This window comes from Prunus mume, linkage group LG8 (genome assembly GCF_029339155.1).
Source record: "Prunus mume cultivar Tortuosa linkage group LG8, ASM2933915v1, whole genome shotgun sequence".
NCBI lineage: Eukaryota > Viridiplantae > Streptophyta > Magnoliopsida > Rosales > Rosaceae > Prunus > Prunus mume.
In genome coordinates, this window is record NC_142705.1 from 11,657,936 (window position 1) to 12,217,810 (window position 559,875).

The following is a 559,875-nucleotide window of genomic DNA, read 5'->3' on the forward strand; positions in this document are numbered from 1 at the left end:
CAGAAGACATACCTAAAATACGGGGTCGAGGGAAAGGTTCGAGATTCAAAGAGAGAGAGAGAGAGAGAGAGAGAGAGAGAGAGAGAGAGAGAGAGAGAGAAAGAACAAGAGAGGTGAGAGAGACCAAAATTTCTGAAAAAAGTGATATGTGTGCAATCAATGAATAATAAAAATGTATTTATAGGTGATAGTTTTAAAATTTTAGGGGAGGGGTGGTATTTTCACAAAAAATTATAAAATGGGTGGTATTTTGAGCTATTTCCTTTTTTTTATAACATATGTTATTCTTATTATTAATGTGAGAATTATTTGTATAATACGTGAATTTTATGTGTCTTATTGAAATTTTTGTAAAAAATATGTGCATTAAACATTACAAATACGTACGTGCATGTATAATATGACTATTGTACGTTTGTTTTTAAAAAAAAATGTGAGACGTGTATAACACGAATGTATTATTGAAAAATATATATGTAAAAGCCTATATCCGCTTGTCTATACTATTTGTTAAAGACAATTTAAAAATAATAATAATCCGTAAAACCGGCCGGCTATACTATTTTTAAAAAAATTAGAAAAAAACTGGAGTATTACCGCACGGCTATACTTGCAATCGTCGTATAGCCAAATGGCTATACTATTTAAATACATTATTTTTAAAAGGTAAAGCCACCCGGCTACACTATTTAATAAATAATTTTTTTTTAAAAAGGACCCTCCTATTTGCATTAGTTTGCACTTTATGTGTGTGTGTGTGTGTGTGTGTGTGTGTATGTAAAAGCCTATAGCCGCTCCTCTATACTATTTAATAAAGACCATTTAAAAAAAATTAAATTTATTTTAAAATAGTAGAGCCGCCCGGCTATACTGTTTTAAACAAATTTTAAAAATAAGTATAGCCGGTCGTCTGTACTATTTTTTAATATATAAAAAAGTGGAACCCCAATGATAGGCACCACGTGTCAACAGAAGTCTATGTTTTTAAAACAAATTAAAAACACGAGAGTACACCAAGTGTCATTGTACTATTTTTTTATTATTATTTAAAGAATACCCTCTATCTACTAGGTCCCACATGTCAAAAAAAAAAGGTAGAGCCGAACGGCTATACTATTTTGAAAAAATTATAATAAAAAATCAAGTATTACTGAAGAGCGCAAATGCGCCACGTGTAAAATAGTATAGCCATATCATGATACTATTTTTTTTAAAAAAATTAATGAGTATAGCCCTATGCACTGAATTTCTATTTTTTTAATATTAAAAAGGACCCATCAATGATAGGCGCCACGTGTCAATAGAAGTATTTTTATAAAAATTAAAAAAAAAAAAAAGAATACCCTCTATCAATTAGGCTCCACGTGTCAATAATAAGTATAGCTGCCCTGCTATACGATTTAAATACATTATTTTTTAAAAAGTAAAGCCAACTGGCTATACTATTTACTAAAATTTAAAATTTTAAAAAAAGTACCCTCCTATTTGCATTAGTTTGTACTTTATAGATCTTAATTTGCTAGTTTCAACATATCCATAGTAGATATTAATCTTCCACTATATAATATCTCAATATATTTTTTATAACATATGTTATTCTTATTCAATAATATGTGAGAATTATTTGTATAATACGCGAATTTTATGTGTCTTACTGAAACTTTGTAAAAAATATGTGTATTAAATGTTAAAAATATGTATGTACATGTACAATACGACTATTCTATGTTTGCTTATTAAAAAAAGTGAGACGTGTATAGAACACTAGAACACTAATGTATTATTGAAAAATATAGGTGTGTATATATATATATATATGTGTGTGTGTGTGTGTGTGTGTGTAAAAGCCTATAGCCACTCGTCTATACTATTTAATAAAGATAATTTTTTAAAAAGAAATTAAAAAAAAGTAACGCCTCACGGCTATACGATTTTTGAAAAAAAAAAATAGAAAAAATCGAGTATAGTAGCATGGCTATACTATTTAAAATGTTTTTAAAAATGCGTATAGCAGGAGCAGACTATTTTTAATATAAAAAGTGGACCCCAGCAGTAGGCGCCACGTGTCAACAAAAGTCCTTTTTTTTTTTTATAAATTTGAAACACAAACTATAGCCATTAGCCGTTCAGCTGTACCATTTTAAAAAATATATATATACCCTCTATCGATTAGGCACCACATGTCAAAAATACGTATAGCCACCCGACTATACTATTTTTTTTAATAAAAAATCGTCGTATAGCCTCGCAGCTAAACTATTTAAATACATTATTTTTTTAAAGGCAAAGCCGCCTGGCTATACGATTTAATTATTTAAATTTTATTTTATTTTTAAAAAGGACCCTCCTATTTGCATTAGTTTGTACTTTATAAATCTTAATTTGCTAGTTTTAACAAATCCAAAGTAGATATTAATCTTCCACTATATAATATTTCAATATATTTTTTATAACATATGTTATTCTTATTCAATAATATGTGAGAATTATTTGTATAATACGCGAATTTTGTAAAAAACACGTGTATTAAATGTTAGAAATACGTGCGTACATGTACAATACGACTATTTTATGTTTGCTTATTAAAAAAACGTGAGATGTGCATAGAACACTAATGTATTATTGAAAAATATATGTGCGCATATATATATAGCCGCTCATCTATACTATTTAATAAGGACAATATTTTTTAAAAAAAACAGTAACATCACACAACGATACTATTTTTTTAAAAAATCTCTGCTGTACTTTAAGGGTGCAAAGGCGTCTACGTGTAAATAGTATAGCCTTACGGCTACACTGTTTATTTTTTTTTAAATAAAAAATGTGTATAGCCGGCCGGCTGTACTATTTTTTAATATAAAAAGGGACCCCAACGATAGGTGCCACGTGTCAACAGAAATCTATTTTTAAAATAAAAATAAAAACACGAAGTATAGCCGTGCGTCTGTACCATTTTTAAAAAAAGAATACCCTTTATCAATTAGGTGCCATGTGTAAAAATAAGTATATCCGCGCGGCTATACTATGTTTTTTCCCAAGTGTAGAATAGTATAGCCGATACGGCTATACTGGTTTTAAAACAATTAAAAATGGAGTACAGCCGGACGGCTATACTATTTTTTTTAATACCTAAAACCTATTAAATGGGAATGGATTCGGAGACGGGGGCAAGGATAGAGAGCGGGGACAGAGATGATATTATCATATTCGGCCCCTACCTGACCCATTGCCATTCCTGCGTGGAAGGATGATCCATGATTTGGCACTATACGGAAAGCAAAAGGAAGAAGTTCTCTGCAGCCATTTCAAGAAGCTTTCTAAGAGCATCTCAGCGGCACACTAGACCCAAACTGGGGAAAAGCAACCGGCGAGCCCAAGAGACCTCCACAGAAAATCCAATTGCAAGGCGTGGACCCACCAGCCGGGCAAGCCCACTGGCTAATCTTGCCTAGGCACCAAACCCTGATCACGACGCTGATTTTCAAAAAATTACTTTTGGACCCACCAGTCCACATTGCCTACTTGTTACAAGCCATGTGGCTTCTCCTGGAGCCTCCGATCAAAAAATCTTGCACAATCCAACGGTTGTCCAATTTTTGGCTTTAAAAAATTGAAAAAATTAGGAAATTTTTTCTATACATACCTACCAATATTGTTCACTTTCCACACCAATTTAATTTCAAAATTTTATCCAAAAATGTTATCTTGATTTTTAGGTGAGGATTTTACGATAAATATTAACACTTGGGAATTGAAAATCTTATCCGAAAAACTTATCAAAATCAATGTTTTAAGTATAAAAATTAAAAAATAAATTTAAGTGAATAGTAATTGCCTTACACTTGCCCTAGACTTAGCCCTTAGAGCATTTCAAAGAAATGGCCCAAGGAGGTTGGGGGCAAACCAAAATGGGGTTTTCAAAGAACAAAGATCTGCCAGTAGGAGTGGGGCCCAGCTACTTGGGCTGGCTGAGGAGGTGGCCTCGAGGCACTGACGTCAACAAGCACTCTGATGCTCCTTTGCCTAATAAAAAATATAAAAATCGAAAAAATGTAAAAATACCCAAAAAATACTGAAATTTTTTTCTATAAATACCAACCAATACTCTTCACTTTTAACACCAGCAGCCAATATTTTTGTAATAAAAAATTGAAAAAAATTACTTTTTTTTTTTCTCTCTCTATACCTTATTTCCATTTTCAACATTTAAGTAAATGTCTTTGTCCTTTTACTTTTATTTATTTTTATATTACTCCATTTACTTAAATTTATAATGTAAATAAGGAAGTACCCCCCATTTGGATTCAAATAAAAATACTAGAAAATCAAATTCCCACCAAATCAAAATATGAAAAATCGGTTTTAGTGCAAAATACGATTTAGGCTAAAAATGATGGCTCATTAAGTGAATATATACTTCATATTAAAATCCCATAAAATCAAGTTTTCTTATTTGATGTGTAAGGAATAAAAGCCGCCAAAAATTATCTTGAGAAAATGATTATTCTGAAAAACCATTTTTCATACTTAGTTAATATTGCACATCCGCTAAAAATCTTGAGAAAATGATTTTTCATATGTAGGAACCCAAAAATCTTATCCGAAAATATTATCCAAATTAATTGTTTAAGTAAACAAAGTTGTGAAAAAAAAAAAAGAATAGTATTTGTCATGGCAAGTCTAAAGCTCACTGAAACACACTTTCACTTAAGGGTAAGGAGTGCACCACTATTCACATGAATAAGAATGCCCTAGGGCTCCTCTTGCCATGGCAAGGGCTAACTGGTGGAAGTCTTTCTTATGGGTGAACCACAACGATGCGCTAATAAGATCACATGAATAATAGTGCTTAGATTTAACCTTGTGGGTAAAAGTGCTCTAAGGCAATTTATAAAATGAATGAGGATATTATTGTCCAACTACTAAAAAATACGTCGGTATAATACGACTCTTGTACGGGCTGAATCCAAAATGCCCCAAATCTTAATGGCTTATTGACGTCGGTCTCTGAATCCCCCACATCAATTGACAATTGTAGTTCGTCCATGATCGCTTGCTACATGATCACTCCCTCAACTCGGTTCGAGCCCCTCCTGATATCGACAGAAGAGGATCCACAGAGACTTGCTCTTCCCCTAAACCAAAAAATTCAGGCTTCAGCTGCAAACCCAACTGAAAACTCAAACCCACCCGCCCAACCAACCCAAACCCGTTTGATCTGAGATCCACCCAAGTCCAGAGGACCCAGAAGGCTTCCTCAGAGAAACAACCGCCTACCCATCAGCTGCTTCTGTATCAACGCCTCCTTCAGCTGTCTCAACTGGTAAATCTCCTCTTTGTTTTTTCTTGTTCTTTCTTTTTCAAATTGCCCACTACTCTTTTAGTTGCACTATCTGTTTGTGCAAGTATTGTTCAATGTTTCAGTAACTTTTGGGATTGTTTGGGTTCTGAGGATGGCTAGGTTTAGATAAATGTTGATTCTTGAGCCAGACTTGAGGCTATAATCCAAAACAGAAGTTTTATTTCGCTTAAGTTTTCTTCCATCCAAACAAGACAGTAGGCATAAACAATTCAGTTTTGTACAAATTACCAACAAATTAAGATCCTGTTGTTTTGGTGTTTGGGTCATATTTGGTTTCTTGGGAAATCTAAAGAATCAAGATTGATATTTTCATCCGATGCTCTCTGATGTGTTAGGGGAAGGAGAGAATTGATAGTTGAGTAGTTCAGTTCATCTGAAAACAAGGCTGGGCACACACAAAATTTGAATTTTGTTCCTTTGTTGTTACACCCATTTTTCAATACTAGCTCAATAATCAGAAATGATGCACTGCTTGCTGCTTATAATAGTATTGTCGAAATTTTTTCTCGACTTTATTTCTGAATTCTGATATGAACAAATTGTAGCCCTGAGAATCTTTTACAAGGGAAAACTTTTACATGCTAAGAGATTATGTACCCAGTAGTCTTCTGTAGGGATTCATAGGAGTTGCGTAGAGTTCATAGTTATTTTTGTTACTTGTTTTAATTATATTGCAGTTGTGTCTTAAATGCTAAAGATAAGGAGGGGAATTTTAAACCCAGTTTCCAGTTCAGATAATATGTGAAGTCCTGCTATTTGTTTGTTACATTTTTGGTAAAAGCAGCTTTTTTCTTTTCATTTTTGTTTTGTGTAAGATAATTATTGTTTGGTCGTCAGCTGCTAGAGTTTGAGCTGTATATGTTCAATTGTCTGGTCGTATTTGCCTTTAACAATGATCTCATTGTTTTTTATCCAATCAACGTTTAATTTCACAAGCAGGTTCTCTGCTGATGGCAAAGAAAAGGCAAAGACAGCTGGTGGTTGCCCTGCACAAGAATAATACTCCCAGTGGTCTAATTGAGTCTTCAAACTCCGATAATGATCTTGATCTGCAAGATAGTTGGGTGATAGTTAAAAAGCAGAGAGTCAAAATTCTGATACCTCCGCTGCCTGTTGCTAATAAATCTCCACCGCCAAACCCAGGACCAATTCAGCTGCAACCTGTGGCCACAGAAGTGGCAGGCGATGGATCACAATTACCTGTTGAGACGTGTCCCAAAACGGCTTCAATTCATGAGCGAAAGAAGATTGAATATCTTGCTCCTAAAAGGGGTATTCAACTTACTAGAAAACGTCCTCCTGCTAAACACAATTTGACATTTTCCAAGTCATTTGGGCGAGATTTAAGAATGGAATTACGAAATCAAGATCAAATAGTTTCTTCTCAGTGTCATAGAACTCTGGGAGTATCCAAAACCTCAAAAGCTATCTTGCAGCCAAGGCGATCACATGGACCGTGTATTTTCCTTGATCAGGGAATGTTGCTGAACCAAAGGCTAAGAGCTCTGAATCTTGAGAGGAAGCTTCAGAAAGCTGGCGGGTTAAGCCGGTGGCTAGCATCACTAGGACTGGGGCAGTTTGTTAGGATTTTCCAGAGGAAGGGTCTCACTAAATTTCAGTTAGTTAATCTGACCATGAAGAAGCTCAAAGATATGGGTGCAAATGCAGTAGGGCCTAGGAGGAAGCTCATGCATGCAATCGACTGCTTCTGCCAGCCATGCTTTTATTAAAGCAAATACAAGCAGAGAAACAAACAAACCCAAGTCGGGCATCCTTAACCAGTATATGTATCATGGAAATTAATTGTGTGAGAGAGAAGAAGAAAGTGGCTCTAAATGCAGTGAGGTATGTGGTTTCATTTTGGATGTGTACAGAATTTGGATTGGTATAGTTTATGGAAAGAAAATGTCTACAAATGCATCAGGCTACTGGGTACATATGCTTTGTGCAAATTTGCTAATTTCAAACGAGTATTCAGAATGCTGCATGAAGTTGGTTGTTTAAGAAAACTTGGGTGTAATTAATTGTGCCCATTAGATTATAGAAAATTAGGGGATGATCATCAAATTGTGGTTCTTTATCATCCCAAATGAAATCACTGAAGAATTTATGGTAAGCAAATCTGTTCTCTTTGTGGGTAGGTAAATCATACTTGGAAATACTTTGATAGAAGGATTAGATTTTATTGTAAACCATATGCTCTTCACAAATAAGTCCCACAAAATTCAATTTCATTGCCTGAAGAAACACTTAATCATCATTTTGAAAAATAAAATAAAAATCTCTTGATTTAACTGTTATTGGACCCAATATTTTTTCCTTCTTCCTCCAAACTCAAAATCCCAACAAATCATAAACTCCAAATCTCAACCAACAAAATGAAGATTAATATCCAAACTAAGTGGATTAAAGACCATATAAAAGTAGAAAAGCTTGTGTGAAACAACTGAGTTTGGATCAAGTGTGGAGAGGTTCATGGTATCTTTAAGATGAATGGTCATTCATCCATATATATGCATTCCTACCTACCCATCTAAAAGTCCAGATCCAATCAAAAGTCTTCGATGTGATCAAATGTCCAGATCTGATCTAGAATTAGGTCAATAGTTCAGATGAAATGAGCTCACGGAATAGTACCATAGAAACTAGTCAAAATTTGAGTCAAAAGTCAAACTCAATGATTGAGTTGGACCAGCCAATCACATGATGCCATGTGGCGGTGATGTGTCAACTCTATTTAATTTTTCCTATATTCCAACTTCAAAATTCACTAAAAATACTTCCGAGTTCCGAAAATTCTCCCATAAATACCACATGCTAGTATGGACATCTACTATTTTTCAATGACATCAAAAATACCAAAATTTCAACTTCATATATTCAGGAAATAAATTCTCCCTTGAATATACCAATATTTAATTTCATGAAAATACAAGTTGCCACAAATTGGACTGTGCAATTTTTATAGTGATCTTAATAAAAATATTTGGAAATTTTTCTGAGGCTCACGGTAGGTGTTGGAGTGGCAAGGGATCTGCTGACTCCAAGACATATGCGGGTAATGGTAAAGAAGGATGAGAATACTGCAATAGATGACGTAATGGCTCTAACCTTCCAATGTGCAACATCTGATTCAGAAAAATCAGAATAATAAAAGCTCAACATTATTCATAGACAAATCAAAACATTCTATCACATACAATCCTGATTCTTTGATCCAATGATTCCCATGAATTCAAATATGTGCAATCATGATTTTAGATCTACATAATCGAAGACTATGTCGTAAGGAGACTATAGCAATTTTTGGTATATTTTTCTGAGTTTTATTTAATTTCTTATGAATTATTTAAGATAGAACACAATAAATAAAAGAAAAATGACACATGTTGCCCTCTTATAGCCACGACAAATAAAATCAGAAAAATTCACATTATGACCCTCGCAAATAGACATCCTTTTGCGAGAATTAATGATTGCCCTCAAAAGTACATAATCACTTCGGACAACAACTAATTACCCTCGCAAATAGAAAAATCAATTACAATAATAACCACTTATTGCCCTAAAAAATAGGCTATAATTTTCGACAACGTGAAGATACCCTCCCAAATAGAAAAATTAATTCCAACGACCACTTAATGCCCTCGAAAATAAGCTAAGTTATATTGTGTTTAGTGTTCCGTCAAATGACAACATATCAAACTATTTATTTAAAATTCTTCGATAATTTATGGGATCATTCCCTTAATTCAATTTCCCATTTTTCTTGGCAGAATTCCCTCATTCAGTCATATCCCCCACTAGTCCTTGGACAGCCTCAAATCCCACAACTTTAACACCCATGCCTTCCTTTAACACTCATTTTGGAAAGCTAAATTATTACTTAAAATCAAATTATAATTTTTTTTTGTACTTACATTTTCTATAGTAAAATGCTTCTCTTTTGGAGACAAATTAATATACATGGTCCACCAAGGACTACTATCCTTAAAACACTTCTACCCATGGTGTCATGGTAAGGATAAGGGCAGATACTATTCACATGAATAGTGATTACCTTACCCCTTTTTTATTTTGTTTTTCCATCCATTGTGCCATGGCAATCCAAGAGCAATTATTATTCATATGGGATTAATTTTATTTATATGTATGAGATTAATAATAATAATAATAAATTGCTAGGTATGTATAGAAAAATATTCTAAATATTTTCCCATTTTTAATATAATTTTTAATTTTTAATTTTTTTACGTTGATGACGTCAGGTTGAAAAATTTGTGGTGGTGTTGGTGTTGGTGTTGTGGCTGAAAAATTGGATTTGAAAAAGATGATTGAAGAGCTTGAGGCCATTGAGATGGGTTAACCCTCATCAATGATGCAGCGCATGGGGCGCTCTTAAAGCTCGTGGCTCACACTCGCCTGGAGGAGGAGGTTGGCGAGCTTCTTCATCTTGGATCGAGCTTGGCGTAATCTTTCTTGAATGAATGTACCTTGTCTGCTGGAAAGGGAGAAAGAGAAGAAGAGGAAGTGAGGGACTATAAGGGAAGGGCTAGGGTTAGGTTGGTGGGCGAGAGTTAGGATGGGGAAACGGCTAAGGTTGGGTTGGTGCTGCTCAGGAAGGTTGGGAAATTGATTTTGTAATTAGTATTTTTTTTGTCCATGCTGGATGTGGGATCCACTTTGCCTGATCAAATTAGTGGGTAAATATCCCATGTGTTGAAAATAACTAAAATACCCCTATACGCCATAAATTTTAACATACTTTTGGATGGAGTTTATGGTAGGGAGTAAAGTTGAACATAAAACCATGGTCAATGGGGTTAAGTAGGTCACATTAACTTTCAAGGGGAAGTGAGATTTAACCAAAGTTTTAGGGGGTACTATAGTAAATAAGAGCATCCACAATGGGATCTCTAAACCACTTCCTTACATAAATTTTAGGGAGGAATTAGAAAAATAAAACTCCAACCATTTTCCTATTCACCTCCTAAAATAGAAAGACCTCTATGAGCTGAGGAGAGAGAAAAGACTTACTAGCTCCTTACAATTTAATGTTGCTTTGTTTTATGCATAGTTTAAACTTTTAATTAATATTAATTATATATATTCTTTTTATAGAGATAGACCAATTATATTGAATTAAAAAATAACTATAGTATTTATGACTCTCTAAACTAGGGAGTATGACTGGAGTTAAAATTTTATAGAGAGTTTATAAAATAACTTTTTTGTGTTTTTAGCTAAATTTTAACTAAAAAATAGGTAGTATGATTGTAGATGCTTTAAGCCTATTTTATATCAAGAGGGAGCATTTATGCTAAACTAAAACAATAAATAAATCATTTATGAAAAATAAATGAAATTTTTTGAGAAATGGCGATTTTGCCAACAAGGGGGGATTTGAACCCCTCTCTTTCCCATCCATCTATTGGGCCTTATCCAACACGCTGCAAATGAGTTTGTTAATAAAGTTATGATGTGTAATATTTATATGGTCTTTAAAATTTCTGCAAGCTAATATTATCTAGAATAAATTTCCATTATAAAAAAAATACCTAATGATAAAGTTAGGCATATGTTTAATGTTATTTATTATTTTATTATGGAGATTTTTTTTGTTATATATTATGGAGTTGTATTATTATTCACTATTAAGTTTTAATATTGTTCATTATATGCGATTTTAACTTTAATAGTAATTCTTTCTATATGGTACTAAGTTACTTAAATATTTTTTTGTTTTTTTGTCAAGCTCATATATCTTATCATATGAAATATATTGTAGTAAATTATTATAACTAAAAAATTATGGTGTGTTAAATTTTCTTTCACTAATTACTACATATTTTCTAAAGACACAATGCTTGTCAGGTCGATACATAATCAACTTAAATCACTCAAACCCACCATGCCATGCATTTTATTCCAATTTATTATGATAAAATAATAGATAATTGATTAAATAAACATCCTCTATAGTTTCAATAAAAAAATTTACAAGTTTTTCTCACAATTTCCGTGATTTTTATCAAATTTTTATCGATATCGACATTTCCTTGATATTTCCATCGATATATCTGTGTTTTTGGACCACCCATATTTCCGAAACTCTCGATATTTTAGACATTTGTTGAAATTTTATAAGGAGCTTCTAAAATAGTTTATAGTGTTTTTAGCTAAGTTTTAACTAAAAAATAAGAAGCATGATTTGTGAGTGCTCCTTTATGAATACAATAAGGCCATCTCCAATGGGACTGGGCCAAACCCAAAATTTCGGTGCCCAAAAAGCTTCTCCAACCATTACACGAATGGGCTAAAAAGCAGCAGTTTGCCCATGAAAAAAAGCTTCTCCAACCATGAAATAGAACATATACACGAATGTTTATTTATACTAATGTTATTTATGCTTCTTCTTATAATAAAATGTACTACACTATGTTTGTTTTATTTGTAAAAAATTGGTGCTCAAACAACACAACGAGTTCTCAAATCCACTCACCACCAACACACTTTAGTTTGTAACATTGGTATTGCATTTTCCTTTAGTTTGTAACTTTAATTAACTTTGAATTGTCAAAAATTGGTTGGAATAACTTGAAGTTTAACTTTAATTGGAATGCTTGAAATTGTAACTCTTATTTTCTTAATATGCAGGAGCTATTCCGCCTTGTTTCTATTGCCTGGATTGAAAATTGGTGGAGCCTACATGCAAAAGGTGGAACCCAAAGCAAGCCTCAAAACAGCCCATGTGCTGGTGCAAATCGAGTGGGGCTCGTTTGCAGGAGAAGTCTGCCTCTTCCTTTAAATGTTGGCCGCATGTTGTGTTTAATTCATGTAGCCATTGAGACCCAACGACTACATTTAATATGCTTTTGTAATTTTATTTTTTAAAAATGTAAGCTTAATCTGACGGCCCCAGATTGTCTAAGACTGATTTTAACATAAAAGAAAATTATAGGGAGATTCACTATTATACCTAATATAGAAGCCTAAATTATAAAATAAAATAAAAACCTTATATAAAATGGACTTTAGAAACACACCCAAAGCTCATTCACAACATAATAATCTTTTAAATTACAAAACTATGAATTGATTTCTTAAACAAACTCAACCCCAAAATCTCATATAAAAAAAGCCCAAAACATTCAATAGGGCATTGTTGATGCCCAAAAATCTAGGGTTGATCCCAAATAAATTCCTGGCCCAATGCAATGCCTTATTAAGAAAAGACCCGATTTGGAGCACGTGAAAGTTCGTCATTCACGCTCGCACGAGTCATGATTCACGTGCCATACCAAATAAATATGCAATTTATCATGCTACGAGTTTAAATAAGCACTAGCTTTATAAGCCCAAACTAATTATCAAGCGTCATATCCCTATTCAAAGTGACAAAATTCAAGCACACCAAGCGACATGCAATGCCAAACGGAAAATCATTATTATTATACACCCTAGCCACGCTACAAGCTTAAGTGAGCCAAAGCCACGCAAAATGCGCAGGGCTTACTTGAGTGGGTTGTGGTATGGATGGTAACGAGAGCTTTCATGAGGCTCATTGATGAGCTGAGAAATTGTTACATTGTCATTAATGCTATAGTTGGTTGTAAATATCATATTTGAATTGTAAAAGGACATTGCATAGCCTACTGAGTCATAGCCCGTTATTCATGGTGTCAATAGTTAAACTGGAGTATAGATTTTATCTTGTGAGACGTCTTTTTGATAGCAACCACCTAGGTTTTAGGTTTGTTTTAACCCTAAAATTGAGGCGTTGGTGGTTCATACTATATGCTAAGGACCCTAAACCTATGAATAGCAACGCATGAATTTCACAACGAGGGGGTCCACCTAGAAGGAGACCAGTACCAAATTCCAACTAAACATCATCAATACAAATCGTATGAAAATGCAAACCAGTACCAAATTCCAACTAAACATCATCAATACAAATCGTATGAAAATGCAAACCAATTAAACAGATCTACTATGACTGACGTGAATAACATGGGGAGGAGGCATCCGTGAACACGAGGAGCGAAGGTCTGTGGTAGAGAGGTGGCGATAAGAGACAACAATAGACGAAGAACTTCCATAAATGAGCATAAAGCCCAAGCAAAATCACCACAAAGGGTGAGGAGGATGCGGTAAAAGAAAGAGGGGTAAAACCAAAAACAAGGAGAGATTAACAGAGAGAAAGGAAGAGGAGGGAAGAGGGGGGAAGGAGAATGAAAAAGGAGGAAGAGGAGGGGAGGAGGGGCAGACCACCTCCCCCAAAAGATGCGGCGTTGAAGAGTTGGGTAGTGTTTTTTCTCTGCTAGGGTTTTTTAGAGGAGAGACACATCACTATAAATTGCAGCCCAATGTCCTACGTAAAATATCACCATCAAACTCATTACAATATATAGAGGTTTTTTTTATCACTTTAACTAAAAGGTGTATGGGTTCAAAAAAAATTTTATCCGAAAGTCAATATATGAAAGCTCACCAAAAACAAAAAATTCAAACAAAGAGACCCATAAAAATAAAACAATAAAGTAACTGTATTAACCAATCCCCCAAAACACAAAACTTATATTAACCAATCCACAAGGATTCATCACTTAAATAGGAAACTTTAAAGCTATCAACCTACTAAGAAATATTATAAATGTTGCAGGATAGTCAACTATGCAATTCATCTTGAGGGTACAACTATATTGATGTTTTGTTGAACCTTATTTATATATGTTTCTAGTATTGGAAAAAATAAATAGCAAGACAATAACTTTTTTTTAAACTCGAAATATAATTATTTGAAACAAGTAAGAAAAGATAAGATAAAAGCAAAATAACAACAATTTATAAAATTGAATGAGCTAAAATTATGTAATAAAGAAAAACATATGAAAAGGAAAATGCAAAATAAAAAATAAACACAAAGTAAAGAGAAAAAGGAACAAAGAAAAATATATATATACATAAAGCAAAAACTGAAATGAAAAAGGAGAGAAAAAGCAAGGTTGGGTTCGGCAAACAAAAAAAAAAAAGAATAGTATATTTTGTTTGAAATGTTCGGGATTAGGGGTGGGCACGGAACGGTATTGAACTCGTACCACTATCGATATCTGGAAATTAAAACCGATATGTACGGTATGAGATTATCGCTGCAAAGTTAGTACCGCACCATACCGTACCAAATCGGTATCGGTACCATTTCAGTACCAACTTGACACAACTAAAGAATGAACCAATTCAATATTCAACATATTCATTCACCAAAATAAGTGATGCCTAAGTTACAGATTCAAAGATTCAACAAACTCAATATCCAAATCCTAATCAATATATTCAATATCCATCAACATATTCAACATCCAAATCAACCAAATCAATATCCATCAACAGATTCAACAGATTCATCAAATACAAATGGTTAAAACTCATACCTTATGTCTTACAAACCAAAATAGTTAAAATTATGCATTATGCCTTATGGCTTACATACCCAATAACAAAGCTCAGTCAATTTTTAACAAAAGATTCTTTATATTATTATTGTTTTAACAGTGATGATGCCAAAACTGTCACGTCTGACTAGTCAATGAAAGAAACCATATAGATAATGCATACATGGAAATTTAAGAACAAAATAATGAAGATACTGATCTTCAAACTAACAGAACCGAGAGGCCACTCTGAAAACTATTCTAGGGTAGAATAATACTGTTTTTAAATTTAATACAGGAGGTTCTTGTTTGTATCTCACAGAAAAAAGTTAATGGAATTCAAGTGATGGTTACAGAAAGGCTTTTATATGTTTCTATTTGAAACAGCTTTTAATTATCAAACAGCTTTTAATTATCAAATGAATCAAAGAAAAAGGCTCTATAAACATACACACAAAGGCTATCAAAAATATAGAAAAAGCAAGAAATCAACAACACAGCACAAATGGCATAATCCAGAATCAACAACACAACACAAATACTTATATTTCAGTATTAAAAAAAATTATATTTCAAGATTCGATCACGGTAAGATTGATCGGTACCTAAATACTTGATATCGCTACCATACCATACTCTATTGGTACGGTATAGTACCGAATATCTCCTCATCCTAATGAAATTGGTATGAAATTGGATATTGTACGGTATGTTTAGTGTACGGTTTCGATATTTCGGTTTTAGATGCCCACCCTATCCGGGATTGTGGGGTTTCACGAGTAGCAGCTTTATTGCTCATGCCCCTGTTTACTTTAATATGTTTTTAAAACAACAAAAAACTTAAACAAACGACATCATTTTGAAGCAAAAGATGAAAACATAACAGAAGCGCGGTGCGCGCAACGTTGCTTGCTGCGCTCAAGATGATGCGTCCCTTTGAGGCATTTCCTCGAACAGATAGCGGGCATGACTTGCCCAGCCATCCAGCCATTGCAGGGTCAATTTCTTTCCTCATGTGGCGGATTCTTGGGTTGCGGGGTCAATTGACCACCCTTGCTCCTCTGTGGACTGCCCTTGTTCTCACCATCACTCTTAAAGAGTGACATATGTCCTGAAATTGATATACACCAGTCCTGCTTGTGAAATTAAATTGCAAGAAATAAGAGAAAAATGTTTTGTGCTGAGGTTTACTTAGAGCCACTTCTATTAGTTTCTATCTGTGATTATGCTTCTGAACTTATTTATTTTTGTCTACATTAGATTGTCTCATGAATCAAATTATCAGGCATGGTGTTTAGAACTAGACTGAACTTGATGATGAACTGGATGACGAGCGTGGGCAGTGACACAACGGATATTCTAGTGAGTAAAAGATAAGGCATATGGTTAACAAGATCCAGAAGCTGGTCAGTGCTGGAATTGTCTAGCTTAGTTTGACTTAGGGGAAAGACACAATCACCTAGACAAGTAGCTTTTGCTCCTTCAATTTGTAACTTTCCAATGTCTATCTCAACCATGTATTGTTTTGAAATTAGTGTGGATGTGTTATGTATCTATCTCAACCATATTATACATTGCAATTTTTTCAAGTCTGTTAGAATGTAATTATAGTGGGAGTGTGGAGTTTTGTATTGCCATTGAATTGCCTTCCTATTGCCCTGATATTGCTGCTGTATTTCCCATGTATTGCCGTTGTATTTCCCCTGTATTGTCGCTGTATTGCCATCATATCACCTTCTGTTTCAAGTATTTTCAATTGATTTGTTGCACAACTAGAGCTTCATATCTGCGTGTAGAAGACGGTATGTTATCATTGTTTTTCACTAATCTCATTGGAGCATACTTAGTATGTTTAATTGCTTTTCTATGAAGCAGGCCAGTGCTTTTGAACGGACAGTGTTTGCTAACTCAGATATCAAGCCTGCCTTTTGGTGAAAGGTAAAATCATAGCTGTTGACAGCTTTGGTGCCGTAGTGCAATATCCTGGTGGTGTGAAGGCACTTTGTCCTCTTAATCATATGTCTGAATTTGAAATTGCAAGTCCGAGAGAATAACCGTTACACACAAGAAAACACTTGTATGTAACATATTTCAAACTTTTCATTATCTTATATACTTTATTGGTTGGCATAGCATTCCTTAGATGCATACCTTGTCGATTTCCTGACAAACCTTTCCTACAGATAACTTACTGGAGTAACCTCATTAACTTCTTGTGTATATTTCAAAATCTCAATGTCGTCTCTTAGCATATAAAATGATGGTGTTATATGTAAATACTACGGTAGAAGAATTTATATTCTGGCTCTAACTCTGGATTTAGGTCGAAGAAAAACAGACTTGCAAGTAGGTAAATTACCTTTATGTTGAAAATTATATTTGTGGCTGGTTAAGCAAAGGGTTGGGCAGATCAAGTGGAAGATGCAGCATTATTGACAGTTTTGGAGAATTTTCAGTTCACAACACAGGTCAAATAGGAGGAAGTGGGAACTGGGTTCATCAAGGGTTTTCTCTTTTAAGACGTTTTATTTTTATTTTGTGTGATATGAAATTTCTTGTTCCAGAGTGAATGATTTGGAAATCTAGTGTTCCTACTAAGGTTTGTGGTTTTGCTTGGCTCTTAGCTCATAGAAGAGCAACGAAGTGACAAAGTCTTCACATGGTCTGGTTGTTTGAAGGCAAAATCTTCACATGTAGGCCTGGTCTCTTCACATGCTGATGGTGGAGGAAAGAGCTCTGGACTTGCATGTCTTTGATGCTAAAGATAATGGACTTTTTCGTCATTTTGAAAAGATTTTGGGTGTTTTTGAGAGCTGGCTGCTTCTTTGGGGTTTTCACTAAATTCCTAAAACAGAAATAGCCTATTGGCTATACCCTTACTATTTTTCATATTATTGAGTGTTATCAAATTTGTTGTCACAAGGTGTACGCATGCCAAATTTGACGAAGAGATAGAAGGAATATTGAGAAATATGATGGTGGGGGTGAACATTGGCTAAAAAAATTAATTCATATCCTTAATTGACTAAAAAAAAGATCGGGGGAAAATTGAAAAATTAAGTGATAGTTCAAGAGGCAATTCAGCTGTTTACTCTTTTCTCAATTTGCCTTCATTATTTTCTAAATTTCTTCCATTGTTTTCTAGATTTCTTTCGTTTTCTAGATTTCTTTTCTTTTCCTTTTTTGTTTTGGTTTTTTGGCTAGATGTGCATTTTATACGCGCATGGACTGTTGTTGTAGAGTTGACAATCACTTTGGAAAAAAATCTACTCTCTGATTACCATTAGGGTTTAGGGAAAATCCTATATGGACTAGACGAGTCTCCCATGGATTCTCCTCGCGCTTATCATATAATGCCGCGTCTTAACTTTTCGCAATCGACAAAGTAACGAAAATTTGCATAAGACAAGAGAATAAATTTGCACGAAACGGAAGTTACTATCTCACTCATCACATGATGTGCATAAATATTGTTTTACTATTCCGAGCTAATCACAGATGAAAATACATGACATGCCGTATAATGTGTGGCATGCTGTAATAAACCGGAATAGCAAAACAGTGCTATCACGTTTCACATAAAACAGAATCCACATATCGCTCAAAGAAGCAAACAAAATTTTGTGTTCCGTGACAGATTGGAAGGTCGCCGTAGAATTCGACATCTGTTGATAAAATCAGAATCTCCCATCGACTGTAGCTCACATGGAGCTCTGAGCGCGACTCATACCAAACCCTCCCCATCTAATTAAACCTTTCCAAGTTTAGAGAGCAAAGAAAAAGAAGATTCCATCGAAAAACCCAATTATCATCATCACTTGGACAGGTTTGGTGCAATGAACCAATATCCAGAAAAAATACCCGTATGAGATCTCATCTTATCAAAGATTTTCACTCTCAACCAAACCCCCATATTATTTTTAATATTCAACCATGGAATTTGCTAGCTACCCATGAAGTCTTCCATAGTTATAGTTCTCAAGCTCTCAGTTTCACAGACAGAAAACAATGGAGTACGGTGGAGGACAGAGCAAGGCGGTTCCTTTGCTTGACAAGCCAGCTGGGGCTTCTGCGGCTCAGACTCTCGGAAATATAATCGTTTCCGTTGTTGGGACCGGCGTTTTGGGTCTCCCTTTCGCTTTGAGAATCGCTGGCTGGCTTGCGGGTTCGCTTGGTGTGATTATTGCTGGCCTCGGCACCTACTACTGCATGCTCCTCCTTGTTAGTTTCTTCGGCTCCTTCTCTTTTTCTTCAGTTTTTCATTCTTGTTTTAATTTGTTCTTTTTGGTTTAACGTCCTTTTCGAGATGTTATGTTGTTAGACTATGTGGCATATTATTGCTAGACTGTTCGACTCTACATTTTCAAACTACCTTACATGTTATTAACTTGTTCATTTGGGCATTTAGATTATTTTGACATGTTAAGTTGTGACTTTTGTTATGTTGCTAGAGTATATGAACATGCTATGCTAATGTCTAGAGCGTTTTAGGTGTTTTATTTATTTGGAGATGTATTTGAACAAACATCACTTAGATCAATCATTCAGATTACAATATGACCCGCTTAGATCAATCTTCGTGAACACAGTAATCTTCTTTTTTCCCCTTCTTAATTCACATTTCTGTTTGGTATAGTCGGACCTTTTTTTTTCCTTGGGGATGGGGAAAAGTTTAAAATTGATCTTTATGTTTTGATTCCGTGATAATGAATAGGTGGAATGCAGGGAGAAGTTGGCATCAGTAGAAGACTCAGCAAATAGAAAAACTTATGGTGATTTGGGTTATGGATGCATGGGAAGGACAGGTCGTTATATAACCGAATCTGTGATTCTGGTTGCCCAATGTGGAGGCTCTGTGGCGTATCTTGTATTTGTTGGGCAAAACCTTTCATCGATATTGAATGGCTACGGTTTCTCAGTTGCTTCCTGTATATTTTTATTAGTTCCAATTGAAATTGGGCTGTCTTGGATAGGCAGTCTATCTGCTTTAGCACCCTTTAGTGTCTTTGCATCAGTCTGCAATTTGTTGGCTATGCTATTTGTGGTGAAAGAAGACATACAGCAGGCATTCGAGGGTGAGTTTTCTTTTAGTGATAGGACCGCGGTCACATCAAGTATAGGAGGGTTGCCATTTGCAGGAGGCGTGGCAGTGTTTTGTTTTGAGGGGTTTGGGATGACATTAGCTCTGGAAGGTTCTATGCGAGACAAAACCTCATTCCCAAGGTTGCTTGGTCAGGCTTTGACAGGTATAACCCTTGTCTATGTTTTATTCGGATTCGCCGGTTACATGGCTTACGGTGATCAAACCAGAGACACTGTCACTCTCAATCTCCCTCGAAATTGGTCTGCCATAGTGATTCAGGTAATGCACTCTAACCTTCCCTGTCATACTTGTCAACACTCATCTTGCTTTCAAATTTTCATTGCACATGCTTACTTTTATTGTCTTTGTCTTTTCTGTTTTTAGGGTATGCTTTGAAATTTAGATTTACCATTCAGATAAGACGTTCTTGGTGGCTGTGGGTTGTGGGTATATCTAAAGAAGTTGTAAGAAATACATTTTGGACAGAAAAATGAAAAGGAATGTACATTTCTTAGTTGGAACAGTCTCTTGAGCTTAGGCTTAGTTGGCAAGATAGATCAAATTACCATCATCCACCTTCTTAGAAGCTTAATTAATAGTTCCCCTCCCAAACTATATATAGTAATATTTGTCTCATGATTGGTATGCACTATTTCAGTTTTCATCAGTCTTCCTGTTTCCTTATAATTGCTTTGCCCAAAAAGGATATGGTATTGGCATAATAATAAGTTAATACAATTATGATATATCTTTAAGTATAAGGGAAGTACTTGTTATGTTTATACATATACTGATATGCATGCATATATTGTTACAACGAACTGAAGTTTTCTCAATTTGTCTTTCTCTAATTTCAAGTATCAAATAAATTCTATTAAGGTAAACTATCTTTTAGTGTGCTTCCCTGATCCCATAGCAAAGATATCATGATTTAATAGCTGAACTGATGACTTGGTAACCATGCACATTGACTGGCATGTGAAATCCAGGTGGAAAATATGGTTTCAAGGTTGCTTGATGGGTTTTTACTTTTCAATATATAGTTTTCTTGATAAGTTCTGTAGGTAGTAATCATAACATCTGACTAGGTTGATGCAGAATGTCTTTCTTTTCAATTATACCTTATGTAACTGTAGGAGATTTTGGCTGATCTTTTGGCTGACTGCATGGTAACAGATTGGTTTGTGCTTGGGGCTAATATTTACGTTCCCAATCATGCTACACCCAATTAACGAGATCATAGAGGGAAAGCTAGCGAAAGTAAAATGGTTTCAGAAGGCTCATGACAATAACGATGAGTATTCAACAACACGAATTGGAAATTTGCAATATACATGACTCGAGCAATGGTGGTGATCCAATTGGCAGTCTTGGCCTCATGTGTTCCAGGGTTTGCAGTATTTGCCTCGCTTGTGGGGAGTACTGTATGTGCACTGATCTCATTTGTTTTGCCAGCTACATTTCACTTAGCATTATTGGGTTCTTCTCTAAAACTCTGGCGGAGAACCGTGGATTTTTCCATTTTATTGTGTGGAATGCTTTTCGCTGCTTACGGTACTTACAATGCCATAGTTGGTGTTTGAAGAGCTTCTTCACTCAAAACATTAAATTTTACATAAGATACATAAATAGCAACTGTACAAGGGAACTACCCTCAAAAGATACTGTATATTGTATCTGGGTTTCGAGATTAGATGTACCAGCAGAATGTATAATATTGTTTTCATGTTGTACCTAAATTGTTTGTCAGTTGCTTCAGAAATGTGATCCTTTGAATTCTTCTTGTCTCCAGAAAGCACATTTTTCCTTACTTTCTATTGCATTGTTTCCTTGGTGATCAAACTTTTGCATTTGTCTTCTCAGTATTGTTTTGATTGTTTATTTTTTGGTTCAGATTTTTGTAGAGATGCAAAATAGTCACATGTCACAAGCACAACCAAGGTTGCCATTGTTGATGCTAATTTGATAAACGAAAATAGAGCAGGCAACTCCACACAAGTTCCTCTTTAGAGAGTCACTCTCATTTGAACCAAAAAGAACACAAGTTGGATCCAAGTCCAGCCCAACTCTAAAGCCCAACCTGATAAGAATAATAATGTTTAAAACTACGAAAATCATGGTCATTGGACAACATAGCATACCATCAGCAATTCAGACCCCCAAAAAACACCTATATGGGCAAGAGACTTTGGTTAAGAGCAATTATCCCAACTTGATCCAATGTTTAAGAAATAGGACTTCACCTAAGGGCCATTTATAAAACCTTCATTATAGAATTCTTGTTCACCCGAGATCCTGTGTTCGATTCCCTCCTTCCCCAATATAACTTGTATCATAAAAACATATTAGATTGTGCCAATGAAGAATGAACGAATGATCTCTAATTCTAAACATGAACTTTCACAATGAACAGTTTAGATTATGCCACCGCAATATATAGTAAACCCAGAAGAATAATTTGTTCCACAGATTTCCATATTAAGTTACATACCGCTATGCATTATAAAATCTCTCTATATTTAAATTACATAAAGATATTCGATTCTCAATTGCGGACTTCGCATACACCTTTTTCTACTATTGAAAATATCGAATTTCCCATTTGTTTGGTTCTGATAATTCTAAGAAGAAATATTATAAAATTTTGATTCGATTTTCGTAAATCCAAAAAAGGAACCAAATCGACCGAAAATAGGCCTGGCTTTATCTACAAAGCTGAATAATTTATCAAATGATTGCATTCATTGGTGGCATATCAGATTTGGGTGCATCAATCAAAGCTAATGCTCTTGCCACTCACCTTGGCATGAACACCCCACTCTGCTTTTTGGCATAGATTACAAAGTGGGAAATGAAAGTGAAAGGGAAAAATAGACACTGATTCTCATTCTTGACATTGTAAAAATCTAGGTAGAAGGCAAAATTTCAAAAATTCCGAAGGACCTTCTATTTGTACATACATGTAATAAATTATATAATGTTGTTGTTTGATGATCGAAACTGTCATTATGGTTCAATTTTGTTAAATATCATTCGTGTATATCAATTTTGTCAAATATCATTCATTCAACATAAATGATATTTGGAGTCTGACTTAGAAGATAGACGATTTCAGTGAAAAGTCGTCTTCGTTTAGCAAGGGTTTGTTTCATGACATGACACCTACAAATTTGATTATTATTAGTATCTACTAAAGATTTGCCACTAAGGAACAAAAATATTCGTGTGGGAGAGGGCAATAGACAACACTTGATTGTTAGGGTGGAAATGAAAGGGCTTTTTCCTTGGGGACTTGTAGCTAATGTGAAACTGACTCTATATGACTCAATCCACCCCCGAACATGAAAGAGAAATAAAGTGGTCCCGTTTCTCATGTCTTGTCTTCACTTTAACCCAATTATTAGAAGATGCAGTCTAGCTGTCTTGGTGCAACTCCCTTTTCGTTTAGGTGGAAAAGGTAGGGAATTGTTGGTTTTGCCAGAACTTTTTGAGAAGTTTAATATTTTTGCCCATTCTCATATCAACCACGACCCTGAAAAAGTAGGCTACAAATATCAGTGATTGTGACTATTCGTAATCCAATACCAAGGGTGAATGGAACATGGATCATGGTGTTATGACAACATAATTCCATCCACTCCATCTTAGTAATGGAAATACTATATATGTGTTTGATGTAGACCTCGAACTCCATACTCAAACCCAAAACCTACTTCATATATGAACCTCAGAACTCAAGCCTATAGCGTCGACTCTCGAGCTGAGTTAGGCCATAAGTTTGAATCCTTGGATCCAAAGTTGTGCTTTAGCTCAACACCTTAGAACATGGATTCGAAACCCTAGACCTCAAAACCCGAAATTGGGTATAAAAAATTGTACTCTAAGTCTGCCTCAAATTCAAACTTTAAATTTTAGAGGTCGAATCCAAAAATCTGAACATGAACTTCGAATCCTAAACACAAACCATGTGCTTGTTCTTAATTTGATTGGGATAAGTTATCCCAGCTTTCTAGTTAGTGACAACTTTCCCACATAATTAGGGCAATTAGCCAAACATGAGTTTGAATTAGTATGTTTTAATCACTCTTTAATCTCACATATGAAAATTTCAACTAAATAAGGAAATTCTTAATCCATAATAAAATGATCACCATATGGGTTCCAACGATGATCCGATTAGGTACAATGATCTCAATGCATCCAACGATCACCAAGACAAGTCCCGTCCTTGACCCCAAAAAAAAAAAAAAAAAGGGTTAACTACACTTTAATCCCTAGGTTTAGGGTGAGTATTGAAATGGACCCCGAGATTTCAATTTCATCAATTTCATACCCAATGTATCCAAATATGCACCAATTCATCCCGTCCGTTAGATTGACACTGTTTGGTCAAACGTTAAATGTTGTTGTGTCAACTGTGGGACCCGTCACAGGCCCTGACAACCCATTCCAACTTGACAACCTATTCCAACTAGTCCACGTGAAGGGCATTTCAGAAATAAAATGAAAGAATATTTTTTTATATATAAATATATATTTTTTCCAAAACCGAAAAAAAACTAAAAACAAAAAATCCTAGCATGTCTCCCTCCACTAGCCACTCTTCGTCGACCTCCACAGGCCCTCCCTAAGTCGACCTCCACCAAAAAGTTTCAGAAAAAGTCGAACAAAATTACCAGTATTCTCAGCAATTTTAGATCCAAACAGTAAATTTTTCCAGTAAATCAGAGAGAAAAAAGAAAAGAAAAAAACATCAAATAAATCACACTGACCACCACTTCGCTCACTACAAATCCCAAACCCACCTCCAAAAAACTTAGAATTACCCACACACAAAAAAAAAAAAATTAAACCAAACGAAAAAAACAAACAAGCAATCAAAAACAATAACCCTTACCTATAAATTTCAGGTAAATTTCAGAGGGACTGTGAGGAGATTAGGATTTTTCTTTTCTCCCTGTAGAGCAAAACAAGAAGAAGAGGAAAGAAGCAGAAGCAACAATGGAAGGTGTCACAAAGGGAGTGAACATCACGGACTCATCATACAACAACAAGAAGAATCGCATCCAAGTCTCAAATACCAAAAAGCCCCTCTTCTTCTATGTCAATCTTGCCAAGAGGTACATGCAGTAGAACAATGAGGTGGAGCTCTCTGCCCTTGGAATGGCCATTGCTACTGTTGTTACCATTGCTGATATTCTGAAGAACAATGGATTGGCATTTGAGGAAGAGGATCACGACTTCTACAATTGACATGAAGGAGGATGCAGGGGGGGCAGCCAATTCAAAAGGCAAAGATTGAAATACTGCTCAGAAAGTCTGAGAAGTTTGATGAGATAATGGATGTTGTTGCTGTAGAGGAAGCCCTTGAGTATGAGCATAGTTGAAGTTTGTTGTTTCTGATATCTAGCTTGGTGCACGCGCTGTTAGGTCTTCAAAAACTGGTGGATGTCTGACTTTTGCTCTTAGGTTTGCCTCTCTAGTGGTGTTTGTTTAGCTGTGATAAAATTCCTTTTTAGGATTTGTTGTAAAATACAGTCTCTTCCTCCCTCTCCCCCTCTCTTCGTCATCCCTATCCTCCTCCCTCTATTTCTCTCTTTTTGTGGCTCAGTTTGATTGGATTGAACAAATTAGGTTTTTTTTAGGTTTGGGTAATTATGAATTTGGGGCAACAACTTATAGGGCTAGTGAGATATTTGGTTCTGATTGTGAGGTTGATCTTGTTTTGGATGTTTGATCGTGTTTTAGGTTGGGGAAGGCCTGGGATTGATTGGGGGAGGGGGGTTTGTGGAGGGCCGACGAAGGGTGGATGGGAGATGGAGATAGCGGGTTGCTACAGCTGGGGATTTTTTTGTTTTTTTTGTTTTAAAATTTTTTTTCTTCCAAAAATGCCATTCACATGGACTAGTTGGAATGGGTTGTGAGGGTCCCGCAATTGACACATCAACATTTATTACATTTGACTAAACGGTCAATCTAACGAATCGGGGTGAATTGGTCATATTTAGAGGTGAAAAGTTTATGAAATTGATAAAATTGAAATCTCAGGGCCCATTTCGATACTGACCGTAAACCTCTAAGGACTAAAGTGTAGTTAATCCAAAAAAAAAAAAGACAAGTCCCGTCTAAGCATTTTATATGAGACATGTAGGGAAGGGAACTAAGAGAAAGAAAATACCAATCCAATTCGGTTTACTTGAACCGGTCTAAACCGGACCAGTTTGACCCGGATTCGATGACAAAGATTACTATGTTTAACGAGATGGGTGGACATGATTCCTCCTCATAGTAACGAGATGGAGCCTCTACTTTTAAATTCTAGTGGGGCCCAATTCCGAAACACGGACATCATGCACTGCCGCTGATACCTACACATTCCCTCCCTTATTTTAATCTAATATTTTTGCTTTCGCTTTTTCTGGGAGAAATCTGGTGGGCCACCAAACTAAAAATATTAAAAGTTCTGGGTGGGCCCAAACATCACAGCTCAATCGCCTTGAAAGCGTCTCTTTTGCTTGCGTCAACTTGTCGTTTACTTTCCATAATAATACTTTTGCTTTATATCAAAATTGTTTTCTTTAAATGGACCATTGATTTTTTATTTTTTTATTATAAAGTTTTTTTCGTTTTGTCTTTATTTATTGACTTTTTTTTTTGCAATTTGGAGCATAAAATTGAAACTCTAGCGAACCATTTTATTGTAAAATAATCAATTTGGTCAATAAATGTCATTAAAGAAAAAATTAAGTCGTGTTTCAACAAATCGTTCTTTAAGAGAGATTCATTCTCTTAGTGTAATAGAATTAGAGTAATTGCTCTCGATAAGATCTTAAATGAGCCTAACTGTATTATCACCCCTCTCACTAGGAAAGGTCCTCAAAAGATAGATTCTCTTTTATATCATATATATATATATATATATATATAATGGATTGGTATTTTGTAATATATTCTATTGAGTTTTCTGTTAATTAATGGCCTGCAATTGGATTATAATATGTAATATCAAAATTAAACTAGCGGCCGGAAAAAAATTTCTTAAAACGGACTAGACTATAAAAAAATCTTAAAATGTCATAGTGAAAGAAACATGATTGTGTTCACTCATCGTTGAACATTAATCTAATGGTTGTTTCTTAAAAATGCAAGAGTGAATGAACTGTTAATTTACATCCAAGATATCGTGATTGTATAAAATAAAAGGCAAAGAATGGTGAAAACATTCAAAATATCAGAAAATGCCTTTAATTAATGTAAACAATTAAAAATTGAAATGATTAATTAAATGAGGACAATATTGTCAATTTATATTTATCATATTAAAACAAATAAGATAATGTGTCCTATTTTTATGGAACATAACTACCCATTTTATCTTTTCTTAGTTTAAAAATAAAAATAAACAAAACAAAACAAAAAACCAATTGACAAGGGGCTAGTTTAAATATATAAAAAATTGGTATGCCTCAACGAAGGTTTGAAATAATTCAGGCTTGTATTAAAAAACATATTAAAATAGTTTGGAATATATTCTCTACTTTTATTTATAAGACAAAACTCCCCATTGAATCAAAAATTGTTGATGATAAATGATAGTAATCCACCCTTTTATTTTTTTTGTAAAAAGATTCTTAAAATCGTGTAAGAGGAAAGAAATTCCGGAATTTCAATCTTGAGTGCCAAACAAGGGGAAAGGGGAAGGCTATAACCACTGTGATAACCACACTCGACCTTATAAACTTTTATTTTTTAATGTTTATGTCAACCCCACAACATTAACATGTTCATGGAAAGGCACTAAGTATGCATAATCAAGAAGCTTATAGGTCAAAATACTAATTATTAGCTCACAAACTCGAAGTTATGGTATAATAGTTTTGATTTAAGTAAATTCTATAAAATAAAAATAAAAACTCGCAAAAGACATGTAGTTGATATTTCTGCACCCGAGTTTCTATTTCATTTTCGAATTCTCTTTTTTAATATCGTTTGTAATTATTTAAAAAAAAACAATTAAAAAGAAAAGAAAAAAAGTAATTCCCACCGAAACGCTCGAACTTTTATAGTGTTTTTGTCAATAGCAGCACAGACTCAGAGCAAGTTCCTCAAAAACCACCACCACCCTCCCCTCTGTTTCTCTTCCCCTCCTCTTCTCTCACTCATAACTCTCTGAACTAAAAAAATTTCTCTCTCTTGGAGTAAAAGTCAAAATGGGTCAACGTCTGCCCAATCCCACCACCCTCTTCACTTCAAAGCCCTCCGCAGCATGCACCTTCCTCTCTCTCCTCGTCATCTGCATTCTGGGCTTTTATACTCTGCATTACGTCCACCCTGCACCCTCCTCCTCAAATCCCCAAACTGCCCTCCGATTCCGCCGGATTTTCCTCTCCCACGCCACCAACGCCACCGTCGCCTCCTACCTCCGCGCCCTCACCCTGCACCCTCACCTCGCAGGAACCCGGCCCTCCCTCGACACCGCCCACTTCGTCAGGGCCCACTTCATGGGCCTGGGCCTCGACACCCGCTCGGCCCACTACAACTCCCTCCTCTCCTACCCACTCCGCTCCTCACTGTCCGCGCATTTTAGCAACGGCTCCCACGTGGACATCCCGTTGACCGAACAGGGTCTCTCCGCTGAAAACGGCGTCGTCGGAGCCTACCACGCCTACTCTCCCTCCGGGTCGGCGCACGCTAAGGTGGTGTTCGCCAACCACGGCACGGACGAGGACTATCGTGCGCTGGCGGAGCTGGGGGTGAACGTTAGCGGGTGTGTAGTGCTGGTGAAGAGAGGCGGTGACTTGCCCAGAGGCGAAGCGATTGGAAAGGCTGAGCAGAACGGTGCGCTGGCTGTGCTATTGTATACCGAGGGGGGTGATGGGTTTAAAAAGGGTTTTGAGAGGGGGCTTGTGAGAAGCGGCGCGGGGGACCCACTGACCCCTGGGTGGGCCGGGGTTGACGGAGCCGAGAGACTGGACCCGGAGGACCCTGAGGTTTTGAAGAGGTTCCCAAAAATTCCATCTATGCCGCTGTCGGCGACGGCCGCCGAGCTCCTTCTGGCGACGCTGGGCCGCTCTCCGGTGCCCAATCAATGGCGAGCGTCGCTGCCCGCCGGAGTCAGGGGTGTCGGGCCTGGCCCAACAGTGGTGAACTTCACTTACCAGGTTGGTGCCAAATTTTTTTCTGTTGCATGGTTTTTAGTCAAATGTGGGGGAAAAAGTTGTTTTGGAAATTTTCTGATATAAAGCCTTGATTAGAATGTGTGTTCTTTGACTTTTGTGTGTTCTGTTATTTCTGTTTTGTTATCCAGACTGGCAGTTGTGTAAAAGTTTTAGTCAAAATTGGATGTGGGCACTGGGGAGGTCTAGCTTCAGCTGTAAATTTGGGATTTTGCTGGAAACAGTGTTGTGGAAAAGCTAGTAGAATTTGGGACCAATCTTGGAAGAATTATTGACTTGACTGAAATTTTAGTCAAATGTGGAAATATTTGCTTGGTTTGTCTGTATCTCAATTTGCAAACTTTTAGCTAAGAATTAGATAACTGGAAAGTTTCAAAATTTTGACCTTATAAATTGCAGTAAATATTTTTAGAATCATGGCTTTTGTATACTAGTTGTGGGAATATCATTTTATGGGTGTTGCCACAGGAGAATTGCTTGACTGAGTCCATTGCCTGCATTTTTTCGGGTGTGGATCAGACAGAGTAGCCAATGGTTGTAATGTTTTTGGGCAGTATATTATACATGTGTTTTATTCATTTCCCCAATATTTTGCGCATATGAACTTGTGTTACACCCAAACTCTCAATTCATAGTAAGCTCACCTATTTAAGGAAGCGTAGCCAAATGCTATTTTTTTCCTTCTGTCAACAGCATAAGAGAAGAATGCAGAGTAAGAAATGGCAAATAATTTGGTTGAATTAAATAAACGTTTAAATAAGATTGATGACATTTCCATAACTGTACAATATTGAGAATTTTGAGTGCCACAATGTTCATATTTATGTGGAAATTCTATACTCGTTTGCTGAGGAGTACACATGTTTCTTTCATTGTGCTTATGAGAGCTTATTTTTTAGTCTCTGTTAGAAAGCCTTTTGTTCTGTCGCTTTGTGTTGCATCATCTACCATGTCATCGATATCTCCTTTCGATAAATGTCTTTCTGCATTCTTTTATATTCTCCTCTTTTGCTTTTAAATAATTTGTTTATCTACCTATTAGAGTTTCTGAAACAAACAACCCTAAAGAAATAAGGAGAAATTATTACAATTTATCCCCTGATAACATTCTTCCCCACTCCCTCTCTCCTTGTATATTTTTTTTAATCTTGTGCTTTATGTGTCTTAATTTTAGGGGGAGAAAAAGTTGGTGGCAATTCATAATGTTTTTGCTGTCATAAGGGGAGCAGAGGAGCCTGACCGCTATGTGCTGCTTGGCAACCATAGAGATGCATGGACATATGGGGCTGTTGATCCCAATAGTGGAACTGCAGCCTTACTTGACATTGCTCGTAGATACGCTCTTTTGATGCGTTCGGGTTGGATTCCTAGGAGGACGATTATTCTCTGTAGTTGGGACGCGGAAGAGTTTGGAATGGTAGGTGATTCTTAATCATAATTGCCAGTTGATGTTAACCAGTGTTTTTGTGTGTTTGTGTTTTGGAAGAGAGGTGGCTGAATCCGGGCACCCATCCTTATTTTAAAAGAGACCCGTGGGTTGGTGACAGAGCTGCAGTTGCAATTATTTTAGAGACTCCACTATGGATGATCCAAGTAGTGCACTTGTTTTGTTTGTATATGCATGGAATAGATTAGTGTCTCTCTTCGTTTGTATTTACATAATACTAAATAATAGTTGTTCTATCTGAAAACTTCAATGTGTTGATCTCTCAAGTTTAAATTCATTATGTTCTATCCTTTCAGGTAGGATCTACTGAGTGGGTTGAACAAAACCTTGCTAATTTGGGCTCCAAAGCTGTTGCCTACCTTAATGTAGACTGTGCAGTTCAAGGGCCAGGATTATTTGTTCGTGCGACTCCTCAGCTGGACAATCTTATTGTTGAGGTTACAAAGAAGGTAAACTAAATAATCATAGACAATGCCTACAATTATAAACAAATTATGGTCAGTTTCCATGGATGTGAGTCGGTGTTGACGCCTGTATTTGAGTAAATGTGCTTAACTTGTATTCAATCTGACTTCAGGTTAAAGATCCTGATTCAGAGGGTGCCACTGTATATGAAACGTGGATGTCTGCAAATAGAAGCATTGACGTAAGTGAACATCCACAACTCCCTTTCTTGCTCCATACTTTCAAGTATTATCTGCTATGACTGTTTTGGTGAGCATGTTCTGTCATGGATTTGCAGATCCAAAGACTTAGTGCACTGGATTCTGATTTTGCCCCATTTGTGCAACATGCAGGAGTTCCTTCCATTGATATGTACTATGGGAGAGGTACACCCTCTTATTTTCCATATTTCTGGATTGACAAATTTTTGGGCCAAAATTTAAGGGCTTACCAAATTGTATGAACATGTAGGTTTGCTTGTAAGTCGAGTAGCAAAGTTAAGTTTTCATGTTAATATTGCAGTAGTGATGAATCTTCATTCTTGTTCAGATTTTCCCGTCTATCACACTGCTTTTGATGCCTATGACTGGATGGTAAACTTTGGAGATCCTTTGTTTCAGCGTCATGTGGCTGGTCAGCATACTATTGCATTTGTCCACAAAAGTATTTGTTATCGGGTTTTTTATAATAGATTTGAAGACTTTTACTTTATTGTTGAAAGTTCAATGTTACTTCTCCTGTGGTTTTCTCAGTTGCTGGAATATGGGGACTTCTAGCCCTTCACCTGGCTGACGATTCAATTCTACCTTTCAATTTCCTCTCTTATGTGGATCAATTAAAGGTGTTAATCTTCTCCGAGTAGTGTTAAGAACTTTTTTTTCCCTTAAATTTCTTCTTTATGTGAAATATGGATTGTTAACATTTTTCCCTACTGATTTTGTTTGGTGGAATTGGGAATTGCTAAACTATATAATTTTAAGTTGAGTTTGGGCAGCCGAAATAAAAAATGTCTTTCAGATACAGCACAGTTTCTCCAAAGTAATTTATTGGATTTGAGTGTCAGATGAATCACTTATGACAAAGGCTTTCTCTTCTTAAAAATCGAAGTTTTGTTTTTGGTTCAAAAAAAGCAAAGTCAAATATTTGAAATAGGCACAAATTTAAGGTCCCATGAATGCAAGGTAGAATGAATAAAATTAAGATAGAAATGACAAAAGCATTTTTTTAATTTTAAATAAGTGCTTGTGGTTGAATGATGGGCAGCCTAAGGTTCCTTTATGCATCTGGTTGGCCCTTTTGAACTTAATACTAACCCTATATCTTTTCGAATTGTGGGCAGCATTATAAAGATGTTTTGAGCAGCTTGTTGGATGGGAGTGTATCTCTACATCCCCTCACAACAGCAATTCAGGAATTTGCCTACGCCGCCAAAGAAGTTGAACATGAAGCACAGGTGAAATCAGAAATTTACGCAAAACTCTTTGTTTTTTTATACTAGCCTTTCTTTGCTGTCAATTAGTCAAAATTAATGGTCAAAGATTGATTAAAAAATAATTGAAAATTTTATTCATGTCAACTCAAAACATTCGAATTAGTTCTTTTTTTGGTTTTTTTGTTTTTTCTGGTCGAGCATTCCAATTAGGTCATGCCAAGAGAAGCATTGAAAAGCTTTAAACACTTCCACAATATGGTCTGGAACAACTAAGACAACCACAGCAATCGAATCAATCCCGTGGGTATATTATTCCTCGTCCGGATAAACGGGGAGTTAATGCAGTTCAATGACAATCAAATAGTACCACTGGTCCATGCATATGGGCAATTGAGTCTTAGATTTGTTTTATTTAACTGCATATCTTCATGCAATTTTTGTTCACATTTTCTGGGAAAGAAATTCAATTTTTACGCAGATGCATCTCTGCATTGAATTTTTTTCCCTTCTTGGAAAACTCAGTGAAACTTATCCTTCTTGTTTTGAAATGCAGAGGCTGAGAGATGTACAAAGTACAAGTGAGTTGGTATTGTTGAAGAAGCGGGCCCTGAATGATCGGCTGATGCTTGCCGAAAGAGGCTTCCTTGATTCAGATGGACTTGAAGGAAGACACTGGTTCAAGCATCTTGTAAGTACTTCTGTTTTCCTTGGTTCGCTAAAGTTGATGGCCAATGATTACATATTGAATTGTAGTAGTAGTCTTGTCTCGTACGCGTCAGTAGGCCTTTGACATACAGAGGAGAGGTCATACAAGCACATTGCATAATTTTTCCCTCTTCTTCTTGTAGGTTTATGCGCCTTCTAGTGACCATGAAAGTGAACTATTCTTCTTTCCGGGAGTAGCAGATGCACTATTTCAAGCAAAGAGAATGAGTGGGAGAGAAGGGCAGGCCAAAATTCAGCATGAGATTTGGAGAGTGGCCAGAGCCATTCAGAGGGCAGCCAGTTCTCTAAGAGAAATTTTCTGATAAATGTATACAAAAAGAAAAGAAAACCTCAGAAACATCTCCGCCCTGACTTGTATGTATGAGAGCAATGAGTAGAAGAATAGATCTTTTTGCCCTGTAATGTAAACCTACAGTTTTTGTACACAGTAATAAAGTTATCTGAATGAAATTATGAAGCTTTTAAGCTTTTACATATAGAGATTAGAAGCTTTTTTTTCTTATAAATAGCAAGGGGGTTGTATAACTCAAGTGGTACTTGTACTCAAAGTCCCGTATTCGAATCCTCCTCTCTAACTATCGCATTAATACAAAGAAAAGAAAGTGAGTCAAATGGGCACGAGAGAAAAAGTGTTATTATTGATTCATAAATTGAACTAAAACCAAAAAGGCAAAATGTATATTTTTTTTTGAAAAAATTGAAACAATATGTAAAAAGGTTCGCGCCAGGTAGGGGTCGAACCTACGACCTTCTGCTTAGGAAACAGACGCTCTATCCACTGAGCTACAGGCGCTTGTTGTTCTACCTTCTTCCGTTAATTGCATATGTACACATTTGATAAGCTTCCCGCCTATTTAATTCGAAATTAACAAGCAGAAATTAGCAGATTCTTCAGAACTTCAGAATTTGAGAGAGAGAGAGAGAGAGAGATGGAGGAATCTATACGGAGCTTGTGCAAGGGCGTAGCGTCCTTCTGCAACCACCTCCAGAGCAGCTGCAACGCCCTAAAAACCTCAGTCGACCGCCGGGCAATCCCTCTCGATACGGCGTCGTCCACCTTCCTCCAATCCCTCAACCGCCGCGTCTCCGCCGCCAGCACCCAGCTCAACCTCCTCGAAACGATGTCGTTCGGAACCGTCTCCTTCGAGGAGCTCCTGGGCCACTGCACCGAGGTCTACAAGGACAACCAAACCCGCCTCCTCCACCTCCAACGTCGTCTCTCTCCTTCGTCCGCTTACGACCCCGGTAATCATTTTCTCGCCGGCAAAACACGCCCTTATATTTAATCGTAATTGTTGACTAATTCTGATTTTGACGTAGAAATTGAGATTGACGATCACGAAACGACGCCGGTTGATCCAGAGGACGGATTCGATCCACGTATCAGTGATGAAGAAGACGACTCTTTGTATCCTTATTAAAGAAATGAAAATTGGAATTGAAATTGAATTTGCATTTGTGTTTTCTTAGTGAGCTTTTGCTTAGATTGGACGAGTCTTTGAGTTTAAAGAAGCTTGGACTTTCGGATGCTTCCCTTGCCACTTTAGCATTTCAAGGTGAGAAATTGAAATGAAACCCTAAGTCTTTGTTTGTCTGTAATTTCTTGTTCACAAAAATGCTGGGAATTTTCTTACTTGTTTTCTAGCTGCTATGCAATTCACTTCTATCGCTTACTATCTTGCAGCTAATGCTAGAAATGAGGATCCAGATATATCTTTGCATGAGTTTAAGTCCTTGTCATATGATCATTGTACGGATACCTCGGGAGCATCTGGAGATGGATTGCTCTCTGATTTTGGTATGTAACGTCGTCTTTATAGGTCCATTTTGTTAGAGACTCATCACTTTAGTTGTGAACAAAATCAAATGATTGCCCATATTGGTATTGGCATTCTGTGTGAAATAAATGCAGGGGAAGGTGAGGATAAACCAAAGCTAGCTCAAGTTCCTTTGCCTCTTGTAAATGTATCTAGGGGTGATTATGAGAGTCTTCCTTCCTACATGAAAAGCCTAGCACCTTGGGAGGTATGGAATTTCTACCTCATGTTCCTTGTAGTTGAATTTATGTCTGCAAGTTTTGCGTACTTTAGTGCAATGTAATGCTTTGATCACCTGCATCATGAAAAAGGGAACTGCTCCTGTACCTGTATTTTGGAATCATATGGTGAAATTATAGCCAGTATTATCTAACAATTGAGAATGGATTAAATTAAGTTAATAACGAAAAGACAAAAGGAGAGCAGGGATAGTTGCTTAATGAATTTATACCATTCTGATAGCTCTAAGATGAACAATTTTGCTTAATTGAGAATTGATATTGAATTGTACAATTTTGGCTTATGATACTGACTAAGGTAATGATGAACATTCCAAGTTAGTTGTGCTAGACCTTTGAGAATGATAACCCCAAAATTTTACATTATGACAAGCCCAAAGGTAAAAGACCAGAAAAGAAAGTGCAGTTTCGTCATTGTTCATCTTCTGGTGTAGAAACATAATATGAGGATGTTGCATAGCAGATTTAACCATGGTTCATGGATTTCTAGTCTAAATCTCAATTTCCTTGCACATGGATATGCTGTATCTTTAAAGCTAATTGATAGAGTTAAAATGGCTTTTCCCTATCAAATGAACCAAGATGCGAAGTTTATGAATATGCATAATGCACTGTGTAGCCTAAATGATTTTGATATATTGGCATTATATGTAACATAAAAATAATGCTGACAAATTGTCTCTGGTTTCATAGAAACCAAAAACAAAAAATGGTGCATTAGAAACTTACAAAGTTCAGTTTTTTACTCTATACTCATCAAAATATCACAGTTTGCTTTATAGTTTATCACCCAAACGAACAAATGAACTGATTGCTATATGATATCCGAGCATAATTTTGATTTTGTGGTGTCGATTTAGTTGCTCATGTCGATTTCGATTTCTAAAGTTTTTGTGTGTTGTACTTGTACTGAACTCGACTTTAAGGACCTGCTTGCTGCTGTTGAGAAAATTAATTCAGGCCTGAAAGGAAAAGCAAAGGGAAGTAGCTTCTTCCACCAAGATGAAATTTCATCCTTGGGTTTGGGTAAGTGATTCTTTATGCTCTGCCTGAACTTTTGTTTGATTCAATATAGGCTGCTGACAGCTATGCTTGCTTCTTGGCATATGCAAAACTCTCACTCGAAATCTCTTAACCGTCAAAATTTTCGACATATAGCTTGTGATGGGTAAAATTATTTATTTATTTATAGACTTCAATTTCCAAGACCTGATTTTGGTGATATTTTTGTTATAATAGGGCCTAAAGCGAGATCTTACTTGCTGCTGCTTGTACGCATGAATCGATTAGTTGTTGAGACTGTAGATGGTTTAATATCATACAGAGTTTTGTAAGGAATTGGCGCATTGATATGTACTCTTTATTATTATTATTATTATTATTATTATTATTATTATTATTAATTGCAATGTTTATATTTGTTTTCTTTTTCATGTACTCAATAGTTAAAATGATTATTATTTTTTTTAAAAAAGGAAAGAAAAAAAAAACCAGAGAGCAAAATCAAAGCAAATGGAAGAAAACGAAACCCTGCACCTGGGCCTTTTACTCATTCGATATGGAGGCCAAAATACATACATTTGAAGGGGTAAAAACTAAAATTGTTCTAGAAAACCATGTACTTATAATCATTTCGTGGTTCAAAAACGATGTACTTACATCTGATATCAATTAAAGAATAAACTAGACAATAAGAAACGTGTTCTCCGAGAAATCAGAAGGCTCGGCACTTCCTGGAGCTGGTCAGGAACTTGTTCTTTGTCAAAACCCGACCTCGTCCCGGCTTAGAAGGCAAAGGCAAGTTCTTGACGTCGATAACTTGAATTTTCTTTCGCTTGTTTTGGAACTCTTGATAGCCTTGGTGAAGCTTTCGAACACTAGTCTCCAACTTCTCTTCATCATCCCAATCTTGCCGATGATGAAGATCATGATCAGTGGATTTTGAGAGCCCCTTAGGGTTTTGTTGTCTCTCCGAAAAATCAGAAGGCTCTGGGCACTTCCTCGAACTGATCGACGGCTTGTTCTCGCTCAAAACCCGGCCTGGCTGTGGCTTAGACGGCAAAGGCAAGTTTTTGACGTCAAGAAGTCGAATTCTCTTTCTCTTGTTTTGAAACTCTTGATAGCCTTGGTGAAGCTTTCGCTTGCTATTCTCCAACTTCTCTTCATCATCCCAGTCTTGCCGTTGAGGATGAGCATCAGATTTTGTTGGCCCCGTAGGGTTTTGTTGACAAGAAGGTGGAGGTGGTGCGCTTAGCATCAAGCGGAGGGTCTCCAAATCCTTGCCCTTGCCGAAATTGCCGTAACATGGCGGTTTCTTGGGCTTCTGGAGAATTGGCAAGTTGCGCTCATCAAGTTTGATGTCGTCGAACAAGTTGGAGGGATCGAAAGTCGTGGTTTCACTTTCAAGGCAGTAGAGGGGAAGGCAAGCGAGTCCACCAAAGTCGTCATCGTCGACAACGTCAACGTCAACAGGAGCCTCTCGCTCGCATTGCTCTTCCTTCGAAGACTTCATCTTGTCTGAAAGAGAAAGTAGCTAGTGAAGTGAAGGGTCTCTCGATCGTTCGAAAGAGAAAAGATTATAGCGAATTTTGGAAACCCTAAATCACAGTAGCTAGTGTTTACAAAAGGCTGAGGCTACATCTGTATTTATAGTTTTCCGTTTCCCAATCTCGTTGGGAAAACTAATATTTTATTTAAATTAATTCTAGTGCACTTTCTAACCCTAACTTGCCACACCCTCGCCAAACGCAGATTTGCTTTATAACTACGCAAGCGAAGTTGGACTTTTTTTTTTTTTTTTTTTTTTTTTGCGGAAGTTGGGAGTTATTTAGAAACTCTCTTTCATTACCCCAAACAACATACAATTATTTTCCTCTGATCAATTTAATTTAATTTTATTTTGCCAGGTTTCTTTTTTGTCAACCCAACCCAAATGAAAAATCAAATGCACGTGCACGTCTAATTTCACTCTAGTGTTACTACTAAAACAGGTATTACTATTTCTAATAATTACATGTCCTATGAAAATTCATTTTCATATGTATATAGGAAAATATTATCTCACTAGAGAGTTCACAATAGAAAGAAAAAATATATAAATATATTTATATAATCAGGGGAGGCTCTGAGCACAAGTAAGCAAAGGCGGCAACCTAGAGCCTCCAAACTCATAGGGCTTTCTGTTTTATATATATATAGTATGATACTACATATAAAATTTTAAATTTTAAAAATAAAAATTATGTTAGGCCAAATTATTCGATCAAAATTAAGAAAAGTTCAGCTTGAAAAAAGGCCCACTTATTCATTAAATTCGTAGTCTAAGCCAATTAACCCTTCACACCTTCCCCTAATTTCTGTCAAACACAAATTATACAATTATTTTCCTCTTATCAAGTTTTTTTTTTTTTTTTTTTTTTTTTTTGTTGAGCCAACCCAAATGAAAAATCAATGCACGTTTAATTTCACTTGAGTGTTACTACTTTCATTTGTTACTGCTAAACCAAGTATTAATATTTATAATCATTGCATGTCCTATGAAAATGAATTTTCATATATATGCCAAGTTATGTTCGCAAGCTGATCAAAATATTGGAAACTATCCAGAGGCGGCACTTTAGCAATTAAGAAGTTAAGATAAAATTTCTTTATTAATTTTCGACAAATTAGTAATTACAACCAAATTAATATGAATTTGTACTATAATAATCCTAATCCAAATATGATATGCATTCCTAAATAGGAAACTAATAAAACTGAACAAACCTTAAAGTACCAGAATATGAGGCCCCTTAATTACTTCGTGATGGAATGCAGATCTGCCACTGCATGCAATATATTACAATTTTATATAATAATGAAAAGACTGACTAGTTTTGAGCCAATCAATAACAACCATTTGGTTTTTTCTTTTTCTTTTTATTTTCTTTAATAAAAAATTAATCATGCATATCCATAACTAGTCTCCATTGCCATTTTCTGTCAACATAAAAGCCCACAGTATATTCAGTTCCGTTAAAGTTTAGGAGAAAAACAGAGATGTCTTGATGATCAGTTCAAGCGTAAGAATGATGTCTATGGCGGTCCTCATCCCGTGAAGAATAGGAGAATTGTGATAGTCACGATCTATGTGATGTCTTGATTTCTCCAAATGCCCCCTAATCTTTTGCTGCTCAATCCTTGGAACGATAACTTCGGTTATGCTTCTGTATCTGTCTATGTCTCTCTCCTTCTCCCTCTCCTTGCTTTTATCGTCAATAGCTGATGGGCTATTTTCCTTTGGAATTGGTTGAGAGATTGAATTCCTTGACTTGTTAGTAAAAGAAGAATCTCCTCCATCCTTACAGACTGGTATGTAGTTTGCTTTAGGAAGGCTGTACAGATGAGCCATCACCCTACAAACTTGGTCAATCCCTGATTTCTCCGCATCAAATGCCTTCCACCATGGAGGATTCTCAGGAAGGGGAACTCGAAACCTCCGAGCAGCAGCGTAAACTACACCACAAGCAACAACCTCACTCTTGAATCGCACACACAATGTCGTACGCAAACTGTCATTTGCTAGATTCCAGGCTTCTTGTGTTAATTCCCGTGGTGTGGGTGTCTCCAGAGTGGCAAGATAATTTGATATAAACTTATGAGGATGCTCAACATGACAAACGAAACCCATCTCCTTTAAAATATGTCTTTCTGCTCTACTCAACTCCGTCTTCAAGTCCGAATATTTCTTTGAATTCAAGTCCAAAGGCTCAATGGCTAGCTTGTTCTCCCTCCTACATTCCATCCTGTGGAAAACAATGATAACCTGCCTGGCTTTTTTAGGGCATTCCTCCTCCAGTTTTGATGCAAGCCACAAACAGCTAGCAGCAACTTTCTTGACGTCGAAGCCTGCAAACGACTTCTTACAATAGAATCGGTGAAACAGAACCTGACCAGTGGCCATAACTGCTTGAGGTAATTTGAGCAAAATTCCGCTTTCTTGGATTAACTCACAGCCATAGATTCTGAGCATGGTCTCCGTGGCCTCATCTATGCCGTCCTTTCTCGACGGTGAGTTGTGCAATTGCTCATCGGTCAGATAGAAGGTGTCTAAAATCGCCCTGTATATCATTGTATAGCTTCTGCCTTCTTTCTTGGCTCTTTTCTTTTTATAGTTTTGCCTCGCTTTCATTCATAGTATAATTTAAAATAATTATTAGTCCGGATAGGATTAGGATTGCTAGCTACTAACTAGTCTTAGTAGGAATATGATTTAATTATTAATTAAATTAAACTAGTCCTACTCTCCTACTCCTGGTAGGATTAGGTTTTCTAAATGAAAAACCTAGTACTGCTGACAACTCAGGAGGAGGAGGAGCAAAAGAACCTTGTATTAATTAAATTAAACCGCCGCCGCCACCACTGCCGACGACTCAGCAGGAGGAGGAGGAGGACTCTTCTTCTACTTGTAGCAAGCAGAACTAGTACTGCTGGGCTGGAGATGGGCTCTGATTGTTCAGTTTTAGTAGTTTCCTATTTAGGAATGCAGATCCTTCATATTTGTGTTTGGATTAGGAGGATTAGTTGTACAAGTCTTCATATTTGGTTGTAATTCCATACTAATTTGTTGTTGAAACTTGAAACTAATAAAGAAATTTTACCTAAACTTGTTCATTACTAGAATAGTGCCTCTAGACAGTTTCCATTATTTGATCAGCGTGCGAACATAACTTGGCAGAGTGCTGACTTTGCTGGTGGAACTAGTAATGGGATAGAAGAGGAGTGGGGTGTAAACTACAATAGCCATCTAATAAAAAATGGATAGCTTAAAACTTCTCAAGTGATGAGGAGTTGGGGAGGATGGTTTAATTGTTTGCCTCTCAATGATTTCTACCTTGATTCCCATGACCATTTTGCTCCTCGTGAATTGGTCATAGAGCCGAGCCGGCTTTATAAGGGAAAAAAATAAATAGAAAAACAGCTTCTAAGAAAATCCCACTTGAGGTTTGTAATTGTTCGTCTAAAATAATCTAATGTGCATAACTTTTGGCAACATATATTATTCAATTATTGCATGGTGGTCTGTTTTGGTGGTAACATAAGTTATTGTATGGTGTGGCTTTTCTGTTTTATGAAAAGTTAATTAAAGGCTCAACTTCATTTCGACCAAAAAAAAGAAAAGGCTCAACTTCACAGCTAGATCAACAAGGATCAATTTGGCCCATCCCTCAATCCATTATATTATTATATACACACAAGTTCTTATATTACCTTCTAAGGTTAGAGAATCTCTCCTTGGGATTTTATACCGCTTTGTGAAGGGAAAACAAAAAAACAATTCCAAGAATTATTAGGATTTTATCATTTCTCATTGTATTTCAAGTCAAGGGGCCACATGACTCAACCGCTAAGATTTTTTTAATTTTCATTCCAATTGTCGCCTCTTTCTTTCTCTATCTCTCAAATACACAAAAGGAGAGGAAAAAGGAAAGAAGAAAATAAGAAAATTTACAACTCATAGCATATACAACAACGAGCACATAACAAAGAGAAAACCAGCAGCAGCAGAAGGAATTTCAAAAAAAATATATATATATATATATAAGAGAGAGGAAAAAAAAAAGGAACAAAAAAAAAAGTGGAAAGCCTTCTATTCAGCAGCAGATTGTGGACCACGTTCTCTTCTAGTATGATAATCTTGTTCCATCTGGGACTGGTTGTGGTTAGAATCTTCATCATGAACATGATGAGCCTGAGCTTGAGCCTTTGGAATATTATGAGCACTACTGGAAAATAAATCCCATGCTTGTATGCAACCCTCACATTGTTGGAAACCACAACCATTTCCGAAGGAGTTTTGACAGGAATTAGAGGTCGTCGGAAATGATTATTTGTTGCCGAGGGCAATCAGTAGCTCTCGCAAAAGGATGTCTATTTGTGATGGCATCTAGTGGTCGTTCGAAAAGACAATTTTGTACCCAGTTTATACTTTTCCACCATTATTTTAGTTGTACATGCTAGTTTAACAATATTTATAGTCACTATATATATATATATGTGTGTGTGTGTGTATATATCAATAGTTTTTTTTTTTTTTTTTGTCTTACAAATAAATTTTGACACGTGCTTTATGTTGTGGAACTGTGAATATGGATCATGACATTCCTTAAATAAATTAATACGTGGACAAAGAGAACATTAAAGTTTATTTTATATGACATCCTCTTAACAAAACGTAACTTATTACTCCTAAAAAACTCTCCTAGAGACGTTTTCACTTTGAGGGGGGAGGAAAGCCACTGTTCTTCTTCCCCTCTCCCCTCTTCTCTTCCTCCTCCTCTTCTTCCCTCATTTTCAGAGGCAAAAGGTTTTCCCTATTTGTCTTCATTTTGTTATGATTTTCTTCCAACCATCACAGGCGGATGCATCTTAGCGTCGGATCTCCACCTGCATTTCGGCATCGAATATCCACATGCGTTTCGGTATCGAATCTCCACCACTATCCTTTTGGCTGCTTCTTTATGTTCAAAATAAGTCACATAGATTCCTTGGGTTCTCTATGCAGTTTTCACCTCTCCTTTTGTGAGAGTTTTATTTGTATTGTTATGGTTGGTTTATTCAAGCTTTATCCTTTTTTCTTTTTTTTAAAAAAAAAATTCTGAGTTTGCAATCTTAGTTGGGATGCCTATACTAAAGTTTCTTCGATCCTGCGTAATAATTAGTGGAGACGAACCAGATTGTCTTAATTTTGATTATAGATTGCTTTGTTATTGTAATGACCATTTTGTGGCTAGTTTGTATTGGCCCTTTGGCTAATGACTTTTTTGACTGAATTATAAATGTAATCCTAGAATTTCTATAATAATAATAAAATAAAAAACAACAACAACCACCTAACTTATTGGAATATCCAATTGAGGATTTGATTACACAATGTAATTATATAATAGTCACTTCTCATTGAATAAAAGATGGTCCCCTCTAAAATTTGTTTTATTATGGGTACCACAACATAAACTTGTTCTTTAATTGAGAACTAGATTATATTCTACTACTAATCTCTTGTCAGAAGCTCAATGGGTACCAATAGGCTTTCTTTTTGTTTTTTATTTTGTATTTTTATTATATCCTTCTTTGTTGAGAATATTTGTTGGACATTAACTCTTAATTTTTTTAATTACTTATAAATTTATATACTCTTTTTTTTTATGTATTCGACCCTCTAAAAAAATTTGATTAAAAAAAAAAAGACCCTCTAAAAATTTGTTGCCGCCTATTTTTTCCCTAAAAATTAAGAAAGTAATTAATGATATTTATCAATGAGAAAATTATGACTGATTTGAAGGTCAATTGATGACCTACCAAATTGATATGGTCATACCATGTCAATTAATATTGCCATGTGAAATCTATTTTTATTTATTTCTCTTTTTCAATAATCCTTCAAACCTGAAAAAATGAAAAATATAAAGGAACCTAGCAGCGTCGCTGGTCTGCAGCCTCACGTTGGTTCTCTACTCTTCCTAATGTTTCTAGATCTCTCTTCCTCCATCAAATGTATCCATCCCCATCCTCCATTGTTGGAGACGAAAAGAAAAAACAAGAGAGCACCAAAACCCAAAATCCATGTCTCAAATTAAAAACTCTAGCTTCTAAACTTGTTCCAACACCATTCTCAAGTCTCGAACCCTAACCAAAAGCCTACTCTGGGGCACTTGTGACTCGATTACATTTGGATACTTACGTAACTTGACCTAATAACCGGACCTAATCCAAGTTAATTGAGTACACCTTTATGTAGACAATTATATTAAACTTATATTTTTAATTTAAACTGTATAGCCATTTTTTAATTGAGTACACCTCTTGGAATGTAGATGATTTGTGGGTTAAATCACAAATATAGTCAACACTTTATTTTTGAAATTGTAGTTTTTACTCTTCTTATGATACTTATGAGTCTTAGTGAGTTATAAATATGTTTTGCGCGACGAAAAATTACAATTTCATCGTTCAAAGATGTGTTGCGTGATGCCGAGAGTACTATCATCGCGCAAGGATATATTTCACTAGAAAATTATCGCAACTTGCGCGAAGTACAGGGTTACATTCGTTGCGCGAAAAGGTGTTACGCAATGACATTAGTCATTCGTCGCCTATGTTTTGAAACATAAATTTAATATTATTTTTTCTAGTATATCCGGACAACTTGCGCGACGTGGATGATCTCTTTGCGTCGTGCAAACCTCTCGAAATATTATTTTTTTAAATTTTTTTTTTAAATTTTTTTAATTTTCTTTTCTTTATTTGAAATAATTGTAATAAAAATTACACATGTTACCTTAATGAACTTAAGTTTCATATGAATTACGAAAAAAAATTCGAAGATTTGAAGGCCTGATTCTTGAACATGGAGTAGAAGAGAAAAGCGACATTGCACACATGCAAGGAACTCGTCAAAAAGCTAAGCACATATAAACCAGCGAACAGACTAAGTTGGAGACGATCTCGTTAATTCAAGAATAATCATATTGAGCTGCTATAATTGACACGGCATGACCACGTCAGCTGCCACAAAAGGTGGCCAGCTAATGTGGTCAGTCTTATTTGTCTAAATAGCATTATTGAATTGAAAACAACATATGATAAACAACGAAACAATAAGGGGAAATGCGATGAAGCACAAATATGGTGCAAACATCTAAACGATTATGAGAGATATCATCAATGATCCACAACAGCATATCCCTCTAAGAAGCATAAGAGGGTACTAATTAAACGACACTCGGATTCATAGAAGCATATGCAAGCAGGTACTCATTGCGTTCAAATATGGCCATGTGTTCTTCTTCCAAACTGAAAAACGCTTCTATGCCAACGCCATCACTCATGTCCGTCAGTATCATTGTATTCTTGGATTCATTGCGACAGAAATTCATCCATGATGGCTTTCCCCAACCAAAATCGGCTTGGTTGAACGAAAACCTGCACCAACTGGTGCAACCATAGGTCTCAATGCTATCCTTCATCATGAGATTCTTAAGCCCTTCGATGATTTGAAATGCATCCTCACCACTAACTCCATTAGCATACTTTTCTTTATATTCGTCAATGCCCTTCCTCAACTTATGAACCAAGCTTTCAAGTTCCACTGCATCACTTTCCATAGTCATTGCTGTAAAATACGAAACAAAGTTCCCCAATATGTTTTCTGCCATGGCAAGCCCTGATCTTTTCCTCAAGTTCACCACTTGAACCCACGCGGATGGCTTTGTAAAACCCAAGTTTGATCTCGATGCTTGCAACGCGCATTTCCAAATGAGTGCAGACACTACTTCAACACGCGTAGGATTTGGCACTGCGGCACTGGCAGCTTTGGACTTGAGAGCAGCAATTTTCGAGGCATCAAACACTAACCTCTTGGTTATACAGTTGTCTCTAATCAACTCCACGATCGGTTGGGGTGAATTGAAGACATCTTGTGGTGGGAATAGAGTAGCTGCAACACCAAATTCAGCAGGAAGCAGAACTTGATCACTAGCAGTACTGGCTGAGCCAAGGGCAATTGTAGCCCAGGTTTTGATGAATGTGTTGAGTGTAGAGGCATCGGCGACCTTATGTGAAATGCTGACCCCAATTGTCAATCCACCGCATTCAAACAAGTTGACCTGGACTAGTAGAAGATGCCCTGCTTCAACGCTTTTGGATTTTATTGCAACTGGAATCAACTGTTCTAGGATCCCGAAATCGGGTTTGTCCAAAACCTTCCGTATGGGACAGTTGACTTTGGATTCAATAAATCCAGCCCCATGGTCATTGCAGCTGATTGAAACATTATATTCGAACTCCCCCGCAAAGGGGTAGAATTGGGTGAGAGCTTCAGATAATGATGTTTTGAGAAGCTTAGATCTTTCAGCAAACAAGGAATTGTGATCAATGTTGTTGACCACATCATCACTAATATTGTTGGGGTAGAAGAGAAGTAACGAGATATACACATCAGGCTGTAACTGATCAAAAACAGAGAGACTGGAAGTTCTAAGGTGGTGAGGAGTTGGAGAGGATGGCTTAATTGTTTCTTTGCGAATGACTTCAACTTTGACTTCTGAACCCATCTTTTGTTTCACACTTGCTTGAGAGTTTCATTACAAAGACCTCTATTTAAAGACGCAGAGTCACCACGCAACTTCTTCTGTGAGTGATTAGTTTAGTTAGGTGGGATTTTATGAAGACGAGACTTATATAGTTTTGATTGGTGGCTCTGGCTCTGGCTCTAGCTCAAAAAAAAAGCTGTCAGATCAGGGGTGGTCCTACCCTAAGGGCCGGGAAGGCAGCCGCCAACTTCATTTTTTGCCAAACTTAAAATTACCTAATACCCAATACAGTCAAATTTCTTCTGCTTACTGAAACCCAACCCACCAAGGGCGGTCCTATCCTAAGAGTAGGGTAGGCAACGGATCCATTTTTTGCCAAACCAAAAATTACCCAATACCCAATGCAATTAAATTTCTTCAGTCTACTCAAACTCAACCCCTCAAATTTTTTCCTTTAACAAAAACAATAGCCCATCACACTCAAACTTTCTCCTTTAGCAAAAACAATAAAAGCAATATAAGCATGTGAAAGTTGTATGGAGAATTTTTTTTTTTTTAATTTACAAAAAAGGTGGCAGGAGTGTCACCTCTTCGAGCCGAGCAAAGGTTAAGGGAAAGCTCTCCCCAAGAGGTTCGTTACACATGCGGATGATCGAACTCGGGACCTCATTGAGGAGCCCGATCACATTTGCCCAACATGTGTGGCCTAGCCCGTTCAATTTTTCACTAGACCAAACTCATTTAGGTATGGAGATTTTTTTCAACGTTGACTACTATTGTGAATTTTGTTAGTGCTTCTGCTAAGTGCCGTAATGAGTTAAATTTAATTAGAAAAACTGAACTCAAAAAGTAGTTGGATTCTGGGGAACTTGAGACAGGTAGAAAACTTAATCAAAGTCATAGTTTGAAACGAGATAGAGCCACTCGTTGAGGATCTCACTTTGCCTCTATTACAAGTTTGATGAGTTTGTTTAAAGAGACTAAAATACTTCTCCAGGACATCAGTGATTATGGACCTAATCAACAATTTCGTGGTGATGCAGAGAGTAACTATATTGCTATGATGTCTTTTGAGTTTATATTTTCACTGCTTTTGATGGATAAAATTATGGGATTGACCAACTTTCTTTGTCAAGTGTTTCAGACAAAAACTCAAGATATTGTAAGTGCTTTAAACTTTGTTGAAAACACAAAATCACTGTTCCAAGATATGAGGGCACATGACTGGGATGATTTATTCATGAGTGTATAATTTTGTGAACAACATGGTATTAATGTTCCTTATATGAGTTCTCGTTATATGATGGGCACGCGTCGTTTTTGTCAACAAAAGAATTTTATTATAGTTGAACATTACTATCGCATTGATGTATTTAATGATGTGATAGATTGCATGTTGAGGGAGTTAAATGACAGATTTCCATAGCAAACAGTTGAACTTTTTATTCTTAACTCAGCATTGAATCCTCGTAATTCATTCAAATCATTCAATATTGGGCATCTATGTAAACTTGCTAAGAAATTCTATCATGTTGATTTTAGTCCAAGTGACTTGAAAGCTTTAGAAATTGAGTTGAGGTATTTTCAAAATAATATGCATCGCCTTCCCTGCTTTAAGGACCTCACCACTCTTCCTCAGTTATGCCAACAATTGGTGGAAACAACTTTGGCTGAAAACTACCATTTGCTTTAAAAGTTGATTCAGTTGATGTTGACTCTTCTGTTTCTACAGTAACAACAGAACGAGCTTTTTCATGTATGAGAATTATTAAGAATAGACTTCGGAGCACCATAGCTGATGAATTCCTTGCTGATTGCATAATTCTCCACATTGAAAGAGAGTTTGCTAATAATATCGATAATGAAGAGATAATAAGATTTCTAAGCCTTGTAGGGTAAAGTTTTAGATTTAAATAGTTTAATTTTGTGTTGCATTGCATTTACTTTTTTTTTTTTTTTTTGTTAAGCTTTTATTTATATATAGACATGCATATTTGAGGCTCATTACATCGCCCCTAACTAGGTGTATCTTTTTATTTTTATGAATAAAATTCACTCGTACCATCGAATTTTTAAGGTAAGTTTCGCCTACTTGATTTTTGAATCCTGGATCCGCCATTGCTTGGCATTAAAAAAAACAAAAACAAAAAAACAAAAAAAACAACCAGGAAGACACAGGTTTCTTTCTCCACAAATTACTATGGTTGTAGAGAGAGAACCAATTTCAGGTTCCAATATATGGATAGAGCATGCTTACTACAAGTACAACTATTTTCCTATTCCTCATTTCTCTCCTCTTTAAACAACAAAAGAAAACATCCAATACACTTAAAAAGGTAAAATGAACCTTGGTCTGGCATAAAACAAGGTAACCGAGTTTTATTAGTAAAAAGGAAAGACGACAATAAACAAAGCTGTGAAATGCCAAACCTTTCTTCTTCTTTTTACCTTTTCTTTTTTTTTTCTTTTTGGGGAAAGGTATTTCATTAACTGCCATAAGGTAAGGGAGGACAAGTCAAGCCGTCACGAGATAAAATGAAGACGAGGGAGGAAGGGGAACGGTCAAACCAATTGTTAAGAAGGTAACAAATTTAAGTCGAGTTTTCAATTACATTGCTTATTAATATTTTTACTTAAATTCGATACACCATTTCTTTACATTTATTTGAGAATGAAATGCTAAATCATAAAATCTCCCACAGATGAACCGGAAAATAGCCCGATAAACACAAACATACTTCAGACCCAAAAAAAGACATACTGATCCAATCATATATCTTATAAAATCCGAAAGCCATAATTGTGGGCCAGCCAAACCTTGCTAATAGAGACTCATTTCCATAGGTTTTGTTAATTCTCTCACTCATCTTGCACCAAATTACGATAAAATTAATTGAACATGAAGAAAAATAATATTACGGAACAATCCTAAATGCAGCCGACTGTACCCGATATACATGCCCTCAAAATCTCCTTATGTACTGCTAAATTACAGTGGAGCTGTATAAGGAAAGCAACCAACCTCTCAAAGCAAGGAGGTGCCCTCAATACAGAGTAAAAAAACAAACAAAAAGAACAGAGCAGAACTCAAGCAGGGAGTAATAATCTTACTACACATCCAGGAGATGATCCCCCCATTCCCCCACCCACATGAATGAATAATTGGGCTCACAATACAATAACTGAATCCTACCCGAAGCACCTACATGTGAGCTTCGTTCTTTGGATGTGCCACTCGTTCGCATCGTGCCTGTTTCTGGACTGCCTCTGTGGCAGGGAAGGATGCTTAGTACAAGCTGATGCACCACTCGAGGATCATCGGTCTTATTAGTTGTATATTTTAACTGGCTTCTCATATGTGTGACGGTTCTGCAAAAACATTTTGAGGTGAATCAATAGTAAGAAATGGGAGGTATCCATTTTTTATACACCCTATTCTAGCATGAGCATGTGAAGTTTGTATGATGTGAGTGGCTTTGTCTTCCCCTCCCTTTTCTTTTTGCAAACTTCATAATTTGGAAAACCCTAATAATATGGTTCTATTCAGTGCATTGGATGCCATTAAGGATTTAAACTCACTTGATTCGTGGCATAAGCTCTCTTAGGAGCATTATCAGAGTGCTCCAACCCAAGGTACTGCTCCCAAGCACCATAAACATCTCTTCTCTATAGAAAACAAAGCCAAAATATTGGAATTAAAGAACCCGCACACGCAATACACAAAACCACAGTTCAGATTTAACCTCATTAGACCAAAGACATACCTGAAATCGGCTGGAAACAATATCAGAATCCTGCAAGTACTCTGGACGACCAAGTGACAAGAATGCAAACTTCCACTGCACAAACAAAAGGGAATCAGATGAGGAAGAAGAGTAAAAAAAACCATTAATTATAGCCAGAGAACACTCTTTCCATCTAGTGACCTTCGAATAGATACAAGGTGTGTGTCAAGTACCTTTGAAAACTCATCATCGGGGACCTGTAATTTCTTTTGTACACGTACTTTAACTTCAGCTAGAGTTTCACCTTCATGGATGACCAAGAAGAAAGGTTCCCCAAAATTTTGTACTTGCTGTTGAAGAAAAGATCATTACCAAGAAATAAGAATCACAAGTATTTGGATGAAATCATCCAACATCATTAATTGAAACAGTAATGAAATAGTTTATTTTTAAAAAGCAAAATTCTATTAAAATTTGTCAAATTCTCATCTACATTCATAAAAGATTCCAATACCATCTGGTTCTGTGCAGTGTCCTTTGTAAAGTGGTAAACATGAATCAAGCGATCATGGACAGCCAAGTTTTTCTCTTCTTCTGGAATCTGATAAACAGAAATAAAAGCCAGTCAGCTTAAAAAATAACAGTGACATGATACCAATCCAGTCCAGTCCTATACAATATAAGCAAAGCTAATTCAAAAGGGGAAAGTAGATTACAAATCTTGCCAATAAACTAGATTCTTACAGTCCGAAAATGTTCAACTGCATAAAAGAAGAATCTCTTCAAATAAAACTAAATAAAGAAAAAGGGGGGAAAGGAACTTGCCTCCTCGGCACGCAAAGTCCAGTACTGGTCATTTATGTTCTCAATCTTTTCAGTGTGTGGGAAGATCTGAAAAAATAAGGAATTATTAGCGCTCACTACTCCTTTGATTAAAACAAATAAATTATAAAGGAGAAAGAAAAAACCCCCCAACACAATTGGAGATCCATATGGAAAACATGCAAGAACATCATCGTTCGTAATCAACAGTACAAATGGTGCTAGGTCCAAGCATATCACTTCTGAGGAAAATATGACCCAGAAAAAGAGCTAACATCCTGATACATCTGGCATACAAGTAGTTACCTTGTAGATCTTGTGATAGAAAACCTCAAGCAGTCTGAGTTCTGCATTTGGATGAGACAGCTCTACCTGTTACAGGTACACCATACATAGAGTGAAATCCATTATAGCTTTATCAGCAACTTCAAAAGGAGGGGATAATCTTATCAAGCATTCAGGGACATCTCACATGGTTGGCGAAAATTTCAATATGGACATTCATGGATAGTAAATAAATGAAAAACCACAATAGAGAGAAACCTCACCTTTGTTTTAAGTACATTAATCACATCGCCGACAGTGCTCTGTTTTGGCAATCTAATATTGTGAATCACCACCTGTAAACAAATTACACAAGATTAGGATACACAGAATATGGTAAGCATGCTCCATAAACAGGAAATACTGGCCAAATATTTCACACGGACCTCATCTTTTGTAGCATGATGAAAAGCAACTTTCAGGTTTTTCAGGCCTTGCAATTCTGGAAGGGGGATGTCCAAGACCTCATAATACAAAATATCAGAGCTCTGTGAAAGGGAATGACAAACACAATTAGCAGCCACAATACATGATGTTTATGAGAGTGAGAAATAAATAACAGAATCTGTTCAATGCAATACCACGTACTTGATTGTAATGGACTAGCATATCTGTTAAATGCTCTACTCCCCGATATTTGATTGGTTGGGGCTTAGGTTGTTGAGAATAGCAGTTATGCGCGGTGAGTCTGATTTTAGTAGGATCTTCCAAACCAATTTGGCGAGCCACCTTCTCCACCACATCATCATAAGTGTGTAGCTTTGACCTAGAAAACAAGAAGAATAAAACAGTTTTAGCACTGAATAACACAACAATGATGGACAGTCCAACTATGAGGGGCAATGGTTCCAGACAGAAGTACTTACAATTCTAAACTAAAATCCTCCTCCTTCGGTTTCTCCAAAGAACGGAAATGAACAATCTGCAAAGCATCAAATCATTCCATATAGTTAGAATTAACATTCAACACAATAAAGCTATAAGAAAATACTGCAAAGGTAAAAGTAGCTGCAAAAGCCGCGCTGACTGTTACGATGCAATAATTGAATAATGCCATCTAAACTAATAAACCAAACAAAAGTTTCAGCAGCCTGTACCTGGCGATTGTGTACATATTCCAAAAATGAAGGAACATCAGGATATTTACATTCTTCTTCACTTTCAAGTGGAGTAGATTTCTGAAAGCAAATGATGTCTCCATCTTCAATCTGGAAAAGGAAAGCATCCGACAGTTAACTAGCAATGTACTTATAAAAGCATCAAAATGTTAATGATGTCCTCTTGCAAGCATGCAATATAGCAATGTTTACCTGACTTGATCGAAATGAGGTCCTCTTGTCAAGGTGTTCGCACATGATACAAGGCTCAAACTTTATTTCCTGAATGTAGCACAAAAACACATATCAACTGTGGCTTAAGATATATTAAATCTTGCTTAAGAATGCTATACCAAAGCATGCATCATGTATATATGTAGGGTATGAAACAGCTGATGCCCAAAAAATGAATGTGAAACAAACCTCATAAAGTTCAATTTCTTCATCGGGGCCAAAACCAGCCAGTTGAATTAATTTTGCCAAAATATCTACTGGCTTACTAGAACTCTTCACAAATAGCCTACCGACAAAACTGGTAACACACAAGAAACTTAGGTGAGCAAACATGAATAAAGTTAAAAGAAAATATTCAGCTCAGCAAATAGAGCCTTAGGTACCGTAGTTCTCGTTTCTCAGGTTCATAAAGCTTAAAGAACAGCAGGATATCTTCCTTGGTTTTGTCAGGCAGAGGAATAGGGCGTAGATCCTGAAGCAATTACAGGAGCAATAAATTGTAAAATAAGATCCCTTTCATGCAGCAATTGGAACAGCAATAAGCATCAAACCACAGGTTATAACAACCATAGAGTAAGAATGGATTACCGGCCCAAACTCTACTTCCAAAAACAGCTTCAGCTCTGCATTGTGTGTTTTATTTGATACCTCTCTCAAGTGTCCGACCTGAAAAACGCAACCAGTCGTCGTTAGCTTACATAAGGTACATAGACCAAGCTCTTCTTGGCACAGCTGTGCAATTCGAAACATTATTAATCATTTCAAAATCTGAGATCAAAGGGTTACCACTGGCCAACACAATTTTTTCTCTATAGTGGAATAATTTCATTTTAAAATGCCACAGAGGTGTTTCCCATGAACGCATGTACAGAGAGAGAGAGAGAGAGATGTATAGCAGAAGAACTCCCCTTGTCCCCAAACAATATTGAATGCAGAATGACTATCTGAATTCTATAAAATTCATTCATTAAGCACTTCTTCTAAAAGAAATTGGCAGTTACAATCATCAATCTTACAACGATATACTCGAACATTCCAGTGTCACAGGAAACATTCTCCATCAAAACCAGGTGGGCAAATAGCAAAAGTGCAGAGATAAAGCAGAAAGGCTAGGACCAGGGCCTCCAGGATTATGCTTGTAAATTTGAAAATCCTTTAAAAAGTAACAAGGGTGAAGTACATACTGATTGTAGTTCTTCTTGAGGTGTCAATGGTCGATTGGGGCGATATGTGTGGTTTTGTCTCTTAGCCCAAATCCAAAAGCGCTGAAATTGCACTGGTATACCAAACTCTTTTGCAACCTCCTCCTGTGAGAATCATTTGAAATTTGAAATTCTCATAATAATAAAACTGAATTCAGAATCTGTTGCACTAAAAATCACCGATCTTCTTCCATAACCCCAAAAGTAGGGAAAAGAAAAAGGAAGACATAAATGCATAAAAGTCAGCTTGTAGAGATGTACCTTGAAAAGATTAAATGGTGTCTGTTTCTGAATACGGAAACTACGAACTTTGTCATGGTCCACAAGATCAAAATATATATCCCTTCCAATTTGTTCTGCCAGGTCCTCATCTCGAGCAACCTAAACATACCAATAAATTGCCTCTAACATAATTTTTTGATGTACACCAAATACCTGTACAAGCACTTTTGAACATGCAATGGTGATAACGGGGACGGACAAGAGTCTTCACCTTTATAATCGTATAGAGGTGTGCTTGTGCCTTATATCTCCTTTTGTCTTCTTTTTCTTCTTGTTCTTTCTTCAACCTTATCTGAAATGAAACAAAGAATGTCAGTCCCATCTCTTACTTGGACACTTTAATGCAGAACTTACACTTGATATAAACATTAACTAGATTTAAAAACAAGTATTTACCCTTAAGTGTTCAGCTATGTCTTTCTCATCAACATTACATATTATTTTGTCCTTATCACTGTCCCGTATATACACAAGCATGTATGCATTTGAGTATTTTGTAAATTTGAAAGGAGTGTTATTGAAGCCAGGATTGGTCTGTGGCAACTGTAAGAAATAGAAGACAACAAAAGGTCAGTTCACAATTAACCCACGTTTAAAACGTTAAGGATGATTGAACAGTTGGGATAAAGCCAAAAAACAAAGAATTTACCTCTTCCTCACCACCGTACTGCTCTTCTAATGCCCTCTTCACATCCTCTTTTGTCACACGTTCATCATCAAACTTGTACCTAAAACAAGGGAGGGCAAATTAAATCGAAATTACATCGACCGACAGATAATCAACGTATATGAAAATGCATGTGCAAAAACACTCGAAGCCATGCATAACACTCCAAATAAACACCAAAGTAAAACTCGAAAACACATTACTTAAAATTACTAAAAAAAATTCAAACCAACATTTCTGCTCAAAAATTGAAAAACCATACCCCAGAAATCATGTAACCTTTGAGATAGAAAGATGAAAATCCTTTCCAATTTCTCATAATCAAATGCAGATAACAAAATTGGTGCTTTCTTTACAGTTTACAATCAGGCAACCAAAAAACCAGAGGCTGTGGTGAGAAACATAGATCCCAGTAAACCTAACTCATAGGAGAAGGCAAGGAAAAACATAGCATTATGAGTGGTCAGAGTGTGTGCACACTCGTGTCTTTCTGTGGGCAAGAGACTGTACAAACAATCATAAAAAGAATTGATTAAGCAGGTACATACCACTGGTCAGAGAGGGTTGGCCTGATAAAAGCATAGTAATGTCCGCCATGCACCCCACCACTATGAACCAAGACACTGCAACAGTAAATAAACATTATAGTAACTAAGTAATTCCAAAGGAAAGATAATGAATCGACACACCACATGAAAAAAGAGACTTGAGAAACCGTCTTACGTATCTTTCATTAGGAATTTTCATACTATTATTAGAGTTGAGCACAACCAAATGATATATAAAACCTGAACCTTTTTTCAGGATCCAACCCAATCAACTAGGGTAGACAGACACCATCCCTCAATAGTCACAGGCATGAAGAAACTTTGATAAAGAAGGGGATTCCAAAATATCATCAATGGTCATACATAAGACAGAAAGTTATATAACACAACTCAACGTCAAGGAAAAAAAGTGATCCATCCACTGTGTACATCATATGCAAAGCAGAGGCAAATTTCTATGATTATGTTAAACTCAGCAAGCGAACGCCTTCCACATGGAGCATGCAAGGTCTAGAAAGTATATTTCATTGAAATAAATTGCCAAATTTAGGAAACAGATTCACTATATGATATCATAGACAATGGATACCTATGAAGAGTGTAGAGGTTGCGGACACTCTTATCTGAGTCAGGTGATAGATATTTGCCATTCTCCCTATCAAGGTCAAGTTGAAGAGGAAATTCATAGCGATCATTTATCTGCCACAAACAACAAATACAACATTTTTACCATGATAATGAATTCACTTTCCATTTAAGAAATACCATTATCACACACAGCAAACGAATAAAAAGGTAAAAACAAATTTGATTAGTTATATAATTTCAAATAAAAATAATTCACTAGATTGAGAAGGTTCAACTAAAAGGGGGAGAAAATAGAGTACACACTGCAGATTTTAATAATAAAGAAAAAAAGATTTCCTATAAGTCAATATAATAACATAGAAAGGTTTTTGTCCTTCTTCCTAAAACAAAAATTTTAATTGAAGCAATTAGGTAAACACAAGTCCTTGACCTGGAGTTATAAGAATTTGAAGAAACGTACTTTACATGCTACAGTTTTAAGTTCGACTCAGAAGCTTTACTTTAGTAGTAAAACATTACAGTACATCTTACAGGTCAATTTGAGTAAATGCTGAGCACATGATGGAACCAAGTGATAAAGCATAGTAGAAACTGAAGCAGGAAAATTGAATTCCAATACAAACCTTAACCATTGTATCTCGCATAAAATCATATTCAAATCGCTTTAACTGAAGTTGAAGAACGGGAGGGAAGTCAATAAACAGGACACCCTTCTTAGCATCCTGGAATAAACATCAGTTCCAAAAATGCCTTGAGAAAATTACTCGAAAATTTTCATAATCAAAGAAATATACATAAGAACACTGGCTTCAGCAAGTGATTTAATGGAAGTATGAAACTAAGGACAGAATCCATGAAAAATTACACAACATAACATGCCCAAAGCCACGCACAAATGCCTTGAGAACCACATATTCAAAATCTCACTGACAAAGGAAATAAATCCAAAAACACTAGGTTTGGCAAGTGATATATCGACACAGCTTCAGATCAGAATTTACAGTGCAAATGCAAAGTTGCCAATAGAAGTTCAGTAATTAACCTGCAAACCATGTTCTTCAGCATGGTATTTGTTGTCACCCTCAAGACGCTCAACTTCCACATACTTGTCAAAAGAAGCATAAACATCCCGACAGCCTTTGACATCGAGCTGGAGGTCTGCAAGGAAATAAGTAGGAACCAGTGGCATGCACTGACATTCACAAAATATTTCCAACTCTTAACAACTGAAATTTGTGCAAGAAATACATACCATAAAATGATTCTTTTCTTGTAGATTTGTAATCCACATTTATGCATTCAATGTAATTCATGTGATGTCCTTCAAACAATTGTTGTATTGTACCCTCCACAACAGTTCCCTGAGCCCACAGAACAATGATAAAAATGATAATGAAACAACAAATATACTCAGACCCAAAATTGATAACTTCATTCATCCGAAAAAAAAAAATTGAAAACTTCCTATACCTTCATTTTATCTTCAAGCTTTTCACAAAGAACTCTATTAAGTTCCTGCACATCATGTTGCATAAAGGAATCATATGTATCCCATCCAAAAGACTTGGTCAATTCTTTCGTGGCAACACTGCTGTCATTGTATTGAAGCTTATAGAATAAACTTTGTAGTGCCAAAGGGATGCTTCCTGAAGGCATGTCATTCTCAGTTGTTGGCATATGATACACAGCCTGATAAGTAAGTCCACAATTGAGATAACTCTTTTCATATAAAACCCACAAGACAATTCATTTTGAGCTCATGATGAAAACAAAAGATCATGTAAACGACCTTTCTGAAGTAAGGTATATGGTACAAAGTCTGGAGTAGAGAATTCATATAGCACGTTGCTCCCTGATTCTTGAGCCCAACATAACCAGTTTCCTTTTTTGAGTCATACGACCAGTAATCAAGAACCTTACGGACAGCAACCTCAGCTTCAACGACGACTGTATCATTCACCAAATACCCCCTACTAGGATCATAAAGATCACCGAGTGGCATGAATGACGTGAATCCCCAGTCACTTTCTCTTGCATTGAACTGGTGTTGTGTATCTGCAACATGATACAAGAATCAAGAATAATGGAATATATGCACACACACACAATAGTAATGGCAAAACAAATGTCTATGATATAATTAAAGTTTATTAGGTTCTCGAACACATCAACAAAATACAATTTATTACCATATATGTACTTCACATCTCCAATTTTAACAAGGTCACTAGACCCAATTCACGCTGATCTATTAATAAATAAATATCCTTGATTTAGTGTGTTCGGCCCCTTTATTAATTAGAATTCAATCTGCCCATAATCTTTCAATTGCACACAGTTTCGGAAAAAATTCTACCTTTTTTCCAGTTTTAGTGTTGATCTCCAATTGACCTCTAGATCCTTGTAAAAGGACTAATATATTATTTTTCAATCAATTCCTTGACCACATACATTTCAAATGCATGCAGGCTGTGGTGACATTTAATGGCCAGTGAGATGAGATAACCGTTAAGATCTGTCATCTTATTTCTTTCTTTAACTGATTGCCCCTGTTCTGGATGGAAACTAATGTTGTGTGTTTTTTACTTTGCCCCATGGCTTAATGTTTTCCTCTCAAGCACAAGCAAAACAATAACATATCACATTAACGGATGAAAAATATAGGTGACGATAATTTCCAAATATTAATCTAGTACATGCTAGGTAAGAACAGATAATGAAGGAGTAATTAAAGTGTTGTATGAATCTTTAACAGAACTTGGGTTATTCTATTTGAACCGAAGAATTTGCACAGTTTGCCCCTTTCAATTATTTGTTGGTGAACAACGTTTATGTCCCTAATTGTTCTTTTCTCTTTTCAAACTTGAGAAATTCAAACTAAGATAAAAGCTACCAAGGGCAGATGGTCAGGCCATGGTGCTGCCGGCGTCAGCCAAGGTGTTAGAGAGAAAGGGGGTAGAAGAGTTTGTTTTTATTTTTTGTTTTAAATTTTAACGAGTAAAAGTTGGAATTAAAAGCTTACAAAAAAAACACTGAGGTTATTACTTAGCAATTCATTGTGTACAAAATGAAATCACCCAAGAACTGTGAAGTTGAAAGCCAGTACGTCCACTCCACGAAAAAGAAGTTCTAATTGTAACCCTTAACTACAAATTACTACTGAATGACAGTGAAGCAAAAGCTCTCGAAAGGGGGGAAAAAAAAAAGGAAAAGGAAAACGACAACCAAGCAAATGCACAAGGGAAATAAGACTAATAACGAAATATACCCTTTCTTATTGAGTACTTGGTATGGATCTGATTAACTACAGCCAAGCTGAAGTGCGCATATCTACTCCACCCATATGGCAATGTCCCGGAATCCGCCACATCCAAATACATTGACAAGTAGTCCACATTGTTTCCCTTGGGAAATATTAGTATCCGCCTGACGAAACAAACCAAAGCAATTAATCGAATCACCAAGATACCAAATAAGCCAACTTGCGGGGCGTAAATCAGTTTTTGACAATTGATTGACAAAGGAAAAATACCATTTATAGCCGCCAACAATAAACATGTCAGAGTAGTGCTTCTTGGTGTTCAACCTAGCAAAGTTCTCAATAGTCCAAGTGAATTTCATGGTTGGAGGATCCTCCACTGGCTGACTTTCAACTGTACTAGCAGCCGGCTCCACTTGGGCTACTACCAACACACCAAATACCGTAAATTTCAAAACAACAAAACGAAAACCCCAAAGAAAATGCAATCACTTGAACTCTAATCACATATCATGATACCAAACTCACACAAAAATCAATTCTTTCAGATCAATTATGCAACATTTAAAGCTCTAAAACCACGCTGTAAATACAAACTTATGAATTTCAAACAGTGAATCATCGAAAAATTGATAAAAATGAAACCTTCCATAGGCTGAGGGCCTTCGACCAAATCCGAGTGCGGCACAAGCATCTCTTCGTCCTCTTGCTGCTGGAAAAGGAAACAAAATCAGAGCTCTGATCGAGCAAAACCTAACCCTATCCTACTGAATCATAACCCTAGCAAATCAATCACTATGAGTAGGTGAATTTTCAAAAATTCAAGTCAATTCGAAAACACCGGATGCCACTAGGAACCCTAGTCGATCAGAAACAAAGAACCGAGCCGAAATTCAATGGAAAACGACAGTGGAAACGTTGATGAGAAGTTGGTACGTACATCTAACGGTGCAGGAGTCATCATAGTCATTGATGGCGAACAATGAGCCGTCCGATCGACGAATCTGAGAGACGAATGGATACAGTGAAAGATAGAGAGGCGGAGAGAGAGAGAGAGAGAGAGAGAGAGAGAAGCGGGGCTTCGTTTTGCAAAGGAGGGGACACTCCCGAAAGAAACTGGCTCCGAGACAAGCCGCTGAGTGCAACTTCAGGGAGGGGCATATTGGGGATTTCACGAAAACGAGAGGGTAATATGGGAAATGGAGGATGGCGTGCGGTGGGTTTTTCTGAGTCGTGAGATCTTGAGCGTGTGAGAGGACCAGTGGGAGGTCGACAGCTATGGTGGATGGGTTGGGTTGGGTGGGGCCACACCAAAATAGCAGACGTGGCGGCCTCAGGAGGTCACGTGCGTGTGCACAGACCATGACGGTATGTGATCCTTCCTCGTACACTGGTACTGCTTTTTTTTTTTTTATAAAGTGATTTGTTTATCAAAAATTAGAGTTCGAGCAGTATTCTTGTTGAGTGGTGATTTCCCCACTCATTTTTTTTTCTATTTTATCTACTTACACTTTTTTTATAACTAAAAAAGGAGTGGAAGTGGATAAAATAGGAGTGAGGAAATCATTGCCCTTCTCATTATTTGATTGAAAATAAGTAAATAAAATAATAAATAAACAATTGTTTGAACATTGCTAATAAAATGATGTGTAATAGATTAATTGTGTTTACGTTGGATATAAACTGTTTAGTATGTACTTGTTGTGTTTGTATTGTAATTGTGTTAACTTGCCTAATTCGAAAATGACATAAACTTACATGCTAAATCATTGTGTTTTCATGACATGTTTACCAATCGTTTTTAACATACTTTAGTTTTTTAAAAGTCTTTATGTTATATATGCTTTCAAGTTTAGTTTTAGTGAGAATTAGGTAAGATTGTAATTATTTTAGGTAATAAAACGAGTTATGCATGTAATCTCGTATTATGCTTGTAAGATCGTGTTACGTTTGTTTTTTGAGACTCTCAAGTAAAAGTGACATGCTTGTGATGGCCTTAATCGTGTTCACTTATGCCATGGGCACAATTCACTAACACGATATCCATTTTAATACTCAATATGATACTCGACATTCCAAGCATATCCTTCGATCCACAAATTCAATTTATTTCTTGAAAACAGTTGCACAACAATTTTTACTTTAAACACCCAAAAACGTTTGGAGTTGGGGACCTAAAATGGAAGACCAAGTCTCACAATGTCACTCATGGCGAGTGGTCACCAAATTAGGACAAACCAATTTGTGGTGTGGAGTATGGGAGAAGGAAAATGTCATCGAAAGAATCAGGATGGAGAAAGAAATTCACAATCAGAGACAGATTTCTAATGAGATTATCAGAATTGTTGATTTGTTTGGCACATGTAGATTTTATTAAACAAATACAAACGATAGTCTAAACCAAGGGGAATAGAGGTACCATGAGGGTTCGAATTTAAGACCACTGATTTACGATCTCTAATTTAGTTAATTTTTTGTCGAGATGATCTTTAAATTGTGATTCAGAAAATGAATTATTTCGATAATAACATGTGTATGGTGAAGACCTCGCTCGATAAGTTGAGAGCAACTAACTATGTATTGTTCCAAACAAATACATCAAGAAACTATGTATTGTTCCAAACAAATACATCAAGATGTAATGATCGACCCTTGTTGATTAGGTTAGGTTTTGCATCTGCTTTCATTCTTTTGACTTGGTCTTTGTTCGACCTTTGTTGTTCTTTTTGCTTTTTGAGAAATTTCAATTCAGAATCAAAGAAAGATACTTCTACTTGCTTCTTTTTCTCCTCCTATAGTTTTCAAACAACAACTAGCTTTACGTTTCCCATCTACAAGACTACAAACATTAGATCCAAATTGCCAAAACCTCTATAGTTCTCATGCACTCTTCCCTCGTACAACAATCAAAGTTTTATGACAATCAAAGTTTTCTGAATCAATTACCCGAAGACCACACAGTAAAAGGAAAACTAAACTTACACAAATAGGATGATCATGTTGCCCATTTTAATGATCCAATGTGGTAATGATAGTTAGTTCATGTCAGTTTCCATATGCATTACTACCCATTTTACCTCGGTGTGCAAAGAGGTATAAATGAGACACATTAGGGTGGGTAAGTTATGCCTAGGGCAAAACTTAGGAGACAAAATTGTGATGACCAAAGTCAACAAAAGATGATAACCAAAATCTGGACATTGGACCTTGTGTATCTCATTCTTGTCACTCCCTCTTTTTTCTTTCAGGTGCTTAAAATTTGAGTCCAGATCTAGTGTCCTTATTTTCGGCGTCCCTTGCTGTTTCTTGACACATGTCTAACCTTTTAACCCCAGAGCCACCAACCCTAACCACACAACCCCACTGGCAGCAACTGCACTCCACCTTCCCTCCTCTTTCTCAATCTCTCTTTCTACACTCGACTGGTCTATGGTTTAGTTCGATACCAAATCATTCCTAGTATATATAGACTCAAGAGGGTAAAGAGGTAGTGATGCAATAAACTCTCAACACAACAATGTCAGTGACAGTGTAACGGGATTGAAACAAAATTCATGTGAAACAAAATAGTAATACATATAAAGTTGCACTTGCAGGATCCGAACTAAACAGAAACATCCACCATGTTCAACTATTAACCAGACATACACTGGAAATTCCATCAGCTAATAACACACACACACTCAGAGTCATGATAAATAAACAAACAAAATGAGAGCATAAAATGGCAACACAACTGCACTGCACTGCACCAACACAAATAACAGTCTTATGCGAGTAACCAAAACATCAAACAGGGAGAGGTAGGAGCTTCACCAAAGACCCATCTCCAATCAACGCAACCTTCTTGCTTCCCTCTCAGACTCGAGCAAGGTCAGGATATCCCCTCCCTCACTGGCCCCTTGACATTCCTCATAATGAACCGATTCTGGTCATCCAGAAACTTGACTCGCACTTGAGTCACCTGCCCTCGAGACCCAGTCCGACCCATAACTTTCACCACCACAGCATGCTTTATAGTGGAATCCATTCTTCACCACAAAATAATACAACAAAAGGAAAATCAGAAAAAATAAATAAACAAATTTTTGATTCCGTTCAAACCCTACAACTAATTCCCTTGCTTCCAAACGAAAAACAAATGCATCCATTAAGTCTCCTCCAAATCTTTGTATTGTAGGAGGAGGACAGACCATTTCCATTAAAAAAATGACAATTAGAAATAGAACAAAAGTTATTTCAAACTCAATAGAAATTCAACCCAGGAAAGCAGCGCAAAGAATTGAACAGGGTATTTTCCAAGAAAACTAAATCATCACAAAAGTATCAGAATCCATTAGAATTGCATAGCAGCACCTGAGTAACATACAGATTAGTTTCACACCACAATAGTTAATCAAAAGCCAAAGCTACTTATTATAAGCCAAATACAACTTACCCATGTGTCGCTTTTTCTCTCTTAGAAAAAAAGCACCACTAGCCATAACACACAAAACATTCCCAAGCTACCATTTTTACAGGTCTCAACAAAATTTTCACAAATATGACATATGGTAATATAGAGTCTATAGCTTCAATTTTGTATACGATTGTTGCACACCAAAAAAAAAGCAAGAGAGAAGAAGCTGACGCCTAAAAACCACAAAAGGAAAATTGAACTTGAAATTCAGGTGGGTACCAATTACCCACGATAAAAAATGAAAGAAAAAAAAATCATAAACCTAAGTCGAACTTTTGGGATTTAAGAAGCACCAGTTTCATCAATTCACTTTGACAATTTATAAACTTAAATATCGTGCTTACTACTGTCCATAAAATAAAAATTAAAAGAAAAAAAACAAAGAGAGGAGATTACAGGTAAGCTGTAGGTACCTCTGATTGTCCAAAGGTTGAGACTGCAACACTGGCCGCCGGGAATATAGAGATAGAGAGAGACGCACAGAGAGAAGAGAGAGAGAGAGAGAGGGAGAGGAAGTTATAGGAGGTTTAGAATTAGGATTTATTTGATAGTGGAATTACAGAAACACCCTTAGCCCATTGACTCAATGGTTTACTTATGGATTAGGGCCATAAACTCAATGGGTTGCTTCTGGATTTGCCGTTAAGAATCTCACATTTTATTCCTTGCTTAGTGTGAGTCTATTCACGCTAATAATGTTCTTACAAAATCGAATTTTGTGTTTCTTGCATTATTCATTTTTTGTTTTATTCACAATTTTATTTACCTTAATAATTAATGGATAATATTTTGATAAGATTTACTTTCCTACGTGTCAAGACTATTCATAATCGATAAAATTTAGGATAAGATTTTTGGTTCAAATTTGGATGAATTTCAAAATTCAAAATTCAGATAATTTTTTGTTCAAATTCGAATGAATTTCAAAATTCAAATTTAATGAATTTTCAAATTTCGATACATTTGGGTTCAATTTTTGGATGAATTTCAAAATTCAAATTTCAGATAAAATCGGTTCAAATTTTGATGAATTTCAAATTTTAAGATTTTCATCCAATCAACTGCCACGTGACATCTTTATCTTGCCAAATTTTTCTATAAAACCAAAGGCTCACCTCATACCTCTCACACCACATCTTTCAATATTTTCATTTCTTAGAGTTTAGCATTCATACTCCATTCATTCTCAATGGAAGAATATAGGAGATGCTTGGAGAGGCATGAGAGAGAAAGAAAGAGAGAAAGAAACCAGAGCCGATGAAATCAATGAGTTGCAGAGGCAAGTTGATGAACAAGTTCTCATAATGGCAATGGAAGAGGAAGAGAACCAAGGTCTCCGTGTGGTTCACAAGTCTGTCGCCGTGAATGTATAGGCATTCTCAGGTAAGAATCTTTTGAAAGATTATTTTATCCCAATTTGTACAATGATGTTGATTTTCAAGGCGATTTAGAATGCAACCCCATTTGTTCAATAAAATCATGCATGATATTTGCAATTATGATGCATATTTTGTTCAAAAGCGTGATGCTACTGGGGTTTTGGGCCTTCACGAGCAAAACTTATATTATTACGTGTTGGCGTATGGAGCATCCACATCAGTGGATGAGGTTGCCAGAATGGGAAGTCCACTACGTTGGAGGCTTTGGTCGATTTTGTGATGCAAATGAAAACTGACACTAGGGACTACTGAGACCTACTCCCCTCCAACGGCTTCTACAAAAAGCAAGCTCGAGGATTTCAAGAATGATTGGTAGCATCGATGCATGCATTGGCAATGGAAGAATTGCCCAACCGCTGCAAGGTGATTACGGAAATAGGAAAGGCACAAAGTATCATCCCGAAGCCGCACTTCGGCACATGGGTTTGGCATGCTTTCTTTGGAGTTCGGAGCCCAAAATGACTCAACGTCTGGGTCAATCTCGGTCTTCAACGATGTTTTGAGCGCCAAGACCCCAATATTACCTATGAAGTCAACAATACAGTCTACTGACGGTATTATCTAGTCGACATATCTACCCAAGGTGGACCACATTTGTCAAATTCATTCAATCCCGATCCCATAAGCAAAAATTATTTGCTACTTATCAAGAAGGATACAGAAAGATGTCGAAAGGTGTTTTGACATCCTTCAAGCTCGATGGTTGATTGTTCGATGCGGCTCGTATGTTTGATGAGGAGATCCTCCGAGCATTATGATGATTTGCGCCATCCTCCATAATATGATTGTGGAGGATGAGTACGATTATGATGCTGGAGAGGTCTATGAACCGGATCCAATAAACACGGCCTTGACCGGATTTATGAAAGGCCCATGGGGCCAAATGGAGAACCGTTTGAGCCGAAACCGTTGGTGAGGGACGATCGTATGATGACCGGATGATAGATCGATATACAAGAGATGCAATCTTCCTATATTCATGAAAGCCGTCAACTTGACTTGATAGAGCATTTATAGACGGTGAAAGGGAATGAAGATGAATGATGGAGCATAGATGCTTTGGTTATGTTTTAGGCCTTATGTTTTGGTTGTGTTGTTTAGTATTGCTTATGGTTTGGTTGTGTTGTTTTTTTATTTATTATTGTGCCTTGTTTGTAGTTTTTGTTTTGATTTGAATTATGTTGTGTTTGATGTATGGAATATGTTGAATAAAATTGTCTTTTATTGAAGGCTTTGTTTATTAAATAAAGAAATCCAATACAAGTCATTAAAATTACTACTACTAAAATAAAAAACATGAAGTACACCAACTTTAATAGAAAACAAGAAAATTAAAAATACATAAAAGGTATGCCAACTAATTTAATGGTTTTGATCATTTAACCAATCTGTGTTGCTAGGCCCATCATCCCTGGAAAAGTCTTCTTCTCATAACATCCCTTCGTTCTAGCTTCCAATATTGTTTTGTATCAGGGGACATATGGCTTGTATCCATCGCCATAGTTTCCCGATCCGTCTTCTCCATATCTTTTTTGCGCAAATACTCCTTTTCTCGTGCACACTCGGCTTGAATTGCCACCTCCATATCTTGGCGTTTTTGCTCCAATTCAATTCTTATGCCGTTTTGCCTTGCAATTTCCTCCAAAAATTTTGAATTATGATTGCTTGAATTATCCGTTTCTTTGTTCGCAGCCTTTCGGCCAATGGGCCTCGGTTCCTTTGGATGGGTGAGTCTTCACTCATAGGGGAATCGAGAGGTGAATCCGATGTCGTTGCATCACGGAGAGGCGTCTCGCTTAACACAACGCCGGAACTCGTTGGAATAATATTGAAGCGTTTACATGATTTCACCACCTCCCAACATTCATGATGGGTGAATTTTGCCACCCCGCGAACCACATCTGTGCTTGAATGAGCTATTTAACAAAAAAATGAAAATGCAATAACTATTTAAAATATATGGATATGCAAGTAACAAAATAAAAATAATGGAAATGCAATTAACCTTACAAATAAATTGGAAGTGCAAGAAATATGAAGAAACAATTGGAAATGCAATAAATATTAACAACATATTGAAAATGCAAGAAATATTAACAAAATATTTGAAATGCAATAAATATTAACAACATATTGAAAATGCAAGAAATATTAACAAAATATTTGAAATGCAAGAAATATTAACAAAATATTGACAATGCAATAAATATTAACAACATATATATATTAGGACATTAAACTTAATGATTACGAAAATTACAAAATACTTACTTCGTTAGTACGATTTTCCCACTTCTATACAAGTTCATCGCTTTTGCCAAAGCATCTCTCCATTTTGCCATCTCTTTGTTGAGAAGTTTCCACCTACTCGACAATGCCATTTCGAGTGGAGTCCAATTTTTCGAAAATTCGGCATGAATTTTTCCACATATGGAAAAATTTCATCTCATTGCCTGACAATGGACAATGACAAACTCGGAGCCAAGCCTCACACAAAGAAACATCTTCCATGGTGCTCCACGCCCTCCGGTTTCAATAGAAGAAGCCATAAAAATAAAAACTAAAATTACAAGGTGAAAGAGATGAAAATGTTGAGTGAAGAGTGAAGAAAATGTTGAGTGAAGAGTGAAAAATATGTTGAGTAATTGTAGAAGTAGAATAAAATGTATGAGAATTGGTGTTGAAAGTGAAGGGTATTTATAGGTATTTATAGGAAAAAAAATCAGAATTTTTTAGGATTTTTTAGTATTTTTTTAAAAAATTTCGATTTTTTTTCATAATTTTATTGTCCAAAAATCGCCAGCCGTTGGATTAACATTTGGAATCAAATCGGACATTGAGTGCCACGTGGTAGGGCGTCGCGACGCGGTTCAAATTTTTTAACGCCAAAAAAAATTTGAATAACGCGCGACGACGCCGCCATGACGTCACCTCCACCGAGTTTTGGACACAGGCGCAAAGTTGCCTGGGGCCAGGGTCCCACACTTCTGGGGCCCCCGAATTTTGGCTTTTTCCTCCAATGGGTTGCTGCATGGCTGATTTGCGTCGCTCTTAGTATCTCTTACATTTTAGAGAGCCCATTAGTATCTAAGAGTATCTACAATGTCGAATTAAATGTATACGATAAAACGCAAGTGGTTAAGAGGATTTATTCTTGCATTCGAGATTTTAAGTTTGATTTCCTCCTTTTTCTAATATCGTATGTATTTAAAAAATGCACAAAAAATAATAATTTGAAGAATTAATTACCAATGCTCACTATTTATAAAATATCAAAGATATAGTCGATGCAATTTGGTGTGCTTGGTCAGAAGATTAAAATTAATTTGGCATAAAAAAAAACTCCAAATAAGCTTGTACACATATATGACTGTTTTTACTTTAGTTTTTAAGAACAAATGCATTGCCGTACACCATCACTTTACTAAATGCTTTTTCAAAGGAACAAAGACAAAGGAATAATTGTGTTGCAGGATCCCTCAAATAAGCTTATTTGATGAACACTTTTGTGGGGCCCACTTCATAATGTATTTCACTAATCCAACGTCTATTTTGTAGATACTCATTCAAAGATCATCTTTACCGAAAATCACTTGAATCCGATATCATTTTGATCACTCAATTGAATTATTGAAATTTTAGTACTTTATTGAAACACCGTGTTTATTGATTTTGTATGACACCATTGGATATCGAAACGGTTTCCAATTTTTCTAATTTTTTGTAAGGATTATCTATGAATGAAAACCTAAAAAATAGATAGTTTGGATCGTTGAAAAAAAAAATCATAGAGTACCCTAAAGAGTATCCCTCAAATAATTTTATTTGAGGGATCCCTCAATAGAATGAGACATATATATATATATATAATATACATAGAGTTTTTATTGAGGGATACCCTTGTAGGGCATACTCCGCATTGTATTTCCCTAATCCAAACCGTCTATTTTGTAGATATTCATTCAAAGATCATCTATATAAAAAAAGGAAATATTTTTGCTTACCACTTTAACTCAATGTGTATGTTCACCACCATTCTTAATACTTTACACATGTCCGTAGGTATAATTATGGTTAACTTTTTACTTTGATTTATGTAACCGTGATTATAGTACTTATGGACGTGTCAAGTGTTAAGAAGAGTGGTGAACATATATCTTGGGTTAAGGTGGTGAGCATACACCTTGGGTTAAAGTAGTGAGCAAAAATGCTTCATATAAAAAATCACTTGAATATGATATCATTTGACCACTCAATTAAATCATTGAAATTTTAGTACTTTCTTGAAGCAACATGTTCATTGATTTTATAGGACACAATTAGATGTCTAAACGGTTTCCGATTTGTCTAGCGCAAAGTGTAAGGGTGTCTTGATGTAGCAATAAGTGAACTTATAAATCACGGCTATTATGACATGAAAGGTGATCGTACTCTTTTATGGGAGTTGCTACATTAGATTTGAATTTTACCAACATTACTAGGCATTGTTTGCTTTGGATGAATTCTTTGAAAATGTCAGTAGTAATGCTCATTTTAGGATTGGTAATAAACTATTCTAGTTATAGTGTTTATAAATGTTGATTATGGTATTGAAAAAAAAATATTTATATTCTCCTTTTTATGATTAATTTGTGCAATAATAGAAATTAAAGTAAATTCATTTTTTCAGTAAATATCCATCCTTAATACATAAAAAAATATATGCTTGCTAGGAATTTAGAATATGTAGATTTAAATTAACACCATGAATTATTTGGTCATTTGGTTCTTTTGCCTTTTATTTTTCAGTTTTATAATTTTTCCTTATATGATAAATTTCAATCCCCTCCAATGTTACCAAAATTATTGTCCAAGACGGGGTATATATATAGTATGGGAGCGGATCCGCTATCCCCAAACCCATATCCCCTCTGTGTCCGTTGCTTAATTGAGCGACATCTGTACTTCCAACCTAACTAAAATATTAACGGAATAGAGTTAACGCTGTTAATACTTGGTTAAGTGGAAATACAGATGTCACTCAACTATGCAAGGGACAGGCTCAATCGCTAACGGCTCCTGTGGGCATCCATAACCAGTATGATGACACGACGACACAAACAAACACCATACAACGCAAAAAGTTGCATGTGGAATTGGAATGTTCTATTTGCATGGTTGCCACGTACATAAACGTGTCCCAGCACCTCCAAACGGAAACTCACCAAAAAAAAAAAGTAGAAAAAGAGACCGACAAAAATTTATATATAATTCAAAAGCACCAACAAAAACAACACAAGATATCTCAGCCGAGAGTGATGGAGACAAAAGTTGCAGAGCAGGCAATGGAGGAGCAAGGCAGCAAGGACGAGCAACAGAGGGAGAAGAAGATGAGGGTGATGGTGGCCATAGACGAGAGTGAGTGGAGCTTCTACGCGCTCAAGTGGGCGCTTGACCATCTTTTTGTGGGGCCCAATGACAAGGCCGGTGTGGCGACGACCCTGGAAGCACCTGCGGGGAGCCAAGAGAATGTGAGCATGGCGACTTTGGTCCACGTTATGCCGCCGTTCTATAACTACGTCCTCCCGGCTGGGCCCGGTGGAGCAGCATATTATGTGACGCCGGCTCTGTTGGAATCTGTGCGCAAGGCTCAAGAAGACGGTGCTGCCGATGTACTCTCCCGCGCTTTGGAGATATGCAAGGATAAGATGGTAATTAATTAGTTTATGATACTCTCCCGTCCGGTGTTGTGTTATATAATTGGATGAACTTAATTAACATGATGTGCAGATCAAAGCAGAAACCGTAATTCTACGTGGAGATCCGAAGGACATGATTTGCGAAGCCACTGAGCAGAGGCATGTGGATCTTCTGGTTGTAGGTAGCCGTGGCCTTGGCATGGTCCAGAGGTGATTTCTCCATCTACACACAGCTTATTACATGTTTACTGAACTCAGATTATTTTCTCTGTCAAATTCAGGATGTTCATTTGGAATTCACTCAAAATCCCAAAAATACATATAAATATTTATTTTCATCAGCATTATTGTATTTAATTTGTATTATTAATTATTATTATTTTAAAAAAAAATTGGTTGGGTGGTGGTGCAGAGCATTCTTAGGAAGCGTGAGTGACTACTGCGCGCATCATGCAAAATGCCCAGTTGTAATTGTGAAGCCACCAAAGGAGTCTGGAAAGCCACCAAAGGAGACTGGAAAGAAGTAGCTTTTTATTAGAGTTTTTATTTATTTATTATGAAATGTATCAAGAGCAGAAGGTGTAAACTGTAAAAGTTCCTTTTCATGTAATTATTATTATAAATGGTTTATTCTGGTAAGTTTTTTGTTCATCTAATTACAAAACTCCAGCAGCTACGTACATAATACATTGACCAATTTCAGATTGTGAATAGATATAATTAGGGGCATGTTTTGTCTTATCGTCATCAATATAAAGACGAAATGTAGAAGTGTTAGATAGTGATCAGAAAACTCATGCACCTTCAGTAGGAAGGGCAAGTCGAAGTTAAGAGTACCTGTTTGAGAATGCTTATTCAGGAAGCGTTTGAGAATCCTTACATAGGAATGCTTATGTAGGAAGCACTACGGGAGCGCTTATCTAAAAACCGATTCTAATAATTCTTCTCCACTTCCTTCTTTCTCAGATCTACCATGGCCTCCTCTTTCAAAAATACTCATACCCCTTCCCCTCTTCCTCGTTTGACCTTTACCAATCTCATATGTCTTATTGGTCCTCATCCAAACAAATGTTGAAGCAAACGGCATCTCATATATACCTCCTAAGTATGTAAGCCAACAATTTATTCTGATTCAAAGACTGGATTCATACGAATAAGCAAACCAACAATTTACTTTGATCCAAAAATTGTGTCACAAAGAAAAAAAAAATTGTTTAAATAGCTTCCATTGATTTTTTTGCGTGGAAGGCAACAACTCGAAGTTATACAAACAAAAGCAAAATGATCACAGCATGCCCAAACCCAACAGTCCCAATGAAACCAAACATTAATTTCAGCCCTCACGGCTCTCCCTGCAACGAGGTTTGTATACTGTTCTATGCCTTCACGTATGCAGACTAATGTATGCAAAAAAATTATCATACATGACCACGACACTGATACATAAATGAGAAGAGAATTCCTTGGTAAGTATCAATATTGCGAAACAGTTGCAGCATTGAAGGGTTGTGTGATGTATTGCTTGATGTGGACAGAACCTATATAGTCTGTTAACTGAAACCATGACAAGATTTGGGAAGCGAGGCCATGGCAGATGACATCGGTTGACATGTCATGTTTCAAATAAGTTGGTATCACTAAGTTGGTATTTAAGTTGGTGTCTGTAGCATTACTCTATCTAAAAAGCGATTCTGCTTTAGAAACGTGTTTATTATAAACGCAATAGAACTTTCATTTAAAGAACTTAATAGGTGTTTCGAGAAAGCACTACTAAACAGCCCCAAGTCGAAGCACATCATAGAAGATAATGGGTAAAAAACAATGCAAAGCTAAAGGTGTGGATCTAACTAAGACGAACTAGGGGTAATTGGGACTTAGTAACAGACCACCTCTCTAAGCTCACCAACTCGGACAGGTGTCACTATATGATTGGAGAGAGAATTTAATGCATTCCTAATCCCTTCCAAGTGTCCCCACTTGCTGGTCTCCTTTGTAATCAGCACAACAACCCATGCATAAGCACTCCCTCTAAACTTTTTATTATAGTTATAAAAAGCTATATTTTCTAATATTCTACACACATGTAAATAAAATCAAATAATATTTTTTATGTGAAGGTATATATGCAGGATTTATTTTCGACTTCGTCATGGCCTTAAAAATCTCATGTCCGACCTGCACTTTGGTAAGAAGAAGAAGATCATCCATTACGTTCTGACCGAATAAATCTCATGTCAACAGATAAAACCACCCGATCTTCCAAGTGTCAACAGATAAAACAGGACACGAAAATAGTAAAACACAGAGTTGCGTCGAGGTCCATCTCATCTCATATACCGATAATACAATTAGCTCTCAACCCACAGAAATGCCAAAATTGCATGAGGAATTGGAATTTTCTATTTGCATGGTTGCCACGTACAGAAACGTGTCCTTGTACCTCCACCTTTAAGAAAAAGAGACCGACATATATACATATATATACCATTCAAAAGCACCAACAAAACCACACAAGAAGAAGAAGAAGATATATATCTCAGCCAAGCAAGTGTTGCAGACACCAATAGTTACAGAGCAGGCAGTGGTGCAAAGCAGGGACGACGAGCAACAGAGGAAGAAGAAGAAGATGAAGGTGATAGTGGCCATAGACGGAAGTGAGGAGAGCTTCTATGCGCTCAAGTGGGCCCTTGACTTTCTTCTTGTCGGGCCCAAGGACAACGCCGATGATGTGGCTACAAGCACAGGCACGGCGACCCTGGAAGCACCTCAAGCAGGGAGCCATGAGAATGTGAGCTTGGTGACTCTGGTTTATGTTATGCAGCCGTTCCAGAACTACGTCCTCCCTGCTGCTGGGTCTGCTGAATTGCGCAAGGAACAAGAAGAAAAGGCTGCTGCTATACTCGCCCGTGCTTTGGAGATTTGCAAGGATAAGATGGTAATTAATGAGAGATTCCTTACATATAAGTTTTAAGATTCCTCAATAGAATAGCACTAACACACACGATGTTTAATGTTTATGCCGAATTGGTTAGAGCAGATGTACTTATTATTTTGCACCCGAGTTTGAATCCCCCTTTCTCGTAGTTTAGATTAGATGATTAGATTAAAGTAGAATATCGTTTTTATAAAAATAAAAAAATATGTTATGGTATTAAAAAAAATTGTTGATGTTATGTTGTGAATTAATCATTTATCAGGTTGGTTGGTTTCTTAATTATATTTTTTTTATTAAGGATTTCAATTATGGGTTTGTAGCGATGAATTTTGGATGAACTTAATTAACATGATGTGCAGATCAAAGCAGAAACCCTAATTCTACGTGGAGATCCGAAGGACATGATTTGCGAAGCCACAGAGCAGAGGCATGTGGATCTTCTGGTTGTAGGTAGCCGTGGCCTTGGCATGGTTAAGAGGTGATTTTCGTCATCCACACAGACACAGCTTATTACATGTTTACTGAACTCAGATTATTTTCCCTGTCAAATTCAGGATGTTCATTTGGAATTCACTCAAAATGCAATATATATATATATATATATATATAATTTTCATCAGTTAGTGATTTGTATTATTATTTTACTTTTTAATTCGTTTTGTTGGGTGGTGCAGAGCATTCTTAGGAAGCGTGAGTAGCTACTGTGCACATCATGCAAAATGCCCAGTTGTAATTGTGAAGCCACCCAAGGAGTCTGGAAAGCAGTAGGTTTTTATATATGAAAATGAAATGTATCAATAAATAACAGATGGCATGAATTGAAAAAGTTCCTTTTCATGCAATCATTACAAATGCTTGTGTAGAAAACGCTTTTGACGCTTTTGCTCCCGTTTGGGATTGCTTATCTAGAAGCACTTATGCTCTAGAACCACTTTTATTATAAGCACAAAATTTTTTTTACTCAATATTGAAGTCCTATTTGAGAAAACAAATTAGATAAAGCACTACTACTAAACAGGCCTAAATCAAAGTACTACCAAATAGACTCTAAGTCAGGCCCTAAGTCAAAGCACCATCAAACTACTAAATAGACTCTAAGTCAGGCCCTAAGTCAAAGAACTATCAAACAGACTCTAAGTCTAAGTCAGGTCCTAAGTCAAAGAACTATCAAACAGACCCTAAGTCAAAGCACGATACAAAAAGATAACGGGTAACAAACAATGCAAAGCTAAAGGCTTGGATGTTATATCACAACTCTAGTTTTTCCATTGCTGTCAAACATATAACAACTTCGGTGCTTTCATTTAAACAGAAGTTAGTGTGTGTAGTGATATCCCAATGTGTTACTTTCAAGTGTCGACAGATAAACCACCCGGCCTTCCGAGTGTCGACAGATAAAAAGGAACACAATGTGTTACTTTCACAAATAAGCTTTGAGTTTACATATTACGAATTAATTTTAAATTGAGAAGAATTTCACAGGTCACGAGGATGACACGACACCAAAATAGTAAAACACAAAGAGTTGCGTCGAGGTCTATCTCATCTCATATACCCCGCGCTAATGCCAAATTTGCATGAGGAATTGGAATTTTCTATTTGCAAGGCTGCCACGTACATAAAGGCGTCCTTGTACCTCCACTCCAAACAAACAAATGGAAATTCACCTTTAAGAAAAAGAGACCGACATATATACTTATATATGCCATTCAAAAGCACCAATAAAACCACACAAGAAGAAGAAGAAGATATCTCAGCCAAGCAAGTGTTGCAGACAACAATAATTGCAGAGCAGGCAGTGGTTCAAAGCGGGGACGACGAGCAACAGAGGAAGAAGGAGAAGATGAGAGTGGTGGTGGCCATAGACGGAAGTGAGGGGAGCTTCTATGCGCTCAAGTGGGCCCTTGACCTTCTTCTTGTGGGGCCCAAGGACAACGCCGATGATGTGGCTACAAGCACAGGCACGGCGACCCTGGAAGCACCTCATGCAGGGAGCCATGAGAACGTGAGCATGGTGACTCTGGTTTATGTTATGCAGCCGTTCCAGAACTACGTCCTCTCTGCTGCTGTGTCTGGTGAATTGCGCAAGGAACAAGAAGAAAGGGCTGCCGCTATACTCACCCACGCTTTGGAGATTTGCAAGGATAAGAAGGTAATTAATTTAGTTTAGTAGGATGAAATATTAAAGGAATTTAGAAGTTCCACCTCAAAATCAATTGGCAATGGGGAGTAATCTAACTCCTTATAAGCCCTTATTAGGTTTCTCAACTTTTCGATGTGAGACTTTTGACCTTCACATTCTCACACGTCTTCTCTGATACTATGAAGGAAGTTAAAGTTCTACCCAAAACCAATTGGCTATGAGGAGAGAAACTCAACTCCTTATAAATTTTTGCTAGGTTTTTTTAACTTTCTAATGTGGGACTCTTTATCTTCACATTCTGACACTCGCTTAAACACAGTGTTTATCAAATTTGTGGATGACAAATCCTTTTAACTCTATGAATGAAACTTAAAAAATAGACAGTTTTGATAGTGAAAATACAATGCGAGTCAACATTGCATAAGTTTAAGATCCCTCAATAGATTAGCACTCTAACACACACACACACACAATGTTTTAATGTTTATGTTGTTATTTTGTGAATTAATCATTTATCAGGTTGGTTAATGTATCTAAGGATTTCTCTTGCGTTATTAGTTTCTTCATTAATGATTCTAATTATGGGTTCAGATAATTAGATGAGAGGTTTTGTGATGCATTTGGGTGAACTTAACTAACATGATTCTTGTAATTGTGCAGATCAAAGCCCAAACCCTAATTCTAAGTGGAGATCCGAATGACATGATTTGTCAAGCCACAGAGCAGATGCATGTGGATCTTTTGGTTGTAGGCAGCCGTGGCCTTGGCATGGTCAAGAGGTGATTTTCTTATTAATGTTCATTTGGAATTCCTGCTTACAATTGTAACTCAAAATCCAAACAACATTTATTCTATTTTATTTGCATAATTAATTTAATTTAATTTAATTTTGTTTTTTGTTGGGTGGTGCAGAACATTCATAGGAAGCGTGAGCGACTACTGCGCACATCATGCAAAATGCCCAGTTGTAATTGTGAAGCCACCCAAGGAGTCTGGAAAGCAGTAGGTTTTTATATATGAGAAATAAAATGTATCAATAAATAACAGATGGTGTGAATTGAAAATGTTCCTTTTCATGTAATCATTACAAATGCTTATGTAGAAAACGCTTTTGCTCCCGTTTGGGAGTGCTTATCTAGAAGCAGTTCTGCTCTAGAACCACTTTTATTATAAGCACAACAAAAATTTTACTTAAAATTGAAGTCCTATTTGAGAAAACAAATTAGATAGGCGTTTCGAGAAAAGCACTACCAAACAAGCCCTAAATGAAGGGCTATAGAAGAAGATAATGGGCAACAAACAATGCAAAGCTAAAGGTGCGGATGTTATGTTACAACTCTAGTTTTTCCATTGCTGTCAAACATGTTATAAGATACTTTGTGCTTTCATTTAAACAGATGTTAGTGTGCGTGTGGTGTGATATCCCATTCAGAATCTTCTTTCCCCCCGACCAAATAATCTCAGCCTGCCCTCAAACAATACACAGTATACAGACATGGAACTTTACATAAACGAGAAAATGAACATGGAACTATACATAAACGTGAAGATGAACCGGGCCCATCAAACCAGGTCGACCGAGGACCATTTTGAGAAGTCAAATAGTTAGCTCGCTTGCCTTGATTAGCCCTGTAGATAATTCCCAATCCCCATTATTAAACCAAGAAATCTCAACAGTCAACAATTTGGGAAATAAATGAGTTTGAAAGACAGACCTGTTGGCTCAGAATTTCCACTGCCACATTAAGATCCCCATCTGCAGCTGCAAGAGCAACTTCTACCTGTGTCTGTAACCCATACCAAGACATTTATTGACATTCAAAGATCTTCTTCATTAAAGCAAGCATCAGCTATAATGCTGAACGTAAAACTATGCTCCTCGATCCTAAAACATTTTTCAAAACTAGCCTTGCAATCTTCAACTCTATGAATATGAATCAAGCTAGATAAGGAAAATGTATCCTATATAGGATGGTTAGCTCATTTGATCAAGGGAAAGGAATTTTCAAGTGTTTTACCCTTTCAAAGCCCATTGATACAAGCTTCTGGATTTCTTCTTCAGAAACAACATAATCCTGCACCCAAATGACAAGTAAACCAAGATATATGTGTGAATCAGATGAGCTGGAAGATGTTGAAAGGAAAACTCAACTTATTGATTAAAAGAACAAACCTGATGGTGCACAGGAACTTCTGCTGCAGCGACTGCTGTATTATTTAGGGTTGACCGCCTGAAAATATCAAGGAAATAGATAGTACCTATTTCTAGTCAGATGCATGGTTGGGAACTCTTCAAATAACAAACTAATGTAAAAATTCTGTTTTTGCACTATTTAAACATGACTCAGACCCGAGGTTAGGAGTGATGGGTTTACTGTCCAAGTCACAAAAGTAAAGACATTCCTTTGTATTTGATAGCACAGAAAAGTTCTCTCTCTATCTCTAAAACATGCCATCTGTGGCGATTAATCATAGGCAAGATAACTTTCTATCTTTACAACAAGCCATTAGTAGTGATTAATCATTAACAATGTTACTGCCAGAATCACCTTTACCACCACAACCGCTAACATTATAACCTTTTCCACATCTGGAAAAAAATTACTCATGCATCAACGTGAAAGACTGTTGCAATAGTGTAACCTCAGTTTACATATCTTTTCTCACCAACGAGAAAAACTCTTCTGAATCCATTCAATATAAAAATGCATGAGTAAAAGAACAAGAAAGCCTCTACAAGTGATGGACTAACTACCAAATTTCTTGTAAACTGAAAAACACAATCCATGAACAGAAATAGCTCGTTAACCTAGAAGCAGGAAGTTTTCCTAGTACCTTCCATCAGATAACTGCTGTCCTGTACCAATAACTGCCATGTCTGATGGATGTTCTGAGTTGCTATTATCCAAAAGTCTAACCTGTAAGTTTGATTCTGAATTAGCATCAGAAGCAGTATTTCGACCAGATCCAAGTGTTCTTCCCCTCCCAGGAAACATGTGACCGTCTTGTGCTGACTGCATTATTACAATAGGAAGTCATCAAATTCAATAACTTAATCTACATTCACCAAACACCGAGGGTTAAAGTTTACAACGAAGTGTGCAATTTTAAAGATTGAATTGAAGGCTAAAACACCCTTAACACAAGTGGAAGAAAAAAAAAACACAAAACCTGTGCAGATGTTTCCCTCTGTGGAATCCATGAAGACAAGTTTCTCCAGATACTTCCGGCAGAGAATCCACTGGTTAAGAAAATATATCATTTTATGACTCTTAATAGTACATATAATTGTAGTCTGTTAAGAAACAGAAGGTGCTTAATTTATCGACAAGTAAACATTAAAAAACAAAAGAAATATTACTTACCTAGATGCTGTACCTTGGCTTGAATATGTAGGGATGAAGGCTGAAGGATTCCCACCAGTGCACAAAATAAATTTAGGCCGCCTCACACAAGTTGACTGAAAACATAATATTTTCAAAGAACAACAATTAGACATCCATGCAAATTATGAATGCACAGGTTGGAAAAGATAAAAGAATAATAGTAAGTTTCCAAATTGATTGATCATCAAAAGCAGTTTACTTACAAACAACGAGGAGGCCTCAATTGTAGAATAGAAGGATGGTCCGGGAATGAGGAAATTGAATAATCCGTAAGTATCTGTATTGTAAAGACAAGACATAGAATTGTCACCAACTCCCTTGTGTAACATGGCACAGCAAAATAGAAGAGGGGAATAATATTAGAATGTGAGAAAACTTACATGCAAAGCCAGACAAAATGCCACATAGGTGCCCCAGTAAAGAAACATTTGACATAACAACTTGGAACACTACCAGCAAGATCCATACATACCTGAAATAGATATTTAAGTAAATATGTCAAAATATTACCAAAAAGGGCGATGTAAAATGAACAGAATTAGAATCACATAAGCATGTTACTGTAATTACCATTTAGCAGGTACGTTAAAGAGTCCAAAGACACTGCAGAGAGAAAAGTTTGTGAGTTAGTAGAACCCAATACATTTGTCAAGAATGAAAGAAAACAGGGAAAAGAATTCTAATAATGTGCAGCTGTGTATGCGATGAATGTCTTAGCACCCATTTGTATGATCAAATAAATGAAAGCTTCGGAATATCTAATTATTCTAGGTTAGGGAAACGATAGCATTTGCAAAATTCTCACTCAGTGAAAGAAAAAAAAACCATGGTATGTAATACATTTGAAATTAAACATTAGAAAAGCCAACCTTCTAGACTGGTGTCCACTCAGACTTGTCTCTATCACAATCATAGAAAACAAGATTCCCGAGAAGCCTATTGCACATTCATTCATGAGATACGGATCAGAGTGAATGGGATTATAGGCCACCAAAAGCGCAATCGTAAGATGAAACAGTGCATTGCTTATGGCCAATAGAAAGATTATGTACAACATGCGGACAGATCCCATGATTCTCTCCAACTCAGAACCCAAAGGAACCAATGCCATCATGTTGAACAATACATGAAGCACTGAACCATGAAAGATAATGGAGGTGAAAATCCTGTACACTGAAAAGGAGAACAGAAAGTGACCATGAGATGTGTCAGATTGCATGCAATAAAGGGATATTATTTTTATCTATTAACAGAACAAATCACCCAAATAACTTTTGTTGATTATTAAACATAAGCTAAATTGAGCTTTTGACTGACGAAAAAAAGATAGATCAAAACAAGCAGCTGTTCAATTCTCTATTCGAGGCTTCAAATTGGGCCAAGCAGGTGACACAAAGATTGTGTTGTAGCTGGATAATAGAGGGACTAAAATACAGGTTGTAGCTTGATCATAAAAGATCATGATCTAGGGCAATACTAAATCGAAGAAACTACTGGCAGGTTTCTAGGCCAGTGTGCTGGACTTATACACAAAAGAATCCAAGGGAGCAACCAAAACAGCTAAGCAGTACTAATGGTGTTAAAGTCACTTAATTAATCTTATAACTTCAAGCCTCCACATTCATGCAACAAATTATCTCCAATATTGGCGAAATAGTGACAACACCAGAATAATATAAAACATAATACAATAATCTTAATTTGTTTATTAGTATAAAGGACTACAAATCATAAGGTCTATTACCAAAATCATGTGAACTTGAACATAACTTGAAATGATGTTTAACCAAAAAAAAAATGATGGACCTCTGCTTTGTGGCAAAGTAAAATTTTAGCAGCATCATCAAAATTATTGAAATCAGAACAGAAGAATAACAAAGATGTTAAGTTGCACGATCCTCAAAAGTATCCAGAAGTGAAACATCAAGAAAAATAGTGTGAGAATGAGGGGCAGGGAAGGGCATGTTTAACCCCAGCAAAGAGGCTGGAAAAATTGGACTTCTTTCCAATAACTAATAAATTCAAAACTGACCAATGAATGTAGCAATCATGTCAGATTTCAGTTTCAAACAATTTACCTTGAAATCTTGATAGAACTGCAGAGGGCAAAAAGCATATTTCGTAAAAGGAGTCATATCCAACCAGGAGACAGATCAAGTAAATAGTTCCACACACGCCAACAACCGCAGAAGTAAGAAAAGGAATGCTCTCCCACCATTGCCCCAACCTAGTTTGCAGTCCTGCCTATACACCCAAACATAGAATCAATATGAAATTTACTAGAACACAAAATTAATTAGATATAAAAACAAACACACAAGCCATGAATGTCCAAGTAAATACTAATTTCAACATAAATAAATAAATAAAGCAACCAATGGTCTATATAAGTTCCATGATGTTGCAGCTAAACACAACCAGGACAAGCTCAAACATGAAAGTATATATGTGCAATAAAGAACAAAGAAGAAGAAGAAGAAGAAGCAAGAAACTCCTAACAGTTCACTCATGAGAGCAGAGTACAAATGTAAATCAAATATCTGCCCATTTTTATCCAAAAAAAAAAAAGTATCAGCATATTTTTAGCAACAAAAATTGAGAAGCTCAAAGCAACTAAATTCCATTGTTATAATATTGCCAGTTTTCCAAGAAAAAAATTACCTCGTGCTGTACTTAACTAGATTCAAAAATTTCCGCATTTTCTCAGCAACCAAACATAACATTAAGAGAAAACTATAACTCTCTGAGGAATATGCGAAGTTGAAGGTAAAAACGAATGGGAAAGAGAGCTAGATCGGAGAGTTGTGAGATTTACCTCGGAAACGATGTTTGGCCTCATTTCTTCTTGCTGCTGCTGCTGCAGTTATGTGACTTGGTTTTGAAAAAACTTTAGTTAGAATAGTCTTGGAGAGTACCAAGTCGCTTTTTTGGCGTTTGCGTTGTGCGGGGATCTCGAACTCTCTATCTTTTCGAACTCGGATCGTGAAATACGGGCGGGTCGAGTCCATGAAACAAATCATGGGTTGGGTTGAGAAGGCCCGCATTTATATTGGAACCCGGGTTAAATCCAAGAAGAAGTGTTCTCTTGTCTTAATGCTAATGGAATTTCCCTAATTTTGTTTTGATAATTAAGGAATTTCTCATTTGGAACACGTTGTTTGAGTTGTATCTAAAATATCTATGTGAAGAGAGTAACTTCTTTGAATCTTTTCGAACAAGGAGTGCGAAGTTTCGAAAGTTCCCAAAATTTGCACTGAGTTAGATCTCGTTCTAACCCGAGCATAGTTCAGGGTTGTATTCTTCAACTGAAAACGAAATTACCATGCAGAAGCTCTGCACCAAAATTCACGTTTAAGGTCTTCTCTAATGCAGAAAGAATATTTTGGCTTGGCTAGAGGAAAACTACTATAGAAGATCCAAATTGGTTAGAAAAATGTAGTATTTTGTAACATAGATTTTTCATTTGATAGAATGCAGGAAATGTATGCATCCGACAGTTACGATGAATTACACTTTACATCCAACGATTGGTGCGAGGTCATGAGCAATGTCTCATAAAGTAAAGACCTTCAGATTTGCTACTCGAACTATCAATTTGGTTATGAGCCCCTTAACTTTTAAAACGTGCCAATTTGCCTTTAACGTCAAATTTGTCAATTTTTTCGTTAAATTTAAGGTTATTTTGTCCATTCAAATGAAACAAATTAACATGGAAGCATAGCACTTTTCTGTCCCTCCCATCTACTTGTGTGTTGTTATTCTGTTGAGTGAGTGAGAGGAAGGAAACTCGAAGACTCTAAGCAAATAAAGAGAGAATTGATATTTGTCATGATGCAAGTACTGATCAGAGGATCTCGATTTATCTTCCAATAAAAAAAGAAGATACATTTCTATCCTGTGAAATTTTGGGCGATGCAAATACACATAACAAATCAAATTTGGCTTACAAAAGTTGGGTGGGGAGTTGAAGAAACTGAAAAACAACTACAGATGATAAAACAGACTGGAGTAGCAATGTATACTGATCTGCTTTAGCCTGAATTGATGCCACATGACAGATTCAGACATCATCTTTCTAGCATCCAGAATATGCCTAGCAGGCGACACAGTTTGATTCTCCAGCAGTTGAATCTGCAGACAAAAGTTCACCCATATAGCCACAGTAACATTCCACCACCTAGAGCTTTAGGCATTATTATAACTTAGTAAAACAGAAAGAAAATGCCAGTACAATGATTACCGCATGCTCAGAAGTCTGAACAGTTCAGAGTTCACAAAATACTCGGTCCTAATTAAGTATGAATATTATAACTGTGCTCATAGCATGTGGAGATGACATTGAGAACAACAAAATTTATCACACATAAAATGTAAGATTCCACTACATAATATTGAGTAGGAAGAAAGAAATTTCCCCCGACCAATCTATGCTTACCAGTTTAGGGTCACAAGAGAATAAAGAGTTCCTACTTCTCAACATCCCACCCTTCTAATCTCATTGCAGGATCATAGTTTGTGAATAGCCGAAACTCGTTTCCTAGTTTGCTAGAGTGTTGGGGCCTAAAACCACATGGATGTAATCCCATGAGTTCAGCTGCTCTCTCTTTCTGCACCGCTCCTGCAAGTCATCATATAACAGTTAGTTGCAACAAACTGAAAGGTGCTAGCAATAACACTTGTTCAATTTCTGATTCCAATAACAAAAATCTCACTGGTGAAATGTTTTAATCCTGTCTTGTAACGCAGTAATTACAATGTAGCCTGTGCAGGAATGGCAATATTCTTATTATGTTTTGCCAATTATATAGGAGGGAAATGTCTACCTGTGAGGAGAAGCAGGTAAGATTTTTCTGATCGTGCAAGAAATGAAACAGTTTGAGCAACTTTCTCCAAGCACTCCCGACTCTGTAAACACCAGTTATACTATATCAGCAATTTGTTCATAACCACAACTTCACAGTCCTACCTATGAATACAGATTCGACCCCTATACGAGAGATGTAGAAAAAGCAATGCAGTCACCAAGCATGGTACAAACACAGTCATGAAAATGTATTTCGATGCTAGATCTTAATTCATACAGAGTGCATGAAGACTCAGATTCAACTTATTTTGCTACATAACACACATACCCATGAGTTATAACACTGAACCAAATGACATAAAGAAGCATAATTTTGCTCACCAGGTAAGGGGGATCAGCAACTACAATTTCAAAAGCATGCTTGAGCTCCAATGGCAAGTCTTCAGGTCGGTTGTAATCATAAAACGTGAAATCACTCCCGTACTGCTCAAACCGCTTGTCATACTCAAGCAGTTGCACAGGCACGTCAGAATCATTGTTCTGAAAATAGAAATAAATAAATAAAAATCAGTAAAAACATTAAATTTAAAAACAAACAAACATTAAATTAAAACCCAGAGAGCGAAAAGATGAAAGGGACCTTGAGATAGGCGTAGAGTGAGGGGCAAGCGACGCAAGCAACCCTAGCGGCCGAGTCGGGGAGAGAGTTGCAGAGAGTGAGGACCTCTTGGGCTAGGGTTTCGGCGGTGTGGGGGTCGTACCAGAACTGGCTCAGTCTCCAGTCTTCGGAGATGAGAGCTGGAGCTGCCGAGTCTGCGGCTCGGCTCTCGGCGGCGGCGTCAGGTAAGGGCTGGCTTTGCTCCGCTAGGAATTCCTTGAGAGCTTCTAGGGCTTGAAGGCTTAGGGACGGTGAGTCGTCGTCGTCGGCGGCGGCCACGACGTCGTCTTGGTGGTTGGAGAGTGAGTTGGGGAGGGTTTGGGCCGAGAGGTTTTGTTCCATTTTGGCAGGGTTTTCGAAAGGAGGTTGGTTTATTTTGTCACTTAATAAAATCCAGAATCAGATAAATAAATAAAACGCAAAATGCCAATATTACCCTCCACTAAACACTGTTATTTTTAGTAGGAGCTTTAATTACTTCGCTGCATTTTCTTTTTTAGTACAAGCAATTGGGAAGGGAGATTCGAGCCTCTGTCCACAGAGTTTGAGGCTAAAGAGCTCAATCAATTGAGCTATTCCCCACTCGCTACTTCACTACATCTCAATTGCTGGAATTATTGATTAATTTTCAATGAGTTGGGTTTGTGTTATTTTACTGCTCATTATTAATTTCCCCTTGTTGGGTATGAAGACGACAGCTTATTTATACACAGAAATCTTCAGGAACCTCAAAGTTGCAGTTCAAGAGTGGTTTTTAGTAGAAACAAGCATGCCAATAGTACCAGAAAATTGTTCAGGGAATTTCTGCATCTTCATGAATAGGAAAAATAAATTCTCAGGAAGGAAAAGTACAAAATAAAATTCATTCAAGTCCTCTATATATGCAGCAAACTCCAAGATCAGATTAGAGAAACAAAAGCGACATCTTCATTGACAGAAAAATGATATCTTGAATACACGTCAGCTTCATCCTCAAGCACATCTTTACAAGTCCCTGCAGTTGACTTGCCTTTACCTAAATTTTCAGGAGTCTCTAATCCTAACTACTACTAGTCCCCTAGGCTTCTAAAGGGCCACTTGTTTCTTTATCTCCATTCAGATCATCCCATTCCACTTCACCTGGTTCTAGAGACTGAATCATCTTTATTAATATAATCCAACAATCTCTCCTGAAGACTTACGGTGATAACACACTTATCCCCGAGCTGTCTTATAAACTCCTCAGCTCCCTCCAGATCTGCTCTCTTTTTCATGTGTCGCAAACAGACAGCCAAAACACCCTAAACCAATCTTGCCAAAGTAAACCATGACCATGTATCCGGTTTCCCACCCTTAAGTATTACCCTGTTAAGAAAGGCTTCAGCCTTGTCAAAAAGGCCCCTTCTGGCATAAGCACCACCAAGTAAGTGACTCAGTATACGAATATCAAAAGTTAATTTCCCGGATTCCCACTCTTCATAGATCTTCTCAGCACTTTCAACATCACCAAACTTCAAGAATGAGGTTATTATGGCTATATAACCCTTATTGTATATTTTCATGTGCTTGCTGTAAAGTTCCCAGAGTCTCACAACATCATCTTTCTTCCCTAGTACTGCATATTGAGTAATGAGGTGCTCATATGTTGCCCTCTGTCTTTCAGAGCTTGATATCAGTTTTTCAGACTTCTCTAGCATTTCCAAAGCCTTTTCCACATTTCCTACTTTCACATAACCATTTGCCGCAACGGAATAATTAGTCCAATTCACCTGGAACCCAGGACTGGATTCCCATTCTGCCAGAACCTTGTCAATTCCCTCATGATCAGAAGCAGCAGCATATGCACTGAGACGGATCCCATATGTGAATCTGTCACAACCGATGCCACTCTCTTCCATTTCATTCAGCAGAACGTCAAATTTATCAGTGTTTCCAGTCTTATAATACAAATTGAGCAAAACGTTATAGACCAAAGATGTCCTGGCAAACCCCAGATCCCTCATCTTCTGCATGGTGGCCTCGGCTTTTTCCACAAGTTTTACATGGGCATAGCAGTTGAGGAGAGTACTGTAAACCTCGTGAGCTTTCAATTGTTTTGCAATGTTTTCAAAATAATTCTCAGCTTGTTCAATTCCGTGAACTTTTGAAATCAAGTCCAGCTGGATGGCAACATCAGCCTTGATAAGGCTGAAGTACCTTTTGTCAGTCAACCACATAGATAGCTGAGAATCAATAAACCAAAAACAATTTTCAGAATCTGGGGTTGCCAACATACCATACAATCTCTCTTCAGAAATCCAAATATGAAGAAGATGAAAAAGATGAAAACTTTGCTACTTGGGCTGACTTATTTTGAAGTCTATATAGCATTGCTCTCACCATTAGCAGTTTAAATCCTCCAAATTACAATGAAAGCACTCCCATTTAGCAGTTAAGCTAACAGAATTTAAGCTACTCTATAGCATAATTTGAATTTCCATCCATTCACAATTCAATTTTACCGAGTTGAACATAATATTTGATAAATTATAGATAAAAAACCAAATAAAGACCCTAAATGAATTCCATTTCCACACTTTCTGAGCAATCAAACAGAAATTAGTACCTACCTCAAGAGCGTGCTTATATTTCTTGAATTCCCTGAGCTCCTTGATTATGGTGACGAGGTCATCTCATCTTTCTCTGCGTTTCCGCCTTCTTCGATCCATTCGTCGAGAATCGGCAAAATGGATGCATTGCGATCTCCGACTCGAGAAATCCGACCGTAGAGGTTGTTCAGGACACCATTCCAGTACTTTCTATAATGATATGTGGGATCTGTAGCCGTCGAGTACAGCGAAGCGCCCGGTAAGTTTCGGAAACCGAAACGAGAATACAAATTGAACAGCGAACTGAAGCGAGAATGCTTCATTGAGAGAGAGATGGGTTTAATGCTGGACCAAGGCAGGGTTAGAGCAAGAGCGAGAGAGAGACGAGAAGATGATGCAGTGGAAATGATAAACGACGTCGTATTTTTGGCTTTCAATAAGCAATCCATAAAATAAATAAAATATTACATTTTTAAGAAAAAACAAATTCACTATAAAAGAAAAACCTTGAGAACCCTAGTGCCCTAAACGCAGACGCACTCTTTTTTTTTTCTCCCCTTGACGCAGCCGCGCACACTCCTTCTCGTCACTTTTCCATTGAAGACTCTCTCTCTACCAAAGGTGAATTTCTCACTCTTCTGTAAATGCTTAATCTTCAATATTGTTATTTCCAATCTCTGTTTGCATTTTTATTTAATTTTATTGAGCGATTTATTCCCTGAAACTTTCAATCTCTGTTTGCGTTTTTGGCTGGATTATTTACTCAACCCAAAACTCATAAATTCAGATTACTGTATGCCTGTTATTATGTTGTTTTTAGATCTTAAAAATAAGATAAGAAAAGTGTTAATGGAATTAGGGAATCATATCAAACTTTCATGACTGTATAAATCAAGATTTCTGCTCATTATTTGATTAGGGAATTAGATCTGGTTGATTGCAGCTTTCCTTATGGCATCAATCAAAGTGGAGATTTATGGTGTAAAAAGAACTTATGACTTATGTTCTGTCTGTGTTCATGTACATTGAAAATTGTAATTAGCTTGTAGTTGGCTTTTGTTTGCTGTTTCGGTTTGATTTACTAGTGTGCTATGGAATTGAAGTGTGTTTTGTAGGACAATTTCTGATAGTTTTCGAGGATTCAGTTATCGGAAAATAAGATGAAATTATGATACCCCATTTAGTTCTTTGCTCTGTTTTTGTAGTTTATAACTCGTGTTCTATTTCCAATCGTAATGCTTAATAGAATAGTCTGGCCTCTTGACTTTGTTGCTTTCCAATTTACCACCATCGTGGCGGCAGAGTGCTACAAGAGCGTTCTCTTGCTAATTTTCCTTTTGTATCTGCGTGTAGAATGGACTCCACTGTGAAGCATGCTGTGGTGGTGAAAGTTATGGGTCGGACTGGATCTCGTGGGCAGGTGACTCAAGTTAGAGTCAAGTTTCTGGATGACCAGAACCGGTTCATCATGAGGAACGTCAAGGGACCAGTGAGGGAGGGGGATATCCTTACCTTGCTCGAGTCTGAGAGGGAAGCTAGGAGGTTGCGTTGATCGGAGATGGCTCTTGTTTGTTGATGCTTGAACTTCAAAGTTTTGGTTACTTGCAAGCAACTGGTGTTTATGTTGGTGAATGGCAGTTGTGTTGCCAATCTCTGTTCCTATTTTTTTAGTTTATGTGTCTTGGTATTTACTAGCAACGTAGACTTGATTGTTCTGATGAGAGTTCTTTATGGAATCTTGCTAAACTTCTATGTCGGGAAAAAGCCCTAGGTTTTGTTTGAACAAGTAACAAATATTCCTGGTTTCTGTGTCAAATCTTTGATTTCCTTCTACCCTGAGCTCTTGGGTGTTGAGTAACAAATCTGATCGGGACTGTTGTCTCAATAGTTTGATGCTACTTAAAAGTTGAAATTTTTAATAAATCGTTGCGAAATCATGTAGATGCTCCTATATTCCCGACTTTCTCTGCTGGATGCTAGGAGTGAAAATCATGATATCTTTAGGCTTTAATATTTTTTGAAAGAGGTAAAACATCTTATGGTTCAAGGATATGGCAGAAGCCATGACTCAGAAGCAAGTGAAAAGCAATTATATGAACAAAGAAGATGTCGAAATTTTAAAAAACTCGTACAAAAGCAATTCTAGAAACTTTTATACTGCCTCGTTTGGGATTGTTTTTTTTTTGGGCCAAAAATCTGCTTCATTTTTAAGTTTTGCAGTTTAAGGTGTTTGGTAAAAATAAAATATTCTGATTATTTTAAAAGAATTTTGACAAAGTTTTTAAAATGACTCTGATTTCTTTTCAAACTGTTTTCAAAAGAAGCATACATGAACATTTAATGAATTTTTTAATTCCCAAAATACCATCATTCATTTTAAAAAATGACACTACCTCCATTTTCACATCCAACTCCATCACTTGCAGCACCACATTCACTACCTCAACCACCGCCACCACCACCTCCTCCAAAACCTCCACATCCACCACCACCTCCACAACCAACACCATCACCACCATCGCCACCTCCACTCCACCTCCTCCACCTCCACATCCACCACCACCACCAACACCACCACCACCATGGTGCCACTACCACCACCACCACCACCTGCACAAGTGCCATCCCTACCACCACCACTACCACAACCACCAACTCCACCTTCATCACCACCACCACCTTCACTCCATCACAACACTACTACCACATAATTAGTACATAACACTTTTAACATCATGTCTATTTTAATCATTATTCACAGTTACAATAATTTTATATTAAAATTTACCAAACGGTTTTGACACTGTTTTTTGTACAAATAGCACTTTAAAAAAATTGTTTATCAAACATGGAACTGCTTTACTTGATAGCTAATTATTTTCAAAACACAGCAGAAACAACTTTTTTTTAAAAGTGACAGCAATCCCAAACTGGGCCTAAGAAGATTTATGCGATCACTACAAACATAAACGTTCTTAAACTTAATTGTTGAGAGATAAACCACGTTGTTGTACAATTAATTTTAGGGCAATGTTCGAGATATAAAGATATCATACAAGCGATGATTATTGTCCTCTGGTGTAGTAAGTATGGCCGCCGAAAAGCCACATGTGCTCGTCCCTCCACATGAAAATAATCTGGGAGCCTTACATGCTTACCATCCAACTTGTGCATATAGTCAACAAGTAAAGCAAAAATAAGTCGTAACACCACGTGATGGCTTGACTAATCCACTCATATTGTAATGCACATATTTATTTATCTATGTTATACTCTCCATAACATATGAACTTAGTGTTACACATGTCACTATATTATATCATATAAGTTCCTATAACATGCTATTAACTAACAAAATTGCATATTAGACTCATATATTTTAATGAATGAAACATTGTTTGGTGAACAAAGTTTGATACTATATATTGCTCACAATTAATAATCCCGCTAAACATATATAAATTATAAAGCTTTGATTTTGATCTTTTTACATGAAACTCAGACTTTAGGAACTTAAAGTATAACTCATGCGATAATCCCTCTTATTCCACCTTCATCAATACTAAGAATAGTTATGAGACTTCCGTTAGTAAGAAAATGAAGGGATGATCGTGTTTTCTATTATGGGTGAGAGATTGAAGAGACGGCAATGCTTAATCTAGCAATAAAAACCAGAGAGAGAGAGAGATTAATTTGAAGTTTGATGAATCTCAAACATTGTAATCTATTAAAATAAAAAAAAACGAAAAGACCCTACTACCCTTAAAGGACCTTAAGGTAATTTCAAGGTCAGTCATACTTATAAACATGAACTAGGGTTTTCCTGTGTTCAGCACCACTCTGTACAAGCTCTCTCGCATTCTCGTCTGAAGGTCCAGCCTCCGACAAAGAGGTAAGCTTTATCATCCGTCGTTGTTACTTACAATGAAATTCCTTTTACATTTTATACTTGAATTTTCAGCGGGTATATTAATTGAACCAAGAAATTAAAAATCACAACCAACCTTTTTTTCAATTGAACACTCTAATCTTAGATCTTCGATTGCGTTATGCAGAGCCATGTCTGTTGCAGTGGAACCAACGGCACCAACGGCACCAACGGTACCAATTGAGCCTCACCTTGACGTGAAGCTGTTCAACCGCTGGAGCTTCGACGATGTTCAGGTTTGTAACCATTACTTACAATTTTGTGCATTTCAATATCATCAATGGAATTTTATGGGGTTTTAAATGTATATATTGATTATAGATTTGCTATTTGTTCAATATCGATTAAGTTAGCTGGAAGTAGATAAAATTTATTTTTAAAAAAGATCCCATAAATTTCTTTCCCAGTGCTTTAATTTATGGGTTTTATTCTTTAATTGATTTAGTTTTAGTTTTTTCTCATAAGATGTAATGAATCAGATGAGCTGGGGTTGAGTTTGATAAAATTAATTTATCTCGAATCTAATTCTTCGCTGTATGTTTTAGTGATTCATTTGTTTTAATGTAGCTGTACTTTGAGCTCTTAATACTGTGTCTAGATGCATGTTTCCCTCGTTGGGTAGTCGGAAGAAAACATAGCGTATATGTTACTAAATGTTGGTAATTTGGACTGGCTTTTGTTAGGTTTTAGATTTGTAATAAGTGCATCCTGTGTGTCCTTGTGTTGATTTGATTCACAGTAGGTGTAACTTAGTAGGCTAATGCTAACAGTTGATTTTCTTATTGTCTGGTGCCCTTGGCTTCATCTCTACACTGATTTTAAGTTTTTCCGTGTTTTTTTAAAATAATTTATTTTGGTAAAGTTTTATGGACGTTTAGATAATTTTCATATGTGTTATACAAATACTCAAATCTATTTCCCTTATATATTTAAAATGATAATCATGTTATTTGTAACATATAGGTCAGTGACATTTCACTGGCGGACTACGTTGGAGTTGTCCCAGCCAAGCATGCAACTTATGTACCTCACACTGCCGGGAGGTACTCAGTCAAACGATTCAGGAAAGCCCAGTGCCCTATAGTGGAGAGGCTTACAAACTCACTCATGATGCACGGCAGGAACAATGGGAAGAAACTTATGGCTGTAAGGATCATTAGGCATGCAATGGAAATTATCCATTTGCTGACTGATCAGAATCCTATTCAAATTATTGTTGACGCTGTTGTTAATAGGTAAGTGGATGCAAATTTGTTATTATATTCCTCATAGTAATTGCATACTTGCCTTGTGCTTAGGGTCTGTAGAAGGTATTGATGTTGGAGGTGAACCTCAAGTGGTCTTCTAATAAAATTGATCCTGATTACTTTCTGATTTTGGAAGTCTTCTGGGTACCATAACCACAATGGATGGTGACCCTTATGGAAATACTGATTCTAATTGTATGTCTTCTTTGTGACCATCAGTGGTCCACGAGAAGATGCAACTCGTATTGGATCTGCTGGAGTTGTTAGGCGTCAGGCTGTGGATATTTCACCTTTGAGACGCGTGAATCAGGCTATCTATCTCCTTACAACTGGTGCTCGTGAATCTGCTTTTAGAAACATCAAAACTATTGCAGAATGTTTGGCCGACGAACTGATTAATGCTGCAAAAGGTTCATCTAACAGGTACTGATACATTGCTTTCTTTATGTTTATTTTGTATAATTGTGATTTTCTCCAAAATCTCATCTATCTCATTGTTTATTTTGTTTTGTTATGTTTAGTTTAGTCTGATTTCATTTTACTCAACTTGATACTTTTCTGACAATTGGTTGGTCTGTTTGTGCTCAGTTACGCTATAAAGAAGAAGGATGAGATTGAAAGAGTTGCCAAGGCCAACCGTTGAGGGGCTGCCGAAACCTACGAGTATCTTGTCATTTGCTGTTCAAAGGAAGCTCCAAATGATCTACTGTGCGAGTTCCTATTTTTCAATATTTTTAGCTAGTTCTGTTTTGTTTCATGAAAAATGGCCGATGCTTGTTTTTCTCATATTTTTTGTTTAATTTCTAGGATGTGACCAAGACAATATCGAGATTTAGAACAAATATGAACGGAAGAACAGGAGCTACAAATATTTCTAAAATTTTGTTGTTCCTTTTGCTCTCCTCTAATTGACATTTGACCTTCTGAAAGTGCACAAAATTTTCCTTGCACAATGTGAAACTCTCAAGTATCACGATCATATTCACATTTTAGGAAACCCATATCATCTCAAGTGAACTCACTAATGGGGTGTGTGTTGGATTGATTAACTAATGTCTTTGGTGTGCTCTTAAGTGTTTTGCATTTAAACCCCTATGTGTGTGAGTTTTTCCCACTCCCCCTTCCTAACTTTTGCAACATAAAAAAGAAAAGAAAAGAGAATTGAGCAACCTATTGACCAAATCCATCTAGGAATATTCGAGAAAGAAAAAACTTCTGTCAATGTGACACTTGCCATGGAGTGCAATTTTCTTGTTTCCATTTCTCCTGTTCCCACCTGTTTCCTTTTTATTTTATTGACATGTGTCCTCACTTAACATGCCACAAAACACTGTTAACTTTGAATCAGAAAAAAATTGAAGTAAAAGCCACCCACCGGACCTCACCACAACCACCTCACCCCAGTGTCGACAATCCCTTTTTATTCTTATAGATGCAATCATGGAGGCGTTGTTGTTTTTGGATTGCATTGATTTGGGAATAGCCAGGCCATGAAGAATATTTGTGGGACATGCCAATTATGTTTGTTGAAATCGATGAATGAAGGCATAGATGTGGAATAACTTGAATGAATAAATTTATTTTAACATTTAATATTTTGTTAATAAAAATGCCAGTTAACAGAGTTAACCTTCTGTTAAGTTTGAGGACATATGTCAACAAAGTAAGAAGGAAATAGGTGGGAACAGGAGAAATGGAAATAGGTAAATTGAACTCCTTGCCATGGCCTTCAAAGGGGTTCAAAGGGGTGGGCATCAATCGGCCGAATTGATGAAACTGACCGATTTAAACCGTAATTATCGATTTGGTTTGATTTTGATTAAGAAAAAGTCAAATAGTTTAAAAAAGTCAAGTGATATTAATATTAAGAAAAAGTCAAACGGTTTGATTTTGATCTAAATCGAATTGATAAAACCAACTTGACCGATCTAAACCTAGATGCATTAGTTTATACTTTATTGATATTAATTAGTTTTTCCAAAGCAGATATTGAAGAGGGATAAATTTCACAATAAATCAATCTGATATTTCAATTTTTTCTGCTTATTTTTGTGTAGGAATGTTTGCCTTTGATCTAACTCGTTCTCTCGAGTGAAACTTGTAGGAGGAACAACAATCAATGTTATTATAATAATTTAATTAAACAACAAATAGAATTATGAAATTAAATATGGCAGTAGATTAAAAATCTAACTGTTCTTGCAGATAAAGAGGCTTGCATAATTACAATGTCCTTGAAACATAATTTCACCCATACTTAGTGCTTGTAGTTCTGCGTTTGCTCCAGCAGGATACAACTATCTAAATCAAAATCCTAGCACTAGGGCTTTGATTTATGGCAAAATTGTGTTTATCTATGAGGCTATACAAGAATTATGATATGAATGTTCTCTAAGAATTTGATGTAATTGTACAGATGCAAGGCTTGTGTTTAAATAGAGTGGTTGATACCTATTCCAATAGGTATGGATAAGGACAAACTCAATCAAACAAAAAGCATTATATGATATTTGAATTTTAAACATAATTCAAAAAAATAATTTGTTAATTACCTAAAATTTAAATATAGAATTAATTAATTAACCATTGACCTAACTAGTTAGGCATTTAACCACATGCCATACCCACAAGTTACTCAATTGGGCCATTTGTAAGTCTTATAAAGACCTACAAAGAACTCTAATGTTCCAATGTGGGAACTCAAACATATTTGCAATGCTTTGCAAAACCAACAAAAATTAATTATGTTACTGCACACATTATTTGTCATAAGGAATTGCATGCTTAGTAGGAGTGTTCTTGGTAATTACATCACTTTTCAAACAACACTTTACATGAAGAATACTACAACCATCTCTTACTACTATACCCATAAATATTTCTTTGAAATTGTTGTTCTGCTTGGCATACAGATTGCAAAATTACCATCTTGCATTTTTGTTACAACAAGTAAAAACTAATCTTTGCCACTCACATTCTTTCATAGTTAGTAAAATACGGATTGAGAAAATGAATAAAATATTCAGAAAAATACTATTTATTAAAAAAAAGGACCCCACTAGAAAACAAGTATAGCCGAAGGCTATACAATTTTTTATTTTAAAAAAACTGTATTACAGCCGCGCGGCTATACTAACTTTCTTAATAAAAAACTGTCACTAATGAAAAAACCAGAGCCTGAGCGGCTAGTACCGTTTTTAAAAAAATATATATAAAAGAGCCGAATAAAGCCGATCGGCTATACTTTTTTCTTTAAAAAAACCTGTATAGCCGCACGGCTATATGATTTATAGGAAAAAAGACCCGCCGAGTGAGTGTACATCCTGCGGCTATACGATTTTTTTATAAAAATTACCGTAGTAAGACCGCATGGCTAGACTATTTATAAAAAAGGGGCACACGTGTCAAAAACGTATAGCCGCTCGGCTAGACTAGTTGTAAAACAAGGACCCACATGAAAACACGTATAGCCTCTCAGCTATACTATTTTTCTTATAAATAAAAACGGGTATGTGATTTAAAAAAAAGGGGTTAAATATTATAGAAATTATAAAAAAACCCGCATTATTTAAACATATAAACACACCTAAAACCCATCATTACACACACTCAAAACCCATTTATAAACACACCCAAAAAGTTGCGGCTATACGAAATGTTACTACTCTGTCAAACTACCGTTAAAATAATTAATAAGTTCGGTTTACAAATAAAATAACGAAAATATAAATAAAAAATTCAACAATCTGTGTGTCATTTTGAACTCCAAAAGACGAACCCGCCTATAGGTAGGCGTCCACGTGTCAACACCAATATAGCCGCTCGGCTATACGATTGTTTTAAAAAAAGTTGCCGTAGTAAAGCCGGACAGCTGTCCTATTTTTTAAAACAAAAAAACCCGAGTATAGCCGCACGGCGGTACGATTTGAAAATACCCGACAGCATAGCCGCATGGCTACACTATTTAGTACAAAAAAAGGGACTCACGTGTCAAAAAACGTATAGCCGCGCAGCTTCTATGATCATATTTGAAAAAAATGAAATAAAAGTGAAAAACAGAGGATATGATTTTTTAACAAAACAAAAATAAAAACAAAATGAGGAAGGGTAAAATAGTAAACGTAACCTAAAACCCAAACCCTAGCTGATTAAAGACTTTTTCAACCTCTGCCCTGCGCCGTTCTCTTGTCTTGAGCGTTTCGGAACCCACTCCAGGCGCCATTTGCTCTGTCATCTCCAAGCTTCTGAAACTCCAACCTCTAGGTCAGTGGTTACCTCTCTCATCCTTCTCTGCTACTTCCTCGGGTAGATAAGATTGTGCTAGGGTTTTGGGGTGGGTTTATTGTTTTGAATGGAAGAGAGCGATACAGTTCTTTGCATTTTGTTATTGATGGCTTTTTTATTTTTTATGCTTCATACATACTGATTTTGCTGCACCTAGATAAAGCTAAAAGTATTAAAAGAAACAAGAATTCGGCTTGAAATTTTTTGTTGGGTTTGTGAATTGCTATGAAACTAAGAATCACAAAATTTTGAGGTTTCCCTTTTGCTTCTTCCTTTTTATTTTATTATATATATATATATATATATATATATATATATAAAAAGCTTGATTCGATGTTTTACCCTAATCGCATTTTTTAATTATACATTTACTCTATTCACTTTGATATGGAATTCTCGTGATTGAAAAATTAATTTGCAGCATTGATTCTATTCCCCGCTGTTGTTAACAAATGTTAACAGGTTTTGTTGCTTTAATTGTGTTTATACAGAACCATGGCTGCTCCTGCCGTAGATGCTCCTATCCCAGCTGCTCCTGTCGTAGCTGCTTCTGTTGTGGAACCAACAGAGCCTCACTTTGACGTGAAGCTGTTCAACCGCTGGAGCTTTGATGATGTTCAGGTATCTGGATTTTGTTTTGCTTTACTTGATTTAATTCTACTTTTGATATCTGTTATGAATTAGACGAACTAAGGTTGAGTTTGGTAAACATACGTTTAGCTGGTTGGTTAGCACCTAAGGATAGGCGTCCTTGCATTTCCTTGTTGGGTTGTAGGTATCATAATGTATATGTTGCTCAACCTCAAGTTGTGTAATTGGGACTTGCTTTTGTAATTTATACATCTCTGTGGCCTCTTTGTGAGGACATCTTGTGTTTCTTAGATTCACTGTAGGTGTAACTTAGTAGGCTAAAGTTTATTGTTATTATTATTGTTTATTGCACTTGTTTTGGTCACATGTATTTGGTGCCCTTCCTGAATATGCTGATTTTATTAACGCCTTATTTATAATTTATATCAATAAAATGAAAGTTTATGTCTGCTTCAGTTAAATTCATATGTGGGTCAAATCGTTTCCTGTCTATTAAGTATATTGATTAATTGGTATTTATGTGTCAAATTGTTTTTAGTTTTTTTAGATGCTGACTAAATCTTTTATTATCAATTATTTGGTAATATTATCGTTTCACATTTTCAATCATATAGATTAGTTTGTTGTATTAATTTGTTCATCATATCTACTAATGGTAATATGTAATTTGCAATGTATAGGTCAGTGACATTTCATTGGCAGACTACGTTGGAGTGGTACCTGCCAAGCATGCAACCTATGTACCTCACACTGCTGGGAGATACTCAGTCAAACGATTCAGGAAGGCTCAGTGCCCTATTGTGGAGAGGCTTACTAACTCACTCATGATGCACGGCAGAAACAATGGAAAGAAACTCATGGCTGTCAGGATTATTAGGCATGCTATGGAAATTATCCATTTGCTGACTGATCAGAACCCCATTCAAGTTATTGTTGATGCTGTTGTTAATAGGTAAGTGGATGCAGATTTGTTATTATGTTTATCATAGTAATTGCATACTTGCCTTGTGGTTAGTCCTTTTTTTAATATTTGAGGGGAAGCTCAAGTGGCCTTTAATATAATTTCTCCCGATTATATGTTGATTTTTTATATCTCCTTAAATTGATCAAACATTTTTTCTTGTCTTTTGTATGTCTGCTTTGTGCTGATCAGTGGTCCACGTGAAGATGCAACTCGTATTGGATCTGCTGGAGTTGTTAGGCGTCAGGCTGTGGATATCTCACCTTTGAGACGTGTGAATCAAGCTATCTATCTCCTCACAACTGGTGCTCGTGAGTCTGCTTTTAGAAACATCAAAACTATTGCAGAATGTTTGGCCTGATGAACTTATTAATGCTGCCAAAGGTTCCTCAAACAGGTACTGATTGATGGCTTGCTTTCTAAGCGCTTATTTTCTTATTACTTATTATTCTCGGCCAAAGCTCTTTTATCCCCTAGTTTATTTCCGTTTTTGTTATGTAGTCGGATTTAATTTCCTTCCCTTGATTCTTTGTTTCTTTTGTGTGCAGTTATGCGATCAAGAAGAAGGATGAGATTGAAAGAGTTGCCAAGGCCAATCGTTAAGGGGATGCAGAAAACTATGTTGGCAACAAGGAGAATTTTGTCTGCGTTTGTTTGTTTACTCATTATTTAGTGATTGTCGGATTTACCCTTTGAATATGAGAGTTGTCTCTGCCCTTTTATGTTGATGATCCTCTAGTTTTATGTGGTTGGATGTTGTGGTTCACTCGAATTTTATTTAGATTAATGTTACTTTGACATTCATGCGTTTGCTTTTTAGAGTTATTTTACCTTTATGGTTTCCTCTAAGGTGACCCTGAAGATTTCCTTAGTTGTCCGCAAATAATAAAATGGATCCTAAGCAGTGACCCTTTTTCTTTTGGAATTCCTACCATGTTAATAGTGCTGTTGCCTCTTATCTTATGGAAGCTACCATGGCACAATTGTCTTACCACCACACCATCTTTCGGAGGGTCGTCGTAATGTGAAGGGTGTCGAACGGAGGGAGGAGGGTGTGGTTTTCCTATTTCCTCTCTTGTTAAAAAGGTACTACAAAATGAGAGGGATGCTGCTTCAATTTTGAACTATTGAGCAAAATGGTTGGGGTGTGAACTGTCTTTGCAATATAGAAGACATCAAAACTCTCTATCATTTCCTTGAGTGACCTACAATTTACCAATGTTGCTCTATAAAAAAAATAAAAAATAAAAAAAACTAGTTTGTAGTGTAGCGATACTTATGTTCTAATGTTGGAAAAAGTTTACAATTTCAAATCTGCCATTTATTAGATTAAAAAAAATGTGAGCAATTTGGCACAGTTGTAGTTCCTTTAAACATTGTATAAATTAAATAGTATGAAACTTATCAGCAACTTGGGGATGTAGCTCACATGGTAGAGCGCTCGCTTTGCATGCGAGAGGTACGGGGTTCGATACCCCGCATCTCCATTTTTTCCTTTAACTTCCTTTTTTTTGGGTCCGTACTTTCCTTTTTCTTTTTGGAGTATCTACGACATGTCGTTTTACCTCCGTCTTTTCGTGTGTCTGTGTTTCGAAGTGCTATCCTCTCTACTTTCTCGGAGGCAGACTCTTGTCTCTCGCTCTCTGTCTGTGTTTAGCATGGAGCTCTCATTTGCTCCCTCATCTTCTCCACGCTTTCCAGCTCTAACCCCTCATTGCAAGACCTCCTCTTCTTTTCCTTCAACTTTCGTTAAGCCAACTTCCAAACCCCCCTTTGCTTCTCTCTCAAAATGCACACAAAACTTGTACTCAATTGGGCTCTACAGAAGCTCAAAGGCCTTACCCAACTGTCAGAAGAGGAGAAATTCCATCTGGGTATGCTGCATTTCTTCCTCAATGATATAAATTACATTCAACTTTTAGTTGGTCCAATTGGGTTCTGCTCTAAGCACTGTCATTAGGAAATGCCACTATGAAACTTTGGTTAGAAGATTGTTTTTTTTTTTTTTCTCTTTTCCAGTTCGGTATGTTTGATTTTGCTCCAATTAGTGAATTTTGGTCCGTGTAATTTTTTCCTTTAGCTGTTATTGTTAGCTTGTGGAACTGGAAGTTTCTACTTGATTATTATTCTGAAGTGATACTGCAATTATGACATTATGTCAAGGTTTGAAGGACTAATATAGGGTAAGCGGTTGATAGTTGGCAATCCTACTTATGAACATGTCAAAGCAGCAAAAAACTAGTTAGAAGCTTGATATAGTTGTACCTATTTGCTTTACTGTGGAACATACAAATAGAAAGAAGAAGAAGAAGAAGAAGAAGGCAATTTGGTGTCTGTTTATAGATTATACTCCCTGTCCCTTGTTGCTGATTTTTATTTTGATTTTACATGTGTTAGTACTTGATTCGGTTCCATATACATGGTTGCATATAGATTTTGGAGACTGTAGTCTATGAGACTCAAGCCCTTTCTTTTTATGGTATTAAAGTGAAAGTGAATGCTGCCAGGCCTGCAGTCAAGTTGAAGCTGCTGGATCTGATCCAGTATTGACCAGAATTTCAGATTTTAAAGATGCTTGTTGGAGATTCCTGAGGCCCCATACCATACGTGGAACAGTTCTGGGTTCTACGTAAGTAATTACCACACAGAACACTAATTTGTACTAGTAAACTGGTTTCATTTCCAACAGGCCAGGTGTAGTTGACCAAATTTCTTTGTTGTTTTGTCCACAGTGCTTTGGTGACTAGAGCGTTGATTGAGAACTCCAATTTGATAAAGTGGTCTCTGCTGTTTAAGGCATTCTCTGGTCTTTTTGCTCTACTATGTGGGAATGGTTACATAGTTGGCATCAACCAGATTTACGATATCAAAATTGACAAGTAATATGGGCGTATATTTTTACTTATTTCTATTTCTTAAGCATGCTATTAGACAAGGATTTGCGCAACAGTCTTAAACTCAAAATATTGGTTTCCAACAACCACAATAGGGTTTGTAAACATTTTTTGTTGTTTAAGATCCATCACAAGTTGGCCCTTGTCAGAATGTAATTGATGCCTTAACATAGTTGATGAATATCAATCACCTGTTCCTTAGTCATTGGTAAAAGGAAAAATATAGAACCAGACGATCTTGACCTTTGGTAAATCATCTTTTCTGTTTTTTCTTTGTTTCTGTTGTGTGACAGACTGTCCATGGACATTATTGCATATTAGTTTCTTTGAACTTATTCTGTATCTCTCTGTTGTGTTTGCAGGGTAAACAAACCTTATTTACCTATTGCTGCAGGGGACCTTTCAGTTAAATCAGCATGGCTTCTGGTGGTATTTTTTGTAGTGACTGGTCTGTTGATTGTCGGAATGAACTTTGGGCCATTCATTACTTCTCTATACAGTCTTGGTCTTTTCCTTGGTACCATATATTCTGTTCCTCCGTTTAGAATGAAGAGATTTCCTGTTGCAGCATTTCTTATAATTGCTACGGTATCACTTTTTTCTCCTGTTATCTAATTCTCACAATAGAAGTATGTGCTCATTTTTTGTAATATATTTTTTTTTCTCCATTATAAAGTTAGTAACTACTCAAATTGCTTGATATTTTTTATTCATGGGATTTGAAATTCATGCACCCACCTTAAAATGTCCAAATAAAAAGTAAAGTAGATAATAGTTAATACATTTATAATCATCACAATCTAAGCAAGTTCTGGTAAAAAAAGCCTGAAAGTCATAGAGAAATAAAGTTAAACATTCACAAATTATACCCATGAAAAAAGGAGAGTAGAAAAGTGTTGGCGGAAGCAGACCTGTGAGTCACAGGAAAGTGAGTAGTTTATTTTTGAAGCAATGTGAAACAAAAACCAAAAAATTCCAAATATGAATATTACCCTCAAAACAGCAGTTAGACATTATTATGGCTGAAATACCAAATGCTATTGTAGCATAACACTCTTTATAGTTGAATTGCTGCAATAGTATAGTTCTACTAATCTAATATAGTTGTCTAAATATTTCTGTGCATGAATTCAAACAACTTTTGAGCAAGGAGCCTGGAAAGTAAATATATTATTAAGAGGATTGGATCTGTTCAATGACTATTATGTTGATTCACAAATATATTTTGAAAATTATTTTGCCTTATTTTTCTCCAATGGTAGTTATGTCACAAGAGATTAACAAAATAACTACTGCAGGTACGGGGTTTCCTTCTTAATTTTGGTGTATATTATGCCACTAGAGCTGCCCTTGGGCTTCAATTTGAGTGGAGGTGTGTTACCATTTGTCGTATTTTAACTGGTATGACTATACAATTGGATGGACTAATACAGGATTGATAAGGAACTGCTGTAGTTTACACACCAATATGGATTTTGAAAGTTAACAAAAAGGGACCTTTTCTAAATCCAACACATGAGCATTACTAATTTTCAATTTTATTATGCAAACAAATGTGTATTGATTGATCTAATTGTCCAACTTTCTCTTGTGAATGTCACTCTATCCTTCTGATATTTTAGCTGTGTAATGTTCATAATTTAAATTTTTAAAGAGACTGATGCTGAAATTCAAATTTTACCTGCAGCTCGCCCGTGGCTTTTATCACTACCTTTGTAACATTATTTGCTTTGGTTATTGCCATAACAAAAGATCTTCCTGATGTAGAGGGAGACCGCAAGTAAGTTGCAGGGCCTAGTTACTTTCTGGCAGCTGATTTCTCATTTGATTCTTACCCCATATAATACTTTCTGAGTCGTTAAAAACAATCCCAAAGTTTGGTTATTAATTTTAATGTCACCCTTTTTCCTTTTTGTTTTGGTTAATTTACATATGAATCAGTGTACATTAAATTTCCGCACCCTCTACCCCATACTTGCATAGAAAGAGTGGGTATCATTTTGCCATGTAATTAGCATATTTGATGTCACTCACTGTAATTGTTAATGTCTTATATTATGCTTAACCAATATTGGTACTCTTTTCTCTACATTTTCAAATCAGAATGCAGCATTGTTTTTGTTTAAAGCTTAATATTCCAGTTGCCCACCAATATTTATTTCAAATATATGCTTACAGGTTTCAGATATCAACATTTGCAACAAAACTTGGAGTTAGAAAGATTGCGTTCCTGGGTTCTGGGCTTTTGCTGCTAAACTATGTTGGTTCTATATTCGCAGCTAGTTTCATGCCTCAGGTGGGCATGTATTCCTTTGAACTTTGAAGTGTATCTCTAGATGCTTGCATGGTTCATGCATTTAGACAAAAGCTAATGGGTGTGAAATTCTTCGTGTTTTCCTTTGACTCAAAAAATTAAAGCCCTTATGTTGCTTGTGTACAGGCATTCAGGCGTAGCTTAATGATACCGACCCATACAATTTTGGCACTGATTTTAATTTTCCAGGTTTGTATCTTGCTGTTCTGAACTCTTCACCACTATATCCATTCTAAACAGCTTCTTTTTCTTTTTTTGTTTGTTCCTTGTTTTTATGAATGTGTTACATCCCCCCTCGCTTTCTCTCAATGCTCCAAGAGGACCCTAGCATCATTTCATTTATGCTTATGATATCAGACAAATTTACTGTTGAAAATGGCATCCCACCTCTCTGTAGTTTCTTCTCACTGAATGATTTTTTCAGTTAGGCATTTATGATACTGATTCTTTTCAATATTAGGACTTCTGGTATATTTTGTGTGTGTGCGTGTGGTGAGGACTTGGGAGAATAAACTGACAATGGCAACTTGTGCTGCTTCGAGCTTTCTAATCCGCATTTAATTGGATGTGAATGGTTTATGTTAGAGCTCTTTCGCACACACAAACAAACAACACTTAATGAAAAATTGTGTTTTATTGTTAAACTCTTTATGTAAATTTTGTTCTCATGTACTTTCAGACTTGGGTGCTCGAGCAAGCAAATTACACCAAGGTATAAAATTCCATTTTTTGTAAATAGCATTTTACTGGTCAAGCAGTACAGTTTGGAATAGGATAATTTGGCACAACTATTTCGAATGATCTATTCAGATTCCAAGAAAATGACAGAGTATTTGATTCATCATCTGATCATAAGTTTGAATGTGTTCTGCAGGAAGCAATTGCCGCGTACTACAGATTTATTTGGAATCTCTTCTATGCTGAGTATATCATTTTTCCTTTCATCTAGCGACTCCCTCAGCATTTGCTGAATCTTGGATGAGAGAGAGAGAGAGAGAGAGAGAGAGAGAGAGTTAGTATCTTGTCAGCTTGTAAATATTGGCACAAGTAACTAGCATATGTTTTATGAATCCATATGTAACAAGTTTTTCTTGCATCAAATTCTTATCCTATGTAAGGAACGTGGTAGATATGTAGAATGATACCTGGCCGATTCTTTTAAAGCCTGACCTTGATATATATATAGTTGGACACATGAAGTTTTTCTATGTCAAGTCCTTATAAGAAAAGTGCACACATCATTTCTACGGTTGCCTATAATATATTTCAACGATCGAAATCGTCTATATTTAGGTCATCTTTCAAGGAGAATAAGGACATCTCTACTTTAGAAAGCCTCCATTTTAACATGACATTGTACACAAATTGTTAGTCAATGTAACAAAACGATCATTATAATTTTGAAAAGTCATGTGAGATTTTATCATAGCCTCATTTATGTATCATACACTCAGATGCTGACTGGTTGACCAATGTACAAGTTTTCTCTTTCAATTTTCTCACACGCCAAACACCTAATTTACCTAAACCAGTAATCTCCGAAGTCCAAAATCTAATCCATGCCTTGAAACTTTCCAAAAGTCCTTTTTCTTCTTCTCTTCATCTGGTCATCAACTACAATAAATAAAATAGGAGCGAGTGAATTGACTGTTTAGTTGTGAGTGTGTCGGTGCTTTACAAAACAAAACAAACGCGTTGGACTTGGACCAAAAAAATACATGTCGGGCTCTGTAATTAGAATGAGTCAGAATTAAAAGCACTTTTGCGGAAAGCTACATGTTCTCCAGCTGCTCATAGAATCTAATCCATACAAATCCTACTCTAACAGGCCGTACTGTGACAGTACATGAGCTGTACTCGTTCTTGAATCACAATGAAGTCTACTTCTTGTCAGAACTGGTTCGTCCAAATATTACATCACTCAAAAATTATTAGACCTGATAAAATCATATACGATGTAATTCTCGTCCGAATTTTATTGTGTTGAGTTCACAAGTATTAATACGATAATGACATGTTTTTTTTCGTTCAATGAGAGGACAATGTTCATTCGCGGAACATATTTAACATGCTATGGTTATGAAATGTTATTTAAAAAAATCATTTATGCAAATAAATTCATCTTTTGAATTTGCATATTCAAACATAAGAAATTATTTATTTAATTTGCTCATAGGTAATACAACATGCTCATATATAAATTAATGATCGAATGTAAGTGTTAAAATTCTTTTGCATAATATGAACATGACATTTGAGCACGTAGCTGCAATAAACCTAATTTGAGAAGAAGAAGAAGAAGAAGAAAAAGACAAAAAAGTGGTACGGCAAAAGAGAAGGGAAAATAATAATAGTTTAAGGACGGCACTTACAATTATGCCGTGGCGGTGACCCACTTGCATTTAAGAAGGTGGTGGGCAAAAGGGTAATATTAATTTCTTGAAACTTAAATTTTGGGTGGAAAGTTAATTCCTTTACACTTGAAAGTGCTCTGCATCAGTCTCGTACGTCTTCCACAGGGCCCGGCAGGCAGTGTGAGGAATGTAACAAATTTAACATGTTGGATCAACCTCAACCACAACCAAATGTCGAATCAAATAATCGTCTATATTAAGCTGCATCTTACACGGGTGAATGTGGATTTTTCTTTTTTTTCAAATGTGAGTTAGATTAGTTGGTTAAGGTAGTGTACTCACCGTTACATCTGAGTTCAAACTCTCATTTACATACATTAGAATAATTTAAACTACCGCTCTTGTAAAAAAAAAAATCTTTTTGTCATTTGCTAATTTAATCAGCGTAATTAGTTAATGTAATTAAAATCATGTATGAATGTGTGGTCTTTTTTTATATATATATGACATTTTCGACTATTTGATAACAGAATATTTTTTCATAAAAAAGGGGAAACCGTATACTTTTCATAAGTTTTTTCGCATGATGCAAATAACACTCATTTAAGAGAATATTGGGTAGGAGAAATGTAATTTTTTCTAACCAAAGAAGTTTCCATGCATCTGTGGCCATACAATACTAAATAGGGTTATTAGAAACCATCCCATTCCCACCCAAATTTTGTGAGAATAGAAAAAGAAAAGATTCCTTGACCCCAAAAAAAAAAAAAAAAAGAAAAGAAAAGAAAAGAAAAAATTGGAAAAAGGTTTGGATGGCTAATGTCAAGTTAAAACTTAAAAAGGGGATAAACTAACATGAATTAGTTAGATGAAGAAACAAAAAAAATATATATATTATAAGTTGGTGAACTTTCTCTTGTGGTCAATAACATGTGGGGAGACTATGATCCAACTGTTACTCTTTTTCTTCCCCCCTCTTCTCTCTATATAGAAATTCTCTCTCTAACTTCTATATATAAATGTTGCAAGAATAGCATGTAGCCAACGTAGGTGCTGTGTAAGCCAGAGACAGAGAAAAAAAAGTAAAGCTGTCTGTGGAAGGAGAGAAGCAAGCCCATGAAAGCCACTCTGTAACCTTTGAAACCTCTACAAAATAAAACCCCTTCAACTTCCCACATTCTCCGCTCTCTCTCCCATCATTCGTCCATTTCTTTACTTCCTCTCCATCTTTCTCTCTCTACCCTTCTTTGGTTCTCTCTTTCCTCAGCCTTGTCTTAAACCAGTCTCCATCTCTGCTTCCGTTCTGTCTCTGATTAAGGTAAGACTTATTGTGCACCCTTCATTCATAAATGTATCAAAAGGCTTTCTTGTGAGTCATTCACTTAATTTGTTGGTTGAATGTTGCAATGGGAGTGGCATAATGGTCCCACTGGGAAATGATTGGTGATGTGTGTGTGTGTTAGTATTTGCATTTAATGCATTTGAGACTTTTAATATTTTCCAATTTAAATGTTGCAAAATTTTGTATCACCCAATTTAGAGCGTTGGATATAAACCCTCCTCTGCAATTTGCATGGGATTGTAAAATGGCTTTTGAGGAACCATGCTTTAGATTCTAGTAGAAAGGCAGGAAAGAGGAGGAAATGGATGTGTGCCTATATATTCAATGGTAGACCTCCATTCATGAATGTTGAAACAATGTTTGTTGGTACCAAGTTTGATTATATTGCCTTTCATGGATATCAAGTTTGGTGAACTTTTTTTTGTTTAATTCTGTACATTATGTTCAGTTTTTTACAGGTAAAGAGACCCGATAGATCTCGATCATCTCGTCGATTCAGATCTTGGTTATTTGTAGTATAATCTTGCTGATATCCCTTGTTGGCCAATGGGGTTTCCAGTGTCCTGCCCACTTTCTGATTTTGATGATTTGGATAGTCATTGTGGAGCTGTTCTTGTAAGTCCAGTTAGTCTTAGGAAAGAAGAAGAGAGGAAGCCCTTGCGGTCATTAAGCTCCAATAGCCCTGATTCAGAACCAACCACCACAAATGGTTCAGGAAAGATGAATATTGAAGGATCATTTAGCTTTGAAGGGAAGGCGTTAAACACCAATCCCTTAACAAAGACATGTTCGGCAGATATGGAAAACAATGCGTCTACCAGAGCAGAAAGCGATGCTGGAGACCCGTTGCAGACATCTGAAAACCAGTCCCAGGAGCCAGGAAAACACAGATACCAGGCTGCATTGAAGTTGCAGAAAGTGTATAAAAGTTTCCGCACGAGAAGACAGCTAGCAGATTGTGCAATTCTTGTTGAGCAAAGATGGTATGCTTTCATGTCTTCTTTCAATTTGAAGAGCTATGACATGAATTTTTGGTGTCAAACATGAAAAGGAAATGGAAAAGTTTTATGCCTACTAGTCCTGTCCACATATCCCCTATTTGTATCCTTCTGAAGTTAGATTTATGTTTTGGTGAACTCATTTTGTAGGTGGAAGGCACTAGATTTTGCTGAGCTCAAACGGAGCTCAATATCATTTTTTGACATTCAGAAACCCGAGACAGCTGTTTCTCGCTGGTCTAGGGCAAGAACCAGAGCTGCCAAGGTTAGTTAGTATTACACTACGTGATGTGCACTTCTACACTGCTATATTATGGCTCTAACTGCTGCTGCATCATCTCTTTTGAAGGTGGGAAAAGGTTTGTCTAAGGATAAAAAGGCCCGTAAACTTGCTTTGCAGCATTGGCTTGAGGCAGTAAGTTTTATACCTTATAGTGCAATATACCTTAGAATCAATGTACAAAATTTTCTTTATGATTTCTTACTCTTGTTCCTTCCTATTAACAGATTGATCCTCGACATCGCTATGGCCATAATCTTCACTTTTATTATGCGAAATGGCTCCATTGTGAGAGTACACAGCCCTTCTTCTATTGGTAAGTTTAATCTGGGACATCATGCAAAGCAATTAGAAATGCTCCTTGATCACAGCCAAGAATGTTGTAGCACCTATTCAATAATCATTTTTTTCCTCTTAAAAATGCAGGCTTGACATAGGAGATGGAAGAGAAGTCAACCATGAAGTATGTCCTCGGCCAAAGCTTCAAACACAATGCATCAAGTATCTTGGCCCAGTAAGTCTCATCTTCCATTATGATTTCTCTTTTTTTTATGTTTTCGTGAAGGAGTTTGAATATCTTCTCACCATGGTATTTCAATCTGAATATGTCCCATAAACCTATTCACCATGGTATTTCAATCTTCTACCCATAAGAATGAAACAAATTCCAAAGACATTTTAGATCAAACAAAACCGGTGTACCTACCGATAACTGTTGCTTCATTTCTGCAGATAGAAAGAGAGGCTTATGAAGTTGTAATGCAAGATGGGAAGTTCATTTACAAGCAGAGTGGAAATCTTCTTGATACAACAGAAGTCAGAGATGCTAAGTGGATATTTGTCCTTAGCACATCTAAGACCTTGTATATTGGACAGAAGAGCAAAGGTACGTTTCAACATTCAAGCTTCTTGGCAGGTGGAGCCACACTCTCTGCTGGAAGATTAGTGGTGGAACAGGGAATTCTTAAGGTAGGAAAGAGTAATCTATCAACGATTTTCGTTTACCTAGTAGATTGAATCCTGTATCTATCTTTGAGATTAGGCTTTAATATAATAGTTACTAACACACTTTTTTTCTTTTTTGGTTTTAACAGTCAGTTTGGCCTCATAGTGGCCATTATCTCCCAACAGAGGAAAATTTTCAGGAATTCATGTTGTTCCTTATTGATCACAACGTAGATCTCACAAATGTTAAGGTACATCGGGAAAAATTCGATTGTTTTAACTCAAGAAGTTACCATCTTCTACTGTCTCAGCAGATGATGTTTTGTGTAGCAGTATATGACATGATAGGATACTATTAACTGGACAGAGCTGATCGAAATCTATATTTCCCACGTATCGGGGTTTTTCCATAAATTAATGCTCTGAGATGAGATAATCAGACACAAATGCACCCTTGTAGCTAGCAAAAACTCTTCCCTATACTATATGAAACATAATGTTCCCATGATTCATAGCAGATACTGTTTCCATTAAAGAAATAGTAATGTACAATTGACCTAGTAATAATGTACCTTTCTTTCAATTTTCAGAGAAGTGCAGCTGATGATGAAGAAGGAGGCCTCAGCAAAAAGAGCAGCAACATTGGAATTCGAAACAGTCCCAAAAAACCAAATCCATCTAAAGATACTGGAACAACAAATGCTGAAGGCTCAGGGCAAGATAGCACTGATCCAAGCAATGAGGACTCTAACTCTGTAGAAAATGCTAATCCTATTCTGTCAAGATTGCCTGAAAGATTCTGCTCAAAGATAGCCAAACTTGAAATACCACAAAGAAATGATGCGTTTGACATTCTCAAGGAAGGAATACCAATAACTTGTCGCGAATATTTTCCAGATTCTGCTTCCGACGATGGTTATGAGACAGCTGAAGAATCGCTCTTAACAGAGGAAGATTTCATGATCCCCAAACTAAACTTGTTTGAAGACGATGAATTTGAAGAAGACGAAAAGCCAGTGCCAAAAGAGAAAATCATGCAAAGGATTGATTCACATAAAGGAATGAAGTCATATCAGTTGGCTCAGCAATTAACCAGTAGGTGGACAACAGGAGCTGGACCGCGGATTGGTTGCATGAGGGACTATCCTTCGGAGCTTCAGTTCCGAGTTTTAGAGCAAGCCAACTTGTCTCCAAGAAGAACTGGAAGAAGTCCCCGGCCCTTGCTTCCATCTCCTTTAAGTACAGAGAGAACTGCAGTGAAAAGTCCCCTTGGACCTCGGAAGAGCAAGAGACACAACACCATAGGCTGACTGCTACATATTAGATCAAAGGATCATCTGTAGCAATTATTTCATGTTTTGATAGAGAAGATGATATAGGAATTGTTTTTGCATTCTTTTAGAACTTTTTTTGTAGAGTTTGGACTCAACAGCTCTTCAGAAAGAGATCTTTTACAGCGCTTAAGTGCTTTTTCTTACGCTGGCCTGACCCATTGATTTAGATTCACGGGTTCCATACCGAAAGAAACGTAGTCATGTCACAGACAAAGAATATGCAGAAGCTTGGTAACATGGCTTTGCAGATGCAGACTTACAGAACCCTACATGTTTTTTCTTCTTTATTTACTAACTAGCTTCTTACAAATAAAACAAGAAATAGTTTTTGGAGGACAGCAAGTTATGTATTTCTCATATCCTTGTTTCTGCAAATCAGCCTCCTGGATCTTGCTTCCCTCCAAGCAAAGAATTAAACTGAAGCTTTCTTCTTAAAATTGATACATGCATTCAGCATTCTCTTTTTTTGCCTTTTGTTTCTTCGGTATTCAGAATGTGTTGTATGTATAGGCACAAGTATTCTAAAATGTGATATATTTCTTGGAACCCTCCTCTTTCTCTCTCCTCCATTTTCGTACAATCTTATCCATCCATGATCAATTATGTCATAAGAGTGACCGAAAAAAAAGGTGCTATTCATGATCAATCTTATTCAGAATTTGTTCTTTCTCTTTCCTATTCTATCCTTATCCTACATTAATTTCCTTTTTACTTCACTTTTATATTATTTCTTTTTCTTTATACTTAATTTTTCAACTTACACTCCATTTTCAATATTATAGGGGAAAAAAAAACTTAATTTCTTACTCGATTAAAGGAAAAAAAAATATTAAAAATAGAATGCAAGTTGGAAAATTAATTATAAAGAAAAAGAACTAATATAGGGTAAGGGTAAAATAGAAAAGAGAAAAAATAAAATTGATTAAAAAGTATTAAAAAGCAAAAGGTGTGTAAGTGGAGAAAAAAGAAGTGGGGAAATCATATCCCTTTATCAAATAGAAACTTCATTAGATAAACTTTAACGGTACAATTAAAGACATCAACAAGACATATAACATACCAATCCTAAGAAGGCAACAAACTAATATGCTAAAAACATAATTAACGCGGACAAAAGTTGCACTAAAACTACTAGCTCAGATCACCACAATTAACCGTAAGTCCAAACAAAACTCATAAACTCAACATAACCAAAACCCTAAAACAACTCATGAGCCTAGACGGACCCCTACCACCACCATCTGATAAAGTGTCTTCGTGGCCACACCCACCATCACATCTGTAATATATTTGGGAAAAATATGATTTCCAACGATCTACCTGCTCATAACAGTTTAATGGTGTTAAGTTCTTGTTAGTTCAATTAGGATTTTTTCTTCCCTTTTTTAATTTTGAGAAAATTGGGTTATATTTTAAAGATAACGTGTCAACTTAAAGTCCTTTAAATTAAATTTTAATGAGGTGACGCACTCAAAAGAAAAGTCAAGCAAATCGTGGTAGATAAAAAAGAAGCAAATGACCTAGATCCCTTGTCAATTTACTAGTAACTTTTATAAACTCAAAAAAAATATTTAAGAATTTGTCAACTTTATAAAAATCACTCGCTTAAAACAAATATTTTATTACACTTTTTAAAATCTTGATTGAATATCTCTAAATTTTTAAATTTTAAAAAATTGTGAAAATCCAATTGAATACAGCCTGAAAAAGCAGGAACCACCCAATTCAACACCAATGCAAAGTGGAGAATCTCAAACGTGGGGTCCACACTTTCTCATTTTCCAAATCACACTCGAATTCAGGACTTTTTTTTTTGTTACATATATATTCCACTTTTTGCTTGGAAAAAGAAAAGCCCTTATTCCCTTTGATTTCCAAGTGGAAATCATCAAACCTCTCTCTCTCCCTCCTCCTCTGTAAGACCAAAAACCAAAGAGAACATGCAGATTTTCGTGAAAACCCTAACTGGGAAGACCATCACTCTTGAGGTCGAGAGCAGCGACACCATCGACAATGTCAAAGCCAAGATCCAGGTACTGTATCTCTCTCTAATTTGAGTTTTCGTCTTATGTATTTATCTGATTCATTTAAAGGAACAACTTTATTTTATGGAAGCGTTTCTTCTCGATATAATTAGGGTTTCGGTTTCTAGTTAAGATTTGGTTGTTGTTGTATTATGATTTTGTTATTCGGTTTGGTTAATATTTGTATCAGAGTTTGTGACTGTGTGTGTATATATATGTTGGAACAATTCTATAGCGAGGGTTAGGGTTTCTAATTTGAGCTGTTGGTGCACTGGATTTTATTGAGTACAAAATTTATTGATTTTCTGAGTTTGTTTAGTTTTATTGTTCTTGGAAAGTAAAAATACAACTGAATATTTTGCAAACTAGGCCTTTGCTGTCATCCAGTGGGTTGAGTAGTTCTTGTTTATTTGTGTTCCGTCTTTCCCATAGAACTTTTCATTCCTAATTGTATGATTAAGCCTTTATGACATTAGTTTTGTAAAATGAGATTGTTTCTGTAAGGTTTTGCATAATTCTGTTGCTATCATTACTATTCTGCAGTACAAGAAATCCATAAGCAGACTTGTGTACAGAACTGGGGAACTGATTGATAAACACGATGTCAAACTGGGGAACTGATTGATAAACACGATGTCAAACAGTTTCAGAGTGTCCTCTGTCTTGAACTAATACTAATGTACTGTAGATTTATCTATTAAAGAACAACTTTTCATCACGAAGAGCTAATCAATTCTGTATTTTTACGGCATCATGGAAAAATACCTTAATCACCCAGACAGCTTAGTAGAAATTTGTAAGTGAATTGGATTTAAAATCCAGAAATCATATGATGTTTCGGTCTTTGATATGTACTTTTCTTTTTGCAATTTTTCTTTCCTTCCCTTTACATTTATATGCATCAAAGAGATTTATTATTCTTTTTTGTCACGGAATTGCATGGTAAATCATAGATATTTGTTTTCAGGATAAGGAAGGCATCCCTCCTGATCAGCAGAGATTGATTTTTGCTGGTAAGCAATTGGAGGATGGCCGAACTCTTGCAGATTATAACATCCAGAAGGAGTCAACGCTTCACCTGGTTTTGAGGCTGAGGGGAGGAACTATGATTAAGGTGAAGACTCTTACTGGGAAAGAAATTGAGATTGATATTGAACCAAATGATACCATTGACCGGATCAAGGAAAGGGTTGAGGAGAAAGAGGGAATTCCTCCAGTGCAACAAAGGTATATTTTCTTTTGTTATTATATTTTATTTCACTAAAATAATGTGTTGCTTGAACTCAAGTTATTTCTGAGTTTTTTTCGTCTTTTCATCAGTATATATTAGATGTTAATCATTTCACTTCACAGTGTATTTATATCTCATGCCATTTTTCATGTAAATATAATATTATTTGGGTTTTGCTGCATGTGGTAATGGAATTTCTTATGACTAGAGTAAATTTGATGAATTAAAAAATCGATGTACTGAGATTATTGCTTTTCCCTTGATCTAGCTATGTGTGTTTGCATTAAAATTGGGTGGTGAGTGTGCATGAACTTAGTGCCCTTTTTTTCCGGTTATACTGGAGGAAAGAAAACCCCACTGGGGTTTGATACTGGGTGCCATGGGTGGAGGGGGAATCCACCACCACTGTGGTGGGAACCCATTGGCCCATTTTGTCTTTTTAGTGTTGGATGTTTTACTGACACATTATTTCTTTACTTCTAAAAGGCTTTGATTCATGAATTATGCTCTCTATCTCATGGCACTGAGAATTTCTTTTCCAGTGGGTGAGATTGTTCAAAATAATAGGTTGTCAACATATAACTTTTGTTTGTACTCCTATTTGGGATATTTTAGTTGTTTCTAGTTTGAATTGGATATTGTCTTCTTGTGTGATTCAACATGTGTTTTGAATTTTTTGTGAGAGATGGTTCAAAATCTTGGGGATTTGAAATGGCACGGCCTTCTTGTTTTGAATCTTACATAGCTCTTATTGTTTGTCTTCATAGCTCATGTTATTAGAAATGGCACGGCCTTCTCATTATTGAATCTTACATGGCTCTTATTGTTTGTCTTCTTATTTCATGTTATTTGAAATGGCACAGCATCTGCAACATTGTTATTTTTATTAATTTTATACTTGACAGCTCCTATTAAGGTATCGTTTGGCCACATGTTTAATGGCCAACTAAACAAGTCAGGAGATGTTTTTGTTGTTTAACGATTTGTAATGTAATATTTGATTCAAAGATCTAATTTATTTTACAACTGTTTGCAGGCTTATCTACGCTGGGAAGCAGCTTGGAGACGACAAAACAGCTAAAGACTACAACATTGAGGGGGGCTCTGTCCTTCATCTGGTGCTTGCACTACGGGGTGGCAGTCTTTAAATCGTATTTCGGTGTAGGCAAACTCTTTTGTTTGGGCTTTTATTGAGTCTTGATACTTGAAAGCGTTTGGGTTGCTTTTGTTGATAAATTCGAATACATGGCAAAAAGCTTCTTGTTCTAAGTTGGTTATTGTGGACATAATTATTACTGTGTTACATACATAATTCTCTCTCTCTCGCTCTCTCTCTCCTCCTCCCTCCCTCCCTGTTTTATTTGTGATGCTTTCCCTTGAGATATGTATTAACCAAAGTAAATGAATCTGTGTGACACAGGAAAAGAGAGGCTATATCCATCTGAATAGTCCACCTTTGCTTATGAGGGCTAAACAACTGGGGGCAATCTACTCTGTAGAATTTCACCCCTGAAGAATTGGGCTCTTTGTTTCTGTTTGATGGGCAACTTTTTTGTCAAATACTTCTCTGATATTAGGAAGCGAAATGAAATGGTGGATTCTTCTAAGTAAAAGCAACACAGGAAAACCCATTTATCACCGTAATGGGAATTCCTAGGTTAACATTAGCATTAGTGCCATGGTTAGTTTTTAGAGAACAAAAAGAAAAACATTGGTGTTCTTCTTTTGTTCTTGAAAATACTCTCTTCTGTTTTAAATTGGTTATACGCCTGTATTAAGAATGTTAATGATTGCATTTACACAATATAACGTCCTAACCTCTAGATTTTTCTATGGTAATTGTATTAGGGCCAACCCTGAGCCTGGGCCTCGAATATATTATATGTAATTGGTCAGGCCCATATTACAATGAATTTCTTAAGAGTTTAAAAATTTAAGGCCCAAATAAAAATCACACATTAACATTAAAAATTATTAATTTGCTTTGGAACAACATTTATCTATCTAACGGGGAGTGCTAGCAACCTTCTCTCTAATGAAGTGTAGAAAAAGTTGCTAGCATTCCCCTTATCTAATTAATTCGACACTTTCTCCAAGAAAATGCTTAATTCTTCTAGTTTGATGGTTTTTTTTTAATGTTTCATAGCTAATATATTTTTGTTGTTTTAGTTTAATGGAACTACCATATTTAAATCAAACGAAAGAACAGCTTATTTTGATGAGTATTTTCAAAAGGCAAACCTCTACCTTTATTTAATGCTGCTTTAGGGTTTTGGCAATTGATGAGTATTTAACTGGAACAACAACAAAAAGAGAGAGAATTTATATAATGCTAATCTTCTCTATTTTTATTTTATTTTTTAATAGACTCTTTTTTTCTCGTAGTTTTTTTTTTTTTGGACACAATTTTTAAAATCAAGTTATAAAATAGGTAAAGTATGAAAGTACCACTAAATATTAGGGAGTATGATTGGAGTTGAATTTTTTTAGAGAGCTCTCGAATAAAACTTTCCAACTCTAGATTTCTCTCTCTTTCTTATTTGTGTTCTCAAAATCTAAAGATTGCCTCTATTTATAGGCAGATGATATATGCTTCACAATCAGAGCATTCACTCTACAACATTAACTCATCATTGCTTCTTACTATTTGGTAAATAGTGGCTAAGTCTATAAGTCATCAACTTTCCGTAAAACATAGTATTTCACTCAATGTTACTCCACATTTTCAACATGTGGGTCATCCATCATTTAAAACAGTGGTTGTATCAAATATGAATTTTGAAATATTTTTTTGGTTTCAAGGAATTATAAAGTTTGGGTCATTAAAGTTTTGAACAATTTATAAAAGATGAATTGAAAATTGAAAATGGCACAAAAAATGTATTTCTATTACTATGCAAAATAATTCAAGTTCCATACTCATAAACCACATAAATGTTATTGAAACACAGAGTTTCATAAATTTTATTAAAAAAATATATCTAAAATGCTTTACAGCTTTGGAGTTTTATAACTCTTTTATGGGCAAGTGCAAAATATGGTCTTTTTTATTTAATTTAATTTAGGGATTTATTCAATTCAACACATTGTGAATGTACTAATTTATCTTTATGTAATAAAATGTCTTCTCTTTTAACATTTTTATTATCTAAGTGGGATTTATGAGATTTTGAAAGTTTCACCCATCTGATCTGCTAAAGGAGTTTAGTCCAGTAAAAAATTGTCTTGACAGGTAGATAAATCTTAGGTTCAAACTTCCATGTCACTTTGATAGTGTGTGATAATAAATTTTTCAAGTTGGAAAAAAAATACATGAAACCAGATTTATCTTTTTAATAAGATGAGAAAAGTGTAAAATGTCGTATACTTTTAAATTGTAACCTTGGTGAAATTTCGTATAAAAAAAAACCTTGGTGAAAATAAAATAAATCTAAAAAATGCAAGGGTCAAAATTGGAAAATCAATAATTTTTGCTTTAGGAGCTGACCAGCTGGGGTCCGCTCGCGGGTTTTCCTTGCAGGACAAGGATTTTCGTGAAACAAAAATTTACAACTCTACTCCGGTCGATGCCTATTTAAATCCAAGTCTCAAGTTGAAACCCACTTTCATTCAGTTTCCTTCAATTTGCTTTAGCTTTGTTTTCACGCATTCAATTTGCCTCAGCTTCGTTTTCACGCACAGCGATACAAGGAAAATGAGTTCATCGAGCAACACCCCTCTTGGAGAACAAAACTTCCTTCTGAGAAAGCCTAATTGGGAAAATGTAAGTGAATCTTTTCTGTTTTTTTTTTTGAATTTTCGTTGTATTTTGATTATCTGTCCGTTTGGAATTCTAGGGTTTTTATTTGTTAAAGAATTGCGTTGAATCGTTATGTTTGATTACTTAGGAACACAAGCGCAAGCAAACACAATTCTGGGTTTTTGGTTTTTCAAACTCACAAAGTTAAGCTAGTTGTCCAATCCAATGTAGAAAACCAACATGTTCTGTTTAAGGGTAAACTAAGTCTGAGAGATTCTCACTTTTCTGGCATTTTCTTTGAAACCAAACAGAGCTTTATTAACGCGTCTGGTTTTTGGTTTTCTTCTGGCTAATAAAATCTGTTTGGCATTTACAGTTGGATAGGTTTATACCCAATCGGGCGGCACTGGACCTTGATTACGCGCATTACATGGTCAGAGGAGGGAGAAAGGGAATCGAGAACCCGGAGGCTGCAAGCACTCCATACCAGAAGCTACTGACTGAGACCTTCAACATGAACCGAGGACGAATCTTCACATTCAAGAACAAGCCCCCCACCCCAGTTGAAGCCATTCCGAGGAGATTGCTTTCACCCCCTCTTCATAAGGCCAAATCTACCAAGCCCTCTCGATGGGTTCCTCAGGTATAATAATTGCTTTAATATCATCATACTTGAATCTAATTGTGCTTAGGATTGTGTCTGTAATGATGATCATATTGATTTTGCTTTGTGGATTATGTTCTAATTCTTCCAAATTGATTTTGCAGGGTCCAGAGAGAACAATGGACGCTCCCGGTGTTGTAGACAATTTCTACTCGAATTTACTAGACTGGAGCAGCAGCAACATTCTTGCAATTGCTCTTGGAAACTCAGTGTACCTATGGAATCCTTCTGACCATTCCATCTTAGAACTCGTCACAATTGATGATGAAGATGGTCCCGTTACAAGCATCAGCTGGGCTTTTGATGGGCAACATATTGCCGTCGGCTTGGACAATTCCTGGGTCCAGTTATGGGATTCTGTTTCTGTTAGACTGGTAAGAACATTGTTGTTGCTTATTATTGTTGGTCGTTTTCCTTAGAAAATGAAACCTTGGTTCTAATACTAATCTACTGCTGATTTTGTTACTGCAGGTAAGAACATTAAGAGGTGGTCACCATGGAAGAGTAGGTTCACTGGCCTGGAACAAACGCCTTCTTACTACAGGAGGAATGGATGGTAGAATTATCAACAACGATGTAAGAGTGAGATCCCCCATTGTGGGAACCTACAAGGGTCACGAGGCCGAGATCTGTGGATTAAAATGGTCACCCTCAGGCCAGCATTTAGCTAGTGGAGGGAACGATAATGTTCTCTTCATATGGGACAGGTCAACAGCCTCTTCCAATTCACCAAGACAGTGGCTTCAAAGGCTTGAAGACCACACTGCAGCAGTCAAGGCCCTTGCTTGGTGTCCATTTCAAGAGAATTTGTTGGCCTCTGGTGGTGGTGAATGTGACCGGTGCATTAAGTTATGGAACACACAAACAGGCTTGTGCTTGAGCTCGGTTGACACTGGCTCGCAGGTGTGTGGTCTTTTGTGGAACAATTATGAGCGTGAATTGCTTAGTTGTCATGGTTTTAGCAAGAATGAGCTTATCCTTTGGAAGTACCCGTCAATGGTGAGGATGGCAGAGCTCACTGGCCATACCTCCAGAGTTCTCTTCATGACTCAGGTACAAATTTGGACTTTAATTTGCACTTTGTGAATTCAATTCTGTTTGTGTATTTGATTTCATGGATTGATTTTCATTTGGAATAATTTTTCATGGCAACTTCATATGGTAGTGACATATTCTAATTGTTTGTAACTTCTGTTGTTTATGTTTTCAGAGCCCAGATGGATGCACTGTGGCCACTGCAGCCGCGGATGAGACGGTTCGAACTTGGAATGTGTTTGGGATTCCTGGAGTTTCAAAACCTGCACGAAAAGAAAATCCATTGCCATTTGCTCCTTTATACACCATTCGTTGAAGATCATGTAAATGCTGGAGAGAATTCTATCTGTTTTGTCTGGGATGCCAAATGAAACAGATGGGTGTATATGGTGTACATTGTTTACAAGAAAAAAAGCAGATAAGTGTATATGGAGAGAATTCATACAATTTGTATGAATATATAATGTATATGGTTACACGAAGAGGGAAAAAACAGCAGTTTTGATATAAATTCTTCTTTCTAGTTGTTCATTCTGTTGTCTTTTGCTATCTAATTTCAGACCATGTTTTCAACATAAAGTTGGACCAAAAAACTTAACCTGGGGCTGGGAGAAGTCTGACCAATTGTGATAGGCTTAGTAGGATGATTAGTGATTAGTGAGTAAAGAATGTCACCCAATGACTAGCTAAGTCTTTGTAATAATTATTTTTTGATAATGGCTAATGTGAACATTTGTGGATGTACAGTAACTCAAAATTTTAGCCAATTTGAAGACACTGATTTTTTTAAAACTCAAGTACTTGCTACTTAAACTGAACAAAACATCATTCACTACCTCGAAATATCATCCATTACACTGATCACACATACAACTCAAAGCATCATTCATTACATCTAACCCAATTCAACAATTTAACCCCTAATGCATCTATCCCACTTCAACAACCCAACTACATAGGACCATTATTGCCATTTTCTTTGGCACAAGCCAACCAAATGATCAAGAAAAAAGCAAACGACACCCAAAACCATGAGTTTTTCCCCTTATGTTTCTCATAATTTTTTTTTTTCTTCTTCCAAGTGATTGATCTTCTGCAGCAAACCGGGTATTATTTGCTTTGATCGCTCGCACATCCAGCCCATTCCCAAAATTCACGTTCACCCCTTGCACACACTACTACAAAACTGGTCAACAAGCACGAACATAAGAACACAAATACAATAAGTCTTATATGTGCTCTTCTCATATAAAACACAAATAATTGTGCCAAATTTTTTTTTTGGTGAACTGGGGGGGAAAACCCCAAACAAACAAAACAAACTAACCAACATAAATCAATATAAGCGGGGCCTAGACACCCCTAACAAATCATCCACCAACGAGCACAGTTTTTAAACTGGACACAAAGACTTCCTCCTCTGTGGCTGGCATTTAGTTGAACTAGATCCCAAACAATTCGATCCATCTCCGTGCTATCTCAGTCAGTCATAGTAGATCTGTTTAATTGGTTTGCATTTTCATACAATTTGTATTGAAGATGTTTAGTTGGAATTTGGTACCGGTCTCCTTCTAGGTGGACTCCCCCTCTTTGGGATATTCATGGTGTATGCTATGAGGTTATTCCGCATCGTCCTCATGATGGTCTATCTATCCGAAAACATATTTCACGAGACTTTCATGCGTCGCTATTCATGAACTGGGACATCCCATTAGAGTCCTCCGATTCCTCATCCATGCCCCATGAAGAGGAATATTTAGGGTCCTTGTCGTATAGCATGAGCCACCAACGCCTAAATTTCAGGGTAAAAACAAACCTCCAACCTAGGTGGTTGCTGTCAAAAAGTCACCTCACTAGATAAAACTCATATTCCAGTTTAACTCTTGACACTATGAATAGCGGGCTATGACTCAGTAGGTCACACAATGCTGTTACAATTGAACTATGATATTATACAACCAACCTTAACATTAATGACAATGTAACAATATAAAAATATACTTACTTCTCCTCATACTCCAAAACACATAAAAAGAAGTCCCAACTCCTTTGGAAAGTTGTTCCCGTAACAGAGTTCTGCGTACATCTTATCATCTCCCAAAATGACACAAGCAAAGTGAGGTAGATCGGGACATACCAATAGAGTCCTCTCGTTTCTCATCCATACCCCATGAAGAGTAATATTTAGGTGATCTTTCTTTATAAAACCTCAAAATATAGAGCATGACACTAATAATATCGCTGCAACATTAAAAAATGAATACGAATAAATAAAAATGAAAAACAACATACTGCAGTAAAATAAATGAATACGAATAAAAAGAATTGTAAATTATTATACCTGTATATCGTACGCAGCTCTGTGACGATGTATTGGCTATTTGGATCCATCAACTCATATGTATTATCCACGCTATATCTGAGGCAGCAGTCTGCTGACTCGGAAAAGACAAGCGTGCTCCCATCGTGAAACTTTAATTAGGATGAGATTAACGGACAACACGTAAAGGGAGTCACATAGCAACGATAGCAAACACCATTCATCTACAACTGTTCATAATGCTGAAACACCATTCTGAAACAAATTCATATTCTTGCAATCAAACAGTAAAATAGTTGGGATAAAATAGTAATCCCCTTTCCAACAATAGAAAATCCCCAAGAAGCAACAATAAAACATGCTCACAAACAAGCTACAAATGGGACTTCTTGATTCATCTTCTTTATTCAAGATCCTCTAAGAAACCAAAAAAATTAGCAACACAGGTATAAGCATGCTATTGAATTGAGCTCCACCAAACACTCACTCAACCAATCTACTGTGCCCTCGTGTATTGTGAATTTCCATTAGCCATCATGTGACCTTCAAAAAATTCACCATCTTATATAAAGGTTATGATGTTGCATGTGAAAGTTGACTCCTTTTCCTCCTCCATGGTAATAAAGGAAAGGATATCAATGAGAATATGGTATACAAGAAAAAACAACTCAAGCCTTGTCCCACCCATGTATGAAACCTCGTCCTCCATTCCACCTCTATCCCTGGGAAATATTTCCATTAATGCTGCAATACTTTCCTAATTACCTCTATCCGTGTTATTTTTGTTTTCATCTTCCTCAAGCTCCACCTGCTCTCTTTAACTAATCACTCTAACTACTCTATTTATCTATTTTTATTTATTTTTTTATAATAAACAAATGTTTTTATTGAACAGAAATGAAATTACAACACAGGGTTCTCTCTCACTTAAGATACCGTGAACCTCTCCACACTTGATCCAAACTGAGTTTTTTACCTGAGCTATCCGTTTCACACAAGCTTTTCCGCTTTTATATATCGTCTTTAATCCACTAAGTTTGGATATTAATCTTCATTTTGTTGGTTGAGATTTGGAGTTTATGATTTATTGGGATTTTGAGTTTGGAAGAAGAAGAAAAAAATATTGGGTCCAATAATAGTTAAATCAAGAGATTTTTATTGCTGGATAGATTTCATCTAGTAGTCCCTATACAAATGGTTGCAGTATGCCATTGATAATTGATGTATTTTATTCCCACCAAAAAGTACTGGTATCCAGATCATGACCATTTGCTTTGGACCCTGGCTATGAAACAGTGCTTACTAACTAACTATTGACACCCATTTTGTGCAGATGGGTGTCTAAAATTTTGTTTAAATTTGCTGGATTTGATCCTAAATTGATTGTTTAAGGGTCAATCATGACCGTAGTTTAATTTTTTATTTCAACATGGAAAGTTCGTGGCTCAGTCTCCATTTTCTTGGTGGTGTTATCTTTTTTCTGCTGGGATGGGATGAAATTGCTGCTCATAATACCTGTTAGTTTGATGCATTTTTCATTGGATTCTGGCAGATCAAGCATCTGATAATCTTGTATTGGAACCATGCGTCGTTTCCTGCACTACTTTTGCTTGAAGAGTTCCAAAGTTGATAGACATAGACTTGGGCATGAAGATCCTACTAGTCTTGCTTCAGAAACTGCTTGTAAGTAGAAGACTCGAGAGTTGCGTTAATTACTTGGCACAGTTTTTCACTTGTTGTGGAGCTTTAACAAATTTATGTTGATTGAGTTGCCTGCATGTATTTATTTCTGGCATTGTACATGAAGCCATCGTGTTGATGCCGTGCAGTGCATATAGCTTTCTACTACTGATTGTCCTTCCTCCTCTAGCCTCTCTTTGTGAGTTGGGAGGAGGAAGTATATACTATGTATGCGCCTTTTTATTCACATGTCAAAGTTCTTCCAAGGCAGTGCCATCCTTTCTGGCACCTTGGTCATGCTAGGCAATGTTGAAGCTGCCAAAACACAAACTCTGGGACTGCGGTGCTATTGCCCGATGTTTGCTACTTTATTATTAATGTTGCTTGCTTCTTTTTATTGTGTTACCATAGAATTCCTCCCTCTTTCACCTGCTGTGATTGGTTTGCATAGATGCAAGGTTCACCACATATCACTGACTCATCATATACTTGCTGTTTGAAATTTCTTGTGTATTTGCTTTGCTAATTGCTAGTTTTTGTATGGATTATACGGGTGGCCATAATCTGTACAGCTCAAATTTCTAAATTTTGGTGCTTAAATTATTTAACAGTTACAGTAAATGAAGTTGAGGCCTTGTTTGTATGATCTGTTTAAGAAACTAAGCAGTTCTATAATTAAAGATGGTCTTCTACACAAGGTATTTCCAGCATTTTCAATCTTGAGATGACTGAGTGTTTGATCTGCAATCTGAAATTGTTGCAGAATCGAATAGAATCTTAACTGTTTCATTTTCTTAATATGGCTTGCACTAAATCTTTGACATGATATGAACAGGAAGAATTCCAACTTGCACTATTTTAAAACAACGGTAAACAGAATCTTTTTTGCGGACAGAGTGAGTGCAACCTATATTATTACTTAATTTTCTTCAAGTTTGTGTTTGTGAGTTTGTACTTTGGATCAAATGCTGCATGCTACAGTCAAGTGTGTGAGGACTTTATGGTGAAATTCTATAGTGCGGGTACCATATATGGACCTTCATATTAGCAACAAGATCATTTCGTTCAACTTAAGTGAAGTTATTATTCAGATGAAGCATGTGGTAAATATAAAGTCCACATCTATGGTCCATATATGACATCCTCACCATAGAATGACTCGGACTTCGTGACCTTTCATACAAAAAGAAAAAGGCCTTTAATAAGGGTTGGCAGCGCAAGAAGTCAATAAAGCCCTGGCTTTACTTTTAACCAATACAAATAACGCAAACCATGTAGCAGAGATATCTAATTGAGAATTTGTGATGTTTTTCTAACAATTTGCATATTCTCATTGCAGGTGTTTGACTTGTTTGACATCAAGCGTAAATTTGGAGAGTTTGTTCGGTCATTAAGTATTTTCCATACAAATGCTTCCAAAGCAGAAAAAATATAATGTATGATGTATTATGTGATGAATGAAGATCGTGATTTCCTTCTCTTTGTGCTATTGTGATTCTCCCATACTCATTATATGTAGGCCAATATCGAGAGATGTTCTCGCAGTCTTTTGTTAGCATCAATTGTAGCTTGTACAAAATATCATCAGTTTTATATTTCCACATCTTTTATTTATCTTTTAAAGAAAGAAACTTCTGCAATTCTGATGCTTTCTACCTCTCTATGCATGTCGTGGGTGATGTTTCCATGGCACGTGAAGGAGATGGTGTCAGCCCTACTGAGCGAATCAGATCTGGAACTTTCCGATGATGTTGAATCAATTGTCGAATAAAAACAGACGTATCTTAAAAGTATACAAGTGTTGTGTGGCAATTCCTACAAGTTCCTTGGGTCTAGGGCCCAGTCTTGAATGCAGATAACAGGAACACAGCCACACATATGCATAGACATCCAAATAAAAGTCAAACGTGCTTACTACAATTGTCCAATAAACAGTACATCTACATCATAAGGTAATCGATCCAAATTTTATACTACACAAGTCCAAACTATAATGTCAACAACAACATAATATAATTCATAAAAGTGCACCTTCCAACTTATTCCTTAGCCATTTCACGAAGAAGTCAAGCAACCTTGAAGAAAGGACCTTGCACTTTAGAAAACATCACTCTCTTCTTAGGCTGACATTTAAATAGCCCTCTTGAAAACCACCGCAAACAACTATCAGAACGTCCCCCAGGTAAAGATTCAACAGCCTGCATCACTTCATGAAGTGAAGGTGCAGTAATACTCTCAACTGCCTCAACAAGGCCACCCCTCTGTTCTAACAGTGTTGCAGCACCTCTCCTCTCACTTCCCACTCTCCACCCTCTTACAACTCCTCCATCATTCTCATCTTTCCTAGCTTGCATGACAAGTTGTTCAGCTCTCCTTTCCCCCATCCCAGATGAACCTATAGGTTTCATGGTTTCGACTGGGACGACATTCCTTTCAGTAGCAAGTACATGTACACATCAATAATAGAGTTAGTAACTATGATATAGAATTCATCTATATATCAGAAAGATAGAAATAAAAGAGTAACATATAGAGTGATCACATTCGGAGAAAACTTAACTGGGAACTGTCAAAAAACACCAATAGGCACCAATATACGACTGCCTTCAAAATATGCAAAAGCATGAAATGTAACGTAAGGAAGAAATGAATTACCTGTAGAGGTTTGCCCACATAATTTGCAATCCAAATAAACCAATCTTAGATACCATTTCACCATTTAGATAGCAATGGTGCTAAGTTTTGAGGTCTTTTATGTTCAACGCTTACCTTATTTTGAACAAAACTTAAAATAAAAAGTTTCATGCTTAGGTGCTAAGTTTGTTAGTTTATGTAAAATAGGCCCAATGTATGAAAGTAAAAGAAATAAAGCCGAAAAAGTATGAGTTACACACATAAAAGGCCTTTTTGCTACTATAACTCTTGGGCTAAAAGGTTTTGTAGGAGGCCCCATTTTTTTGAGGCGCTGTGCTGTCGCCCAACCCACATACCCTGTGAGCCGGGCCTGGTCCTAGGTCCGATTTTCCCCCACTATCACTTGTTAAAATAAAAAATGGATACGATTAATTTATGTCTTGCTTGGGGACCAAGTTGTGTAGTTTACGGTAATGGAATTTGTTAGCTGGAGAGGTCTAGTCTTGCTTGGGGGCTACGGAAAAAAAAACTTGTCCGAGAAAGAATCACTGCTTTGCATACAACTTTTTTCTTCAGATAAAACATTCCTTTTTTTATTTTTGGTGAGATTGGTTTTCCTATTTTCACTTGAAAAACAAAACGGTTTCATAAAAAGGCAGATTCCAAACGAATCCCTTTATATATTGAGTTTCTCAACCAACAATCAAACCCTCGGCACTCTTTTCTCTCTCTGATCAATTAAAATAACACAAACAAGCTCTGCCTTACAATCTGCTACCAAAGCTTGGAAGCTCTCTGCGTCCACTGTAAGCCTCCAATTCATTCTCTCTCTCTCTCTCTCTCTCTCTCTCTCTATATATATATATATATATATGGATGGATGAATGTGTTTGCTTCATCATATAGTGATTTTTCAGGGCCTAAGTAAAAGAACAAAAGAAATTGCAATCTAGTTATTGTTTTAATGAGTTTTGGTTAATATAATTTGTATGATAATTCATGTAACGTGTTTAAACATTCTGTAAATTTGAGAATTATGTCTGGTGTGTTGATTTTGTTTCCGAATCAGTTGTTTGCTATTTGGTTTTTTCAATTTTCATGAATTGGGTTTGGGTTGTAATGAACAGGAAGATAAACTTTGAGGCTGATTTTCAAAGCCGTTTCGCATAATCAACCAAACAGATTCTTGTGATTTTCTCTCGACCTGTTTCAGTTTGTTGTAGCCTTGTAGGACAGAATGGAATCGAAGTTCTGGAACCAGGTTTGTACTTCACCTCTGTAGTTGGATCAATTTTTCTTCTTAACTCCTGGATTCTACATTTTGATGAAATGTTAAGGAGCATGTTATGTGCTAGTTCCTTGTTTTCTTCATTTTTTAATAAAATTTTCATGTGTCATTTTAGACTGGTAGTGATTCGGAAGATGCTGATAGTGAGTATGATGAGGAGGCTGAAGCCACAAGCGTTGAGACTTCCAAACAGATTGACAACAAATACCGCACCAATGTGCTTCCTGACTATGTATCTGAGGATGAGAAGCGTGTTGTTAGATCGGTGAAGGACAAACGTTTCAATGAGATGAATACCACTGTTGACAAAATAAAGAATGCAAAGAACATAAATGACTGGGTGAGCATGCAGGACTGCTTTGACAAGATGAACAAGCAGCTTGAGAAGGTGATGCGTGTGACTGAGTCTGAAAAAGTACCGTCTCTGTACATCAAAGCGCTTGTTTTGTTGGAGGACTTTTTGGCTCAGGCTCTTGCAAATAAGGATGCTAAGAAGAAGATGAGTAGCAGCAATGCCAAGGCCTTGAACGCTATGAAACAGAAGCTGAAGAAGAACAATAAGCAGTATGAGGATTTGATTAGTAAGTACAGGAGAATCCGGAGCAAAGCGAGGAAGAAGGGGGGGCAGAAGATGAGGTAAGTGAGAATGAAGAGACAGATTCTGAAATTGAGGATCCGAAAGATATTGCGCTTTCGGTTAGTGGAGATGGTGATGAAGAGGAAGAAGGTGATGGGGACAATGAGGATGGTTGGGTGAAGAAAATGAGTAAGAAGGATAAGCTCATGGACAAGCAGTTCATGAGGGACCCTAGTGAGATCACATGGGATATGATCAACAAGAAATTCAAAGAGGTTGTGGCAGCTCGGGGCAGGAAGGGAACTGGAAGGTTTGAACAGGTTGAGCAGCTTACCTTCTTAACAAAGGTTGCTAAGACCCCAGCACAGAAGCTTGAGATTCTTTTCAGTCTTGTTTCTGCTCAGTTTGATGTGAACCCTGGTCTCAGTGGGCACATGCCTATAAATGTATGGAAAAAGTGTGTGCAGAATATGCTTGTTATACTTGATATTTTGGTGCAATATCCTAACATTACGGTGGATGACATGATTGAGCCTGATGAGAATGAATCCCAGAAGGGACCAGATTATAACGAGACAATCAGAGTTTGGGGAAACTTGGTGGCCTTTGTGGAAAGGATAGATACTGAGTTCTTCAAGAGCTTGCAGTGCATTGACCCTCACACCCGTGAGTACATTGAAAGACTCAGAGATGAACCTATGTTTTTGACTCTTGCTCAAAATGTTCAAGAGTATCTCGAGAAGGCTGGAAGCTTTAAAGCTGCTGCAAAGGTGGCCCTAAGGCGGGTTGAGCTCGTGTATTATAAACCGCAAGAAGTTTATGCTGCCATGAAGATATTGGCAGAGCAGACAGAAGATGGTGAAACTGGTGGTGAAGGCCAGGAGCCTAAAGCAGTTGAGGAAAGTCGAGGTCCACCTGCATTTGTTTTAACTCCTGAGCTCGTTCCTCGGAAACCTACTTTTACTGAGAGTAGTAGGGCCTTGATGGATATTCTAGTTTCCCTCATATATAAGTATGGAGATGACCGGACAAAAGCTCGAGCAATGCTTTGTGACATTTACCACCATGCTCTCCTGGACGAGTTCTCTATCGCCCGTGACTTGCTGCTAATGAGTCACCTGCAAGATAGTATCTCGCATATGGACATTTCCACCCAAATACTGTTTAATAGGGCAATGGCACAACTTGGTCTGTGTGCATTTCGGAGTGGACTGATCCCTGAAGGGCATAGCTGCCTTTCTGAGCTATATTCTGGTGGAAGAGTAAGGGAGTTGCTTGCACAAGGTGTCTCCCAAAGTAGATATCATGAGAAAACTCCTGAACAGGTACCAATTCTTTTGTTTTGTTTTTCTATATAGTTATTCTCTATGTTTTCCTCGTACTTTCTTTATGATCTGAATTCATTAGGCGCACTGATGGTATAGATTTATAATCAAAATTCCACAAAGAACATTAATGTTGGTAAATCTGTTCGACGACATATGACCTTCAGCTAGTTCTGGATTAATTAGTTATGTCCCATTTGAAGAATTCTTTTAAGCAGATGTGACCTAATATTTTTTGTAAGATGTGTTACTTTCGGTTTGGTCAGACTCGATCCCAAGGAAACTCCTGATGTGTTCTTACCTTAGGGGTGAATTGATTTCATTTTTGAGCTATGTGATGGGGAAATGGCTGTGTGTTCTTCTTGCAAAGGAGTATATATATTTCATTTCTCTGCTTCTGTGCCTTTTGTGTTTGTCTATAGTCATTGAAACACAAAACTTTGAATGTTCTTTGAGTTAACTGATTCCACAAGTTGTCAATTTGATTCCCTGCCACAAGATTAGCTTAGTTTCCGGTGTTACAATTATGAAACGATAAGGGTGCTGCTCTTTGTCAAATTGCAATTTAGCATAATCTTCAATATTCTTAAGAAACAAACCAAAGGATTTGATGAAGCAAATTGGTTAAACAAGCCATTCAAGGGAAACAACATATTCTGAAAAGCTGAAACCATAAACAGAGCATTTTGATTGGAGCCTAAGAAATCTTAAATTAGATTTTCTGCGCTGACTTATTTAGTTATAGTAGATAATAGTAATGTTCTATGTCTAATTTGCTATCAACTCTATTTTATAGAACTGATCCCCCCCTAATATTTTTGTTTCTTTGTTTCTGTTTTTATTTTTCAGGAAAGGCTGGAGAGAAGACGGCAGATGCCGTACCATATGCACATAAACCCTGAGCTCCTGGAGGCAGTTCATTTGATATGTGCCATGCTGCTAGAAGTGCCGAATACGGCAGCTAACATCCACGATACAAAACACAGAGTGATTAGCAAGACGTTCAGGCGGTTTCTTGAAATGAATGAGAAGCAAACATTCACAGGACCCCCTGAAAATGTCAGGGATCATGTAATGGCAGCTACCAGAGCCCTCAGCAAAGGTGACTTTGAAAAGGCCTTTAAGGTCATCAGTTCCCTTCATGTCTGGAAGCTCCTCAGGAAGCGCGAGAGTGTTCTTGAGATGCTCGAGGCTAAGATCAAGGAGGAGGCTCTGAGAACCTACCTCTTGACCTACTCCCCCGCATACAAGACTCTAAGTTTGGCACAGCTCTCCCAGATGTTCGAGATCTCAGAGGCGCAGGCTCATTGCATTGTGAGCAAGATGATGATCAACGATGAGCTGCGTGCTAGTTGGGATCAGCCGACACACTGCATTGTTTTCCATGATGTTGAGCACACTAGGCTGCAGGATCTAGCTTTCCAATTGACTGAGAAATTGTCAATCATTGCAGAAAGTAACGAAAGGGCAACCGAATTGAAGATAGGTGGTGGTGCTATAGAGCCTTCGAGGCGTAGGGACAGCCAGGACTATGGTGCTGGAACAACTGCAGTGAGTGGCAGGTGGCAAGATAACTTGTCATACACGCAAGGAAGGCAAGGTGGTGCCTCCGGGCGCACAGGATATAGATCAATGGCATATGGTCAAGCTGCAGGTGGGTATTCGAGGGATCGAACAGGCACAGGCCAGTACCGGGGAACAGGTCACAACACACGGTATCAAGATGCTGCATATGGAGGGTCAGGAAGGGCTGGATATCAAGCTGGTTCATCTGCAAGGGGGTCTCAGATGGATACTTCAACCCGTTTAGTTAGTCTAAACAGAGGAATTCGTGCTTAAGGAAACATAGCATAAAAGCAAGGCTGAAATTTTTTCCCCCTTGGAAACTATTGTTTTTATCGTTCGAGTTTATTTATAGAGGTTTAAGTTGGAGTTTTGTGTGTTTTCTTTTGAATTGCGGCCATGTTTTCTTTTGCTTGTTAAGAATAAGTTGCCTCTTTAGATTTGTGCCTGACCAGATTTTTATTTGATTTTTGTTTTGCCATCAGAAATACAATTTTTTTTTTCTTCTTTCTTTTACACCAGAAAACTACCAGCCCTTCCACCAAATGTAACAACATCCTCATCGTATCTAGTGCAGCAGCTTGAACTAAGTAGAAGAGGCATAGCATATTTTATGAGCTTTGCTTTTAGTAAGTTTTCACAAAGCCAATAAATGGTTTCCAAGGGTCACTAGCTGATCCACAATTCCACAATTCCCAAAGTAATTGCCATTCAACAAGTTATTATCCCACCCATACATACCCCACATTTCTTCTTCTTACGGCATCACATACACACAATAGGTCATTACGCGTTATAATTCGACACATACAATATCAAGATATACACAATAATTTAATTATCTAATTTATTAACGATTGCAAATTAAATCATTTTCGACAATTTTAGACCTAGTTGCAACTTGCAATGATTAATAAACTACAAGGTGCAATTGAAAACTTTCGTGGAAAACACATCAATTTTATATTTATTTAAATTTTATCTGAAAAACTAGATCAACAATATAATTTAGCAGTAAGTATGATGAATAGAATAAATATTAAAAAGCAAACCCCTCCCTCCTTTTCTATTTTTCTTCTCGTGTTGTCGTAGTCCTTGAAGAAAGCACGCGAGTCTCCCTCTCCACAACATGAGAAGAAATCACCTCTTGAGCCTCTGAACGAAAGGTGAGGTTTTAGCATCTTCCTCAGTGAGGCCAAGAGAGAACTTGGCGATGAGGGTTCCGGTTATGGCGAATCCAACCAGGAACGCCCAGTTCCAGTTCCATTCTCGCTCGAAAAAAATCGGCCACGGATTGAACTTACCTCATTTCTGATTTTCTCTTTCCTTCTCCAATTGCTCTCTCTCTCTCTCTCTCTCTCTCTTCTATAGCTTTATATTTGTTTTCTGAGTTAAGAGGTTTAATTTTCGAGTGATATAATTATCTTTTTTCTCTTTCAGTAAATCAATTGCTTCTGTGCATCAAATCCCAATTTCAGTTCAGCTGCCGGAGTTAGGTTCTTTGAGTTCAGGTAAGTTTGCTTTGTGTATAATTTTACATTTGTATTGTTATGAATTTCTGATTTTAGTTTGGGAATAGATTTATTTTATTTTATTACCATTTATTGTTTCTTATGACAAGGTCTTATGCTAATGTAAATAATTTATAACAATACGTTGCAAAGTTCACATTCTATCAGCAGCTAATACATATGGAGGTGTGGATTTAATTTATGGGATGGTTTCGGGTTCCCTGTAATCTTTTGAGATTGTTTTGTTTATGGCATTTTTAAATGGGCTTGATTTTTGGTTTGGTAGAATGCATTTGATTGTGGTTTGGGTGATAGAGTGGTGAAGATGCAGATGGAGGTGTGGGTACTTTGTCTCTGTTAAAAGGAAATTGCAGGTTTATGGTTTGGTTTAAACAATTGTGTGGCTGTGTGTTCGCTTTAGGTGTCAGTGTCGTGATGCAAAGGAGACTGTGTTTCTAGGTTTAAATTCTGTGTTTCTATGTACATAATTGGGTGATTTCTTAATATTTCTATAAGGTTATTTCAGTTTGTTTTCTGTTTGATTTGGAGAGCTGTGCTTGGCATGATTGTTTTCTTTAAACTTGGTTGGTTTAGGTTTGGCCAGAAGGTGCTGGCAATGGCGACAGCGACATATCCACCACCACCACCGTATTATAAGCTCTACAAAGATTACTTGCAAGATCCCAAATCAGCTCCGGAGCCACCCCCTCCGATTGAAGGGACATACATTTGCTATGGTGGCAATTACACTGTGAGCTTTTCTCATTCTTTGCATTCTTCCTGTCAAAATTTATATAAACTGTGTAATTTGATTTCCTGAAAATTGCTTTTGTCACTAATAACTGGATGCTAGAAGTTTTGGTGAAAAGTAAAATTTGTTGAATGTACTGTTTGAATAATGCCATCTCTCCTTTATAGCAGTTGCTTTAGCCAGGAATGTCATATATGTACCTTTAAAGTTGTTGGCTTTGAATGTTGAGTTTGGAAAATATGTGTAATTCTATTATTTACTGTGTTGATGTTATCAATGTATGATTTCTTTGCTTTCCTTGTAATCTCTTCTTAATTAGTTTTTTCTTATTTTATATAGACTGATGACATTCTTCCGAGCTTGGAAGATCAGGGAGTGCGTCAACTGTATCCAAAAGGCCCAAACATTGGTATGCCTCCCTCCGTTCTAGTTTTAATTATTTGTATTGTCATGTGAAATTACTGCTTTTGAAATTTAGGAATTAATGTGAACATTTTCTTGCTTCAACCATTGTTGCAATCATCATTTATTGCAGTTTCTTCTTAGCGTTGGTTGAATTATCTTTTTTTTTTTTTTTTTAAGAAGAAACGAAATTTATAAAGCAAAAGAACACGGAGGTGGATAAGACAACCACAACCAGAGAACAACACCAACACACAAAGAAACAAACAACACCAACCCCTCCCAAACTAACAGGGAGGAACAAAGCCAAAAAACCACTGAAACAACACACCCCCCAACCCTCACATAACCACTGCTGCAGAATAATCATCTTATCCCACAAAGCTGCCCAGTCTTAACTCTATCCCACAAATCACTCACTCCCACCCCCTTGTAGTCTTCACAAATTCTCCTATTACGCTCCATCCAAATGTTCCAGAAAGATGTTAGCAAAGAGAGGTTTTCTTTGCTAAGTCAGAACACAGTTACTAGACTGAGAAATGTTCTCTTGGTTACAGTTATCTACAACTTTCTTTTTTACAGTTACTCCACATTTCTGATTGATTGCCATAGTTTTCTAGGCTATGGTATATATCCAATCCATACTAGAAAATGTTGTCATGCATGATAGATCCGTCATTACAACTAAAATATGATCCCTTAATGAGCCTTCTTTAGTGCAATACAAAAGTCCTCTCTAGAAAGGAGAAGAATGTTAGGGGTTATGTATCATATGGTTTGCAGAGTATGATTTTATTGATAATAACTAACAAGAAACAAATAAGAACTGCATGTGCACATGCGTGTATGTCTGTGTTTATTCTAGTGTTTTCTTATATATATATATATATATATATATATATTTTATATATATATATATTTTTTTTGGGCATGCGTTTGTTTTTCGCCTCTAAAATGTTTTATGCTTCTCTTACAAAAATTGTGATCCTTCTTAGATTTTAAGAAGGAACTGAGGTCACTTAACAGAGAATTGCAGCTGCACATTTTGGAGCTGGCGGATATTCTTGTAGAGAGACCATCACAGTACGCAAGGAGAGTGGAAGATATATCTCTTATCTTCAAGAACTTGCATCATCTTCTCAACTCATTGCGTCCACATCAAGTAAGATAGTTTTGGGTCTCAGAATGCGCTGTATTGGTTTGTGTTTGAGGTACTTTATTTTGTAATGTATTTTATCATACAGGCTAGGGCAACGCTAATTCACATTCTAGAACTTCAGATACAACGTCGTAAACAAGCTGTGGAGGATATAAAGAGGTATGCTTTCAACAATTACCGAAAAGATTTGTGGTTTGAGGCTGAAATGTTTTGCTTTTTTTTCCAAAACAGTTGAAAGAAAATTTCTCTGTCCTTTGATCATTTAAATGGATAGCTTATTATCATTTTATTTAGAGTAAAATTACTTTAATCTACTAGGCTATTCTTTTGGTGTATTGTTTAAGTTGTTATAGAAAGACTCCCCTGTTCTTGTATGTGAGGCATCGAAATGTTGATTTTTAGTTTCTTTCAACTTTGAATTATGAGGTTAAAAGTAAACAGTGGTGTGTGCGTGGTCAGTGTAAGAGTTTGAAGATGCATATAAATTCCTTAAATCTACTGGTACTGTGACTCTGTAATCAAACTGCCATGTGGATTGGATGTTACATAATTGCTTGTGACTATTTGCTTCACTTTCTTGTTTAGGAGGAGAGAAGAAGCACAGAGACTTCTCAAGGAGTCTATTGGAACGTTGGAGGACACCGGCGCATCTTTTGTGCTAAAGTAAGGGAGTGTGCTCATGTTCGTTCTGCCTCCGATTGAAGCCTCTTGGACAGTTGCATCTTAATACCTTCATCATGCTTTATGTATTAGAAAAATTATAGGTTCAATTGTCATTGTAATCAGAGTAAAAGCAATTTGATAGCGTGCATGATAGTGTTCTCTCTTGCTCTGAAATTCTTATTTACCGATTGCCAAAGAAGAAAACATAGTTTCGACAAAGTCAATAGATCATGACAAGAACCCTAGAATACACTAGCGGAACTAGGACAAAGGCTACAGTGGGCTGTAGCCTGGGGAGGTTTTTGGGGATAAACAAAAATCAAACCTATATATTTGCCTTATTTTAAATATATGGGGTATGTCTTAACCTATTAAAATCCAAAACAAATCTAATTCCTTATGAATTTAGTTGCAGGGCAACAATAAAAGTACACATTAGAATAAGTATATTTTCAATTATGTTGTTGAACATATTTTCATTTTGACAATATGTGATTTTTGGTTGTATTTAATATATATTTATTTTTATGTTAAAGCTTATTGGAAATTGTTAGGGGCTAGCTCCAATAGTTGAGACCATTTACAATTGCACTTGAGGTCCGAGGTTCAATTCCCCACTCCAATATTGTTTATCACAAAAGAAACTTATTGAAAAATAGTGAATGAAACTATGAACAAACGTTGTTTATATAATTTAATGTAAACTTTTATTTTAAAAAATTATAGAAACTGTAAGTACATAAATTAATGATGATGAAATTTGTAGCTAATAACTTTAGCTAGCTCATGTACACTTTTATTTTTAAAAAAATTATAGAAACTGTAAGTACATAAATTAATGATGATGAAATTTGTAGCTAATAACTTTAACTAGCCCAATTCACCCGTTGAAAAATTCATACTTCCGTTATTGCTAGAATATGTTCAATAAATGGATCGGATGGAGGGGCGACAAACAGGAAGATGAAAATGATGCACTATGGGATGGGACAGGTCCGTTTTTGACAAGCTTTAATCGATTATTGACATTAAAATGGTGAAACAGGTGGAGTCGATGTCAATATGGTGTAAGGTCTTGTCCATTCACAATGCGGACAGCGGACAAAACATATAATTGCCCAATAGTAGAATAATAAACTAGCTATTAATTCGGTGATATTTTTCTTCACATTATAGGTTTATGTCAAACTTTAATTCGTGTATTGCAAATTACAAAAGATATGCGGTTTAAGTCTATTGATCAGGTAGGTAGTCTTTCGATCTTTTTGCACGTGAGTTCATGTACAACATTGTATAAAAATTGATTGATGTCCTTGTTGGCAGGCCATGCATTAGGCGTCATGTGTTAATGACTAGACCATGTTATACAACCTACTTTTCTTAATTTCCAAATTACATGGTGTAAGCATGCTTATATTGAATATTATGCATTGTTTGTTATAAACGTGTCGATGGGATGTGCTCCATCATATTTGCGTGTTAGTTGAGAAATAATAGTTAGGAAGACAGTTGGGTAGCGTTTGTTTTGTTGGAGCAAATGCTTGAAAGAAGAAAATAAATTTGGAATTTAGATAAAAGTCATAACTTTTGAATTGACATGCACCTACACTTTTGTTTGGATTCATTAAAATATATAAATTTAAAATATTTTTGTGAAAAAATTTAGAATTTCGAAGTTATAAATTATAAAATTAAATTTTATCTAAAGTAGTCATTATTTTTAAAAATTTAAGAGCTATACTTTAAAAAAAAAAAAAACATATACCACATATTTATACCACCACCACTTTATCATGAGTATCGCCATTGATTTGCAATTCTATATAAATAGTCATTATTTCTAAAATAACAAGAGTGAAAGATTTAAAGATAAATAAAACAAAATTAATTATGTATCACATCGCCTATCTCATTAGCATCGCCGCCGTTGCCGCCACCGCACTCCTACCACACCACCACCTACTACTAGTAGCACTAAAACCATCATTACACATGATGCCACCTCTACTGTCACTGTCATTAATCCCTCCAAAAAGATTAGTTTTAAATTTCATTAGAGTTTTAATTTGTAAAGCATTAAATTCTTGATAAAATCCTCATTGCTATAAATATCTAATTACTTAATTAGTATAACACATGATCAGTCTTAATTAATTTTCTAGACTCTCCGTCTGTCTCAGTGAGGACACCTGGAGCCTTGACGACAAACGCCTAAGAAATAGAGACCTTTTAGTTGTCGGAAAATCAAAGAGTCGTTTAAGTTTTCTCGAGAAACAAACAGAAAACCCTAGCTTTGAAATTCTCGGGGCCATCGTCAATGGCGGTCTCAGAGGAAGAGTGTTCGTCTGCAAAGTCCCGATCATCGTCATCAGCCTCCTCCAGCAGCTCTCACTACCTCGCCAAGTGCGTCCTCCGAGGGAGCGTTGTTCTTCAGGTTCTCTATGGTCACATCCGCTTTCCCACTTCCTACGACGTCGTCTTCGGGAAGGTCATCTATCTCTCTCACTTTTCATGTTGTTCACCCACTTGCCTGCAGCTATTGTGAGCAGGAGGGTAATTTTGTTGGATTTAGAAACAGAGTACTGCTTTTGTGATCAAGCTCTTCTTATTTAATTGTAATTTTGTTGGAATTAGAAAAGAAAAGAACTGCGTTTGCTTGATATTAATCTTGCCTAAGCTCAGAAGTAAATAGCTTAATCTAACTGTTAATGGTTCGTGGCAAATTTGAAATTCAGGAGACTTCCATAGAGTTGGTCATAATTGGTGAAGATGGGATTGTACAGTCTATATGTGAGCAGCCTGTGTTTGGTACCATTAAAGACATTGCCATCCTACCCTCGAATGACAAATTCCGCACCCAAAACCCACAGGTTTCTCGTTTACTTGGAGAACCTTACAAATTTCTTTCTTCCTTTTTGTATTTCAAAAATTAACAAAGTTGTATTCATCTTCTCGTGGTAGATGCTGGGTAAAGACCTTTTGGTTGTTATTTCTGATTCTGGGAACCTCTCATTTCTCTCTTTTTGCAATGAAATGCACAGGTAAATATACGTTTTCTTGCTTTCTTCAACTTTTCGTTTTTGGTGTTACTTCTTGATGAACAGTGCAATAAAATAAAAAACCAGCTATATGACAGTAAGCGTCTCCAATACCAAGCAAAAGGTTTGTTTAGGATATGCACCAAGTATAATAATGGAACGTAACCATGCCTCCCAATTATATATTCCAAATTGTCAACACTGACAATCCACCCTTCTCTGCTGCTTACTCTTATCATATTTGGAAATGTTTTACGTAGGTTTTTTCCTGTGACACAAGTTCAACTTTCTAATCCTGGAAATTCAAGGAATCAGCTTGGAAGAATGCTAGCCATTGATTCAAGGTAAGTCACCATTGTGGTTGAAACTTTTGGAAAAAAGGTTTTATAACTTAGTTTGGTTTAACACGTATTCCTTCTCCTCTCCTTTCAATTTCCATGATGAAATTACTTTGTACTTGCAATATAATCATTTGCTCTGTCGTGTCATGTCTTCTCATGTAATAGTTTATAATCTTTAGCTAGTTGCTATGCACCCTGAACTAGTTCAGCCAATAAAGATATGCAAATTATTTGTTTACTAGATTTCTTGTTGTTTTCCTGGAAAACTTTAGGACATTGCTATAGAATATTAAATGTAATTTTACTTCTCTTGCATTAGATTCTGCAAACAATGTATGTTCTTGTGTGATAGAAAAGTGTAACTTAAACATTGTCGAGTAAAAAAATTAAAAATAGTTTTTTTAGTAGTTAGGAGAGGGAGAAAATAAAAGTGGGTAAGAAAGAGGGAATATAAGGGGGAATTAGGTAAAGGACTGAAAGTTGAACTGAAAAGTGGAGCAGTGGGGTATAAGATAATATTTTTTGTTGTTAAATAAATGCTTTTTTTTTTTTTTTAATACCATTTTAATCCTGAATGTTCCTCTTTTTCCCCCCCTATCAAACAGCTGTGGGTATTTTGTGGAATAATTGTAAGCTTTGTCTTTTAGGAAGAAAGTTTAGTACATGGAGTAGAGCACAACTTCGCTTGTTCATGTGTTTGCTTATTATATGTTTGTTCTTTTCTTATGCTCTAGTGCATGTGGTAGAGATTTCAGTGAAACAGATATTCTCTGATAGGTATAGTCTATGCATAAACTCTTCCATACCACCTCAGCCGCATCAGGCCACTTCTTGGGATGGGAGTGACCCAGCCTACATGCATCATTTGATGAAAATAGTGACGTCCATAAACTAATGAATATGTAAATAGAAGCTCTTGGCAGTCCAATTATTTTTTTGTAGTCCTAATTTCTATGTTTATGCTTTTACAGTGGCTGTTTCATTGCTGCTAGTGCTTATGAAAACCAGTTGGCTATGTTCTCTGTTTCAGTGTCTGGAGGCAGTGACATTATTGATAAGGTTGAGCTGCTTTCCCTTCTTCTTATTATAGGTTTTACAGTATTGTATATTTTTGAGAAAATGACATGAATTTTGTTTGTATAGAAAAAGAACATATGAAGCTTCTTTATTTTCTTTTTGACCGCAAATTTTTCATGCGAAGTTTTTCAGATGTTCTGTTGTCCAAATTTCAGAAAATAGTCTTCCCCCCCGAAAAAGAAGCAGATGCTAGTGCTGCCAGAGTTCAAAAAGACAGTATATGTGGTACTATATGGAGCATGAGCTTTATTTCAAAGGATCCTAGTCAATCAAGTAAGGGGCATAATCCTGTACTTGCCGTTCTTCTAAATAGGTATGATTGTCATGTGTGTTAGGGGTAAAAAAAATGCGCTTTCAATTGTTTACATGGTTTGAAGATAGAAGTCATTTTCACATTCTGATGACTCTATATACAATGGGAAAATTTTGGCATTGCAGGAGGGGGGCAGTCCTTAATGAATTGCTGTTACTGGGATGGAATATTAGTGAACAGGAAATTTATGTGATTTCTACGTATACTGAAGATGGACCGTTAGCACATAGTATTGTTGAAGTTCCTCATTCTTATGGATTTGCTTTTATGTTTAGGGAGGGTGATGCTCTCCTAATGGATCTTAGAGATGCACAGATCCCCTATTGTGTCCACAAAACAAGCCCAAATTTCTTATCCAATGTGGTTGATGAGGCAAATTTTGTTCAAGAGTCATCTAGAGGATGTGATCTATCTAGAGTACTTCAGGTTGATGATGAAGGAGGTTTATTTAATGTAGCTGCATGTGCTTTACTAGAACTAAGCGATTTAGATCCAATGTGTATAGATGGTGACAAATACAATGTGAATGTGACTTACAAACATGTGTGTTCATGGAGTTGGGAACCGGGAAATGCTAAAAATCCCAGAATGATCATTTGTGCAGATACAGGAGAATATTTCATGATTGAAATTATCTTTGGTCCTGATGGACTTAAGGTTCAAGAATCTGAGTGTCTTTACAAAGGTTTACCCTGCAAGGCAGTTTTGTGGGTTGAAGGCGGGTTTCTGGCTGCAATAGTAGAGATGGGAGACGGGATGGTATTGAAAATGGAAAATGGGGCACTTCTTTATGCAAGTCCTATTCAAAATATTGCCCCAGTATTGGATATGTCAGTTGTGGATTACCATGATGAAAAACATGATCAAATGTTTGCCTGTTGTGGAGTGGCACCGGAGGGGTCACTAAGGATTATTAGAAATGGTATAAGTGTGGAAAAGCTACTGAGGACTGCACCTATATATCAAGGGATTACTGGTACTTGGACATTACGAATGAAAGTAATTGATTCTTACCATTCTTTTCTTGTGCTATCATTTGTTGAGGAGACCAGAGTATTATCAGTTGGTTTAAGCTTTACTGATGTGACGGATTCAGTTGGTTTTCAGCCTGACGTTTCTACTTTGGCCTCCGGTGTTGTAAATGATGGATTGCTGATTCAGATTCACAAAAGTGCAGTTAGGCTCTGTTTACCCACCAAGGCTGCCCACTCTGAAGGTATTCCACTGCCTTCTCCGGTTTGCACATCTTGGTTCCCAGAAAATATGAGTATCAGTTTGGGGGCTGTTGGACATAATCTAATTGTTGTTTCTTCGTCTAATCCATGCTTTTTATTCATTCTTGGGGTTAGATTGCTTTCGGCGCATCATTATGAAATATATGAAATGCAACATTTGAGATTGCAAAATGAATTATCGTGTGTTTCCATTCCTCAGAAATGTTTTGAGGGAACCAGTCTGGTGGAAAATAGCTGTGCTGCCACCCTTCCATTTGGAGTTGACATCAGTAATATCTTTGTTATTGGCACGCACAAGCCTTCAGTGGAAGTTTTGTCTCTTGTGCCTAATGAAGGACTGAGAGTTCTTGCTTCTGGGACGATCTCGTTAACAAATACTTTGGGAACTGCTATTAGTGGCTGCATTCCTCAAGATGTAAGGCTTGTATTAGTGGACCGATTGTATGTCCTTTCGGGATTGAGGAATGGAATGCTGCTTCGTTTTGAATGGCCTGCTTCACCAACAATGCCTGTTGGATCTCTTTCAGTTAATACAAATACTGTTTTTCCATCAGCAGGAAATTCGTTTGGCCCGAAAATATATGATGTTAAGTTCTCTGAGAAGACAAAAGACAAATTTCCTATTGAACTTCAGTTGATTGCTACACGTCGGATTGGCATCACCCCTGTTTTCTTGGTTCCTTTGAGTGACTCGCTAGATGGTGATATAGTTGTTCTCAGTGATAGGCCTTGGTTGTTGCATACTGCAAGGCACAGCCTCTCATATACTTCTATCTCATTTCAATCTTCGACGCATGTCACTCCTGTATGTTATGTGGAATGCCCTAAGGGAATTTTATTTGTTGCAGAAAACTGTCTACATTTGGTGAGAGTTCTACTCCATACTGTTATTTGCTCTTGTTGGTCTATATATTTCATTTTGTTGAATCTAGTTTATCAATATGTTTTTGTTTGATTTTAGTTCTACTCTTGTCAGCTTGTAATTATGCCTTCAATCTATGAAGTGTATGGAGCCTTGTGCAAAAAGGTTTATCTTGAGTATATTACCATATTAACTGCCACTAATTTTTCTATATAGTTTAGATTTAATTTTCACAGAACTGGGATTTCTAGATTTTCATGGAATTTCTATTTTCTTTTCATTTGGGAACTGTGGATGTTTGTGTCCATTTGATGGTATTTTTGAGGTTTTGAATAAATATACTTATTTTCATTCTTAATCACAGATGTCCTATGCTCTTGTCTTTCAGAACGTAGGACTATGGGAATTATGTTCCAGTTAAAAAATTTGTTCTATGCTATTATATGATTAGAATTAGACAGATGTTCATGCATTTCCACAGATGTCCTAGCAGGCTAGATGTTCCTATATGATTGTTGGAACAAAAGGTTGATGGTTTGTATATCCCATTGAATGTATTGTCAGTAAATGGAATTTCACTTGTGCTCAATGTCTTTGCCTTGTTAAATAAAAGAGATATTCCCTGACAATATTTGGAACAAGATTGATGAGTGGAACTGGCCGAATCTGTGAAGTTGATTAGCTTCTAATGTTTTGATACTGAATTTATTAAAGAATGATAAGGTGTAGTAAATAAACTAACACTTCCCTAGAAAATCTTATCATAGTTGCTGAGGTCATTTGGCATTGTCCAAGGACATTTGACTGAGTTATGCCTTAACCAAGGTTGGGTGGAGTTTGGGACCTCCCAATGCATAGGAATTGCAAGTCTTTGTATTTTCAAATTACGCTTGTGTGTACGCATATGTGAGTGAGTGCTTGCTTGTGAGCTTAAAAGCTTGTGAGTCTGTGGGGCTCATGTTTGTAATGTTTTTTTTTTCCCTTAATTTGTTTTACTAAATTATCTTGAAGTTGGATATATTGATTCTAGCAATGTTATATGATGATTCTAGGTAGAGATGGTGCATAGTAAGAGGCTTAATGTGCAGAAGTTTCATCTTGGAGGCACTCCGAGGGAGGTCCTTTATCATAGTGAAAGCAGGCTATTGCTTGTGATGAGGACTGATTTGAGTAATGATACATCTTCATCCGATATATGCTGTGTAGATCCTCTTAGTGGGTCAGTGCTGTCATCTTTCAAACTTGAACCCGGTGAAACAGGGAAATCCATGGAGTTAGTGAGGGTTGGAAATGAACAGGTTCTTGTGGTTGGGACGAGTTTATCTTCTGGTCCAGCCATAATGCCTAGTGGTGAGGCTGAGAGGTAAAGCATGTGTCCTTATTTCTCTCTCTTCCTCAGAGTTTAAAAGGTTCAGTTGTAAATGGAAGTTTTTCAGGGTCTTCAATGTTAACTAATTTCCAGGCATTGTGTCAATGTGTAAATGTTTGAGGGTCATTCTCAATTCCTTTTGTTTGATAGGCATGCATTCTGACTGGATTCTTGTTAACAGTACCAAGGGACGTCTTATTGTTCTCTGTCTTGAACATGTGCAAAATTCAGACAGTGGCTCAATGACATTATGCTCAAAGGCAGGGTCATCTTCTCAACGTGCATCTCCATTTCATGAAATTGTTGGGTATGCCACAGAACAGCTTTCAAGCAGTAGTCTTTGCAGTAGCCCAGATGATACGAGCTGTGATGGAATTAAACTTGAAGAAACTGAAGCATGGCAGTTTCGATTGGCTTATGTAACCAAATGGCCTGGGATGGTGCTTGCAATCTGTCCTTATCTTGATCGTTACTTCTTGGCGTCTTCTGGTAATGCTGTAAGTAGCAAACTTCTTTCTTTCTTATTCTTTCTTCTTTCTTTTCCCTATATATTGTTCTATATGCGTGTTTTAAAGTTTTGTAGTTGGAAGATAAGGTTAATCTGGTTTATTGTATGACAACTGTTGATGAATATATTGGTCTTCTTTTCTCAGTTTTATGTATGCGGGTTTCCAAATGACAATTCCCAAAGAGTGAGAAAGTTTGCTTGGGCAAGGACACGTTTTATGATTACGTCTTTGACTGCACATTTCACTACAATTGCTGTTGGTGATTGTCGTGATGGTGTCTTTTCTATGCTTATCATGAGGTAAGCTTCATCGATCTCTCCTCTCTCTACTTTTTTGTTTATTTTTCTTTGTCTAAGTAACTTTTACGTTAGAAGTTACGATATGGTCACACCTTGTACTTTGTATTATTTGTCCTGATATTGTTTGCTTTTCTTTCTGTGTGGAAGGATTCCAAAAAGCTGCAGCAACTGTACTTTGATCCATGTCAGAGATTAGTTGCTGATTGCATTCTTATGGATGTCAATACTGCTGTTGTTTCAGATCGTAAGGGAAGCATTGCTGTTCTTTCTTGTGCAGATTATTTAGAAGGTAAAAGATTAAATTTCCTGTGAAATTGTAAATCAATGTCTTCAAATCTTTTTGTCTTCCAGCTTAAGTCCTGTAAAACCCAGTTGAGGGTTGGAACAGAAGCAGCAGGATGTGCAACTCAGAAATTGCTTATAGAGATTAACGTTGGACTATCTGTGTATTTGCTTTAAATATGAAGAGAAATTGATTGTCTTTTGGAAGTATGATTTTTTAGCTGATACCAACTTGTATAGCATTCAAAATGATTGTCTTGTTTGACTACAATGTGCAAGTTGATTTGGTCAGAAATATAGAAATTTTGTGAATTATACATGGTTTGTAATTTTAGAAAACACAAAAGGAAGAAACTAATATCAGATATATTATTTCACAACTTATTTGTTATTGACACGAAGCTTGTAACATAGTAAAATGCATTTTCCTTATCACGATGTTGGGAAAACATTGCTAATGTGGTACTTGCTCGTCGGGAACAGATTCTATGATTTAAATCATTATAGAGAAATGCTCCACTGCAATTGGCATGATGGTGAAGTAGAAATTTATTTTGTGGGAAACTGAGTTTTTTGTTTTACAAATGGTTTTTTATATTTCAGACAGCCTTAAATTAAATGCTAATGAGCCTACACTACTTCATAAATTTCGTGATGTTTAATGTCAAGATAGTGTTATCAATGTATGGTGGTGGTGGATTCTTGACAGACAAATAATGGTGGTAGTCAAATTTATTAATACCTTCATATTGTTTGGTTTCTATCATTTTTTCTTCATACCTTGTTCATGCTCTATGCTTCGTCTGGAAGTGGTACCGTTTTAACCTTTTTTCTTCTTACAATTCTGTGTACCAGATACCGCAAGTCCAGAATGTAATTTAACAGTGAGCTGTGCTTATTATATGGGCGAGATAGCTATGAGCATCAGGAAGGTACAGCTTTACTCTGTCTTCTTAGCTACTGGATTATAGCCTTTAAACGTTCGAAGTTCAAATTGTTAATGCCTGAAGTAACTGAAGGAATTGAATTTAGGTATACCTATCTGGAGTTGACATGTAATGATGATGCGGAAAAATTAGGAAGAAAGCAAAAAGAGGGAAATATAGGGAGAGGAGAGAGAGAGAGAGAGAGAACAAGAGGAATGAAGATAGGATTTCAATCTTTAATATCAATCCTGGTATTAAAAAATCTGTAATTTCACTCCAGTATTCAAGTCTGCTTTTGTAGGTTGCAATCAGCCGTACTTGGAGCCCCAATGAGGAAATAAACCAACAAGAAACCTTTCTAGTAAATAGGAAAGCAAACCCTAATGGTTATTGACTCCTTTTTTTTTTCCTCAAAATAAGTGAAAGAGATCCTGATTAAAAAGCAGTCCTTGCAAGGTTAATTTGCTCCTGCTAGATATTAATTTTCATGACTCATGAGTATATAAAAGACTAACATAAATGGGCTGTAACTTATAAGCAACATTCACCAAGACCAACTTTTTTCTTTTGTTAATGAATGAGAGTAATAATATACATCATGAATTTAACAGTTTGGTACAAAAGTGTGTACGTAAGTGGATGCTTGCAATATAGAAATGATGAAATGTCCATGAGAGCGTGATAACTTGATATTATTAGATTAGAAAATATACTTTCAGAAACTATTTCTATTGCTCGTTGCTGAACTTCTGGTTCTTAAAGTATCTTATAAATTGTTGTGAAATGTCTTGATGCTTACCTTGTGGTTACATTAATAATTTTCTTTCTAGGGATCATTTTCATATAAACTCCCAGCTGATGATGTATTGAAGGGTAGTGATGGAAATATCGACTTCTCTCAAAACGCCATCATTGTGAGTACACTGCTTGGAAGCATAATAACCTTCGTGCCAATATCAAGGTGTGCAAAATAGCCTTAATTCCCTTTTACTAACCTTCCTTTTCAAAAAAGTTGCACCATCATGCTTTTAGACCTGGCATCAAATAAAAGGCGTCAGACATCCTAGAGATGCATCTAAAGTCTTTATGTGCTATTATTGCCTACACATGGTGGTAGATCATTTGAGCAAGTAAGCTTGGCTCACCACCAATTTCCGGGGATTTAGCCTGTGTTTTTATAACTCGTTTTACCATTAACATAGTGAAGCTGCCTCTGGAAAGACATAATTTTTTTGAAGAAAATGTCTGTTTGTTGAGCTAGGTGAGGCAATGAAAAATCTAAGAATCCTGACTTTTGTAGTTAAGGTACTAATTTTCTATACCCTCCTAAAGTGAAAGTCTCTAGTCACCATAAACCAATATGCATTATGCATCTTGTCTTTATTGGTTCCCCCAGCCACAGATGCACTGAAGTTTCTATGGTTACTTCTACAAATGTTCAATGTTCTTCTTAATAGTAGATGGTCAATGTGTTTGTCTTTTTATTGTAAATCTTGATTGGAATTTAACATCATGCTTAATAGATATCTATTTTATTTTACTAAAATATTTATTTATGCTTTCCAGGGAAGAATATGAACTCTTAGAAGCTGTCCAAGATAGACTAGTGGTGCATCCATTAACTGCTCCTATTCTTGGGAATGATCATAATGAGTATCGTAGTCGTGAAAATCCGGTAAGAACTGTAGGATCTCGTAAATCTTTTCCTATATGTACTGGCATGCTTACTTGTGCATGAACACTAGTACTATGCATAAAATATGTCATGTTATTTATCTTTTGGATATATTTTTCCTGTTATCTTTTTCCCTTTTGCCTTTGGAGTTTGTTACGGGGGTATACCATGAATGTGTTGCTATTTCTATTTGTGCTTAAAGTGATTGGGTTGACAAAGAAATTGGTCGATGCCAGCATCCAAATTTAATCAGATTAGTTTCATTTAGTATAATACACGGTTGACAGTTCGATTTAAAATCTGATTCTTAAAATTGATTACAACTGATTGAGAAAATTGTTTCCAACAGAAACCTTAATAAATTTGATGGTTTGGTTTTCAATTCTAATGTGCCTTTGATTAGCTGGAGAGATGAGTTTGAGAGTAAGAAATAAAAAAAGAATACTGCTACATCATACGTAGTTTCATTTTGAAATATGGGGTGCATCAGATGTTATTGTATGTAAAGATGAATATTTTATGTTGTTATCATGCCTCTCTGTGCATGAGTGATGCGGTGTGAGCATGTGTGTATTATTTGTTGATGCAGGTAGGAGTACCTAAGATACTTGATGGTGACATGCTCTCTCAATTCTTGGAGCTGACTGGTATGCAACAAGAGGCAGTATTATCATCACCTCTTGGGGCACAAGGCACTGTAAAGCCCGGTTTGAAATCGCGATATGCGCTAATCCCTGTTAATCAGGTTGTGCAACTCCTTGAGCGGGTTCACTATGCCCTAAACTAAATATTTATTTTCTTTCAATCATGATCTGGAGATGGGCTTTCAAGTCTCCACGGAGGAAGCATCTGATGCCAATTATCTTTAGTTGTACCTCCTTTTTGCCTGGACAAGTGAATGGCAACTGTGCACATTTGAGTGTGCACGACCTTGTTGCGAATCTCTACTCTCAACTGTTAATACCATGGAGCTAACCATCATACTGATGAAGCGTATCTTAGAGTCACATTCTTTCATCAAATTCAATGAGTGGGGCAAAAAGTGCGCAACATGGATGAATTTGCCTGTCATTTTATGTAACATATCGCATTGTTCCTTGTATTGTAGAATTGGTTATACGTATAATACGCCGAGAAACAGATGAGAGTTAATTCTGTATATTAGATAAATGTGCCTGTTCTTCTGTGGCTGCAGAAGCATAAAGCAATTAATGTAACATTTTGCTTACGGCTGGAGTCATTTTTTCAATGAAGTGCATTTTACATCTGTATGTCAAAGCTTTCCTGAAAAAAGTATTCATCTGGTGCCATTTACCTAAGTACGTTATAAAAAGTAATTTTAGTTACAAAGTACTCCCAAATAGATCCCAATTAAAAAAGACCCGAACGTATTCCTCCCAACTAGAAAGGAACAATATGTGTTGGCTGAAAGCAGCATCGAGCTACCACCTAAACCATTCCTATCCACCACAAGAGAAGAGAAGACGAAAAAAACAAAAAAGATCGTCCCATCAGGATGATCTTTAAGCCCTGCTGACTGTGGACGTTCACATTAGGATCCTTAACCCTAGTGACCCATTTTAGTGCTCGAACTGTTTAAGGCTTCACTTCAGTGCGTAGATCTCGGATGCAAAAGACGCTATTATGTCCAATTGATCTAACTCACGTATGCTCGTGCATGAAACATTATCCTTAGAATATCTTAACCTTACTGCGGAAATTATTGTCAGTTTTGGCTCAAAGAGCAATTTACTTGACTTGCTTGAAGATCTTTGATTATAAACTCCCTTTAGAAGAAAGTCCTCTCTCGCTGCCCCTACCTAATACCATATGCAAACGAAGTTATTTGTTGTTGTGTAATTACCATATGCAAACAATATTTTCTGTATAGTCAATCAGATGAGTTCGATAGCTGATTCCCAGAAGAAAAGGTTATCGAAAAGAGAAAAAGATTGGTACATCTTCAAGTGGATTAGTGATGATTACTTGTACAGTACAGGGCATGGGACAAGAAGTGAATTGTAGATTTATCATTTTCGATCGAAAAAACTGAAAAGCAAAGACACTTCAAAACCCTAATAAGCAGTAAAATTCCAAGCACTTCGAAGAAACATCCTTGCATATGAAGCGTGCATGCATACTCTAAAGTTGTTGGGAAATACATGTAATCAATGTATCTCAAGCTTACACCCTCGTCGCGCCACATGCGACTCCAAACAGCTACAGCCTACAGAGGTGGACATATGTGCAGGTCAAGGTCAACCATGCACATTGCAACCTAGCACACAAGTCTGGATTGTGATTTGAATGTTTCGAATACTTGGGGCATTTGCAAACCATAACTCTAATATCATATTAGACAATCATCATATCCAAAAAATCTTTGACTGTTAAAGAAATTCGAACAAGAATAATAACTAAGTACACTGTGGAAAGAAAGCGTTTTCATGCTTACTGAGGAAAGAAACATTGTTATTTAGTTTTACAGATTCTCCACTCTGTTTGGTTCAAGGTTTAGGAGTTTGGTAATGGGTTTCAAATTGCATTCCCATATTTGATAAGTACACTCTTAGGAATGTAATGATGGACTTATGAGAATAGACTTCCCATGTAGTGCGGAATTTCATATCCTTGGCTCACCTTGGGAAACTTTTTTCCCCCACTTGGAAAAGCATTTAATGCAGCTCTTTTTGCACTAGCTTACCCATATTATTATTTTTAAACACTGCTTTTGATCCTTAAAAAACTCTTCATATTAATAACTTTTAATAATAAAAAATCAAGGGTATTGTTGGAAAACTAAACAACTTTTCATTTCTAATACTGCACTAACCAAACATGAGAATGTGATAAAATGTCATTTCATAATCCTCATTTCTCAGTGTTTCCAAACATGGGAACGAACATCCTCCATTCCCATCTCTTAGAATTTTTAGACATGAAAAGTTTATTCTCAAGAAGTATTTTTCATTGTTAACCTTTTAAGAAGTATTTTTCGTTGTTAACCTTTTAAGAAGCTTGGGTTGGACTAAATTTGGTTTGACCTTGTAAGTTGAAACCAAAAAAGAATTTGGTCTAACGAAACGAAGACTCGATGTGAAAATAAAAGCTAGTAGAAGAGGAAGAGCCTTTTGTCCCTAAACCGACAGTATCAACATTCATCATTGAACTCAAAAAAGCACATGCATACAATACAACTACCACAAAAACAACAATAAATTCAAGGACGGCAAATTTGTTGAATTGCATTTACGCAGCTTTTATTTTGTCTATAAGAATTCAAATACCCAACTGCACTGATGTCGTGCATAGCAACAACTCAGAAAAGAGACCCTCCTTTACAATTTATCATACCGAATACAAGTATCCTCCTCATCAAATTGAAACACAAAAGGTCCACCTGCACCAGAAGGCAGTTGGGAAGGTGGATATGCATGGCTAAAACTTAAAAGCAAGGACTGTGTTGGTTGGGTTTGCTGCATCGTTTAGATAAGCAAAAAACCCCAAGACAAGAGAATGAAATAGAATTACGTTCAAATCTTAGCTGGGAAGTTTTAAAATTAATTTCAGCATAACTATTGACAACAGAACATATGGAAATTAAGAGACAACGTAACATCACATATTTAGACAGAGAATAATACTGATTGATTCGACATAACGTTTGAATGTCTCGTTTTAATTCGCAGTTTGAAAATATCATATCTACATGTATATTCATTGAAATTGAACATCAACATATGCTAATACCTAGTATTGTTTGAGTAGAATTACATTTTAATGTGGCATATATATTAGGGTTATTTATATTAATGCCCCGAAACTACAGTCAAATCTCACTTTACCCTCCAAACTTAAACTGGCTCATTTTTCCCACTTGACCAAGGTTTGGCGATCCACTTTGCCCTTATCGTCAATTCTATCCAAAACTCTGTTAAATCTAATGATGTGGCAGGGGTAAGTTTTGTAAGTTTGTACACATGGATCATTATCCACCAATTAGGTAGGTGATGTGGCAAGTAGAGCCTAGCTCCTAATATTTAAAAAGAACTACAAATTAAAATAAAAAATATAAATAAAATATATAAAAAAACTACTATATTTAAAAAGAACTTTTTGGGTGTGTTTATAAATGGGTTTTGAGTGTGTGTAATGATGGGTTTTGGGTGTGTTTATATCAAATTTAAAATGAAACTATCAGAAAAAAAAAATCAAATATTTAAAAATCCTCCATCATCAGCGTCATCTCTACAGCACCAAAAACACCATCCCTCCAGCTCATAAACCCACAAATTACCTTGCTGGAACGGAGGATCACAGAGATAGAAAATCCAGAAAGAAAGAAAAAAAAACTCAGTGGTTTCTAAATGATATCCTTGGAGCTCTAGTTTTTGTAGTCTTAATTATCCAATTCTCTCTTTATGTACAACAAGCTCGGCAGTTACTAGTTTCTTTAGAGGAATTTTAATCAGAGATGATCAAGTTAGCTATTTTTTCTCCACCCAAACGAATTTACAGTCTTCCGTCATGAGACTTTTGGTGTTTGCTTTTGTCTAAAATTGGAAAGGAGGTTCCAACTTCAAACCATGATGGAGGTTTTTTAATTATTTGAATTTTTTTTCTTTTAAAATTTTAATTATTTTTAAAAATTAGAATATTTTATTTTATTTTTATTTATGTGAAGTTGGGCTCCACTTGCCACATCACCCACCCAATTGGTGAATAGTGATCCATATGTATGAAATTACAAAAAACCCCCGACACGTCATCAAATTTAACAGACTTTTAGATGTAGTTGATAGTAGGTCACCAAACTTTGGTTAAGCGGAAAAAGTGGACCACTTTAAGTTTAGGGAGGCAAAGTGAAATTTGATCGTAATTTCAATGACTAATATATTACGTCCAATGGCGGTTCTACAGCAAGGGCAGGGTAGGCCTACCCAAATTTTTCACCCATAAAAAAAATATATATAAAAAAATAAAAATAAAAATAAAATAAAATAAAAAAACCTATATGTAAGCAAAAAACCTATATGGTGTGAACCCCATGCCTACCCAAACTTAAGAGCAACCCACATATTATATGACCCAATCAAACTTAAAAAAAGAAAAAGGGGGGGAAGCAATATAAGTAAGCAGCCAATTACCTTTCGGCTGTGCAATAGTCGACAATCCCAAATCATTATCTTTTGCAGCTTCTTCTTGAGTCTGGACATTCTCTCTTGGTGGAATTTTCTCATATCTAAGGCCAATAAGTATTCTTCTATTGAGTTTTTCCTAAAATAAATGTATGCATCTTAAGTTTTTTAATAGTTTGATTTAGTTTTAGATTTAAATAGTTTAGTTTTTTGTTGCATTGCATTAATTTGTTTTTTTAGTTTTTTTTTTTGTTAAGTTTTTATATATGAGGGTAAATCTCATTATGTTCTCCCCAACTAGGTGTATCTTTTTATTTTTATGAATGAAATTCATTCTTACTGTTGAGTTTTTAAGGTAAGTTTCGCCTACCTGACTTTTGAATCCTGGATCCGCCACTGATTACGTCTGTATACATATGCATAAGAAAAAGACGAACATTACCGGTGAACGAATGTAGCAATTGCATTCATGCAACCCAAAAAAATACAGCAAGCAACTTTTCTGCAGTTTTTTCATGGACAGTTGGAATGAACTTTCAATATTTATGTACATATTTATATATTTTTCCATAACGTGACTGATATGTTCAGTCCATGATCAATGTTCTCTCTATCTCTCTCGAGCCACCTAGTGATATAGAAAAGACCTATTTATACAAACCACATCCATCCACAATACAACCCAAATCCAGAAGTTGAGAAATCTAGTTTCTAATAAATGGAAGCCCTATGCCATGGAGGAGGCATTGTCCAAGCCCTAAACACTCATGTGTATGGAAATGGCAGCCAGACTTTGGTTCTGGCTCATGGGTTTGGTTCAGACCAAACAGTTTGGCACTTCCTCATTCCCTTTCTTGCATGCTATTTCAAGGTTGTGGTTTTCGACTTTGTTTTCTCACCAAATGTTGATCCAAAACTCTATGACCCCGAAAGGTACGACTCAAATTTTGGTGCCTACGCAGAGGACTTGCTGTGCCTTCTTGATCATCTCAATGTCAATAAGACTGTATATCTGGGCCACTCCATGTCTGCCATGGTTGGATGCATCGCTTCTATTCAAAGACCACACCTGTTTCAGCACCTTATCCTGCTAGGTGGCTCTCCCAGGTCATGATGCATCTCTCTCTCTCTCTCTCTCTCTCTCTCTCACACACACACACACAAAATTTGGCATAGAACCCTGCTTGCCCTATCTCTGATAAGTAGCAAATCACAGTAGGAGCCAAGTACTTCTTTGGAGTAACTGACAATATGCAATCTTTGCCATTGACTTTTGGACAGTCAATCCTGGTTTGGTATGCTGCTTTTCAAAAAAGTACTTTAGCATACTATATACTCTTTAAAAACTCATGTTTTGCTATGATATAATCCACTTTTATATTTGTTTTTCATTTAAATAATATGTGATTAGTAAATATGGTACATGTAGACAATATCAGAATTTGTCGTTCACTCAATTTTGTGTTGATTTTGTTTGTAGATACCTCAACACAACAAGATACAATGGGGGCTTTACCAGAGCACAACTCGATGCATTCTTCAACCAAATCGATCAGAATTTCTCAAATTGGGTTCTAAGTTTTGCTCCAATAGCAGTAGGTGTAAAAGACACAAGTGCCATAGCCGAGTTCGAAAACAGTTTGGGAAGAATGACACCCAAGATTGCAGTGAGTGTTGCTAGAACTGTGTTTCTAAGCGACCTCAGAAGAATTTTGCCACAAGTTGTGGTGCCAAGTAGCATAATCCAATCCAGGAAAGATTTTATTGTTCCAAAAACGGTTGCGTTTTACATGAAGGAAAGGCTTGGTGGTCCTGCCAGAGTTAAGATACTAAATACAGAAGGCCATTTTCCCCAGTTGACAGTTTACCCTTTGCTCTTAAAAGTTCTGAAAAGGTTTCTTCACATCAAATGGACACATGGTGGTGTTCTTAACTAATCACTGGGAGCATACCCTACAGAAAATTGAAATAAATAAATAAAAAAAAGATCCTCGCAAGTCACGTTTATTGCAAATTATTGCTTCCCTGAAATGTTATTTTCAAGAATAATTTTCATTTTACTACGAAAATTTATCGATTTTCAACCACTTAACAATAAGATCATATTATGGAGTTCAATTTATTTTTCTAATTAATTTATCGTTCTTAAGTTAATATTTCAGAGTAGATTAATTATTAGGATGGAAGCTGGTCGCACTCCAAGTAGGTTGAAAAAGAGATATTGTTCAATTAGATTGTTTAAAAAGAAATTGGTCTGATATCGAGAATTTTCATAATAGAGAGAATCTTACAATTCTCAAGGATACAAAATAGAGCAAGAAAGCATTGCAATTTCACTAGAATATCTGTACTGAGCTGAAGAATTCTATTAACTTACAATTCCCAAGAATACAAAAGAGAGCAAAACTCCACCCCCGGTGGAAAACCAATTTCACAGTTTCAGGGTAATAAATATAATAAGAACGGCGATCCTACGTAAATCTTACATCATCGTCTGTTATTTCTGACAACGATCAAGGGTACCTTCTCCATCTTTACAATGGTACCCTTCTACATCCTGCCATATAGCCTCCTCAAAAAGCTGAAACAGCATTGCAAGTGTGGTTGTGGAGATAGTGGTGTCATGATGGCGATAAACTGACAATAACCTCGTTTCTCTTGGACAAGGTTGACAAATAATTTGGGTAGCAATCTGAATCAGGAAACTTGTCTCCTTCATGTGAGAGGAACAATTGATATCAAGCCACAGAATTCACATAATCCATTGCCTTCTGTTTCACATATTCGATCTTCTCTTCATCACCATGAGACTTCTCATACTGCAGATACTTATTGAATAAGAACTGCAAAACCATACATGAAGCACCAATATAAGGTATAACAGAAAATACACCGGCAAAACATTCTCAGTTAAAGGAATATGATTGTACACACTTTCATCTTTTTTGCTGGGAGGCTCAAACTAGTTGCCCGCTCAAATAGTGCATGTATCAGATCACTATCTCCAAGTCGAATTTCCTGCCACAGTTGATACAAAAGAGTAGGTAACTACTGTCTTGAATTTGAGAAAGTATAAGAAATAATACTGAAATGCTGGTAAAAGGAGATTTACTTGATCAAGATAGACGCTCCACAAGTCTGTTCTCTTCGGATTATTCCGCAAAATATTTTCAAACATGGATCGCCCTCTCTCTGGATTTCCACATTTAAACTCAAGGATGGCTGTCTGTGAATTGAATTTGATATGTTTATGCTTGGGAAGGACTTTTTCAGCCTGACTGACAACATCCTGAATCCCATCCCGCTGTTGTGTCAAGAGCATCTGGACCCGCCTTAGCCAAACCTAAATTTCCATTAAATTTAGTGTTTATAAATTAACTGAGCATTTGAACATCTACACAACGCGCACAAGCAATAGGAGAGCACAAATATAGGAGATAATAATATACCTTGCAAGACTTCTTGAACTTCTTGATCATTTTATCAAATAGCTCATCAGCCAACCTGTGTTGCTCAGTCCTTTCATACACTCCTAAGAGTGCTAGATGAACCTTTTTGGGATCATTGTATTGCACTGCTCTTTGGAAGACTTTCATTACAGCCTCCTGAAAAATGAAAAACAGATTAAAGGACTTCATATCAACATTAGAAAGACAAGGAGACCTTTTACTAGTTTTATTACCTCTGGAGGACTTCCATATTTGTTTTCCAAATTAAAATAGGCCACCCAAATATTGAGCTTCTCATTCTCTTCTCGGAAGTTTATTGTTTGCAAAGCCCTTGACAGAAAAAGAGAGCTACATTTAGTCGAACTTATGTAAATAAGGGTTATCCTAGTATAACATGCATGCACGTCGACACACACATGAGAGAACAGGAAAAAGCTATAAGCACCATAAATCAACCAGGACTTCTCGGTTCAGCATAAGTGTCTATGGTACTCCATACAGAAACCTTATTCTTACAATAATTCAAATCACAACCTTTAAGTTCCTCAAAACTTTAGTCCAATTAAATCAGTTGTTCCTCTTAACCCTCTTGTTCCATACCCTAAAACAAGTTTTGAAACCCTATACCTCACTACCAAACATATATTACATGGAAATCTGTACAACATTTCTAGAGAGAGAGACTCAGGTCAAGTAGCATTATATGTTTAAACGATTATGCCAGCAGCACATCATTGTCATAGTAGCAAATTAGCAACAAGTACTTTTGCTAAGGAGTACCTTTCGGCAATAGAGCGTGCCTTCTCAACATTAGCTGTAGAGAGAACAAATTCCATATACTTTATCCAAACATAACTGCTATTTGGAGAGCTTCTAACTAGTTTCTCATACTCCTCATCAGTTCTTGGTATATCTTTCTCCAATAGTCTTTCCTCAGCAGCCCTTATCTCACGCTCCCTGCACAAAATTGTTTCCAAATTAAAAACAAAAGGGTAAGAAGGGAGTGAGTTGACAACCTTAGACAAAGAAACAAGAGCCAAAGACAAATGAGTACAAAACTAACCTTTCTTCCTTAGCTTTTTTCTTTGTAAGCCGCTTTTTCTTTTCATTTACAGTGTCCACATCAGGATGTTCTTGATCTTGACTAACAATATTATCACAGTTGAATTGGTCTATCTCATCAAGAGTGACTTCAAGAGGAGGAACAGAAGCTCTTGATTCTGCTTGTGCAAGAAACTGGGGCTCTGCATTTTCATATTCAACATCCATGTTCTGGGTACAAAACGAACTGCTTCCAGGAAACATTGCAGACAAACTACCATCCGTTCTGCCACTTTCTATAATGTCTTCATCGGGATCTTGTTCTGAAGACGTTTGAAGGTCATTATTTTCCATGATATATACATCCTTCATCCCAAGAGAAATTCGGTGCCTATCTTTGTCCACCTGATAAATAAAGTTGAATAATTAACATGACAATTGTCATGAATGCATAACACAGCCCTAAAATTACCACATTGAAATTATTAAAATGAAATATGATAACATGCATCTTTTTTATGGGAGACAGTACCTTTTTTATTTATTTAAGGAAATGTGTAAACAGCACAAACAGAGTGAACCAGATATTCTCATCAAGTTCAGTGTTATGCAGTTAAACAGATCCCACAAATTGCAAAAAAATAAAATGCCACAGTAATTGGGTTTTAGTGGCTAACTATTCATTTCCAACCTATTCTACTATTGAAACATCAAGAACCCCAAGAGGATGCAAGAGTGAGGAATGTGCTCCAACCATAACAGACAATAATTAATACCTTCAATACTTTTGCTGTCACCCTCTCTCCTGCTCTGTACTTGGTTTCAATATTCTCTACTTTATCTTCTGAAAGCTCTGACACATGGCATAGTCCAACCTAAGCACAAAAGCAAAATACTTGAAATCATTTCAGCGAAAACTGATTCATGAATTATTAAAGCATTCCCACGTGTATAACAAAACAGATGCATTTCTCAGTTGAAGATTAGAGAACTCTTTCTATAAAAAAAATTGCCCGTGTATGTTTGTTGTCAAAGGAATATTAAATGCTTAACCAGGAAATGGAATTATATCCAAAATTGCAAATTTATCAAGAAGGAAAAACTTTGGGCAAATGTTGTCAAACACACACACAAATATACATAGAAAGAAAACATTAATTTTGCTTGATATTACTCATCCTTTACCACATTTGTGTTGTCAATCGTGATGAATAAACCATATCGCTCCACTCGTTTTACCCTGCCAGAGATAATATCTCCAACATGCAAGCTATCCAAATTATTACTTCCAGATTGTGTCGCACTGGTTGCACCCAATGACTTCAATGTCACTTCAACTCGCTTCGATAGCGGCTCCACAGATGACACCCTGAACTTAAGCTTCTTAGTAATAGTACAGCATTACATCAATTTTCTACCAACAAGTAAAACTTTTTTAACACAGCCTGCAAATTTTTTATTAAAAAAAAAGTAAAATAGAAAAAACTCCTTACCTGCCAATTACAAGTTTTCCAACTGGGAATTCTTTTTCAAGATCTTGAACATATCCATCAGATAAATTGCAGACAAGAATTTTGGCATCAATCTTCCGGGAAAGAAAAATAAAACATCCTTTTGGAGTAATATTTTTCACATAACCCTATCAGATCCAGAAATAATCATGACCAACATAAGACACTGCATTATCCCAGATCAGAAAGTACATAGAATAAAAATAAAAAATCAAGTGAAGCTTTGGGAGAGAATAAATTCTACAACACCTGAACCATCATATTAGGATTAAGATCTTCGATCTTTTCCACGCGTTTGGTATGAGTATGCCTGAAGAGAAAAAATGTTAGTCTTTAGTAGCAAAACGAAGAAAACAAGAACCAAAGCAAGAAACAATTAGTGAATACCAAATAATAACAATTTAGATTGTAAGATTTTAGACAGCGACTATGCAAAAGTAAAAGCAAAATTGTTCAGCAAATGTTATTCACACCCCCAGTTTGTCATTCTACACTCTTTTTGTTCATGTTATAAAATAATAAAATATTGATTATGGGGTCCAGGATGACAAAGTGAAGTGTGAATATCAGCTGTCAATCAAAAACTAATAGAATAAGCCACCTTTTTAGTGACTCGTCATGTAATGACTGATACTTTATTCAAAGCAACAGAAGTCCAGCAGAATGCTAATATGTTTCAAACAACACCATCAGTGCACTTGTGTTTATATACACACGCACACCCTATACATAAGTGCATTACATCATTAACATGCATGTATCCCACATCAAGAGAACGTATGCAAACAAATTCTAGACTGAAAGCATACGAAAAAGAAGTTCAAAAATAAATATTTTGGACAATTGCATGAATTATATATGCAACTAATTAACAAGAGAGCAACAAAAGATGTAATAAAAGTTCTGCTTTGAGGTTTTTGTGGTGATTAAGACCATGACTTACGTGTCATCATGGGATCCCTTGGAATCTGGACCAAGCATGCCAACTAAAGAAGAGCGTAATGACAAATCTATGTGATAAGTACCCCTTACAGAGCGGATAAGTTCAAGGACCTTGCATTTGACAAATTGCCCTTCATGATATCCAGACAATGGGTTAGTCACCCATGAGTCAGAAAGTTCACTATAATGAACCCTGCCGTACATATGGGGTCCAATTTGCACGGTCAACCCACCGACACCTGGAAGTTTTTTTATTATTCTCCCACCTACAACACTGCCCTCGCGAATATGAGCAGTTACATTCTCATTCAAGATGTTATTGTGCGGATCTTCGATCTTTGAAGCTTCATGATCAACAGTTTTGCCAGAGACGGGAAATAAAGGATGCACAACTAGTCGCAATAGCTTTTTCTCCCTGTTAACACTTAATACATAACCAGATACAGCATTTCCCAGATGAAAGCGTTTCTGAAACTCTTGAAGTTCACTAGGCTCACAAGCACTATCAAGAATAAAAAGCTGAGCCCTAACATTTCGAGATATGGTCAACCAGACCCATTCACCATCCACTTTATAAACATAACCAGTGACACATTGCCCTGTTGAGAAATCTAGATCTTCAGTCATAATCTTCTCCCCTATTTCGCAGGATCCTGAAAGGAAAATGCATATTCCACACCAAGTAAGACTTCATCAATGATCGAGGAACAAGTAGGTAAAATAAATGAAACAATATTTCGCCAGAACACCATTAATAAAATAATTAAGAGCAGGCAACACAACTTAAATATCCAAATCAAATAATATCCATGAGAGAATGACTAATAAACTCAAACACAGCTAGAACGTCACATAATGAAGTTTTCCTGGGAATATGTGCAGCTAAAAATTGATGCTATAAAAATTGGATTAATTAGAATTAGAAAAAGGTAAATGAGGAATCATAAAGAAAAAAAGGTAAATGAGAAGTTTTTAAAAGAGAACCGCAAGGGAGAAGCTCAATGAATAGCATATTATTTCTAGAATGGAGAACTATAATTGACAGTGTCATACAAGTTGAGGAAATTTTTAAAAACAAAGTTGCTATGGCTATGATGACCCAAGATTTTGTAGTCCAAGACATTACTATACATCTAAGATAGACATTTTATTTGCTTTGAGAAGAAGATGGACATTTATTAAGGAGGAGGCTTGGATTAGGATTAGAAAATTTAAGCAACCATCAGTCTGTGCAAGACATTACAATCAAATGAAACATACTAATTCCAGAAAAAAATTAGATCAAAATTTACCTGTTAGCATGGTAGGTTTCAAGGAAAGATCCCACTGATAGCTCTTTTTGTTGCTATTTGAATAATTAGTCTTAGCAACAATCCTTGCAGTCACTGTTTGCCCAATTCTGAAGTTATTAAATGGTTCTTCCAGAAGCTCATCATTTACCTGCGTGAAGGGTTATTGCATAAAAAATTACTTTAAAAGGTACAAATTTAAACTTTCAAAAGTTCAAATCAAATTATTCATAAATTTTACCTCTGTTATATGAACTCGCCCATGAAAGCCGATTCCAAATTTCAATCTTAGTTCAAGAGGCTTTATTTCAGTAATCTGGATTGTGGCAACATGTGATAAGTGCAATACATGAGTACTTAGCCAGTCCAAAAGATGTGTATATATTTGTATTCATAAATATTGTTCCAAACAAATCAAAGCAGGAAAAAAAAAACAAGGGCCATATTAACTCAAACAGTTGATGACCAACAGTATGTTGTAAATAACCAGAAACAGAAATTACCTCGGCCTGAACCACAGATCCCACTTTATAACTGCACTTCTTTTTTTCCCTTTTTGAACTGGATGTCTCAGCGGACTCACTTAGAGAGTTAAGTAGCATAAGCAACCTTCCTGCTGTTGTAGGGCTTGGAAGGGCCATGACCGTGGCATTGACACTGCATTAAGATATATAATTTCATGTTGCTGGGCCATTTTCTTTAAAACAACAAGAACACAACCTCCGTTGCCATATGGAACAATAAACAGATTGAATAAAGAGCAGAAAAAATATCTATCACCACGACCAACACCATGATCACCTTTGTCCATTCAAAAACTGTCTCTGAGGAAATTTTTGAGTGTTGTAGTCAGAGATTGATGCATATCCTATAGTATAGTTATACTTCGGGATTGAAAGAACCTGCAATGCACATTATAAAAATCAGATAAAAAGAGGCCGAGGACATGAATAAATCAATTATAACTTATATTAACATCAAAACTTGCCAGGTAATTCTCCTTCACAATCTCAACAATTGCATTTACTGTCTGATGTTCCTCCAGGCCATCCAAAGCTTCTCTTTTTCGTTTCTGAAATCAATATGTAATAAAGTAGAGCAATACAACAAAGCTACAGGTTAGGAAAAAAATAAAACACGAATGCAGAAAGAGTGACACAAAATCTTCACTAGTGAGAAATATATTATATTTTTCAAAAATAATTACTGTCTGCCCTCATTACATATTCATTATGAAGTTCACACATCAAACTAAAAAAAATAGAGATAGACAAGGAATGCATTTAACCTTCTTATGACTTTGGCTGTTAGAACTTTCTTTTAATTTATTATTGAACTCTTGTTTCAGTGATAAATCAACAAGGTGCTCTGCATTGGCAATATCGAGGACAACTGCTTGAATGATGGAGCCTGTTTCTACACTGGTACCACCTACTACAGAGAGTATAGAAGGGGAAAAACAAAGGAAATTTATTACAGTTGAAAGAAAATAATAAATCAAATAATTAACCACACCTTGAGTGAAATAACTTACATTGATAGTGTGTGATGAAACCAAAGACATCATTATATTTCTCAAAGCCGACAACAACTCCAATGTCCTTTACCTCCTGTACTTTTCCCTCAACAACACTGCCAATTGTAAATCCTTCTGACCAATTTGACTTGGGTTCTTTTGAGTCCAACAATTGCAGCTTAGCAATCTGAATCAAAAGTAAGATTTGAAGATTTAGAACTATAAAATAAAATAAAAAATCTAGCAAAATATCTTAATAGAGGCTCCAGCAATGTGAAATAACAATTATGTGATATGAAATATGTATGAAACAACATATAAAATAATTTAGGAAGATGATTCATATTAGAACGGTGCCAATAATGTTTACCTTTTCCTCCAAAATAAAGTATTCCTGAATAAAGGACGCATCTGTTGAAGTGCAAGACGACTGCTTCAATGACAGAGTTATTCGACTTGTTTCACTACTAACCTGGGGAGAAAATAAGTAGTTAAAAAATATGATTACTACTTACTAGTCTCTTAATAACTCTAAATTTTAAAGTATCAGTCTCAAACAGTTCACCAACATCGAGTATATTACTGCGAACAGATTGTCCAATGTAATAGGCTTCTGAAAGATCAGCTTTATGGTCATCCATTGCCTATAAAATGATGAAGAGGATATAAAACATCATTGGATTCAGATGTAACAGAGGTGGAGTGAAGAATAAGGGAAATTTTAAGGGGAAGAAATGAACCTTGTGCCTGGGGGAGAAACCAGTCAAACGCCCAAGAAAGCGCACAAAGCACCCAGTTTCAATTAAGTTACAAATGTAGCCCTGGTTCAAATAAAAAATAGATAAAGTCACGTACAAGTACTAAGCAATCACCTCACACCAAAAAACAAAAACAAAGAGAACTTGCCTAAAGTGTTCCAGAAAAGAAATAACAATCCATACACATTGAAAACTCCAGTTGCTTACATGTACTACTGAGTTAGGATGAATTTGACTAAGTTCTGAGGGAAGCTGCTGAGCTGAATTAATCAGAGAATATTTTGCAGAGAGGATCAGATTGTTCCCTTCAATGTCTACATCAATTCAAGAAAAACTTCCAAAATTAATATTATTAATCTAATATTAGTATAAAGGATGATACTGATTTCATCTGACTGTAAGAAATTGAAAACTGCAACAATAAATACGAACTGTGAGAGCCAAAGAGAAATATCGAATAAGAACTATCGTGCAAAAAAATTCCACAACCATTGAGCGAGCTAAGAAATAATAAATGAATATAATTGCAAATTAGACACTCCAGGAGAAAAAAAATATTAGTCATTGGAGGTTAAGAACTCTGGTTGTTGAACAAAAAATTAGAAATTCATTTTATTTTCTTTTATCTTTTCTCTTCTGAGATTCTTTCCAAAATTTGTCCACATGATAAGTATAATCAAAACATAAATTAATCATTTATCTTATACAAAAATTAATTAATTAACTTACAGCAGATAGTTTCATACAGGGAAGAAATGCATCGAATAATCAAATTTGACTTAAATGTCAAGGCTAAGAGCCTACGATGAACAAGGATATCACAAACTAAAGGCTTTGCAATATCCAACTTCTTTTGCTTGCATTCGATTCCTCAAAATTTTGGTTATAGTTGAGGTAACTTCAAAAAATTTGCTCCGGATTTAGGAGTTGTTTATCATGATTTAACAACACAGGTCAACAAAACAGAGCTTATTCTTTTTCTAAAAGGGGTAGAGGAGAAAAGCAGAATAAAAACTTATGGAAGAAAATTCCAACTCTATGGAACTTTTTCCATAGATTCTTCTGTTCTAATTGTATATTTTCCTCTTAATCCGAGAATGGTGATCCACCCTTCTCTCTGTTCTCTTATTTTTGTTTTATTTCTCGAAGTAAAGATAAAAAAGAAAGGTTTTTTAGGTTTTAGACATAAAAAAAATTTCACTTTTGGAAAAAGCCAAAGCTTTTTCAAAAAAGACAAAAAAACCACTCAACTTTCAAATCAAAGACATGCAAATGTATTGGATTCCTTAGGAAATCTAAAAATAAATAAGGGCATTTTTGTCCATTTTTGCTTCTTTTAAAATTTTTCTCTCTCCTTTTGCTTTTTCCAAAATGTCCCATAAAAGAATGCATTTCGAAATACTCTGTAATTGTCAGTTCAAAAAACATCAAACAAAAACAGATGAGAGAGAGATAAATAAATAAAAAACCCAAAGTCAATATGGACAATAAATTTTCCATACCTAATACCAGCAACTGATCAAATTCATATCCAGGCTTCAAAACTGACTTCATCAAAGCAGCAAGCCCTGCATAGCAAGAGATACAATAAGAGAACACCATACAAGAGAGCAAAATATTTCAATATCGAAGGCAAAGAAATATATACCGTGGTGATCGGCCAAGTGTTCAGTAAAAATTGTACCCATCGAGTAACCTTTTCCATTAACATAAACAGCATTGGGGGTTACTCGATCAACAACTCCTGAAACAAGGCAACCCAACTTGGCCATATCATCCTCAGAAACCCTGTCAGTAAAACACTAATTAAATTAGTAGAAAAAACTATCATGCTTGTCTCCTTTTTCTTTGGTAATCAAAAATTCAAAATCTAAATAGATGTTCTGGTTTTGAAATTTTTAAAACGTAATCCACTGTACAAATCCAATCAAGCTACAGCCTACAGCTGACTGGAAATATTTTCAGCACCTTTCCAGGTATAGATACATTAGAACATTTGTGTTCTCTCCAAAATCTACTAAACAAACACTGATAAATGCATTTTATTTTATTTTATTTAATCATGGCATAAGAAATCAAACCTTGGGGGCCTTATTATGAAGCTAAGCTTGATCCGCCTTGATGTAGGATTCGAATTAATAACTCTACATTTGACAACTTGCCCAACATGATACATGGAACTTGGATCCGATCCTGGTTCTAATCCGAGTTCAGATCTGGTTTCAAATTAAGAAAGTAATCAATAACAAAAAGTGAGTCTTATGAAAGAAAAAACAAGGAAACAAACATAACAAAAGAGAGAAGTCTCTTCAGCTTAAGAATGGAGAAGTCTCATACAACTTTAGAATGCAGAAGTCTCTTCAGCTTTAATGGATCAGATGAAGGAAAACAAACAAACATTTTGCACAAACATCCAAATACAAACGAAGTACCAAAAAAAGATATAGAGCAACTCTTTACTTTCCAAATATATAGTTAAGCAAACATATACCATTAAACATCTACGATAAAGAAATCACCAACCAAGCAGGAAAAAGAAAAGCCACATGCAACTTGCAAGCACGTAAAATGCACTTTGTCACCATTCAAGTCCAAGAGACTAATTAAATTTGCAAGCTAAGTGGTCAGGGCCTTGCCTTGGTGCAAATCCTTGGACCCCATTGTAAAAATGGATAAAGCATCCATGTTCCTCAATCTTTCTTATCCAGCCATGGGTTATTAATCCATCAGCTGCGTCAGCATATGAACTTACAATCCCAAGATTAGATTTCACCTATAAATCAACAATAAATCTTTGCTTCAGAAAATGAACCAGGCTACTTTGAAACATGAAAAAACATATCAGATCACAAAGATAGCCAATGAATAGTTGATATTTGTGACTAAGACTGCATGAGGTCAAGATATGGTAATTAAAAATATATAAGAAAACAAATTTGCTCTTCCATGAGCTATGAGCCAAGCCAAACCACAAACCTTAGTAGGAGCACTAGATTTCCAAATCAACACAAAGGTAATTTCCCTACCCAACAATCTTCCCAAAATCTCAGAGTCCCCCATCCCACTAACTGACAGCAGCCAGAAAAATCTCCTAACCATGATAACTATATTTCCCTGGGTACTGGCTCGAACCCACTAACCTTGCATCCCAACCATTCTCCTGAAGCCCATATTTACTTCTAATCACAGCATGCGACAAAGATTTATCTTCCAAAGGAAAACCCCCATGACCACTTTCTTAAATGTGCCCTTGTTTCACTAGATCGCATTTCCAATTCCCAATCCACCCTTTTCCTTCGCATATGAGACCTCATCCAATCTTATTAAGTGGTCCTGGGTTATGTATTATTACACATTAACAGTCAAAATTGAGGGCATATGAGCAAACCCTTACCAGATCTGACAGTTGAACTGATAGTATAAAGGAAAAAAGGATCCTACTTGCAAGTCTATTTTTCTTCGACCTAAATCCATGGAGTTAGAGCCAGAAAATAAACTCTGCTACCATAGTATTTACATACAATACCATCATTTAATAAGTTAAGAAACAACATTGAGATTTTGAAATATACACAAGAAGTTAATGAGGATAACTCCATTAAGTTCTCCGTAGGAGTGGTTTGTCAGGAAATCGACAAGATGCATCTAAGGAATACTAAGCCAGCCAATAAAGAATAGAAGATAATTTAAAGAAGTACAAATATATTACATACAAGTGTTTTCTTGTGTGTAACGGTTATTCTCTTGGACTTGCAACCAAGCACACGGAACAGAAGTTCAGCTCCAATCTGCATAGTGACACGGAAATGGAATGAAAGGTTCCAAATTAATTTTTCAAAAGATGAATTATCACCTCAATGTCATCAACTGACAAAATAAAATAAAATCCACATGAGGTTCCAGTGATCATTTATTAGGTGTGTGTGTGTTTGTGGGTGGATATAAAAAATGAAAACGCACCCAAAAGAGTACAAATATGACATACCTTAAATTTTTTTCTAGGCTTTGCAATTTCAAATTCAGACATATGATTAAGAGGGCAAAGTGCCTTCACACCACCAGGAAATTGCACTATAGCACCAAAGCTGTCAACAGCTATGATTTTACCTTTCACCACCATCCCAGGCTTGACATCTGAGTGAGTGAACACTGTCCCTTCAAAAGCACTGGCCTGTTTCATAGAAAAGCAATGAAACATACTCGTATATATTAATAAAAAACAAACTAGTAAATAACTAAGGGCAACATCTGAAAGTGAAATAATCAACATCATGTTAGAAAGCACAATACACAACAACAATATACTTGGAAATCACCAATCAAAATCTCTGGTTATCAATAGACATTAACAATGCAGAGAGAGAGAGAGAGAGAGAGAGAGAGAGAGTAAATCTTGATTTTTCTAGATGTCGAAACATAAGCTTTACATATAGAATCAAGGTCTATGGTATGAAACGCTACAACAAGCGAGTTGTCGACATATTCAGTTACGAACAGATACCATTCAGTTGCTTCATAACAACATGCAAACAACTCTGAAACAACATATAACACAAAGAACCTTTACATAACACTAAAAGGCTCATCCAGTGAAAATATCAGGGAACACGGTTGCAACCACCAATGACATTTACAACGTAACATATACAAAAAATAAAAATAAAAAATTGCTAGCATCTAAGCAATTATGTATTAACTGTTGTGTAAATGGAAGAACACAAATTCTACTTTCATGCAAAGCTGCAAACAAAATGAGGTAAACTAGATATTCAGTTCTTCAAGTATGACTCAAAGAAACTCGATAAATTCTAATTGGACCACTGCTTGGTAAATACAAATATACGAAGAAAAAAAAATAAGAAATTACCAAGTGCAGTTGTTCTTTCTTGATTGGTCTACTTATACATGTCAAATTCAAAGTAATAAACGTTGGCAATAAGAATCAAATTCTTCACTTGCTGACAATTATGTCAGCAAATCCTCCCTGGGACCATATGCTTTACAATAGACAGTAAAGATTGCTCGTATTTGGTCTGTCAATGCAACAAGTCGTCCTTGGATCCTATAGTGGCCAGCTCATATTTGTATATTAAGTTTACCTAAGTTTAATTAAAAGGAAAATAATCCTGTCCTTTAACACAAATCCACATAGACGCCCATATAATTAAAGCATCCATCTTCAGATTGGGCTAATATGACCATATGCCTATATGAGTTCTAGTTTCAACATTTTAGCCCTAATATACCAACATTGCGAAAAATGAGACATGTTACATGCCACTCAGACGCAAGCTTTTTTTCAGCAGAAAAGCCTGAACATCGAAGTTCAAGTCAAAGTCGTTTAGTAAACGACCATTCCAAGACAAAGTAAAACAGCTCATTTATGGAAAAACTCTTTTGCAGCTCCCCATCTACTATACAGTATACAGCAAGGTGTAATATCAAATAAGTGTCTATCACCGGAAACAAGGTTAAATATAGAAGCATAACCTTCAAAATCCCTGTCGCAAGTCCTTCCAAGTGCCTAAAACCAAGAACTCTGACACGAACATGACTACCTTGCTTGAACTTCTTTTCAAGCTTCCGAACTTCCTCTTCAGCCACATCACATATCTATAATTAATGCAATAAATAATACATAAAACAGAAACATTATCCAAATGATAAGGACTGTGTAAGCAAAAGAAGTCTCTGAATCAAAGCCACAAAATGAACATACACTAACGTATGCCGGAGTTGAAACCGGGGTAGATGGTATTTCAAGCAGAAGACCCAACCCTCTATCTACCCTGACTACTTTTGAGCCATCGCATATGTCTCCAATTTTGACAGGCTGCACATTAAAGCAAACGATGTTAGTATCAAGCAAGTTATGCTACTTACCAACATTATTAACCAGCAGATTATTAAAACATGAGTTCAGCTTATTGACAAAGAGCCTCCATAAGCAGTTATAAGATTGCCACAAGAGAGAGGGGGGGTGGGTCGAAGCGGGTAGAAGAGTGTCCCACTTTTTAAAAAGCTTGCTAATTTAAATCTTAATATTCTCTCTATCACATGTACCAAACGAAAAAAACTATTAATATGTGAAAGGAAAAAGTTCCATGCAGTGTTGATAATTTTTTATTTATTTTGATAGGAATCCACAATGTTGGTAGTTACTCAACAAAAGCTTCAATAGCATGGGATGACCAAAGATTTCCATGCTAGTTCTTAGAAAAATAAGGCACGTTCTTTTTTAATAATCCTAACTTTGATAATAAACTCTGATTGATGTGGAAGAAACAAATCAATCCAAAAACAAGGTAACACATTAATGGAAACCCCTGCTCAGCATCTGCTTGCGACAAGACAAATAAAACCCAACATGTGCCCTCAGTCATCTGTTAGACATGGAATTATGGACCAGGAATGACTCAGTTACCCTATTTCTATGTGCCCAGAGTCAAATCCTGCTCACACAAAGGTTATACAACTACAGACTACAGCTACAAGACAAGTAAAATTAAAAATTTATACAGGAAAGACAAACTTCTGATTCCAAAATTTATCCCAGAGCATACAGTACATGACCTAAGAAACTTATGACTATGAAATAACTTACTGAAGGAGGAGCCTTGTTGCGGACAAGATGTGGATTCAGCGTCAAACCAACAGCTCTAGTTGAAGGGTCAATAAACAATATTCGAGCATTAACCTAAACCAAAATAGCATAAAACAGATTAAAAAAACCAATTAGAAACACGAAACTTAAAAATAACAAAGTTAACAAACAAGGACGACAGAGAACTCAATCAACCAAAATTAATTGGATAACAGACATAGTGCTTAAATAACTTAATAAAAGCATAAATCAAAAGTATTAGAAGATTAAGCATGCAAAAGAACAAAAGCACAACGCTGCAAATGAACCAATCAATTCAGATCTACATCCTTTTTTTTTTCTAAGACTTCACATCCAAACTCTATGATGCCATAACTGAATGAATAATGCACTTTTTATTTTTCAATATTTTAAAATAAAATAAAATAATTAAACAAGAGTCATACTTTTTGTAAATTACAACCATAATTTATAAGCAAAAAGTTATATCGCCAAAATAGTTTTAAGAGATTTACAACATACATACAATTATACAAACGTGTATGATAAAAGCCAATCATGTTATATTTTCTCAAACTGAATGCTTTGATTTCTCATGTTAGGTACTGCACTTGAACCAACACCAACATGGCAACCGAACTTTACAAGGGAAAACTTAATCAGGGAGGACAATTTGGAGAGGATAACTTATACAAACATCATAACATAAGATGGAAAACATAATAAAAGAGGAAGACAGTCTACTAGATGGCTAACCCACTAATCTGACAAGATTATGATCTGAAGCTTGACAACAGAACCTTATGCAATATTTAATTTTCTACTATAGCAAAACCAGATAAGAGCGATGCAGCAAACAAGAAGGCCAGCTCAGACATAGCAGTTGATTCCAAAAAAGAAAAAAGCATACATGTTTGAAAGGAGAACCATTTGTAACAATCTTCCATCAAACATATCAAATTATCAAAATTCAAAGCAAACCCAAATCAAGCATCCATGCTAAGGACTTATCACAGACCATACATCACATGCAATGGAAATATATCATTTTTTTATTTCCGATTTCTCCATAGTTATGCACCTTTAACTGGCTAAAAAGTACAACAACTCTCACATCAAGCATGTAGCACCTATATGTTAAATTCATGTTTCCAATTGCCACTAAATCATCAACAGCACTAAGAACTATAGAGATAAATTGATTACAGATTTTAACACTTGCCTTCTTGTGTTGATTATAATCCTCCTTCCAGTTTAGGGTAGGGTAACTATTTTGCAGATGAAATATGTCAACCTGAAAAATTGAAGTGGATAAATAAATAAATAAATATATATATATAAATATATAAAGCACCACAGAACTTGAAATTTATATGCATAGCCTATCAAGCTGTCATCTTAGGCTTGTATGATTCTTGTAAGCAACTCATATAAGAAGGAATAGAACTGACAACTTACAGTTCCAGTAAAGTAAGTAAGAAATGATAACATAACCCCATTTTCAAGGGTGGATAGCACACGAGCATTAACCAGCATGCCCGGAACAAGTAGATCAATTGAAATTCCCTTGAGATCCTTGGTCTGTATATCAGTTCAGGAAAAAAAAATCTTAAATGAGAATAGAAGCTGTGAAACTATGACAGTGAAACAAGCAGCATGGAACGCATATGAATTTCTGAAGAAAAGCAGGGGGCATACCACACATTTTGATACAGTTTCAAGGTCTGAACTCAAATACACAACCTTGCGGACTTTGTCAATACTTCTAACAGCGCCTTGAAGTAGTTGCCCAGTGTTCACTTGAATCTCCTTGCTATCTGAAAAGACAACAGAATTAACAGGAAATGAAAAGGAGAGGAAAAAGAGTATATATATCAATTAGCAAAATGAGAAATTACAGCTACAGTGTATGGCTACTCGCAATTGATTGAAAAACAAGTGAGAACGAAGAAATGGAATATAGTATAATAACAAAGTACACAGAACAAACCACATAAAAACATCAATTGTGAATTTCAGATCTGAAACAAATTCATATTCTTGCAATCAAACAGTAAAATAGTTGGGAGAAAATAGTAATCCCCTTTCCAACTATAGAAAATCCCCAACAAGCAACAATAAAACATGCCCACAAACAAGCTACAAATGGGACTTCTTACTGATTCATCTTCTTTACCCAAGAAAAAGACATGCAAACATATCAGGCCACCTGTCCACTGGTTTTGTGCAGAAGGAAATTGCATCTATATGCTGAGTACTACCCATAATTTTTATTCAAGATCCTCTTAGCAACCGAAAAATTAGGAACACAGGTATAAGCATACTATTCAATTGAGCTCCACCAAACAGTCACTCAACCAATCTACTGTGACCTCGTGTATTGTGAATTTCCATTAGCCATCATGTGACCTTCAAAAAATTTCACGATCTTATTATGAAGGTTAGTATGTTACACGTGAAAGTGGACTCCTTTTGCTCTTCAATGGTATAAAGGAAAGGATAGTAATGAAATAACTTTTTACCAGCATGAGATCATGGTATACAAGAAAAAACAAATCAAGCCTTGTCCCACCCATGTATGAAACTTCGTCCTCCATTCCACATACTCCCAGGAAATATATTTTTTGAAAAACACTTACTCCTGGGAAACATTTCCATTAATGCTGCAATACTTTTCCTAATTACCTCTATCCATGTTATTTTTGTTTTCATCTTCCTCAAGCTCCACCTGCTATGTTTATCTAATCACTCTAACTATTTTATTTATCTTCTTTTTCATAATAAACAAATGTTTTTATTGAACAGAAATGAAATTACAACACAGGGTTCTCTCTCACTTTATCTCCAATGAGTGATACTTTAACCTTCTCACAGATCAATTGGAATACTATCCTTCACTGGTCCGTTGGTTAATAGTAAAAGAATGAGAAGAATAAGCAGAGTAGCTCTTGTGGCTTCAACAATCCAACAAGAAAAATTGAAGGAAAAGAATGAGAAGACTAGCTCTGGACTGAGGAACATGGAAGAGAAGGCGTGAAGATAAACGATGGGAAGTAGAACAACGAGGAGAAAGAGACGTGAGCATGAAAACATATGAGGTTATTTTTGGAATTCTGAAATTTTCGTTAAACTCTAGTGCCTCTCCAAACTGATTGCCGCATAATCAGAAAATGAAAGCAAGTCTAAACTAGCTTTCCCTTATAGCTTTCTCTCACAGCAATTTTTAACAAGAAGTGATTTTCTCATGGTTTACCAAAAGGGTTGGGCTTCCCAAAATTTTAAAAAAATCACTGATCACCCCAAATAATCAATGTCAAACAGGCACGAACTGTTATCTAATTAATCAGCAGCAATAACCAGTGCCTTCTACAACACAATACTTATTTATGTTACTCTCACTAGAACGAAATTTTAACTTTTAGTCAACCACATAATACTTTGAGAGAGTAATTAATCACACAATATAAATGGAAACATGTTTGTATTTCGATAATTACAGTTCCTTAAATAAATTCATGTTTCTCAACCTTCATATCAAATATGGACAGCTCACGTGCACCGTGAGTAAGATGATCTCAAAAAATTTGAATCATCCTATCTAATATAACAGCTGTGAAATATGATCTCATTTAAGAATCTAACATAAGGACCTCATGAGAGAATATTGTGTGCACGTTTAGATTTATATTGGGCTAAAAAGAGGTAAAGGAGAAGGCACTTAAAAGTAACTGGTAAAACTAAACCTGTACGAGTCGACTTACCAGCTTGGCTATTTTTCGGCAAAAACCCCGTGAATGAAGATAAGCCAAAATGAAGAATGTAACCATGATCTTCAATGCTTTTAACATATGCAGTAAGGACCTGAAATAATAAACAATGGCAAAGCAAAATTTAGAAGGCCACCCCAAAAATGCAAAATGACCATAGCAGGCCAACAGCAAAGATGGACCTAACTATAGAAAACTAGGAAATACTCTGGAACATTTGCACCTAAATTCCATGAATATTTATTGGGGAAAAGAACTGTATCACTCTTTCAGCTTGAAGAATTAAATAATAATAATAATAATCTTTTGAATTAGTGCCCCAACAAACAATCAGGTGAACCAGACATAAATAACAACATTAGGGATCGTTATTTTCATTCATTATAAAGTGATAAACAGTGCAACTGTTGAGGTTCCTGGTTCAGAAAAAGCTAGTAAAAGCCAGCTAATGCAGAATGTGGGTAGCAAGCGCAACACAGTATTTAAAAAAAATAATAATAACTAAAAGTAGCAGGTCTGTTTATCGGCCAAATAGACAGATTAGCATCTTTCAACTTTAAAAGCAGTGCATTCCAAAGGCAGAGACAAATTCTCCTAATTAAAAATAGACAAATGGGAAAAACACTATAGTCGATTGCTTGTCTGGGTTCATATGTTGTTGCTGCATTTTTACGATGGTATGTGGTTGCTCCACTATTGTAGGATGCTTACTGTTGAAGATTGATAAAGAACCAATAATGTCTCTCCTTCTACTACAGATGTTGCATCAACTATTTTTTTTAATAATCTTATCAATTATAAAATTCATATTATGATACAGAAGCTTTCAAACTATTCATCAATCAAGGAAAGGCAATATATGAAGAAAACGAAAAATGAAAGTGAAAACCTATGTGATCAGATTATCTCTTTCTTAGTTCACATACCATGCCTTCTTGGACAGAATCCAAAGTGAAGCCCTTATGCAACAAAGATAGGCGCAAAGAAAGCCAGATCTTCCTTTTCCCTTTCTCTTTCTTGTCCTCATCCAACTGCAACACAATGCAAGATACCAGCTGTCCAACATGGAATACGCTAGCAAGGAGATTATCTGCTACAGCCTGGTAAAGATTAAAATGTAAAGATTGCTTACATGAAAATATATTACACATACTTCAATAAAGAACGGGATATAGTGACAATAACAATGGGTTACAGGGAAAGAAATGTTTATCATTACCTTCGTTTCATTATCCAAAATAGGATCCAAAGCTTCAGAAGCACGAACTAATCCACGCAATCCCCCTGGAAGGCTAATTACAAGGTCCTTCTCATTTACTTCAGCAACAACTCCCCAAACCTTCATTCCAGCAGATATGTTCTGACCAGACATACAGGTATAAGTACATCAACAAAAAAAGAGGGAAAATCCCACATGATGCATAGACTACGAAAAATCTACAACACTTTACATAATTTTTTAAGGGTATTAAGTATTGTAGGTGAACTACAAAAACTTCACTTGTCAGAGTGTAATAACGTCATTTATCTAAGCTGTCTTATACATACAAACATTTATATATGCACATAAGAAAATTTAAATTCTTTAAAAAGAAAGTTAGAAATCACAATGCTTTATGTTTTCAATGGATACCTTCATAGTGATCTTGTTTGCATATTTAGGTAGTTTTCCAGTAATACCATCACCGAAAAGCGAACCCAAATCGTCCTCCGATGAGAGACTCTTCTTCTGCATCCCTATCTTCTTTCTTTTCTTCATCTCCCGCTCCTCTGCCTCAAATTCTGCATCGACTTCAGCCCGAATTTCATCGCGCTCCTGTCTGTTCAAAGCACTTCCTCCACCTTCAATTCAAAAAAATAAAAATTCAAAAACTTAGACCCCGTTAATTGCCAATATAGTTCAACATAAAAACACATAATTGAGAGACAAAAACTAATGAAGTTCGAACCTCTGGGGAAATCAGGGACGTCATCTTCCAGCTGCAAAGCCACGGCTTCGGACCGGGCAGTGTCGTTTCGGTCCTTGTTTGGTTTGAATGGCTGTTTGGAGGACTTATTGAACTTTGGGGGGTCTCTGGCCTTCTTCTTGCCTTGGGGTTTCTGGGAAGACGCCGCCATTTTCACAAAACGATAGTGGTGGCTGTATGCAACGAGTGATATGTATATATATTGTGCGTGGATTGCTTCAGGGATTGGGGTTTTAGAGGTTTTAGAGGTTTTAGAAGACAAGCTTTGGGAGACTGAGAAGGTAGTCTATAGAGCAGCAGACTGCAAGGGTTTAGGGCGAGTGGGTGAGGAGGATCAAGTCAAACGGCGTCGTAAGTTTATAGTAGGGCTTGTTTTTTTTTTTTGGCCATATTGAGTAGGGGTGGTTGCGGTTCGGTTACCCAACTTTTCAATAAAAAAGTGAATTATCAATATAGGAAACAACATATTGCGGTATGGCAAAACGACAAACTATGAACCAACCGACAATTGTCAGTATACCACAATTACCACAATTGTCGGTATAGGAAACAACATAACATTACAAAACTTTCTATCAACCAAAAAAGAGTATGCTCATGCTTAAAAATAATGTTGAAATAAGCAGAACTTCCATCATTGGCAATTATTCTTTAACCCATATACGGAGAGGATGAACTTTATTATTAAAAATAAACCAATACAATCCACAATCATGCTAATGCACAATTAATCAACTAAATAGTTTATTGCAAGGTAGGGATTATCTCTGCTAACTCACTAGTAACAACTTAAAAAAATTACCAACACGACCGATGAGTTTGCGATACTAATTGAAACTCAAGTTCTTCCTAGATAAAAGTTTACTTATTTACTAATTAAGTTATATTAATTCACTAAATATTCCAATGATATTTCTTCAAGATTGAGATTATAAAAATAAATAAATAAATAAAAACAATAAGTGGAGAATACACTTCATTAGTAATACATTAAAAGCCTAGGTGAGTCCTATAAAGAGGAAGAAGATGAGAGAGAGAGAGAGAGAGAGATATATATATATATATATATATATAAAATAAAAAGAAAAGAGAAAAGAGAAACATTCATCTAAATGATGAAGTCCTAGCCTCAGTTAGTTAATATAAAATAATTATAAGTATTTATTTTAATAATTAATTAAATTATATTGTGATTTGCGGCATACCGCATTATTTGGATATACCGAACCGCAACTGCATATTGCAATTGGTTCTATAAACCACATGTTGCGGTCAATTTCCGTTATATTTCAATTTAGATGCAGTAAAACCTTCATTAGTATTTGCGGTTTTTCAATTTTTCAGTTTAAAATGCCAATCTTAATAGTGAGCATCTCTAAGGGAAGAGGCAAAAAAATAGGCAAACTTCATTTGCCTTGCCACATCAACATTTTCACACTCCAAGGGAATAGGCAAATGGGTAAGCAAAATATATCTACTCTCCCTAACAAGGCAATATTGCCTACTTCAAAATGACGAGGTATATCGAGTCCCACTTGCTTTTAATAATAAAATATCATCTCCACTATCTCACCTATTTGGGGTTTCTGCAGTTTCTTACTATTTAGGGTTTCTGCAATGCTCTCATGTGGGTCTACTGTATTGGTCTTTAGTTGTGGTTCTCGTCAGAGGTCTTTGTGTTATTTTTTATTTTTGACTTGTTCTTTTATTGTGATGGTCCAAAGTGACTTAAATTGGACTCTCTTGTTAGTCCATGACATGTGTGATACTCTTTCCTCCCCGGGGATTTGTCCCATGAGGTTGTCCTAGAAAGGTTTTAACGAGGCCACTGTATCATGTCGCTCTTTGTACGTCAGTGGTTTTCTGAATGAATTATCCTTCTAAAAAAAATAGTAAATATAAAACAGAAAACATAAAAATAAATAATATAATAATAATTTGTGAACTTGCATTACCTAGTCCCTTGGATTGACCAACTTTTTTCATGAGGCAAATGAGTAGGCAACATCCCACCTAAGTTGTTATAGTACAATTTTACCTATTTCATTCGCATACACCCTTGGAAATGCTCTTAAGGATAGCAATTTTCCCACAAATAAGGGTCTTTGCGGGGCTTCAATCAATTTTGGGTAGGTATTTGGGTTCGAACGCGCCCTATTTAGAATACATATAATTTATTTTTCATATAAATATATTATAAAGATGTGTGTGATGGTAGTGCTACCTCTATAATGATGATCAAGTCTTGGACATGGTTTTAACATGTAATAATTTTTTTAAATAATCTAGATTTTTAGTTAATAAAATTGAATTGATAGATATCTTGTGCTTGCTTTTTTTCTTGTTCAACAAAGTAGTTTCCTTTTTTTTCTTTTTTTGTCGTAATTAGAGAGGTCGGGGAACTCATTCCCCAACAAAGGTAGGGATGGGAAATACTCGATTTGAATATTGCGTGTATGAAGGCATGGATAGGGATGGGAATGACATACCCACCCTCGATTTGATCCATTGTCATCCCTAGTAAGGCTTTTTACTTATACAACAATGTCGTTTACGACCAAAATAAAATATACAACAATATTTTTTGGTGATGCACACTCAATGCACTAGAAAATTTTATTGGAGTAAATTACACGTATGATGTTACCAATGGATTGTTAGTTGGATTGGTATAGTGTAATTTGAGCACAGTCGAAGGTTGATCCATCCAACCCTAATTAATTCTTCATTATATGTGTTGGAGTTTGAATGTGGGTTTGGTTAGAGCATGTCTAATGAAACTAGTCTGGCCTAGGCTAGGTCCAGATTTGGCCTCAAATGAAAAAAAAATCACTTTCAAATGCATGTGTTGGTCTAAAGCAAGATAAGGGGCTAGTTTTTCCCACATGCTGACCCGCCCAAGATAAGGGGTCTACTGTCAATTTTTCAAAAGAAAAAAAGACTCCAACAGCCATTGAGGAGCTACCACGTGGCGCTCTAAAATGCAATAGCCCAATGACTAATTGTTGAACCCTTTTTTCTTTTTTTTTTTTCCAGTTCCTAACTAGTTCAATCTTTTTTTTTCTTTTTCCTTTTTCTCAGAACTCTATAAAAATCTAACCATTTGTTCATCACCTTCTCACCTAAAAAAATCTCTCAATTACTCCAAACATTTCTACTTGGTTGTCTTTTTCATTTTGCTCAAAATTGTTGTTTCAAAGTATGGCTCAAAATTATTTCCAAAAAGAAAATGTTGTGTTGCTTTTCTTATGCTTTGATTTTTATCACAAATAAAATAATAATAAACTAAAATAACAAGTTTTGAGTTTTAGCTCCTATCCCCTAGCCCCTCACCATCACTAGAACCACAAACAAATTGAGAGGCTATATTTTGTGAATAGTACCATTTTAAGGGGCTAAAACATCACTTAGCCCCTTGCCTTGCATTAGACATGCTCTTAGGTGGTCAAGACACTGAGTTCATACCTTTGGACCCAAGTTCAAATCCCCTTCATCATAAATTATATTCTTACGTACCAATACAAATATTTAAAATCTTTTGTTTAAGTTATTTAATATATAAGAGCATAATTGGTTTTTCTCACATAATCATGATATATTACATCCATTTAAAGGATAAATTGGTCTTGTAAGGGGTCACCTTAGTAGTTAAGAATGTTTACTTATGCACTCATCAATGTCATTTGTTCGATTTATCCATCTCCTAAATATCACTCGTATAAAAAAGGGACATATAAGGGTATTTTGGTCAACTCGAGCCAAATTCCTCCCAAATTCCTTCAAATTTTCTTTAATTTCAAATCATAGAGATATAAATTTCTTCGAAACCATGCGCCTCAAAATAACGCATAAAGTGAATGGGAAGAGTTCCAGTTTGTGTTTTATCGTTAGATGGCTCGACTGAACCTCCACGTGAGGTGCATGTGGTCAAAACTTGACGAAATTGGAGGAATTTGATAGAAATTGAAACGTATCCTTGAATTCCTCAAAATTGACACTACTATAATGATAAAATTGACAAAATTGAAACTATAGGTACTAAAGTGGTAAAAACGATAAACTATAATGACCAAAAGTAAGCTTTTGCCAATTGGTTTCTAACAACTTTTATGAGTCATTTTATAGTGAGGGCCTTAAAAAAATTAAATAAAAAATCTTAAAAATTACCAAAAAAATTCAGAATAATTTTTTTTTATACATACCTAGCAATTTTTATTATTATTAATCTTATATATGTAAATAAAATTTATCTCATGTGAATAGTAATTGCCCTTGATTTGCTATGATAATAGATGAAAAGGCACCAAAAATATTGATAGAGCAGATACTATTTATGTGAACAGCAAGTGCGCTTGCCTTCCCTAACTTGCACGAATGAGTGAAAATGCCTAAGGCCCTCGCTATAGAATTCTTGCAACTTTTAAAACTCAGGCATGTCCAAAGACTTTGACATGAGCCCACGAGCCTAAAAGCTATAGCCCAAATGCAGCCATAGGGCTATGAGCCTGAAAGTTATAGCCCAAATGCAGACATACTTACCCTGACATTACTATCCAATCACAGCCATCCAGTACATATCAACGGCTGGATTTCGCCACGTCTCATCAAAACACATATCCGGAGGAAGTAGACAAAAATAGCCCTCCTCAGCCGAGCCTTCTCGAATGTAATTATTTAAAGCCAATCTGAGATTCACAGCCACAACCATAACAATTGATCAGAAAACACCAGATCCCGTAGTTTCGATCGCGTTCCCAAATCTCGATACCGTACGTCTTCTTCTTTTTCTTTAGGTTCGTCTTCAATTTCGGTTTTTAATATGTTAGGATGAAATTAGGGTTTGTATTCGATTTTGGTTTGTAATTTGCCATGATGACTGTTGTAGGTGAAAGAAAATGAGGGGTAGGAGTTATAGTTACAGCCCTTCACCGCCTAGGGGTTACAGCAGACGACGTCGTAGCCCTAGCCCTAGAGGTCGCTATGGAGGTCGTGGTAGGGATCTTCCCACCAGTCTCTTGGTTCGCAATCTTCGCCATAACTGCAGGTATTTTATTATTTATTTTGATTTAATTTCTATAATTATTTTGGGTGAAATATATATTTTTTTTTTGCAGAATATGTATTTTATGGTAATAATTTTGGAGGATTTAAATTTGTGGTTGTGCTTGATTTATATTCCTGCAATTGGGTTTTGTTGCATCGATTAGAAAATTATGTTCTTCTGATTTTTCAAGTCCTGAAATTTTATTCCTGCTTGTGGTTTGCAGGCCAGAGGATTTGCGTGGGCCATTTGGGCAATTTGGCCCCCTCAAGGACATCTACTTGCCCAGGGATTATTATACCGGGTAAGAAGGCTTTTTATCCATGCAAATTCTGGGATTTTGTTTTAAAAAATTATGTGATATTTTTGGGAGTATTTTGTGGTTGAATTGAACTAAAACTTGTGAATTGTGACAATTGTTTGGGTTTGATCTAAGTGTTTGATGACGGGAATAGTAAATTTGTTTTTGGTATTTTAAAATATTTATTGGAATTTGGTTGTTTTTATTGAAAGTGTTGAAGACACCAAAGAAGTAATAAGAGTACTGTGTTGAAGACAACAATGAAGTATATAGAGTCTTGTTATGAAGAGACCAATCAAGTAAGTAAAGAGTGTTCAAGGTGGTCTTAGTGTACATGAAGATGTGAAGAAAGTTGATTTGAATACATTGAGAAGAAGTTGAAGTCTGGTCTTAGTGTACATGAAGATGTGAAGAAAGTTGGTTTGAACACATTGAGAAGAAGTTGAAGTCTTGAAGAATTTCAACTCAATTTTATCCTTGACTACAACAAGGTTAGCAGCCAGTGATGTTTCCACTTGAATTGTATAAAGTCTGGGGAGCTATTTGTGCTTATGATGCTCATTGTAAAACATGCTGGAGTTTCGACCATTTATATGGATTTTCTGTAATACAAGAAGGTTCCAGTAACATTGATAGAAGAATGTGTTTTTTGTTTGTTATACTGACTGTTATTGTATGGTTCAGGGAGCCACGTGGCTTTGGATTTGTTCAGTTTGTAGACCCTGCTGATGCTGCAGATGCCAAATACCATATGGATGGGCAAATTCTCCTTGGACGGGAAGTAACAGTTGTATTTGCCGAGGAAAACAGAAAGAAGCCATCAGAAATGAGGGCAAGAGATCGTGTTAGGTAAGTAATGTTGTTGTTGACGGATATACCCTACATTATGGGTGTTCTATTTTTAAATAGAGTAATTGGCTACAGGTCTAGGTGGTTTTTCTGTCTTTCTATTTAACAGATAAGGATTACAAGGGTGTTCAATCATGTTTATCTTAGTGACTTGTTTTGATCTAAAATTTTGATTTGTAAAATTTGATTCTCTATGTGATCAGTTTATACTTGTTCAACTTCATATCCCCCACCAATTTGTCTTGTAATTATATCTTCTTTGTTATTTGATATTAGGGGTCGGTCATACGATAGAAGACGGTCTTCCTCTCGTTATTCTCGCTCACCGCGATATGCTCGAACCTACTCTCGAAGTCCTGATTGCTATTCACCTTCTCCTAGGCAGAGGCGGTACTCAAGGTATGCGCTAACTTTAATTTTATTTGTTTTGATCTTTTACCTATATGCACCAGTAAAGGGGGGAAATATAACTATGAGAACTGTTTTACTCAGCATTTCTTATTCTGATTCAGGTCAATTTCACCTAGGGACAGAAGGTACCGGGAGCCATCACGCTCAAGATCTCCCTATGGTTCAAGGAGCCGTAGCCGAAGCTTTAGTAGGAGCCGGAGTCATAGCTTGTACTACTCTCAGTAGTGGGACTTTGTAGTGGTGCTTAATCAGAAAGTTGAAGAATCTATGTTTGAAGTTGTGATCTAAATAAATATTCAGTGATTCTACTCCCTGGGATTAATGTTGACATTAGAAGTACTGTTGCATTGTATTCTAGTTTTCTTTGTTCGACCATGAGTTGAATGCCCCATTTTATCATGAACTTGTTTCTCTTTGAAGCTTTTAGCTATGTTCAATTGGAATGAGTTTTTGTTTAATAGAGCATTTTAATCACCACCAAGGTTGGCCATAATTTACTCGATAGTAGCCAAAATATTCTTAATTATTTTTTGAAACCTGACATTCACAGAAGACACAACGGTTGCTAATGGGGTTGTGGTTGCAAATGGGAGTTTTACTAAAACACTCAAAATGAGAGCTGAAATTATAAAAAAGCTCAACACCTAAAACACTTTATAAACACACACAAAATTCATCATTACACACACTCAAAACCCATTTATAAACACACTCAAAAAATATACAATTGTTGACTTTTTGGGGTTGATTTTGGGTGTGTTTCTATGTTTAAATAATATTTGAGTTTTTTTATAAATACATGTTTAGGATTGGGTTTATTTATAAATTTGTATAAAAAGAATGAGAGAGAGAGAGAGCTTTACTGATAATTCCGCAAGCAAACTGGATATGCGTATGTAGGCATCTTGTACGAAGCATTGAAATGAAAAGAAAGGGGGAAGGGGGTTGGGGTGGGGTGGTTTGGGTTTGAGTTGCCTATTAGCATTGAAATGAACTGTATTTGCCAGAGAATTGAGGGTTCCTATCGTAATGCATGATTACTTAACAGGGGGATTCACTGCAAATACTATCTTGGCTCATTATTGCCGAGATAATGGTTTACTTCTTCACAGGGGCATAATACAGGGCAAATGTTGATGTGTAGGTTGACGGCGAGTCCCAAATTTATCATTTTTGTATAGTTTTACTTGTTAATTTACCCAAAAAATAATCTAAGAAGTAAATTGACAGACAAAACAAATATAAGGGAATCTTTTGGGCTGTGCTTATTTAGGGTTTTTAGGGCGGGACTGATTTCTGTGTTGTCTTTTTGGTTGAGGTTCTCCCCTCGTCACCAGGAAGAAAAACGGCAAAGAGAGGGTGTTAATTTAATTACATTATATTTTTGTTTGCATTTTTGAAAGAGCAAAATGATACCGCCGGTCGCCTCCATGCATTTCTGACAAGTGGTGGGCCAAAAAGATTTAAAGTATTTTAGTTTTTAGGCATTCGGCTCTCAACCGTTTGTTTTGTGTCATAATGGAAGTGGATCTTTTTCACTTTTTTTCCCGTCATTGGAGGTGGGAAAGAGAGAGAATCTTTACCAAAGATTGCTATGCTCTGCATTATTAAATTCACATCATTGTTGAAATATACCAAAAGCAAATGCTAGGTTTACTATTTTTCATACTACAATTATACTACCTTCTCCAATATGGTACCAATGATCTATCTATAATCATGAAAAATGATGTTCTAACATTTTCCTTGATGAAAATAATTTTCCGAAAGGCAAGAACTAGGAAAATTCATTTCCTGAATTTGGTAATGGCAAGAAAATAATTAGGAAATATCACATTCTTTTTCATATTTGGAGTGTGTAGACTCTAAAAATAAACTTTATTTAAATTAAGGGTTTCATTTTCTCCCATCTTTTCTCGTATAGCAGGAATCTTTAGACAGGGCCAGCCTTAGGGGTGGGCGGGAAGGGCCATAGCCATAGGCTTTCAAGTAAAGGGGCCCCAAAAAACTTTATATTATATATATTTATGAGCTTTCAAATTTTTTTATAAATAAAACACATAACATCGCCTACTCCTAGTTTCTCCATGGAAGAACATTCTCTGTCTTTGAAATTGACGATAACCAAAAGGAGAGGAAGATGAGAATTTGAAAAGGCAATCAAATTTACGAATTTTTCTTTATATTTATTCCTATAAACTATTTTTTTTTTTCAATTTCCATTATGAACAAAACAGGAGAGAGCCCATTCTTCACTAAAATGAGTCGGACAATGCTCAGGAAAACAAAATAAAAAGTATTTTACAAGCTGAAACAAAATCCGCGTACAACTTAAAAATATATACACTCTCATCTTTTCGCTAAAAAAAAGTGGGAAGGAGAAAAAAAACAAAAGACAACCCTCAATTTTCTTTTTGTAAACTCGAAAAATTGAAAGTCTCAAATCTCCACGCAGCAACCGGACTGCACGAACCCAGAGAACTCATCGGGAGCTTCCACATTCCTCAATTTACCATTTTGCCCTTCGACCAAAAATGACCCTTGCGCCCCGCCTTGGTAAGCCGACCCTGACACCAAGGCCCACGGGCCCAACTCAACCGCGCTGGTACCGACCCGAACCCGCGAGTCACAGTCGCCCCAACAAAACAGCTTCCCATCCTTTCCAACCCCAACGCAAGACCTCGGGCACTGACCCGCACGCCACGCGTCCTCAACCCGCCTCCACTGACCCGACCCGATTTCATAAACCTCAGCGCACCCCACGAAGCCCCCTTGACTGTCCGTACCATACCCGCTCACGACCCAAAACTCCGACCCGGAAACAAACCCCTCGCACTCGTCTCGCTCCTGACTCATCCCAGGCAACTCGCTCCACTCGTTCTCCCTCACGTCGTAGACCCTCGCCGATTTCAACGCGTTCTTGTTCTGGTCGTGGCCTCCGGCGACGAAGACCCGGCCGTTGAACTCGCCGGCGGCGAAGAACGATCGGGTCTCCGGCATATCCTTGCCCCGAGTCCACCTCTGAGTCGTGAACTCGTAGACGAACACGTCCCTCACGGGCTGGTAACTCGCCGGGTCCCACCCGCCCATCAACACGAGCTTGCCCTCGCAGGCGGTCACTTGGCAGAACGGCGGAAGCCCATGCGGGTACTTCGGAACCGGGTCCACCCGGTCCCAGCTCCCACTCACAGGGTCAAAAACCGAGACGCCGTAAACAGGAGGTCCAGCCGGTTTGGTCTCGTCAACCCTGGTCTGAACCGGAAGCGCCTGGACGAGGCAAGCGGGCTTGTGGGTGCGCCCGGATTGCTTTCTGTGGTTGTAAAAATCCCTACTTTGAAGCATGTCCTGCCAGCGGCGGCAAACTCGTGAGGCGACTCGGTGAGTCGAGTAGTACAAACGAGTCAGGCATTCGTGCCCGAGTTCCTCTGGTAGACCAGGTATTAACTCGGTCGTTTGCATTTTTTTTTGGATTTTTTTTTTCTTTTCTTTTTCGGCGATAAAAATTAGAAATTTTTTGTCTAGAATGTTTCAGAAGATGGATGGTGAGGTGGGCTTTCACTCACTCTGCTCGGCTATTTATAAGCGAACAGAAAATGATGGATGGAGCCTGGGGAGTAGATCAACGGTTGCCATGCGCCGCACACAGATTTGGGAGATTTACGCATTTTAAAATTGAAACTTAAAATATCCAAATCCGTCTTTTTTGGGTTAAGAAAAATCGAAGGAAAGTGCAAGATGGTTATCAGTTTAGTTATGCTGGTTTTGGTTGGGTTTTTATAAAAATAAATTTTGAACTTTATAATATCCAAATCTTTTTTTTTTTGGGGTTAAGAAAAATCGAAGCAAATCGAACCGAAGACCTCAGATGCCAAGATGGTTATCAGTTCAGTTATGCTGGTTTTGGCCGGGTTTTTCTTAAATAAATTTCTAGCTTTTTTATTTTCTTCGTTTTTGATTTGCTTTAATGGTAATTAAAGGATACGTTGAGAAGAGGGTTTGACTGGTTGTTTTAAAGAGGAAAAGGATAAGGGTTGACGACGTGTGGAAACGGTAACAAGGTTCGTGTCCTTTGGTCCCAGACTGTCGGGTTCTCAGTAAAGCCAAAAGCTTCTAGAAGAAAACCGACGTGGATGGATAAAAAATGATTTATTTTGGAATAATAATATCATACCCATTTTTCTTTTTTATTTCTATTATAAAAAAAAAGATTTTTTCTATTTATTTGGTTATTTTCCTAATTTATTGCCATCTAGATAATGATCCAAATACCAAGACCCACCAATTGTAAAATCTAATCCGCAAAATAAATAAATAAAATATTTATACTATTTGTGTCAATTGAATTCAATATGTGTCTCCTTCACATATTCTTAATAATATTTTAAGTGGCACTGCTGAGCTGGATGTGGCAGCGGTTAACACGTGTCGGGAGTTGCCACATGGTCATGTGGGACTGGAGAGTATCAGAAACAAAGCTCAATTAGTTATTGGTGTGTTGTCACCATTACATGAATTGTGAGAGGAGGAGCATTTGGTTGGTTATTGTTACAAACATGATGTTGAAGTTACGCCTAAATAGGCCTTCATCAAAGATCCTGTGTGAATCAAAACTTCTATATTAAAGCGAAAGTAGAATTCAACATGACACTACCTTTGTCTCATCTCTTTTAAATAAACTGAATTGTGTGAAATTTTGTTTTGTCGAGTGCAAACGATAATTTAAATTACAGGAGAGCGAGATTTATTATGCACACAACACAATTGCAATGCGGAGTTAAAACCAGAACTAATCATGGCATTAGTTTCAACATCATTTTAAGTTAGTTAGGGTTTTAGGTGTTACAATACATTTATCTTTTCTTTTGGGTTACATACAATCCTTTTCAGATATGCTTTTGTGAATACTGCGGAATTTTAAGTTTACAAATACATCGTGCAAAAGCGATGGTAGAACCACTTCTCCTAAGTGTGGGCAAGGTTGGTGTATGGTCCAATAATACTGTAAGGTCTTGTCTTGAGGAAAGGGCAAAACGTTCTAGAAGAAAACCGACGTGGATTGATAAATGGGATTTTGGAATATCATAGCCACTAAATTTATCTTTTTTTTCTCTTCTAATTTAATGCCACCGATCCTACAGATACAATCGCCAAAAATAAAAAATAAAAAATAAAAAATCTCACTATACAATTTTTGTCTATTTTATATATATATATATATATATATATATGCTAGCCTCTCCGCACGTGCGAAAGAATTTTTTTTAAAAATATTTTAAATTTATTTTAGAATTAAAAAATATAATGGGTAGTTGTGTTCTATAAAAATATGATCCATTATCTAATTATTCTTTTAATTTTAATTTTTTTAACATGAAAAAAATGTGAATTTACCATATTATCCTTATTTAATTAATAATTTCAATTCTTAATGTTTGCATTAACCAATGACATTTTTGGTATTTTGAATGTTTTACCATTTTCTGCCTTTTGCTTTATATATTCTAATACAGGTAATAGTCTAAATTATAAACATTGTCGGTCTTAAGCAATGGCGAATCCAGTAATTTTTCTAGTGGTGGGCTAAATTTTTTTTGGGAGATCTATTATATCCAGAATTTTTTGGGCTAAATAATATTATATATGGTGGGATTATATATATATATATTTATTTATATATATAAAATATGGTAGGATTTCAGTGGGTAGAAGAAAATAAAATCTAATTTAGGCGGCTAGAATAGGCTGAATTCTAAAAGATAAGTTGGCTAATATTTAATTGTAGTGGATTTTGTTGTACAATAAAGAGTAAAGTACAAAACAAACATTGGCTAAAGCCCAGTTGAGCCCCTTCACAGGTTTGACCTTGATCTTAAGTCTGGGCATCGAAGGGGACTGCTTTAGATCTCATACCAAGAGGAAGGACTTATATGTCTCGGGAATATCAGTTGTTTTGTTATCCAAATCCAATCATGCTTCGAAATGTGAAATCCTTGTCACATGTACAGAACATTATTAATTAAAGATAGTAAAATAATATTATTCGAGTGATATACAAGTTTTTCTCCATACTAAGGCCGCCCATGTTTGTATGTGCAAGTTGCAAGAGATGGTGATCAGTTCGCAATCCGGTTTTTAAACCATGGTTTTACCTATAATCAACACAAAACCTCTATCCAGCCACCACTCATTAATCTTTTTTTTCTTTTTTTCTTTTTTGGGGATACGAACTCATTAATCATGAAATGATTTAATTTAAATCATATATAGCATGGCATGGAAGTTGTATGCATGCGGTTTTAAGTAGCTGCTCCTTTGTTGTATATATTATTGTACAAGGCCATTTTAAAAGTGAATTTTTGAGTCAAATGACACAAGGGTCCAAATAAAAATCACTTCAAGTTCATTAGCAATTACACGGGGCCGCATTTAACAATTGAATGTTATTTATTTGGAACAACAAACATCCAATTAATCCAATATTTTCTTAAAAAAAGCGATTAATTCTTCTGTTGTGATGATTATTTTTTTTGGTTATCAATGATTTGATGTTTTTTTTTGGGTTATAAATGTTTTACGATTCATGTTCTTGTGTTATTTTAGTTTACTAGAATTACTATATTTAAGCCAAAAAAAACATATATGTGCAGAAATATTTTATTTTATTTCTAATTAAATTATGATTGTATACAAAGTTAAATGGCCTCGTTTTAATTTTTAGTCTCGGACAGTATAAAAGTCAGGGTTGTTTCGGACTATACAGGGAGTGAAAGTTTTCACACACACTATTAAGGTGCTATCGGAGTTCGAACTTAAAATTACTGATCTACAAATTAAGGTCTTTTTTCACCGAGTTATACCCTATTAACTAGATACTCTTTATATTTAAATAGTAGTGCTAAGTTGGATGTGTCAACAGCTGACAGGTATTGAGAGTTGCCATGTGGTGGTCACGGGAGATTGGAGCACATCAGAAACAAAACTCAATGAGTTATTGGCTTGTCAACATGACATTAATTATGAGAAGTAGCATATCGTTGGTATTGGTACTATGGTCCCAAGCATCATCCAGAGCAGCTCAGATGTTAAATGTGATTGCATGCATAAGTAGCGGATCTATTAAGGTGTTAGGAGGTGCAGTTGCACATCTTTTTGTCGGAAAAATCATTGTAGGTGCTTCAAATTGCCCATTTGTTCAACTGGTATACAAATTACCTTATTTCCATTTTTTAACATTTAAGTAAATGTCTTTGTCCTTTTACTTTCATTTATTTTTATATTACTCCATTTACTTAAGTTTACAATGTAAATAAGAAAGTACCCCTCATTTGGATTCAAATAAAAATACTAGGAAATCAAATTCCCACTAAATCAAAATATGAAAATTCGATTTTAGCTCAAAATACGATTTTGGCTAAAAATTATGGCTCATTAAGTCAATATATACTTCATACTAAAATCTCATAAAATATAATTTTCTTATTTGATGGGTAAAGAATAAAAGCCACCAAAAATTATCTTGAGAAAATGATTATTATGAAAAACCATTTTTATACTTAGTCAATATTTTTACATAAAACAATTTTTCATGTATGATATGAATGCATGAAGGGACTTAAGGTCAATCTAGATATTAAAAAAAATCCCTTAGATGTTCAATCACAAGAGTTTTTAGCTTTTCAAAATTGCACGTCCGCTAAAAAATTCTTGGGTCCACCAGTGCATGCATAAAATGAAATTTTGAAGCTTGGTGTTTAAGTTATGCCAAAATAGGCGTTTTGGAAATCTTGTGAGAAAGCAATAGGAGAACCAACCGTGAGATTGGCTTGTTCCCAAACCCTTCTGGACATATGTTCTCTTTTACCGTTATCTCATCTCTTTTAGATGTGTTTCCTTTTTCTTTTCTTTTTCGGTTTTACAATTTTTTTTTAATTTTTATAGATTACGCGATAATTGTATTCACAGCTTAAGCACCAAGACCATCAGCCACAATGGCATAAACCACTAAAAAAAGGTTAATACAAATGTGGAAGCACATTATTTTTATCACGCAATCACCCTTTTCTTTTTAAATTCCAGATCATCCCTTCCAATTTTCAGACTCTTCTATATGCCCATTGTTTTCTCTAACAATTTTCTTTACCATTGGCCCAGTTTTCACAGAGCAGCACATATGCATATGCTTCAAATTTCCTTTTCTTCTATAGCAATGGTGCAAACCCAGATGGGGGAATTCAATTCGAAAGACCTCTCTCCCAATCCCAAGTGCGATCAAGAAGGGAAAAGTTTAAATGCAAAAATTAATAAGGACGCCAAAATACATATTAGAGACATGTGACATGTCATAGTTTTCGAAGGGTTGTAAAAGGAGAAAAATTGTTAAGGTTTAAGAAGAGAGAAGAACGAGACTAAACCCTTCGATAAGAGAATTGATAGAGAAAAATTCTATCAACTTGGGTGGTGTTTTGATGCTAAAGTCCTTTAGTTTTCTTCTTGATAAATTACTCTAAAAATTATTTCCTCAAAAAAATTGACATTAAAAGCTAGATAAATTAGCATGAATACCATCTGAACTTTTGGGCATGTGTGACATTACCACCTAAACTTTTATTTTTTGTTATTAACCACCTGAACTTTGTAAAATATCGAAATTTACCACCTATGTTCTCCGTTAAAGATAACCTTTAACTCAATTCAATTTATAACTAAATTTTTTTTAAAATAGCAAATGGAGGAGTTTTTATGCAAAGGATGAGAGGGTGGGAAGAGGGATGTGATGCGATGGGTTTTGGGTGGGAGAGGAGGCTGCTGTGCGGTAGGGGAGAAAAGTTTTTCCTTTTCTAATTTTGTTACTTATATCGAATTGACAAAATTATCCTTCAACAAACAACAGATGTGCAATATGTATGTGACTTGATTTAACAAAATTTTAATGGAATTAGACGTAAGTGGTGAATTGCAACATTTTACATAGTTTAGGTGGTTAATAGTAAAAATTAATAGTACAGGTAGTAGTCATGCACATGCCTAAAAGTTCATGTGGTAATTTTATTTATTTATTTATTTATCAAAGTGAGATAACTTCATTGAAACAACAATGTCATAGTACAAAAAGAAAAAATGAACTTAATGTAACAAGTATGGTCTCATTAAAACTTTGCCTTTAAAAACCCTAAATGAAGGAAAATCAGGTCAAAGAAAAAAAGTACCACTACATCACATTCAATATAAAATTAATTTAAGAAAATAATTTGTCATTGGTCAAAACATCAGAAATCCATAAAGAACCATCCTAAATTCATGTGGTATTTATACAAATTTTCCTAAAAACTTTAAAGTGAGTTTATTTTTTAAACTCTTATGCACCGTTGGGTTTAATCCAATGACAGTTCCCAAGAAACTCCTTGATCCCTGTGGACCAAGATAATGGGACTGTTTAAATATATGGTGTAATGATTATGTGGTATTTTAAAGTTTTAATAATGCTATTTGTATCATATTAATTAACTATCTTATTGACCATCTCTCGAAATTGTGTTTATTTTAAAATAAATTATTCAATAATTACATTAAATTACCTTTATTAATGGGAGTTAAATTATCATTAATAGTGGCTGATTTTCTTAACGACTTGTCTGTTGGTTTTAAAGTCTCCAACGACTATTTTATTCAATATTATGTATAGATATATATTATCTATAGTTTGCAAAAGAAGACTTACAGAAAAGCCACAGCCTTCTTCCTCTTCATCCCTATGAAATTCTCTCTTTCTTTTATTTTATGTACTGAGATTTCTGAGCAACATAGTCAGAAAGGTGTTTGTATTTGGTCCTTCCTCAGTGCAAAGAATAATTTAGACAGAGACGATTCTGGGACTGTTTTATTCTAAGGATGTAATGGCATTTTCTAAACTGCTTACCACAGAACGTTTTAAAAAGAGCAACTTTGTACGCGACTCATCTCAAAAATTGTTCAGAGCTACATATTGTATTTTTCGAGTAACATTGTTTTTTATTTTAATTTCTACATCATCAATGTATGTGAAACCTTCATGTATTAAAAAGGTGATCAACAATATGCTCAATAAATGTGATACAAATAGCAACAACCTTTTGAGTTTAGTTATTTTAGTCATTACAACAAAAGGTAATATCAACAGTCATCACTATAAGTCTAAACTCTCTCTCCTCAGCTTTATTATTTTTTTCTCAACCATTGGTTGTTCTTATGCATAATTTTCTCAACCATTTGACAAGATATTTGAACCTAAATAACACGTTGGTTTGGTTTTTTTCGCTTTTACTGATTTTTATATTGCTCACATTGGTTTAGATGTTTCAAGGGCCAGCATGGCAGCACCTTTTTCTCATTTTCTAATTCTCACAATGGTTTTCCTTTTCAACATTGCTTTCGGTGGGCATCACCCAACCACATTTTTCTTTCCATTTTGTTTTAAAAAAAGTTATTGACTTTGTGCTAAATTCATTCATTCTTTCAAGTAAGTTCATGATTGCAATTAAATCTTCTTGTGAAAGATAGGTGGGAAGTAGGCTTTTGGGACTGGTGATGTTGAACTCATTTCTTTTTTTCTTTTCTAAATGAGCGTAATACTACACATGTTTGCTAAAAGTTTTTGGGAATGAACATTCGTTTAGAAATACTCAATCTCTATTTTATTAAAGAAAATTTCAAGTTCAACTTAATTTTATAATAAATAAGGGAAATGCTAGCAACTTTCTTTCTAACCTTCTCCTTTGACTTTCTCCCTTTTTTGCTTAACATGTGTCATTCTCCTTATACTTAAAATCATGTCATTAATATATTATACAAGTTAACTTTTGTCTTCCAAGTTTACCCTTATTAAATGTATTCAATTTATCCCAAAAAAATTCACAACTTTCTTACCATCTTATTAAATTTTTTTTTAAACGTCAATTATTTTTTTTAAAAGAAAATGTCTGCTTATTTCAAAAAAGAGGAAATGTCCCTTTTTTAAAAAAACACAAAGGACTTTTTTTTCCTATTTAAAAAAAAAGGAAAAAAAAAGGGACATTTCCTCTTAAAAGCATATATTTTCTTTATAATAAAAAATTGACGTTAGAAAAAAAAAAAAAAAGATGATAAGAAAGTTGTGATTTTTGTGTATGGATAAATTGAATACATTTAATAAGGGTAAACTTGGAAAGCAAAAGTTAGCATGTATAATAGGGTGGTGATTTTCTCACTTCTTTTTGTCCACTTATACTCCCTTTTGTTTTTAGTAGTTTTTACTATAACAAAAAAAGGAGTGTAAGTGGACAAAAGAGGAGTGAGAACATACAATTTCTAACAAAGGAAGTGTAAGTGGATAAAAGAGAAGTTAGAAAATCAGCTCCCTATATTAATGACATTGTTTTAAGTGTAAGGAGAATGTCCAAAAAAGAAGGTTAGAGAGAAGGTTGCTATCATTCCTCTTATAATAAATAGAAAAACAGTTTGATACAAGCAATAGTTTAAATTACTCTAAGAGCATCTCCAACCGATATGTCAAAAGTGCCACATAGACATTTAACAGCTCGAAATAACATATCACATTACTCTAACTGATGTGTCAAAGTGATGTGGAATGAATGCTAAAAGTTGAGATGTTATTTTTGACATCCCAAAAACAAGATGTCAAATGAATATTTTATTATTTAATTAAAAATAAATCAATACTAAAATATAATAAAATAATAATTTAATTTGACATATCAGGTGGAGATGCTCTAAGTTAATCTAATATATATCGAGGGAGAATCGAATTTCGATATAAGGGAGTTGGCTCCTTGCGCTTACTAACTTGAAAGAGGATCATTGTGTCTAGAAGGGAGCTCGACCACCCCTTATGGAGCGTGCCCCTCTCAACAGTGTTAATTATGGTTGCATGGGATGAGGATAAGCATGATGGAAGGGGGTCCAGTGGAAAGGGAGGAGGAGAGTGTCAAATTATTATATATATTTTTTCAAATGTGTGTTTTTAAAAAAAAAATTTTTTTTGATAAATGAGTATATAAATTTGGGATATGACACATAAAACCCCAGTCCAAAAACCAGAAGACAATCTAAACTTGTCCTAGAGTCTAGAATTCAAAAACTTCCTAAGCTCCCTTCTTAGGATCTTCCCAGCTAGAGACTTCGGAATTGAATCTACAAACACCACCTTCCTGACCTTCTTGTATGGAGCAACCTGTGCAGCCACAAAATCCATGACAGCTTCATGGTTTAGTTCACTTCTGTGCTTCCTCACCACAAAAGCCACAGGCACCTCTCCACTTTCTTCATCAATAGCACCTGCCACAGCAACATCAAGTATCTCGGGATGGTTGATCAGCACACCTTCTAAATCTGCAGGAGCAATCTGAAAGCCCTTGTATTTGATCGCGTCTTTCAAGCGGTCTTGTAGATGCAAGTATCCATCTTCATCAAAAAACACAATGTCTCCAGTGTGTAGCCAGCCCTCTTCATCAATTGTTGACAATGTCGCCTTGGCATTGTTCAAGTAGCCCTTCATAATCCCCGGTCCATGTAGCCATAGCTCACCAATACTTGTTGGAGGCAGAGGGGATCCAGTGTTCCAGTCTACCACTTTAGCTTGCATGTTTGGAGCTAAAAGCCCTATTGAAGAGGGTTTCCTAAGCTTTTCGGTGTTGAAACCGCGAGTTCCTACCGCGGTGGTCTCAGTCATGCCGTAGCCCTGAATGAGATCAATGCGAGGAAGGGTTTGAACAAAGTCCTCTATGGTTTTCATGCTCAACAGAGCTGCACCACAAGAAACCTGCTTTAAACTCTTGAGGGTATGAGGGGCCAAGCCATCCTTGGCTCTTGTTGTCAATGCTGTCAATATTGGTGGAACAACTGGGAAGTGCGTAACTTTATACCTATCAATTGCCCTGATCGCCTCATTGACATCAAATCTCTTCATCACAACAACTCTAGATCCTAAAGACAACAACCCCATCACGAAAAGTGACAACCCATATATATGAAACATTGGCAGAACAGCTAAATACACATTATCCAAGCTTGAACCCTCATACTGTGAAGCCTCAAAACGCACAAAATGGGCAACTGTAGCTATGAAATTCCTGTGTGTTAGCATAACACCTTTGCTCACACCAGTAGTCCCGGACGAATACATTATTGCAGCAGTGTCTTGCTGCTTAATCACTGGCCTTGGAGCCAAATCAAACCTACTATAAATAAGCTTATAAAAGACCGAAAAAATGTCCTCCTTCAAACCCGAAATTGCATTTTCTGGTACCAGAATTGCAGGAATGCCCAATGCTTGTAATTTATCAGCATTCTCAGGTCCAGTAAAAGCATGACATGCTTTGGTCTCAGCAATCTGTTTCTTGATTTCTGCTACACTGCTGAGGGGATTCATGGTTGTGACAATAGCACCAAGGTACAAAACACCCAAGAAAACAATGGGATAGTAAATTGAATTTGGCAAAAGAAGCAAAAGAACATCACCTTGTGAGATGCCCATTTGCTGGAGACTAGAGGCCATGGACTTGACAGAGGAGTAGAGCTGTGAGTAAGATATTGCAGACCCACAAGAGGAACCAATGAGAGCTGAGGAAACCCCATCATGCTGGTATGAGAAAATGAAGGAGACAACATCAAGAAAAGGGTCTGATGGGAGGTCAATGGAAAGGTGTTTGCTTTGGTAAATCCCCGTTTCTGGTGAAAACCACCAAGGAAACTGTTCTGCAGCTAAAGCTTTCTGGTTCTGAATGCTTTGTTTTCCTGAGATATGGGAGTTGAAGTTGGTGTTTGAGGGTGTGGCCATGGTAGCTAGCTAGAGAGTACCATAAAAGATTGGATCAGGTAGGTTTCTGTTGTTTTGTATCCCATGGGAGTCTAACGCTCATTTGATCAAACAGTTGGTGGCCACAAATTTCAATGGTCAATAGTGAACGAGCAAGAGATCAGAAGTGCTATATTCTCTCCTCATAAATCTTCTTATTGTTATTATAGATTATTGGCAAACAAAGTCGGTTTGGTACTTGGTGTATTTTATTAGATGGTTCATTGCTTGCTCGGAAAGGAAGGCCATTCTGGGGATGAAAAATTGCTTGATCTTGTAGGGCAACTTCATTTATAAATATATGAAACCGCATGAGATTTTTGTGCATCTTCAATCATCAAAACAACACGCCTCCTGCATGCATACCCGGTTGGAAGTCAATACTCATATGTGTCATGATTAAAACAACACAAACCCTTCAAATTGAAATTTAAAAAATAAAAATAAAAATCTGAAATGTAAGAAAATCGCTTTAATTTGGAAAAACCCTAGCCGCTAAATGAGGTTAGGTTATTTAAATTGGGTGAGCTAGGATTTTATTTTTTTGGTTGGAAAAAAGAAGTCACCAAGTTTGCCAAACTGGGCTATATGTTTGCCCATCCTTGGGTGAGCTATATTTGCCAAACTAAAGGTCCATCCTTGGTGAGCTATGTTTGTCAAACTAAAGGTCCATCCTTGGGTGAGCTATATTTGCCAAACTAAAGGTCCGTCCTTGCATACTTTGCCACATCATCCATTCAACGGATGACCAAACTTTTAAAGTGCAATGTGAAAAAAATTGAAAGGACTTGTAATCTCAGTAAAAAAATTTACTTCACCCATTAACATATCTAATAGATGAACAAGATTAGGACTCGTTAACTACTCCTTGCATTATATTGTGTCTTTAGATTTTTTTTGTTTAGCTTTTATGATAAACGGGTCATATATGAGACACCTTTCAACATTAGAACGAGAATATCACTAAATCAAGAGTTAGTTCACGCCCTTTTTACAACTCGCTCGTCTCGATTTTGTAACGATTGAAAAATAACAACGAGCCTTATAATTTCTCGTTGCTGTCCACACCATAACCCATGCTGTAAGCCCATGACTGTGGCGAAGGTGGGTTGGGTCCACAACATATGATAAGGCTTGAAAGTCGCATGTAGAACATCGTGGGTTGCTTGGGCTTGTTGCTAGCAGCCTTTGGGCATGTGTGCTTTCGTAGTAGAATGGGACAAATCTAGGCTTGTTCGAACGGCTGGATAGGGACTGTTGCAAGCCCCTTGCATTGCATGTGGGTTCCACACCCTAATGCAATAATCAATCTTATCAAAATGACCAAATTATTATTTGATATGTGATCATTTAAAAAAAGACCATATAAAAGAAGTTGGTATAAAATCATAACGATTAGAGAAGTGTGAACATATGGAGAAGAGCAAATAACTAAACAAAACATATAAAAAGCTCCATGATATATACATGTTTTAATTGCGGGATCCTTTAAATAAGTCCATTATACATTGAATTTTAATAATTTGAACCTCTAATTTTTAGATATTCCATCAGAATCATCTCTGCAAAACATTACTTGAATTTGAAACCATTTGACCTCTCAATTAGATGGTTGCTATTTTAGTATATTTTCTTCAAACAGTGTGTTCATATATTTTGTTGGTCCCAATTAGATGCCTTAGTAATTTTCAATTTGCATGATTTTTTACAAAGATGATCTATGAACAAAGATTTGAAAAATAGACGGTTTGGATTGTAGAAAAAAAGAAATCATAGGGAGACCATAAATGATGTCCCTCAAATAAAATTATTTCAAAAATTTCTCAATAAAAGAGGACCGTAGAAGTAAAAGTGTTTTTTTAATACCAAAAAAAAAAAGAGAGAGGGGCCCACCCAAGTCCTTAGACAACTCCTCTTGCTAAAGAAAAACATATTGTCATTTAACACTGAAAAGAGAAATATCACCGATAATTCGAAACCCTAATCTTAATGGCTTGATCATTGATTCATTTATACGTGGTGGAGCACATTTACAACCCAACCATGCCAAAACCAAAATAGAATCATTTCCCATCCAAATATATACATACATTCAAAGCTCTGCCAAAACTACCAGAAGCACTAAACCAAGGGGACATGAGCTTCCCAATTTGTACCAAACCCATCCGAAATGCCATAATTGCAAATAGGCCATGATTTCGACACGTTACCTTGCATTGCCTTGCCTCCCTTCCCTTGGAAGCTCCCTCCTCCTCTTCTCTCCTCTCCTCTTCCGTACACCAATTTCCAACCAGAAAGACAAAAGACATGCCTCACGCGCAAAGGCCATGCAAATCTTCCTCCCTTCATATGTATAATAATAAAAATAATAATGCATTTTTGTAATTCGGTTGGTTTTTTTTCCTTTTTATTTTCGCCATTTTTATTGTTGCAGATAGATCTCAGTGTGAAGCTTAACTGCATGTGAAGTGCTTTTTTAATGTCAACCCAATTAAAGTATGAGTTTGGAGAGGTGGGCTATGTCCTAGGCACTGTCCACTCCACGTGCAAGCCATTTCCTAAACTTTGCATTTGCTTCTCAATAGCTTGCTAGCCTAGCACCATCATTGGAAGTAGTAGTTTTAGCTTAATAGATAATTACTTTTGTTCAAAAGTGATTAGCAGGTAACATCATGGTTCCACTTATGAAAGGACTCAAGTACTTTAAAGGTGGACTAGCTTATGACCGTCTTAGGGGGAGATAATTTTTTTTTTTTTCCGACACGGGTGTAATGTACTCTTTTTATTATCTCAATTTTTTCAATTAACTAGTCAAGTGAAAAGTAAGTTAAGGAGAATGATACTTTTCACCTGTAATACTGAAGTTTCTCTGTGTTTTATTACTTAATTAGCATCAGAACATATTGAATGAAATATGAATCAATACAAAATTTCTGACTCCACTACTAATTTTTAAGATATTGACAAATTAGTTGGTATCCGATGATAACAAAATATTGAAAGGAGTAAATCTGTAAATTCCTTTATTGATAATGAAGCATAATCGCAGCCATCCTCATCCTCTGATTTAGAATCTAGATTATAGTTGGGAAATTATTATTCTTGCTACAAATAGCCACTACAATGTTTGTACATAACAGAACTACAAAAGCTTTTAGCTGGGTACCAAAAATCTTCTAACAAAAACAAAACAAAACAAAAACAAAAAACAAAAACAAAAACAAATAGAACTTTATGGAGAAAACTGAGCAGCACGCATCCAAACTGCAAGTGGAAACTCTGCCTCTCTTTCTTTTCAAGTACTTCTTTCCAAGTTCTCTCATTTCATTATATGCTTTGCTTCCACCAAACTCTCTCTATCTCCATCTCTAAAAAGCAAAGCAAAGCAAAGCAGAGCAGAGCAAACAAACACAAAACAGAAGCATTGAAACTAGAGATCATGGGGAGGCTTGCACCATTGTCAGAAGAGCCCAACATCAACGAAGAAGAAGAGGCCACAAACCGATCAAGCAAAGGCATTCTGCGCAGCACTCAGACATGGAGGAACTGGATCAAAACCCACCTCTCCTCCCTTGCGCTCTTCAACAAAAGGTCTGATTTCAAGGTTCTTCTCAGTGTTCTTGGTTGCCCTCTTTTCCCTGTCTCTGCTCACCCCAAACTGCCCCTCAATGAGGTACTACCACTTTCACAACACTTCCATTTTGTTAACTAATATGAATTGTTTGGCCTAAAAAGAGTTATTTGGGTTGCAAGGTTGTTGTAGTTCAAGTGATTAAGCCTTGTTTAGGTTCGATTCCCCTTCTCCAATATCGCTTGTATAGAAAATAAAAATAAAAAAGGTTCACTTTGGGAGAACATAATGACTGGCCATTGGCTAAAGAGAGCAAAGTGGTGTTATGGGTCTTCTTTTAGTTTTGTGTTTGGCTCAGCCTTTTTGGCAAGTTGCCATGCCCATGCTTGTCCCACCATGTAAAAAGGAAGCAGCTTTACCCTTTAAATATGAGATTCAGCCTTCAAGATAATAATGATTATGTACTTAATCTCTAGTTATATGTATGTTTACTTTCAAACTAATCTTGTGCTTGAACTGGCTTACAAAAAAAGTTGATTTAGGTTGTCAAATGTCTACCCTAAATTCATGCAGGGGAAAGTCTTTATTGTCCCTCTAAATTTCTTTTTTCCTTTTGTAATAATTTTCTCAAGCAGGTGTCCTCTACTGCACAGTACATAATACAACACTTCACAGCTGCCACTGGTTGCCGCAAGCTGGAAGGCAAAGTCAAGAACATTTTTGCAACCGGGAAAGTGATCATGGCAATGGTGGATGAACCCGGCCCTGGCGGCGCCTCAGCTTCGGCCACCGCCACACTTTCGGAAAAAGGGTGCTTTGTAATGTGGCAGATGGTTCCTAATAAGTGGCTGATTGAGCTAGTTCTGGGTGGTCACAAGGTAGCAGCTGGTAGCGACGGCAATGTCGCTTGGCGCCACACGCCGTGGCTAGGCGTGCACGCTGCCAAAGGCGGTGTTCGTCCTCTCCGGCGAGCTCTCCAGGCAAGTTCTAATTTCTCTCAATGAGTTGTCTACATACACATTAATAAAATTCTAACCTCTGGATCTTAATATATATATTTTAATTACTAGAAGGCTAGCATGTCATTTGTGTCATTAATATTTTCGTTAGATCAAAATTAATTTAACAAAATCTTAGTTTGCTTCCAAAGAATGTTGCACTGGGAAACAGTGTCTCAGGGGACCAGGAACCAATAAATTTGATGTTGCTTGCTTGTTAGGTACTGCAGTTTTCAGCATGTTTTGTTTGTTTGTTTGTCCTACTTATCCCCCCAGCGGTATTGAAATTTACTGGTGACATCTTTTATGGCTTCTTTAATGTTTTGAGGTGTGAACTTGTGACTGTGTACAATTGTTAGGTGGCTTAGTGTGTGTGACAATAATAAACCCTTTTGTATCGGTACCGCTATCTCTGCACTTGTCACCTTAATTGAAATCAGTAGAAATAAGTTGCTACAAGTCAAGTAAGAGTTGGCCAGTATCTAGCCGTAAATGATTTGTTGTCAGACTATGAATATGAATCATTAATTAAATAGATTTATAACAATATAAACATTTAACCTTCCAAGATAAACCCAGCCAGGGAATATTTACCCGTATACGGGCAAAGAGTTTTTATGTGGTACATCTAATGCACCAGTGCATTATACTGTTTTAGTTATTAAACCTCCTCATTATAGAAGCTCCCTATGTCGAATTCACTGGTGGAAAGTAGTACAAGTACATACCACCAGCAAGCGCTTAGAAAATATCTCGAGCATCATAATGTGTAACTTTGACGAGTACCTCTACGTTTGCATATCTAACAGATTCGTAGCGAGAATTATAAGCAAAGATCTGAAACGACCCAACAAAATGGACCCACGCTAGCTAAGCTCAAATGTACTTTTCAACTTGTATAAACAACCACCACGTTTCCCATATTTAATTATTATTGTTCCTTGTTTATTTTCTACTTATTTTTCTATTTATTGTTTAATAATATGTTTAGGTGATCTTAGCAGCCAAAATACCGGATCTTGTTGCATATAGTTTTCCCACCATTCTCCAAGTTTAAATGGCATTTGGAAATTAATTATTATTATTTCTTGATTACATTGGAGGAAAGAAACTCTACTGGAATCGATTATGGGTGCCACGGGAGAAGGGGTAATCCACCACCACTGTGGTAATTGGCGAAATTTTTTGGATTCTCTTCTGAATTTTCGTAATTATTTTATGTTACGAATTCATTTTTCATCTGTGTCAATTCTTGACGAACACAAAGACTATTGGATGTATTGATCTGGTCACAAAGTTAATGTATTCAATAGTTCGTTGAAAAATTATAATAAGTAATTGGTTATATGCATGTGAGTCTCACTATTTTGTATTAGATCCTGCCGCAGATATATTATATGAGAAAGCTGCAAAAATTCCCACAAATTTCAGGTTTAAATTGTATGGTTAAATCTTTTTTATTTTGCAATTTTTTTGGTGTAGGGACTAGATCCAATGGCAATATCAGCTGTATTTTCCCCGGCACAGTACATGGGGGAAAAGCAAATCTCCGGGGTTGACTGCTTTGTCTTGAAATTGTCAGCTGATCAAACGGACCTAACTGAACGAAGTGATAGCACAGCAGAGATGATCAAACATGTAATATTTGGCTACTTCAGCCAAAGAAATGGGCTGCTTGTGTACTTAGAGGACTCTTACTTAACCAGGATCCAATCACCTGGAGCCTACCCTACCTACTGGGAGACCACAATGTCAACGAAAATTGAGGACTATCGAACGGTGGAGGGCGTGATGATCGCGCACGCCGGTCAGACGAATGTGATCATCACACGGTTCGGGGACAATCTAAAGACGGGGGCGGCGATCACTCGGTTGGAAGAAACATGGACCATTGATGATCTTGCATTCAACGTCCCTGGCTTGTCCATGGATTGCTTCATTCCTCCTAAAGAAGTACAGAAAGATTACCCTAAGAACAACTTTGATTGGAGATCACCGTTGCATTGATGATGATGTTTGACCTCCCAAATGGCTATATGATATCCATGCCTCATGTGAGATTGACAGTCGAATATATTTTTGACTCTTCTCATACAAAGGATTAAGTGTAGATAAAGTTATTCTCGAACATATATGCTCTTTCTTTTGTATATCTTTATTTTTATTTTACTTTAGGAAAGATCATCGGATGTACAAAGGTCTTGAGATAATCGTACACCTTTGACTTTTACTAGTAATGTGAAGACTAAATGCAATAGATTTGGGAGTTTATGAGAGATCTATGTCTAAAATAGACAATCTCTATTTGTATGTACATTTTCTTATGTTTGAGATTTTTAGTGGTATAATTTTGGTTTGAATTCGAATGATGTCCCTTAGCTATGTGTTATGCAACAAGACAAAACAAAGTTTAGGGAAAAATTCTAAAGCTTAAAAAGAATAAAATAACCCTACTAAAGATAACAAATGAAATACTTAGTTTTAAGGAAAGCAAATGAAATCCTTGATGTAGTTGTATATCTCTTATTAATGTTGAAAGATATTTCAAATTTGAATAATTGTTAAAGGAATTTAGAATTATGTTACAGTCAGTCGCACATGTGAGTGATTCCTGATCGTTGATGCATATAAAATTTACAATACATTAACAGCTAGAATTCACTATATTGTGTGTGGACCACTAGCCGTAGCAAAATTCATGAGTCGATCAAACAAATTAAACAAGATCAAGTGTAGCCCAAAAAAAAAAAAAAAAAACGAGGCTAGTTTGTATAAGCATAGAGGTTGAAAGATGCAAGTGACTGAAAAATGGGACTGGTTCGTTATAGTCGTTGGGCTTCGCGCCTCAAAACATTGAATTCCCAAACCAAGCCGTTACTCTCCTCCTCCTTCTCCTCCGTCACCACAGCCGACAATGAAAACCCAGGTCGACCCGGACCGCCTCCGATCCGAGTCGCTCTCACCGAGTCATTCGGTCGAGGCGTCTTCGCGACCCGGAAAATCGAGACCGGTGAGCTCATACACACGGCCAAACCCGTTCTCTCTCACCCTTCTCTGTCAACCATCCACAAGGTCTGTTATTTCTGCCTCAGAAAGCTGAAAACCACAGACAGCTCTCAAGCCCAACGTGTTTCGTTTTGCAGCGACGAATGCCAACGAGAAGCAAAGGTAGGCAATTCAAATTGTGGGTTTTACCCACCAACTGTTCGAGCTTTTGTTTCTGAAAGAAGTGCTTTGTTCGGCTTCCATTGATGTTTGAGTCCGAGCTTACTTACATTTTTTTTGTTAGGGGCTGTTCTTTGATAAGTAGATTATGTTTTGGGTTTATGTATTTTTCTTCTTCTTCTGCTGCATGATTTATAGGGGTTTCATGATATGGAGATGAGAGCAGATTGGTCAGCTTATGATGACTATTGTCGGTATGTGTGCTTCCTGCATTTCATCATTCGTTGAAAGAGTAAATTCCTCAGTTTCCTGCCATTGCATAGCAATGCCTCTCATGGGGTCTCTTCTTAATTTTTGTGTGGGGAACTTCTCCACCAAGTCATACCATTGCTCCTAGTTGCACTCTATGTACTCCTATTTTTCCTTGCATGAGCCCCAAGCTGTTTTTACATAAAAAAGGAAATATAGTTCATGTGAAATGAAAACTACTAATGTTCAACTTCCATATTTTCTTGTGCTCCCAAATCCGGTAACAATTTTGTATGAAAACTTGCTTTTGACATTTTTCGTTATGCTAGTTTTTAAACTAATGTGTCAAGTCAGAAATGCTTCCAACTTGGTAGTGATAAATATTTACTAATTGTATTATTTGTACTGGTCTCTTTCTAAAGGTCTCGTGGTTTGAAATATCCATTACTTGTGAAGCGGTTGGCTTGTATGGTCATGTCAAGAGCTGCATCTGCCAACCTTCTTGACATACTCCAACCTGCTAGCTTATCTCCAGAGATGATTGTAGAGGTCAGTACCTTTGCTAATTTGTTCTAGCATATGATGAAACTAGAATTTGAAAAATGAAAGTGTATCATGATTTTGTTGATTTTACTTTTCTTCTATATGTCCCACTAAGTAGAAGGAGCTTCAAAATATGTTCTTCCGGCTTCTCTAGCAAACAATATTCGTGTACTGGGCATGTGTTTGTCATGTTTCCAGAACAATTTCAACCCTCATGCTTTCCCTTCAACAGTAATTTCTTGGGTTCTATGTCTTAAATAAGGTAGGAAATATTTTCAAGTATTTGGACAAATACATTATTTTGTTTGAGTTCTTAGAGACTGAGAAGCTTAAATTTTTGTCTGATTACAGTTCGTTTGATCTCCAAAGTTTCCCTGCATATTGTCAATCTGAAGTAAGTATTACCTGAGAAAAATATTAATTGATTTATGCATTAAGGTGACAATTTTCAGATGGAAGAGGGTTTTCGCTTGCTAAGGAGTGCCTTTGAAAACTCAAATATCACTGGTGAACAGATGTCATGTATCCCCCAATTGCCTGAAATTTAATATTACTTTCCATCTTAGATTTTATTTCACTTGTACTTTAGCAGCAGCAATTGGGTTGGGAGAATGCTTTTCTTTGACATTAGAAGTTTTAACTAAACAATGGTACATTGGTATACTGGCACGGATTCGCATTAATGCATTTCGAATAGAGTTGGTCGGTGCATTGTATGATGATCTCCTGTCATCATTAGCAGCCTCTATAGAATCTGAAGCTGCTGTTGGGAATGCTGTTTATATGCTCCCATCCTTCTATAATCATGATTGCGGTAAGCTCTTCTTGTCTTCTGGTAAAACTTTTCACCCTCATTTATTTTAATTTCGTGGAAGTGAGATTATACTTTATTTTATAGAGAGAACATAGATATATAAGAAATAAAGTCAAACCAATATATGCCTTTGCATGTTGAGCTTATTACATGGAGTCAGCTCAGCACAAAAGTAATGAAGGTTTTAATTCCAGTTAGTATCTTCCAGATGTTTATAAAATTATTTAATTGAGAAGTTAAATGAAACTTAATTTTAACATGTTATAAGACATTGAATAAAGTAGTATGCATGCTATGAGAAACTGCACTATGGATCTCTGACTGCACCTATACACCTCTATCATCAATCTCATGTCTGATCATTTGAGAAATTTGAATCAGCTGGATTTTTTTTTTTTTTACTACAGATCCAAATAGCCACATTATATGGATAGAGAATGCAGATGCAAGATTGAAGGCCCTTCGTGATGTGGATGAAGGTTTGTGTAATGTGCAGTAGTTTTAGTAATATTTGCAGTTATATACATGTTGCAGCTGGTTGTTTACTAAAGAATGTTACAGTGAATGATTAAATTACTGTAGGGTAATTCTAGAAATCATTGGAGTTGAGGATGATGTGCTGATCTTGATGGGTGACATTGCACCTTAATTGGTGGGTGTGATCACACCTCAATTCGAGGGATATCTAGTGATCACCTCAATTCGAGGGATATCTAGAATTATGTCCTACAGTAAGTAATTTAGGCTTCACTGTAACATTCTCTTCTTAAACAAGCAGCTGCAATATGTGCATAGTTGTGACCGCCCTCAATAAAATGAAGTGAAATAACTGTCCCACCATCTTATTGTTAGCAACTATGGGCATGATTTAGGGTTTAGGAGCGTCATATTTCCATGAATAGCCTTTGCATCCCTGCAGACATGCTGTTTTCATTAATGCAATACTTGTCTGAGTGCCACCATCTTTATATTGACAGTCATAATGCATCTATGCTAAGAGTATTTGATTCAACATCAAGAAGTTGGTGGAAAGTAAGGTGTCCAAGCTATTGACAGTCATAATGCATCTATCCTAGACGATTTGTCGTAACCGTATACCATTAGTAAGTGGCACATTATTTATTGATAAAACTACATGAGAAGAGCTTAGCCAGTAAAGCTCTTAATAATTTTCAGAACCATTTTCTCGAACCACTTTTTTAGATGAATGACTGTTGATTTATAGGCTATTAGCTTATCTTGTATGACTTTGGGCTAGGGCAGATGGTCTATAAGCAGATATGACTTTGCTGAGTGAAATACTAAATGGGGACCAGAAAAGTACATTAGTATTGAGTATCTTTCATTTTCAGGTGAAGAGCTCCGGATCTGCTATATTGATGCAAGCATGGATCATGATGCTCGGCAGAGTTTCCTGTCCCAGGGGTTTGGTTTTCAGTGCAATTGCCTTCGATGTCTGTCTGGTGATTAAGGGTGTTATTTGAGAATCTGGCTTTTAATTAATTAATTAATTTTAAATTTAGGAGGGAGTTTCAAATATGAGACCTCTTCCAATCTTTTGGATGATAAATTTAGTTTTTTAATTAAGATTTTGCTATAACTTCAGTTATGAAGGTAATAATACCGGATTTTCGGGCATTTGATTTGTGTCTCATTTTGTTGATGCCTGATTGTGGGAGGTTGTATTTTGGGCCAATCTATACAAAAATTCATTTTATATGCATTAAGAAACTCATAAATTGATAAATTGGGATGCAATATCAACATGATTTAGGAATTAACCAAAAAAAATGAAATTGAGAAGTTGATGCAATGGCAGCATGATCAATAATGATCCAGCACTATATGTCATTCCGTTGTGTTTCATACAAACATGTTAACATATACCACCCTAAGCACAACAAACATGTTGATATATACCACCTTATTAGAATGGCGCTATTACCACCCGCAGTCCTATTTCTTCACCAATTTTTGACAACATTTTATTTTAAAACAATTAATTTACTTCTTAAGAAAAATTGATAGAGTTTTTCAAACAAAAAAGAAAAGAAAAATTGAAGGACTACCAAGGCAGTCATGGATGTTCCTTGGTTAGTTGGTTGTGTTGCCCACCATGAAACATGTGAAGGAATAAAAAGGATAAAACTCGTTTGTGCGTTTAATCGAACACCTTACATGCAACCATAAAAAGCTAAAAAGATTGGAATTTGCGTCTGCCGGGAGTCGAACCCGGGTCTATTGCTTGGAAGGCAATTATCCTAACCGTTGGACTACAAACGCTGTTCTTGGTAACTGACCACTACCAAATTATTTATAATAAAAAGGTCGGACAATCATGGTTATTTTATTTTATTTTTAATTTTATAAACAGATCAGGTCAACTGTTTGCATGCAGGGGCAGAGCTAGAATTTCAAGGTTGGCAAGGACAATGTATAAAATACTAGTATAGAAAATACATAAGAGCATCTACAATGATGATCTCTATTTCTTAACTAAAATTTAGCTACAAATATAAGAAAGCTATTTTAGGAGCTCTTTAAAAAATTTCAACTCCAACCATACTCCCTAATTTAGAAAGTCATAAATGCTATAACTTTTTTTTGATTGGTCCATCTCTATTAAAAAATAAAATAAAAAATAGTTAGCATTAAATAAAGGTTTGAAATACTCATTAAATAAAGCATCCTTAAATTATAGGGAGTCACTAGGAGTCATTTCTCTCTCATCAGATTTAGGAGCTCCTAGAGGACTCCCTATTTTAGAGGTGGATAGGGAGTATGATTGGAGTAATATTTTTACAATTGCTCCCTAAAATTTGTCTAAGGAGGTGGTTTAGGGAGCCCATTATGGATGCTCTAAGTATTCAAAAGTTACATGTTAAAACTAAACATAGTTAAGTTATTTACGTATACTTTATTGGAGCTGTGTCATACTCAAAATTAACAAGGCCTCTTTAAGTCTATTTGCATATTATAACATGTCAATATATAGTAGAGTTTTAAAATGGGGTGATCGTCTAAGAGTGGCTCCGCCACTGATTGCATTCATAAATAGTCACATATCCAAATATTTGTTTTGCATAAAATTAATAAAAGAAAAAAAGTATATGATTTTTTTTCGAAGTGCAAACATTTTTCTTCAAAAAAAAAAAGATAGTAATGTAGGTTGAAATTTATGGACTTAAGTTACGATAACCTTTTTAGAGTACAAATAACAATTTCAAAATAGAAAATAATTGACATACTAACCCCAGCCCATTGTTCATTGCTCCACGCCCTTTTTTGCCCTTCATTTTTGGGGTTAATTATATAGGCACATAAAAAACGTACCTCTCCCAAGAACACTAATCAAACATAGTGAAGATGACAAGAGAGTTCCCGCCAACTTTGCCGTTGGTAAAAAAGTGTGAAAGGGGCTGGCATAAAGAGTGCCCCTTTCTCCCCAAAATAAAATCTCCCTATATAAACACCAACACCATTTCCATATTTTCACCTAACTGCTATCTCCCTCCTCCTTCAAAATGGTCTTTGCCTAACTCTCTTGAGACCAAGTTCAGAACCAGACCAAACCAACCCATCTTTCTTATGTTACAGAGCCCAAGTAGTTTACTTGCCTTTTTTATATTTGGTTCAGGAAGTGTGTAGCTAAGGTTTCAACCCAACCATGCATTTTTAATTGCAACAACTTTAGTTTGTTAAACCTTTTTTTCTTTTCTTTTTCATATGATTAACTTTGTCTTTTGTATTTTCCAGTTTTGTTGGCAGTGATGGAGGCTGTGTTCCTCAATTCTTTCTCATCATCAACAATTGCACCAGATAAAATTTTGAGAGTGTCTGATCACAAGAGGGGCTGGTGCTTGTTGAGGAGAAAAAAGAGTGTAATTTTGTGCCAAGGGTCAGGTGGCAATGCCATAAAGACTAGTGGGTTTTCTTCTAAAGCTGTGAAGGATGCAGGAAGCCTGGTTTTGTCTCCAAATGATCAGAAGAGCCAGAAAGAAAATAATATTGCAGTGAAGGATTTGGTGCCTTTTGGTGGATCACCACCATCTACTTCTTTGATGGAGATGCATGATGGCATTGGGATTGTAAAATTTCTTAGAGGAAAAGGGTTTTTCATAACTGGTGCTACTGGGTTTCTAGCAAAAGGTGTACACTTGTATCTTGTTCATTCTTCAAATGCTCATTTTCCATGAAATTAGAAAAATATGATAAAGGTCTTGATGTGTTATGTGAATCTCATTTTTCCCTTTTGTTAAAACTGTCCAGTTCTTATTGAGAAGATATTAAGGACACAGCCCGATGTGGGGAAGATATTTCTCTTGATCAAGGCGAAAAACAAGGAAGCTGCAATGGAAAGATTAAAAAGTGAAGTATGTTTCTCTGTGGTGTTGTGTTTCATATGTTTCTATTTGATGTTGAGTTTCTAACCTGCTCAAATCCATTCATTATTTCTACTTCCTGGCCCTTACTTTGAATTTTGGTGTTCGGTTGTGGTGTAGATCATAAATGCTGAGCTTTTCAAGTGTCTCAGACAAACTTATGGAAAATCTTATCAAGCCTTCATGTTGAGCAAGCTAGTTCCTGTGGTAGGAAATGTCAGTGACTCAGATCTTGGGCTAGAACATGATATAGCTGGTTTGATTGCTAAAGAAGTTGATGTCATTGTAAATTCTGCAGCTAACACAACATTTCATGAAAGGTTATATGGGCTTTTACCTCTGGCAGTTCTCATTTCTACACTAAATGTGTATGAACTTCTCTGTAAGATTGAGTTCTGATTGTGATAGATTTTCATACCATTCTGTTACGCAGATATGACGTGGCTATAGATATAAACACAAAAGGACCTTGCCACCTTATGGCCTTTGCAAAAAAGTGCAAGAAACTTAAGCTCTTCCTGCAAGTATCAACAGGTAAGTAAAATGTGTGGAGAATCATGGAGTATTAGAAACCGATATCTATAGGTGATTGCCTTCTGTAAAATTGCTTTTGCTAATTCTAATTTTACTTAAAAATCTTTGCCCTCTCACTTACAGCATACGTTAATGGACAAAGGCAAGGAAGAATTATGGAAAAGCCATTTTATATTGGAGAAAGCATAGCAGGGGAAAATTACAAATCTGAAACCCCACCAGGATTTTATCCCCTGGATGTTGAAAACGAAATAAATCTGGCTTTGAATTCCAAAGGAGCTTATGCAAACAATGAGGTGGCTCAGAAGATGAAAGAGCTGGGTTTAGAAAGGTAAGCGGCTTGACTTTCTTTTATTTTCCCTTCCTTCTGCAATTTTCCTTTCCTTGATGCTTTATTTGGTTTCCAAGAAGATGAACACTGAACCATTTCATTCATATCTGTTTCTTCTAGACTTGTAAAGTTGATAAGGTCTTTGTTTCCCATCAGAAAGAACTGGTTTTCACATTAATGGACAAAACTGGGATCTGAATTGCATTGGTTAGTGTCTTAACATGACAAAACTATCATCTAATCAGGGCCAGAAAATATGGATGGCAAGATACATATGTGTTCACCAAGGCCATGGGAGAAATGCTGATTGATAATATGAGAGGTGACATACCAGTGGTTATTATCCGACCTAGTGTCATTGAAAGCACTTACAAAGAACCATTTGCCGGATGGATGGAAGGAAATAGGTATATCTCAAGTGTGAAGTTCCCTTGAAACTGAAATTGCTATTACATATCTCACCAAAGAAATTGCTTTTAGTGTTTCACATAAAGCTTTGAATTAAACCTCTATTGTCCCTATTTTCCCAGGATGATGGATCCAATTGTTTTGTACTATGGAAAAGGGCAGCTCACAGGTTTCCTAGTAGATCCAAATGGGGTACTTGATGTGGTAATTATTAATCTTTTATCTATTTCATTTGACCCTTATGCATTATATGTATACATGACATTTTGAGCAATAGATTGGAGAAGAATTTTAGGAAGAAATGACCAAATATGTAGCAGAAAAAGTATGCAGCATCCATATATGCATCTATGTATGTATCACATATTCATTCCCTGAATCGTTGCTGGACTTTTGGCATGACTACTTGCAGATTCCAGCTGACATGGTTGCTAACGCAACCTTGGCGGCTATTGCGAATCATGGAAGGGCTCAGAAAAAAGACATCAATATCTACCAGATTACTTCCTCAGTTGCAAACCCCTTAAATTTCCAAGAACTAAGTACACTGCTCTATGAGCATTACAACTCCTCACCGTGCGTGGACTCGAAAGGCAGGCCAATCCAAGTTCCATCGATGAAGCTCTTCAGCTCAATGGAAGATTTCTCTGCTCACATTTGGAGAGATGCCCTTCAACGAAGCCAGTTAACAGCATTAAATTCCTCAAATGGGAAACTGTCTCGGAAACTTGAAATGATCTGCAGAAAATCAGTTGAGCAAGCAAAGTACTTGGCTGCTATTTATGAGCCATATACTTTTTATGGTGGAAGGTATGATGCATTGAGCAATAGCATTGTCACTCTTCACTAAAACTAAGATCAAGCATGAATTCGATATATAAATTTATATTTTAAAATATAAATCACTTGCTGCAGGTTTGACAACAGCAATACTCAGAGACTAATGGAGAGGATGTCTGAAGAAGAAAAGAGGAAGTTTGGATTTGATGTGGGGAGCATAGATTGGAAAGACTATATTACAAATGTCCATATTCCAGGTCTTAAGAGGCATGTTTTGAAGGGCAGAGGGGTGTGTAGCTGAAACATTATGATGTCTTGTGTTACCCCAACACATCTCAAGAGTCCTACAACTAATTTGTAATAAGCCAATATTACTTTCTCTTTTTCTTCTTCTTCTTCTTTTTTCCTTCTTAGCCTGAAAATCTGGTGGAGATGAGGTGCAAAAAAGAAGTGTTGCCTCTCTCCTAGTGGTGTAACTTATTTCATTAAACTTCTAGCCTCCATGGTCTTGGGTTTTCTCATCAGTTCTTGTAAATCTTCACAGAACCTGGGGTTGTTTGCTATATCTGCATGGAATGAAAATCAAGAGCTCCACTTATGGCTACTGGATCCAAGAAATTAATTAAAAGGTTCAATCTTGAACACAGGATATGGTTGAGGTATAAGGTTGAAGTATAAATAAGGGACTTAGTAATGCAAGTGGTTATGAGCGATTTACTCACGACTGTTCAAAGCGCTCCAAGGTTCGATTTCCCCTCTCCAATATCGCCTGTATCAAAACGTTGAAGTGCAAATTATTCAACAAATGTGTCCATAAAATCTGATTTCAAATTCTCCAACAACAAAATACTCTAAATGCCATTAGATCAAAATTTTGCATCCTTTCAGTATTAGGTTAGAATTCTAGGTTTTGGGCCCTCAAGCGTACAAGTTAGGAGGAGTATTGTTAGAACATCAAATTGTTGGTCCACATGTTAACAACTTTAAGTCTTGAAAGCAATGGTAAACCAACCAAATTTAACTTGGTATTTATAAAAGGGTTTTATTGGCCACTTGATCCTACACGTTCTCTGCAAATACTCCCTGAATTCTCTTTGCTCTGTGGTTGCTACCCAACCTTTGTGGTTGGGAGGCCCTACTAACCCCGAGGGTAGGGGTGTGCTTTGTGCGACTTCACCCACCAATGCCAAGGTGAATGGTCCAAGACTACTAAGCCTCACCTTCCATAGCAACCAATCATTTTAATGCCATACTTAATTACAAGCCCATGCTATTAGGCTCGTCAATTCTCTTTGCTCTGTTTCTCATTGAATACTTGTAATTTTTATGTATAATATCTGAGAAAAAGTCCTACTCATGCGTTAAAAAATTAATTAATTTTAATCTGATATTTTTGGATGTATTTGATTAGATTTGAAATTTCAACACCATCCCCTTCCAAAAAAAATTAAAAAAATCCTCAACTTGGACTTTGTTTCATAATGGGTTAAAATACATGTGATTTGAAGATTCTTTCAAATCTAATAAAGGATGAACTCTCTCTTAATCAAACTGTTTTTATATGAAACCCGTTGTTGGTCAACTTTGAAGAGCTCCCCATAAAGCTTGATAGGCCATCCTAGAAGAAGAAACATTTCTGCAATTGTTGGCCACCCATACCATACACATATACACCTCTTTTTTCCTTTTCTTCTTTGAGTAATTTAGATTTAAACATAAGTTTGATATTGCTTGTCCTTCTTTATGGATAACGCGGTGGCAAAAATTTCGGTTTGACTCATAACTAAATAAGTAGTTGACAGCCCCTTTCCCTGATGTTTAAGCTATTTTGTTGAAAAATACAAAATCAACATCAGCAGATTTTTTTTTAACACAAATTATATTGAACCATTCTTGTAAAGAACATAGAGTTATCCTATATTAGGAAAATAGAGAATACAAGCGATGTTGGGGGAGAAACACATGACCTCTCGGATGTAATAGTAACTATTTTTAACCACTTGAGCTACAATCACTTGTAAAATAAAGCTAAAACTTGCAGGAAGTTGAGGAGAAGTTTCAAATGAAAATTTTGAATTTGAACTTGTAATTAAAGTGCTTAATTGAACTTTTTGATAAGTTAATTTGTTTATGTTATTACATAAAGAAACTTCATTTTTAAATTGAATTTATGCACAATGACGAATATATTTTGGCTTTTGGGGCTGGAAGGTTCTCTTATGTGTGGTGGACAGTTCTCCTTGCCAGTCAAATGTCCAAAAAACAAAGCAGCTCAGACAAATGATTTCGGGGTTAACTATAAAAATGATTAAATGCCACAATAATTAAGTACAAGAAGAATATTATTTATTTACCCAAAAACAGAAACAAAACCCATAATCCCATTGTGTAAAGAAAGAAAGAAAAAAACTTGTTTCTGGCCAAAGTCCAAGTCCTACCGTTTGTTTTTCAATTTTGGTTTCTTTGTTTTCTTCGTCTCTCCTAGTCTTCTTGTTCTTCTTCTCCCTTTCCGATCCTTCTCTCTGAGAGACACAGAGAGAGAGAGAGAGAGAGAGAGAGAGAGAAGGGAATGGAGAGCATAGCAGTGTGGCAAGGGGCAACACTCTGTGGGATTGTGTTATGGATTATAGTAGCTTCATATCTCGATGTGACTCGAAAGCTTCGATCTTTTCTGCAACCATGGGTGGCTCAGCATGTCACCACAGACACTCTTCTCATCCTCCAGATCCAGGTTTCATACTATTAAAACCAAGATGACCCAGATGATCATTCTTATTCAATTCTGTGTATTTCAATTGTATTTGACTTTTTTTTTCTTTTTGGAATTTGTTTTTTGGTTGGATTATGCAGAATTACCAGCATAGGTTCTTGGATGCTTTCTTCTCTGGCTTGTCCTGCGTTGTTTCTGTGCCCTTTTATACTGCCTTTCTTCCTTTGCTTTTCTGGGTATGCTTTTCTACTCCCTTTAATGGTGAATTTGATTTGTGTGATTGCTGTTATGTCATTTTTGGGTTGTATGCTTGCTATATTAATCAGCATTATGAGACTTTTTTGTGTGTTGCTCTTGGCTGACCATTTGTAGAGTGGGCATGGAAAATTGGCTAGACAAATGACCCTGTTGATGGCTTTCTGTGATTATATGGGGAACTGTATAAAGGTAATCAGTTCCTTCTTACTGTTTTTTTTTATTTAAATTTTATTTTTTTTATTTTTATTTTATTTTTATATAAATAAAGTTGGTTAAGTGCTTCATGTTCATATACCAAGTTACATATTTTCTGTGTTTTGTGTGCATAGGATGTGGTATCAGCTCCTAGACCTAGTTGTCCACCTGTTAGAAGAATAACCGCTACAAAAGATGAGGAAGATAATGCATTGGAATATGGATTGCCATCTTCTCACACTCTAAACACAGTTTGCTTGTCCGGGTATTTACTTGCTTCTTGTCAAATACATGCAGCTAGGCAAACCAATGCCAACATTGAAGAAAGCTGTTTTCTCAAGCATAAACCTTTAGGCTTACCTAATGATAAACGTGTTTCAAAAGTTATAAATACTGTTGCTTATGAAGGTTTTGAATATACGAGTGAGTCAAGACATTTGGTTTAAGCTATGCCTTTGGCTGAAGACTTTTATCACAGTTTGAAGCAAAACTTTTTCTATTCAAGACTAACCAGCATTTTATCAATACGTGTGTCAGAAAGTCAAGTTCATGACGTATGAATTACTGTCATATATACACTGAACATTTGCTCTTGTGTTAGGGGTTTCCAGATACCTTTTGCATTACATCCTATCATATACTCAGAATGAAGATTCCCATGTTAAGTTTGCTGGATTCGCTCTTGTTTGCTTGCTTGTGGGTCTCATTGGTTTAGGTGAGTTTATTTTTCCCTAATGAGTTTTTGACAGCTACTTTATTTGTTTATTCTTTAATCCCCAAGCTGAACTTGTATTTTCTTGATAGGAAGGATTTATCTCGGCATGCACAGTGTGGTTGATATCATAGGTGGGCTTGCTATTGGATTGGTGATCCTTAGGTTCTGGCTCAGTGTTCATGAATATGTTGACAATTTTATAGTCTTGGGACAAAATGGTAAGCACAGCTGCTAGTCAACTTACCATTGTATGTTTTTGATAACTTGGTCGAAACAACCTAGATAGCAAACAAAACTAAGCTTTTGAAAACTTAATAACGTAAGATGAAGCTTCTGCACTGTCAGGTGGCAGCCCCAAAGATGGCGAGCATGAAAATACACAAATAGGAAGATATGCCCACCACATGCGCTTTTGCATGTCAGGATATGGGATACATTCCATACAGAGATGGCAATTTTAGAAAGTGTTCTGTGAGTATATCCCTTGCAAGATTGAAACAGGCATGAAATTGGGTCTGATAGGAACATGAATTCACATGAGAACACATGAAGTCATAATGCGATTTGAAAACTTTCTAGAAATGCTTTCATATCCTGTTCTATTTAATAGAGGGGAGCCACCCTTTAGAAACTGGGGACAGGGACTTTGAAGTCATAAGTGGGTTGTTTTTGTGATGTCCAAAACTGTACTATGGATTTTCATAAATCTGGTTCAGGTTAAAGCAGAATGCTGAAACGTAAACCTTATTGGACTTCTTTTTAGATAATTAGAATGGGGTTACCTTAACACTCTTGGAATTGCAATGACAAATGAATTAAGGAATTTATAACTTGGCAAGTATGCATGTATTCTTACTGCACACTGTTTCTATTGCAGTTACATACTTTTGGGCCGCCCTGAGCTTCATATTGCTCTTTGCTTATCCAACTCCTGAATTTCCAACTCCAAGTTTTGAGTACCACACAGCCTTCAATGGTGTTGCATTAGGAATTGTAAGCAATCATTTATCCTTTAACATCACCCATTGTTGTTTATTTGAAATTTTCATTTACTATTATCCAAAGTTTATTTTGAATCATCCATATTGCTGATTGATATATGTTATCATGTTAATACTCTTAGTTCTTATATTCACAATAGTTTTAGATAGAAACTTGTTCTCGAAATTTATGCAAAGTTGTGCTGTCTAAATTATACACTTTCGCATAATATTCATAACTAAAAACAACAATGTTATCCAGGTATCTGGGGTCCAGCAGACATACCATCAGTTTCACCATGAAGCAGTTCCACGTGTATTTACGTCACAATTAACAATCCCTGGCTTTATGGGAAGAATGCTTGTGGGGATACCGACAATACTTATTGTGAAGTTCTGCAGTAAAGCTCTTGCTAAATGGATTCTTCCAGTGCTAGCTAACACCTTGGGCATTTCAATAAAATCCTCCACTTACATTGCGTCGCTAAAGGGTTCAAGTAATGGGAAAAAATCAGATGGGTTGAAGCAATCAGGTTATGTCCAAAAGCTGTTCTTTTTCTCCAGCCAAGACTCATTTGATGTTGATACTGGTATACGATTCCTCCAGTATGCGGGCCTAGCATGGTCCGTGGTGGATCTTGTTCCCTCCCTTTTTGCTCATTTAAGCTTGTAATGCTTCATTATTCTTATGATTAGCAAACACTTTAAATTTCCCAATGGAAATATGTCCTCAATTCAATTTTGTAAATAGTATATACGTTGTAGTATGAACATAAATCGATTTTGCTTATTTCCACAGAAACCCTTCTCCAGATTTAACACAATTTGGTCAATTCAGGCCTCTCATTCCCAGAGCTGCAAATCTTGAATGTGTAGGAGGAAATTAAAATGGCAATGGAGGTTATGATGAAGTATCGTTTAAATAAGCCTAATGACTCAACTGAAGAGAATTTTAAAAATAAAAATAAAAATAAAAATAAAAACCTTGTCCTGCATATGGCTTCGCCAGCCCCTAGCCCTTTCTAAACCCTTTGCAAAAATAAATAAAATAAAAGCATATGGCTTCGCCCAGGTTCGAACTGGGGACCTTCAGTGTGTTAGACTGACGTGATAACCAACTACACCACGAAACCTTGATGTTATGAGCCTACAATGTTTTAGTATACAACCTTTTTAGCCACTATGGTAAGCTCAGCTTGCAATTTATCATTTGAGGCATTAAATGACTTTTCCCACCGTTTTATGACTAAATTTTGGGTTCGATTCAAAATCAATTTATCATAAATTTATCATATTTGACTGCATAAGTTGTTAAAAGTACTAAATGCGGCTATTAGAGAGTGTTACAATCCTTTGCGACTTCAGCGAATTCAAGACATGAAAACGTGGAATTGAAGGCCAAGATTTGTTCATTAAAGTGAACTTTCTGTCTAGGATTAAAGGCACAAACCGTGCAACCAAATCGGAAGGATTGGGTTTTGAGGTTAAATAATGCATTGTGAGCTTTATAGGACAGCATATTACACCAATTGTTATGTCACCTTATCGCCTTGTTTTTTGATTTATCTGCCATCCTTAACCCCACCCCAGCAAAAATTGGCACTCTACCTGGGCAGCTCCCAAGAGCGGGGTCACACACAACATTTCTCCTGTCATAACCTTGCATTTCACTTTTGTTATTAACTGTTTAGTTTTAGGACTCTAGTTTTTTACCTATGCTTCCTAAGTTTCTATTGCAGAATCCCTCATGTTTGAACATTTGCCTCTTCTGTGGAAACTGAAGGTCAACAGTATTCGATAATTGCCAACTTGAGATGATATCAATGTCAAAATTGATCTGCTTTTGTTGAACAAATCATTTTGATGTTTTTCCATCCTCTTATGCGATGAAATGGTGAGTTGGTGGAGAAAAACTTTGTTGCAACGGGAATAACACTATTTTGTTATTCCTAGCCAATAATCTTTATAACACGAGTGATAACTTTTCCACATTACATATTGTTATTGATCAAGGATAGCAAAATAATGCTACTTCCGTTTCTTGCAAGTGTTTCTCGAGTCGATGACTTTTCTATGATACTTTTATTGACATCTTGGAAGAATCCCTTCAATCGTTGGTTGTTGCCAGCCATTGGTTGTCAACTTAACAGAGTGCATGTTATCCTTCGAAAAAAGCCTTGATTCACAAGACATCAACTAAACACAAAAAACAGCTGTACACGCCAAATGCGCAGTGGCATGCATAACTTGGAACTTCTCTCAACTGGAAAAAGTCTCGACCATCCGTAGTGGCTTAAAAAGACGTTGAAATTAAAAAGGCAACCCTACTAAAAGAAATTCAATAGGCAGGGAGGATAAGGGATCCAGTTGGAGCAGTAAAAATTATGTCCAGAAATATCCCACATTCATGTCGAACTAGACAAACCTGCGTTGTCACAGTTGCAAGTTCCAACCACAATTCCTTTAAATCCCTCCATCCAAACGAACCCTTTACATTTGTATTCAATCACTTATTTGCACAATAAGCACTCGGAGAGTATTCTCTTGCGCTATAGGGGGGAGAGTGAAATTCATAAAAGAACCATCATCACGTTGCCAATCATCACTGATAAAAGTAATTGAATAGAAGTGCAAAACATCCACTAATAATAAAGTTCCATGCACCCTTGAGAGCCCCAAAAAATGGGAAGGGTGAGCAAAACATACAAGGAGAAAAAGATAGAAGTACAAAAACCAAAAAGAATATCCACATATTCTGCTGGATATGATACAATAATTACGGTGTGTCAACAGCTAGGCAAACTATTTGGTAGGAAATCCAGCAAGGTTCAAGTGAAATCAGCAGGCACCTTACCTGTGTATTTTACATCGTCTTGGAATCCTATAACCACACAGGTAGACTTAGATTTTAAACCGAATAGTCATCTTGTGCAAAAACAATGTGCAACCAGCAGTGGAAGAGCGGAAGAGCCACAAAATAAATGGCACTAATGCACCAGCTTCACAGAAAGTAATCAGGTGTTCTACGGGTAACATCTGGCTCTCCTCTTCTAGGAGCTGGCTCAAACTGCCAAAAAAAAAGTTCACATTTCATGCATGCACAAAATTTAGCCATGTTTTACTACTTCAATGTGTGTGTGTTTTCTGTATATGAGAGAGAGAGAGAGAGAGAACCTGGATGAAGGTATGGCCCCTGCAGTCATCGACTTCTAAAACAGAAGCCATGTTCCCACAGCGATAGCAATAATTAGGTGCACTAAATATAGTAACCACCTTTTGTTCCTGTCCAGACAACACAATGTTAGATCATTGATAAACCTTACCGCTGTGTACCAAACAAACAAGACAATGAAACAGCTCAAGTTTCACAGATAAAAAAATTACATGAGCCCAGTTGAATCCATCCATAACCAACTGATGAGCTCTTGCAATCAACTTTAAACTGTTTGTATGATTAAATTGTTCAGATATATCCTGCCAGAAACATAAAAACAAAAAGTGAATATTTGATCAGTAAGAACTAGATAGACAATAACCCAAACGTCATATACACTATATGTTCAGGTGACCATTTGAACTTCGGATGGTGCAATATCTTCAATAAATATATAAGAAACCTATGAGATATTTGAAGTTACCTGACCAAAAGTATATCCCGCACCACGAGGTGAAATACCCCAACCACATCGGTCATCTGGGTCAGACCATAACAGATCACACATCGGCCCTTCATGTGGAACCTCTTGAACACGATCAAAATTCCTTATGTTATCAAGGTTTTCAATGGAAGGGGACAACCCACCATGCAGGCAAAATATTTCTGACTCAACCTAAAGAGAAATAAGCGCAGACGAGTATCATAATAGGTGATCAACATTTAAAATAAATATACTTCAGCAAGACATACTGAAGACTTGTTTGCTAATCACGCTAATATTATAGTGAGCCCAATCAATGAGAAAAAGTGGCTTTAAACAAGCAGCAAACAACAGGATCAGCTCACCAAATATTCATATAAATAAATAAATATATATAATATATATTATAAAGAAATAATCTGAAAAAGCATCTCTCCTGCTTTTATCTTTAATTAAGAATGCTAAAAACTTGCAGTTTTTGACCTACCATTATTCCTCTCCAACACAGCAAGACATCTAAGTGTTCACTAATTGCATTATATTAAAGTGACCCTAATAAATGAGGAAGTGTAAGTAAACTGCAGAAAACCACAAAATCAGCTCGTAGAAAATGTATTATATTTATAAAATCATCACTTTTCATTCCATTTGTATCCACAATAATATTACATGGACAAAATGGAAATTTTTTACTAACCAATGCTGTCAGTGGAAAGTAGTCAAAAAGGTCAGTGAAGATCTTCCAAACATTGGCATTGCCATACCTGTAATTAAATCAGCAGAAGATGCACCATCATTGAATTTCCAGAGGATCTAAAAGCAAATAGATTGTTCTACATGCATGAGAGTGTACACAACCACAACATAAAGTACAATTTAATCTGAAATGCCAAATGACCAGAAACTAAAATAACTCAAAAGGCTATGTTTTTACACTACAACACTGGATAAAAATGTCAAGCCAGTACCCGAATGACAAGCAAGCAACAGGCCTTAAGAGAATGATACAGAAGTGAAAGTCCATCGAGAATGTTAACCTGAACCTAATCTATCATGATTTATTGCATCAAGTGTTGCACCATGCCATATACTAAACAAACAGACTATACAATAGGAAGGATTCAGCATAACTTAATAGAAGCTTTCAAAACTGCACTATGCTGTACTAATTTGCACTAGAGATCGCTCATATTGTTGAGATGAAAATAACAAACCAATGTTTTTAAAGAGAATCAGTGCTAACCAGTCAGGATAAAGTTCAAAAAGTTTGATTAGAACGTACTAGTATGCCTTCTATGGTAACCAAAATGGTACTAATATGCCTTCAATCGATATGGGTACAATTTTGATTCTACTTTTTATGACCTCAGGGAGAAAAAGCATTTGAGCTAGGGTTTGGCAAGTAACTATCACATCTTCATACTCCCAGTTGGTTTGAGTCTTCCTGTCCAAAAATAAATCATATATTTCATATGTTTCAATCCTGTTTATTTATTTGGTTCAACTAATCATATTCCTTCCAGCATTTGCCCTAACCAGTCATTTGTTGATTATGAAAGTTTTTATGCTTTTTCTTTCCTATAAGTAGAAGAAACCCGATGGGTAACCCAAAATTAAAAATCAAAAGAAACCTCATGGTTTCTCACAAGTTTTCATCAAAATTCACGTTCCAACCTGACATAGATTACAAACTTAACATTAAATGCAACTAGTATTTTCAAATAGATTCTTTACACTAAAGAAAGGTGTGCGCAGAATACTCACTTTCGAAGACATTCATCGTAAAACCCATAAACCTGAGTAATCTGTCAAAAAAAAAAAAAATAAAAAAAAATATGAAGCTATAAACAGGTCTCCAGATCAATGCTCCAGCACAATTTAAATTTTATAAACGCACGGTAGATTATTATTGTATAGTCATAGAACCAGCACTGTACCAAGTAAAAACAATCAATAACAAAATATCCTTTTTCAACAGACTCGACACCATTTGTGACAAAAGAAACTAAATGTAAGCTTTATGGCAGCTGCTGAAATCAAGACGAAATAAGTCAAAATAACTTGGTGAAAGGCAAAATACCTGACGACTTTCATGGTTTCCTCTGAGAATAGTGATACGCTGAGGATAACGCACTTTCAGGGCCACTAAGAGCTGGATGAATGTAATAATCATTATCAGCATCAAATTTTAAAAGCATGAAAATAATGAAAAATTGCTAAACAGACATCAGATGGCACACATTTTTAAGGGAGAAAAAAAAAACCAACTTTATACAAAGCCAGTAAAAAATTGAAGCATTGTGATTTGACAAGATTTGGCCCTTAACTGGATGGATTGTCTTGCCAAATCATGACTGGCGCCCTTATATGATATATATCATAAAAAATGCACTCACCCCAATGCTAGCCTGAATTCCATAGATTGTCACTCAGAATTTCAAAGAAAATTTTATTGACTGATTAAAAAGGGATAGTGCCTTTAAATCAAATGTAAAGCACTTACATACAAGTAATATTGTATATGCACACACAATATTCATTTACTTAGTGATTTTTAAATCAACACCGAGAGTTTAGGAAGTTCTTTTTAAAACGTAGAGAAGGCAAACAACCTTACCCTTCCGCCCATACACTAAATAAAATGATGCAAAATGAAAACTGTGCCAAGCTTTTCACAAATTGAGCACCAAGTGTTGAGAATCAAAATATAAACAAGGCACTGGAATATCTCTTTATTAGTTGTTCTTGTACTTGTCTGTGCGTATACTAGAATGGGAACTGAAAAACAAATCTACAGCAGTACTTCATGATACTACAATTTGTGCAATTTCAAATGATATTTTGTCAGGACCATAAGAAATCCAGTAAATTGATGGTTACATACCGTCACAGTTTCAACAGAATAATAACCACGGTCCACATAATCTCCCATAAACAAGTAATTGGTATCAGGACACTGTCAAAGAAAATAATATCATTTAGACAGACCTTGATAAGAAGGTTGACAAATAATAATCAAAAGTATATTTTAAAACCCAAATAAAGGAAGACAAGACCGACACAGAAGAATTGAATAGAAAATGTCATAGTCAGAACTGATACCTTCCCTCCAATTCGAAAAAGCTCTGCCAGGTCATGAAACTGCCCATGAATATCACCACAAATTGTCACTGGACTTTTCACAGGCTGTATTACATGAAAATAAAAAATTAATGTCACCCTGTATAATTTGAAAGATCTAACTATTCAAGTGAATTTCAAACAGAGCTGTAATGCAATGATAGTGGATAGTGATCAACCATAACATTACAACAAATAAAAATATTACAGAAAGAAATTAAAACCTTCCTGCACATAAAGTAGCCATTCCTAAGCCAACATCAGATCAACTAGTTCAGATGAATAACAATATTAACACTTTTATCTCATTACACTAATCTCTTTTAACCAATACTAGCCAAAATTATATGAGTAATAACTACAATAGTAATATATTACCTTCTGAACTAATCACATAAAGTCCAATACGATACTATCTTTAAAAATAAAAAAGGAGCCTACACGGCTTCCCTGATGTCTCCGAGACAAGATGCATTTCCCACTACACACACATCCAGAAATTGAAATTGAAATATATTCCAGAAATTAAGAGTTAAAGAAGACCCATGCAAAATGAAATAACAGTAAATAAAGACTGCACCTGAACATTGCTTTCTCCCATTAGAATTTCCTTTGCTTTCTCACATAACCCTCTCACCTACAATGAAGCAACAAAGAAAAGATCATGTTGGAGAAGAGAGAAAATTGGGAACTTTATTTGCTACACTGATTACAAATATTTCAGAAACGATATGAAGTGGATGTTGAAGAGGGAGGGCTTTCATACTCAAAGCAGAAGATTATTTTTTCTTTTTTGAAAAAACTGCAGCAAATCTTGACATAGAATACTTCACAGACATTATCCATAGCCATTTCTATGGTGGGATATTTTCACAACTTTCCCACAAAATCGTTAAATTTCAGTACCAAAACATCTTTACCCCTCCTCCATTAAAAAATTCAAAATACCCAGCACCTCGCTCAAAATCATAACAAAATGATTCATCTCTAAAACTGATTTTGGTGAAAAGCAACTTCCAAATCCAAAAATAGCCCACATCAATAGTTGCCACATTTTTTTAAAGCTCATATTTTCGGCATCACTACTAAATAGAGCTCATAAGTTATCTCTACTTGTCCCAATAATTTGTAAACAAATCAAAGCAAAAAAATTTAAGAAAAAGTAAAGAATTTGTTTTAAAATCACAAAAAACAGAATCTGAATTACATCACTACAAAAACACAAACAAGAAAAAGAAAATCCCCCATTTAGTTGCTAAGAAAACTTTTCTTTATATACAAACATGCCAACTCAAATTCAATCAGAATAGAAATCCTCACAATCCAACAGAAAATAAAAAAATCCCGAGAATCCATTTCCTTTCCTATATTTTCCATGCAACCCAACCCTAATCCCCAAATTTCCCAATCAAACACCAGTCAATTATCCGCAAAAACGAAAGGAATTCTAGAAATGAAGAATGTACAGAACCTGTGGTTCCGAGAGTGGCTTGCACTGCATAAGTTGTTCGATCTGCTCGTTCAGATCACTGCTCGTATCCGAGGATATAGAATTGACGCCCATCTTGCTTCTCTCTGTTTCGAGAATCGAATTGGGATTACTGGTATTCGGATTAGGGATAACCCTAACCCCAGATTCAGAGATTGGTTCCGGTCCTCACTCTCTGATCGCGCTTAAAGCAGAGGTGAGAGGACGGAGACAAAAATGAGAGAGCGCGTGAAGGAGAGAGCGAGTGGGTGTGTAGGCGTTGCATTATACGCCACCCGCTGCCACGTAATGGTTGAATTACATAATTACCCTTACGGAGTTTCTATTCTTACATTGGAAGCCGTTCGTTTCGTTAGTGTGGGATTGACTGATAGGCCCGGGCCAAACCCTGTACATCACTCTTTGAATAATTATAGAGCTTCTAAATGCACCCCATAATTTAGTTACTACACCCACGTTGAGGATTTTCTTGTTATTCCAAATGACATAAAAGGACTAGCTAAGCCCTAATATAAAAATAACCATCCGTTGATGGAGAGAACTTGTCATGCGGTGGGATAAATCGACAATAAGATGACACACATTTCATGACATTATAAATCTCAACAAAAATTGTATGTCATTTTACATTTATTACAATATGATAAAAGTACTTTTTACACAAGTGTTTCTCCAGACCGAGAGCAATAGTTAGTCTTTATGGAGACTAATATTGCAACCTCAATTGAGGTTAGCGAGGACGCTACTAGCATTATCTTGATAGAGGCAATTATAGGTTGGCCTCCATTGATGGAGCTAACGTAATTGGCCTTGTTTGAGGCAGATAGACAAGTTTTCCAAAGTATAGAGCGAAAACTACATTTGATGGCTCATTCGGACGCACTAATAAATTTTATATAGAGAAATAAATAAATAACTTTAAATCTACTTATGTGCTTCATTTTGGCTTATAAATGGTTTCATTTCCCTTAAAAAAACATAGTAGCGTTTGAGATGACTATTATGACAGTTAATATTCAATGACATTTCGGAGAAAGTGTTCAAAGCTTTGGTGTTTCCACATAAAAATGAATAGACTTGTATTTTACTACAATGATGGGATTTGAACTTGAGTGCAAGGGGTGGGTTCACTGTCTCTGAGTAACTGGCCTAACCCACATATACAAAATCAAACTTGTGTAAATAGAAGAACTATTAAGAAATATCTTTGTAAATATTTGTAACATCTTTACTTGCCCAAATAAGTGTAGGTCAAATCCCGCTAATATTGGATCACGACTTCAAAACCTTAACATTAGGATTGATAGAAGGCCATACCTGTATATATGTATTATACTATTTGACGTTTGGAATACAACAAAACATTCAACCATTTACTTCCTTGAGAAGAACTTACTTTGTGCCCTTACCAAAAAAAGTGTTGGAATTCTAAAAGAAATTTAGGCAAAAAAGGGCTATAACACATAAAGTTGTAAAGATAAACCTGTGATGCGAAGTCACGGGCGCCTTGGAGGTCTTGATCAATGATTTCTCACTAAAGGGTGGGCATTTGAACTGATGAATCGGTGTAGCAAGCCGAACCAAGTCAAAAAAATGGACAACGACTGTGTTGACCAAAAAAAAGTTCACCAATGCTAAAAAAATGGAAACGGATCATTTTGGATTCCTTCTCATCCCGGTTATTGCCTTGGAATTGAGAGCAAATTGATTGGAAGAAAGGAATATCAAGTCACATCTATTAGATATGACATAGGTATATTTAGGAGTGGCATCGTATAGGATTGAAACACATGTATTAGACTAATTGGGTTCACATGAACACGACAAGATTATTAATCGTGTAATAATCATGTCTAATGTTTTCAACACAACCACCACAACACGATTATTACATATAAAAACGAGATGACACACGTAATTAGTTTACTATTAGGTCGAAATTGAGTTTTGTATTTGAAGTGACACAATTAACTTGTTCTTTAAACAAATTTATATTTTCAACGCAATAAAACTTTTGTAGTTGAATTCAACGTAAAGATCATACGTAACATTTCATATTTGAATTAAACTTCTAAATTAAAGAGTTTGAAAACCATAACTCTTCTATTTTTTATTACTCTTGACAATCCTGCTCACTTAAGGACCTCAAAACGAGACGTGTTGAAAATTTGCCGCACATATTTCACATCAGAAAATCTATGTTTTAACCTCAAATCTACGGATTAACCCTCACAATTTCACGCTTTACCGCTGGGTTATTTTTATGACAGCAGCCAATAATCTCCCACGAATTGTACGGACGCCAATGAATTTAAGATATTTTTCATTTTATTTATTTTTAAATTAAAAATTTTCCTCGACACGTTTGGCAGCGTAGAAAAGGGAAAAAGAAAAGGAAAAGAAAGAGTTTTGATCCCATTTGAAAAGGAGAAGAAAATCTCAAGGAACAAAAAAAAATCTCATTGACGAAGATAAAGAAAACCAAAGCGATATCTTCGCTTGCCCTCCGATCCTGCCATTCCTGCTCTCAGAAAAGCTAGGGTTACCCAAATTCCTGTTTCCCGATCCAACGCTGTTCTCACTGCTCGTTTTCTCCCGAGGTTCGACTCTCTCTCAGTGTCTGCAATTTTGCATCTCTTAGCTATGTCGTCGTGCTTGTTAATCGTTTTGTATGTCTTAATCTGCTGTTTTGAATGCCTGCTATAATTTTCGTTTCGAAACTCGAACCTGTGTTTGTTTCTTCCCAGTTTTCGTATAACGACATTGCCCAGTTTTCTAAATTTTGATCTAGTGTTACTTTTGTTTGCTTAGTTTTAGTTTGATCTTCTTGCTCAGATTTTCATTTTGAACTTTCTGCATGATGTTTATTGCGATAACTAATCACTCTTTCCAAAAACTTTAATTTTTATTGGTTTAATCACGTTATTTTTCAGAAAAATTGTTATTCTAGCGTACTGTTAGTGTTATATAATTGTAACTGATATTTCCATTTACCAGTTTATTTTGATCATTTTTGTAGGCTAGTCCTCGTCCATCAATTTTGTAGGCATATTTTTGCTGTTTAATAACATAGTTCCCAACCAAAAAAAAAAAAAAAAAGTTTTTGCCCTTATTATTCGTCTGATTGTTTAGATTGAACGGTATAGTGGTAAGATTGATCAAGGCTGCAAGTTATATGGAGAAAATTTATGAGACAAATTTTGATTTGGAGTCCAATTTTAATTTAAAAAAATAATTTTGTGTGTTTGGTGCATTAGGTTACTAATTGCTGTTATTGGAAAAGAAGGGGTCGCATTTTTCCAATTATGAGAACTTCATGGGCAGATTCTGTTGCTAATTCTCAAGCAGAGAATCCAACCACTGGTGCATCTGATAATAACAGCTCATTTCGCCCTGCACGGTCAACTTATGTCCCGCCACATCTTCGTAATAGGCCACCGTCTTCTGATCCTCCGGCTCCTTCACAGTCTGCCCCACCACCAGCTAATGACCGTGTAGGTAACAGTGGGCCTGCAGCTGGGCCCGCCTGGGGTGCTGGTAGTTCTAGACATGATGCTGGGCGCCCAGGATATGTTTCCAGTGGTGGTCGAAATGTTGGTGGTTGGAACAATAGAAGCGGAGGGTGGGACCGTGGGAGGGATCGTGAGGTAAACCCTTTTGCTGATGAAGACATCACAGAACCTGCATTTAGTGATCAAGAAAACACTGTCATTAACTTTGATGCTTATGAGGATATCCCGGTTGAAACTAGTGGGGATAATGTGCCACCACCTGTGAATACTTTCGCAGAGATAGACTTAGGGGAGGCTTTGAATTTAAATATTCGGAGGTGCAAGTATGTGAAGCCGACTCCTGTTCAGCGTCATGCAATACCTATTTCTCTTGGAGGGCGGGATTTGATGGCTTGTGCTCAGACAGGTTCAGGGAAGACAGCTGCTTTCTGCTTTCCGATTATTAGTGGAATCATGCAGGGGCAGTATGCTCAGAGACCTCGTGGAGCACGTACTGTGTACCCTCTTGCTCTTATTCTCTCCCCTACTAGAGAACTCTCTTGCCAGGTTGGATTGTTGTTATGCTAGTCACATTATGTGTAATCTTGTGGTGTATATGCAATAGCTTATTGTTGTTTCTATTTTGACTGGCTTGCAGATACATGAAGAAACTAGAAAATTTTCTTATCAAACTGGTGTCAAGGTGGTAGTTGCTTATGGAGGAGCACCAATAAACCAACAGGTTCGTACAACTTGACATAGGTTGTGGTTTACTGATACTTTGGATCCTTGATCACTTTCATATATATGTTCCCTGTTTTCAACTACCCAACATTAAAGCTTATACCTCTTTTTTCCATTTCTGCTTTTGGCGATGGTGATACAGAGTGCATGTACATCTTCTATTTGAAACTAGAAAATATTAATTCCCTACGGAAATGTATTGGGTTATAGTTTATTTGCTACAGCATGCCTTTCTTCTTCCTCTTCCACTTTTTATTTTATTTATTTTGTTTATATTTTGTAAAATTTATTTCAGCAAATAATTTTTTTAATTACAAAATGAAGGCTCAATTTGTAAAGGATTGGTGGGTTTTAGGTTTATATGTTTAAGAGAGAGGGAGAGAGAGAGTTTGCAAACTGATCAATGATCATAATTTTGGTTATAGTTGAATATGGTGGGAGATGTTTTGGCTGACCTGTATTAAAATTTGGCCCCTAGCCCATCCAAAGTATTATAATTTAAGCACATTTCTTTTTGTACCTATTCTTTCTGTCCTTTTTTGCATTTTTGTTTTGTTTTGTTTTTGAAGGTTCACCTCCTACTGTATTGTTTTCTAATATTCTGTCAGTTGAGAGAGCTTGAGAGGGGGGTGGATATTCTTGTGGCAACTCCGGGACGATTGGTAGATCTGCTTGAGAGGGCAAGAGTGTCGTTGCAGATGATAAGATATTTAGCTCTTGATGAGGCAGATCGGATGCTGGACATGGGTTTTGAGCCTCAAATTAGGAAGATAGTGGAACAAATGGACATGCCTCCACCAGGTTTGAGACAGACCATGCTATTTAGTGCTACCTTTCCAAAGGAGATACAGGTTTGTTTTAATTGTTAACTGGGTTTTCTGTTGGATTTGTCTTTAATTATTGGCATCTACATATTTCGTATTGGTGTGTTATGAACATTTTATTGAGATATGTTCCTTTGACTTGATTGCTCTTAAAAGATGTACTGAATAGTGGAATTCCAAATGGAAATTATCTAATAGCTTTTGCAATATTTTGTTGGTATGCAGCGACTGGCATCAGATTTTCTTTCAAATTATATATTTTTGGCTGTCGGAAGGGTTGGTTCAAGTACTGATCTAATTGTTCAAAGAGTTGAGTTTGTTCACGAGTCTGATAAAAGAAGTCATCTCATGGACCTCCTTCATGCACAGAGGGAAAATGGAGTTCATGGCAAGGTAATATGGAAAAGGAAAATTATTAACTTGGACTTCTTTGTCAAATTTCTTTTGATTATTGGAATAATTGATATATACTGCTTAAGCTACTATTTCCAAGGCTATATGTTCCATTTGGGTTGATAGATTCTGTCAATATCTTGCATTGTATTAATAATCGCTTGTCGTTCAATTTTCAGCAATCCCTGACATTAGTTTTTGTGGAGACAAAGAAGGGAGCCGATGCATTGGAACACTGGTTGTGTATGAATGGGTTTCCGGCAACTACTATTCATGGTGACAGAACACAACAGGTAAGCTGGTTGGAATTTAGGTTTATAGTTATGAGAAGTGATATATGTTTTCTATTGTTTGTGTCTGGTATTTATGTCCTTAATAACAATTATTCTTGGTGAAGAAGGAAGTTAAACCTTGGAGTATTGATTGTGTCTGTGATATTGTGTTGTTAATGACAAATGTTCTTGGTGAAGAAAGAAATTAAACCTTGGAGTTTTGTAGTATGCTTTCTCTGTAGCTTCATGCCCTATTTTATAGGTCTGAGATTTTATGCTCTCTCTCTCTCCTGTTTACCAAGAGCCAGGAGGGAGCTCTACGTGGTTGGTAGGTTGGGGGCCAGATAAGCTGACTTTAGTTTCTGATCATATGTCGTGGCAAAAAGGCAAAAGAACTCTTTGTTGAGCTATTTTGATGCCATAACTGAGTAAATTATGTTTCTGCTTTTCCTGCAGAAAGGTTTTAGTGTCTGTTTCAACTGCAAGTTATCCTTTTTTCTTGTTAATATATTAAATTTAAATGAAGATGAGTTTCAGGAAGTTCATGACTGCAAAATGAAGATTCTCTATAGAAAGCTTCACTTCACTTCACTTGGTTGTCAATTGTAGTCCCTTTTTTTGGTGTATGTAATGATGATCATGCAAGTTTAGCATGAATCTGAGTTCTGACATTATTACGATACGGCGTGCTTGTATGCAGGAAAGAGAACAGGCACTGAGATCATTCAAGAGTGGGAATACACCAATTTTAGTGGCAACAGATGTGGCAGCACGTGGTCTTGATATCCCCCATGTAGCTCATGTGGTAAATTTTGATCTCCCAAATGACATTGATGATTATGTTCACCGGATAGGCAGGACAGGGCGAGCGGGCAAATCAGGATTGGCAACGGCATTCTTTAACGAGAATAATTTATCAATGGCGAAACCACTTGCTGATCTAATGCAAGAGGCAAATCAGGAAGTACCTGCTTGGCTTACTCGTTATGCATCAAGGGTTTCTTATGGTGGTGGCGGTAGGAATCGGCGTTCTGGGGGAGGTCGTTTTGGTGGCCGTGATTTTAGAAGGGAGAGCTCCTTCACTAGGGGTGCAGATTTCTACGGTGGGGGAAACAGTAGTGGGGGATATGGGGTTCCTGGTGGCTATGGTGGGGCCCCTGGGGGTTATGGCCCGAGTAACGGTATGACCAGTGCTTGGGATTAGTGTTCCATAATTCCTGTCTTTTTTTACTCTTGAGTATATAAAACATTAATTTTCTTCGAAATTCATGGATCATATGTTCTGTTTCCTTTTTCTTTCTCTGTTGTTGAGTTAGTGGTTCTGATGTGGTAACTGCTCTGGTGAATTTTGAGGAGAGGACTGTTATTAGTGGGGTGGTTAATGTGAATAATACATTTAGTTTTGGCCCCCTGTAATTGTTTTGGTCTCCTTTTTAATTAAAGATTACAATGCCATGGATGAGCCTTGCGCTCTGCAATACCTCTCCCATGGCGGTTAACCTTAAACTATTTGAAACAGAACTTAATCAGAGCCAAATACAGCAGAAAATGCGCCAACATTTATCTCACAAATAAGGCAATGGCAACGAGGCTGATCAAAGGAATCAAGCTATTTACTATCCACCTAACTTTCCCTGAAAATTTTCTTTGTTCCAAATTGGGATTGAGAATTTGTTAAATTGTTGCCCTTGGCCTAAATGGTACAAGCAGATCTGCTGTTTGTTTGGAATTATATAGCCCCTATCGAATCCAGTAGTGTTTTCTCTGTGAAAATACTTTACAACTTCATTCTCTGCTGTTACATCAATTCAATTAGGTGCCTTGGTCGCTGCATTTCATGTCCACTATTTGGAAGATTTTCAGAGATTTCACCGTGAAGAGAAGTCATCCTACACCCTGGACCATCATCTTCATGTTGACTTGAAATGATGCTCGGCCTTATTGGTTCACCTGAGAAGGCCACTACTTGAAGGGCTGAAACAAAATATCATTCAGTCTAGGTCAAGATTACAGACATGTTGTAAAGCTTAGGATTGTTCTCATGTAAAAGGAGAAGCAATATTCATGCAGACAATCATTCAGTCTAGTTTAAGATTCCAACATGTCCAATTTATCATTCACAAGCAAAGTTTGTAATCGAAAAGCGAGAATTAAGCAAGCCAACTCTCACCAAAAGCAATGGTTCCTTCTTTATATACATTCTGGAGCAAATTCTTTATAACTAATTTCGACATATTAACATACTTATATGATTCTCTCTCTCTCTCTCTCTCTCTCTCTCTCTCACATGATGTAATGAAACACAGGACAAATACACATCAAGAGGGAAAAATAAAGAAATATCATTATATCCATCTTGACAATAATGAAATTTAGTGATTTTGTGGTTTTATCCAAAATAACGAAACCCCAAATCTACAAGTTGGTGCGAAGTCTTGAATGCTCAGGAGGAAATTCAATATACAACACTGGGAATCCTGGATCCAGCACAACATAGCAAGTCTTTGCACACTGGGGAACTAGTTCACTTTGAACTATTTGAATAACATGTTGCCTTCCAGCACTCAAAACATGATAAGAGACCACGTATCAAAGTGGCAGCACAAAGGTGTGGCAACAGGAAGCATAACAAAATTCAAGGAAAAATCTTCAGATTAAATTTCGCAAAAAAAAAAAAAAAAGATAAAAAAAAGATAAAAGATAAAAAGATAAAAAAGATAAAAAAAGTGAGCACTACATCTGAAATTTGTTACCAACTTGGAAGATAATTGAAGTAGTTTTCCAGGAAAAAAGAAAAATTCTTCCCTAGACAGCATGCCTCCCTAAAATTCTGAAGCATGTGTTAAAAATATTTCAAAGGCTGTCCAAGGGTACTGAAAATTCACCCTAAACCTTAAGGTTTCATAGGGCCACTTCCCCTGCTAGTTTCCATAATCCGGTAATCATTTCAATTCATTGGTTCATAAGTTCCCAGATCCAAAACTGGGATGCAATTTAAAATGTTTGAATCTAGAAATGAATTATAAATTCAGCAAACAAAAAGCCTTTTGAACAAAACATGGATTCTTTGACATCTCCATTTTACTTACAAGAAAAACCAACAGAATGTGAACTTATAAAGTCTGAAGGCATGGAAGTTAACCTTGATTTTTCAACTAATCCGAATAACCTAAATGTTAAACTCCCTATCAATTTTTGTGCAAGAAAATTTAATCAACTTCAGTAGATTCTGCTGCATCAGCAGCGAGCCCACAAAACAAACATAGTTAGCACAAAGATAATACAATAAAATATGAAAATGATCTTCTCTCTTACCCATAAACAAGAAAACTCTATAGAGGGAACTTTTGTTCAGAATTTCTTACTTGAAATTCAATAATGGCTTCTATCCAATTTAACCAAAATGTTGAAAGTTCTCTGATACAAACATTAATCTTCATCAGACCCTTCCGAATCCAAATTTGACATTTCATCCTCATAGCATTCATCACCAGTTCCAACCTCGTCCTCTTCAGATTCTTCCGGCCCACTTTCACCCTCCACACTGTTAAGTAAAATCTCTTGCGGGGATAGCAAGTGCACACCTTTACTGCGATAAAGAAGCCCTGTTCTCATGACATGATAAAACTTCTCTCTCATGCGTGTGAGGGGATGCCGGTTCACTAATTTCCCTCTCTGGTACCCTTCCCTGAGAGCAACAGTGGTTGTTTTACATTTCAATGAGAGGTAGAAAATCCCCGGATACCTTGTGAAAATTCTCGTAAATTTATGAGGAAGATTTAGTTCCTCTCTCAAGCTTCTCAAGTAGTTCCTCTTAGTCTTCTTATGAAGAGTCAAGCTCAATAACTCATGCAAAACTCCAACAACCCTTTTCTCCATAAGATCACTATTAGGATCAATATGCCTAGAATCCTCATATGGCGAAATGTATGGTAACTTCTGAAACTCCTCCATCCATACCCTAACCTTCTTCTGCCCTCCATAACCCCTTGGAAAATTCATCGGGAATGCCAACACAGTCTGCCCCCTCTTGAATTTTCTATACTCATCCCCTAAATCACCACCCTCTTTACTCCTCTGCAATTCCGACACCGCATACTCCTTGGGCCATTGTATGACCTTCAAGCAACCAATCCCATTTGAGGCCTTAATGATTCTAAAACAATTTGGGTATTTTGGAACCAACACTTTCTCAAAACCATCAGGCAAACCCAGATCCCATTTCAAGGGATACAAAGATTGGAGCGGTATAGTTTTACTTTTCGTCATCATAAGCACTCTACAAAGCCTCTCCACAGTATCACTCTCATGGGTTTTGTGTATACTCTGTTCTTGTGAGTCTAACAATAGTGCAGTGTCTGTTAACTTAAAACAGGGCAAACTGGCATAGCGGGCATGTGGAAATTCTTGAAAAAGAGTAGGGTACCTGCGCATGAAGCGAAGAACTGGGACAGTTAGGCCAAGAAGCTTTTGCCAATCGGCGAAGGACTTGGCGGTAAGGAAGCCAGTTGGCGAGCGCTTGATGGCGTCTTTGAGGAGGCAAGCAGCTTTGAGATCGGTCTCGGTGTCGATGATGTGGTCTAAGCTCCGATTCTTGACCCATTTCAGCCGGACCTTGGCTATGCCGCGCCATTGGTGGTGATGATGCAGAAGAAGCTTGGTGGGTTCAGAGGTGGTGTGGGGTTTTAGGAGAGAGAAGAGGAAAGTATTCATTTTCGGGTTTTATTTGGGGTTTTCCGCTATTGGTGTGAGAGTGTGAGCTCATGAAGTATTGGAATGCCCAGGAAAGATTTCATTTTGGGGTTTCTTGGGTTTTATTCACTTTTACTCATGCTATTATTGTGTTTTAAAATAAAATTAAAAATTAGGACTAACGACAAAAGATACTCTGCTGGTTTACGATCATTCTCAAATTGGACTCCACAGTATCAAGTTTATCAATTTAAGCCCTGCTGTTTTCAACACCGTCCAATTTTATCATTCCATTAAGTTGACAATATGGTCAATCATTAACTGTTGACGTGGCACCAGTGGGACCCACTCCACCAGTGCTTTGACCATTCTGAGCATGCCAGTTGAAGGGCAGTTTTGGGTTTCGACAATTCAAAAAAAAAAAAAATGAACATCGCGCCCAAAATTGGGCACACTTTGCAAGAAGAAGATCGAAGAAAAAGCCGCAAAACGTCGTTAATCCTCAACCTCAGTTTAACCTAAATCCTAAATCTCCATAACTGACAGCAAGTTCTACAATTTCAAGAAGTAAGAAGAAATGAGTTGGGATTTCTGGCTCCAGGCGCTCTGCATCCTCGTACGGTAAGTTGGTTTAAATTTTTGCGATTTGGGATATCTGTGTTGAATGGGTTAGAGGTCGTCTGGGTTATTATGGTTTGAATGTTGTGTTTTATAATCTGCGTGGAATAGTGGGAGAAGTATGAAAGATTTTGTCAAATATAGGTGGCCTTTTTACAGATTTCGAATATAGGTGGTCCTTCAAGATAAGTATGTGCTAGCAATGTCTGCCTTTAATAAGGTCAAATTGTCTACTTTTAGTAAGGCAAAAGTGTTAGGTGGAAGGGTGTGAAAAGGGTTGTTTAATAAAATTTGGCCTTTTCTATAATGGTCCTAAACTAAAAATAATTGAAAAGTAAGTTATGATTTTTGTATAATGTGTGAATACTTTGTTTGAATACTGTGTTTTGTGTTGTGTTTTATGTTTTAACTGAAAATAACCAATGTTTGGGACATGTAATATGTAGATGATCCTGAATTGTTTTTTATTCAAATGTACCATGGTGGTCAAATTTGTGGTAACTGTTATGCTTCTGGCAGTGTAGCTTGGTTTGATTATTGTGACAAGGATAGAATGTCAATGACTGAGATAGACAATATGGTGAGGGAGTTAGGCTATGATGGGGTGATTAGTTATTGGTATAGTATCCCTATCTATAGCAACGGTGACCTAACAAAGCTTAATGATGATCAAGATGTCATAGACATGCTTGTATTTGTACCAGAGACAAAGCTAATAGACATCTTCCTACATCATAGGGTTGATAGTAATGAGGGTTGGTTTTATAGTCAATTAGGACCAAATTTTTTTTGTTGATGTAGAAGTTGATATTGTGCCTAACAGAGGAGTTGTGATTGAGGAGCTTAATGACAATTATAGGGCTATTGTTCATGTTGGTGGGAAATGCAAACAATGGACGTAAAAAAAAAAAAGTGTTGTGATAAAAGAGCTCAACGAAGACTCAAATGGGGAACAAAGTGGTAGGGGTACGAAAAAGCCAAGGGAATCTTGGGCAAGATAGGGTGTTTCGAAAAAGGAAAAGAAAAAGCAGATTACATAGTGAATCTTCTGCAGTGAAAAAAGACAAAGAAAAGCATTGAGAGGGAATCTTCTCGCCACATTGTAGACAAATGGAAAAGTAAAGTCAGTTCTGTTTTTGGAAAAAGGAGGACAAGAGCTTTTGGTAAAAGGAGGTGCAAAAATGTAAAAAAGACATGTGATAAAGAAGACCAAATGTCCAATACAGTGACTGAGGGACTAGTTGAGAATGAGGTTGTTGAAGGAAGTGTAGAAAATAGCAAGTTATCAAGATGTCATCCAATGAAGACAAGAAAAGTAAGAAAAAGGACCACAGTCTGTGAAGATGAGGAGAAGTCAGTAGACAATCTTAACTCTGATTTTGCAAATCCTAACTTCAGTTGTGATGATAATGATGATGATGTCGATTTTGATGAATGGGTGGACAAACAAACTGAGTGGGTTGGAGATGAGGCAAAAGGAAAAGAGCCAGAGTAACAAATGCTAGGGTTGAATCTTGGGATTAGGGTGCAGATGTTGAACTGGATTGAGGAGTATGATTCTGATAATGCGTAGCCTAAATATGACTCTGATGATGACACTTCAATGATAGATAGATGACCAGAGTTCAATCCGAAAACTGACATGGGAGATCCACAGTTTGAGGTTGGGATGAAGTTCAGTAATTGTAAAGTTTTTAGATCGGCTGTTAGAGAACAATTTATAAAGAGGAATAGGGATGTTGTATTTGTGAGAAGCGAAGCTTTCAAGTTAAAGGCAGTTTGTGCAGATCTAGATTGCCCATAGGAGATATATGCTTCCAAAATACAACACGAGAAGACCCTATAGGTTAAGAAATATGAGGGTGAACACACGTGTGGTATTGTTTGGGAAAACCCCATTGTGAAGTCTAGTTGGCTCAGTGCCAAATATATAGAAACATTGAAGAGTAATCCAAGTTGGCTAGTTAGCTCATTCATGGAAACTGTGGAGAAGGATTATAACACTGGAGTTTCTAGGCAACAAGTTTATAGGGCAAAAGAGAGGGCATTGAGGCAGATTGAAGGAATATACACAGAACAATACTCTAGAATTTGGGATTATTGTGAAGAGTTAAGGAAGACCAATCTAGGAACAACAACCAAAGTTCAATGTGATTTCAATGAACAATTGGGTCATCCAGTGTTTCAAAGGTTATATGTGTGCCTAGGTGCATGTAAAGCAGGGTTCATTGCTGGATGCAGGTTCATTATTGGATTGGATGGCTGCTTCTTGAAGGGTGTATATGGAGGGCCATTTTTAGCAGCAGTTGGTATATATGCTAATAATGAAACATGGGTGATTGCGTATGCAGTGGTTGAGTCTGAGTGCAAGGACTCATAGGTTTGGTTTCTGGAATTGCTGGTTAAAGATGTAGAGATTATTAACCAGTTTGGATACACTTTCATATCAGACAAGAAAAAAGGATTATTAATAGCTTTTGAACAAGTTGTTCGTAATAGTGAACACAGGTTTTGTGCAAGACATCTGTTCACCAACTTCAGATTACAATTCAAAGGGAAAACTTTGTCTGACAAATTCTAGGGCGATGCAAATGCAACAACTGTTCCACAGTTTGCAAGACAGATGGAAGAGTTGAAAAACCTTGATAAGGATGTTTATGCTTGGTTGACTGAACTAGAAAAACCTCCCAAGCATTGGTCTCGATCACACTTGAGCACTTGAGCACTTGAGCAAAGAATGATGATGGTCTTGCACACTTGTTTGTGTTCTATTAGCTGGTTTGGTTATTTTGTTATCAGAATACAGTTTTGCCTTTATTTGCTAGTTGGATTAAGTTATTATGTTATTTTGGAAGACAAGTTGCCTTATGTTAGGAAGATTGCTTGTGATATTTTGTAAGACAAGTTTTGTTTTTTTGGAAAACAGGTACTGCGTTTTGGAAAACAGGTTCTGTTTTTTTGTTTGTTTTTGGAAAACAGGTTGTGTTCTTTTGGAAGGTTGTAAATGTTGTTCTATGGCCTATTTTGTTGTAATGCTGCAAGTGGATATGTTATTATATGACCTATTTTGCTGTAATGCTGCAAGTGGAAATGAATGTGTTCATATGTTGTACAAACAAGTTGTTGGAATGAACGGGTTATTGCATTATCAAAATTTCACATTGTATGCAGATTATATAGCCATTCCCATTACATAACCAAAATGCAAAATGTTCATTCCCATTACATAACCAAAAACACACTGCTTTTCATACCAAAGACATAGTGTAGACCCTAACCAAAAGCACACTACATTACACCACAAGCACAGTACTTCCCATACCAAAAGTACAGTGCATCCCAAAAACACCCCATTTCATGGAAATTCCAAAGTCTTCAGCTTCAGTCCATCGGATCCATCATTCCCTCCAAAGAAGAACATTGCAATAAACATCCACGACACCATCAATGCTGCCCAAAGATCCTTCTCTTTGCCTCTAGCCTTTGCTAGTGAATTCTCCAACTTATCTCGCGATTTTAGCAACCTCAGAATCACAACTTTAGACCTTTCACACATTTCCACATCATACCAAACCCAGAAATCACAACCTCCTCTACCTTGCACAAAACCCACTATGTAAATTAATATTTGCACCTACTACAATTCAAAATCTAATATTTTGCACCAAATCCAATTTTTTTACCTTTGCACACACAGAGAATCGCCTCCCAAGATTCGAAATTGTCCACGAGGTTCGAATTCTCGCATTCTTACCACTCCAACACACCATCGCCGTATGCTCTATTTCTCCTTTGTTTTCTGGGTTAAGGAGCCAATACATTCGAATACACCTTTTGGACGGCTCACTTCTAAGAAATTGTAGATTTGAGCTCACAACTATGAAAATTTAGGATTTAGGTTAAACTGAGGTTGATGACGAATTTGAGGCTTTCTCTTCGATCTCCAGCTTTTGCAAAGCGTGCCCAATTTGGGCGTGATGTTCAGTTTTTTTTTTTTGAATTGTTGAAACCTAAAACTGCCCTTCAACTGGCATGCGCAGAATCATCAAAAGCGTTGGTGGGGTGGGTCCCACGGGTGCCATGTTAGCAGTTAACAATTGATCTTGTGGTCAACTTAACGGAAGGATGAAATTGGACGATGTTGAAAACGTTAGGGCGTAAATTGATAAAATTGATACTATGGGGTCCAATTTGAGAATGACCTTAAACCAACAGGGTGTCTTTTGTCGTTAGCCCTAACAATTATAAGCATTTTTTATTATTAAAAATTCAAATGTTACTTGAAAAAACACTTGAAAGTTATGCTAGAGAAACACCTTCGATGTGTAAATTTATCAACAAAACAATGGTAAGTTTTTTTTTCCTTCTTTTTTTTTTTTGTTAAGAGTTAAGACCTATTAAATTTTTTTTGTTTCCTCTAATAATAATGATGATGGTGGCAGTGTCAGATCCACAAAGGAACAAGCATGGTCAATTGACCCCCGCAACGCTAGAATCCGTCATATGAGGGGAAAAAATTAACCCATGCAACATGTTTGATGAAATGCTGCAGCACAAATTATTGAGCGTTGCTTGCACACGCAATGTGCTCCCCCTCTCCCTTATTTTTTTTCTTCCCAAGCGTCAGAGCGACGTCGTTCTAACTCAATTCTCACATTCAAATTGTAAATCCCCAACTCCAACTCCTAATCCCACCCAGCCTTCACCCAATATGATGACTTCCCTACCCCAACCACCCTATAGTAAGGGTAGACACGGTTTGGTTCGATTTGATTTTCTCCTCAAATTTGAATTGAAATCAAAACTTACACACGGTCCGATTTTGTTTTTATAGAAAGTGTCTATAAGAACCTAGTCAAACCGGACCTATGTGGTTTTGATTTGGTTCGGCCTGATTTCTAGTTTAAAAAGATAAAAATATAAATATGTGAATAAGAGAGAAATATGATGTATAGAAAAATATGTACAATGGATAAAATAAGAGGAAAAGAGGTAGAAGAGATAAAATAAGAGAGAAATAGGTAGAAGAGAGAAAGAGGTGAAGAGATAAATAGGAAGAGAAATAGAAAGAAATAGGCGGAAAAGAGAGAAAGATGGAAGCGCAACAAGAACAGATATGGTTCATTGAAAAGAAAAAGAAATTGAGCTAGAGTAGTTACTTAACATAACCGGTCCGATCCAATTTATACCAGTTTTTTTAGTACAAGAATTGAGACGGGAACTGATCCAAAGTGGTCCGGTTTGGTTTTCGAGCATAGGTTGACTTTTTTAGTTAAGTAGTTCAGATAATGTAAGTAGTTTGGAAAATGTGGGTAGTTCGAAATATAGTGAGTTGCAAGAAGTCTTGGCTAATCTTCCTGCAGATTCTGGACTTCGACCTCAAATGTTGGATTCTATATGATCCTTAACATTCGAAATGAAGTTCAATCTACAAAATGGTCCTTGTCAACCTAAGGGGTTTATATTCATCATATGCGTACTTGTGACAATTTTTCTCAATTGCAAGAAATTAGTAGTCTTACAAGAAAAATAGTGGAGAAAATGATGCATAGAACATTTAATTATGTGTATTTGTTTGTGACATTAGCCTTAACTTTACCGGTTGCAACTGCTTCAATGAAGAGAGCATTTTCGACTATGAATATTGTGAAAGGTCTACTTTGCAACCAAATGAGAGATTAATGGTTGAGTGATAGCTTACTTGTTTATATTGAAAAATATATGTGTTTTGCTTGTATTGATAATGAAACTATAATGCGATGTTTTCATGATATGAAAACTCGTCATGGACAATTGTAATTTACAATGTGGTTTTTTCAACTAATTATGAATTATAACATTATCGTTCCATTTTTATGGGTATATTTTGTATGGATATTTTTTAACCTTTTACATGTTGACCTTCGAAAAACTCATGAATCCGCCATTGAATGGTGGTTTTTTTTTTTTTTTTTTTTTCCATCATGATTTTGGCCTCAATGAGCTTAAAATAAGGAAGACAATTTTCACACTCTCCATTATCCATTTGCACTCATTTCTCTTATTTCTTTCTCTGCTTCAAAAATTGAATACATACAAGAAGAAAAGTAAAGAGAGGATGTTTTAAAACCAATTGCTTCCTATTCTGCAGACGTCGTCTGTGCACTAAATTACCTCTGTCTTGATGATTAAATTGTACTATCAGATTCGATTTCTGAAAGTGCAAGTCCTCACACATTCACATGATCTTATTTATTTGGATTAACTACACTTTAGTCCTTAGAGGTTTAATGTCAGCATCGAAATGGGCTCCAAGGTTTCAATTAAATCAATTTCATACCCAACATTTCAAAATATTACCAATTTACACCCATCGTTACATTGACCGTCAAAGTCAGACGCTAAATGTTGATGTGGCAGTTGTGGGACCCAATTCATAACCAAACAACATTTAGAAAGAGACCAATATAGGACCCACCCACTAACCAATTTTGAAAAAAAAAATTATATAAAATAAAAAAGCATTAAGAAAAAACCAACCCAGCCCCTTCTCTGTTCCCCACACCGACCCATCATTGGCCGTCACTCCCTCCATTTCCTCGTCTCATTCTCAACCTCTTCTGTCTAGCCACTCGTCTGCCCCAAATGAACCTAACCAACAACCCACCCAGTCGCACCCAAACCATAACCCGACCCACCCTACCCCTGACCATACAACCCTAGCAACAATCCCATCACATCAAAATTACGCATAACAAACAAAAATGGAGAACCCCATCTAGAAGCCCAACCCCTACGATTACAATCTGTAAATCTTAGGCAGGCGTTGGTGGTGGCACAAGAGGGAGGTGTTGGCAGTTGGCGATGTTGGCTCATGGATATTATGAGCAGTGGCAACCATCGAAACAACTTCCTCTCTCTCTTTGCAGACAACAAACTAATTTCTAAAGGGAAAGATAAAACAACCAAATCACCAAAACACACAACACACTCCACCATCAAAACAAAACAAAATCACAGTAACCAAATCCAATATTTTTATTAAAAAAAAATTAAAAAAAAAATCTCACTCTGAAAAAATCCACCCATAAATAACCAATTTCCTCCAATATCTCTGCATCTATCCATGGTGGGTCTGCATCTCTCCATCCTCTCCATCCTAGCTATTTTTGCATCTATCCACGTCCTCCATTTCCTCCACTGCCCTCCGACATTAATTGGTTGGTTCGATACTAGTTGTGTGGGAGGTTGTGGGTTTTTTTGCCCTGTCCATGGTGGAGATTTGGGTTGAGATTGTTTTTAGTGGGAATTATATGGTTATGGAGATGGAGACGATGGAAGCCAACGGAGTTGAGATTGAAGAGAAGGGGCTGGGTCTACAACTCTTAGGTTTTTTTTAAAAGTTTTATTTTATTTTATTTTATTTTATTATTTTATATAAAATTAATTTTTGGAATTGGTTAGTGGGTGGGCCCATATTGGTCTCTTTCTAAATGCTGTTTGGTTATGAAGTGGGTCCACGACTTCGTGACGCATTTAACGTCTGACTTTGACGGTCAATGTAACGGCGGGTGTAAATTGGTAATACTTTGAAATGTCGGGTATGAAATTGATTTAATTGAAACCTTTGAGCCCATTTTGATACTAACACTAAACCTCCAAGGACTAAAGTGTAGTTAATCCTATTTATTTATTAGCATCAAATTAAGGTGAAACTTTCCTCCACTTATTTTGTGGTGGGTGCAATGAGCACCGCCAGTCCTCCATACAACCGTTAAGTTTGAGCCAAGAAGGGGGAGGAAGGCTCCAATGATATATATACTCGTGGGCAACTTAGGTTATATGGCTAGTTATTATAGAAGATTCGGAGGAATTCAAATTTTGGACATCTTTTAACATTGAGTCAAAAACTAATAATACGTACACGTAGACAATTACACATTCATGGGCCTAAGTTTCCCAGCAAAGTTAAGCGTAAAAACAAAACAATAAAAATATAAATATAAAAAACAGAAAAGACTTGGGAAAATATGTTTGCCTGGACTTCCCCCATGTATGCCATAAAAATGTTGTTGCCTCTCTCATGTAATCTCCATGCTCCTTGGCGCGGTTTCCTTCACCTGGATTCTTATTTGCCCTGTGCGTTCAACTTATATATACAAAAATTTGGGATATGTATTTTACTTTACTGTTCCTGTCAGCCTAATCTTGTACGTACATCTGGTGGTACGAGCTGTATTATTGTCCGTCCGATAGTTACATCATATCTCAGTTAAGCCTGTATGTATTTCTGATGTGATGTGACATATACCAACCCAAGTTGAATTTGCATGAGAGAGACCCAGATAGAGGCATGGGGACCTCCATGCCGGGGGGACCTGCAAAATTGGGAAAAACAGGGTAATGCTGCCTTTTTGGAGTGTTTTTTAGCAAGCACTTTTGCTCGTAGGTGGGTTTGTTTCTTCTTTTCTTTATTTTAGAATTAGTGATAGATACATTGCATTTGGGGGTTTTTAAAGTGGGGGTAGGAATGGGTGGTGGTGGGGGTTGGGGAGGGACTTATCCTGGGATTCGAACAGGTGACCAAGGGGGGGAAGGGGGAGGGACCTCACTACTGAGGTAAAGCCCTTGGTCGGTTCATTTCTTCTTTAGAAAACACAAGAAAGTAAGGGTTCCAAAGGGAGGAAGGGGGAGGGACCTCACTACTGAGGTAAACCCCTCGGTTCGTTTCTTCTTTAGAAAACACAAGAAAGTAAGGGCTCGTTTGAGAGTGATGTTAGATAAAGAATTCAAATGAGAAGCACGTGTGAAATGTTTCTCCCCACAAGTGATTTTGGTCATCCTCAAAATTACTCATGAACAAGCTCTAATTCTATAACTCAAAAAGCACTTAACTATTTATGCTATAGACATCGTAAAAAATGCTTGTCAACTTACAATTACCATAAATATTTTCGAATTTTTACCAATATCAATATTTTATCCTTTTTTTTTATCGAATTAAACACCTCTATTCTAAGAGCCATTAACTTAGAAATATATAGAGATAGCAATTTGCTTAGCAATTAACAACGAAAAGTCAATACTTCTGTAGTAAAACTACTTAATATCAACTCTCTGTCACTCTGTGTGTCCTTTTTTCTCTCCACACAGCAGAGAAGCATGCAGTTTTCCTGGTTTCGTTAATTAAGTGCATTATTAAGTGGATCGACCAAAACAAAAAACTTTAATTAAAAAAATATATGCAAGAAAGTTAGCTCAAATGAAAGAACATTAATGTCGGCAGAATGCTAGCTATCTGTTTCGTATAAAAACAAGAAAAAGGACAGTTAGCTAAGGAGGGGATGTTTGCCTTTGGGTCGCTTCGCTTGTTATTTTCCTTCATGGATATGGAAAATCCAGTACCCTTTTCAATGGGTGACTAGCTTAGCTAGCTAGCTAGTCGAGGCTCTGAAAATGAGAAATAGTTGTAGTGGAGAGTACGTACTTTTGGTATCCCAGGCCAGCAACAGGTAGGTAGCTGGCCATGCAATGTGATTTTCTCTTTTTTTGTCATCTAGGGCCCCTTGCTATGGAAATCAAAGCTTTGCCATTTGATAACTATTTTAATTTAAGTTTTTTGTTTTTATTTTTTGTGTTAAAGTAAAGAAACAAGAGGGAGAATGAGAGTGAAGATGGGATTGAGAGAGAAGATATGAGAGGGGAGGATGGGAGGAAGGAGTAACAAAAGTGTAAACAAAAACTAAAAACCGAAATCTATTTGAAATTGTTTTCACTTTTGTTACTCCTCCATCCCATCCTCCCCTCTCATCCTCTCTCTCAATCTCTTCCTCACTCTCATTTTCCATTATACTCTAGCACAAAAAATAAAAGCTAAACACTAAAAACTAAAATTGAAATAGTTATCAAACGGGCGCTTAGCTTTTTATAAAATCATATCAAAGGGTTCCCTTTTCTAGCTAAATGTTACAAAAATTTGCTATAAAATAATTTTGGTTTGTGATGTTTTTAGTAACTGTGATTTGTGAGATTTGAACTCATGACATCTACCAACAAAGTAGAGACAGAGTAATAGTCACTGATGTAAAACCATTTTAGTTTTATTTTTTAAATTAATTTTTTATAAACCAAAATCCCTCACTCAAAATCTCCTTATATTGAGAAATTTATCAAATAATTTTACATATAGAGAGCTTCAGTTCCCTCAAATAAGCTTATTTGAGGGACACCCTTGTAGAACCCATCAAGCATTTTATTTCAATGATCTAAACCGTCTATATATTACATTTATCATATTATCCTCATTTAATTAATAATTTCAATTCTTAATGTTTATATTAATAGAAAAGTTGATAGAGGTCCAAAAATCCAACTAATAGTTGGGTCTAGTCCTTCAATAATTGTTTGTTGATACAAGTCATTTGACTAGTTTGCCATGTAGATTACATTCCATTTTTGACATGCTGACTCAATCATTTGTATTTAAATTTTTTGTTCCTATTATATGCCTATTGTATAAAACGGGTAAGATGAGGATTTATAGGCCATTAATGATCATATTTGATCATGTAATTAAAGGAATAATTACATTTTGAATGTAAATGTCGAAACATGCTTGATTTGTTCAAATTCCTATTTAACGTGGATTTTATTAATACACATATTGTGCATAAGTATGTTAATCCATTGCCACTTATTTTATTGTGTACTCCTTTTATTATTCGTTCATAATACAATTGGCCACTCATATACTATTATTGTTTTCTTTCCCATCTTTTATGTTTGTTTTAGTTTTTTTTTTTTTAGAAATGTTTGTTTTAGGTTTTAATTTCATTGTTGTGTAGCTTTTTGTAGTATAATGTTTTTTTTCCACTCTATGTACCTAAAGATAATAATGATTAAAATTTTCAATTGTTTCTCACCAATTGTCAAGTTGTACTATTTTTCAGTTTTACAACTTTGCGAAAGGGATTAATAATTCACATGTTGTTTTATTCCTCATCTCATTGTACTCGTTTATTTCTTCATGAACTATTAATATTATTCTTAAATTTGATAACCTATGCTCCAGGTACAATACCCTACTGACCATTGAAATTGATATACCTATCTAATAGGTATAGTACATATTTGATGCACCTCAGTACTAGGTAAAACACATATTGGATGCATCTCAATGATACATAAAACACATATGTTTAAAATAAAAAAAAGTTATACCTCCATACTAGGTATATTAAAAAATTAACATTATGAAAAAAGATTCCATCAAAGAATTTATAGCTAAAAGGTAGGTAATGCTACCAATTTAATAAGTTTCACTAAAACACAAAATTAATATAAAGATATTTAAAGATATAAATACACCCAAAATCCATCATTACACACACTAAACTAAACACAAAGTTGAGGTTATTTTGGTGTGTTTATGTTTTTTATAAATATGCTATGTCCCAGGATTGGGTTTATTTATAAATTTGTATTTAATAAAGCTACGAATATAGAATTCTAAAAAATATAGTTTCCATATTTATAGATGAAATTTGAATTAAATAGGTTTTTAATTTGTGAGGAATGAATTAAATAGGTTTTTTTCCATATTTAAAAGTGGTATTTGTATTTACTTGCCATTTTCAACCAATGTCATATCTTATAAATCTCTCGAATACGGTGGCTACAAGGTTTGCATACCTGGCCATACAATTGATTGGGAGGACTGCAATTGAAGAGAGCCTAATTAGTGTCCTGCATTCATATTATCTAAATGAAAATAGACCCATATCCAAGAAGCCCTTATATTAATCAAGAGCATTTTCTAGTATTTTGAATGTTTTACCATTCTCTGCCTTTTACTATATATATATATATTTGAATATTACATTTATGTTAATCATTTTTATCTTTATATTTAGTATTAAATATTAAATATTTTTCCTCCAAGTCCTTAGAAGTCATTTTACAAATGGCTAAATTTGTCTTTAAAGTTTTAAAGATAAAGGCTAAATTTGTCTCATTTGAACTTTTAGGTATGTGCGCCATTACCACATGAACTTTTAATTTTAAATTTTAACCACCTGAACTTTATAAAGTATTGCAATCCACCACCTATGTCTAATGCCATTAAAGTTTCTATTAAATGTAAGGGTATTTTAGTTCATTCACCGCACTTAAAGAGAATTATTAAAAAAAACTAAATTTTAAAAAGAAAAAGAAATAAAAATATCAATCACCAAAAATAATGAGGAGTTAGATTACTTGTGAAATTAAAATCCCAATTGAATGCACCCCCTTAAATTGGAAGAAATATGAGATTTTAGTAGGTTAGAAAACACACAAAGATTCAGGCCTTAGTTTTCACATGATTTTCATAGTTCTTGGAAGATTTGAAAAAGTAGAGCTATGGTTTTCATAGATCTTGGGAAGAAAAAAAAAAGTGAGTCAAATTCTTCATATGGTTTTTATGGATCTTGGAAGAAAAAAAAACCAACGCCAAGTTGTCTCCCCCTCTCCCCACCCAATGTTGTGCATACACCATCAATATCATTCAAAAGGCTAAAACAAGCCAAATAAAATACGTAACAGATAACCATAAAAGCATCTAATACACATCAAAACACCTCAAGCATCAACACCTCGACTAGACCAGTAGGGAAAAAAGCACTCTTCCCGACCTATGAAGATGCTTGAGGGCACAATAGAAAAAAAATAAGGGGGCCAAGAAGGCCATCAATAGAAAGAACTTGGACCAGTGAGGGGAGAAATTATAGAATAGTATGTTATCATTGGAGAGGGTTGACACACCATTAATTCCATTTCACCCTCGAATTGGCCATTAATACTAATATGTGCGCAACTCTATTATGCATACACCCTGCTTTGCCATTACATGCCCTTACATTCGTGATAGTTAGGTTAACTTTATTTTTTCATTTTTTAAAAAAAATTATGTTGTTTTATAATTATTTTTAATTATAGTGACAGAGGAAAATGCTCTTACATTTAACGGAAATTTTAACGGAGTTAGACGTAGGTGGTGGATTACAACACTCTACAAAGTTTAGGTGATTAAAAATTAAAATTAAAAGTTCAGGTGGCAAATGACACACATACCTCAAAGTTCAGGTAGTATTTATGCAAATTTCCTAATTTTAATAAACATATTATCAAAATCATAAACCAAGAGGCTAGTTATTAATAAACCACCAAAAGAAAAAATTACCAACACATCCAGCCCAATAAATGGGCCTGTAGAGAACTATATAATTGGATTGGGCTCATAAACCCGGCCCGGATCATAGCCCGATACCCATAATTAATTACTAAAGATACCCAAAAAAAGAAAGAAAAAAAATTGCAAACTTTCGTAGATATAAATAGTTTTTGGCGAAAAAGCAACGAACTCGGGAACCAAACTCACTCTCTGAATAAAAATGGAAGGGGAAGACGTAGAGGCAGCTGAGGAGGGGACTTGGAGCAGAGAAACCATTCCTAAGGTTCTGAAGATAGTGAGCTCAAGACTGTCTCAGAGAGATCTTATCTCTCTCTTGCTAGTTAGCCCATGGCTCAATGGAACTCTCGTCTCCTACCCTTCCCTTTGGCTGGTACTATTTTCTTTATTCTCAATATGAACTTTTTCTTCCTCTTCTTTCAACTTGAAGATTCAGATGGGTATTTGAGTTGTATGGTTTTTATGTGACAAGGGTTTTTTTGGTTCGTGTTTCAGCTTCTCGATCTTCGTGAGATGAATAATGCTGGGAATCGCCTTATTGCTGCTATTTCATTGGTTAGATATACCACAATTTACTGTTAAAGATGCTATATTTGTTTGATACCTGGAATTTAATGATGTATGAGTAATCCTTATCTAAAAGAACTAAAATAATGATCTGTGGGTGATCTTCAATTTGAATGTATGGCAAAAGAGTGGGTATTTTTGTACCTAAATCAAGTTTTGAAAAATAAAAACGGATGAGGGGTTTGACTGTTATATGTGGGAGTTATAAAAGTTCATTCTTGGATGATGTGATAATGGTTATTTTGAAATGATTGGGATGTAGAGTTTGCTTGGATTAGTATTTGAAATGCTCTTAGTGGATGATTATAGACACATTGTTATACTGATATGTTTTCATGGTGAAATGTTTCCAGCCGAGATATCGGCATGTGAAGCAGATAAACCTTGAATTTGCACAAGACATTGAAGACAAGCATCTTGAACTCATAAAGAACAAGGTAACATGCCATTCTAGTATGAACTTGTCTCAAATTTTATATTTCAAAGAACTATAACGACGTTGATTTTCTGATGTGTGAGAAAATTCAGTCGTATTAAATATTAATGATAATGCTTGTGAACATTAGAAGGAAGGTAAATATTGTAATGTTTGTAATGTTATTTTTTCATTCCATATTAAACCGTGTCTATACTTTTAACTAATAGTAATACAAATGCCTGACAAGGTGCATTTGGGATGTTGTTGATTTTCCAGCATAAATGCGGTATAATGGATTTTAATGAGGCTGTAATGTAGGCTACTGGCACTGATATTGGTATTCCTTGTTACATAGAAAGCATAGCATGAAATTCTTATAAAAAGCCATAAAATATTGTTACCTAATATATTGGTTGATATTTAAAAGGTATGAGAAGTGAGACACAGTTAGGACCTCCCTTGGTTGAGGTTAGGTCTATGTTTGGGTTAGGATTCACAGTTTCAAATTTCCAATTATAGAATCAACTAAGCTTCTGTCCTTATCTTTTAAATTATTTGTGGTTTGTGGAGCTGAAGATTTTACAGCACAAGGCATGTTTTTGTAGCATGAGATTGTGAATAGAAAGAAGACTAATTTCTCTGTCAGACCTAGATTTTCCCAACCTTTATAACTGCATGGTAGATCATCCGTTATTATAATTTGACTTTTTTTCTTCTGCACTATAGAATCTAGGTGACTTAGTTAACCGTAGTTCATATAAACTCTATGAGTACTTGGTGAAGTATACAATACTTTTTGTAAATAGATGCTTTTGAACAACTTTTGATTGTTTAAAAGAAAATTATGCATTTCTACAGTGTCTAGATTCCCTTCAAAACCTGGAGGTTTTGAATCTTAATGGCTGCCAGAAGATCTCTGATAAGGGAATTGAAGCTATAACCAGTGCTTGCCCTAATCTGAAGGTCTTTTCTATCTATTGGAATGTGAGGTGTGTAAGGTTGATTTGTATTTCAAATCATATTGCTAGTTGATGCTTTGTTCATTTTCAATGAATTTTGGAATGTCATTTGTGTTTCAGGGTAACAGATATAGGTATAGCACACCTAGTGAAGAACTGCAAACATATAGTTGATCTGAATTTCAGTGGCTGTAAGGTATCTGTCACTGGGTCCCATCCTACTTCATTGCTTTGCTTGTTGCAAACTATACATTACGAAACATACATGCATGGTATTATTTATTTTATGAAGGATTTTCTTTGAATGGAGTATTTTGATGTGGAAATCGCAGAATCTTTCAGACAAAAGCTTGCAATTAGTGGCTCAGAATTATCCAGAATTAGAGTTGTTGAACCTGACCAGGTGAGAAATATTGCTCTTTGTTACATCATCTTAGCAAAGATCATTCTGTGAATGTTTCATCTGCTTTCATGTCACAACGTAGTTTTTTTCCAATTGTGTGGCTTCTGGGCTATGACCTGTCTAAAAATTGATCATTGACATGACATTCTCAGTTCCTCCTCTAAATACACTTTCCCTTTTACACAAAGGTCAAGTGGGGAGATGATTGTCCTTTGCAAAAAATATTACCTCCTCCTGGTGCTTACAGATTATAATTTTTTCTTATTCTCAGGTGTGTCAAGTTAACAGATTCTGGATTGCAGCAGATATTGCACGGTTGCCCATGTCTCCATAGTCTTAATTTGTATGCCCTATCGAGGTACTTGATGGAGTCTCTGTATAAATTTGAACTATGTTCTTCTTGCTGTGTTCTGATTGGCTGCATTTCCTTTGCTCAGCTTCACTGATGAAGCTTACAAGAGAATATCACTTCTTTCCCAACTTAAATTCTTGGATCTGTGTGGTGGCCAGGTAGAATTTACTAGATTTAGCTATGCTGATGTAACTCTTTAGAAGCCATTTACCAAACTGATGATAACTTGATAAGTACTTATGGTAAATCTCATTTCAGAATCTATCAGATGAGGGGCTATCTTGTATAGCTAGATGTAAGAGCCTCCTGTCTCTCAATTTGACATGGTAACTGAAGCTTCTGAATTCCTAACATGTATATGAAGCAAAATAGATACATTAATTACAATCTTAAACTATCTCTACCTTCTGATAGGTGTGTACGTATCACTGATGTGGGGGTCATAGCTGTTGCACAGGGTTGCACATCTCTTGAATTTCTCAGGTAAATCTTGGAAAGAAATTTTGAAGGAACTTAATGCTTGATACTGGCCTGTGCATTCTTGACTTGAGAAATATGAAACTCTGGTCACTTATGCAGTTATTATATTTGAATGTCTTTGACTATAAAAATGCCCTTAAGTTGCTGGTCTGCAAGAGTCGTCACTATTGTTGCTTTTTTTTTTTTCCTTCTTTATTTAGTAAAAAAACATGTAGAGACCAAGAAGCATGTTCATGCTACACTGGATTGAGCTGCAACATTGATTTTGTGCAATTGATTGGAGCTTTAGTTCCTTAACTTTTTTACTAGCCCTTGCTTGTGCAGTGTGCCGTTAAGTCAATAGAAAAAATTAAACAAAGTACATTTCGGAAATGTCTTGATTTATGTTCAAATCCCTGGTATCAAATTTTTTAAAACTATGTATGCAACATAAACTGAAAAAGTTAACACTTCGTTTGAGTGAACCTATATGGTTCCCATGCTGTTGAATGATAACCTGCAGGCATATTCAGCGATCTTACTGACTTGTGAATGAAAAATGCAGCTTATTTGGCATAGTTGGGGTGACCGATAAATGCCTGGAGTCCCTTTCAAGGACCTGCTCAAACACAATTACAACTCTTGACGTGAATGGCTGTATTGGAATTAAGGTAATGATCTAGTTAGTATTTAGTAGAACTTTTAGCTCCTAAAACTTGGAACAGTTTCTCTAATTGTATAGTTGTTCTCTTGTAGAAACGGAGCCGTGATGAACTGCTTCAATTGTTTCCGAAGTTGCAGTGCTTCAAAGTACACAGCTAATGCATATCATTTGTAACCTTGCGGATGAAATGGTTCAGTTTCCTTCCATTAAAAGGTATATCGTCTCAAGCTCTATCCTATTAGAGCAGACGAACCACAACTTGAGTAGATAAGAAATCACAATCTATCCATTGAAGTACTACTTTTGTGGCATGTCAAGTTCTTCTATTCAATCTTGATTAGCCTTACCAATGAGCTTTTGGTCTAGTGGTATTTCTCTTCCTAATGTTGGAAGTGGTCTCAAGTTCAAATACCTCCTCCCCCTTGATCCAAAAAAATAATAATAATAATCTTTATTAGCCTCATAACGCATAATATTTTTGTATCTTGTTCTTAATATTTGTAATGGAAAATATTATGGTTTCTGTAAGCTCCATATGAGCAAAAAACATATCTAATTGTTGCTGTGGTACTCCACTTCTGTTTATCACGTTATAAGCTTTTAGATATCTTCGTCTCTCTGGTCTTGTGCACTATTACCATATATATGTTTTTCAGGATTATTCTTGGATTCGTGGATATTCAATCATGGACATTAGAAGTTTTGGTGTGGACATGCAGTTTCATGGATGTGGCGGCTTGACTATACTCATCTTCAGTCCATCTTAATTTCCAAATGTTTGGGGTCTGCATCACGCTGATTGAGCTTACAGTCTACAAGTATGGCGCAAGTGCAATGTTTACTTATCACACTTTGGTTGATGTTAAAATTGCTACTCTGCGTGACAAACAAAATAAAATGTCATTGTCCTATTTTTGTAGCTAGAATTTCAAGTGTCATTCTGACCAAGAAATATTAATAGCTACACCATCTTGTTAGCGATGAACCTGCAACTATTGCCAAAGCAATCGTACTCTCAAGGTCCTACTTGAGCCTGTAAAATTACCAACAGAAGAAAGATAAAGTAGATTTTCACTAACCCATCTCATTCTTTTTATCTTTTGATGCCTCTCCATCATTTATTTTCTGTTGTGTTTTTTTGGGTTGTTTTATATATTCAAGCCTGATGCACAAAATTTGTACATTGATATGGCAAATAATAGAATGCCATGGCAGCGGTTGCAGTGATGCAACGTCATTCAGATACATCCGCAGATAGAAGGGAGGCTTATTGCGGGAATGAGATTGATTCTGATTCCAAGGCCTGGACAGATTCTTTGTACTTGTTTACCTAAAACAAAGCCAAGCTTAAGAAAACAAACATGTAGAGGAGAACAACTTGCAACCAATCATATTCCGTCACACATGATTATCCTCGAAACATGCAAGTTTTTCTCGTGGAGGAGGCAGACGACGGACTCGGAAAGGCTCTAGAAACCTTTGTGAGAAGGATTTATAAGAGAAAATTTGTTTTAGTTTAGTTCTTGCAAGGCTCGCATAATGCATTTGTAGGATGCTGGAAGATTGGTAACTTCAAGTTGGCAGGTTTCTGGTTTATTGGTAAGGACTGCAAAATTAGGGTTGAGAGATAGTTGAGGATTATTTGAACAAATTGGATGATCGCTTTAATCTTCCAAATGTGGATGACTATAATCTTTTAAATTTCTATGACCACGATTAAATACAAGCATTATTGAGGGATGGGGAAATCAAACCTAGGACCAAGTTATATGCAAGGATGAATGCTCTTAACCACTTTAACTTTTTTCGTTGACAAAACCGGTAGCAGAACTCTCTGTTGACAGCATTTTGGAAAACATGCGTTCCAATTCACTTTCCAAAACCCACGATTGTAGCCTAACCCATCAACCCCATGTGCATCCTGATTCAATTGAATTGTTAAACAATGGCCCAAATCACCAGCCCACATTGATTACCCTCACGTTCATGTCGAGTGTACAATCACGTTCATTAAGATTTAGAATGAAACTGTACACTACTTTCTTTTTATAAAAAATTCTGATTGGTGGCACAAGCGTTCATTGACTGCCCGAGTTCAAAAATAATTCCCTCCTTTGCTCGAGGAAATTCTCTCTCAACATTCACTTCCGAACAGAAAACACCACAGAAAGACTAATGCAACCTCACATATGGCTGCGATTATATAATTTACACTGAAATAGAAAACCAATGCAGTTCCTGCTTCAAACAAGATGAACCCTTCGAAAAAAAAAAAATCAAAATCTTATTCCTTATCCTTTGTTCCCTTACCAAAAATTAAAATGGAAGTAAAAGGGGAAAGGGCGCTGTGAACAAGAGCTTCAAGAACTCAAGGTATAAAAAAGAAAAGGTGCAAACAATTGCAGGCCACTAACCACTTGCCTTTCAGGGATTAGAGTACAGGATTAAGACTAAGATGATATGATCAGCCGGTGAGCATCTACGAAATTCTATTGGCAAAAACGAGATCGGCAATTGAGCAGGGCATCATAATAACTTTTCTATAAGACAAAGGTGGCATAATACAAAGCAGATCATTGCAAGGATCCCACAAGGAGATACCTGGAAAGAACTAGGGGCACGATCTACCATTCTTACATTAACTAAACTTTCATCCAGCAGCTTCTCTCTCAGCCTTTTTCTTGGATGTCTCCGGACCTCTCTCCTACACGCATTGAGGTTGCCATCAACACAAGAACCACATAAGCGGAAAAAATTATACATTTAATTTTGCATAAAAAACCCAATTCTCTTAACAATAATGTAGGATATTTCACACTGAGAGCCTCCTCTAAAAGTAAGCATGAGTTAATATTAGCCAGAACCAACTAAGCAGATGTCACACTGGCATAATTGGCAAAACAATCATCAATCTAACTACAGTATTCTAAGCACCACGCTCTGAACCTTTCAAGGAGGAAACAATCCAGAAAACACCCAACTAAAGTCTCTAGAAATTCTTTATTGTAAATTAATTTAAATTGGATGCACTCCACCAGTGCATCTGATCTTCCCCCCTCATGCCAACAATTTCCCTAAAGTGACTTCCATGGACTGGAGTTGAAAAGGGGTCAACAAGTAATAAACAAATAGATAGCTCAAACTTTGTAATTCATTATATCTGTGAAAAATGATTAGTAAATGAAAAAACATGAAGCCCTTCAAACAAACTTTTCAACCAAGACCAAATATACATATACCATAAAATATTCATCTGGAATCAGATGGAAACAAAAAGATTTGAAAGCATACCCAGCTAGAAGTACAATGTGTCAACGTCTAATTCTAGGCTTGCAGCGAAACTCAGCTAGAAGTGCAATGTGATCTGATGACCACTCTGGGGAAGGAAGCGCTGTGTCTTTCCTTAAGCTTTCCTCGTCCAAGAGCTCCAACAAGGACTCCACCGTTAAAGAGTCCGCTGCAACCAAACATTAAATAGCTTTATGAAGAATTGATCTATCAAAAGAGGTATAAATATGAACAGCTCAAACAATTTGTAATCTGTAAACTTACCGGTGTAAAATATGTAATCCAGGGTACCAATAAAATCTCTAGTGCAATTTGTAAATAATGGCTCATTCGTGGTGGGGTCCATTCTCCTTCTCTGCTGCTCCATACCTAGACCAACTCCCAATCTTGCGAATGATGAATACGCACTTACCTGTGAGTTCCAATAAGGATTCAGCCACAATCAGCACAAGCCATAGAACACAAAAACATGTATATCTTCCCCTCCCAGTTAAAAAGGAAAAAAAACAGTAATAACAATTGATAAATAAACCAGTACATTACAAAGCATGCATTACCAGTGGAAGCTGATGTATCAGCTTGCTGAGAGGGCGCAGTATATTAAGAGGGTCTACTTGTAAATCTGGATGTGATGGATCTACCTTTCCCATAGCAAGAAGTGTATGAGGAGCGCTGCAACAAAGTTCAGCAGTACCTTAAGCAAGCAACATACCGGTAATAAATTTTCAATTCAAAATAAAATCATCGAAACAATCAACAGACCTTCCAGGAATTGAACTAAAATCTCCACACACCAGCATCGGTATATCTGCACTGGCAGCTATCTTCTCTAATCCTTTTAAGAGAGTATGAACCTGATAAGAAACATGAAAAACGCAAAATCCAATGTCATCTTGAAAATATTTAAACAAATGCACTACACATGGAAGAACTAAGAAATATGAGTTACCTGCCAGAGTTTGACATCCTTTAGATCTTGGTGGACATTTACATGTGTATTTGCCTGTACTCCATACCACGAGAAAAACATGATTACAAAAACACCATGAAGGATGCCCATGCATTGGCGTCAAGGCAGTTGAAAAGAAAACAAAAAGCATCTAGGAGTAATAACAATACAACATGCATCTCATACCACGCAAAGAAGTTGCCGTTTCCCAGGATTATCAGCTCCCTGATTGCTAAACTTTGCTTCCAGAACCACTATGAGCGCAACATTATCCTACAGATATTGAGATCCAGACATGAGCATCATAGACCAAGATCATTTCAAAAGATCAGGTCCAACTTATAAAATTCATAAAGAACAAACCCACCTTAACTAATCGATTTAAAGCACTTTTCTTCTGATTACTTGGAATCATGGCATCAGTCAAAGACTGAGCAGCCTTATTGAATTCAACCTGCATTAACACAAACTCCATACTAAGAAGAACCAAATAAAACTAAAATTTAGGTACACTACTCTCTCTCTCTCTCTTTCTCCAAACCTCGTATTTTTTGACATGTGAAAATCTGTCTCTACGGAAAAATGTTGCACAACCATCAATTGCTTGTGCGCCCCCAGTGAAAACCTGACGCCAAAGAATGCAAATTAATGGCAAGAAATTTTCAAATATACAACCCCATAATGAATAAGAAGTTTATTGAAGCTGTAATAAATATATGGGATAGTAACAGACCACCTCATTTGTTTTTCTCTTGTATAGTGCTTGATAACCATGTTTGTCCAGCTCGGGGGCAAAAATTCCTCGAAATGATCGCTTTGAACCTGAGAGGGCCATTAATCAGTTTTTACATGCATAATGCATAACTCAATACATCCAAATATCTATAAGACATTTCTGCATTCCGATTTGGCTAGACAACAAAAGTAAGATTTGTAATACCTCCTGAAGACAAACAATATCTGCACGATAGCCAACAATTTCCCGCAACAAATTTTGTTTGCGGTAAGGCCAAGAAAGTGCCCACGAAGGGCAGTAACTGTATGATTCACTGGTGGCATACACATCAGACAAAATGTTGTACGAAAGCACAGTAAATGTTCCAGAAGATGAAATACGGCCATCTGAATCCAAATGCCCCATCACATCAGCTCCATTGACAGGAACCAGACGGCGTGGACTTGGAGAGGGTGCTGGAATGACACGGGAAGTTAATATTGTATTGACATGTCCCACAGGTACTTTTGATTCAGCATCGACCACAACACATTCAAACTTAAGAACATGCCCAATATCATCAGCTGTAGGCGTATACGTTTTAGAGCGTCCCACTTCAAACCATGTTTCACCACCACTCCTTTGGGTAACAGCCGCAGGATATAAAGGTGCTGAACCATTTGTCAAACTCGTGCTTGACACTGATCCAGATAGACTAGTGTTGAGTACTCCAGATCCAGAGCTATTGAAGCGCCCAAACACCTCTTCTTCCTCATTTCCATTTTCATTTACAGCACTAGCAGCACGGTCATGCAAAACACGGTGATGCTGCCATGCATCTGAGAAGCACTTGGGAGAACAATGGTAACTTTTGGTAACAGGTATTTTGGCCTTGACACAACCTAGACACTGCAATGTGGCTTGCTCAGATGGATGTATACTGCAGACTGCAACTTTTTTATCACTTTGTATACGATACCTGCAATCAAGATTGAGAATGGGCCACTGTAAATCACAGAAACCACCATTAAACTAGAAACTATAAGTAAGGGCACAACGGCAAGATCTTATCATTACGTACAGTATCAGGTGCAAATTACACCGAATAATTTGTCATTTGTTGACGGAAACCTCACCTCGTTAATTGCATAAAAAATGAAAGTGGCATAAAATTTAAGCCCAATAAACCACTGAAGTGTGCTGATTCGATCAACTATTATCACAGCGTTCAATATCCTGTGCAAATTAAATGCCCAATATTTTTCCATTAATGGGGGAATCTCCTCATTAATTGCATGGCACAAAGCTTAAAGGAATAGGTACATTTTCTTCTTCCCCTCAATGACCGAAAATTGTTAGTCCAGCTCCTGACATGACTTATTGCAAACTGCATATTTAAAAAAGGTTTAAAAGATACTCTCTAACTAGTTTGTACCGTAAAATTGTATAATCCATGGATAAGAATTGAGGTTAAATACACATCAGACGGAGAACAAAACAAGGGCTCCTTTGTAAAATAACCCATTTACGCAGGCCTATTGAAACTACCCCCTTCTCAATAAACTTAGAAAACTAACCTGTTTTGGACTTGAAATGACCAAAATGGGGTCAACACGCGAGTCAAGATGTGTATCAAGATCTCGACCCCCAATCTCATCAGCCCACATCTGAAATCAATCTCGAATATGGCCCAGACTTGACATAGTCCAAAACAGGTTACTTTTTAATTTGTTTTTATTTAAGTTAGTTATCTAATGGGCCTACAAAAACTGGTTATTATTGAAGGAACCCACGAAAGAATATGGCAAGATAATAAAAAGTATGCCAAAACTCCTTCCTCAGGTTTTCTCTTTTCTTTTTTTTTCTTTTTTTCTTTTTTTGGATCAAAGGAAGGGGGAGAGAAAGATGAATTCTGGTCGTAGGTGCAATCTGGGGTAAGCCCCACCAAACAGTAGGTTTTCATCACAACACAGCCGCACAATAATTATATCGGTAGCTGCGCGGTAAGTTCCTATCAGTGGAGCTATGAGCCCCAACCACTCAGCCACACAATAAATTCTCGAAACATATTTTTAATACATACCATTGGAGAAGTATGCACTCCTGAACACGTGTAGTAGCAAAAAATGGTAGTAATGCAACCTGGATTTCCAAACAGGTATCCACACTTTGACGTTTCGCAATGTTACAGCTGTTTCAGCATTCATCGCTCTGCTACTGTTTCTTATTATAACAAACTATTCTAGACATGTAAAGCCTAACTCATCACGCAATTTGGCTCGGTTGCAATGTGTCATATGGCCTCTGAATCCATGACAAATCATTTGCCTCTTATTCTAAAGTAAATGATCCTATTAAGATCTTTCAATTATTGCAATTCATTCAATTGGACAATTCAAGAAATTAATGCTGTATATATAGAGTATTCAAATTCAAGAATATAAATTAAACACTCATGAATATAAAAAGACAAATACACAACATTGACATAGATATCTCTAGAAACCTTTTTCTTTTGTTAAAAAAACCCTACTTAAAAAGATGTTGTGAAATCATATGAAAACCCATGAAAAGACAGAGAGCATAAATATAAGTAAAACTACAAATATGCATCTAAGCTATATACCCAGAAGCTTTTTCCCTATAGATGTACTTGAAGCTAAAATCTTTGCCTAAACCTGAGTAACAACAACAACCTCAAACCACCCAGAGGCCACAAACAAAGCTCAAAACCCAGAAAATCTCAGGAATAAAAGCACCCGAAAAACCAAATTCACAGCAGCAAAAAAAAAAAAATAACAAAACTTAAAAATTGATTGGGGAAATTGACACTTACCACTTGTACCTCAAGAAGTGGCCATCAAGAGGGGCCGACTCGGGCACATCGTCTGTTGTGACAGTCTTGTCAGGCCGGCGCAAGAGTACGTATGGCGTGAGCTCACAGCCTACAATGGGAATATCCGAAGGGAGGTGCACGCGTAGCACGCTCAGCATGCTTTTTTTTCGCTTCTCACTCTAGGCAGCAAAAATCTTCAGTCTCTTCACAGCAAGAACGTAACCCTATCCTACCCAATCGAGAAAATACACACACAACTGCAAGCCTTTGTTCGAAGAAACCACACGTGCGATGCAGGCGGATACCAGGCGGATCCGCCATTTACTTGACCCGAATACCCGCCAGCCTTGACGGACCCGAGAAGCCCAAAACCCTAAAAAAATTCAACCCCCCAAATCGAGCGCCACAGATCGAGAGCTTTGGATTGGGAAATTTCGGGGTTTCAGAGAGGGCAAAGAAATAAATAAAGGGTCTTCTTCTTCCTCTGCTTTTGAGAAGTGATTGAAGTGGATCGATTAGCGGAGAGGGATCGAAGGTTGTAGAGAGAGAACGTGTGGGCTATTGAGAGAAAAAGAAGAGAAAAATAGAGAGGGGGAAGGGGGGATCGACAATTAGGGTTTTACAGAGGAAGTGAAAGTAATCTTTGTTGGCTCCAACTCCATTTCCTGAATTAAGAGAGACACAGAAGAGAGAAGAGAAAAGAGGTGGCTCTGCCTCTTTTCTTTTATACCATACGAGTCTTTCTACGACTTTGGTTTTGGCTTTGGTTTCTCTTTTATATATATATAAATATGTTTTTGGGGGAGTTTTATTTTGTGTTTCTGTTTGGTTTCAAGTTTCCAACTTCCATGTGCTCTGTTTTTTGTAAATTCGAAAATTGCTAGAGTTTCAATTTGTTTATGGACTGACTCATTGGATGAATTTTCTAAGTTGAGATAAAATTATTAGAAATTTGGCAAAAAGTAATTAGAAGATATTTCATTCCTGAGTGAAGCCTATTTTCTATTAATTTATGAGACAATTACGTATATATAACTGAGAATCATTGATTGGTGCGAATTTCACACTAATAAGCTGTTTATAGAATTGTTCATGTGCACATTGTGTTGCTCTTTAATTATCGATACTCGATATTTTGCATGAAGCTAAAAGCGGAATACACATAAATAGAGAGAGCTTCAATTGCAGTATTACTTAAATAAGTTTATTTGAGACACGTTCGTGTAGAATCTACTATATGCATTGTATTCCAACGATATGACAACCTAATTTTAAAATCTTACTTCATAAATCATCTTTACAACAAATCACCAAAATTGAAAAATGTATAACCATTTAATTAGGTTTGTATAGTTAAGAAACCATGTTGGTCTATCTATTCCATCACAATACATGTACCTTAATGGTTTACATTTGTATAATATTATTAATTAAAGATGATTACTTAATAAAGACTTGAAAGATAATAATTTGGATAATTGAAATATAATGCGGAGTGAGCCTCACAAAGTGTACCTCTCAAATAAGGAACCCCTCAATAACATAAGACTATATAAATATATCTATTTCTCATCATAAGATAAGATAACCACATGTGCATGACTAATAATCATCATAGTTGTTCACACGTAGATTGACAATTAATACTAGCAAACTCAATATGAGAATTGTTGATTATGTTTTAATAAAATAATATAATTGAAAATTAATGTTCTAGAATTTGTAAATTTACTTGTTTGACTAATCTAAAAGTATAACAAATTTAAACACGAAAATAAATGTTTGACTAATCTTATCATTTTTTCCTTTTCCTTTTTGGAATGGGGTATGAATTGTTAAATATGGACATTCATTAAATTTTTTTTTTGTCACTTGAACAAAAGATGTAGCCTCACATGACTTATCCACAACACCGTAGGACTAGATATCGTGATTGACTATTGGTGTAGTAGTATTTACAAAAGGGAATTGAAAATTACAAAAGGAGTTTGATATGTCAATAAAAATATCAGTTCAATTTTTATTTAAACTTCTCATTTAAAATCATTCTTCGTATATATGTAACTTTTAAGATGCCTATATCGTAGATATTAAACAAATAATGATTTTAAACTTCTCATCACGAAAATAAGGAGAATGATTTTATATTAGGGCACTCATTTATTATATTAAACTATAGGTGGCTAGTAGGGTCCTCTGCTAGAGCAATCCCGTACATCTTATAAGAGCATCTTCAACTGATGTGTTAAAAGTGCTACATAGACATTTAACAGTTAAAATAACATCTCACATCACTCTAACCGATATGTCAAAACTTATGTGGAATGAAGGCTGGAGGTTGAGATGTTATTTTTGACATTTCAAAAGCAAGATGTCAAATGAATATTTTATTATTTTTTAAAGACAACTAGGTGTTACTTTCATTTATTTTTTATTTTTTATTTATTTTTTTCTTTATCTTAAATGATTTGACTTACAATAATTATTTATTTGACATATTGGGTGGAGTGTAAAACTGTGTAAATATCAAATTGTCACATCAACCATCAAATTTAAATTTGATGTTTAGTATTTGACATTTCCCTAGCATCTCCAAGAGAGGCAAATGAGTAGGCACACCGTATTTGCCTCGCCATATCAGCATTTTCATACTCAAAGGGAAAAGGCAAATGTCTAGACAAAATATACCTACTATCCCCAACAAGGCAATATTGCCTATTTCAAAGTAAGAGGTATATTGGGCCCACTTACTTTTTATAATAAAATACTATATCCACTCTCTCACATACTTTCTATAAAATATAATAGCAAATGTAAAAGATAAAAAATAAAAAATATAATAATAGTTTGTAGACTTACATTGCCTAGTCCTTTGGAGTGTCCAATTAACATGCCACATAAGTTGTTATAGTACAATTTTGCCTATTTCATTTGCCTCTTCCCTTGGAGATGCTCTAAGCTCAAGGTCTTGATGAATTAATATTGCAACAAATTGCAAATGACCCATTATAGTGTAGTGGTTTGGAGTATTGCTTCTCCACGTGGTTCTGAGTTTGAGTCATAGCATTAGTGTAGTGTGTGTGAGTTTATTATATTATCGCCCCTCTCAATAGGAAAGATCCTTAAAAAAATAAAAAATTGCAACAAATTATTTTTGTAAAAAAAAATAAATTATTTGCAACACATTACATTTCACTACCTGAGCCTATTGAGAAGAATCAATAATCATAAGAAAGAAACAGCCAACTGTTATAGTCTTAATTGAAGCAAATAAACCATTCAATTGCTGAAGCAAACAAACAGTACTTAATTGACCCAACATATGTGGATTATACTTAAACTTCTAATTCATATAGCAGAAAAAATCATGTTAATCTGCATTATTATGAGGCATCGGGTATCGGCACACAGGACACAAGTGACTGGTCTCCAGCCACTCAACAATGCAATCTTCATGGTAAAGATGAGAGCAAGGCAAGCGACGAGCATGTCCACCAAAATCATCCTCACCAAAGTTCTCCATACAAATAACACAAGTACCATCCAAGCCATCAACGCTCACTTCCTCCAAGCCCTCAATGGACGACGCCGTCGCGGGAACGAACGGGAAGCCAAGACCATAAACCATTTGATAATCATCGACAAAGTGCATCCGGAAAATGACGTGCTCTATGCCCACAACAAAAACATTATCAGGCTCAATGGTGAGGTCTTGAGACTCAACAAACGCACTAAATAGTTTGTCAACAACAGATTGGTGCTCATGTTCTGGGATGTTTAGAGTGTTGAGAACCTCAGTGACCATGGGGACTACTGTGTGCCTGCTCGTATTGGATAATAGCTCGACAGAGCTGGCACAAGGAACCCTAATGGTTGTTTCAGTGATGAGGTCGAGTGGTTCTTGGATAATTCGTACAGGGTGTTCAAAATTATCATCTTCTGCCATCGTCCAAGCGTTGTCAGTCGAGCTGTAGAGCTCGAACTTGATTGGAACTCCTTGGTTCTGGTTCTGGGACAAGTTGTTGAGGGTGGTTTCTTCGGTTGTTTTCCGGACATGGATGCAATAGTAGTCACTCTCATCGATTAGCATGCTTGAGGAATGCTGAAGAATGGGGAGGACCAGTTAACGATGGAGGAGAATGAGGATACCTACAAGGTTTAGGGGTTAAATACATGAAGCTCAGTACAGAAATGAAGAGAGGGAGAGGGAGAGGTAAATTGAATTTAGGACATTTTTAGGAATAGGTTTTACTTTATTTTTTTACCGTTTAAAGTTAATGGATTCCTAATTAGCTTGGATGTATTTTTTTTTTTGGGTACAGAAGGGGGCTAAAGCCCTGCTTGGATGTAATTTTGACTAGAATCATAATATATATATATATATATATTTGGTTTTTTACTTCAATATAGTAAAGAAAAAATTTTCTTTTTGAAAACGAGCGGTAACATTAAAACAACGAAACTACAAAAGATCTTCAACTAAAACATCGTAAATGATTGGAAGAGGATCCCTAAACCAAGAAGATGTCTTAATTAACCTTAACGATCAATGCGATACACCACCCGCATTGGTTAAAGAAGGCTTATTCTTTAATTAAATGGTGAGAGAGGTTTGGAAAGAGCATTTCCAATCGATATAGCACGTGACATGTAATGATAAGAATTGAATGATAAAATTGGTTAAAATAAGTAGTCAAATTCTTTGACTCCATTAATTTGAAGGCATCAAGCTTGATGTCAAAATTGGCATCCCACTTAAAGCCATGATGCCCAAAGTTATAATTAGGATGGGTACATGGTGTGAATACCAACATAACCAAAGAAGAAAAAAAGAATTAAAGAGGCTCATTCTTTTACATGAAAATGAGTAAGCTTAAAATTGGCATCCAACATGGTAGGGATCTCGACCTCTACTTCAGCCGTACTATATATCCATATACTTATTAGGTTTGTTCTTCTGTAGATTACTACTACAATCATAGCCTATTCTTCTAGATTGTAATTGTCTTCCTTTATTCCTTCCCCAAAGAAAAGTACCAATCTATCCAAGGCTAGGAAATCTTGTTGTGTGGATTTGTATAACTTCAAACTCACACACTCTCAAATTGTGGGCCCTTTGGCAAGTTTTTTAATTTTATACATGTGATATTGGGAGAGGGGGATACGAAACAAGACTTTAGGTGCACTGATAACTACTCTTAACCACCTGAAGTTATAAGCCCCCTGCAGAATAAAACAAAAAAAGTTGTGCCTTTTGTTTGGTGGTGGAAAGAAGTTGTGGATTCAGTAGCATATTAGGTTTGTTCTTCTGTAGATCATGCTTAATCACAGTGATGTGAGATATATAGTTGTTTGTACAACTTTTGTCCGCTTTAATTTTATTTTTTAGAATGTTAGTTTTGTTGCTTTTCTGAGCTTGGTTATTTGGATGTATGTATTTAATGTTAATTCGGTCTAGTGACAATTTTGGTTGCTTAAACAAGCAGTTTTGATCTATGCATGTATGAGTTAAAAATTATTTTGGAAGTACATGTAACAAAATAGATTCTTTGAACCTTACACCTCACTCATGTATAATTAAGGAATACTCTGATGGGGTTCTTGCTGGCTATTTTCTTACTCTGTTTGGTAACATTTTGTTTAATTACCAAAATAGATTAAAGAGAGAGGGAAGAGAGATGGGAAATGAGGAAAATTGGTAAACATTTCCTACATTGTGGTTACTTGGTATTACCAAACCTGCCCTTAAGTGTCTATTTTATTTCAATAGTTATCCTGAAAAAAATACAACTAGAAAATAAAAAACTGCCGCTATGTTCTTTTTCAGCTTCAACAACTCTGCCCGTAGAGTCTTAGGGCTTAACTAACTTAGGCTTAATGCCCTAATAATCAGGCATAATTTTTAATTGGGCCTCAGTTTTTATTATTATTTATTTATAAGAAGAAGGAAATTACCAGAGAAATCCTCTCGGGCACGGAGGCCCCAAATCAAAATAAATGATGAGGTTTGACAAGCATGACTTAAACTAGCCACAGAATCCGCTGTGAAATTGACTTCCCGATAAATATGCCTAACTTGAACTTCATCACAGAAGGAGCAAAGAGCCTTCATATCCTAAATTGGGCCTTGTTTTCAAAGCGGATTGGTGGATTACTGGGTATTAAATTTTTTTAAAAACCAAATACCTTTTTCACATCCCATAATCACTGATGATAAATCAATCAAGATGCATGTCTGATTTAAACAAAACCAGATTTAGAATTTCAATGAATAATTGCAAAAATTATGGAGCTCCTTGACAGATTTTTGCATCCTATAATCACTTCAAATTCCCACAAATCAAGAGTCAGTGATTTAGTTGCTTTTATCATTCTCTTTTTTCCCCCACTATAAATTTCACTTCTTGAGCCCCTCACTCAATATCTCTAGATCTCTTTTCTCTCGGCTCCCTCAAGAAAGAGACTAGAGAGAAAAAAAGAAGAGAAAATATGGGATTCGTTCAAGCAGAAGGTCTAGTGCTTGTGCAGCTCTCAGTGCTTCTACTGAGCTGCTTCATTGTGCTTGGTAAAGAAATTGAGTCTTTGGCACCCAATTCTCATGCACCAAGCCATGCACCGGCTCACTCACCAAGTCACCACCATCACCACCACCACCACCACCACGGCCACCCTCCCAGCCACGCACCAGTTCACCCTCATAGCCATTCACCGGTTCATCCACCAAGCCATTCACCGGTTCACCCTCCTAGCCATTCACCGGTTCATCCTCCAAGCCATGCACCGGCTCAGTCACCAACTCACCACCACCACCACCACCATGGTCATCCTCCCAGCCACGCTCCGGTTCACCCACCAAGCCAATCACCTGTTCACCCTCCAAGCCATGCTCCGGCTCACTCACCAAGTCATGCACCGGCTCACTCACCAAGTCATCACCACCACAGTCATTCTCCCAGCCACGCACCGGTTCACCCACCTAGCCAAGCCCCGGTTCAACCCCCTAGCCACCCTCCCACTCACCATTCACCATCCCCCAGTCCAAGCCACCCCCCGGTTCACCCTCCACAATCCCCACCAAAGAGCTTTGTAGCGGTTCAAGGCGTTGTCTATTGCAAATCCTGCAAGTACTCTAAGGTTGATACCCTCTTGGGTGCCTCACCACTTCAAGGTTAGTCATCCAAATTTATTCGTCTACCTTTTAGATTTATAAACTTCTTAAAATTAACAAATTTAAACCCAATTGCAGGGGCTACTGTGAAGTTGCAGTGCAACGACACTAAGAAGCCACTAGTGGTCAAAGCCAGGACAGACAAGAAGGGTTACTTCTTCATCACGGCACCCAAGCACTTAACCTCCCATGGGGCCCACAAGTGCAAGGTCTCGCTTGTCTCGTCACCATCTGCCTCGTGCTCTAACCCGTCTGATTTCCAGGGTGGTCTGAGGGGTGCCATCTTGAGGCCAGAGAAGCCATTTGTCTCCGGAAAACTCCCATTTTTCCTCTACTCTGTTGGCCCATTTGCCTTCGAGCCTAAATGCCATCATTAATTTATTTGCAGTTGTCTCTGTGGAACTGCTTTCCCTCTAGGGTAATAATGTGCTATTGCCAACAGAATGTCCTGGATGTTTGTTTTATAATAATAATAATAATGAACTAATAAACTTCAGGAATTACAGCTTCTATTATTTGCTTTGTTATCTATTACTTTTATTCTCCTTGAATTAGACAGAATGAGTACCAATTGCTCGACCTTGTTGCACTGCTACTATCATTAAACTTTAAAAAAAATCAAAGACTACCAATAACATGGGTTTGGACTAGGCTTAATTAAGCCCTGATTTCAAGTGGACCAAAATTAGTCCAGGTCTTAATTAAGCCCTTGTTTTGTTAAAGACATGATTGGTGCTAAATAGCCCAATCCTGTCCTAATCCTGTTTAACAAACAAGGCCTAAATTCTTGGCCATAACCATTCACTTTATTTAAAATTCATGATGATTTTGCAGTTGCTTTGAATCACCAAAAACGTGCCTCAAGCTTGTGCACAAAATAGATGCCAAGAGCAGTTGTACTCTGGGCAGAAGTGTTGGAACAAACACAATGATGCTGGACATGAATGCATTGCCAGTGTCGGTTGTTTGGCTGCAGATCTGGTTATTGTTGTAGCAATCCTCTTGAGTCTATGACTGGTTGTAGCTTCGTACAACGATTTATTTTCTCTTAAGATATGTCTATAGTTGGTCTTAGTTTAAAACATATTCACCTAAATACCAATTTCAATTTTACCCATGTCTGCATACTGCTAATAAGATGAATTCCTTCACAATCTTTGTTCTTTATTCTCTTTTTTCCCGTTTATCTAATAAATTTTTGTCGCCTTTTATCAAAAAATCAAATTGCCGTATTTGAATTTCCAACTAAAGGGCTGTTGTGGCCATTCCGTTTGTAAAACATTTAAAACTTCAGTTTCAATAAGTAAAATAACAGATTCAAAGTATTTTGAAATACTCATATGATATTTAAAGTTATATATATATTTTTTCGGTTACAAGGAGGGCCGAAGCCTAAGAGAAAATCAAAAAGAAAACTACACTGGGACAAGCTAGCAGTGGTCATCCTAACAGAGTCATTTGCCAAGAGGCTTACAATAGAAGGAGGGGGAAGATAACAACATGATAACCCAAATTGGAACATTGACCCCATATGTGCCATATGGTCAGCAGCAATGTATTGTTCTCTATAAATATTTAAAGTTCTATTAATATGTGAGATGAAACACGTACAATATGGTAAATGGTGATAACTGATAAGAAAATACCAAACGTTTAAAAAAATTCAATACAGTTTGCCTTTGATGGACCTCGTTCTTTCCAATGCTACTAAATTTTGTTACTACACTCATTATTTGTCGTAGAGAATTGCATGCTGAGTTGGAATGTTCTCGGTAAAATTTTGGCAAATTACAACTTAACAGTTCGCCCACTATATTATATTTTAATATAATTTATTTATGCCTTGTAATATATATTATTTTTATTCAATAATATGTAAGAATTATGTGTATAATATATGAATTATGTGTAATATGTGAATTATGTATATATATATATATGTAAAAGACTATAGCTGCTCGTCTATACTATTTATTAATAAAGACAATTTATTATAAAAAAACCAATAACGCTGACCTGCTACACTATTTTTATAAAAAAATTAGAAAAAAATTGCATTATCTGAGCACGGCTATACTATTTTCTAAAAGAAAACAGAGCATTAATGTGTCAAAATAGTATAGCCGTGTGATACTTTAAAAAATTATTGCCGTTCGCTATAGTATTTTTAATATAAAAAGAGGACCCCCACCCATTAGTCGCCACGTGTTTTCAACAAAATTAAAGACACGGAGTATAGCCGTGCGGCAGTACTCCTTTTTTATTTATTATTTTTTAATAAAGGAGAACCTCTGTCAATTAAAGCCATGTGTGAAAAATACGTATAGCCACCCGGCTATACTATTCTTTAATATTAAAAAGACGATCCCCCATTCATTAACTGCCACATGTCAACACGTCTTTTTAATATGTGAATTATGTATATATATATATATATATATATGTAAAAGACTATAGCCGCTCGTCTATACTATTTATTAATAAAGACAATTTTAAAACAACAAAAACAAAAACCAAGTAATGCTGACCTGCTATACTATTTTTTGAAAAACAATTAGGAAAAAAATCGCATATAGCTGCACGGCTATAATATTTTCTAAAAACAAAGACAGAGCAGCCCAATGTGTGAAAATCAGTAGATGCGGCTATCTGCTTTTAAAATTTTACAGAGTATAGCCGTTCGGCTATACGATTTTTTAATATCCCATTAGACGCCACATGTTTTCAACAAAATTAAAAACACAGAGTATATACATTCGGCCGTATGTCTTTTTGTGTCAAAAAGAAGTATAGCCGCCCGGCTATACTATTCTTTAATATAAAAAAGACGATCCCCCATTCATTAACCACTGCATGTCAACACATGTCTTTTTAAAAGAATTAAAAACATGGACTATAGCGCCCAGCTGTACTCCTTTAAAAAATAAAAAAAGAACCTCTATCAATTGAAGCCACGTGTCAAAAAATAAGTATAGCCGCACGGCTCTCCCATTTAATACAAAAAAAGAAAAAAAAGAAAAAAAAGGACCCTCTTAGTTGCATTAGTTTGTACCTTATAGATCTCAATTGGCAACATATCCAAAGTAGATATTAATCTTCCACTACATGATATTTAATATAATTTTTATAACATATGTTATTCTTAATCAATAATATGTATGAATTATTTGTATAATACTTGAATTTTTTGTGTCTTATTGGAAATTTTGCAAAAAATACGTGTATGAAACATTAGAAATACGTACATACATGTATAATATCACTATTGTAAGTTTGCTTTTTAAAGAAAACGCGAGACGTGTGTAGAACACGAATATATTGTTGAAAAATACGTAACTACACACACACACATATATATATACATACATATGTAAAATACCATAGCCACTTGTCTATACTATTTATTAATAAAGACAATGTAAAAATAAATAAAAAGCTAGTAATGCAGCCTGACTATACTATTTTTATTAAAAAAAATAGGAACAAAATTAAGTATAGCTGCACGGCTATAAGATTTTCTAAAGGAAAAACAGAGCAGCCCCACTGTGTGAAAATAGGATAGCCGTGCGGCTATACATTTTAAATTTTTTTAAAAACTGCGTATAGCCGAACGGCTATACTATTTTTAAATATAAAAAAGTGGACCCCCACCCATTAGGCATCATGTGTAAAATTAAAAACATGGAGTATAGCCGGGGGGCTGTACTCGTTTTTCTTTTTTGATAAAGGAGAACCTCTATCGATTAAGCCACGTGTCAAAAATATGTATAGCAGCCCGACCATACTATTTTATAATATAAAAAAGAGGATCCCCCATTGATTAACCGCCACGTGTCAACACAAGTCTTTTAAAAAAAATTAAAAAACATAGAGTATAGCCGATGGCTATACTATTTAATACAAAAAATAATGAATAAAAAAGGACCCTCCTAGTTGTATTAGTTTGTACCTTATAGATCTTAATTTGCAACATATCCAAAGTAGATATTAATCTTCCACTATGTTATTCTTATTCAACAATATGTGAGAATTATTTGTATAATACATGAATTTTTTGGTCTTACTTGAAATTTTGTAAAAAATACATGTATGAAACATTAGAAATACGTACGTACATATACAATACGACTATTGTATGTTTGGTTTTTAAAGAAAATCTGAGACGTGTATAGAACATGAATGTATTGTTGAAAAATACGTACCTACACATATATATATATATGTATGTATGCATACATATGAAAAAGACTATAGCCCCTCGTATATACTATTTATTAATAAAGAAAACATTAAAAAAAAAGAACGAGTTATGCTGCCCCTGCTATACTATTTGTATAAAAAGAATTAAAAAAATTGAGTATAGCCGCACGGCTATACGCTTTCTAAACTGTGTGAAAATAGTATCTCCGGCTGTTTTAAATATTTTAAAAATTGAGTATAGCCGGACGGCTATACTATTTTTTAATAAAAAGAGAGGACCCACCCATTAGGCTCCACGTGTCAACACATGTCTTTTTAAAAGAATTAAAAACAAGCAGTATAGCGGCCCAACTGTATTCCTTTTTTTTATTTTTTATTTTAATTAAGAAGAACTTATATCGATTAAAGCCATGTGTCATAAAAATAAGTATAGGCGCCCGGCTATATTATTTAATACATAAAATAATAATAAAAAAGGACCCTCCTAGTTGCATTTGTTTGTACCTTATAGATCTTAATCTACAACATATCCAAAGTAGATATTAATCTTTCTCTATATGATGAGAATTATTTGGATAATACGTGAATTTTTTGTGTCCTACTGGAAATTTTGTAAAAAATAAGTGTATGAGACATTAGAAATATGTACGTACATGTATAATACGACTATTGTATGTTTGCTTTTCAAAGAAAATGCGAGACGTGTATAGAAAACGAATGTATTGTTGAAAAATACTTACCTACATATATATATATATGCATACATATGTAAAAGACGAGCCGCTCGTCTTATTAATAAAGACAATTTTAATTGAAAAAAAGGGGTAATGATGACTCGCTATACTATTTTTATAAAAAAAATTAGAAAAAAAAAAAAATTGAGTATCGCACCTGGCTATACTATTTTTATAAAAAAAAAAATTAGAAAAAATCTAGTGTAGCCGCATGGCTATACTACTTAGGCTATACTACATGTTTTTAATTTTGTTTTAAAAAATAGAATTCTGTTGACACGTGGCGCCAAATCGATGGGGAGTCCACTTTTTTATATTAAAAAATAATATAGCTGCCTGGCTATACTCAGTTTTTATTTTTTTTTATTTTTTAAAAACGTATAGTCGGACGACTATATTATTTTACACGTGGGCGCCCTTGCGCTGTTGAGCATAGCATCATGCGGCTATACTCAATTTTTTTAAAAGAAAAGTATAGCTATGCGGCGTTATTGGTTAATTTTTTATTTTTTATTTTATAAAAAAATTGTCTTTAATAAATAGTATAGACGGGCGGCTCTAGGTTTTTACATATATATACATATATATTTTTCAATAATACATTCGTGTTCTATGCACGTCTCACGTTTAAAAAAAAAGCAAAAGTACAATAGTCGTATTGTACATATATGTATGTATTTGTAACGATTCATAGACATATTTTTTACAAAATTTTCAATAAGACACACAAAATTCCTGTATTATACAAATAATTCTCACATAATATGGAATATGAATAACATATATTATAAAAAATATATTGAAATATTATATGGTAGAACATTAATATCTACTTTGGATATGTTGAAACTAGTAAATTAATATCTGTAAGTACAAACTAATGCAAATATGAGGGTTCTTTTTCTTTTTCTTTTATAGTATAGCCGCACGGCTATGCGTTTTAAATATAATGTATTTAAATAGAAAAGCCGTACGGATGTACTTTTTTTTTGACACGTGGCGCTTAATCGCTAAAGGGTCTTCTTTTTAAAATAAAAAAATGGGCTATACTCAGTGTTTTTAATATTGTTTTAAAAAATAGACTTATATTGACACGTGGCGCCTAATCGATGGGTGTCCACTATTTTTATAAATTTTTTTTTGAGAAAAATCGATTATAGCCGAACGGCTATACTATTGAAACACAGAGCAGCTCGTGCGGCTATACGTTTATAAAAATTTTAAAAACTGAGTATAGCCGTTTGTACTATTTTTTTTTTTTTCTTTTTCCTTTTTAATAAAGAAGTATAGCCGGCTATACTATAAATAATAATAAAAAAGGACACTCCTAGTTGCATTAGTCTGTACCTTATTTATATAAATACCTCTCAAATCAATTTTCTGCATCACATTCATACATCAAATTCCTCAAATCACATTCTTCCAATCAAATTCCTTGCATCCTCATATCACATCTTACTTTTGCTGCGATGTTAGGACCCCTTACGATTCTCTCCCTCCTTGCAAACGGATAGAAGCATGCGGACAATCCTGCTGACCCTACAATTGGATTTTGTATTGCTTGTTCCATCCTTGGACCATAACTTGTTATCTGTTGCATAACTTACTACTACTTTGGGGTGTACTGTAACATTTTGGCCTAATCATTGTGTTTTTTAGGGCATCCTCACGGGAAAGACGATTGGTTTTGGTACTTGGCGGGACAAATTCTACTACTTGGACTGGGCACCGGATAATGAGACTAAGGTTGGTCAAGCTTTCACAACCAGTAGAACTCGTTATGAGGGAGAGGGAGACAAAGTTTGGTTATGGCATAAACATGTTGGGCATGCCTCGTTCGGTTATCTTAAGAAGTTGTTTCCATCATTATTTTCCAATCTTGATGTTTCCTGCTTTTAGTGTGATACGTGTGAATTAGCTTTGAGCCCTCGTGTCCCTTTCCAATTAAGTTCAAACAAGAGTTTGGTTCCGTTTTCTCTTGTTCCTTATGATGTTTGGGGAACAGCTAAAATTGCTACTTTGGCAGGAGCTCAATGATTTGTCACGTTTATAGATGATTGCACACGTATGACTTGGGTTTCCCCTCTCAAAACTAAAGGGGAACTCAGTTTAAAGTTTCAACAGCTCCATAAAATGGTGGAAACACAATTTTAGGCCCGAACCCAAGTTCTCCATTCTGACAATGGCGAAGAATTTCTCAACCATGATCTTAACAAGTTCTTACAAGATCATGACATCATACATCAATGCTCGTGCCCCTACACTCCTCAATAAAATGGAGTTGCTAAAAGAAAGAACATACATTAATTGGAAGTAGTTCATGCCTCTCTCTTTGGTGCCAATATGCCTCGATCTTTTCTGGGGAGAAGCCGTCGTCTCTGCAGCATACTTCAACAATCGGATTCCCTCCAGTATCCTAAATTTCCCAACACCACTTCAAACACTTTACCACAATATCTAAATACCTTATACTCCAAACTTGGAACCCTGGATTTTCGGCTGTGTTGGATTTGTCCCTTTACATGATCACCAATGAAGCAAATTCGATCCCTGAGTTGAAAAATGTGTTTTCATTGGCTATGCACCTCATCAAAAAGGAGACCAGTGTTATCATCCTCCTATCAGAAAGTCTATACCTCCATGGATGTTGTGTTCCGGGAACCTGACTTATATTTTTCAGCAGCATATGAGGAGAATCGAGAATCTACCACTTCTCAAATTCTCGATTTTTTCCCCAGGATGTCACTCTACTTTAAAACGACAGTCACCAGAAAGCGAGGTCGCTTCCCTTTAGTTCTTCTTCACACAAGGAGAATTGCTTCCAAATGATCGGTCGATAGAAGACAACGACCGATTGCCAGAGGAAAATGATCGCTTGTTTCCATCTTTGTTAAAATAAAGAGGAGAAAATTGAACCGTTTTATGAGATTTTGCCGACTTAAGCTCCACACCAATCACCTGTTGAGGATTTCTTCCTAGACTGATCAAACTCGGGTCAAGGCGGCAATAAGCGTGAACACGTAGATGACTCGATTCGACGCTCATCACGTCGGTGGTGCAGTATTTGGATAGGATTCCAATGGTCAATTTCTTGAAAGATGCCTTACAGCTGGCTGCAGTATTTATGAACGGATGCACCGTTCTATTTAATAGTGAACGCCCGTTTGTTGAGATAAAAAAGATAAGTTACATCGACACCTTCATAGTAGGTATTCTTGACAGTGGCCCATATTTCTTTGGTAGTACTTAACTAGATGAAAAGACTTTGGAGTCGATTAACCACCTTTTGACCCGAAAGTTCTCAGTACACCATTTGTTGGAGGTGGACGAGAGCTTAGGAGATTTGGGAGTGTCACCAGTTAGGTAACCCACTTTTTCCGGGGCAGATGCGCATCTCCATGACTTAAGACCATAAGGCATAATTGGTCTCAGTCAAGGTGACGCCGACAAGGAGCAGGAGTTGTGACTTTGAATAGTAATGATTTGAGGAGTGGAGGTGGAAGATCCTTTGTTGCGCAGAAGAGAGCGTCGCCCATTGCAGCAGAACAATTTGAGGGTAAGATAAATGTATGTGTTGAGGGAGTTTGATAAGAGGATTTGATTTGAGTGTAGGATTTGGATGTGAGGAATTTGATTTAGGTTTGTGTTTAAATTGGATGGTATGATTTGAGGGCTTAGAGACAACATAGGATTGATTGTTCTGATACCATGCTAAAATATGAATATGGTTTGAATACTTTAGTTTGTATTTTTCTCTATAAGAAGGTATATGTAGGAGTTTACAAGGGTGCTTTATAGGGAAATAGATACATAAATTAATTAGGAAAATATCTACTAATTATATAAGGATATGTCAACTACATGAAATAAGGAAGTAAATCACCAAATTAACTTAGGAAATAAATCTCCTTAATTTAGTAGATTAACTCACGTCAACATATGCTACATCACCTACTGTAAGGAAATATTTGAAATAGTATTATATTTGAATTACTCGTTTGGTAAATTTTCTTGTTTTCGATTTTCTCTTTATAAATTGAAGATGGAAAAAAAATTGAGAACAAAGTAACATGAATTTGTTTTTATTAGCAAACATAACGTTAAGGTAAAATGTAATAGAACTACTATATATAAACAGAGCAAAATCTGACTACATTAAAAAAAAAGAAAAGGAAAACATGTTTAAAAGCTTTCCTTGTTTTGTTACCCCCGCTTATCCCCATCCTCCCTATATATTTCCTCTCCACGGGGTCTTCTTCCCCAACATTGCACAAAGCAGAAATATACACATTTGTTACACACATAGTTGCTAGAGATGTCTAGGTTTTCTTTCTTCCGTTTCTTCCTTCTAGTTCTTGTTTTCTCAGGTTTGTTGGCTTATCCTTTGTCAGTTTTTTTGGTGCTTTCCATTTGTTTTTTTCTTCTTTTGGGTTATAACATTACTTCTTCTTGATTCACAATGCAACACATAAACTTTACCTCCTTTTTTAAGTGAAACACGTAGCGACTTAATTAAAACTCTAGTGGTACACCACTTATCCTTATTCGCATCCATCACAAGAGTTCAAAGAACTCACTCTCACCTCCCATCAAGGGAGAGGGGGTTTTCTCACACACCTACACACACTATCAAAGTGCCATGGAGATTCGAACATGAGACCACACATCTGCAAGTCAATGCTCTTTTTCACTAGACTAGGCCCCATTGGCAGCAAATGCTTCCTACTTAACCCCACGAATTTTTGCCGCTTAAGCTTGGCTTGAGTCATAAAAAGCATGCAAACTGTCTTTTAATTGCCTTTGCATATAACACTTTATTATATGCCTCATTGTTCGGCAACCAGGAAGAGGAAGATTGAAAAACACAAAAAAAAAAAAACATAAAATCATTCTATTCTATGATGCCTTGTAAATTGAATAGAATTGCTTTTGATATACTCTGCGGGAAAGAAAAAAAAAATTGTTGACTTATATAAATTTGATGATTTTGCAGTTGCCTTGAACAACCAAAACGTGCCTCAAGCTTATGCACAAAAGAGATGTGATGAGCAGCTGTATGCAAGCGGGTGTACTTTATCAGACTGCGGGAAGAAGTGCTGGGACAAACACCATGATCCTGGATATAAATGCATTGCCAATGTTGCTCAAACTGATTATGCTTGTTATTGCATGTTCAACTGTTAGTGATTTGTTCAACGTTTAATCGTCTTCAGATGAAAAAAGAGCAAATAAATTGCTCGATATTATGCCCGATGGAATAATTTGAATATTATTATCAAATAAAAAGCAATTGGCCAAAATCGATCTTTATATATAGCAATGTTTGGTTTTTAAGTGAGTCTTTATTTTTATTTTTATTGAGAGGCTGCTCAACTAAGTATATGCACGCTCTATATGTTATTCTCTAATATCATAGTTAAGTTTTGGTGTTATATGAATGAATGTCTTGGATGAGTTTGCTAGTTTTCGTGTTGAATGAAACCAAACAATTACATACCCCATACAAGAAATTTACAAAAGGTAATTATTTTCAAGTGTGATTGTGTCTCGCCCAAATTCATGTTTACTACATTTTCCTCAAGGGTGGGTATTAATCCGGCCGAACCGACTAAGCTGGTCATAATGCTAATTTGTTGACTCCTTTCACAATCTTTGTCCTTTGTACTCGTTTCTCTTGTTGATCTAATAAATTTCTATTGTCTTTTATCAAAAAATCAGATTGTCATATTTGAATGTCCAGCGCAATGGCTTTTGTGGCAAACTGTTTGTAAAACATTTAAAACTTCCGTTTCAATAAGTCTAATAACATATAAAAATTATTTTGAAACTCATATGATATTTAAAGCTATATTAATGTGTGAGATGAAATAAGGTATAGTAAATGATGATAACCGATAAGAAAATGCCAATATATAAGGTTTTCATTTAGTTTAGCTGTTTCAAAAACAAAAACAAAATTCTATTTGATCATTAAAGTATATGTAAAGAGGGCAAATTAAAACGAAGGAAATTTTGTTTTAAAACATTCCATTTTTATTAATTATTTCATATGAGTTATTTACTCAAATGGTCCTCAAACTTATACTCAATTTATATTTTGGTCCTTCAATTAAATTATTCGTTTAAATGGTCCATCAACTCTATATTATTAGACAAATTGGTCATACCGTCTAATTTTCTATTAGATTTAACCAAATTTAGGGGTAAGTATGTTTTTTTTTCAAAAGATGATTGATGTACCTTAAATAAGGACATGAAGGGAAATCTCATATAATATTTCAAAGCATTTTTGCTCACCACCCTTAATTGATATTAAGTATAATTATCACAGTAATTATCGTTGAATCAGTGTAATTTACTTGCAGTTAAACAATATGGGTAGAATATTTTCAGGTTGCATTTCATTCTCCAAAAGGAGGTATTTATAATATAAAGATGTAACCCTAGTAGAGCCAAACTATATGTTGTAATCGTCATCTTTACATATAATAGACGACCTATTTGTAAAAAAAACCGTCATCTTTACTTCATAATAGACGACCATTTTTTAACAAATCATTATCTTTACACAAAATAGACGACTCTTTTTTAAACAAATCATCATCTTTACATATAATAGACGACCATTTGTAAAAAAAACCGTCATCTTTACTTCATAATAGACGATCCTTTTTAAAAAAAAATCCGTCATCTTTACTTCATAATAGACGACCCTTTTAAAAAAAACCGTCATCTTTACATATAATATACGACAATTCTTTCAAAACAACCATGTTTTTACCAAAAAGGACACTTGATTTTTAAAAGACGACGCTTGTCATACCTGCTGTCGTTGTTTTTTGAGTCATATTTTAACTCAAGAAAACCTTTTTAATAAGACGACGCTTTTTATTTGTGTGCGTCATTTAAAAAAATATTCAACAGTACCTCCGTTTTTTAGTTGTTTAAGTCACTTATCCACGATTGCTTTTTGTTACCGTCGTCTTTTTAAATACAACAACAGTTTTTTCTTCTACCGTCGTCTTTTTTTGGTCGTCTTTTTCACTTTTTGTAGTAGTGCTAGGAAAAAATATAAAATCCTAATTACACAATATTTGTACAAAAGGAAAGAAATATAGTCATGACAAACTAGGAAATAAATCTCCTAATTAAGTTAGGATCTTGCTAACACTCCCCCTCAAGTTGGAGCAAAGATGTTATGCATACCCAACTTGTCAAGCGAGTTAAGAAAGACCATAGTAGGCACAGTTTTCATAAGAACATTTGCCAGTTGATACTCAGATGATATAAATGGAAAAGAAATAATTTCAGCATCCAACTTTTCTTTAATAAAATGTCGATCAACCTCCACATGCTTTGTACAACCTCCAAACTTGGAACCCTGGATTTTCGGCTGTGTTGGATTTGTCCCTTTACATGATCACCAATGAAGCAAATTGGATCCCCGAGCTGAAAAATGTATTTTCATTGGCTATGCACCTCATCAAAAAGGAGACCAGTGTTATCATCCTCCTATCAGAAGGTCTATACCTCCATGGATGTTGTGTTTCGGGAACCTGACTTATATTTTTCAGCAGCATATGAGGAGAATCGAGAATCTACCACTTCTCAAATTCTCGATTTTTTCCCCAGGATGTCACTCTACTTTAAAACGACAGGTCACCGGTGAAAGCGACTGGTCGCTCCCTTTAGTTCTTCGCACAAGGAAATCTGCTTCCAAATGATCGGTCGCTAGAAGACAATGACCGATTGCCAGAGGAAAATGATCAGTTGTTTCCATCTTTGTCAAAATAAAGAGGAGAAAATTGAACCGTTTTATGAGATTTTGCCGCTTCATCTCCACACCAATCACTGTTGAGGAAGTCATTTAGGTAACATATTTCCTGAAACTGATAACACTAATGAAATATCCCATGATGATTTGATTTCAGAAGGTACAGAGCCTACATATTAGCTTCCAAAAAGGAAGAACCGTGGCAAACCTCCAGATACGATATGAAGTAGATCTTAAAGCCAAAGGGAAATACCTCATCAATAATTATATATCTCTCAACAGATTATCAAAGTCACGTGTACATTATGTAAAGTAGTTGACTGACATATTTGTCCCCAACAGTGTGACTGAGGCACTACAAGACCCAAAATGGAAAGAAACCATGAATGAAGAAATGCGAGCTCTCCAAAAAAATTTCACTTGGGAACTCATGCCCTTACTTCATAAAAAGAAGATAGTAGGATGCATGTGGGTTTAAACTGTGAAAGTCAAAGTAGATGGATCCATTGAAAGATATAAAGCTAGATTGGTGGCGAAGGGGTACACACAAAGATATGAGATAGACTACCAGAAGGCCTTTGCCCTATTAGCCAATATTAACACTATTAGAGTCCTATTGTCTCTAGCATCAAATCTCGATTGGCCACTACATCAGTTTGATGTAAAAAATGCATTCTTACATAGAGACTTAGAAGAAGAATAAGTATATATGAACTTACCCCCATGATGTAATTCAACTCATGACAAGAAGAATCAAGTTTGCAAGATCAAAAAGTCATTATATGGGTTAAAGCAATCTCCCAGGGCATGATTTGGTAGATTTACTAAATCTATGAAGAATTTTGGATATACATAGAGTAATTCAGATCACACCCTGTTCTTGAAGCGTGATGAAGGAAAACTTACTCCATTGATTGTTTATGTAGATGACATAGTTGTAACTGGAAACGATGCATTGTCTCAGGAATTTGAGATGAATGATTTTAGTGATCTGAAGTACTTTCTCGGAATCGAAGTAGCAAGGTCAAAAACTAGTATATTTCTGTCTCAAAGGAAGTATGTGATAGATTTACTCACTGAAACAAGAATGCTTGGATGTAAGCCTGTTGACATACCCATTGAGATGAATCACAAGTTGTGTGAAGACATGGACTAAGAACCAACCAATAAGGAACAGTACCAAAGCCTTGTTGGAAAGTTGATATACCTGGCACACACAAGACCAGATATTGCATATGCTGTGAGTGTGGTTAGTCATTTTATGCATTCACCTAGTGTTTCTCATAGGAATGCAGTTGATCGGATTTTAAAATACTTAAAGTCAGCTCCTGGGAAAGGATTAATGTTCTAAAAAAATGGAGATCTTGAAGTTGTTGGATATACAGAAGCTAATTGGGCTGGTTCCATTACAGATAGATGCTCTACTTCTAGTTACTTTACATTCATAGTAGGTAACCTAGTCACTTGGTGGAGTAAAAAAATAAAATATGGTTTCTCGGTTTAGTGCAGAAGCAGAGTATCGAGGAATGACTCATGGAGTTTGTGAATTATTGTGGATCAGAAGCCTCTTGACAAAATTGGGCTTCAAGCTAGAAAAACCAATGAAGTTGCATTGTGACAACAAGTCAGCTATCGATATTGCCCATAATCCAGTTCAACATGATCAAACCAAACATGTTGAGGTGGATAGACATTTCATCAAAGAAAAAATTGAGAATAAGATCATCCGCTTACCATTTGTAAAATTAGAAGATCAATTGGCAGATGTCTTAACAAAAGCTGTTTGTGGAAGAGTATTTCATGACTCACTTACTAAGTTGGGCATTGGTGACATATATGCACCAACTTAAGGAGGAGTGTTGACGTGAGTCTCCTAATTAATCAAATTTACTTTCTTATTTTATATAGTTGATAAATCATTGTATAATTAGGAGATACTATCCTAATTGAATACTGTATATATTTCCTTGTAAAGCACTCATGTAAACTACTATATATACCTCCTTATGGAGAAGAATAAAACTTAACCTGAAGTATTCAAACCATATTCATATTTTAGCAAAAACAAATTCAAACTAACATTTTTATAGCAAATTTAGCTTTGATGTCCAATCCAAATTGTTTTTTTTTTAAAGGCTTCTTAGGAGCAATAGTCCTTGAACATACAATTTCCATTTTGATCCTCCAACTCGAGCTATAGTTTAGGGCAGACAAGTCATTGAGCAAGGTTTGGTGTGGAGAGTTAGTGATGGGCAATCTATTAGGGTGTTCCGAGATCAATGGATCCCTAAACCTTGTACTTTCAAGCCTCTTCTCAACAATGGGCTTCCTCAACACGCAATAGTCTCCAATCTAATAATGCCTACTTGGGCTTGGATATATCTTTAATTGATCAGGTTTTTTGTGAGGAGGATAAGGAGGCTATTTTGAGTATACCACTTTCTTCACTAGTTCAGAGAAGTGATAGACAATTTTGGTTTTTTGAAAAGAATGGTAAGTATTCAGTGAAACCGGGTTATCGAATTGCCTTGTGGTAGAGCTCTGACGAAGGGGAAAAGAGTTCATCGGATATAGGAGCTCATATGGCGTTTTGGAAGAGATTGTGCAGGTTGGAGATCCCGAATAAAATCAAGTTATTTTTGTGGCGTGCTGCGTCTGATATTTTCCTACTGTAGTTAACTTATTTATGAGGAAAATGATTCCTTCTCCGCTTTGGTCCAGGTGCAGTAGGGAAGGGAGTCTACTATGCATGATATTTGGTAGTGCAATGGTAATAAACAGTTTTGGCCTTTTTTTCTTTTTGGGATAGGGTAAAGGTGGCAGGTGGCGGGTGACTCTTTTGCATAATTTTTTGGAAAGGGTTGCCAATGTTTTAGTGCTATCAATTTCAGGGGGAGATGTTGCTGACCTGACTTCCTCATCGTAATTGGTGTGGTACTAGAGCAAGGCGCTGAGCGGCAAAATCACATAAAACAGTTCAATTTCCTCCTCTTGATTTTGGTAGCACCGTGGAGTATTTGATTCTAGATTCTCCTCATGTGCTGCTGAAAAATATATGTCGTGTTCCCTGAACAGGATATCCATGGAAGTATATACCTTCTGATTTGGAGGGTGATAACATCATTAGCTTTTCTAATAAGGAGCATAGCCAATGAAAACACACTTTTTTTGCTCGAGGATTTAATTTGTTTCGTTGGTGATCATGTAAATGTACAAATACGACATAGTCGAAAATCTCTGGTTCAAGTTTGGGGTGTGGGAAGTATTTGGATATGGCGGTGAAATGTTTGAAGTGGTGTTTGGGAAACCCAAGTCATGCGTGTGCAATCATCTATAAATGTGACAAATCATCGAGCTCCCGCCAGAGTGATAATTTTAGCAGGTCCCTGACATCAAAATGGACAAGAGAAAGGAACCAAAGTTTTATCTGAACTTAAGGGAAAAGGAATGGCTTTTGGCCAGTTCACAAATGTCACACTTAAAACTTGAAATATCTAAATTGGTGAATAAGGATGGAAATAACTTATATTAATATCCAAATGAAGCATGTCCAAGGCACCTAATGTGATAACCATACTTCGTCAGTTTGTTTCTCAACACTAGCTCCCCCAATCTTGAAAGCTTGACTGACTTTTGGCTTTACTGTCAAGCGCCAAGTCCATGTAGTAAAGTTCGCCACTCCTAGTATCATAACCAATCATCTTGCTGCTAAGAATGTCATGAAAAACACAATGAGTTGGCCAAAAGGTTACAGTGCAATCCAAAACCATAGTAATTTGGGCAACAGACAATAGTTTATGGTGCAGGGATGAAACAATCAACACAGAATCCAAATTGAAGGAGTCGGGGAGAGAAAGAGAACCCTTCCCAATCATGGGGCAGGGGGTACCATTAGCATTAGACACCATCGATTGAGGAGACACCACCAATCAACACAGAATTCAAATGTCATATGGTTAGTTGCGCCTAAGTTAATGATGCAAGTGTTTTTCTTAGATGAAGTATTTAAAACATAACATTTGGTACTTGATGTGGCTATAAAGGCAAATGTTGGAGCCAGTGTAGCCGAAACCATAGGACTTACAAGATTTTATTCGGAAGATGTATTGAGTGATTTGCTCAATATTCCTGCGGTGAGCTTTGGAATGGTCCCACCAATCAAGGTACCCAATAAGTTCGTAATAGCCAGCACGAGTATGTTCGTCTCCTCCACAGTGGGTGCACTTCTTCTTCGGACGAGATCTTGAGGACTTATTTCGAGAAGAGCCACTGATAGAATTCTAGGGCCCCCTTTGACGTTGAGTTACCATGATAGAATCTTCTTGAGCACCACTCATGGTCATTCTCTGTTGAGCTTCGCGACTAACATAGGCAAAGGTTTGATTAAGCTAATTTAAGATCTTTGCATAGGATTTCTTCCTAGACTGATCAAACTCAGGGTCAAGACTGGCAATAAAAACGTGAACAAGTAGATGATTCCAGATTCTATCGGCGCTACCACGTCGGTGGTGCAGTGCATTTGGATAGGACTCAATGGTCAATTTCTTGAAAGATGCCTTATAGCTGGCTGCAGTATTTATGAACGGATGCACCGTTCTATTTAATAGTGAACGCCCGTTTGTTGAGATAAAAAAGATAAGTTACATCGACACCTTCATAGTAGGTATTCTTGACAGTGGCCCATATTTCTTTGGTAGTACTTAACTAGATGAAAAGACTTTGGAGTCGATTAACCACCTTTTGACCCGAAAGTTCTCGGTACACCATTTGTTGGAGGTGGACGAGAGCTTAGGAGATTTGGGAGTGTCACCAGTTAGGTAACCCACTTTTTCCGGGGCAGTAATGCGCATCTCCATCACTTGAGACCATAAGGCATAATTGGTCTCAGTCAAGGTGACGCCGACAAAGAGCAGGGAGTTGTGACTTTGAATAGTAATGATTTGAGGAGTGGAGGTGGAAGATCCTTTGTTGCGCAGAAGAGAGACGTCGCCCATTGCAGCAGAACAATTTGAGGGTAAGATAAATGTATGTGTTGAGGGAGTTTGATAAGAGGATTTGATTTGAGTGTAGGATTTGGATGTGAGGAATTTGATTTAGGTTTGTGTTTAAATTGGATGGCATGATTTGAGGGCTTAGAGACAACATAAGATTGATTGTTCTGATACCATGCTAAAATATGAATATGGTTTGAATACTTTAGTTTGTATTTTTCTCTATAAGAAGGTATATGTAGGAGTTTACAAGGGTGCTTTATAAGGAAATAGATACATAAATTAATTAGGAAAATATCTACTAATTATATAAGGATGTGTCAACTATCTGAAATAAGGAAGTAAATCACCAAATTAACTTAGGAAATAAATCTCCTTAATTTAGTAGATTAACTCACGTCAACATATGCTACATCACCTACTGTAAGGAAATATTTGAAATAGTATTATATTTGAATTACTCCGTTTGGTAAATTTTCTTGTTTTCAATTTTCTCTTTATAAATTGAAGATGGAAAAAAAATTGAGAACAAAGTAACATGAATTTGTTTTTATTAGCAAACATAACGTTAAGGTAAAATGTAATAGAACTACTATATATAAACAGAGCAAAATCTGACTACATTAAAAAAAAAGAAAAGGAAAACATGTTTAAAAGCTTTCCTTGTTTTGTTACCCCTGCTTATCCCCATCCTCCCTATATATTTCCTCTCCACGGGGTCTTCTTCCCCAACATTGCACAAAGCAGAAATATACACATTTGTTACACACATAGTTGCTAGAGATGTCTAGGTTTTCTTTCTTCCGTTTCTTCCTTCTAGTTCTTGTTTTCTCAGGTTTGTTGGCTTATCCTTTGTCAGTTTTTTTGGTGCTTTCCATTTGTTTTTTTTTTCTTTTGGGTTATAACATTACTTCTTCTTGATTCACAATGCAACACATAAACTTTACCTCCTTGTTTTAAGTGAAACACGTAGCGACTTAATTAAAACTCTAGTGGTACACCACTTATCCTTATTCGCATCCATCACAAGAGTTCAAAGAACTCACTCTCACCTCCCATCAAGGGAGAGGGCGGTTTTCTCACACACCTACACACACTATCAAAGTGCCATGGAGATTCGAACATGAGACCACACATCTGCAAGTCAATGCTCTTTTTCACTAGACTAGGCCCCATTGGCAGCAAATGCTTCCTACTTAACCCCACGAATTTTTGCCGCTTAAGCTTGGCTTGAGTCATAAAAAGCATGCAAACTGTCTTTTAATTGCCTTTGCATATAACACTTTATTATATGCCTCATTGTTCGGCAACCAGGAAGAGGAAGATTGAAAACACAAAAAAAAAAAAAAACATAAAATCATTCTATTCTATGATGCCTTGTAAATTGAATAGAATTGCTTTTGATATACTCTTCGGGAAAGAAAAAAAAAATTGTTGACTTATATAAATTTGATGATTTTGTAGTTGCCTTGAACAACCAAAACGTGCCTCAAGCTTATGCACAAAAGAGATGTGATGAGCAGCTGTATGCAAGCGGGTGTACTTTATCGATGCAAGGGAAGAAGTGCTGGGACAAACACCATGATCCTGGATATAAATGCATTGCCAATGTTGCTCAAACTGATTATGCTTGTTATTGCATGTTCAACTGTTAGTGATTTGTTCAACGTTTAATCGTCTTCAGATGAAAAAAGAGCAAATAAATTGCTCGATATTATGCCCGATGGAATAATTTGAATATTATTATCAAATAAAAAGCAATTGGCCAAAATCGATCTTTATATATAGCAATGTTTGGTTTTTAAGTGAGTCTTTATTTTTATTTTTATTGAGAGGCTGCTCAACTAAGTATATGCACGCTCTATATGTTATTCTCTAATATCATAGTTAAGTTTTGGTGTTATATGAATGAATGTCTTGGATGAGTTTGCTAGTTTTCGTGTTGAATGAAACCAAACAATTACATACCCCATACAAGAAATTTACAAAAGGTAATTATTTTCAAGTGTGATTGTGTCTCGCTCAAATTCATGTTTACTACATTTTCCTCAAGGGTGGGTATTAATCCGGCCGAACCGACTAAGCTGGTCATAATGCTAATTTGTTGACTCCTTTCACAATCTTTGTCCTTTGTACTCGTTTCTCTTGTTGATCTAATAAATTTCTATTGTCTTTTATCAAAAAATCAGATTGTCATATTTGAATGTCCAGCGCAATGGCTTTTGTGGCAAACTGTTTGTAAAACATTTAAAACTTCCGTTTCAATAAGTCTAATAACATATAAAAATTATTTTGAAACTCATATGATATTTAAAGCTATATTAATGTGTGAGATGAAATAAGGTATAGTAAATTATGATAACCGATAAGAAAATGCCAATATATAAGGTTTTCATTTAGTTTAGCGTGTTTCAAAAACAAAAACAAAATTCTATTTGATCATTAAAGTATATGTAAAGAGGGCAAATTAAAACGAAGGAAATTTTGTTTTAAAACGTTCCATTTTTATTAATTATTTCATATGAGTTATTTACTCAAATGGTCCTCAAACTTATACTCAATTTACATTTTGGTCCTTCAATTAAATTATTCGTTCAAATGGTCCATCAACTCTATATTATTAGACAAATTGGTCATACCGTCTAATTTTCTATTAGATTTAACCAAATTTAGGGGTACATATGTTTTTTTTCAAAAGATGATTGATGTACCTTAAATAAGGACATGAAGGGAAATCTCATATAATATTTCAAAGCATTTTTGCTCACCACCCTTAATTGATATTAAGTATAATTATCACAGTAATTATCGTTGAATCAGTGTAATTTACTTGCAGTTAAACAATATGGGTAGAATATTTTCAGGTTGCATTTCATTCTCCAAAAGGAGGTATGTATAATACAAAGATGTAACCCTAGTAGAGCCAAACTATATGTTGTAATCGTCATCTTTACATATAATAGACGACCTATTTGTAAAAAAAACCGTCATCTTTACTTCATAATAGACGACCATTTTTTAACAAATCATTATCTTTACACAAAATAGACGACTCTTTTTTAAACAAATCATCATCTTTACATATAATAGACGACCATTTTTAAAAAAAACCGTCATCTTTACTTCATAATAGACGATCCTTTTAAAAAAAAATCCGTCATCTTTACTTCATAATAGACTACCCTTTTTAAAAAAACCGTCATCTTTACATGTAATATACGACAATTCTTTCAAAACAACCATGTTTTTACCAAAAAGGACACTTGATTTTTAAAAGACGACGCTTGTCATACCTGCTGTCGTTGTTTTTTGGTCATATTTTAACTCTGAAGAAAACCGTTTTAATGAGACGACGCTTTTTTATTTGTGTGCGTCGTTTAAAAAAAAATATTCAACAGTACCTCCGTTTTTTAGTTGTTTAAGTCACTTATCCACGACGGTTTTTTGTTACCGTCGTCTTTTAAATACAACGACGGTTTTTTCTTCTACCGTCATCTTTTTTTGGTCGTCTTTTTCACTTTTTGTAGTAGTGCTAGGAAAAAATATAAAATCCTAATTACACAATATTTGTACAAAAGGAAAGAAATATAGTCATAACAAACTAGGAAATAAATCTCCTAATTAAGTTAGGATCTTGCTAACACTCCCCCTCAAGTTGGAGCAAAGATGTTATGCATACCCAACTTGTCAAGCGAGTTAAGAAAGACCGTAGTAGGCACAGTTTTCATAAGAACATTTGCCAGTTGATACTCGGATGATATAAATGGAAAAGAAATAATTTCAGCATCCAACTTTTCTTTAATAAAATGTCGGTCAACCTCCACATGCGTTGTACGATCATGTTGCACAGGGTTATGCGCAATTGCAATTGCAGTTTTATTATCACAATACAAATCCATGGGTTTCTGGGGTCCAAACCCAAGATCTCTCAACAATCTTCTCAACCATAGTAAATTACACACACCTTGAGCCATCCCACGGTACTCGGCCTCGGCACTAGACCTAGACACCACTTTTGGCTTTTTACTCCTCCAAGTAACAAGATTACCACCAACAAATGTGAAATACCCAGACGTAGAACGTCTATCAGTGATTAAACTAGCCCAATCAGCATCCGTATACCCTTCCACATATGTATGCCCATACTTGCAAAACATTAACCTCTTGCCAGGAGTACTTTCAGATACCTTAAAATGCGCATCACAGTACCCATATGATCTTCACTAAGAGAATGCATAAACTGACTCACTACACTCGCTGCATATGCAATATCAGGACGTGTATGAGCTAAATAAATTAATTTCCCCATAAGTCGTTAATAACGCTCTTTATCTATAGGGACTTGATCACGATACAACCCCAACTTATGATTCTGTTCACTAGGTGTATCAATTGGTTTACAATATAACATTACAGTTTTTGCAAGTAAATCCAAAATATAATTTCTTTGAGACAGGATGATACCATGTTTAGATCTAGCAACTTCAATCCCAAGAAAATATTTCAAATTACCCAGTGACTTCATCTCAAACTTGGAAGCCAAATACTTCTGAAGATTTTGCATTTCTACCTGATTATCTCCAGGCATAATCATATCATCAACATAAATAATTAAAGTTGTCAATTTGCCTTTATGACGCTTTATAAACAAAGTATGGTCTAAGTTACTCTGTACATACCCAAATTTCTTCATAGATGCTGTAAATCTCCCAAACCACGCTCTTGGAGACTGCTTCAATCCATATAATAACCTTCGTAGCTTACACATAACACCCTCCTTAGAGGTTACAGGAATACCAGGAGGGAAATCCATATAAATCTCCTCATTGAGGTCAACATGTAGAAACACATTTTTGACATCGAATTGCAATAAGGGTCAGTCGCAGTTAGCAGTTAGGGACAAAGGTCTCTAAATAATCCACTCCATAGGTCTGAGTATAACCTTTTGCTACCAATCTAGCCTTGTAACGGTCAATGTAACCATCATCCTTATGCTTTAAAGTAAACACTCATCTGCATACAATAGCTTTCTTCCTTCATGGCAAAGGAACTAAATCCTGTTCAAGGCATCCATCCATTTGGGGTTAGATAAATCATCATACAGCTTAGTCGGCACACATACACTAGATAATTAACTAAAATATGATACATATGACTTAGATAAACGATGAGTTGACACATAATGGTTAATGTAATATTTAGATTTGACATGTATATCAGGAGAATATTGTACTTTATGTTTCCCATGAGTGGTTCGTTAGGGTAACTGAGAAGTTGACACAAATAGATCATTAAAAATTACCTCACCTGATTCACTATCACGAGTAAATTGGGGCACTGGCAAGGTAGATAGGGCTATTGCATCGACCTCATCCATACCAGAATCATTGTCACTATTTTCAAATACAGTCGACTGGTCACTTGTTTCAATGCGACCGGTCTTTTCGACACCGAGAGCACCTGCTTCATCTCCAGATATAGGTGACTGGTCGAGTTCCAAAGGGTGACCAGTCATTTCTTCACATAGACCACATGTTTTTTCTTCAAATATGGGCGACCGGTCGCTTGCTTTAGTGTGACTAGTCTTTTCCTTCTCAAGAGTAGTATCTTCAGACACATTATTCTCCAATTCAAGTCCAAGATTCTTCAATCTAAGACTCTTCAATTCACTCCCCATCTCCCCTTGAATTGGAGATGAGGGAGAGACATAATAGGGCACTTCTTCATGGAAAGTCACATCCAAAGTAACATGCATCTTCTAAGTAGGTGGATGATAGCACTTATAACCCTTTTGAGTTGAAGAGTAACCAGCAGAGCATAATGATCAATTTTACTCCGTTGATGAGAGTAGGCATGAACATAGGAAACGCACCCAAAAACTTTAGGGGCCAACTTGGAGGCTGAGACAAGGGAAACATGATTACCAAACACATCACGCGAAGTCTTGAAATCAAGAACCCGGCTAGGAGTACGATTAATCAAATAGGCAGCAAACATAATAGCATGCCCCCAAAGATGATGGGGAATGGACATATCCAATATGAGTGAGCGAGCAACCTTAAGTAATTATCGGTTCTTTCTTTCGGACACACTATTTTGTTGAGAAGTAAAAGGGGTGAATAATGCCTTGAGCACGGAAGAAAAACGCCAAAGTATTTTTCATATATTCTCCTCCGTTATCAATTCAGAATAATTTGATCCGAGCATTAAATTGAATAGACACTATAGTACAAAATTCTGGAAGGATGAAAGCAACATCATGTTTATTTTTTAGCAAGAAAACCCAAGTGAGTTGGGTGCAATCATCAATAAATGTGACGAATCAACGAAATCTGTTTGAAGTAACTCGAACCGAACCCTACACATCAGAATGCATTAAATCAAAAGGCTTTGCAGCTTTACTGTCACTCAGGAAAGATAGTGCGATGACTCTTGGCCAAAATACATGTCTCACACTTAAAACTGGACTCATCATAAGAGCGGAATAAAGATGGAAACATACGCTTAAGGCAGCCAAATGATGGGTGTCCCAAGCGACGATGCCATAATCAAATTTGTTGTTTGTCTTTGACACTGCAACTTTGAATAGTATTAATGACATGATCACGAACTAGAGCAGAAGGCAATGTCAAATAATATAACCCCCCTATCCGTTTATCATGCCCAATCGTCTCGTGAGTTTTAAGATCCTGAAAAGAGCAATGTGTAGGATAGAAAGTAGCAGAAGCATTAAATGTATCAAGTAATCGACCAACATATAACAAGTTACAAAGGATATTGGGAACTAATAATGCACGAGACAATGATAGAGTAGGAGTGAGAGAGATTGTGCCATAACTAGTAATTGGAGAGGGCAAGCCATTAGCACTAGTTATGTATGAGTCTCAGGTGTTACTAGACAATTGATCAAAAAATTTAGCATAATAAGTCATATGATCATAAGCACTAGTGTCAATTATCCAAGTATTGCAGCTAGTACCTGGAATAGAGTCAGAAACACACAAATTTGCATAAGCAGTAGCAACAACACCAACAATGGAGTTATTACCCACGATTGCAGCAGAAACTCAACAGGCAGAGTATACAACGAAACACAACAGAGGCACAAATACGGCAGATGCACGAATACAGGAATGACACGAACACGGTAGAGGCATGAACACTACAACATAACACACAAACCCAGGAGGGCACACACGGTATAGGTAGGAAAAAAAAAATACATGGGACTAGAACACGGGTGGGCACAATACACAGGTCACCAGAAAAGTTGGCTCTGATGCCAAGTCAAATAATATGGATAGAATATCTTCAGGTTGTATTTCATTCTCCAAAAGGATGTATTTATAATACAAGGATGTAACCCTAGTATGGTCAAACTAGGAAAAAAAATAAAATATTAATTACACAATATTTGTACAAAAGGAAAGAAATATAGTCCCAATAAACTAGGAAACAAATCTCCTAGTTAAGTAAGATCTCGCTAACACTTCCTACATGAACACGAATCTCAAGAGTTAAATGTGGTGAGCTATGCTATGTTCTCTAATTAATTATTATCCAAAATGTGATAAAGATGTTTTTCCCCGAATCATGTGAAATATAAGGAGCTAAATATCATATGCTATACATGTCCACTAAATTTACCTTCTAACGTTTGGGAAAGATCCCAATAGAAGAGTGTCGCAAATGGTATTAAACCTATAAATAACATGATCAATAAAAGCATATTAAAGTTTTGTTTAAATAATTATTTATGATTGCATGTAAATGTTATTGTATAGATGATTAATCATGTAAAGTGGGATGAGTAGCTCATTGATATTTAATTCCTTCCTTGTTAAAATTAGATTTAATTTGTGAATCCAACATCAGAACATGAGAAAATAAGTGAATTGGACAATCACATCAATGTGGGATATAAATGTGGTAAGTGTAGCATTACTCTTAGAGATAGAGAAAAGACCCTAATTGCATTGCCATAAGTAAAGATGTTTTTTGTTGGTAATAATCCACCACTTTTTGTATTTTCTTTAAAATCAATGAGTTTTTTAGTACACCCAAATTTTTATGAAGTCTTTTAAAGTTGTGATTGAATACATCTAAATTTGAATGGAGTTTAAAAAGTCTGAATTGAATATCTAGAATTATATAGACTTTTATAAAATCGTGATTAAATACACCTGAACTTTTTACCTTAACAAAATAAATTCAATCTACATGTAGATGCATTTCAAAATTAATAATAGCACTCGCATTCCATATAAAATTCTAGGAGATTACAAAGAATATTTTAAAAAATGATTTCGAAAGGTAAGTTTCAATTTTAGAGGAAAGAAGAACGTGAAGAAGTGAATAATTTTCAGATGTGCTTGAACAAGTCTGTAGTTAGGGTAGGTCGGCATGGTGAAATAAATTTCTTTGCAAAACACGTGCATGCCAATAGAAAGGGTGTTGAGGGCGCAAACGTCATGGTACAAATGGAAAATTTCATATTTGGATGAATTGTCATACACGAATAGTGCGAGTAGCTGCAAAATTCTGATTTAGTCAAACACGATTAGTGTGGTCAAATTTTGAAAAGAATTTGACGGACCATTATTTTCTTGACACTCTTAAGTTTTTTGTACATAATATATGTGATTTCTTTTTTGTTTAACGAACTAGAATATACCATTAAAAGTCATTTCTGCATGTTTATCTTTAGGGTAAGCAGAAAGAAAATTGCTATGAGAATTGTAGGTGGAACAGTGGAAGCCAATGTCATTACTTTGACCATAAATATGTAAGGATGAGTTTGGCAATTACGTTATTTTTCTTTCAGTGATTACAACGTCTTCACAACGTTTTCTTGTTTTCTTTTTCTCTTTTAATATTATTTTGACGGTTTCAGAGATAATAAATGCATAATCTCTTTTTTCGCACCTTGAAGATAATAGCTTCTTGTTTATAAATTAGACCATGTAACTTTTAACTATTCGATTAAAAATTAGTCAATCCACCATGTGTGCATAAATATTTACAAAATAGGCGTTTATATCACAAAAAATTAAATGCGAAGTAGGCCCTACAAGATATTCTTCAAATAAATTGCGGAGTAGACCCTACAAAGTATCTATCATCTACCCATAAATGGATTTATATTTAGGATTTTTGACCGAAATGGTCCCCAACCATTGCTCAAATTTCAACTAACCTCAAGATCGTTTGTGAAAACGCCACCTATTCGACATGTTTTTCTAATGTTTAAAAGAAATAAAAATAAAATTCTACTATACGCTTCCTAGTTTGTCAAATACGAAAGATAATCACATATTATGCCCAAGAATTAAAACAATCTACAAATTTACATTGTGAAGAAAACAATTTTGTGTCAAATTTCTTTTCACAGTTTGACCCAAATGACTATTAGGAGACTCAATCAGACTTAGCGGCTACTCACGCATATGCACCAAATATTATATTGTGAAGAAAAGATAATCACATATTTACATTGTGAAGAAAACAATTCTGTGTCAAATTTCTTTTCACAGTTTGACCCAAACGGCAATTAGGAGACTCCACTATGCGGCTACTCACACATATGCACCATTATATTGCGTGTTTGAATTAGCAGTTGAGTTTTGGGAGGAGACAACGACAAACTCATTCAAATATGAAACTTGCCATTTCCCTTTGTACCATGACATTCTACGTAGTTGCCCCCTCAAACCCATTCAATGCCCATGTGTGTTTACTATTCTCATGCGCAGCACGTACTTCCTCCTCTATATAAAGGCCATGCAGCATGCCAGCCGGAGCCAACTTATACTTCTCAAGATTATTACCAACAACAACAACAACAACAACAAAACCTCAAGTTATGGCAATGCAATTACGTTCTTTTCTCTTAGGCATACTGCTACTAATTGGCTTTGCTTTCACAAATAGCGAAGCTGATATTAGAGCTCCACCCACACATTTTGACACTGCTTCTCTCAACAGGAGCAGTTTTCCAAAAGGGTTCATATTTGGTGTAGGCTCTGGATCTTACCAAGTAAGTCCTTTTCTGGGCTTTAATTTGAGTTTTGATTAGGGTTTTCTTTCAAATTCAGACCAAGCATCGATCCATGCATCTTCTTCATTGTGTCTCTTGTGTATTTCAGTATGAAGGTGCGGCAAAAGAAGGTGGTAGAGGACCAAGCATTTGGGATACCTTCACCCACAAATATCCAGGTTTGTCCAATCAAATCATCAATTACTTAAAATAACAAAATCGTGCTACTTTTGCTCTTATGCTCTAAATAAATTAATTTTCTATGATTAATTGCAGAAAAGATTAGCGATGGCAGCAATGGAGATATCACTGTTGATCAATATCACCGCTATAAGGTTTGATGACCCAATGTGCACACATTAAATTTTGAAGCATGAAGAAAACTCATCACATTGAAGATCATTTTTATCTGATTTCTTTTTTGTTATGCACTGTAGGAAGATGTGGGGATTATGAAGAATATGGGGTGGGATGCTTATCGATTCTCTATCTCATGGTCAAGATTGTTACCAAGTAAGTTCATCTGCGACCAATCGTCAATATTTCTGCCTTCTTGGTTTTCGCCTAAGTAAGGTGTCCAAGTTGTCTATCGAATAGTATAACAAATTTTTCTGGTTTTGTTTCAATTATTAGATGGAAAGTTAAGTGGAGGAGTGAACAAGGAAGGAATCAAATATTACAACAATCTCATCAATGAGCTCTTACGCAATGGTGAGTCATCCCACCTTACATGATCAATAATTTCAGGAAAATGTTAGGGAGACCAACTTTAGATACCAACTTGTGTACCATTTCTCTAATAGAGTGTGGGATACATGCACTCATAAAAACAGTCATTTTGTCAAACTTATAACTCGCTTTTATTGACGATTCTATTTATAGGTTTAACGCCATTTGTGACACTCTTTCATTGGGATCTTCCCCAAACTTTAGAAGATGAATATGGTGGTTTCTTAAGCCCTCATATTGTGTAAGTGAAGAAATTAGTTCTTTGAATTGTATTGATAATTTAAGTTAATAAATACAATTATGACATTTACATTCTAAAATGTGTATGTACAGCAATCATTTTCAAGATTACGTAGAACTTTGTTATAAGGAATTTGGTGATCGAGTAAAGCATTGGAGCACACTGAATGAGCCGTATACCTTCAGTTACTATGGTTATGCAACCGGGTCCCAAGCGCCGGGACGATGCTCCACTTGGCAGCAGCTAAACTGACTGGCGGAGATTCATCCACTGAACCATATTTGGTAACTCACCACCAGCTCCTTGCTCATGCAGCTGCCGTAAAATTGTACAAAAATAAATACCAGGTATAATTAATTAATTAGTTTGTTGCAACAAGAGAGCGACTAATTTACCTTTTTGTGACTCTAAAACAAAAAAACTAAATGTTCATGTGCAGGCGTCTCAAAATGGAGTGATAGGGATAACACTGGTGTCAAATTGGTTTGAGCCCCTATCGGAAGAAAAAGAAAATAAAAATGCTGCATTACGAGCTTTGGATTTTATGTTCGGATGGCAAGTGTATTTCGAATTTGCTTATGAATATAATATTTTCTACTTACTAGCGAGCAATACCTAATATAATGTGAAGTTAATACTTGAACTTTTTACATTCTTATAGGTTTGCTGAGCCATTGACAAGTGGTGACTATCCGCAAAGCATGAGATCTCTCGTTCGAAGCCGATTACCAAAATTCACGAAAGAACAATCCAAGTTGCTAATTGGTTCATTTGATTTTCTTGGACTAAATTACTATACGGGTTACTATGCAAGTGATGCACCTCAAAATAACTCGGTATACGCCAGCTACACAACAGATGCTGGCGTTAATCTTTCATGTGAGTACAAATTCAGAATTTAATTCAAGCAATTTAAGTTTATAGACTAATTAGATTCTGATATTCATATGTGTTGTGGCAGCTGAGCGTAATGGGGTCCCCATCGGTCCAAAGGTAAGCATCAAATTTAGTAGATTAAGCCTTTATGATTTCAACCATTAATCATTTTGCACTTACAAATGTGACACCTAAAAATCTAAAGATCTTCAAATTTTGGTGCAGGGTGCTTCGGAATGGTTAAATGTTTATCCACAAGGAATTCAACATCTTTTACTATACACAAAGAAAAAGTATCACAATCCAAGTTATCTACATTACCGAAAATGGTAATTTTTTCTAACCTTAAGTAATTGCATGATCAACGTTTCACATATTTTTGGTGTAAAACACGCACAAGTGGTACAAAGCCTAAATTTGTAACTACATAATAATGTATTATATATTGTAGGAGTGGATGAGTTGAATGATCCGAAGTTATCACTTGCTGAAGCCCTTAATGATACCCATAGAATTGACTTCTACAATGGCCACCTTCATTATGTTCAAAGTTCTATTGAGTAAGTGTATTAAGAAATTCATTTATAAAATTTAAATATATATATATATATATATATGTATATGGTATAGCTTTAGATTTTGAGTTATTGATTCATATTATTGACATTAATATATTTAATTTCCTTTTATTGCTTTTTAGCAATGGTGTCAAAGTGAAGGGATTCTTTCCATGGACATTGCTAGACGACTTTGAATGGAATTCAGGATTCACCATTCGATTTGGTATCACCTATGTAGATTACAACGATGGGCTTAAAAGGCACCCAAAACTCTCGGCACAGTGGTTCAAAAATTTCCTTAAGAAGTATTGAAAACTTCAGATCATATTCGTCATTCAATATTTGTATTTAATTCAATAATGTGAATTTTATGTATGTAGAATAATACTAGGGATTCCAAATTTGTGTACATACAAAATTTGAATTCCAAATTTGTGTACATTGAATAATTTCAATTTTAGTCCTTGTATAAGATTAAAATTCCATTCAACCCCCTTGTAAATTGAAACATTGATTTTTAGTCCTTTGATGAGTGTCAACATACGCATAATTATGAAACTCATTTGTTTGTAGTCCTTTGACTGATTGTCTCGAACTTGAGTTATTTATACTAACACTCCTTGAGGTTTTCATGTTTTTGCAAAACCCTCTGAGGTCTTAGAAATTTTACAAACATCCAGGTTTCAAAATGGTTTCACATAACTCCAAAAATACACAAAAAAAAAAAAACCTAAATTTGGATGTAATAGGACTTTCACATAGACTACAATACCCTTCATGATATCAGAACTGTTTGGACACAGTCGCTCCCTAATCTCTAAACCCTAACAAAAATAGAATAATAATAATAAAAAATCATACGAGCATCGTACTATTCCTTGAGAAAAAAGGATGACGCTTCTTCTCTTCCATCTCTTCTCCATCATCGAAAATCCTTCGTTGCTTTGAAAAGAGAATTCTTAGATCTTGCTATCTCATTGCACCTTGATCTTTCTGCTTTGTAGAGTTGGGGTTTAAGTTGGGAGGAGTTAATCCAACAAGCCAAGAAATAGGCAGTCAAGCCCCCGCACCAAGTCAAGACTTTGGGAGCAAAACCCATGTAGCAAACGAAGAAGCTGGTACTCAGCCATCGTGAAGAAGTTGCTTTAGTTTGATTTCTTGCTTTGTTAGGATTGACTTTTTTTTTTTTTTTTTTTTGGTGGTGATTTTTTATTTTTTTTCCAGATCCAAGTTGTCTATCGAATAATACAACAAATTTTTCCGGTTTTGTTTTAATTATTAGATGGAAAGTTAAGTGGAGGAGTGAACGAGGAAGGAATCAAATATTACAACAATCTCATCATCAATGAGCTCTTACGCAGTGGTGAGTCATCCCACCTTACATGATCAATAATTTATACAATACGAGATACATGTTATTGATTTCAAATATGGCATATGCAGAAGGTGTGGAAGAGATGGAGAGGATGAAGGTCTTTTTTTTCCTTGGGTCAAGCGTACAATGCGTATCTGACGGTTTGGTTTTTATCTTTTTACTATTTTATTTGTAGTATAATAATGGGTAGAGATTACGGTTCAATTCTATCCAAACAGTATTCTAATACCTGAAGGGTATTTTAGTCTATGCAGAAGTATTGTAATATCAGGTTTTAGGTTTTTTTTGGATTTTTGGAGTTATGTGAAACCAATTTGAAACATGAGGGGGTGTTTGTGTAATTAGGACCTCAAGAAGTTTTGTGAAAACACGAAAAATCTCAGGGGGTGTTAGGATAAATAACTCCTTGAATTTTCACCTATTCGTTTAAATTCTATTGTACTCCGACCATTATACCACATGACAAAAATTTTAAAATTTAGTGGCCCACTATTTAAAGGCTACAGTACGGCTCGAGTCATGAGGGCGTATGCGCAAACTAATCTCTAATTGAACTTGAGGCTCAACTTCAATGACCCAAATTCTCTATTTGTTAGAATCTCATAAAACATCATCCTAACCAAAAAAATAATCAATCAGATTGGAAATGATCTAATTATTTAGTTATGGTCAAATAAATAAACTAACAGAAATTATGAAAAGTTGAAAAAAAAAAAAGGATGATAATCAAGATCTGAGTCTGTGACGAGAGAGAGGAGGATATTGTTGTAAGCTTTAGATAGATCTAGAGAAGTTACCATTCTCTTTGTTTGTTTCTTTAGGGGGTAACCATGCTTAGATGGGTTAGAGATCATCATAGAGGTTGCCCCTTTTTTTTTTGTTGGTCAATCTAGTAATATCATCATTGAACCAGGGCGAGGAACGAATGCCAGTTGCAAAAGCACAAGTCTAAAACACAAGAGAGCAATAAAAAAAACCCGAAGTCTAGTGATGATGCGAAAGCAAGCAGCAGGCCACAGTGTTTTAGAGTATTGATCTTAACGAAGACACAAATATCTTAAGTGATTCGAGTCATGATGTTTGATTTTACATTGAATTACGCAGAAATCTAGGCAGCCAAAAAAGGAAGAAAGAGAATTTCAAATGTTTCAGTACATAACGGTAAGATGTGAAATTGAGATGGAATATGAAAAGAGAAAAAGAGACAACAATACGAGAAGAAGAATTGCAGACAATAGAGAATTTGTGCTTTAAACAAAGAGAAACAAAGAAGCCGAACACCTGGATTACTGCGGAGGCACAATCCATCTTCTACTAGTGCTTTAACATTTAAAATTTTCACACTAACAGAAGGGAAAAAGTCATTTTTGGGCCTTATAGTTTACCACTTCTACCACTAAGGTCCTTGTAGTTTGAATTCTGAGCAATTGAAGGACAAGACCTAATTTTTTGTCAAATTACTCTAATATAGAAGTGCATTTCGGTCCAATCTTACACCCCCTTCACAACCATTCTTTCACGTCACATACTACGGATTTACATAGTCTTGGATTAAGACATGATTCATACCTTAATTATAAAAATTATAATAAAGACTACAACTAAAATGTGAAGAATATTAAAGTAAATAAATAAATATTTCCCATAGAATTTTCAGCAGAAACAACAACATTCAAAATTTTACATCTTTTACTTTATTTTACAAGTTAGAACTACTCGAGAGTTCGCTTAAAGAGTAGTTCATTATTCAACCACAAGCTTTGTACATGAAACACACTATAGATATGCCAACTTCATCTTAAATTCTAGATTTCAGGTTCAGTACCTGCAAAACCTATTAGGGGTTAGCAAAACCACAGGTAAGTATAAACCTTTTTACAGGAAATTGATATAATTAAATTAAGTGACAAGCAATCACATAACGAAATATCACACTAATAATATTTATGCATGAATGCTCTTCATCTACTTCCATTAATTCATATAACTGGACAAGCAGACCTACACATCTCATACTATCCTTATACCACTTGGTCCCGATTGCCCATTTATATTAACTAACCCCCATCTTAATCATCCCATAATTCCCTTTTTGTTAGTCAACTTGTCTAACTCCTTGCCGCCAAGTACTCTCAAATCGCCCAATAAAAACCATGTGCACTGTGGGATCCCTGAGATCTGGTACCTACCAAGAATTAGATTGAACTACACAAAAGATGATTTCCATTACCCTCTTTTCCATTATTATTTTCTCAACTCAACAACTCCAACCAATTTTTATGACATGATATAATTATGCCTTTCACATATCCCATATATCTCACAACAATGTAACCATTTAAAATATCACCAATGTATATATAATTATGCCAACATTATTCAACATGTCAATAACACATAAACATTTCAGGGAAACCATTCAATTGTAACAAGAACATTAACCAAAAAATCATATCACGCATAATATAGTGCTCACAAAATTTAATTAAATCAATCTCTGTAAAGGCCCCCAAGAAACCCCCTACCTTGACATCAAAGCTTTTGCTAAAATTATAAGACGACTCCCTAATTTCCACCGCATTCACACTCAAACTCTCTTCGTAGTATTTCCCTCCCTTTCTTTCTTAAACCATGCACATCTTGCTTTTCAAAATGATACAATTGTATTCCTATTTATACTTAAAAGGAATATCGGCTTCACTTTCATTTCTATTGGATGAAGCAATTGGCGGCCTTTACGTATTGTCAAGCCAAAATCAAATATCTATCAAACTTTAAACTATTGCATGGGATAACATTTAGTTTAAATACAATCTTTCCAACAATATCAAGTAGACATCACATGCTTGACAGCAAAAGTGATATGCAAACTAGTGGAAAACTCCAACTATACCATACAATGAATTAGACGAAAGATGAATATGCATGTCTCTAATGAATAATATTTCCAACTTCTTTTAAAAAAGTAGACACCCACTTTATCTTTTACTTAGCCAACTAAAATCAATGCACGCATTAGAAATAGTTTAATGAATAAAATAATAAAGCAATTAATTATTATTATAATATAAAAGTAAAACAAGTGCACATATATATATATATATATTTATATATATATATAAACTAAAAATTAAGAATAACTAACAAACTACTGTAACAACTAGTGAAATAAAACTATGTATGTAATCATTTTAGCGCGCGCGCACACACACACATATATATATATATATATATAAGTCCTATACGAATGTCAACTAAGTGAACTAAAAGAAAAACAACTATTATATATATATAGATAATTACTATAATTTAATATTTATCAAGGTAATAAAATATTAACATTTAAGAATAAGGATTCTCACACATTCCCCAGCCACAGAGAGAGAGAGAGAACGAAATGCCCCTCTATGTTAGAGTAATTTGACAAAAAATTGGGGATTGTCCTTGCATCGTTTAGAATCAAACTATAGGATTCATGATAAAAGTGGTAAACTAAAAGGACCAAAATGACTTTTTTCCTTAACAAAATAAATTTATTCTACATGTAGATGCATGTCAAAATTAATAATAGCACCAATTCCATATAAAATTCTAGGAGATTACAAAAAAAATTTAAAAAGGATTTCAAACGTAAGTTTCAATTTTAGAGGAAAGAAGAACGTGAAGAAATGATAATAATTTTCAGGTGTGCTTGAACAAGTCTGCAGCTAGCGTGGGTGGAAAACTCATCCTTTGTATATTTAGGAGGGTGTATTCAATTTAAATTTTAAATGATTTTAAAAGAGTTATAAAATTGAAGGAGTTTAATTGAATTTAATTGAGTTTGATTGAATTCTACAAACTAGGCAAATTTTGATTGTATTCGTGAATGGATTTTAACTGAGTTTGTCAGGGTTTTATTATTGATGTTAATTGAGTTTATATAGCAGTCAAAAACCAATGGGTTTAGGGGTGATGATGGCGATGGCGGTCGCGATTGTGGTTTGTGGATGATGGTGGGGGAGGTAGTGGTGGTGGAGGTGGGGGTGGTAGTGGTGGTGGCGGTGAGAGTGAGGTGGTAGAGGTGATGGTGATGATGATGCTGGCAGTGGTGTGGTTGTGGTGACGGTGGGGGTGATAGTGAGGGTGATAGTGAGGGTTGCTCTTGGTTGTGTCCTTGTTAGAAAGATTAATTCTGATAGGCTGTGCATTTTGCTAGGGGGGATTGTTTTTGTTAACACATTGTGGGTAGTCTGTGCATTGTGATAGGGGGAGTTGTTCTGTCCTGTTTTGAACAACTAGTATTTGACTAGTCATGAATCTATGTTCTGTATTGTTTTTAACCAACTGTTGTTTGACTAATCATCCATATATGAATTTGTGCTATTACCCTTGTTCCTATATGCCTATCACTTTGTGGTTAATCCCTTTTATATTCTGTTTCTCTCTCTCTGCCTTTTTGCACTTTCCTTATCAACAAGGGGGAGAACACTCTCAACCCCACATTGCATATTGTTTTAAAATTTCTGTGATAATATGCTTGTTTTTGTGCCGGGAAGATTGGTTGTTCTTGCAGGAACTTTCACTTCATCATCTCATTAGTCTCGGTTTTGGGTTGAGTGTTCTTAGAGAGTGTGTTGTCAAGGAAAGCCAAAAGAGGGGGAGATTGTTAATGTATGGTTTTTACTATTTTCTTTTGGTTTCCCTTGACAACTTTGTAATAGGATGTGTAATGTAATTTTTCAAGCTCAAGTCTTGATTAGGGAAAACCTTTATTGGTGCTCTTCTCTAATCTTTGTTCTATGGAAGCTCATGCAAGTTAACAAAGGTATTGTGCATTGCATATCATTACATTAAACAGTCTTCATAAAATGATGACTAGTCATCCGTTTCTCATATGACTAGTCATCCTTGCTTCCAGCTGGATAACAAACTGCTTTGTCCTATTCCTCTTTTCTCTCTATGCCGCATATCTGTGGTTTTCGACCTAACGAATTTTTGATTTGTAAAGGTCACGTTTTTGGTCATTGGGCACGTCACTTTTGGTGGAATTTTGGAAAGATTGTTTTGCTTTCTTTCTCTTCTTCCTCAAGAGAGAACCATATACTTTTCATCTATGAGTTTTTCCAATTGATTTCTTTTTGAAAAACTGCTTTTGAAAACCCGAATCTGCATCTAGCTATTCAAATCATCTCTCATTTATATCTAGGTCAGATTCAAGACTGATTTCTTCAAGAGTATGGTTTCTTGAAGAAATTGGTCATTCTCCTTTGAATCCAAATATTGTTCTTGGTTCGTGTTGGAACTTGCAAGCTTGTGCCATGGGATGAACGAGCTGGAGAAGGAGCTGCCATTGCCATGAAGAACTGAGCTTCAAGTTTTGCTAAGTTGGAGAAGGAGATTGCACAAAGGAGGTATTGCTCATATTCCTAAATTGACCTAGGTGAATCTTGAGCTTGGTTGTATTTCCTTTGTAAGAATCTTTTTCTACTTAGTGGATTGCCTGGTCGGTTGATGACTCCCAGTTTTTCCCAATGGTGGGTTTCTGGGTGAACAAAATCTGTTTTGCATATCTGTAATTTTTCTGGGTTTGTGTTCTTGATGGTTGACTAGTCATCTTTATCTGCTGTTTGATGTTTGCATGATTTTGATGATTTCACACACTTTCACATAGTTGTTGCTAGCACAGGGGATGCCTAGATTGATGGGTCCTTCTGAGTGCGTAAAGGTTGTCACTAGTAATCTTCTAGGCTGCAGGTACATTGTGGCATGATCTGTATGTTCTCTTGATTGTGATTGTTCATGACTAGCAGTTGACTAGTCATACGTGTATTTGGTCAAGGTTTAAAGTGTGTGAAGATTGCTGAGTTGTTTTGTTTTGGTTGTGTAATTAAATCTACCATTTGTCACCTAAGTACCAATTTCAATTGGTATCAGAGCTTCAGCTCTTAACACAAATAGAGAGATCCTAGGATTTGTTTTGGTGTTTAGGTGTGTTCACTATGGAAAGGGATCGAGTTGCTGGATCTTGCAACTCCCCTCCCTATTTTGACGGTAATAACTACGCTGCATGGAGAGAAAAATTTGAGATATTTCTTGATGCTCTTGATGAGTATGCAAGTGAGTATCTCACAAAAGAGTGGGTTGCTCCGGTCAAGACTGTTTTTGGTGAGGATGTGCCCAAACCTAGGTCAGAATGGACTGAAGCTGAGGTGTTTGGTGCATATTCGAACAAGAAGGCCAGAAATGCCTTAGTTACTGCTTTGTCTAGCACACAATTTGCACATATACAACATATCCCTAATGCTAAACAAGCTTGGGATAAACTAAGGGTGGTTCATGAAGGGGATGACCAAGTTAGAACCCTAAAACTTCAGATGGTGCTTGCACAATTTGAAGAACTTAGGATGTCTGAAACTGAGTCTATTTCTGAGTTCCATGGGAGAGTTGAGATGATCACAAATGAAGCCATGAGTCTAGGTCAACCCATTGAAGAGCTTCTTGTTGTTCAGAAAATTCTTCGTGTTCTACCATCTAGGTTTAGAGCAAAGAAAACCGCAATCATGGAGGTCCAAAATTTAAATGAAATTAAGCTTGGCAAGCTTGTAGGAAAACTGAAAACCTATGAGATGGAATTGAATATGGAAGAAAATGACTCCAAAAAATCAAAAAATGTTGCACTTCAAGGAGTGCATGTTTCCTCTCTGAAAGTTGATGAAAAATCCTCGGTTTTGAGGATGAGATGGCCTTGTTTGTCAAAAAATTTAGGAGAATTCTTAAGGATAAGGGAAAGTTTGCTAGAGAGGGCAGCTCTGGTAGTGAGAAACTGTTTAGACCATCAACTGATCGGTCTAATGAGAGGAATAAGGATGTCAAACCTTTCACGAAAGATTTCAGAAAATCTGTCAAGTGTTTCACATGTGGAGGCATTGACACTATGCTCTTGATTGTGCGAACAATCAGAAAAAATACTCCAAAGGAAAGGACAAGGCCATGAAAGTGAGCTGGAGTGAGAGTGAAAGTGAAGGGTCTCAAGAGGATTCATCTTCCTCTGATGTTGATGACCAACATGTTGCCTTTGTTGCCTCTGTGCAGCCCATGTCTGATGAATCGATTCCGAGTCAGATGACCTGTCATACGAGTCATTAGGAAGAAAATATGATTGTTTGTTTAAAGAGACCTTGTGTTTGAAAGAAGAGAGCCTCAAACTTGAGGTTAATAACCAAGATCTTCAACATGAAATTCTCATCCTAAAAGAAACCAAAAAGGAGTTAAGTGACAAATTTGAGTCTCTAGAAAAAGAAAGTGATGCTCTTGTGTCAATTAGGAGTAACCTTGAGAATCAAGTTAATGTGCTCAAGGAAAGTAACATTGGTTTCCAGAACTCAAACAAACAGCTCCTAGGTGAATTGAATGAAGCAAATAGGAAGATTATATCTATGACCATTGGTGCTTCAAAAATTGACAAAATGTTGAATATGGGAAAAGTTCATGGGGACAAAGGTGGCCTTGGATTTAATCACTTTGGTTCTAGTTCGTCTAGCTTTACCACTAATTTTGTCAAATCAGAAACTCCAGTCACTGTACCTCTGATGTTCAGCAGGTTGTCAAGAAACCTAAGTTTGTTCCAACTTGTCACAGTGTGGGTTGGTGGTCATATTCGACCAGTCATCATATGTTCAGCAAAGATAAAACCAGAAAATTGTCTTCAAAATCTAAAGGAATCCCAGATCTTTGCAAGATCAAGTTGATCATTTGATGAATGAAGTTACTAAGATAGCCAAACTTGTCTCCCTCAAAATGAGTTCTCCCATTGTGCCTAAGTCTTCTTGGTTGCAAGAGGTCATACCAAATCTCTTGTTGTGCTAAATGCCTTTGCTGCTTCAAACACCAACTCTTGGTATTTTGATAGTGGTTGTTCCAAACATATGTCTGGGGATAAAAATGTTTTCTCATCCCTCACCCCCTTTGATGGAGGCACTGTGACTTTTGGTGGAGGTCATAGGTCTCAAGTTGTTGGAAAAGGTACTGTTTGTATCCCTGGTCTGCCCGAGCTTAAGAATGTTAGATTTGTTGAGGGTCTCACATCTAATCTCATTAGTGTGAGTCAGCTGTGTGACGATGGAATAGTAGAGGTTAGATTCTCCAAGCATGGCTGCAAAATCATTGGAAAAGGTGACAATGAGATTGTTAGCGTGGCAAGGTCTAGGGACAATTGCTACTGTATTGATGGTGTCAATGATGCAAAAGAAGTAGTTTGCAACAAGGTTGTAAATGAAACAAGTGTTTTGTGGCATCAAAGGCTTGGACATGTGAATTTTAGAGACTTGCATAAATTGTCCAAGAGAGAGTTAGTAAGTGGTCTACCAAAGCTTGAAAAATCTGACCTGCATGTTTGTGAAGGATGTCAATTAGGCAAACAAGTTAGAGTGTCACACAAAAAGGTTAAACACATTCAAACTAATGTTAGTCTAGAACTTGTTCACATGGATCTTGTTGGTCCTATCCAAACCATGTCCCTTGGTGGAAAGAAATATATTCTTGTCATGGTTGATGATTTCTCTAGGTTCACTTGGGTCTCATTCTTACGTGAGAAATCTGAAACCTTCCAAAGGTTTAAGTCTGTTTGTCACCTTTTGCAAAAAGAGAAGATGACTAGTCATCTACCTCTTGTTAGAATTAGAACAGATCATGGCACTGAATTTGAGAATTCTCAGTTTCTGAAATTTTGTGAAGAAATGGGAATTAAACATGAGTTCTCTGCACCTATTACACCTCAGCAAAATGGTGTTGTGGAGAGAAAGAATAGGGTGCTTGTAGAAATGGCAAGGGTGATGCTAAATAGCAAAAATCTTGCTAAACACTTTTGGGCTGAAGCTGTCAATACAGCTTGTTACATCTCAAACAGGGTATTTGTGAGGTCTGGTACCAAACAAACTCCCTATGAGATTTGGAAAGGAAAGAAGCCTAATGTGTCATATTTTAGGGTCTTTGGTAGCACATGCTATATTTTGAGAGATAGGGAGCATCTTGCTAAATTTGATTCTAAGTGTGATAAGGGAATATTTCTAGGTATTCCACCTCAAGCCGAGCCTATAGAGTGTACAATCAGAGGTCCAGAACCATCATTGAATCCATAAATGTCACTATTGATGATTTTGCTGCATCTACAGAGATGGCATTGGATGAGGATGATCTTTTACCTCCTCCTCCTCCGAGCAAGAATCTCCAGTGTCTGGATCTTGTGGTTGACTCACAACTTTTGGAAATTCTGTCCCGGTTGACTCACAACTTTTTCAACTTCTAGTTCCATCCCATCCTGTCCAGGCTGCCAGCTCTCATATCTGCTCTTAGTCCTCTCACTCAAACTGAGAGTGTCATTATTGGCCCTCTTAATCAGGGAGTGAGAACTAGAAGCAACTTGCTCAAGAAATTAGTCATGTGTGTTATGTCTCCAAGGAAGAGCCTAGAAATGTGAAAGAAGCCCTACACCATGGTGAATGGTTTCTTGCAATGCAGGAAGAATTAAATCAATTTGTGAGAAATGATGTTTGGTACCTTGTTCCTAGACCAGTCAACACTAATGTCATGGCACTAAGTGGATTTTCAAAAATAAAACCGATGAGCAAGGTAATGTGGTAAGAAACAAGGCTAGATTGGTTGCTCAAGGATACACTCAAATGGAAGGCATTGACTTTGATGAAACTTTGCCCCTGTTGCAAGATTAGAATCGTTAGATTGCTTCTTGCCATTGCTTGTCATTTGAAATTCAAACTTTATCAAATGGATGTCAAAACTGCCTTCTTGAATGGTGTCCTAAATGAAGAGGTCTATGTTGAGCAACCAAAGGGTTTTGAAGATCCACATCATCCAAATGATGTGTTTCGGTTAAAAAAGGCTCTCTATGGTTTGAAACAAGCTCCTAGAGCATGGTATGAGAGGTTATCCTCTCATCTTCTAGGAAATGGGTATGTTAGAGGGTCAGTTGATAAAACTTTGTTTGTGAAACGGTTTAAGAAGGATGTCTTGATTGCTCAAGTGTATGTTGATGATATTGTGGTTGGTTCTACCTCTGATTTGCATGTTCAAGATTTTATTCATGTCATGACTAGTGAATTTGAAATGAGTCTTGTAGGTGAGCTTAACTATTTCTTAGGTCTTCAAATTAAACAAAGCCATGATGGGATCTTTGTATCTCAATCTAAATATGCAAAAAATCTTGTGACCAAATTTGGTTTGGAGGGGGCAAAATCTGCAAGAACTCCAATGAGCACTAGTGCTAAGATTCATAGAGACTTGCATGGCAAAAGTGTGGATCAAACTCTCTATAGAAGCATGATAGAGTCTTCTCTACTTGACTGCTAGTAGACTGACATTTCTTTTAGTGTTGGTGTGTGTGCTCGGTTTCAAAGTGATCCAAAAGAGTCTCACTTGTTTGCTGTTAAGAGAATCATTAAAGATGTGAGTGGGACTATTGAGTTTGGATTATGGTATACCTATGACACTTGTGTCAATCTTGTTGGGTATAGTGATGCCGATTGGGCAGGTTGTAGTGATGATAGGAAAAGCACTTCCGGGGGGGTCTTCTATGTAGGCAACAATCTTGTTGCTTGGCATAGCAAAAAACAGAATTCTGTCTCTTATCCACTGCTGAAGCAGAGTATGTTGCAGCTGGGAGTTGTTGTACTCAACTCCTTTGGATGAGACAAATGTTGGAAGACTATGGTCTTGCTCAATCATCCTTTCTAATCTATTGTGACAACATGAGTGCCATAGATATTTCAAAAAATCCTGTTCAACACTCTAGGACTAAGCATATAGACATTAGGCACCATTTTATTAGAGATCTTGTGGAAGACAACATTTTATCTTTGAAATTTGTTCCCTCTGAAAAACAGCTAGCAGATATACTCACCAAGGCCTTGGATTTTCAGAAACATGTTACACTTCGGCAATCCATTGGTCTTTGCTCAATTGATTGATTAGCTGGTCTGTTCTTTGTCTTCAGCACATTTCAACACTGTTGACTAGTCATCTTGCTTGTAGTTGACTAGTCAAGTCCAAAATTTTTGTGTTTTGTTTTGTTGTTGATATGTCACTGTACATATCTCTCATTTCTGATGGTGTGAATGATTGAATGTTTTTGTGCTTTGTCTGACTTGTGCATAATCCCTTTTCTTGTTTAAGATGCTATTAGATGAGACTTAAATCGTGCTATCTTGTTCTCTTGGTGAACCACGATCTTAGCTTCTTTTGACTGCTCTTGTTATTATCTCTTAGCTGGTCTCACTCTCTTAGCCAATCTATTTAAAAAAAAAAAAAAAAAAAAAAGAAGTGTGACCAATGTAGTCACGGCTCTAGGACGGTATAAGGTGTTTTGATTGAAGAATCTAGAGCAAAGAGCCGTAAAATTGGGCCATTCACAGCACTTATGTTCGGGATGTGCAAGTACCTCAAACTAAATTATCAAATATTTTGCCATTAGAGAGTGATGATTTTTTGCTGTGAGCCCATACTATGATCATGTCTTAAGAATGCTCTGTATACTTGTTTCTCCAAGAGAGATAAGATATCATCTCTTGTGTCCCTTGGCTCTAAACCACCTTCTCTCCTAAATATGCCTTGTCTCTGAGCATGAATTGCATCTCTTTGCCTATCACTCAGAGTTGATTGTCTATGTACACTGCATATGGTTTTAATCTTTTCTTCTTTTTCATTCCCTTTCCTTCATGTGTTGAAGACTTGGTCTAGACTATTGTGCTAATGCAACTTTGATCACTTGATATATGTGCTAGTTCATGCTTGTTTTTTTGGAAATCAAAACCTTGTCTTTCACAGGATCGATATTATTTGCCTGTGCCAGTTGCACTGAGCGATTCTGCTGAGAGCAATTTCTGAGCCAATTCTGCCTGAGCCAATTCTGCGGTTGACTAGTCATCTTGTGCCAATTCTGCCTGGGTTGACTAGTTATCTTGTGCCAATTCTGCCTGGGTTGACTAGTCATCTTGCTTGTGGTTGACTAGTCATCCGCTTCGTCTCTTAACCGATCGTCTTTTTCTTTTTTTTTTTTTTAGGTCGTGTCGTTTGCTTTTTAGGTCATTTCTTTTCCTCTTCTCTCTCTCTCTGTTCTCGACAGTTTCGTCTTCTTCTCCATTTCTCTTCGAAACTCATTCCCGCTGCTAGCCATGTCTTCCTCAAAGCCTATTCTCACTTCTAACCGTCGTTCCAAATCCAAATCCACTGAAAGTGTGGATTTCTTTCCCTCAATTCCTAGGGCTCCTAGAACCCGTCCCTCTTCCTCTGTTCCTGACGGAGATTCCTCTCCATTTGTGTCTTCTGAGGCTGCCTCCTTCTTTGAAGAAGTTGTCTCCAAAAGGAAATTTGTTCCTGAGAGGTCTTACCAGTTTGATGCTATTCCTTTGGCTTCTCAGGAGTTTGCAAATCAAATTTTGGAGCACTACCACCTTCATGCCCTAAACTCTCTCTCTGGTAAGTTTAATGCCTCTGTAATTCAAGAATTTTACTCTAACTTTCCTGCTGATCCTAAGGAGTCAAAATTTCAGATAATTGTTAGGTCAGTCCCCATTACTCTGAGACCTTCTGTTATCAATCGGGTCTTAGGTTTTCGATCGTGCCCTGGTTTTGATTTTTCGAAATTTGCTCTTGCTTCTGCTGATTATTCCATTGATCTTTTTAAATCTATGGCATACACTGATCAATCCATGCCTTTGACTTCTAAAGGTCTGCCTATCAAGTCTTACCTGTCACCATTTTATAAATTTTTGTGGGACTTTATCCGTCATAATGTTCTCCCCACTGGGAACAATTCTAATCCCACTCTTGCTGCCTGTCAACTCATGATTTCCATGGTGAATCATGATAAAATTCCCCTTGGTGATATCCTTTATAATGCCATTCTTGGAAAGACCATTGGTCATGGTACCAAGCACAAGGGGACTCTTGTCTTCCCTTGTCCGATTCAGCGCCTTTGTGAGAAAAATGGGGTGGTATTTCATGATTCAGATCAGTGGCATCCTCCCATTGCTCCTATGGCAAGGCCTCTGCTGCCCTTAGCCAGAAAGTTTCTAGAACGTTTCTCTCTTCAGTGTCGCCTTCCTCCGAGAATGCCTCTCTCGAGATCACCGGCTGCCAAGGAGGAGTATATTCAGATCTTTGAGCCGCACTCCATCCACTTCGACTCCTGCTGCTGCTGCTTTGATGATACTCACCGATCCTGCCATCTTGAGGACTCGGATGACTCGTGGATTCTGGTGGCTCTTTGGTGTTTTAGCTTGGGGTTGCTCTTGGTTGTGTCCTTGTTAGAAAGATTAATTCTGATAGGCTGTGCATTTTGCTAGGGGGGATTGTTTTTGTTAACACATTGTGGGTAGTCTGTGCATTGTGATAGGGGGAGTTGTTCTGTCCTGTTTTGAACAACTAGTATTTGACTAGTCATGAATCTATGTTCTGTATTGTTTTTAACCAACTGTTGTTTGACTAATCATCCATATATGAATTTGTGCTATTACCCTTGTTCCTATATGCCTATCACTTTGTGGTTAATCCCTTTTATATTCTGTTTCTCTCTCTCTGCCTTTTTGCACTTTCCTTATCAACAAGGGGGAGAACACTCTCAACCCCACATTGCATATTGTTTTAAAATTTCTGTGATAATATGCTTGTTTTTGTGCCGGGAAGATTGGTTGTTCTTGCAGGAACTTTCACTTCATCATCTCATTAGTCTCGGTTTTGGGTTGAGTGTTCTTAGAGAGTGTGTTGTCAAGGAAAGCCAAAAAGGGGGAGATTGTTAATGTATGGTTTTTACTATTTTCTTTTGGTTTCCCTTGACAACTTTGTAATAGGATGTGTAATGTAATTTTTCAAGCTCAAGTCTTGATTAGGGAAAACCTTTATTGGTGCTCTTCTCTAATCTTTGTTCTATGGAAGCTCATGCAAGTTAACAAAGGTATTGTGCATTGCATATCATTACATTAAACATCTTCATAAAATGATGACTAGTCATCCGCTCTCATATGACTAGTCATCCTTGCTTCCAGCTGGATAACAAACTGTTTTGTCCTATTCCTCTTTCTCTCTCTATCTGCCATCTGTGGTTTTCTCGACCTAACGAATTTTTGATTGACCGTAAAGTCACGTTTTTGGTCATTGGCGGCTGTCACTTTTGGGTGGAATTTTTGGAAAGATTGTTTTTGCTTTCTTTCTCTTCTTCCTCAAGAGAGAACCATATACTTTTCATCTATGAGTTTTTCCAATTGATTTCTTTTTGAAAAACTGCTTTTGAAAACCCGAATCTGCATCTAGCTATTCAAATCATCTCTCATTTATATCTAGGTCAGATTCAAGACTGATTTCTTCAAGAGTATGGTTTCTTGAAGAAATTGGTCATTCTCCTTTGAATCCAAATATTGTTCTTGGTTCGTGTTGGAACTTGCAAGCTTGTGCCATGGGATGAACGAGCTGGAGAAGGAGCTGCCATTGCCATGAAGAACTGAGCTTCAAGTTTTGCTAAGTTGGAGAAGGAGATTGCACAAAGGAGGTATTGCTCATATTCCTAAATTGACCTAGGTGAATCTTGAGCTTGGTTGTATTTCCTTTGTAAGAATCTTTTTCTACTTAGTGGATTGCCTGGTCGGTTGATGACTCCCAGTTTTTCCCAATGGTGGGTTTCTGGGTGAACAAAATCTGTTTTGCATATCTGTAATTTTTCTGGGTTTGTGTTCTTGATGGTTGACTAGTCATCTTTATCTGCTGTTTGATGTTTGCATGATTTTGATGATTTCACACACTTTCACATAGTTGTTGCTAGCACAGGGGATGCCTAGATTGATGGGTCCTTCTGAGTGCGTAGGTTGTCACTAGTAATCTTCTAGGCTGCAGGTACATTGTGGCATGATCTGTATGTTCTCTTGATTGTGATTGTTCATGACTAGCAGTTGACTAGTCATACGTGTATTTGGTCAAGGTTTAAAGTGTGTGAAGATTGCTGAGTTGTTTTGTTTTGGTTGTGTAATTAAATCTACCATTTGTCACCTAAGTACCAATTTCATTGATATCTCCCCCTGATTAATATCTCCCTCTGCTTTTCATTAACTTATGAAATTTAGGCTTCAGAAAAAGATTTGGTAAAAAGGTTTGTCAGATTATCTTGTGAACGAATTTGTTTAACTCCAATCTCTTGGCTTTTTTATGAAATTGTCACCCTTGATGAACCTTTCTCTTATTTGAGCAATACAAGCAACATTGTCTTCACACATGATCATTTATCACACTATTCGACCTGTTTTTTACTTTTCAAATGATTGAACTCTTTAGTAGCATCAACAAATAATCTAATAGTTAGAATATGTTACAACAATATAAAATTTGAATTCAAAATACTCAAACTCTGTTAACTCTTAATTAAGAATATCGGGGGTACTTTATATCCTTCAAGGGGTCGCTTCATGAGATATATCTCAAATATTTCATGAGCTTTGAGGATCTTCATGTATCATACAGTCTTAATAAATATGCATTTAACACATGCTATAAGTTTCGCGTTAAAATAACAATTGTAGTTATAAAAATGTGGATGCATCTATGATGAGATGGGGGACTAAAATCATGTCTCTACTAGGAAACCTTATGTCATATTAGTGATCTTATTTCACTTCACAAGCACCAATTCGCAACTTATACTTAACATTTGTAATTTGGTGTTTGAGTTATAGGTTTAATATCTCATACTTCATATTTAGTGATAAATGGAATTGCCTATTTCCATTTTGGCCAATCACTTAACTTGTCGACATTCATAAGGCGATTTAATATAATCATAGCCCTTGATGATTGTAGTAGCTACAAATAAACCAAATGTATCATCAATTCGTGATCCCACAATTCTCATGTGCATGCACATGCATAATTTATAAGCATCTCATTGCTTTAGGGTACCAATGCCCCTTCTGGGGCTGGTGTTGTCATTTATGGGACAAACATCTCTTTTACAATGAATTAATTAGAATATGTGGATCATAACCTCATATAGAGTGTTATTTTTTATAGAGCTTGAACTTTTCAAATAATCTCCACTTCTAGGGAGTTAAGTTTTTAGAACCTATATTTTTGTCATGCTCATAGTCACTTATTGTCATGTTAATGTATTGTGATACATGAATATCAATCCATGTTTGCATATTCATAACTTTATATATGCATTATCTTGATGACACAAAAGCGTACCGATTCAACAGTATTTCACGACGTTCTTCAGGAACTGTCATTTCTCCCCCCTAATGGCGGGGAAATAGTCTCAAAATTTAGGAAAATAAACTCATCATCATTATCAAGTCAAATTGACTGGATTGGATAATGTGGGAGTTGTGCTCATAAGTGTCTTGACAATAGACAAATATGTGACCATTTTAGTAGGCACATTCAATAAAACTGGTGAAGTGATCCATAATTAAATGTTGTATAGGCTCACAAAAATCCCCTTGAATTATTTAAGGAAAGATGGCTCAAAGTCAATTTTTGACTGAGATGAACTCATGACAGCTTTTATTTGTGAGCATTCTGTGTAATGATATTTGTTGGACAAGACAATAGTTTGAGTCTTTAAATGATGTCCTTACAAATTTATAAAAATCTTATGTATCATTGTAGAACATGGATTGCCAAAATAGTCATGCCACAACATAAAAGTTATTCGATCAATGAACTTCTGGTTCATAACATCATAATCTTCAACACTATAATAGTTGTGTAATATTGGGGCCTCATAAACTTTTGGTTCATGACATCATAAACTTCCTACCCACAAAAGAAAGTAGGAAGTTTCTCCAATAGACGTCTCTGGCTATCAATATTGGGGTGGTAATACAAAACATTACCATTGTAAGACGAAATTAACTAATAATCCAACATAAATAAAATAAAATGAGTAAAGTGGTATAAACGATGAATAAAATAAAAAAAAATTAAAGACTATGAAATTCCAAGACAATCCAATATTAGTGTGGATTCAATATGTAGATAAAACTACAAGTTTAAGAATTGGATTTCTAACCAATTTAGGTTCATATAGGCACAAATAAGTAATGAACTTTAGGTTCATATATAGTATTAAGATCCATGAAAAACTATGAACTTCAGGTTCATATAAATATATATTCGAAACTTCAGGTTTGAATACGTAGATCTAAATAAATTGAATTAATAGTTGTGCTTTGAACTTCATACTCAAATCGATGTATATGCACTCGAAACTTCTGGTTCAGGTTCTTGACACATGTAGGCCTTATGGAATTCTGATTTTGATTAATACAAAATCGAGGAGTTTCATGTCCTTATGTGCTCTTTAAATTCGCGGAACTTTATGCCCTCGATTATTTGGAATCAAAGAACTTCAGATTCTGATTCAATCAAAAGAACTCCAGGTCCTAATCTAGCTATATGATGAGGATCGAGGAACTTTGGGCCTTGATCTTTTGTATAATACAAACTCATCATAATAATTAAGATCATACTTAAAATTAAATAAACAAACAAATAAAAAATCATGGCATTATATTCATGTGTAATAAGAATAAGAATTTTTTTCCTTCAACGAGCATGATGAAGTTTGATGGTGAGTATAAAGAAACTCTATACCATGTGGTGACTCTAGCTCATATAAAAAGAAAGAAAATTCAAATGAAGAAAACCTACCAAGAGCAATGTCGTGCTGATAACGTGTTAAAAAACTAAAGGGAGAAAATGTAGAGAAAAGTGATATGCTAAAGATAAAGTTTCACCATGTTTATTCTTCACTTAATCTTTGGTAGAACCACCTATTTATAGGCTTACAAGATAGGAAATTGAATCCCATCATTTACAATATACCTATAGGTTACAAGCACTAATTACAAATACTTAGTGCATAGGTTACATAAAATCCAACGGTGGAATACTATGTGGTATGGTGGTCATCCACCAGCTCATGCATTTACAACACATTGATATTTATTTCCTTTCCTTATTATAATTAGATGGGTATACTAGAGATTTACTCTTTGAACTTGTACTTAACTTTTGATTTGTCCCTTATGCTATTTTTTATATAGAAAATTAAGGATATGAACTCTCTTTTTTGCCAATTTCCCCCTTATCGTCTAAATCCTCAACATTTCATCCAATTTTCGGTTAAATTATTTAAAAAAATTATTTTTTTGTAAAAAATTTAAGAAAAAGAGTAAACCTAGAGCCAAACCCCTCCCCAACTTGAAGAACCCAGTCCTCCTTCCCCTTCCTCTTCCTCTTCCCTTTCCCTCCTACCCCTTTCATCTCCTGCACTTTCCCTCCGATCTATCTTGTCCTTCCCTTCCGTCTCCTCCCCCTCCCTTCCTCCTCTTCTTCTCCTTCCCCTCATTCCACTTCCATCTCTTCCACTCGGATCTCTCTCTCTCTCTCTCTCTCTCTCTCTCTCTCTCTCTCTCTCTCTATATATATATATATATATACATATTCTCTCTCCCAACTGAGACCCATACCCCAGCCCCATACCCATGCGAGATCCACCCCAAAATCAACTTAAGTTCATTGTTAGGCAGCGATAAAACTCTAAGCTTAGTGAAGTATGCCTGTAATTCTCACAGAGAGAGAGAGAGAGAGAGAGAGAGAGAGAGAGAGAGAGAGAGAGAGAGAGAGAGAGAGAGAGAGAGAGAGAGAGAGAGAGGAGTATTATTTCATTTTATTTTTCATTATTTACATATTTTTAACATACAAAATGACCATTTTACCCTTATATTTAACGGCATGGATGAAATGTTGAGGATTTAGACTGGGGGGAGGGATTGGTGGAAAAAAAAGTTCATATCCTACTTTTCTTAAATAAAAAAAAGATAGGGGGTAATCGAAAGTTAGGTGCAAGTTTAGGGAGCAAATCACTAGTATACCCTAATTAGATTTAATTATGAATCCAACATCAGAAAATGAGAAAATAAGAGAATTGATGATTAGAAATTAGAGAAAAGACCCTAATTGCATTGCCATAAGTAAAGATGTTTTTTATTGGTTATCTTGATAAGTATGAGTTGACTCTGGTTGGCATGGTGAAATAAATTTCTTTGCAAAACACGTGCATGCCATTAGAAAGGGTGTTGAGGGCGCAACTCTGTAGAACGTCATGGTACAAATGGAAAATTTCATATTTGGATGAATTGTCATACACGAATAGTGCGAGTAGCTGCAAAATTCTGATTTAGTCAAACACGATTAGTGTGGTCAAATTTTGAAAAGAATTTGACGGACCATTATTTTCTTGACACTCTTAAGTTTTTTGTACATAATATATGTGATTTCTTTTTTGTTTAACGAACTAGAATATACCATTAAAAGTCATTTCTGCATGTTTATCTTTAGGGTAAGCAGAAAGAAAATTGCTATGAGAATTGTAGGTGGAACAGTGGAAGCCAATGTCATTACTTTGACCATAAATATGTAAGGATGAGTTTGGCAATTACGTTATTTTTCTTTCAGTGATTACAACGTCTTCACAACGTTTTCTTGTTTTCTTTTTCTCTTTTAATATTATTTTGACGGTTTCAGAGATAATAAATGCATAATCTCTTTTTTCGCACCTTGAAGATAATAGCTTCTTGTTTATAAATTAGACCATGTAACTTTTAACTATTCGATTAAAAATTAGTCAATCCACCATGAGTGCATAAATATTTACAAAATAGGCGTTTATATCACAAAAAATTAAATGCGAAGTAGGCCCTACAAGATATTCTTCAAATAAAATTGCGAAGTGGACTCTACAAAGTATCTATCATATACCCATAAATGGATTTATATTTAGGATTTTTGACCGAAATGGTCCCCAACCATTGCTCAAATTTCAACTAACCTCAAGATCGTTTGTGAAAACGCCACCTATTCGACATGTTTTTCTAATGTTTAAAAGAAATAAAAATAAAATTCTACTATACGCTTCATAGTTTGTCAAATACGAAAGATAATCACATATTATGCCCAAGAATTAAAACAATCTACAAATTTACATTGTGAAGAAAACAATTTTGTGTCAAATTTCTTTTCACAGTTTGACCCAAATGACTATTAGGAGACTCAATCAGACTTAGCGGCTACTCACACATATGCACCAAATATTATATTGTGAAGAAAAGATAATCACATATTTACATTGTGAAGAAAACAATTCTGTGTCAAATTTCTTTTCACAGTTTGACCCAAACGGCAATTAGGAGACTCCACTATGCGGCTACTCACACATATGCACCATTATATTGCGTGTTTGAATTAGCAGTTGAGTTTTGGGAGGAGACAACGACAAACTCATTCAAATATGAAACTTGCCATTTCCCTTTGTACCATGACATTCTACGTAGTTGCCCCCTCAAACCCATTCAATGCCCATGTGTGTTTACTATTCTCATGCGCAGCACGTACTTCCTCCTCTATATAAAGGCCATGCAGCATGCCAGCCAGAGCCAACTTATACTTCTCAAGATTATTACCAACAACAACAACAACAACAACGAAACCTCAAGTTATGGCAATGCAATTACGTTCTTTTCTCTTAGGCATACTGCTACTAATTGGCTTTGCTTTCACAAATAGCGAAGCTGATATTAGAGCTCCACCCACACATTTTGACACTGCTTCTCTCAACAGGAGCAGTTTTCCAAAAGGGTTCATATTTGGTGTAGGCTCTGGATCTTACCAAGTAAGTCCTTTTCTGGGCTTTAATTTGAGTTTTGATTAGGGTTTTCTTTCAAATTCAGACCAAGCATCGATCCATGCATCTTCTTCATTGTGTCTCTTGTGTATTTCAGTATGAAGGTGCGGCAAAAGAAGGTGGTAGAGGACCAAGCATTTGGGATACCTTCACCCACAAATATCCAGGTTTGTCCAATCAAATCATCAATTACTTAAAATAACAAAATCGTGCTACTTTTGCTCTTATGCTCTAAATAAATTAATTTTCTATGATTAATTGCAGAAAAGATTAGCGACGGCAGCAATGGAGATATCACTGTTGATCAATATCACCGCTATAAGGTTTGATGACCCAATGTGCACACATTAAATTTTGAAGCATGAAGAAAACTCATCACATTGAAGATAATTTTTATCTGATTTCTTTTTTGTTATGCACTGTAGGAAGATGTGGGGATTATGAAGAATATGGGGTGGGATGCTTATCGATTCTCTATCTCATGGTCAAGATTGTTACCAAGTAAGTTCATCTGCGACCAATCGTCAATATTTCTGCCTTCTTGGTTTTCGCCTAAGTAATGTGTCCAAGTTGTCTATCGAATAGTATAACAAATTTTTCTGGTTTTGTTTCAATTATTAGATGGAAAGTTAAGTGGAGGAGTGAACAAGGAAGGAATCAAATATTACAACAATCTCATCAATGAGCTCTTACGCAATGGTGAGTCATCCCACCTTACATGATCAATAATTTATACAATAAGAGTTACATGCACTCATAAAAAAAGTCATTTTGTCAAACTTAAAACTCGCTTTTATTTTTTATGCTATTTATAGGTTTAACGCCATTTGTGACACTCTTTCATTGGGATCTTCCCCAAGCTTTAGAAGATGAATATGGTGGCTTCTTAAGCCCTCATATCGTGTAAGTGAAGAAATTAGTCCTTTGAATTGTATTGATAATTTAATTAATAAATACAATTATGACATTTACATTCTAAAATGTGTATGTGCAGCAATCATTTTCAAGATTACGTAGAACTTTGTTATAAGGAATTTGGTGATCGAGTAAAGCATTGGAGCACACTGAATGAGCCGTATACCTTCAGTTACTATGGTTATGCAACCGGGTCCCAAGCGCCGGGACGATGCTCCACTTGGCAGCAGCTAAACTGCACTGGCGGAGATTCATCCACTGAACCATATTTGGTAACACACCACCAGCTCCTTGCTCATGCAGCTGCCGTAAAATTGTACAAAAATAAATACCAGGTATAATTAATTAATTAGTTTGTTGCAACAAGAGAGCGACTAATTTACCTTTTTGTGACTCTAAAACAAAAAAACTAAATGTTCATGTGCAGGCGTCTCAAAATGGAGTGATAGGGATAACACTGGTGTCAAATTGGTTTGAGCCCCTATCGGAAGGAAAAGAAAATAAAAATGCTGCATTACGAGCTTTGGATTTTATGTTTGGATGGCAAGTGTATTTCGAATTTGCTTATGAATATGATATTTGCTACTTACTAGCGAGCAATACATAATATAATGTGAAGTTAATCCTTGAACTTCTTACATTCTTATAGGTTTGCTGAGCCAATGACAAGTGGTGACTATCCGCAAAGCATGCGATCTCTCGTTGGAAGCCGATTACCAAAATTCACGAAAGAACAATCCAAGTTGCTAATTGGTTCATTTGATTTTCTTGGACTAAATTACTATACGGGTTACTATGCAAGTGATGCACCTCAAAATAACTCGGTATACGCCAGCTACACAACAGATGCTGGCGTTAATCTTTCATGTGAGTACAAATTCAGAATTTAATTCAAGCAATTTAAGTTTATAGACTAATTAGATTCTGATATTCATATGTGTTGTGGCAGCTGAGCGTAATGGGGTCCCCATCGGTCCAAAGGTAAGCATCAAATTTAGTAGATTAAGCCTTTATGATTTCAACTATTAATCATTTTGCACTTACAAATGTGACACCTAAAAATCGAAAGATCTTCAAATTTTGGTGCAGGGTGCTTCGGAATGGTTAAATGTTTATCCACAAGGAATTCAACATCTTTTACTCTACACAAAGAAAAAGTATCACAATCCAATTATCTACATTACCGAAAATGGTAATTTTTTCTAGCCTTAAGTAATTGCATGATCAACGTTTCACATATTTTTGGTGTAAAACACGCACAAGTGGTACAAAGTCTAAATTTGTAACTACATAATAATGTATTATATATTGTAGGAGTGGATGAGTTGAATGATCCGAAATTATCACTTGCTGAAGCCCTTAATGATACCCATAGAATTGACTTCTACAATGGCCACCTTCGTTATGTTCAAAGTTCTATTGAGTAAGTGTATTAAGAACTCCATTTATAATATTTAAATAAATATATATATATGTATATGGTATAGCTTTAGATTTTGAGTTATTAATTCATATTATTGACATTAATATATTTAATTTCCTTTTATTGCTTTTTAGCAATGGTGTCAAAGTGAAGGGATTCTTTCCGTGGACATTGCTAGACGACTTTGAATGGAATTCGGGATTCACCATTCGATTTGGTATCACCTATGTAGATTACAACGATGGGCTTAAAAGGCACCCAAAACTCTCGGCGCAGTGGTTCAAAAATTTCCTTAAGAAGTATTGAAAACTTTAGATCATATTCGTCATTCAATATTTGTATTTAATTCAATAATGTGAATTTTATGTGTGTAGAATAATACTAGGGATTCCGTGTACATACAAAATTTGAATTCCAAATTTGTGTACATTCAATAATTTCAATTTTAGTCCTTGTATAAGATTAAAATTCCATTCAACCCCCTTGTAAATTCAAACATGATTTTTAGTCCTTTGATGAGTGTCAACATACGCATAATTATGAAACTCATTTGTTTGTAGTCCTTTGACTGATTGTTTCGAACTTGAGTTTTTATACTAACAATCCTTGAGGTTTTTCATGTTTTTGTAAAACCCTCTGAGGTCTTAGAAATTTTACAAACATCCCCTCAGGTTTCAAAATGGTTTCACATAACTCCAAAAATTCAAAAAAAAAAAAAAAACCTAAATTTGGATGTAATAGGACTTTCGCATAGACTACAATACCCTTCATGATATCAGAACTGTTTGGACACAGTCGCACCCTAATCTCTAAACCCTAACAAAAATAGAATAATAATAATAAAAAATCATAAGAGCATCGTACTATTCCTTGAGAAAAAAGGATGACGCTTCTTCTCTTCCATCTCTTCTCCATCGTCGAAAATCCTTCGTTGCTTTGAAAAGAGAATTCTTAGATCTTGCAATCTCATTGCACCTTGATCTTTCTGCTTTGTAGAGTTAGGGTTTAAGTTGGGAGGAGTTAATCCAACAAGCTAAGAAATAGGCAGTCAAGCCCTGCACCAAGTCAAGACGTTGGGAGCAAAACCCATGTAGCAAACGAAGAAGCTGGTACGCAGCCATTGTGAAGAAGTTGCTTTAGTTTGATTTCTTGCTTTGTTAGGATTGACTATTTTTCGTTTTTTCTTTTTGTGGTGATTTTTTTTTCTTTTTTTCCAGATCCAAGTTGTGTATCGAATAATACAACAAATTTTTCTAGTTTTGTTTTAATTATTAGATGGAAAGTTAAGTGGAGAAGTGAACAAGGAAGGAATCAAATATTACAACAATCTCATCAATGAGCTCTTACGCAATGGTGAGTCATCCCACCTTACATGATCAATAATTTATACAATACAAGATACATGTTATTGATTTCGAATATGGCATATGGAGAAGGTGTGGAAGAGATGGTGAGGATGAAGGAAGGTGTCTTTTTTTTCCTTGGGGCAAGCGTACAATGCGTATCTGACGGTTTGGTTTTTATCTTTTTACTATTTTATTTTGTAGTATAATAATGGGTAGAGATTACGGTACAATTCTATCCAAACAGTATTCTAATACCATGAAGGGTATTTTAGTCTATGCAGAAGTATTGTTATATCAGGTTTTAGGTTTTTTTTGGATTTTTGGAGTTATGAAACCAATTTGAAACATGAGGAGGTGTTTGCGTAATCTAGGACCTCAAGGAATTTTGTGAAAACACGAAAAATCTCAAGGGGTGTTAGGATAAATAACTCCTTGAATTTTCACCTATTCGTTTAAATTCTATTGTACTCTGACCATTATACCACAGTGACAAAAATTTTGAAATTTAGTGGCCCATTATTTAGAGGCTAAAGTACTGCTCGAGTCATGAGCGCGTATGCGCAAACTAATCTCTAATTGAACTTGAGGCTCAACTTCAATGACCCAAATTCTCTATTTGTTAGAATCTCATAAAACATCATTCTAACCATAAAAATAATCAATCAGATTGGAAATGATCTAATTATTTAGTTATGGTCAAATAAATAAACGAACAGAAATTATGAAAAGTTGAAAAAAAAAAATAAAAAATTGGATGGTAATCAAGAACTGAGTCTGTGACGAGAGAGAGGAGGATATTGTTGTAAACTTTAGATAGGGAAGTTTCTATTCTCTTTGTTTGTTTCTTTAGGGGGTAACCATGCTTAGATGGGTTAGAGATCATCATAGAGGTTGTCCTTTTTTTTTTGTTGGTCAATCTAGTAATATCATCATTGAACCAGGGCGAGGAACGAATGCCAGTTGCAGAAGCACAAGTCTAAAAGACAAGAGAGCAATAAAAAAAACTCAAAGTCTAGTGATGATGAGAAAGCAAGCAGCAGGCCACAATGTTTTAGAGTATTGATCTTAACGAAGACACAAATATCTTAAGTGATTCGAGTCATGATGTTTGATTTTACATTGAATTATGCAGAAATCTTGGCAGCCAAAAAAGAAAGAAAGAGAATTTCAAATGTTTTCAGTACATAATGGTGAGATGTGAAATTGAGATGGAATATGAAAAGAGAAAAAGAGACAACAATACGAGAAGAAGAATTGCAAACAATAGAGAATTTGTGCTTTAAACAAAGAGAAACAAAGAAGCCGAACACCTGGATTACTGCGGAGGCACAATCCATCTTCTACTAGTGCTTTAACATTTAAAATTTTCACATTAACAGAAGGGAAAAAGTCATTTTTGGGCCTTATAGTTTACCACTTCTATCACTAAGGTCCTTGTAGTTTGAATTCTGAGCAATTGAAGGACAAGACCTAATTTTTTGGCAAATTACTCTAATATAGAAGTGCATTTCGATCCAATCTTGCACCCCCTCCACAACCATTCTGTCACATCCCATACCACGGATTTACGTAGTCTTGGATTAAGACATGATTCATACCTTAATTATAAAAATTATAATAAAGACTATAACTAAAATGTGAAGAATATTAAAGTAAATAAATAAATATTTCCCATAGAATTTTCAGCATAAACAACAACATTCAAAATTTTACATCTTTTACTTTATTTTACAAGTTAGAACTACTCGAGAGTTCGCTTAAAGAGTAGTTCATTATTCAACCACAAGCTTTGAACATGAAACACACTATAGATATGCCAACTTCATCTTAAATTCTAGATTTCAGGTTCAGTACCTGCAAAACCTATTAGGGGTTAGCAAAACCACAGGTAAGTAGGGACATAAACCTTTTTACAGGAAATTGATATAATTAAATTAAGTGACAAGCAATCACATAACCAAATATCACACTAATAATATTTATGCATGAATGCTCTTCATCTACTCCCATTAATTCATATAACTGGACAAGCAGACCTACACATCTCATACTATCCTTATACCACTTGGTCCCGATTGCCCATTTATATTAACTAACCCCCATCTTAATCATCCCATAATTCCCTTTGTTAGTCATCTTGTCTAACTCCTTGCCACCAGTACTCTCAAATCGCCCAATAAAAACCATGTGCACTGTGGGATCCCTGAGATCTGGTACCTACCAAGAATTAGATTGAACTACACAAAAGATGATTTCCATTACCCTCTTTTCCATTATTATTTTCTCAACTCAACAACTCCAACCAATTTTTATGACATGATATAATTATGCCTTTCACATATCCCATATATCTCACAACAATGTAACCATTTAAAATATCACCAATGTATATATAATTATGCCAACATTATTCAACATGTCAATAACACATAAACATTTCAGGGAAACCATTCAATTGTAACAAGAACATTAACCAAAAAATCATATCACGCATAATATAGTGCTCACAAAATTTAATTAAATCAATCTCTGTAAAGGCCCCCAAGAAACCCCCTACCTTGACACCAAAGCTTTTGCTAGAATTATAAGACGACTCCCTAATTTCCACCGCATTCACACTCAAACTCTCTTCCTAGTATTTCCTTCCCTTTCTTTCTTAAACCATGCACATCTTGCTTTTCAAAATGATACAATTGTATTCCTATTTATACTTAAAGGAATATCGGCTTCACTTTCATTTCTATTGGATGAAGCAATTGGCGGCCGTTTAAGGGATAACAACGTATTGTCAAGCCAAAATCAAATATCTATCAAACTTTAAACTATTGCATGTTAGTTGAGGTCAGGCGGGAGGCGCGCCTAGGATAAGGAAAGAAGTGAAAGGAAAGACACCAATTTTTAAGGGCCAAAATTTTTTATGTGTATATATATATATATATACTTGAGCATGCATGACAATGATACAAACGACTATTTGGTTGAGTTGGAAATCAACTGATTTTAGTAGGCAAGTCGGGTTAAGTCAGTATAAGTCATTCCGAGTTGTATTTACATTTTTCTATTGTTAACAAGAAAAAACTACCAAAAACATGTTAAAAAACCAAAAAAAACAACACCAAATAAACAAAGTGGAGTGGAAAGCAATACATATAAGCCATATATAATTAAAGTGGACTATCATCAGTTTGGACTGAGTGGACGATCTGTGTAGTTGGTAGTTCTTGTTTACTTAGTTAGTGGATTTAATAAGTTGTTTAGACATTGTGCTTAGACTTAGAATTTAGACTGACTTTTTAAGTCCACTCCGTTGTTTAAGTATGGGTTGGACTACATTGACTTCAAACAAAATTTATTTTAATGTTTATTAAAATTATTTAATATTAGAAATAATTAAATTTAATAAAAAAAACATGTACATAAAATTAAAAGGCAAAAGGTCATTTTCTTTAGTGAAGGGCAATTCAATCAACAAATTATTATTTTCTTTAAAAGTAATTTTAAAACATTAAAATCAAATATATATATATATATATAATAAAATAAAAAAATAAAAAGCTAAAAGCCCCCTTCCCTCCTAACACTGAACCACTAATTGTATCCCCATTCCCCAATCAACTTCCCTTCTTTTGCACATCCCTATCCCTAGCAAACAATAACCACTTTATAGAATATGCATACCGACCCAGCCATGAATAGTAACCTCATAAATATTCATGGTCCCAACCTTTTAAATTGAAACAGTAACCTCCACATAACCAAGGATTAAAATTTGGCCGCCGTGCAAATAATATCAGGGCCTCTAATTTCCATGGGATTTGGGGGATGATATCATCGTTATCATTATTGTTTTAGGTATCAGGAAAAAAATAATAACAAAAATGACATAGATATATGCATTGAAACACATTGAAACACATAATTTTGGTGTAAAACTTTCATAGATGTTATGTACATTATCAATGAATGTATTAAACAAATAAAACTCAAAATTTACTAATAATAATACATATGATAAAACATAAGTGGTATGTAATGCGCGTTAATGAAAAGTTTGAAAATAAAATGTTAATTAGAATGAATAAATCATGCATAAATCCATAGTTTGTTTAAACATTGGATTACAATTTAGATAAGTGTCCATCTACATAAATGAAGAGCTCTTTTGAGGTTCAAACAATAAGGAATAACCATCTAGATTCATACAATAGTGATACCAAGTCATGTAACTCGAGTAGTTTGTAAGACACATTTGAACATGGTGCACACAAGTCTCTCTTGAGCTCCCTACTGTCCTCCCATATATGGGATAGTTAGGATTAACCAACTAGTAGGTCCATAATTTATTTTATTATCTTGAGCTCCATAACTAGTTCCACTATAATCAGACATGACATTACCATAGCCATCATAAGATTCACTTGAGTTAGTACTAGGTCTATTTCCTATTCTCATAGATCCAAAATTGATCACCATGTCCTCTTTAGATGGATTGGAGGTATGTGGGGCAGTGGACTGTGCATAGATTCTTCATATTAATAAATTATAGGGGTTATGGGCAAGGATTAACTATTTAGGTTTCAATTTGCTTCAATTGCCTTCAAAACTTTTTAATTTTTTTTGGGTATTGGAAAATATCGAGGATATCGGCAAAATATCGGGGATATATCATCACGATACGGGAAGATATGGCATTCCTCCTGCGCTCGTCGTCGATACATATACCGAACCGATACTGATATATATATACGGCCGATATTTCAATCCTGTGCCCATAACCACCATTAATCCCGATTCCAACCACCATTTAAAGACGGATAACACAAAGAAAACCCAGCCACCACTGCAACATAAACAAAGAAAACCCAAGCGTAGAGTTGACGCCGTTGCCATTTCATGTAATGTGAAAGTGACGGTGGTGGTTTAAGAGAAGCAGAGAAAAAAAAAATTATAAAAAAACGAAAAAAAGAATCAAAATATAAAAACCAGAGAAAGAAGAAGAAGCATAAAATGGTGGGTTGGGTTCACCGGAGGAGAAGAGGGGATGAGGTTATTTGGGTATAGGGATAGCGGTGGTGATGCTGGGTTTGGAGGTGGGGTGGGTGATGGGAAGAAGAGAAGAGCAAACGTTGCTTTAAGCAGCAAATGGGGAGGCGGAGGCTTCCAAAGCCATGGTTTCTCTTGGGTTTATAATACCCCCATTTGCTGGATTGCTATCTAAGCCAAATATCAAGCCCAACCAGTCCAAGAGTGCATTTAGGCCCACCAAACGACGGATAGGATTTAGTCCATTTTAATTACAAAAGTCTGGTCGAGTCCAAATACTACCAAAACGACCACAAGCTTTATCCAATCAACCAAACAGTTAGTGTGTATCTACCCACTCAAAACAAAACAAAAAAAAAAAGTTCTTGTCTTCTTCTTCCTCTTCCTTTTTCTCAAATTGAAACATTAAAAATTTTGTGAATTTGATTTATGATTGCCATTGCATGCTAATCGATGATGAATTTTAGTTATTAAAAAAATTATCTTATGGTTTTAAGTCATGGCAATTTTTTTTAATCATAAATAATTTTATATTAGATGATGTGAAGACTCTCGTTTAAGTTTTGCACAAGGCCCTCAAAATCTTAGGACCAGCCCTGGTGGAGATGTCAATATAGGATGAAAACTAACATGCCACCACCAGCTTACATGACGCCACAATTACCCACCCAACTTGCTTGCTCCTTACACTTAGTTTAAAGACAATCTTTCCAACAATATCAAGTAGACATCACATGCTTGACAGAAAAAGTGATATTTAAACTAGTGAAAAACTCCAACTACCACACAATGAATTAGACGAAAGATGAATATGCATGTCTCTAATGAATAATATTTCCAACTTCTTTTAAAAAAGTAGACACCCACTTTATCTTTTACTTAGCCAACTAAAATTTATCAATGCACGCATTAGAAATATTTTAATGAATAAAATAATAAAGTAATTAATTATTATTAAAATATAAAAGTAAAACAAGTGCACATATATATATATAAACTAAAAATTAAGAATAACTAACAAACTACTGTAACAACTAGTGAAATAAAACTATGTATGTAATCATTTTAAGCACATATATATATATATATATATATATAAGTCCTATTCGAATGTCAACTAAGTGAACTAAAAGAAAAACAACTATTATATATATGTATATAATATATATATATAGATAATTACTATAATTTAATATTTACCAAGGTAATAAAATATTAACATTTAAGAATAAGGATTCTCACACATTCCCCAGCTACACAGAGAGAGAGAGAGAGAGAGAGAGAGAGAGAGAGAGAGAGAGAGAGAGAGAATGAAATGCCCCTCTATGTTAGAGTAATTTGACCAAAAAAATTGGGGATTGTCCTTGCATTGTTTAGAATCGAAACAACAGAATTAATGGTAAAAGTGGTAAACTACAAGGACCAAAATGACTTTTTTCCTTAACAAAATAAATTCATTCCACGTGCAAATGCATGTCAAAATTAATAATAGCACTAATTCCATATAAAATTCTAGGAGATTACAAAAAAAAAATTTAAAAATGATTTCAAAATGTAAGTTTCAATTTTAAAGGAAAGAAGAACGTGAAGAAATGATAATAATTTTCAGATGTGCTTGAACAAGTCTGCAACTAGCGTAGGTGGAAAACTCATCCTCTATATGTTTAAGAGGGTGTATTCAATTTAAATTTTAAATGATTTTAAAAGAATTATAAAATTGAAGGAGTTTAATTGATTTTAATTGAGTTTGATTGAATTCTACAAACTAGGCAAATTTTGATTGAATTCGTGAATAGATTTTAACGGAGTTTGTTAGAGTTTTATTATTGATGTTAATTGAGTTTATATAGGCAGTCAAAAACCATTGGGTTTAGGGGTGTGTTGATGGCGATGGCGGTCGCGATGGTGGTTTGTGGATGATGGTGTGGGGGTAGTGGTGGTGGAGGTGGTGGTGGAGTGGGTTGGTAGTGGCGTGTAGGAGTGAGGTGGTGGAGGTGAGTGATGGAGTGGTGATGATGATGCCTTGGGTCGGCGGTGTGGTTGGTGCTGGCTGGTGGTGACGGTAAGGGTAATGGTGGGGATGATAGTGATGGTGGTGGTGGTGGCGTGGCGATGGCGATGGGGGTAGGGGTGGTAAGGTGGTGGTAGTTGTGGTAGAGGTGCGGTGATGGTGATGTGATGGTGATGATGTTGGCAGTGGTGGTGGTGACGGTGGGGGTAATGGTGGCGCTAATAGGGGGGGCCTGTATGTGGTGGTGTGGGAGGAGGAAGTGATGGTGGGGGATGGCAGCAATGAAGTTGTAGTAGCGACTAATGAATTTCGGGCTTGAAGTGGTATGGTGATAGCCATGATAAGATGGTGGTAGTATAAGTGGTGAAATCATATCTTGAGAATAAAAATAATTTATCTATCAAAATCTCTTGGGAAAGCAAAGATTTTCATTGCCTAAAATTAGTCTCTAATCAAAAAATCCACCACTTTTGTATTTCCTTTAAAATCAATGAGTTTTTTAGTACACCCAAATTTTTATGAAGTTCTTTAAAGTCGTGATTGAATACATCCAAATTTTAATGGAGTTTAAAAAGTCTGAATTGAATACATCTAGAATTATATAGACTTTTATAAAATCGTGATTAAATACACCTGAACTTTTTACCTTAACAAAATAAATTCAATCTACATGTAGATGCATTTCAAAATTAATAATAGCACTCGCATTCCATATAAAATTCTAGGAGATTACAAAGAATATTTTAAAAAATGATTTCGAAAGGTAAGTTTCAATTTTAGAGGAAAGAAGAACGTGAAGAAGTGAATAATTTTCAGATGTGCTTGAACAAGTCTGTAGTTAGGGTAGGTCGGCATGGTGAAATAAATTTCTTTGCAAAACACGTGCATGCCAATAGAAAGGGTGTTGAGGGCGCAAACGTCATGGTACAAATGGAAAATTTCATATTTGGATGAATTGTCATACACGAATAGTGCGAGTAGCTGCAAAATTCTGATTTAGTCAAACACGATTAGTGTGGTCAAATTTTGAAAAGAATTTGACGGACCATTATTTTCTTGACACTCTTAAGTTTTTTGTACATAATATATGTGATTTCTTTTTTGTTTAACGAACTAGAATATACCATTAAAAGTCATTTCTGCATGTTTATCTTTAGGGTAAGCAGAAAGAAAATTGCTATGAGAATTGTAGGTGGAACAGTGGAAGCCAATGTCATTACTTTGACCATAAATATGTAAGGATGAGTTTGGCAATTACGTTATTTTTCTTTCAGTGATTACAACGTCTTCACAACGTTTTCTTGTTTTCTTTTTCTCTTTTAATATTATTTTGACGGTTTCAGAGATAATAAATGCATAATCTCTTTTTTCGCACCTTGAAGATAATAGCTTCTTGTTTATAAATTAGACCATGTAACTTTTAACTATTCGATTAAAAATTAGTCAATCCACCATGTGTGCATAAATATTTACAAAATAGGCGTTTATATCACAAAAAATTAAATGCGAAGTAGGCCCTACAAGATATTCTTCAAATAAATTGCGGAGTAGACCCTACAAAGTATCTATCATCTACCCATAAATGGATTTATATTTAGGATTTTTGACCGAAATGGTCCCCAACCATTGCTCAAATTTCAACTAACCTCAAGATCGTTTGTGAAAACGCCACCTGTTCGACATGTTTTTCTAATGTTTAAAAGAAATAAAAATAAAATTCTACTATACGCTTCCTAGTTTGTCAAATACGAAAGATAATCACATATTATGCCCAAGAATTAAAACAATCTACAAATTTACATTGTGAAGAAAACAATTTTGTGTCAAATTTCTTTTCACAGTTTGACCCAAATGACTATTAGGAGACTCAATCAGACTTAGCGGCTACTCACGCATATGCACCAAATATTATATTGTGAAGAAAAGATAATCACATATTTACATTGTGAAGAAAACAATTCTGTGTCAAATTTCTTTTCACAGTTTGACCCAAACGGCAATTAGGAGACTCCACTATGCGGCTACTCACACATATGCACCATTATATTGCGTGTTTGAATTAGCAGTTGAGTTTTGGGAGGAGACAACGACAAACTCATTCAAATATGAAACTTGCCATTTCCCTTTGTACCATGACATTCTACGTAGTTGCCCCCTCAAACCCATTCAATGCCCATGTGTGTTTACTATTCTCATGCGCAGCACGTACTTCCTCCTCTATATAAAGGCCATGCAGCATGCCAGCCAGAGCCAACTTATACTTCTCAAGATTATTACCAACAACAACAACAACAACAACAAAACCTCAAGTTATGGCAATGCAATTACGTTCTTTTCTCTTAGGCATACTGCTACTAATTGGCTTTGCTTTCACAAATAGCGAAGCTGATATTAGAGCTCCACCCACACATTTTGACACTGCTTCTCTCAACAGGAGCAGTTTTCCAAAAGGGTTCATATTTGGTGTAGGCTCTGGATCTTACCAAGTAAGTCCTTTTCTGGGCTTTAATTTGAGTTTTGATTAGGGTTTTCTTTCAAATTCAGACCAAGCATCGATCCATGCATCTTCTTCATTGTGTCTCTTGTGTATTTCAGTATGAAGGTGCGGCAAAAGAAGGTGGTAGAGGACCAAGCATTTGGGATACCTTCACCCACAAATATCCAGGTTTGTCCAATCAAATCATCAATTACTTAAAATAACAAAATCGTGCTACTTTTGCTCTTATGCTCTAAATAAATTAATTTTCTATGATTAATTGCAGAAAAGATTAGCGATGGCAGCAATGGAGATATCACTGTTGATCAATATCACCGCTATAAGGTTTGATGACCCAATGTGCACACATTAAATTTTGAAGCATGAAGAAAACTCATCACATTGAAGATCATTTTTATCTGATTTCTTTTTTGTTATGCACTGTAGGAAGATGTGGGGATTATGAAGAATATGGGGTGGGATGCTTATCGATTCTCTATCTCATGGTCAAGATTGTTACCAAGTAAGTTCATCTGCGACCAATCGTCAATATTTCTGCCTTCTTGGTTTTCGCCTAAGTAAGGTGTCCAAGTTGTCTATCGAATAGTATAACAAATTTTTCTGGTTTTGTTTCAATTATTAGATGGAAAGTTAAGTGGAGGAGTGAACAAGGAAGGAATCAAATATTACAACAATCTCATCAATGAGCTCTTACGCAATGGTGAGTCATCCCACCTTACATGATCAATAATTTCAGGAAAATGTTAGGGAGACCAACTTTAGATACCAACTTGTGTACCATTTCTCTAATAGAGTGTGGGATACATGCACTCATAAAAACAGTCATTTTGTCAAACTTATAACTCGCTTTTATTGACGATTCTATTTATAGGTTTAACGCCATTTGTGACACTCTTTCATTGGGATCTTCCCCAAACTTTAGAAGATGAATATGGTGGTTTCTTAAGCCCTCATATTGTGTAAGTGAAGAAATTAGTTCTTTGAATCATATTGACAATTTAATTAATAAAAACAATTATGACATTTACATTCTGAAATGTGTATATACAGCAATCATTTTCAAGATTACGCAGAACTTTGTTATAAAGAATTTGGTGATCGAGTAAAGCTTTGGAGCACATTGAATGAGCCATATACCTTCAGCGCCTATGGTTATGCATCTGGGTCCCTTGCTCCGGGACGATGCTCCACTTGGCAACAGCTAAACTGCACCGGCGGAGATTCATCTATTGAACCATATTTGGTAACACACCACCAGCTCCTTGCTCATGCAGCTGCCGTAAAATTGTACAAAAATAAATACCAGGTATAATTAATTAGTTTGTTGCAACAAGAGAGCGACTAATTTACCTTTTTGTGACTCTAAAATAAACAAACTAAATGTTCATGTGCAGGCGTCTCAAAATGGAGTGATAGGGATAACACTGGTGTCAAATTGGTTTGAGCCCCTATCGGAAGAAAAAGAAAATAAAAATGCTGCATTACGAGCTTTGGATTTTATGTTTGGATGGCAAGTGTATTTCGAATATTTGCTTATGAATATAATATTTGCTACTTACTAGCGAGCAATACATAATATAATGTCAAGTTCATCCTTGAAATTTTTACATTCTTATAGGTTTGCTGAGCCATTGACAAGTGGTGACTATCCGCAAAGCATGCGATCTCTCGTCGGTAGCAGATTACCAAAATTCACGAAAGAACAATCCAAGTTGCTAATTGGTTCATTTGATTTTCTTGGACTAAATTACTATACGGGTTACTATGCAAGTGATGCACCTCAAAATAACTCGGTATATGCCAGCTACACAACAGATGTTGGCGTTAATCTTTCATGTGAGTCAATTCAGAATTTAATTCAAGCAATTTAAGTTTATAGACTAATTAGATTCTGATATTCATATGTGTTGTGGCAGCTGAGCGTAATGGGGTCCCCATCGGTCCAAAGGTGAGCATCAAATTAAGTAGATTAAGCCTTTATGATTTCGACCATTAATCATTTTGCACTTAAAAATGTGACTCCTAAAAATCTAAAGATCTTCAAATTTTCAAATTTTGGTGCAGTGAATGGGAGGGTTAAATGTTTATCCACAAGAATTCAACATCTTTTACTCTACACAAAGAGTAGTATAATCCAATATTTACATTCGAAAGCAGTAATTTTTCTAGCCTTAAGTAATTTCATGATCAATGTTTCACATATTTTTGGTGTAAAACACGCATAAGTGGTACAAAGTCTAAATTTGTAGCGACATAATAATGTATTATATATTGTAGGTGTGGATGAATTGAATGATCCGAAATTATCACTTGAAGCCCTTAATGATACCCATAGAATTGACTTCTACAATCGCCACCTTCATTATGTTCAAAGTTCTATTGAGTAAGTGTATTAACAAATTCATTTATAATATTTAAGTATATGTATGTATATGGTATAGCTTTAGATTTTGAGTTATTGATTCATATTATTGACATTAATATATTTAATTTCCTTTTATTGCTTTTTAGCAATGGTGTCAAAGTGAAGGGATTCTTTCCATGGACGTTTCTAGATGACTTTGAATGGAATTCGGGATTCAGTGTTCGATATGGTATCACCTATGTAGATGTGCGATAGGCTTAAAAAAACCCAAAACTCTGTGCATTGGTTCAAAACTTTCCTTAAAGTATTGAAACACTTATCATATTCAATATTTGTATTTAATTCAATAATGTGAATTTTATGTATGTACAATAATACTAGGGATTCCAAATTTGTGCATATACAAAATTTGAATTCCATATTTGTGTACCTTCAATAATTTCAATTTTAGTCCTTGTATAAGATTCAAGTTCCATTCGACCTTGTAAAATTAAAGATTGATTTTAATCCTTTGATGAGTGTCAACATATGCATAATTATGAAACTCATTTTGTTCTCGTAGTCTTTTTGGATGATTGTCTCAATTTGAGTTATTTATACTAACACCTCTTGAGATTTTTCTTGTTTTCGCAAAATCCTCTAAGGTCTTGTAAATTACACAAACACCCCCTCAGGTTTTAAAATAGTCTTACATAAGTCCAAACACTTGAATTGTGAATTCGTATATTGCATTGATATCAATATTGGTACACAAGGTAAGATTTTATACGAAACCTATGTGTTATTCTAAGTAAGCAGATCCTAGAATAAAGCTAATTACATTTACATCTTATAATCACTCTATCCCAATAGTTGACAATATCGGAATCTCCAATCACTCTCAATCAGATTGTGTAATTGATTTTCCTTTAACACTCCCCCTAAAGTTTGAGTGTGGATGTCAATGATGCCCAACTTGCCTAGATGTGTAGGTGCACGTAGTGGCTTAGTAAATAAGTCTGCGACTTGCCTCCCCTGTTCTGACATAGGAAATTTTGATTTCTCCTTTTTGAATCCTCTCACACAAAGCAGTGTGGCAATCGATCTCAATATATATTATGCGCTTAAATACACAGGATTTGATTTGCGGCTATGTGTAGGGCGGCTTGGTTGTCACTCACAGAATAATCTTGCCAATTGGGGATGCTTAACATGCAAATCTTCCAATAAATATCGCAACCAACTTAATTCACAAGTAGCTGCAGCCATAGATCAATACTCCGCTTCTGCGGATGAACGAGCTACTGTAACTTGCTTCTTGTTTTCCAGACACCCGAGTTTCCAAGGAATATACAATAACCACCACTGATCGACGTGTAATGGGGCAGCGAGCCCAATCTGCGTCACAGTAACCAATTAAATGTAATTCACTTTGGGAAGAAAACATCAAACCTTGTCCAGGAGCTCCTTTAAGGTATCGAAGAAGTCGATACGCTGCATCAAGATGATGTGGTTGTGGATCTTGCATGAACTGACTCAACGTGTTGACAGTATATGCTATTTCTGGTCTTGTGATGGTCAAATAGATCAATTTTCCAACTAAGCGTCTATACGTCGCAGGTTCGTGAAGTGAACTGCTACCTGCAGGCGTTAGTACCAAATCTGCCACAATTGGAACCTTCGTGGGTTTAGCACCATTATAATCCAGCTCCTCCAATATATCCAGTGTATATTTCCGTTGGCAAATTGTGCTTCCAGCTTTTGATCGCGCGACCTCGACTCCAAAGAAATACTTCAGAGGCCCGAGATCTTTAATTCGAAATTGACTGCTAAGGAAAGCCTTTAGGTTCTTAATTTCTACCTCATTGTTGCCTGTAATCACCATGTCATCAACATATAACAATATAATGGTGAGTGACGTACCCTTGACTTGAGTGAACAAAGAGTAATCTGCCTTAGATTGGCAAAAACCAATGGTACGTATTGCCGAAGAGAACTCTCGAAACCAACTTCTGGACGCTTGTTTAAGACCATATAAAGATTTATGGAGTCGACACACGACGTTCTCCCCCCGTCGATGATAACCCGGGGAAGGCAACATATAGACCTCCTTTTGAAGTTCTCCATGAATAAAAGCGTTTTGGACGTCCATTTGATGTAAAACCAATTGCGAACAGCAGCCACAGTCAATAGGCAACCGCACAGTAATGAGTTTGGCTACCGATACGAAGGTCTCTTTGTAGTCGATACCTTCACGTTGGGTGAAACCTTTGGCAACGAGACATGCTTTGTAGCGTTCAAGAGTGCCATCGGATCTGTACTTGAGTTTGAAAACCCATTTGCAGCCAATGGGTCGTTGTCCAGCGGAAGAGGAACAAAACTCCAGGTTTTATTTTCTTCGAGGGCCGTGAGTTCGGCTTGTATTGCGGCAGTCCATTGGGGATTTTAACAGGCCTACTCATAGGTAGTAGGCTCCACCAAGTGGGAGCTATGAGAAATAAAACATTGATATCCAGGACATAAGTAGGAATATGAAACATACCGATGTAATGGATGGCGCGTGCTGGACATAGACCGTGAGAGGGCCTCTGTGGGCATGAGCAAGGTGGAGTGATGAGCCATGTAATCTTTGAAGTGGGCTGGTGGTTTGGCGAGACAAGTAGAGTGGCGAAGAGGGGCTTGGTGAGAAATGGGTGGTGCAGATGGTTGAGGAAGAGAGGTGCTGAAAGTGATGAGTTCGAGTGGTGTGTCGGCAGGTGGTGTAAGAATTGGTGCTAGTGGTGATGAAGGCTCAAGGTTGGTTTGGGAAATAGGGACCGTGGTGTGTGGTGAATCAAGTACCATTTGATGTGGGCCAAGAGTAGAGGTGGTGTGGTCATGGGAATTGGAGCCATGTGCTGGATGGATAATGGGAGTAACATGCATGTTGTTTTGGTCTATAGTTGGTGAGGAAGTGTAAGGAAAGATATGCTCATGAAAGATGACATCACGTGAGATAAAGAATTTATGTGTGGCTAGATCATATACCTTATAACCTTTTTTGGCCAAGAAGATAATCAAGGAAAACACAACAGCGAGCACGGACGTCAAACTTATTGGTGGGTGTGAGGCTGGTGGCATAACTAAGGCATCCAAAAACGCGTAAGTACGTATAAGTTGGTGGTGTGTTGTGCAAAAGTTCGTATGGAGATTTATGAGAGAGTAAGGGTGTAGGCAAACGATTGATGAGATAACAAGCAGTTTGAATACTTTCCCCCTAAAATTGTAAAGGTAAGTTTGCCTGAAACCTAAGAGCACGACCAACATTTAAAAGGTGCCTATGTTTACGTTCAACCACCCCGTTTTGTTGTGGTGTGTAAGGACAAGAATGTTGGAATGAGGTGCTACATGAGTCTAGGTAAGAACGCATGGAAAGAAATTCACTACCATTATCTGCACGAAGAGCTTTAATGTCACGTTGAAATTGTGTTTTGACCCAAGAGAAAAAGGATTTCAAAATTGTTTGTGTGTCAGATTTGAAATTCATACGATGCACCCAAGTAAAACGAGTGAAATCATCCATAATAATAAGAAAATATCATGCCCCAGAGTGTTTTGGGTTCTTGTGAGGTCCCCAAATATCACAATGAATTAAGTCAAATTGCGCGGAAGTCAAATTGTGGTACTAGAGCTGAAGGTGCTAGAGCGGGCAAAATATCTTAAAACAATTCAATTTCCTCCTTTCATTTTGGTACCATGGAGTGTTTAATTCTAGATTCTCTCATGTGCTGCTAAAAAATATATGTCGTGTTCCCAGAACACGACATCTATGGAAGTACATACCTTCTGACTTGAAGGGTGATAACATCGGTAGCCTTTCTGATGAGGAGCATAGCCAATGAAAACACACTTTTTTGCTCATGGATCTAATTTGCTTTGTTTTTTATAATGTAAATGTACAAATACGACACAACCGAAAATCCCATGTTCAAGTTTGAGGGTGGGAGGTATTTGGATATAGTGGTGTTTGGGAACCCAAGTCATATGTATGCAATCATCTATAAATGTGACAAATCATCGAGCTCTTGCAAGAATGACAATTTTAGCAAGTCCCCAAACATCAGAATGAATAAGAGAAAACGGAATGAAATTTTTATTTGAACTTAAGGGAAAAGGAATGGAAATAACTTGAAATATCTAAATTAATAAATAAGGATGGAATAACTTCTATAAATATCCAAACGAAGCATGTCCAAGATGCTTATGCCATAACCATACTTCATTAGTTTGTTTCTCAACACTAGCTACCTCAATCTTGAAAGCTTGACCGACTTTGGCCTCACTGTCAGACGTCAAGTCCATGTAGTAAAGTTCACCCCTCCCAGTACCACAACCAATCATCCACAGTGGGTGCACTTATTCTCCGGACTAGATTTGGAGGCCTTATTCTGAGAAGAGCCACACCGGTAGATTTCTGGGGGCCCCTTTGACATTGAGTTACCATGATAGAATCTTCTTGAGCACCAGTCATGGTCATTCTCTGTTGAGCTTCGCGACTAACATAGGCAAAGGTTTGATCAAGGTCTAATTTCGAAGATCTTTGCGTAGGATTTCCCCCCGGACTTGATCAAACTCAGGGTCAACATTGGCAAGAAAAAGGTGAACACGAAGACGATCTAGTTTTGTCTAATGCTTAGTCACATCGACCGCACAGTGCATGTGGATAGGACTCCGATGGTCAATTTCTTGAAAGATGCCCTGCAGGTGTGGCTGTAGTATTTATGAACAGGTGCACCGTTCTGTTTAATAGTGAACGCCTGTTTGTTAAGATAAAAAAATATATGTTTCATTGCCACCATCATAGTAGGTCTTCTTGACAACAGCCCATATTTCTTTGGCGATACTTAATCGAATGAAAAGACTCATCAAGTTAGGGGACGTGGAGTTGATTAACCACCTCTTAACCCGAAAGTTCTCTGTACACCATTTCTTGTAGGTGGATGAGAGCTCAAGAGGCTTTTGAGTGTCACCAGTTAGGTAACCCAATTTTTCGCGAGCAGCAATGCGTATCTCCATGACTTGAGACCATAAGGCATAATTGGTCTCAGTCAGGGTGACGCCGGCAAGGAGCGGGGCGTTGTCACTTTGAATTGTAACGATTTGAGGAGTGGAGGTAGAAGATCCTACGTTGCGCGGAAGCAAGACCTCGGCCATTACATCAGAACAATTTGAGGGTAAGATAAAGATATTTGTTGAGGGATTTTAAGATTTGGATAGGAATTTCATTTAGGTTTGTGTTTGGATTTGAGGGTATGATTTGAGGTTATAGAGACAACCTAGGATCGATTGCTCTGATACCATGCTAAAATATGATTATGTTTGAATACTTTAAGTTAATTGTATTCTTCTTTATAAGGAGGTATATATATAGGAGTTTACAAGGGTGCTTTACAAGGTAATTGATACAGTAATTAATTAAGAGAATACCTCCTAATTATACAAGGATGTGTCAAATATGTGAAACAAGGAAGTAAATCACCTAATTAACTTAGGAAATAAATCTCCTTAATTTAGTAGGTTAACTCGCGTCAACATATGCTACATCACCTATTCTAAGGAAAAATTTGAAATAGTATTATATTTGAATTACTCATTTGGTAAAAAAAATTTGTTTTCGATTTGCTGTTTATAAATTGAAGATGGAAAAGAAAATTGAGAACAAGGTAAGATAAATTTGTTTTTATTAGCAAACATAACGTTAAGGTAAGATGTAATATAACTACTATATAAACAGAGCAAAATCTGACTACATTAAAAATAAAAATAAAATAAAAGGAAAACATGTTTAAAGCTTTCCTTGTTTTGTTACCCGCTTATCCACACCCTCCCTATATATTTCTTCTCCACGGAGTCTTCTTCCCCAACATTCCACAAAGTAGAAATATACATTTGTTACACACATAGTTGCTAGAGATGTCTAGGTTTTCTTTCTTCCGTCTCTTCCTTTTTGTTCTTGTTTTCTCAGGTTTGCTGGCTTATCCCTTGTCAGTTTTTTGGTGCCTTCCTTTTTTTTGTTTTTTTGTTTTGGGGGTTTATGAAATTACTTATTCTTGATTCACAATGCAACACATAAATTTTACCTCTTTGTTTTAAGTAAAACATGTAGCGACTTAATTAAAACTCTAGTGATACACCACGTATCCTTATTCGCATCCATCACAAGAGTTCAAGGAATTCTCACTCTTCACCTCTCATCAAGGGGGAGGGGGGTTTTCTCACACACCTACACACATTGTCAAGGTGCCATGGCGATTCGAACTTGAGACCACACATCTGCAAGTCGATGCTATTTTTCACTAGACTAGGCCTCATTGACAGCAAGTCCTTCCTACTTAACCCAACAAATTTTTGCCGCTTAAGCATGGCTTTGAGTCATAAAAGGCATGCAAACTATCTTTTAATTGCCTTTGCATATAACACTTTATTATATATCTCATTGTTCGGCACCCAGGAAGAGGAAGATTGAAAACACAAAAAAACTATAAAATCATTCTATTCTATGATGCCTTGTAAATTGAATAGAATTGCTTTAGATATACTCTGCGGGAAAGGAAACAAAATTGTTCACTTTTATAAATTTGATGATTTTGCAGTTGCCTTGAACAACCAAAACGTGCCTCAAGCTTATGCACAAAAGAGATGCGAAGAGCAGTTGTATTCAAGCGGGTGTACTTTATTAGACTGCGGGAAGAAATGCTGGGACAAACACCATGATGTTGGACATACATGCGTTGCCAATGTTGCTCAAACTGATTATGCTTGCTATTGCATGTTCAACTGTTAGTGATTTGTTCGACGTTTGATCGTCTTGAGATGAAAAAAGAGCAAATAAATTGCTGGATATTATGCCCGATTGACTATTTTGAATATTATTATCAAATAAAAAGCAATTGGCCAAAATCGATCTTTATATATAGCAATGTTTGGTTTTAGAGTGAGTCTTTTTATTTATTTATTGAGAGGCTGCTCAACAATGTACATGCACGCTTTATATGTTATTCTCTAATATCGTAGTTAAGTTTTGGTTTTTAGAATGATTGTCTTGATGAGTTTGCTAGTTTTTGTGTTGAATGAAACCAAACAATTACATACCCCATACAAGAAATTTACAAAAGGCCGTAATTATTTTCCAGTGATTGTGTCTTGCCCAAATTCATGTTTACTACATTTTTCTTAGGGATGGGCATTAATCTGGCCGAACTGACTAAACTCGTTGTATTGCTAATGGGATGACTCCTTTCACAATCTTTGTCCTTTGTACTTGTTTTTCCCATTGATCTAATAAATTTTCTATTGTCTTTTATAAAAAAATCAGATTGTCGTATTTGAATGCCCGCAAAGGCTTTTGTGGCAATCTGTTTATAAAACATTTAAAACTACAGTTTCAGTGGGTCTAATAACATATAAAAATTATTTTGAAACTCATATGATATTTAAAGCTATATTAATGTGTGAGATGAAATAAGGTATAGTAAATGATGATAACCGATAAGAAAATGCCAGTATATAAGGTTTTCATTTAGTTTAGTGGTTTCAAAAACAAAAACAAAATTCTATTTGATCGTGAAACTATACTAGCCCCATTTGCACGTGCTCACACATATCTAAAGAGGGCAAATTAAAACGAAGGAAATTTTGTTTTAAAACGTTCCATTTTTATTAATTATTTCATATGGGTTATTTACTCAAGTGGTCCTCAAACTTATACTCAATTTACATTTTGATCTCTCAATTAAATTATTTGTTCAAATGTTCTATCAACTTTATATTATTAGGCAAATTGGTGCTACCATCTAATTTTCTGTTAGATTTAACCAAATTTAGGGTAAATATGACTTTTTCAACAGATGATTGATGTACCTTAAATTAGGACATGAAGGGAAATCTCATATAATATTTCAAAACATTTTTGCTCATCACCCTTAATTGATATTAAGTATAATTATCACAGTAATTATCGTTGAATCAGTTTAATTTACTTGCTACATGAACACGAATCTCAAAAGTTAAATGTGGCGAGCTATGCTATGTTCTCTAATGAATTATTCTTCAACATGTGATAAAGATGTTTTTTCCTGAATCATGTGAAATATAAGGAGCTAAATATCGTATGCTATACATGTCCACTAAATTTACCTTCTAACGTTTGGAAAAGATTCCAATGAAAGAGTGTCGCAGATGATATTAAACCTATAAATAACATGATCAATAAAAGCATATTAAAGTTTTGTTTAAATAATTATTTATGATTGCATGTAAATGTTATTGTATAGATGATTAATCATGTAAAGTGGGATGAGTCACCGTTGGGAATGAGCTCATTGATATTTAATTCCTTCCTTGTTATAATTAGATGTAATTATGAATCCGACATCAGAAAATGAGAAAATAAGCAAAGATGTTTTTTGTTGGTAATCTTGATAAGTAAAAGTTGACTCTGGTTGGCACGGTGAAATAAATTTCTTTGCAAAACACGTGCATGCCATTAGAAAGGGTGTTGAGGGCGCAACTCTGTAGAACGTCATGGTACAAATATTTTGGATGAATAGTCAAACACGAATAGCGCGAGTAGCTGCAAATTCTGATTTAGTCAAACACGAATAGTACGGTCAATTTTTGAAAAGAATTTGACAGGCCATTATTTTCTTGACCTGTAATATATGTTTTTTTGAACCAACTAGAAATATACCATTAAATACCAAAGGAAAGATCAGTCATTTCTGCATGTTTATCTTTAGGGTAAACAGAAAGAAAATTGCTATGAGAATTGTAGGTGGAACAGTGGAAGCCAATGTCATTACTTTGACCATAAATACGTAAGGATGAGTTTGGCAATTACGTTATTTTTCTTTCAGTGATTACAAAGTCTTCACAACGTTTTCTTGTTTTTTTTCTCTTTTAATACTCTTTTGACGGTTTCAGAGATAATAAATGTATAATCTCTTTTTTCGCACCTTGAAGATAATAGCTTCTTGTTTATAAATTAGAGCATGTAACTTTTAACTATTTGATTAAAAATTAGTCAATCTATCATGTTTGCATGAATATTTACAAAATAGACATTTATATCACAAAAATTAAATGCCAAGTGGGGCCTATAAGATATTCTTCAAATAAATTGCATAGTGAGCCCTACAAAGTATCTATAATCTACCCATAAATGGATTTATATTTAGGATTTTTGACCGAAATGGTAACCTCAAGATCATTTGTGAAAACCAAACTAATTGGATATGTTTTTCTAATATTTAAAAGAAATAAAAGTGAAATTCTATTATACGCTTCCTAGTTCGTCAAATACAAAAGATAATCACATATTATGCCCAAGAATTAAAACAATCTACAAATTTACAGTTTGAACCAAACGGCTATTAGGAGACTCCACTATGCGGCTGCTCACCATTATATTGCGTGTTTGAATTAGCAGTTGAGTTTTGGGAGGAGACAATGACGAACTCATTCAAATATGAAACTTACCAATTCCCTTTGTACCATGATATTCTACGTAGTTGCCTCCTCAAACCCATTCAATGCCCATGTGTGTTTACTATTCTCATGCGCAGCAGGAACTTCCTCCTCTATATAAAGGCCATGCAGCATGCTAGCCAGAGCCAACTTATACTTCTCAAGATTATTACAACAACAACAACAACAAAACCTCAAGTTATGGCAATGCAATTACGTTCTTTTCTCTTAGGCATACTGCTACTAATTGGCTTTGCTTTCACAAATAGCGAAGCTGATATTAGAGCTCCACCCACACATTTTGACACTGCTTCTCTCAATAGGAGCAGTTTTCCAGAAGGGTTCATATTTGGTGTAGGTTCTGGATCTTACCAAGTAAGTTGGGCTTTAATTTGAGTTTTGATTAGGGTTTTCTTTCAAATTCATACCAAGCATCGATCCATGCAAGAATATTGACATCTTCTTCATTGTGTCCCTTGTGTATTTCAGTATGAAGGTGCGGCAAAAGAAGGTGGTAGAGGACCAAGCATTTGGGATACCTTCACCCACAAATATCCAGGTTTGTCCAATCAAATCATCAATTACTTAAAATAACAAAATCGTGCTACTTTTACTCTTATGCTCTAAATAAATTGATTTTCTATGATTAATTGCAGAAAAGATTAGCGATGGCAGCAATGGAGATATCACTGTTGATCAATATCACCGCTATAAGGTTCATGACCCAATGTGCTCATATTAAATTTTGAAGCATGAAGAAAACTCATCACATTGAAGATAATTTTTATCTGATTTCTTTTTTGTTATGCACTGTAGGAAGATGTGGGGATTATGAAGAATATGGGGTGGGATGCTTATCGATTCTCTATCTCATGGTCAAGATTGCTACCAAGTAAGTTCATTTGTGACCAGTCGTCAATATTTCTGCCTTCTTGGTTTTCGCTGACGTAATGTGTCCAAGTTGTCTATCGAATAATATAACAAATTTTTCTGGTTTTGTTTTAATTATTAGATGGAAAGTTAAGTGGAGGTGTGAACAAGGAAGGAATCAAATATTACAACAATCTCATCAATGAGCTATTACGCAATGGTGAGTCATCCCACCTTACATGATCAATAATTTATACAATACGGGATACATGCACTCATAAAAAGAGTCATTTTGTCAAACTTATTACTCGCTTTTATTGACGATTCTATTTATAGGTTTAACACCATTTGTGACACTCTTTCATTGGGATCTTCCTCAAACTTTAGAAGATGAATATGGTGGTTTCTTAAGCCCTCATATTGTGTAAGTGAAGAAATTTGTTCTTTGAATCATATTCAAAATTTAAATAATAAATACAATTATGACATTTACATTCTGAAATGTGTATATACAGCAATCATTTTCAAGATTACGCAGAACTTTGTTATAAAGAATTTGGCGATCGAGTAAAGCTTTGGAGCACACTGAATGAGCCGTATACCTTCAGCGCCTATGGTTATGCATCTGGGTCCCTTGCTCCGGGACGATGCTCCACTTGGCAACAGCTAAACTGCACCGGCGGAGATTCATCTATTGAACCATATTTGGTAACACACCACCAGCTCCTTGCTCATGCAGCTGCCGTAAAATTGTACAAAAATAAATACCAGGTATAATTAATTAGTTTGTTGCAACAAGAGAGCGACTAATTTACCTTTTTGTGACTCTAAAACAAACAAACTAAATGTTCATGTGCAGGCGTCTCAAAATGGAGTGATAGGGATAACACTGGTGTCAAATTGGTTTGAGCCCCTATCGGAAGAAAAAGAAAATAAAAATGCTGCATTACGAGCTTTGGATTTTATGTTCGGATGGCAAGTGTATTTCGAATATTTGCTTATGAATATAATATTTGCTACTTACTAGCGAGTAATACATAATATAATGTCAAGTTAATCCTTGAAATTTTTACATTCTTATAGGTTTGCTGAGCCATTGACAAGTGGTGACTATCCGCAAAGCATGCGATCTCTCGTTCGAAGCCGATTACCAAAATTCACGAAAGAACAATCCAAGTTGCTAATTGGTTCATTTGATTTTCTTGGACTAAATTACTATACGGGTTACTATGCAAGTGATGCACCTCAAAATAACTCGGTATATGCCAGCTACACAACAGATGTTGGCGTTAATCTTTCATGTGAGTTCAAATTCAGAATTTAATTCAAGCAATTTAAGTTTATAGACTAATCAGATTCTGATATTCATGTGTTGTGGCAGCTGAGCGTAATGGGGTCCCCATCGGTCCAAAGGTAAGCATCAAATTAAATAGATTAAGCCTTTATGATTTCGACCATTAATCATTTTGCACTTACAAATGTGACTCCTAAAAATCTAAAGATCTTCAAATTTTGGTGCAGAGTGAATCGGGAGGGTTAAATGTTTATCCAGAAGGAATTCAACATCTTTTACTCTACACAAAGAAAAAGTATCGCAATCCAATTATTTACATTACTGAAAATGGTAATTTTTCTAGCCTTAAGTAATTTCATGATCAATGTTTCACATATTTTCTGTGTAAAACACGCACAAGTGGTATAAAGTCTAAATTTGTAACGACATAATAATGTATTATATATTGTAGGTGTGGATGAATTGAATGATCCGAAATTATCACTTGCGGAAGCCCTTAATGATACCCATAGAATTGACTTCTACAATCGCCACCTTCATTATGTTCAAAGTTCTATTGAGTAAGTGTATTAACAAATTCATTTATGATATTTAAATATATGTATGTATATGGTATAGCTTTAGATTTTGAGTTATTGATTCATATTATTGACATTAATATATTTAATTTCCTTTTATTGCTTTTTAGCAATGGTGTCAAAGTGAAGGGATTCTTTCCATGGACATTTCTAGATGACTTTGAATGGAATTCGGGATTCAGTGTTCGATATGGTATCACCTATGTAGATCGCAGCGATAGGCTTAAAAGGCACCCAAAACTCTCGGCGCATTGGTTCAAAAAGTTCCTTAAGAAGTATTGAAAACTCATATTCATCATTCATTATTTGTATTTAATTCAATAGTGTGAATTTTATGTATGTACAATAATACTAGGGATTCCAAATTTGTGTACATACAAAATTTGAATTCCATATTTGTGTACCTTTAATAATTTCAAATTTAGTCCTTGTATAAGATTCAAATTCCATTCAACCCCCTTGTAAAATTAAACATTGATTTTTAATCCTTTGATGAGTGTCAACATACGCATAATTATGAAACTCATTTGTCTCTAGTCTTTTGACTGATTGTCTCGAATTTGAGTTATTTATACTAACACCTCTTGAGGTTTTGTGTGTTTCGCAAAATTCTAAGATCTTAGAAATTACACAAACACCCCCCTCGGATTTTAAAATGGTCTCACATAACTCCAAACATCCAAATAAAAAATTAAAAAACCTAGAGTTGGATGTAAGAGGACTCTTGCACTCGCACATACAACTCAACGCTCCAATCCCACTGGCCACTATGATAATTGGTAATAGGGGACACCGACTAAATTAATAAACACTTCATGGATGTGTTGTTTTGTTGTAGACTTTTTGCCTTTCATGACTTTTTTATGCCTATAGTAAGCTTTATCATTGTAGTGGCTTTTTAAATTATGACTGTCGTGGGCTTTACGTCATTTTGTGTTGCCAAGACCGACCAAAAATATTTAGGATAAATGCCTACTAATCAATCTAATAAATATTTTATTTTTTTTGTCAATGTTAAGAAGGGGAGGAGGGTATCATAGGAACTTGAATTCAGGACCAATTAGAAGCACACAAAAAGTATGTGCCAATCCAACTAACACCTCATTGATCAACCTAAATTTTTTTAAGCTGTATTTATTTAGAAAACATATTTTTAACCTTCATGTTGCAAATATTATGGAACTAATTTGATCATTAGTGAAAATCGCAGAATTACACATCCCATAATCACTGAAGCCACATTTCCTAGGATAATAACGTGTTATTGCAGTATTCATTAGATGAGTTGGCGGAAGCCTTGTAGGCCAAATGTTTTGGGGGGGGCTTGGATTCAAAATTTTTGAAGCTTTTAATAAAGTCATGGTGGCGAAGCAAGTATGGAGACTCTTTGAGAATCCCGACTTGTAACACCCCGACTCCAAATTTATTGCCCATTTTAATTTATTTAAGTGAATTACGAAATTGCCCTTGGGGTAGGGGTAATGGTCATTTCTTATCCGGAAGGAATTTGGGAATTTTGATGATACCGTTGCGTACAGCACGTCGAGATGAGTCCGTAGAGACGTAGTGGGCTTAAATCGGGAGCTGTAACATGAAGAGTTACGGGCAAAACATCACCAGATAAAATCGTAAATATTTTGAAATAGGTTTTTGGTTAAACATAAAAGGCCCCTCGCCTCTCTCTCCCGTCTCTCTCTCACTTGTCTTTCTCTCTCTCTCCCCGCTTGCTTTCTCTCTCTCTCTTCAAAGCTCCTCCCTCTCTCTCTTCGAAACTCGGCCATCGTCCATGGAGCCGCGCCAGGACCCGTCGGGCTCCGAACCTTCGACATCTGGCTCTTCACCGGATCGAACGAAACGGAGTTGTTTTGGCCGATTGAATTCTACATCTTCCGCACCTCGATCTCTCCACCACCGCTTGATTGAGGTATGGATTTCTACCTTATTTTCATGATCTAGCTGATGGTTGGTTAGGATTGCATCAATTTTGAGTGTAGGTAGCCTGATTTTCATTTTTCGATTTGATTTCGGCCAAATTTCGGGATGAGATTCCGGCCACTTCCGGGTTTTTGGGGTACGTCTAGAATAAAAGTGACTCCAAATTAGGTGTATTACCTAGGTAGGAGTCTTGGCTCTCGATTTGGAAGTTTTTCGGCGATGAGATATCGCTTTGGACACCCACGCCGGAGCGTGTGGCGGCGCATGGGCACTGTAGTTGAGGGGCATTTTTGTCCCACTGTGATCCTCTCGATGTCACGAGCGCGTAGGTGTGCTCGGATCTCATTTTGGGTACCGTTGGAGTCCCGAACGGATATCGCATATCGCGTATTTTCCGGGTTCGCTAGGTTTGGACCGTTGGATGGTCCTGAAGTTATAATATGTTGATCTAGGTATTACCAGGATCGTGTAGGATTCGACGGATCGTAAAACGGAGTCCCGGATACTCCGAAAATGCCAACCCTAGGGTTAGGGTTTTAGTAACCATCCGATCCTACGATCGTGAGCGATCCGACCGTCTGATCTGGACCAAACTTGCAGGACACGTGTCCTAGAGCCTGTAGAACCTATAGGAACTTTCAGATCGGAATTTGGAGGTTGTGGGCCCACGGGCCCGTTTGACCCTAGGATGACCGTGAGACTTCCGAGATAGTCTTACCTTTCTTTGAGGGTTAGAATGACCTTAGTGACAGGTCTTGAGCGTTGTTGAGTTAAATGGATATTGTGGGTTTAGGATATAAATTGATGAATTTAAATAGGGGAGTTTATGGAATGCTTTATTGGTTGAGGTTTATATAGGATTAGAAATTATATATTATATATTTAATTGTGTGGATGTATAAAGGTATATAAAGGGATCGAATGTTAGTTTACAGTGCTATACGCACTACCCCACGTATCCCCATATTGTGATTATGTTGAGGCCTTTAAACCCGTGCGGCTGGTGAGAATGTAGCCCAGTGTTGAGGTCGCACGCGTCTTTGGATTAGCCGGCGATTGACCATCGTGGTGGGTGCGCGATGAGGGAGATATGATTGTGTGCGGCTGGTGAGAATGTAGCCAGCCCAGTTGAGGTCGCGACGCGCTCTGGATTAGTTGGCGTGTTGGACTCATGTGGCGGGTGCGGCCCGACGTATGAAAGGAGATATGATTGTGTGCGGGCTATTGAGAATGTAGCCAGGCCCAAAGCGAAACGACGATGGTCTGGTGAGAATGTAGCGGGCCCAGAGGTCGCACGCGTCTTTGGATTAGCCGGCGTGTTGACAGACCCCATACGTGGCCGGGTGCGTCCCGACGTATGAGGGGAGATATGATTGTGTTTGGTGTGTTGTGATGGATAAATCCTAGAATGTATGAATTTGTATGGCTGTAATGGTTTATTGATATTAGGAGCCAGGATTGATACGAAAGAACTACGTGTGGCTTGATCCCTTAGTAGGGTACGTAGGCAGCCTGAAGTTACTAGGTGCAGCCACAGATTAGACTCCACTTAGGTGGTCTTATTGAGATTGGTTCGGACCTCGTTGTTGGTCCCGAAACTTGGTTGAATTGAGGCTTGTCCTGTGGACTGAGTGAGTGAAGGTGTGCATAAATAGATTTTGAATTTGTTATATGCATGTTTGATGCATTAAGTTATTTTAAAAACATTGTGGGCAGTTCTGCTAGAATCATTTGAAGGCGAAGGCCATTTGTGTAAATTGCATGAGATTATATTGTGCGTGCTGCCGGTTGGGTTATAAAATGTGTTTTATGCGGGTGGAAATTTTGGGAAATATTAAATTTATGAGGAGGCTCACTAAATTTCGCGTAAAGTCTCGTGCCCTTAATCCTCTCTGGTAAACGAGGACATAGTTTTAAGGAGTGAACCCAGCGTGGGTGTGATGCCGGGGTCTCCGCAGGTTCATCTCGGGTTCCAGAAAATTCAGGGCGGGTCCTGTCACGACTCCATAGTTAGCCGTATTATGAAGGCAAGATATTTTCCTGCGGGGGATTTCTTACACATAGTGGTGAGGAGTTTCCCTTCCTTAGTTTGGCGAGCTATAGTTTGGGGCAAAAAGTCATGGAACAAGGTCTGGTGCGGAGAGTTAGTGATGGGCAGTCTATGTTTTTGTGCTATCAGTTTCAAAGGGAGATGATACCTGAATGACTTCCTCAGGTGATTGGTGTGGTACTAGAGTTGAAGGCGCCAGAGCGGGCAAAATCTAGTAAAACAGTTCAATTTCCTCCTCTCATTTTGGTACCATTGAGTGTTTAATTCTAGATTCTCTCATGCGCTGCTGAAAAATATATGTCGTGTTCCCAGAATACGACATCCATGGAAGTACATACCTTCTAACTTGGAGAGTGATAACATCGGTAGCCTTTCTGATGAGGACCATAGCCAATGAAAACACACTTTTTTGCTCAAGGATCTAATTTGCTTCGTTTTTGATAATGTAAATGTACAAATACGACACAATCGAAAATCCCATGTTCAAGTTTGGGGGTGGGAGGTATTTGGATATAGTGGTGAAATGTTTGAAGTGGTGTTTGGGAACCCAAGTCATACGTGTGCAATCATCTATAAATGTGACAAATCATTGAGCTTTTGCCAGAGTGACAATTTTAGCAGGTCCCCAAACATCAGAATGAATAAGAGAAAACAGAATCAAACTTTTATTTGAACTTAAGGGAAAAGGAATGTAAATAACTTGAAATATCTAAATTAATGAATAAGGATGGAAATAACTTCTATAAATATCCAAACGAAGCATGTCCAAGACGCCTATGCCATAACCATACTTCGTCTGTTTGTTTCTCAACACTAGCTCCCTCAGTCTTGAAAGCTTGACCGACTTTGGCTTCACTGTCAGACGCTAAGTCCATGTAGTAAAGTTCACCCCTCCCAGTACCACAACCAATCATCCACAGTGGTGCACGTCTTCTCCGGACTAGATTTGGAGGCCTTATTATGAGAAGAGCCACACTGGTAGATTTATGGGGCCCCCTTTGATGTTGAGTTACCATCTGCTTGAGCACCAATCATGGTCATTCTCTGGTGCCATTCGCGACTAACATAGGCAAAGGTTTTAACAAGGTCTAATTTCGAGGATCTTTGTGTAGGATTTTGCCCCGGACTTGATCAAACTCAGGGTCAACACTGGCAAGAAAAAGGTAAACATGAAGACGATGCAGTTTTGTCGACGCTCACACGTCGACGGCGCAGTGCATGTGGATGGGACTCCGATGGTCAATTTCTTGAAAGATGCCCTGCATCATTCTGTTTAATAGTGAACACCCGTTTGTTTAGATAAAAAAGATAAGTTTCATCGCCACCATCATAGTAGGTCTTCTTGACAATGGCCCATATTTCTTTGGCGGTACTTAACCGAATGAACAGACTTATCAAGTTGGGGGACATGGAGTCGATTAACCACCTCTTGACCCGAAAGTTCTCGGTACACCATTTGTTGTCGGTGGATGAGAGCTCAAGAGGCTTTGGAGTGTCACCAGTTTGGTAACCCAATTTTTCGCGAGCAGCAATGCGTATCTCCATGACTTGAGACCATAAGGCATAATGGGTCTCAGTCAGGGTGACGACGACAGGGAGCGGGGAGTTGTCACTTTGAATTGTAACGATTTGAGGAGTGGAGGTAGAAGATCCTACGTGGCGCGAAAGCGAGACGTCGCCTATTGTAGCAAAACAATTTGGGGGTAAGATAAAGATATGTGTTGAGGGAGTTTTGATAAGAGGATTTGATTGGAGAGTTTAGGATTTGGATTTGAGGAATTTGTTTTAGGTTTGTGTTTGGATTTAAGGGTATGATTTGAGGGCTTAGAGACAACCTAGAATCGATTGCTCTGATACCATGCTAAAATATGATTATGTTTGAATACTTTAAGTTAATTGTATTCTTCTTTATAAGGAGGTATATATAGAAGTTTACAAAGGTGCTTTACAAGGAAATAGATACAGTAATTAATTTGGAAAATATCTCCTAATTATACAAGGATGTGTCAAATATATGAAACAAGGAAGTAAATCACCTAATTAACTTAGAAAATAAATCTCCTTAATTTAGTAGGTTAACTCACGTCAACATATGCTATATCACCTATCGTAAGGAAATATTTGAAATAGTATTACATTTGAATTACTCGTTTGGTAAATGTTTATGTTTTTGATTTGCTGTTTATAAATTGAAGATGGAAAAGAAAATTGAGAACAAGGTAAGATGAATTTGTTTTTATTAGCAAACATAACGTTAAGGTAAAATGTAATATAACTACTATATAAACAGAGCAAAATCTGACTACATTAAAAATAAAAAAAAATAAAAGGAAAACATGTTTAAAAGCTTTCCTTGTTTTGTTACCCCCGCTTATCCCCATCCTCCCTATATATTTCCTCTCCACGGGGTTTTCTTCCCCAACATTCCACAAAGCAGAAATATACACATTTGTTACACACATAGTTGCTAGAGATGTCTACGTTTTCTTTCTTCCGTTTCTTCCTTTTAGTTCTTGTTTTCTCAGGTTTGTTGGCTTATCCCTTGTCAGTTCTTTTGGTGCCTTCCCTTTTCTTTTTCTTTTTTTTTTGGGGGGGAGAGAAGGTTATGACATTACTTATTCTTGATTCACAATGCAACACATAAATTTTACCTCTTTGTTTTAAGTAAAACATGTAGCGACTTAATTAAAACTCTAGTGATACACCACGTATCCTTATTCGCATCCATCACAAGAGTTCAAGGAATTCTCACTCTTCACCTCTCATCAAGGGGAAGGGGTGTTTTCTCACACACCTACACACACTGTCAAGGTGCTATGGAGATTTGAACCTGAGACCACACAACTGCAAGTCGATGCTATTTTTCACTAGACTAGGCCTCATTGACAGCAAGTCCTTCCTACTTAACCCAACAAATTTTTGCCGCTTAAGCGTGGCTTTGAGTCATAAAAAGCATGCAAACTATCTTTTAATTGCCTTTGCATATAACACTTTATTATATACCTCATTGTTCGGCACCCAGGAAGAGGAAGATTGAAAACACACAAAAAGATATATATAAAATCATTCTATTCTATGATGCCTTGTAAATTGAATAGAATTGCTTTAGATATACTCTGCGGGAAAGAAAACAAAATTGTTCTCTTATATAAATTTGATGATTTTGCAGTTGCCTTGAACAACCAAAACGTGCCTCAAGCTTATGCACAAAAGAGATGCGAAGAGCAGCTATATTCAAGCGGGTGTACTTTATCAGACTGCGGGAAGAAGTGCTGGGACAAACACCATGATGCTGGACATACATGCATTGCCAATGTTGCTCAAACTGATTATGCTTGTTATTGCATGTTCAACTGTTAGTTATTTGTTCGACGTTTGATCGTCTTCAGATGAAAAAAGAGCAAATAAATTGCTCGGATATTATGCCCGATGGAATAATTTGAATATTATTATCAAATAAAAAGCAATTGGCCAAAATCGATCTTTATATATAGCAATGTTTGGTTTTTAGAGTGAGTTTTTATTTTTTTATTTATTTTTTATTTTTTATAGAGAGACTGCTCAACTAAGTACATGCACGCTCTATATGTTATTCTCTAATATCATAGTTAAGTTTTGGTGTTATATGAATGAATGTCTTGGATGAGTTTGCTAGTTTTGGTGTTGAATGAAACCAAACAATTACATACCGCATACAAGAAATTTACAAAAGGTAATTATTTTGAAGTGTGATTGTGTCTCGCCCAAATTCATGTTCACTACATTTTTCTCTGGGGTGGGTATTATTCCAGCCGAACCGACTAAGCTGGTCGTATTGCTAATGGGATGACTCCCTTCACAATCTTTGTCCTTTGTACTCGTTTCTCCTGTTAATCTAATAAATTTCTATTGTCTTTTATCAAAAAATTTGATTGTCCTATTTGAATGTCCAGCGCAATGGCCTTTGTGGCAAACTGTTTATAAAACGTTAGAGCTCAGCCCCACCCTCCCTATATATACTTCTTCTCCACAGAGTCTTGGTCCCCAACATTCCACAAAGTAGAAATATACATACACATTTGTTACACACATAGTGCTAGAGATGGCTAGCTTTTCTTTCCTCCTTTTCATCCTCCTTGCTCTTGTTTTCTCAGGTTTGCAGGCTTATTCTCTATCATTTTTTTAGTGCTCTTTATTCTTCTTTTTTCCTTTTTTCCTTTTGGGTTATATTGCTGTGTAACTAAATACTATTTTCTTGTCGCGATTCAAACTGCACTGTAGAAATTTTACCTCTTTATATTAAAGTGGAATATGTGGCGACTTATGGCTCTAGTGGTTTACCCTAATTCACATCCATCACAAGAGTTCAACGAACTCTCACTCTCGCTCTCTAGTCTACCTCTCATCAAAAGTTTGTTCTTTAAATTAAATTGAACATTGCTTTATTTCATGCGGAAAAAAAAAAACAAACAAAAAAACTGCTGACTTATTTAAATTTCATAATTTTGCAGTTGCTTTGAACAACCAAAACGTGCCTCAAGCTTATGCACAAGAAGAGAGATGCCAAGAGCAGTTGTATCCAAGCGGGTGCACATTATCGGACTGTTGGGAAAAGTGTTTTAACAAACACCATGATGCTGGACATAGTTGTGTTGCCAATGTTGCTGGCACTGATTATGCTTGTTATTGCTTCTTCAATTGTTAGTCATTTGTTCGAGTCTTTCTTTGATAAAAGAATAATATTCCAAGCAATTAGCCAAAATCGATCTTTATATATAGCATTGTTTGGTTTTTCAAGTCAATCCTTCTTTACATAAGTACATCGTGCATTCTCCATATGTAAAGGTGAAGCAATAATCCAAGCAATTTGCAAAACCGATATGAGGAGAACAAGTCAAACAATAAAAAAGGAGCCAAACAATGGTCTAGTATATCTTATGTCAGGAAACAACTAATAATCGAAACCATTTAACCACAATTAAAAACCTTGCTAATATAATTTCAAAGCCCAAGTAAGTTGCCCAGGATGAGGCCCACCATCAAGCGTGGGTTGCTCTCAAGACGAAATTCGTTTTTGATTTGTTCTTTTATTGTAATGATTGAAAGTGACTTGAATCGGACTCTCTTGTTAGCCCATGACTTATGTGATACTCTTTCCTCCCTTGGGTTTGTCCCATGAGGTTGTCTTAGGAAAGTTTTAACGAGGCCACTGTATCATATCATCCTTTATACATCTTTGGTTCTATGAATGAATTATTTTTCTAAAAAAAAGAACAATAAAACGATATTAAGTCCAACAAAAAAAATAATATAAAGGACCATTATATAAAAGAAGATTGATGGCAACCAAAATGAATAAAGGCAAATGTACAAAGGCCCAACACAATAAAATCAAATATATACTTGTTCTCATATTCGTCGTAGTATCAATGGTATGGCTCGTCGTATAGCGCATTTTACCTTGTATATCGGGGTTTCTCATATTGGTTCGAGGAACCTCCTAATTTTATTGTTAATGTACTGTATGAGGAGGATTGTCACTCGTGATCAAGGAATTTCCTTTACCCTTGATATGAGTTCAGACTTCTTGTATTAGCTTATACACATCAATAATATTCTATCACTTGTCATAAATATATATATATATACACACACTTGTTCTCAAAAATATATATACTTGTTTTGAAATTTCAATTAAAACAAATTAGACCAACGATTTTGAAACACTTCAACGTGTCAGTTTTAAAACACTTCAACAGTAGCTCACTTCAATTTTATTTTTATTTCAATGGTCATTAATTAGCTTTTAAATACTATTAACATTATTAAGATTCTGAAATTTATTTTAGAAACAATTGTGCAGATCAATTTAAGGATATTGACTTCAGTTTGTGTAGAAAACGGCACACCAAATATCTAGCTTTAAATTGATTTGGTAATTAATTGGCTGGTTGCCTTTGAGCAATTAATGATTTAAATCTCTTCCAAAACGTGTAGACCAACTTGGCAAATAGTTTAATATTGTTTTAACAATTTTGTTAAGTTGGACTTTAAAGTTTGGTTTTTGAAAACGTGTAGTTAAAGTATATTACCAACAACAATACGGTAAGGAAATAATTTATCCTACAAAGGCTTTAGATTGTTATAAAAATTATAGTTTTTCTCTTTTCATAAAAACCAAAAGCAAAACACTTTATAATATAAATAATATATAAAATAAATTGGAATGTCTTTTAAGGTAAAGTAAAACTAAATGAACAAATAATAGGTAAATAAAAGTAAAATAAATTAACATAATGAAAACAAGTGTGGTATGGTGAAGCACATCAAAGATGGTGTCCTAAAGTTTTTGGAGACTCTCTACGTGCAGGTAGGGACGGTTTACAAGACTCCAAGATACGACTCCCAATACATAAGCTCAATGTCGCTATGAGCACATTCACAATCGGATATAAGTCTCCAAGTCAAATAACCATTGCCCAAAAATAATAATATAAGTAGAGAAAGTATATATGAAAGGTATAAGATGAGAGCAAGGGCGGCTCTGAGATTTTTGGGGCCCTGTGCAAAATGAGTGATAGAGCCTCTTAAAACAAAATATTCAACAAAATTATTAGAAGTGGATCATATATATTGATAGCAAATTTACAACTAAAACTCACCAAAAGACAGTTGCATTGAACAAAAATTCTTCGAAAAATAATTAATGAATTTTCTTGGATCAATAACTATACTATCAAAGTTTTACCTCAATTTGTCTTGATCTTATGAGGAAATTTGTCTTGATCTTATGAGGATGAAATCATTGATTTGAGAAATTTCTTCAATTATGATTTAGAAAAAAGGAGTGAAAACTCTTAAGAATTTGAGAGAGAGAATTGAGCTTGATTCATGAAACTTTCAAAAGAAGGCTACATGGCTTATGACACTTGGGCGAAAAGAAAAATAAACTTGAATGGTATATAAGGTTGAGCTATGTTATATATTACATTAATATATTATGTATTCAAAGTTTTTGTTTTTTGTTTTTTGTTTTGTTAATGTGTTTAGTATGGAAAGTTTTTTTTTTCGGCCCGCAAAGTTAATGTATATGTTATATTATTAATATTATATCAGTATATTAAACTAACCCCAATCTGATTTTTTTTATTTTAAAAAAAATATGTAGCCTCAATAAAATAATAATATTTAATGCAGTAATATAATATTGTTGAGACCCAAAAAATTCATGATTGGGCCCGAATAAATTATCAGCCCAAAACGACAGTCCTTTAAGAAGCGTAAAGAAGAGTACACAAAAACCCATCACATGCGAATTACAGTTCACGTGCCACGCTAAATAAATAAATTCGCTAGGGGTTTGAGATAAAATATACCGGGTCTACAAGCCCATGCCAAAATTAAACATCGTAGGACGATAAATTAAAACATGCCAAGCACGAAATCGTTATCTCACTCCCAACCACGCTACAAGCCTAAGTGGGCACAAGCCACTCAAATACCTTGGGGCTTGCTTGAGTGGGTTGTGGTATGGATGGTAATAAGTCAGCATGAGGCCCATTAATGGGCCAAGAAATGGAAAGTCTCGAATTGCTTGGGAATCTCGAGACTCAAGCCCATTTTTTAGGCCCAAACATGTGGGTAAGCACAATGGAAAAGAAATAGCCCAAAAGAAAAAAAAGCACAAATAGCCTATTAGCTTAAGCCCAATGTTTCATAAAATAGCCCACCTGCTTAAAGGACCCCCCCGGTCCATACAAAACCCCAAAAACAAGCCTCAAAAGTCTCAACCCTTTGCTGAAAAAATAGAAGCCACGTAGAGAAGGTCTGCAGATCCATTGAACTAAGTTGCTGGGAGTTTCCAACACATGAAGGGAACAAGTTCCAAGCAAGAAACACTCAAGGGGACCAAGGAATATTGGCATGCGAGTTGTCAAAAGTACCCTTTAAACCAACATGTATATCCCAACTCTTTTCCTCATCAAACTTGGCCATAGAAAAAAGAGAAGAAAGCAATGAACAAAATGGCTGGAAGAGGAAAATCTGCCATTAAGGTGGCTGCGGGAAAATGGGGGCCTTGAGCTTCAAAAACTCTGATATGATATGAGAGATTTCATCAAAATGGAAAAACCAAAGGAGGAAATAAGAAAGGAGGGAAAAGCTTAGCCAAAATGGGTAGAAGCCATTAGGATTTCTTGAAAAATGATGGTTTCCAACGGCTGTAAATTGAGGCTTATCCTACCTAACGAAGGCAACTCAGATTCAAAGAGCAAGCATTCTCTCTAACTTGCAAAAATCTAGCAACCTCGTGCACTGTTCATCTCCTTCTCCATTTTGTTCTTCTGGCAGCTGCCAAAAGAACTCTGCTCTTCATTTTCCCTTTCCTAGCCAAATCTCTCACAAAACTTCTCATTTCTTACCCTAACATTTCCTTTCCCCTCAAAGAAAGCCTAAATGTTCTCTTAGTGCTAAACTCATGTTGATTTTGCTTCCATGCCATATGTCACTCATGCTGAGTTAAAAATATTATCTATAAGCATGCCAAAATAGGGGTGGGCATCTTCACCGCAACTTGATTTCATACCGTTTCATTTGGTACAGATCACCAGTCCGAGTATGGTATGGTAGCGGTATCAAGATTTTGATACCGGTCAATACCGTACCATACCGAATAGTACTCTATTGAAATATATAAGGCATAAGTTTAACTCTTTTGGTTTGTAAGCCATAATGCATGAGTTTTAACCATTTGGATTTGATGAATATGTTGATGGATAAATATTGATTTGGTTGATTTGGATATTGAATATGTTGATTAGGATTTGGATATTGAATATGTTAATGGATATTGAATATTGAAAATGTTGATGGATATTGAATATGTTGAATCTTTGAATTTGTAACTTAAGCATCATTTATTTTGGTGTTGAATATTGAATTAGTTCATTTTTTTTGGTACCGAAATGGTACCGATACCGATTGATACCATAATTACCGGCCCACCCCTATGCCAAAACCACTTACTTGTGTTGTCTAGAAAATATTTTCTAATTTTTCGCCTTTCAAGTATTTTTGGGACTTAATTTTGAACCCTAGCAAAAGGATACTTCCTCGCCTGCCTCTTTACAGAGCCCAACCCATTATAGCTACAAGAAGAAAAAGTCCCCTACAAATATTTTTGGGGCCCTCTTAGAAGTGGGCCTTATGCTTGTGCTCACCTTGCACGCCCTAAGAACTGCCACTGGATGAGAGAATCATATTGTGGTGGTCATTGTGATATGTGGTATTGTGGTATAGTCTCAAATGTGAAGGATGAGTGACCTTTATAGGCATCCAAGAATATATAACATTCACCACATTATACTAGAAAATTAAGACGTTCAATATCTTAATAAAATCTGAAAATTAAATATTGATAATCCCCTCAATAAATAAAATAAAATAACCAAAATAATTAAATAAATCGAAACGGTAAAGATTTTCAAAACCTTTTCAAAATTTTCAATATACCTTAGTTGCTATATAGAATGTCTATTCTTGTTTTCCAACACATTCCATTACCTAAGCAAAAATATGAAACAAGTACGAATTAATACTTGTACACCACTTATCCTTATTAGCATATCAAGAACTCTCACTTTCTCTCATGATTTTTTTTTTTTTTTTTTTAAGTTAGAAGGGGGAAGGGCATTTTCCCACACACACACTACCAAAGTGTTATGGGGGGTTATAGATCATGTCAAGTGAAAGCCCTTTCCCAATAAGCTAGACTGTGTTAGTAGCAAGTTGAGATGTTATGTACCCAATTTGTCTGTCTCCACCCCGTACCCTATGTATTTGAGTGACACATGTCCCCCATTTATTATTTTTAAAAACCCTATGTTTTAGTTCTCGTTTTTATCATTGCTAATTTTTTTTTTTTAAATGACTGGCCCCATCCTCCTCCATCGTCCTCTTCCCCTTTTCATCCTCCTCCCACCGTCCTCACACCAATCTTTATGAAATGAAAAAAAAACAAAACAAAACAAAAAACAAAAAAAAGAAGATGAAAAAGATGAAAACAAGCACTGAAGTGGCAGAGAGCGAAACTGGGCCATGAGATAGAGCGAGAGAAGTGTGTGTGTTCTTATTTTAGATTTAGAAACTGGAAAGATGAAAAACATGGGAGTACTGACTGATTTTTGCTATATTTCCATGGTTGAGAGAGTTGGGCTTAGTTTCCCTTTCTTGCTTGTGTTTGAAAAAAATATATACATTTGAAAGGGTGGGCCAGATGGGAGAGGGATAGTTTTGGCAGGTCTTGTAAATTGAATAGAATTGCTTCAGATATACTCTGCAGGAAAGAAAAAAAAAATGTTGACTTATATAAATTTGATGATTTTGCAGTTGCTTTGAACAACCAAAATGTGCCTCAAGCTTATGCACAAAAGAGATGCATGGAAATACTGTTTCGAAGCGGCGGGTGTACTTTATCAGACTGCGGGGAGAAGTGCAGGAACAAACACCATGACCAATATGATGGACACTCATGCATTCCTACTGTTCCTCTAACTGATGAAGCTTGTTATTGCATCTTCTTCTGTTAGTGATTTGTTTGACGTTTGATCGTCTTGAGGCGAAAAAAGAGCAAATAAATTGCTCGATATTATGCGCGATGGAATAATTTGAATATTATTGTCAAAATAAAAATCAATTGGCCAAAATCGATCTTTATATGTAGCAATGTTTGGTTTTTCAAGTGAGTCTTTTTTTTTTCATAGAGAGGCTGCTTACCTAAGTACATGCATTGCTCTATACGTAAAAGGAATTTCAGGAAAACAAGTGAAATAAATCAACACCACCATTAGCAAAAAATAATAAGCATAGGAAGAACAGCCATTATTGGCAAAACGAGCCAAATAAAATGATCTAATAATCTGAACCTTTTTAACCTGGATTAAAACCTTGCTTTAATTTCCAAAAAATTGAAAGGCTCCCCAAACTATTTGCAAGGGAAAACAAGCCATGGTTTGGCAAAACAAGTTAAACCAGGGTGAGCAAATGTTATGTGACAAGATTGTTGATGATAGTGAAATGTGAAACGTCTCTCATTGACCTACCCAAATACTTATTGATTGGTCTTACACAGAATGCAGAATGCAGACTGAGTGCTAGCTAGAAGTAAGCAAAATCAGCTTTGAGATCTTCTACTGAATCTGCACTCCTCCATAGAAATAGGTTGCAAGGTTCATTTAGCTACCTGAACAGGGCTTCAAAGAATAAATCTAACTGGAAAGAGAAGGAAAATTAAAGGATGCAAATCTCCTCCATCAATCCACTAATTAATTTGATCCCGTTCCTTGTTTGCACTATTTAAAAGTTCCCAAATTTCAGAAACAATAGAGAGGCCTAAGATTTTCACATAACAATATGACAAAAGAACACACAATTATACTTGTAAAAGATATGTACCACTCACACAATTCCCAAACTTGGGACCATATAAGAACAGAGGTCTAAGATTTTGACATCATGGGAAAAAATTCAAACGAACATACAGACTTATATAGTAAACGCATGGACAGTAAGCAATTATTTATCAATTGTTCATCCTTACCTAAAAGGAAAAGAAAAGGAAAAGGAAAACTGTGTGCACATTTAATCTGCTGCTCTCAAAACCCTCCCAATTTCGAAAGAAACAAAGGCATCAACACAGGCATACTTGACTTGCGCAAGAGAGAGGCATGGCTTATCCCAGTGACTCATAGTAATAGTCTTTAGCTTCTGAAACTCCTGCCCTAGAACCTCCTCTGCCATGTCCTTTAGACTCAAATTCCTGGGCACGCTCCACCCATACCTCCTCGCCTCCAAAACCCTAAGATCGACAAAATTTGCCACCACAAGCCCATAATCATCCATAAGCTTTCGAACATCTTCCCGAATTCCTACTCCCACAAAGGTAAACTGGGATCCCCAAGAAAGTCAAACAGACACTTGGGGAGCCGAGGGGCATAGCGAAGCTGAAATATGAGGCAACTGTGGCCCACACACAACTGTAGGGTTGCAACGGGGTTGGTGATACCTTTGGTGAAGGAAGGACGCCACTCTACATCGAGCCCTACAATGAGCTTGTGGAGCCTGTAACGGTGTAGGTATTTTATTTTTTGAATCCAAGACCTGAGCTTGGAGGGGGTGTGTGTGACTAGGGTTTTGATATAGTCGTTGAAGAAATCTACTCTGTAGAGGTCGTGGGTGTTGCATTCCAATTCGTAGTCTGTGATGCTGATCGACATAGATAGCTAGGGCTATTATGCTTTGGGGAAGGAGAGTGGAAGAGTTTTGACGGTTATTGACTCAATGTTTTAGGGTTTTGGGGGAAATTTATAGGGCAAGGCTAAGACGCAAAAAAGGTATATAGGGGGATGAAAGAGGAAGGACAGCGATAAAGGTGGGGCTTTAGGGAGAAATTCCTTGACTTTTTGGTTTCCTAACAGGAGAGGGGAAGGTTTTTTATTTTACAAATTTATAAATAAACCCAATCATAACATGTATTTATAAAAAAACCCAAGCACTATTTAAACATAGAAACACACCCAAAATTAACCCCAAAGTCAACTTTTTGGGTGTATTTATAAATGGGTTTTGAGTGTGTGTAATGATGGATTTTGGGTGTGTTTATATGTTTAAATAGTGTTTGGGTTTTTTTATAATTTCAACCCCCATTTTGGGTGTTTTAGTGAAACCCCCTTTTTATTTCCCCTTATATTCTGATTAATGACTTTTCATCTTTCGTGGACCCAAGAATTAACATTTGAGTTCTAGAAAACTTCAAGCTGCGAGCCCATCAACCAAGATGGTATGATTCCACCGGAAACTTCCACCCAAGTCTCTTCACCTGCATCACAGGCTTGCTGTCGATATATATGTTTGTATATGAAATTAAATCTTCAGAACATCTGATATCACAAGTAATGTGAGGGTTGTTGGCGAGTCCTTAGTTAGGATTTGAGTTCCTTACTATGTTAGGACTTTGGTTAATTACCCATTTATCTAGTTCTATTATAATTGAGATTTATTTCCTCTTGTAATTTATATTTATTTTCTATTGTAATTTGGATTTATTTCCTATTTTATTTAGGGTTGTACTTCTTTATAAATACCTCCATGTTGGAGAAGAATAATCTGAGTATATATGAGCATATCTGAATATTTGTCATGCTTTGTTTGACTTGGTCTCTTGTGACCTGTGCTTGCATTCTACTTGCAATTTAAGTGCTCTCTCCCCTCTTCTTTAAGAGCACTTCCAACAGTCTACAAGGGCTGGGGGGTGGGGGTTGGGGTGTTCAGGCCCAAAAGCCATTTCTAGCTTTGTGGCCAAGGATTAAAGGCAATGCAGTACGTTGAAACCAGCCAGCTCGCAAGATGAGCCCAATTCAAGCCTGGGTTTGCGTTAGCGATGACGCCAAGGAATAAATTTATAAAAATACAAAAAATTTCAGATTTGTTTTTTTTAATAAATAAATACTTAGTCATAGTTTTCACTTCCCACATCAAACTCTATATAAATTTCTCTCCTCATATCTCATGTGAATAGTTGTCACCATGGTAATTGGTGGAAACACCACAATCTTTTGCAAGGGCTGGCACTATTCACGTGAATATTGGCTGCCCTAGCCTCCCTCTTGCCATGGCAAATGGCAAACTGCTGGAAGTGCTCTAAGGGGGGGAGGGAGAGTGAAAAGGATATGTTTATTGACGTATCCCCATTATCTTGACATATTCCCATGAAGATGTATTGCCTATTTCTTGGCTTCGAATACAACGACCCTTTCTCTTTAGGGGGAAAGGGGGAGTGAAGAGAAGTTGTGTCTGCGTGAATTAACAAAGTTCGGATGGAAGAATTTGTCATTGTTTTCATCTACTATTTCTGTGGTTGTTGCCGTTGTTGTGGTCATTGCTGCCGCATTATTGATGTGTTGCCTTTGTTTGTTTCGCTTTATGTTGCTATGGTAATTGCCAATGATGTTCTCTGAAAATTTTGATCTGTCTCTACAACATTTGAAAAAATTGAAATTAAAAAAATAAATAATAAATAAATAAAACCTAACCCTAACCCTAAACACTACCTATTGCCGCTGCACTATACATTTAGACTATAATCCTAGCTCGCCGCCTCCGCTTACCTTGCTATTGTTGTCACTACTGCCTACCTTACTATTGTCGCCGCTACCGCCACCCCACCATTCATCATCATGCCCAATATTGATGCCTTTATTTCTTCACTTATTTATGTGTTATGTCTTATCTACTGTCGTGCTCATAGGACTTCTGTGTTATGCCTTATCTACTGACATGCTCACTGCCGTGCTCACAGGGTTTCTGTGTTCTTCCTTATCTAATGTCATGCTCACAAGGTTTTTGTGTTCTGCCTTACCTACTACCGTGCTCACATGGTTTATGTGTTCTGTCTTATCTAACTGTCGTGCTCATAGGGTTTCTGTGTTTTGCTTTTATGTGTTCTTCTATGTGCCCTATTTGTTAGGGTTTGTCAGTTGTTTCACTTGTGATTTATGACAAGGCCTTCTCTACAGTTATTCGATTGGTCAATGTCGAGTATGTTGTTCTATGACTCGTTTGTCAAGTTGGGCATGCGAGATATCTTTGCCCCAACTTGAGGGGGAGTGTTGGCGAGTCCTTAGTTAGGATTTGGGTTCCTTAATATGTTAGGACTTTGGTTAATTACCAATGTATCTAGTCTTATTATAGTTGAGATTTATTTCCTCTTGTAATTTATATTTATTTTCTATTTTAATTTGGATTTATTAGGACTTTGGTAAAACTCCATGGCCTTTCTTAGGATTTTTTGAAACAAAAAGCTAAGGTTGAGTTTGGTTTATGGGAAATGAGGCTTGGTAATGGGAAAATTGATTTCTCATGTTTGGAAAGTCCATGTATGGAAAATGGTTGTTTGGCACATGAGAAAATAAGAGGAAAATGTAACTCTCCTCCCTCCTTAGGTCCCGTTTGGTTCACGGAATAAATTTGAGGGGAAATCACTTCCCATGTCATTTCCTAAGGAATGGGAATGAAAGATTCTTTTCCCACGTTTGTTAATGTCGGGAAAGTAACCGGGAGATTTCACTTTGTTTCTTTTCCCATATTTGTTTTGAGTAAGAATGGAAAATAAAGTTTCTATAAATTTTCAATTATACCCATATTAAATCAAATAAAAAAAGAATGCATTTAATGATACGTTGTAATTATAAATTGTTCATAGGGACAAAATAGTCATGAAAATTGTGTATTGAATGTTGGCTCATTTTCCCAAACTTTCCCATGATGAGGGAAAACAATTGAATTCCCATTCTCAAGCCTCCTTTCCCATGAACCAAATGGGGCCTTAGGTTTCATTTTCCCTTCCCATGGGAAAGTTTGGGAAAATGGGCCAGTATTAAATGCATACTTTTCATGACTATTTTGTCCCCGTTAACAATTTAGAATTACAATATAGCATTAAATGCATGCTTTTGTTATTTCATTTCATATGGGTATAATTGAAAATTTAAATAAACTTTATTTTACATTCCTACACAACCAAATATGGAAAAAGAAATAAAGTGGTATTTTCCGGTCACTTTCCCAACAATATTACCAAACATGGGAAAAGAATCTTCCATTTTCCATCAAATCCTTTCTGTGAACCAAATGCGACCTAGAGAAAAAAGTAACCATGAAAACTAGAAATAAAGAAAAAAGATACGCAGTTAATAAGAGTGGGCTGTGTGTGGCTCTTTATTAGCATGTAGGTTGTGAGATGGGAGAGAGGTTGGGTTGTGGTGAGAAAAATTAAGAAGTCTATAATCAGCGTACTGAAGGAGTAGTGTTTTCGTTTTATTTTTCTATTTTTCTATTTTTCTAATAGAAATTGACGGTGTTAGCAACTGTTAAGTTAAACGATATATGTCAAAATAGGCTAAATTGGTGATTTGCCCATGAACTCACACCTAACTTATAGACCCCCAAGTTGACCAAAAAAAAAAAAAAAAACTTATAGACCCCCTATCTTCTTTTTTTAAAATTAAGAAAAATTAAGTATATAAACTTCTTCTTTTTTATCAATTTCTCCGTACAGTCTAAATCATCAACATTTCATCTAATTTTCTGTTAAATCATTAAAAATAATATTATTTTTTTGGAAAAAAATAGAAGTAAAAGCGAACAACAACAAAATCTATCCCCACCCATTCTCGCCCCCTCCTATCTGTTTTTTTTCCTCGCCCTACTCACTCTCCATGCTGCTTCTCCCCATGCCAATCCACCTTCCCCCCTCTCTCTCTCTCACTCTCTCTGAGGATTTAGGGTTTTGATCTTGAGTAATTAAAATGCTTGTATAAAAAAAAAACGAAGTATTCATATATGAAAAGAAAAAACGAACATTAAAATACACACACAATTTTCAAGTAAGTTTGTACTTGGTTTAAATTAAAAAAAATTCGGACATTTTCTAAGAACTATCTCACAATGCACGTAGGTCATGTGTTTTTCAATTTATTGCACGAATGATCCTCGTAAAACTGAATGGTTCATATTATTGTGCGATCGAGTCAGTGTAATTTGGTTTTCTTTTGTACCCTTTTTTTTTTTGGGGGGGGGTTATCAGTAGCCCAAAGGTTTTTGGGTTTGGGTTGATTTTGAGCCCTAAATCCAAAACGGTCCAGACTCCTCCTCATCCCTGGATATATTTTGCAGTCGGGGAACCGCAACCATTCTTCAGGAAGGTTCTATTCCACCCTCTAAATTTACTCGCCACAAATCCAAACCCTAATCCCAATCTCTCTATCTCTCTTACAGAGCAAGAACCATGTCTCACTTTGGTAGGTCTGGCCCTCCTGACATCGCTGACACTTACTCTCTCCTGGTCCTCAACATAACCTTTCGTAAGTCTCTGTCTCTGCTTCTGCCCTGTTTTTATTTTTTGCGATTTAATGGCGGTAATTTGTTGATTTATTTGATTTAAATAGGTACGAGCGCTGATGATCTGTTTCCGCTTTTCGATAAGTATGGCAAAGTTGTCGACATTTTCATCCCCAGAGACCGAAGGTTGGTTGGGATAAAGCTTTTAGTTTTGTGTGTATTTTTTTCAATAATATGTTTGTTTCCGAAGAAATTGAGTAGCTTTGTTATGTTGGAAAACAATATTCATCAATGAAGAACTGCCAAGATATTGTTCTTGTTTGTAATCCCATTTAATCCTTATTTTTCTTATTCTCACGGATGCTGAGAAGATATGGGAAATCGACGCTTTTGATCATCTGTGTATCGTGTTCGGAGGAGCAATTTAGCTTCTCTTAAAGTGGAGGACTAGGAACTTGTAGGAAATGCAAATTTGAATTATGTCCTTTCCCCTAAGTTTTTGTTGTATTTGTTTCAGTAAATTGTTTTTCTATTTGAAGACTGGATTTGGGTATTTATTTTCCTTTTGTGGTTTAGGACTGGCGAGTCTAGGGGTTTTGCATTTGTGCGATACAAATATGCCGATGAAGCACAGAAAGCGGTTGAAAGGCTCGATGGTATGCACATTTTTATTTTTAGAAGCATTACTATTATTGTTATTCCTATTATTTTTATCTGGGTTTAATTTTCCTTTTTTTAAAAAAAGAAATTCGTCTTGGCTTCCTAATTGTCTTGAAAATGTTAAATACTTTTCAGGAAAAGTTGTTGATGGTCGAGAGATAACTGTTCAGTTTGCAAAATATGGGCCAAATGCGGAGAGGATGTAAGTTTAGTTTTTGGATGTTTCTTATATATTGGATTCATGATAGCTGAAGCTTATCTTGAGTACTGTATGTACCTGAACTATTAACTTCTAATAGGGTCTCCATATGCTTTTGCTACTGTTTGTTAAAGCTTAGTCTATTTACTATTTGTTGCATAGGTTGCAGTTGTTTTCTATGAATCCTGTACTCTGCTTTATGTTAGCAATTTTGTATGTATTGTTTTTTCTTTTTTATTTAACTAAACTTAAAAGCCCTCATTTTGGTCCCAAGGGGTATTGATTGTGGAACCGAGGTTTATTTGTTAGACTAGAACGGTTTCTGGCATGGAATCATGCAAGGATCCCATATAATCATGGCTTTGGCTTCACACCTGCAATGCCTCCAAGCCAAAACTGAAGGTGTCTGATCTGTAAATTTGTGAAGGAAAACATTTTTCCATTTTTTTCTTATGACTGGACCAGAGGAATGGGTTGTGACATCATCCGCCATTTTTCTTCTTGTTGTTCAAAGGTGACCAAAAATTATGAATAGCAGGGCAATCTGTGGTGGCGCGTAGGAGCTCATGGCAGCATCAGAAGGTTGTAGTGAGGTGGGGCCATCGGGATCGGATTAGATCTGGTGGAGTGGCAGTGGTCATGGTTGTGGTTTAACGGTGGTGGTCTTGGGTTTAATGGTGGTGATTGTAGAGGTGTTGGTGTGGCTGTGGTGGTATGTTTGTTTTTTACCATGATGGTAGGAGATGTGGTGGTGTGTTCATTGGTCATGATTGATGTTGCAGGTAATAAAAATAAAATAAAAAGAATACAGGGAAGAAGTAGATATATAGAGACGAGAGAGAGTTTTTTATTATTTTTTTGCCCACTTGTTTTTAATAAATACATGTGGCTTACATTTGGAGTCAATGTAAGCAGACATATGGGACCACACTGTCCATACAGACACTTAACAGATTTGTTAATGGAATGGTCCATATGTAAAGTTTATTCATGTTCGTGTATGAGTTCATAAACACTAAATAGTTCGGGGTTAACTTGAAAAGGCCTAAGAGTTTAGGGGGTTTATGTAGTTGACACGTTTGTGTGTATATTTACAGTAAGTTGTACTTGAAATGATGGTAACTCGTTATTTGAACTGCATTGATAATGAATTCAAACCTTGAAAAGCTAATTTTGTTTGTTATGTATCTTCTATCTACCGTTCTTTACCTGATCTCCCTTGTTTCAGTCAGAAAGGAAGGATTACTGAAGCTCTACCAAAATCAAGGTACAGGTCAAGAAGTCGCAGTCCTCGGAGAAGGTTAGTCTCTTCCCTTGGTCTTTCTTTGTGATGGATTGTATTCTGTCATATAATTTGAAGGTTCCTGAACTGAACCTTCTATTTTACCATTGTCTAGTTTAATCATTTCATGCCGTCCTTCAATTAGTGTTGACTTGATTTTATTTTCTAGTTTCATTTTCATGTAACTATATTTTTAACTTGAGCAAGAAAGACTGTGTTGTTATTGTTCCTTTTATTTCTATAATTTCAATTTTACAATGTATTATGAAATAATGTCTCCAACCAATCTTGTGTATCGAACTTGCCAATTTGAATGGATGGTATGGAGAGTGAATATCATGGCTATTAGTTAATTTGTTTCTACTCAAATCCAAATGTGTTTTTTTGCAGATTTTGCAAATCAAGTTCATAATTCATGCTGAGATCATATTAATACTTGTCCTGATTTCATTTACAAGCTTTTGATATACAAGTGAATGTGTGATACGTACTATTTAAAATCTTCCAGGTACCGAGATGACTACAGAGACCGTGACTACAGGAGGAGAAGTCGCAGTAGGAGTTGGGATAGGTATGACCGTGACAGATACCATGGGAGGGACAGAGACTATCGTCGACGAAGCAGGAGCCGCAGTGCCAGCCCTGATTACTATAGGAGCAGGAGAAGAGGGCGCTATGATGATGAAAGGCGGAGTCGAAGTCGAAGTAGGAGTCCAATTCGAAGTCGTTCCATTGATAGGTTTTAAGCTCTGCTAATCATTATTTAAGTTATGTTTATAATCAAATACTAGCTCTTCCTTTATGATTATTTTTAATTTATATACTAATCTGTATTGTAGTGTCTCCCCTGCACGGCATAGCCCTAGTCCTCGTAAGAGTCCTTCCCCACTAATCAGGAGTCGCAGTGCCACCCCTGATAGACGTAGTCATGATGGACATTCCCCTACTGCTCGAAGTGTTTCACCACGCCATCGTCCTGCTGATTCTCGTTCCCCATCCCCTCGAAATTCAGATGTTGATGTGAGTTGATGTCTACAGTTTTTGTTGCTTCTGGAACGATTACTTTCTCCTGCATGGGTGGAAGAGCATTGAACTGGTAACTCTTGAATCGATTTTGCAGGATTGATGTTTCTGGTTGTATGGAAATGATGGAAGCACCCTGAGTTGTGTACTTCTTGCAGCTCTGCTGATGTCAGGGATCTTTGATCATAATGCGTTGTTTTAGTAGGTGTCTTGAGTGCTAGTTTTGGTAGGACTGGTTTCTTTAGTATTTAACTATTTAATGCTGAGCTTTATATATCCTTTATTGATCTGGGATGGACTTTGTAGTTTGTAGATTTGGTATTTCAGTACTTACAAAGGATGTGCTTGTGTGGTTTCTTAGTGTATCTGCCTTTCATCTTTATTTTTGTGTGTAATTTTATTGTTCACTTTTGTTCCCGCCTTACACTGTTACTGATATATGAGTCTATGGTCTCAAGTTGTCTGGTTCAGTTTATAGGACTGATTCATCACGAACTATTTCTTGGGTTTTATAGTTATGTTCGTGAAAAGAGTGATTGAGGCTTGGATAAGAGGATGTTGATTTGTAGCTGTGGGTGCTGTTTCTAATTTGTAGATGGATGGTCGTGATTGTGGTGCTGGTTGCAGCAGTATGCTGGTTTTAGAAGTATGATTGTTTTGGCAGTGAGAGCTGTTTGCAGGGCCAATAACTTAATCTGTTTTTCTCCATACCGAATAAATTTGGTAAGAAATATGGTTTGGCTCCTTGTTTCTGAAAAGTGTTATATACTCTAGGATTTTAATGTTTGACCTGATAGTCCATGAAAGGAGTTTTTAGTTGCTGTGGTGGCTGTAAGTGGGTCTTTACCTGTGTGTAGCTCATGCTGCATATGAGATTGATGTGTAGTTCGTTATGAACCAGAATGGTTTGTAATTGCTGTGATGGTAGAAGTTGAACTGGTCTTTATCGGTAGCTGATGCTGCACATAAGTGATTCATTAACCCGGATGCGGATACCAGGCATGAACTGTGGATACTAACTATGAAACCTTGTATGCTGGGCTCAACTATATGCAGCACAGTAATGAGAAATGGTAACAAAGTTTACAATTAATTTCTTCAGGGTATTTAAGACTACTATGTTTAGTCCCAACCTGTTTAAAATTGTATAACCTTTGTGATGAATTTACATAGATCTTGTCTCACACAAGTTCGAGGCTCTAGCTGTGAAGTGGCAGCTGATCTGTATTTTGTTGTATCGTAATAATTTCTTGGGTGACTGAAGCTCTAGCGAATAACCACCTGCAGCTTGCAGCTTGCTGTTGCTGCTATTTTATGATGGGGTCGGGTAGGCTATTACCATTTGGGGCCTTGACAATGGCTGATTGGCGTGCTGATACCGAAAGATTTGTTTTGTTGTGTATGTTATGACTATAACATGGATTTACGGTCTCCGGTCCTATGTTTCGAATTAGTCATCCGTCCATTAAAAGTGGCAAAATATGTACATTGACAACGCCTGATCTGACAAACTATTTTGCATTTTCTCATATATATATAATGATCCTTCATTAAACTTTCATTCCTTTCTAATTATAAAATCTGTTGCTTTTCTTGTGCTGCATTTATCCGAAATTGCCATACGACTCTACTTGTCAGAGCATTATTGATTGTGCATTCAGGCTGGTATTTAAACTGGAGCTTGGATCTTGCATGTTTGCAAACACAATCGATCTGCTCTCAGGCAACTCATTGTCATGTAAATTTGCTCCCAATGTTGCTAAAATTAATCAAAATTTTATAGGCTCGTCAGTTTTCTGTGTTCTGGGTTCTCAGAAAATACGAAAAGAGGAAGACAAAGTTGGAGAGGGTAAAGAGGCCAACCCAAGCTCAACGAATTCGGGTTGAACCCGGGTTCCAAATTGATCATGTTAGGATCGAAGTTCATGTTATAATTAAGGCAAATGTGATGAGCGAACAACAACATAAACAAGAAGTTGAATGTAAATCTCCCACTATTAACAATGTTATGTGCTTGATATTCCTTTTATAGCCCGTATGTACGTGTCCTCGGGCCCTCATGAAATAACTCATAATCACTTTGGAGGATCCTTACAATAGTATGTGCAAAAACAGACTCGACTTTTGCACACTCCGACACCAGATAGTTCTTTGGAGCATTCCTTGATGCAATTTTGCAGCTCACATCTGATTGATTGATCAATCAGCTTATGGCACGAGTGCTCCGGGATCCTCACGGCGTCACGAACCACTGAGCAAGTGCCAAATTCAACTGCCCAATTAAAAGGGGGAAAAAAAACCCATAGCTGAATTATGCAAGTTATGAGTATAAACCCCGAAATAATGAAAAAGAAAAAAAGAATTGAAAGCAATAGGTTAATGGTGTTAAGAGAGAAGGTACCTGAGACGAGAAGAAATAGCAGGATAGGGTAGAATGTGAAGGATGCCTTCATCTTCAGTACCAAAAGAAACTCAAAGCTTCATCATTGTAATTAATTTGTAAGATAAAAGAGTCCTTAAAAAAGACTGATGTCTTTTTATATACGGTGGCCAAGATTCTTACAGAAAATTCTGAAAAGAAGAGAAAACTGGGCTGTGTTTATTTGTCTCAGAGACGGAGAATCAGTTCTCAGAAAAAAAATACTTTGGATAATTACAATCATAGAAAGGTCTTCTTTTGGTCAGCAACAAAAGTAAAGGTACCAATTTTCTTCTCTTTTTTTATTTTTTTATTTTTTTTTATTTTTTATTTTTTTTTTTTTTTTTGGGGTACAAAACCAATTTTCCTTTAGGTAGAGAGAGAAAACAAAATTAACAAGAGTAATTGGAAAGCAAGGTTTCTGTGTTTGAAGTTGGAACCCCAGCCCAGCTCACCTTATATTCTTTTCTTAAACCAATACATGGTAGACTATATAGATTAAATGCTTCTGATTCTATCTTATAGGGAGTTCATCTAGTGCCCCGCTACAAGAATTTCTGCAAACGGACAAAGATGATTTGTATAAATCATGGTCATGAGTTCAAAGATTTGTATAAATCATGGTCATGAGTTCAAATCTCATAACGTGATAGAGGATGAAAGATTATGGTTAAAACATGGTCCTTGATCATGCGATCAAATCCCGTAACGCGAATGAGGATGAAAGATTACGGTTAAAACATGGTCCTTGCTTGGTCATGCGTTCGAATCCGGTAAGACCATAGAGGGTGAAAGATTTGAACCATGCATATGCATAGCAAACAATGCCAACTGAATCCAAAAATTCACGACTTACATGGAGTAAATAGTTTAAGATTTGCTCATTAATCCAAAAGAACCATTTGAAGCTGAAGTTTCTCAAGTTCATACTTGCATAGAAAGTAAGCAAAGTAGGATTTATGAACCTTCAAAAAATTCCCGACTTTAGACAAACCATGTGTCAGTTTTTAAGACAATTAACAAAGACACAGTAGAGCCCAGAATTAGTCCAATCTAAAACAAATAGGTGTAAAAGAGACTGATATAATTAAACTTGATCATTAAAAAGGAAAACCACGAGGTGCTATTTCTAACACTTCTAAAGCAAACCAAGTGCTGGGAATAATCAGAAAAAACTTAAGCACAAAACACAAATAACATAGATAATTCCAGAAGATTTCCATATTCGCACAAAATTGTACTTGAAAACATCATGTATCATAAAACATTAAACTAAGCAGTTTCTGCTGCGACAGATGAAAGTACCTCAAAAATTTTCAAAAAACAAAACTAAAGAAACACTTTAATAAACTAGACCAGTCCTTGGGGATAACCAACACAACCGTAAAATAGATCTAATAGCCTCCCTTAAGATCATTGACGACATCGTAAGGAATGGGAGTAACAGTTTCCATGACTGCACCTTCAACCCTGAAACCTGGCTTGGGTCCCTTAGGCTGCCTCTTGGTGCTAATGACTTCACCCTTTGCCTTGGCCTCAGCCTTCAACTGATCATTCTTTATCTTCCTCAAACGGAATTCCTCAGTACACCTTGAAGGCTGCACATGCTCCACACGCACATGGATCCTCTTCCTAATAATCCTATTGCCAACCTGATATCATGCACAAGCATACAACTTGTAAACCTTCCAATAATCGATTGCAAAATAAAACATACAACAATCATTTAGCATCAGGGCAAAAGCAGGATAGAATTCCTCAAATCATGAGACAAAAGGAAACTAGATTTATGACAATGATCAAAATTACAGTGCTCAAATCAAAGCTCCCGATTGATCCAAGTAAAGGATTAACCTACATTATCTCCATTGTACAAAAATGGTTCTTCCTAGAATCACTAAGTTACATAATCTTTTATTTCCACAAGTGAAAATAAATTAAAAACCTAATTTCAAGATCCATAAAGGAAAAACTGATTCAAACACGTCATAACACATCCAGCAGACATGCATAAACTATATACAATCTGCACAAAGCTTTCTATAGCTATTATTTCCCAATAGAAGCTGAACATTATTGACAACTTTTCTCGATCTTCCTTGCAGTGAGTTATAAACATCTGACATACGATAAGCCATTCTCTAACAAGGTGTATTACCCTGCTTCACATTCAGCATAATCTAGACATCAACAGTACAATTAGCAGCTATAAACTAAAACCATCTGAAACCCACAAACCACATAAACATATACATAAAATCCCCATTTCCGCCTAACAACAACCACAACAATGACAGCTAAATGTACCCAGATGTCACTGAACACTATTAAGTCGAAATCAAACCAAAAGTTCGGAAATTTCAACAAGAACCCACAAATCCAGACAACCATTCCACAGAAGCAAATCATAAAACATCATTCAAACAACAACTAAGAGTCCAAAAATGAAAATACAGAAAACCCAACGAAAATGAATCACCTGTTTATTTATCTCCACACCGATGGCGCGCTTGGTGACGTTCCAGACGCGACCAGTACGTCCATGGTAGAACTTGTGGGGCATACCCTTGTGCACGGCGCCGTTAACCTTGACGTCAACATAGTCGCCGATCCTGTAGGTCTTCAGATAGGTTGAGAGAGGGATGTAACCCTTCTTCCTGAAGGCCCGCGAGAAGAGATCGCGAGTACGAGACCTGAGACCGTGTCCAGCCGGCATTTTGAGCTGCTCTCTCTCTCTCTAAGGTTTGGAGGTTTCTTTCTGAGAGTGGCTGCTAAAGCCCTAGACGATGAGGGTGCGTGTGGATGTGTTATCTTGCTTTTATAGTATGTGCGGCGAGTGAGGCGGGTAGGGTTTCGGTGATCCGATTTTGGGGTTGAGATGTGGGCTGGGCTTGTAGTGTCAACAAGAAGAGTTTTGTTTCATTGGGCTGGCCCAAGAATAATGGGCCACAAGTTTTGCTTGTTCTTATTTTATTGGGGCTTGTAATCTGAACCCTGACCAAACATTTACCTAAAGGTTGGTGTTGTGGTGTCTTGGTCTTGCTAGAGAAAGAAAATAAGTTATTATCTAGGCCCAGTTCAGTTTGAAAAATTAGCACCATTCTTGGAGTTTTTTTTTTTTTAGTCGGAAGATTGAGGTGAAAATTCTGTTTGGGAATGCTTTTAGAAGAGTCAAAATCACTTTCTAGTAACTAACAAATTGTTTAGTTGAACAATTTTAAAGTGCTTGTGGGTCATAAAAGCGATTTAGGTGATTCTTCAAGAAGCATTTGCAAGTGATTTTTTCTAGAAAGCACTTAACTGAAATTTCGATGTTCTTCTAATACAGGCACTTTTAACTATGGCAAGAATCAAACTCTTGATTAGATATGAGATGATAAGTATTGTACCACTAAACTAAAAAAAAAAAAATTCTCACAAACCAAAATACTTACCATTCTCTTTTACTACATGCAATGTTGGGTGAGGAATCGAGAACATGAATTCTTCTTTTTGGTTACATAAAATGGTAGTTAGTGGGCTACCACTCTGAGTTGGATCACTGTTTACGGAAAGCTCTACCCAGGAGGTTCTTTACAAGACTCGAGCCCCTGACCTCCTTAAGGATGGTACTCAGAGGCATTACTGAACTTGTGGATGGAGAACAAGACTTTAACTGCAGGATAATATTGGCATATAGTTAAATTGGGATGAAACCATGGAAGCCACCGAGGTCAATCTAATTACCATCCTTCCATACAGGTTAAAAGCTTTTGCAAACCGTGGTAGACACTTTTCCAACTTTTTGGTGAAGACCATGTAGAAGACTTGGAATGAGGACCACATATGGAACCATCAGGCATGGATCATGCTATTCTTTTCTTTCCCTCACAAAATTGCATTATTCCAATAGACTTGGGGCACGTTTCGTCGCCGGTGGTCAATTTTCTTGCCCCTTGTATACACTTTTCTTTTCTGGCATGCAATTGCATATTTCCACAGAAGACTCTCAGTTTTTAGTCGTCTTTAGCTAACACCCGGGTTTTCCCTCTCATTTCGTTCTGCACTTTCTACACGCACTCCATTTGACCTTTAATTTTTTTTTGAGAATTTTTCCTATTAAGAGGAGCAATAGTATAATAAACTCACTACACGGATGTTAGAATTCAAACCCAAGATCTTACCTGAGAGAATAAACCTCTAAACCACTATACTAATGGGTTGGTTGTAAACCACAAGAATTTTTTTAATCATTTAATTAATGCATTGAAGCCTCCTTTTCCTACAGAAAGAATGGAAAATAAATTTCTTGATTGAAGACTTATGGTTGTTTTCAGCATAGACTTTTGTCACCCCTCTTTCGTTTTCACATGTTTGTGCCCTTAAGAAAATACATATATTACATATGCCAATTATTTATTAATTAATTAATCCATTTTTTTTCACTATATATAATCAGAGTTGCCCAAAATGAAACCATTGATCCTTTACCCTAAAACCCTTTTTGCTTTTTCTCTACAATGGCCAAGACCATCCAAAACCTCAATTCCATCTACACCATTTTCATAACCATTTTCCTCTTCTTCTTCTTCTTCTTCTTAACCCTTGCCAATGCAGAGGCTCACCGTTTCTCAAAACCCTTATCTCCGTCAAAACATGGTCTAAAGAGAGAGAAACTGAGCCATCTCCACTTCTACTTCCATGACATATTGAGTGGCAGAAACCCTACGGCTGTTAGAGTTGCTGAGGCACCCACAACAAACACTTCCTTGACTGCGTTTGGTGCTGTGGTCGTGATGGACGACCCATTGACTGTTGGGCCTGAACTGGGCTCCAAGCTTGTTGGAAAAGCCCAAGGGATTTATGCTTCAGCTTCACAGAGTGAGTTGGGGCTCTTGATGGCCTTCAACTTTGTTTTTGTGGAAGGGAAGTATAATGGTAGCACCCTGAGTGTGCTGGGGCGCAACTCCGTGTTATCCGAAGTGAGGGAGATGCCGATAGTAGGCGGAAGCGGGCTTTTCCGGTTCGCCCGAGGCTATGCTCATGCTAGCACTCACCAGGTTGACTTCAAAACTGGAGATGCTGTTGTAGAGTATAATGTTTATGTCTTCCATTATTAACTGAAGTGAGGGAGATGTATAGATAGTAGGCGGAAGCGGGCTTTTCCGGTTCTCCCGAGGCTATGCTCATGCTAGCACTCACCAGGTTGACTTCAAAACTGGAGATGCTGTTGTGGAGTATAATGTTTATGTATTCCATTATTAACTTAACTGATGTATTTGCTAGCTTTTTTTTTTTTTTTTTCTGGGTTGTAACATTACATGAAATCCACCGTTTGTGTTGATTTTCGGTGTGAGGTTAATAGAAGAGAGGTAGAGGATTTGAGAGAAATGATTGAGAATGGGCTTGGATTGGAAGTAGCAATAGAAGGGAAAGAGTCTAGATTGGTTTTCTTGTCGAGGATATCAAACAACTTCTCCAAACTTTTCATGTTAATGGCTTATCGTTACTTCTTAAAAATATTTATAATAGGAACTGCAGACCCACACTAGGTAAATTCCAATAAGGCTCACATGGCGTGTAAGAAAACAGAGTTTTTATCAAAAATAGCTAAAATTTAACACCCCTAAATTTATAAATGTCAGTTTTTTAAAAAAAAATTCAAATATAGCTAAAAACTCACTTAAATTGACCCAAATGCTCTCTAAATTATAACCTAAACCAAAAGGCTAATTGTCATGCTCTTCCGAGCCGTAGGCTATTGTGACACCTAGAACCTGCCTTGCCTTTGGTTTAGCCATAGTTTTGCTTGCTCTTCTGATATTCTGTGTTGCTTCCCGAGCAATACCAGACTTTGAAGTATCTGCATTCAGTGATACCATAAAAAAACTATCTTAAACTACAGGTGGTAAGTATACTTGTGACAACAAAGCAGCAAGAAACCTAAAGATGAACTACACACAACATATGTGTTCTGTAACTTATAAGAGTTCATGAGAAAATACCCACCGATTCAAAATTATTATGTCAAGAAATTGACTTTAACTTTTTTTTTTTTGGTAAAAAATCTCCCAAGCCTACTGATTCAAGCCATAGTCGTAGAGATGATTTTTATGCCCACAAAAGGAGAGAGAAATTTTAAAAGAAGCAAAATGACAAAAATGCCTTATTTATTTTAGATTTCTTCCAATACATGTCTTTGATTTGAAAGTTGAGTGGTTTTTTTGTCTTTTTAAAAGATTTGGCTTTTTCCAAAAGTGAAAAAAAAATTATGTCTAAAACCTAAAAAACCTTTTAAGAAATCATTGGCTTTTCCTTTTCTTCTTCTTTTTGATAGTTACATTAATTGTTGTTTTTATGATAGGATTCATAGGCATGATTGAATTGACGAAGCCCTTTTTTTTTATTTTATGCTCCTACTATTTTGGATTTTAGCTTTTAGGTGTAACTGAGTTATAATTAATTTAGAGGGCATTTGGGTCAATTTAAGTGCGTTGTTGGCTATATTTGAAAGTTTTTAAAAAAACTGACATTTATGAATTTGGGGGTTAAATTTTGGCTTTTTTTTTTTTTTAATAAAAACTCAAGAAAAGAGTGGACCACCCAAAAATTCATGAGAGTCCATAGAAAAAGTCTATGAAAATGCACTAAATTCTATGATAAAAATCTAACAAATTCCATTAAAAATCCATACAAAATCCCGTCAAAGTTTTTGTATAGTCTATAAAAGTCAATTAAAATTCATTACAATCTCAATTAACATATAAAATCTGTAGGAATCTTGTATTTGAAAAGGAAGCTGATTTTTCCACTCCTCTTTTTTCCACTTACACTCCCTTTTGTTTTTTAAAATTTTTTAATCAATTTTGTTCTTTTTTGTTCTTACTCTTTCATATTCTACCCTCACCCTTCATTAATGTTTTGATATGAGTACTCAATCAATCAATGAGAGTGAACAAAACCCAAGCTTTTGGATTTCTCCATCATCACTATAAGAACAAAACCCAGGCTTTTGAATTCCCCTACATACTTAGAATGCCAAATTATTTCTATGAGAAGAATTCTTTTTTATTTTTTTTAATTTTTCTTTCTCTTCAATCCCTGGTTGTTTGTACTTTCTGATAAGGTACCCAAACAAAATGAAGGTATGAAATTATCTCATATGAAACAAAGAGAACTCCATTAATGTGAATTTGAAACTCAGTCTCAAACTCAATTTCATTTTCCAAAATTCAGAGAACTCAATTCATGTTCACAAGTTCATCAATTTTTTTTTCATTCAATATCTATTTTCTGAATAATTATGACAGAGAAGAGAGGGAGAAGAACATGGAAAAAGAAAATGTAAAAATGTGTAGTTAAATGCATTTTTGTTTCTTTGTGGCCACCTAAAATTTGTTTCCTTTAAAAAAAAAATTAAAAAAAAAAAAAACTATGGCTGCAAGGTTTATTCATGGGGCATGAGTTTTTGCAGCATGTGGCCCATGTAATTTTGCTTAGGCAAATATACATTGTTAATTATTTCTTACTAGATTAAAGGGGAAAAAAAAAAGTGCATGTTGGAAAATTAAACATAAAGAAAAAGAAATAATATAAAACTGAAATAAAAAGAAATTAATGTAGAATAAGAATAGAATAGGAAAGAGAAATAACAAAATTAATTCAAAAGTATTAAAAAGTATCAAAAAGTATTAAAAAGCACTTTAAAAATCGTGTAAACATACTATTTTCAAATGAACATTTTAATAATAAAACAGGTGAGCTTATCAGCTGTCGAAACGATTATGTCACAATGACAATGCCACCATACTTGCTTTCTCTCACTTTACACGTCCTCCAATAATCTATAAATGCCACCCACAACCCCAATATACAAGGGGTTGTATAAAGCCAGAAGCACAAGAACAAAACTTCAACACAATACTTCCAAATTGCATTTTCCCAACCATGGTCAAGAACTCCAAATCCCTCCTCATTTCCTTAACTATTCTCTTCTTCATAACCATGGTCACTTCAAAATCACCAAACTTCTCTCAAAACTTATCTCTACAAGCACTTGGCCTCAACAAGCAAGAGAAGCTAAGCCACCTCCACTTCTACTTCCATGACATTGTCAGCGGTCCAAACCCTACCGCCATTTGGGCTGCCCAAACACCCACATCCAAAAAATCCCCAACCCTATTTGGCTCCATAGCCATGTTTGATGACCCATTAACCGTGGGCCCAGAAAGAAGCTCCAAGCTTGTGGGAAGAGCACAAGGGATTTATGGGTCTGCTTCGCAAAGTGAGGATGCTTTGTTGATGACCATGAACTTGGCTTTTGTTGAAGGTAAGTTTAATGGGAGCAGCCTTAGTGTTTTTGGTCGAAACGCGGTGGTTAAAGCTGTGAGAGAGATGCCAATTGTTGGTGGAAGTGGGGTTTTTCGGTTTGCTCGTGGCTATGTTCAGGCAAGGACTCTCAAGTTCAATGTAACAAGTGGAGATGCTCTTGTTGAATATGATGTGTTCGTTTTCCACTATTGACTTTTTGTTTGCTGCTTTGCTTTGTTTTCTTTCTCTCGACAATGTTCTTCACAGTGTCTTTTTGGTCATAGTGTGGTTGGTGGAAGTGGTGGGGCTTTGGGTTTTTGTGTTGTTCGTGTAGAAATATGAAAATGGCAATCAATTGTTATAGTAAAGCAACTGCACGCGTGTTGATTAGTTTACTGAAAGAATCAAGTTGGTCTTTATAGTATTTGAAGCCCTATAAGTACGACTAATGTACGTATTTTTAAAAAGTATTTACGGTTTCTCTATATTGGTCATTCATTAGAGCACTTCCACCTATTTGTCATGACAAAGGGTAAGGAGAGGCAAGGGTTATTACTATTCAGTGAACTTGAATAGTGGCTAACTTAAAAACTGTTGTGTTTCCACCTATTCTATAGAACCACTATTCACATGAAATATGAGGAAATGAATTTATATAGATTTTTAGTGTGGGAAGTAAAAAATATGACTAAGTATTTATTTTTTAAAAAAATTATGAAATTATTATTATTTTTTATTTTTTATTTTGGTTCTTGACGTCAGCAAACCCAGGCTAGAAAGGACTGATTTTGCTTGAGGGCCAACTTAGGCTTGTGGAGCCCACACCCAGCCCAGGCAAAAAGGCCCGCTGGAATCACGTTTTAGGCTCCCCATACTACACCACATGTCCGATGAGTCACCTCCGGCCGCTACCCACTACTGCGAGCCGATTGCCCACCGTCGTCGACCACAGCTTACCAAGCACCCGACACCACCACCTCAGTTGACCTTTATTCACCCTTAAAAAAGGAGCAAATTTTGTGTACTTGAAGGTACTCAACCCTTGTCCCTCAAAGGATAATCTTCAATTGCAAACCACTACACCAATCTTGTTTTTGTGATATGTGTTAATTTACAAATATTTATATTAACAATCAAAGGTTTATATAATAGAAACTACGACACATTGTGTACTTTTATTGTAATCTTATATATTGATATTTTTTTAGGTTTATAATAAAAACTACAACACATTGTGTTTTTTTTTGCTCTTATATTGGTATTTTTTTTATTTAGGTTTTTATAATAAAAACTTCAACACATTGTGTACTTTTATATTACTCTTATATTTTAGGTTTATAGAATAGAAACTGCAATAAAATGTGTACTCTTATATTATTGGTAGTTTTAGGTTTATTGAATTTAAATTGCAATATAGTGTGTACTTTTATGTTACTCTGATATTGGTAAATTTTTTTTAGGTTTATAGAATATAAATTGCAACACAATGTGTATTTTTATGTTACTCTTATATCTGTATTTTTTTAGGTTTATAAAATAGAAATTGCAACACATGGTGTACTTTTATGTTGCTCTTACTTTGGTGTGTTTTTAGGTTTATAGAATAGAAATTGCAGTGTACTTTTACATTACTCCTATATTGGTATTTGTTATTTGTAAAATATAAACTGCAACACAGTGTGTATTTTTATGTTACTTTTATATGGGTATTTGTTAGGCTTATAGAATATAAACTACAATGCAATGTGTATTATTATGTTACTATTATATTTGAATTTTTAGGCTTTTAAATAGACTCAGCAAAGCTTTATCCTTGTATGCAGCTGTGATCTCTAATGTAAGAATAGCAAATTTCGATGGAAGAACTAGAGAACTATCAAAATAACCAAATAATTTGTAACCTTCAAGCACCGATTCAAGCTAAAGGCTCCATTTGAGGAAATTGTCATCATTCAACCGGAAGCATGCCAAGCAAATGTTCAATCTTGAGAGAAGGATTGCTTGTCTTTACCTTTAAGGTTGTTACCTCTCTAAGTAAATGTAAAGTCTCTCCTTCAGCTAGAATGTAAGGAAATTGAAAGAAGTATGGGAAAAGATCAAATGCGGTTGCTAGCATCGAAGAGTGCCGTCATCGATGATAAAGTGGGAGTTTGAACTTGGAGAACAAGCTCTTGCCATGAAAACGCCATAGAAGAAATAGAGTTCTCTCTCTGGATAGGGGAAATATATTTCCTTAACTCGCTCCATGAAAAGACTAGATCAACAATAAACAATAAACGCTATAACCAACAACCAACACCAAAGAAAACTAAATTGTATTTTGCATGAATTTTGCCACTTACATTTAACACAATAAATCTTTTTGATGCGTCTAAGGATATTTAAAGCACATTGTGTAAGAGTTCTAATTTGATTTGTATATTTAGTTCACTCCAATATCTTAAATAAATTAAAATATTCAAATAAAACAATATTTATATTTATAAAAAAAAACAGTGTTCCATTTATACTATAAACAAACATAAATTTTTTTATTTTACACTAACATACAATTTCCAACAAGCATTATTTTTTTATTGAAACATATCACGCAAAATTTTGGTCAGTAGGTCATCAATCATTTATTTATGTATAAGTTGTACAAGCCTGATTTATGTGATCACACTATTTATTTCATCTTTTGTTCATATTTTATGTGTTTCTGGATTAAGAACATTTTAGTTTGATTTTTCTAAAGTGTTGCCACCTTTTCATTATTGTTTGATTAAGAACATAATTCCATAATATGCAATTTTGAAACATACACGAATTTTACTTCAATCATCTGAATTATTTTTGAAGTCTCCACTTAAAGATAATCTTTGCAAAAAAATAGATAAATTGAAGACCACAAAAACATCTTTTTATGACTAACAAAATAGACGATCATCCAAATCAGTGGCAGTCCGCGAGAGAGAGCCCATTACTTTTTACAGCTTTGTGAAAGTCCTGTTTTATAATTAGAAAGCCCATTACTTTATAAAGCTTTGTGAAACCGAGACCCATATGATATTGGGTCAAGGGGCTTTGTTTTATTTAATGAACAGTGCACTGTATTAGCCATATGAATTCTAGCACACTGAACCAGTTACTTTCTCTTCGCCTAGGACTGGTGTGCGAGCGCGGATTTGGCTGCTTGGGAGTTGAAAAATATGGGGACGAGAGAGGTGTACGAGCAGAAGCTGAGGAGTGGGAATCTGCACCATGATCCCACCATGAATCCAGGCCTTGGCACCCCTCGCTGCCCTCGCTGTCTCTCTCTCCTGGACCATGATTCGGTACCAACCCATAACGCAGATTACCTGTTTGAGGATTTGATTATGAGGATTTTACAGTTGGAAGAACTGACTTGGCTCTGTTTTATTTGATATTTCAGGACAAGGGTGAATGGACCATCACTTCTGTTCTTCATGACGCCACTGCTGTTGTAAGTCTCTCTCTTTTTCCTCCCCAATTTGTGTGAAGTTGGTTCCCTTTCGTTTTATCAGCTACCCACTATAGCCAAATTTAGTTTCTTGATGTAGCAGTTTATTTTCATTGTGAAAATTTTCATGGTTTTGATATGGAAATTTGGGGTAGAACACTTTTTGAATTGGGGTTTTTTTTGCAGCATTTATTTCTGAACGTTAAAGATTTACAACATTTAAATGTGTAACTCTGATCTTAACGATGCTCCTTGGCTAGTTTTTATGTGCTTGGTTGGTATTAGCTACGGAACCATCTAATGTAATCTGCATCACAATATGTTATTGACATTGACTTAATGTCCATAATGGGGCATAAACCCATGGTGAACGGTTGATTCATTCGATAGAAGTAGTACCTGAAAGCAGTCGTTGGTCTAGGTGTATATACGAAGATCATGTTTCAGTGTATATTTATTGGACTGTCTACGTAAACTTGGTAATATGGATGTGGCTTGTTATGCGAGTGATTAACCTTTTGTGGTATTTTCTGTATGGATAGGCTGGCTCTGGTATTGGTGGAATGCTTAGTGCAATTCATGGCTTCAATACAGGTATTCTTTATTCCCTTTGTCTTTGCAGACTATGGGCTTTCGTATGCAAATTGCTTAGTGTTACTTGATTGCAGGGATCCCGTACCTTCAGAATCGACTGAAGGGCCCAAAGTGGCTTCCTTTCTTAGTTGGGGTAGGTCTCATATCCCTGTTGTTTTAACCTGCCATGCACTTCAAGTTATATTGGCATTTATAAAAAAAAAAGATTCATATTCTTAATGTGCATCAAATTAGCTCACTTTTGTTTTTTCAATCACAGCTTCCTCCACTGCTACTGTTTTCGGGTGCCAGTGCTGCATTTGGAGGTAAAAATCCTGCCTTTCTCCATTTGATTAAAAGAAGTCTACATTAGTGTGGGATCGTGATCAGTCTTTCGACATTCCTCTTTGTTGTTGCTCTTTTCGTTTTTTATTTATTAAATGGTTCACTCATTTAGCAGCCATGGACTGGTTAAGTACTATAAAAGTATAAGTGCTTGACTTATTTGGTTGTACCTAGTTTAGACTAAGTCAAGTTCCTTCTATGTATGTAATACATTTCTCCATATCTGAGACCCTGAGTTAAATATCTTTTCCCAATGTTCTTAACTTCAGTCTCATTTGGCATTTTTATGATATTGTAACATCAGTATGTCACTTTTTATATATATATATATATATATATATATATATATATATAAAGCCTAGATGGCTCACGCACACACGATGCACATATAATTTGAGGGCAGTAGTTGTAGAAAGAGAAAAAATGAGCATGCGGAGGCATGGTGGGTAGTTAGGGTAATGTATAATGACCACAGTGAATTTAGTTTTTGGATGGGTAAACGTTTAATGTAAGAGGGGCATAGTGGACGTTTCCCCATATACAGCTGACAAATACTTTTTTTTTAAAATGTTCAGTGTAGATTAGGTCTCTTGAAGAACTTGTATTTCGTAAATGATGACCAAAAGCAATTAAACTTTTTTAAATTTATGAAGTTCAGTAAATCTAAGATGACATTCTAGTTCTTCTGAATCACTTGTCCACGGGATAGTTACATATGTGGGATTGTGCCCATGCATGGCTATTGGCCTGGCATCGTATGGATGCCTACACTTCTAGCAGTAGTGTATGTCAATGGTCAAAATGACATGATGTCCTTTATATTTTGTAACTATTAGTAGCATGAACATTAATCTCCACTGTTATGAAGTTTCTACCATATAATACATAAATAAAGACTTGCAATTACAAAGGGCCTGCCTTAGTTACTGAAGCACCTGGATATCATGGATCACATATCTCCATGCCATAATTTCTCATTGATTGGGTTAAACCACTGCGAACAGCCTTCTACCTCAAATTGAAAATTCAATTCTTATTGGTTGAATCTAGTGTCATTGAATCCCATGAGTAGGGGCTTCAGAATAGCTGTCGCCTAGAAAAGAGGCAATTACTAATTGTAAGTGATAAATGGTTCTACATCTTGCACACTTCAGGTGGCATTGCTAGAACCATCGTTGTTGGAGTAATATTATAGGTCATGTTTGCATAGTTTCAAGACAGTGAGAGCCAAATGGTTTGAAGTTCATCTCGTATTGGTATGCAAGTCTTCTTCTTTCCATAGTCTTTTGAGATTGGGTACAATACAAGTATAACCTTGTCTGTCAATAAGCTGCCTTCACAATCCAATCTCATAGTGCTCGGTTGTAAGACCTTGAGATATAGAATTCCATGACTAATTTAACCAGCAGTAATTGAATTTGCAATTTGTATCTGTGTTAGGTTTTGAGTTTATCAGTTGACACAAGATTCAGTATGTGCCACTCCATGTTATAATGGACTGTATACACATGAGTTTCTAGGATGAAAGTTTTTCAATTCCCTGAAAATGTGGGATTCTGCAGGTTATGCACTTCCAAGGTTTACTCAACTCACTGTGACTTCCTATTATGCCACCTCAAGTGCCTCACACTATGGGATTTCACTTCTCACTCGGCATATTGAAGAAGCTCACAATTCCCGCTCTCGGCAAGAAAGACTCAGATGATTTCTTGCAGGTGCACATACTAAAGATTCTACTACAATTTTGTAATTGATGTTATTATATACATGTAATTCTAGGTTCTCTATGGTTACAATTGTTCTTTGATTTACTATTCTAGTGAGTAAAAAATACTTTATCCAGATGATTTTACATCATTGACCGCAGTTTGGTTATTTTGTTTGACGTGTACGAAGATAAGGTAAAAATTGATTGGAAAAATTGTCATCACATCACATAATCTCATCATGAAGGATTGCTAGTATATGCCATACCCATTGATTGTGACAATGACACCGTAATGTGATACATGAATATAAGGGTTAAAGTCATAATCTATATATATAAAGCAAAAGGCAGAGAAAGGTGAAACATTCAAAATACTAAGATGCCTTGGTTAATTCAAACATTAAGAATTGAAATTATTAATTAAATGAGAATAATATGGTAAATTCACATACTTTTATAATAAAACAAAAATGTCTTATTTTTGTGGAACACAACTATCCATTATTTTTTTAATTCTAAAATAATTTTTAAATTTTTAAAAAGCTCTGAAGGCTAATGCGAAGAGGCTGGTATATTAGTAAGGACCACAATTGGTGTTTATACTGTGAGGAAAGCAACTGTAAATCTGAGACACACAGATCTACCTTGAGCTATTATTATAGCTTGTGATATTGCTCAAGTGAAATCTGAGGAATTTGTTCAAATCCAGTTGTGCTTGTGGGTGAGGCATATAGGTTCCTATTTGTAGCAGCAAACATAGGCCCACCTTTGAAGTAGTTGAGGCATCATAAAGTACAGAAGTATGCAAGCCACGAATTGGCATATGTTGTCCTTACAGACAATTTCAGCTTTCAGCAGAAAGCATCATAAACGTCGAGCAGTACAGTTCAAACCTGGAGGTATAGTTACTTCTCCAACCATGGGGTCCTCAAAAAGGTGAAGATGAAAAGATTACTTACTGCTGAAGTAAATGTAAAGCAGTTGATTGCTTTTGGTTGGATATTGGATGAGATTATTGACTTGCTTGAGCTGCCAGGTGATACTACTGGTTTAGACCAAGAAAAAAACCTGAGCTGCCAGTGTCAATTCTTCGAAGTGTATAGCGTATCTCACTAAAATACCCTTTATTTTAGCAAAACTAATATCAAAAGAATAATATTTTAAAGGTTAAAATAGTAAACTGAAAATCGAAACTATTCACCGTGGAAGTTATCGTAGATATAGAGTAAGTGTACTTGCCATTACAAATTTAGTTCCAGCTACTAGAATGCACATGGGTTATGTCACGGTGAGACCCGTGCATGCGATCTTTAATTGTTGATGCATGTGAGGCTCAGTATATCAAATGCAAGAATTTACGTGTTAGGATCTATACACACGTAAGTGACTTACCGTAACATCCTTCTTTCGAATGTACATTGTATTGTTTGAATTGATCTTATGGGAATGTCTGGAGTTGTGTAACTATTAAAGGTAGGGTAAGGTAATATGACTTAGACAGCAGGGCACTGAGTTACTTTGGTAGCGATCTTAGCTAGCACCAAGAGAGAGAGAGAGAGAGAGAGAGAGAGAGAGAGAGTTGACAACTAACAGAACCTACGGATGCGACCACATGCTCAACAAGCCTGTTTGGCATTTAATGCAAATGCTAATCTACCCCTATGACCACCATTCACATGGGACCGTAGACTGTAGAATTCTCCTCTTGGGTTAAATCCAAAAGCCTCGTTTGGTAGGTAGAATAGTTATTATGAATGGGATAATAATCAATTCAATCATAATTCCACTGTGCAATCTAATTCTATCTTTTTGTGATGTGTTTATTAATCAGAAATTGGAATTCTCACCAGGAATTGAATTTCACATATGGAGGATTCTTACGTTTACTTCACCATCAATGAATTAAAAAGTAAATAGGACTCACACAAAATTAGGAATTGAATTCTTGATTTTGGAGGAATTCAATTATTGGGTGGAAGATGGTATTCTAATTCCTAAAGAACTAACCTATTAGGAATTCATATTTTTTTTACCCATTATATCCTCACACAATTCTAAAAATTACAAATTTGCCATGTATTTTAACCCAACAACAATGACATTTTAGTAATTAGAATCACTTCTACCTTATTTCTATATGGTTTAGTAAACAACTTCAATATGAATCTAGAATCTAACTCTCCTCAATGTATATGGTTTAGTAAACAACTTCAATATGAATTTGGAATCTAATTCTCCTCAATCCAACTCCTCCTCAATTCAATTACGGATTAGTAAACATGTCATTAATTCAATTCAGTCCTGATAGTTGAATATGGCTAAATAGTTACATGTATGAAGGTTTTATCCATGACCTAAGTTTATGGATACGCTAATCATATTTTACAAATGATTACTTTGTTTTTAATTGTATTGCTAAATTGACTATAGAAAAGTTATTTATATTTTCGTTGTATGTATATTATTACGAGAATCTCAGCTATTAGTTTATTGTTTCCTCTTGAGGGTGATGTCCAATGGTGGCTTAATAGTGATGATTTAAAAAAAAAAAATTATAAGCAATAGTCTAACTTAAAAGGGGGAGTGAGTTTCTCTCTCAGACACACACTACCAAGATGTCATGAGGATTCGAACTCAGACCACTGGTCAAGTCAAGATGCCATGAAAGTTTTAATATTAAGTTGGCTATTCAGCTACAAAATAAGACTTAACGTGCACACTCTACTCTACTCTTTTGAATAAATTATGAAAACTGAACGCTATGCTTATAATTAAGATAATTATAAGTTGTAATCAACTTTTAACTCAAATGGTTCAAAGGAGTTATCTTCACCTTTGAGCCTTCTCATAATATATAGTTTGTATAAAAAGGAAAAAAAAAGTTCATCACATTTTAGAGAGTACAAACAAGAGAAACGACTACATATGTCCTTTTCCATGATGATATTCAGAACATCAAAGTAATGCGTGTAAACCATAATTTTATGAGTCCTCTCTCGTGGATGGTTTAGCAAAGCAATGTTGAGTAATATTCTCTTGTCAAATTTATGTTGGCATATGAAAGTAACATATCTAGACTACACATTCAAGTAAGAATCAAACTCATGGATGATCCACATATAAACATCTTGTGTTGTCAGCGTAGTCTAATACGAAACATTTCTCTACGAAAGACACTAAAATGTGGACGTCTGCAAGGTATCCATCTTGAGTTATGATGAATTTGATTTTATTCAATGAAGACAAGTAGGGTTTTATTTTTATTTATTCAAATGAGGAGAAGGGCACAACAGTGTATAAACTGTCTACCTCGTTTGCAAGCTTTATAGAGGTGTGGGCCGATGTTTCTTAAATTCTACTGCTCACTGGATCTCTCTCTCTCTCTCTCTCTCTCTCTCTCTTAATTTATTTTTCTTATGCAAAATACAAACACAAGGAGAGGAGAGAGCGAAGCCGAAGCAGAAGCAGAAGAAAGAAGCAGAAGCAGAAGAAAGAAGAAGAAGTGGTCCTTCTTCTTCCTAATTGCAATGGTTGTTTGTTTGTTTGTACTCTCTTTCAGTCTGAAATGTCTTTATTATACCTTTTATCATCTTCTTCTTCCTCCTCATCACATGCCCCCTTAGATTTTGCATTTACTTGTGGACCCCTTTGATAGTTGGACTGACGTTAACTCTGCCACCACTGTTTTTCTTATTTGGGTGCCTTCTTTTTCTTCATGTAAAACGAGGCACCCTTTTGCTACATTCATATTTGATAGCAACTTGCTTTTTTCATTCTTTTTTCCTTTTTTGCAATTCTACAACATCAACATGGGATAGTCTCAAGTTTGCCCTTGTTTCTTTCCTTTTAAATTTTTTTTATTTTGTTTATTTGTTTTGTTTTTGTAGAAAACTTCGACGGTATGAGAGCAATTTTATTGAACATTAAAATAAATATGGGCGTTTAATATGGTACATGACTTTTTTACAAGCATCAAATAAAAAGAGTCCTGAATAATGTCAGGTGGCTCCTCAAACCATTCAAACCTTATTTTTAAAAGAAGGAAACACTCAATTCTTTCTGAGAAAAATATTACATGGATGCTTTTGCAACTACTTCAATTATGTTTCCGTTAGAAATGTTTTGACATACTACTTTCGATGTTAATGCACAAAGTCAACATCTTAACCATTTCTAGTATCCGTAATTTAGATTCCTCCACCTAACATGAGATAGGAATATACTCAAGGTTATTATAGGAAGAAATAATTTCATTAAACAGTTAGAGTTGGGATGTAATTTTTTTATTATTTAGAAAAGATGATATTTCGTCAAACACATAAGAAACAATACATGAGAAAAAAACTAGCATGTTAAAAGAGAGCCTCGTTAAAACCTTTCCGGAGAAAAACATGGAAGTCACTGAGCTAGAAAACATGTGAAATTTTTTTTATTATATTTTTTTGGTGGTAAATTAATATACTAACATTGAACAGTACATGCTTGGTTACTGTTTGGCAAAAGATATTAATGCTATATGAACAGTACAAGCTCTAAAACACATGAAAAGGGTTATTCATTAATGCTTTATTCTTATTATTTCCCTTTTGATGCTTGCAACCCCACAGGATGAACTAAAATACCCTCACCAGGTTGCTATTTTCTCTTCTTTACTGGTTTATAATTCCAAGGTTTAAATTTGGACTATACACCAAAATTATTCAAAGCCCTGCTTCAAGGAGCAAAGAGTATATGTCCCCTAACTCAAAAAGAAAAAAGAAAAAAAAAAGGAAGTAACTAATATTTTCTTTTGGTATTTCTTTTGTCAGTTTGTACAATGCTTGCCTGAAAGAAAAACCAGGAATGGATAGAATTAGGGGGTATTATTAGATAGGAAGTTATTGAAAGAGTTTCTCAATCTGGGTTTCAAGACAAAATCTCCACCAAACTGACTTGGAATTTGAAATTTGGGAACAGCTCATTTTCCCAATTCCTGGTTGCTGAGGAGGACTGGTTTTGGAGCTTTGCAAATCTATATTTAGATCAAATTGCTGCCCAGAAATGGAAAACTTGTTTGAAGTGTAAATTAGTGCAACAAAAGTGGTGTAATGTGATAGTTATGATGTTAACTAACTAATGATTACATTGCAAAAGTAAGTAACCTGGCTTGTTCCACAAGCAAAGCTTTTAGAAAAATGAATTAAGAGCCTTAATTACTTGGATTTGTAAGTTAATTAACAAAAACACTTACAAACAAACAAGCAAATAGTGGTAGGAACAAACAAATAGAGACAACCGTTGAACAGTTTTTTTTCCTTTTTGGCAAGAGATTGAGACAAAACACAAATCCCGACATCGAAAGTGAACAATATTTTATAGCATCTGAATGATGATGATATGAGAGTTGTGTGAGTTGTGTATGGGATTCATTGAGCTAAATCCATTATCAAGCCAAAGAAAAAACTCCTCTGACCCATATAGTGTTCCTACACATGCAATACAATAGATGATTGATTAAACTCCATCAGTCCTAACTGAATTATTGTTGAAAGAGAAAAATGCATACTCTCCTGTCCTCTTCTTCACTCTCTACATTTCACACCTATGTTATCCAACACCTCAAATTAACCCACCTACCACAACTCTCTCTCTCTCTCTCTCTCTCTCTCTCTCTCTCAAAAACATAAAATTAAAGCGAAGGTACAAAAGAGAAGGGGAAATAAAGAAGGGAGTCTAACTACCATCTTGATCATACCTTGCTTCAACGTCTTTCATAGAGAGCAAAGAGGGCACATGCTTTTGCCGAGGGTTGGCTTTGCCATTTTAAAGCCATGAAAATTTTGGTACTGCTATCTTTGAATGATGATAAATGTGCTTCTAATAAGGCACATAGAAGTGACTCCATATTGGATCCCTAGTTGTAGACCGTCATAAACTTGGTATTTCACTAGCCTATCATGCTACTACTTTATTTTTGAATGACCCCAATTCATGATCTCACTCAATAGTACAACTATATATATATACTATAGTGCTTCTGATTTTTCAGTGCCTTCTGTCTTTCTTTTTATTTTTTCCATCAGAACTGCTTGAAATCTGTTTCTTATATTACCAACCAAGTACGATCAAGATCGGGATTTCACACTCCCAGATTGATGTACCACACACGTATTTTTTTCGTGTGTGATTTAAGATAATAAGATATCGATCTGTAGCGCAGAATGACAAATTTAAAGTGTAAATATAGTTGCGTAGAAATAAATAAGGTCCAAAAAAGTAAATTTAGTTGCCTTTTCTGTCTCCTCAGCCATTGGTGTCACGAATGAGGAGGTTTCTGCCTCAATCATTAAGTAGAAACAAGACATAATTTAGACTTTGATGGGCTCACATCATTCACATAATAGAAACAAGATAAATGTCTCTCTCTCTCTCTCTCTCTGCCTCTCTGTTTCTATGTGTCTCTCTCTCAAATCAATTGCACTGAATATAAGCAAAAATAAATAAATTGAAGTGTAGCAGGAAGCAATGCAACCTGCAAAATTCGATGGATATATCATTTTCTTTCTGTATATTTTGAGGCTGCAGAAAACAGAACACTATCATCAAACCTTATCACCTGATCATCATCTTTCTTCTGTGTGAGGGTGTGTGTGTGTGTGTGCAGCAGTGTGACACACTAAATCAAATTCCACCTCTCTCATCACCCCACCTGTCTAGAGAACCAAACAAATACATCGACATAGCCGCACGTGTGTATCTACAAAAGTCCATGCACCTCCTAACTGATGCCATATATTCCTCACACGTGTGAACAAAGGTTAAACTATACCCTCTCAAAGAAGAGAGAGAAATTGCTGTGAATGAAATGAACCCAACTTTGCTGATGGAACGAAATCTAAACGAAAATTTTGGTTCACAAAAATAGCAATTTCCTTGCCTGTAAACAGTAAGTTTTGCTTTCAGAGTCAAGAACTGTACTGTTTCCTGATTATTTTTAATTACATTGATGAAGATTTCTCCAAATACATGATTTCCTCATTTACATACTGAAACCGTACTAAAAATTGTGACTGAAGTTATGAGCAGGAATATTTCCTAAAATTGGCCTCATTTGCATTAATCCCAGGAGATTATATATTAAAAACAATTAATTAATTAATTCCCTTCTCTCTCATCATCATCAAATTCTCTCTCTCTTTTTTTTCCCTCTAAAGTAGTACTAATTAATTAATTGATTGAAGTAGTTATCCAAATCATAGAAGCCTTAATCTTATTACAGATGAAGATCCAAACTCACATGGTCTTGCACACTCGCCATCGACGAGTCATACACGTACCGTCCTTGACCGCCCGTCCCACCGACCCCTGCTGCCTTCATCTCCTCCCCGCCGGCGAACAAATTCATCGAACGGTCACGATTTAAACTAGGGTTAGTAGTACCCTGAACTGCAGGGATCCGCCACAGGGCCAAAGGGCTCCCATTAATGGGCGCTGATTGCGTGCCGTACGTCCCACCAGAGCTTCCGTAAAACCTCGTATGTTGATGAGCACCAGCAATGGAGCTAGAGTGGCTACTATTCCAAGATGGGTAAGCAGTATGGTGATGGTGAGGTGAAGCCCCAAGCCTAGAAGTTGTGTAGTTCATTAAGCCGTACACGTGGTGGTGCGCGTCGTGAGATAGGCCGTGGTGGCCGGCATGCACCATGGCCGACTGGAGGTGCTCGCGTTTTGCGTGCTGCCGCTCTCTCTTGTGCGCGTTTTGGTGGCCCCCAAGGGCTTGGGAGGTCGGGAAGTTCCGGCAGCAGTAGTGGCATTCAAATCTCCGGCTGCTCTCGCCTCCGCTTTCGCTGCTTTTGTTGTTGCTGTTGGTGGCGGTGGTGGTGTTGATTTTGTACTCTTTTGCGGCGGCGTCTTCGCAGGCATTGGTGTAGTCGAGGGATTCGGAGTCTTCCGTGGGGGTGTCTGCGCCGAATTCTATGCCAAAGAGGCGGATGCCCTTCTCTTTGTTGACGGGAGGGGCCGGGCGGATGAAGGGGAGCTGAGAGAATGACTCTACGTTCATGAAGTCTTGAGTCTCCTTCTCAACCTTGTCCATGAAAATTTGAGAGAGAGAGAGAGAGGTGTAGTTTTGGGTGTGGTGAAAAAAGAGGAGGAGGAAATGGAGAAATTGGGAGAGGAGAAATGAGAGGGAGGAGTGGGGGTGAGGAGGGATGGTGTGGGGCCTATAAAAGGGGGGTGAGAGTCTGAATGATGATGGACAATTGGGGCTGACCCATCTGAGAGTGAACCCTGACAAGGCCACAAGTTTGAGAGTGGCTTTGGCTTCTGAAAGTACCATGCACCTTTGCTTCCTTCACTTGTTTTTGTTTTTTGTTTTGGTTTATTTGATTGGGGAACTAAGGGGAAAGTTGTTGTTACATCCCCATACTTTTTCACAATTTTATATCCTACCCTAAATCCTTGTGTTATCTATTTTTTAAAAAAAGAAAAATGTCATTTTTAACTATCAATCAATCAATTATGTACATACTCAACTTGTCACTGATTTAGTGGTATTTATCTTCACTTGGTCATAAAAGATCATATTCGACTGACATGAATACGAAAACTATCATGGCAAAAAAAAAAAAAAAAAAAACAACAACAACAATAACAACAACGAGAACTATACATATCCGTGGTGAGTTTTGTAAAAATAACTTTATAAATATCACATCGTTTATAAAATTAAAATTTAAAAATCGACGAGAATTAAAGACATTCCATTATCTACAATAGTAATGTACTTAACGTTTAATAAATTAACAATTAATGAATTCTAAAAGATATAATGATGATGGGGAGATTTTAGTACATGATGGATGCATGAATTTAATTAGATACATTAAGAATCTCATAAGGAATTCATGAATTTATGAGTTAATTGGTTAATCAAGACATTCAAAGTGACAAGGTGCATATATACTAGGGTATATGGTAGGGAAAAAAGCTAGGATTGATAACTAAGTACTTCCTAATTTACTTTTAAATCCATTACCAACTTTGGGGAGAGATTTAAACTAGGAACTTCTTCTTTAGAGTATATAATTGTGAAACTATAACTATAATCTCTTTCCACACACTTTCTAATCTATTTAATTACGTTCCAAAGCAATGAAAACAACATATATATATATATATATATATATTTCTTTATAGTTAGAACAAAGCTTAATATAGTATATTCATGTAAGATAGAAGAAGCAATAAAACATAAGCATATTAATAAATGGAAAAATAAAGTAGGCCTATTTTGTAAATAAATAAATAAAAACTATATATATTCATGCACGTTAGGTCCAAATCCAAAGCAGTGAATTATTGAAATATATATCAAGCTAATAAATGAAAAACAAAAAATATAGAGTAGGGCCTATTTGTAGAAAACCAGGCTAGCAGGAAGGCTAATCGAAGGGCTCTAAAAATACTGAGAACGTACTAGGGTGTTAGCTAGAGTTAAAGTTTGAGAACGTAAAATATAAATGATCAGATATTAAAATTAAACATGTTACTTCATTAACTGGTAATTATAATTAAACTGAATCCGATGCCAAATGTGAGTTCCAAATGTTTTTTCTTCTTATATTCTATAATTGAACTGCTCGAACACCATTTTCAAGTTAAGAGGGATAATATTTTATTGATAAGATAAACAAAAACAAGTACAAAGCAACTAAGGTACCGAATATGGATACAACTTCTCCAACGAACAAGTTGAATTGATCTGGAGAGAATACGCACAACCCAAAAAATGATTAAAATCCCCGAATCAGCAACCATAATCACATATACTCAAACTTGCAATAAAGATTTGACTCGCAACTACAGAAACGGCAAATTCATATCGAAAGTCAAATGCCGAAAGGAAATAAAGTATCCTAAATAAAAAACAAGCCACATCAAACTTCTAAAGAATTCATGGGAATTATTAGACAAATAAACAAGAAACAAGATTACTGCTCCACATCCTCCAAGGCAACCTGAAGAGAGCCTCTTATATCAACGAGCCTAATAGGAGTTCACTACATGTCTAAACCATGCACCGATATTATTCCCACCTTAATCACTTAGGTCCAATACCTTGGGTGGGAGTAGGCCCAATGGACCTCTAGGTGTAGAGTTTTAACTTAAAAGGTCTCGGTGCAATTAGGAGTGGTATTTAAACTGCAACAATCTCCACTTTGGCGAGATCAAAGCCAAGGTAACCCACCCATTCACAACACTTAAACTTTTCAAGAGTAAGCCCCTACAACTCCACCTCTTCCGACAAGGATTTTTCTTGAGTCTCCTAGAGCCCTTTCTCCGCTAGCTTAGGAATTTGTACTTGATTCGCCTCCTTAAACATGCCAATGGCTCCATCTTGAACCAAGTGCGTCTTAGCTGAACATGGCTCTGATACCAATTGTTGTATCAACGGGCCTAATAAGAGTTCACTACCTGTCCAAACCATGGACCGATATTCTCCCCACATTAACCACCTAGGTCTAATACCTTGGGTAGGAGTAGGCTCAATGGACCTCTAGGTGTGGGTTTTAAACTTAAAAGGCCTCAGTGCAATTAGGAGTGGATCACCTATATTTAAACTGTAAATTATTATTGTATTCTCTAATGTGGGACTTACACATTGAAATTGGTACTTAGGTGGAATGGGTAAATTTAAACTATAATCAAGTTACTTAGAAGATCTTACACATAAAGTATTTCTAACAAATGTATAACTAGCCTACAACTAGTCAAAGACCTAAGAACACACAACAATTAGCACACACAATCACACACAAGTCTCATACCCCTGCAAGCCTAAACGTGAATAAGTGACAATTTAAGCACTTAAAAGGACCCGTCAATCTAGGCATCTTCTGTTCTACCAACAACTAAGATGCATTGTGTGTGAACATTCATCATCATGTCAGAGATTCACACCAAACATGTTTACCCAGAAACCCACCACTAGGAAAAATTAGAGATCATCGCTCTGACTAGGCAATCCACTATGTTAAGAAGATTCTTACAATAAAGGTATTCACAAGCTCAAACAAACCTATATCTATTTAAGACTAGAGCACTACCTCATTATGCAACCTTCTTCACCAACATAGTGAGCTAGAAACAATTCTTTATGAAAAATGGCAGCTAGTCCATCAGCTTCTTCACCTCATGGCACTATATCTTATCTTCAAATCGTAACAATTGATGAACTATATATTCAAACAAAAGTAGTCAATTTCTTCAAGAAACCATCATCTTGAGGAAACCAACAATGAATTTGATCTAGCTAGAATGATATGATGTAGCCTATATTCTAGATGCATATTTCAAATTATCAAAGCGGATTTCGAAAGTCTCATTTTGAAAATATGCAACCTCCATGGTGCACCCTTTACAAAAGTTACTTCCAAGAGTACATAAATTGCAAAATATAAGATTAAGTCGTGACAATTGCTTAGAACGAAAATTCCATGGAGGCTTTAAATCCATCAAAGTTTGTCTCCACAAAGTCATCTTCAAAGTCTTCAACAACCAAATTCCCAATAGTGTCCACAGCCACATCATGTAGATTAGCATGAGTATCAGATAGATTAGATGATAGAGAAGAGCGGGCACCAAGAACAAAAAGAACTAACTTCCTCAAATAGATAAGCTCATAAGCTTGATCTTGTATGGTCATTTTCAGCATAAAAATATGTGAAAAGGGAAAAGTGGAGGCACTCGAAGCTTTGGATAGTTGAGTGGATAGTTTTTCACTTAGAGCAATATAGGATGAGTCATAAATAACAGGTGCCTCATGCCAGACGTCACTGGGGTTCAGCTCAACTCCCTTAAGACAACATAGGGTATGTATAAGACATGGAAAGACAAGTGACTCTTTGTGTTTTGTTCCATGACCAATAGTCTTGGTCCGAAGTAAGTGACATATGATTTCTCCAAAAGGAATAAGGGCTCTATTAAGTATAGCAAGCTTCAACTGACATCCACCAAGAGTAGGATTGGAATTATTGGCAGTAGGTAGAAGATTATGAAGCACAAAATCTCAAAGGAATTGTAAAAAGGCTTCAAATAGATTTCCTAGGAAACCCTTTGCTGGTGAGAGGAAGGGAAGGATTTTCATAAGCAAGACTCTGAAACTGCTCAATAGAATAGTGATAGATAACAACAAAATAAGAATCATAGCTAGTGCAAGGACATGGCCTAAATTCTAAAACCTTATGAATCACAGCATGAGTAAACATGATGGACAGGTCTCTAACAGATATACGAGACTTTGTAAGAGCAAGTTAAATTGAAAATTATGATATAATTCATTAACAATAGATGTGTTATACTTACTAGATTGAGAATTGAGATTGTAATTAATGTTTGAACATTTGATTAACACAGTTCCAATCATAAACGTGGAGAGCCTAAATGTTGTCAATACGCTCAGGAACAAACTTCTTGTTTAACACCACAGAATGAAAGAAATCCATAGCTCTAGGTGAGGTAAAATTGGAAATATTTTCAACTGTTATAGACCTCTGAGAACGAGATGTTGATGGGTAAGGACTAGTAGGATGAGAAGAGGTATTAGGATTGATAGGAGAAAAAAAAAATGCTAAAGTATATAGACAGAGGAGAAGAGGTATTAGGATTATTGGATTTTCAAATATCAACATGATTTTGAAAATCAGAGCTTTAGTTAGAATGTCTGCTAGTTGTTTCTAGTCAGGAATAAATTCCAAAGTTAATGTTTTGCTCTCCATAAGATCTCTAATGAAATGGTGCCTAATATCAATGTGTTTTGCTCTTGAGTGTTGCACATGATTCTTTAAAATGTCAATGGCACTCATGTTATCACAATAAATGAGAAAGATGACTGAGAGAGACCATAATTTTCTAACATTTGTTTCATCCAAATGAGCTATGTGCAACAACATCCAACTGCCAAATACTCTGCCTTGCAGTAGACAGAGATACATAATTTTATTTCTTGCTATGCCATGCAACAAGGTTGTTGCCACATAAAAAGCTTCCATAGAAGTGCTTTTCCTATCATCACTATAATCAACCCAATCTACATCACTAAAGTCAACTAAGTTAGAATTAGTGTCATAGGTATACCACAAGCCAAAGTCTGTTGTACCATTCACATACTTTATGATCCTCTTAACTGCAAACAAGTGAGACTTCTTAGGATCACTCTGAAATCTAGCACATATACCTACACTAAAGGCTATGTCAAGTCGACTAGCAATGAGGTAAATAAGACTTCCTATCATGCTTCTATGAAGTGTCACTTGTCCTACTTGAGTCTCTTTGCACTTTTGCACTTGTGAGATTCCTTAGGATCACTTTGCAATCTAGCATATACACCTACACTAAAGGCTATGTCAAGTCGACTAGTAGTGCGGTAAAGAAGCTTCTATAGAGTGTTACTTGTCCCACTTGAGTCTCTTTGCACCTTTACACTTGTACTCATTGGAGTCCTAGCAACTTTGGCAAATTTCAAACCAAACTTTTTGACCAAGTTTTTGGCATATTGGATTAAGATATAGAAATCTCATCTTGACTTTGTTTAATTTGAAGACCTAGGAAGTAATTAAGCTAACCAACAAGGCTTATTTCAAACTCACTAGTCACTTGAATAAATTCTTATCCATGAAACTCTGAGATTGAACCAATCACAATATCATCCGCATATACTTTAGCAATAAGAACATCTTTCTTGAACTGTTTCACAAATAAGGTTTTGTCAACTGGCCCTCTAACATATAACAAAGCCATTTCCTAAAAGATGAGAGGATAACCTCTCATATCAAGCTCTAGGGGCTTGTTTCAAACTATAGAGAGCTTTTTTTTCTTCTAAAAAAATCATTTGGATTATGTGGATCTTCAAATCCTTTTGGTTGCTCAACATATACTTCTTCATTCATAATTCCATTCAAGAAGGCAGTTTTGACATCCATTTGAAAGAGTTTGACCTATAAGTGATAAGCAATGGCTAGTAGTAAACTAACTGACTTTAACCTTGCAACTGGGGCAAAGTTTTTCTCAAAATCAATTCTCTCCATTTGAGTGTAACCTTGAGCAACCAACCTAGCCTTATTTTTTACAGCATTTCCTTGTTCATCAATTTTGTTCTTGAAAATCCACTTGGTACCTATAACATTAGAGTGTGATGGCCTATGAAAAAGGTACCAAACATCATTCCTAACAAACGGATTTAACTCATCTTGCATTGACATAAACCTTTCTTGATGTTTCAAGGCCTCTTATATATTCTTAGGCTCTTCCTTAGAGACACAACACCCATGGCTAATCTCTTTAGCTAGTTATTGGCTAGTTCTAACCCCTTGATTTAGAGGACCAATGATAACATTGTTATTTTGATTGGGAAGGCTCTCCTCAACACTATGACTTTTGACTTGGACTGAAGAATCATATTGGCAAGACATAGTTGAACAGGACTAGCCATCATATTTACTCAACCTAACCTAAAATATGCAATGCATGATTTTACCTTCGCCAAGGTTGCAATCAGCCACACTTTGTCTCAGTCACTGTCAACTCCTTCAACATATTCTAACTTAGACTAATTATACTTGAGCTTGGATAAATACAATAGCAAATATATTATTGTCCAAGGAAGCTAAAAATCAAACTTGTTAAAGCTAACTTAACACACATCATGGCTTGTATCGAGCCGCTACCTTGCTCTACTAGCCTGCTCCACCTTTCTCCACTGGTCCAATAATTTTTACTTGAGTCACCTCCTTGAACATGTCAATGGCTTTATCTTGAACCAAGTGCATCTTAGCCAAACCATGCTCTGATACCAATTGTTGTATCAACGAGCCCAATAGGAGTTCACTATCTATCTATCCAAACCATGCACCGACATTATCCCCACCATAACCAACTAGTTCCAATACATTGAGTGAGAGTAGGCCCAATGGACCTTTAGGTGTGGGGTTTTAACTTAAAAGGTCTCGATGTAATTAGGAGTGGACCACCTATATTTAAACTGTAGATTAATGTTGTATTCTCCTATGTATGACTTACACATCATGGCTTGTGTTAAGCCACCTACACCGCAGAGCTATAAGGCCATACCGGCTAAACCCATAGTGTCGCATTGGCTAAACCCGAATGCGACGCAACTCTTCATCATCCCCGCTTCGTAATTTCAAATATATATATCACATATTGAGAATTGGAGCCAAATTCATGCGTGGGCCAAAGGACGACAACTATATCATGATGACGACACTTCTACATCACAAACAAAACAAAAAACAAAGAATCCAGAGGGATAAAAGGAGAAGAAAATAATTAGAATGGTGGTCACGACTCCCAAAGGGAGCAGCGGCTAGAGATTTTCTGTAGGGTTTTCTCAAAGAGAAGCGATTAGATTTTCTATAAAAAAAAAAAAAGAAGAAAAAAAGAACTACATTATCATTTTCAAGTTAAAAAGTGCAGCTATTTTCTTCATTTTATGTCTGCATAACACATGGCCTTTAGCATTTAGTATGATGTCAATATTATCGGCATATAAGCGATAGTCTAAACTATAATAGGAGGGGGTTTTCTCATACTCATACGCACTATCAATATGTCATTGAATTTTAAATTTGAGACCACTAGTCTGTAAATTAATGTCGTTTTCTATTTGATAGACTCCGTTAGCGTAGGAAGATGAACTTCTAAATCATAGTCTTGTAAGATGATACTGATTGATTGTAATTGACAAGTCATCCCGTATGTAGGTCTTATTTTCATATTATGAAAAGAAAATGCATTTATCTTTTTATAATCTTATAAGTGTAGAGAGTAATTTATCAAAATTTCTCTTGAAAGCAAAAATCAGAAAAGTACTTAGCACATATATTTAATACTTGATAATATATGCAAAATAAATGTTATAATAATTGGCTTTACCTGCATAACATTGCACACCTACCAAATTCTTCAGAACACTTTTTCTTTGCGATCTGCCTCTTCTTCTCAATTGCATGTATACGTGTACCCATCATTCATCATGGCACCTCCTTAGTAAGTTTATTTTGTAAAAAGTTTGGGAGAGAAAGAAATGACCCTACTATACTGGTAACTCTCTCTCTCTCTCTCTCTCTCTCTCTCTCTCTCTCTCTCTCTCTCTCCAGGACCAGGTACTAGTAGTTGGTGTTGGTTCTTTATAGCTTTGTTGGCTGTTTTATATCTGTTGCAGGGATTCTGTAAAAAGTGGTCCTCACCAAATGTTAAGCAGATATTACACAAATGGAAAGAATTAGTATCCCAGTACAAATTGGTATGTGATTTAAGATCATGACAGTTATTATTTTTTGGTGTCCTGTTCATAATATAGTTTATTGTTAATTATTTAGCTTCCACTGCAATTCACCAAAGGCTAGAGTCGAGGTCTTAGGTCTAGGCCTATTCACAAACATACATCCTAGATATGGTGCCTAGAGCGGCTTAATTTTGGGGTTCGGTGCTCAGGATCTGTGTCTAGGTTATACAAACTCAGGTAAGAGGTTTAGGGGTCAAGGTTGGTGTCTAGGTTCCCGGCATTTGACTTCGAGATTTAGAAATCCATGTTTGATGTTTCAACACACTTTTTCTTTTGCTAGCTTTATTTAAATTACTACCTCCCATATTTTTTTTTTCTTGTACGACCTTTCTTTTATGCCCCACATTAACCATTCGTTAGCTCAAAATTAATGTCCCCTCTTTACACCAGAAACGTACTTGTTTCTTGTGTATGTGTGTGTGTCTGAGATTCATTCACACACAGAGGCTCAGCTTAAGTCAATGTTGTTGTAGAGGGTTTAAAGGGTTCTGATCAAAAGCCTGTGACTGCGGATTTTCATGAGTTTAATCAGATATAGCAATTCAATGATATAATTTTCGCCAGTCTCTCTGGCTTCTCTCTGCGCCCAGTCTCTGCTTCATTCGTGCATGGCAGCATGCTCTTCACTCGCTTTGCAATTATTAATTTCCAGCCCCAACTCAACTGCCTCTCTCTTCTTTCATAATTCTACCTTTCTTTGCCATATCCCACTATAAATCACTATCTCCCTATACCCTCCTACCCCTATTTCTCTCTCTTGGTCACACTCTTATTCGTTCTGAAAAAATAAAAAGTTAAGAATGAACATCCACGACGAATCTTATAACCATACATGCATATCAAACATTACTTTATGGTAAACAAAAAAAAAAAAATTCCCAAACCAAATGCAAATTAGCTAAGCCATCAGCTACCATGTTAACTTCTCCATAAATATGATGGCAAGCTTGAGATGGACACCTATATAATTATCTCTCTTGGTCTCACATATATACACAACTTTTTGGGTTTCGATATCTTGTAATTTCAATGGAAGTATCAAGCTCTTTGATTTTTGATGGATATTATTAGCACCAATCTCAAGGTGGACCACCACCAACTCAACATGCCGCTAGAAACCCACATCTTCCCTAACCCTAATAACAACAATAACAGCAACCCTTCATTGGCATAAGCTTCTTCTTTGCCATTAAAGTCGTGGTCATGGAGGACTTTGGGAGGGGGACCACGTGGGTTAAATGCAACTGCACCACTTATATCATGCCCCTTATAAAGTAGATAATTCATATCTGATGCGAACCCAAGCCTATTGCCCTTTTCCTTTGCCTCTTGATGTGGCAACGTCGCATGCGACGTCTCATAACTCTAAAGGAGACATGTACATCTTTATTTGATATGAACGCATTTGCCGAAACCCTCTACAACCAGCTCTATGATTTTTGACGTGAAATGACGGGCTTATATTCAATCTAAAGTTGGGCGAAATTTGGATGAAAATTAGTTACACTTGTAAATCCAAGTAGTACTCTAGTCAATTCATAACTTGAAAGACTCGATCTAAATTCTATGGTATAGTCAAATATATGGTTAATCTTGATTGAATATGCACCATACAATTTCTATTAGAGTTTCTAAAAATATATTTTAAATTAGCAAAACTCATCAATGATCATTTGGTCTAGTCAATGATTATTTGCGCCTTTGTAGGTCCGTCAGTGTCCATCAGTGGCTCCTTACATCAATTTTTTTCAACGGCCACTCTTAGAGGCATACAACATGTGACCACGAATGAGTCCAAATCTGATTATTGCCCACCAACAAATGGGTCACCATCTGAGAAACCCTAATTCTCTTTAAGTAAATAACGATACTGGCTTCGATTGGCTATAGGCTTGGTGTCTTCATATTATAATTGATATCTCTCTCTTTCTCTCTCTCTCTCTCTAGCAGCTGCGTTGTTGAATTGTCTGTTGTGGCACAATGAAGGAAAGGAAGGCTAGAGAATGGAAGGGTCGCTATCTTGTTGTTCCTTATCTCTCTTTCCCATTAGGTGGCTGGAATGTGACATTGCCTGAGAACTCATATGTCTTGGGCCTCCCAACTTTGCTCTTTCACAAATAACGCCATCCATCCTTCTGCAACATTTGTGTTGCCATGTATGGACCAAATGGATAGATACTTAAAGCTGGTCATGTGTCCCTTTAACCAAGGCTTTGTTTGGATGCGACATTCGAATACGTATTATGTTTATATACTTTTGTCATTATTTGTTGTTGAAATTTGATGCTTCCATTTTACAAAAAAATTTATTCATTTGTGTGGGTGTTGTTCATTGTTCTATTAGATGTCAATTCAGATTTAAGTATTCAGGTGTCCATATATATACATGTTCATGTGTTTCGTATTTCAGAATACGCATCCTTAGGAATTTTGCCGACATTAAGAACATTTCAAAAACTAAATAAATAGATAAATTAGATACTGATTACTGTCTAAAAGCTATATGCATGACATTTTAATGGCGACTTAAATTGAAAACTAATTAATTTTAGAGTCATGTATAATAATGATCGACTAGAAGAATATACAAAATAAACGGTTTGGATCATAATATTACATTGCAGACGGAATGTCCTGCATTAGACTCAATGACTAAATTGGATAGATTAAAAATACATAATTAAATCGGCGAATCGAATAAAATACAAGGATAAAAAATTAATGAGTATATCTAATCCTAAGTAATAAATGAACAATTTCGACAAAATAATAGTGAAATTCATTTCTGGAGAAGACTTGGCCAGGAAGCATAATTAATTTCCACCACTGTTTGTACGAAGTGAAAGCTTCCTTCAGGGTACATATGTTACCAGGTAAAGTTATGTCTAATAATTTTACTGTGCCCGTGTACTAGCTAGCTATATAATACAGTTGGAGAAATACAAGCAGATCAAATCAAAACGTTTTTTGGTAAACTATTTTAACTTTAACCCCAGTAAGTGCTACCTGGGTCCGCAGACAAAGCACAGGTTTGGGTAAATTAGTAAACTTATTGTAGCTGTACGTATTGAAAGGTTATGCTTGTGGGTGTTAGATATGCATGTCCCCGGCCACGTGTCGTGTGCCTATTAGTTTCTAATCCAAAATTCCTGAGGTTGAGTGCAGAGGATTCGAGCTTGGGATGATGATGAAATATATGAAGAAGGAAAAGACTAGCAGACATTCCTATTTGCCCTCGGATCACATGTGACTTCCACATTCTAAGTTACAAAACCAAATTTAATGTTTGGAAAGAGATATTTAATTTGGCATGCAGAAGCAAACAGAAGGCAGGAATATAATGGCAATGCAAGAAATCCAATGCAAGTTGGGAATGAAAACATGAAAGCAGAGGAGCCCCACCATATGCATTTCATGAATTTCTCTCTTATGGTGGGCTTCTGAAATGGTTGAAAGTGTATTTAACAATAAAAAAACGTTTCGAATTGCATTTAGCAGAGAAATTTAAAGGTGGTTATGGGTCATAATGAAGCACTTGGATTAAAAAAAATTCGACGTTTTTATAAACAGAAGTGCTTCTTATAGAAACAACTCGAAAGTGAAATGCAATAATACTCACAAACAAAAACAAAGGCAAGCCAATTGGGGCGGGACCATATATCAAACACACATATATAACATGCACATATGAGACTAAGTCTATGACCATGATGGATGATGGTGGGCTTTATTTTTTTTCTCTACTTGTAAGACCCTTAACTGTCATTATAAGGATGGATGTTTGAACTCCTTGAATTAAAAGCTTGATGGGTATGATATCATTGTTGTCTGAGACTTAGGAGGGGTTTGGACCACAAAAGGGCATCTTTTTCAGATGTTGCATTAACAATGTGGGGGCATCTTTTAATTTTGTGATATCCTTGGTCCCTTTCCTTTTGATTTATAAATTGATATGTCATGTTGTTTTTGGCTATGATTCCGTAGGCTCGAGCACAGATATTATTGTGAGGAATTAACTTTGTGAATTGGAACCCTACATCTGCTCCCTGTATAATTAGTGAGGGTTAAGGGTTAAATGGTGTTGTGAAATTTCATGTAAATTGAATTCACATAGATATTTCTCAATATATGAAAATTTTGTTTGGCACAGATGTGGATTAAGTCAGTAGGTCAAGATAATATGTTTGTCGCTTTACACCCAGTTCGATTCTTCTCCCCAAACATTAGAGTAGTTAGAATTTGTAAAATAAAAAAATTAAAATTGCTTATCTAATAAATTTCCTTGAAAATGAATAAATCTGTGCCTTATTGTAATATAGGATAGAAGTAGATGTTCCTTGCCATGATTTTGAAAAAATGATTAGAATGTGGATGATAAGGTCTCAATTCAGTTAAGATTGACCATTTTCAAAACAAAATGATATGGAAAAGAATATAAAATTGAATATGAAATTATTAAATTAAAATATATATATATATATATATATATATATATATATACAGAGAGCTTATTGAGGATCCTCAAATAAAACTTATTGAGGACACCCCTTGTAGCCCACTCGGATTGTATTTACTAATCCAAACCGTCTATTTTGTAGATACACATTCAAAGATCATCTCTACAAAAAATCATTTGAATCCGATATCATTTGACCATTCAATTGAGTTATTGAAAATTTTAGTACTTTCTTGAAGCACCGTGTTATTGATTTTGTAGGACCTAATTAGATGTTGAAACGGTTTCCGATTTGTCTAATTTTTTGTAAGGATGATCTATGAATGAAGACCTAAAAAATAGATGGTTTGGATCATTGGAAAAAAAATTGTAGGGTACCCTAAAAGCGTCCTCAAATAAAATTATTTGAGGATCCTCAATAGAAGGGATGATGATATATATATATATCTATATATATAAAGCAAAAGGCAGAGAATGATGAAACATTCAAAATACCAGAAAATGTCCTTGATTAATATCCAAACATTAATAATTAAAATTATTAATTAAATGAGGATAATATGGTAAATTCACACTTTTTCATATTAAAAAAATTAAAATTAAAAGAAAATTCAGATAGTGAATCCTATTTTTATGGAACACAATTGCACAGTATCTTTTTTAATTTTAAAATAAATTTCATTTTTAAAAAGTCTCTCGCAGTGCCAAGCGCGTGCGGAGAATTAAGGAAGTATATATAAAGCAAAAGGCAGATAATGGTAAAACATTCAAAGTACCAGAAAATGCCCTTAGTTAACGCAAACATTAAGAATTGAAATTATTAATTAAATGAGGATAATATGATAAATTCACACTTTTTCATACTTTAAAAAAATTAAAAGAAAAATCAAATAATGGATCATATTTTTAGGGAACATTATCTTTTTTAATTCTAAAATAAAATAAAAATTTATATAAAAAAAAGTCTCTCGCAAGCTGAGAAGCTAGTTGACTATTATTTAACTAGAGACTAATACCTAACTGTTATTTAACACGATAGCAAAAATAACGTACGCAAATTTCTGATTATGGCATGATAAACATGTTTAACTAATATTGTACGTACATAATTTTTTTACTTTTTAATCATATAATTTTTTTTCTTTGGTTTACATGTGGATGAGTGGATTTTCACTTTAACAAAAGGATTAATTACTCATCCACAACAAAGTCACGCTATTACAAACTCACCACAAATTGGTATCAAACTCTCATTTATGTGAGGCGAACCTAATACCTACACGTGACATGTATAATAGCTAGGGATGGCAACGGGTCAGGTAGGGGAAGGATATGACAATATCATCCCCATCCCTGCTCTCCATCTCCTTCCCCGTCCCCAAACCCATCCCCATTTAATAGGTTTCGGGGAATCCCGTTCCATCGAGGATTATACCTGAATCCCCCTTTTTTTTTTCCATAAAAAATATTTATCATACATTTTAACATTAAGTTTTATATTAAATTATCATTCAACACATCCAAATTAACTATAAAGTTCAACTCAACTATTCAAAATCACATCAATATGAAATTTCAGAGAAGATTAGGAAGAATTAGGAGAGCGAAGTTAACTTAGGGTTAAACATAAATATTATAATTATATATTTATTTATTTATTTAAATATAAACATATATATTTTCGGGTCGAGTTCGGGATAGGGATGCCAATACCATCCCTTACCCATACCCGTTGGGGATTTTTCAAGTTCAGGAATTCCCGTACCCAATACCCATTTGGCCCAGAAATGGGGACCCACCCAGCGGGGATTTTTGCCATTCCTAATAATAGCCGGCATATTGTTTATACGTATCAAGTTAGAGTATTTTTACTTGTACTTGGCATGAAACTGAATTGAACACACATAAAGAATTCGGAGCAATAAGTCCACACCACACGACTTTTAATCACCTAAGCTGTTAAGAGTAAATGAAGTACAAAGTTAAAAGGTTTATATATCTTAATTACACGTACAACAATTCATAATTACACATGTTTGGTTGTCTCAATACATTCATAATAAAGGGGAGAGAGAGAGAGAGAGAGAGAGAGAGAGAGGTTATTTAATTTCAAAATTTTCTACCTTGTTTGAGTTTGACATTAATTTGTCACAGCCATGGAATCTGAATTTGGTAGTTGTAACGGGGATCACATGATTAATGTTCCCCCCATTTACTTCAATCACCGGAAAATTGGTCCACATCTTTAAATTAAGATGTTGACATAAGAGAACATTTTCAACCATCTTTTCCCATTTATTTTCGTTTTAAATTCAGAAGTTCAAGCAAAAGGAAAAGAAAATGTGTAAGAAAGTGAAGTCAGTAATTAATGAAACTAGACATCCATTGTAATATTTAGTTGGGTAATGCCACATTTTTCATCATCTTCCAAATTGTTTGCTGACTAGAATTTCATTTTATTTTTTAGAAAAGATGATAGATTGCATTCATAATTTAGGTATAAAAGTTGTCAATGACCAAGGCCAATACAAATACAAATAACTGCATAAAACTCTTACAGTGCGTTTGGATTAGGAAATTTAAAAGTACAAAGAATTTCTTAAATGATGAAATTTAAAATGACTGAAATTAATGTTCTAGAATTTGTAAAGTTTCTTGTTTGGATGATGGATTTAAAACATGGAATTTAACATTTATTTATAAAGTTATCTTTTTTTAAAACTCAATCTCTCTTGGGATTTTAGAAATGACGACTTTTAGATAGAATTTAAAGTTAGGATTTATGATCTCCAAATTCCATGTTTTTTCCCATGCGGAATTTCTAAATTTCTATGTTTTTATTTATCAAAACACGGGAATTAGCTCATGTCAATTTAGAAATTTTGAGTTTTGTCAAAATCCCAAATTTATTTCCCTCGTCCAAACGCACTGTTAAAAAAGTTTTGATCTGTTCTTGGAATTTAATATGGCAACTTGGCTGTTCTTTCATGTTTGCAGTTGTTGAATGGTGTACTTGTCTGAGCAACACCACATGTAGATGAGAGAGAGATGAGAGAGAAGTTTTAAGTCCTCCATGCATTTGGTAGGCCATAGTACTTGGCTTAATTGATCATAACCAGAGCTAGGTTTCTGGCAATTAATTTTGAATTCTCAAAGTGGTCCTAAAACATGTACTCTGTAGGTCTTGTGTTTTTATCTTCTTTTGCACCTCTTCCTCCACACATAAACCTGCTTGACTTTTCCTTCCAATGTTAAGTTGTGTGGGGCCCTTGATGGCCACTGCCTCATACAAAAGCTTTGCTACCCAAATATATAACACACAAAAGTATCAAACATATTGAATCAAATAAAGTACTTGCCTCCTAATTTAGTTACCTATAAATAGCATTTGTGTTTGAGGACTCTTTTCTTTTTTTCGCAAGAGATTTATTTGTTTACTTGAAAAAGGAACCAACAATTGTGGCCAATTCAATTCGCACATTCTCATCTGCCACGTCTAATCTAAGACCTAATTCAATTCAATCACACGAGGCAGCTAAGGTCTGGTGGGTTCCTTGTTATTAATGTGTTGGATTGGGCAATTCCATCCATCATTATTAGCATTCTAGGGCATCCTAAGAAATTTGTACAACTATATTTCCATTACAAATTTTAACTAATACATGAATTATTGGAGAAAACTGATCCACGTGAGAGAGAGAGAGAGAGAGAGAGAGAGTATATGGTACTGGGGTGGTTGCCGGCCAGCAGCGGTGAGATGCTGGGCCGGGAGGAGATAAGGTGGGTGCTAAGTGTGAGTTGTTTTTTAGGGGAAAATTGTCTTTTCCTTTCTTTTCTTTTTTTATTTGCTGATTGGGCTTAGAATTTTCTTGGGTTTGTTCTTATTCATTCTTCATGTAGTGTCACTACATCAAACAATTTGATCAAGCACAAACAAGCTATGTTTTAAAAAACCCATATCTCAGCTGGATATTATTTCATACCCAGTAAAAAATGAAACTCTTCAGTATATTACCTGAAAATGCATCACAGAATAAACGAGAAAAAGAACACTCAAAACCATGCACATGTTTTTTCTTTCCTGGCATAAAACACAGAAGAAAAAAAGTACAAGTTATTCATCCTTTATCCCATTTAAGGGTTGTAAATCTCAGATACCTGATATGTGGTACTTGCAAAAAGGCGTTCTGAATACTTATACAGCACTAACGCACTTCGTAATTATGGCATTACTCTGTTGTCCTAGGCATACTATGAGGAAATTCAAGCAGCAATGGATGAGTTTCTCTCGTTGAGAATGCGGTAGTAAGTGTCGTGATCTGATGTGTCTCTGAATCCGGGAATGAAATCCGAAAAGAATCTAAGGACTGCAGCTAAATGTTGCAAGTCATTGGAGGTAAATGCTGACTCGAGAAACAATGAAGGTCGTACGGTACTGACCTGAAATTTTTACAAATACAGTGTTAGGCATTCTGAAATAGTGTGAGAAAATTAATACCTTATCCTTCAACATAATATCGTCAGGAAAAGAATTTGGCATGGCATGGAAAGAATTTCATCAAAGAATTGCTAAATAGATAAACACATCCTAAAGCATTAGAAAAACATTGAAAGATGCAATAAGTGAAAAATAAAAGGAAAAAAGGGTATAGAGTGCGGAAAATGATGCAGCAATGTCGATAACATCTTCATGTATTTTCAAGAAAGCATATCAGCTTTCTACTGGTCCAAATAAGGGAAACTTTGTGGCATCAATCACTAAACACAGCATAATAGGTTTAGCAGTCTCCGCAGCATGAGGGAGTGGACAGAAAACACAGCAACAGCCAGTAAAAATAAAGTGAAATGCACAACCAACAGAAAATGTACGGGAATTATAAATCCTTTCTTTCCTCGGATTCAAGGTGGGAATTACCTTGTATTTCCGTGCATAGCGTAATGCTTCAAGGTAATATCCATCTTGCACTAGTAACAGTACATAGTCATGATGTAAAGAAAGCTGCCTCAGCATATCCAAACCCAACTTCCTTGTTAGGGAGTGCTGACGGCCAGACTCTAGGAGTTGCATTGCTACTTCTCTAGAAGGTTCAAGAATCTGTTATGAAACAGTTTTCACCGTGAACACCAGATCAAGCATAAACAGCACACTGTTGCAACTTGCAAGCACACGTTTCTAATAGGCATGTGTTCAGATACCTTGTTTAAGACAAACTGCCCAAGTTCTGCATATCGCTCACTGCGTGATAGTAATTGTATGGTCAGGACATAGAGATTAGGATGGACTTCAACCTTTTCCAAATTAGCGCTGCAAAATAATAACAAATTAATAAAGTTAAGAACCATGATCATTCCCTAATTCTTTCAAATATGAAGTACTTAATTTCAAATACATCACAGGAAAACTAATATTTTTGAGACATTTTTAAAGCTGGTTTTGGTCCAGGTAAGCTAGCACATCAGGCTGAACCAAGCCAGCAAATCAGAGCTTGATATCAACCTGGTTCATAAGGCATTAATGTTTTCTCATCTTTTTTTTTTCTATAATATTTTGAAGTTATTCTTAGACTTTTGTAAATTTATAACTTATGAACAAGTTTTAATTATTAATAGAAGTATTCGTGAAAATACTTGACAAACTGATGTGCAAACACTAGGGAAAAGAGAATATAGAGAAAGTGAAAAAAGAGTTGGAGGAGCTAGAAGACGAAGAACAAGAGGGATGAAACTATGGTTTCAATATCCAACAATCAAGTCTGCCAAAAGAGCAGTAATAGTTAAAGAATAAATCTACCTCAAGCCAGGGGAAAAGAAGAAAGAAAGAAAAAGTCTTCTTAGGATCTTCATTATCCATTAAAAACTTTTTATACATATTTATATGATGTGTGCCTTTGCAGGCCATTTTACAGTTATACAACATCAACCTATTTCAGAAACAATCAACCAATTGGTCAAACACCAGGTGGAGTACAATCAAATGCAAGTTACACATATTAACTGATACAATAACTTAGGTTAACATGCTACGCGCTCGCTCAGATACAAGGGCAAGATTGTGCAAATTCATGATGAGCCTGGCTAAAAGTGTACATGACAGAGAATAAATACCCAGCATGATCATTTAAAGATTCATAAATATATGCCATACCTGCGAAGAAACTCAACAATGATGGCAACCAAGTAAGAAGGTTCTCCAATCATCTCTTCCTCAACAGGAGCAAACACAAAACTGTACATTTCATCAGATGAAATTACTGGAGAGGCAGGTTGGGACTCTTGCTGCTCCAAAACATTAGCATCCAATGGGCTGTTGCCCGATTTGAGAGATGAAGACCGAACTTCACCACCAGAAGTTTCAGCACCCATTAACTTCCCCCTGGCCAATTTACCATCAAACAATTGAACGTTATTTGAAGTGGTCCTTGGGGGTTCAAAGCTTACATTATCCTCAGAGTCGGAATCTGAAAAGTTTAAAAATCTATTCGGCGATTCACTGTCCACTCCAGCCGCAGATTCATGTTTAATGGATTTTCCAACTGCATCCACTCTACTTGCAGATACATCAGCACTGGACCTAGGGCCACTCGTCTGTGGCAAAATAGAAGGTGATGTTTTCCCAGACTTTATCCCCTTAATATAGGTGCCTGTCTTAACAGAGTGGGAGTAGGAGGAAACTAAAACATCTATTGCCCGGGAAACTGTAGACACAGGTCTCCGTTCTAGAATAACAGTACGCGCTATTGACAAGCACAATTGTTTAGCCTGAAAAGGAAATGGAATAAAGTTATCGCCAATAGTCATTAAGCAGTTCAGCCTCAAGAAAGGCAATGCAGCACCATAAGAACGCAAAACCACTCCACTAGATGTTACAGATCATAAAGGTTTAACCGCATCGTAGATAGGAAAATGGTTTTCTAATAATGAGCGACCCAAAAAATATACTAAAAAAAAATCATTAAATTGCATGCTCTAAGCAGTTGCCCCTTACAAAAAAGAAAGAAAAATCAAGTAAATAATGAGCATACCAAGAAACAAATAATAAATTCTACCTTATTGGCTTCCAACTTCCGCCGCTGCAAGAACTCAAGTACTGATGGTACTTCTGAGCTACTGGCAGAAATTGCCTACAGGAAGAGAGAAAGAGGGATTATGCAAGAAAAGATTTACTTTTCTTATTCACAATTAATGCCAGAAGAACAATCATACTAACAAATTATGCAAAAGAAAATGAAAAGGCTTGCCTCCAAATCTAAATGAATCTTCCACAAAAGTTGATTAACAACATCACATATGAGGTCAGGAACAAGAAAACTCCAGTCATCTCCATAGACGATTGCTTCATGGTCACTCATAACATTAACTTCTGAACTTTCAGTATCTTCCCTATTTGGTCGCAGGGAAGAAGAATTGGACCTGGGGAAACCCCTGAATAGTAGAGGAAGTGGGGCCGATATGGGTGCCCGAGAATCTGCAAATATATCATACAGTATAACAACCTTCGCATCCACTTGATGCACAAGCAGTACATTATCAACCACACTCACAGCAACCTTGCTTGAATAAATTGGCAAAGAACCCTGCAAAGTATATACAAACATCATTTGCATAGAATAAGTATACACCTGAGTAAATGTGAAAAGTGACCGCATGAAGCCAAGGTGTACACATAAATGCACTGAAACTGTAGTGATCACACGAAGCCATGATTTACTCATAAAACCACCAAAACTCTCTGTCACAAACATCAATCCCCCCATATTTTACAGGAGTTAACTCCAATAACCCAACAATGAGATCCAAAATTACCAAGAAAAATCTTTTCAAATCCATCAATCCAAGAGCTATAGGCCCCTTTTATTTATTTACGCTGATAGTTGAGAAGTGTGAGTAAAAAAAAAAATATATATATATATATATTGACAAGGAGGCCAACCCCAAGTATACAAGAAGCATAAACACGAAGATAACCAATGGGAAATAATATAAAGCAGGATTTTTTAGGATTGACAGTCTACACTCATGTAATTTGTCTCTTCATCAATTTAAATTCATACCCATGCATGTTCCTCAAGTAATTTAGTCATGCAAGCATCCTTAATTCAAATACCAATAAAATAGACACTAAAATACTTATCAAGAAAAACAAAATAGAAAAGGTCCAAGATATATTGGAGTATCTGAGATGTATCAGTACAATATGAATTAAAGACCCTTGGATAACATATCCATGCTACATAACCTGTGGCCAATTGGTTGACATTTCTGTTAAGATTTCAGGGAAAGGGACCAGCGGCCCACTACTACCAACACCGATTTTGTTCCCAACTTAACCACCTGCAAAGCCCAGCAGGTGTGGGTTTTTATCACAAAAGACCTCTGTGTTATTAGTAGTGGAACCACTCACTTAAATATTGTATTTTATTTTGTCAAGTTTCTAATGTTTTTACATTCTTCAACAATTTCAACTTAAGGGGATCAAAAGATTCTAATAGACAGTTCGATCAGAAAATTTACCTGTTGTACAACCACATCACGGTAAAACCTATAAGAATGGAGGAGCATTGCAATCCTATCAACTTGCAGGCAGTATATTCTACCATAGCTGAACAATGAAAGACAATATATAAGCCTTGATTTTGGTTGGCAAATTAAATCTAGCAAAAAGAAAACTGCAAGAGGAACCTACATAGTGGCTATAAAAATATCTTCAGCAGCAAGGACAGGTTTATTGTTAGCCTCAGATTTAGCCATTGCCATCTCAAACTTTGGCAGACGAATAATCCCTGCAGATGAGAGCTACCCAGACGAAGTAGCAAATCTGTCAAGACTAAAATAATAGAGCGCACTGAATGGCATACATGCAAATATATCAATAATCATGTTAAGCAAAATAATTATATCAGGACTACATGAGAAGCCACACTAACAGATGTTTCAAGCAGAAAGAATCAAACATTTTGTTCCAGAAACTGTGAAATGATTCTTAGTTCAATCTATAAAATACTTTTCAGCAATGCAAAGCATAGAGGAAAATTATCATAATGACCATATCAAGTGCTTGCATATAATTGTATGAACTACAAGGGCATCAAAAAGATTGTAACAGTATAATCACTGCTGTATTTTGCATTAAGAAAGTAAACATTGCAAGTTGATGAGTGCTAACTATGAAAAGCAATTCAACTTCCTAAAACCATATAGTCCAAAATAGAAAAAAATTGGAAATTCTTCCACTTTTCTTTAACAATGGAAAAAAATTAATAAATACTTTCCTGTGTATTACAACAGCAATAGTTCATAGAAGTAATTTACAGCAAAGAGCAAACTGAAAGGCTTAAAAAAGAAAAACATTAACATAATGAGTGCTACACATACCTGAAAACCATTGAAGATTTTGCACTGCATTCCTGAAGCAAGAAGAACCAAGCGACTTTCATGTGTGTAAACATACCAACTCACATGTAATTTCCTTGTCTCAACCAATTGGAGTGATCTTGACTCAGAATTGTAAGCAAACAAGTCCAGCCCACTGAGATTGAACTCCATTTTAGCAAAATGAAAGAAAGGCAAAACCTTGGTGCAAAAGAATGTGGTTGAAACAAAGAAAAGAGTAACAAAAAATGTTATTGTGAAGATTTTGAAACTTTTCACAAAACATGCTCAGATATCCTATCCCTCTTAACTCAAGCTTTGGTACAACACCAGATCCCACACCCCACCCTCCACCTAAAAATCCTTTGCATGGAGCCACAACAAAGACAAAGCTTCCTAACTATGTAACAAAATGGAGCGCATTCTACCCCATAATGAGCACACGCTTTGAGTTTGAAAAAAGCAATTTTATCCAAATAACATCTCAATAAAGAGTCATTTAAAATTTAAAAAAAAACCCAGAAATGACCCAATTGTAATCTCTTTAAGGACACTGCCACTTGGTTAATAATGCTACTTGAAAAGGTAACAGTTTAACTTCTCAAGAACAGACCTCCTTTATCATGTGACACAAGTGGAGAGAAGACTGGCCATAACAATAACCCCACTTACCCAGTGTTGGTCCTACTTAACACAGGATCCTAGGAGAAGAGGTCCAGATATGATCCTACCCGTCAACATTTTAGTGGCCCTCAATAATTTGTCAATTTAGAAAGATTAGGTTTGCCTATCATGTATGTGTGTGTGTGTATATATATATCATAACTTTCCTCTTTATGTATGAAGCTTCCTAGACTTACAGCAGATATCAGCACCACAAATGAAGTACATTTTGGCAACATCACCCAATTTGTTTTAAATGGTTCCTATGTGCTTAACAAAAAGAATTGCATCCCTGGACGTCTATAAATAAGTGGTCTTTAACTAGTTTACTTGTCCTCACAACTGGGTAAACTACTAAGGTATGATCGATCTGCATGACATGATCATGACAAAAATTCTTGTGATGGCTGAAGCAGAACCAAAACCATGAATGACCATCCAGTCATCAGGATACTATAATTTTCTCTCAAATAATATATGCCAATTCGATATATCAATGATCCAAGTTCAAGTGAACAGATGGATAAGACTATGTTGCACATATATGGATGCAGGGTGCAACCGATACGGTGATACAGCAAATTTAAAAAAACTAGGATACATATATGGCAACAATACGCCAATGAAATACAGAAGATATACGATTCATATAAATTGATTCCTTTTTCATGCATAGCGTTAATGTTTCATCAATTACCAAATACAAAATAAATAAATAACAGAAAATCCAGCATTATAGACAAAAATTGCAAAATAACTCATTCCCGTATCTTGGCTGTATCCTGACCGAACACTATGCATATCGGTTGCCTATCCTTACCGTATCCAAATTTCAAAGCCGTCAACATTAAGCAATACACATTTGGAGTATTTGATATGTATGCAGCCTTTAGGGGTGCATCCATATCTGACAGTCCATATTTAAATTTTTGGGAATATCTGTGGTTCACAGAGTATGATGGCAAACTAAGCCCTTTTACATTTAAAATTTTTTTGCTACAAATCCAACCAAAAACTTAATAGATACAGGATATACAAATAAATACACAATTCAAGTAGTATAATTCATTCTTTAATATTCATATTAAACACATGGAAAAACATATCCTTACCTGGTCTTTACAAATACAATGTCACACATTGGACAATCTGTCCAAAAAAATCCCAGTATGCTCTCTGACTCTGACCTGCACCTCTGACTAAAAGTTTCCCCACTTCCTCTATCCCAAAACTGTATCTCATGATCAGATCTTTGGACTGCTATAAACTTTGCATCTAATGAATATCGAATGGATAAGATGGGCCCTTCACTAATTGAATCAGAGGTAGGAGTAACCACAGGATCAAAAGGAACAGTTTTCCAACAGAAGACCTACATAGAACAAAACCGGAAAAAACACCATTCAGATCAAATTGGAATGGAAGACTTAAAGAATTGGAAACATTGAAGTACAAATATCATATTACCTGATCTGATGTTGGGGAAAGCAGCAGCTTATTGCCATCATCATAAAATAAACCCCTTGATCCAGCTACACTGCATCTTAGGGGCAGATATGGAATATAAACATGTGAAAGAGCCCCAGACCCACTCAAACCAATACTAGACTGTGAACTTGATGCTTTTCCAGACATCTTGATATTCAGACTTTTGAAGAGTTATTGCAGGGTTTAGCAAGTACTGCTGCTGATAATCCTAAACCAGCCTCAACGCTATAAAACAAAAAAATAATAAGGATAGACAAAGAAAGACATGAAGAACAGATACTCTAAAGGATCATGTTAGTGGAACAGTAAGAAAGTTAACAAGACTTTTCTAGATAAATGAAGAACCTTTTTTAGAACAGTTCCAACTACTGTGTCCAAGCACTGAAGAATCACACTAGCCGGTTCAAGCCTTTCCTCGCAGCTATTTAGAAGCAAAAAAGCAGACTCAAAAGCCATTTTCCTAGAACATGACAAATACAAAGCTGCCATACACTGACATATCTACCATTAATTATGAAATCATACCACGGTTTGCATGCAACTCTTTAATGCAAGAAATTCTTTCAAGCACATATCACGTTCAACTTGTGGAACCTTTGCTGCAACACAACCCCCATATTCTTTTGCCTACAAGGAAGAGATAAATTTTAAATTATGCACAATGCACCGTGCAGATTCCAAGGTTTTGTCTATGGGCAGCTCCTAGAGAATATCATTTAAACCATCTGCATTTTTTTTTTTTTCACCTATACATAATAACCAAAGAACGAAATAGTGTATTATACACATAGTCTGTCTTCTTCTAATGAACATGATGTCAAAGTTCAGTAACTCGATTTCTTCTTTCACCAATATCTCCCCGTAGTCCACATGATAAGAATACATCTATGCAACATTAAAATTACTTATTCGATTCCACAACATACTCTCTCCAGTCTATAGTCCACTCTTTAACAATTCCATTTAATCCAATTAAGTAGAACTCTACACAATGTTAACATTTTAAATTATATATCATACTCTATTCTTTAACAATTCCATTTAATCAGATTACGCAGAAACTTCCCACGCATCCAAAAACCTAAGGCCACATCTTCTCGACCCAAATTTAAAACCTTGTTTAAATTCCCAGGTACAAGTCTTTGTGCAGCTCCTCCCAATCTCTTACTATCGTAAACTTAAATCAAATATCCCGAATCAACAACTCAACCACAAAACCATCAAAGAACATGCAAAATACACCTTCTTGGATCAAAATTTATTCTCAGACCACAAAAAGAAGATACATCAAAATTCATTCCCGTATACAATTTAATCAAAATTGACCAAAAGACAGAGACAAGTACGAACCTGTGCTGCACAAGTCACTAAAATGCGTTTAAGGGTGGATGTAGAGTTCCTCTCTTTCATATCCACAGTACTGCGAAAAATTAAGCACGATTGATAATACGAAAAAGAAAAAGAAAAACTCGAAGCATTGAAAATGCACGAGCTGAGCTAACAACGTACTAAATAACATCAATCAATAATTCGAAATCCTCAATTAAACCATAAATTCACTTCGTTCTAATTGATTTTTCCAATTTACGCAAAATTTCCCAAGAAGAGGAAGAAAAAGGAAGAGGGAAAAGAAGTTACCTGGTAAATTGACCATCGGGAGTTTTTGGGTGATTGTACAGACGATTAACAGAGAAGGCGAAGATTTCAGAGACTCGGACTGTGACTGTGTTTTAGGAACGGGAAGGAAGGTACCGAACAACCTAACAGTCGTGTCAGGCGTCAACGAACTGCGGGTTTGTTGTGCTGATTCACTGGTGGTTCATGGACTCATCACAGGCGGCCCAGTCGACTGCCACGTGGTCGGTGGGCTGCATCGTTATAATCTTTAGCTGGAATTAGGTGGGCCTTTGGTTAGATAATCGTCAACCGGCCCATTTTTCCAGCCCACCGCACTTGTACAGTTGCTCAATCCTTCGTGTATTTGTAAGTGGTTCCTACCAGTACTACCGGATCCGGTACAGCGGACCTCACGCCAATCGATTGGTGACCGATTAACATGACTTATAATTGAGTAACGAATTTTGAGCTCAAATGATTAAAAGCATTTACTTCTTTAATTTGCACATGTCTCTAATCGGACATCCAATACTCTATCATTCGTGAAAATACTCTTTTTATTTTCTAAATCGGCCACCATGAGGTAGAGGAAGTGGAGCTTTCAACACAAAATAAAAGACAGCTCTTTCCTAGGTAGTAAATTTATGTTGTGGCCCAACATGAAGATGAAGCAGAGCTTCCAACAACAAATTAAACGAAGCTCCTTCCTAGAGGATAAAAGCAAAAGTTGGATGCCGCTGTCTGATTTTGGCTTTTTTCGGGTGCATGGAATGATGGAACATAGTTTAATAAGAATCCTATGATGGGAAAGAGAATAAAATATTAAAACATTTAAAAAAAAAAGAAAAAAAAAAATGTAAAGCATCCCCAGGAAAAAAGAAAAAAAAACTTTAGTTTCAATGAGTGGCTGGTTGACACTGGAAAGGCTTTTGGGAGTAGATAGAACAATGCCATTACAAAGCCTTTCATTTAAACCATAAAGAAATCCAATGTGGAAGTCATATAAAACCAACATGTTAAATTTTAGAGAGATGGATCAGTGACTCTCTACTAACAACATCGATATTATCTCTAACTTAACCACTTACAGTCCAATAGGTGTAAGTTTTTATTACAAAAAGGCCTCGGTGATATTATTAGTGGAACCAATTATTATATCTTGTATTTTATTTAGTCAAGTTTTCTGACGTGGGACTTATATTCTTCAACACAACAAAGTTTATTCGATAAGGTTGATGGTGATTTTGGAGGAATTCAATCTATGGGTGGGAGGTGGGAGGTGGTATTCTAATTTATAGAGAACTAACCCATTAGGATTTTATCTTTTTACCTATTATATCCTCACACAATCTTAAAATTTTCAAATTTGTCGTCTACTTTAACCCAACAACGAGGACATTTTAGTAATTAGTACCACTGCTCCTACTCCAATTCCACATGGTTTAGTAAACAACTTTAATATGAATCCAGAATCTAGCTTTCCTCAATTCATATGGTTTCGTTAACAACTTCAATAAAAATCCGAAATCTAATTCTCCTCAATCCAACTCCTCATCGATTCAATTCAATTCCTCCTAATTCAATTATAGATTAATAAACATGTCATTAGTGCATTTTGTATTTCGACTACGAAATAATTTTTAAACACACACACTCACCCAACATAATTCATAATGGCAGCTAATATATTAAGTTGTCATTATTAATTTAATCTGCAGCCATCATTATTAATTATTCCATCCACCCTTTATTAAAGATTCTTAATCAAACATTGAAGGCATATACAATTTCTTCCGCAACTACAACAACTTGTTATTAATTATTTTAAAATGAGACTTTATGTAGAAAGGAGAGATGGTTGACATCTCCTTCTCCTCTAACATAATCGAGAAAGATGGTTGGCCTCATGTGTTGACCCCATAATTTTTTTTTTTCCTAGTTTCTTTTTGTATTTATACTTTTTGGGGTTGAACACCAAAAAGACACCCTTTTTTAAAAAAAAAAAAAAAATTCCTTGGTCAGACAATCTTTGTGTATTTTAATCTTCGACTTTACCTAAACCTTTATTTCCAAATACCAAAAAGCCAGCTCATGAAAATCTTGTGTTGGTTAAAGCTTCTCAAAAATGGAATCGAAACCACCAAAAAATAAGTCTTCTTTATGCACCTTTTGTTAACGCAAACGATATTCAAATGTATGAGTAACTAGTTTTAACCATTTAAGCTACAAATTTCTTGCGTCATTACATATTTAAATACTAAAACGGAATTGGAATATATAAAAGTTTGGATTGAGGCATTCATACTAAAATGTCTAATGTCTATCTTTTAGTGACTCTTTTACGTATTTTTTTAATTTAAATATATATTACTTTATTTTTTAGCAGCGTAAGGAAAATTAAAATATTTATAATAAAAATACGTACATACGTGTGTAATGTCAGCCCGCAATGAGGACAGGCTTGAATAAAGTATAGCTTTTCATCCTATAATGAAACGAATTGCACGGGGTGCAGATTCATAATTACCTTTAACCATCTTCTTCCCTTTGTTTTTACATTTGACAGGTTTGTTAGCTTCCATATGAATTAGGTACGTAGGATTAGGACGGAGGCAGCTATGGCCCGCTGGGGGCAGCTGCTCCCACTCAATAATTACTTTGGGATATGTATTTCTATGGAGAAAGTTGTTATGCGTAAAGAAGGCACGTACCACACATACCAACAAGAACAACAATAATCTCTCTCATTTTTTTCCAAACGTCATCGTGCAGATGTGAAGGCTTTACTGATGCAAATTGGGCTGGTTTTTATTAGGGATATACACTCTACTTCTAAATACTTCAAAAAAACAAAAGGCCGTTGCAAAATCTAGTGTTGAGGCTGAGTATTGAAGTATGGCTCGTGATGTTTGTGAATCACTTTAGCTTATGAACTTATTGAAAGACTTGGGATTCAAGTATGGGAAAGCTATAAGACTATGTTGCGATAGTAAGATTGCTAATGACATTGCACACAAACATGTGCAACATGACCACCACACTAATGCATGTTGAAATTTCATTGAGGAGAAGTTGGAGGTAGAAATAATTAATTTTTCATTTGTGAAGAGAGAAAATCAACTGATTGATATTTTTACCAAGGCAGTTTTAACGTAGTGTTTTATAACTCACTTGACAAGTTGGGCTCATATGATCCCATACGTCATCCAATAAGAATAATTTGTTTACCTAATAATTAGTTAAGAAATTAGTTTTTGTACTACAATTAGATTAGTTTAGTCATGCTAAATTGCAGTTAGGAGGTTAATTTGTTACTCAGCTTACTTGTTTAAGCTTAGCATATATATATATATATATATAAGTACTTACTTAAGCTTTAAGCATTGTAACAAGATACAAATTTTACTCGATCAATATCAGACTGACCTTGTTCTTCTCTTCAATAATTTATCTCTCTCTCTCTCTCTCTCTCTTTCTCTCTGATCATCATCTTCTCTGATTTCTTCATCTGCACATCTAAACACGTCTGAGAGTATTCAAAAGCTTAGCTATTGTAAAGGACCTCAGATCTCTCCACGCATTGTCTTGGATCTTCAAGTTTAACTATAATGTTACAATCTTTATTCGTGTAAAAAACAATGCAAGTCAATAATATTAAAAGTTAGTTATTGAGGAAAATTACAAGCCAGTGAAGTTAAAAAAAAAAAAAAAGGTTTAGTTAATCATCATAAAAATTAGGATTGATGATGATACCTTAGATCCCGAGGCTTAAAATTATGATGATGACGATGTTAATGATTAGAATTGAAAAAAAAAAACATAATCAAATTATCACCACAAGACATTTTTTTAGCAGACAGAATTGTCATGTACTACCAATGATAAATACGTGTCAAACAACGGAGAAAAGTTCACAGGTCTTGACATCCGACATACGACGTCGTTTTCTCGTCTTCGTCTAATTTTCACCTTGGGCCCCACTCCCTCATCGCACACAACTCCTGTGACCTCTTGACTCTCTGAGTCTCTCTCTGCCAACCTCAAATAAATAAATAAATAAATAATGACAAAAGAAAAAACATAGCCCCACCACCATTACAGCCAGCCTTTCACTAAGCTACAGCTACTGTACCAAATTCACTCTCTCTCTCTAACCACTTTCTTTCCTTTTTCTTTTCCTTTCTTCCTTCACTTTCTCTCTCTATAACTATAGGTGGTGTATGTCTATGCCGTTTATGTATGTATGAGTCTCGCTTACTCTCTCTGCAAAAAAGTTGGATTGAGAAATGCTGATTGCCTTTGATCAAAGGCATCGCTTCCAAGGCAAGCAAGAAAGGCTCCATTTTATTTATTACAAAATATAGAAAAAAATAGCTCAGGTATCTCTCTCTCTTGGTCCCTCACTCACTCGCACAGAGCAAGCGTCTCTCAGATCCGTCTCTTTCCGACTTCTGAGAAGATCTCTGTGATATAAAGCTCGCTTTCTCCCCACTTTTCTCCATTTGGTGCATGCAATGCTCCTCTGATTGCGTTTGCAGGTAAAGCCTCTGCTGCTCTGTTTAGTTTTTCTGTGCTTTGGAATTTGGGTTAGTTGTATTTGTACTTAATCTCTTTGCTTTTTTCTTAGCAACGTAACAATGGGTTAAGAAGATGTAATTTTCTGCAATTTAATGGGGACTTGTTCTCTTCCTTTACCTAATTTTCTGCATTTTCTCATTGCCTTACTCGTTGTCTGGCTGCTGAGAAAATGAGGAAAGTAGGGTAACAGAGAATTTTGATTTTTGCTACATTTATATATTTGCAAAAAAAAAAAAAAAAACGGCGAGGTGAGGTAAACTTAACTAATCCAAGGAGTAGTTGGATATAGTTGGTTTTTTAGTATTCCGTTGTTTTGCTCTCAACAATTCGAACTACTACACCCTCCATGCCACAATCATTTTCCCTACTGTTTTCTTGGCAACCAAAAACAGTGCTAGATTATGCTTAGTGCTTAGTGGAAGTACTCAAAAATTGAACTTGTGACTTCAATTTGGTTGATTTTGAACTTATTTCTGGTGTCAGAGTTAAAGTATGGCATTAGAATAATATATATATATATATATATATATATATTGGTTCAAAGTTTAGATGGTTATTTCTGCCTGCATTTCTCTTTCACCGAACAAGCCTAAGAAGATGTTAACATATTGAAGAGTTCAGAAGCTGACGTTGTCGCTGATTGATGCTGAAGTAGAATTCGTAGTCGATGTATTGAAGGATTGACTTCGAGTGGTAATGGCATCAAAACATGGACCAAGGTCAAAAAAATTCGGTTCAAGAGCTGCTAATTCTCCTGCATCTTCGACTACATCATCTTCAAAACAATATTTGGAAACATCTATTGAAGGTCAGAGCTCTCCTGCATCTTCTTCAGCTCGAAGTAAGCCACAGTACTTGTACTCAGAAAGTGTACCGCAAGATGTGAGCAGATCAAAAGAAAATGTCACAGTGACGGTCCGCTTTCGTCCACTCAGGTTCATTTCACTAGTATGAATTGTATTTCACTTACAAAGTTCCGTGAGTACTTAATAAGTCAGCTGTTGGCTCTTGTCTATGTCTGGTGTAGCCCAAGGGAAATTCGCCAAGGAGAAGAAATTGCATGGTATGCAGATGGAGACACTATTGTGCGGAATGAGCATAATCCATCAATAGCTTATGCATACGGTATTTATCTATTTTCCATTAAACAAATAGTCTTGCATTCTCTTTATTTATTGAGCTTGTGTAGAGGAAGAAAATGGCAAATCAAAGCTTAATGATCTTGAGGTCTAACGAATTTCCACATAAATAATGACTTGGTTTTTATCCATTACACGAGATATGGATGACTGAGATGAATTGAGATCTTACTCACTTTGCATCTTAGTCATCCATATATAAGAAACAGGTCCCTGCCAGAGAATAACTCTATATGATAAAGGCCATAGCACATCAGAAGTCAATGCAGAATAGTTTTACCCTTAATTTAGTAGAAGTTTATGATTTCCCATAAGAAAAAATGTTATATTTCCATATCTTGTTAGGGAAATATTTTATCCAATGCGTTGAATGTAAAACTCACATAAGTTAATTTTTGGTTGGACCTTGTATTTTGTCTCATGGTTTCTTTATTCTATGCTTCTAGATAGGGTGTTTGGCCCTACCACCACAACACGCCATGTCTATGATGTTGCTGCTCAGCATGTTATTAGTGGTGCTATGGAAGGTGTCAATGGTAAATAGCTTTGACTTCTTGGTTTGATGAACGCATTGTTTGCAGCTTGATTTCATGTCCTGAAATTTATCTGAAGTGTAGTTTGATCAGCATTGCTTTTTTCCAGTTATAAAAGATGGCCAATGCACAATTAATTTTCAACGTATTGAAACCAAAAATTGTACCCCAACTATTTGGATTCAGCTTCACGAATTACACTGGAAGTTTGACTTTTCGAGATCTGATATTATTGTGTGGCCCGTTCACAACCTGATTCATATAGCTCTTGATAGTTATATTTCTAATAATTTGGGGACAAATTGGATAGTAATTGGGTTACTAAAAAAAGACAGTAAAGCTCCTCTTGTATACATTTGTATAGACTATATTTTAAGAGTCATTCCTTTCTTGCTGGATCAACTGTAGGTTGAACATATTTTCCGTTTGCTTTTGTTTCCTTTACATTATCAAATTAATTACGGCACCTACTTTTTAGATATAAGTTTGATGAATTATCTTATAGGAGTGCCAGTTATAAGTCCATTTGGCCTTTGCGTTTACATGTTCCCTTTCTATTTTCACCAAGCATGGCTTGATTACATTGCAAGAAGTGATATAACCCTTGCATGCATGAAGCCATGAAAAAAGTGTAAATCAATTGGGGCACTTGTTCTCCAGGTTAATTAATGTCATATGATGAATTTTTACCTCAGCCACTCATTTCAATAACATTCCAAGATCCAAGGACTTCGAGCTTTCCCTCCTAAATTCTTTTTGACTGGGTTGCTGACCTTTTTGAACAATGCTATAGGTTGGAGAGTGCATTGTTAATGCTCACTGGCTGAAGTATAGTTGTAATTGGTGTGTAGTGAATGATGATAATAGAATCTTGGGACCTAATGGTCTGTTGCATAAGGAAAAGCTGGGACCACTAGTTCTGGGTGAACTCTAGGAACCATAAGATGATCAATCCCTTCGCATTCTTGGTCTACACAGTTTCGTTGACCATCTAGAAAACTTTGGGATCTTCTCTTTGTAAAGCTATGTGAATATGACTAGAGAACCTATTTGGCTGAACAAGCCATCCTGGTTCTGCCATCTGTTTAGTTTCCTAGGCATCCAATGCTTTGACTGTCAAGAGTAAGAACCTCTGCCTGCCAGGGCACTGGTAGTTTGAATGGGTTCGGCAACTTGTTGTTCTAGCAAAGTTATTAGCACTTTGCACTAAAATTTGAGGGAGTTATACTCTTTTTATGGTATTCAGATATATCTAAGTTGTAGATATGACATAATGTAGTGCTTATATATATGGCTTATGATTTCCTTCCATGCCAGGTACAATTTTTGCATATGGGGTGACCAGCAGCGGAAAGACTCACACTATGCATGTGAGATTCTCATCATATTCTTATATAGAGTATAACTGGTTAATATGCATTCATCGGCACCCCTATTTCTTCATAGTTTCTCATAGAAGTAACATACATTGTGCTTTGTAGTGAGATTGGGTATTAATGTGCTTGGATCCATTATGATTATCAATATGCTTTCTCCTACGAATTTCAGGGTGATCAGAGGTCGCCTGGAATTATACCACTGGCTGTGAAGGATGCTTTTAGCATCATCCAGGAGGTACTTTATATGCGATACTAACTTCCTAATGTAACACAACATCTGTAGTTTTTTTTAGTAGAGAAACTACATATTATGATATCTGTCTATTCTCCAGACTCCAAATCGAGAGTTTCTTCTTCGTGTGTCATACTTGGAGATTTATAATGAGGTAAGACTTTTTACACTCCTATTTTCTCTATAGCATACTTATGAATCTCTTATTGGCTGTTGCTATTTGGAGATTGTTCTTGATTTCAAGTTTTCTGTTTGCACTGTTTAACTTTATACTAGCTTTAGTGATGCTTGTACCTTTAAATTTACTTTATTACCTTTTAAGGTTTCTTTCATTTCAGGTTGTTAATGACTTGTTGAATCCAGCAGGACAGAATTTACGAATTAGAGAGGATGCCCAGGTGCTTTACTCATTTTGTGATCTTACGATCATCTTCATAAATTACTGTTATGCCAATAACGATGCTTACTGCCATTGTTTAAAATGCTTCGATCACATCATTAATCTTATGCTTTTACACTTCTTGATGCATTTAATATCCATGGTAAGATAGAGATGAAATCTCATCCTCTTGAGCTTTAGGCAATGACTTGAAGTGTAGACAATATAAGGTGTAGAAATACGATCACTGATTCATGGTTCAAGACACATTCCTATTACCTGCAGTCTAAGGCAGGTACCTGGTTCTTAGAGTTTTTGAAAATTCCTGCATGACTGAAGACGCCACACAAAATCTTTTCATTAACTTTTGTATGGAGTCTGTTACAATCAGAATATTTACTTATGATTATGTGGTTAGTTACTTTGTCGAAGCTGGCATTTCCAAACTGTTAAGAATGTCTTGTTAATTGCTTAATTGATGGCTGTAGGGCACCTTTGTTGAAGGAACAAAGGAAGAAGTTGTACTATCCCCAGCTCACGCCCTTTCACTTATAGCAGCTGGAGAAGGTAAAAGAACATTAATGATATTTTGTGAATATGGGAGTTTCTTATTATCCAAAATCTTGTTTATTTGTGTAGTTGACCAGATGCTATTGGTTCTTGTCAATTTTAACTTCTCGTATTCCTTTCACGAATCTTGTTTCACTTTGTGATGGAATTTTAATTGTTGCCAACAGAGCACAGGCATGTTGGATCGACAAATTTCAATTTACTCAGTAGCCGGAGCCACACGATATTTACACTGGTGTGTTTCCCTTATCTTAATATAGCATATTGTAATCTTGATTGTTTTTTGTAATTCTATTTCTGTTTTCGCTAATCATTTCAATATCTTTTTGTGGTATCTTACCTTTAATTTCTCTTCTATTGTTTTCTTGACACGGACAAACCTGCACATGACTTTATATGTTTGTATGACTACTTTGTTAACAGACAATAGAGAGTAGCCCATGTGGGGAAAATAGTGAAGGTGAAGCTGTAAGTCTGTCACAATTGGTAAGTATTCAACACGAAGGACTGACTTCAATTACTTGTTTGTTATCTTTCTTAGTTACAAACGACTGGTTTGCTATATTTCTTGGTTACAGTTGTGAACTATTCAGCTTTTTATATATTCAATATTTACAATTTTCTCATGGATCTTTCATATCTAACTTGTATGTGCAGAACCTCATCGATCTGGCAGGTTCTGAGAGCTCGAAAGCTGAAACTACTGGTGTCAGGCGAAAAGAAGGATCCTATATAAATAAAAGTCTGCTAACTCTAGGAACTGTGAGGCCTCAAGCATTGTTTTCAGCCAAGAAGTTTGAAATATCGTATTAGATTGTCCTTTTCCCAGTAATTGTTTATCTTATATGATATACTTATTTCAGAATATTTTAACTTCTGTTGCTGTAGGTTATATCAAAGTTGACAGATGCGAGGGCTACTCATATACCATACAGGGATTCTAAATTAACCAGACTTCTTCAATCTTCGCTAAGTGGTCATGGGCGTGTATCTGTAAGGCTTCCCCTGTCTTTATGGTTCCACCTCTATTCCATTTATCTGCATGAAGGTTATTATTTCAATACATCTTTGTGGCAGAACCAATATTGATTGTGAAGAAAGTTTTGTAATTGATTACTTATGTTGTCTACTATTACAGCTCATCTGCAATGTTACTCCTTCATCAAGCAGTTCAGAAGAGACACATAATACGTTGAAATTTGCACACCGAGCAAAACACATTGAAATTCAAGCAGCACAAAACAAGGTATGCTTGTTTTATCTCTTTTCTTTGAACTGTTAGTATTTTCATTTGATGCTCACCTTGCATAATTTTATGTACCTGCAGATTATTGATGAGAAGTCACTTATTAAGAAATATCAAAATGAGATACGTAGTTTGAAGGAAGAGTTAGAACAGTTGAAGAGGGGTATCGTTACAATTCCTCAACTAAAAGATGCTGGGGAAGATGATATTCTGCTCCTTAAACAAAAGGTGCATTCAAATTTCTCTTCTGGGTTGGTCTCAGGGTTATTTCTGGGTCTGCAGCTTTTGTGATATTCTGATTCTAAAACTCTGTCGCTTTCATAGAAATCAAACTAAACTTGAATGAAATGCTAAAACATGATTAAAATTGGTTTAGACACCTACAGGAAAAAAGACAATAATATTGCTGTTATCTCAGTTGGCAGAACCCTATAAATTAGGTATGAATGTATAACTAGTTTTGAGATTTATTTGTTTATTTTGTATCTTCTAAAATCCACATAAATTATTGTTATGGATCAATCGTAAAGCCATCTTGGGCCCCATCCTTGATAAAGATGTGGTTCAGTCCTCTGGTATTACCAACAGACCTTTTGTCATTCAATTAATGCACAGTTCTAGTATCGATGCATTATTATTTCTGAATAGTCAATGTTGCGTGACTTGAACTGCTTCTTTTGCTGTGATATAATGTGTGAAGTTAGAAGATGGTAAATTCAAACTGCAATCAAGATTGGAACAAGAAGAAGAAGCCAAAGCTGCTTTATTGGGAAGAATCCAAAGGCTGACAAAGTTGATTTTGGTCTCAACAAAAGCAACACAATCATCAAGGTTTCCTCATCGATCTGGTCTTAGAAGAAGACATTCCTTTGGTGAAGAGGAGGTCGGATTGAATTTTCCTAAGATTTCCCTCTGCTAGATGAATAGACTAGTTTTTTGTTTGTTTGCTTATTTAGTTGCTTTTTTTTTTGGTTGACTTTTTTCTTTTCCTATTCCTTATTCTGTTTGATATGAGTGTAACTACTTGTGTAAAATTACAGCTTGCATACCTACCATACAAAAGGCGGGACTTGATTTTAGATGATGAAAGTATTGACTTGTTTGTTCCTCCTCTTGAGGGGAATACTGAAACTACTGAAGATACACTGAAGGGGGAGAAGAAGACTCGGAAGCATGGACTGTTAAACTGGTTAAAGCTACGGGTATGTGCCATTTGGTTGGTAGAAATATTTCGTCCTTTCTTAAGGTGCCTTGATTTTGGAGTAATGGTCTTATATGAATTAAGGTATTTGTTGCAATGGCTCTCTCTTAGAGGGGGTCTGAGTTTTATTCTGTTCCTTTGTTATATATAATATATATTTACACACATATGTATTATATTCTTGATGCCAATGTACTTATACCTTAACTTACATGCTTTAGAAGGTTGATCTTGTAATTTCTTGGGGTTATTTCTCTTAAATAAATAAATTTTTAAGAAAATCCCTTTCATTCTTGTAATTTCCAAGTATATTTTCCTTCTTTTATTTTTTTCCTTAAAGCCAGTACCCCATGTCGATCCACTAAAATGGCATGGGATCCTATGAGGGACTTCTTAGTATGGTCTGAACCTTCAGCTTTTCTTAAGGAACTGGTTACTCTTGTGCTGCTTGTGCCCGACAGCCCAATATATTTATCATTGCAAGACCTTTTTGTATTCTTTATAGATTTATTTTCCACCTTTTGTCAATTCTTGGTCAGAAACGTGATAGTGGTGCGGGGACCTTGACAAGCACCAGCGATAGATCCAGTGGAATTAAATCTACTAGTACACCGTCAACACCTCAAGCAGAAAGTGGTAATTTTCACGCAGAATCCAGACTTTCACAGTCTCTACTGACAGAGAGTTCTCCATCTGGTGATCTTTTGTCCGAGGCTAGAGAGGATAGAGAAGTTGGTCAGGAAAATTTCCTGGAACAAGAGACACCTCTGGTATGTGGATCTTTTGCATAAAGAATATTACCTTGTACTTGAGCCAGTATGTGAAATATAAAATCTTGTAAACTTACAGGCTAAGAAATTATGTGAGGGATATTCTAAGTATGGTCCAAATAGAATTTATTTCTCTATTTTATGATTCATTCGTTCACTCATTTATTCATTTCACTGTCAGACTACCACGAAATCGATTGATCAGATTGATCTTTTAAGGGAGCAGCAAAAAATATTGTCTGGTGAGGTAGCACTCCATTCAAGTGCTCTGAAGCGGTTGTCTGAGGAGGCAGCAAAAAACCCCCACAAGGATGGAATTAATGTAATTCTCTTATATCCTTACCGTCTTTTGTCTCCAAATGCTGTTAATATTCCTGGGACCTTCAATTTTACGGTTGTTCTGTAATGAAGATGGAGATGCGAAAGTTAAAAGATGAAATCAGGGTGAAGAATAGACAAATAGCTTTGCTGGAAAAGAAAATTGCGAAGTCCTTCATTGTTTCACCCAACAAACTGGATCAACTGGAAATATCCCAAGTAAGTTTGGACTTCCGTACTGTTGGGTCAGCTTGTACCTTTTTTTCTTGAAACATAAAAAATCTGTCTTTAAGGTAAAACTGATGTTGTTTGTGGTTTGTGCTGCAGTCTTTTGCTGAAGTGATGGCACAATTGAATGAGAAGTCCTTCGAACTTGAGGTGATAACAACTTACTACATCTTGATCCAAGAAAATATAGCACAGTAAATAAATAACTCTAAAATAAATCATATGGAGCATCAAGTTGACCCCCCGGCAAATAATTGGATTCAGTCCATTACAATCATATCTATACTTTTGTGTTGATTATAGTTGTACATTATTTTTGTTTGATAATTAATGTCACGGGCAAGAGACTCGCGTGATCAATTAACACACTATAGAAGCATTTGCGTTCCATGGGATGTCCGAAAAACCCTTCGTAAATATCCACTTGCATGACCCTCTCTGGGTATATCTTTATTAGTGTTACTTCAGTTTCCAGTTTACAAGACTTTGGATAATATGCAAATTACAACTACACTATCAAATATATGGAAAAATGAAAATGAAGTTTTCCCAGGGCTCTACTGAGGGTTGTCCTACTATAATCCCAGTCCATTCTGTTGACTGTTCTATTATTATTTTCGTGCCAGGTTAAAGCTGCTGATAATCGTATAATCCAAGAGCAGCTGGAACAAAAGGTACAGGAACCAGTTTAATAAAATTTATTTGTTAATTTCATCTTTCAATAAGATTTCAGAGTTCAGATCCTCACATGACATCATATTATGTTGTTACCAGGTCTGTGAATGCAAAGGGTTGCAGGAAACAGTTGCTTCATTGAAGCAGCAGCTCTCTGAGGCACTAGAGTCTAGAAATTTGAGCCCAATAGTCAGTTCTCAAACTGATTCAAAAAAATTGCATGAGGAACTTTGCACAGAGAAAGAACATGCAGTGGTGAATGACACAAATGAAATTTTCCTTCTACAGAAGCAGGTTTTCCTTCTCTTGTGGTTTCTGAGTGTTTATTTAGTTGGAAAATTTGAGTTTTGTACTGCCCCAAACAAACGGAAGCCTTGGGTGCTGCAAACTAGGTTGCAGTTACCAGTTACCCTTGGCGTAACTGATTCTGTTGATGCATGCAGAAACACTCTATATTTAGAAGAAAAGATTATTATTTCTATGGAACATTCTGTTTTAAGAGTTTATTTGGCGGTGCACTAAATTATGAAAAGATCTTTTCATCGAAAATATCTGGATTCCCATGGAAAGTACCACTGATCAATTTCATGAGCTTGTTATTCTTCCAATTTGTTTCATTTTATTTTTTAATATATCAGTTTCAACACTGTCAAGCTACATCTCTATTAAATTACTCCTTTTATCTTTTCCTTTTTCTTTTTTACCCTCACTTAGGTTGAAGAATTGCAGCAGAAGGTGGCTGAACTGACCAAGTCAAAAGAAAATTTAGAAGTTCGGAACCAGAAACTGGTGGAGGAGAGTTCGTATGCCAAAGGTCTAGCCTCAGCTGCTGCTGTTGAGCTCAAGGCATTATCAGAAGAAGTTGCCAAACTCATGAACCATAACGAGAAACTAACTGCTGAGCTGGCCGCATTGAAGAACTCTCCCAGCCAGCGTCGAAGTAGTAGCACAGGCCGAAATGGTCGGAGAGAGAGTCATCCAAACAGGACCAAGGTGCGTTTGTCTCAGAAATGAAGAGAGAACTGGCAGTGAGTAAGGAGAGAGAGCATTCATACGAGGCTGCTCTTATGGAGAAGGATAAAAGAGAGGCTGAGCTTCAAAGAAGGGTTGAGGAATCCAAACAAAGGGAAGCCTACTTAGAAAATGAACTTGCCAACATGTGGGTTCTTGTGGCCAAGTTAAAAAAATCCCAAGGAACCGAAACTGATTCTTCGGAATCAACAAAAGAGACTCGACGATCTGATGGTTTTGGAGGATGGTGAGGGGGATTCAAGATGATCCAACAATAATGAGCTTTCAATAAGATTGGTTTGAGAGAGAGTGAGGGGCGTAAAAATGTGTGTTTTGTTTTGTATGGCAAGGGTTTCTTGTTTGTGTATAATACAAAATTAGGGCTTTTTGTTTTCTTTTCCCTTTTTCTTGCCAAGGGTTTACTGTTTGTTTGTAAGAGACTAGGGATCTTTTCTTTTTTCGTTTTTCACAGTGCTGATTCAAATGTATTCTACAAATACACGATTCAGGTTCTCTATTTTTCCCCAGGTAATAGTAGTTTAACATGTAGCCCTAAAAAGAGAAAAGTGCCTTTTTATAAGAGCACTTCCACCAGTTAGCCCCTTGCCATGGCAAGGAGTCTAGGCGGGTACTATTCACGTGAATAGTGGCTGCCCTAGCAAAAAAAAATTGTGTTTCCAGCAATGCAAGGCTTGCCATGGCAAATACTATTCATTTTTTTGTTTTTTTCACAACTTTGTTTACTTAAACAATTAATTTGGATAATATTTTCGGATAAGATTTTTGGGTTCCTACATATGAAAAATCATTTTCTCAAGATTTTTAGCGGAGGTGCAATATTGACTAAGTATGAAAAATGGTTTTTCGGAATAATCATTTTCTCAAGATAATTTTTGGCGGCTTTTATTCCTTACGCATCAAATAAGAAAACTTGATTTTATGGGATTTTAATATGAAGTATATATTCACTTAATGAGCCATCATTTTTAGCCTAAATCGTATTTTGCACTAAAACCGATTTTTCATATTTTGATTTGGTGGGAATTTGATTTTCTAGTATTTTTATTTGAATCCAAATGGGGGGTACTTCCTTATTTACATTGTAAACTTAAGTAAATGGAGTAATATAAAAATAAATAAAAGTAAAAGGACAAAGACATTTACTTAAATGTTGAAAATGGAAATAAGGTATAGAGAGGAAAAAAAAAGAAGTAATTTTTTGGTATTTTTTTCAATTTTTTATTACAAAAATATTGGTTGCTGGTGTTAAAAGTGAAGAGTATTGATTGGTATTTATAGAAAAAAAATTTCAGTATTTTTTGGGTATTTTTTTAGATTTTTTTAGATTTTTTTCATTTTTATTGGGCAAAGGAGCACTGTAGCGCTGACGTCAGATTGCCTCTCGGCATTTGGCTCTAGCCCAGGTAGCTGGGCCCACTCCTTGCCCTGGCAGATCTTTGTTGCTGGAAACCCCATTTTGGGTTTGCCCCCCCCTTTGCTGGAAATGCTCTAATGTTGTCAAGCTGAATTAAAATTCTAGTATTGGGTTGTGTTAGGTTGGGTGTTCATCCGGAATGCGTCTTTTGGTTTTGTTTTCATACAAGAGAGGACTGTAGGTTGCTGCTCATGGCTACTGTTGGACTAGAAAACTGTCCATGAGTGGGCTAGAAAACTGATCCATGACCCGAGAATGGGATTCATGGGTGGTTGGATGATGGGACTTCAAGTCACCCATTATCTATGGTCACTTATAAACAAGAAATTATTTCCAATATCTAGATTAACAAAAATAAAATTAAAAAATAAAAAAAATAAAAAAATTAAATCATACTGAAATTAGTTCACCCAGATTCTTTGGGGCCCACAGCCTGCACAGAAAGAAGAGAAAAATTGACACTGTAGACCTAATGAAAGTGACTCGAAACAATCTCTCTCTGTCTCTCTTCTCAAACAACCAGTGGTTTGCTTCTTGTCGTGGCTCTGAGATTCATGGGTGGGAAAAGAAAAAAAAAACAGACCTGATTGGGCTACTATCAGATTCAGAGCGTAAATCTGCTTCGACCTCTGCTCCAGATGAGCAGGGTGAACAGAAACTATCAGCAAATGATATACAATATTTGAAAATTTCCTTTTCAAACAACATTTGCAATTCCAAACTTTTATTTATTTATTTTTCCTTTTTGAGGATATAACTTCTTTAATCAATTTTTTCTGATTCTTCTGGCCAAGTGGATTTGTATTAATCAACATAATAATTTAGTAAGCAGCTATTTACTTCGATGCAAAATTCTTATTATCATTATTTTTTGATACATACGATATTAAGAGAGGACGGTCCAAATACAGAACTTCGAGTGTAACGGTAAATATTCCTAATCACTTAAAGTACAGGTTTCTTGTCGACTAATACGTACCTCGTTAAATGGGTCACTATTGGACTTAAAAATTAGTCATTACAAAAGATGAAAAAAGCGTAAATGAATTCATTGAGGTCCGCTGACGCTTAGTTACCAAATTATATTTGGTCACTAGTGTGACACTATTTGTGACCAGCCGTGGCAGAAAATCAGTATGATTAGCATATACAAGAAAAATAATAACTTCATGTTAAATATGGAATGCATATTGGCAAACATTTTCTAGAGAGTAAAGTAAGTTGAGTTACGAAAGTTCTTAAATAACATATTAGACAGACAAAAGAGTAGTAATGGTAAAGCTGATAATATGACAATTATATTGTAATTGAAAATGGATATCTCATCTGTGCAAATGACCTACTAGTGTAGTGTAGTGGTTTGGAGCAATTGCTCCTCAAGGCAAAGTTCTGGTTCGAGTCCTAGTATATGTGTATATGTAGTATGTGTGAGTTTAATATATTATTGTTTCTCTCAATAGGAAAGATAAAAAAAAAAAAAAAAAAAAGGATATCTCATCTATATGAGAAATGTAGCTTGCAGGTATTAGTTACCATTTTCTTGGCTAGTTAAACAACATGAACTCTCTATAGAAAGAATTAAACAAAGCTTTTGAATGCTTAGAGCATTGCATAGTTCATGACATCAAACAAATCTAAGCACTTAAACTTATATTAAGACCTTTGTAAAATTAATTCATAATTGCATATATAACTCAAACGTAGACCTCTAATATAATTTCCAGACGTTTATTAATCCATACCAACAACTCTAAGCACCTTTGTACATAAATGAGACCCCAGAGCAGCTCTTCAGAATCAAAACCCTAGCTTCAGCTCCAAGCTTAACTCTTCTGTCTTCTCCGAAGTCACCTCCTCCTCCTCCTCACCATCATCCCTAGCTCCCTCTGGAGCAAACCCTCCATGGCCAACCCTTAAAATTGGGTCAGTCAAAGTCCTCTCAGAAGACCTCTCCGACTCTGCAGCTGCACCACACCCAACACTATTAGTACTGTTATATTTCCATTCCCCTAGAAAATCTCTTGTGACGTTAACAATACCTTCTGGGGCCTTGTTAGGTTCATGATCTTCTGCCCTAATCATTCCATTGGGTTGGGCATCAAAATAATCACCACATGCAACTGCCATTAGACCTGCAGTAGGGTACAATATCTGATGATAATAAGCTCCGCCTGCATTCACCTGACGCACCTCACCGGCAACAGCGGCAGCGGCGGCTGACGGGCCAGCTTCAGCAATGTGCCTGAAGTTGTTGGTATGGGCTTCAATGACATTCCTCACCACACGGTGGGCGTTTTGGAGATCACGCAAGGCCTGACCGGAGGCGAAAGCCTTGTCACAGTGACAGCATTTGAAGAGATCTTTCGGGCCAGAGTTGGCCGTGCTGTCTTCAGAGTCACTGTTTGACATGGTGTGGACGATGAAAACAAGGGAATTTAGACGAGATCGAGAAAGCTAGAGAGAGCGAGAGAGAGAGAGAGTTGGGTTGGAGGAAATGGTGTAAGTGAGAGGGGGTTCATAAGGAGTGAGAACGGACTTGAACTTTTAATGCAGTGAGATTCTGGACAGATTTGGTCCTGTGAGAGCTTTATGTATGTGCATTTAGGGATTGAGGAACTTCTTGAGCCAGCCTAAGAAAAACTTGCGACAAAAAAAAGCTGAGCAAACTGGATAATCACATAATTTTCGTTTTGTACTTTCACATTAAGACAGCTTTGATTTTTGTTTTTTACTTTCTAAAAGGAATCTGCATATATAATTGCAATTACACAAAGTTTATCACATTGAAAAAAGAGCCTTAATGAACGAGCCTCATATGTGAAACGTATAATAGCTGATTACATACTATATATGAATTTTCGAAAAGGGTGATGATTTTGGAATTACAACGCCTATATTTCTGTACCTTTCCTTAACGGATCATGGTTTTGGTATGAATGTAAGTTGGTCCAGTTGGGAATGAAAATCTAGAGGGAAGGCTTTATTACCATGGCATTTTAATTAGCTGGTTGTTTCTGGGTTGGTATTAGCTGCATTGGATTTTCCTAGTCCAGCTTCGACTCTTTATACTTGTCTTTAATGATATCTGCCCTTATTATACTGCAAGATAGTTAAGATTAGCAGCAACAATTACAACTATAAATTGATTGCAACATATACTAACCAATTTGGGAGAATTGTATTTAGGGCGGCCATCCTTCTCGGCATGTCACATGATTTTCTTGTTTCCATATTACATAAAATTTTAGTAGAGAAATCAATACCATCAAGTCAATCAATCAATGGACAAAGTATATGCGGGTTAGGCCAAGGTTGTGTGTCTGCCCACTTGCACCCAAGTTCGATCCCCCTCCTCATACGTACATTAGAGTAGTTTAGAATATTGCATTTGTCAAAAAAATAAAATAAAATGGTAAGCATGAATTTCCTCGCGAAAAAGTTTATGTCCAAGTATCAATAAGTTTATGTCCAATTTCTATAAGAGTATTTGTGTGCAATAGAATTTCCTCGCGAAAAATATGTAGCAACCTGGTGGGATTTAAGTTGAGCTAAGAATCCCCGGATATGAGTATAAGCACGTGTTTTCCTAAGTGAAACATTGTACAAAATAGACTTGTGGCTCAAAATTTGGAGCATTAATTATTTTGCTGGCTGATGTATTACGTTTGACACTAATATACTGCATTTGAAACTTCTAGAATAAAAAATTATTTTGTCGGGACGTTGTTGCATTGCGTCTGACACTAATACACTGATTGAAACTTTTGGAGAATTAACTATAATTTGTCGGGATGTTGTCGCATTGCTTCCGATAGAAATATATTGCACCAGAAACTTTTGGAGAATCAACGTGTCGGGACGTTGTTGCATTGCGTTTGGCACTAATATAATGCTTGACACTTTTGGAGAATTAACTACCTTTGTCATGATGTTGTCGCATTGATTCCGGCATATATATGCATTAGAAACTTTTGGACAATTAACTATTTTGTCGGGATGTTGTCTCATTGCCTCTTATATACTCGATCTAACACTTATCGAGAATCAAATAATTTGTCAGCAGACATGATACACAAGATAAGTATATGAAGCGTTGTCACATTGCATCTAACACAAATATTGTGCCTAAATTTTTTGTAGCATTAATTATTTTGTGAGTGTGATGTCACATAGCCGTTCAACACTAATATATAGTGGACCTAATTTTTTTTAAAAACATTCATTATTCTGCCGTTTGCCTCATCGACACTAATATACTGCACATGATACCTATCATACAACAAGTGAAATATATCATATAACATAAGATCACATATGACTTATATCACAAACAATATGAAACTATTTTAGGACTACTTGATTCAATCAAGAACCTTATTTAACTATTAGCTGGAATTTACATGTAGTTTTTTTTGTCAAATCTTTTTTTGGCCATAGTTGAAACTTGAATCGAACTTTCAGATTGGATTTCTAGGTTGAACCTAGGAATGATAATAACCATATTTGATGTTAATTTTTTTGCAAGGAACTTTCCCTTTATTGCAAAAATAGTTATAGTGACGAAAATGACCCGGTATCGTCAATGCCTGAAGTGGTGACGAATATCGCTATATTAGGCGCAAAACGGTATTGTGATTGCCAAAACCCTATTGTTTTGACCAAAAAAGAAAGATTGTCTATATATTGTTATAAACTATAGAAATATAAATCTTCTGTGACAAAACTGCACATAAACTTAACACATTTTTTCTAATCAAAGGCTCAAATAAACATCAACTGCCAGTATTTTCCAAACAAGGATGAAATTTCATCAGGAACCACAGCCAGAGCAGAATCCCAGAAGCGAAATGTGGTTATAATTAATCTTGAAATGAAAACCATTTTTCTGAACAAAGAGAGAACATTCCACTTAGATCTAATAGACCAAACGACAAACTCTGACTTGGCAAAATAATAGACAGCCAGCACAGAAAGGGTTGCCAATGCCATGCATCTCTTTTGCTCGGTTGCTCGGCGGAGTTAACAAAAAGAAAAAGAAAAGTCCAAGACTCTTCTAGCTACCGTTGCTAATTGATTGCCAGTAAGAAGAACTGCATCCAACCTGCCTATTAATGAACTTACATAAGATGAAAACAGCACACGCACATCAATAAGATGAAAACAGCAGTTACGAACAAGAAGAAGGCTACTTTAACATATAGTCCATGATGTCTTACAATTACAAATTTGAATTCATTTGAGGAGATCAACTCTCCTAATACATCGTCTGTAAGCATCACTGGCGACAACAACAAGAAAAAATAAAATGGTAAGACATTATTAAGATAAAGAACAAAGCTAAGCTAAAGCTAAAGCTGCTACTCTTCTCTCTCCCTCACTACCTGCCCTAACATACACTGAACTCTTTTTAGGGAATTATTAGTCGCACCTCAAAAATAACTCCCTTGCTACACTCTTTAAGCAGAGTGTGTACATAGATCTGAGGTCGAGGAAATCAATTTTGGAGTGCCGATACTAGCTCCCTAACTCTTTTATTTTTTTGAGAAAATAAATTAGATTATCTAGATAAAGCAAAGCATAGATGGATACATATTTATCATCTGAGGAAAGAGAGAGACAAACACTCTAATATTGACTTATTAGAGTTTGAGACTTAAGTCCAGCTCTTCAGTCTTGGAAGTACTTGCACCACCACCTTGATAAAAGTACATGTACTCCCCATCCTCCCACTCTAAATCAGAATCAGAACCCTCAATCTCATCAAGCAGATCATCACAACTACATCTTGTTGCCAAGCTCAGGTTCATACTAGGCATCACTACCTTCAAATCATCATCATCCTCCTCATAATACTTAGCTTTCTTCTTCTGGTCAGCCCCATCACCATCACCTTCAGGAGGCCGCTTGGTTCCAGACCCAGAAGCACCACCATGACCGCCACCGGATGACGATCCAAACCCGAACCCAGCCTGTTTTGGATTACAATCCCCCGCCATTCCCATGAAATGGAAGAACTCATATTCACACATCTTGTTGTTGTTGTTGTTGGTGGTGTTGACGGCGGAGGTTGTGGTGGTGGTGGTGATGATTTCAGCATTAACGTAATAATAACCAGCTGGGTATGCCCATCTTACAGGGTCTGGAGACAAAACGACATCTCTTTCCCTGTCATTTTCTTCGGCAGCACGCTGCTGCTCGCGAGCAAACAACGCATTCCGCTCCTTACGGTGAGCGTTCTGGTGGCCTCCGAGGGCCTGAGTGGTGGAGAAGACCTTGTCGCAAGAAGTACATGAGTACCTGCAGGAATCACCAGACTGAACGGTATGGAAGCTGAGGCATGCACCAAGAACTGGTGACAAGGGGAACCTAATTGGGATTGAATCCGTTGATGGAGTAATTGGGGTATTTGCGGTGATTGGGAGGTTTGGGGCAGTGCTTGAGCTTTGAGCTGAGGACCTGTAAGGGTTAAACATTTTGGTTTTTTGAGATGGGAAAGAAATTAGAAGGCCAGAAGAAGAAGGAAGGAGAGAGATAATAGAAAGAGGTGAGCTATGGAGCTTGGTTACTAGCTGGCACTTACTGAAGGAGGAGGAGGAGGGCATATAAAGGGGAAAGGTATAGGTTAATTAAGGGTTGCATGGGTGGGGCCTACTGGGTTAAAAGTGAGGGGTTTTTGGGTCTTTTAGTATTTGAATTAAGGAAGGGGTTAATGTAAATTGGTAAGGAATCTAATTTGAAGCTGAAGATGAGGTCTGGGTTAGGGTTTGAAGGCAAACGTGGGAGGAGAAGTGAAGAGTTGTACAAGCTGCATGCATTAGGGGTGAGTTGGCGTCATGACACGTGGGCTACATGGCGAGGAGAGAGAGACTAAACTGGGTTCCACCAAGAAAAACAGACTAATGTAATGTATATAACCTCAGCTTCACTTGCTGGAGACTCACCACGGCAAAGCCAGCTGCTAATTGTACGGTATAGGAATTGTGTGCCATAGCAAGGCTGCTTGTAGATTTGTAGCCTTGTATTGCTAAAATATTTGGGGAATTTTCTGTATGTTATATGTATTTTTCTCGATAAGGAGGTTTATATAGAAGAATAAGGAAAGAATTAAAGCCCTAATTGTATAAGGAAATATCCTAAATATATGTAAAATAAGTAAACTTATTTAACATATATAAATACTTAGTTATTAAAAGCTCAGATTGGTTTCATTCATGATCCTGAAGTAATTAACATATATATATATATATATATATATATATATATAGACACACATCTACACAAGAAAGAAGCTCCTAAATCTGATAAGCAAAAAAAAAAAAAAAAAAAGGTTCGAAGATTATTTTTAACTGTATTATACATTTTAAAATAGTTAAAGAACATCATCATCATTAAATACTAGTAGTAATTGTTTCTCAAAAATCATGGTTTTATTGGGAGAAATACTATAGGGACATAACTACTTATACCAATTTTTGGACACCAACTGATGTGAACCACTTTGAAACAACATACAAGAAATTGCATATTAGTTGGTGTCTCTAGTATTATTATTTTATTTACTTAAGTTTTGGATTCTATATCTCATAGTTACAATCATGCACGGATATTCCTAGTTGAAAGAGCAGTATGTCTCCATACTTATAACATTAATATCAAACTATAAAAGGATACAATTGCATTGTCCGGGAACGTAAGTCAGCCACGCTAGATCATGCCATGTTGAATGAATACCCAAAAAACCCTCTTGCAATCGAGATTGATGATATGTGTACTTTTAGAATGTGATCATCCAATCTAAAACTAATTAGTGACCCAAGATCATTAAACTCTTTTGCAAAGATTTACACTCTCAACATATTCGCTCATGCCAAACACGTGGACAATTCATATTCAGTGACATGGAAACATGTGTAGTCATCGGGCCTAACACGTATAATGTGAGTCGCCCAACACCAATTAGAAATGGGCAAAAAAAGGCTCAATATCATTTGTATATTCTCAACATGTACATATATTCTCTTTCTCTAAACTTTTGGAAAACAACAACACTAATTAGATGGTTGGAGAGTTTTTGAAAATTACCATCTTAGAATATTATTCTTCCCAATTTCATCATATACATCTCAAATTGAAAAGAATCTCAATGCTCTTGCCAGTGGTTTACTTCAAAAGGCCTCTCAATGCTCATGTGCTTGAGTTGTACTAGAAAAAGAGAGAAGTATTCTTGTCTTAATACACATAAATAAGATTCTAAATTATCACCTCGGGTGAATGTATGGAGTTAAGAGAATATAACCAAACAAGTTTGTCTCCTTCCTATTTCACTCAACAAATTTCATTAATACAGGCAATATAATGCCTATGTCATCAACGAACACTTTGGCAAAGGGTAAATTGAGAAGGGGTGAATGTTTTGTACACTGTAATTTTCAGATAATGTGGTGAAGTTTCAAATGTATAGGTGCATTTCAAACACTTCCCTTTATTATTATTATTATTTTTTTGCGTTTGAACAATATATCGAGAATTTATTTATTTTTAGAATAACCTTATTAATTTTTTTTTTTTATTAAATGAAGTCTTATTTTAAAGTGCAAATAACATCTCCCTTCTCTAGATTACTCTGTCTAGATTCACACAATAACTTTTTGCATAACCTTTTCAAGTGTAGGGTTTGGTCACGTTTTTCACTCTTAACTAAGATGTCTTGTTCTCTAATTGAAGTACAAGACTTGCTTCTCCGTTGGCCCTGCCCACAGAAAAAGTTAGCTTCAAGCTTAAGCCATGCAAATCTGGTTTTGGATTTTTACTTCGCCACGTTCTTCATTTCTAATATTTCTTGCAAAGAGGATAGACATAAATGCTATCTGATGCATCCAACGGCCTTCAAATGCTTTTGTCTTTAAGCAAAACAGTGTGAGAAAGCTTCTCTCTTTAAGCAATTATATTGTGTTACACAAAACTCAAGAGTTCTCTCCATCAACCATATATCGGGCGGGGTTCCTCTGAATAGATCATCTTCTTGTTTATACCAATTTTTTTTTTAAGTGATTTCATTAAGAGGTTTAGTCAGACCCTCGGGTGAGTGTGCAGGAGTTAAGTGAATATAACCGAACAAGTTTGGCTTATTCCTCTTTCGTTCAACTGATTTCATTAATAGACCAACATATTGAAACAGCCGAACTAAGACCTCAGGTGCAATAGTAAATGCTCTTAATCACCGAGCTACAAGCCCCTTTCAGTGTATAATATTCTTAGTGTTCGAATGTGAATCTATTAAAACAGCCGCAAGACTATCTTCACTTGGTTTAACTATTAATTGACTTGTTAAGTAAACCCCTCCTAATCAAAATGTCTGGTTCTAGGTGAACCACAAGATGTGATTCTCTAACTGAACTACAAGACTTGCCACTGCGTTGGCCCAACTCACAGAAAAAGTTAGCTTCAAACTTAAGCTATGCTGAGCTCTGCTTGGATTTTTTTTTTCCTTCACCACGCACCCTCTAATTAATTGCCAATATATTACATTACTCCAAAAGATGCCATAAATGCCACAAAGATAACAACGGCCTTCAAATTCTTGTCTACAAGCTAGTTGTAGAAATGGTACACATTTTTTTTGACAAGGAAAAAGCTGAAAAATCAGAGGTTTTAACCGAGACGTACGATTTGTGAGATGATGTGGAAAGATAGGATATGCAGTTACAAGTACTAAGCTAGCAATTGAGGCCCACAAAGACAAGAAAAAGGAAATTAAATTGAGCTAAGGCCTGCATAGACATTTTCGTGGTCTTGGGTTTATGATTAATTGAGGTATGGATACTCTAGAAGTCCATTTCAATTTCTTGGGCTCTTACTTTAAACAAGAATATTAAAATAATGTTTATTTTTCATACAAGCGATATTGAAGGAGGATAGTTTCTCACGCACACTGTCAATGTACCACAGGAGTTCGAATATGAGATCACTTATCTACAAACCATGATTTTAATTATACTAGACTTCGTTTTCTATCATACCTTTTATATCCTACATCTTGTTTTTTCTATTTTTTATTATTGGCCAGATTTCTTTGCTCACCATTTGCTCTCGTTGAACACAGCAAATTCTAATATAAATAACCAATAATATTTGACAGAAGGTTGAGAATGCAAAAATCGTGCCACAATTGGATGGCAAAAATTCTTAATACTAGAAATAGACTCTCCTGTTTCTGGTTGTTTTCCTGTTGAGTTTAGGCTGATCATGAAGAGTCCTGGTCTGCAACTCTTATCAACAATGAAACTCTCATAAGTAATCATATAAACTCTCACGCCATCATTCCACTTTCCTATAAATCTAAACAGGCTGCAACCGGAGTAGGCCTTAAAACCAAACCTTGCCTCTTAAGCAACCTAGCATATCCCCAGCAAATGCCAGAAAGTGGACATTGATACCCAGAATTTATGCACTATGGTACCCAAATACATGTGTGTGTCTGTATCCCCTTGTATTACTTCTTCAAGAATCAATTCAAAAAGCGAAACCGTCACGACGACGAACATGAAAAAATTGTGCAAACCATTGTAGGCCATTGTTTAGAATTCTCATGGAAATGTTGAAGACATTTCGATTTAAGAATACAAGAAAAGCGTTGTTGATCGTGTTCAACGAAACAACTCATTCAAAATACAAGGCTAAAGCTACAATGACTATGACAACTACGATTAAATACAGCACTCAAGAGAAAGATTCCAATTCCAGAGATTAGGACAAAACACACACCAGCTTATAAAAGGAAACCCAATGGCTGAAAGAAACATAAGGAGACTCAATTACACTTTGCATTAACAAAAACTTTCAGATAATTAAAGAACAGATTTCAATTGATTCAGATTCATAGTAAATACATTGAGCAACCCATAAGTTGACCCATAAGAAGTATTTATACTCATTGGCACAGAACTGACAGAAATGAAGTTAGTTCAAAATAGCAGCATTTTGAGCATCTTCTACTACATAGAAAATGTTCCCATCTTAACTAGTTACTGAAAACTTTAAAATCTTTGTTAATAAAGGACCTGAAATCATGCAATTCACTGAAACAAATGAAAAAGAATAACAAAAGGAGTAAAATTCGTCTCTTTTTTGGAGACCCAATGATGAGAAAATTATAAAGCGGCTCAAATTCAACTTAATTGTCATTAGAGAACTACAACACTAATTAGAACAATAACAATGAGAACCTAGCAATAAGTAAAACTAAGATTTAGAACAAACCCAGTGTGCAGTGGAGCCCCGAGCCATGGACCCATCAATTGGTTTTCGGGTCGGGCATGGGGAACAACCCGGAACTGGCACCTCTCGGAGGCGAGAAGCCTAAGAACTTCTGCAAATTTGTCCGAATGCTAATCGAGCAGAGGAAGTACAAAAACGCCATCGAACAGTCCGTCGAATCTTCCCCTTGCAACCCTCTGTGGCTCATCTTCATCACCAACCCAAAGGGCTTAAACGGTAATTTGGCCACCACCTTCCCCTCAAACAGCGAGTTGAGCAGCCCAAAGACGACGAACAGCACGAGCGCGACGACGGCGCCGGATTTGAACTTGAAGAGCGAGAGGTCGCGGCTCGATTCTTTCAAGCTCGTCTCTACCCGGTCGATCTTCTTGGTCTTGGACTTCTTGGCGATTTTGATGGCCGGATCGGTCTTCATGGTCTCGAGCTTCTTCGCGGCTTTGTCAATGGAGGAGCGGAGGGACTTGTAGGAGTTGGTGCGGTAGATGAGGACCCATGAGATCGCCTCGCAGACTATGGCGGTGCAGAACGAGATGCCCACCACTGTTAGGCCGTCTGAGTACTTCAAGCTCGAGAGGAACGAGGTGGTGGCCATTGGGGAAGACGAAGAAGAAGGAAAATTTGGTGAGAAAACGCGAGAAAATTGGAGTGAGTTTTGATCTGATTTGGTGGTGCTTAGATTTGTAGGTGGAGTTTTTGTATGGGCCTTAGTCTCTTAATGGGCCTGACCCATGGGCCTCAAATCAGCCTTGGGGCCTTTTTACATGTCCTATTACAACTTGTAGTTGGAAACCATTTCAGCAATGGACAAGGATAAAAACACACCCTATAAATATGCATGGTCGTGCATTGTCCCTTTCGCACAGAAAAATAATTTGAGCCTTGTTCTTCGATTCTCAATTTGTTTTTTGCTCCTCTTGTTTTTTCCTTCTGCTCTGCTTTTTCAGTCATGGCTTTGAGAAACATTGCTGCTCTGGTTTTGTTTGTGATGATGGTTTTGTGTGGTGCTTGTTCTGGTGCTGTTTATAGGGTTGGTGATTCTGATGGCTGGACTTCAAGAGGTCTTGTTGATTACAACAAGTGGGCTTCAACGAAAGATTTTCACGTCGGCGACACCCTTATTTTTGCTTACAACAATCAATTCCACAACGTGATGCAAGTCTCTGATCAAGACTTTCAATCTTGCAATGCTACGTCTGCTATCGCAACATACACCTTTGGCTCTGACACCTTCACCTCAAAAGGCCCGGTGATGTAGAACGGATGGCAGATTTTATCGCGGTTGAGCAAGAAAAGGGACGTGGTGAGTCGTTTGGCCTTTCAAAACTGCATTCGAAGTTGAAGTTAATTCCAAATAAATTCTGTTTTTCCGTTTGAGTTACATAGTTAATTCCCAAAATAAATTCTGTTTTTTCAGTTTGAGTTACGTAGTTAAGTCTCGAATTAATTCTGTTATTGTTTTATTTGTAATAACTCCCCTAGCGATTACAAGGGTTGAGAGTTGTGTATTTAGGCGGGTTAAATCTAACGTTTTTAGCGATTGATTTTAATCAAATTAATCAAAGAGAGTTTCTCTTAATTTCTACAGGTGGATTCCAGTTTCCTTGTTACTCAAGGTTTTCGTTTGAAACCTTATTTGCTTGTGCTGCGTCAAGTGGTATCAGAGCGGGTCTCTCCCTGTCTTGGTATTCTTGTCTTATCATGGGTGATCGTGAAGCTGATGTCCCAGCCCCAATTACTCGAGCGGATCTGGACGCTCAAAACCAACGGATCGACAACCTAACCACCCAATTTGGGAGATGCGAGAATTGTTGTTGCAAGCTCTTGGTGGCAACCATAGGCGAGGAGGCAGGGATGACGAAAGAAGAAGGTAGGGATAATAATCGAAGAGAAGGTAGAGATGGCGAGAGAAGAGATAATAGGAGGCAACTTATTCCGGATAGTGAGTCAGTCAGAAGAAGAACTTGAAGAACCACCACCACCGCTAATAATCCTCGTAATCGTAATCGTAATTACGAGAATTTTGGCGACTATCGGATTAAAGCAGAAATTCCTAACTTTGGGGAAATCTGAAGATTGAAGACTTCTTGGATTGGCTTGTAGAAGTGGAGAGGTTTTTCGATATTATGGAGGTTCCTGAGCATAAGATGGTGAAGATGGTAGCTTTCGTCTTAAAGCTACAGTTTGTTTGGTGGGATCAATTGCAAAATTCTGGCAGGCAAGGAAAGCGTGGTTCGAACATGGCGGAAGATGAAGTCGCATGATGGAATGATTCTTGCCCACAGTTATGAGCGATTCTCTACCGTATGTACCTAGGTGTGCGCAAGGCACCGTTCGGTTCTGAATATACGAAGAATTCATGCGTTTGGCGAGCGAAACCATTTAAAGGTGACAACCAAAAGGTCGCGAGGTACAACAATGGGCTGAAGATTTCCATCCGGGAAAAAATTGGTATGCAGAATATATGGACTTTGCAGGAGGCGATTAACATGGCATTGAAGGCTGAATTGTTGAGAAGGAGCGCCAACCCAACTTCAAGTAGAACACAGAAGCCTCTGAATATACTGCTGGTGCTTCTAGTGGCTCAGAGATAAGGGAAAGCACAAGCAGAATCTTGGAGGATCGACAAAACCAGCAGATTGGCCAAAACAAAAATTTCAGCGAAGGTAGCGGCGGAATTACAGCGAGGCAGCCCGAAACCAGTCCCAGAATCCGTATGCTAAGCCCATGACGGACATATGTTACCGTTGCCAAAAACAGGGCATCGTTCTAATGTTTGTCTAGAGCGGAAGCAGCCAACTTTATCGAAGAAGCCGATGAAGATGAGGAAAACGATGAAGTCGGGAAAGATGATTATGTAGGGGCTGAATTTGCAGTTGAGGAAGGAATGGAGAAGATTACCTTGGTTTTGCAGAGAGTTCTTTTGGCACCAAAGGAGGAAGGGCAGCGTCATAGTATTTTTCGTTCCCTCTGCTCAATTAAAAACAAGGTGTGTGATGTGATCGTCGACAATGGAAGTTGCGAGAATTTCGTGTCAAAGAAATTGGTGGAGTATTTGCAGTTATCTACGGAGCCTCATGTCAGCCCTTACTCACTAGGTTGGGTTAAAAAAGGCCCTTCGGTTCGTGTAGCTGAGACTTGCCGAGTGCCACTGTCAATTGGTAAGCATTACAGAGATGAAATATTATGTGATGTTATTGACATGGATGCATGCCATATTTTGTTAGGGCGACCTTGGCAATTTGATGTGGATCAACTTTCAAGGGACGAGATAATGTAATTCTGTTCTCTTGGAACAACCGGAAAATTGCAATGGCAACCACACAGCCCGCAAAGCAATCTGTTGAGCCCAAGATGAGGAGTTCTAGTTTTCTAACCCTAATTCACAGTGAGCAGGAGTTGAGCGAGGCTGTCAAAGAAGCGGAGTGTTTTTGTCCTTGGTGTTGAAGGGGTTGTTGAAAATTGGCGGAGGAGAAGGTGACATTCCACAAGATGTGCAGCAGATTTTGAATCAATTTCAGGAACTACTTTCTGAAAATCTGCCAAACGAGCTACCTCCTATGCGGGACATACACCGAATTGACTTGGTGCACTGGAGCTAGCCTTCCGAATCTGCCCCATTATCGGATGAGCCCCAAGGAGAATGACATCCTGAGAGAACAGATTGAAGAATTACTGCGGAAAGGATTTATCCGGGAGAGTTTGAGTCCCTGCGCAGTTAGCCTGTTTTGCTGGTTCCAAAGAAAGACAAAACGTGGCGAATGTGTGTTGATAGCCGGGCAATCAACAAGATAACAGTCAAGTACAGGTTTCCCATTCCACGGTTAGAAGATATGTTGGACGTTCTTGGCGGCTCAAGGGTGTTTTCAAAATAGATTTGCAAGCGGATACCACCAGATTCGCATCGACACTGGAGACGAATGGAAAACAGCGTTCAAGAGCAAGGACGGATTATTTGAATGGTTGGTGATGCCATTCGGATTGTCAAATGCACCTAGCACTTTCATGCGACTCATGAATCAGGTTCTTCGACCATTTATTGGTTCTTTTGTCGTTGTTTATTTCGATGACATTTTAATTTACAGTACCACAAAAGAAGAACATCTTGTGCATTTGAGACAAGTTTTAGATGTGTTGAGAGAAAATAAGCTGTATGTGAACCTTAAAAAATGTACTTTCTGCACAAATAAGCTACTGTTCTTGGGTTTTGTTGTTGGTGAGAATGGTATCCAGGTAGATGACGAGAAGATCAAGGCAATCCTTGGCGAGCTCAAAACAGATTTGTTGAAGCTTCCATGGCTTAGCCACCTTTACTGAAGATTTGTGAAGCATTTTAGCATGCTGCACCTATCACAGAATGTTTGAAGAAGGGCAGTTGGTGGGGAGAGGAGCAAGAAAGAAGCTTTAATAAAGAAAAGCTTTGCACCGCACGGTTCTAGCTCTTCCAAACTTTGAAAGTTTTGAAGTTGAATGTGATGCCGTGTGGGAGTCGGAGCTGTGCTCTCACAAGACAAGCGGCCAATTGCGTTCTTTTCTGAAAAGTTGAGCGATGCACGTCAAAAGTGGAGTACTTATGACCAAGAGTTCTATGCGGTTGTTCGAGCTTTGAAGCAATGGGAGCACTATCTTATCCGAAGGAATTTGTTTTGTTTACTCATCAAGCGTTGAAGTATATTAACAGCCAGAAAAATATTGATAAAATGCATGCTAGATGGATGACTTTTTTGCAGAAATTTTCGTTCGTTATCAAGCATACTTCCAAGACCAATCGTGTGGCAGATCTTGAGTAGGAGAGCTTCATTATTAGTCACGCTGACTCAAGAAGTTGTGGGGTTTGAATGTCGAAGGAATTATATGCAGGTGACGATGATTTCCGGGAAATTTGGATTAAGTGCACTAATCAAGAGCCAATGGCAGATTACTTTCTCAATGAAGGTTATTTGTTCAAAGGCAACCAGCTTGTGTATTCCAGTTTCTTCTTTGAGGGAGAAGCTCATTCGGGACTTGCATGGTGGAGGGTTGAGTGGCCACCTAGGCCGTGACAAAACAATTGCATTGTTGGAGGAGAGATTTTACTGGCCACAGCTCAAACGTGATGTTGGAACTATTGTGCGCAAGTGCTACATTTGTCAAACTTCGAAGGGGCGGTACAAAACACTGGATTATATATGCCATTACCAGTTCCTAACGATATTTGGCAGGATCTTGCTATGGATTTTGTCCTCGGATTGCCCCGAACACAAAGGGGAGTGGACTCTGTATTTGTGGTGGTTGATCGGTTCTCAAAAATGGCGCATTTCATAGCTGCAAAAAGACTGCCGATGCATCAAATATAGCCAAACTGTTTTTCAGGGAGGTTGTTCGCTTGCATGGGGTTCCTACATCCATTACATCTGATCGTGACACCAAGTTCTTGAGTCATTTTGGATCACTTTGTGGAGACTGTTTGGGACTACTTTGAATCGTAGCAGACGCCCATCCCCAAGTGATGGCGGATGAGGTTACAAACCGGACATTGGGCAATATGGTGCGAAGCGTCTGTGGAGAGAAGCCGAAACAATGGGATTATGCATTACCGCAGGTGGAGTTTGCATACAACAGTGCAGTCCATAGCGCCTTTACCGGGAAGTCTCCATTTCCATTGTTTATACTGCTATACCTAACCATGTTGTAGATTTGGTGAAAGCGCCTAGAGGCAAGACAAACCAGTATGGCAGCGTGAAAAATTTGACTGAGGAAGTGGTAGCCGTTCGAGATGAGGTCAAGCAGAAACTTGAGCAAACAAATGCTAAGTACAAAGCTGCTGCGGATAGGCATCGACGTGTTAAAGTGTTTCAAGAAGGCGATTCTGTGATGATATTTCTGAGGAAGGAAGGTTTCGGTTGGCACTTACAGCAAGCTTAAACCGAAGAAATATGGTCCTTACAAAGTGCTCAAGCGGATCAATGATAATGCCTATGTTATTGAGTTACCGGATTCCATGGGAATTTCCAATATTTTTAATGTTGCAGATTTATATGAGTTCCGTGAAGATGAGGTTCTTTATCCAGATCATAACTCAAATTCGAGTTCTTGAGTGGAGAGGACTGATGTAGAACAGATGGCGATTTTATCGCGGTTGAGCAAGAAAAGGGACGTGGTGAGTCGTTTGGCATTTCAAAACTTCATTCGAAGTTCGAAGTTAATTCCAAATAAATTCTGTTTTTCCGTTTCGGAGTTACATAGTTAATTCCCAAAATAAATTCTGTTTTTCCGTTTCGGAGTTACATAGTTAATTCCCAAAATAAATTCTGTTTTTTTCAGTTTCGGAGTTACGTAGTTAAGTCTCCGAATTAATTCTGTTATTCAGTTTTATTTGTAATAACTCCCCTAGCAGTTACAAGGGTTGAGAGTTGTGTATTTAGACGGGTTCGTCTAACGTTTTTTGGCAGTTCAGATTTTAATCAAATTAATCAAAGAGAGTTTCTCTTAATTTCTGGTGGATTCCATTTCCTTGTTACTCAAGGTTTTCGTTTGAAACCTTATTTGCTTGTGCTGCGTCACCCGGCCACTTTTACTTTCTTTGTGGTGCTCCTGGCCATTGCCAAGCCGGACAAAAGGTTGACATCAAGGTCACTCTGCCTGTTCCAGAAAGTTTGATCCCAAGTCCAAGCCCATCACCTTATGGATCCTCATCTTCAGCCTCTCATCAAGAAGAGATGTCACCAAGGTCAACTCTAAGCAGTGCTCCAACTCTGAACTCTTGCAAGCTTGGATTTGCTGTTACTGCTTTTATGTTAGGTCTTTTGGGTTTTGTGTTTTAGAAAGTTGTTGTAATTTTCTTTTGGAGTAAATTAGGTTGCTTTGTGTTTTGGTCCACGGATGTGGTACTAATTGTGGGTAGATAATTTTTGTTATGTATGAAGTTTTATTTAGTTAGTTTAAATGAATTCCTTTAGTACAAAAAAATAAAAAATAAAATAAAACTCTAAGTAAATGTGTAGTTATGGTTGAAGGCGTCTTTGTATATACGTTAATCATGCTAATCCCATGCATGAAAATTGCAGGCTAGTTAGATCAATATTGGCACAATGGGAAAAACATAAAAATCAAACTATATAAAGTTCCTATCAGATCAGAAAGAAATTGAGTAAAATCACTTTTTGTATATACATGTTTAAAGAATCACACAAGTATAATTACTTGATGATTCAACAATTCACCATTCAAAAGAAAGTCTATTAAAAATAAATCGAAGTTTTCCATTAATATTCCATTTCCAAGTCATATCATATATCTGATCTTAGTAACTCGTCAGTAATCTTATGATGTAAAGTGTACATCTTTGAAATGAAAAAAAATAAAAAAAGGATTTAGCCAACAACCCCACCAAAGAATGTGTTTTCAAAACACCCAAATAGAAAGAAAATTTAAAAATGGATGAAAAACACTCGAGTGAAGGGAGTGAAAGCTTTGAGAATGTGAAGGTAAAAAAAGTCTCACAATTGGAAAGTTTGAAAACATTATAAGAGCTTATAAAAAGTTGGGCTACTCCCCCATTGCCAATTAATTTTGGGGTGGAACCTCAACTTTCTTCATGTCAGAGCCAAGTTGCCCATGTGGAAAGCCCAACGGCTACATATACTAAAGGTCACCCAATACGTATTGCCCACGTGTTAGGCCACACGTGCGGGGCGTGTGAAAATGTGAAGGTAAAGAAAAAGTAACACATTGGAAAGTTAGATTACCTTGAAAGGGTTTATAAGAAGTTGGACTATTCCCCCATTGCAATTGGTTTTGGGGTGGAACCTCAACTTCCTTAGAAACAACCAAGATGAGATAACACAGAATTATAGAACATTGATGTAAAAATAAATAAATAAATAAATAAATTGTAGAACATTGATATAAAAATTGAAGCGTTACCATGTGATCCAAGCTGGGGTATGTTTACCCAAAATAACAGGGCTTTTTGCTCATAAAAAAAAAACTCAAAAGAGTTTTGAGAATTTAATCATTGTTTAACAAGTTTCTGGAATATGTAATTTATTAAATAATAGAAAGTCAGTTCAAGTACCTTATTTTTAGTAATAACATTGCCCTCTCTATTTTGGTCAGATTCCAACTAAACTTTTAACTTTATATAAGTCTTATACATTTTGTTTCGTTTGATAAAGGCTTTTCTTATTGTTGGATGAATTCCTGGATTTTTTTGTTTTGTTTTTCCAATAAAACAAAATGGGCCTTGCGCCTTCTTATATTAATCCAATCATGAAAAGATGTTATATTTCCTACTACTAGTAGTATATGGAAACCTTTGACCTAAAACAAATGGTAGTATTTGAGAAACCTTTTCAGAACTGGACAAGGATAAAACCAGCCTCTATATATATGTATATTATATGCAAGGTCGTGCATAGTACTTCACACGAAAAATTGGAGCTTTCTTCTTCAACTCTCAATTTGTTTTTCGCTCCTCTTGGTTTTTTGTCCGCTGTGCTTTTTCAGTCATGGCTTTGAGAAACATTGCTGCTCTTGTTTTCCTTGTGATGATGGCTTTTTGTGGTGCTTGTTCTGGTGTTGTTTATAGATTTGGAGACTCTGATGGCTGGACTTCGAGAGGACTTGTTGATTACAACAAGTGGGCTTCAATGAAAGATTTTCATGTCGGTGACATGCTAATTTTTGCTTACAACAATCAATTCCACAACGTGATGCAAGTTTCTGGTCAGGACTTTGAATCTTCCAATGCATCTGCTATCTCAACATACACCTCTGGCTCTGACACCGTAACCCTTAAAAGGCCTGGCCACTATTACTTTCTTTGTGGTGCTCCTGGCCATTGCCAAGCCGGACAAAAGGTTGACATCAAGGTCACTCTCCCTGTTCCAGAAAGTTTGATACTAAGTCCATGCCCGTCACCTTATGAATTCTCATCACCTTCAGCCTCTCATCCTGAAGAGATTTCACGAAGCTCAACTTTTAGCAGTGCTCCAACTCTTAACTTTTTAAAGCTTGGATTTGCTATTACCGCTTTTATGTTAAGTCTTTTGCGTTTTGTATTCTAGAGAGGTCTTGTAATTTTCCTTTTGGAGTAAATTAGGTTGCTTTGTGTTTTGGTAGACTGATATCGATATGGTATAATTTTTGTTATGTATGACCTTTTAGTTAGTTATTTTTTTCCTAAACCAAATTTTTTTATTATGGTCGAATTTATTTAATTCAAAGTAATTATAATTATAATTTAGAAGGTCATACATAACAAAATTAAACTATTACAAGTTGTCCACGTCATGAAGAAAATGAGTAAAATCACTTTTTTTACATGTTAAAGATAAGAATCACAAAAGTAAATGCTAGAACATTCCACAATTTTAAACGGAAGTTTTTCATTTCCAATTCATATCATATGATCTTAAGAGCAACTCCACCCATTTGCCCGTAGTCATGGCAAGGGGGGGAGCTAGGGCAGCCACTATTCACGTGAATAGTGGTTGCCCTTGCAAAATCAGAATTTTGTGTTTCCACCCATTGCCCTAGCTAAGGGCAGTTACTATTCATTTTTTTGTTTTATTCACAATTTTATTTACCTCAATAATTAATTTGGATAATATTTTCGGATAAGATTTACGGGTTCCTACGTGTCAAGACTATTCATAATCGGATAAAATTTCGGGATAAGATTTTTTTGTTCAAATTTCGGATGAATTTCAAAATTCAAATTTCAGATAAATGTTTGGGTTCAAATTTCGAATGAATTTCAAAATTCAAATTTCGGATGAATTTCAAAAATCAAATTTCAAATAAATTTGGGTTCAAATTTCGGATGAATTTCAAAATTCAAATTTCAGATAAAATTTTCATCCAATCAAATCAAGCCACGTGGCATCTTTATCTTGCCAAATTTTTCTATAAAACCAAAGGCTCACCTCATACCTCTCACACCGCATCTTTCAATATTTTCATTTCTTAGAGTTTAGAATTCATACTCCATTCATTCTCAATGGAAGAATATAGGAGATGCTTGGAGAGGTATGAGAGAGAAAGAAAGGAGAGAAACCGTAGAGCCGATGAAATCAATGAGTTGCAGAGGCAAGTTGATGAACAAGTTCTCATAGCACTAACAATGGAAGAGGAAGAGAACCAAGGTCGCCGCCGTGGTTCACAAGTCGCCGGAATGTGGACGACATAGGCATTCTCGAGGTAAGAATCTTTTGGAAGATTATTTTATCCCAACTGCTTTGTACTCTGATGTTGATTTTCGCGATTTAGAATGCAACCCCACTTGTTCAATAAAATCATGCATGATATTTGCAATTATGATGCATACTTTGTTCAAAAGTGTGATGCTACTGGGGTTTTGGGCCTTCTTCCGGAGTAAAAGCTTACTATATGCATGTTGGTGTATGGAGCATCTGCATCGTGGATGAGGTTGCCCGAAAAGTCCACTACGTTGGAGGCTTTGGTAAGATTTTGTGATGCAGTTAAAAATCTGTACACTAGGGACTACTGCGTAGACCTACTCACCTCCAACGGCTTCTACAAAAAGTCGAAGCTCGAGGATTTTCAGGAATGATTGGTAGCATCGACTGCATGCATTGACAATGGAAGAATTGCCCAACTGCCTGACAAGGTGATTACGGAAATAGGAAATGCACAAAAAGTATCATCCTGGAAGCCGTTGCTGGCTTCGACACATGGGTTTGGCATGCTTTCTTTGGAGTTGCCGGAGCCCAAAATGACCTCAACGTCCTGGGTCAATCTCCGGTCTTCAACGATGTTTTGAGCGGCCAAAGCCCCAATATTACCTATGAAGTCAACAATACAGTCTACGACGGGGTATTATCTAGCTGACGGTATCTACCCAAGGTGGACCACATTTGTCAAATCCATTCGAATCCCCGATCCCATAAGCAAAAATTATTTGCTACTTATCAAGAAGGATACAGGAAAGATGTCGAAAGGTGTTTTGGCATCCTTCAAGCTCGATGGTTGATTGTTTGAGGTGCGGCCCGTACGTTTGATGAGGAGATCCTCCGGAGCATTATGATGACTTGCATCATCCTCCATAATATGATTGTGGAGGATGAGTACGATTATAATGCTAGAGAGGTCTATGAACCGGATCCAATAAACACGGCCTTGACCCGAATTTATGAAAGGCCCATGGGGCTAAATGGAGAACCGTTTGAGCCGGAACCATTGGTGATGGACGATCGTATGATGACCCGGATGATAGATCGATATACAGAGATGCAATCTTCGTATATTCATGAAAGCCGTCAACTTGACTTGATAGAGCATTTATGGACGGTGAAAGGGAATGAAGATGAATGATGGAGCATAGATGCTTTGGTTATGTTTTAGGCCTTATATTTTGGTTGTGTTGTTTAGTATTGCTTATGGTTTGGTTGTGTTGTTTTTTTATTTATTATTGTGCCTTGTTTGTAGTTTTTGTTTTGATTTTAATTATGTTTTGTTTGATGTATGGAATATGTTGAATAAAATTGTCTTTTATTGAAGGCTTTGTTTATTAAATAAAGAAATCCAATACAAGTCATTAAGAATTACTACTACTAAAATAAAAAACATGAAGTACACCAACTTTAATAGAAAACAAGAAAAATAAAAATACATAAAAGGTATGCCAACTAATTTAATGGTTTTGATCATTTAACCAATCCGTGTTGCTAGGCCCATCATCCTGGAAAAGTCTTCTTCTCATAACATCCCTTCGTTCTAGCTTCCAATATTGTTTTGTATCAGGGGACATATGGCTTGTATCCATCGCCATAGTTTCCCGATCCGTCTTCTCCATATCTTTTTTGCGCAAATACTCCTTTTCTCGTGCACACTCGGCTTGAATTGCCACCTCCATATCTTGGCGTTTTTGCTCCATTTCAATTCTTATGCCGTTTTGCCTTGCAATTTCCTCCAAAAACTTTGAATTATGATTGCTTGAATTACCCGCTTTGCCTTCGCAGCCTTTCGGCCAATGGGCCTCGGTTCCTTTTGGATGGGTGAGTCTTCACTCATAGGGGAATCGAGAGGTGAATCCGATGTCGTTGCATCACGGAGAGGCGTCTCGTTTAACACAACGTCGGGACCCGTGGAGAATAATATTGAAGCGTTTACAATATTTCACCACCTCCCAACATTCATGATGGGTGAATTTTTTTTTGCCACCCCCGGTTGCACCGAACCACATCTGTGCTTGAATGAGCTATTTAACAAAAAAATGGAAATGCAATAACTATTTAAAATATATTGGATATGCAAGTAACAAAATAAAAATAATGGAAATGCAATTAACCTTACAAATAAATTGGAAGTGCAAGAAATATGAAGAAACAATTGGAAATGCAATAAATATTAACAACATATTGAAAATGCAAGAAATATTAACAAAATATTTGAAATGCAAGAAATATTAACAAAATATTTGAAATGCAAGAAATATTAACAAAATATTGACAATACAATAAATATTAACAACATATATATATTAGGACATTAAACTTAATAAAACGAAAATTACAAAATACTTACCTTGTTAGTACGATTTTCCCCACTTCTATACAAGTTCATCGCTTTTGCCAAGGCATCTCTCCATTTTGCCATCTCTTTGTTGAGAAGTTTCCACCTACTCGACAATGCCATTTCCGTCTGGTACGAGGCGAGTCCGAATTTTTTCCAAAATTCGGCATGAATTTTTTTCCACATATGGAAAAATTTCATCTCATTGCCTGTCAAGGGATAATGACAAACTCGGAGCCAAGCCTCACACAAAGAAACATCTTTCATAGTGCTCCACGCCCCTCCGGTTTCAATAGAAGAAGCCATAAAAATAAAAAATAAAATTACAAGGTGAAAGAGATGAAAATGTTGAGTGAAGAGTGAAGAAAATGTTGAGTGAAGAGTGAAAAAAATGTTGAGTAATTGTAGAAGTAGAATAAAATGTATGAGAATTGGTGTTGAAAGTGAATAGTATTTATAGGAAAAAAAAATCAGAATTTTTTAGGATTTTTTTAAAAAAAATTTCGATTTTTTCATAATTTTATTGTCCAAAAATATTGGATGAACATTTGGAATCAAATCGAGCACCCGTGTCTTCCACCTACGTCGTGACATCAGTGCACGCGGTTCAAACGCGTGCATTGCACACGCCAACGTAAAAAATTCGCGCGCGGACGACATCACCGACATCGTCATGACGTCACCCCACGCGTTTGGACCTGCGGAAGTTGCCTTGGGCCAGCCGGGTTGGTGGGTCCCACACCCTGGGCTTCTCGCTGAACGATTTTTTTTCCCCCTGGCTGGGCTGCACCGGTGGAATAGCTCTAATAACTAGGAGGAGCAAGACAAATGGTTAATATATTTTTATTTCTTATTGAAACACGAAAGGGTATTGAATTAACCAAACCAATACAAAGTTCGCCCGTGAAGACCCCTATGGCGGTTCAGCCGAACACTTGCTTGCCTAGTATGGCATCCCCGAGGAAGATAAAGTCACTATGGCGGCCGTTCACCTATCTGGCTACTCTTAACTATGGATGCGTAACATTTTCTCAAGTACAGGACCCTCTTCACTACTCTACTGCTTCAACATTTTGGCCTTACAGACATGGGGGGTTGTCCCATATTCAACAGACCGGTTTATTAGAAGAGTGTTTCACTTTGTTCACCAAATTAGCATGCAGAGACCAAGAATGGTCAGATTCCCAATTGAAAAAGTGCTTGACTCAAAGAAGAAATCTGATTTGATGTCTTGTAATATTGTCCATGACCTGTTAACACCATATGAATTCTCATGAAAAAATCAGTATTCGGGTTGGGCTTAACAAATCGGGTTGAAAATGGATGAACCCGTTGGCCACTCGTTAAGTTAACGGGTCGTGTTATGTCCATTCGAGAATGTTGGCTACCCACCTGTTAAGAGGGGTAATTTTGTAATTTTACATGTAATTTATACTAACAAAAAGTTTTAACTTCCCAAAATGGGGGTTCGAACCTTTCTTTCACTTCTCTTTGTCATTCTACCCCATTATTGTATTCTTGTGTTATTATTATTCATTGTTGTTGAAATCCCTAAGATAATTTTAGCTCCAGCTCGAGAATATTCTCTATCTGAAAGTCAAATTTGAAGTTCGTAAATTTCCCAATGTCTCGCAAACCCTAATTTGAATTCTTCGGTTTTGACAACCCGACTTACTGAATGAATCCCTTTTATTTCCTTCCCACTCAAATTTAATGAATTGCTTAGGCCCTGTTTGGGGTGTGTGCTACAAAATGAAAATGGGAACTTTTTGGGTGGCTGTTGTGGTGCAACTACGACCATGTTAGTAATTGAGGGGGGATGGTGGTTGTAGGTAAGTTAGTTGAGAGGGGATGGTGGTTGTTGGTAGAGAGAGAGAGAGAGAGAGTCATGGGAGGTATAGTTTTCAATTTTACTTTGTTTTTTTAAAAAAATTTCTTAATTTTTTGTGAAAGGTATAGTTGGATTTTAAGGTATTGAAAAAAAAAAATAGTGGGGTGAACTTGGATGTTTGATGGGACATGTACATTAAAAAAAACTCAAAAGAAGGCAATTGGGTTTTGTTGTTTGTTCTTGTGATGGTGGAAACAGTGAATTTGGGTACAAAGTGGCTGTGGGAGTCGCTGGTGTGAGTGATGGTGGCTGGATTTTACCTAAGTTTAACAAATATGATGGTAAAACCATCACTGCTAATGAAAGTGGAGTTGAGGGACTACAACAACCATTTTGCGAATTTGGCATTGGTCATTTTTCTAATTTGAGGTCCAAAATGCAATTTAGGTATAAATTCAGACACTTTGGCAACTAAAAAAATCTTAGTTTTATTAATAACTTTGTCTTCTCGGTTTGATATTTTGGTTTTTGTGGGATTAATTCTAGGATTAGGTTTTTGCCCTTTTTTAAAAAAAAAAATATTTTTTTTTAATTCGCTAGGAAGGGGAAGGAGGGAGTGTTATGTTGTTTTGCCTCAAGATTGTCTCTTACGTGATGTCATATCAGAATGACAAGCAAAATTTGAAGTTTTAAACTTAATCTGACTAGAAGAGTTCCCCTTCCAATATTGTTAAATGATGTCATATCCGAATGACATAAACAAAATTTGAAGTTTTAGACTTAACTTAATCCAACAAAAAGAGTATGTTTTATTGCAAATTTCCTATACCTGCTGGGCATCTAGAAAGGAAGGTGTGTTTCTGTGTTTGATAAGAAAATTGTGTGTCCAGGAACTATTAATGAGGTGCGGGGAATGATTGCTAATTTCTATGCCGCAAGAGATGGTAGTGTTAGACCCAATCCAAGTCACAAGCATATTGTTATTGATAAGTCAGTTGTGGATTTGAATTTGAATAGTTGATATGCTGATAATGCTTTTTTGTAATTGAGCTGATCCCTTGTTTATTGGAACAGCTCTTGTAATTTGAATTGTAAGATATCAATACAGTAATATAAATACGTGCTTACACCAGAGTTACTGGTGTGGCCTTTTCTCCCATTTCCTCAGTCTTTCATGGTATCAAGAGCTCTTATTATCTAACGATTTTTTCCCCACGTTTCCCATGGCCAACTCTGATAGCTCTGCTCTTCCTCCCAATGACCAAAATCCTTCCAATACCAACAACACCAATGACCAAAGTCCTATGTCCACCATCAACAACCAACCCCATCAGCCACCTGCTGTTTCCACCATCATTACCATCAAATTGACCCGCTCCAACTACCCACTGTGGTTGGCTCAAATTTCTCCAATTCTTCGTAGTCGTGATCTTTTTGGCTACGTTGATGGCACAGTCCTTTGTCCTCCAAAGTTTCTTCCTGGTAGAGACGAAAGTGTCGTCAACCCTTCTTATACCTATTGGGTCCAGCAAGACCAGACAATATTGAGTTGGATAAACAACTCACTCACTCCGTCTGTGTTGTCTACCGTGGCGTTGTCTCCCACATCTCGTCAATCCTGGTTATCCTTGGAACGTCGCTATGCATCCACCTCTCACAACCGCATCCTTCATCTGCGTAATGAGCTTCTTCGCACCACCAAAGGCGACTTGTCCGCTTCGTGATTACTGACAAAATCAATTCGATTGCAGATAATCTTGCCCTCGCAGGAAGCCCCATTGTGGATCCTGATCTTGTTACTATTATTATGAACAACGTCGGACCAGCTTTTGAAGTTATCTAGTGCAGCAAGGACACTCCGATTACATATGAGGCCTTGGAGGCTCTCTTACTCACTCAGCGTCGTCAAGGTGAACAGCGCAACCACAAGTTGATCCGACCACAGGAGTTTCTGCATTTGCTGCTGCTCGTGGTCGTGGAGGTCGAGGAAGATCGTTTGGGAGAGGTTTTACCCCAAACCGCAATAGCAATCCCAATTAGGTGGTCGCGGTCGATTCGACCAAACTCCAATTTTCAGCGCAATGGTGCTTGGTGATGCTTCCTCTTCTCTTGTTCATCACGATTTGTGGAAATAATGGGCATCAGGCCCTTGATTGTTTTAACCGCATGAACATGGCCTATGAGGGTAGGGTTCCTACTCGTCGTCTCTCTGCTATGGCATCTCAGTCCAACACCAATCCTCGCCCAAATGCCAACACTTGGTTGATTGACACAGGTGCAAACTCTCATATTACTCCTGATCTTGGCACCCTAAACAACCCTCGAGAGTACAATGGTAATGATCAAGTGGGAGGCATAGGTAGTGATTCTGGACTTACTATTACTCATACTGGGACTGTTGATTTTCATACCCCCTCCTCCAATTTTCATACCCCTCCTCCAATTTTCAATTAAATAATGTTTTGCGATGTCCTACAGCTTCTTCCAGTTTACTTTCTGTTCATCAATTTACTCTAGATAACAATTGCTACTTTCTCATTTATCCTGATTTCTTTCTGATAAAGGACCTCAAAACCCAGAGGACGCTTTTCCGAGGGAGATGTGAGAATGGGCTCTATCCGCTACGCTCTAGTCCACCTTTATCATTTCAAGCCTTGGCCACCTCCATTGGCACCCGTGTTTCTGCTCAAACTTGGCATTCACGCTTAGCATCCTGCAGTACCAATAATCAAGTTTTTAATTTCGAATAAAAAAGTACCTTCTTGTGGGTCTTCTCAGTTTGCTTTTTGTCATTCCTGTCCGTTAGCAAAAAGTTCTAAGTTACCATTTCATACTTCATCGTCTCAGTCTCAATTTCCTTTGCAACTTGTACACTCTGATGTATGGAGTTCTCCCATTAGTTCAATCAATGGATTTCGATATTATCTTCTGTTTGTTGATGATTTTTCACGATACACATGGCTTTATCCAATGAAAAATAAATATGAGGTTCATGGTATTTTTGTTCAGTTTAAAACGTATGTTGAAAATTTGCTTTCTTGCAAAATCAAGTCTTTGCAGTGTGATGAAGGAGGGGAATACACTAAAACAGCTTTAAAACAGTTCTTAGCTTCTCATGGCATTCATCAACGCTTCTCATGTCCTAAGCATCCGGAACAAAATGGGTTAGCAGAGCGAAAACACCGTCATCTAGTTGATTCTGGGTTAATTCTTCTAACTCACTCAAATATGCCTTTAAAATATTGGGTAGAGGCTTTTAGGACTTCTGTTTATCTCATAAATCGTTTGCCAACACGAGTCTTAGAACAAAAATCTCCTTATGAGAAGTTATTTCACACCTCTCCGAATTATGATTTTATTCGAGTTTTTGGGTGTACTTGTTTTCCTCTTATGCGTCCATATAACAAAAACAAACTTGAACCTCGCTCTAAGTCTTGTGTGTTCATGGGATATTCATTAAATCATCTTGGTTATCAATGTTTGGACCTCAGTACAGGACGCACTTACATCTCAAGACATGTGTTGTTTGATGAAGAGACTTTTCCATTCAAAATTCTCACATCTACTCGGCAGAGCAGTCCTTCAAACCCAGGTGACTCTTCTCCATCTCTCAGTTTTGAATTTTCTGTTTTATCTGATCCCACAGTTCCAGGACCAAATCCTACTTCGCAGCCTCATATGAGCCCAAATAGTGCACTCATTCCGTTAACAGCCACAGCTTCCAATTTGCAGCCCACTTCTCAGCTTCACAACTTAGCAATACCTCCTCTACCCTCATCAAACACGCCTCCTATACCAGAAGCGTCACCGTCTCAAATACCTCTACTCCAAACACTATTATGCAATCCCTTGCTCCCATCATTGAACCACAACTAGTCTCAGTTTCTCCTTCTAGTTCCAAGTTCTGATGATGCGGGCAATTCCTAAGCTCTACTGGTACCGGCGCGCATGGTTACTCGCTCACGCCATCTAAAACCGAATCCCAAATATGCATTTAATTCAGTGGTTGATGTCTCAGAGGTTGAACCCACATGTTTTAGCAAAGCAGTGAAACAACAAGCATGACGTCAGGCCATGGCTACAGAATTTAGTGCCCTCCAGCGTTGCGGAACTTGGGTATTGGTTCCAGCTGCTTCTAACATGAATATCTTACCCAATAAATGGGTGTACAAGATAAAGAGAAAATCTGATGGTTCTATTGAGAGGTTTAAAGCTCGTTTGGTCGCTAATGGGTTCCATCAGCAAGAGGGTCTCGATTATACAGAGACTTTCAGTCCTGTGGTAAAGCATACAACCATTCGGATGGTTCTAAGTTTGGCAATTTTGAATAACTGGTCAGTACGACAATTAGATGTGCAAAATGCTTTTCTTCATGGTTTTTTAAATGAAGATGTTTTCATGCGACAGCCACAGGGATTTGTTGATCCTCAATATCCAAATCATGTTTGCAAATTGCAGAGGTCTCTGTACGGACTTAAACAAGCTCCAAGAGCTTGGTTTCAGTGGTTTAGTGACTACTTGCTTGCTCTTGGCTTTCAAGAGTCTAAATGTGATTATTCTCTATTCATATATAATCATGATGGTGTTTATTTGGTGCTGCTAATCTATGTTGACGACATTTTGTTAACTGGAAATAGTTTGCCTCAGATTATGAATTTAATTCAGACTTTGGGTAAGCTATTCTCCATGAAGGACCTTGGGCTCCTCAATTACTTTTTGGGAATTGAAGTCACGTATAAGGGTGATTGTGTTCACTTGACACAAGCTAAGTATGCAACTGATTTATTGGTACGCACTGGATTTACAGATTGTAAGCCTTTGTCCACTCCATGTGCTTCAGGTCAAAAATTAAGTATGTATTCGGTGAACCTCTTTCTGATCCTACTGAGTACAGGCAAGTTGTTGGTGCTTTGCAGTATTTAACGATTACCCGGCCTGATCTTTCTTACTCTGTAAATCAAGTATGCCAATTTATGCATTCTCCAACCACAACTCACTGGCAAGCGGTCAAACGAATTCTCCGATATCTGAAATTCACATTTGATCATGGTTTACGTATAAACCAGGTTCGCGCAGCTAAGTGCTTATTCCGATGCTGATTACGCCGGAGATCCGATTCACGGCATTCTACTGGTGGCTATTGCATTTTCTTAGGCTCCAATCTTATTTCATGGAGCTCAAAGAAACAGAAGATTTCAAGATCAAGTATGGAAGCGAATATCGTCTTGCATATACTGACATTATCATGGTTGCGTTCCTTGTTTCGTGATTTGTCTCTTTCGTTGCCACCACCAATTATCTGGTGTGACAATGTTTCTTCTATCTCATTGGCATCCAATCCGGTTTTTCATTCACGAACAAAACATTTGGAGGTTGATTATCATTATGTTAGGGAAAAAGTAGTGAGGGGTGAGCTGGTTGTAAACTATATTTGTTCTCAAGACCAGATTTGCAGATTTATTCACCAAAGGTCTCCGTCTCGTTTTACACTGGTTCTCAAGCTGCCTGTTCTTCAACGATCACTCAGCTTGCGGGGGGATGTTAGACCCAATCCAAGTCACAAGCATATTGTTATTGATAAGTCAGTTGTGGATTTGAATTTGAATAGTTGATATGCTGATAATGCTTTTTTGTAATTGAGCTGATCCCTTGTTTATTGGAACAGCTCTTGTAATTTGAATTGTAAGATATCAATACATTAATATAAATACGTGCTTACACCAGAGTTCTTGGTGTGGCCTTTTCTCCCATTTCCTCGCCTTTGGTAGTTGTTGGTAGAACCCGGGGGAGGGAGAGAGAGAGAGAGATGGGAGGTATAGTTTTCAATTTTATTTTGTTCTGTTATTATTATTTTTTATTTTATGAAAGGTATGGTTGGATTTTAAGGTTTTGAAAAAAAAATTAAAATTAAAATAGTGGGGCGAACTTGGATGTTTGAAAAAACTCAAAAGAAGGCAATTGGGTTTTGTTGTTTGTTCTTGTTTTGGTGGAAACAGTGAATTTGGGTGCAAAGTGGTGGTGGGAGTCGATGATGTGAGTGATGGTGGCTGGATTTTACCCCTGAATTTAACAAATATGTCGGTAAGAAAAACGTTGCTAACAAAAGTGGAGTTGAGGGACTACAATAGTCATTTTGCGCACTTGGCATTAGTCATTTTACTAATTTGAGGACCAAAATGAAATTTAAATCTAAATTCAGGGACTTTGGCAACTCAAAAGTCTTAATTTTATTAATAACTTTGTCTTCTCGGTTTGATGTTTTGATTTTTGTGGGATTAATTCCAGGATTAGGTTTTTGCCCTTTTTTTTTCATTCGCTAAGGAGGAGGAGGGGGGAGTGTTATATTGTTTTGCCTCAAGATTGTCTCTTATGTGATGTTATATCGGAATGACATAAACAAACTTTGAAGTTTTAGACTTAATCCAATTAGAAGAGTTCCCCTTCCAATATCGTTAAATGATGTCATCTCCAAATGACATAAACAAAATTTGAAGTTTTAGACTTAACTTAATCCAACAAAAAGAGTATGTTGTACTTCAAAAAAAAAAGGAAAAAAATCCAACAAAAAGAGTATGTTAGACTTTTATCAAAAGAAAAACCAAATTATTGGTTCGTTTAGTATTTAGTAGAATTTTCTAAACAAACTGAAAAAGAAAAAACTTTCGGATTCTTTTTTATAGAGAGTAGAGTCTACAGAAAATTATATTTTGTGTGTGTGATTTTTGCATTAAGATTTTGTTTTGGTTGATTTGTTGTCTGTTTCTTGTGCTGTTTAGTTGTGGGCAATTTTTTGAAAAGATGTATATTTCCTACTACTAGTAGTATTTGGAAACGGGAGCTTTAGTTTTAAAACACAATATAGTTTATTAATTTGGAAGATAAGAATACAATTTCATTTAATTAGCATAAGGTCAAAAACCAAATGTAGTACTTAATTTTACAAAAATATCAGTAAAAAAAAATATTAAAATTACACACAATGCCACTCCTTCTAAGGTAAGCATATATGCCACATGTCCATATCTTGCCAACCACCACTGCTGGCACCACCACCGGAATTCGCCGGCACCATCGCCAACCACCACCGCCGGAATCCCACTGCCTGCCACCACCGTCGGAATCCCGTCATCGGCCACTTGCCACCACCACCGCCCGTCGCTGGCCTACCACCGTCTGCAGGGGACCAACTCCGTTGCCCTTTATTCACCTTAAAAAGGATTTTGTTTCATTGAATGGACTCAAACCTTGACCCTCAAAGGAGGAAGGCTCACTCACAAACCACTACACCAAACTTGATTTTGTAATATTTATTCAGTTATACAATATTTATATAAACAATCAATGGTTTTGAAAAAAAATCATTTCAACACTTATTCACACAAAAACTGCAAATAAAAACAGAAATTATTGCAACAAAAATACAATGTAGATATCAATTATGTTAAAAATATAAAAAAAACAAAACAGCTACAAAAATAATTATTAATGACTATCGCTTCCAGGCCTAAAAGTCCAATTTTGAGTTCCTTGCTCTTGGGTAGTTCTACTTTTCTCTTGCCCACCCAATTCCTCATCTGCGTAGCCTCTACTCTTCAAATTGGTGGAGGTTGAAGGCTAAGGAAAGAACAAAAATCAAATTGTAATTAAATGAAACTGCAATGTGTCCAGTCCCAAGCCTAAAACCAATTTTGAGTTCCCTTGCTCTTGGGTAGTTCTACTCTTCTCTTGCCCACCCAATTCCTCATCTGGGTAGCCTCTACTCTTCAAATTGGTGAGGTTGAAGGCCAAGAAAAGAACAAAAATCAAATTGTAATTAAATGAAAACTGCAATGCTTTCCAGTTTCCAAAAGTCCAATTTTGAGTTCCATTGCTCTTGGGTAGTTCTACTTCTTTTCTTGCCCACCCCATTCCTCATCTAGGGAGCCTCTACTTTCAAATTGGTGAGGTTGAAGGCCAAGGAAAGAGCAAAAATCCAATTATAATTAAATGAAAACTGCAATGTAGGGTAGTTCTACTCTTCTCTTGCCCACCCAATTCCTCATCTGGGTAGCCTATAGTCTTCAAATTGGTGAGGTTGAAGGCCAAGGGAGAGCAAAAATCCCAATTGTAATTAAATGAAAAGTACAATGTAGTTTCCAAAAGTCCAATGTTGAGTTCCCTTGCTCTTGGTAGTTCTACTCTGCTCTTTCCCACTCAATTTCTCATTTGGGTAGCCTCTAATCTTCAAATTGGTGAGGTTGAAGGCCAAGGAAAGAACAAAAATCAAATTGTAATTAAATGAAAACTGAAATGCAGTTTCCAAAATTGCAATACAGTTTGTGCAAAACTACAATGCAGAACCTGTACAATGTAGTTTTGCAATTCCATTTCCAAATCAAAAAGTTCAAAACCATGCACCAAAAAGCTAAACCTCAGTTCGTGCTTTCCTTGCGAAGCCACCAGATTTGGTTTTGTGATGGTTAGCTCATCATGATAAGCCATCTTTACAGAGTGCTGTGAATTGGATGTTGAGCTCATCCTGGAAGCGTCTGAGTGGAGCTGCACCTTGGAGCATATTAGGACTTGACCTCAGGATGATTTCAATCATCTTAGTTGTCAATCCATAGCTGGATGTTCTGGAGGTATTTGAGAAGAGGGTACGCCTTAGAGTATATTCTTGACTTAATATGTGATGATTTCAATCATCATAGCCAAGAATCCCCATGGGTCAATCGTGCTGGATGTTGAATGCTTCCTTGGAAGTCTTTGAGCAGAGCATTGCCATAGAGAGATCCCTAACTTTTTTTTACGATGCTAGAAGTCACCATAGCCAGGAATCCTCTTATGTGCTTGCTCTTCCGCTTTGAGAAATATTGCTAATCTTGTTTCCTTTGTGATGATGGCGTTCAGTGGTGCTTATTCTAGTTCTGTTTATAGAGTTGGAGATTCTGATGGGTGGACTTCGAGAGGGCTTGTTGATTACAACAAGTGGGCTTCAACGAAAGATTTTCACGTCGGCGACACTCTCATTTTTTGCTTACAACAATCAATTCCACAACGTGATGCAAGTTTCTGATCAAGACTTTGAATCTTGCAATGCTACATCTGCCATCTCTCTTATACCTCTGGTTCTGACACAATTACCCCTTAAAAGTTTCGGCCATTATTACTTTTTTTGTGGTTCTCCTGGCCGCGCAATTGCCAAGCCGGACAAAAGGTTGACATCAAGGTCTCTCTCTGCCTGTTCCAGAAAATTTGATCCCAAGTCCAAGCCCGTCGTCACCTTCAGCCTCTAATCCTGAAGAGATGTCACCAAGCTCAACTCTAAGCAGTGCTCCAACTCTTAATTTTTGGAAGCTTGGATTTGGTGCTATTATTTTAGTGTTAGGTCTTTGGGGTATTGTAGGATGCTCTTAAAATTTTCTTTTTGGGGTCAATTTGCTTGCTTTGTGTTTTTGTCCACTGATGTGGTATAATTTTTGTTATGCATGACCTTTTATTTAGTTAGTTTAAATGAATTTTTTTGTAGACCAAATAAAATTTATAGTTTATTGCTGAATATATTCAGAGTAATTAGAATTAGAATTTACAAGGGGCGTATATATGTACATATGACATTCCAATTAAACATGTTAATTCCATGAATGAAAATTGCAGCCTAGCTAGACCAATATTGGCACAATGGGAAACACATAAATCAAACTATTACAAGTTGCCCACGTCATGAAGAAAATGAGTAAAATCACTTTTTTACATGTTCGAGATAAGAATCACACAAAAGTAATTACTTGATCATTCAACAATTTATTCATCATTCATGCCAATTCGATATAACTTAATTGTTTAAGTTCTTTTCACCTCCACCCATATGGGCAGAGGTTCGAAACTCCAAAATATCCAATGAATATTTGTGTAAACCCCACTTCCCCAATCGCTTGTACTCAAAAATTTATTCACCATTCATATTAAAAACGTGTATTGAAATTTGAAAACAAACGGAAGTTACGTTTTAATTTCAAATTCTTATCATATGATCTTAATAACTATTCAGTAATCGGTAAAAAATTTCTTGCCACAACTTTCTTTTGATTTAGGCAGTACAACCAACCTTACAAAGTACACAAATGGTAAATATTATTATTTTTTTAAATTATTGAAACACAACAAACCAAAACCAATACAAAGTTACATACAAAAAGTAAAAATAACACGAGCACATTGGATAAGAAAAGAACAAACTGAGTAGGATCAAGACAAATCAACATAAGTATTAATTTGGGGATCCAAGTTTGCTTTAACTTGTTCTGATTTGCTGCTAGTTTGGACGGAGGAAGGGCTACCAACCATGGCTGGTTCATGTTTTCCAAACTGATGCAATCTACTCAGATGAAACAGAAAAAAAAAAAACGTATTAATTTGGCTTGAAGATCAGGTTTAGTTTTTCGAAAATTCACAGAATTGTCGTTATTCAAGGAAAGTTTTCAAAACACAACACTTGCTTAAAAGTAACAAATACGTAGCATGTCTATATCATATGTCACATTAATTAAATCAATTAAATATATTTTAATAAGGAAAGATTAATTAATAATTTTTTTTAAAGTGTTAATAAATCATAAATAAAAAAATATATTAAATAATTTTAATTGATGTAGCTATCTACTTTAGCTGCCATATAAAGTGGTATGAGAATGTGGTATATAAATGTGGTAAGAGTATAATTATTCATAATAGCTCCTTGGCACATGCTCACGCATGTGCCAATTGGTTTTCTTTTTTATTTTATTTTTAGCATGAAGAAAAGATAATATGGATAGTTATGTTACATAAAAGTAGGATCTATTATCTGATTTTGTTTTTAATTTTAAATTTTTTGAATATGAAAAAATGTAAATTTACCATATTATCCTCATTTAATTAATAATTTCAATTCTTAAAGTTCGAATCAACCATAGGGTATTTTTAAGGTATTTTGAATGTTTCACCATTCTCTGCCTTTTGCTTTATATATATATATATATATGTATGTAAAATAGAGTTTAGTCAAATGTAAATAATAGTTTAGAAAATCTCCATGAATAAAGAAAATAAAAACAAATAAAAGCACGTACGTTGACTTTCGTGCGCGTGTGAGAAGTTGAATTTTGAGTAAACAATTTGGTTAGTATTATAAGGGTTGATCATTTCAGGTGCCGGAGGTTTCGGTTATACCATACATGTGCGGCTTTTCCGTCTTACTCTCTCTCATCTTTTGAGTCAACCAAATCATTAACAATTAATTAGCCCTTTGAATATTGAATGTGGATCTCTCTCAAATCATTAACAATTAATCAAGCAATGCGTAGCAACTACTACCAGAGCAGCCAAAGAAGACAACCAGATCACCAGAGACGCCCAAGTCGAACGAATAATCCGAGACCCCAAGATCTTGATCCTTGGCAGGATTTGAAGGTAGTCATCTACATCAGCCTGCCGCCGTCCTTACTAATACTCACAAGCATGATCATCTTTAGGCTGCACAGTCCCCCGGAAGGGTTTAACCCCGAGTTCCGAGTCCACTCAGCTGCCCTACAGTACCCAAACATTAATGCGACTCGCTCCTCCTCCGAATTAACCGCAACTTGGGATCTGACGCTACTTGCCAAAAATCCCAACCACAAGTGGGACATCGACTGCGACAGCCTCCAGGCCTTGCTCTTCTACAGACCCGGCGGCTACCAACATATTAAGGAGCGGCCGCAGGAGCACAAGGAGAAGGAGAAGGAACTCGTGGTGCTCGCTGCGACGTCCTTGGTCCCTTTGGTTTTATCCACGAGGAACCAAATAGGTGTCAGTTTCAAACTCCCCATGCTCAGGGCGTACATGGCCAATGACGTGGTCAAAGAAATCTCGGATGGCAACACCACAACTTTGTCGCTCAGGTTCGGGCTTAAGCTTTCGGTTTGGTCTAGGTATAGGGCTCAGTTGATGAGCGACCAGAAAACTCCCTTGCCCAGATTTGCAAGCTACTTTTGCGACTGGATCCATGTTCGCGTTTCCTCTGATAATAATCATATTAATGACACTGGGAATTTGAAAATAATAACGAAAGCTCATCAGTCAACGGCATGCGATATGAGCAGTGAGATGTTTGATTAGGATCAATTTGCAATAAGGTTTTCAGTTTTAGTATTTGTGTAATTTTCTAAGTTTAATGTTTCGATGAAGAAGTTTACTGTTTACTACGAGTTACTTTAGTTTGCTATTTTAATTTCAGCCGATGTGGGATTTGATTATTGCACCCTCATTTGGATTTTAAGAAACTTGTCTTTGGTACTTCCACTACTAGAAATTGGGGCAATAAGGACCCTTTTAATAGGCACTGATATGAAAACAGTCTTCAAAAAATGGTATTTGGAACGGAAAGTTGTATTTCCGTCTCTAGAAATATAAAGACACATAAAACCGTTCCTATTGTTATTATTGCAAGTATTTTAAAAGAATGTCTAGCAAAAACAAAATATATAATTTTCCATGTTAGGCACGGATGATAAAGAACAGTTCCCATAGTTTGCAATTAGGCAAGGATAATAAGGAACAGTCCCCAAAGTATTAGGCACTAAGGTAATGATATTACCCAATGTTGTACCGTACTAGCATTCACAATGGGCTCCCTAAACCACCTCCTTAGATAAATTTTAGAGACAACTCCAACCATGCTCCCTATCCACCTCTTAAAATAGAGAGTTCTCTAGGAGCTCTTAAATAGGAGGAGAGAGAAAGGACTCCTAGTGGTTCCCTATAATTTAATGCCCATTTATTTAATGAGTATTTCAAACCTTTATTTAATGCTGACTATTTTTTATTTTATTTTATTAATAGAAATGAACCAATAAAAAAAGAGTTATAGCATTTATGACTCTTCAAATTAGGGAGTATGGTTGGAGTTTAAATTTTTTAGAGAGCTCCTAAAATAGCTTTCTTATATTTTTAGTTAAATTTTAGCTAAGAAATAGAGAGCATCATTGTAGATGCTGTCATCGATACTTTCTCACCCCATCCTTATTAGAAAAATAAAAAGAAAAAAAGAAAACCCTACAATTTCCGATCGCCCGTAGACGAAAGGGAAAATTCACCATTGCTCCAACGCTCTCTGTTGGTAATTTTTTTCCCTTCCTTCATGTCTCTGATTTTGATTTTTCATCTTCTTGCCATTGGATTTTGGGTCAAATCCATTTTTTTTTTTTAAATCTTATATGTTGTATGCAAAAAATATTTCGAATTGGATCTACTCTTTTACTGTTGCCGTCATCTTAAGTGGTTGTTTATTTATTTATATTTTTTATTTGATTTTATTTGTTGTTGAATGTGATATGTACTAATCTGCTTTCCTTACCATTACTAGCATATTCTAATTTTCTTGAATTGTTTCCTTAGTGTATTTGATATGGCCAATAACTCACATCTGGAATGTGTCAAATGTAAAATTTCTTTGTGATGTTTGATGGCTCGGGGATGCGCAAGTAATGGAGCATCTTTCTAGTAAAATAACTCAATTAACTCCATGAAATCTGTTTGGGACTTGGGCATAAGGTCTTATTTGTAGGTGCTGTTTTGAATTTGATGAAAAGAGAAGAGGAAATTGAAAAGCATACAAGGGAGATTACTCCACCAAGGCCACAGATCAAGTGTGACTGATTGTTGTTAGCTGATGTCTACTGTTACCAGGAGGTTTTTCATAGGTTACATGTGGTTTGATTTGTTAGAAATTGATTTTTGTTGTTATATTCATGAGTGAATGGGTTGGAGGCCATCGTCAATTTGTTTCAGGCTTCATTGAGAGTGCTGGTCAGTTTTTTTCATTTCCTGTTATTTTTTAGGATGATGCTATTTGAATTTGATTAGTTGTAAAGTGAATTTTGAAGCATATTGTCACACTGAGTTGTGTTTGGAATCTTGTTCAGGTTTGGCGCTTATAACAAAGAATGAAGCTCGGCTTTGGACGGATAGTCGCTACTAAAGAGAATATCACTCCAGTTCATCCCGAGAATCAACTGATTTCCCAAATCAGACTAATGACAGATTCTTCCCCCAAGATCAGCGACATATTAGCTAGAATTGATTCATAACATATATGAGATTATTGTACTTACCATGTATTGCTTCTTTCGTAAATAGACTTGAGAAAGTCTACCCTCTGTACATTATATATGGCTGCAAGTAAAACCAAATCACTCTGGTTGATTCAATTACTCTCCTCCTCTATCTCTCATCTCCCCTCTCCCCACTGAACTCAGTTCTTATATGGTATCAGAGCTCTTCGGAGCCAAAGCTCACGTTTCGATCCTACCCAATCAAATGGCAAACACACCCAAGTCCGGGAGAATCAAGTCATATTGATATGACAAAACTGATTTCTGAAATGTCAAAGCTTGCCTCACCCCCATTCTCATTCCCATCCTTGCCCACCTCTTTCAACATCTCATCTCTGTTCCCAATTCCCATGGACAGAACCAACTATTTGAGTTGGAAATCACAATTTGAAGACGTATTGGAGATGCATGGCCTTGCAGAGGTCATCAAGAAAACCACAGACCCACCCAAAGTGCAAGAAGATGGCATCAGCATCCACTGAATCGACCGAGCAGACAACGAGTTGGATCAAGGCGCGACTTCCTCCTCTTCCATAAAGATTCTACTCATCCCGTGTACCACCGCCTATCAGGCTTGGGAATCTTCGCAAGCGCACCCTTCTTAGGTGCACCTACTGTAACGGATCCTTCGAGACCAAATTCGCACCCTCGGGAAGGACAACAACCACCAAACTGTGTGAGTGACTACCTCAACCATGCCAAATCACTTCTTGATTCCCTCATACAAGTGGTGCAACAATGGATGATGATGAATTCGTTAGCTATGTTCTAGACGGACTTGGACTTGAATACAAGGAGTTAGCCACCACACTCCACTTGCGAGATATTGGTTTTGGACCAGGTTTATGATCTCGCTCTCAGGAGAAGAACAACTAGAAACATGTAGCCGCCTCAGCGTGGCCTCAGGTGTTGCTATGGCTGCTTGATCGAATGCCCAATGAGCGAAAACTTCATTCAAACTCCGCTGGTATGCCATCACAACCCCAGCTAGCGCGGATCGGGGCGGGCGTGGGCGGCACAAATTGGATTCAAGGGCACAATGGGCAAGCGGATCCGTGAAATCAAGCAAGTGGCACAAGGACACACACTCACCTCGACGACGGCAGTTACCATGCCTTCTCGCAAACTCTACAGATGGACGTCCACCACTCCTTCAACACCACAGCAATTCTCCAAATACCCACCCGGTGCAAGTCATTTGCTCGGTGTGATAGGCCAGTCTTCCAGCAGGCCCGCACGTCATTCGGATCGTAAGCCTCATGCCTCGTGGCTGAAAATGTCCCTGTCCCTTACCTGTGATATGGCCAACCTCTGGTGTCTTGACTCCGTGCTACCCATCACATGACCGCCCACACCGCTGCGCATATGCCTTATGTAATACAATTGTTGTTGGCAATGGGAATCAGTTAGCAATAACACATATTGGCAATACTAAAGTGACCGGGTTACATAAGTCCTTACACCTTAATGAAGTGCTATGCGTACCTGCAATTGAAGAATTTGATATCTATTTCGCCGTTTTTGTCGATAATAATTGACCGCTTTGAGTTGGATGCTAATGGTTTTAATGTCAAGGACATCAAGCGGGACGGTACTTCTTCTTGGCGGTCCGATGGGCTTTATCACATTCGGAGAACAACCCACATCTTGCTCGTCAACTTGCATTCTATGGAGAACACCTGGGACAGGGCATGCTTGGACATCCATCTCATTCATTTTACAACCTTGTTGAATAAGTACCATTTACCTGTTAATGGTACCATTATCTCCAATAAAAATTGTCATATTTGCCCATTGGGAAAATCTTGTAGATTGCCTTTTGAATACTGAGACACCATGCTCAATCCCCATTAGCACTTTACATCTTGGCGTGTATGGGGCGCGCCGGTCTCCTCAAATTTTGGATACCGTTATTATTTGTCCATTGTTGATGACCACACTCGGTTCACTTGGCTATATCCTTTAGCTAAGAAGTCAGATGTCTTTCCTACATTTATTACCTTCAAAAAGATGGTGGAAAATCGGTTTAGTTCTAAAATCAAGCAAACAGTTGCAGGTTGATGGTGGGGTGGATTTATCAACAAATTATTCCTCACATTTTTACGTGATCATGGCATATCGCATCAAATTTCTTGTCCCTACACTCCCCAACAAAATGGAGTGGTGGAAAGGAATGTCGCCATATTATTGCAATGGGTCTCTCACATCTCAGCCTGATCGCGATTGCCTCTTAGTTTTTGGGTTGAAGCCTTCTCCTTTGGTTTTCTGATCAATCGCCCAACACATCGCATGCTTGATGATACTGTCTCCCTATGAGAGAGCTCCTTCACCGTTCACCAGATTACAAATTTCTCAAAAGTTTTGGATGTACTTGCTTTCCCCACCTGGTGCCATACAACAAGCATAAGTTATCTTTTAAATCTCTTCCATGTGTATTTCTTGGTTATGACGATCACTGGGGTTATCACGCATTTGTCTTGATCCTTTTTGGTGCATCTATACGTCGGAATGTGACCTTTGATAAGAAACAACCTTCCTAGCAAGCAGCCACTCAGCCCCACTTCCATCTCCCTTGCACTCAAATGGGCTTCAACCTCTCTCTCTTGCCGACCCAGCCCATATCTCTTGGGCCCTCTAATTCTTCGAGCCTCCATCTCTTAATCCATCACTTCCCTATCTCCCTCGACACCTCTGTTCTCCCTCTCTGCCCTCACTTCTCTTAACCCGACCCCGGCTCCCCAAATCTCGACACTCCTCCTTTACCCTAGTCAGCAGACACCAACCAGAACCGTGATCCTCTCTCGTATCCAGATTCCGACAAGATTCCTCCCTTCCCCCTCCACTGAAACCTGCGCCCTTTCCACAGACCTCAGCGCCCATTTCAGGACCATCGCCCCTTTCCACGGACCCATCGCTCCCTCATTTCCCTAGACATATCCTTCGACTCTGGAACAACCCCACCCCTTACCCCACCTCCCACTTCTTCACCTCTTGACCCATCGATTTTCCCTAACTCTCCCGATACACCCAATCCTCCACAAAAATTCAAGAGTCTTCAAACCATTGTCCCATTTGGTCGAACCCAAACCCTCTACTCTAAAACCAGCCCCCATCCCTTACCCTTGCCCTTTCTTGCCAAGCTTACGATCCATGTCCCTTGAACCTACCGCTTTACCCATGCTTCAAAACACATGCGCGATGCTATAAGATGAATATGCTGCACTCATGAAGAATCAGACACCAGGTCCTTAGTTCCTGACACCTCATGAATATTGTGGGGTGCAAGTGGGTCTTCAAAGTTAAACGGAGGGCGGATGGCTCAATTGACTGATACAAGGCTCGTCTTGTTGCCAAGGGTTTCAATCAGAAGGAAGGCTTTGATTATGGAAACTTTTAGCCCGGTGGTCAAACCGGCTACCATTCGCACTATATTGTCTCTGGCACTTTCCTACAATTGGCCTCTTCAACAATTGGATGTTCGTAATGCCTTCTTGAATGGGTACTTGCAAGAGGAGGTCTACATGAAACAACCCCCTCGGGTTTCATGATCCCTCTCACCCTCAGTATGTTTGTCGGCTCCACAAGGCTCTGTACGTTTTGCCTTAGCAGGCACCTCGAGCTTGGTTCCAACGTCTTAGTGCCTTTCTCCTTGCCCAGCACTTTGTTCACAGTCACCGTGATGCATCGCTCTTTATTCGTCGCTCCTCTTCCTGCACAGTGTATGTTCTAGTGTATGTGGATGACATCATTGTTACTGGCTCTCCCTCACCAAGTGTAAACCACTTCATTGATCAACTATGTTCAACTTTTGACAGCCGCCGTATGGGTGAGCTCAACTTCTTCCTTGGCATGGAAATTAATCGGTTTTCGACCATTTATTTCTCTCTCAGACTCGCTATGCAGTGGATTTATTGACCCGGTTTCATTTGACTGAATGCAAACCATCTCCTACTCCTTTGCCCTCTGACACTCGGCTCTCTTGTCTGGATGGTGATCCCTTGCCTGATCCATCCACCTATCGGAGTATGGTGGGTGGCCTCCAGTATCTTACCTTGTCCAGACTGATATTTCCTTCCAGCAGTGTCCTGCGGTTTATGCACAACCCTCGAACCTCTCATCTTCAAATTGTCAAGCGCATTTTTCGGTACATTAAAGGTACACTTGAGCAAGGTCTTATCTTCCATAAGTCCAATGATTTTTCCTTACGGAGTTTCTCTGGGTGATTAGGCTGTGGTTAGTTCTTGATGATCGCTTGGTCTACTAGTGCTTGTGTTTTCCTTGGCCCCAATCTTCTCATGGATGCCAAGAATGAGATCTGTTCGCTCTAATCGAAGATGAATATAGAGCTCTTGCACATACTGCAGCCGAACTCGCTGGTTTGGTTACTTGTTTCGTGTTTGGGCATTCGCCTCACCTCCCTGCATCTATGTTGACAATCTCTCCTGCTCTCATATGGCTGCCAACCCTATTTTTCATGCTCGCACCCGGCATATCGAGATCGACTACCACTTTGTTCGTGAATTAGTTGCTCGAAAGGCTCTTCGTACCTCCTATGTTCCTTCCTCTCATCAGCTTGCTGACATATTTACTAAAGGTCTCGGGTAGATCGGTTTTCACTTCTCAAATCCAAGCTTAATCTCCGCGTTGCTCGCTACGCTTGAGGGAGGTAAAGAGAATATCACTCCGGTTCATCCTGGAATCAACTGATTTCCCCAAATCAGACTTGAGCCAGATTCTTCCCCCCAAGATCAACGACATATTAGCTAGAATTGATTCATAACATATATGAGATTATTGTACTTACCATGTATTGCTTCTTTCTGTAAATAGACTTGAGAAAGTCTACTCTCATACATTATATACGGCTGCAATACGAGGAAACCAAATCACTCTGGTTGATTCAATTACTCTCCTCCTCTATCTCTCATCTCCTCTCCCCCGAACTCTGTTTCTTATAGCTACTTTCTGCAGGAGACACATCAACTTAACGACCAGCGGCAGCTTATGCGAATGGAGGAAGACCCTGCTGTGGATATCTGGATGGCAGATGTGAGTCACTGGTTCTTTGAGGAACCCTTGTAATTATTTTCAATGTTGTAGATTCACTAATCATTTATAATTTCTCATATATAGCTTTCAACCCTTTTTGATTTGCACAACAGTGCTTTGTTTCCTTTAATCACTCCATCATGTATCTGCACTAGTGCTAGTTTATGAGTTGCTTCTAAATGATGATTCTCGTTAAATTGCCTCAGTAGCAAGTTGGCCTATTTGTATTTACAAGTTCTTTCCTTTAGTGGGTGTAAGTATTGTAATGGGTATGATACTATGGGCAATACATTAATTGAAAGGCATCTGAATAGGGATAAATGTGTATTAAATAAAAGCAATGACCATTAGGGATTGATATACCTTCAGTTCCTAGGGAATGCATTAGGCACGTATGTAGTTCTTTAATAGAATACATGAACGTGTATTGGGTATTATAAAAATGTGGGATCCATTGCAAACATTAGGCACAAAGGTTTATAATCAGTGACATAATATCAATAGAGGACTTCTTTAAAAGACACTGATATACATCAGTCCCTAATATTACATTAGGCACTGTTTTCAGTTCCTAAAGAAGGCAAAAGAGACTGATAACACTCAGTGTCTTTTAAGCCTTTTTTTAGTAGTGTTCCAATGGAAAAATGATTCAACAACCTCATCTGGTTGCACTCAATTAAAGAGTTAGCACCCTCATTTGGATTTCAAGCTAAATTATGAGTTACTATTTATAAAATAATAATATACTCATCAAGTCCCTTTGTTCTGGCTGATTGTGTTTAGCCCTTTGTTCCATCTTGTATGGCCTAGATATAACCTCCTCCCTGTGTTCTTCTTCGAAGTCTGGATGGTTTCTCTAATTTGCCCCCAGTCTGTTTCTGCCATGGTTAGCAAACAGGTTAATCCCCCCTTGCCTCTTCTGCCTTTTACTAGTGGAGGAAACAGATTGAGATCCATCCTTCTGGGTCTATAAGGCAGCACGGCTGACTGTTCCAAAGAAAATAAAAACAAATAAAAGCACGTACGTTGACTTTCGTGAGCGTGTGACAAGTTGAATTTTGAGTAAACAATTTGGTTAGTATTATAAGGGTTGATCATTTCAGGTGCAGGAGGTTTCGGTTATATCATATATGTGCGGCTTTTCCGTCTTACTCTCTCTCATCTTTTGAGTCAACCAAATCATTAACAATTAATTAATTAGCCCTTTGAATATTGAATGTGGATCTCTTTCAAATCATTAACAATTAATCAAGCAATGCGTAGCAACTACTACCAGAGGAGCCGAAGAAGACAACCAGATCACCGGAGACTCCCAAGTCGAACGAATAATCCAAGGAGACGCCAAGATTTTGATCCTTGGGGCGAATGGAAGGTATGCATGTTCTTTTTCCTGCCGTGGATAATACCACTTGGAATCTTGATCATCTTGGGGCCACCGGACAGGTTTAACCCCGAGTTCCGAGTCCACTCAGCTGCCCTACAGTACCCACACATTAATGCGACTGGCTCCTCCTCCGAATTAACCGCAACTTGGGATCTGACGCTACTTGCCAAAAATCCCAACCACAAGTGGGACATCGACTGCGACAGCCTCCAGGCCTTGCTCTTCTACAGACCCAGCGGCTACCAACATATTAGGGAGCGGCCGCAGCGGCACAAGGAGAAGGAGAAGGAACTCGTGGTGCTCGCAGCGACGTCCTTGGTCCCCTTCGCTTTATCCATGGAGGAACCAAAGGGGTATCAGTTTCAAACTCCCCATGCTCAGCGCTTACGTGGCCAATGACGTGGTCAAAGAAATCTCGGATGGCAACACCACAACTTTGTCGCTCAGGTTCGGGCTTAAGCTTTCGGTTTGGTCTAGGTATAGGGCTCAGTTGATGAGCGACCAGAAAACTCCCTTGCCCAGATTTGCGAGCTACTTTTGCGACCGGATCCAAGTTCGCGTTTCCTCTGATAATAATCATATTAATGACACTGGGAATTTGAAAATAATAACGAAGGCTCATCAGTCAACGGCATGCGATATAAGCAGTGTAATGTTTGATTAGGATCAATTTGCAATAAGGTTTTCAGTTTTAGTATTTGTGTAATTTTCTAAGTTTAATGTTTCTATGATGGTCTCTCTTCTCATCAAGGTTATTGGATCCAATACAAAGAGGGTAATGCTATATAAAACATGAGCCTATCTGGATCTCTCTATACCCTAGCATTACCCTTTTTATATATAGTTTTGAAGTATATTACCACTTTCTTTTTACATGCAGAACAAAACAGAGTTTAATTTCACTCTTGTGATTCCACAGTTTGGAGGACCATATATCTCTTTTTCTTTTGAAAAATAGAAGCAATTTCACTCACCACTCACCACTCACCAAACGGTTTACATTTGCTTCTATCGATTTTATGATAGAAAAGCGATAGAATTTTATTAGGTCAATATGAATATATAATAGTACAAAGAACACATACCGTAAAGGGAGCCATTCCAATAATAATATGGCAGACATGGGTAAAACTTCCATAGTGACCTAAGCTAGCTGAAAAGCTAAAACGATTTAGAGACCATCACTTTCGAAAATAACTTTTATATAATCCCCTCAGCCGCCATAATTTCCTCGAATCTAATCCAATGACATTAAAGAAAAAACCAGCAGCTAATCGGTATGACTCTCATAGAGAGATGACTAAGAACACTTAGCAAACTCAACTAAGTTTCTGGAATCATAAGAGAAAAAACACATAAATTTAATTCATGGAGTTTTTGGACTTTATTGAACAAACTAAACCAAAATAATAAAAAACTAAAACAACCCAGCAAAAGGAAAAACCAACTGTCGGTAATCTTCCTTTAGTACATGATGTAGAGAGCACTACCTAGTTACTCCATGACATCAATGCACCAATGAGCAGTAGATCTACCATGACTATGGTCATAACACCTCAAAGAGCAACCTCCAAGATGAGGCACAACCAAAAACAACCCAAATATGAGACAATAAATCTACCAATTGAAAAGAGTAGATTGACATAAGTCTACCAAAAGCCAAAGAACACCGAAGATCCGACGGAATTCGAGGGGAAAACCCTTAAACTTTAACATTTCGGTTAGAGTGAATTTCAACTATTTTTCTACATGCTAAAAATACCACTTTGACATTGGATTGTACAATTCTATTTTAATGAGTATTCAATTGAAAACAAAAAAACCAAAAAAAGTGTTGTTAGACTAAGTTATTCCAAAAAAAAATTTATAAATTGGGCCTTGCGCCTACTTATATTAATCCATTTATGAAAAGATGTATATTTCCTTCTACTAGTAGTATTTGGAAACTCATGCCCAAAAAAGGAGGTTGTGTTTGAAAACCTTTTCAGAATGGGACTCGGATACAACACAACCTAACCCTATATAAATGGAAGGCCGTGCGTAGTACCTTTCACACACAAAATTTGAGTTTTCTTTTCATTCTAAATTTGTTCCTCTTTTGTCTGCTCTGCTTGTTCTGATCATGGCTTTCAGAAACATTGCTACTCTTGTTTTCTTTGTGATGATGGCGTTCAGTGGTGCTTATTCTAGTGTTGTTTATAGAGTTGGAGATTCTGATGGGTGGACTTTCGAGAGGCCTTGTTGATTACAACAAGTGGGCTTCAACGAAAGATTTTCACGTCGGCGACACTCTAATTTTTGCTTACAACAATCAATTCCACAACGTGATGCAAGTTTCTGATCAAGACTTTGAATCTTGCAATGCTACATCTGCCATCTCATCTTATACCTCTGGTTCTGACACAATTACCCTTAAAAGGCCCGGCCATTATTATTTTCTTTGTGGTGCTCCTGGCCATTGCCAAGCCGGACAAAAGGTTGATATCAAGGTCTCTCTGCCTGTTCCAGAAAATTTGATCCCAAGTCCAAGCCGTCGTCCCCTTATGGATCCTCATCACCTTCGGCCTCTAATCCTGTAGAGATGTCACCAAGCTCAACCGTAAGCAGTGCTCCAGCTATTGGCTTGGCTTTTGCCACTGTTGTGTTGTTTCTTTTGGGTTTCGAATTCTAGACATGTTTTGTATTCTTTTGGGTTTTAGTTAAATAAGGTTGGGTTTGGTATTCTAATTTGTGCCTGTGGTGCATGGATGTGCTATATATTATTAATGGTTCCGTAGATAATTCTATGTATGCCTATGACTAGAATTCTTCAGATGTTGTTGTTTTTCTTTTGTATGTTACAATTAATCTTGAATTTGAGTTCATATAATATTTTTCACAAAAAAATCACATAAATGTACATAGAAGGTTGAGGGCCACATTTTTATGTTTCTACCCTGAATTTACTTGATTGAGTGGCGTCTTCCCATAATCATGTCGATTCATGCATGACATGAGACTTGTCGATTGATTGGACCACAGTATTAATATGACAATTGCAGCCCATAAAAGGGAAAATAATTACAAACATTCTTTCTCAAGCCATAAAAGAACGATGAAGAACACGCCATATTATATATCAATACAATTTGTTTTGTACTAGTAGCTAGTAAGCTGTTGTTGAAATTTTTGAGAGGTGTTGGCGGATATAATATAAAATCTTAATAGATCAAACAAGTGTATTGCATGCAATGGATATGCATGGACTATCAGCAGCATAATCAGCACGAATTTCAATATCCAATCCGTTAGGGTATCGGAATTTAGGAGCAGTTACCATCTAGCTAAGACTGTACATTAAGCAACTTGTTCGAACAAGATTTTCAATTTTATTTACAAAAAGATTTCTGTCTCTACCTGTAATTGCATTGATGGGTTTGTTGCTGTAGGATCAAAGATTGGTAGTTCTTAAATTTTGAGTACAATGGAAGGAGGCTTGAACCATATGATCAAGACCCCATTCTTGTCATGTGAAGATGAAAGGGCCAACAAACATGGTTTAGTTGGAAGCAGTAACTCTGTTGCTGCTATGAAATGTGATTTCTTCTCCAAATTGCCTGACAAGGTTCGGTCTGGCCGATCCTGAGGCCCCTTTCCATCTTAACCTTCTAAAACCACTGGCTTGATAGAAGGTAACTCAAAACTATATCTCGGTTCTTGTTTTTATCCTCGGATTTAGATAATACCACTCTCTAAAAGGAAAAAACAAAATTCACCACGTGTATTCTGTTTTCAAATGGTCGTGGAAATCCACCGACATCTTTTCATAACAAAACCACGACGGTGAATAACCGCGTTGTTAAAACAAAAAAGCGTCATCAAAAATCAAAAGCAGCGCCTTTGTGCTGCAAAAAGACATAAAAAACGATGATGATGAGAATAGGCGACCAACCTCCAGCGACGTCATTAAAAACATATGACATATATCAGCAGAACATGGCCGTTAAATAAATATTTAACGACAAATATAAATATGCGTCTTTACAATCATAATGACGGCGTTATTGACACCTACTACGTCACAACATTTCCAACAACCGTCGAAAATAAATTTTCCCGATTTTTCTATGCAATTATGGCGTGGAAATAGATGTCGGTTATTACATTGACACATGTATTTACAGAGACGACTGAAATGAATAAACAGCGTCGGTTCCAAATAAATGAGAACCGAGAATTTATACGTCATATTTTGAAAATAAACGACGTGGAAAAAATGATGGGGTCATTAATTACGACACAGACTAATATATAAGGATGACGTTGTCGTCTATATACAACGTCGGTACCATGAAAAATATCGTCGTCTTTAATAATTTATACGTCTTTATTAATAAAACTGACGTTGTCTAATTCATATATCTTAACGTCGACAAATTTAATGAAATTCAAATACCGTCGTAAAATATATTTTCCACTTCGATTTTTCTAGAGGAACTCAGACGTGAAATAGATGTCAGGTCGTTACTTACGACGCATGTATTTACAGAGACGACGTTGAAATGAGTAAACAACGTCGGTTCCAAATAAATGAGAGCTGTATTACAGAATTTATACGTCATATTTTGAAAATAAACGACGTGGAAAATGATGGGGTCATTAATTATGACACTGTAATTTATATGGACGACGAATGTCGCCTATATACAACGTCGTTACAATGAAAAAGACCGCGTTTTAATAATTTATACGTCTTCATTAAGAAAATTAACGCGTTTAATTCATATATCTTAACGTCGAAAAATTTAATGGACTTCAAATACCGTCGTGAATTCATCCTTTTCCACTTCGTTTATGAAAGAACATACGACGTGGTAAATTCATGACGACGTCGTCTTTTGTAACGCGTTCAGTTAAAATTCTTGTCTTTTAGACGTCGGTATTATGGGATTGGAGTCGTGTTATTTTGAATTACATGGCGGTTCTTTATGCTTGTCCGACGTGTTATCCTGAATAACTGTTTCACAATAGCGTCGTGGTTCTTCATTGTTACGTTGCTTTAAGACGCCGGTAAATATATTGCGGTCGTTGAATGCTCCAAAAGCTTGTTATTTATTAGAAGTGACGTTTGTTTTTCACATTTTTATCAAAACCGTCGTGTTTGTAATTTGCAACCAGTAATTTTTGTATCTGATTGTTTTGTGCCAAAACACAGTATAATGAAAGTGAAGAAATCACATTACAATATATTACAAAATTAATGTCATACACTTTGCCAATTACATAAAGCATCATTCAACCCATATATCTTCACACCCATCTCGAATATTTTGACTCCCTAACTCAACCACCACTTTATCAAATGTGTCAACATTTGGCATCCCTCTAGTAAATGGCTCACACTCAATTCTCACATCACCTAAGACATCATCACCAATAACATCATTATATTCTCTATTAGGCATTGATAACACTACCGACCAACCACGATGCATCGGTCGTCAACAAAAAATACTTGTTTGACTTAGAAGCCAAAACAAATTGGTCATTCCTATGTCCAATTTTACTCAAATCTACAAGGGTAAATCTAAGTTCGTCCACTACAAGACCAGAAATATTATCAATCCAATCACACCTAAAGACTAGGATTGTAAACTTTTGGTAGTCAAGGTCCCAAATTTCTTGAATGACATCATAGAAACCCATATTTGAGAGAATTGGGTTTTTATCCTTGGCACTAGCAACTTGCATAATATGTGCAAGTAAATAAACTCCACTATTTTGAGTGGTCCGCACATCATCTTGTACCTTGATGTTGAATTTAATACCTTTAATGAGATAGCTCCTATATAATGGCAGCTTTGCCATGTTTGGACCACCTGCTAGCCACTTTAAATTTTCTGATACGTCATGATTGTCTTCCTCATTAAGTTCACTTTGAACCTGCAAATTAATCATAACTTAATTCAATCTAACATAGAAAGAAGAAAATTAAAAGTCTAATATGTTATTCAATAACATATACCTTGAAGCGTAGCCATTGAATGAAAGTGCTATATTGTGCTTATCCTGCAGCCACTTTGTTCTCTTTCTAAATTTTGGATAAGCGGTCTTAATGTGGATCATATGTTGCCTACATGACACACAAAATTCAAGTATTACGGTCCCAAACATATAAGATAAACATAAGAAATAATTTAAAATGGAAACTTAAAGAATAACTCATACGACTCGATATAAGGTAGGACTTCCTCCGTATTCTCCAAGACATATAGATGTGCTTGGTTCAACAGGTCCCGATCAACTACGCTCACTTGTCAGCAACCTGATAATGGCTTTGAAACTCCCATCGTTTGACTTGAAGGCACTCCAACTGTACTAACATCGGATAAATGCTCGGTACAAAACTCTATGCCTTCTTGACTATATACAGCTCGAGCAATGCAACCTTCGGGACGAACGATTCTGAACATACCCCTTTAGCACTTTCATATATCTTTCAAACGGATACATCCATCTAAAATATACTGGCCCACATAGACGAACTTCTCTGACAAGATGTACTACTAGATGAACCATGATATCAAAGAATAAGGGGGAAAGTACTTCTCAAGCAAACACAAAGTAACTACTACATCTTCTTCCAACTTATCTAGCTTGGAAACATCACCAGTCTTTGCACATATAGCATTGAAGAAGAAGCACAAGTTCGAGTTATTGCATACCTTGCGAGGCTTCTCCAAAACAGTAACGAATTGCCACGGAGCAATTGTTGCATTAAGGTATGACAATCATGTGATTTAAGGCCAAGAAGTCTTGAATCTTGTAAAGATACAAGATTTTTTATATTTGAAGAATAACCTTCAGGGACCTTCATACCATAGAAAGAATTGCAAACCTCTCTCTTCTCTGCTCTTGACAAATTCCAAGGCCCGGGAGGCAAACGAGTACGTCTTTCTCCATACTCGGGTTGCAAATCACATTTTTGACCCCCTATATTCAATAAATCTAATCGAGCAGCAATCCCATCTTTATTTTTTCCAGGATCTCCAGCAATGTACCAATGATACTATCGCAAACATTCTTCTCAATGTGCATAACATCTAGGATATGCCTCACAGGAAGGTATTTCCAATACTCGAGATCAAAGAATATTGATTTCTTCTTTCAACAAACTCTGTCACCATCTTCAACCATATGCAGCACTTCTTCTCCGGTTAATGGCTCAGGAGGCGTGTATATTGAGTTTCCATTAAAAGCTGCACGTTGCCTCCTATATGGATGATTGATTGGTAACCATTTTCTATACCCAATGTAACAAATTTTGTGGCCATTTTTCAACCTGTGACTAGGTGTATCATCGACGCATATTGGACAAGCTTTATATCCTTTAACAACACAACCAGATAAGTTTCCATAGGCGGGGAAATCATTAATTGTCCATATTAATGCAGCTCTAAGTGTAAAGTATTCTCCATTATGTGCATCATACATTCCTCCAATCTCATCCCACAAAGATGTTAAATCATCAATCAAAGGCTCAAGTAGACATCTATATCATTTCGGGCTGTTTAGGACCGGAAATCAATAAAATCAACATCATGAACTTTCGTTTCATGCATTACCATGGAGGGAGATTATATGTAACTAAGATAATCTGGCCAGCAACTATATCTGCTACTTAGAGAATCTGTGGGGATTGAATCCATCAGGATGAAAGAGCCAATCTCAAGTTTCTCGGCTCATTACCAAACTCGCAAACTATTTATCATCAAGAAGTTTCCAAGACGGGGAATCCGCCGGGTGAGACATATAAATCAATTGATTTTCTAGTAGCATGCCAAGTCAAACTCTTAGCGGTCTCATGTGATCGAAACATCCTTTTAAACCTTGGAATTGGAGGAAAATGCCACACCACCTTCACTGGCACACCCTCTTTCAAGATTGAATCTTTGCCTTCCTTCTACCTTGAGATACCACAAGTAGGACAATGAGTTAAATCCTCATACTCCTTCCTATACAAGATGCAATCATTGGGGCATGCGTGCATTTTCTCATAACTCAGCCCCAATGCACACAAAGTCTTTTTGCCTCATACATAGAGGCGGTATTGTATTTCCTTAACGGAAGCAAATCGCCTTGAAGTATCAATAATTCATAATAAACAGACATCACTTATCCCATGTTTTGCCTTCAAATTATACAACTTCACTAATGCCGATAACTTCGTGTACTTTCTACAACCAGGGTACAATGGTTGATCTCCATCCCCAATCACATTGGCAAACTCATAAGGATCAAATCCAAAATCACCAAAATCTTTATCATCCATCTCTATTTCTTCAGACACAAAACTGATCTACTATGATCATCATCTTCTTCAACATTTCTACTAGCATTAGCAGTTGCTTCCCAAGGTTCTCCGTGAAATGTCCAATTCTTATAGCTTTGGTCAACTCCATTAAAGTATAAGTGATCCCTTATAATTCCAACCCCAAACAATTTCAAATTAACACATTTAACACATGAACAACGGATATGTGTTGTAGTTAGAAGATTTTCTAGAAAAGTTCAAAAATGCTTCCACCTTTAACTCATATGCCTTCGATCTTCTATCCGAGTGCATCCATGACTTATCCATCTCCGACACTATACCCTATTATATATAATAAAGTGAAAAGACAAGCAATGACCATCACTATAGCAGATTATATAAAGTCTAATAGCAAGTAATATACAAGACGAGGCGGTTTTAAACAAAAGCAGCGTATTTGACATATATAGCACGGATTTTCAACAAACGTCGTCTAATTATAACCACGACGGTAGTTAAATAACACCCGTGTATAAGAAATAAAACGACGGTTTAAAGTAAAAAGCCGCTATCGACTGTGCAAACGCTTCGATATCGGTTTATTTTCAAGACCCCAAAATCCTATTAAGAACACAACATATACATGAAACCAAGCATGAAACCAACATATACTAAGCATGAAAAGAATAAATCCATTCCCAATTCAACAAAACAGAGAGTGATTAAAAGATCCGACAAAATGAAATCCATTCCCTATTCAACATAATATGAGAGTGATCAAGAAAACATTAAACAGAAAATCCATGAACCCATACCTCCAACAACATTATTAACAGATCACAAAACATATACATAAAACCCTTTAACAAAACAACGTAATATCATTCAATGAATTTACAAGGGAAGAGAGGGTTTGTACTTACAAGTTAGCGAGCTCACGATTATGACCAAATTGGATTTACGTACGTACACAGAGAGCCCAACTTTGAATTAGAGATGAAGCGATAGGCGAAATGTTATGTTGCTGAAATCTGAAAATTTTAGGGTTCAGGTTAGAAGTATAAAACTAAGAGCCAAATCTGAAAATTTTAGGTCCCGCGAATATTTTAAGAAAGCGCGCTCTTTAAAACATCGACCAAAAAAACAAACGTCGTTAAAATTTCACATTAAACATGACGCTTATTACATTAAGGACGTCGTGGTAAAACTATGTACGCGCAAAATCAAACAGAAGTCGTCAAAACTATGAAAAACCACGTCTGGGTTAAGTAATTAACGACGTCGTAAATAAATAACAATAAGCGACACATTAATAAAATGACGTCGTTTAAAAGAGAAACCATGGCGTATTTTTCACCATACGACGTAAAGTCAATATTCCACGACTCAATCACCGTCGTTAAAAGTAATACCCTAAACTTTAAAACCATAAATTATATATTTGTAAAATTTAATTTTATAAAATTATTTATGGTTTTACAGCCTAATATATAACAAACATAAACCCTAAACCCCAAAAATTATACTTTAACCATAAACCCCAAACCCTAAACCCTAAACCATCAAACTATATAAGTGATGTTATGACTCATCAAAACTATTTTATTTTGGTTGGTCATTTTAAACTTTTATTACTCAAACTGCATTTTTTTGGGGTTTAGGGGAAAGAAAATATATCAATGACTTCATAGGAGTTGAAGTTGAATTTTTTGGATTTATTTTAAATTTATTTTTAAAATTTTGAATTAAAAATAATAAAATATTCTTATATCAACAACAAACCACGGCGGGGTTAAGTAACTAACGACGTTGTAAACGATAATAAACGACTCACGTGTAAAAAAACGTCGTTTAAAAGAGAAACCATGTCGGATTTTTCACTATCCGACGTAAACTCAATATTCCACGACCCAATCACCGTCGTTAAAAGTAATACCCTAAACTTTAAAACCATAAATTATATATTTGTAAAATTTAATTTTATAAAATTATTTATGGTTTTACAGCCTAATATATAACAAACATAAACCCTAAACCCCAAAAATTATACTTTAACCCTAAACCCTAATAAATAACAACCCTAAACCCCAAACCCTAAACCCTAAACCATCAAACTATATAAGTGATGTTATGACTCATCAAAACTATTTTATTTTGGTTGGTCATTTTAAACTTTTATTACTCAAACTGCATTTTTTTGGGGTTTAGGGGAAAGAAAATATATCAATGACTTCATAGGAGTTGAAGTTGAATTTTTTGGATTTATTTTAAATTTATTTTTAAAAATTTATTTTTAAAAATAATAAAATATTCTTATATCAACAACAAACCACGTCGGGTGTTTCACTATCCGACGTAAAATACATATTCCACGACTGAATCACCGTCGTTAAAAAGTATTAACCTAAACCCTAAACTCTAAATTATATAATAAACAACTTACTTGTTCAAAGGACGTCGTTTAAAAGCGAAACCATGGCGAAATTTTCACTAAAACGACGTCCTATGTACGTACAAACGGTATAACATGTCTAAATATCATTTTACGTCGGTTTTTTATATAATTATGTCGTTGGAAAGTTATTACACGTCGGTTACGCAAGTTGTTTTTTCTTTTATATTATGAAAACCTCAACAAATTTTCAGAGAAAAAAAGATGTATATTATATACAAAATTTATACATTATATATTATAGACAACATTAGTACATATAAAAATATCATGTGTTCCAAAAATCCTCTATTCCATATGAAGGCAAACAAACTCTGCCCATTCTTTCCTGACTTCATCAATGGCTGCTTGGGGGTATGGCGCTTGATCTTTTCCCTTGGCAAACTGCAATCCATAAACAATGATTATTAAGCTTTAAAAATAAAAGAAATTCAGTCACAGACGACGCTTTTTTTCATAACCGACGTAGTCTATCGATTCAACGACGGTAATTTTAAAGGACCGTCGTTGATAATACAAAAAACCACATAAAATGTTTCTGAAACTTTTCTTCTTACCTTCTTCTCAAACTCCAATGAAGGATCCATGATGATGTCCCTCATGAAGCGCATCACATAATACGCATTCGACATCGCCTTGTGTTGTTTTGGTGTGCCTGGCAAAGTTTTCCAAATTGGTGTTTACGGCCTGGTCTGCCTATGTGGGAATTATAAATTTTTAAAGCACTGTTCACGATGTTTTTGCCCTCCTCATCAACCACACGATTTCCAGGCAGAGGATCCAGAAAATAGACAGTTTCCCTCTTTGCTCTCACAATCAGCAAGACCCAATGACGGCTGCACAAAATTAAAATAAAAAACGACGGTTAATATAAAAAGTCAGCACAAGAAAACCAACGACGGTTATTTATAAAAACCGACGTATTATTAGTTTCACACGACGTAATAATGTAATCATCGACGTCATTATAAATTTATCACGACGGTAATTAACTACCGACGTGGTTAGTTGTCTCAAACGACCAATAAATAAATAACCGACGTGGTTATATGTTTCAAACGACACAAAATTAGTTAAACAATTTTATAAGTGGTCAGTTAGTGAAAATCATACAAACAAAATCCTTTTAAGGAGACTAACCATGAATTGTAAGGCATCATAAAAATCTGTTCACCATCTATTTTCTGAAGTCTCACTATTGGCTACAATTCGTGATCATCAATTAGTGACCCAGCGTTGGCACTAACTTGAGCAGGGTCAATAAAGCCAACCATGCTGCACATATTTGCTTCTCTCAAACGATCATATAAGCCCCTGAATATATAAAACAAACGACGGTTATTTATAAACAAACGACGTATTATACAATTTCACACGACGAACTGAAATATAAGCAGACGTTATAACTAATTTATCACGACGGATAAAGAACGACGTGGTTAGTGGTTTAAAACGACGCAATAATTAAACCACCGACGTCTTATGCTATAATGTTTAATATTTGATAAGGACAAACCTCATATATACTGCAACCACAGTAGCCCCAATTTCTTCCATGCCTCACAAACTGTGTAATATCTTCATGCAAGACGAAGGTACTGCGCTCTGCACCAAACACCTCCTTCTCAATTGTGAAGGTCATGATCTTCTCCTGAGGCTTTAGTGTCGTTTCCACATAACGACAAAGGGACTGTAAGGAAGATGGCACCTCCACATTTGAATAATCAACTACTTCATTACCCTGTTTAAAGAAATAAAGCAAAATAAAATGACGTGGTAATTCAATAAAAACGACGGTTTAAATTAAAAAACGTCGATGATAATAATTTAAACGACGGTAATAAAAAACCGTCGTTTTAAACAATTTATTACGTCATAGGAAATAAATTCCGACGTCTAATTTGAAAACAAACGACGGTTTAAAGAAAATATCGACGTCTGAAATGTGAAAAACAAATAAAAAAGGGAAAGTTATGAGAATATACCTCTTCGTCATGCTTTTCTTCATCTTGTTTTTCTTCTTTCTTCTCTTCATCATTTTTGTCTTCCTTTTTGCCTTCATCTTTTTTCTCTTTTTTCTTCCTTCTTCCCTTCATCTTTTTCTTCTCCCTTCTTCTCTTCAACTTTTTTTTCTTCTTTCTTCTCTTCATCTTGATTTTCTAAAGCCCCAGATTTCTGTTTTAAGTAATAAAGAAATATATATATATAAGACAGATTGTACAGAAAGTAAAAAAATTAAATCAAAACGTCGTGGTAAGGCATAACATAAGACGGTATGTAAGAATTATGGACGTCTTAAAATTATTAAACGATGGTAAATAATAAACGTCGTGGTAATTGTCTATTACGTCGGTAAGGACTAAAACCGTCGTCTAAAAACCACAAAGTACGACGTCTAATGGCGTGTAAAACAAGTAAACTAAATACGACGTGGTATTTAAATAAAAACGACGGTTTATTTATAAAATCGTCGTGGTATAGTTTTAAAATGACGGGTTTCTTCATAATAACGACGTCTAATGTTTTTAAAAAAAACAGAGAATTCAAAGTTCAGATATGTTACCGTTTCTTCCTGCTGTTCCCCATTTTTGGCAGTATCATCCTCTAAATGTAGGGATCTCACATCAGCCCCAGAACAGCTTGCTTTATCAGACATTGGATTTTTGGGACTTTGCTCTAGACCTTGGTTTTGACAGGGGCTAGTTTTCGGTTTAAGCATGCTTGGATCAAAATTGGGGATGAGTTGGGAAAGCTGACTTAGTATATGTTCCCTCTCAGCCTCTACCAATTGTTTGGTTCTAGCCTCCATCCTTAAAGCCTCTTCCCTTGATCTAGCTTCCATCTTCTTAGTCTCTTCTTGAAGGACAATTCTTACACTTTCCTTCAATTGATCGGCAAACTTTACCCTCTGTTGTCTAGGTAAATTGAAGAATTGCCTAGGGGAAATCCCAGCACCTACCCCTCTTACTCTCCCTGGATGCTCGGGACCCAAAGCCAAGGTCAACACATCATTACTGCCAGTTACACTAAGACTGCCTTCAGCCACTTGTTTTTGCAATTCATCCTAAAACAAAGACATATAAAAAAGTCAGCACAAGAAAACACACGACGGTTATTTATAAACAAACGACGCATTATATAATTTCACACGACGAAACAACATAGAAATCGACGTTATAATACATTTATAACGACCTTACTTAAATAACGACGTGGTTAGTTGTTTCAAACGACGAAATAAATAAACCACCGACGTCTTATGCTATAATTACAGAAAACAGAGTTGTGATTCCAGATTTAGATCTTTCACGACGTTTTTGAAAACATTTCGACGTAGTAATATAATTCACACGACGAAAAAATTAACCACCGACGTCTTATGCTATAATTACGAGTTGTGATTCCAGATTTAGATCTTTCACGACGCTTTTTAAAACATTTCGACGTAGTAAAATCATTCACACGACGGAAAAATATAATATAAGACGTAATAAGAATTATACACAGTTTAATAAAAATTTAAAACAGAGTGTGTAGGCTTACAATTAATTTTGCTTTCTCTGCCACCTTTGGATCCGGGATGTTACCATGTTTGTCCTGTCTAGCTTTCTTCCATAAGGTAGATCGATCAATTTCTACCCCAGGCATGGTTTCCTCCAATTGATCCTCCAAACCAGCATATCCTTTTCGAGACAATCGATGATTGTACTCAAGTTTCTCCCTAATATGTGAATGTTGAGAATGCACAGACTCAAATTCTTTGGATAACCTTGAAGCTACAAAGGCATCCCATTCTGCTTTCTCTATGAATTTATATACTTCAGGGGGTTGGCTTAATTTCTCCCTCTTCTTGATGTATGGAAGGATATAATGCCTCGTCGGTGTAGACTTGAAATCCTTTCATTTCTTGGCAGCAGAAGATAACACCGAGGTCTTGTCCCTTGACCTACCACAAAAGTCATGTCAACGGCTTCCCAAATCTGCTCCTTTATATCCTTGGGGATTTCAGCCCATTTCTTGTCCACAAGTGGGACTCTGGAGCGTGCCAACACACCAATGTAGGACTGCATCTCAGTATGTGCAGGGCCACATCCTTTCCCCCTTTTATTGTACTCAACAATTGGCTTGATTTTCTGCAATTTTCTCTTCACAACACGAGGCATTGTGCTCATACCTCGACCTGACTTTGAATCCTCAGAAATTGTTGTCGTGCTGGTTGGTTCTGTCTCAGCAGATGAAACAAACTTCATCTTCTTCAAGGGCTTGTCTTGAGGAGTTACCATTCCAAGCTCCTTACCTCCATTTTTTTTGGAGCCAGAGTCCTTACTTTGGTCTTGAGAAACCATGGTTACAGAAAAAACAAACCTGCAAGTGAAAATATTTCAGGAAAAAAATTAGAACACAAGCGACGGTTATTTATAAAATACGACGTATGATAAGATTTTACACGACGTAATAACATAACATCAGACGTAATAAATGTTTAAAACGAGAGTATTCAAACAACGACGAAACAATATTACAGAAGACGTAATAAGAACTTATTACGGCGATATTTACACGACGTCGTGATATTCAAATTCACACGACATAAATATTAATATAACGTCGTGTTATAGATATTCACACGACGTAAATAATAAGCTACCGTCGTATTTATAAGAAACCAAAAACCTTTTTCTTTCTCTGTGAATGTTTGATTGCAGGTTTAATTTCTCTGAAACATGGTTTTTGTTTTTCCTAATTTGATAAAATACAAAGAAAAAGAAAGAAAGGTTTGGCATCTTTTATAGACGACGGTATCTTAGCATAACGCCGTGGTATGAACATTCACACGGCGTCAATAATAAGATACCGTCGTCTATATAAGATACCAAACCCTATTTTCTTTGTCTTTGTATTTTATCAAATTAGAAAAAACGAAAACCATGGTTCAGAGAAATCAAACCTGCAATTAAACAAGCAAATAAAAAATTGACCGTCATTTTAAAAACAACTTAGATCAATTTTAAGACGACGCTAGGACGTGACGAACCGTCGTGGTCTACATATTTAACCACGTAAATAAGAAGCTACCGTCGTCTTATTTAGTTGAATTAGTTGTGTTCAAAGTTGGAAACTTTCCCTCTCTGTCTGTGTATTTTATCAAACTTGGAAAGAATAAAAATGATTTTCGCCAGAAAAAAGGTAAAAAGATTTTGAAAACAAAAACCGTATGAGCATGCAAAATAGCAACAAAAATAGTGAGAAATGAAAGCTTACCTTTTGCGTGCAATGAAAGCTTTCTCTCGGAGTTTGGTGTTTAAGTTCACGATTTATCTTACTTAAGACGAGAGGAAGATGATGAGATACTCGATGCTCGACAAGGAAAAAGGCGAAAAGTTTTCTCTGGGAGATTGAAATTTTTTCTCGGGTTTGGAAACAGTGCATGTGTAAGTCAGGTAGACGAAAAGTTGTATATGTATACAAACCGTTTCTTAGTAATAAGACGGCGGTTTACATAGAACGACGACGTATTAATAGACAAACTACGACGATAATTTGAACTCAGGACGTGGTAAATAAATACGACAGTAGTGTTGTAGATACCGCCGTAGTAAACTCCTAAATAAAAGTCGATAAATCAATATCTCGCGTCATGGTAGAATTATTTACACGACGGTTTTTTGTAATGTGACGACGTTTATTTTTATAATATACATCGTTTTTTGTAATATACCGACGTGGAATTTTGTAAATAGACGGCGGTTTTTGTAAGGACCGCCATTGGTTTTAAAAATTTATTGTATAAATTTGTCGCTTTCTTTCACTTTCAGTTTTCATTTAGGTTTCCAAGTTCTTCCTCTCTCAAAGACACTCTCTCTCACATCTCGAAGACAATAATTTGGATGTCTTTCTCAAAGAGAAATGGAGCTTACTCTCCAACAAATCTATGTCCACAAGAGGAAGCTTGTCAATCCTGATAGGAGACTTAGTGCTTCTGAATACTCCTTGCTTTCCATCAAAAGAGATGCAAGCCTGACTCCCTCGCACGAAGGAAAGTTCGCTGTGAAACTCGAAGATCGATGTCGGCCTCTCCGCTCGATTTTCTTGGCTAAGAAGATCCGTCAGGTTTGTGATAGAAGAAGATGGGTTATCGGCATTAGTGAAGAAGATGGGTTATCCGTAGAGCTTCTGAAGAAGAAGATGGGTTTTCAAGCGCGATAAAGAATAGAAATGGCTTCAGAAAGAGAACGGTTAAAGAAATTGAAACAACGATTGTTTTATGTTCTACCGACGTCTTTTTGTAAACTAAGACGACGTAATAATTTTTTTCGCGACGTGTATTCGTTTTAAAAACGTCTTATGTGTAATATAACCGACGTGGATTGTATTTTTATAATTATAAATAGAATTTATTTTCCCTTGTTCTTTGAGTTTATTTTTCAAAAACAGTGCCTTATAAATTGAGTTTTTTTTCCCGAGGAAATTAAAGTTCTAGAATTTGTAAAGTTTCTTTTACTGGAGGACTGATTTAAATCAAATACCAATATAAAAACAACACTGTTTGTTGTTATACCGTCGTCTTTTTAACTAAAACGACGCAATATTTTTTTTGCGACGTGGATTCGTTTTTCAAACGTCGTTATGTATGATATAACCGACGTGGATTGTATTTTTATAATTATAAATAGAATTTTTTTTCCCTTGTTCTTTCAGTTTATTTTTCAAAATCAGTGCCTTATAAATAGAGTTTTTTTTCCCGATGAAATTAAAATTCTAGAATTTGTAAAGTTTCTTTTCTGGAGGACTGATTTAAATCAAATACCAATATAAAAAACAACGACTGTTTGTTGTTATACCGTCGTCTTTTTAACTAAAACGACGCAATATTTTTTTCGCGACGTGGATTCGTTTTTCAAACGTCGTTATGTGTAATATAACCGACGTGGATTGTATTTTTATAATTATAAATAGAATTTATTTTCCCTTGTTCTTTGAGTTTATTTTTCAAAAACAGTGCCTTATAAATAGAGTTTTTTTTCCCGAGGAAATTAAAGTTCTAGAATTTGTAAAGTTTCTTTTCTGGAGGACTGATTTAAATCAAATACCAATATAAAAACAACGACTGTTTGTTGTTATACCGTCGTCTTTTTTAACTAAAACGACGCAATATTTTTTTGCGACATGGATTCGTTTTTCAAACGTCGTTATGTGTGATATAACCGACGTGGATTGTATTTTTATAATTATAAATAGAATTTTTTCCCTTGTTCTTTCAGTTTATTTTCAAAAGGTGCCTTATAAATAGAATTTTTTTCCCGACGAAATTAATGTTCTAGAAATTGTAAAGTTTCTTTTCTGGGGGACTTATTTAAATCAAATACCAATATAAAAATAACGACTGTTTGTTGTTATACCGTCGTCTTTTAAACTAAAGAGACGCAATATTTTTTTCACGACGTGGATTCGTTTTTCAAACGTCGTTATGTGTAATATAACCGACGTGGATTTTATTTTTATAATTATAAATATAATTTTTTTTCCCTTTTTCTTTCAGTTTATTTTTCAAAAACAGTGCCTTATAAATAGAGTTTTTTTTCCCGAGGAAATTAATGTTCTAGAATTTGTAAAGTTTCTTTTCTGGGTGACTGATTTAAATTAAATACGAATATAAAAACAACGACTGTTTTTTGTTATACCGTCGTCTTTTCTTGTCGTCTTAAGTAAGACTAAAACGACGTAATGTATTGTTAACCGACGTGGATTATTTTTGTTAAACGTCGTTATGTGTAATATAACCGACGTGGATTTGGTTTTTTAATTATAAATAGGGTTTTTTTTCACGGGTGCTTTCAGTTTTAGTATTCGATTAGGGTTTCAACTTCTTCTTGCCCCTTTCTCTGTCTCACCTCATCTCTTGGGAGGCAATTGCTTGAATGTTGGTTTGTGTGTATGTTTGTGTATCTGATTCACAAACATACACACATCACCAATTTTCAAAAAATTGTCTCTCTGATTGCAAATCTGTGGCTGCCGTCGTGAAGTTTTAGGAGGCAATTGTTTGGATGTTGATGTGTGTGTGCGTTTGTGTAGATACACAAATGCACACACATCATCCACTTCCAAAAAATTGTCTCTCTGATTGCAAATCTGAGGCTGCCGTCGTCAAATTTCAGAATCAATTTTTTGGATGTTAATGTGTATGTGCGTTTGTGTATCTCAAAGACACAAATACACATACATCATTAACCTCTAAAGTATTGTCTTTCTGGTAAGATTATGATGAGCAACAGAGTTCCATCTTGTAAGATTTCCTAACCCTTGTGATCTCAGAAAAATCTGATTATGTCGGCGGTTTTCTATATAAACCGTCGTGGTTATTTCAATTCTTGTCATTAAGTAGATCTACCGACGTAGGATAACAAAATCCAAGAAATAAATTGTTAAAAAAAATTCTTATTCAGACGGCGGTTTAAATATAATGTATGACGTATAAAGTGGATAAATACGACGTTAAATTGTATAATACGTCGTTAAATGAAAACCCCAACTTGGTGAGATTTAAAGATATCGTCGTAGAAATACGAGAAAGACGTCGTTATATTTATCTTTGCCGTAGTTGTACATTAATTTAATACGGCGATATTTTGTATTTTACCGCTGTGGATTTATTTGTAATTATACGGCGCCTTATACGAAAACTTGGTCGTGTTAATGTCGGGTAAAAACGGCGGGAAATCGTCGTCTTTTTTGAAATAAACGTCTTTACTTTCTACGTCGGTCGGTTCATAACTTCCGCCGTTATTTGTTGGCTATGATTTCACCACTTGAAAATCCTATTTTAATAAGACGTCGGTTTTTTAATTAAGTACGTCGTGTTTTAGGAACAGCCATTTGAATCTCCATTTTTTAGTTGTCTAAGGTGTTATTACACGGCGGTTTTATAAAACCGTCGTCTTTTAAAAAACAACGACAGTTTTCACTTAGACCGTCGTGTTTTTCTGGTCGTCTTTTTCACTTTTTTTAGTAGTGCCTTAAAATTGCAAAATCTTATTTGGTGTCAGTAAGATTTAGATATTTTTGTGCTACTGAAATATGGGAGTTATTTGATTGATTATTAACAGCATTGGTCACTTGCATGCAGTCCATTTTAAACAGAAAAGGATGGACCATTTAACTTCGAATAACGATGTTCGTAGTTGTCTGAAATATTTTAATCATGTAGTACTACTAAATATCAGAACAAATAATTGTTTTGAATGTCCTCTGTAGTCTGTCTGGAAGAATCATTAAAATAGATCAAGCAATTGGATAGAGCTAATGAGGTGATCAGTTGCGTAAACTACAACTGAGTCATCGACAAAGACGGTATTGAGGTTGTGGAAAAGAAGATAAATTGTTTTCTGATTATGATTATATGTTTAAGTTTAGTGATTTTTAAAGTAAATCTGGAAGCTTTGATCGTTTTCGGTTAATGAACATTCTCTAAGATGATACTGAAAAATGAGTTTCTTGACATAAGCATTGTATTCCAAATTAGGATGCTCTGGTTTCAAGAGATGCAATGGGCTTCCCAGCTTCCTCCCTCTATGATGCTTCTACTTTCAAGAGATGGTCTTCTAGGCCCTCTTGGTGATCTTTTTTTATGTTATTATCTTTTGTACATTTCTGTAAGCTTTTTGTTGGCCTCATGGATTTGTTTCTACTATGTCTTTGCTTGCCTGGGTTCTTTGGGTTTCCTTATTAGAGTTCTAGCTAGGGTCGTTTACCTGAGTGTATTTATCCACGTTCTACTCTTGTTTATCCATCTTCTATTGCTGGAGGACTCATGTAAAGTAATGAGCATTATGTATCTGAGGTTTACCAAATTTCTATCTCTTTGCATTTGGCCTTTTATGGAATTAATTTTGGAAACAAGATAATTAAGGGGAAGAAACAAGAACAATTGGGATGTAACGACCTTGAGAAGGTACAATTTAACTAACAACGACAAGCTGATGCACCAAATCGTATTTAAAAAGTGCATATTATTAAATTAAAATACACATTCTTGTGAATATTAAAAGAAATATATGAACGGGAACTAATGGCTTTAAGTGTATTACATAAATGATAGGGTGTTATTAAGTGTACTCATACAATGGGAACTGATATTGAACCAACGTGAACTGCTATATTTTTGCGTTTCTAAGGGATGAGAAGATACTAGAACTCAGATCTGCCTTGTTTGAAGAGTACACAATTGCAAACTGATACGTCATGATTAGTGCCTAATATAATAGTCACCATTCCAAATATCAAATCCCAGGCTTGAAGCCATTCAACATGGCTTGGCTTAACTCAAATGGCTTGCATCTTAAAAGTTATTTCTTTAATGGAAAATAGGGAAGGACTGACTCAATAAATGGTACCCAAAAAACAATAGCAACCCCAAACTAGGATACTGATTTAAAAATAGTGGTTGCATAGTCTCTATTGGTAATGGAGACAATTTGTTGTCTCAAAACTTAACTTAGGGGACAATTCTGGATCAGTACATAGTGTGTGCTTTTTAAGTAGTGATGGCAGTCGAGGCAGGTTACAATAAAACTGATGAACTATTGCAGCAAAAGCAGGGGTGGAATCATACTAAGGGCTACAGTGGGCTACACCTCTCCTCATAGGAAAAATCATTGTAGGTGCTTCAAATTGCCCATTTGCTTAGCTGGTGGTGGTGCACTCCAAGTGTACATGTTACCTTATTGCCATTTTCAACATTTAAGTAAATCTCTTTGTTCTTTTACTTTCATTTATTTTTATATTACTCCATTTACTTAAGTTTACAATATAACTAAGGAAGTACCCCCTCATTTGGATTCAAATAAAAATACTAGAAAATCAAATTTCCACCAAATCAAAATATGAAAAATAGGTTTTAGTGCAAAATACGATTTGGGCAAAAAATGATGGCTCATTAAGTCAATATATACGTCATACTAAAATCACATAAAATCAAGTTTTCTTATTTGATGTGTGAGGAATAAAAGTTGCCAAAAATTATCTTGAGAAAATAATTATTCTGAAAAACCATTTTTCATAATTAGACAATATTTTTATATAAAACAATTTTTCATGCATGATATGAAACATGCTCAATCCACTATGTTGTTAAATCATATTTGGTTTATGTTAAAACTTATTGAAAATTAGTCTATAGAGCTATGAAATGGTGTGGTTTATATAATTTAATATTTACTTTATTTCTAGAAAGACTATAGAAATTGTAAGTACCAAAAAAAAAAAAAAAATCATTAAATTTTAAGCTAATAACTTTAGTTAGCCCACCTATTGAAAAATTCCTGTTTCTGCCCTTGAGCAAAAGTCTAATAGTCTAAGAAGGGAAAATACTAGTCTGCAAGCTATTGCAACATCTATTGAGAGTCTGATTCTGTTGCAAGGCCAACCTAGTGGTCATGGAAATGCTAATCAGAATTCTCCATTGTCATTCGTACCACATACTGGACCAATTTTGGATTTGAATATCCCTAAAAACACAACTGCTAACCCCCAAAGAGGATGGCTGCTAAGACTTTTTTTCCTTAGAGTTTTCTTAGAGAGTGTTTAGGGTTTTTGACTACAGGAACTAAAAGTGAAATTAAGACCAAATAAGATGGACAAAATGGAAACAGAAAAAGTATTAATTTGCCTTAATAAAACAATCAGAAAACAGATTTGAGAGTTTGGTAGGTGTTGAAGAATTTATAGAATGTTTAGAATTTCGAAAATTCACATAATTGTCGTCATTCAAGGCAAGTTTTCAAAACACAACACTTACTTTAAGGAACAAATACGTAGAATAGAATTTATTTAAATGTAAATAAATATTTTAGAAAATCTCCATGAATAAAGAAAATAAAAACAAATAAAAGCACGTACGTTGACATGCATGCAGCATGCGCGTGTGAGAAGTTGAATTTTGAGTAAACAATTTGGTTAGTATTATAAGGGTTGATCATTTCAGGTGCAGGAGGTTTCGGTTATATCATATATGTGCGGCTTTTCCGTCTTACTCTCTCTCATCTTTTGAGTCAACCAAATCATTAACAATTAATTAGCCCTTTGAATATTGAATGTGGATCTCTCTCAAATCATTAACAATTAATCAAGCAATGCGTAGCAACTACTACCAGAGGAGCCGAAGAAGACAACCAGATCACCGGAGACTCCCAAGTCCAACGAAAAATCCAAGGAGACGCCAAGATTTTGATCCTTGGGGCGAATGGAAGGTATGCATGTTCTTTTTCCTGCCGTGGATAATACCACTTGGAATCTTGATCATCTTGGGGCCACCGGACGGGTTTAACCCCGAGTTCCGAGTCCACTCAGCTGCCCTACAGTACCCACACATTAATGCGACTGGCTCCTCCTCCGAATTAACCGCAACTTGGGATCTGACGCTACTTGCCAAAAATCCCAACCACAAGTGGGACATCGACTGCGACAGCCTCCAGGCCTTGCTCTTCTACAGACCCAGCGGCTACCAACATATTAGGGAGCGGCCGCAGGAGCACAAGGAGAAGGAGAAGGAACTCGTGGTGCTCGCAGCGACGTCCTTGGTCCCCTTCGCTTTATCCAGGAGGAACCAAAGAGGTATCAGTTTCAAACTCCCCATGCTCAGCGCGTACGTGGCCAATGACGTGGTCAAAGAAATCTCGGATGGCAACACCACAACTTTGTCGCTCAGGTTCGGGCTTAAGCTTTCGGTTTGGTCTAGGTATAGGGCTCAGTTGATGAGCGACCAGAAAACTCCCTTGCCCAGATTTGCGAGCTACTTTTGCGACCGGATCCAAGTTCGCGTTTCCTCTGATAATAATCATATTAATGACACTGGGAATTTGAAAATAATAACGAAGGCTCATCAGTCAACGGCATGCGATATAAGCAATGTAATGTTTGATTAGGATCAATTTGCAATAAGGTTTTCAGTTTTAGTATTTGTGTAATTTTCTAAGTTTAATGTTTCGATGAAGAAGTTTACTGTTTACTGTAAAGAATGTTTGGTTGAAAGGTTTTGTTGTATTGTCAATAGTAGAGTACAGCAAAATATATACTACCAATAGCGTGATCCCCAATCCTAGGGATTGATTTGGATCTATCTACCTATATCAAGTAACTACTCTATGTATGGTTATAATTAACATATTACAATAATAACATATCAATTACAATATATTATTCTAATATTCCCCCTCAAGTTCAATGGCAAACTGAGAAAATTTTCAGAGAAGGGACAATTTTTAAAAGACTAAAAATTTGAAAACAAAATTTAGACAACTATTATCTATAGAATTTAAAAAATACTAATGTCATTCATATCAATTACAATATATTATTCTAATATTTACTACGCGTTACTTTAGTTTGCTATTTTAATTTCAGCCGATGTGGGATTTGATTATTGCACCCTCATTTGGATTTTAAGAAACTTGTCTTTGGTTCTTCCAATGGAAAAATGATTCAACAACCTCATCTGGTTACACTCAATTAAAGAGTTAGCAACCTTATCTGGTTCGGTTCTCTTCTCAAAATACATCGAGATTATTTTGTATAGAAGAAGAACAAGAATAACGGATAGTGGTATTGACCAGAGTAGAGTCAAATTTCATGGACTGTGAGCCTATATCTGGATCTCTCTCTATACCCATGCAGCCAACAAAATTGCGGCTCAAAACATGGAACGGCACCAACTATAATTGGCTTCAATACAAAGAGGGTAATGCTATATAAAACATGAGCCTATCTGGATCTCTCTATACCCTAGCATTACCCTTTTTATATATAGTTTTGAAGTATATTACCACTTTCTCTTTACATGCAGAACAAAACAGAGTTTAATTTCACTCTTGTGATTCCACAGTTTGGAGGACCATATATCTCTTTTCTTTTGAAAAATAGAAGCAATTTCACTCACCACTCACCACTCACCAAACGGTTTACATTTGCTTCTATCGATTTTATGACAGAAAAGTGATAGAATTTTATTAGATCAATATGAATAATAGTACAAAGGACACGTATTGTAAAGGGAGCCATCCCAATAATAATATGGCAGACATGGATAAAACTTCCCTAGTCACCTAAGCTAGCTGAAAAACTGAAACGATTTAGAGACAATCACTTTCGAAAACAACTTTTCTATAATCCCCTCAGCTGCCATAATTTCCTCAATCTAATCCAATGACATTAAGGACAAAACTAGCAGCTAAACGGTATGACTCTCATAGAGAGATGACTAAGAATACTTAGCAAACTCAACTAAGTTTCTAGAATCAAAAGAGAAAAAACACATAAAATTCATGGAGTTTTTGGATTTTATTGAACAAACTAAACCAAAATAATAAAAAAACTAAAACAACGCCAGCAAAAGGAAAAACTAACTTCCGGTAATCTTCCTTCAGTACATGACGTAGACAGCGCCACCTAGTTACTTCATGGCCCCAATGCACCAATGAGTAGTAGATCTACCATGACTATGGTCATAACACCTCAAAGAGCAACCTCGTAAGATGAGGCATAACAAAAAACAACCCAAATATGAGACAATAAATTTACCAATTGAAAAGAGTAGATTGACATAAGTCTACCAAAAGCCAAAAAGCACCGAAGATCCGACAGAATCCGAGGGAAAACCCCTTTGATCTAAATCTCTCTCTCTCTCTCTCTCTCTCTCTCTCTCTGTTAGTGGCTAGTGTTTTCAAATATGTTCAAGTTTGTACGTTCATAATTTATTTTTGAACCGATTCTTATTTAAAGTTGAGATATCTTGGACCAATTGGAGATGAATGAATATGAATATGCTTCTAGCGATGTTAGTAAACTTGGGTGTGCAGAGAAATTAAACTAACGGTGTCTTTAGGGTAGAAAAGGAAGAAGAAAAAAAACTAATAAATGTTGAAGTGGAGAGATCTGAACGGCTAGATTATTTGGAGGGTCAATAACATCATAAGGTCAAACAGTCAAAAATAATAGTCAAAAATGATAGCATAAAGGAGAAATATTATTCCACTTGAACTTTAACATTTCAGTTATAGTGAATTTCAACTATTTTTCTACATGCTAAAAATACCACTTTGACATTGGATTGTACAATTCTATTTTAATGAGTATTCAATTGAAAAATTAGACCAAGTTATTCCAAAAAAAATTTATAAATTGGGCCTTGCGCCTACTTATATTAATCCATTTATGAAAAGATGTTTATTTCCTACTACTAGTAGTATTTGGAAACTCATGCCAAAAAAAGGAGGTTGTATTTGAAAACCTTTTCAGAATGGGACTCGGATACAACACAACCTAACCCTATATAAATGCAAGGCCGTGCGTAGTACCTTTCACACACTAAATTTGAGTTTTCTTTTCATTCTAAATTTGTTCCTCTTTAGTCTGCTCTGCTTGTTCTGATCATGGCTTTCAGAAACATTGCTACTCTTGTTTTCTTTGTGATGATGGCGTTCAGTGGTGCTTATTCTAGTTCTGTTTACAGAGTTGGAGATTCTGATGGGTGGACTTCGAGAGGCCTTGTTGATTACAACAAGTGGGCTTCAACAAAAGATTTTCACGTCGGCGACACTCTCATTTTTGCTTACAACAATCAATTCCACAACGTGATGCAAGTTTCTGATCAAGACTTTGAATCTTGCAATGCAACATCTGCCATCTCATCTTATACCTCTGGTTCTGACACAATTACCCTTAAAAGGCCCGCCCATTATTACTTTCTTTGTGGTGCTCCTGGCCATTGCCAAGCCGGACAAAAGGTTGACATCAAGGTCTCTCTGCCTGTTCCAGAAAATTTGATCCCAAGTCCAAGCCCGTCGTCGCCTTATGGATCCTCATCACCTTCGGCCTCTAATCCTGTAGAGATGTCACCAAGCTCAACTCTAAGCAGTGCTCCAGCTATTGGCTTGGCTTTTGCCACTGTTGTGGTGTTTCTTTTGGGTTTTGAATTCTAGACATGTTTTGTATTCTTTTGGGTTTTAGTTAAATAAGGTTGGGTTTGGTATTCTAATTTGTGCCTGTGGTGCATGGATGTGCTATATATTAATGGTTCCGTAGATAAATTCTATGTATGCCTATTACTAGAATTCTTTAGATATTGTTGTTTCTCTTTTGTATGTCACAATTATTCTTGAATTTGAGTTCGTATAATATTTTTCCAATTTGAGAGGTGTTGGCGGATATAATATAAAATCTTAATAGATCAAACAAGTGTATTGCATGCAATGGATATGCGTGGACTATCAGCCAGCAGCATAATCAGCACGAATTTCAATATCCAATCCTTTAGGGTATCGGAATTTAGGAGCAGTCGCCATCTAGCTAAGACTCTACATTAAGCAACTTGTTCGAACAAGATTTTCAATTTTATTTACAAAAAGATTTCTGTCTCTACCTGTAATTGCATTGATGGGTTTGTTGCTGTAGGATCAAAGATTGGTAGTTCTTGAATTTTGAGTACAATGGAAGGAGGCTTGAACCATATGATCAAGACCCCATTCTTGTCATGTGAAGATGAAAGGGCCAACAAACATGGTTTAGTTGGAAGCAGTAACTCTGTTGCTGCTATGAAATGTGATTTCTTCTCCAAATTGCCTGACAAGGTTCGGTCTGGCTTCGATCCTGAGGCCCCTTTCCATCTTAACCTTTCTAAAACCACTGGCTTGATAGAAGGTAACTCAAAACTCTCTCTTGGTTCTTGTTTTTATCCTGGATTTAGATAATACCCTTAAAATTAGAGAATCTTATTTGGTGTCAGTAAGATTTAGATATTTTTGTGCTACTGAAATATGGGAGTTATTTGATTGATTATTAACAGCATTGGTCACTTGCATGCAGTCCATTTTAAACAGAAAAGGATGGACCATTTAACTTCGAATAACGATGTTCGTAGTTGTCTGAAATATTTTAATCATGTAGTACTACTAAATATCAGAACAAATGATGGTTTTGAATGTCCTCTGTAGTCTGTCTGGAAGAATCATTAAAATAGATCAAGCAATTGGATAGAGCTAATGAGGTGATCAGTTGCGTAAACTACAACTGAGTCATCGACAAAGACGGTATTGAGGTTGTGGAAAAGAAGATAAATTGTTTTCTGATTATGATTATATGTTTACGTTTAGTGATTTTTAAAGTAAACCTGGAAGCTTTGATCGTTTTCGGTTAATGAACATTCTCTAAGATGATACTTAAAAATGAGTTTCTTGACATAAGCATTGTATTCCAAATTAGGATGCTCTGGTTTCAAGAGATGCAATGGGCTTCCCAGCTTCCTCCCTCTATGATGCTTCTACTTTCAAGAGATGGTCTTCTAGGCCCTCTTGGTGATCTTTTTTTATGTTAATATCTTTTGTACATTTCTGTAAGCTTTTTGTTGGCCTCATGGATTTGTTTCTACTATGTCTTTGCTTGCCTGGGTTCTTTGGGTTTCCTTATTAGAGTTCTAGCTAGGGTCGTTTACCTGAGTGTATTTATCCACGTTCTACTCTTGTTTATCCATCTTCTATTGCTGGAGGACTCATGTAAAGTAATGAGCATTATGTATCTGAGGTTTACCAAATTTCTATCTCTTTGCATTTGGCCTTTTATGGAATTAATTTTGGAAACAAGATAATTAAGGGGAAGAAACAAGAACAATTGGGATGTAACGACCTTGAGAAGGTACAATTTAACTAACAACGACAAGCTGATGCACCAAATCGTATTTAAAAAGTGCATATTATTAAATTAAAATACACATTCTTGTGAATATTAAAAGAAATATATGAACGGGAACTAATGGCTTTAAGTGTATTACATAAATGATAGGGTGTTATTAAGTGTACTCATACAATGGGAACTGATATTGAACCAACGTGAACTGCTATATTTTTGCGTTTCTAAGGGATGAGAAGATACTAGAACTCAGATCTGCCTTGTTTGAAGAGTACACAATTGCAAACTGATACGTCATGATTAGTGCCTAATATAATATATACGTCATGATTAACAGCATTGGTCACTTGCATGCAGTCCATTTTAAACAGAAAAGGATGGACCATTTAACTTCGAATAACGATGTTCGTAGTTGTCTGAAATATTTTAATCATGTAGTACTACTAAATATCAGAACAAATGATGGTTTTGAATGTCCTCTGTAGTCTGTCTGGAAGAATCATTAAAATAGATCAAGCAATTGGATAGAGCTAATGAGGTGACCAGTTGAGTAAACTACAACTGAGTTATCGACGAAGACGGTATTGAGGTTGTGGAAAAGAAGATAAATTGTTTTCTGATTATGATTATATGTTTAAGTTAAGTGATTTTTAAAGTAAATCTGGAAGTTTTGATCATTTTCGGTTAATGAACATTCTCTAAGATGATACTTACAATATAAAACATATGTTCCCCTCTCTTAAAAATGAGTTTCTTTTTGTATTAGGGGAAAGAGAATACTATGAGAAGCAATTTGCCACCCTAAGGTCTTTTGAGGAAGTTGACTCTCTAGAATCACCCCATGTCATTGATGAAGAGGAAGATCGAAAAGAACAAGCCCAGCATGAGAAAGCAATGAACATTTCTAATTGGGCAAACATCTTTCTGCTTGCTTTTAAGGTTATATATTTTATTCCTTATGCAGCTTTGCTAGTATTCTGCAAATTAAAAGGCAAGGCACTTCAGCATCTCAACTATCCGAACTTATTCTCAGAAAATCTGAGAAAGCAGATCTTTTCCTGAACAAGAATGAGCCAACTGTTCCATAAAATTCATCCAGATTTCATGTTAGTCATTGATTGTTAAGTAAAAGCCCTTCTTGTTTTTATGCAATGCAGGTATACGGTTCACTAAAGAGTGGATCCTTAGCTATTGCAGCATCAACACTAGATTCTTTGCTAGATCTTATGGCTGGTGGTATACTTTGGTTCACACGCTTGTCCATGAAAAACATAAATATCTACAAGTACGCTATTGGGAAATTGAGAGTGCAACCAGTAGGCATCGTTGTATTTGCGGCTGTCATGGCTACTCTTGGTATGTAATGTGGTCTAGCCTCTACCTTATCATAATTTTAGGAAGTTCAGTGAAAATGATCCATTGTACTGTTGAAATATATATGTTTAGGCTACACAAATTATTCATTTGTATGTTCAAAAAATAACCCCCAAATGTTTTTCATCAAGGGGCATATGTCTCCTGCAGATTCAATTTTCATGCCATACAAACAGAGACTAAAGTAGTTTAAGCAAAATTTCAACTCCCAAATATAACTGGAACACTGGCAACCATAATTGTATGAAGCTGAATCTTTTCACTTGCATTAGAATCCTTGAAAATGTGCTAATGGGTTTTCTTTCTTCACTTAAGTTCTGTTTTAAGACTATATGAAAAATTGAAGGCATACACTATAGCCCTTTCACTCCAGTGCAGGCTTTCAAGTGCTTATCCAGGCCCTTGAACAACTGATCAAGGACAAACCTTCTGAGAAGATGATTTCAGAAAACTTGATCTGGTTGTATGCCATCATGCTGACAGCTACTGGAGTAAAACTTGTCCTTTGGTGTTATTGCAGAAGCTCTGGAAACACAATTGTCCGCACATACGCAAAGGTTTATACATATTTATAACACATAAAACTTCATATTTGCTCCTCCTGCTTTGTGATCTTACTGCATTACTCAAACTGATGCTTGCCAGGATCATTATTTTGATGTGGTAACAAACTTAGTTGGTTTGGTTGCTGCTGTTCTTGGTGATATATTCTGTTGGTGGATTGACCCTGTTGGGGCTATCATCCTAGCATTCTACACAATTTCCAATTGGTCCGGAACTGTGCTAGAAAATGCAGGTCTCTCTCTCTCTCTCTTCCCCACACACACAAAAGGTTGTTCTGTGCTTTTGATTGAAAGCCATATAGATAAAGACTCGGAATAATTTTATAGCGGGGAACACTGATATTCTATTGGTTGCTTCTTCATGCAGTTTCTCTGGTTGGACAATCAGCTCCTCCTCAAGTGTTGCAGAAATTGACATACCTCATCCTAAGGCACCACAGATTAATAAGACGTGTCGATACAGTTCGTGCCTACACGTTTGGGGTTCTTTATTTCGTTGAGGTGCAATGTTAAAGTATTAAGTTCAACTTGATTTCTAGTGTTAATTTGTACACCAATCATTTCTTTTTCTCATGAAATCTAGCCGCTGTAAACCAGTTGTTGCCCGTTCGGTAACGTTTTAAAGGGTTGTTTTCATTTTCAAAAAACAAGAATGAGGCCAAAACAAGTTCGGTAGCCCAAAAACAGAAAACACTGAAAATGTTTCCATAAAATGAAAACAAGTTCATGTGTACTTGCAGAAAACAGAAAAAAGTTGTTTTCATTCTCATGGGAAACATTTTCATAAAAAGAAGTCACATATTATTATTTCAAATTGTACTACAGACACGTTTTCATTGTTTTTGTTTTCTGAATATGTTTTCTAATTAATCTACCAGACACATTTTCATTTCCTGAAAATGCAAATTCGTTTTCTTGTTTTCATTCTCTGAAAATATTCTAAGAAAACATTCTCTGAAAACGTTACCGGACGGGCCAAATTTCATTTCAAAACTGCTTTTTAGTTCCTGTCCTCCCAAGTCCTTACCAGAATTTTCCTCTAAAAAAACGTAGAACTGCCAGAAGATTTGCCTTTAAAAGAAGCTCATGCAATTGGAGAGTCATTGCAAATCAAGATTGAAGAGCTCCCAGAAGTCGAACGGGCGTTCGTTCATCTCGATTATGAATGTGACCACAAGCCAGAGCACTCTGTTCTGAGCAGGCTCCCCAGCAGCCATGCTTAATTTCGAGTTCCACATGAAACAATGCCCTGTTGTTTTTGGTGATTGAGATATGTGTGAATGGGAGATACATATATACATTATTTAGTTTTTAGTCCTGAAATATTACCATGAAGGCTTTGTTTGAGTGTCCTCAAACCAAATTACATCATAAAACAATATAGAGCCCGAAATGATATAGCCCCTTATTGTGGCTCTAACAACTAAATTTAGGGACCCTTCATTAGGGAGATCATAAGTCTAAATTATAATATTTAAGAGTTCTTTAGATTATCACTTGTATAGTAAATAGTTATCCGATACAAGAATAAGCATAACCATAAAATGTCTATTTTTTCCTTCAAATTTTAAATAAAATGAGTAATCAATCTAGAAATTTTGGACCATTGGTGATTAACCAAAGATTTACCACCGCTTTCTCTTTGTACTCTTATTTTTTTCTTATATACAAAAATAAAATGAAATTACTGCATTGACCTGTAAGTTAACCAAGGAAATGATTGACCTAAAAACTAGGATTGGCATCATATGCTTGTTTGGGGGTTTTTTTTTCGGAGAAAACGTTTTATTTTATTTTTTAAATGGCAATAATTGGAAGAGCTTGGGTTTTACAGTAAGCGGCTCTGGTGATAAAGTAGCGGTGGTGACAGTGGAAGTCCAACTTCACAATTGTTAGGGTTTAAAGGCAGAGGAATTAGGATTAGGGCTTTGCAGTGAGAGGCTCTCAGCTTGCATTCGCCGTTGAGGTTCAAAGGAATAGTTGGGTAAGTGGATTTGGCTCTGGTCATCAGCTAAAACAAAAGAAATTTGAAAATTCCGTTGAATCAGACAAAGCCTTGAACTTCTTCTCTCTTCGTTTTCTTTCTGTGCTTTCAAATTTCCAGTTCTGGGTTATTAGTTTTATAATTCTTTCATGCAACAAATTTGCACACAGCGTTTGCTTCATTGGAAAATGGAGGCGAAAGAGAAAAATGTGAACACTGAGTTTCATGTTCTTGTTTTTTCTTAGGTTCTGAAACGTAAAAGGAACATTTTTTGCTGGGCCTGGTTGTTCCAGAAAAGCTAATGATTGTTGCAATAAACTTCCAATTCAAAAATGCTTGTGGTACCTTTCTGCTTAATGCCTGAAACAAAGTTGATGTTAGCTTAGAACTTGAGTAATTAATTATCTTATTATCAGTCTGAAATTGAATGGTTTGAGTATTTAAGTTACAGTTTCAGGCTTGACAATAGTTGGTTTCATCTTTCTTATATGCAGGGGTTCTGATAAAAAGATTAGTGTAACCGGTTGTGATAACTAGTTGAACCAAACTACTTTTGAAATAATAGCAGAAACCCTTTCGGTTCATTTTGATTTATCAATAATTAAGCCTTTGCATCCCAAAAGGAAATTCAGTTGTTCTCTGCAATGAATTCTGTTTTCTCATCGCAGTCCCTTTGCATTCCCCTACCTAGCTTCCAGTTGCTACCTTGTCTTCAAACACAACCTCATTATACGTTCCCCAACCGTGTCTGTTATCGGAATCGTTGCATCTCTCCTCTTTCTCTTTCCTTTCCTTTTATTCCGCATCAGGCTTTGCGTGCTCGGCGATCATTTTGTGGTGCTACAGCTCCACCGGATGAAGGAGTAGTCTCTGTAATCAACTTCGACGATTTTGCTGAGAAAGACTGGTCCTTTCTTGATTCCGCTGATTTCAGTTCTGGTCCAGATTATAACCTAAACATTGATCGCATTATATCTGCGGGAGAAATTGAAGAAACTTCAAGAGTTATGGTTTCAATTGGTTCCGAAGGATTTGTGGATCGGGTGGTTGAATCATCACCCTGCAATCTCTTGCTTGTTGTCCATGATTCACTTTTTGTGTTAGCTGGCATTAAAGAAAAATATGACAAGGTTAAGTGTTGGCAAGGAGAATTAATATATGTACCTGATAAGTGGGCACCTTTAGACGTTGTGTTCCTTTATTTCCTTCCAGCCATGCCCTTTACATTTGATGAGGCGTTTGGAGCACTTGCAAGGTGTTTTTTGCCAGGTGATTTTCTTGTATCAATTTTTCTTTTCATTCATGTCTGTGTTGTGCTACTGCTTCTCAGCCTCGATAACGTGTCATTGTTTGCCTCGGATTCATCCTGGCATGTTATTCAGGGCTCACCCTGAAGTTGCATTCTGAGTTATGGCTGTTGCTTGTATAGGTGCAAGACTGGTTATTAGCCATCCCCAAGGAAGAGAAGTTTTAGAGCAACAACGACAACAATATCCAGATGTTGTAACTTCTGACTTGCCTGAGAAGAAGACTTTACAGGAAGTTGCAGCACAACATTCTTTCGAGTTAACCGACTATGTCGACGAGCCTGGTTTTTATCTTGCTGTATTAAAGTTTAGTGGGGCAAGAAACTGATAGTTGATTCTTGAGAGTTCCTTGTGCAAGAAACAGTGGATTCAACTGAAAATTTATACTTGCACCTTTTTGCCTGCCTGCGTTATTTTTCTTTGGTTTAAGATTCTTATCTTTGGGCCATTTCCCTAGTGCCAGACACTGAGCCAATTAGCCTTTTGCTCAGTTAGGCTTTTGTTCAAGAATTGAACTCCCGTTTAATCAAATTTGTTCACCAAATGATGTGTCAGGTACAAAAGTATTTGAAAACGCCGTTTAACCCGACTTCTCTTCCCAACTCGTGGCATGACTTGGCTAAACAACATCCATCACATTAATTAAAAGAAACGAAAACACATCTTATCTCTGCAAAACCTGAACTTCATCAAGCCGCCTTCTCTTCTCTAGACCCTACCCACAAATGGAGAGCCTCCTCCCTCAGGCTTTTTCTCTTCGGTTGTTTCTTCCCTTTGGCTTTCAATTGTGTTGTGTAGAGCCATGCCATATGCCATTGGAAAAGGTGGATGCCAATGATGACTTGAATGGCAAACAAAATCCAAAGCCATAAAAAATTTGAGGTAACAACGCAGGAACGATTTTAGTGAGCATAAAAATAAACATTGATTCTCAACAAGTTTGCATTAAGAAATGACAAATAACTTCCTCATAAGCCCCATTATTTTCATCAGCCAAGAAATTTCAATTAATTAACTGACAATGTTTTAGGAGGCTCAAAATCCTAAAACAAGTACAACAGATGGGACTGTTTCAGCTCTGAAATACAAAAAGAAAATTTCCATACCAATAAATTCTTCATTTAATAAAAGTAAAAAAGAAAAAACAAAACCTGGCCTCTACAGAATCTTCAAACATAGTAGCACTCTCCCTTCTCTATAATAGACAAAAAAAAACGATGGGACAACTTGGATAACTAAAGAGGAAAAAAAAATACTATGAGCTAAAATTGGAATTTTTCAAAGGAAGATTATTGTGTACCATATACCAGGTACCACAAACCTTCATCACCAAATAAGAAGATAGAGACTGAATTCCTGAACAGCCACCTCACACCTTCTTACAACTACATCAGAAGAATGAAAACCTTATGCCATTACTTGCTGCAAACAGGTTGTATTCTTCGATAGTAGCCTCTTTCTTATTGCACGCATGATGATCATTCTCAACATGATCTGAACATTTTTGTGGAAAATCCCCAACAGTCTGTTCTTCCAACGGCATAAGATTTGAATTACATCCTGGAGGATCAACAAGAGGGCCACCATAATGGAATAAGGAAAAGCTGTCATTACTCGTATGCAATCTGCCAGAATTATCGTCTTGTGCTCGTTCTCCACTTGCCGGTTCTTGCATTGAATACGGTCCAGATGGATCCACACTCTCTGTATTAGCTTCATAAAGAGATTCTTGCACACCTGGGTTAGAAATTTGAGTCTGCTCCTCTGTATTGATGGCTGGATAAATTGGAACTGGGCCAGGGGTAAACAAGGGAGTGGGTACATGCTGCACAGGACTATACGGCATGCAGAAGCCTGAGTTTCCATTCATACCATACCCAAGAGGGCCAGCATATAGATAGTGGTTGGGATGAGGAAAAGACATCATTCCACTGTTTGGGGCAGCAGGCCATGAAACTGAACTTTGGTGATAGTAACCCATTGAAGGAGCTTGAAATAAGGGAAAGTGTACATTTTGGTTATGCATTGGAGTAAGCATGCCATGATGCTGAGAACCCACACTAATAGCAGACAAACCATTATCAAATCTCTGAGCAATATTTGTTGATGGATTCCCAAGAATGTTACTCCCTGCTCCATTCAGTGAAGGGCCACTCAGTGCCCTGCTTTCCATAGACTCCCCTCTCTTTGCATCCAGATTATTCTCCATACTATGGCACTCTGGGAATCCATTTTGAATGGATAAACAAGTTTCTTTTCCTCCTGATTTCTGGCTGGCATCTTCTGAATCTGAAGTGGAAGAAGATTCCTGATTTCCATGATTTGACGAGGTTGTATTGCTGTCTCCCTCACTGAGGCATGATGAGCAGTTATCAGAATTAGAACTGCTGCCGACTGTGGAGTCAGAAATTCCATTCAATGCAGTGTCAATAGAATCCTGTGCTCCTGCATGAAATCCGTTCTGACAACTGACATCCATTCCTATGCTGGATTTTCTTAATTCCTTCAAATTATTAACTTCATCAACTTCACCTGAATTTACCACAATATCACCTGTACATATGTCACCAGATGACTTCATGTTTTTATCTTCAGACTTGAAAGCAGATGACCTCAAGGTAACATCAGAGTCTGAGTTACTTCGAGGATACTTTTTCGTTGGCTCTACGGGCTCCCAAATTTTCCTGGGTTGAGGCAAATCTGTACCAGGATTGTCCCCTGAATTGACTTTGCTTTTGGGTCTTGCACAACTATCACGCATGTGTTCTACTTGGTTATACCTGTTACCACGATAGAATTGCTTAGAAATATCTAATGCAGATTCCGACTTACTTGCAGTTTTGGTCTCCCAGCCCACTCTGGCAGCAGAAACATGGGGTTCTACCTTTGCTCTATATTCAGTATTTTTGTTACAGTTGCAAGAATGGAAGTCATATCTGTCACTCATCCGGTTGCTGGGGGAGAGGAACTTCTCAGTAAACTTAGGACCACTATGCCGACCATTGGACTTTGGGCCATTCACTCTTAATTGCCTGTTTGATCCATTGATGCCCCTTGAGGAAGTCTCCAAATTATCACCATTACATCTCGACTCAGATCTATTAACCACAGAAGCACTATCTGAAACAGCAGCATATCGGCGCCTGTCAGACCACTTCAAAGATGCATCAAGTTGAACTTCTCTCCTAAATTTCAATCTCCGTCGAGAAAACTTTGATTGTTCAGCTATAAAAGAACCCGTACCACTTTTCCCATTGCTAATTTCACCATCAAAACTATCATAACAAGGATCTTCAATTTTTGAAATAATATAATCATTTTGGAACTGTTCATCTGGAGTGTCGGGAGATCCAGGTCTAGACAGAATATCATCACCAGCTTCACTAACTGAATCCTTGCAGCTAATGGAACTATTAGGCTCCTCATCAGCAATTAGTGATGATGATTCTTCCTTTGAGACATCGTGAAGATCAAGAGTTTGATTTGCTTCAGAACATTTCTTATCTTTATCCTTTTCTTTCCCTTTCAACCTCTCCTTTCTTCGTAGCTTTTTCTCTCTTTCTTTTGTCCTTCTCCTCTCTTTGCGTTCTTCTTCCTCGCGCTTTTCTTTTTCTTCCTCTTCCAGAAGCTTCATCTGTAGGAAAAAGTACAAAGCCGTCAGAAGTGTTTCTCCTGAAACTGAAAATGGCTCTTCTGGTTTTTCTTCCTAGTATCTTATCTTTAAATATAACAAGATTTAAGACCTGCTTTTCAAGAGTAATTATATCTTTACAAGCAACATGAACTCGTTCTTCCAGCAGCTTTAGTGCAAGACAAACAAAGATGCTATGCGCATTTTGGCGAGCTGTTCCTTCTCTAAATGCCTTTTCCACCTGAAAGAATAGCATTCACGGTCAAACATGGTATACTTAATATTAAAGTCACACAACGTGCATACTCATAAATGTGCCAGCATTACACAAGCACATAGTGAGTAACTGCACAGCGTAGCGTGGTGCAAACATATGTTTGGTGCTCGAAAGCCATAATATTTTAACAAGGATAATGCTTCCCGCCTTGCCCATAAGGAGAAACTCCTCCTTGCTTACTGATGTGGCTCAGCCAAAATCTGATACGTGCCTCTTTTGTGAAGAATAATTAAAGTGAAAAATAAATGCACCTTTGAGAATTTAAAAAAAGGACAAGTGTTAGTTTGTGGTTGAGCCACATTAGTAGGTAAGGAGAAGTTCCTCCTTATTCTGCTATGAAGACAAAGTGTACACAACTTGTGGCTAGTCAAATTCCTTTTCTTCCTCTTTCCCCACCATAGGTTCTTCAACCTTTAAATACCATTTCCTCAATAATTAAAACAAAAGGTTTAAATAGTAATACTAGTGCACCATGTGATTGCATTACCCTAGACACCATTCACCTCACCACAATTTGTGTCATTCCTTGCATAACAAATATAATTATCCCTCTTTACTTTCCACAATCCACAACAATGTCTATATAGACTGAACTGTATACCTAACTGAGTTTTTAGAATAACATGAATGAACATATGATCACCCAAAAGGTAATCAAACAAGGAGCGGAGTTTTAAAAAACAAAGACAAGCTTATCAGCAGAATGAACATGCCTGCTCCTTGAAAATAACAGTTGCAGCATCTAGAAGAAATTCACGAGCAAGTTCAGGACTCTTCGCATGTTTTTGCGGACGGGAGCATTCTCCATCCAGCTCATTTCCATCCTTGTCCATGGAATCATCATCCTGAAGAAAAAAAACATTAAATAAACATAACACATTAGTTTTAACCCCTTAAGATATAAGTCTCAATTGCCTATAATAAGCTTTTCTGGATCTTAACTACCTCTTCTTCCTCTGCCTCTTCAGCATGCTCAAAAAACCTTCTGACAGTTTCTCCTCTTGTGATTGTTACATAGCCATCTCCAACTATAAGCCTACAGTGAACACATTGTTGACCCTTCAACGCATGAGCTTTTACAGAAAGCTCAGTGCAGCGACCATCTAGTTTCCAAGCCCTCAGGGTGATAAAGCATGCACTTAAACCACCAAGATCAAGGCCATTGACCTTAACACTTCCATTCATGCCAACATTTTCAAATTCCAGAATGTCAGATTTTCCCTCGCCTGTTCCAACTGCCCATTCAAAGTGATGGTAAGTCCCGACGGTATCGGCAAAAGTATGGCGCCAGTCAGCTTGGACTGTGCCATCGGATACCTGTGATGACATAAAATAGACATCACATCATCTGTATGTATCATCAAAAAAACGCTGCATAAATAAAGTGGCCCCACTATCAAAATTTCGTATCTCACCAGTTTTGCTCATGGATGACTTAGAGAAAACAACAACCAGAACAGAAATCAGAAAAAGTCAAAATTAAAGAAACATATGAGGCCACACCTCATACTGAAAGGCGGAATCTGCAACACAAAACCAATTAGTGCATCGAGGTTCCCTCCGAAAGCGCTTCAGCTCCTTTAGCTCCTTGAACTCACGGATTACATTCCTTCTGCAATCTCTGCAAAATCTCTTGCTGTCAAACCTGTGACATGAACATCAAAATCTTAATACAAACAAGAACACTATAACATGAATTCTTATAAAGCGTGCAGCATGAATTAAGAGTAATTGATGAGGACTTCGGAGATATCACGACATAAAGAACCTATAATGTAACTCTATCAAATTTAAAATAACCTATAACGGCCAGATGTTATGCAAAAAGAAAAGCCACTGATTGTTTAATAATTCAAATAAATTGCAATAGAACTAGGAATGAACAACCAGAACACAAAGATGTAAGAATAAAACAATCCTATGACACATTAATTAGTAACAGGGCAAACCTTTTCTGAACATATATATACATATATATACAACACAGCCACAAAACCACACCCACTATGAATTCAAAACAGGTTGTTTCTAAATTAATGATGCCTCATCAATACGGCTATGCCTTACTTTTTACATTGATAAGACTCAAATCTTTAAATGTTTAGGGGTCTTGGTGGTGTCTGTTACTGAATCCAGGAAAAATTTATCACCTACAGCATATCACTCTTCATCAAATTCAGTTAATATGAAGGATGCATTTATCCACTTCGAATATGTTGCCATTCATTATGTATCTTCTGCAATATTGCCCATAAGACAGATTGCTCTCCTTACTGTTCACCTGCATATTTTTTGGTGAGGAATTTCAAATACCCAACATTATACTTACTAGGTGCTTGAACCCAAATAAAAATTAATTGACCCTTCAAGGGTACACCAGCTGATATTGGACATCTATTGTTCCAAATTAAGCTACTTTTCTCTTCCCGATCAACTTTACCAGGCTGAACATCCCCAATATCAGTATTAATCTTGCAGGTCCAATAACTGAAACTTGCTCCGCTATCTCCATTATCTGGCACTTCCACTGTTCTATATTTAATTTCAAGCAGAAGGGATAAATAAATGGCTAATCACCTGTACATAAGCCTCTCAATAAAATCCTCTTCCTTCATCCTAAGAAGAGACTGCCGAGTTTCTTCTCCAAGTGCTGACCAAAAATCCACCAATGTATCGCAAGAAAGCCTGGCAGTGTGCAATGCACATGTTTCTCTTGTTCCATGACCTCTTCCATAACTTGCCATTCCTTGGCTTATCCAACCCCGACCTCCCCCACCACAGGCATCAGGATAAAGCAATTCACGTTCTCGTTCCCTTGCACGCGCACTGTCAAACACCTGATTCAAGCAAAACATCAGCTACTATAATGAAATTGGATAATAAATTAAGGGAGCTGATTTTCCCACTCCTCTTTTGTCCACTTACCCTCCCTTTGTTGGAAATTGTATGTACTCACTCCTCTTTTGTCCACTTACACTCCATTTTTTGTTATAGTAAAAAGTATTAAAAACAAAAGGGAGTGTAAGTGGACAAAAAGAGGAGTGGGAAAATCAGCACCCTAAATTAATCTCATAAAATTAATAAAATCATCAGAACTTACATTTTGAAGTCCCTTGAGAGACTTGCAATACAAATAGCAATCAATGAGTGTCAATGACCCTTCACGTGTTATCGTCAGACCACCCCAAGGATGGACAGATGGATCTGGGATTTCATCATGACACCCATTAGTAATACTTGACCCACCATCCTTATGATTTTTTGAGGCTCTTGATCTGTTGCAGGATATTTGCCCATCTGTTCCCTCCTGCTTCAAAGACTTTCCATACATGACAATCTGCAAAAATCCTTCAAGCAATAACCCATTGCACCGAGAGCAGTACATGTTCTTACGAGCTTGCTCAAAAAGAGTTTGCTTGTCAATTATGAGAAGCTTCTGCCGAGCTTGTGGCGACAACTCACTCCAAAACTGTCAAAAGTAAATAGAACTTCATAAGAGACTATTCACACCATCAATAGTCACAAACAAAAGGAATAATGTGCAATCTGTGTATTGAACAATGTTATCCTTACTACAAGGAAATTTCTTATTAAACCCAACTACAGCCACCAACGTATTAAAGGAGCCCGAGTCTTAGGACCAGTAACTACGAAAAGTATATCAAGACGCAACAAACACAACTTTTCTTCCTGTTGCATGCTTGTGCGGATGAAGAGTCTACATGTGTTTCGGTGTGTGTCTGTGTTTTAGGTTCCCTTAGCATGCAAGCCTGTAAGTTTTACAATGACCTAAGCACCACAGGTGCATTAGACTTGGTATACCGAGATGCTCCATTACAACTAGCCCACCAGGAATAATCAAAATCATAACATTTCTTTCTATTCTACTTTATACGTCCTTACCTCGCATATGAAGAGCACTTTGGAAACAAAATGCTGATGATAAACACTCTCTGATAATGGTAGACATTACGCAATTCACAACTCATATACATAATTAATCATAAGATTATATCTATATATACAAGTAGAGTGGATCCGATAAACAAAACACTAGCATTCCAATCAAAACTAGACCTCCAATAAACAATCGCACAAATATAACCTCAACAACACCTCCATCAGATAGCTTGATAGTGCAAGATCCAATTCAAACTCAAAGTGCCCATTAAAGTCATTGATAAAACACGATACAAAAAAGTGATCCATATCAATCTCAACCCATTACAAATGCACAAACTGAATAAATTAGAAATAATTGAGTACCTTCTGGAGCTGATTGTAGCTAACATCATCGCGATGCTTGGACCAAAAGCCGTTGGGCGAAGAGAGGGAGTAAATGGGCGACGACCCATTACTGAATTGGTCATTTCTCTGAGGTAAGCCGGGCATATTTGGTTCAAGCAGTCATAGAATTCTCATTCACCCGCCCTTCCCATCTCCAGCAACGCGTTCAGGGTCCGATTCGGATCCAATCCGATCGATTATCGAGTATCAAAAACCGAAATTAAATCGAAGAACATTTAATTTAGGAATTATAGATCGAGGAGCGAAAGGTTATTGGATCGAAATCAATTGCGTTGGAGGTGAATCTGATTATTGGGATTGCGGGTTAAATTCAATTGAATTGAATTGAATTGGATTGGATTGGATTGGATTGAAGGGATGAGAAGTAAGGAAGAGATTCAGAAAGAGAGAGGGATGTAGTGGGGTTTTGGTTGAAGACGATGAGATATGGTGCTGCGTATATATTTGTAGAGAGAGAGAGAGAGAGAGAGACAAAGGAAGGCTTTGGGAATGGACTAATGGTAGCTATAAGGGAGGCACGGGTAAAACCAAATGAGACAGAGAGAGAGAGAGAGAGAGAGAGAGAATACTGTTACGATACAATTTACAGGATTGAAAATAAATAAATAAATAAAATCACAGATGAATTAATTTTTCAACAAACAAAAATCAATATACAAATTTGTAACTTTTTTCTTTTCCACTTTTTTTTTTCCTTTTGGTATGGAATTTTCATTTGATAGCAGTTTGATATGAAAACCGATTATTAGTAATAATACATACACACATACATACATACAAGAGTGTGAAAGTACTTACTCTAGGCTATATTGTCAATTTCATCTCTGCTCTATTAACCGTCACATTTCTTATTATATATAACTTATACGCCCACATATCGGATTTGTTATTCTCATTCTTGTTTGATTAAATTAGGTGTGAAGTAGGGGTAGTTGTGGTTCGGTAACCGCGAATTTTTATTCAAACCGCAAACCAACCGACTATTTGCGGTTTGGTGATTTTGAAACCGCAAACCGACCACGTTTTGCGATTTAAAACCGCGAGTTCTCAAGCATTCACAAAAATATAAATTCACAACCTAAATAAATAAATACACAACCTCAATTTCTCAAACATATATAAATTCACAATCTCATCAACTTCTCAAGCATTCACAACCTAAGAAAATTAAAGTTACAATTCCAAGCATTCCAATTAAAGTTAAACTTCTCAAGCATTCAATTCCAAATCCTTTAAAGTTATAAACCAAAAGGAAAATGTAAAGCAAAATGAATTAAAGTTACAACAAAAAAGAAAAATTCAATTCAAGGTTAATTAAAGTTACAAACTAAAAGGAAAATGCAATGCACCAATGTTACAAACTAAAGTTACAAACTCAAGTGTTGGTGGTGAGTGGATTTGAAGAACCCGTTGTGTTGTTTGAGCACCAATGTTATTTACAAATAAAACAACATAGTGTAGTACATTTTATTATAAGAAGAAGCATAAATAACATTAGTATAAATAAACTAATTACTTACAAGTTGTCATATGTTCCATTTCCTTATAAAATTCAACTTTATCATCCGTATGGCTATACTTTGCGGTTTGCATAGTAACCGCAAGTTTTGAAAATCAAATACCGCAACCGCAACCGCAAATGCGGTTCGGTTCTTAATACCGTAAATGCGGTTCGGTTTACCGCGATTGCGGTTTCATTGCGGTAAATTGTCGGTTGATTTTTGCGGTTTTTCAGTTTTTCGGTTTAAAATACCACCCCTAATGTGAAGGCCTCAATATTGTTTTACAAAGAAAACAAAATATTTAATAAAAATGAAAAAGATCACCATACTTCTATATAAATTTCATTGGGACTCAAACACCAATAATATTTTCTCGAAATTCTTATTTTACCCAAATATAAAATTGAAAATAAAAAACAAAATAAATTCAAGAACAATGAAAAACAAACCAAAACCAATGGAGCCTCATTCTAATGTGATAACCACCAAATCACTATGGTATGTTTACTTATAAGTAATGGTATAAGAAGAAATATAACTTAGTTGATCTGATTCTTAGTTTTTGAAGTATTTCATTAAGGATTTTAAGGTGGGACCCGTATATTACATGTAACATCCCATATCGACCAACAGAGAGGGGGTGATGTGCCTTATATGTACATGGCCACCTCCACCTAGCACGAGGCTTTTTGGAAGCTCACTGGCTTCGGAATCATGAGAACTCCAAAGTTAAGCGAGTGGGGGCTAGAACAATCATAGGATAGGTAACCCACTGAGAAGTTGTTTGTGAGTTCCCAAAAACAAAACCGTGATGGCAGAAAGGGGGCCCAAAGCGGACAATATCGTGCTACTGGCGAGTCGATCCCGGATGTGACAATTTGGTATCAGTGATTTAGGTTCAATTTCCTGTGGACTCTGCACCTTGTGTGCATCCTTAAGTTTTGGCACGATAATGTGTTCCGACACGGAATGACACCTTGTCGACGCTAAGGACATCACAAATGGTATTTGAGATTCTTGAGTTTGTGCTTCGTGATTACCATGCACTGGTATGAATGTCTAAGTTCCGGATTGGGAAGTGTTGTTTGGCAACGTACGCCTTGGATAAGGTATGGTTGCGTGGAAAGAATTGATAAAAGAAAGGAAATTTGTATATTATCGAAGTTGTGACTGTTGACTTTAGAACTACGTGTGGCTTGATCCTCAGTAAGGGTACGTAGGTAGCCTAAGGTCCCACCGGAGTATAGCCTCGAAATAAACTATATTTAAAAATTTAAAAGGTTTGACCGATTCTGAGTATGTGATTGGTTTTCGATGTGGTTGTTGGATTTGAATCCTAAATATTACTGCTGTTGGGTTCGGTTTTGATTATATTGTATATTGGGCTGAGGCCCCTGAGACCACTGGTGATAATTTATAGATGGTAGTTGTTGCATGCTGAAAATTTGTGGAAAGCATTATTGCCCTTCTGCAGGTTGAAAATTTGGGAAGTTATTTTATGTTGACTGCAGTGGTATTCGTAAAATTATTTGAGTTCCTTAATTACATTGCTAGTTGTTCTGCCTTGAATCATTTGAAGGCCAGAGGTCTATTATGTAAATTACATATTAATACCTTGTGCATGCCTCCAGTTGGTGTTTATAAATTGTGTTTTCACAGGTTAAGAAATTTGGGAAAGTCCAATTTATAGGGGAGGCTCTGTCGAAATTTCAGCAGAAAGTCTCGTGCCCTTTATCCTTAATTTTGGAAAAGATGATATAGTATCAGAAGTGGGCCCGGCATCGGTGTGATGTCTGAATTTCCACAGGATTCGTCTCGGGTTCCGAGGAATTCGGGGTCCTGTCAACTTAGTATTAGAGCCACTATGTCGTGTGGTGCGAGTGTGCCGACGAGGAAGTCGGGGCACTAAGGGGGGTGGATTGTAACATCCCACATCGACCAATAGAGAGGGGGTGATGTGCCTTATATGTACATGCCCACCTCCATCTAGCACGAGGTCTTTTAGGAGCTCACTGGCTTCGGAGTCATGGGAACTCTGAAATTAAGCGAATGGGGACTAAAGCAATCACAGGATGAGTGACCTACTGGTGGAAGTTGCTCGTGAGTTCCCAAAAATAAAACCTTGAGGACAGAGATGGGAGCCCAAAGCGGACAATAGAGTGCTACGGCGGAGTCGATCCCGAGATGTGACATTCATGATTCCTTATGTGTAAATAAATGCAGATGTCAAGAATGGAAATCATTCAGTTTATTCTTATTCTCTAACATGTAAGTAAATGTGTCAGTCCAAGCCCAAATGGGTTTACACAATCATGAATTAATTAGCTCTTAATTACTTATATAAAGACCGTATTTTAACTCTTGATTAAATATATAACTTTGCTGCGAATGGGGTCTAGCCTAATGGAAAAGAACCTTAATTTGCAAATCAGTGGTCTCAAGTTTGAACCCCCATAGTACTTTGGTAGTGTGCGTGTGAGAAAACACCCCATTCCCTTCCTAACTTTGACAACAACAAAAAAAAACATACAACTTTGCTCAATTAATCAATTGCCCCGCCCATAAGTTTATGTTACCTCTCATTCACCAAAACTACTATTCACCTCTACTGCTTGGGACATTTTCCATTCTAATTAACCTGGTAGTGGGAATAACAATAAGGTTAATCACAAATAATATTTACAAATTAGAACTCATTCTAATTATGCCCTCCATATATGAATCAATATATTCGAGCATTACATTATCTTAACTCATCGTTAATGTTTCCACACTTGAGACCCGATTATCCTCACCATTCGTTAATTTCAATACCACATTGTTTGGATGCTATATGCAAGAATACCGTCCATATCTTGAGCCATACAAGTATAGTTCTTGCAAAAAGCAAGTAATCGAAAGTATTTATATGATCATTTTACTAGTTATATCCGTGCAATTATACTTTTTTTTCAAAACGTACTTTTGAACATGAACATATACAAAATAGATTATTTAAATCGTATTGTCATATTGCCGAGTAAACACGCACAACAAGTGATTAACTTAAATATTTATTAGAGTGTCACGCTTGCTCGCCCACATATATACTAATAATTGAACATAAGTGTGGTAAGTATAGCCTAAGTAAGGTGAAATTGTTTTCCAATTCTATTATTACCAAATTAGCATGCTACAAGAAGCACCCCAAATATTTTATTCAACAATGAGAAATTATAAATTATTGGAATTAATTTAACAAAACAAAAGAGAAAATTATACTAATAAATCTTTCAGCGCTCTTGTCCCTATGTGGAGGTTGTGTCGACATTTTTCTCCTTTGGTTAGGAGGATGGGGCATAGTGTAGTCATTCTGTCGTCAAAACATGAAGTTCAAACAAAGTATGTATGGGGTATTAATTGCTCAGTAAAAACAAAATATTATCAAAATATTTGATGAGGGTATTAATCTGCCCCCTGTGTTTGGTGTAGCCCTTCTGGCCGTTTGTTCTAGCCTTTGAGACTTTTGTATTTATACTGCGCTTATGACTTTGACAAGAAAATATATATAACAAGAAAATATATATATATATATATATTATCAAAATTGACGTGAATGCTAGTGCCTTAAACATGGGAATAAAATTGTGTCATATATGGACCCCTCTTTTCTGTGTGTATGGCGATCCCATCCCATGGATTGTCTAATACCAAGTGGGGCCAAGTCAATGTACGCAGGAGACTGCATTGTAATGTGAAAATGATATATACTAGCTTTTAGACTTTTCTATGTGGATATGGAACACAATTAGCTTTTAGAATTATACTCGGCTCTGTTTTTATTCTTTGCTCTCATAGTTATTTATGGATATCCATAAAATTTACATTCTCAAAACGTATAGATGAGATTATCTTTGTTAGATTCGACTTCTCTTTCAACGTAAAGAGTCATTTTGTACCATGTTACATCTCCTTTTTTATTTGACGAAAAATATAAAGAATTACTTTGTACCTTAAATAATCAATCATCATGTTAATCAAAAAAGAAAACTAAGAAGATGTGAGATTTTCTCAAGAAGTTTGTTCCGTAAGAAAGAATGACCATTGCGTTCGATCCGAATCACAATATCTAACACTTACTCAAGTGACATGAGAATTAAAAATATGCAAATGCAAAAAGGTTCATTAAACTAGAGGAATAACTAAGTAGCTTGCGTTTTTAATGAAAGTTTCACGATACCATCTACCAAACGCAAATGATCTTTCACCGGGTATTGAATCAGATAAATGACAATGCAGAACATGCCCTTGTGAGAGTTTCTTGTTTCAGTGGAGCAAAATGGGAATAGGTTTACAAACAAGAAAGATACATTACAAAGCACACACAAGCCAAAGTTGCTCTATTCTGGGGTTGAATTGAAAATTTGTTAGGCCTTTGAATCTGGGCCTGCAGGTTTTGAGTTAAGCAGTGGCTGTAGAGCCTTCACAACAATCGTCATGTTTGGCCTGAAGTCCGCCTCATACTGAACACAAAGTGCTGCCACTGCTGCCAACTGAAACATTCAATGAAAATTGATGGTTAGAAAAATTGGTAATTTGAATCAATCATTTATCTATCGTGTGATATATCTAGGTGGCCGCTATGAACCTGCACGCTTAAAAATCAATATTTTCTTATTTACAACGCTAGCAAAAGGAGTGCGGGTTGACAAATTAGGAGTGTGAATTGCATTACGCTATGACTATTTCTAAGAATTGTTCATAGTAACATGGTTAAGAGAAGGGATGCTAAAGCAGACCTTAGCAATTGCCTTTTGTTGGAAGTCATTGTTTAGCTTGGGATCAATACACTGCTTCACTTTGTCTTCACTCAATCTTGGAGTTGCCTGTAAAGGTTTTTGTGTGTTTATGTTAGAGGCTTGAAAAAGTAGAACTAAAAGCAACTGAGAGAGTCTGAGACAGTGAGAAAAGTACATACCCAAGTAACAAGACTCTGTTGCCCCTTAGGCATTGTATGATCTACAGGTTTTCTTCCTGTCAAAAGCTCTAGTAGAACAACCCCAAAACTGTAAACATCACTCTTCTGAGTAATCTGCCCTGTCATGGCATACCTGAATAATAAAGAAAAGCAATGATTTTAAAATTAGATGAGGAAGATATGCATTTGCTCAACTTTGTTTGAAGATCAGAAAGGCTGACTCTGGTAATAGAAAAATTATTGATATATATTTCCAGACTTTCTAGCAACATAAGATGTTTACGTTCGCAGACTGTGAATCCTGACCATAGATTAGAAGGTCAAGATTCAGAATCTGGCAAGAAAACATTATGCTGTATATTATACTAACCTTAATATGTAAACTATGCATCTCTTTCTAACCATTGCAGGGGACAGAGTATGTCAAACTCACGCCAATGCTTAACTTCTAAGCTAGTAATATTATTTATAGTAGGTAGTAGAATCATGTCAAACATTCAGAAAACAAGAGCTAAGGCTTACTCAGGAGCATGATAACCAAATGTTCCTAAGACTCTAGTCGAATGCAGTCGCGCAGCTGTGTCAGATGACTGATTTGTCAAGTTGAAGTCTGCGACTTTGGCGACGTGGTCATCAAAGAGGAGGACATTGCTGGATCTGACATCCCGATGAACAATTGAAGGTTGAATTTTTTCGTGCAGATACTCAAGGCCTTTGGCTGCACCATAGGCAATTTTAATTCTCTGATTCCAAGTAAGAACTGGACCTGGTTCAGCCCCTTGTACTCCTTTCCTTCCTGCACTTAGAACAACAAATCAATGAATCGGTTTCCAACAGAGACAAATGTACAAGCAAACACAAAAACCAAATATATAACTCAGAATACCATGTAATATGTCATGTAAAGAGCCCATTGCTGCAAACTCATATATCAAAATTCGATTATTTGCGTCCAAGCAATACCCCATCAACTCCACAAAATGCTCATGCTTAAGTCTTGACACTGTTGATAACTGCACAAGATTGATTCAAAATTTTGAGTAAAATGTGCAGCATGAATGTGGAAATAACTATGGCACAAAATCTTACTTGTGCTGAGAAATCGGAGTCTGGCTCTTGTGATGTATCCAACTTCTTTATTGCAGCATTCTTACCATTACTCAATTTTGCATAGAAAACTCGGCCATAAGAACCTTCTCCTATCAACGCCTTCTGACCAAAGTTACCCGTTAACCTATTCAATTCATCCAATGGCATAGCCGGTATTTCGATCGGTAAGGCCTTCTGTGGAGCTCCACTTTTGACCGTATTGGAACTCCTTGGCTCTCCTCTGTCATTGCCTGTAACACACAATGCAATGGTTTGTAATGCTTGACAAGGTGCATAATTTGTGCAACAAGTAATGCATGAAAGTTGATAAAATGTTGGACATTCTAGCTTGATGTATATAGTTGACAAATTCTTTAAGAACTTAACTTTTTGGGGTTTCAAACAAGATATTTTTGAAGTTATGTAATTGTCTAACATGGTATCAGAGCTCTAGTTTCAAGAGACGGTCGGTATGCAACCTTCAAACCCCAATCCACCTCTTATTCTTTTCAATTACATTAGAAAGAATCGTTGAACCTTGACCTATCTTGATCCTCACCCTAACTCATTTATCCACCCTCCCTCATGCACAAGATGGGGTTCATGAGAGGGAGCGTGTTAAGGAGTTAAGCTTTTGGGGTCGAGTGATCGTCTAACATACTTGAGCTAAGATGTTGGGCAACCAAACTACTAAATGCTAACAGTCAACACCAACCTTATGGACCTCACAATGTAGCAAATAAGAAAACACTACCTATTCTTTTTAAGAGAGAGAAAGAAATTGGAATAAAATAATACCTCCTGCTCCATATGTACTTCCACCTCTAGGTGGGGCAGCGTTATATTGATTAGCAGGTGGACCAAAGTTTTCCTCCTCCGCACCCCCGCAGCACGACATTGTTCAAAGTTGTGGTGGCACACCAAAATCAACGGCCCATGTAACACCAATTACAACTAGTGCTACACAATTTTATTCAGCACCCAAAACAATTTCTGAATAAAAATTGTTCCTGCAATTCCAAAAATTCCCATATCAAATTATAATCTTTATAATGAAAAAAAAAAACCTCCAAAAGAGGACAAATTAGCTTCCAAATGGCATCCTCTATGTTCCTTTTTTGTCCCAAATTTATGAAGAAAAAAATTGAACAAAGAAAACATCAACAAATTAAGATCTGTTTAGTTTCAGGGTAACCCAAAAAAAAAAATCATAAGGGTAATTACCTATTGTCAGAATGCAACCAATCACAGAGGTAATGCCAATATTCTACAAATTTTTTTTAAAAAAAAAAAAAAAAAAAAGGTGAAGAGAAGAAGAAGAAAAAAAAATTATTTGAATGATGAAAATGAGCTGATGGGGGAGCGGAAGCGGAGGGGAGGAGGGACAGAGAAGAAACAGAGGAAACAGAGGAGAAAGAAAACAAGATTTGTGTATTTTGTGAGGGAAGGGATTCGTTTTGGGACGACGGAGGGCACATGCCTCTCTGTTTCGCGGGAAACTCGGCCTACGGGAGTTTAACCGCTAAAACCAACCCTACTTCGTCTGCCTTTACATGCCCCCACGTTGCACGTCCCCCATTTTATTTGCTATTTTTCTCATCTTTGTGAGATTGATGTGCCCATCCAACGGCCCAAAATTCACCGGGCAATTCATGCTTTTTATTTGCTGGTTTTCTTTTATTTCTTGGTCCATGCAATGCAACACTGATTTTATTATGAGTTTTTATCACGTTCTGTCCTTAAACTTTTCAAAAAATTTCATTTCAATCATTTGAATTTTCATATCGCCTTGTTGAGCAAAAACGTGAATTTTATTTTATTTCCTTCGTTGATGAGCTATATTTGAACGAAAATACCATTTAAAGTTTATCAATTTTAACGAAAATTTTGATAGAATGTGATAGTATGACTCAAATTGATGTGTAGATAAAAAATTAACGACCCGCATTGATTGATTTCAGAATTAAAAGACTAAAATGAAGACTTCAAAAGAGTTTAGGAACCTTTGTGATAAAAATAAATAAATAAATAAGAACTCTCTTTTATTATTAAATTCCACAAAAGAAACCAATTGGAAAAATTATTACAGGGCTTTTGACAGACCCTTGTAGATGAGGCTCAAAATGTCTCTGATTTACAAAGTCATCCTGGCAACCTAAAGTAGGGTTTGGATCCATAGTAGATGCTTTGGATGATAATTGTCACATTAAGTTTGCTATTAATATTATGCTTTAGCAGATAAGATATTAACTAGGATCATATAACTATCTATTTGTTAATTCTCATCTTTTGATTCTACAATAACAGCTCTTACTCAGAAGTTTGCTGCTTGCTTGGCATAAGCTTTGACCATCCTAATGTAACCAATGTAGGTACATTCCTTCTCTTAGACTTATTTTACCTGACTAAGAAGTCTCTCAACTTCAAGAGACAGAGAGAAGACAAGAGGGAGAGAGAGAGAGGTAATGAAACCGGAATATGCAAGTTTTTCTTCCCAATAAGTGCCCTTGTTTTCACAAGTGTCGTGCAATAAGAGAGAGAGAAATGGCCAATGAGACCGGGATATACACGGTTTTTCCCCAACAAAATGTTGCTATCATGTCATGTTCCTGTCACATTTTGTGGTCAATGGATTGACTGAGTTAGGCAACAGTCCCAACCCAAAAGCATGTAGCTGCTGTTCCATGACAAGAGAACGCAGTATTTTATTTTAGGTGAGCTTAGAAAGCTATAGAGAATGTTCTCTTGCTATCCATCATTCCAGTCCACTGAATTTGAAGTAAAAGAAAAACTCTCGAATAGATTCAGAACAAGCCAAGCAAAAGAAAATCTCTTGAATAGATTCATCAACTCAGGCCATATGGTGTTAATGACCACACTGCATCCGAAACACATAGGTACAAATACATGGCAATAGGTGTATTTAGATACATATGAAGCCAAGGACTTCGTGTCAGTCTTGAGGGTAAAGCATACACAATAACCAAACAAAATTATTGCTTCAAAACAGGGACATCCTGCTGCACTTCCATCAACCCATCGAATAATTCAGATATCCATTTCGAACACTAGGTTGCAACTCTGATCTGGCAGGCAGTGAGCAGATAAATCAGTTTGCAAAATACCCTCAAGCTCAATCACTTAAACTCCAACTTTAAACGAAAAACCCAAACGAAATACATTTGATGCTTCAATATGGGGCTACCCTAGCCATTCTCAGAGTTTTTAACTGTACACCTAAACACAAACCATCTATCCAGATCTTCATTCTTCTTTCCATATACGGCCAGTAATCCTCAACTTTAGTTCTTGCTTATCCCCACCAGAGAAATACAGAGCTAGATTCCTCTGAATAATGAGTCCATCTTGGCTGTCACGAACTTTTCTATGACTGTCCCGGATACTCCTAGGAATTCCCTGCCATATTAGCTTACGGCCATTTGCGCCAACTTCCAAACTGTAGCTGAATTTCTTAGCCTCAATGTCATCACCCATGAATCGTAAAAAGGCCATGTAGACTGGAGCCATGCCTAGCTGGAAGGCTTCAAAGTGCAAACAGAACTGTCTTCCAAAACAATTAAAGACCTGCAAGAGAAAACAAAATTCAAGATGCAGGTCAGACTTCCATATATAGAATAGGTAGCCAAGAGGAATCAATAAGAGGCATAGCACAAAAGATGGACCATAACAAAAGGAGGGTTAAACTACCAGATTTTATACTTTTTCTTATAAAAATGTTCAACAAAATCAAAGAAAAACTTACAGTTAGCATCCAAGTCGCATTTTCAACTTCATTTGGGTTTGCTTTAACATATCTATGGTTGAAGGTACACCCATCATGCATGTCAACCTTGTGATCCTCCTTAAGATGCCCAACAAGAGTAGGGATATCACCCGTAACAGAGCACTCAGATCCAGCATAAGGGCAATTGTATAGACGAAACCGACAGTGTTGCTCATGTTTGAGCTTGCTGTAGTATGGAAATATATCATGACAGCCTAAACTCTGGTATCTGCATGGAAGTTCCAATGATTCAGCAACTTTCTCCAAAGCCAAACACCTTATATCTCCAAGTTCATAGCGGCAAGTGGGACAACAATTGTGCACCCTAATCTTGCAGTCTGAACATAATGTGTGACCATTTGGACACTGCAAAATAAGAATTTAGAAACATAAGGATTGATTAAAAAAGAACATGTGATATCGGATCATAAGACACTGCCCCTAGGGTTCAATTAAAAGAAGATAAGAAATTAGAGACGAGAAAGTGATAGAAATTGGTCACTTCAAGGGGATTCATGGAAATCTGACCCCAAAAAGTCAATAAGCAAAGAATTTTATCACTTGAGTAAAAGGCACATGGGGCATTGCAATTTACTGAATTTAGTGTTCAGAAAACCTAAAAATTAAAAGTAGTAAAATAAAACGGTTTACTCCACTGTATAATAGACTCTGGATAGTACGAACAATAATACAAATGATTGAATAAATTAAGTTAACAATAACAACTAAAATGAAGGAGTCACATCTACACTACAGAGACAAATTTTTTTTTTTTTTTTGGCCGAAGAAAGGGGGATTGCATGATTGTTCTATCCAATTTTACATACTGAACTGAGTTTACAACAAATTAAAGCAAAGAAGCATCACAGAACTATCATGCAAACTTATCATAAGATACTATATGAAGATGATGAGTCCAGACATTAGTTTCAACTGTCAATCCCAAAAAATAAAAAAATAAAAAGCAACCGAAGTTTACAAGTCAAGCCAAAACAATATTCCTCTACAATTGCAAAGCATACTCTTCAAACCCTCATGAGAATTATTTTTTACACTGGAGCAACCAAACTTCCAAAAGATATTCCCTCCTTAAACCATCCACTCCACCACTGGAAACCGACAGTTAAAAGCTTCATTGACAATGAGCTGACCCCACACCTATTAAGCCTAATACTCAATGTCATCTAAACTAAAAATATATAATCCACTACAATTACCTACACCATATGTGCTACCATGTATGCACCCATAACATTTTCTTTCCTTTCAACCATTGCTTTGTTAATAATTTTCCCATATGTAACGAGAAAAGTAAGAACTCTAGCCTCCTTCATGGAGGCTTTACAGAAAATCCCTCAGAAAATAATATATTCATGTCTTGTCAAGGTCACTTTGGTTGGTGGGGTGGGGAAAGGGGGGGAAAGAGCCTTTATGCTTGAAACCATTAATTCATGTCTGTTGCATTTGGTCAATAATTTCTTTTTTCTCATTTTTCTTTTTTAAAAGTAATTAAAAATGCAATCCTATGTTTTATCCAGTGATGAGAAGAAGTTGACTGTAAATAATATTTAATTTGTAACATCATTTAAATACATTATAAAACATTTAAAGTGAAGTAAGTAGAAAACATTTCATGATTGCAATTGCATTCACTGAATGTTCTGCCATAGGAAATATAAAGGCAACACCAATAAATTTTCAAAGAATATTATAGGCTGCATGATTTTGTGATATATAGTAATATTAATTTCAATTGTTAAACAGAAAATTCAGGTGAAACATAACATATCTGGACTGCAAATGTACCTGATGAATAGGAGGGTACATCAAATTTGTGCAGACAGGGCACTCAAGTAACTCATGCACGCCATTGGTTGAATAAAGACCATTTTTTCCACCCAAACCAGGGGAAGTTTTATTGAGCATACTACCTGTCTCCAACTTTGCCATTGCCATGTCATAATCTGAACTGTTAGGTGAGACTCAAGAACCCCCTTGCAAAATGACCCCAGGAGTCACGAATGATTCAAATCGAAGAACCCCTTGCAAAGTTCCCCAAGAAGACACGAGTGATTCAAATCTTAAAAAAAATTATGGCTCAAAGACCCAAAACTATATTCAACTTGCCCTCTGTTCCACTCTCAATTCTCCATGGACATGCTATTTCTGTCAAACAAAATATTAAAAAAACAAAATGGTATATCACATGCTATGAATGAAATACTTTCTACACAATTTATTATTCAACTCTTGTCCAAAATCCAGAAAAAACACAAAAAACAAGGTTAGCATCAAACTTTCATGAAATAGACACAGTATGGCACTGGTTAGTCAGCGCAAAACACTTAGAAATGTTATGAGATATGAGCAAAGTCAGTTCAGTTGATGCAACCTACAGTTGCTTTCGGATATCTAATGAGCTTGGAAAAGACTCCTGCTTGGCAGCTAAGAGATTCTCAATCTCCTAGGGTGGACCTTACACCTATAAATATCTGGATTTTTTCATATTAGCTCTGTAAGTGCCCTTCTAGCTCTAAAAATGCTGGAAAATTGATTACTGGTATGAACTGTGGAATTTGTTTTGATAGTGAGTATTACAAGAAAAGGGTGCAGTAAGTTATGAATTTCCATAATTATAAAATAACTATGTTTGCTTAATATCTCTAGTTTAAAAATCAATATCCAACTGTTATTATTGCATAATTATTATGGTAGCAACAAAAAAGTTCATAAGAAAAAGAAGAAAGGACTTTATAGAGATTGGAGAAGAAATCATGCCCCTTGAAAATATTTTGAAGTAAAAATGGAAAGTCTTTCTGCTTTAAAAGTGATATAAGACAGAAGAACGAAGTTAAAAGAAATCATGATAAACCAAAACTGAAACTTCCATTTCCAGCTTCCATTGTTACATAGGTAACAAATTTGCAGATTTATAAACATATTCAGCAAGATGAGGACAAACTCAGATCGATTCAGAACTGGGCTTGACTAAAACCCACATTCGTCATTTGCTCTAACAACAATAAGTTTGGAATTTGACAAGAAAAACTTAAAACTAAAGCAAATCCCATTCCTCATTTAAAACCAAGCAACCAGCTTTTTTTAATTTTTAGGACAAAAGGAACCAGCTTACTCAATACAATAAACCCCAATTCAAAGCTGCACTACAAAACAATTCATCAACAAGAGTTTAAACTAAGCTTTCCAAAGCCTACCTTCTCACCATAATCATTGATGAAAGCAAATTTCAGAGAGAGAGAAAACAAATTCCCATACAAATTTCCACCCAGATACCAATTTTCAAACTAAAAGCTGGGATTTTGCCAAAACCTAACTTCCCTCACTTTAAAATAGCAGTATGATAAATCCTGCAACAATAAAAATTAAAAATTAAAAACAAAACAAAACCCCATTCCCCTCCAAAACCATTACTAATCAAAAGAAAAAACAAAACCACAACATAAAGAACAAAGAACAGACCAAAACACAGATACCCAGACGAGATTTCCAAGCCAAATGCCTCCACGAGCCACCAGTTGAAGCAAAATAACAACTGGGTCTCGCTCCTAAATACTAATGCAAACAAAGAATTGAGATTGCAACACCTCAAACAAGAACAAAGACAAAAGAAAATCGAACGACGAGCCCAGAAACAACACGCGTATTACCCGGATATGGAAATTGAAGAAAAAGAGTGCCTTGTTCGCATCGGTGCTGGCCATCGATGGCCTTTGTTGTCTGTATGCTTCAGAATCACTAAATGTGTTTTTGTTTTGTGCTTTTATCTTGGTTTTCTTTTTGTTTCTTATGTGTTTTGAAAATAAAATATTCGGTTTCTGTTTCTCGGGTTTAATTTCTTAAAGGTTTGAAATTGAACACAAAAAAAAAATTACTCAACTATTTTTATTTTATTGTTTGTTAAATTAAATTTTACCCAAGCGTGGACCAATTTTGCCTCTACCCGCACGCGATGTTTGAATATTCCAGTCTTTTTGTTTTGTTCTTTTTTTTTTTTTTTTTTTTTTTTTTTGTTGTTGTTTGTTTGTTTCAAAGCACGTTGACGCCTTTAATTTCTACAATGGGACGCTGCTCGATTTCAAATAGGGTTCATTTGCCTGATAAAAATAAATATAATAATAAATAAAAAGGCAATGAAATTTGAATTCCCAAATTCACACAGCTCCTATTAGGTTTTTAATGGATTTTTGTGGGGTGATAACAATAGGGTTGTAATTGTTGCCAAATAAATATATTTCCTTCAAAAAGATTAAGGTTGTATTGCGACTATATATGAACAGGTTTAAAGCAATTTTTGACTCTCGAAAACTTAATAGGAAGAAGTGTCAATGGGTCTAAACTAATGGAAAAGGACTCTCACGACATTGTGGTAGTGTATATGTAACCTCATCCTTCTATAATTTAGATTATCACTTATATTAAAAAAATAAGCTTCAAATATTAATTGTGCTTCAGAATTATAAAAGTGCTTTTTAAATGATTATTTAAGAAGTACTTGAATTTTTTATAGGAGTTTCAACTTGCATTCAATAAAAGTATTTATAAACACATAGTAACTTTAATTTTTTGAATGAGCTCTAAGCATATTGTATTAATGATTGGATACAATTTTTGAATGAACTCCTAACATCATATCGGTGTGCTATATTGGTGGTAACTTCTCCCGAGCTAAACACATAGTAAGAAAAAAAAAAAAAGAGATTCTAAATTTTGCTTTGACTATTTCCAAGAACTCAGGCAATTTTTATTCTCAATTGTACTGACAAAAGATATTATACTGCTAAAAGTCTTTAATGACATTTTTATATACTTCTAACTAACAAAAGACTGTCACTAACACAAGATATCATCTCATTGCTCCAACCTTTAAGCAAGAGAAAGAAGAGAGAAACCCAAAATTTACTTTGACTGTTTCTAGGAACTTTGGCAGAGAAACCCAGAATTTACTTTGACTGTTTCTAGGAACTTTGGCAGTTTCTGTACTCTCAAATTTCCACCATTTGGGTGGTTGCCCATGAAGGAAGCAAAGGCAACCTCTCACATGAGCTTGCCTGAAATGAGCAATTTGGATGATGTGTTGTCCTGTGAGACCAAAACAATACGTTGGAACTTAACAATTAGGGTTTCAGAATTCACCAGAAACATGGACCACACCCACCTTGGTTTCTAGGACCATCAAAATATTTGATTTTGAATAATTTAATCATTTTTTATGGGCAAATTCCAAACCTGATATATTCTTATAAGATAATGTTTACGAGTAGAGATGATTAATTACATTAATATTTAAAAAAATTTGGCCTATCTTTTGTTCTTGCTCTGGTATCTGCATCAATTATATAATAAGAATTTGAAATGAATAAAATCTAAGAATATTAATTAGGTAACCTCTCTGGTATTAAAAGAGAAAAACTAATGATTAGGTAACCACATATGGCAATGGTTTCAGACTATTATTCACACTACGTGTGTACGACTTGTTCCATCTGGTAGCATATGGCTTTCATGGTTGAATGGAAGTCCTACTTTCATTTCACCAGTTTTAGTTTTATTATTGCTGCACTGCAATTTATTCACAATATATTATCTGTATTGTATTGACAAACTTGTTTAAACTAATGTTAATAGTTGTGTACAACCAAAACATTTGCGGCTTCTTCGTTATTTTTTTTAGACGAAACGAATTTCATAATTTATTGTTCTAAGTTTAGGGGCACATTTGAGACTGTTTATGTATGAAATATTTCTACTCATAAACGCTTTTGTTAAGTGCACCTGACATGACATTTCCACGATTAAATAATATTTTGTTTATACCAAAATGAGCAGTCAATGAACATCGGACACGTGGACCAAACCCGAGCTATGGGAGCCTTCGGCACCTTTCTTCGCATCATTCCTACCGGTCGCATCATTAGGGCAACCTCATCCTCGGGACACGTGGCCCCACAATCGATGCCACACCCCACATCGAAACTCTAAACAAATTGCACACCTCCCAAGGCCTATAAAAGAGGACAATGTACCACGGTTGGAGGTAATCAATCGTAACTCACGGCATACGTCTATTAATCAGTATTCAAACTTATCAAATCCGACTTACTTAAGCATCGGAGAGCCTTCGGAGTACCACACCGGTTAGGACTTACCGAGCGTTTACTATCTTATTATAACGCCCTACCGAGGCCATAGCATACCGAAGGAAAAACATATCACTAAGTTGCGCGGGAAAAGTACATAACCATTTTTCTGCGTCAACATATTTCATTCTAGTTGTTGCCACCAAGTCTCTTGCTCCTATTAAGCTCAGCCTTAGTAGAAGTGGGTAAAGTATTTTTAGTAGAAGAATTAAAAAAAATCAAGTGTTTTATTCAAAAAGTGTTTTTATAACTCAAAAGCACTTCAATTTGTTTTTCACCAAAAAGCAATCTCAGAATCTGTTTAAAGTTTTACCAATTATTATTATTATTATTATCATTACAAACGATATTAAAAGAACATAGAACTTTGAGTAAAAGATTAAAAAAATTTAATCACTTGAGTTCTAAGATCTTCATAAGTCTTTCCGATTTTAAAATATGAGCCTTTTGAAATTGGCATTGCAGATTTCTTCCCACATATCACAATGAGAAAAGGGAAAGAAAAACAGTATCCCGTGAAGTAGGTTCGTATATGCTTCTGAAAAAACAAAGCTAATAATAAATGTATTGATGTTTGAATTAATGTACGTATTCTGGAAAAACAAAGCTAATAAATACAGCAGTAATGTTGAATCTGATATGTTTCAGATATTTTGTCTTTTCCGTTGTATGAAAACTTGGCAAAAATACAAAGTGGGTTAAAAACTTAAAAACTCACATAGAATAAAATTAAAAATTCATACGTACACATGTTATAACCTACATTCATATTTTATTTTATACAAACGATATTCTACTTTAATTTAATTTAAATAACGAGAAAAAAAATTTGAATTCGAGTGCAGCATAAAGAGACAAGAAACAAATGGGAACCTATAAAAAAATTTTAAAAATAATAAAGAAACAAATGGCAACAACCCAACCAACAACCAAAGGGCCCAATTAAGCCCAACAAAAACTACGAAAAGACTCAGCAAACAAAGCACAAGATCAGGCTAAAAACACAGGCCAACCCAAAGAAAGGAAAACTACCCAAACGAAACTACAAGGCCATATTAGTGATCTTTCACTGATACCATAAAGCACGAAGCATACACACCTCGCTGCTATACCCAATTTCCTTGAAGCCATGGGAATTTAAGCTTCGTTATCAAAAGATTTTTCCATGATGAACCATGGGTTGTGTTACATGACACAACCATTAGAAGCTGGGAGGCATTTAGTGACGTCCTTTCTTTAATCAATACATTAATCAATTAGCTTCACTCACATATCTAAACTTTAAGATATCTTGTTATAGAGAGAGCTTCCATTGAGGGATCCTCAAATAAGCTTATTTGAGGACACCCCTTGTAGGCTCGGATTGTATTTCAATAATCCAAACCGTCTATTTTGTAGATACTCATTCAAAGATCATCTCTACAAAAAATCACTTGAATCCGATATCATTTGACCATTCAATTGATTTATTGAAATTTTAGTACTTTCTTGAAGCACCGTGTTCATTGATTTTGTATGACACAATTGGATATCAAACGGTTTCCGATTTGTCTAATTTTTTGTAAGGATGATCTATGAATGAAGACCTAAAAATAGATGGTTTGGATCATTGGGAAAAAATTGTATGGTACTAAAGACGCCCTCAAATAAAATTATTTGAGGATCCTCAATATAAAGTTATATATATAAAACGGTCTGAATCTTTTGAAACGTTAATTCTTTGTTTTTTTTCTTCTTCTCTTTTTACTTTTTAAATGCATTTAAAATTATTTTCTTTTTGTTTTTAATTATAAACAATTGGTTCTGACCATTGGGATGTCAGAACCTTTTGAAATGCAGCAATTTTTTTCTTTTCAAAATACCTCCAAATTTCTTCAAATTCTTATCAACGTACACATATATCTGGAATATTGTCCCTAAATAGTAGTTTAATTAAATTAAACAATATATAACAGTGGAATGTATGAGTGTTGTACAACGGTTTTTCTCAAAATAATAAAATATGGAGAGTCCTAAAATATAGCCCTCCATGGCTGGCGATGGAAAAATTTAGCCCTACACTATTCTTTAAAAATTAATATTTTGGAGGGCTAAAATTATAACCCTAGATTACATTTAACCTTATGACGGAAGATGACCTAAATATTATTAACGTACCTAAGTAGAATCCTAATTCAATAAATTAAGATTTTAATGTACATACTAGTTAGTTATTGGTCTAGTCATACTTCTTTCCATTGTTGAAATAAATCCGAGTGAAATTCCCCCATTGATATTAAGAAAAATTAGGAATTAGACATAATTAGGTTTACTAATTAGTAAGTGAGATATTAGGTATTTTGGTTCGGGTTTTAATACATAAGAAAAAATTGCTATTTTAGATTAAGTCAAAGACTGGCCCAGATTCGTTGGGCCAGCTTAAAAATAACAAATGAAAAGACAATTCTACCCTTCTTCTTAAAAAGCCTGGCCCATCTGTAAACCTACAAATTAAATGACGCTTTTACCTCCGAATATTTAAACTACGCGCGAGTTTCTCTTTCGTTTTCGTTTCGGAGCTGTGGTTGTGGATCCGCCGTTGGAGCTCAATTTTCTAGTAGGTTTTCCTTTATTTTCTTCGTTTTTTCGCATTTTTTTTTTTCGCTACGCTGCTCGATTTGCATGTGCCAATGACTATCGATTTTGGGTGATTTATGTTCTCCTTAGTTCAGGTATTTCGAGCTCAGTTTTGTGGCTCAATTTTGCGGCGCGATCTTGTGGCGTTCAATGCTAAACCCTATATTCTTCGTTTCGTGATCGACTTGATTTTAAGCTGCTGTTTGGTTGTGGAGATTTTTGGCAGTCCTAAGTTTTGAGGTATGAGTACTTTAGAACCTGTTTTCGTTTATATCGACTTGTATGTTTATGGAATTTAGTTTTAGTACTTTTATCGTGGTTTCCTTTTGGTTTCTATTCGAATTGTTTTGATTTTCTGTCATAAACTGCTGTTTGTTGTAGTTTTGGCGAAACTGCATTGCATTTCTTATTTCATAATTTGATTTCAGACTAATATTTGGAAGTCTATTGGAATTTTACAACTGCTCATGTACATTATTTACTGATTTGAATTGTTTTCTGTTTTTGTTTGTTGTTTTGTTTGCATTTTCAAGGCTAATGGAGGTGTGTGTCATTGCCAAGTGCACATAGAAGTCGGAAACCATTATGTTTTTCAGTTTCATCAGAGTCATCCATGGTTGATATTTTGAAGACTTTGTGTCTAAGGTTTAAGGGTTTGCAGTTGGGTTGTTTTACGTTACGGTATTCGCTGCCCAGTTATCCGAGTTGTTTTCTAGAAACGGATAGCGATTTGGACATGATGAGGACATTTTTGTTTGTATCAAATGAGAAGAGTATTGATATTTTAGTGAAGGATTTATACGGGAGCAGTGAATATAGTGGTGATTTTTGTGTAAATAAGGAGTTGATAGCATGTGAAAAGGGCGAGTCGTCGTGTTCTAGTACTGTCAAAGACAGAAATGAATTTTTGGGCAGGTTGAAGATAGCAAGTGCTAAGCCTTTGTTGTCGAATGAGTGGGAGACGTACATACATCATGTAGGGCAGAAGTTTGACGGTGGTGCAGAGGAGTTCCGTTTGAAATTGTGCAAGTACGCTCTTGAAGTAGGATTTAATTTTTTATATGCCGGCAATGACAAGAAGCGGGTGGTTGCTATTTGTTCGAATAAGAAATTAAAGGGTTGTAGCTGGCGTGTTTATGCTTCTCGTTGTGAAGCTACTGGCTGTTTTGTAATTCGGACATTAAATAATGTGCATACATGTGCGGGTGGGATATAGGAATCAAAGAGTAAGATGATGAGGTCTCGTGTGGTGTCCTCCCTCATTGTGGATAGAATTCGTGCAAAACCAGAGCTGAAGCCAGTTGAGATTATACATAAGTTCAAAGATTATTATGGTATAGATATTTCATACTACCATGCATGGTTTGGCAAAGAGTTAGCTAAATTGAATGTTCACGATGATGAGTCGAAGTCCTTCAACGAGTTAGTGTGGTATGCGGACGCCGTAAAGAAACTGACCCTGGTTCTCTTTGCACTCTTGAATGTGAAGCTGGAATTAATCGCTTTAGACGGTTTTTTGTGTCGTTTGGCGGTTGCATTGCTGGATTTCAATATTGCATACCATTGTTGTTCATTGATGCTACGTTTTTGAAGAGCAAGTACAAGGAGGCAGCTTCTCTGTGCTTCCGGAAAGAATGGAAATCAAGGTATGGTTACTGTAATGTATTGCAGATTTCATTTGTTACAATTTTTTAGCAGAAACTACATTGCGGTTTCTTGTTTCATAATTCGATTTTCTTAATAATTTTTGTATGTCTGTGGGAATGTTGCAACTGCTCATGAACATAAATGTGTTTTAAACTTAGTTTTAGTACTTGGATCATGGATTTGCCTTTTGGTTTCCTTTCAAATTTGAGAAGATTTATTTTCAAACTGCAATTTCCTTTTTTTGCTTATACTTGTGTTTTTGGTTTTGTTTTGCAGGGTTTTATCCTCTAGCTTTTGGAGTTGTTGATTCTGAGACAGAGGAGAATTGGACTTGATTTCTTCAACATTTGGCTTCTATTTTGCTACCGATGGGGAGAGTGGTGACCTTTTTCTCGGATCGCAATCAAGGTTTGTTAAATGCAATGGGTTTGTGTTTCTTGGATGGCCTCATTCTTACTGTTACTATCACCTCAAACAGAATTTGATATCGAAGTACCCAAAGTCAGTTATGGGAAATTGCTCCAAGACCATGTTATCAATTTATTTAGTAGATGCGCATTTGCTGTTACAGAGGAAGAGTTTACGGTAGCAATAGAGGAGTTGATGATTGTTGGGAGTTCGAAAGTGAAGACATTTATATCTGATTTGTCTAGAGATCACTATGCCAACGCATATTTCAAAGGAATGCGGTATGAGGAGATGGCAAACAGTTTAGCGGAGTCATTTAATAATTGGGTTGGTGTGTTTCGAGATTTGCCGGTGCTACCTTTGATAGAAGGGATTCGACAGAAATTGATGGTATTGAATTCTCAACGACGAATTGAAGCGGAGAAGTGGACAACAATTTTGTGTCCGGAGATGGAAACTAGACTGTGGGAAAATGCGGAGGCCGATAGGACTTGGGTAGTTCGTCATTCTAGTTTCACTATTTTTGAAGTATTTGCTGATTATTCTGTGATGGTTGATCTTGAGCAAAGGACTTGCTCTTGCCGTCTTTGGCAAATTGACGGTTTTCCTTGCATGCATGCGGTGGCTGCAATTCTAGCAAAGAAAGATTCAGTTTATGATTACGTGGAGTGTTACTACAGGACTGACTTCTTTCGAAAAGCCTATGAGAGTCCTATTTTTCCTATTCCAGATATTGGAAAGGCTTGGGCAGCAACAGTTTTGCAGCTGGAGTTGTGCTTCCGCCAATTACGAAGAGGCCAGCCGGAAGACCACCAACAAAGAGGATCAAGGCTTTTGGTGAATTTAAAGGGCCATTGAAATGCAGTCGGTGTAGTGTTACTGGGCATAATAGGAACACTTGCAAGGCTGTGATATGAACATTCCTTCTCAGTTGACGATTGCTTACGTTAGATATGGTTTAGTGAATGTATAGTCAGTTTCTGCATTGCACTTTTTGCAAAACCTGCATTGCAGTTTTAGTTGCTTTTAATTGGCTACACAGCTTCTAATTGGATATTATGATTCTTTTTTGAAGTTAATGAAAATTATAAAATTGTTTCATGAGTGGATATTCGTTTTTGACTGCCATTGAATGCTTTTTTTTTTTTTTTTCAGATTTGAGCAGATTTTGTTGCAAAAGCTTCTGCTTATTTGTTGCAGATTTTGACCGAAACTGCAGTGCAGTTTCTTGTCCCATAATTCAATTTCAGAATACTTTTTGCTAGTCTATGGGAATGTTATAACTGCTCATGGAGTTAAATGTGTTTTGATATTAGTTTTAGTACTTTGATTATGCCTTTACCTTTTGAGCAGCAGTGCAAATTTTGACGAGAAACTGTAGTGCAGCTTCTTGTTTAATAATTCAATTTTAGAATAATTTTTGCAAGTATATTGGAATGTTACAACTTGACCTACTTAAATGTGTTTTGAACAAAGTACTTTGATTATGGCTTTGGCTCTTGGGTTCTTTTCACATTTTTTGAGCAAATTATTTATTTATTTATATAAACTGCACTGCAGTTTTAATTTGTTGCAATATTTGACCAGAAAATTCAGTGCAGTTTGTTGTTTCCCTTTCGTTTTGTTGCATCATGTTCCTTTCATTGAGCTTGTCTTTTATGTCCGTAATGATGTTGTTGAAAGCATTGACATTGCACCGAAACTGGACATAGTCTGGGTGCTTTGCTTTCCAATCATAGTTTGGCTTTGGCTTTGGCTTTGGCTTTGCCTTTGGTTTACTCTTTTGAGCCATCATTTTGATTCTTCGCTTTGGTTGGTTTTGAGCTTCCTTCTTTTGTGGTGACATTTCTTGTGCTATTTATGATCTGCAACAAGAAAGGATGAAAATACTATTAGGAGAAGTAGAGATAAACTACAAGCAAATAGAAACTGCAATGCGTAGGTTCATTGCAATGCAGTTTGTCTTTCACTGCAATGCAAAAAACAGAATTATTTGATGCTCTTCCCCTTTTAAAAGGAGCAACCCAAAAGGCAAAACATCAAACATAATAAAAATATAATAGGAGCAATCCAAAACACAAAATATACATCAACTTGACATGAAATTGAAAGATCAGCATAGTCAAAACAAGAACTACAAAACATAACAGAAACTACAGAACAACTTGACTTGAAATGGAAAGAAGTACAAATAATTGAGCAGAAACTACAATGCAGTTTCTGTTTTCTTGATCAGTGCAGAAAACAGATTTGATGCTCTTTTTCTTTCTTTTGTGATTTTTTGGTTTTTAGAGGTTTTCAAACCAAAACTAAACCCAAAACCTAAACTACATTGCAGAATGAAGAATGAACAGTAAGTAAAATTTCAGAACCCTAAAATCGAAGGCAAATTTGTGTTAGGGGTCATTTTCTTAAGATTTTTTCCCAAGAGAGTGCTAAACCCTTCAATCGTCATCGTTGCTGGTCGTCGCTTCTGGTTGTCGCTCGTTGCTGGTCGCCATTTCAGATTTTGGGGAATAGGTTGGAACTGCTAAAAGAGAGAATGAAGAATTGGGTTGATCGTTGGTGTGTTCTTCGTTGGTGGTTGTCGCCGTTAATTGTCGTCGTTGATTGTCGCCGTTGATTATCGCCGTTGGTGGTTGAGATTTTGGGGTCGGTCTCAACTCTTCGCGCGACCAACGGCTGTTGGTTTGGTTTAAAATTAAATACCGAAATTTGATAATAATAATAAATGGCATATCCTGTAATTTTAATGTTCTTTGATATGATTTTGGTAAAAGTAGGTGTTAGTTTTTTTTCTTTGGCCTCATGTTAATTAGGTAAATTGTATATCTATTTTCTAAATTACTAAACTATATAGTGTCTTAAAATGAAAGCTTATATATAAATAAAAAAAAGGAACTATAGTGAAAGTGCACTTTAGATACTTAGTATAATTATATATATCTGACCATTATAGTCGGCTTGCCTTGTGTTGACTGAGTTGAGTTGAGCCATGGGTGATTATGCAACTGGTATATTAGCACCATGCCGGTGTTCTTATTCGTTAAGCTTAAATTGTACTAAAATTGAACTTTTTATATTTTTGGAGAAACTGCAGCTATCAAGGAAACCGTAGAAAAGGTAGACCACACATAAGAACCCATAGTAGAATCTTAATAAACCCAAACCTATAAACCCACAAACTTGACGCTAGCTATAGACTGGTTCACCCATGGTGTATACCTAACTATATTATAAATGTACCTAACTTAAGTAGAATTTTAGCATGCTTAAGTTTAATGTTAATCTACACCCACGTACAACTCTAATGTACCTAATGAAAGTACATTTTAGTTTTCAGATACCTAAGTAGAATTTCCCTTATCTAAACTTTTCAGTAACTAAATAAATCACTTTACCTAACTATATCATTTTAGACCATTGCTTGTATAAATACATATATATATATATATATTTTACGCAAAAAAAAATAATATATTTTTTAAAATCTTTCACATACATGTACGAAAAAAAATATTTTACCTTGCAGGTAAAAAATAAAACATTTAATTCAATCCAAATCGGCTCTCTAAACAATAATCAATTTGCTTTTGTGTATTTTTGACTAAATTTTAACTAAAAAATAGGGAGCATGATTATAGATGCTCTAAGTAAATATTAATTATTGCCTCTCTTACAACTAACAAAACTAAGGCATTGATTTGAACCACATAGAAAACCATAGCATGTACTTCTGACCTTTTAAACAACCAGTGCGGCCAAACTTTTTTTGATGCTACTGCGTGTACCAGTCTATAGCTAGCGTCAAGTAACGACTTTTTGTTTGCAAATTTGCTTTCCTTTTAAATATTCAAGGAGCTCAGAATCGTTTATAATCAAGATGAGATCAAATATTTTATGTACCCCCTCCCTCTAGGCTCTATATAAACTCCATGGAGCAGCAGTATACCAGGAAGAGCACCAAAAACCCTCTCCACTTAGACTTAGTTATGGCAATGCAATTACACTCTTTGCTCTTACATGTGGTGCTTCTCTTTGGCTTTGCATTGGCAAATACCAATGCTTTGCATTACCAAAAACCCTCTCCACCCATTGACTGCCCAAATAATCTGAACAGGGCCCATTTTGATTCTCTTGTACCACATTTCATATTTGGCGCTGCTTCATCAGCTTACCAGGTCATCATCTCCTTCTAGGGCTTAATTAATCACTCTTTAAGTTGTTTTAATTAAGTTACTTAGGTTTAATCTAATTTCAATGTCAGATAATTAACATCCATGTATGAATGCTGACATCTTCATTCTGTACATATATACGTATACGTAATACGTATGCACATTTCAGGTAGAAGGTGCTGCAAACGAAGATGGTAGAGGACCAAGCATATGGGATTCCTTCACCCACAACCATCCAGGTCTGTCAACCAATCAATCAATTAATGAACATTTTTGTAAGGCCTTGAAATACATTACGTTCCTAATCCAGTACGTCAAGGGCATATGCAAAAAATATGCGTTCACCTTAAAAGAATGTTCAGATTCTTTCAAGGACAAAATGGATTTGCTTTTGTTCTTAAGAAATTAAAGTGGTGAGTATACATTTTACAATGGGATCATGCACCATCAACAGAGTTACGCCACCATAACCATGACCATGTATAAAATTGACCAAAAATATATGTCATTCATACATCCATGTGAGTCGAACTTGAAACCTCATCCAACAAAATGAAGACTCCACTAGATAGTTGGAAAGTTGTAAAGAATTGAAGAAGGTTATACATCTAATAGGGGTACACATGGAACATGAATTTTAGTTACAACAACAAGAAGGTTGCTAGCTATTTGAATATCTGGATTACTTTGTATTATTTTTAATAGAAAAGTTGATTTAGATCCAAATTTCTATTGAGAAGTTGGGTTTAATCCTCGGATTTGGTGACTTTGATACAAGTCCTTTGACTTTTGTACCACATAGAATTACATTCCTTTTTTAAATATTTTATGATGTAATCTTTTTATTTTTAATTTTTTAAAATCATTTTTTTTCCAATGTCGCCCCTTATGCTTTGAATCGGATAATAGTAATTTATGTGATAATTATTAGCTATTTATAACGTTTGTCTAATAGTAATTTATGTGATAATAAGTAGCCATTTATAACATTTGTCATTAAATAGAAAAGGAAAAAAATCGCAAACATATCCCAAAAATCACGTTGTTACAAACTATTATACATTGTCGGCCAAAGCATTTGATTGTGGAACTTTTAGTACCTCTATATGCACATGGAAACATACATCACACGCAAGAGCAGATCAAAGAGTGGTAGTGATGGATGATGACATTCATTTGCTAAATTTATAATGTAAGACACAAAGGTTGAGAACTTGATATACTTGCAGCTAAAAGGATCAATAATGATCCAAAACGACATTTCCCTCTAAAACAACTACCTATGCATTTCTATGGTTTCCAATTGAAGCATGCAAGGAAAAACCAGATTAGTTTGCAAACAGAAATCCCTAACTATACTTCAACATGCAAGGAAAAACCAGATCATTTGAAGCATGCAAGGAAAAACCTGATCAATTTGCAAACACATTGTTTAGTACATGAGATATAGGTAACAATTTTTATTTTTGTTCACCCTATGGTAGAGATACATTTCATACTCTTGTGGATATATATAGTAGAAATTCTGTGGTGTAGGTATTCTATTGCCTATTGCATAGGTATATATGTGTTTTTTCATATTTTCGACAATGTATAATAGTATTTTATGTACTTTTTTTTATAGATAACATACAATTTTTATTTGTCTATTTTTGTATCTAACTTATAGGTAGTCTTCTAATTTATGTTCCTAACTTATAGGTAACATTATTTATCACTTAGTTTTTTTCGTTGCTAATAATAACACTATTTACCTATATGTCTGGTACATAATTTCATGTGGGTGCTTGTTTGATCGATTTGTATAATATGTGGGTCTTTACTTTTCATTGATTAAATTGTATTTTATCCATATATTAGGTAAATATTATCAAGGAAAGAGTTCAAAATTTAAATTAAGAAATTCAATTACAAGAAAATAATGTATTAAATTTAGATTTTAAATCCTTATTTACCTCAAAGGGTAAAATCGAAATAACAAAAAAAGTAATAAATGTCAAAGGACCTACATCTAAAACAAAAAACACGTGAACTAAACCTAATGACAGCTAATTATTTTGGACTTAGATCTAAGAAGCCCTATTTTTAATTATTAGTGGTCATGTGGTATGCATAATTGGTCTACACACAAAAGTTTACACGATATGATTTCTTCGAACTTTATGCTCTAAAAGATAAATTATCTTTGGTTAATTGTAGAAAAGATCGCTGATCAAAGTAATGGAGATGTCGCCATTGATGAATATCACCGCTATAAGGTTCTAAAATCACAAATTTTATTCTCTTGGCCTTCTGTAGTTGAAGTGTACATATTGAATTCTAATTGGATCCTTAGTTTTTAACTTCTATCTTATAATTATGTACATATATTGTGTCACTACAGGAAGATGTGGGGATTATGAAGAATTTGTCAATGGAAGCGTATAGGTTCTCTATCTCATGGTCCAGAGTATTACCAAGTACGTTGGTCATCTGCATCACCATATTTGATCGTGACAAACCAATTTAAAGTTTAGCATGTTTTATTTTATGCTATTTATATTTATAGATAGGTATTGGGTTATATTTACTTCTTGTTTTTAATTTTTATAAGGAGGAACTGGTCGACCTAACCCGAAAGGAATCGAATACTACAACAATCTCATCAATGAACTCCTAAAGAAAGGTTATACGACTGCCAATCTCATATATAATCCCCATTACATTAATATGGTACATGCACTCATAAAAACATATTTTAATTTTAATTTTCTTTTACTATATAAAGGTATGAAACCATATGTTACACTCTTTCATTGGGATGTTCCCCAAGTCTTACAAGAAAAATATGGTGGTTTCTTAAGCCCTCATATTGTGTAAGTGAATAAATTTCAGGCTCTAGATATTATTGATAATTTAATTAAATAAATAATACTATATATAATAAATAAATTTTGAAATGTGTACACACAGCGATGACTTTAGAGCATACGCAGAACTTTGTTATAAGGAATTTGGTGATCGAGTAAGGCACTGGATGACAGTTAATGAGCCATATACCGTGAGTAACCATGGTTATACAATCGGGATCCACGCACCAGGCCGATGCTCTTATAAGTACGACCAAACATGCCTAGGTGGAGATTCGGCTACTGAACCATATTTGGTGACACACCACCAACTCCTTGCTCATGCCGCCGCTGTAAAATTGTACAAGGATAAATATCAGGTCTGACAAGTTATTATTATTATTATTATTATTTGGTAACAATAGAAAAGAGAATAGTTTGGATATGTAAATAAACAAAGGTTTTACTCTCTTTTTTATCTGTCTCTAAACCAACAAATATATTCAATTTTCTTATGTAGGCATTGCAAAAAGGTATGATAGGAATAACATTGAATACTCACTGGTTTGAGCCCGCTTCTAAGGCAAAGCATGATATAGATGCCGCATTTCGAGCTTTGGATTTTATGTTTGGATGGCAAGTATTATTCACTTATATATATAAACTCATTTAAATGCTTTATTTATGAATTATATCATTGAGTAGCTAGATAGCATTACTTTATACAATACCATAAGCTTGGATTTTCATATTTCCGTAGGTATATGGACCCATTGACAAATGGTGACTACCCACCTAGCATGCGATTTCTTGTTGGAAAACGATTACCAAAATTCACAAATGAAGAATCCAAGTTGTTGAAAGGGTCATATGATTTTATTGGAGTGAATTACTATTCTGCTAGATATGCAAGCGCTTACCCTGCAGATTATATAATACCTACGCCTCCAAGCTACTTGACTGATGCTTATGTTAATGTTACAAGTAAGTACAAATTGAAAACTTCAAGTAATTAATGAATTAGTTCTTAGAATAATTAGATCCTAATATTCTTTTCCATATACATTGTGGCAGCTGAGTTTAATGGGGTTCCCATTGGTCCACAGGTACGTAAAAAGTTATTAGCATAAGCTATTGTTATTTTGACAATTAATACCTATACATATATTTTGTTTTCCACATACATATATAACTCCTAAAATTCTCGTTAATCTTCAAATGGGATTGCAGGCTGCTTCAGACTGGTTATATATGTACCCAAAAGGACTTTACGATCTTATACTCTACACAAAGAAAATGTATAATGATCCAATTATGTACATTACTGAGAATGGTAATTAATACTTTTAAACATTAATTAATTGCATCAGCAATGTTTAACATATATGTATAATGGTGTAAAATACAGTTGAGTGTTGTAAACTCTATATTTAAATGCACATTTCTTTTTTGGATTAAAAAAATGTATGCATTTGATACCGCATTATATTGCAGGCGTGGATGAGTTCGATAATCCCAAAGTACCACTTCAGATGGCCCTCAAGGATTCCAATAGAATTTACTACTACTATCACCACCTCTGTTACCTCCAAGCGGCAATTAAGTATTTTTTTTGTCAACAAATGGTGTAACCTTCTTACATTTCACTTAGTTAATCACTACATTGACCCGAAATTTATTCATTTTTTGTGTGTATATTTGCAGAGAAGGTGCTAATGTTCAGGGATACTTTGCATGGTCATTACTAGACAATTTTGAATGGAGCTCTGGATACACTGTTCGGTTTGGTATCAATTATGTCGATTACGCCAATGGTCTGAAAAGACACCCGAAAGACTCGACGTACTGGTTCCAAAGTTTCCTCAAGAGTACACAAATTTGAATCCAAAATTATGGATAAAGTACAATAGTTGTGTGAGTTATATTTCATGTGTTAACTTTCTGTTTGACTCTTTATGAGTCGGAATAAGTTGCAACAACTCATTTTGAGTTGGTTGTCTTTTCTTGTGTGAGTTTTGTTTTAATTTTAGTTTATATTGTTGATCTGCTAGGTTTATCCAAGTTTGTTCGCTTTATGGGGTGAAGGTGCTTTGGCCGTTTGTGGACGTGGTTGGAGGCATACCTTATTCTCTAGATGTTGTTGATGTATCCCTCATGTGTTTGTATTAATCCTTATGGTCAGCTGTCGTTTATGGCTAAGTATTAAAGTGATTTCCTCTAGATTAAAAAAAACTAATGAATGAAAATAAAAACTAAAAGAAATGAATGTTGAGCCCCGATCGAAATATTTGCTACTTATACTAAGATATCTAGTTTGTTTTAAGTTAAAATGAACTTAGAACAAGATATTAGTGTGTCAATTCTCCACGGATTTATTAAAAATTCAAAAGAAAATATCCCCGTGCTTATTTGAGAAACCGTGTGCTCTGTTAAAAGGACAATATTTTTCTTCAAAAGAAAACTCATGTTGCTTGCATAATTGCGTATGTCTTAATGTTAATGCTAATATAGTTTGTCTAAGTCTAATAATTTTCAGGAACTCTTTTAAGAGTTTGCTTTGGTTTGTTTTATCTTTAGGTTGTTTTATTTCTATTTAGCTTTGGCTTTCAATATGAATATGTCATTTCTGCTGTTGCACGATGGATTTGTATCACATGTGCTTTTGGTTACTAAATCGGGAATTTTATGTTAGGAAATTGGGTCCTTGATCTCCACGAAATAACAAGTGTAAAACAATATAAATGCAATAGAGAAAGACATGTGCGAAAACACTCCAAGACCTTGTTGTTGATGAACTATGCAACTACCACACACACAAGCCATGCAAGAATAAAGTACACAACAATCGAAAGTAAACACAAATACAAAGAACATGAGAAATTTATAGAGGTTCAGTATTGTGCCTACATTCTTTTGGTGATCCATCCAAGAAATTCACTAGTATGAAAGAACCCATTCGATTACAATAAAAAACGTTTTTTGTTCTCTTGCAAACCATAGCTTCCTTTTATTGTAATAAGGGGATTCCGAGCCTCTGCATTTAGGGACTGTGCATTTACCCACATTTGATAGAATCTCAAACATTCATTAAATCTAATGGGTAAAAGCAAGCAACATAACTTTTTTTTTTCTCTCACAAAACACACTGTTGCATAGCTAACTGTCGACGTCAATTTTCCATCTTCTTTTTTGAGTAAAATTTTTATTCTTCCTCTGATGAACAAAATCGAGTCTCTACTATAAAATATTGTACATTTATATGCATTCAAAAAATCTTAAACAACCAAGTAATCAAGCATTGTTCACCGTTTCTAACTTTCTCTAATTGATCCCTTTTTTTTTTTCATTCTTTGTTCCTTTGTTTATTTACAATATTTTTTTCATAGCAGAATTTACAATAAATTTAGAGAACAATTTTTCTTCAACCACAGAGAAGCATTGGCACATTGTTACCCATATTTATGAGTTCTTCAACATGAAAGAACAAAACTCCAGTGAGTTGAGCATCAGAGTATAGTTGATGAAAGAAAATACGAGTTTTTCAGGAAGATTAGGTATTTGAACCAGACTAATTTTGGTTGAGTATTAGGTTGTGGTGAGCCTGTTGACAAAAAATGGCTTTGGCCCTTCGTTTTATGAGGTGTCCTTGATCTAAAGACTGAGATACGAAACACCAATGGTGAAACCTAGATACATAATTAGATAATATGTTATGAAGAAATTGGGAATCGCCTTTCATGGATCTATAAATTGACCATGAAAAATGGAATTTATGGAATTAAGATTTTTAAAAATAAAAACAAGAATCTCTTAGGATACAAAAAGAAAAAAAACAAACAAACAATCGGGAAAGGCGAATAGGTGTCGGTATTACTCTGCTGGGTTCCACCATTTGATATAGAAAGATGTTCGGCAAGCCTTAAATTCTACAGTTTATGGGGAAAAAATAACTTGTGACGTGACTTGCTTTTACCCATTAGATTTAATGGATGTTCAAGATTCTTTTAAATACAGGTAAATACACAATTCCTAAATGCAGATATTCGGGATCCGTAATAAGGTGACACATATACCTTGGCTCAACTTGCAATCAGTTGTAATGATTTTGTTTCTTGGATTGAGAGAGCACCTACATGGTTGCTCTTATCTCTTTCTACAGATGTACTCTGTTCTTGAGTTCTTTGAATGAAATCTTGATTCTCAAAAAATAAATAAAAAAACTCACTCTCCTCCTCTCCCCACTGCCCAGCCACCTCCGACCTCTGCTTTCTCCCCATTTCTTCCGATCATTATTGCAGGTCCACACAAACTGATAATGAAAAAAGTTGCACAAAAACAAAAAAACGGAAAAACTCAATTTGTTCTCTTTATTCCCCCTCAGTCTCTCATTACTCTCTCTATTTGATTCGTTCTACCTGCCCCAGAAACCCAAACAGATTTTTTGGTTGAAAACTCAAATCAATTAAATAAAAAATACCTACTTTTATGAATCTCTTTATTCACTCCATGTTCCCCATTTCATGTCATATACAATATTCTTGGTGGGGTATTGATATTGGGGTTTGTGCCATAGATCTCCCGGTGAGAGCATGAATGGTAGTGGTTTAAAACGGGTAGTTTCAAAAAGTACTGTTAGGTAGTTGGATTGGAATTTGGCTGCATAGACGATGTAACACTAAACGATCTGGAGAAGCAATGTACTTAAGTATCTATTGGAATCCTAATCATTGGCCCACTTGTTCATCATCTTACCAAACAACAGAAAGACTAATTTGCACAACAATAATTAATGCTTAGTTTCCTTTGGTCACTCCTTCACTGCATCATTATTTAATTTG

General features: G+C 36.2%; 53 protein-coding genes, 4 long non-coding RNA genes, 4 other non-coding genes and 18 pseudogenes across 92 annotated transcripts; 52 read left to right on the forward strand and 27 right to left on the reverse strand.

Annotated features, from left to right (window-relative positions):
* The first annotated feature begins 4,969 nt into the window (after positions 1-4,969).
* On the forward strand, positions 4,970-7,302 carry LOC103339583 (Sterile alpha motif (SAM) domain-containing protein). 2 transcript variants are annotated; one of them, XM_089043585.1, is made up of 2 exons: positions 4,970-5,326; positions 6,302-7,302. In XM_089043585.1, exon 2 carries the CDS (start codon positions 6,316-6,318, stop codon positions 7,093-7,095), a length of 780 nt encoding a protein of 259 aa, XP_088899711.1. In that variant the 5' UTR covers positions 4,970-5,326; positions 6,302-6,315; the 3' UTR covers positions 7,096-7,302. The 2 variants fall into 2 exon arrangements, with proteins under 2 accessions (XP_088899711.1, XP_008241126.1); XM_008242904.3 differs by having other exon boundaries at positions 4,971-5,326; positions 6,305-7,302.
* An 11,118-nt stretch (positions 7,303-18,420) lies between these two features.
* ANT1 (aromatic and neutral transporter 1) lies at positions 18,421-21,692 on the forward strand. The gene is given in 4 exon segments (XM_008242906.3): positions 18,421-19,020; positions 19,514-20,161; positions 21,059-21,206; positions 21,209-21,692. Coding segments are annotated over 4 exon segments (1,266 nt in total). The 5' UTR covers positions 18,421-18,807; the 3' UTR covers positions 21,466-21,692.
* Positions 21,693-24,382: 2,690 nt separating this feature from the next.
* Positions 24,383-25,578, forward strand: LOC148914719 (uncharacterized protein At2g34160 pseudogene; annotated as a pseudogene).
* Positions 25,579-27,967: 2,389 nt separating this feature from the next.
* On the forward strand, positions 27,968-33,583 carry AMP1 (Peptidase M28 family protein). The gene is made up of 10 exons (XM_008242907.2): positions 27,968-29,043; positions 30,233-30,475; positions 30,802-30,954; positions 31,083-31,151; positions 31,248-31,335; positions 31,499-31,582; positions 31,702-31,790; positions 32,289-32,402; positions 32,935-33,069; positions 33,230-33,583. Exons 1-10 carry the CDS (start codon positions 28,093-28,095, stop codon positions 33,407-33,409), a joined length of 2,106 nt encoding a protein of 701 aa, XP_008241129.2. The 5' UTR covers positions 27,968-28,092; the 3' UTR covers positions 33,410-33,583.
* Positions 33,584-33,827: 244 nt separating this feature from the next.
* On the reverse strand, positions 33,828-33,900 carry TRNAR-CCU (transfer RNA arginine (anticodon CCU)). The gene has a single exon. It is a non-coding gene; the product is annotated as a tRNA-Arg (tRNA).
* A 74-nt stretch (positions 33,901-33,974) lies between these two features.
* Positions 33,975-36,559, forward strand: LOC103339586 (uncharacterized). The gene is made up of 7 exons (XM_008242908.2): positions 33,975-34,352; positions 34,428-34,515; positions 34,593-34,663; positions 34,792-34,905; positions 35,020-35,132; positions 36,090-36,189; positions 36,403-36,559. Exons 1-7 carry the CDS (start codon positions 34,037-34,039, stop codon positions 36,495-36,497), a joined length of 897 nt encoding a protein of 298 aa, XP_008241130.2. The 5' UTR covers positions 33,975-34,036; the 3' UTR covers positions 36,498-36,559.
* A 308-nt stretch (positions 36,560-36,867) lies between these two features.
* On the reverse strand, positions 36,868-37,814 carry LOC148914720 (uncharacterized). Its single transcript, XM_089042236.1, has one exon. It carries the CDS (start codon positions 37,673-37,675, stop codon positions 36,878-36,880), a length of 798 nt encoding a protein of 265 aa, XP_088898362.1. The 5' UTR covers positions 37,676-37,814; the 3' UTR covers positions 36,868-36,877.
* Positions 37,815-39,120: 1,306 nt separating this feature from the next.
* On the reverse strand, positions 39,121-40,273 carry LOC103339657 (cyclin-L1-1 pseudogene; annotated as a pseudogene).
* A 4,357-nt stretch (positions 40,274-44,630) lies between these two features.
* Positions 44,631-46,317, reverse strand: LOC103339658 (akuammiline synthase 1-like). The gene has a single exon (XM_008242991.2). It carries the CDS (start codon positions 46,254-46,256, stop codon positions 44,916-44,918), a length of 1,341 nt encoding a protein of 446 aa, XP_008241213.2. The 5' UTR covers positions 46,257-46,317; the 3' UTR covers positions 44,631-44,915.
* A 2,811-nt stretch (positions 46,318-49,128) lies between these two features.
* On the reverse strand, positions 49,129-60,120 carry LOC103339587 (ubiquitin C-terminal hydrolase 12). Of its 4 annotated transcripts, none has more exons than XM_008242911.3 (32): positions 59,924-60,120; positions 59,629-59,692; positions 59,257-59,404; positions 58,993-59,150; positions 57,514-57,779; positions 57,195-57,413; positions 56,977-57,085; positions 56,767-56,882; positions 56,348-56,446; positions 55,726-55,835; positions 55,137-55,211; positions 54,571-54,649; positions 54,318-54,464; positions 54,133-54,213; positions 53,901-54,020; positions 53,622-53,744; positions 53,026-53,103; positions 52,821-52,909; positions 52,627-52,735; positions 52,417-52,485; positions 52,204-52,314; positions 51,973-52,028; positions 51,695-51,872; positions 51,493-51,594; positions 51,331-51,402; positions 51,089-51,154; positions 50,786-50,851; positions 50,475-50,561; positions 50,194-50,310; positions 50,000-50,074; positions 49,815-49,901; positions 49,129-49,604 (listed from the first exon to the last, which is right to left on the reverse strand). In XM_008242911.3, the coding sequence occupies exons 1-32, from the start codon at positions 59,951-59,953 to the stop codon at positions 49,563-49,565; spliced, it is 3,348 nt and encodes a 1,115-aa protein (XP_008241133.1). In that variant the 5' UTR covers positions 59,954-60,120; the 3' UTR covers positions 49,129-49,562. The 4 variants fall into 4 exon arrangements, with proteins under 4 accessions (XP_008241133.1, XP_008241132.1, XP_088898568.1 ...); XM_008242910.3 differs by having other exon boundaries at positions 59,257-59,407; XM_089042442.1 differs by having other exon boundaries at positions 59,629-59,695; positions 59,924-60,106.
* Positions 60,121-62,540: 2,420 nt separating this feature from the next.
* On the reverse strand, positions 62,541-64,017 carry LOC103339588 (small ribosomal subunit protein eS28 pseudogene; annotated as a pseudogene). The gene is made up of 2 exons (XR_016122929.1): positions 63,856-64,017; positions 62,541-63,014 (listed from the first exon to the last, which is right to left on the reverse strand). The product of XR_016122929.1 is annotated as a small ribosomal subunit protein eS28 pseudogene (transcript).
* A 6,157-nt stretch (positions 64,018-70,174) lies between these two features.
* LOC103339659 (uncharacterized) lies at positions 70,175-71,180 on the forward strand. The gene is made up of 3 exons (XM_008242992.2): positions 70,175-70,571; positions 70,651-70,769; positions 70,972-71,180. The coding sequence occupies exons 1-3, from the start codon at positions 70,179-70,181 to the stop codon at positions 71,084-71,086; spliced, it is 627 nt and encodes a 208-aa protein (XP_008241214.2). The 5' UTR covers positions 70,175-70,178; the 3' UTR covers positions 71,087-71,180.
* A 1,916-nt stretch (positions 71,181-73,096) lies between these two features.
* On the forward strand, positions 73,097-74,367 carry LOC103339589 (uncharacterized). The gene is made up of 3 exons (XM_008242913.2): positions 73,097-73,494; positions 73,854-73,972; positions 74,169-74,367. The coding sequence occupies exons 1-3, from the start codon at positions 73,186-73,188 to the stop codon at positions 74,260-74,262; spliced, it is 522 nt and encodes a 173-aa protein (XP_008241135.2). The 5' UTR covers positions 73,097-73,185; the 3' UTR covers positions 74,263-74,367.
* A 793-nt stretch (positions 74,368-75,160) lies between these two features.
* LOC103339661 (uncharacterized) lies at positions 75,161-76,834 on the forward strand. The gene is made up of 3 exons (XM_008242993.2): positions 75,161-75,646; positions 76,298-76,416; positions 76,550-76,834. Exons 1-3 carry the CDS (start codon positions 75,197-75,199, stop codon positions 76,641-76,643), a joined length of 663 nt encoding a protein of 220 aa, XP_008241215.2. The 5' UTR covers positions 75,161-75,196; the 3' UTR covers positions 76,644-76,834.
* Positions 76,835-76,962: 128 nt separating this feature from the next.
* Positions 76,963-81,994, reverse strand: RBL15 (RHOMBOID-like protein 15). Its single transcript, XM_008242914.2, has 13 exons — positions 81,839-81,994; positions 81,102-81,267; positions 79,893-80,196; positions 79,594-79,626; positions 79,404-79,495; positions 79,227-79,300; positions 79,003-79,097; positions 78,809-78,878; positions 78,473-78,651; positions 77,811-77,868; positions 77,656-77,712; positions 77,353-77,424; positions 76,963-77,266 (listed from the first exon to the last, which is right to left on the reverse strand). Exons 1-13 carry the CDS (start codon positions 81,860-81,862, stop codon positions 77,261-77,263), a joined length of 1,230 nt encoding a protein of 409 aa, XP_008241136.1. The 5' UTR covers positions 81,863-81,994; the 3' UTR covers positions 76,963-77,260.
* An 826-nt stretch (positions 81,995-82,820) lies between these two features.
* On the reverse strand, positions 82,821-85,117 carry LOC103339662 (nucleic acid binding / methyltransferase). 2 transcript variants are annotated; one of them, XM_089043019.1, is made up of 5 exons: positions 84,468-85,117; positions 84,209-84,367; positions 83,847-83,928; positions 83,459-83,641; positions 82,821-83,206 (listed from the first exon to the last, which is right to left on the reverse strand). In XM_089043019.1, exons 1-4 carry the CDS (start codon positions 84,825-84,827, stop codon positions 83,490-83,492), a joined length of 753 nt encoding a protein of 250 aa, XP_088899145.1. In that variant the 5' UTR covers positions 84,828-85,117; the 3' UTR covers positions 82,821-83,206; positions 83,459-83,489. The 2 variants fall into 2 exon arrangements, with proteins under 2 accessions (XP_088899145.1, XP_088899144.1); XM_089043018.1 differs by having other exon boundaries at positions 82,821-83,154; positions 84,468-85,046.
* A 147-nt stretch (positions 85,118-85,264) lies between these two features.
* LOC103339592 (pentatricopeptide repeat-containing protein At2g20710, mitochondrial-like) lies at positions 85,265-87,463 on the reverse strand (annotated as a pseudogene). The gene is made up of 2 exons (XR_016122774.1): positions 87,074-87,463; positions 85,265-86,686 (listed from the first exon to the last, which is right to left on the reverse strand). The product of XR_016122774.1 is annotated as a pentatricopeptide repeat-containing protein At2g20710, mitochondrial-like (transcript).
* A 67-nt stretch (positions 87,464-87,530) lies between these two features.
* On the forward strand, positions 87,531-88,885 carry LOC103339593 (small ribosomal subunit protein eS28). Its single transcript, XM_008242916.3, has 2 exons — positions 87,531-87,673; positions 88,406-88,885. Exon 2 carries the CDS (start codon positions 88,407-88,409, stop codon positions 88,602-88,604), a length of 198 nt encoding a protein of 65 aa, XP_008241138.1. The 5' UTR covers positions 87,531-87,673; position 88,406; the 3' UTR covers positions 88,605-88,885.
* Positions 88,886-90,813: 1,928 nt separating this feature from the next.
* Positions 90,814-93,107, forward strand: LOC103339594 (small ribosomal subunit protein uS7-like). Its single transcript, XM_008242918.3, has 5 exons — positions 90,814-90,944; positions 91,108-91,216; positions 91,944-92,215; positions 92,447-92,650; positions 92,816-93,107. The coding sequence occupies exons 2-5, from the start codon at positions 91,112-91,114 to the stop codon at positions 92,868-92,870; spliced, it is 636 nt and encodes a 211-aa protein (XP_008241140.2). The 5' UTR covers positions 90,814-90,944; positions 91,108-91,111; the 3' UTR covers positions 92,871-93,107.
* Positions 93,108-96,347: 3,240 nt separating this feature from the next.
* Positions 96,348-98,882, forward strand: LOC103339595 (small ribosomal subunit protein uS7-like; annotated as a pseudogene). Its single transcript, XR_016122575.1, has 5 exons — positions 96,348-96,490; positions 97,003-97,132; positions 97,783-98,054; positions 98,256-98,460; positions 98,612-98,882. The product of XR_016122575.1 is annotated as a small ribosomal subunit protein uS7-like (transcript).
* Positions 98,883-99,477: 595 nt separating this feature from the next.
* On the forward strand, positions 99,478-99,550 carry TRNAA-UGC (transfer RNA alanine (anticodon UGC)). Its single transcript has one exon. It is a non-coding gene; the product is annotated as a tRNA-Ala (tRNA).
* A 115-nt stretch (positions 99,551-99,665) lies between these two features.
* Positions 99,666-104,434, forward strand: LOC103339596 (homogentisate prenyltransferase). Its single transcript, XM_008242920.2, has 10 exons — positions 99,666-99,937; positions 100,571-100,692; positions 100,796-100,942; positions 101,320-101,545; positions 102,256-102,329; positions 102,645-102,737; positions 103,136-103,253; positions 103,398-103,460; positions 103,951-103,983; positions 104,146-104,434. Exons 1-10 carry the CDS (start codon positions 99,722-99,724, stop codon positions 104,218-104,220), a joined length of 1,167 nt encoding a protein of 388 aa, XP_008241142.2. The 5' UTR covers positions 99,666-99,721; the 3' UTR covers positions 104,221-104,434.
* Positions 104,435-106,668: 2,234 nt separating this feature from the next.
* LOC103339663 (calmodulin-binding family protein) lies at positions 106,669-110,654 on the forward strand. 2 transcript variants are annotated; one of them, XM_089043118.1, is made up of 9 exons: positions 106,669-106,943; positions 107,416-107,950; positions 108,116-108,230; positions 108,315-108,380; positions 108,473-108,561; positions 108,672-108,759; positions 108,978-109,214; positions 109,340-109,441; positions 109,781-110,654. In XM_089043118.1, the coding sequence occupies exons 2-9, from the start codon at positions 107,514-107,516 to the stop codon at positions 110,498-110,500; spliced, it is 1,854 nt and encodes a 617-aa protein (XP_088899244.1). In that variant the 5' UTR covers positions 106,669-106,943; positions 107,416-107,513; the 3' UTR covers positions 110,501-110,654. The 2 variants fall into 2 exon arrangements, with proteins under 2 accessions (XP_088899244.1, XP_088899245.1); XM_089043119.1 differs by lacking the exon at positions 106,669-106,943 and adding an exon at positions 107,160-107,294.
* Positions 110,655-112,368: 1,714 nt separating this feature from the next.
* Positions 112,369-115,100, forward strand: LOC103339598 (ubiquitin-NEDD8-like protein RUB2). Its single transcript, XM_008242923.3, has 3 exons — positions 112,369-112,557; positions 113,516-113,775; positions 114,816-115,100. Exons 1-3 carry the CDS (start codon positions 112,465-112,467, stop codon positions 114,925-114,927), a joined length of 465 nt encoding a protein of 154 aa, XP_008241145.1. The 5' UTR covers positions 112,369-112,464; the 3' UTR covers positions 114,928-115,100.
* Positions 115,101-117,362: 2,262 nt separating this feature from the next.
* Positions 117,363-119,925, forward strand: LOC103339597 (cell division cycle 20.1, cofactor of APC complex-like). The gene is made up of 5 exons (XM_008242921.3): positions 117,363-117,542; positions 117,895-118,161; positions 118,287-118,556; positions 118,654-119,235; positions 119,393-119,925. The coding sequence occupies exons 1-5, from the start codon at positions 117,474-117,476 to the stop codon at positions 119,531-119,533; spliced, it is 1,329 nt and encodes a 442-aa protein (XP_008241143.2). The 5' UTR covers positions 117,363-117,473; the 3' UTR covers positions 119,534-119,925.
* A 3,167-nt stretch (positions 119,926-123,092) lies between these two features.
* Positions 123,093-124,988, forward strand: LOC103339599 (calcineurin B-like protein 8; annotated as a pseudogene).
* A 1,411-nt stretch (positions 124,989-126,399) lies between these two features.
* LOC103339601 (eukaryotic translation initiation factor 3 subunit C-like) lies at positions 126,400-131,042 on the forward strand. The gene is made up of 4 exons (XM_008242924.3): positions 126,400-126,657; positions 126,979-127,112; positions 127,255-129,041; positions 129,891-131,042. Exons 3-4 carry the CDS (start codon positions 127,902-127,904, stop codon positions 130,878-130,880), a joined length of 2,130 nt encoding a protein of 709 aa, XP_008241146.2. The 5' UTR covers positions 126,400-126,657; positions 126,979-127,112; positions 127,255-127,901; the 3' UTR covers positions 130,881-131,042.
* Positions 131,043-131,666: 624 nt separating this feature from the next.
* On the reverse strand, positions 131,667-132,679 carry LOC103339664 (ATP synthase small subunit 6, mitochondrial pseudogene; annotated as a pseudogene).
* Positions 131,692-135,264, forward strand: LOC103339602 (mediator of RNA polymerase II transcription subunit 7a-like). Its single transcript, XM_008242925.2, has 7 exons — positions 131,692-131,770; positions 132,045-132,115; positions 132,710-132,866; positions 133,206-133,275; positions 134,264-134,430; positions 134,513-134,586; positions 135,013-135,264. Exons 3-7 carry the CDS (start codon positions 132,732-132,734, stop codon positions 135,092-135,094), a joined length of 528 nt encoding a protein of 175 aa, XP_008241147.1. The 5' UTR covers positions 131,692-131,770; positions 132,045-132,115; positions 132,710-132,731; the 3' UTR covers positions 135,095-135,264.
* A 1,960-nt stretch (positions 135,265-137,224) lies between these two features.
* LOC103339603 (Cleavage and polyadenylation specificity factor (CPSF) A subunit protein) lies at positions 137,225-148,287 on the forward strand. The gene is given in 16 exon segments (XM_008242926.2): positions 137,225-137,578; positions 137,826-137,960; positions 138,052-138,131; positions 138,389-138,472; positions 139,441-139,528; positions 139,702-139,859; positions 139,985-141,959; positions 143,009-143,319; positions 143,507-143,822; positions 143,979-144,108; positions 144,111-144,133; positions 144,281-144,422; positions 145,271-145,347; positions 146,172-146,302; positions 146,908-147,016; positions 147,606-148,287. Coding segments are annotated over 16 exon segments (4,128 nt in total). The 5' UTR covers positions 137,225-137,407; the 3' UTR covers positions 147,804-148,287.
* Positions 148,288-152,734: 4,447 nt separating this feature from the next.
* On the forward strand, positions 152,735-154,229 carry LOC103339604 (strigolactone esterase D14-like). Its single transcript, XM_008242928.2, has 2 exons — positions 152,735-153,261; positions 153,635-154,229. The coding sequence occupies exons 1-2, from the start codon at positions 152,873-152,875 to the stop codon at positions 154,089-154,091; spliced, it is 846 nt and encodes a 281-aa protein (XP_008241150.2). The 5' UTR covers positions 152,735-152,872; the 3' UTR covers positions 154,092-154,229.
* Positions 154,230-154,464: 235 nt separating this feature from the next.
* LOC103339605 (RIBOSOMAL RNA PROCESSING 5) lies at positions 154,465-175,324 on the reverse strand. 2 transcript variants are annotated; one of them, XM_016796315.2, is made up of 40 exons: positions 174,981-175,324; positions 174,665-174,873; positions 174,251-174,391; positions 173,958-174,131; positions 173,026-173,125; positions 170,963-171,081; positions 170,723-170,845; positions 170,487-170,558; positions 169,265-169,357; positions 168,380-168,493; positions 168,151-168,273; positions 166,646-166,831; positions 166,374-166,448; positions 165,297-165,433; positions 164,742-164,876; positions 164,309-164,448; positions 164,163-164,228; positions 162,868-162,974; positions 162,643-162,723; positions 162,472-162,546; positions 162,273-162,374; positions 161,921-162,089; positions 161,675-161,817; positions 161,375-161,458; positions 161,188-161,288; positions 160,890-161,043; positions 160,628-160,702; positions 160,390-160,537; positions 159,099-159,750; positions 158,405-158,465; positions 158,138-158,283; positions 157,830-158,013; positions 157,421-157,519; positions 156,667-157,049; positions 156,384-156,560; positions 155,837-155,933; positions 155,604-155,759; positions 155,267-155,497; positions 155,089-155,172; positions 154,465-154,997 (listed from the first exon to the last, which is right to left on the reverse strand). In XM_016796315.2, exons 1-40 carry the CDS (start codon positions 175,147-175,149, stop codon positions 154,893-154,895), a joined length of 5,790 nt encoding a protein of 1,929 aa, XP_016651801.2. In that variant the 5' UTR covers positions 175,150-175,324; the 3' UTR covers positions 154,465-154,892. The 2 variants fall into 2 exon arrangements, with proteins under 2 accessions (XP_016651801.2, XP_008241151.2); XM_008242929.2 differs by having other exon boundaries at positions 161,675-161,820.
* Positions 175,325-179,629: 4,305 nt separating this feature from the next.
* Positions 179,630-182,003, forward strand: LOC103339606 (serine/arginine-rich SC35-like splicing factor SCL33). 2 transcript variants are annotated; one of them, XM_008242931.3, is made up of 6 exons: positions 179,630-179,767; positions 179,884-180,042; positions 180,266-180,343; positions 181,025-181,189; positions 181,466-181,588; positions 181,702-182,003. In XM_008242931.3, exons 2-6 carry the CDS (start codon positions 179,894-179,896, stop codon positions 181,823-181,825), a joined length of 639 nt encoding a protein of 212 aa, XP_008241153.2. In that variant the 5' UTR covers positions 179,630-179,767; positions 179,884-179,893; the 3' UTR covers positions 181,826-182,003. The 2 variants fall into 2 exon arrangements, with proteins under 2 accessions (XP_008241153.2, XP_008241152.2); XM_008242930.3 differs by having other exon boundaries at positions 179,653-179,791.
* A 1,870-nt stretch (positions 182,004-183,873) lies between these two features.
* Positions 183,874-185,164, reverse strand: LOC103339607 (F-box/kelch-repeat protein At2g44130-like). Its single transcript, XM_008242932.3, has one exon. It carries the CDS (start codon positions 185,057-185,059, stop codon positions 184,040-184,042), a length of 1,020 nt encoding a protein of 339 aa, XP_008241154.2. The 5' UTR covers positions 185,060-185,164; the 3' UTR covers positions 183,874-184,039.
* An 8,439-nt stretch (positions 185,165-193,603) lies between these two features.
* On the reverse strand, positions 193,604-195,782 carry LOC103339665 (4-coumarate--CoA ligase-like 6 pseudogene; annotated as a pseudogene). Its single transcript, XR_016122993.1, has one exon. The product of XR_016122993.1 is annotated as a 4-coumarate--CoA ligase-like 6 pseudogene (transcript).
* Positions 195,783-198,592: 2,810 nt separating this feature from the next.
* Positions 198,593-202,357, forward strand: LOC103339608 (lipase (DUF620)). The gene is made up of 3 exons (XM_008242934.2): positions 198,593-199,101; positions 199,635-199,979; positions 201,480-202,357. Exons 1-3 carry the CDS (start codon positions 198,760-198,762, stop codon positions 202,002-202,004), a joined length of 1,212 nt encoding a protein of 403 aa, XP_008241156.2. The 5' UTR covers positions 198,593-198,759; the 3' UTR covers positions 202,005-202,357.
* A 342-nt stretch (positions 202,358-202,699) lies between these two features.
* On the forward strand, positions 202,700-206,406 carry SDG38 (SET domain protein 38). Of its 2 annotated transcripts, XR_016122720.1 has the most exons (8): positions 202,700-203,165; positions 203,361-203,416; positions 203,834-203,960; positions 204,407-204,476; positions 204,589-204,768; positions 205,176-205,247; positions 205,746-205,871; positions 206,121-206,406. XR_016122720.1 is itself a non-coding variant. In XM_008242935.3 (7 exons), exons 1-7 carry the CDS (start codon positions 202,806-202,808, stop codon positions 206,237-206,239), a joined length of 984 nt encoding a protein of 327 aa, XP_008241157.1. In that variant the 5' UTR covers positions 202,705-202,805; the 3' UTR covers positions 206,240-206,406. The 2 variants fall into 2 exon arrangements, 1 of the variants encoding a protein (XP_008241157.1); XM_008242935.3 differs by lacking the exon at positions 205,746-205,871 and having other exon boundaries at positions 202,705-203,165.
* Positions 206,407-206,979: 573 nt separating this feature from the next.
* Positions 206,980-207,051, reverse strand: TRNAG-UCC (transfer RNA glycine (anticodon UCC)). The gene has a single exon. It is a non-coding gene; the product is annotated as a tRNA-Gly (tRNA).
* A 1,216-nt stretch (positions 207,052-208,267) lies between these two features.
* Positions 208,268-211,807, forward strand: MS2 (Jojoba acyl CoA reductase-related male sterility protein). The gene is made up of 10 exons (XM_008242936.2): positions 208,268-208,421; positions 208,525-208,917; positions 209,038-209,141; positions 209,271-209,470; positions 209,584-209,684; positions 209,808-210,015; positions 210,261-210,422; positions 210,546-210,627; positions 210,836-211,233; positions 211,339-211,807. The coding sequence occupies exons 2-10, from the start codon at positions 208,539-208,541 to the stop codon at positions 211,502-211,504; spliced, it is 1,800 nt and encodes a 599-aa protein (XP_008241158.2). The 5' UTR covers positions 208,268-208,421; positions 208,525-208,538; the 3' UTR covers positions 211,505-211,807.
* A 1,759-nt stretch (positions 211,808-213,566) lies between these two features.
* Positions 213,567-216,863, forward strand: SPP1 (Phosphatidic acid phosphatase (PAP2) family protein). Its single transcript, XM_008242937.3, has 8 exons — positions 213,567-213,934; positions 214,054-214,149; positions 214,286-214,360; positions 214,501-214,631; positions 214,978-215,081; positions 215,171-215,299; positions 215,959-216,074; positions 216,324-216,863. The coding sequence occupies exons 1-8, from the start codon at positions 213,773-213,775 to the stop codon at positions 216,732-216,734; spliced, it is 1,224 nt and encodes a 407-aa protein (XP_008241159.2). The 5' UTR covers positions 213,567-213,772; the 3' UTR covers positions 216,735-216,863.
* A 257-nt stretch (positions 216,864-217,120) lies between these two features.
* On the reverse strand, positions 217,121-217,194 carry TRNAV-AAC (transfer RNA valine (anticodon AAC)). Its single transcript has one exon. It is a non-coding gene; the product is annotated as a tRNA-Val (tRNA).
* Positions 217,195-218,679: 1,485 nt separating this feature from the next.
* On the reverse strand, positions 218,680-224,543 carry PP2A-4 (protein phosphatase 2A-4). Its single transcript, XM_008242940.3, has 11 exons — positions 224,291-224,543; positions 223,400-223,456; positions 222,802-222,885; positions 222,584-222,655; positions 221,780-221,851; positions 221,464-221,504; positions 220,397-220,463; positions 219,700-219,891; positions 219,446-219,535; positions 219,236-219,343; positions 218,680-219,128 (listed from the first exon to the last, which is right to left on the reverse strand). Exons 1-11 carry the CDS (start codon positions 224,381-224,383, stop codon positions 219,063-219,065), a joined length of 942 nt encoding a protein of 313 aa, XP_008241162.1. The 5' UTR covers positions 224,384-224,543; the 3' UTR covers positions 218,680-219,062.
* Positions 224,544-226,699: 2,156 nt separating this feature from the next.
* LOC103339616 (DEAD-box ATP-dependent RNA helicase 37-like) lies at positions 226,700-231,448 on the forward strand. The gene is made up of 7 exons (XM_008242941.2): positions 226,700-226,908; positions 227,566-228,366; positions 228,458-228,541; positions 229,152-229,394; positions 229,593-229,760; positions 229,940-230,053; positions 230,733-231,448. The coding sequence occupies exons 2-7, from the start codon at positions 227,614-227,616 to the stop codon at positions 231,234-231,236; spliced, it is 1,866 nt and encodes a 621-aa protein (XP_008241163.2). The 5' UTR covers positions 226,700-226,908; positions 227,566-227,613; the 3' UTR covers positions 231,237-231,448.
* A 176-nt stretch (positions 231,449-231,624) lies between these two features.
* On the reverse strand, positions 231,625-234,828 carry LOC103339617 (Ubiquitin carboxyl-terminal hydrolase family protein). Of its 2 annotated transcripts, none has more exons than XM_008242943.3 (2): positions 233,398-234,828; positions 231,625-232,006 (listed from the first exon to the last, which is right to left on the reverse strand). In XM_008242943.3, the coding sequence occupies exon 1, from the start codon at positions 234,743-234,745 to the stop codon at positions 233,462-233,464; it is 1,284 nt and encodes a 427-aa protein (XP_008241165.2). In that variant the 5' UTR covers positions 234,746-234,828; the 3' UTR covers positions 231,625-232,006; positions 233,398-233,461. The 2 variants fall into 2 exon arrangements, with proteins under 2 accessions (XP_008241165.2, XP_008241164.2); XM_008242942.3 differs by having other exon boundaries at positions 233,348-234,827.
* A 986-nt stretch (positions 234,829-235,814) lies between these two features.
* LOC148914721 (uncharacterized) lies at positions 235,815-238,064 on the forward strand (annotated as a pseudogene).
* A 10,637-nt stretch (positions 238,065-248,701) lies between these two features.
* Positions 248,702-253,453, forward strand: LOC103339618 (RNI-like superfamily protein). Of its 2 annotated transcripts, none has more exons than XM_008242944.2 (13): positions 248,702-248,922; positions 249,045-249,104; positions 249,470-249,553; positions 250,393-250,523; positions 250,614-250,689; positions 250,826-250,896; positions 251,168-251,254; positions 251,334-251,406; positions 251,507-251,574; positions 251,663-251,731; positions 252,273-252,378; positions 252,464-252,584; positions 253,028-253,453. In XM_008242944.2, the coding sequence occupies exons 1-12, from the start codon at positions 248,752-248,754 to the stop codon at positions 252,527-252,529; spliced, it is 1,062 nt and encodes a 353-aa protein (XP_008241166.2). In that variant the 5' UTR covers positions 248,702-248,751; the 3' UTR covers positions 252,530-252,584; positions 253,028-253,453. The 2 variants fall into 2 exon arrangements, with proteins under 2 accessions (XP_008241166.2, XP_088899219.1); XM_089043093.1 differs by having other exon boundaries at positions 248,703-248,922; positions 253,069-253,297.
* Positions 253,454-254,631: 1,178 nt separating this feature from the next.
* On the reverse strand, positions 254,632-260,918 carry LOC103339619 (DNAse I-like superfamily protein). The gene is given in 13 exon segments (XM_008242946.2): positions 254,632-255,075; positions 255,663-255,828; positions 255,924-256,071; positions 256,217-256,331; positions 256,422-256,513; positions 256,609-256,662; positions 256,795-256,881; positions 256,976-257,062; positions 257,150-257,233; positions 257,345-257,406; positions 257,409-257,430; positions 257,549-258,302; positions 260,160-260,918. Coding segments are annotated over 12 exon segments (1,809 nt in total). The 5' UTR covers positions 260,318-260,918; the 3' UTR covers positions 254,632-255,075; positions 255,663-255,682.
* A 2,611-nt stretch (positions 260,919-263,529) lies between these two features.
* On the reverse strand, positions 263,530-264,249 carry LOC103339666 (uncharacterized). The gene has a single exon (XM_008242999.2). It carries the CDS (start codon positions 264,247-264,249, stop codon positions 263,530-263,532), a length of 720 nt encoding a protein of 239 aa, XP_008241221.1.
* Positions 264,250-266,519: 2,270 nt separating this feature from the next.
* On the forward strand, positions 266,520-267,784 carry LOC103339667 (uncharacterized). Its single transcript, XM_089043094.1, has 2 exons — positions 266,520-267,327; positions 267,406-267,784. The coding sequence occupies exons 1-2, from the start codon at positions 266,649-266,651 to the stop codon at positions 267,702-267,704; spliced, it is 978 nt and encodes a 325-aa protein (XP_088899220.1). The 5' UTR covers positions 266,520-266,648; the 3' UTR covers positions 267,705-267,784.
* Positions 267,785-294,787: 27,003 nt separating this feature from the next.
* On the forward strand, positions 294,788-298,030 carry LOC103339620 (beta-glucosidase 13-like; annotated as a pseudogene). The gene is made up of 13 exons (XR_016122651.1): positions 294,788-295,062; positions 295,172-295,241; positions 295,339-295,397; positions 295,500-295,575; positions 295,696-295,773; positions 295,945-296,032; positions 296,125-296,379; positions 296,472-296,587; positions 296,694-296,911; positions 296,994-297,025; positions 297,134-297,237; positions 297,360-297,468; positions 297,609-298,030. The product of XR_016122651.1 is annotated as a beta-glucosidase 13-like (transcript).
* Positions 298,031-319,304: 21,274 nt separating this feature from the next.
* LOC103332215 (beta-glucosidase 12-like) lies at positions 319,305-322,261 on the forward strand. The gene is made up of 13 exons (XM_089043106.1): positions 319,305-319,553; positions 319,663-319,732; positions 319,830-319,888; positions 319,991-320,066; positions 320,187-320,264; positions 320,381-320,468; positions 320,560-320,815; positions 320,908-321,023; positions 321,130-321,347; positions 321,430-321,461; positions 321,570-321,672; positions 321,795-321,903; positions 322,038-322,261. Exons 1-13 carry the CDS (start codon positions 319,305-319,307, stop codon positions 322,207-322,209), a joined length of 1,626 nt encoding a protein of 541 aa, XP_088899232.1. The 3' UTR covers positions 322,210-322,261.
* Positions 322,262-332,569: 10,308 nt separating this feature from the next.
* On the forward strand, positions 332,570-335,420 carry LOC103332128 (beta-glucosidase 12-like). Its single transcript, XM_089043287.1, has 13 exons — positions 332,570-332,789; positions 332,899-332,968; positions 333,066-333,124; positions 333,227-333,302; positions 333,423-333,500; positions 333,672-333,759; positions 333,851-334,106; positions 334,195-334,310; positions 334,419-334,636; positions 334,717-334,748; positions 334,837-334,924; positions 335,078-335,183; positions 335,312-335,420. Exons 1-13 carry the CDS (start codon positions 332,616-332,618, stop codon positions 335,418-335,420), a joined length of 1,470 nt encoding a protein of 489 aa, XP_088899413.1. The 5' UTR covers positions 332,570-332,615.
* A 9,210-nt stretch (positions 335,421-344,630) lies between these two features.
* On the forward strand, positions 344,631-347,926 carry LOC103339622 (beta-glucosidase 13-like). Its single transcript, XM_089043156.1, has 13 exons — positions 344,631-345,023; positions 345,138-345,207; positions 345,305-345,363; positions 345,465-345,540; positions 345,661-345,738; positions 345,855-345,942; positions 346,034-346,289; positions 346,378-346,493; positions 346,602-346,819; positions 346,900-346,931; positions 347,040-347,142; positions 347,264-347,372; positions 347,501-347,926. The coding sequence occupies exons 1-13, from the start codon at positions 344,631-344,633 to the stop codon at positions 347,670-347,672; spliced, it is 1,770 nt and encodes a 589-aa protein (XP_088899282.1). The 3' UTR covers positions 347,673-347,926.
* A 14,881-nt stretch (positions 347,927-362,807) lies between these two features.
* LOC103339670 (3'-5' exonuclease-like) lies at positions 362,808-363,662 on the reverse strand (annotated as a pseudogene).
* Positions 363,663-367,844: 4,182 nt separating this feature from the next.
* On the forward strand, positions 367,845-372,966 carry LOC103339623 (serine/arginine-rich splicing factor SC35). 10 transcript variants are annotated; one of them, XR_001678396.2, is made up of 10 exons: positions 367,872-368,270; positions 368,355-368,433; positions 368,824-368,903; positions 369,043-369,109; positions 370,335-370,406; positions 370,897-371,127; positions 371,228-371,408; positions 371,509-371,637; positions 371,927-372,134; positions 372,699-372,966. XR_001678396.2 is itself a non-coding variant. In XM_016796458.2 (8 exons), the coding sequence occupies exons 1-8, from the start codon at positions 368,195-368,197 to the stop codon at positions 371,512-371,514; spliced, it is 792 nt and encodes a 263-aa protein (XP_016651944.2). In that variant the 5' UTR covers positions 367,872-368,194; the 3' UTR covers positions 371,515-371,793. The 10 variants fall into 10 exon arrangements, 1 of the variants encoding a protein (XP_016651944.2); XR_016122583.1 differs by lacking the exon at positions 371,509-371,637 and having other exon boundaries at positions 367,845-368,270; positions 371,228-371,484; positions 371,927-372,484; positions 372,585-372,966; XR_016122585.1 differs by lacking the exon at positions 371,509-371,637 and having other exon boundaries at positions 367,845-368,270; positions 371,228-371,484; positions 371,927-372,484.
* A 2,040-nt stretch (positions 372,967-375,006) lies between these two features.
* LOC103339625 (large ribosomal subunit protein eL21z/eL21y) lies at positions 375,007-376,627 on the reverse strand. The gene is made up of 2 exons (XM_008242956.3): positions 376,310-376,627; positions 375,007-375,482 (listed from the first exon to the last, which is right to left on the reverse strand). Exons 1-2 carry the CDS (start codon positions 376,544-376,546, stop codon positions 375,225-375,227), a joined length of 495 nt encoding a protein of 164 aa, XP_008241178.1. The 5' UTR covers positions 376,547-376,627; the 3' UTR covers positions 375,007-375,224.
* Positions 376,628-378,287: 1,660 nt separating this feature from the next.
* On the forward strand, positions 378,288-379,305 carry LOC103339626 (dirigent protein 22 pseudogene; annotated as a pseudogene).
* Positions 379,306-381,663: 2,358 nt separating this feature from the next.
* Positions 381,664-382,604, forward strand: LOC103339627 (dirigent protein 21 pseudogene; annotated as a pseudogene).
* Positions 382,605-382,887: 283 nt separating this feature from the next.
* Positions 382,888-384,508, forward strand: LOC148914722 (uncharacterized). The gene is made up of 2 exons (XR_016122813.1): positions 382,888-383,150; positions 383,943-384,508. It is a non-coding gene; the product is annotated as an uncharacterized LOC148914722 (long non-coding RNA).
* A 721-nt stretch (positions 384,509-385,229) lies between these two features.
* Positions 385,230-388,342, forward strand: LOC103339628 (uncharacterized). The gene is made up of 6 exons (XM_008242960.3): positions 385,230-385,436; positions 385,535-385,585; positions 386,125-386,176; positions 386,251-386,309; positions 386,436-386,481; positions 388,063-388,342. The coding sequence occupies exons 1-6, from the start codon at positions 385,311-385,313 to the stop codon at positions 388,203-388,205; spliced, it is 477 nt and encodes a 158-aa protein (XP_008241182.1). The 5' UTR covers positions 385,230-385,310; the 3' UTR covers positions 388,206-388,342.
* Positions 388,343-395,278: 6,936 nt separating this feature from the next.
* On the reverse strand, positions 395,279-396,400 carry ZFP8 (zinc finger protein 8). The gene has a single exon (XM_008242961.2). The coding sequence runs from the start codon at positions 396,280-396,282 to the stop codon at positions 395,461-395,463; it is 822 nt and encodes a 273-aa protein (XP_008241183.1). The 5' UTR covers positions 396,283-396,400; the 3' UTR covers positions 395,279-395,460.
* A 7,765-nt stretch (positions 396,401-404,165) lies between these two features.
* On the forward strand, positions 404,166-406,891 carry LOC148914723 (uncharacterized). Its single transcript, XR_016122882.1, has 3 exons — positions 404,166-404,309; positions 404,431-404,511; positions 406,504-406,891. It is a non-coding gene; the product is annotated as an uncharacterized LOC148914723 (long non-coding RNA).
* A 6,165-nt stretch (positions 406,892-413,056) lies between these two features.
* Positions 413,057-422,594, reverse strand: LOC107881758 (uncharacterized). Of its 2 annotated transcripts, XM_089042366.1 has the most exons (15): positions 422,168-422,594; positions 421,880-421,949; positions 421,055-421,156; positions 420,875-420,950; positions 420,509-420,754; positions 420,154-420,413; positions 418,382-418,535; positions 417,693-417,802; positions 417,521-417,608; positions 416,248-416,583; positions 416,056-416,130; positions 415,155-415,768; positions 414,206-414,314; positions 413,925-414,104; positions 413,057-413,449 (listed from the first exon to the last, which is right to left on the reverse strand). In XM_089042366.1, exons 5-15 carry the CDS (start codon positions 420,674-420,676, stop codon positions 413,273-413,275), a joined length of 2,271 nt encoding a protein of 756 aa, XP_088898492.1. In that variant the 5' UTR covers positions 420,677-420,754; positions 420,875-420,950; positions 421,055-421,156; positions 421,880-421,949; positions 422,168-422,594; the 3' UTR covers positions 413,057-413,272. The 2 variants fall into 2 exon arrangements, with proteins under 2 accessions (XP_088898492.1, XP_088898493.1); XM_089042367.1 differs by lacking the exon at positions 421,055-421,156.
* A 3,751-nt stretch (positions 422,595-426,345) lies between these two features.
* LOC103339631 (kinesin-like protein KIN-7K, chloroplastic) lies at positions 426,346-436,918 on the forward strand. Its single transcript, XM_089042647.1, is given in 25 exon segments — positions 426,346-426,684; positions 427,313-427,659; positions 427,752-427,849; positions 428,310-428,399; positions 429,714-429,766; positions 429,945-430,010; positions 430,108-430,161; positions 430,346-430,405; positions 430,875-430,953; positions 431,124-431,191; positions 431,380-431,442; positions 431,614-431,718; positions 431,845-431,949; positions 432,095-432,202; positions 432,284-432,430; positions 432,903-433,085; positions 433,243-433,404; positions 433,943-434,173; positions 434,355-434,495; positions 434,585-434,710; positions 434,819-434,869; positions 435,346-435,393; positions 435,494-435,688; positions 436,109-436,370; positions 436,373-436,918. Coding segments are annotated over 24 exon segments (3,018 nt in total). The 5' UTR covers positions 426,346-426,684; positions 427,313-427,420; the 3' UTR covers positions 436,657-436,918.
* A 12,061-nt stretch (positions 436,919-448,979) lies between these two features.
* On the reverse strand, positions 448,980-449,778 carry LOC103339632 (uncharacterized). Its single transcript, XM_008242964.2, has one exon. It carries the CDS (start codon positions 449,707-449,709, stop codon positions 449,134-449,136), a length of 576 nt encoding a protein of 191 aa, XP_008241186.1. The 5' UTR covers positions 449,710-449,778; the 3' UTR covers positions 448,980-449,133.
* Positions 449,779-450,063: 285 nt separating this feature from the next.
* LOC148914724 (mavicyanin pseudogene) lies at positions 450,064-450,372 on the forward strand (annotated as a pseudogene).
* A 7,270-nt stretch (positions 450,373-457,642) lies between these two features.
* On the forward strand, positions 457,643-458,268 carry LOC148914725 (mavicyanin pseudogene; annotated as a pseudogene).
* A 7,319-nt stretch (positions 458,269-465,587) lies between these two features.
* LOC148914726 (uncharacterized) lies at positions 465,588-466,398 on the forward strand. Its single transcript, XR_016122499.1, has 2 exons — positions 465,588-465,820; positions 466,026-466,398. It is a non-coding gene; the product is annotated as an uncharacterized LOC148914726 (long non-coding RNA).
* A 5,938-nt stretch (positions 466,399-472,336) lies between these two features.
* Positions 472,337-472,857, forward strand: LOC148914727 (mavicyanin pseudogene; annotated as a pseudogene).
* A 3,608-nt stretch (positions 472,858-476,465) lies between these two features.
* Positions 476,466-477,464, forward strand: LOC148914728 (uncharacterized). The gene is made up of 3 exons (XR_016122512.1): positions 476,466-476,578; positions 477,013-477,267; positions 477,384-477,464. It is a non-coding gene; the product is annotated as an uncharacterized LOC148914728 (long non-coding RNA).
* Positions 477,465-510,175: 32,711 nt separating this feature from the next.
* Positions 510,176-510,724, forward strand: LOC107881691 (mavicyanin pseudogene; annotated as a pseudogene).
* Positions 510,725-511,231: 507 nt separating this feature from the next.
* LOC148914729 (metal tolerance protein 4-like) lies at positions 511,232-515,586 on the forward strand. Its single transcript, XM_089042894.1, has 7 exons — positions 511,232-511,442; positions 513,193-513,365; positions 513,584-513,782; positions 514,179-514,357; positions 514,446-514,596; positions 514,731-514,866; positions 515,409-515,586. Exons 1-7 carry the CDS (start codon positions 511,232-511,234, stop codon positions 515,584-515,586), a joined length of 1,227 nt encoding a protein of 408 aa, XP_088899020.1.
* A 471-nt stretch (positions 515,587-516,057) lies between these two features.
* Positions 516,058-518,048, forward strand: LOC103339391 (uncharacterized). 2 transcript variants are annotated; one of them, XM_089042589.1, is made up of 4 exons: positions 516,203-516,347; positions 516,593-516,688; positions 516,842-517,616; positions 517,777-518,048. In XM_089042589.1, exons 3-4 carry the CDS (start codon positions 516,992-516,994, stop codon positions 517,980-517,982), a joined length of 831 nt encoding a protein of 276 aa, XP_088898715.1. In that variant the 5' UTR covers positions 516,203-516,347; positions 516,593-516,688; positions 516,842-516,991; the 3' UTR covers positions 517,983-518,048. The 2 variants fall into 2 exon arrangements, with proteins under 2 accessions (XP_008240897.2, XP_088898715.1); XM_008242675.2 differs by lacking the exon at positions 516,593-516,688 and having other exon boundaries at positions 516,058-516,347.
* Positions 518,049-518,751: 703 nt separating this feature from the next.
* Positions 518,752-526,411, reverse strand: LOC148914730 (uncharacterized). The gene is made up of 8 exons (XM_089042588.1): positions 525,829-526,411; positions 524,663-525,031; positions 524,140-524,399; positions 523,066-523,207; positions 522,508-522,879; positions 522,276-522,407; positions 521,398-521,526; positions 518,752-521,288 (listed from the first exon to the last, which is right to left on the reverse strand). Exons 1-8 carry the CDS (start codon positions 525,952-525,954, stop codon positions 519,045-519,047), a joined length of 3,774 nt encoding a protein of 1,257 aa, XP_088898714.1. The 5' UTR covers positions 525,955-526,411; the 3' UTR covers positions 518,752-519,044.
* Positions 526,412-531,548: 5,137 nt separating this feature from the next.
* On the reverse strand, positions 531,549-534,880 carry LOC148914731 (protein CYTOSOLIC ABA RECEPTOR KINASE 4-like). The gene is made up of 8 exons (XM_089042837.1): positions 534,643-534,880; positions 534,217-534,428; positions 533,419-533,669; positions 533,216-533,342; positions 532,852-533,125; positions 532,330-532,462; positions 532,151-532,237; positions 531,549-531,904 (listed from the first exon to the last, which is right to left on the reverse strand). The coding sequence occupies exons 2-8, from the start codon at positions 534,314-534,316 to the stop codon at positions 531,779-531,781; spliced, it is 1,098 nt and encodes a 365-aa protein (XP_088898963.1). The 5' UTR covers positions 534,317-534,428; positions 534,643-534,880; the 3' UTR covers positions 531,549-531,778.
* Positions 534,881-536,238: 1,358 nt separating this feature from the next.
* Positions 536,239-541,035, reverse strand: LOC103339395 (E3 ubiquitin-protein ligase SINAT2). 5 transcript variants are annotated; one of them, XM_016796413.2, is made up of 5 exons: positions 540,871-541,021; positions 540,418-540,570; positions 539,009-539,368; positions 537,182-537,568; positions 536,239-537,003 (listed from the first exon to the last, which is right to left on the reverse strand). In XM_016796413.2, exons 3-5 carry the CDS (start codon positions 539,156-539,158, stop codon positions 536,683-536,685), a joined length of 858 nt encoding a protein of 285 aa, XP_016651899.1. In that variant the 5' UTR covers positions 539,159-539,368; positions 540,418-540,570; positions 540,871-541,021; the 3' UTR covers positions 536,239-536,682. The 5 variants fall into 5 exon arrangements, with proteins under 5 accessions (XP_016651899.1, XP_008240902.1, XP_008240900.1 ...); XM_008242680.3 differs by lacking the exon at positions 540,871-541,021 and adding an exon at positions 540,683-540,862; XM_008242678.2 differs by lacking the exon at positions 540,418-540,570 and having other exon boundaries at positions 540,871-541,035.
* A 5,554-nt stretch (positions 541,036-546,589) lies between these two features.
* LOC103339490 (uncharacterized) lies at positions 546,590-547,958 on the forward strand. Its single transcript, XM_089043289.1, has 3 exons — positions 546,590-547,144; positions 547,193-547,487; positions 547,900-547,958. The coding sequence occupies exons 1-3, from the start codon at positions 546,590-546,592 to the stop codon at positions 547,956-547,958; spliced, it is 909 nt and encodes a 302-aa protein (XP_088899415.1).
* Positions 547,959-547,991: 33 nt separating this feature from the next.
* LOC148914732 (uncharacterized) lies at positions 547,992-548,948 on the forward strand (annotated as a pseudogene).
* Positions 548,949-551,966: 3,018 nt separating this feature from the next.
* LOC103339492 (beta-glucosidase 12-like) lies at positions 551,967-556,919 on the forward strand. The gene is made up of 13 exons (XM_008242789.2): positions 551,967-552,212; positions 552,379-552,448; positions 554,409-554,467; positions 554,593-554,668; positions 554,803-554,874; positions 554,977-555,064; positions 555,162-555,417; positions 555,558-555,673; positions 555,798-556,021; positions 556,112-556,143; positions 556,268-556,370; positions 556,532-556,640; positions 556,742-556,919. Exons 1-13 carry the CDS (start codon positions 551,967-551,969, stop codon positions 556,917-556,919), a joined length of 1,629 nt encoding a protein of 542 aa, XP_008241011.2.
* Positions 556,920-559,875: the final 2,956 nt, after the last annotated feature.

Bases quoted from the DNA above. Each gene is read 5' to 3' on its own strand.
- LOC103339616 (XM_008242941.2), top strand. From the start codon at position 227,614: ATGAGAACTTCATGGGCAGATTCTGTTGCTAATTCTCAAGCAGAGAAT. The intron at 228,542-229,151 runs GTTCGTACAACT...ATATTCTGTCAG, and splicing joins GAGCACCAATAAACCAACAG to TTGAGAGAGCTTGAGAGGGG. The intron at 230,054-230,732 runs GTAAGCTGGTTG...GCTTGTATGCAG, and splicing joins ATGGTGACAGAACACAACAG to GAAAGAGAACAGGCACTGAG.
- LOC103339632 (XM_008242964.2), bottom strand. From the start codon at position 449,709: ATGGCCACCACCTCGTTCCTCTCGAGCTTGAAGTACTCAGACGGCCTA.
- RBL15 (XM_008242914.2), bottom strand. From the start codon at position 81,862: ATGAGGCCAAACATCGTTTCCGAG. The intron at 79,496-79,593 runs GTAATTACAGTA...TATCTATTTCAG, and splicing joins TTTAACGTACCTGCTAAATG to GTATGTATGGATCTTGCTGG. The intron at 77,713-77,810 runs GTTTGTTCTTTT...ATTTGGGTGCAG, and splicing joins AAGTTCCTGTGCACCATCAG to GATTATGTTGTTTCTGAAGA.
- LOC103339623 (XM_016796458.2), top strand. From the start codon at position 368,195: ATGTCTCACTTTGGTAGGTCTGGCCCTCCTGACATCGCTGACACTTAC. The intron at 368,434-368,823 runs GTTGGTTGGGAT...TTTGTGGTTTAG, and splicing joins TTCATCCCCAGAGACCGAAG to GACTGGCGAGTCTAGGGGTT. The intron at 370,407-370,896 runs GTTAGTCTCTTC...AAAATCTTCCAG, and splicing joins AGTCGCAGTCCTCGGAGAAG to GTACCGAGATGACTACAGAG.
- LOC148914720 (XM_089042236.1), bottom strand. From the start codon at position 37,675: ATGAAGTCTTCGAAGGAAGAGCAATGCGAGCGAGAGGCTCCTGTTGAC.
- LOC103339602 (XM_008242925.2), top strand. From the start codon at position 132,732: ATGGCGACAGCGACATATCCACCACCACCACCGTATTATAAGCTCTAC. The intron at 132,867-133,205 runs GTGAGCTTTTCT...TATTTTATATAG, and splicing joins GCTATGGTGGCAATTACACT to ACTGATGACATTCTTCCGAG. The intron at 134,587-135,012 runs GTATGCTTTCAA...TTTCTTGTTTAG, and splicing joins GCTGTGGAGGATATAAAGAG to GAGGAGAGAAGAAGCACAGA.
- AMP1 (XM_008242907.2), top strand. From the start codon at position 28,093: ATGGGTCAACGTCTGCCCAATCCCACCACCCTCTTCACTTCAAAGCCC. The intron at 30,955-31,082 runs GTAAACTAAATA...ATCTGACTTCAG, and splicing joins TTGTTGAGGTTACAAAGAAG to GTTAAAGATCCTGATTCAGA. The intron at 32,403-32,934 runs GTGAAATCAGAA...TTTGAAATGCAG, and splicing joins AAGTTGAACATGAAGCACAG to AGGCTGAGAGATGTACAAAG.
- LOC103339617 (XM_008242943.3), bottom strand. From the start codon at position 234,745: ATGAATACTTTCCTCTTCTCTCTCCTAAAACCCCACACCACCTCTGAA.
- LOC103339663 (XM_089043118.1), top strand. From the start codon at position 107,514: ATGGGGTTTCCAGTGTCCTGCCCACTTTCTGATTTTGATGATTTGGAT. The intron at 108,562-108,671 runs GTAAGTTTAATC...TTAAAAATGCAG, and splicing joins ACACAGCCCTTCTTCTATTG to GCTTGACATAGGAGATGGAA. The intron at 109,442-109,780 runs GTACATCGGGAA...TTCAATTTTCAG, and splicing joins TAGATCTCACAAATGTTAAG to AGAAGTGCAGCTGATGATGA.
- LOC103339658 (XM_008242991.2), bottom strand. From the start codon at position 46,256: ATGGGTTCAGAAGTCAAAGTTGAAGTCATTCGCAAAGAAACAATTAAG.
- LOC103339598 (XM_008242923.3), top strand. From the start codon at position 112,465: ATGCAGATTTTCGTGAAAACCCTAACTGGGAAGACCATCACTCTTGAG. The intron at 112,558-113,515 runs GTACTGTATCTC...ATTTGTTTTCAG, and splicing joins ATGTCAAAGCCAAGATCCAG to GATAAGGAAGGCATCCCTCC. The intron at 113,776-114,815 runs GTATATTTTCTT...AACTGTTTGCAG, and splicing joins ATTCCTCCAGTGCAACAAAG to GCTTATCTACGCTGGGAAGC.
- LOC103339594 (XM_008242918.3), top strand. From the start codon at position 91,112: ATGTCTGTTGCAGTGGAACCAACGGCACCAACGGCACCAACGGTACCA. The intron at 91,217-91,943 runs GTTTGTAACCAT...TGTAACATATAG, and splicing joins GGAGCTTCGACGATGTTCAG to GTCAGTGACATTTCACTGGC. The intron at 92,216-92,446 runs GTAAGTGGATGC...TGTGACCATCAG, and splicing joins GTTGACGCTGTTGTTAATAG to TGGTCCACGAGAAGATGCAA.
- LOC103339583 (XM_089043585.1), top strand. From the start codon at position 6,316: ATGGCAAAGAAAAGGCAAAGACAGCTGGTGGTTGCCCTGCACAAGAAT.
- LOC107881758 (XM_089042367.1), bottom strand. From the start codon at position 420,676: ATGTCTGGAAAAGCATCAAGTTCACAGTCTAGTATTGGTTTGAGTGGG. The intron at 418,536-420,153 runs GTAAGGATATGT...GTTCAATCTCAG, and splicing joins ATTGTATTTGTAAAGACCAG to TGGGCTGGACTTGTTTGCTT. The intron at 417,609-417,692 runs GTAGGTTCCTCT...TTCATTGTTCAG, and splicing joins GATATTTTTATAGCCACTAT to CTATGGTAGAATATACTGCC.
- LOC103339659 (XM_008242992.2), top strand. From the start codon at position 70,179: ATGGAGACAAAAGTTGCAGAGCAGGCAATGGAGGAGCAAGGCAGCAAG. The intron at 70,572-70,650 runs GTAATTAATTAG...CATGATGTGCAG, and splicing joins AGATATGCAAGGATAAGATG to ATCAAAGCAGAAACCGTAAT. The intron at 70,770-70,971 runs GTGATTTCTCCA...GTGGTGGTGCAG, and splicing joins GGCCTTGGCATGGTCCAGAG to AGCATTCTTAGGAAGCGTGA.
- LOC103339589 (XM_008242913.2), top strand. From the start codon at position 73,186: ATGAAGGTGATAGTGGCCATAGACGGAAGTGAGGAGAGCTTCTATGCG. The intron at 73,495-73,853 runs GTAATTAATGAG...CATGATGTGCAG, and splicing joins AGATTTGCAAGGATAAGATG to ATCAAAGCAGAAACCCTAAT. The intron at 73,973-74,168 runs GTGATTTTCGTC...TGGGTGGTGCAG, and splicing joins GGCCTTGGCATGGTTAAGAG to AGCATTCTTAGGAAGCGTGA.
- LOC103339622 (XM_089043156.1), top strand. From the start codon at position 344,631: ATGACGAACTCATTCAAATATGAAACTTACCAATTCCCTTTGTACCAT. The intron at 345,024-345,137 runs GTAAGTTGGGCT...TGTGTATTTCAG, and splicing joins TAGGTTCTGGATCTTACCAA to TATGAAGGTGCGGCAAAAGA. The intron at 346,820-346,899 runs GTGAGTTCAAAT...GTGTTGTGGCAG, and splicing joins TGTTGGCGTTAATCTTTCAT to CTGAGCGTAATGGGGTCCCC.
- LOC103339395 (XM_008242678.2), bottom strand. From the start codon at position 539,158: ATGGCAATGGCAAAGTTGGAGACAGGTAGTATGCTCAATAAAACTTCC. The intron at 537,569-539,008 runs GTACATTTGCAG...CTTATTTTGCAG, and splicing joins TGTACCCTCCTATTCATCAG to TGTCCAAATGGTCACACATT. The intron at 537,004-537,181 runs GTAAGTTTTTCT...TTTCTCTTGCAG, and splicing joins ATGCGACTTGGATGCTAACT to GTCTTTAATTGTTTTGGAAG.
- LOC103339608 (XM_008242934.2), top strand. From the start codon at position 198,760: ATGCTTTGCTTCCACCAAACTCTCTCTATCTCCATCTCTAAAAAGCAA. The intron at 199,102-199,634 runs GTACTACCACTT...TTTCTCAAGCAG, and splicing joins CCAAACTGCCCCTCAATGAG to GTGTCCTCTACTGCACAGTA. The intron at 199,980-201,479 runs GCAAGTTCTAAT...TTTTTGGTGTAG, and splicing joins CTCTCCGGCGAGCTCTCCAG to GGACTAGATCCAATGGCAAT.
- LOC103339662 (XM_089043019.1), bottom strand. From the start codon at position 84,827: ATGGAACAAAACCTCTCGGCCCAAACCCTCCCCAACTCACTCTCCAAC. The intron at 83,929-84,208 runs GTGAGCAAAATT...TGGTGTTTACAG, and splicing joins TTGCTGATCCCCCTTACCTG to AGTCGGGAGTGCTTGGAGAA. The intron at 83,642-83,846 runs GTAGACATTTCC...GATGACTTGCAG, and splicing joins TTACCTGCTTCTCCTCACAG to GAGCGGTGCAGAAAGAGAGA.
- LOC103332128 (XM_089043287.1), top strand. From the start codon at position 332,616: ATGGCAATGCAATTACGTTCTTTTCTCTTAGGCATACTGCTACTAATT. The intron at 333,125-333,226 runs GTTTGATGACCC...TATGCACTGTAG, and splicing joins ATCAATATCACCGCTATAAG to GAAGATGTGGGGATTATGAA. The intron at 333,760-333,850 runs GTAAGTGAAGAA...GTGTATATACAG, and splicing joins TTCTTAAGCCCTCATATTGT to CAATCATTTTCAAGATTACG.
- LOC103339667 (XM_089043094.1), top strand. From the start codon at position 266,649: ATGGGATTCGTTCAAGCAGAAGGTCTAGTGCTTGTGCAGCTCTCAGTG. The intron at 267,328-267,405 runs GTTAGTCATCCA...ACCCAATTGCAG, and splicing joins GGGTGCCTCACCACTTCAAG to GGGCTACTGTGAAGTTGCAG.
- SDG38 (XM_008242935.3), top strand. From the start codon at position 202,806: ATGGGACTGGTTCGTTATAGTCGTTGGGCTTCGCGCCTCAAAACATTG. The intron at 203,417-203,833 runs GTATGTGTGCTT...CTCTTTCTAAAG, and splicing joins GCTTATGATGACTATTGTCG to GTCTCGTGGTTTGAAATATC. The intron at 205,248-206,120 runs GTTTGTGTAATG...TTTCATTTTCAG, and splicing joins CCTTCGTGATGTGGATGAAG to GTGAAGAGCTCCGGATCTGC.
- PP2A-4 (XM_008242940.3), bottom strand. From the start codon at position 224,383: ATGGGCGTCAATTCTATATCCTCGGATACGAGCAGTGATCTGAACGAG. The intron at 219,536-219,699 runs GTAACTTCAAAT...TGTTTCTGGCAG, and splicing joins CGGGATATACTTTTGGTCAG to GATATATCTGAACAATTTAA. The intron at 219,344-219,445 runs GTAATTTTTTTA...TTGTCTGGACAG, and splicing joins ATGGATTCAACTGGGCTCAT to GAACAAAAGGTGGTTACTAT.
- LOC103339490 (XM_089043289.1), top strand. From the start codon at position 546,590: ATGGTTGATATTTTGAAGACTTTGTGTCTAAGGTTTAAGGGTTTGCAG. The intron at 547,145-547,192 runs GTAATTCGGACA...GGTGGGATATAG, and splicing joins GTGAAGCTACTGGCTGTTTT to GAATCAAAGAGTAAGATGAT. The intron at 547,488-547,899 runs GTTTTTTGTGTC...TTTGTTTTGCAG, and splicing joins GGAATTAATCGCTTTAGACG to GGTTTTATCCTCTAGCTTTT.
- LOC103339661 (XM_008242993.2), top strand. From the start codon at position 75,197: ATGCCATTCAAAAGCACCAATAAAACCACACAAGAAGAAGAAGAAGAT. The intron at 75,647-76,297 runs GTAATTAATTTA...GTAATTGTGCAG, and splicing joins AGATTTGCAAGGATAAGAAG to ATCAAAGCCCAAACCCTAAT. The intron at 76,417-76,549 runs GTGATTTTCTTA...TGGGTGGTGCAG, and splicing joins GGCCTTGGCATGGTCAAGAG to AACATTCATAGGAAGCGTGA.
- LOC103339625 (XM_008242956.3), bottom strand. From the start codon at position 376,546: ATGCCGGCTGGACACGGTCTCAGGTCTCGTACTCGCGATCTCTTCTCG. The intron at 375,483-376,309 runs GTGATTCATTTT...GCATGATATCAG, and splicing joins GTGTGGAGATAAATAAACAG to GTTGGCAATAGGATTATTAG.
- LOC103339607 (XM_008242932.3), bottom strand. From the start codon at position 185,059: ATGCAAACGACCGAGTTAATACCTGGTCTACCAGAGGAACTCGGGCAC.
- LOC103339492 (XM_008242789.2), top strand. From the start codon at position 551,967: ATGGAGCAGCAGTATACCAGGAAGAGCACCAAAAACCCTCTCCACTTA. The intron at 554,669-554,802 runs GTACGTTGGTCA...AATTTTTATAAG, and splicing joins ATGGTCCAGAGTATTACCAA to GAGGAACTGGTCGACCTAAC. The intron at 554,875-554,976 runs GTTATACGACTG...TACTATATAAAG, and splicing joins CAATGAACTCCTAAAGAAAG to GTATGAAACCATATGTTACA.
- LOC148914731 (XM_089042837.1), bottom strand. From the start codon at position 534,316: ATGTCGTGCTGCGGGGGTGCGGAGGAGGAAAACTTTGGTCCACCTGCT. The intron at 532,463-532,851 runs GTAAGCCTTAGC...TTTATTATTCAG, and splicing joins TTTGGTTATCATGCTCCTGA to GTATGCCATGACAGGGCAGA. The intron at 531,905-532,150 runs GTCTGCTTTAGC...TGAATGTTTCAG, and splicing joins AACAAAAGGCAATTGCTAAG to TTGGCAGCAGTGGCAGCACT.
- LOC103339605 (XM_008242929.2), bottom strand. From the start codon at position 175,149: ATGGCGGCGTCTTCCCAGAAACCCCAAGGCAAGAAGAAGGCCAGAGAC. The intron at 161,821-161,920 runs GTAAGTTATTTC...TACTCTCTGTAG, and splicing joins TTTCATCACACACTATCAAT to TAGGTGGTACCAGTGTAGAA. The intron at 161,459-161,674 runs GTTAAATGCATT...TATTGATTTCAG, and splicing joins ACAGCCAAAGTCATAAGAAG to AAACGAAAAAGAGAAGCTTT.
- LOC103339596 (XM_008242920.2), top strand. From the start codon at position 99,722: ATGGAGCTCTCATTTGCTCCCTCATCTTCTCCACGCTTTCCAGCTCTA. The intron at 100,693-100,795 runs GTAAGTAATTAC...TTTTGTCCACAG, and splicing joins GGAACAGTTCTGGGTTCTAC to TGCTTTGGTGACTAGAGCGT. The intron at 100,943-101,319 runs GTAATATGGGCG...TTGTGTTTGCAG, and splicing joins TACGATATCAAAATTGACAA to GGTAAACAAACCTTATTTAC.
- LOC103339628 (XM_008242960.3), top strand. From the start codon at position 385,311: ATGGGGACGAGAGAGGTGTACGAGCAGAAGCTGAGGAGTGGGAATCTG. The intron at 385,586-386,124 runs GTAAGTCTCTCT...CTGTATGGATAG, and splicing joins TTCATGACGCCACTGCTGTT to GCTGGCTCTGGTATTGGTGG. The intron at 386,310-386,435 runs GTAGGTCTCATA...TTTCAATCACAG, and splicing joins GGCTTCCTTTCTTAGTTGGG to CTTCCTCCACTGCTACTGTT.
- LOC103339593 (XM_008242916.3), top strand. From the start codon at position 88,407: ATGGACTCCACTGTGAAGCATGCTGTGGTGGTGAAAGTTATGGGTCGG.
- LOC103339597 (XM_008242921.3), top strand. From the start codon at position 117,474: ATGAGTTCATCGAGCAACACCCCTCTTGGAGAACAAAACTTCCTTCTG. The intron at 118,162-118,286 runs GTATAATAATTG...TTGATTTTGCAG, and splicing joins CCTCTCGATGGGTTCCTCAG to GGTCCAGAGAGAACAATGGA. The intron at 118,557-118,653 runs GTAAGAACATTG...TTGTTACTGCAG, and splicing joins ATTCTGTTTCTGTTAGACTG to GTAAGAACATTAAGAGGTGG.
- LOC148914729 (XM_089042894.1), top strand. From the start codon at position 511,232: ATGGAAGGAGGCTTGAACCATATGATCAAGACCCCATTCTTGTCATGT. The intron at 513,366-513,583 runs GTTATATATTTT...TATGCAATGCAG, and splicing joins TCTTTCTGCTTGCTTTTAAG to GTATACGGTTCACTAAAGAG. The intron at 514,867-515,408 runs GCAATGTTAAAG...TTTCCTCTAAAA, and splicing joins GTTCTTTATTTCGTTGAGGT to AAACGTAGAACTGCCAGAAG.
- LOC148914730 (XM_089042588.1), bottom strand. From the start codon at position 525,954: ATGCCCGGCTTACCTCAGAGAAATGACCAATTCAGTAATGGGTCGTCG. The intron at 521,527-522,275 runs GCATGTTCATTC...CTATTCTTTCAG, and splicing joins CTGTTATTTTCAAGGAGCAG to GTGGAAAAGGCATTTAGAGA. The intron at 521,289-521,397 runs GTCTTAAATCTT...TTTTTCCTACAG, and splicing joins TAATTACTCTTGAAAAGCAG to ATGAAGCTTCTGGAAGAGGA.
- LOC103339586 (XM_008242908.2), top strand. From the start codon at position 34,037: ATGGAGGAATCTATACGGAGCTTGTGCAAGGGCGTAGCGTCCTTCTGC. The intron at 34,353-34,427 runs GTAATCATTTTC...ATTTTGACGTAG, and splicing joins TTCGTCCGCTTACGACCCCG to AAATTGAGATTGACGATCAC. The intron at 34,906-35,019 runs GTATGTAACGTC...AAATAAATGCAG, and splicing joins TGGATTGCTCTCTGATTTTG to GGGAAGGTGAGGATAAACCA.
- LOC103339604 (XM_008242928.2), top strand. From the start codon at position 152,873: ATGGAAGCCCTATGCCATGGAGGAGGCATTGTCCAAGCCCTAAACACT. The intron at 153,262-153,634 runs GTCATGATGCAT...TTTTGTTTGTAG, and splicing joins CTGCTAGGTGGCTCTCCCAG to ATACCTCAACACAACAAGAT.
- ZFP8 (XM_008242961.2), bottom strand. From the start codon at position 396,282: ATGGACAAGGTTGAGAAGGAGACTCAAGACTTCATGAACGTAGAGTCA.
- LOC103339601 (XM_008242924.3), top strand. From the start codon at position 127,902: ATGAGTAAGAAGGATAAGCTCATGGACAAGCAGTTCATGAGGGACCCT. The intron at 129,042-129,890 runs GTACCAATTCTT...TTTATTTTTCAG, and splicing joins ATGAGAAAACTCCTGAACAG to GAAAGGCTGGAGAGAAGACG.
- MS2 (XM_008242936.2), top strand. From the start codon at position 208,539: ATGGAGGCTGTGTTCCTCAATTCTTTCTCATCATCAACAATTGCACCA. The intron at 209,142-209,270 runs GTATGTTTCTCT...GTTGTGGTGTAG, and splicing joins TGGAAAGATTAAAAAGTGAA to ATCATAAATGCTGAGCTTTT. The intron at 209,685-209,807 runs GTAAGTAAAATG...TCTCACTTACAG, and splicing joins CTTCCTGCAAGTATCAACAG to CATACGTTAATGGACAAAGG.
- SPP1 (XM_008242937.3), top strand. From the start codon at position 213,773: ATGGAGAGCATAGCAGTGTGGCAAGGGGCAACACTCTGTGGGATTGTG. The intron at 214,150-214,285 runs GTATGCTTTTCT...GACCATTTGTAG, and splicing joins TTCTTCCTTTGCTTTTCTGG to AGTGGGCATGGAAAATTGGC. The intron at 214,361-214,500 runs GTAATCAGTTCC...TTGTGTGCATAG, and splicing joins ATATGGGGAACTGTATAAAG to GATGTGGTATCAGCTCCTAG.
- LOC103339606 (XM_008242931.3), top strand. From the start codon at position 179,894: ATGAGGGGTAGGAGTTATAGTTACAGCCCTTCACCGCCTAGGGGTTAC. The intron at 180,043-180,265 runs GTATTTTATTAT...TGTGGTTTGCAG, and splicing joins AATCTTCGCCATAACTGCAG to GCCAGAGGATTTGCGTGGGC. The intron at 181,589-181,701 runs GTATGCGCTAAC...ATTCTGATTCAG, and splicing joins AGGCAGAGGCGGTACTCAAG to GTCAATTTCACCTAGGGACA.
- LOC103332215 (XM_089043106.1), top strand. From the start codon at position 319,305: ATGCCAGCCAGAGCCAACTTATACTTCTCAAGATTATTACCAACAACA. The intron at 320,067-320,186 runs GTAAGTTCATCT...TTCAATTATTAG, and splicing joins ATGGTCAAGATTGTTACCAA to ATGGAAAGTTAAGTGGAGGA. The intron at 321,462-321,569 runs GTAAGCATCAAA...ATTTTGGTGCAG, and splicing joins GGGTCCCCATCGGTCCAAAG to GGTGCTTCGGAATGGTTAAA.
- LOC103339587 (XM_008242909.3), bottom strand. From the start codon at position 59,953: ATGACTATGATGACTCCTGCACCGTTAGAT. The intron at 54,465-54,570 runs GTAAATTCTTTG...TATTTCTTACAG, and splicing joins AGTACGGTGGTGAGGAAGAG to TTGCCACAGACCAATCCTGG. The intron at 51,155-51,330 runs GTGAGGTTTCTC...TACCTGTAACAG, and splicing joins TTAATGTACTTAAAACAAAG to GTAGAGCTGTCTCATCCAAA.
- LOC103339666 (XM_008242999.2), bottom strand. From the start codon at position 264,249: ATGCTAATCGATGAGAGTGACTACTATTGCATCCATGTCCGGAAAACA.
- LOC103339618 (XM_008242944.2), top strand. From the start codon at position 248,752: ATGGAAGGGGAAGACGTAGAGGCAGCTGAGGAGGGGACTTGGAGCAGA. The intron at 249,105-249,469 runs GTTAGATATACC...AAATGTTTCCAG, and splicing joins TTATTGCTGCTATTTCATTG to CCGAGATATCGGCATGTGAA. The intron at 252,379-252,463 runs GTAATGATCTAG...GTTCTCTTGTAG, and splicing joins ATGGCTGTATTGGAATTAAG to AAACGGAGCCGTGATGAACT.
- LOC103339391 (XM_008242675.2), top strand. From the start codon at position 516,992: ATGAATTCTGTTTTCTCATCGCAGTCCCTTTGCATTCCCCTACCTAGC. The intron at 517,617-517,776 runs GTGATTTTCTTG...TTGCTTGTATAG, and splicing joins TGCAAGGTGTTTTTTGCCAG to GTGCAAGACTGGTTATTAGC.